Consider the following 576,716-nt stretch of genomic DNA (forward strand, 5'->3'; position numbering starts at 1 on the left):
CTTGCAGGACTTTGGATTTTTACAGAAGGACAAGAGTTGAAGAAGGAAGACATCTGAAGGAAGAAACCATTTTTTTCAATTGTTTGTATAAAAATGTTTTCCAAAAAATTCAAATCGTCATTAATTTTAAAAAAACGCAAAACATGGCAAGTAACATAGAGTAGGTATCAGTCGGCTTAGAAACGTAGTATGTGTGCAAAATTGTCTACTTAGTCTGAAGCCACAATCAATGAAAACTGTTGAATCTGTCCCAATAGTCTCTCAGACATTTCTTTTGTTCTTTTAAAAATTCTTGGGTTCAGCCTACCAGTCAATGATTCTGTAATTCTCATTTCTTAGAAACTTTGCTCCTTCTTCTAAATTTCCAAGAAATTATTAAAGTTTGGGTGAGACCTTCCGATTGATTTGTTGAAGGAGTTGTGCCATCCCTCTATGGCATTATTGGTCTTTGCTCCACCCTCTAAGCAGGTTGTGTAAGAGTTCCATCATTTGACAGGAAACCACAGGTTCCTCCTGCAACCCGCCCTGCTTAGATGGCCAATCCAAGTGTCTTCGAAGTAAGTTAGTAGGGAGCCCAATTTTTCTTCATTTGTAGTATAATAATCAGATTCAGTAATTCATGTGTAGTATTCATCTACACAGTCAGGTGAGACAAAGCAAAAAGCAGTTAGTTTTTTAAATTCAAATTAGAGTTTACTGTCTGATATGTAATCCTCAACTAAGGATGTTTTTTGAATTTTCAGCCAATATGTCTGTGAAAAGTGAAAAAACCTTCCTTGAATTTGGGTTTCCAGATAGGTTTTTGTAATGGTGTTAATCATTGATAATTCTAAGTCAATTATCACTTTTCTAGGACTTTTGTTTTGTGTTTTAGATTTTAGAACTGTTAATAATTCAGTGTATGTTGAGGATTGCTTATCAGGGAGTAAACTGTACACTAAGGGAACTACAGTATAGTTAATGTAGGCATGTATAGTGTATATTTGAGTGAATGGATGGGTGTGGATTTAAACGTCCCATTCATCATCCAAATATCACTACTCTCCAATTTTAAAAGGTTACGGGGTGTGCTAAAAATTAGTATTTTTTTTAGGGTTTTTGTCATCATGCAATAAAAAGCTTTCATTAGTGACAGTTGATTCTGGAAGAATGTTAATATCTGAGTATGTTTAGGGTTTTACATGTTGTGGGTTACTTGCTTGTTTTTTTCGTTGTATTATTCATCCTAAATTAGGGATTGTACGCATAGAACTTCGTACATGCATAGGAATGTGTTGTGACACCTCCCTCAAAAATGCGCCACAGGGTTCATTAGAGGTGGGTGCCAGCTCTTTCATTTGATTGATATTTTCTGTTACCTCAATCTCCATTGCAGAGGCAGAGTGGTTATGCTCTGTGGTTCTTTCAGCAGTGTCCCCCAGTGTAACAGCTCTGCCTGTGCAATGGGATGGGTAATATTGCACACACCTCCAATGACTCCTGGGCTCAGTTAGTCTCTCCTTACAATAAAGGTAGCCAGTGTGTTTAAGGAGTCTATGCCCTCTTGCTGATTTCACATACATGGCTTCTCTTCTTGATGCAAATTTTTCAAATTGTAAAATAGAGGGGAGAAAAAAGTATCTTTGAGTTTTATTATTGAATAGCAGCATTTATCCTGTTAAGAAAATATGGTTAGTTTAGTAAGGTTGTTAATGTTTATTTATGAATAACAGTTTTACAATGTTATGCTGTTAATAAGAGAATGTTTGCAACCAGAAAAGAATTATGGTTATATGAACTTTGGATGAGAGTGACTTTTGAATAGAATATGTTGTTTTGTGCTTTTCCTTTTGCCAGGAGTTAAAATTTAATTATCCTTTTCTGTTGATTCCTGGAAAAAGATAAATCGGTTTTGGGATTTGCTTGAGGTTGTATGCCTCATCTTTCTAAGGATTCTTTGTTCCCTAATTCTTCCTTTTGCTTTTTGTGTCTCTTCTAGTGGTATTTGCTGATTTAGTTTTGTCTCTCCTGAATGTTTTAAAGGTTGATGTTTACTTGAATTTCTGGTTTCTGTTAAAAAATATTTTTAGTTATTTTTTCTTTGCCATAATATTTTTTTGATCTGACTTACCTGTTACACGGCCTTCTGATTGATGAACTGGTATTGGAATTGTTCTTTGATTTTTTAGTAGATGGGTTTGTATTTTTGGGAATTAAGAAGGCAAGAAGCAACATGTACAGTTAACTTGGTAATATTTGTAAATTTGCTGCCTGCCACTGACCAGCACCATCCCTGAGGCATGCTCACTCTTGTGTTTGAATAGTAATTTTGCCGATCACCACTGACCAGCACTTTCCCTGAGGCGAACAGTTGTTGGAGTTAGAATAGTATTTTCGCCCACCACCACTCACCAGCAGTTTCCCTGAGGCTAACACCTTTTGGAGTTAGAATAGTATTTTTGTCCCCCACCACTGATTAGCATTTTCCCTGCGGCAAACCTTTTGGAGTCAGAATAGTATTTTTGCTCCCCATCACCGACCAGCACTTTCCCTGAGGCCATTTTTCTTTTGGAGTTAGAATAGTATTTTTGGCCCCCACAACTGACCAGCACTTTTCCTGAGGCAAACACTTGTCGGAGTTAGAATAGTATTTCTGGCCCCCACCACTGACCAGCACTTTCCCTGAGGCAAACACATTTTTGAGTTAGAATAGTGTTTTTGCCCACCGCCACTGACCAGCACTTTCCCAGCGCCAAACACTTGCTGGAGTTAGCAGCAGTTTCCCTGAGGCAAACACCTTTTGGAGTTAGAATATTATTTTTGTCCCCCATCACTGACTAGCATTTTTCCTGAGGTAAACACCTTTTGGAGTCAGAATAGTATTTTTGCTCCCCATCACTGACCAGCACTTTCCCTGAGGCAATTTTTCTTTTGATGTTAGAATAGTATTTTTGCCCCACACCACTGGCCAACACTTATCCTGAGGCAAACACTTGTTGGAATTAGAATAGTACTTCCCCCCACCTCTGACCACCACTTTCCCTGTGGCAAACACCTGTTGGAGTAGAATAGTAATTGTGCCCACTCCACTGTCCAGTACTTCCTCTGATGCACTCACCTGTTGGAGTTAGAATAGTATTTTTGACCCCACCACTGACCAGCACTTTCCCTGAGGAAAACACTTGTTGGAGTTAGAATAGTATTTTTTGTTCCCACCACTGACCAGCACTTTCCCTGATGGCAAACACATTTTGAGTTAGAATAGTATTTTTGCCCACCACCACTGACCAGCACTTTCCCAGAGGCAAACACCTTTTGGAGTCAGAATAGTATTTTTGCTCCCCATCACTGACAAGCACTTTCCCTGTGGCAAACACCTTTTGGTGTTAGAATAGCATTTTTGCACCCCATTACTGACAAGCACTTTCCATGAGGCAAACACCTTTTGGAGTCAGAATAGTATTTTTGCTCCCCATCACTGACAAGCACTTTCCCTGAGGCAATTTTTCTTTTGGAGTTAGAATAGTATTTTTGCCCCATACCACTGGCCAACACTTATCCTGAGACAAACACTTGTTGGAATTAGAATAGTACTTTCCCCCCCCACCTCTCACCACCACTTTCCCTGTGGCAAATACCTGTTGGAGTTAGAATAGTAATTGTGCCCACTCCACTGTCCAGTACTTCCTCTGATGCACTCACCTGTTGCAGTTAGAATAGTATTTTTGACCCCCACCACTGACCAGCACTTTTCCTGAGGCAAACACTTGTTGAAGTTAGAATAGTATTTTTGTCCACCACCACTGACCAGCACTTTCCCAGAGGCAAACACCGGTAGGAGTTAGAATAGTATTTTTGTCCAACCACCACTGACCAGCACTTTTCCTGAGGCAAACACTTTTTGGAGTTAGAATAGTAATTTTGCCCCAGATCATTTTTAAAACCTTTATGCTAAAAATTAATTTTGCATTGTATTAATTTCAATTTTAGTACACTTACATTTGATTTCCTAATTGATGTCTTTATGGAAATAAATTTGGATATCTTTTGGTCGAAATTCTGTTGGAAGGGTAAAAAAAATATTAGTGTCAGTTTTGGAGTTTAAATGTAAACTTATCTGTAATTTTAATAACACTTACTTCAAAACGTGAAAAATTATTTTCGGACTGTGGCTCGTTTCACATTCTATAAATAAATTAAAAATACTTTCATTTTAAGTGTAACATTTATTTTGATGCATTAAGAAGATTTTTGCTTAATCCGTACACTTACTTTGGTCAATAGATGACAGTGTTTGAATTGGTTTATGTCACCTCTCTCCTCGAGCTGCAGCTGCGTGTGGTCACCATGGAAGTCAGTGTACCACTGAGAACAAAATTGTGGGCGGCTGTATTTATACTTATGTTTTAGAAACATTTTTTGCACGCAATGTAGAGGCTGACAGAATGGATCATTTTAATGTATTGTGTGAATGTTTTTTTAATATGTTCCGTTTTAGAACGGTAGCCATTTTGAACAGATGGTGGTTCGGCTGGTGTGATGGAAACAGTGGAAGGACACTTGTTTTGTTTGCTTCTTGGAATCGTACTAAGAGGTTGATTTTGCCATTGACGCTATTATTTGTTTGGTCAAAATGTCTTGTGTGTATACATTAATGGCAGGTATGTTTTTTGTGTGGTTTGTTATAATTAATTAAATAGAAAATATTGCACAGGTAGTACAATTAATACTGGAGTATTAAAATTAATATCCGCATTTCTTTGCCAAAACGAAAAAATATACATTCATTCTGGAGTATTTATATGAATACTCGAGTATTAAAATGAATACTAGCGTGTTCATAAACTCCCCCACCCTTACTGCAGCTTTCGATACCGTGTCCCACAACAACCTACTGCGAATCCTCCATGAAAAATCGCATCCTTTCTGAAAAACAGAACCCAAAACATTCAAATGGGCCCTCGCTCCTCTAAATCAAACATGGAGTCCCACAGGGAGCCTCGCTAAGCACTACTGTCTTTAACACGTATGTTTAATCCTTAGCAGCAGTCAGTAAGAAATGGGGCTTCGACACCTGCTCATATGGTGATGACACGCAATTATTGATCCCTCTTGACGATAAGCGTGCTGACACTGACATCAAGAGCAATCTAATCAATTGTCTCACCGAAATTGCAACTTGGATGACAGATCACTGCCTAAAGCTAAATGCTGGAAAATCTGAGATTCTGCTCTTCGGGGTTGCACACTCAATCTGGGACAACAGCTGGTGGCCCCAAGCGCTGGGGGTAAACTCAAGCAAAAAATTTGGGTATCCTATTCGACAATGCCCTATCCATGCAGGACCAAGTGCGAACATTATGTGGAAAACGTTTCGCCACACTAAAACTATTCCGAAGACTTTTCCCTTGGATCCCACTGAACTGTTGAAAGACGGTCCCCCAGGCACTTTTTCTGAGTAGATTGGACTATGGGAATGCACTTTATGTGGGCATGCCCAAGTACCTCTTTTCTTGTCTGCAGGTAGTCCAGAACGCAGCTGCTAGACTGATCTGCAACAAGAGCAGATACAGCTCAGTATCTAACAGCATGAAGGAACTACACTGGTTGCCAGTGCGCCAAAGAGCCAAATTCAAGCTCCTCTGTCATGCTCACAGAACTCTGCAGAGGAAAGGCCCACACATTTTGCAAGAGAAAATTACATTCCACGTCCCGCCACGTAACCTGAGATCATGCCATCAGGCCCTGGCAAGGGTTAAACGCACCTCTAGAGTTAAGATGGGAGTCCACTCCTTCTCTAAACTGTCTGCTGTGCAGTGGAATGACCTCCCACTTGTCCTACGATTGACAGATGAATATCTGCCTTTTAGAAAGAAGCTAAATACCTTCCGGTTTCCTAGGTACTAAGTGGATTACCCATCACTCAAGAATATTCCACGTGCAACCAACCTTTCCTATGCCGCACTGTATGTTCTCCTAGCACCGTGATGTCCTTCAGGATGAATGTCGCGCTTTATAAATACAAATACAAAATACACCCAAAACCCCTATTTCCCTTGCATCCCGTCCCAGTGGATAGGTCACAAAAATTAATGGGATGCGTTGTAAAAGTATGCGTTGTCAATACATGCGTTGAAAATGTGATTTATTGGGCACTCTATTATTATGCGTTGTAATGACTTTCATTGTAAAAACATGCGTTGTAATGGTTTTCACGTTGTAAAAATGTTGTTTTAAATGCGTTATAATTGTATGTGTTGTAACGTCATATATTCCCCCAATAGCAGCTGTACCATTTTTGTACATTTTTTGCCATATCCATGTCAAAAGGCCAATATGTTTTCAATGTTAATCTCCTTTTCCTTTCAGCATATTAATGTGATTAAAGCTTCCAATTTGTTTAGTTGGTACTTGAACAGCAATGAATATTAGATGTAAAATGGGGGTTCAAATACTTTGGTCTAAGCTTGCAATTCACAATAGCTACACACACGATCGCCTTTAAGGTATAATGCTCTGATATTACACAGGACATAAAATAGGAAAAATTGTATTTGTCTTTCAGAGCTGATATGGTGGTCAAGCCTAACTCGAGGTGGATCATGTGATGAGGAGCAGACTGAGGCAGACATTGTCATTTGCATTCCTGTTTAATTGTTAAAGTTCTAAATTCTTAAGCTGTCCAGAGAACACTACTGTCCCACTTCCACTTTAGCTCTTAATACATCTGGAGCTTCAGCAGTCTCTCTATGCCCATAGTTAGTCATAGGACAAAGTAAATTCTACACCCACGACCAATGACAGTGCCGTAATAGCTTCAAGGTGGACCTGCTGGTTCAAGTAGGTGTGTAGCTAGAGAGCCATGTGTCCAATAATTATATTGGTAATCCTCCTCTAATAATTAGTTTGGGCCTTGGCAAAAACCATGATTTTAATTTGAGACAGATTTAGAGGCTGATTACGAGTTTGCCTGCCATCATAGCGGTGTTTGAGACCGCCCACCAGACATGCGGCGGTCCCACCACTGCGATTAGGATGCGCCCACCATAGTGGCAGACGCATCCAGGGCTTTTAACATTGCCGGCGTTGCTGCTGGCTGCAGCACCGTACGCAATGTTAAAAGTGCTTGCACTGCATTTCCCTGCACTATGTGGCAGGCACCACGCGGTCCCATAGGGGTTCATCATTGATTGCGCCACCCTAGCCCTGAAACGGAATTTTTTTGAGTTCGAGGGTACCCTGTATTTACAAACGGGCGGAACTTCTATGGGTAGTACCTTCGCCCCGAGTGTGGCAGGACTCTATGTCTATGACTTTGAGAAGAAATTCATCCTGACCACATCCAACCCCTTCTCTAGTAACATAACACTATGGCGCAGGTACATTGATGATGTACTCCTAATATGGAATGGACCTCAGAATGTTCTAAATGAATTTTTCTTATGGATAAATACATGTGATAACCATCTTAGATTTACTCACTGCAGTGACACCCAGTCCTTAGTCTTTCTGGACGTTGTGATCACCATAGAGAACGGGGCCCTTGAAACACGCACACACTACAAACCGACTGCGAAAAACAATCTACTTAGGTTTGATAGCTTCCATCCCAGGCCCCTCAGGGAAAACCTCCCCTTCGGACAATATCTCAGAATTAGGAGAAATTGTAGCAAGAGCTCTGACTTCCGTTCCCAAGCTAATGACCTGTCACTCATATTGTTAGACAGAGGATATCCCGAAAAGATATTAGCAACTTGCAAAAAACGGGCTGCCAATCAGAACCGTGAGGCACTGTTGGAACCCAATCTGAAACAAGTGACGGACACGCCTCTTACGTGCGTCACCACATACAGTACTATCTCTAACCAGGTCACAAGGACAATTAACAAACACTGGAACATCTTGAATACAGGCAATCTAAAATGGGATAAACCCTTGTTCTCTTTTAAGAGAGCAAGGAGTATTAGGGATGCATTGGTACACACCAGACCAAAACAACCAGAAATACCAACAAGATGTACTGTCCTTAATTCATGGGGACTACCTAACATTACAGGTCACTTTCCATGCAGTGACTGCAGCGTGTGCCACCTCACCACAGCCACGAAAACACTATCCCTAGAACCTGGCAGAGAATGGTCACAAAGAAAACACACAAACTGTAATACCACCAATGCAGTATATTTAATTACCTGCCCGTGTAAACTTCGTTACATAGGGATGAACACAGGGAAAGTGAAGCAGAGAATCTGTGAGCACAGGAGCACTATTAGATGCAAAAAACAAACTACACGTCTAACAGAACACTTTCTTCAACACCATCATACACCTAACGACATGCGTTGGACGATAATTGAAACTGTGACTGGTACCAACACACAGAAATATCTGTATGAGAATGAACAACGCTGGATACACAGATTGTCCACCCACAAACATGGTATGAACGATTGCATACCCTGGAACTCTGTGCAGAACAAGTAACCTCAATGTGCCATGTAATTTTAGTTGAACTACTGTTTTCGTTTTTGGAGCATTCCTCCTACGTGTGGAATGTCCTATTCCATGTAAAAAAAAAAATATTTTTTAACAATCACTCTTGACTCCTTTTTATCGTCTCACCTTTGACTAGCCATTCACCGGTAAAACCGACCTGTCCCTTTAAGAATTGTCTCCTCACTCCAGGCTACGCCCACTAGTCATGTGACGTTTATCCAGGAAGTGAGGAGTATTTAGTTGAAGCTTTGCAGCCCACTCAGTAACATCCGGGCACCTGGGGGAAGTACCGCAGGTTTGTGGCAGGTAGTCGGTGAGCTGAGGTAAGATTGTGGAGGGAAGAGCTGGTGGCCATACACACGTGAGGCACTTAGAGTTGAGTGTTCTGACCAGTGCCACCCGTGTTTTGTGTTTTTTGTCCAACAGTAACGCAGCACCGTCTGCCTCCCTTATGAGCCCATGATACGATTCGATTAAGAATCGCGAGTGAGTTTTGAGTCTTTTCCTCATTTTCACCGTGTTCTGTTTTTAAATAATTTCCTTAGCGCACGCATGTCACAAATATAGTCGTTTTCACTTGCGTCTGGCCGCTCTGTAGAATTACACATCAAGTATGCTCACCATTGCTGTGTAGCCGTAAGACACCCACGACTTCCACAACGATTTAGTGGGTTGATGCTAATTTCGCATAATATGGAACGGATGTTCGGTTCCAATAATCACTGGCAATTACCGGGGCGTATAACTCAGAATGTGGTGATTATATGCGCAAAAATGAGAGTTCACACGGAAATGGGCACTGTTCACTCTAATTTTAAATAGATTATTTTCTGACGGCCCAGTACTGTATGTTCTTTTTTCAGTTTCATCTGTACGCAGAGGACTCCCTGAACCCTTTTACCACCTCCGCAAGTATATGTAGGTGGCACACAGACGCTCCAGGGTTGAATGCACCTTAGTGTGTGTAGACCGCCCGGTGTGTCAATAGGCCCTGACGAAAACCTGTGACTACACTCAAAGGTTGAAACATGTAGACCATCAATATTTGGATAATACTTTAGGTCAAATCAAACCTACATTAGTATTACACCTCACCACTTTTTTAATTGTGATCCTGCTGCTCCATATTAAATTCATTAGGGAGTACAGTAGGATTACTTTTAACTTTATTTCACTCACTCACACACGTCACTTACACGTACTGACATAATAACAAACCTGCTCCGCTGCAATCAGGCGTTGAAGCACACCCGGGTGGTATTCGGCTGCCCGGGTGGACCCCGATGATGAAGCACGTCACCAACTAGGTTGGTGAGTGAGGGGTTTCATAAAAAAGAAATTATTTCTCTTTTTACTTCTCTGTGAACTCTCTAACAGATAGAAGGTTTTTACCTTCTCTCATTTAAGGATACCCCCTTCTTTGTTTATTGTGTATACCTTAGGGGACTGGGAGTACCCCTTACAACTTAGTTGTGAAATCCCTTTCTCTCTCTTTTGTTATATTGTATTCAGGCACCACGAGGTGCCTGCCACTTGGTGCATAGAAATGCAGGGGGGTACCATGGGTACTCCCCCAGTGAACCCCCGACTCCCACACAAAGCGGGCCCGCAATGGGCCCCCGAATCCAGACTCCGCCTGTGGGATGACCGCCGCAAAAAGACAGGCGGAAAGGGATTTCGTAAGGCACCACCGCAATGCTGCCCTGTGTCCTGGTTCCGCAAGGCGGGCGGAAAAGGACCTCCTTGCAGAACCGTGGCGGACCGACTTTCCGTTCGCCATAGACACATTGAGATTCCCACCGCCATCCTAATTCGGCAGTGGGAATTTTCTGTGTGATGGCGGAAGGACGGCCACCGCAGGCCCAGCGGTGGCAGTCCTTCCGCCATCCTAATGACCCCCTTAGTGATAAAACACGGAAGCAATGATCTTCTTATAATTTATTAAGTAATTTCTAATTCTCCAAGGGCCTGACTACCTTTAGTAATGGATCTTCTGCATATGTGACATCATTTAATTAGGCAGGCCAACCTTATATGAAACGCTATCTATCCCTGTCAGAAAAGATGGGAGCTCCACTAAGCGGACAGAAAAAAATACATCACTCCTTTAAATCATTCACAGTATACATTTCTGTCCAAATGACTAGACTTGGTAGTAGATTTTACCTTAACCCAAGTAAAGTAATAAATGTAAATATACTAGTGAATGATTGACTGTGGTATGACTCATAGCCGCACTTGATTCACACAATCAAACCTGGCACTAAAACAAGCAAACAGCCTCTTCTCTGTATTGTTTACCTCTTTAGAGGCCGTTCCTACAGGTGTAATAATTTTCTATATTTTCTCAGCCAGCATCATACTCACAGGCGGCAAGGTCCACCCCATCTTTGTATTCTCTGTGATGCAAATTCTTTTCGTTGTACATAAACTTATATAGACATGACTTCTTCATACAAGCATAGTGTGTGTAGTATTGGAATTCAAAGGATACTACAGCCTGGGGTGACTTTAATGGAACTTGCTCCCAGAGCTAGCCCAACCCTGTTAGACTTACGTATAAACACTAGACAGTCACATGTTTAAAACTCTTTAAACCATGCGTCTATGAATACAGGGGTCGATTAGGATGGCGGTCGGAAAAGCATTCCGACCGCCGTGGTAGCGGGAATTAACCGTCCGCATGTACCGCGGCAAAACCGGTGGTCAGATTAGGATGCACTGCCAGAAAAATCTGACTGCGGTGGACGGATTCCACGAAACTCCTTCGGGAACGTCCGTAAAAGATGAAACTCCATCCGCCGTGGTTGGATTTGCTGCGGAAAGACCAAAAACCGCTGTGCCACCAGCGGAATGACCGCAAGTGAAATTACGATACGATGGCGGTGCCAGCGGAGCGATCAGTTGTTTCCGACCGCCGCGATCGCAACAAATAATGTATGGGAGAGCCGGCGGAAGGACTATTGCATTCCGACCGCCGCGGTTGCGCGGAAAGAGTAATGGCGGTTGAAAGCAACCACACAACAAGGCTACCAAGTGTGGCTGAATATCTGGCTCAGCCTCAAAAAACATCTAACACACCCCAATGACACATCCCATTGGCAAGTAAAAAATACAAATTCCAGGTCAACCCAGACAACACACCTGACATGAATACTCCATTTTGACCCACCCACATAGCTGAGTATAAAACCAGCCCCTTTCCTGCCCAGAATCCTTTGCACAACTCTAGAACTGAAGGGCCCAACCCCACAGCACAAAGGAGAGGCAAAACCACACACACCACACACATCACCACCACACCACCACCTTCACACCTGCACTTTTCACCCATTTGCACATCACACACCATGTCATAGAAGAAGATGCCCAAATTCACTGACAATGAGTTGTCAGTGATGGTACATGAGATAATCAGAGTAGAGCAAAAACCAAAGGAAATGATGGACGGAGTATTGAACATTGCAAGCACTCACCCCCAGTCAACTGATCTGGGTTTAATCCATCACCATTCTTTAGCCCACTCTGCCACCCCAGTTCAGACATGGCCATATGCAAATCAGTCTGACCCTGTGCCTCATGGGAACAGTCCAGCCCGAACTGCCAAGCCATGTCTTCCCTGGACCGGAAACAAGCTTCCTAGGACCGGTTTCTGGCATTTCAGCCGTCTTCAGCCAGGCTTGCTTGAATCCAGTGGCAAAGTGAGCAAGGGACTCACGTCTGAGCATACCCTGCCAACTTATGGCGAACAAAGCAAAAACCAAAGGAAATGATGGACGGAGTATTGAACATTGCAAGCACTCACCCCCAGTCAACTGATCTGGGTTTAATCCATCACCATTCTTTAGCCCACTCTGCCACCCCAGTTCAGACATGGCCATATGCAAATCAGTCTGACCCTGTGCCTCATGGGAACAGTCCAGCCCGAACTGCCAAGCCATGTCTTCCCTGGACCGGAAACAAGCTTCCTAGGACCGGTTTCTGGCATTTCAGCCGTCTTCAGCCAGGCTTGCTTGAATCCAGTGGCAAAGTGAGCAAGGGACTCACGTCTGAGCATACCCTGCCAACTTATGGCGAACAAAGCAAAAACCAAAGGAAATGATGGACGGAGTATTGAACATTGCAAGCACTCACCCCCAGTCAACTGATCTGGGTTTAATCCATCACCATTCTTTAGCCCACTCTGCCACCCCAGTTCAGACATGGCCATATGCAAATCAGTCTGACCCTGTGCCTCATGGGAACAGTCCAGCCCGAACTGCCAAGCCATGTCTTCCCTGGACCGGAAACAAGCTTCCTAGGACCGGTTTCTGGCATTTCAGCCGTCTTCAGCCAGGCTTGCTTGAATCCAGTGGCAAAGTGAGCAAGGGACTCACGTCTGAGCATACCCTGCCAACTTATGGCGAACAAAGCAAAAACCAAAGGAAATGATGGACGGAGTATTGAACATTGCAAGCACTCACCCCCAGTCAACTGATCTGGGTTTAATCCATCACCATTCTTTAGCCCACTCTGCCACCCCAGTTCAGACATGGCCATATGCAAATCAGTCTGACCGTGTGCCTCATGGGAACAGTCCAGCCCGAACTGCCAAGCCATGTCTTCCCTGGACCGGAAACAAGCTTCCTAGGACCGGTTTCTGGCATTTCAGCCGTCTTCAGCCAGGCTTGCTTGAATCCAGTGGCAAAGTGAGCAAGGGACTCACGTCTGAGCATACCCTGCCAACTTATGGCGAACAAAGCAAAAACCAAAGGAAATGATGGACGGAGTATTGAACATTGCAAGCACTCACCCCCAGTCAACTGATCTGGGTTTAATCCATCACCATTCTTTAGCCCACTCTGCCACCCCAGTTCAGACATGGCCATATGCAAATCAGTCTGACCCTGTGCCTCATGGGAACAGTCCAGCCCGAACTGCCAAGCCATGTCTTCCCTGGACCGGAAACAAGCTTCCTAGGACCGGTTTCTGGCATTTCAGCCGTCTTCAGCCAGGCTTGCTTGAATCCAGTGGCAAAGTGAGCAAGGGACTCACGTCTGAGCATACCCTGCCAACTTATGGCGAACAAAGCAAAAACCAAAGGAAATGATGGACGGAGTATTGAACATTGCAAGCACTCACCCCCAGTCAACTGATCTGGGTTGAATCCATCACCATTCTTTAGCCCACTCTGCCACCCCAGTTCAGACATGGCCATATGCAAATCAGTCTGACCCTGTGCCTCATGGGAACAGTCCAGCCCGAACTGCCAAGCCATGTCTTCCCTGGACCGGAAACAAGCTTCCTAGGACCGGTTTCTGGCATTTCAGCCGTCTTCAGCCAGGCTTGCTTGAATCCAGTGGCAAAGTGAGCAAGGGACTCACGTCTGAGCATACCCTGCCAACTTATGGCGAACAAAGCAAAAACCAAAGGAAATGATGGACGGAGTATTGAACATTGCAAGCACTCACCCCCAGTCAACTGATCTGGGTTTAATCCATCACCATTCTTTAGCCCACTCTGCCACCCCAGTTCAGACATGGCCATATGCAAATCAGTCTGACCCTGTGCCTCATGGGAACAGTCCAGCCCGAACTGCCAAGCCATGTCTTCCCTGGACCGGAAACAAGCTTCCTAGGACCGGTTTCTGGCATTTCAGCCGTCTTCAGCCAGGCTTGCTTGAATCCAGTGGCAAAGTGAGCAAGGGACTCACGTCTGAGCATACCCTGCCAACTTATGGCGAACAAAGCAAAAACCAAAGGAAATGATGGACGGAGTATTGAACATTGCAAGCACTCACCCCCAGTCAACTGATCTGGGTTTAATCCATCACCATTCTTTAGCCCACTCTGCCACCCCAGTTCAGACATGGCCATATGCAAATCATTCTGACCCTGTGCCTCATGGGAACAGTCCAGCCCGAACTGCCAAGCCATGTCTTCCCTGGACCGGAAACAAGCTTCCTAGGACCGGTTTCTGGCATTTCAGCCGTCTTCAGCCAGGCTTGCTTGAATCCAGTGGCAAAGTGAGCAAGGGACTCACGTCTGAGCATACCCTGCCAACTTATGGCGAACAAAGCAAAAACCAAAGGAAATGATGGACGGAGTATTGAACATTGCATGACTATGGCCATGTCTGAACTGGGGTGGCAGAGTGGGCTAAAGAACAGTGATGGATTAAACCCAGATCAGTTGACTGGGGGTGAGTGCTTGCAATGTTCAACACTCCGTCCATCATTTCCTTTGGTTTTTGCTTTGTTCGCCATAAGTTGGCAGGGTATGCTCAGACGTGAGTCCCTTGCTCACTTTGCCACTGGATTCAAGCAAGCCTGGCTGAAGACGGCTGAAATGCCAGAAACCGGTCCCAGGAAGCTTGTTTCCGGTCCAGGGAAGACATGGCTTGGCAGTTCGGGCTGGACTGTTCCCATGAGGCACAGGGTTAGACTGATTTGCATATGGCCATGTCTGAACTGGGGTGGCAGAGTGGGCTAAAGAACAGTGATGGATTAAACCCAGATCAGTTGACTGGGGGTGAGTGCTTGCAATGTTCAACACTCCGTCCATCATTTCCTTTGGTTTTTGCTTTGTTCGCCATAAGTTGGCAGGGTATGCTCAGACGTGAGTCCCTTGCTCACTTTGCCACTGGATTCAAGCAAGCCTGGCTGAAGACGGCTGAAATGCCAGAAACCGGTCCCAGGAAGCTTGTTTCCGGTCCAGGGAAGACATGGCTTGGCAGTTCGGGCTGGACTGTTCCCATGAGGCACAGGGTTAGACTGATTTGCATATGGCCATGTCTGAACTGGGGTGGCAGAGTGGGCTAAAGAACAGTGATGGATTAAACCCAGATCAGTTGACTGGGGGTGAGTGCTTGCAATGTTCAACACTCCGTCCATCATTTCCTTTGGTTTTTGCTTTGTTCGCCATAAGTTGGCAGGGTATGCTCAGACGTGAGTCCCTTGCTCACTTTGCCACTGGATTCAAGCAAGCCTGGCTGAAGACGGCTGAAATGCCAGAAACCGGTCCCAGGAAGCTTGTTTCCGGTCCAGGGAAGACATGGCTTGGCAGTTCGGGCTGGACTGTTCCCATGAGGCACAGGGTTAGACTGATTTGCATATGGCCATGTCTGAACTGGGGTGGCAGAGTGGGCTAAAGAACAGTGATGGATTAAACCCAGATCAGTTGACTGGGGGTGAGTGCTTGCAATGTTCAACACTCCGTCCATCATTTCCTTTGGTTTTTGCTTTGTTCGCCATAAGTTGGCAGGGTATGCTCAGACGTGAGTCCCTTGCTCACTTTGCCACTGGATTCAAGCAAGCCTGGCTGAAGACGGCTGAAATGCCAGAAACCGGTCCCAGGAAGCTTGTTTCCGGTCCAGGGAAGACATGGCTTGGCAGTTCGGGCTGGACTGTTCCCATGAGGCACAGGGTTAGACTGATTTGCATATGGCCATGTCTGAACTGGGGTGGCAGAGTGGGCTAAAGAACAGTGATGGATTAAACCCAGATCAGTTGACTGGGGGTGAGTGCTTGCAATGTTCAACACTCCGTCCATCATTTCCTTTGGTTTTTGCTTTGTTCGCCATAAGTTGGCAGGGTATGCTCAGACGTGAGTCCCTTGCTCACTTTGCCACTGGATTCAAGCAAGCCTGGCTGAAGACGGCTGAAATGCCAGAAACCGGTCCCAGGAAGCTTGTTTCCGGTCCAGGGAAGACATGGCTTGGCAGTTCGGGCTGGACTGTTCCCATGAGGCACAGGGTTAGACTGATTTGCATATGGCCATGTCTGAACTGGGGTGGCAGAGTGGGCTAAAGAACAGTGATGGATTAAACCCAGATCAGTTGACTGGGGGTGAGTGCTTGCAATGTTCAACACTCCGTCCATCATTTCCTTTGGTTTTTGCTTTGTTCGCCATAAGTTGGCAGGGTATGCTCAGACGTGAGTCCCTTGCTCACTTTGCCACTGGATTCAAGCAAGCCTGGCTGAAGACGGCTGAAATGCCAGAAACCGGTCCCAGGAAGCTTGTTTCCGGTCCAGGGAAGACATGGCTTGGCAGTTCGGGCTGGACTGTTCCCATGAGGCACAGGGTTAGACTGATTTGCATATGGCCATGTCTGAACTGGGGTGGCAGAGTGGGCTAAAGAACAGTGATGGATTAAACCCAGATCAGTTGACTGGGGGTGAGTGCTTGCAATGTTCAACACTCCGTCCATCATTTCCTTTGGTTTTTGCTTTGTTCGCCATAAGTTGGCAGGGTATGCTCAGACGTGAGTCCCTTGCTCACTTTGCCACTGGATTCAAGCAAGCCTGGCTGAAGACGGCTGAAATGCCAGAAACCGGTCCCAGGAAGCTTGTTTCCGGTCCAGGGAAGACATGGCTTGGCAGTTCGGGCTGGACTGTTCCCATGAGGCACAGGGTTAGACTGATTTGCATATGGCCATGTCTGAACTGGGGTGGCAGAGTGGGCTAAAGAACAGTGATGGATTAAACCCAGATCAGTTGACTGGGGGTGAGTGCTTGCAATGTTCAACACTCCGTCCATCATTTCCTTTGGTTTTTGCTTTGTTCGCCATAAGTTGGCAGGGTATGCTCAGACGTGAGTCCCTTGCTCACTTTGCCACTGGATTCAAGCAAGCCTGGCTGAAGACGGCTGAAATGCCAGAAACCGGTCCCAGGAAGCTTGTTTCCGGTCCAGGGAAGACATGGCTTGGCAGTTCGGGCTGGACTGTTTCCCATGAGGCACAGGGTTAGACTGATTTGCATATGGCCATGTCTGAACTGGGGTGGCAGAGTGGGCTAAAGAACAGTGATGGATTAAACCCAGATCAGTTGACTGGGGGTGAGTGCTTGCAATGTTCAACACTCCGTCCATCATTTCCTTTGGTTTTTGCTTTGTTCGCCATAAGTTGGCAGGGTATGCTCAGACGTGAGTCCCTTGCTCACTTTGCCACTGGATTCAAGCAAGCCTGGCTGAAGACGGCTGAAATGCCAGAAACCGGTCCCAGGAAGCTTGTTTCCGGTCCAGGGAAGACATGGCTTGGCAGTTCGGGCTGGACTGTTCCCATGAGGCACAGGGTTAGACTGATTTGCATATGGCCATGTCTGAACTGGGGTGGCAGAGTGGGCTAAAGAACAGTGATGGATTAAACCCAGATCAGTTGACTGGGGGTGAGTGCTTGCAATGTTCAACACTCCGTCCATCATTTCCTTTGGTTTTTGCTTTGTTCGCCATAAGTTGGCAGGGTATGCTCAGACGTGAGTCCCTTGCTCACTTTGCCACTGGATTCAAGCAAGCCTGGCTGAAGACGGCTGAAATGCCAGAAACCGGTCCCAGGAAGCTTGTTTCCGGTCCAGGGAAGACATGGCTTGGCAGTTCGGGCTGGACTGTTCCCATGAGGCACAGGGTTAGACTGATTTGCATATGGCCATGTCTGAACTGGGGTGGCAGAGTGGGCTAAAGAACAGTGATGGATTAAACCCAGATCAGTTGACTGGGGGTGAGTGCTTGCAATGTTCAACACTCCGTCCATCATTTCCTTTGGTTTTTGCTTTGTTCGCCATAAGTTGGCAGGGTATGCTCAGACGTGAGTCCCTTGCTCACTTTGCCACTGGATTCAAGCAAGCCTGGCTGAAGACGGCTGAAATGCCAGAAACCGGTCCCAGGAAGCTTGTTTCCGGTCCAGGGAAGACATGGCTTGGCAGTTCGGGCTGGACTGTTCCCATGAGGCACAGGGTTAGACTGATTTGCATATGGCCATGTCTGAACTGGGGTGGCAGAGTGGGCTAAAGAACAGTGATGGATTAAACCCAGATCAGTTGACTGGGGGTGAGTGCTTGCAATGTTCAACACTCCGTCCATCATTTCCTTTGGTTTTTGCTTTGTTCGCCATAAGTTGGCAGGGTATGCTCAGACGTGAGTCCCTTGCTCACTTTGCCACTGGATTCAAGCAAGCCTGGCTGAAGACGGCTGAAATGCCAGAAACCGGTCCCAGGAAGCTTGTTTCCGGTCCAGGGAAGACATGGCTTGGCAGTTCGGGCTGGACTGTTCCCATGAGGCACAGGGTTAGACTGATTTGCATATGGCCATGTCTGAACTGGGGTGGCAGAGTGGGCTAAAGAACAGTGATGGATTAAACCCAGATCAGTTGACTGGGGGTGAGTGCTTGCAATGTTCAACACTCCGTCCATCATTTCCTTTGGTTTTTGCTTTATAATCAGAGTAGAACCACATTTGTTTGGAAGCATGGTCCAACAGACACCTGTAGCCACAAAAAATCAAATGTGGGCAAGGATAGTCAACAAAGTCAATGCAGTAGGGACCACCCCACGCACCCTGAAGGACATCAGGAGGAGGTGGCATGACCTCAAGACCAGAGTGAAAGAGCGAGCCAACAAGAACCATGAGCTAGCTCATAGGACTGGCGGTGGCCCCCCCATTCCTCCACTAACATTCACCGAATGGGAGGAGACGGTGCTTGCCACACTGCATCCAGAGAGTCTCACAGGAATCGAGGGGGGAGTGGAGGCTGGTAAGTACCAACAAATGTCTTCCATTACACTGCTATGTACTGTCTTGCACAACTAGAAAGCTACATTACCTAAACCCAAATGCACTTACGTACAATACACTCTTCCCAACACATGTCTCAAAGATCTAACATTTCCATCCTCTGAATCACCTCAAAGGTAGCTAGCAATATTTCCATGCGGGCATGTGTACAGGCAGCCAGCACTACAACTCCCACCAGGCCCCCTTGTCCCACAGCTGAGCAGGATGGAACACTCCCCCCACCCAGAACCATGTGGCACCCATTTCATTGCACTCATCAAACTTACAGGTAGGTAGCCATCTTAGTAGGGAGGGGTGTTTGTGTACAGGAAGCCATCACAACAACTCCCACCAGGTCCCCTTGTCCCACAGCTAAGCAGGATGGAGCACTCTCCCCACCCATAACCATGTGGCAGCCATTTCATTGCTCACCTTCACCTAACAGGTAGGTAGCCATCTTAACACAGAGGGGGGTTTGTGGGTGGGAAGCCATCACCACAACTCCCCCATGCCCCACAGCTGAGCAGGATGGAGCGCCCCCCACCCACAACCATGTGACAGCCATTTCATTGCACTCATCAAACATACAGGTAGGTAGCCATCTTAACAGGGAGGGGTGTTTGTGTGCAGGAAGCCATCACTCCAACTCCCACCAGGCACCCTTGTCCCACAGCTGAGCAGGATAGAGCACTCCCCCACCCACAACCATGTGGCAGACATTGTATTGCACTCATAAAACTTACAGGGAGGTAGCCATCTTAACAGGGAGGGGTGTTTGTGTGCAGGAAGCCATCACTTCAACTCCCACCAGGTCCCCTTGTCCCACAGATAGGTAGCCATCTTAACAGGGAGGGGTGTTTGTGTGCAGGACGCCATCACTACAACTCCCACCATGCCCCCATGTCCCACAGCTGAGCAGGATGGAGCACTCCCCCCACCCACGACCATGTGGCAGCCATTTAAGTGCACTCATCAAACTTACAGGTAGGTAGCCATCTTAACAGGGAGGGGTGTTTGTGGGTGGGAAGCCATCACTACAACTCCTACCATGCCCTATTGTCCCACACCTGAGCAGGATGGAGCACTCCCCCACCCACAACCATGTGGCAGCCATTTCATTGCTCATCTTCACCTAACAGGTAGGTAGCCATCTTGAGGGGTGTTTGTGTATGGGAAGCCATCACTACAACTCCCACCAGGTCCCCTTGTCCCACAGCTGAGCAGGATGCAGCACTCCCCCCCATCCACAACCATGTGGCAGCCATTTCATTGCTCACCTTCACCTAATAGATAGGTAGCCATCTTAACATGGAGGGGTGTTTGTGAGTTGGAAGCCATCACTACAACACCCACCAGGCCCCCTTGTCCCACAGCAGAGCAGGATGGAGCACTCACCCCACCCTCAACCATGTGGCAACCATTTCATTGCACTCATCAAACTAACAGGTAGGTAGCCATCTTAACAGGGAGGGGTGTTTGTGTGCAGGAAGCCATCACTACAACTCCCACCAGGCCCCCTTGTCCCACAGCTGATCAGGATGGAGTACTTCCCCCACCCACAACCATGTGGCAGCCATTTCATTGCTCACCTTCACCTAACAGGTAGGTAGCCATCTTAACAGGGAGGAGTGTTTGTGGGTGGGAAGCCATCACTACAACTCCCACCAGGCCCCGTTGTCCCACAGCTAAGCAGGATGGAGCACTACCCCCACCCACAACCATGTGGCAACCATTTCTCTCCACTGTGTCACCAAACAGGTAGGTAGTCAGTGCATGCACCCTGCCATCCTTCTCAAAATGCATGCAGCCATATGACCACACCAGCACTCACATGTTAGCCAACTTGGCATAGATCCAAAAGCCACATCCAGTGTGCAGACAGCTAAGCGCACATAACTGTCACAGAAATTAAACTTTGACTCACCAAGTCACATGTGAAAGTAATTCATGGCACAATCATGCACAGCACAGATTGCAATCTGTAAGTGCCATGGTATCAGAGCATGAAAGCCCATATGACACAAAACATGCCTGGTCAATCTGACAAACAAAGTAAAGTACATGATATGAAAAAGGTATGTATAACATTACAATGGCTATTTCTTGCTTAGATGAAAATGGTTCCATGAAGAGCAAACAAAAAAGTCGCATTACATAAAGTTGATGTGCTGCAAGTTGTTAGGTGATGACATGTCCTTGTAATCACACAATCTGTACGTGGCACATGGTTTCCATTTACATGTCACACCATGGACAAGTAATGTATGTACCTCAACATCATGTCATGATGCTCAGTATCTTGCAGCCATACCAAGTGATTGCAATGTAAAGTGTTTGGTGTGTCAAATGTAAATTCCAAAAGTCTAACACCAAGCTTGTGGAGTGCACTTCAATGACCATGCAACCTCTGTTCAACAGGAGATCCACAAGCAACTGCAGCAGAAAACACCACCAACCTGCAGAGCCTGTCCAAACCCCCTCCCCCCCCCACCCCCGCCCCCCCCGGAACGTGAACTCTCGGATGCAGACTCTCTACATTTCTCAGATGAGGAGCAACAACCTGGCCCATCCGGACTGCCAGGGCGCACCACGTCTCAGGCCCTTATTGCCCCCACCACCACCACCACAGCAACAACAACAGCGCTGACCCCTGCTACAACAACCTGTGCGGCCTCCAACACCACCATCACCACTGCTGCCTGCAACAGTCTCCCTACCTCAGTGGTTACCAATACCACAACACAATCAGAGGATGCCATGGAGAGTGTGCGGGTGCGTTGAGTGCCAATGCCTCATGTCCGTGTCAGCAGGTTAGGTGGGAGGGCAACTGGGGGACAAATATAGGAGGACACTGAGCCCTAAGCCCTGGCCACCATCGCAAGAGTCATTAAGGCACATGAACAGAACCAGGGACAGATGGGCCAGGTTGTGGAAGAAGTGCGTGAGCTCCACCTGCTGTTGAGGTCCATGGACACGTATGGGACAACTTGTGGACCTCATGGGCCAGCTTGTGGGTGTTCTGAGGGACAGACATGTGGCCCAAATGACAGCTCAGCCGCCCTCCAGTGGCCCACCTGCTGATACTCCACCACCTCAGCTGAGGCCACAGAGAGGGGTGAGCTGCAACAAAATGACTCATCAGACACCACTGAGGCTGCAGCAGAGGCCCCCCTGTCAAATGCACGAGGGGCCATCCGAGAAACACCAGGGGAGAATCACGTGGCAGTGCACCATCCAAACGCAAGTCGCTGGGCCAGCCATGATGGCACCTGTGTTCCCATTGACTTTGTTAACTATCCTTACCCACATTGCCATGTTGATGGCAGGAGTCTGTTGGACTGTGTGACTACATCAATGTGGTGACTACTCTATTTGTCTCATTTACCATCACTGACAGCTCATAAATTCATTTTGCACAATTTTGTAAATAATCACTTCTCTGTCACAAATACTTATTGTAAATAAACAGTTTTTACACACCTATGTCTTTGTGTGAGCTACATGTTTATCACAGTATGTACATTGTCAACTCAGATTCCAATGTACCACAAGCTCTGATTGTGATGAGGCATTGAGAGGGTGAAGGAACCTAAAAAGACACAAGAGAATGACATTTACTTGTCAGGTGATGCCATTACAGCTAAAACAAACCACTAGTCATCAACGTACAAAAACCAGTACATATAACAATGAGGAACAACATCAACATAGACATGAGGGGCCCGATTTACAGAACTAACTTAAGACAAAATCCTAAACTTACTACCATTTTGGTATTCACAGAATGCACTTACTGCTTTTGGTATTCACAGAATGCACTTACTGCTTTTGGTATTCACAGAATGCACTTACTACTTTTGGTATTCACAGAATGGATTTACGACTACTAACTTTACGTCCGCACTCGGGCCGGAAATTCCAGCCCGGAGGCGGAGCTTCCGGCCCGGAGGCGGACCGGCCTGGACGGAATCCCCACCTCCGGCCTGGAAGCCCCGCCTCTGTGTTGGTAGCTCTGCCTCCAGGCCTGAAGCCCCGCCTCCGGGCCAGAAGCTTCGCCTCCGGGCCGGAATTTCCGGCCCGAGTGCGGACGTAAAGTTAGTAGTCGTAAATCCATTCTGTGAATACCAAAAGTAGTAAGTGAATTCTGTGAATACCAAAAGTAGTAAGTGCATTCTGTGAATACCAAAAGTAGTAAGTTTAGGATTTTGTCTTAAGTTAATTCTGTGAATCGGGCCCGAGGTACCTGGAGAAAAATATACTGTGCCACACACATCAGACATTAGTACAGAGCTAACAACAGCCAGCGGTCAAAAAGATCATCTATGCCTTGCCACCAGTGGCAGCTCCTTCATAGGGGCGTTTGGGTGTCGCCCCCCTGCTTTCTCACAGTGCGAGAAGGCAGAAACATAAAATGGTAAAAACTACCATTTTATGTTTCTGCTTCTCACACTGCGAGAAAGCAGAAGTGCCTGGTTGGGGACGGAAGGGTTGGCGGTCGTGCTCGAGGGCAGGGGGGAGTGGTTTACCCACTGTTGTGGGTACTGACTGTTTGGTCGGCCCCTGGAGCCGACCAAATAGCCAGTACCCACAACACTGGGTAAGCACTCCCCCCCTGCCCTCCAGCGCGACTGCCCACTCTCCCTTGTTCTCTATGCGGGAGAAAATGGCGCGGCTGGGGCACTCTCCCCTGCGCCTCAGCAGCGTCGTGATTGGCGGAGGCAGAGGGAGGGAGGCTTCCTTTCCTGATGACGAGGTCACGAGGAGAGCTGCAGGAATTGGCGTAGGATGGTGGGAGTCGGACCCAGACCCATCCATAAGCTGAGTAAGTACCTTTTTATTTGATAATTTTATTTAATTAAACCCCTCCCGCTTCCCACCATTCCCCCGCGACAACCCTATCCCCCCCCACCCGCCCGTAATTCTGGCCGTGACTGGGTGTGCGCAGTCTATTTGCAATTCGCATATGTATCGTAGAATGCATGTTATAGAATACATATCACGTGGAGGACGTTTGTAACTTTTTTGTTTTCATATTCAAATACTTGTATGTGTTTTTGTATGAGAGGGATTGGATGTGTGAAATCGTGAAAGAATGTTCCTACATGTTCTCTCACCCTACGTCAATACTTTTGAATATTCACATAGTAATGTTGAAAAGGACCATAAAAACAGCATTTTCGGTACCTTGTTTGGAAAGAGGTCAGACAAGGTCGCTGTGAAGGTGCCGAGTAGCTGAGAAGGGGGTGGGAGTAGATTTGGTGCAAGGGGAAGCAGCACACCAAAAGAAAGGCAAACATTTGAATTGTGCTTGTCTCTACAAGAGTCTGACGGGCTTCTCTTGCAGAAACTCTTCCCTGGTACGAGATAAAACACATAGCAGAATATTCTTAGGACAGTGATTACTTTCAAAGGAAGGGACACATACATTGGTTCTGCAAAAAGATGTTCTTACAAGACGTATGTCATCTATATTGTATGGGCGGGAAAGAAGCAGCCATTCCTTCCACACACAAGGGATCATGCGGGCATCCTGAAAGCAAAACATGCTTGTTTAAGTGGAATAACACGATGTGCATGTAGCTGGAATGAAAGATGTGCACTTTTTTAACAAAGAATGTCACTTTAAAATTGCCCATAATACCTGCTCATTACGTAAGAAGCTACCTATTTCATTATCATATGAAATCTCTTTATTGATGTGATATCATAACTACTCTTTCACAATTGCTTTATCAATTTCTTGCTTTCTCAAATTTACTTGGAATGCACCATTTGCCCACTCTTTTATTTAAAAAAAAAAAACTCTTATGGTGGTCGGGGGTGCTTGCTACGCTTGCTCGCCACCGGGCAACCATACAGAGGTTTTACGCCGCACTACTTTCAAGTGTCACCAGCCGCCACTGCTTGCCACTACCATCAAAGACAATAGACAATGTCACTGTTGTACAATGTCACTTGCACTCAAGGGAAGTAGTTGTCGATGAGCTGTTGGCGGAGGTCAACACCTTCCTCTTCTCCACTATCGTAGTCACTGGGCATGTGTGGGGATTGCAGGGGGGGGGCATCTGCTGCTCATCATCGTCCAGGAGCAGTGGATCTCTTTGCAAAAGGCCAGGTTGTGGATCATGCAGCATGCAATTATGATCTGACACACCTTTTGGGGAGAGTAGAGTAGTGCACCTCCGCTCTTGTCCAGACACTGGAATCTAGACTTCAGAAGCCCAAAAGTACGCTCCACCACACGACGTGCCCTCCCATGTGCATCATTGTAGCGGACTTCACCCGGGTCCTTGGATTCCTTAGTGGACTCAGCAACCAAGGCCAGTTGAGATACGCAGAGTCACCTAGGTGTGAGATACAGAGAGCAATTTACTAATATAAAAAGTAGCTGAGAACAGCATGTCACACATACAGTACACTACTTGACTCTGCGTACTCACCAACAAGCAACGCGCGCTCCGGATGCAGATTCGCCATCAATCGTGAGATGATGCTGTTACGCAGTATGTAGGAGTCATGTGCAGAACCGGGGAATTTGGCACAGACATGGGAGATAATCATATCCGCTTGGCATACCACTTGCACATTAATGGAATGGAAATGTTTCCTGTTCCGGTAGATGTGCTCACGTGCCTGTGGTGGAACTAGGCCAACATGTGTGCAGTCAATGGCGCCAACAACATTAGGTATGTGTCCAAGATCATACAAATCACCCTTCACACCTGCCAATTCATGTCTCCTTGGGAAGTGGATGTAGCGGTCCTTGTATGTCATCATTGCGGACAGGACATCACGTAGCACCATGCTAAACATAGCTTGAGACATCCCACCGGCGATGGCTACCCTGTACTGAAACGAACCAGTTGCAAAAAAATGCAGGGATGCTATCACCTTAACTGTTGGCATCAAAGCGGTCGGATAGGTTCTGTGAGGCCTCAGATGGGGCTCCAACTGACCACATAGGTCTTGAAGGGTAAGGCGATCCAGACGGAATTTTCTTATGATGTCCTTATGCTCCATGTTTGCCAGCACTGGGAATGGATTATACACATTTGGTCGTCTCCTACATAATATGAAAGGGGACACATGTCAATTTAATTCCCCTATGAGATGTGTCAAACATCTTACATCTTGATTGACGCAGCGCCAACAATTACTGTACCGTAATAACAGCTTAATGCACTAGTCACATTCAGAGACACCTTGATCTCATGTAGTCGTACATATGGTCAGTATGTACATACTGACTACCTCCAAAACAGAATCTGACTATGTGAATGGTAAATGGTACACTCCTACATCTTGTGTCCCCAGCCCTGGGAGTAGTTGATACAGCACATGTTGGAAACAGCAACACTGCTGACTTCTACGTAGCTGCTGTACCTGCCACACCTTCTTGCTTAAGTTGCACAGAGCACAACGTTTCTTCACAGTGAGCACAGTGTGTGTAAGCTGATCAACTATCAAAATCAATACAGCAATGTGCACAGTGAAATAGGCACATTATGTGGTCTGTCCGGGCATTGGCCACAATAGAAAGATGCAAGATTGCGGTAGCGACCGCTCGGCCCCCGCAGTGTGACACCGCCAATGCCAATGCAATTGCAGCCAATGGGAACTGCAATCGCGGGAGTGAAATACAATTTTGAAACCCGCTGTAGGCGTGCTCCGCCACCGCGGGCCCGGGCTTTGGCCACAATTGAAAGACGCAGGATTGCGGTAGTGACCGCCTGGTCCCGGGCGGTGTGACACTGCCAATGCCAATGCAGCCAATGGGAACCGCGATCGTGGTAGTGAAATACAATTTTGAAACCCGTGGTAGGCGTGCTCCGCTTCCGCGGTCCCGGTTATTGGATACAATTGAAAAATGCTAACCAGGCAGACGAATTGCAGCAGCTGAGGGACACTGAAACAACCCCAGGGGCCTATAAATCTCTGTGAGAGAGCCACACATTTCACTTGCATTCAGACACTGCTGTCTGCCATTCTTTACCACCAAATGCTGTTGTTTCTGTATTCTGTACCCAGTGGCGGCGAGAACTAAGAACATTAGGGCCCGTCCCTTCACGACAGAGGAGCTGGATGTCCTGGTGGACGAGGTCCTTGCACAGTATGGGAGGCTGTATGGTGCGCCAGATGTACTGGTAAGTGTTTCAAAGTAAAAGTTGAAGAGTGCTCAGAATGCTCACATGATGTTGCTCAGCAGTAGTATGTGCCTGTGAGTTCAAGTCAACGTACATGCATCCATATTTTTCCTATAGCATGTTCCATACATGGCCTATTAAGAATTGCATTTGAGTATGTGGGGAGGATGGCAACATGGACACTTCTACAGCCCTTCTTCATCAAAAATAAACAAACGTTGGTCTGAGACTGGGTAATGTAAATGTGTGAAACACTGCCTAGCATGCTGACTTCATGTCAATGGGGTGTGTAGCCTTATTTCCACAGACCCATGACTGCATTGAAGGATGGGAGTGACATGTAGTGTTTTAGCAGCCATACAGTTACACTCCTGGTTTGAGACAGTCGAAGTCTGAACAAACATTGCCTGTGCTATGTGATTTCATAGTCCATTAAGTTTTTACATGCTCATTTGTGACATTACAAATGTATTTTGTCCAGAAGGTTCTGTGTGTACAGTTTTCAAATTGCCCCTATGTTGATGTGTGCATTATGCACAATAGTACAATGCCAGAGTGTAACACTCATGGTGGTAATTCACCTATGACACATCAGATAAATGTAATTTGGAGATGTCATCCTTCTATTGATTTCATTATGTGTTCAGTCTCGCATGTGTACGCACTGTTTACCCTCTCATATTGTACATGCATGTGATTTCTCTGATGGCCTATGTTTAACCTCAGTGTGAGTCCCTCTGGCCTGCACAGAAACTCCCCAATGTTACAAGGACCCATCTCTAAATGACTGAGTGAAACATATGTGTTGTCCACCACCCTATTTCTCAATGAGCTATCTTAGGCCTGAGGATTGCACAAGACAGGGCTACACCTTGTGAGAAGAGTGTGAGAACGTAAGATCATGGCCCTAAATGTGACCACCATGACACATGTAGCCATTCACTGGTCAAGGACATTGAGGGGTGTGTAGTGTTGGACACAGTAAGTCTGCCCCGACACATAATTTCCAATGTATTGTATGTCGTGGAAGAGGTGTGGAGCAGCAGCCAGGGTGCCTGACTCTGGACCACGGAGTTCACAGTCCGATCCCTGGCGCCGGCGGCAGGTTAGCCCAGCACCATGTGACTCTGGGCAATAGCTTGCTTAATCTTCCCGATGGCCCCCAGCGCCGGGACACCTCTCCGGAGGTAGCTGTGCGCTTTACAAATGATGGTATTATTATTATTATTATTATTATTATTATGCTCACTCACATACTGCATCACAGATGAGGGTCATTTTCACATTGGTTGATGTGCTGGCACTCTGCATGGGTATGAGATGACCATGCACTGTCCATCATCATAAATGCATACATTTCGATGAGATTATTTGATGCAAGTGTACTATGTGTCATGTTGTATGGCCTCGGCTCAACATTTATGTACTAGTGTGCTATGTATTTTCATGCTCCTGTACTGACACACAGTGGTACATGAAACAGTGTCACTGAAACTTCCTTTTCTTGTCTCCCATGCCTGCAGCTTAAGGTCCACCAGCTTAAGGCGATATGGAGGGCCATTGCACGCAAGGTGCGGGCTCTAGGTGTATCCAACTGACGGCACATCTGACGGCTGAGCAAAAACGTGGCAGAGATGGCGCGGGGGTGCTCCCTGGGACTGGCAGGTTGGCGCGCAGGAGGATTACACCACTAATGTCCCACATCTTGGCAGTGACACAGCCAGAGCTGGATGGATGCTTGAGGGCCCATTAGCAGCAAGTTGGTGGTAAATATTCAGGTAAGTGTGACTTTGGGTGTGAGTGACTGCATGCATCCCAACCGTTAGCCAGTGGGGAGCTATGAGATGTCTCTAGTGTGATGCAATGGCTTTTAAGTGGCCTCAGTGTTGAGTGTAGCTGTTCTGCATTTGTACAAGATGTGGTTTTTCATGTATTTAAAACCATGACCCTTGTCATTGACAAATGAGATGTGGCCTTGTGACATATGCTGCAGTATGAGTGTCATAGACAACACCTGGCAGTGAACAGCAGTGAGCATCATGTTAGTGTGCATTCAGAGATGTGTGCTGAGCACAACAGATAGTTTGTGAAATCTACACAGCTGACACCAATGTACAACTGTAGTTGTGCTTCGAAGCACAAAATGGTGGATATCAGGAGCTTGTAGCCATTGCAAACGGACATTTTGGAGTTTGTATCTGTGATGTTCACTTAAAGAGACTCCATATGTGACACAGAGAACATGTTTTGATGTATAGCTATCTCACCTATAGGCACTTAGGTATGCTTACAGAGAATATTATGTGTGGTTACAGAGAGGCACAGGGCCAGCTATTTTGCTGTGTCAACGCCACATGGAGCATTACTATTAACTATGCATGTTTCCATGCATCTTCTGATGATTGCATAAATGTAGCACATTCTGAATGTTCATGGAGGAGTCCAACATAGGAGTATTGTTAGCATCCGGGTTCTCTGGTTGGCACAGGTAGGTACTTGTGTCAAGCAGGGAACCTTTCCTCTAGTCAGGGTAAGGGGGTACACTTCTAAAATAACCCCTGCTCACCCCCTTGGTAGCTTGGCACGAGCAGACAGGCTTATCTCAGAGGCAGTGTGTAAAGCATTTGTGAACACATACAGTAACCAAATGACAACACTCCAAATGGACACCACACAGGTTTTATATTAAAAAATAAGGATTCTTTATATAGAGTTACCACAAGACCATTAAACGACAAAAATACACAATACTGTTACTTTAGATGGTAGAAGGTTGCTTAGTTCTCTTAAGTTCTTAAATGCGACACTTTAAGTCAATGTACCTTTTAGATGCGACACGCAGGGCAACGAAAGTGTTGCAACGATGTTGATGCGAAGAAGTTTTTGGTGCAAAGAAATAAAGTCGTGAAGATCTTCCAGATGCGTTACGCTTCTCCGATGTGGCGAGTAGACTCGACTCGATGCGTCAGCTGCAGCGGCGTCACCCTTTACGCGATGCAATGACAGCGGCCTTGGCAGCGGCACTCTTCTCCGACGTTTGCGAGACGCTTCCGCTCGATGCGATGTTGCAGCGGCGACACCCCTTGATGCGACGACAGCAGCTCCGACGGCGGCCCACTTCTCCGTGGATACGAGGCGCATTTCTTGATGCGGTGCAATGCGACAGCTACGATGGCTGCGATGGCGACACGCTTCTTCTTCGATGCGAGACTCTTCTCTTAATGCGGTGCGATGCGTCAGTTACGATGGCTGCGATTGCAACACGCTTCTTCGGCGTTGCGAGACACTTCCTGGATGAAGCGAGATGCTTCCGCTCGATGCGATGCTGCAGCGGCGACACACTTTACGAGATGCGACGACAACAGCTCCGACGGCGGCACGCTTCTCCTCCTTGAGTCGTGCTTCCAGCTCCTTGCGATACGCAGTCCCTCAGAAGGCCCAACAACAGCAGCAGACACTTCCAAAGAATTCTGGGGAGCTGAAGGGTGAAGTCTGTTGTTCCTGAGACTTCAGCAGGAGGCAAGCTCTATTCCAAGCCCTTGGAGATCTTTTTAAGCACAAGGTGAAATAAAGTCTTTTGTAGTCTTTCTCCTCTCCTTCAGCAGCAAGGCAACCACTGCAGGCCAATTCCCCTGGTCAGGGACAGTACTCCTCCTTACAGCTTTCCCAATTCCTTCTCCTCAGGCAGAGGTTCTTCTTGTCAAGCAGGATCTAATTTCTTGGGAGCAGGGTCCCAATACTTATACCCCTAATTCCTTTGTTCCTCTGGGGTAGAGGGGCCTTTGCCCAGTCCAAACCAGTTCCTGAGCACTTTGTTGACATGTCTCTGACTTTCTATTCAGGGTGCAGAGCAGAGACATCAGCCGCTCCACAGGAGGTGGAGCCAGCATTATGGTGGCAGAGCACAGCCCTATTCAGAGTCCAGGTGCACTCCTCCCACCCATCTGGATGTCAATCTCTCTATTCACCACCAGGCTACCTAGCCCTGCCCCTCTGGAATTCCCCAGCACTGTCACTCACAGAAACCAGACAGGCAGATACACATCATAGCAGAGGCGGGCTGAAATGGTTAGACAAGCAAATACCAACTTTCTAAAAGTGGTATTTGCAAACACAGAATATTAAAATAAACTTTACTAAAAGATGTATTGTATTGTTCAGGCATACTAAACTCGAATTTCTACCATGTTCCCTGGGTCTGATAGGATCATAGAATGTAACAATTCTAACAGCCCATTCTGGCCTATGGAGAACAGGTAGCCTTACAATAGTGAAAAACGAAAATGGCTGTTATTCACTATTAGGACATGCCACACACATCAGGGCTTGTCCTACCTTATGCTTACAATGCACCCTGCCCTTAGGCCTACCATAGGTGTGACTAATATGAAGTTAAGGGAAGGTTTAGGGACTGGTAAGTGGGTGCACTTGCCCAGTCAGCATGACAGTACCAGACTGCACGCAGGTTCTGCAATGGCAGACCTTAGACACATTTTACTAGGCCGCTTCTGTGGGTGGCACAACCAGTGCTGCAAGCCCACCAGCAGCATTTGTATTTACAAGCCCTGGGGACTCCTGGTGCACTTTACTGGGGTCTGACAGTAAACCAAATAAGCCAATCATGGAATCCAACCAACATATACATTTTAAATAGGGAGCACTTGCACTGTGGCACTGGTTGGCAGAGGCACAGTGCTCTGAGCAGCTAACACCAGCAAAACACATGAGGCATAGCGACAAAAAAGTGGAAGGGAGACTCACGCCAAGGTGCCAGGTCTAACAAGTGTCCCCTCCAGCTGAAATGTGGGGAGAACAACCCTACCCCAGGGAGTTTCTCATCACTAAGGCAGAAAAATCTGGACAGACCGTCAGCATTGGCGTGATCTATACCAGGGCGATGTTCCACCATGAAATCCATACCCTGTAGGGAAATGGACCACCTCAACAGCTTTGGATTCTCACCCCTCATATGCATCAACCATCTGAGGGGCCTGTGGTCTGTCTGAACCCGGAAGTGAGACCCAAACAGGTAGGGTCTTAGCTTCTTCAGTGCCCAGACCACAGCAAATGCCTCACGCTCAATAGCATTCCATCTCTGTTCCCGTGGAAGTAACCTCCTGCTAAGGAAGGCTACAGGTTGATCTAGGCCCTCCTCATTAATCTGTGAAAGAACAGCCCCACACCATGCTCTGAAGCGTCTGTCTGAACGATAAACTCTTTGGAGAAGTTGGAAGCCAAGAGCACGGGCGCCGTGCACATAGCAGCTTTCAGGGCCTCAAAAGCTTTCTGACAGGTGTCAGTCCAAATCACTTTCCTGGGCTGCTTCCTAGAAGTCAGCGCTGTCAAGGGGGCAAAAATGTTGCCGTACCCCTTGACAAACCTCCTGTAGTACCCGGTGAGACCTAGGAAGGCTCTCACCTCTGTCTGGGTTTTGGGCGACTCCCAATTCTGGATGGTTTCTATCTTGGGTTGAAGGGGCGCCACCTGGCCGCTCCCAACCTGGTACCCCAAGTACACCACGGAACCGTGCCCGATCTGGCACTTACTCGCCTTGATCGTGAGTCCTGCCCTCCGCAGCGCCATCAACACTTCCCAGAGGTGACGCAGGTGTTCTTCCCAAGTGGAGCTGAACACTGCGATGTCATCCAGGTAGGCAGCACTGAACGAATCCAGTCCAGCCAACACCTGGTTGACCAACCTCTGGAAGGTGGCAGGGGCATTCTTCATCCCAAAGGGCATAACCCGGAACTGGTAGTGCCCATCTGGGGTGGAAAATGCTGACCTCTCTTTGGCCCCATCGGTCAAGGCGATCTGCCAGTACCCAGACGTTAAATCAAACGTGCTGAGGTAGTTGGCAGCCCCTAGCCGATCTATGAGCTCATCAGCTCTGGGAATGGGGTGTGCGTCAGTCCTGGTGACTGAATTGAGTCCTCTGTAGTCCACACAGAATCGGAGTTCGGGTGTGGCTCCCGGCGCTGCAGCCTTTGGGACCAAGACCACTGGGCTGGCCCAAGGACTGCTGGAGGACTCAATTACCCCAAGTGCAAACATCTTGGAGACCTCCTCCTTGATGCATGCCCTCACCCTGTCAGTCACCCTGTAGGCCCTGTGCCTCACAGGTGTACTATCCCCAGTGTCCACATCATGGACGCACCAATCAGTGACACCGGGAACCAGGGAAAACAGATCAGAAAATTGTCCCAGCAGCTGGCGACAATCATTCTGTTGCTCAGGGGTCAGGGCGGAAGAGAGGATGACACCATCCACTGACCCATCTTGCTCCTGGGCTGACAGGTGGTCAGGAAGAGGCTCGGTCTCCACTTCCATCCCAGCATCTGTTGCCAAGAGCATACCCACTTGGGACCTCTCCAAGTGGGGCTTGAGGCGGTTGACATGAAGGACCCTTAAGGGGTTCCTTGGAGACCGCAAGTCCACCAAATAGGTAACTGGACTCTTGCGCTCCACAACCTCAAAGGGACTGGTCCACTTATCCTGGAGCGCACAAGGCTCCACGGAGGCCAAGACCCACACCTTTTGTCCAGGGTGAAGCTCTACCAGAGTGGCATTCTGGTCGTACCACCGCTTCATCTCCTCCTGGCTGGCTTCCAGATTTGCCTCAGCAAGTTGTCTGAATTGCCTAGTCTAATTCCTGAAGGCCAGCATGTAGCTATATACATTCTGGGGAGCTTTCCTGGGAGATTGCTCCCAGCCTTCCTTGACCAGACTTAGAGGTCCTCTCACTGGGTGGCCATACAGGAGCTCAAAGGGGCTGAACCCTAGAGACTTCTGTGGCACCTCACGGTACGCAAAGAGAAGGCATGCAAGAGGACGTCCCACTTATGCCTCATGGGTTCTTCCAGACCCATTATCATGCCCTTTAGGGTACGGTTGAATCTCTCAACCAACCTGTTTCCTTGGGGGTGGTAAGGTGTGGTGAACTTGTAGGTTACACCACACTCTTGCCAAAGGGATTTCATATATTTAGATATGAAATTGGTACCCCGGTCAGACACCACCTCTAGAGGGAATCTCTCTCTGGAGAAAATTCCGATCAGTGCACGTCCCACCACGGGGGCCGTCACTGTCCTCAGAGGGATGGCTTCCGGGTACCGGGTGGCATGGTCCACCGGGACCAGGATAAACCTGTTGCCCATGGTTGTCCTGGGGTCCAGTGTCCCCACAATGTCAATCCCCACTCGCTGGAATGGGGTACCGACCACAGGGAATGGCTGGAGAGGAGCCTTCTGCTTCCTCCCACTCTTCACTTGCCTGGCAAGTCTGACAGGTCCTGCAGTGAGTGTCTGAACTCCTGCGCATTTGGGGCCAATAAAAGTGGGTGACAAGCCTTTCAAAGGTCTTGTCCTGCCCCAAATGTCCTGCCAATGGCACATCGTGAGCCAGCCCCAGTAGGAAGGCTCTGAAGTCCTGGGGTACCACCAGCGCACGGGCTGACCCAGGATCAGCAACCTTAGGCTCTGTATATAGAAGGTCGTTCTCCCAGTAAATGAAATGTGACCCAGACTGATCACCTGCGGCCTGGTCTGCAGCCTGCTGCCGCATACCCACGAGAGAAGGGCATTCTTTCTGTGCCTTACAAAAGTCCTCCCTGGAGGGGCCTCCTTCCTGCTGCCAATGGGTCAGCTCAGGCAGGTCCCCCAGTTCAGCTATCTGTTCCCCGGTAGGCTCCAGGACATCCCCCTCAAGGTCTGCTTCCTCCTGGGCCGTGGGAACTTCAGGGGCCGGTTTCCCGCGCCCCCTGCCTATTCTCTCTAAGGCCGGACCCTGGGCCTCCCTCTCAGGCACCAGGACCTCTTGAGCACCTCTACTTGCAGCCATGGACCGTGTGGTGACACACGCCCAATCCGGCATACCCAACATCTCCAGGTGAGCACTCCGCTCCACCTTAGCCCAAGGTGAGCTCTCCAAGTCGTTCCCTAACAGATAGTCTACAGGCATGGCGGGCCTCACAGCTACCTGAAGAGTACCAGAGACCCCCCCCCACTCAAAGTGAACCTGAGCCACCTTACAGTGACTCTCTGTGTTGTCAGCGGCAACAACTGGATAGAATGCTCCTGGGACCACCTGCTCTTGAGACACCAGGTGACACTTGACAGCTGTCACACTGGCTCCTGTATCTCTGAGAGCTTCCACCCTACGGCCATTAATGGTCACCCACTGCCTGTATTTCTTAGTGTTATCAGGCAGCTGGGTTTGGGGGACCATCTCACAGTCTCCTAATGAGACAAGGGACATCTCTGCGGGACCCCATCTCCTCCCCCAAGGCTACACTAGCCATCTGCCGGGGCGGAGCACCAGTGGGTGCTGGTTTACCATACAAAGGACACTTTAAATCAGAGGCAAAATGCCCCATGTTACCACACTTGTAACATTTGAGGGGCCCCTTCTGAACAGGGGGACCTGTCGGGGCCCCGGTCGGTTTCTGGGGTGGGGGAGGCTGAGAACCTTTCCCTTGGTTCCCTTGGGGATTACTTTGGGGCCTTCTTGGGAACTCCCTCTGTTTACCCTTGTCCCCCCCACTCTTCTGCTGGGGACCCTGCCCACCTTTAGCGGAGTCTCCCACTGGACCCTTGTGGACCCTGGTACTGACCCAGCGGTCCGCCTCCTCAGCAAGCTTTCTAGGGTTAGTCAGCCTACTATCAATCAGGTGCTGGCGTAGCTCAGGAAAACAATTACTGGACAAGTGCTCCCATGCCACTAAATCAAGAAGCCCTTGGAAATCATCAACCTTGCTACCCTTCACCCAACCATCCAGTGCTCTGCAAAAAAAAGATACATACTCAACATACGTACTGTTTGGAATCTTTGTGCAACCCCTGAACCTTTGCCTATACAACTCAGGGGTCAACCCATACCTAGCCATCAAAGCTGCCTTCATATGGGGATAAGAATTATAATCATCTGAAGGCAAGTCTAGCAGTGTGTCCCGCCCCTCACTAAGGAACCGTCCCCACAACCCTGCTCCCCAATCCTTCTCAGGGACCGGTGGGAAGACATGGCTACCTCATAGGCTTTGAACCACTGCCCTATGTCATCATTTAAAAAAAAATATTTTACTACATCTTTTGATATGTACACCCTTGATTCTACCTGCACTGACGGTGTGCTGCCACCAGAGGGAGTGGACTCTAAACTCTTGGCCTTTAGATCCAATTCCCTCAAAGCCATATCATGCTCCATTTGGATTTTTTTCTCTTCCAGAGCGAGCTTTTTGCTTTCCAGCTCCAGTTGCCCATTTAATTTGAGCTTTGACATTTCCATTTTGTGCATCCTACCCTCTCTTCTATCTGCCAACTCCTCTGGAGATAGACTTTTAACAGAAACACTGCTACCGGCAGGGGAAGGGGTTCTCCTTCCTCTTGGACCCACTGGCCCTTCCAGCTGCTCCTCTGCATTATCATCATCAGTGGCATTCCTTGCTTCTACCCAGGCCCTCAGTGCCTTGTAGAACTCTGGCTTATTTTTGAATCCAGTGGTGCAAACATTGAATTTCCTGCAGAAGAACTTTAGCTGTGATACTTTGTAGCTTTCCAGTTTCTCTTCTTCCCATTCCCATTCATTATCAACAGAGACTATGGATGCTGCTTTCTCCACCATGGTTAAGCTTGGCAGTACTCAAGAAAATAGACAGTCCCAAAAAGAAATCTACCAACAAGTATTGGTTGCGTTAAGGTCTGCACTCACTAAGTAGTGTTCACCAATCACTGTACATGAGTCACAAATGCAAGTCCAGAATCCCCACCGCTGACCACCAATGTTAGCATCCGGGTTCTCTGGTTGGCACAGGTGGGTACTTGTGTCAAGCAGGGAACCTTTCCTCTAGTCAGGGTAAGGGGGTACACTCCTAAAATAACCCCTGCTCACCCCCTTGGTAGCTTGGCACGAGCAGACAGGCTTATCTCAGAGGCAGTGTGTAAAGCATTTGTGAACACATACAGTAACCAAGTGACAACACTACAAATGGACACCACAAAGGTTTTATATTAAAAAATAAGGATTCTTTATATAGAGTTACCACAAAACCATTAAACGACAAAAATACACAATACTGTTAATTTAGATGGTAGAAGGTTGCTTAGTTCTCTTAAGTTCTTAAATGCGACACTTTAAGTCAATGTACCTTTTAGATGCGACACGCAGGGCAACGAAAGTGTTGCAACGATGTTGATGCGATGAAGTTTTTGGTGCAAAGAAATAAAGACGTGAAGATCTTCCAGGTGCGTTACGCTTCTCCGATGTTGCAAGAAGACTCGACTCGATGCGTCAGCTGCAGCGGCGTCACCCTTTTCGCGATGCAACGACAGCGGCCTTGGCAGCGGCACTCTTCTCCGATGTTTGCGAGACGCTTCCGCTCGATGCGATGTTGCAGCGGCGACACCCCTTTACACGATGCGACGACAGCAGCTCCGATGGCGGTACGCTTCTCCGTGGATGGGAGGCGCTTTTCTTGATGCGGTGCAATGCGACAGCAATCATGGCTGCGATGGCGACATGCTTCTTCTTCGATGCGAGACTCTTCTCTTGATGCGGTGCGATGCGTCAGCTGCGATGGCGACACACTTCTTCGGCGTTGCGAGACACTTCCTGGATGATGCGAGACGCTTACGCTCGATGCGATGCTGCAGCAGCGACACACTTTACGATATGCTACGACAACAGCTCCGACTGCGGCACGCTTCTCCTCCTTGAGTCGCGCTTCCAGCTCCTTGCGATGCGCAGTCCCTCAGAAGGCCCAACAACAGCAGCAGGCACTTCCAAAGAACTCTGGGGAGCTGGGGGTGAAGTCTGTTGTTCCTGAGACTTCAGCAGGAGGCAAGCTCTATTCCAAGCCCTCGGAGATCTTTTTAAGCACAAGTTGAAATAAAGTCTTTTGTAGTCTTTCTCCTTTCCTTCAGCAGCAAGGCAACCACTTCAGGCCAATCCCCCTGGTCAGGGACAGTACTCCTCCTTACAGCTTTCCCAGTTCCTTCTCCTCAGGCAGAGGTTCTTCTTGTCAAGCAGGATCTAATTTCTTGGGAACAGGGTCCCAATACTTATACCCCTAATTCCTTTGTTCCTCTGGGGTAGAGGGGCCTTTGCCCAGTCCAAACCAGTTCCTAAGCACTTTGTTGACATGTCTCTGACTTTCTATTCAGGGTGCAGGGCAGAGACATCAGCCGCTCCACAGGAGGTGGAGCCAGCATTGTGGTGGCAGAGCACAGCCCTAGTCCAGGTGCACTCGTCCCACCCATCTGGATGTCAATCTCTCTATTCACCACCAGGCTACCTAGCCCTGCCCCTCTGGAATTCCCCAGCCCTGTCACTCACAGAAACCAGACAGGCAGATACACATCATAGCAGAGGCGGGCTGAAATGGTTAGGCAAGCAAATACCAACTTTCTAAAAGTGGTATTTGCAAACACAGAATATTAAAATAAACTTTACTAAAAGATGTATTTTATTATTCTGAGTTCAGGCATACTAAACTCAAATTTCTACCATGTTCCCTGGGTCTGTTAGGATCATAGAATGTAACAATTCTAACAGCCCATTCTGGCCTATGGAGAACAGGTAGCCTTACAATAGTGAAAAACGAAAATGGCTGTAATTCACTATTAGGACATGCCACACACATCAGGGCTTGTCCTACCTTATGCTTACAATGCACCCTGCCCCTAGGCCTACCATAGGGGTGACTAATATGAAGTTAAGGGAAGGTTTAGGGACTGGCAAGTGGGTGCACTTGCCCAGTCAGCATGACAGTACCAGACTGCACGCAGGTTCTGCAATGGCAGACCTTAGACACATTTTACTAGGCCGCTTCTGTGGGTGGCACAACCAGTGCTGCAAGCCCACCAGCAGCATTTGTATTTACATGCCCTGGGCACTCCTGGTGCACTTTACTGGGGTCTGACAGTAAACCAAATAAGCCAATCATGGAATCCAACCAACATATACATTTTAAATAGGGAGCACTTGCACTGTGGCACTGGTTGGCAGAGGCACAGTGCTCTGAGCAGCTAACACCAGCAAAACACATGATGCACAGCGACAAAGAAGTGGAAAGGAGACTCACGCCAAGGTGCCAGGTCTAACACGTATCATTTTAAAGTTTTGCGCTTTGCTTGCATAGGATGTTTGTGAGTATGGCACTATGCTGAACCTATGTCTCTGTCTCTTGCAGCATCTACAGAGGGCAGGGAAGGACGGGGGACAGACACTAGTGGGGGAAGCTTCTGGTACAACTGCTACACATGAGTTCACTAATACTGAGGTGACCTGTGCCTCAGAAGGGGACAGGAGTGCCCTGGATGATTCACGCCCTGAAACACCAACCTCCACGTCTTCAGACTCCAGCAGTGACTCCTCATTCTGACGTGGGTGGGCTACACCGAACTGTCCAGTCTTTGTCCTCCATAGTGACGGCAGCCATTCAGAAGTCACAGGCTCCCAGTCCAGCTCCTGTCCCTTCTGCAACCACCCTGCCAGTGGCAGCACCTGACGAGAGTGCCCAGACACCAGAGCCCTCAGGCACCAAGTACACCACACGCAGCACACAACAGCAGCACTCGAAGCGTGCCAGACCACAGACACCATTACCACAACACAAAACGGGCACACATGAGCATAAAACCAAAAGCCCATCACGTGGCATCAGGCCAAGAAGCAGGCATCAACATCACATTCATCAAAATCACCACCATCCAAGGGCGCTACCATCCCCACACCTGCTCCCAAAGACCCACAGACTCTTGCCCTGTCTGCTGTGAACCTGGTGCCTGCAACGACTAAGCCCAAACCCATTTCAAAGGCAGATTCACACACAGCGTCAACTCCCACCCACACTCCTGTGAAGCAGGGACAAGAGAGCAAAGTGGGGGTTTACCTCAACAACAGGTGAGGCAGAGGAAGAGGCAAGGCCACCCTAAGTGTGACACCTGGTCCAGCAAATCCCTACGGCGAGAGCCACCTGCACCTGATACACCTTTGGTGGAAAGTGAGGCTGTTGTACCCACCTCACTTCCCACTCCGGCCAATACACTTGTTGGCTATCAAATCTCCAAACAGTTGAGACCCAGCCCTCAACATTCACCCTCAACCACTGTGTCTCCACCTCCCCGTGCCACCACTCCACCCGGTCCAACCAGCCCTCGGACTCCCACAGCCATGGATGCCTCTACCTCAGCCGGTTCTCTCTCTCGGAGGTCCAGTCCTCCAACTGGCCCCGGCAATCAGCCCCCTCCTAGTTCAACTTAAAGCTAAATATTTAAGCCAATTCCTCCTCCCCACACCATTTCTCCAACAGCGGTGCCTGGACTGCCCACGTGTAACCCCTGAGTTGTGGTGATTCCCATGACTGGACGGTGTTACCCATTGGATGTGCAAGTTCTCATGCACACATGCACGGACTAGACATATGGACTGTCCAATGGCCTTGCTGTTTGTTACTTTTGATGCCCATTTCCTGTGCAGTTTCTCATGCACACATGTGCGGACTAGAAATATGGACTGGCCAATGGCCTTGCTGTTAGTTACTTTTAATGCCTATCTAGATATTATGTAATAAAGGCTGTTACTCATGTTGTGTGCTTTGTTGCTGCCCTTGCTAAATTAAAAGTTGTATGTATGGGTATAGGTTCATGTGGCACATGCTCTGTATGCCACTTTTACATTGGCAATTACTTGATTTACTTTTTCAGAGGTTGCCAGAGGTGACAGGCCCTTTTGTTCTTCTTGACTCTGAGGCTTGAGGGTGCAATGATGGTTGTTTGTGATGATTTACTCTTATCCTAATCATTCTATGGTCAGATTTGGTCAGGTTTTCTAAATTGTACACATGTCATGTTAGGATGCAATACCACAGCAGAGGTGAATTCTATCCACAGGATAACTTGCGGGGTGGCCAGGGTCCGTCATATCTGTGGGATCTTTCTTGATGTGTGAACAGTGTTGTTGATTTATAGTCATCTTGGTTAGGCCTGTCTTCATAGTCACATGGGTCATTTTAATGTGTGCACTTGAGTGGTCATACAGTGTGATTGGCCTGTCATTCTCAGTAGTGTTGAGGTGTATGTGCCCCTGCACATGCCAACTACACACATGTATGATCCAGGTAATGAGTGCCCGTTTGTTTACATTGTCAGAAGTGTGCTTCAAATTGTGGGCATATAGAGGAGTTGTAGGTTGAGCACTGTGCAGTGTGTCGGTGTGTTCTTGCACTCCAGGGGGACAACTACTTGTTGTAGCTGTCATTTTTGAGCATGCAAAGTGTGCCACTGCAAAGTCTGTGTTGTATTTTGTTGATCAGCCATAGGTCTTGTTGAAGTTTGTGCTCACTGTGCTGACCTGCTCAGCTACACTGACATTATTTGTAATTTTTCTCATGCATTGCTGTCACTTGACACATTTTTGGGACAAGTATAGTAAGTGGTATGAAGAGTCATACCATCCCTTATAGGTGCTTCGGATGCCTACACATTGTGAGTTACTCCTCTATGTGTTTTTGCACTGTACACTCCTTACCTGTCCAATACTGATGTACACACCCCTTGTCTCATGTCTTCCACCCCATGCCTTGCCAGTGTGTGACCCTACCCACCACTTCAAAGTGTGACACTATACTGTGGCGGGATGATCTGTGTACAGGACTAATGTGCCACTCAGGACAGTTCCACAATTAGTTATGTGTTATTTTCTTCTAGTTGGTTGCAGTCATGGTTGCTCATGTGCAGAGCATATGTTTGAGCAGCACAGTCCTCTAGTCATGTTGTTTGCATCTGGGTTTTCCTGTGTTGTGTAGCTGTGGGTGATGGCTACGATGTATGTCTGTTTGCTGAGGTACTGCTACCCTTCCTGAGTGTGATGGGATCTGTGTGATGTGATGATTTGTGGTGTGGGAGTTCATGGTGGAGCACTCAGATATGTGTGCTACTGGTTTGGTTGGTGTTCACACACTGCTTACTGTGCATGCAGTGAGGTCAGTGTATGTTGCTCTGTACTTCCCTGGTGTTCATCCCCCTAATGTCTAGCTGAGTTGACAATGTGATGAATGTTTTTTGCATATGTTGTGTTTTTGTTGTTGATGGATGTAGTGTTTGGACTGTGTTGGCTCTTTCCACTGACAGGTGCATGTGTGTGTGTGATGTTCTATTTGCATGACATTGTGTAAGAGTAGTTTGTGCATTGTATTACATTCAGAGGTGTGTTGAATGTGTAATGTGCATTTCTTGTGTGAATGTCACATACATGCAGCAATGTGCAGTCTTGTTAATGAGCTTGTTTTGAGTGCACAATAGTGCTATGTCCTCCTATATTTGACCTGTCACTTGTCAGGATTGTGCATGTGCATGCTTGTGGTACACATTGACACCATGCTCACTTGATAACTGGTGTGGTGTGTATGTCTGTGTTGACTGATGTGTCTCATTGATCACAGTTAGTGTTCATGATTGGCATTTGGTAATGCAATTTGGAATTGGGTTGGGGTATGGTGTCTGTGCATTTGTCCAGAGTGAAAATGTTGTGTATTCCTGTTCTGTCTAGGGTCACATTGCCTAGCCACTGTTTGCCTGCACATGGCTGAGCTTGCTGGACTGTTTTGGATGTTGTGTGTGAGATTTGTGTTTGGCTATTAGTTTTTGATCAGCATTGGTTCAGACATCCCTCAGTGGGAGTCTGACATTTGTAGATACACACCAAGGTGTGTGATTGGTTGTCAGGAAACTCACAGGACCTTATTTGCACCTTTATGTGTGTTTCTCACAGGTGTTGAGTAGTGCATGTGAGAGATGGGTAGATGAGGGGTATGTGTGGAGGTCCTACTTGGATTTGACAGTCAGGGAGTGTGACAATGAGCCATATGTGTTGTCCTGGTGACATACACATGTCAAGGTAGTTGACACAGATGTGGGGCTGGTCACTGTATGGGTTCTGACACTTCCCATCATTCATGTGCCTACGCATAGCTTGCATTGCTGTATCCCAGAGATATTGCACAGATATCACTTTGGTTTAATTTCAATCACTGTGCCACCCATGTCTGATTTGAAGGCCTGAGGGTAGTGTGATATGTTCCTCCTCTTGCATGTCATGTACAAATTCTATGTGGCTTGCTCCATGGTTTTCCAGCACTGTGCACTCCACTTTGGGCTAGTCCATTTCTTGCCATACATTGCTGCTGACCTAGGTATGTGTATGTGGCAGTGTCAGTGTGGGATCTGTCCGAGGGACTTGACATGCAGTGTGAGCAGTTCAGTGGTTGTTAACATGCAGAGTGAATCTTCATTTCTTAATTTACTCAGTTTGATTCACATGAGTGGAAGGCAGGTGTGAGGTGGATGGGTTGTCTAGCCCCTGACCTTCTGTGCAGGGTGTTCATCTTCACCCCCACCTTCCCAGTCAATCTACCTTGCCCTTTGATGCATGAGGTGCGAGGTCGAGCCACACCTGGCTGCTAAATAGTGCATTGAGAGGGGATGGGCAGAAGAGGGGCACACAGCATGTGCAGAAATGGATGTGGGAAGCGTGCTGTGGGCTGTGGCCAACTGTTGCGGCCCACCATGTGGGTAGGGTGAAGGTGGAGCACTGGGAAGCTGCCCAGACTGCCCATGTCTGGCGCCGGCCCTGCCTACTACATTGTGCGCTGGTTTTCCCGCATCTTCACCTCTGCAGTGACTGGGACATTGCAGTGATTTCGCTGTTGATGGGTGACCCCGATGCAGAGGTGTGGATTGCTAGCAAGCAGGACATGTGTGAGTACACTGGGGGGATATGTTCCTGTCTCCACCAGAGTGTCTGATGTGGAAAGGAAACGTATTTCAGCACAGGAGGTGTGTGTTGTGGTTGTATGCGGAGATGTGTTGTTTACGTACCTGCGGTGTTGACCGCGGCGACGTCTTATATGCTGGAAGTGGATCAGGTACAGCAGCGGAAGCGCTTGAAGAGCTGGATCCATAGCGGTCAGAAACGCGTGGAGGTGCCCAGGATTCGAGTTTCGATCTCCGCAGTAGTGCCTTCGCCGTCTCCGAATGGCTGGTTTCTCCGCTGCGTTGTGATGGGCTGTTTGAGGCATCGTGATTTGCCCGGCGGTCGTAAAGTCATTCTGCACGGCGGTCTTTCTCTATTGGCTCCCTCCGCCACCATTGCGGAAGGAAATTTCTGGTGGATCCCGAAACTCTGCAGCGGACGGGAAATAGGCTAGCTTGCCCATTGTAATATGGGGGACGAGAGGACCGCAGCTGGAGTGCGGAAAAGGACGTTTTCCACCATTGCTAGCACTGCAGATGTGCTTACACCCGCCATCGTAATCGGCCCCACAGTGAGGTTGTTGTTTCAAAGGGGGGCTGGCACTGTTCAAGCAATCCCTGTCACGGTGAATCAGAAAAAGTCACAAAATTAACCTGTGCTTAACCCTTCAGTAGCTTGGCACAAAAGCAGGCAGGCTTAGCTTAGAGGCAATGTGTAAAGTATTTATGCAGCAGACAAACAGTTATAAAGCGAAAACACAACAGAAGAAAAATTCCATACCAATTTAGAAATTTGAGTAACTTTATATAAAGTATTTGACACCAAAATGACAAAAATCTAATTAGCAAAACCGGAGTTATGAATTTTTAAAAGTTTTAAGTAAAATCTAGCACCTACAAGATTAAAGCGCCAAACACAGACATCTGGTCCCGCAAGACTTGGATAAAGTTGAAAATTATGGCCGATTGCAATGGAACACTGGTCGGATGCAAAGAGTGGATTGAGCCAGGTCAGAGCTTACCTTTGGACTTTGCAGAAATGTAGTCAAAAATGTTCTGAGAAGGTAAATTTAGCTTGGCAAGGCTACAGTAGGTGTCCTAGGAAGGAGCATTGTCGTCGGAGAGCAGCTGGACAAAGTTGCGGTGAAGATTTCTATGTTCAGACGTAGTCACTTTTTGGGAAATAGAAAAGTTCCAGCAGGACAAGGCAGAAAGCTGTAGCTGATGAGAGTTCCATTAGGCCGCACACACCTTTGACGAAAAACCGCTAACCAGGATTTGCCGGCTGCAGAGAAGAGCATAGCGGGAGCTGCCGAAAAGCTAGACTGACCGGTGATGCCCCTTGGGCGGATAGACAAGCAGGTTGGTCCCAGTCTTCTCTCAGTTCTCATTGCAGGTTTTAGCCAAAAAGTTTCTAAATCCCAAGTTTTTAATTTTGGCTATCTAGGCACCTTTAGCACCACCACCAAGGGTCCAGGACTGGAGGAGCACCTCTTGGGGTTTAGGACTCAGTCAAGCTGGGTCCAGGTGCAGGTTCAAGATGGATGGGGACTTTTCTGTACTTGAGGCTCTGAACAGGAGGCCAGCAAACTGGCCCTTAAAGACACTTTGGTAGTCCAGGGGAAAGGTGATGAAACAGGGCTCAGGAAGTAGGACAGGCCTCTTAGGGTTCAAGGCAAGCTACAGGCAGCAAAGCAGTCCTTCCGGGTGGAGCAAAGCAGTCTTGTGGAGTACACAGCAGCAGGCAGTCCTCTGAGAATTCTTCGCAGGTCCAGAAAGTGAAATGAAGCGTGGGTCTGAGGGTTCCCTTTTTATATATGATGTCTTCTTTGAAGTAGGAGACGTTTCTAGAGAATTGCCCTTGAAGTGATAAAGGTTTCCTGACTGCCGTGCCATGGTTCCAAACTGGATGCATGAACAATGCAGAGGTGACAAGTCCTTTTTGTGAAGTCAGAGCTTAGCCTATTCAGTTGCAAGTAGGGCTGTGACCAGCTCCGCCCTCCCAATCTTGCCTGTTGATGGCTCATCCAGGTGCATCCCTTCTCTCTAATGTGTGGCTGTATGGGAGAAATAAACATAGTCCAACTGCCAACTATACCCAGTCAGGTGACCAGGGAGAGGCTGCAGGCATCAAATAGTTTAGGGAAGAAAAATGCACTATTTTTAAAGATGGCATTTTCTAATTGTAACTTAAAATCGTACGCTACCATTAAAGAGGATTTTTAATTACAATTTCTCATCAGGAGCGCTCGTGTTTTTACTTGCTACAGTGCCATTGCAAACAGGGTAACAAATTTTTTTTATCTCATGACATTTGCAGAGCATGTAAAGATTGAGATCTAATGTCAGACACTGTTTTCATAGTCACCTGTTCTGTGCCCCAACCCCCTCCCTCATTGCTGCTTGCCCCCTCCATCAAATCATTGCTCACCGCAGTGCCACTGCTGAGAATGCTTGCCTGGATCACCCTGACCCTGGGGGAAGCTCTCCTGCCATGCACTATACTAATTCACAGTAAGTAAAACACCCCTCTCATGATTCTCCAGGTAACTAACCCTTTGATCTTTGCACTCGCGCTATGATGTCAACAGAGTGTAATAAGAGTACAGCCGATAAAGCATGTTGATCCAGCATTGTAGTCCGCATCTCATTCAACTTGCTTTTTGTCTGCGGCATTTAACACAACTAAATAAAAAAAGTGTATTATGTGTAAATTGAATCAACCATGCCTCCTCCAGCTTACTACGCTCTATGTACTTGATGATGTCCCTTGTCCCAGCATCATGAGCTATGTAGATCTGGGTCTGCCAACAACACCCAGGGATACGTTGTTTTAGATTCTCGAGTGACTGCTATCAAACACACCAAGTCCTCCACTCCCTGGTTATATGCGGAGCACGTGCTCACTTTCCATTGTATAACTTGCAGCGCTTGTGCAAGATACAAATGTAACAATTTATCAGGTTAACACCATCCATTGCATTATCTGCTTGAAGACGAACTAAGGACCGCCACCGCCAGCCATGCGGTGGCGGTCCTTCCGCCATCGGACGGCGATTCCCCCCCCCCACATTAGGATGGCAGGGGGATCCAGACTGCGACCATGGCGGACGGAAAGACCGTCTGCCACGGAACCGCCACAGGCAATCGGACCGATTGCCTAGCGGAGCGGTCTGCATGCATAAAATGGTGGCAGTGCCTAGCAGGCACCGTCCACCATATTATGATGCAGGCTGTGAGCCAGCCTTGCCATGATGGGGACACCGTCATGAACAGGCTGGTGGAGATCCTGTTCGGGGCCTGTTGCAGGCCCCCAACATGCATTTTCAACATTGCAGCGGGTGCTGCTGTTAGCAGCACCCGCTGCAATGTTAAGAATGCACCATGGCGGTCGCATCCTAATGTGGCGTACGGATCCGCCGCATGTATTGCGGACGGTCCCGGTCACCACCATGATGGTGGACTGACTCCAGTCCGTCCGCCATCGTAATTGGCCCCTAAATATATAATACCAAGAGCTTTCCAACTACATTTTTATCATTGATCATATCCTATTACAACACCATTCATTATTATTCAGTTTTGACTTTCACCTCTCTGTTTCATAGCGAATTGGCATTTATGGGTTGCCTCTTTATTGTGTCTCATTTAGTGTCCTCGGTTATGGTCATTTCACAGTTTTAGCACTGTCATTTACTTACAGGGAAAATCTCAAACAAATGTAAATATTTGAAACCATCATTGATAAATGACAGCTTTAAAATTGTGAATCACCATTACATGTTTTAGTGTTTAAAAGGGGTTAAATCATTAGATGTGTATCTTCATGGCAAAATTCTATTAACGTTCTTTTAACCTGTCTAAATGTTATAAGAAACATTTTAAGGTTCGGTGGGCCCCACGCACAGATGGTGGCCAAGTATTTACAGCAAGGGCAGGGCTTATAGGCATACACTGATGTGTCACCAGTGGAGTGCAAGCAGTATTGTATTGGCATTTATATGCGCTTTCATACCTCTTCTAAGCACATACGCGCTTTCGGAATCGATGAGTAAATAGCTACTATGTCATGCATGATTGGAAGAATGTTGGGTGAGATGTGGCTTATAAGTGGCAACGTTTGGGAGTATGTCTTTTGGATGAGTGCGCCGTTCATGTTGCCACAGGCATGTCGCAGCACTTTATTGCATGACGTGAGGCTCAAAAGAGTATGGGAGATGGAGGCGCTGTATAAACAGACTATTAATTATTTTCAGTTGAGGCCCTTTAAAATGTTTTTTAGGGAACAGCCAGAACTTTATTTTCTTTTTTAAATTCTAGGTGAGTGCTTATTATCTATTTTTCCATAGGTTGATCTAGAGCTTCCAATTCTGTGTAGTAGGCCTGGAGGTTTAGTGTGACACACAACACCACACAATTCAACACCACACAATTCACTGCCACACAATTCCACACAGCCAAACATAATTACACTCCACATAATACCACTCAACGTAACAAGCAACATGATTCAATCCCACATATTTACACTCTATTCAATACCACATAAATAAACCCAACATAAAACCGCTCTATACCACATAGCAACAATCCACATAAATACACTCCACACCATGCCACATAATTCCATTAGGCATAATTTCACTTAGCGCCACACAGTTCCTTGACACACAATTCAACTCTAAACATTTCCATTCCACACTACATAATTTGACACCAAACCACATAATTCAACTCAACAACACAATTACACAACACACCACATACATCCAATCAAAACCGCATAATTCCACATCATGCCACAAAATTCAACAGCACGCCACATAATTAAACTCCACTGCATACGACTCCACAACACAAATACAATTTCACATAATTACACTACATGACACACAATCCCACTCCACATAATTCCAGTATACTAACTACCACATAATTGCTATCCACATAATTCCACTGCACACCATTGATAAGGCATGGCGTTGTAATAGGATAACCTATCTGTATGAACCTAGCTACTAGATCTGCCACGGAGGCACTAAGGATTCTCCAGACATCCACTAACGACCCAATAGTTATTGCTATGGCGAAATTTTTTTAATGGGCTTGGCTTATCCGTTCCAAAAAAATAAGAGAAACCCAAGTCTAGTTATAACTACTTTTACGTAAAGTTATTTTAGCATGGCCCTGTTAATGAACTTACAATGGTGTTGAATTATCTTGGCTCACACATTTTATCGATGTAGCTCTATGTTTTTATTGCTGTTTCTGTACTTTCAAGCCTTTTTATATGATACAAAGTTTAGAACTAATTAATGTTTTTAGCGATATTTCTTATGATCGCTATTTATGTTCTTATTTTAAGCATTTTTGACCTAATACTGTTTGTGCTGTCTTTTATGATTATTTTAATCGACATAAAGACTTGATGATGATGATGGTAATAGGATATGATCAATTATAAAAATGTAGTTGGAAAGGTCTTGGTATTACAAAGTTAGATCGTCTTCAAGCAGATAATGCATTGGATGGTGTTAACCTGATAATTCCACTACACAAATCCACTCCACACCACACAATTCCACAACTAACAATTCCAACCCAACCCAAATAATTCCACTCCACACCACATACATCCACTCAACTCCATAACACATAGGTAAAATACATTGTCATTTACAACACCAATAGCTCTAACTCTCGCAAAAGCAAGACCTATTGGCTTTGCCAATGCGTGTTATACACTTGCGCGGCTTTATGATTTTTGTAGATAGCAATATTAAATGACCGACTGATGGCCTACCCTCATTCTGACAGGTGGCTGACTTGTTTACCATTGTCCAGATATTGACAGGGTGAGAGCCTGTATGTAACTGTGCACTGTTCACAAAGTGTCTAATCTGACACTATACAATTTTTGAAATTATAATGGGCTTTAATTTTCAACAAAGAAACAAGACATTATCTGGAACTTTCCACATTATTTGGGTGTGAAACAGCAAGTAAAGATATTGCGGTTTGTACCAAAAACAAATTCATGTCATGTATTCATGAAGAACAAAGTTTCATACAAGAATCATGTGTAACATTAATTCAATTACATGTTACGAACATCTACTAATGCGACAAAATTACATCACAACAGAAATTGAAATGCCCAATGCATTTCGGAACCAGCCGGTTCCTTCGTCAGGGGCCAATCTGAAAAATAAAAAATAAACCATTTTGCTTGTGAGTACAGTATGCTTAGGGCTCAATCTCTAGAGATCTGATGGTGAACAAACGTGTCTCAAAGAGTTACCTGTTCGTGTGTGCAATTTTATATACTCTGAAAGAGATAAAGATGTGACCATGTCAGCACCAACTAGGGCTATGGGGTATACGTGAGTGATGGCAGTAGATAACTGCCAAATTCACGCTTACCTGTTTTTAAGGAACCTCGTGATTCTGAAAATGTAAAAAAAGGGACTATGTAGGGTAAGTGAAGCTAACAAAACCAGAGATGAAATAAGTATACACAAGTATATTATTTCTCGAGGAGATAGAAATCTTACCTCTGACGAGATACTTTTAGAAGCTGTGTGGAGAGTAAATAAAAAATATCAACAAGCGTGCCGTGTAGAATAGATGAAGCTAATGGGAGTTGCGATTTGTGCAGTATACGCAACTATCGAACGTTTCCAAAAGGTAAAGGTCTTACCTCTAGAGAGATGTTTAAGAAGCTGGAGAGAAAGTAAAGAAAGCAAGGTTTTAAAAAACAACGCGTGACCGGAGTTTAACGAATACATCGGCCACCGAAAATGCTAGTGACGGAAACCTTACCTGAAGGGTAGCTCGGGGAAAGAGTAACCGACGATTCTCCTCAAAAGATAGGCGGGTGAAAAAAGTCAAGTCGAGGATGCTATTTCAAGGTAGAGACCAGAACACAAACCGGAAATGCTCGACATAGACAGCGGACTATTGGGAGCAGATGCAACCAGCTTGGTGTTTCAAAATAGACGGACGCACGGAAGCGCCATCTTGGAACGGAGTCAATTGACTTCCAGAAGAATGTGAAAATACACCAAGGTCATTGAATACTATCGTTAGAGAAATGGAAATTTAAAGAGTGGAGAAGCAGTATTCGGAAAGAAAAGTATTAATCGTTTGCGACAGTAAACACGCAGTCGGGGAAGCAAGCAGAAAGTCTCAGGAGCTGAGATTCCTGCCTGGAATATGTAAACAAATTACACAATTTCGGCTCAGAGAGAGAAACTACAGTATACGAAGAACCTGGAATTCAGCCTCTTTTGTTGGGAATAAGCCTCATGTTAGACGAGAGGAACATATGGGGAGTGTAGGTGCAAAGCGGAAACATGTGTGGGGATCAGAACATAAGGATAGATTGGTCACCGAGGGAAACGAAGGGGTGACCTGTGACTTGAAAATAGAGTGTTGGTAGGTAATATGTATGTATCATTGTATTGGTGCTCTAGTTATGCTGAAGTGCTTGTCACTTGCCTGAGATATGTAAAGCCACCTAGGGCTTATCGGTCTGGTCAGTCAGCTCGTGATTAAATGAAACATGACATGTGTAACCTGTCATTAAGACCAGTCGGTGCCATGGTGTCCAAAAGTTTGATCCAAAAGATCTCCCTTTGTAGGAGTCTAAGGTGGGTATTGACTCCTTGTTGTTGCTCCACATGTTCGATTATTTGGAACCTAAGTTGTGATATTGAATGGCATGCTTCGTGCCAGTGGGTCGCCAGAGGTGAATTTTTGCTCTGAGTTCTGATGCGACTTTTGTGTTCTGTAAGTCGTGTTTTCATTTTCCGTTCGGTTTTGCCAATATACAGTTTGCCACACGGGCATTTAATCCCGTAGATTACATTTGTGGTGTTGCAATCACTGGTGTGTCTGAGCAGAACATCCTTGCCCGTGGTGGGGTGTTTTAGGATATTTCCTGGGATGATGTTGTTACAATGCGAACAGTTTTGGCATTTCATAGTTCCTTTTTTAATGTTGATGATGTGGGGTTTCTTCGTGGAGGATAGTAGTTCTCGAAGATTTTGACTCCTGGTGTAGGCATGCAGAGGCAATTCCCGGAAGATGTTATTGAAATCGGTTTTGTTGGATAATAGTTCCCAGCGTTTGTTAATGATTCTTTTGATTGCAGTGGAACTGGTCGAGTATTTAGATAAGAACACTATGTTTGATTTGTTTGTTTTCCTGACAGATGTGAGTAATTCTCCACGTGATTTTGCCATCGCTCTTTGTGCACATGAGTCAATAATTGTGAGAGGGTACCCCCGTTCCTGATATTTTTCTTTGTATTCACTAATTTTAGCTGTGCTATCAGATGTGTCTGAGCAGATACGTTTGATCCGAATGAACTGGGAGTAAGGTAGATTGTTGATGAGGTTGTTGGGGTGGAAGCTGGAAAATTGTAGCGCATTATTGCGATCTGTGGGTTTAGTATAGACTGTAGTGGTCAGTCCATGTCCATCTGAATTTTTGTTGATGGTGACGTCAAGATATTGGATGGTCTGTGTGTCAATTTTGTGAGTGAATTGAATCCTGGGGTTATGGGAATTTAGAGTGGTTATCATTTGTTCGAGGAGTTGCTGTGAGTTAGTCCAAACCAAGAAGATGTCATCGATGTATCGACAGTATGTGTAGATGTTTGACCACCACTGGGGAATGTCCATGATATATTCCTGTTCGAACATCGCCATGAAGATGTTAGCGTACGATGGGGCCCCCGGAAAACCCATAGAGGTTCCCGAGAGTTGAGCGTAGAATCTTTCATTCCATTTGAAGTAGCTGTGATGAAGGCAAAAATGTAGTAGCTGTAAAATGAAAACTTTTTCTGTGTCAATGTCTTCGCGTTGGAGAAGGGCCCATTCAACTGCCTCCATGCCTGTGGAGTGAGGAATAGAAGTGTAGAGAGCCACCACATCGATGGTGCACAATAGCCAGGTTGATTGGATGTTGGGTTGAATCAGCTCAAGTTTTTTGAGGAAATCTGTGGTATCCTTGGTGTATGACCACCAGTTCTGCACAAACTTCTGCAAGTAATGATCCAGATATTTGCCTACGGTGTCAAAAATTGACCCGCATCCTGAGACAATGGGTCTGAAGGGTGGTTGCTGTAGATTTTTATGTATTTTAGGTAACATGTAGAGATGGGGTCTGCGCGGATCTGGTGTGGTGAGGAACTGTCTGGTCTGTTCATCGATCCACCCTAAATCATATGCTTTTTTCAGGATATCGTGTAAAATGGTGTCAAGTTGTGATGTTGGATCGGTTTGTAATGGTAGATAGATAGATTGATCATTCACGTGATTATTGACTTGTTGTTGGTAAAACTCTGTGTCCATTATGACAATTGCTCCTCCCTTGTCAGCGGGTTGGATGGTGATGTCTGGATTATTTGCAAGGGTTCTCAGAGTAATTCTTTCTTTATTCGTCAGGTTCTGGTGTGTGTTCGAACGAAGAGTCAAATTTTGTATGTCCTTTTTGACCATGATCTCAAATGTGTCCAACATCTTATGGGACACTGGAGCTTGGAAAGTACTACGAGGCTTAAATTTCGTCAGTTTGCCGGTTTCTGGAATTGCATCTGTGGTCACAACGTTAGAAAAATAGTGACGTAAGCGTAATGTCCGCATAAACTTATACAGTGCGACATCAATTTCCAATTGGTTAGCATGACTGGTTGGAACAAAAGACAAGCCTCTGTTCAAAACTGCTTTTTGGTGGGGTGTGATGTTAACTGATGAAATGTTTATAATCAGGGAATGTTCTTCCCGCTGCGTAGCGATTTTCCTGCCCTTTCCTCGCCTGGTCTTGCTGTTGCACTTTGTGTCTCTATTTGTGAGGCTGGTGGTATTCCTTGGTCCGGGGCCTGAGACAAAAAAGACACCGAGCTTGTCTTATCGGCATGTTCAGTAGAATCCTTAGTTGGAGTTTGTAGGTTAGAGGACGAGGTTCCAGGCTGCACTGGTATTCTGGATGTTGAGATATCCTTGTCTGAAACCAAACTTTCTTCCGATGAATGCGTGTTTGGTTTACGAGGTTCAAATCTTTTGCGTGCATATATTTCGGCCCAGGTATAAACCTCGTTTAACTTGTAGTCGATAGTGTCTCTTTTGTACTTCCTTAGTTTCCCCTCTTGTAATTCTCTACTGTATTTGTCTAGTTTAATGTTCAAGCCCTCTAAATTGATTCTCCAAGTGTCATGTTCTAACCTAGTCTGAAGTTCCTCTTTCAGTGTGTTAATTTCTTGTTCGAGATCCTTGATGGTTTTGGAAAGCTCCTCGATAATAAGAAGAATCAGATCAAGAGAACATTTGTTGAGAATTGAAAACCATTTGTTCATGAAGGTGGGGTTAAGGTGGAAACGAAATAGCATGGGTCTTATTGAAAGTCGTAGTCCTCTGGGGATCCGTTTGGCTTTGTGATACTGTACTAATGTGGAAGCATGAAGTTGTTGGTTGAGTTGACGTCTGGTTAGATATTCTAGTTGCTTAAGTTGTTGCGAGATCGAGCCACTGTGTGTGTCCATATTTTTTACTTCCTGAATTAAAGAATACATTTCAGATGCTTGATCTGTGGTGTAAACCAAAGTAGTTGCTCTGTTGTCTGTTATGTTCGTTATGGATTCGAACGACATTTTTAGTTTGGGTGGGTGCTACTCCTTGGTGGACAAAAAAACTGGTGAAGCAGCGGTTATATAGGGAGAGCACTCCAATAATAAACCACTTTTGTCAATAGTTCTGCATTTAGTAAGAAACAACGGTGCTACAGTTATGTGGGAGTTTGTCCTCTCCTACTGTGCTAAAGACCAGATATTGACAGGGTGAGAGCCTGTATGTAACTGTGCACTGTTCACAAAGTGTCTAATCTGACACTATACAATTTTTGAAATTATAATGTGCTTTAATTTTCAACAAAGAAACAAGACATTATCTGGAACTTTCCACATTATTTGGGTGTGAAACAGCAAGTAAAGATATTGCGGTTTGTACCAAAAACAAATTCATGTCATGTATTCATGAAGAACAAAGTTTCATATAAGAATCATGTGTAACATTAATTCAATTACATGTTACGAACATCTACTAATGCGACAAAATTACATCACAACAGAAATTTAAATGCCCAATGCATTTCGGAACCAGCCGGTTCCTTCGTCAGGGGCCAATCTGAAAAATAAAAAATAAACCATTTTGCTTGTGAGTACAGTATGCTTAGGGCTCAATCTCTAGAGATCTGATGGTGAACAAACGTGTCTCAAAGAGTTACCTGTTTGTGTGTGCAATTTTATATACTCTGAAAGAGATAAAGATGTGACCATGTCAGCACCAACTAGGGCTATGGGGTATACGTGAGTGATGGCAGTAGATAACTGCCAAATTCACGCTTACCTGTTTTTAAGGAACCTCGTGATTCTGAAAATGTAAAAAAAGGGACTATGTAGGGTAAGTGAAGCTAACAAAACCAGAGATGAAATAAGTATACACAAGTATATTATTTCTCGAGGAGATAGAAATCTTACCTCTGACGAGATACTTTTAGAAGCTGTGTGGAGAGTAAATAAAAAATATCAACAAGCGTGCCGTGTAGAATAGATGAAGCTAATGGGAGTTGCGATTTGTGCAGTATACGCAACTATCGAACGTTTCCAAAAGGTAAAGGTCTTACCTCTAGAGAGATGTTTAAGAAGCTGGGGAGAAAGTAAAGAAAGCAAGGTTTTAAAAAACAACGCGTGACCGGAGTTTAACGAATACATCGGCCACCGAAAATGCTAGTGACGGAAACCTTACCTGAAGGGTAGCTCGGGGAAAGAGTAACCGACGATTCTCCTCAAAAGATAGGCGGGTGAAAAAAGTCAAGTCGAGGATGCTATTTCAAGGTAGAGACCGGAACACAAACCGGAAATGCTCGACATAGACAGCGGACTATTGGGAGCAGATGCAACCAGCTTGGTGTTTCAAAATAGAGCAACTACTTTGGTTTACACCACAGATCAAGCATCTGAAATTTATTCTTTAATTCAGGAAGTAAAAAATATGGACACACACAGTGGCTCGATCTCGCAACAACTTAAGCAACTAGAATATCTAACCAGACGTCAACTCAACCAACAACTTCATGCTTCCACATTAGTACAGTATCACAAAGCCAAACGGATCCCCAGAGGACTACGACTTTCAATAAGACCCATGCTATTTCGTTTCCACCTTAACCCCACCTTCATGAACAATGGTTTTCAATTCTCAACAAATGTTCTCTTGATCTGATTCTTCTTATTATCGAGGAGCTTTCCAAAACCATCAAGGATCTCGAACAAGAAATTAACACACTGAAAGAGGAACTTCAGACTAGGTTAGAACATGACACTTGGAGAATCAATTTAGAGGGCTTGAACATTAAACTAGACAAATACAGTAGAGAATTACAAGAGGGGAAACTAAGGAAGTACAAAAGAGACACTATCGACTACAAGTTAAACGAGGTTTATACCTGGGCCGAAATATATGCACGCAAAAGATTTGAACCTCGTAAAAAAAACACGCATTCATCGGAAGAAAGTTTGGTTTCAGACAAGGATATCTCAACATCCAGAATACCAGTGCAGCCTGGAACCTCGTCCTCTAACCTACAAACTCCAACTAAGGATTCTACTGAAGATGCCGATAAGACAAGCTCGGTGTCTTTTTTGTCTCAGGCCCCGGACCAAGGAATACCACCAGCCTCACAAATAGAGACACAAAGTGCAACAGCAAGACCAGGCGAGGAAAGGGCAGGAAAATCGCTACGCAGCGGGAAGAACATTCCCTGATTATAAACATTTCATCAGTTAACATCACACCCCACCAAAAAGCAGTTTTGAACAGAGGCTTGTCTTTTGTACCAACCAGTCATGCTAACCAATTGGAAATTGATGTCGCACTGTATAAGTTTATGCGGACATTACGCTTACGTCACTATTTTTCTAACGTTGTGACCACAGATGCAATTCCAGAAACCGGCAAACTGACGAAATTTAAGCCTCGTAGTACTTTCCAAGCTCCAGTGTCCCATAAGATGTTGGACACATTTGAGATCATGGTCAAAAAGGACATACAAAATTTGACTCTTCGTTCGAACACACACCAGAACCTGACGAATAAAGAAAGAATTACTCTGAGAACCCTTGCAAATAATCCAGACATCACCATCCAACCCGCTGACAAGAGAGGAGCAATTGTCATAATGGACACAGAGTTTTACCAACAACAAGTCAATAATCACGTGAATGATCAATCTATCTATCTACCATTACAAACCGATCCAACATCACAACTTGACACCATTTTACACGATATCCTGAAAAAAGCATATGATTTAGGGTGGATCGATGAACAGACCAGACAGTTCCTCACCACACCAGATCCGCGCAGACCCCATCTCTACATGTTACCTAAAATACATAAAAATCTACAGCAACCACCCTTCAGACCCATTGTCTCAGGATGCGGGTCAATTTTTGACACCGTAGGCAAATATCTGGATCATTACTTGCAGAAGTTTGTGCAGAACTGGTGGTCATACACCAAGGATACCACAGATTTCCTCAAAAAACTTGAGCTGATTCAACCCAACATCCAATCAACCTGGCTATTGTGCACCATCGATGTGGTGGCTCTCTACACTTCTATTCCTCACTCCACAGGCATGGAGGCAGTTGAATGGGCCCTTCTCCAACGCGAAGACATTGACACAGAAAAAGTTTTCATTTTACAGCTACTACATTTTTGCCTTCATCACAGCTACTTCAAATGGAATGAAAGATTCTACGCTCAACTCTCGGGAACCTCTATGGGTTTTCCGGGGGCCCCATCGTACGCTAACATCTTCATGGCGATGTTCGAACAGGAATATATCATGGACATTCCCCAGTGGTGGTCAAACATCTACACATACTGTCGATACATCGATGACATCTTCTTGGTTTGGACTAACTCACAGCAACTCCTCGAACAAATGATAACCACTCTAAATTCCCATAACCCCAGGATTCAATTCACTCACAAAATTGACACACAGACCATCCAATATCTTGACGTCACCATCAACAAAAATTCAGATGGACATGGACTGACCACTACAGTCTATACTAAACCCACAGATCGCAATAATGCGCTACAATTTTCCAGCTTCCACCCCAACAACCTCATCAACAATCTACCTTACTCCCAGGTCATTCGGATCAAACGTATCTGCTCAGACACATCTGATAGCACAGCTAAAATTAGTGAATACAAAGAAAAATATCAGGAACGGGGGTACCCTCTCACAATTATTGACTCATGTGCACAAAGAGCGATGGCAAAATCACGTGGAGAATTACTCACATCTGTCAGGAAAACAAACAAATCAAACATAGTGTTCTTATCTAAATACTCGACCAGTTCCACTGCAATCAAAAGAATCATTAACAAACGCTGGGAACTATTATCCAACGAAACCGATTTCAATAACATCTTCCGGGAATTGCCTCTGCATGCCTACACCAGGAGTCAAAATCTTCGAGAACTACTATCCTCCACGAAGAAACCCCACATCATCAACATTAAAAAAGGAACTATGAAATGCCAAAACTGTTCGCATTGTAACAACATCATCCCAGGAAATATCCTAAAACACCCCACCACGGGCAAGGATGTTCTGCTCAGACACACCAGTGATTGCAACACCACAAATGTAATCTACGGGATTAAATGCCCGTGTGGCAAACTGTATATTGGCAAAACCGAACGGAAAATGAAAACACGACTTACAGAACACAAAAGTCGCATCAGAACTCAGAGCAAAAATTCACCTCTGGCGACCCACTGGCACGAAGCATGCCATTCAATATCACAACTTAGGTTCCAAACAATCGAACATGTGGAGCAACAACAAGGAGTCAATACCCACCTTAGACTCCTACAAAGGGAGATCTTTTGGATCAAACTTTTGGACACCATGGCACCGACTGGTCTTAATAACAGGTTAGACATGTCATGTTTCATTTAATCACGAGCTGACTGACCAGACCGATAAGCCCTAGGTGGCTTTACATATCTCAGGCAAGTGACAAGCACTTCAGCATAACTAGAGCACCAATACAATGATACATACATATTACCTACCAACACTCTATTTTCAAGTCACAGGTCACCCCTTCGTTTCCCTCGGTGACCAATCTATCCTTATGTTCTGATCCCCACACATGTTTCCGCTTTGCACCTACACTCCCCATATGTTCCTCTCGTCTAACATGAGGCTTATTCCCAACAAAAGAGGCTGAATTCCAGGTTCTTCGTATACTGTAGTTTCTCTCTCTGAGCCGAAATTGTGTAATTTGTTTACATATTCCAGGCAGGAATCTCAGCTCCTGAGACTTTCTGCTTGCTTCCCCGACTGCGTGTTTACTGTCGCAAACGATTAATACTTTTCTTTCCGAATACTGCTTCTCCACTCTTTAAATTTCCATTTCTCTAACGATAGTATTCAATGACCTTGGTGTATTTTCACATTCTTCTGGAAGTCAATTGACTCCGTTCCAAGATGGCGCTTCCGTGCGTCCGTCTATTTTGAAACACCAAGCTGGTTGCATCTGCTTCCAATAGTCCGCTGTCTATGTCGAGCATTTCCGGTTTGTGTTCCGGTCTCTACCTTGAAATAGCATCCTCGACTTGACTTTTTTCACCCGCCTATCTTTTGAGGAGAATCGTCGGTTACTCTTTCCCCGAGCTACCCTTCAGGTAAGGTTTCCGTCACTAGCATTTTCGGTGGCCGATGTATTCGTTAAACTCCGGTCACGCGTTGTTTTTTAAAACCTTGCTTTCTTTACTTTCTCCCCAGCTTCTTAAACATCTCTCTAGAGGTAAGACCTTTACCTTTTGGAAACGTTCGATAGTTGCGTATACTGCACAAATCGCAACTCCCATTAGCTTCATCTATTCTACACGGCACGCTTGTTGATATTTTTTATTTACTCTCCACACAGCTTCTAAAAGTATCTCGTCAGAGGTAAGATTTCTATCTCCTCGAGAAATAATATACTTGTGTATACTTATTTCATCTCTGGTTTTGTTAGCTTCACTTACCCTACATAGTCCCTTTTTTTACATTTTCAGAATCACGAGGTTCCTTAAAAACAGGTAAGCGTGAATTTGGCAGTTATCTACTGCCATCACTCACGTATACCCCATAGCCCTAGTTGGTGCTGACATGGTCACATCTTTATCTCTTTCAGAGTATATAAAATTGCACACACGAACAGGTAACTCTTTGAGACACGTTTGTTCACCATCAGATCTCTAGAGATTGAGCCCTAAGCATACTGTACTCACAAGCAAAATGGTTTATTTTTTATTTTTCAGATTGGCCCCTGACGAAGGAACCGGCTGGTTCCGAAATGCATTGGGCATTTAAATTTCTGTTGTGATGTAATTTTGTCGCATTAGTAGATGTTCGTAACATGTAATTGAATTAATGTTACACATGATTCTTGTATGAAACTTTGTTCTTCATGAATACATGACATGAATTTGTTTTTGGTACAAACCGCAATATCTTTGCTTGCTGTTTCACACCCAAATAATGTGGAAAGTTCCAGATAATGTCTTGTTTCTTTGTTGAAAATTAAAGCACATTATAATTTCAAAAATTGTATAGTGTCAGATTAGACACTTTGTGAACAGTGCACAGTTACATACAGGCTCTCACCCTGTCAATATCTGGTCTTTAGCACAGTAGGAGAGGACAAACTCCCACATAACTGTAGCACCGTTGTTTCTTACTAAATGCAGAACTATTGACAAAAGTGGTTTATTATTGGAGTGCTCTCCCTATATAACCGCTGCTTCCCTTGTTTACCATTGTACCATCATCAATCTCTGGGCACTCCTACAACAAGCCTTCGGGAGCATTAATTTAGCTGTACAATTAAATAAATAACTAAAAGCCTCTTTAGCTATCATTGATATTTAACAATGAATGTTTCAGGATAACAAAGTAAAACAACTGGAGGGCTCTTGCCACTATGAATAATCACAAAGCCCGATTGCATTAAGACCTTGGGTTTTTGCCAATGAAGAGCACATAGTTTTGTAACAAGACCTTTCAATATCATGAAGATAGGGAGGTAGCTCCACTGACTTGCCCACCACTATTCTTAAAACTTTGGCATGACTCCTGCCTCAAGGATAGATTAAGGCAGTGCTGGGTTTAATTTCTGCTTTCTCATACATGTTTTCAACTAATTAGGAACCTGCATAAAAGGTTAGTGCAGAACCGCTTGTCGCTGTCACAGTAGCCGCTGCTTGGTGAGGAACCAGCACTAGTGCCTTCACGCTAATTTAACTACATCACAGATAAATCCTGAGACGAGTACTTCCATTGTTAATTCATTTATAGAGCCACGTACAAAACCTATAATGACAGGCCAGAAAATTATATGCCTGAGAGCTCTGGATGTTTTTTTAAAGATGTCAATTAATTTAGCTGAATGATTATTTTTCTTTTCCCCTTGTGCCATAATTCCAAAATAGAGTATATCGCGAGCTCCACTAAGTAGGTGCTGATTAGGCACAGACTGGAGAACTTTCTAATTATGCATAGTTTTTTTCTTCCTTCCTTATGTCTGGACATCAATCTGATCTGATTTCCAGAAATACAGGTCTCTGCAGAATGGCACTCAAGTATCTACAAAGATGCTATTGTCACATTTATTTACTTTTAGGTGGAAACTCATCCCTAATATTGTTAGCTGACTTCCTACATTGCCTTGAAGGCCTTTTCTATGGGACCATATGACTAACTCTTAAGAGGAGTTTGGTTCTGGTCTCTTTATGGGGTGAGCCACCCATTTTTGGTAGACGTTTCATGTGATCATACTTTTCACAATGATCGTGGGTCTTCGCGAAATATAGATTTGAGATATCACCGGCCTCAGCAGAAGTTAAGGAATTCAAATAGATGTTTTTATACTGCTGAGGATTTTAATCTGTTTTATTGAAACTAGTGACTCCAACATACCATAACACGTGTTTTGAACTCATACCAGGACATCATCATAGATGACAATGATGACAGGACCCCAAGTGCAGAGAGGAGCATGAAAACTCCAATCCCTCCTCCTCAAGTGCTTCACCAATGTCAGTAACGTTCACAGATAACTCAGTATTTCCAGCTAAGTAACTCCATCATTTTGCATGCATACTGCAGTCTTAAGCAGATGCAATAATGAAGATCTTTCCTTTCTTGGTGTGAGAGATTCAATAAAAGAAATTGATAGCACAACAAACAGAGCTGTAACCACATCTGGATGCATGATGCTTACGTCAGATAGGGATCCATCGTTGGTCAAGCTCAGTGCCGAGATACCTGTTTCTGAGGAACTTTAAAGTGTTTTTCAACTAAAGTTTTAAGATTATGGGAGCGGTGTTAGAGTTTTAGACATATTTACATTTTGCTCTGTTTGGGACAAAGAGTGAGGCATGGAGGGGTATGCAATTTCAATCAACTCTCTTTTCCCCCGTTTCAACTGCAGAGAATGTATGTTAGCAAAAAGATTAGATATGTAAACTACCAGTTTAAAAGAGGTCAGACACAGCCTCTCTGAGGATGATTTCTGCCTCTGGTAATGCTCTTAATTAAACGCAAGTGCTGATAAGAGAAACTGTAGGCGATTTTTAGGTCTCGCCTTGGCAGTGCATGCTCTGCATGCACTGTCTCAGCGAGACCTAAAGTAATCTCTATGTTAGGGTAAACTTGATGTAATCTGTCTTTCCGCTTGCTATTGGCTTAGTTGTGGTTGTGTTGTTGTTATCTCTCTTTCTGTTGGCTGTTGGTCATTTGCTAACTTCCTTGTAGTCCCGATACAGCGGCGCCTAACTACAGTGTTAGTTCGCTCTGCTTGCACTTCTTTTAATTGAAGTGCAGTGTGCCATCTGTTTTTCAGCTGTAGCCTGGTAACTGAAGACTTTCACTTTCGTGTATACTGGTTTAATTTGACCGTTTTACAGCCCTCCTTTGTCGAACTGTTTTGCTTGAGAAAGTCCTTCGAGATTAGGAGTTTCTGTCACAGGCCAGTGCCCCGAGCTCTCAGTTATCTGACGCATCTGCTGTTCCTCTGGCTGCGCACAGCGCACATCACAGCAAAGTCAACAGAAACGGAATGGTTTTTGCTCCTGTATGTATTTTGCATGTAGAATGGCTACAAAGACAACATGTGCCTGAAGTGAACACACTCACCCATGCTCTTGTCCCAACAAAGCTCCCATACTTCTCTTCGAGGAGAAATAAACTACCAGGCCCACGGGACCGCCACGTGACATTAAAGAGCTACACTTGGCAGAACATGAAATTAATATTTTTATAAAACACAACTAACGCGCATTAACTGCTCTGTCTTATTGCAGAGACGAGACCGGCACCAAACTAATGACACCTTCAAGACGGCTGCTTCTAGAGATGTCAGTAGATTAGACAAACTAATGGGAACAATATTTCCTGATTATCACGCAGAACAGTTTCATCTGAGAACAACCGATTGCTTCACTGTGGCCACATGGCCACTTGTCAGGACATATGCCATGGTCTCCGGACGTGCGCAGGCTGGTTGTTGTGATGGCTATACTCAGCCATTAACTTTTTATAGGTGCTCGCGCTGAAGACTTTCAAATGGGAAACAAAGGGCTGTGCTCATCTGTTCCAGGGGCGTGTTTTAATGGCAATTCGTCAGTTCCGAGTAGGGCTTGCAGGGGGAGGGGAAGGGGCGCAAGTGTTTGTTTCCTGTCAGACTTTGTTAGCTGAGTGCTAGTTAAATTATACAGAGTGCCAGGTTAACAACAGTGGCGTGCGCACTTTCAGGAACAGCAGGGAGAGCTTGAGCGATTTCATAATCTACATTATTTCTCCACTAAGCAGGCATGCACCTAACCTTTCAATCCTTGGGAGTGCATGTATTTACAGGCTGTCAACCTTATTTGTAAGATCATGCGTGCTTCTTCTCCAGGCAGCCCTGTTCTTCTACAGCCCTATTCAGTTGCATGTACGTCCATTCCGTTTTAAACCACCAACGTTTTAAGGCACCTGGGGAGCTTGCCCCTCATTGCTGTCATGCTTTACTTTCTGTTGCTCAACTGGCCAAACTCTTATTTTTTCAATTGTATACACTTTTCGTAAGCAGCCGGGCATGCTGCGCTGCTTATGAACAAGTTACAATATTAAAAAAATAGGGGCAGATTTATGTTGCACTTGCGCCACTTTTGCGCCGCCGTTGCGTCACTTTTGTGACGCAGCAGCGGCGCAAATCCTGCGCCATGGTGCGGGGTATTTACAACGTGACGCATCTGGGAGATGCGTCACGTTGTAAAGCCCTGCGCCACATGTAGGCGTTCCAGGGCAGGTGGGGGCGTTCCTGCGCAGGAACGCCTCCTAAAAGTGGCTGAGTGAAATCTACAAGATTTCACTCAGTCACTTTTAGGCCCATGCTGCGTCAAAACCCTGCGCCTGCTTGAAGCAGGCGTAAGGATTGACGCAGCATTGTACAGATAGGGCCCCCCAGAACATTGCTGGAGCTGCGTCGCGCTTGCGACGCAACTCCAGCAATGCGCCACTTTTACGGCACAGATGCGTCACGCATCTGTGCCGTTTTTGTCCCATGGTGCGCCGCATTGTAATGCGGCGCATCCATGGTGGCGCAGCTGTGGCGCATAATAATTGGCGCATCCCTGCTGATATGCAGGGATGCGCCAGTTAACATAAATCTGCCTCATAGTGTTTGGCGAGCTGCGCCTCTTTTCTCTGGGAAGGCTCACCAAACTCTATTTTTTCAATATTACGGGGCATATTTACAAGCTCTGTGTGCCACTTTTGCGTCACTTTTCCCATGTTAAAAGTGACGCAAAAGTGGTGCAAGGGGCTTGTAAATCTGCCCCTATGTTTTTTCGGTGCTGGGGCTGCTCTCTGGCCAGCTATCAATGTGGTGGGGGAGGGGCAGTGTGAGTTTAATATTACCACCTGGCTTGGTTCCCTGGTCTGTGTTGCAGTCTGCAACGGCTGCGGGCACGCTCCGTTTGTCTTCGGTAAAAGTTCTCCGGGACATTCACCGTCGTTGCGTCCAAGAGGGCACTGCTCATCCTTGCCAGGGGGGAAGTAGGGGATCTCATGCATGCGCTGTGAACATTAGTTTAACACAAAAAAACAAATGACGCTTGACAACTTAAACATCGTAAAAAGCCTCCAGTGCTCTCCTCCGCAGCAGATATTTATCTTCCCTCAAGGAGCACCGGATAACTGTACTGGGAGTCTCTCCATTTGACCAGAGCTAGTTGTTGTTGGTTTACTTTGCAACTTCTGTTGGCTGTTGTGGCTGCATGATGTAGTGCTGTGTTTACTCACTCGTGCCTCTGCTGTGTGCGGTTCACACAGCTCATGAACTCTGTATATTTATTTTGGTTGGTCAAAAAAGGAAGTAGAACGCTTAAAGCAAAGAATTACTGCTCCACTCACATTGCACCTGCCTCATTATAAGGATACAAACGATAGTACGATCTTTTACACATGTACATGCCATTCTCCACTGCCTTAAGGAAGAATTGCGTATTTCAAATAGGAATCGTGAATGTTATATATTTAAACCATACATTTCTTAACAAAAACACTTTTCAGACTTCTGTACTGAAAGATGGGAACTGTGTCTCCCGATTTGTTCTGTAAATAAACAGAGAGAGAACCAGTTGAATGACGAGGTTAGCTTCGCCAAGCTCAATGGTTGATTAATACTGCAGTACAAGAAGTCACTGATGACATATTCATGCTGCTGTCTTTATCTTTACAAACACTGTTAAAGTGTTGAGCTGACTCGAGATTCATCTGACTCGCAAAAAATGTTTGTGCTAAGAGCTCAATTCTTTCATGATTTACGCTACATTGCAAGTGGTCAAGTAAACAGCTTTTTACTTATTCATAGTGGTTCAAATTTAAAGGGAGTATTGTGGAAATCGCAAACAAAAGTGTGGGCGCAGGAATAAAGAGAGCCACACATTTTAAGGGATAACACAATGCATGTTTATAGGTGCAAATCCGTTTGCATTCACGGAAGTGCAGGTAATTAAGTGGCCAGCTTGAAAAGCAAGCATTTGCAATGCAGTAGGCCTTGCATTACTGAAAGTTTGAGCTATTGGCGTTGCAAATAATAATGCAACACCAATAGCTCAAACTTTCAGCAATGCGAGACCTATTGCATTGCAAATGCTTGTTTTCTTAATTTCTCTTCAAGCCTTGGCTCCCACTCTCCTTACTGGAGTTGCAAAGTTCTGAAAATGCTGCGGAATAAAAAGTATGGGATGGGCAACAACCCTCTCTGCAGAAGAGAACAGCACTGTGGCGTCACGCCCATCGTGGGTGGGCTGGCACATAAATAGGAGGCTGTACACCGGTGATAGGAGGAGCAGGGTCGTCTCAACAACATTATAGGCCCCGGGGCAAAGCACTGCATTGGGCCCTGCCTACACAACCACTCACAGGAATAAAAATGTTTAATGGAAAATTAGTGTTAAATTCTGATCTGCCTGGGGGCCCCCTGGCAACTGACCAGAGTGTCCATGCGTTAAGACAGCACTGAGGAGAAGCCGTGGTCAGGGTCAACCGTGCACAGACAGACTCCACCATTTCTATTTAAAAATCCCCTAAAGCCACGCCCCAGCGCGTCATGGGACACTTCCAGGTACGGATATTTTTCTGAACGTGGGGACCAAGGAGAAGTGCAGATTTGTCTGTATTTAAATCTTCACTCAATGTTTAACCGTACATAAATCCATGATGGGAGGGGAAGGGGGGTTCTCTGGGGCAGAGTCACTATATGTTTTTAAACACTCGGCGCCTTTATCTGTGGGAAATAAATTATTGCAGGTAATTCATGCCAACGGCTGCGCCGCCTTTATCCCAAAGGACATTATTGCATCCTTGATCCCCGGCTGCTGTCCCGCTGAGGGCTGTAAACCGTTTTGGTTTTTAATTGCACGTTGCTGATATGGGAAATTAATAACTCGGGACGTGTTTGTTTAATACCAGTATCTCTTGTCGTGAAGGGTCTTCCTTAGAGGACGGTTTTCTGATAAGGGCATTAAACTTTATTTTCTTAACATTTAATTTGCTGCTAATGTGCCTCAGAGTCAGATCGCAGGGCGCGTCATGGGGCATGCCGCTGATGTGCCTCAGAGTCAGATCATAGGGCGCAACGGTGAACACCCATTCTGCACGCGTCTCCTGTACATCTGAGGGGACTAGAGCCCAAGCGCCCTCTTTACCACACGCTGTCCCTGTGTAAGGGAGCGCTGCACACCTCTCGGTGCTGCACCCCCTCTGTGGTGATGAGACAGCACGCACCCCACTCTCAGGTACTATACCACCTCCGTGGTCCGAAGAGAGCGCCGCGGGAGATCGGAAGACCCCCGCAGTCGTTATCTGCCGTCACATCCGATGCTCCCAGTACCTCCAGGCCGCCAGCCTCCCGCGAGATCGGCGTTTCCCATTTAAAATAATTAATAAAAGAGCCAAGAGACGGGGCCCCGCGCCTTCTTTCAAGGCTGTCTGATCGCTCCTAGGATTAATTAATTATTAGTGCAGATTCCGCGGCAGGCCAAGCCGTCTGTTTACAGAGCGAGCCTAAAAAAATACTAACCAGTGAAAAGGGAGAGCAGAACCATTTGTAGCGGCTAAAGATATCTCTGTCACCTTGGGGCAAAATTGGACGGGAGGCGGGGAGGAGGGTGGAGGGGTATGTTTGGGGGGAGTTAGGGAGGCGGTCACGCTTGGGAGCTGGCAGCTTAGTGGTAACGTTAATATAAATGCCCCAGGCAGGACCATCTAAGAATGTGTAACAAGACTGGGTGAAGTGTTCTGGCGGCGTATGAAAGGCGGAGCCGCGAGTCTTGAGATTATAAGGGGAGAGCAGACAGCTTCAGTGGCCAGACAGATGGACCTAGGAACGATGGGGAGTGTTGACGACATCCTGTCGTTTCAGTGCAGCTTATATGCAGAGGCGCAGGGTACCCTTCAGAGAGATATGTGAACATTTCAGCATCGGTGCAGGAGCCAAGGAATCTGTGGAAGAAGCGCAGAACATCTGTTATTTCTGAGTTGAATGCCAAAATACTTTTAAAACAATTCCTTGGACTGATCTTCCTGTATTTATGATAAGGCCGCAGGAATTATACGGCAGGGGAGGACAAAATTATTTGGCAGTGTTTGCTAAATTATGCTTAAAAAAACCTCTACTATTCACTCTCTTCTACTCACTCTCTAGTACTCACTACTACTCTCTTCTACTCTCTACTCACTCTCTACTACTCTCTACTACTCACTCTCTACTACTCTCTACTACTCACTCTCTACTACTCACTCTCTACTAGTCACTCTCTACTACTCACTCTCTACTACTCACTACTACTCTCTTCTATTCTCTGCTCACTCTCTACTACTCACTCTCTACTACTCACTTTCTACTACTTTCTACTACTCACTCTCTACTACTCACTTTCTACTACTCTCTACTACTCACTCTCTACTATTCACTCTCTACTACTCACTATTACTCTCTTCTACTCTCTACTCACACTGTACTACTCTCTACTACTCACTTTCTACTACTCACTCTCTACTACTCGCTTTCTATTACTCTCTACTACTCTTTCTCTACTATTCACTCTCTACTACTCACTCTACTACTCACTTCTACTCTCTTCTACTCTCTACTCACTCTGTACTACTCTCTACTACTCACTCTCTACTACTCACTCTACTACTCACTCTCTACTACTCTCTACTACTCACTCTCTACTACTCTCTCCAACTCTCCTACTCTCTACTACTCTCTCTACTACTCTCTACTCTGTACTACTCACTCTCTACTACTCTCTACTACTCTCTACTACTCTCTACTACTTACTCTCTACTACTCTATACTGCACTCTACTACTCTCTACTACTCACTCTCTACTACTCACTCCCTACTCTCTACTCTCTACACCTCTCTCTCTACCTCTCTCGCTGCCTCTCTCTACCGCTCTACCTCTACCCCTCTACCTCTGTACCTCTACACCGCTCTACCCGCACACATATGCACATATGTATATATGTGTATATATATGCATATATATATATATACATACATACATATATACATCTGCATATCTATATAAATACAAATATAAATGCATGCATACATATACATATATGCATATATATGCATGTTATATATATGAAAGTTTGAAAAACATTAATAAAACCAAAGCTAAAAAGCCACCTAATTACAAACAGAATTGCTTTAACTTTTACAAAGCCGAGACCTGTTGCATTTTTAATGCTTGTTCAATATTGTCTTGATGTTCAACGCCAATCCTGATTCCTTTATTGAGTGGCCTTGTCTTTCCACCTCTCCGTTGGCTTGATTCAAACAAGGGGTGATAGTCAGGTGAGTAATGTTCGGGGGCTTCAGGTACTCTTTGAATTCATTGAAAAGCTGGGCCATTATCGGTTTTGAGTGTTCTTGGCAGTCCAAACAGTGTGAATTTCTGGTCCAACTTGTTTCAGGTTTGCACAAAGTTGGTGGCTGTGAATTTTAAATATGCGTCGGATGTCGCTAACATGTAATGTCCATCCAGGAGGGAGTCGAAGTCTACTCTAATGTTTTGCTTTTTGTTATAACAGGAGATGGTCTGTCAGGAAAGTTGTAGGCTTGGCACCATTGGCTCATAGGTATGAGCAGCTCTAGACTCTCACCATGACTGTAAACCACACGTTGCTTCTGAACTGGGCTTTCGTTTTATTCAGACTTTGATTCCTCCTTTGTGCAAGCTGTAGTGTCTATTGTCGGAGGAACCACAGGATGACTATTCTGTGCCCACAAAGAAGGACACCTTCATCTGTGACCATTAGTTTGTCCATGGCTCACTAGAGAGTGGTGAGTTTAATGTTGCTGAAGTAATCACAGTTGCTCACCTCTAGTAAGAAGTCCTTCTATTTGTTGGAACTGGTTGCTGCGCAGGGTCATTGGAGACAGTATCTGCTTTGTTGCCTTTCCAATTTCAGCAAGTCCCACCGATCAAGGACCATTCACCGAGGTGACCATGCACTCATCAGCTCCCACATCGCTGTCCTGCTTCTTGCCCTCTGCTCTTCTAGGCTGGCAGGACAGATAGTCTGCTTGGTTTGTGCATCCAGGTTTGTACCCTAGTGCCACCTGGTATTTTTCAAGCTGCAACACCCATTTTTCTATTCTTGGTGGGTAGTGCGAATGAATAGGGGGATCAGGGGCTTGTGTTCATTTGTGACTTTGTAGGTGTGTCCATACAGTTTAAGATAAAAAATGGGCCCACCCTAATTGATAGGCAGGACTTTATTTTAATGTGAGCACATGACTGACAAATGTGATGAGCCTCCACCCATCGGGGTCCATGCATTGCTATGGAACCGCCCCTAACCCAACATGACTGGCATCGACAACGATCTTTGGTAGGGTGGAAGTAGGCCATGGTGGCATCTTTCAAGAGTACTGTTTTGATGCTGTGAATGGTGTTTTTTCTCTGCAGTAACCCCATGTGACCTACTAGCGCGCCACAAAGATACACACACACTCAGTATCAGTGGTGCGGGCAAAAGCAGCACCCGGCTATCGGTGCGTATACTGTGAACGAGAAGAGCACCCCCTGGAAGAATGCCCTGCGCAAGGGCAAACTTGCTGCAAATGAGGAAGCCTCAAACACTTTGACACTGCATGCAGGGGAGGTGTCAGGACCAGCAGACCGGGCTCAACAGCGATCCTTAAACGAAATAGAGCAAGACCAGAATCTAAGATGGCCGCTGCAGTTGGAACGCGTGAGCAGCAGGTTAGCGCTCTAGCGTTCCATAGTACTCAGTAGGATCCAGGTGTCAGCCCGGTGGAGAGGCGCACTTCACCGGAGTCGTGAGGAGAGAAAGTCACCTGTTATGTGCCGCGCGTTTGTGAGGAGAGAAATTCGTCAAGTAGTAGAAACGTCGAGTTCCAGGTTCCAGAAAATTAAGTAAGACTGTTCCGTTGCTCTGCACGGAATATTTTTGAAGAGTTATTTCCTCAAAAGAACTTGTGAGAGAAGGGAAGGCTAACGCATGCAGTCCTCCCCTTCCCTTGAATCGTTGTTCAGGGCAGCAATACATAACGACCAACAAGAGCGAAATATGAAGAGGAGAATGTCCAGCGACCATAATTATTTATAGCGTCACAGGAGAAATTCCAGTTGTCTCTGTCAGAGAAAAGAGCCCGGTTCCTGCATTACAGCGGAGAGTTCATAAATAGTACAGACAACTTACCTCAGAGTAGAGTGTCAGTAGGACAGTGCGCAGACTATTTAGTCCTTGTGAGGAGAGCATTCCTGAGTGTAGCTGGTTAGGGGTACACCATTGAATCTCCTATTTTAAGGAAGGACTGAGCAACTACTAAGCAGACATAAGGAACAAAAAAGCAAAGATAGTAGTTCTCAGGAAGTTAAGGAAGAAATACTCACCAATCCAGAATCCAGTTGAGGCACCTTCAGTGGTATCTTGGGTAAGAGAACCTATAGGAGGGAAAAGAAATAAGAAATAATAAGATGAGTAGAGAGAGAGTAAGACAACTCTAAAAGAAAGGATTTTTGTCATTACAGTAACTTCACACCAAGACAACACCACCCCCCCCCCCCACACCACAGAAGAGGAGCATCGATTACTTCTTTTACAGTATACACACTACTGTCACCGCAGTGGAAGATAGAAAGAGCGACAACACTCAAGAAAGAAAAAGACGTAGTGACTGTCTCTTCTCTGTCCCATTCCCCTTCCCCCCCCCCCCCCCCGGGTTTCTTGGGCCAACTCGTATCTAAAGGCGTGTGGTCCGGGGAGCTGGGAAGGGGCATTGGGAACAGCGACGTTCTGCTCCCGAGCGATTCAGAAGATCACCGGCCTTGACAGAGTGAAGTGCCCACGTGTTTGTTCGCTCTTGAGCAGAATGGCTGAAGGATTGGATTTGAAGAAATTAGGAGAAGTTTTAGAAGGGATCCAAAGAGAACTAATTTCCGTTAGAGAGGAGAATAGGGAACAGAGAAAGGAAACCACCGACTTAAACTTAAAAATGGGTAGCTTAGTCTCTGATTCAAGTTTTAGGTATCCCGTTAATCCAGAAGGAACTTCCAGTGAATCTTCAGTCACTCAGCCTAAAATAACGACACAAGTAATTCATTCCTTGTCACCTGTAATTCCTGTGGCGCCCCCAGAACGTTTTAGTGGTGATCCACAAAAGGCACAGGTGTTTTTGACCCAATGCACACTACATTTTATGTGTCGTCCGGCTTTATTCCCTGATGCGCAGTCTAGAGTGGCATTCATATTGTCGTACTTAAGTGGAGATGCGGCGTCGTGGTCAATGCCTCTGGTCACCAGTAACGCTCAATTATTATATGATTTGGATGAATTCAAGAAGGAATTCCTTCGCATCTTCGACAGAAGAAGAGTCTCCCAGGCCACAGACAATGAATTACTGGAAATAAAACAGGGGAGCAGAGATTTAGTAGCTTATTTGGCTTAGTTCAATAAGTTAGTGGTAGAAACCGAATGGCCAGAGAACAAAAGAGCCGCTGTGTTTTATCGAGGCTTAAAGGATGAGTTGAAGGATGCATTAGCACAAGTACCCAATCGACCCACGGAAATATCAGCACTAATCGATCTAGTCTTGGTGATAGACTTCCGTCAAGGGGAGAGAAGAGGAGAAAGGAAGCGAGATTATCGTCCAAGCGTGGCTCGGTTTGATCGGGTGAGAACTGAGGATAGCAAGGAAGGCGACCTTGCCCGTGGGGGTGAACCCATGCAGATTGGGATGGTTCGAGGCCCGCTTTCCAAAGAGGAGAAAGATAAAAGGAGGTTGAACAAGCAATGCCTATATTGTGGAGGATCTGGGCATTTTGTTCGGGATTGTCAGAAGAAGCCCAAGCAGAAGCCGTCGGGAAACGCCTTGCACCACCAGTAAGTGGAGTTGGACTGGTGGTTGCAGATGTAGAAACAGCTCCAGATGCTCATACCCTGGCGAATACCTTGCAGTCGGCGGCTCCGCATTTGACCTTAATGATGACATTGCGTTACAGAGAACAAACACTAAGGCGAGTCACAGTAATGTTAGATTCGGGAGCAACAGGCAATTTCTGTGATCTAAAATTCGCAGAAAAAATTGGGTTAAAGGCAATCAAGAAGGAAAGAAGTGAGGCAGTTCGAGCAGTAGACGGAACAAATCTTTCATCTGGGCCCATTGTGAGTCATACCGAAATAGTGGAGTTGGAATCCGAAGAAGGTCATCGAGAAGATCTCCAATTCAATTTGATTGATGCTCCACAGTTCCAATTAATTTAGGGGTTGCCATGGCTCACCGAACATAACCCTACAATAGATTGGGGAGCCCGTACCGTGACCTTGAACTCAGATTATTGTAAGGAACACTGTTATTTAGAAGGTCACAGAAGCCAAGAAAAGACTCAGGCCCTTCTTTTAAGCGAAGGAGGATCCACGATCTGTATAATCAGTACCATTGAACTACCTGAAGAATACGCAGAGTATTTAGATGTTTTTAGTGAAGTAGAAGCGGAAAGGCTTCCTCCGCATCGAGATTTTGATTGCAAAATAGAATTGGAACCGGGATCCAATCTCCCATGTAGTAGAATCTATGCTCTGACAGAGAGGGAGGATGAGCATCTGAAGGAGTATCTGCACAAATATCTGGAGAACGGGTTTATAAGACCGTCACAGTCCCCCGTCTCCTCGCCACTTTTTTTTATTCCAAAAAAGAGTGGGGAATTAAGAACCTGCATTGACTATAGGGCAATAAATAGAATAACCGTTAAGAATCGGTATCCTTTGCCTTTGATCTCTCTATTATTGGACCAGGTGAAGGAAGCCAAAATCTATACCAAACTGGATTTGAGAGGGGCCTACCATCTGGTCCGAATTCGGGAAGGAGATGAGTGGAAGACGGCATTTAGGACAAAACATGGCCTTTTTGAATATCAAGTGATGCCGTATGGCCTATGTAATGCCCCAGCAGCCTTCCAGCACTTCATCAATGATGTCTTGAAGGAGTTTATTGATCGGAATGCTTTGGTGTATATGGACGACATACTAATTTACTCGAACAATGTGGAAGAACATGAAGAGCATGTCAAGAAGGTGTTGCAGAAATTGCGAGAGCACAGTCTTTACGTCAAGTTGGAAAAGTGTGCCTTTAGTGTAACATCCGTGGAATTCTTGGGTTTTGTGCTCGCTCCCAGTGGTGTGACAATGGACGAAAGCAAAATCAAGGCAGTTCTGGAGTGGGAATCTCCGAAGTCCGTGAAGGAAATCCAAAGCTTCATCGGATTTGCTAATTTTTATAGGAGGTTTATTCAAAATTTCTCGCAGAAACTAATTCCAATGACAAGGCTACTAAGGAAAGGCGTCAAATTTGAGTGGACAGAGGAAGCAGAAGAGTCGTTTAAGCAGTTAAAAAGGGATTTTACTTCCGCCCCAATCCTATTGCATCCAGATCCATCTGAGCCGTTTTTTGTAGAAACGGATGCCTCCAATTGGGCCTTAGGAGGAGTGCTATCGCAAAGACACAAGACAACTGGACAACTGCACCTGGTGGCCTATCGCTCTAGGAAGTTGACTGCACCGGAAGTTAACTATACCATCACAGAGAAAGAGCTGTTAGCAATTTAGGACGCCTTCAAGGACTGGAGACACTATCTAATGGGGGCCAGACATGTGGTAACAGTTTACACAGATCATCGAAATTTGAAATTCCTGAAGTCTGCAAGAACTTTGACACCGAGACAGTTAAGATGGTCATTATATTTTGCGGACTATGACTTCATAATTACTTACCGTCCTGGTGCACAAAATGGTAAGGCTGATGCCTTATCTAGGAGAGGGACAGAAGGAGTTATGGAGGAGGTTAAGATTCAGACTATCATCCCTTCGGAAAAGGTAATTGGAGCAGTTTTGCGAGAATCGCAGGAAAAGAAGAAGCAGTTCTCTATGTCTGAAGTAGAATTGGAAGAATGGGTGAAAGAAGACTCTGGACGAGAAATTCGGGAAGGTTTACCATATCATCATGGAGTCCTTTATTTGCCGACAACAGAAATGCAGCAAAAGGCCTTGAAAGAAAGTCACGATGATCTTTTGGCAGGCCATAAGGGAATAACAAAGACCGAAGATCTTGTGAGGCGACGTTTTTGGTGGCCCAGTTTGGCAAAGGATGTGTGACAATATGTAGCCACTTGTGACATTTGTGCTAGGGGAAAGCCAGAAAGACAAGCCCCGCAGGGGCTACTACAGCCTTTGCCTACGCCACCACATCCATGGCACACTATAACCTTAGACTTAATAGTAGATTTACCATCCAGCAAGGGTTATGATACAATTTTGGTGTGTGTAGATGCATTTACTAAAATGGCGCATTTTGTACCTTTGAAAGGAGTTCCCACAGCAGCAATCTTGGCGCATGCCTTTAGTCAACACATAGTTCGAGCCCATGGAGTACCCAAGGTTTTGATATCAGACAGGGGGTCCCAATTCTTATCCCATTTTTGGAAGGCTTTCACTAAGAAACTAGGTATTGACTCCAGGTACACGACTAGTTATCACCCAGAGACAGATGGCCAAACTGAGCGCACAAATCAAGAGTTAGAGCAGTACTTAAGACTATGCTTATTAGAACAGGAAGGAGATTGGCCGGATTATCTGTGGGCAGCAGAATTTGCCCACAATAATGCAAAAAACATGTCCACAGGTTTTTCCCCTTTTTATTTAAACACAGGAAGACATCCTCATCAATCTGTAGATTTTCAAGAGGTAGATGTTCCAGCAGTGACTAATTTAGTTGATCACATGACAAGAGTGCACTCAATAGCCACAGATAATTTAACCAAGGCAAAGGCAACTTACAAGTTTTATTCAGATAAAAAAAGAAGGAAGGAACCAGACTTACTAGTTGGAGATAAGGTGTGGTTAAACACAAAGAACCTTAGACTTAAGGGAGTTAGAAAGTTTCAACCAAGATTTGTAGGGCCATATGAGATTGAGAAAAAACTAAGTGCCGTAAATTATCAGTTGAAGTTGCCCAAGGGATTGCGGGTGCATCCGGTCTTTCATGTCTCCCTATTGAAAAAGGTGTCAAGAGAACTACGAGTAAAAATACCCCCAAAACCTATCCAAACTGAATTAGGGGAAGAATTTGAGGTACAGCGAGTCTTAGACTCAAAGATACAAAATGGACAGATGTACTATTTGTTGGATTGGAAAGGTTATGGGCCCGAAGAAAGAGCTTGGGAAGTCTCTTCAAACATTCATGCTCCTAGATTAATTAGGGAATTTCACAAGAGATTTCCTAATAAGCCCAGAGCGGGAGGACGTTCTTTGAGAGGGGGTACTGTCAGGACCAGCAGACCGGGCTCAACAGCGATCCTTAAACGAAATAGAGCAAGACCAGAATCTAAGATGGCCGCTGCAGTTGGAACGCGTGAGCAGCAGGTTAGCGCTCTAGCGTTCCATAGTACTCAGTAGGATCCAGGTGTCAGCCCGGTGGAGAGGCGCACTTCACCGGAGTCGTGAGGAGAGAAAGTCACCTGTTATGTGCCGCGCGTTTGTGAGGAGAGAAATTCGTCAAGTAGTAGAAACGTCGAGTTCCAGGTTCCAGAAAATTCAGTAAGACTGTTCCGTTGCTCTGCACGGAATATTTTTGAAGAGTTATTTCCTCAAAAGAACTTGTGAGAGAAGGGAAGGCTAACGCATGCAGTCCTCCCCTTCCCTTGAATCGTTGTTCAGGGCAGCAATACATAACGACCAACAAGAGCGAAATATGAAGAGGAGAATGTCCAGCGACCATAATTATTTATAGCGTCACAGGAGAAATTCCAGTTGTCTCTGTCAGAGAAAAGAGCCCGGTTCCTGCATTACAGCGGAGAGTTCATAAATAGTACAGACAACTTACCTCAGAGTAGAGTGTCAGTAGGACAGTGCGCAGAATATTTAGTCCTTGTGAGGAGAGCATTCCTGAGTGTAGCTGGTTAGGGGTACACCATTGAATCTCCTATTTTAAGGAAGGACTGAGCAACTACTAAGCAGACATAAGGAACAAAAAAGCAAAGATAGTAGTTCTCAGGAAGTTAAGGAAGAAGTACTCACCAATCCAGAATCTAGTTGAGGCACCTTCAGTGGTATCTTGGGTAAGAGAACCTATAGGAGGGAAAAGAAATAAGAAATAATAAGATGAGTAGAGAGAGAGTAAGACAACTCTAAAAGAAAGGATTTTTGTCATTACAGTAACTTCACACCAAGACAACACCACCCCCCCCCCCACACCACAGAAGAGGAGCATCGGTCACTAAAGACAGGGTGGGTATTAGAGAGGAAAGGTCACTCAGAGCATAAATAGAGTAGAGTGTAAGAGTAGGGTATTTACTAATGTGATCACTTCTTTACTTCTTTTACAGTATACACACTACTGTCACCGCAGTGGAAGATAGAAAGAGCAACAACACTCAAGAAAGAAAAAGACGTAGTGACTGTCTCTTCTCTGTCCCATTCCCCTTCCCCCCCCCCGGGTTTCTTGGGCCAACTCGTATCTAAAGGCGTGTGGTCCGGGGAGCTGGGAAGGGGCGTTGGGAACAGCGACGTTCTGCTCCCGAGCGATTCAGAAGATCACCAGCCTTGACAGGAGGCCCAGAAACATAGGCGCCCGTTTATTTATAGCCTCTGGCCACACCTGGCCAAAGGGTGTTACAGTGTTTGTAGACCCTTCCGGGTCAGCTTGCAACTCCACTCTCATGGCATTAGGGTCATTACATCCCTTCCCATCTTAGTATTGAACTGTCTCAACAAAAACAACAAATAAAGTCTTTCAGTCTCTGACTGGGCAGTGGTTTCGGCCTCAGGTTGTAGCATTGGTAATTGGACCGACAGCCTGCACTCTGGGTGTTTGGGTCTGGGCAGGAGTTGACATTCGACTCTTTGCTCCCTGCAGGTAGGACTGCTTGAGGGCTTGGAGGACTGGCCACGTTTGACCATGCAGGGCTGGGCTGGGAATTTCAGTTGACCCAGTTGGTTCCTGTTTTGATGTTTTCCAGATCGGCGCTTCCTTGATTTAGGTGTTCTATTCTCTGGAATCATGACATATTCCTGGTGACCACTTCGTCCCCACGCCTGGCAATAATGGCTGTTCCATTTACTCGCACTACCGTCCAGGTCCCTGGTTCATAGGTTGTCTTAAACTTCCCTCCTTCCCAACGGTAACGATCCAGCACCAGGTTTTCTGGGTCGAGGAGCCGAGGCTTGGCTCTTCGTCTCTTGATTGCCAGCTCGTTGGTTTGGACTCGTCTGTCTTGGGCGTAGGCTGGTTCATAAGGCGTCGGAGTCCAGCAGTCAGATACGGGGATGGTGTCTCATCTGTGCCCTGCGAGCATTAAGGACCATGGGGGTCTTTGTGTCGTGTAGTGTAGGGTGCTGCGGTATTATCGTAGGAAACAGTGTGCGCCATTGGCTTGCAGCCATTGAGGGGGAATGTGGCGGTGTTGTATGCCGAGTGATGGGAGCAAGTCTCTGAGTTCTCCTCCTTGGAATGGTGGACTGTTGTCTGTCTTTAGTTCCTGGGGTAGTCCAAACAAAGCAAACATTTTCTCCAAGACTGCTGCGACATGGGCATATGCCATGGAATTCACTACTTCCACCATTGGATATTTAGAATAAGAGTCAACCAGTAATGCTGTCACTCTTCCATCGGGGAAGCACCCAAAGTTGAGGCTGAGTTGGGACCAGGGAGCTGAGGAAGGTTCCTCAGTGATGATCGGCATTGGTGTTTCCTGGCTGCTGGTGATCTGGCAGGGGTGGATGTTTCATACTAGGTCTTCAACAGTGGCTGCTAATCCTGGAAACCAAATCTTCTTCCTCATGCGCGACTTCATTCGGACAGTCCCTTGGTTGCCCCCATTTGCAAGGGTTGTCACTCTCTCCTGGAGGCTCTCAGCAATCACAATTTGAGATCCTCTTAACACTAAACCTTCTGCCGTCTTGCTCAGATCGTCCCGCACTCTCCACAGCTTCCCAAGGCGTTCTCTGTCTGGACCGCACCAGTTGTTGGCATCGCGTAAGATGTTTTCCCACGACCCTCCAAGTAGGGATCCATGACATTTGCTAGGACTGGGTCATTCTTGGTTGCTGGACTGATCTCCTCAATGGTGAGGGCACGGGTACATGATCCTTGTGTCACCATGTCTACATATTCTTCTGCCCTTTCATCATTGTCAGCGTTGCTTTCTTCAAGATTTGGCGGGTGCCGGGAGAGGGAATCCGCAGCATTCTTCACCCCTGGACAATACACTAGATCCATTTGGTTGTGTTGCAACTGTATCGCCCATCATTCAATTCGTGGTGGAGGGTGTGGGGCTATGCCCCCTGGACAGTGGGACAAGCGGTTGGTGATGGGTGACCACTCGAAATGGGTGTCCGCTGATGTAAAGATGGAAGTGACTGCACGCCCACTTGATTGCTAGCGCTTCCCTCTCGATTTGAGAGTACTGTGCTTCCGTGGGTGTGAGGGCCTTGCACGCAAAGGTGAGGGGCACCCATTTGCCTGGCTCCACCTCTTGCATAATCACTGCTCCTAAGCCTACTGGACTGAAATCCAAGAATAACTCTGTGTTCCGTGTTGCATTGAAGTAAGCCATTGTATTCTTACTGAGCAATGCTTCCTTGATGCTCCTGAATGCATCTTCTTCCTCACGCTCCCACTTCCATGAGGCATCTTTTTTGGTCAAAGCCAGGAGGGGTTCTGCTATTGTGGCAAAGTTGGGGATGAATCGCCCGCAATACATGGCCATCCCCGGAAAGCTAAGCACTTCGGACACGGTTGTTGGAGCTTGCACTTGTTGTATTGCATAGGATTTCCGTGGATCCACTTGTACCTCCTCCTGGTTAAAGACATAACCAAAGAATTAAATGGAGTTTTAAAAAAAGGATCATTTGTCCTGGTGAAGTGTCACATCCTGATCTGTCTGCTGTTGCAAAGCTGCTGTAGGATGTCTGTGGTGCTCCTCGATGGATGAGGAGTTAATTAGGATGTCATCACTGACATTCAGCACATCTTGTAGGCCAGAAAGAGTCTCTCAGACTGCGTCTTGAAAGATTTCGGTGGCAGATGAGATGCAGAAATTGAGCAGCGTAGCCCGATGTGTGTCGAGAAAGTTGTTATGTACCATCTCTCCTCCGCTAGCCTTAGCTGCTAGTATCCCGCATTAAGGTCTAGCTTGGAGAACCATCAGGAGCCATTCAGCTATAATATCGTCCATCGTGAGCGTTATATGCCTCTCCCTTTTGATCGCCTGGTTGGGCAGGTGCATGTCTATGCAAACCGTATTTTGTCTGGTTGTTTGGGTTTCTCTGCGATCACCATGGGCGAGACCCATGGTGTTGGGCTGGTGACCTTTTCAATTACCCCTTATTGTTCCAGGTGGAGTAGCTCTTGTTCCACGAGGGGTCGAAGGTAAAATGGTATGCATATGTGACGGGGGCTCTCTTCATGCACCCTAGCACAGTGAAAAGATGTGGGAACAGTTCAAATATCTGCTCCATTTGGAGGGTCTTGACAGCCCAGGCGAAGTTGACCAGGCCGAGGTCTTCTGCGGTGTGGCTCCCTACGAGGATGTTGCCTTCTCTATCCACTGCATGAAATGTGGTTGTGATTCCTTGGTCCTCTGCCTTCACCTTCACAGTCATCTTTCCTTTAAGAGGTAGCAGTCTTTGGCTTCCATAGGTGAAGATTTTGATATTTGTCGGGGCTAGCTGAGGGCGCGGGTGCAGTTGCTTGTATTGTTGGCCTCCCATAACGTTGATGGACGCGCCTTTGTCGATCAAGGCTGTGACGCGGGATCCTGCTATTTCTATTACTCTTGAGTGCCTCCTGTGCTTCTGGTCGGTGGCAAATGATATAAGGCAACACTCTTCCTCATCTTCGGTGGAAAATCTTCAAGGCTGTACTGCTGCCGCTGTGATCCTTTGCTTGTCTTCTGGATCTCATCGTCCTCTAGGGAGAGTTGCCTTACGGACATGGAAGGCGGCCTCCATCCGCGGGTGCCTCTGTTTCTGGGCCTCCTCTGCACATAGTGGCAAAGTGATTGCGGTTCCTTCATTTGGAGCAAGTTCACCTTTGCGTAGGACATTCTTCCAGGGGGCACTCTTCACGTCCACAGTATCTGCACCGATAGCAGGTGTTGCTTTCTCCGGTTGCTTCCCTCTGCCTCCTCTTCCTTGTGTCCGGATTGCGTCTGCTCGCTCCACTTTCACTATGGTGGGCCTCACTGGTTGCTGAGTGATCGTGATATCCATCTCTGTTGTTCTGACGTCCGACAAGTCGTGCCATGGCGAGGATGTCTTCTAGCGGGATTCCTGGTTGGAGGAGGATGAGGCTCCTGAGGGTTTTGCTTCTGGATCCTTGTATTACTTGTGCTCTCACCTCTTTAGCTTGGTCGTCTGCTGTGCACGTGCTGGCTAATTCTCTGAGGCGTGAGTGGAATGCGTCCATGGACTCCCCTTCTCTCTGGCCGGCCTGGCGAAGCTTGAACAATTCATAGTCTGGATTGAGTTGGGGTTCAAAGTGTGCGTCCAGAGCTATGACCGCTGCATCACAGATCTAGGTTGAATCCATCATCAAAATTTAGCTCCGTTTGTCACCCGAGTTCAGTCCCAGCCATATGCAAATCAGTCTTGACCCTGTCCCCCTGGGAACAATCCAGGCTGAACTGTCAAGCCAGGTCTTCCCTGGACTGGAAACAAGCATCCTGGGACCGGTTTCGGGGTAACACCCCTCATCAACTAGGCTAGATTGAATCCAGTAGCAAAGTGAGCAAGGGACCCACGTCTGGGCATACCATGCCAACTGAGGGCGAACAAAGCAAACACAAGGAGATTATGGATGGAGCGCTGAAACTTTTCAGACACTCATCCCCAATCATAGATCTGGGTTGAATCCATCATCGTCCTTTAGCTCACTTTGCCACCCCAGTTCAGACCCAGCCATATGCAAATCAATATTGACACTGCCCCTCATGGGACTTGTCCAGCCCGAACTGCAAGTCAGGTCTTCCCTGGACCGGAAACAAGCATCCTGCGACCGGTTTCTGGGTAACACCCGTCATCAGCCAAGCTAGCTTGAATCCAGTGACAAAGTAAGTAAGGGACCTACGTCTGGGCATACCCTACCAACTTAGGGCGAACAAGGCAAACACAAGGACAGGATAGATTGATGGAGCACTGAAACTTTTCAGACACTCACCCCCCAGTCACAGATCTGGGTTGAATCCTTCATTGTTCTTTAGCTCACTTTGCCACCCCAGTTGAGACCCAACCATATGCAAATCATTCTTGACCCTGCCAAGCCAGGTCTTCCCTGGACTGGATACAAGCATCCTGGGACTAGTTTCAGGGTAACACGCCACATCAGCCAGGATAGCTTGAATCCAGTGGCAAACTGAGCAAGGGACCCACTTCTGGGCATAACCATGGATATTAAAAAACTTTAGCAACTGTAACAGCGAAAATGTTGTCTATTTACTTATGTGCCCCTGCAATTTGATGTATGTGGGCGTGACAACAAAGAAGATCAAGGTCCGCATCAACAAACACAGAAGCACCATCAGATGCAAAAAAACTAACACAAAGTTAACAAGGCACTACTTGGAACACAACCACAAAGATACAGATCTAAAATGGATAGTGCTTGAGATCATTAAAAAAACAGGAAACAGGCCCAGATATCCAGAGGTTCCTCCACACTGGAGAGCAACGATGGGTATACCGCCTAGGCACATGGGAAAGAGGACTGAATGACAAGATACCATGGCTCCAGATTGGGTATTAATACAACTTTCCAGTGGGGAATAATGTTACTGTAAATTTAGGCGTACAGACAATATTTCACTGGTCTGCGCCCTATGGGGGCACTGTTCTACCCACAACCCCCCTTGCCTGTTGCCTACTCCCCCCCATGTCCATGATTGTAAATAGAAAAACTGTAAAAAAACTAGAAGTTTACAAACACTTTTTATAATTGTGCTCTGCTACTCTTGTATTATACTTGATTCAACCATATTTTTCATACTGGAATGTAAAGTTTTATTGAGCTAATTTGAAACATCGTTACGTCACAAAAATACGATGTTTTAGTAACACACTCCAGAGTCAGTACACAACTGACTTGCATCATACAAAATTGTGAATCTTTCCTTCTGGCTCTATCAATCAGAACCTAAAATGCGATGCCTCTGCACCCGCGCGCATCCTTAATTTTCATTTTATACGGAAGCGCCTGAGGGTCCTTACCATAGATCCTCTATCTGGGCCATTTTGGGAGTAAGTCCTTATACACCTTTGATCATTTATCATTCCAAAAAACCACACACACAGTCATAAATGGGAGGGAGTACACGTGGGTTAAAAGAAAGGGGTGGGGCCCGCACATGTAAACACAAGCAGGACAGCTCCACACTGTACGCCGACGCACCGCCCAGGCAGGGCCAGGCGGTGTCCCGCATGACACCTGGAAACCACAGCTGTCTTAACCACAAATGTGAGCCCTTTATTTAACAGCATTACCCCGGGTAATCACAGGTATTCAGCCTAAACACAGGTCCTTCCGTTCTTTGAATCGGCTGACGCGGGGGTCAGGTGCGCTGCCAGTAATATAAAGGGGCACTCTCCTGACACCGGAAGCCTTTGTAATTACGAGCACATGTGAAGTGTATTCCACGAATGTTACTAATTAAGGGCACTTATCATTTCGCTGTTCATTTGATTCCATGGAGGAAGAGCAGACATGTCTAGGATCACGTCGAGAGACGCACCTTGATATAGTAAGCGAGGGAATGGTAGTATGAATGTGTATATGAATGAATGAATGAAATTGTATTTGTATAGCGCGTAGCGCTTGTGGACACGGAGAGCGCAAAAAGAAGGAGTATCACTGAAATGCTGATAGAAAAAGGTGGGTCTTGAGGTGTTTACGGAAGAGTGAGATGTTGGGTTCACTACGGAGCGTGAGTGGGAGGGTGTTCCAGAGGTTGGAGGCATTCAGAGTGAAGGAGCGTCCGCCCCACCTAGCTCTTTGGACTTTCGGAGGCGTGGCAAGGAAAGTGGCACTGGAACAAAGCGTCCTGGTAGGTTGATAGGGCACAACCAAGGATTGAATAATATGGGAGCCGTATTTCCAGATGGCTTTGTGCGCTAAGCACATGGCTTTGAACTGGATCCTGGCACGGATGGGCAGCCAGTGTAGGTTTATTAAGGCAGGCTTAGCTGACTGTCTTCGGGGAATCTGTGCCAGGTAACGCGCAGCGCAGTTTTGGATCACCTGCAGCCTATTTAAGGTGGACTGAGGAGCGCCCAGGTAAAGTGCATTCCCGTAATCCAAACGGGACAGAATCAAGGCTTGGACCATGATTCTCCTGGCTTGGAAAGGGAGTAGGGGGAGGATTTTCCTGAACATTCGTAACAGTCCAAAACATGTGGCCGAAAGCTTCATGGTCTGATGATTAAAACAGAGGGAGCTGTCAAGCCATATGCCGAGACTTTTAATTTGTTGCTTAGGAGTGGGCATAGGTCCAAGACAGGGTGGCCAGACGAAAGAAGAGGAGGGCGAGGGGGTCTTTCCTAGGAACATAAGTTCGGACTTTTCCCCATTTAATTTGAGGTGAGAGTGGCGCATCCATTGGGCGACTGCCTCTAGGCAGAGGCCTAGGACGTCAGATGAACCCTCAGGGTGGTTAAGTGCCACCACCAGTTGGGTGTCGTCTGCGTAGGTGATTATTTTGATGCCGAAGGGAAGCACTATCTCGGCTAGTGGGGCCATGTAAGAATTAAAAAGGGTGGGGCTCCATGAGGATCCCTGCGGGACCCCGCGGTTAAGAGGCCACTGCTTGGACATGGATGTCCCCTCAAATACTTGGTAGAAGCGGTCCTTTAGAAAGGACTGAATCCAAGTGAATGCCATCTTTCCTATCCCCATGTTAGTCAGCTGTTCGAGTAGGATGTTATGGTTGACAGTGTCGAAGGCGGCACTGAGGTCAAGTAGAATAATAGCTGCTGAGCCGCCCTGATCTAGAAGTCTTCTGGCTTCTTCCGAAACAGCAAGCAGGGCCATCTCGGTGCCTAACTGGGGACGGAAACCTGTTTGGGAGGCGTGGAGTAAATTATTGGCTTCAAAGTAATTGACTAGAGTAGAATTGATATGACGTTCAATCAATTTGCTCAGCCATGGGAGGAGAGAGATGGGGCGATAGTTTGCCAGGTTAGAACGGTCCAGATTAGGTATTTTTAAAAGAGCTCTGACCTGGGCGCATTTCCAGGCCTGGGGAACTCTACCAGAAGTAATGGAGGAGTTGAGTATGTCAATGATAACTGGGCCTACCGTGTGCTGGACCAGGGAAAGGTGTTGAGGAGGGGCAGGGTCAGTAGGAGAGCCAGACGTAACCCTAGTAAGGAGAATATCCAGATCTTTTTCGTCTAGCAGGGGGAATTCTTCTAAAGAATTCGTCATTCTGGTTCTGGAACTAGAGTCGGAGGGATCAGGCACATAAGGAGAAAAAGACTGACATATTAGTTGAATTTTCTGATGGAAGTATTCGGCTAGCTTGTTACAGTGATGAGAGGCGTCCTCCATTTTGGGAGGTTCCTGGGGAAGGGCAGAAAGGGATTTGGCTATTCTAAATATTTCTTTAGGGGCAGAAGCGGCGGCATTGATCTTGTCCTCGTAAAAGTGTATTTGAGTTGATTTAATCTCAGCTTTGTAGGACCTTAAAGCTTCTTTATATTCAGATTTCCTACATTCCTCGTAGTTTAGTCTCCATCTTCTTTCTAGTTGTCTGCAGGATTGTTTGATTTTCCTTAGGCTAGGAGTGTACCACGGGGCCGATTTCTCCCTAAATTTCTTGTGGGCCGGTGCCTTAGGCAGGAGCGAGTCCAGCGAGTTACGGATCCATGCATTGAAGTTGTTATTTGCCAAATCAGGGTTAGGGTAATGGGAGGGTCTGTTGATGGCCAGAGTAGTGGACCAAGTGCTGGCAGAGAGCTTCGCCCATTTTCTCTCCAGGGTGATTGTAGACTGCTGAACGGGGTTTGGGGACGTAGCCTCCCAGGTCATGGGAACTAAAAAGTGATCAGTCCAAGGGAGTGGGATAGGTGCGGCCACTGATAGTTTCTGTGCATTACTGAAAACGGGATCGAGGAGGTGGCCTTTGTCGTGGGTGGGAGAAAAACTCTTTTGAATAATTTGAAGGGCAGAAAGGCAAGTAGATAGCTCCATAGCGGAAAGATTAGAGGGGTCATCTAAGTGGATGTTGAGGTCACCGAGCAACGTGAAATTTGCGAGATTTACAGCTCGTTCGGCCACAAATGAAGGAAGGGACTTAAGGAATTGGCCTATGGGTCCGGGAGGTCGATATATCAAAAGACCAGAGAAGGTACAAGTTGGTGAGATTTCCAGAGCGAACTGCATACTTTCGCAGTCGGGGGGCCCTCTGAAGATGAACGGCGGCTGATATACATTTTATGTATTAAGGCTAATCCTCCGCCTCTGGAGGTCTTACGGTCAGCTCTATGTATAAGATAACCGGGGGGTAGGGTCTGGACAATATCTGGCTCAGAGCTGTTGTGTAGCCAGGTTGCCGTTAAGAATAGAACGTCAGGCTGACGATCTTCTAGTAGAAGGTGGAGTTCTGTAGAATGTCTGGGGATGGAGCGACAGTTCAGCAGGAGCAGCTTTAGAGGTGGGGCGGGTGTGTGGGGGTCCTTGAAGCTGGGTAGCAGTGTGAAGTGGCAGGAAGGGCAATCAGAGGACTCTTTAATAGGATTTATGGAGTGTGCGCAATTCGCAGGGATGGAGCCCCTTAGGGTTTTAAGAAAGTGGGTGCTATAGCGGATAAGGGTACGAAAACCGCCAGGGGTTATGGCCCCAGGTCCCGGCCGGTCGCGGACGGGCGCAGACGGGCTTGCCTTTTGTGCGCCCGCTGCGTGCGTCCGCTGCGTGATTGGAAGTGCATCTGTTTAAGTAGAGAATCAGCGTGAGAACTAGAGCGCTGACTGGCTGACCCGGAAATGACCTGTCCAGGAGGAGCCCTCCGCTCAACTGCACTTGCCGAGTCGGACCGGGGCTTAAGGAGCACTCCAGGGAAGCAGCAGGTAAAATGTGCAAATAAGCAGAACAATTTTGAGAATAGCAGCGAGATGGGTGCAGCGATAGAATAAGATAAAAGCAGCACAAATTGTTTTGATTTTTAAAACGATAAAAGTTGTGAGCAGTTAATCACCAGCTAGCGGCATTACCTCTTCAATTCAGGCTCTGCGCGCGTCCACTGCGCGATTGGAAGTGCATCTGTTTAAGTAGAGAGTCAGCGTGAGAACTAGAGCGCTGACTGGCTGACCCTGAAATGACCTGCCCAGGAGGTGACTCCGACCAGCCCTCCGCTCAACGGCACTTGCCGAGTCGGACCGGGGCTTAAGGAGCACTCCAGGGAAGCAGCAGGTAAAATGTGCAAATAAGCAGAACAATTTTAAGAATAGCAGCGAGATGGGTGCAGCGATAGAATAAGATAAAAGCAGCACAAATTGTTTTGATTTTGAAAACGATAAAAGTTGTGAGCAGTTAATCAGGAGCTAGAGGCATTACCTCTTCAATTCAGGCTCTGCGCGCGTCCGCTGCGTGATTGGAAGTGCATCTGTTTGCTAGCTTTATATGCGAGCTAGATTTTCGCTTCCATTAGCAAGAAAAGGTTATCGGATAGAGGGGGACTTGCTTTGTGCTTCTATCCCTTCTCCAGAGTTTGACTACAGAGGTCTCTCCTCCACTCTCCTCCCATGGGGAGTGTTTGAAGCCACCATAGGGTAAGATTTTGAGTTGATCTCACATTGGTTTTAATGAGATTATGTGTATTCACAGTTGTAGTGACACGTGTTACACACAAATAGCCACTATGTATTAGCTTGTGCATGTGGGGCAATTACTTGCCTACGATCGAATATGTTGATGGCAATTTCTTCTCTTTTTCTCCACTTCTGTTTACAGGTTTATTGAAAATCTTCTTTGGTAGAGTGTGATACAGGACTTTTTATGAAAAAAGCAGAACAAAGAACCCTTGAGCAGAGCCTGGATTCCCATCAATTCTTTTTGTGATCAGTATTATCATCTGGTCATCCACCCAATAGAAGAATATGCCTCTTGATCATAGAGACTATCTTCTTGGGGAAAAACTCTCTCGCTCAGGTGAACAGGTGGAGCCAGACCCAAAGACAAAGAAAAACATTTGTTTCTATAATCAGTGATCACGAAGAACTTGTGCAGTGCAAAAAATATAGTGGGTGCAATCTTAAAAAAGAGTTGTTTGGAGAAAATTAATTTTTTTTATTTCAAACAATCCCCTCACACTCTTATTAAAAACAGTGCAAATAGCAGTGTTAGCAAATAACTGCTAGCTAAAGGTCGACATGTTTCAGCCATACGGGTACAGTAAGACCATAGCATGTGCTGGAAATTTGCATTACCTGAGGTACAGTGGGGTGCAGTGCAAATCTGCTGTGGTAAAGTAGCGATTGAGTTGTTTGGGGGTCAGGAATGCACGGTGGAGGATATAGAACTGAATATTTTTTAATCTGGCATTTCTCGAGACTATGTGGGTAAATGCCAGGGCCAGGGTCCATTCCGTATCATTTAGCATCCTCAATTGATCTTCTTCCTATGGAAATGCTGATGTGTCTGTGGAGTGCCCTATAGAGCCATGTAATCAAGTGACCACCCTCTCCTGTGGTAAGGAGTGCCTGCAGTGCAACATGTGTAGGGGTTTCTCATCTCTAGTCAGCCACAGTGTATGACAAGTGTTATGAAGTTGTCAGCTGGTGAGGAACTGCCCAGCTGGAACATTAAAGCCTGCCTTGAGCTGCACAAATGAAATAAGTTGGCCATCTGAAAATAGGCCATTAGTTGTGGTCAGGGGGCAATCCTGCCAGCTAGGCACAGCTGAAGCGGTATATGTGCCAGGGTACAGTGGGAGGCCGTGTAGTGGGGACCCTCGGGCATATGCAAAGACATGTTGTGTTAGGATGCGTGCTCTGGACAAGCATTTGTAGGCTTTCTGTAATTGCAGCAAGTGCTGGGGGCAGCCGGATGGTGCCCGTTGGAGTAAGAAAAGTCTAACAGAAGGGGAGGTGAGCACGTTTTAATTTTCTCTTTTGTAAAGCATCCAGTTTTCCTTTAAGGAAAACGGGCTGCTTTACGCATAAAAAAAGATTGCTTTATTAACAAGCATTTGCAATGCAATAGGTCTCGCATTTACGAGAGTTTGAGCTATTGGCATTGTAAATGACAATGCCTTTTATTTACGTGTAGTTTTTAAAACAGATAAATAAAAGGCTTTGTCATTTACAATGCAAACAGCTCCAACTCTCTCAAATGTGAGGCCTATTGCATTTCAAATGTATTTGGCACCTGTGCTATAAAAATAAACAAAAAGGGTTAGGAGACCGTGCTGGTCACAGTATAATTTACATTGTTGTCATTGTATTCCACCACTTCCACTAAGACACAGTTCCATGCATTTGCCACTTTTTCTCTGAAAACATAACTTCTACTATAACCCTATAGTCTCTGGCCTCTAGGTCTAATTGGATTCCCAGAGTAGATTTAAAAAAATAAAATACAGGTGAGTAACTGATCCTTTCACCATCATTGTACAAGGCCCTTCCCGCTCAGTTGCGCAAATGCACTGTCATGTGAAGATGGGGCAGACACAGCTGTATGGAAATTGCCACAGAAGATGTACGTTGTAGATGACCTGGTAAACCATACTTTTCGAGATCTTGAAATGTGTTTAAATGTCTATAAAAACGCATCCACTTCGCCTTGCTGGCATAGACAACAAACATTGTATTTGTTTTTTGTGGACAGTTTGCGCCAAAATGCCCCTAAAAAACACTGCCCTGTCACACTTCACAGACAGGCGCACATCTGATGAAGGGGCATGCCCAATGGCGCTAATGTAGCCTATCACAAAAACTTCACCACTGTAAAATCAAACACAACCAAACACTGGATTGTGAATACAAGACAACCCCCTCAACCGCACCCATCTGACAGACCAAGGCCATTGTTGTGCACGCCTTAGGCTATGGTGGTCCAGCTCTGGGCAGTGGGGCATCACATGAGCAGACAGTGGTATGCGCTCGCTCTGTATGCATTCCATAACCTATTTATACTCCAAGTACAGCATTATATATTTGCACACACAACAAAAGTATATGCACATTATCTATCTACAAACGCGCTCACACACAACGCAATTATCCACAATATTGTACATGCCTGCAACAGAACTGCGGTCATAAAATCACCACTTAATTAATTCCAATCTATAGAATGCACTTGCAAAGAAATAAGGCAGCCCAGGCGCTCTCTCCCTGTGCCATAGCAACGCCTACAACAAAGCGGCGGGTGTGCAACTCACCTTGCAGCTGCTTGAAGCGCCCCTCGAGCTGTTTGTAGTTGTAGGGTACCTGGGCAGTGTACGCTGGGGACATGGGCCCCGGAATGCTGGACGCCCGCTGTAATTCCATTTAGGAGAGATGTCGCGAAGGTGGCATGCACAAACACAAGCTGCTCACGGCGTGTGCGGCCACCGGCTTCCTTGGCCCTTCCCCGGGGAGACTCTTCAGCCTTCTGCAAACACAGCTCGCGGTTCAAAATGTGACACGGGGAGGCAAGCTTTGTGCAAATCAATCAGGGCTGCAGCAGCATGCTCTTCACAGTCCGGGCTGGGGGAGGGGTGCAGCAATATAAAAATAAATAAATAATATGTACATATATGTATATTTAAGAAAAAGCTGCTAGAGGTGTGCCTGCCTTGCAATCGTGCTCTCTCCTCAGAGCTCCCCGCGCGCACACCTCCCCAGCCCTTCCTGCCAGGGTGTAATTCAATCAGCAGCCACTCACTGTGTATTTAGTGCTTATGTCACTCGATTAGCATAAGGCATTGTAGAGGAAACCCAGAACGTACCAAGTTGAAGTACAAGCAGGGGCTGAGAGGTGGCAAAAAGAAACAGGAATCCAAGTCAGACGGCTGCAGGCATATATTTCACGAGGTCGGTCTCTCACAAAGTACTGTGATGAGGAAGTACTGCACGCTTACAGAGCCCTTACACGCACCAGTGTGCACACTGTAAAATAGTACGCCCCTGGACAAAAGTGGTGGAATTACAACCTTTTGTTAAGAGCCTCATGTAACGGGAAAGTCTCAGATTACCGTCAAAGGAGAACGAGAACGCGTTTGCTTCATTACAGATGGGGCTGGAAGCGAGCAGACTTCAATGACGTATTTGCTTGGCTTCTGCCAAAAGGTTTCTTGTCTTTATGAGGCCATGTGTTTGGCCCCATAAAGATAAGAAACCATTTGCGACCAACGCAAAGCAAGCAAGTCCGTAAAAATGGGACGGCTCGAAAAGCCAAGCAAATACGTCACCGACACCTCTTTTCCAATGGCTGGCCACCGTTTAGCATAAACGGTGACGCCAGCCAATGGAAAAGAGGGACAGGGCTTAATGCTCCTTACAGAAAATACCTGTTAACACTAAATCTCGCCAGCGAGACTGCGCTTGCGTGAAGCTACGCCAGGCGAGACCTAAAAAGCAATCACGGACATGGTGGCCTGCTGACCCAAGCAGGTCACCATCCCCGTGATTTTTACGATTCCTAGGGGGTCGCAAATTGCGACATACCTCATTAATATTCATGAGGTAGGTCATTTGCGATCCCCTAGGAATCGCAGAAAGTGTTAAACACACTTTCATTCATTCCATTTTGCGATGTTCTAATTGCGAATTGCAAGAATTCGCAATTATGAAATTGCAAAATGGATTGTTGATGCATTTGGCCCTTAGCTTCAAATGACGGGCGCCTAGTCTGCCCTCTCTAATAGGCAATTGTAATTTCTTCAAGGCTATTCAGTGGTGGCTAGTGCCCCGTATAAATTTGATGCGTTAAGTGTCGAGTTCGCAAAAGAAACTGCAGGGGGTATCACTGGGAGGTTAGCACAATAATATAGAAGCAGTGGTAGGATTACCATCTTCGACGGTGCGATCTTCCCAGTAGTTGCCAGTGGGAGTTTTCTCCAGAAGGATATCAGGGATTCTAATGATGCAAGCATAGGACGCAGATTACCACTAAACAGATTAGATGGGGTACGGTATAGGTGAATTTCCAGGTATCGAACTGCCAAGTTATGCCAAGTGAAGGGAGCTCCACCCAATGTGATGTCTCGCGTTGTCAGGTCATCATGAAGGGAGATGCCCCAGTGTATACCATCCTTGCGGAGTCGAATGGACAGGGGTTCCATGGCCATCGCAAGGATGAGGGGTGAGAGAAGACACCCCTACCAAGTGCTGCTTTCGACCAAGAAAGTTTTAGAGGATGTATCAACCCACCCGTACACGAGAAAGGGGATTTGTGTATAGAAGTCGAGTGTAGGCTAGAAGGCTGTTGCTGATGCCCATCCGCTCACGGACCTGAAAAAGATAGCTACAGTACAGGGAGTAAAACACCTTCTCTAGGTCCAGGACCAGGCACACCGTGAACGTGAACCACCCCTGGACCTCAACCTGAATCAAGAACAGGCGCCGAAGGTTATGTGAAGTGCTGTGCCCGGGAACAAACTTATTTTGGTCCAGATGAAAAAGCTCTGGAAAAATGTGGGTATATCGGGCAGATAAAATCGCACCCGGGTTTTTATAGTCTTCCCGTAGTATAGCTCTCGGGCGATAATAGGTGTCGTTAGTGGGATCTTGGTCTGGTTTGGGGATAGAAACTAATTAAGATTCCAGAAAAGAGGACAGCAATTTGCCCGGCTGGAGGGCCTCGCTGTATGCCTCTGCCAGGTCAGGTGCCATACTGTAAGCGTACACGTTATTGTATTCAAGAAAGAGGCCATCAAGGCCTTGGGTCTTGTTTCTGGCTAGGTTCTGGATCGCTTCATTCTTAGCTTTGAAAGCCTTCAGTTCCAGCTAAGTTGCTGTCAATTCACGATCGAGATCTCACTGATTGTCCACTAGGTCAGAGATTTGTGCCTCGGCTTGAGTTGGTGTAGAATAGTGTTGGTCCTCACATTCTTGGAATCTATCCAGGTGGACAGTCCATTTTGTCATTAATTGAACTTAAGCTTCCTTTAAGTTCTTTAAACATCGCCGCTACATTAAGATCCACTGGGTCATGTGAGTCCACAGCTAATTGTTCACCTTTAAAAATGGGCTGGTGCTTGTCAAAATGTAATTTGACTTGGCGTTGGTTGGTTTTATCTATGTCAAAGAGTACTTTAGAGGTGCAGTGGTTGGGAAACAGTAAATGATTGGTGGTGCTGGAGACCAGGAGCATTGCTCTGTTTATTTCTGAAAAGCCCTATCATCTCAAACCACCCAGCAGAGCTATTGATCCACACAGGGCAGCATGGCCAGAGTCTCAGCCTCACTGAGTATTGTTTGGGCAGGTACCAGCTTGAGTGAAGTTCACCATCTAGCCGGCACAGGCCACTAACATAGTTGTCAACATTTGAAAAAGAAATCCTGGGATACTTTGCAGCACAGGGCTGCTGCAGATAGAAAGTTCTTGTTTGCGTACCTGTGTGTAATAAAGAGGAACAATTTCTACAACAATATTACCCAGACAGTCTATAACTTGCCTGGACTCTCCCTGCAAAAACTGGACAGTTGGCAACTATGCACTAGCAAGACAGCAATAGGTAAGGAGGGAATGGCTCAGCATGTAAAGAGGGGCAACACTGAGGATAGTGCCTGAAATATAAATGCGGGAGTTCGAGCCTCAAGCCTAATCACAGGGGAGCAGATGCAGTGTTGTGCTGGCCTCGAGCAGCTCTGCCACCCATCTGCAGATGAGAAAGGTAGTCCTCGGTGCGATCTGTCCCCCACTAAAGCTGCTGAGGTGCTGCTCTGTGGTTTGCTGAATCCCTTGGGGGGGGGGGTTCAGCGGGCCGGCCGCTCAGCAGTGGAGAATAGTCTCCTCTGCAGGCTCCGGCCGGCAAATGAGTGTGACTGCCATTTCAGAAATCTCAGAGGCTGCAGAGGTGCAGGGGGCCATCAATGATGACGCAGAAGGAGTCAGCTTATGCCAATCTTCCAGCCTTCTCCCCCTCAGGCACAGTAGAGCAGCAGGGACTCCCAAGTGGACAATAGGCCGGACATGCAACAGCAGTGACAGGCCTTGACAAGCCCCAACTGCCGTACGTGCTCTACTCTACGCCAGCGGGGGAACATGCAGCAATTGTCTCGGGTCGCTAGACAGTCCCCAAGGGTGGTTGTGCATAGGAAGGTGCCACCTCTCCCCATGCTCGGTGGTTCCAGTTGAAAGTACAGGCCCAGAGACCTGTCGGTGAACTGTAAAGGCAGGTGGGAGTGCCACAGGCACTCTCAATGGCAAAAGAGACCAATGAGCCCTCACAGGGGGACCAGTCTTGAGCAGAAGGGCACAAGCAATGTGAGGGCTCACCCGTCAGTGGGCCCAGTCACCAAGTCGGCAGCTGGCACACATTCACCAAATCTGTATCAATCCTTCACCCCACAATGGCGCTGCTAGCTCCAAGCTGCCACACTCCAATGTAGTCAACTGATCAACGTGGCATGGTTGGCAGCATATATTGGTGTAGGTGTGGTAACTTTATTCAGGGTCACTGGAGCTATTGCTACAGCCAGCCATCTACATTGCCAGCTCTCATGCGCCCCCCATGACACATATCTTTGCGTGGAAGGATTGTGGAGTGCTCCTTGTTATGATGGAGTTGTAAGTTTAATTTTTGGCAGCTCTAACTTTTGATTACATGAAATTCACAGCTATTTATCCTGGTGAAGTAATTTCTACTATATGCTGTGCATGGGCTAGCGATTGGAAGGCAAAAGGTCTCAATAAATCTGCTGTTCAGCCGCATCCGCTGCAGGTAAGAGAGGTGGGCCGGCTGGGGGGATTTCAAGAGACGACCACAGGGGAAAATTAAATTAATAATTAATTTTCCCTCATGGTCGTCTCTCGAAATCCCCCCCAGTCGGCCCCACCGCTCTTACTTGCAGCGGCTGTGGCTGCTGCTGTTATTCATCTTTCTTTTCTTGGATGTACTCACTTTGTGTCAGGCCTTGACCGGCTGTGCGCCTACCTCAGGTGTAGCAAAGAACTGTCAGCTGAACTGCATCTCCCAGAAGGCCGTCCTTCTGGGAGGGAACATTCACCATTAAAACCACGTCCAACGCATGGAGCGTTGTACGTGATTCTCGTTGTTTCAGGAAGTACCGGGTGCCAGGTGGCCGCTCTGCACTCACTGGTAACAGTTCGTCTCGTCGTTGCCGAAGGATGTGGCGCACTCTGTCCGAGGCACTGAATATCCCCCTCTCAGTTGTGCTCCGCTCAGCCGAGCGCGGACGTCCAGATTTTCGTTTCCCCACCCGCGGCTGCGGCGGGAGAGGCCTCCACTTGAACTTATCTACCGTGGGTTTACTGGCTCCTTAAGTAAACCGCGGAGATCCTACCGGCTGTTGTTTTTTTTTCTTTGCTTTGTGAGAAGAGAGGAGGATCTATATGGAAGGTGCGGTACCTTGGGCCTAGAAATCTTATTGAGGTACCGCTTTTCTTTTTTCTTTGACTGTGTGGGAACCTATTTCACGTGACATTGGAGTTGATCATTCTGAGTACTTTGGAAACTGCATTAAGTCCTAAAAGAGAGAGGGAATCTTGGATTTTGCAGATCTATTGCAGTATGACCGTTTCTCTCACAACGTGACATTTTGCTTACCTGTTTTCTGGATTTGTTCTTTATTCTTCTTCTTGCTTTAAGGGAGTATGAAAAAGGGTGTGTATGAGTATTAGATCCTTCTGTTTAAACTAAATGGAAAAGGTTGTCAGACTGTTAATTGGGCTGTGTTTGGTTTCTAGGTGTTTGACTTTCCTGAAGTGAGAGAGGTATCTTACTGGGCAGAGAGGTTTCATTGCAGCCAGGGAAGATCTTTGACAGGTATTGGAGATGCACTAGCGAGAATTTATGAGTGTAGTTAGATTTATATATTCTACTAATCATGTTTATTTTGTTACAGATCTTCCTTTTCCCACGCTGCTCCTACTCTATCCCTATCCCTTGCTTGATCGCCTCAATACTCTTGGTTTATTTCAGTCAGAGTTGGGGATGTCAGGAGGTGGACCCCTTTGAGCATCGCCCAGATCCTGAGGAGTTCTTGTGGTCGCAACACTTTGGTTCTCTGCTGGATGATATTCTAAAGAAGTAATTTAGAAACAGAAAACGTGCCTTTCCTCTATTTTCAGCAATGGGTCCCGTCTGACTCTTCCAAATCCTTCTTCAAATCCAAGGCATACTTCTGCTGCTTACAACACTCTACCCATGCTCAGTCAAGAGGTAGGGCCATTTGCTTTAGAAGCAAGAATTTGTGATCTTCTAATGAGACTTTATGGTATTTTTTCTAAACCTCAGCATTTTCCAGTTATTATTAATTGATTTAGACTTCTACTGAGGTCAACAAATAGAATACCAAAAGAAATACATTGCTTCTGTGGTAGGCAAAGGCTTCAATTTTTTATGGACAGTTGGAAAATAGTTATTTTTATGCCTGGGCTTTGGAGGTTGTTTAAAATGAGTTCAATTTAGAAGGGTGCACCTTGCCTCCAGATTCCAGTCCTTTGATCATCCCATCCCAAATCTTAACAAAAGAACAAGGGCCTTTAATCAGGAATCAATCTCTCTTGGACAAAGGGATCATTGTTCTGATACCCTCCTACGATCAGGCCAAGCTGATTTATTCCTATATCTTTCTAGTTCCAAAAGTGTCTGGGGGTTTCCATCTTGTCATCAGCCTGAAGTGAGTTAACTTGTTTGTGAGAACTGCTGGAGCGGGAAGCAGTTTAAATAAACTCGGTTTACCATCACATGGGCAGAAACCCCCTGGTGAGCCTTTTAGGTCTGATGGACCATTGATGTTGTGTTAGAGAAGATCAGGAGCAAATCATCACATAAATTATAATTACAGGACCAATTCGCAAAGGTAAACTTAGACATGAAGTCCGAGTTCACACCTAAAGTCTAATTTTAGACATGAAATCTAGCTTTAGACCTAAAGTCTAAGATTAGACGTGAAGCCTAAGTTTAGACCTAAATTCTAACTTTAGACCTGAAGTCTAAGTTTAAACCTGAAGTCTAAACTTAGACTTCAGGTCTAGAGTTAGACTAACTTACACTTTAGATCTTAATTTAGACTTCAGGTCTAAAGTTAAACTTTAGGACAAAACTTAGACTCAGCTTTAAGTTTACCTTTGTGAATCGGGCCCCCAATCTCTATACCAAGTTCAGTCAATAATGAGAATTTGGGTATATGTTTCAAGGGTTTTATTAATTGTTATATCTTTTTTTAGTAAATCATCTTTATTCAAAGTGATAAGTTTTATTGAGTTTCAGTAAATCATTCATGAACAGATATCGATAATAATAATTGGTTAATTAATAATTAATAATAAATGTATTAAGCATGTTCCATAAAGGATAGAACCCCTATCTTAAGAATCGGGAAATAGGTGTCAGTTAGAACCTATGAAGGGTTCAAGTTCGATAGAGTTTGAGATCAAGCATAAACCTCACAAATGTATTAAAAAATCTATAATAAATCAAAGCAGGACGTCCTGTGAAGAGAGGTTCAAGAAACTCAGTAGAGTCTCAGAGCAACGGAGAATAAGTCAGGGTCAGTGGAGTCTGGATAAGTCATGAAGATGAACAGTATCTGGGTGTGAAGATGGCAAAGGAAATGGCGTAATGGCATTGAACTACTCTACAAACGCACACTATTATAAACAGTTAAAGGATGTTGCAGTTTATGTTGAATCGTCTCCTCCTTTTGTCCAATCAGCTTTTGGTGCTCACCTGGGAACAGGATTACTCCTCTTCTTCTCGCAATAGGGAATGAAGCACTCTGCAATGTTGGGGTGGTGGGTAGTTGGGGTTCCGCCTGGCTGGGGAGCAGGGAGGGGGGTGGTGAGGGGGATTTGTTCTTTTTGTTGGTTTTTGTTCATGAATGTTTCTTTCGCTATATACACACGAGTGCAAACACAACAGGTAGAGTTAGTCACACGACCGGTACCCCACACGTTTACTAACCCACTATCAAGAAACGCCAACACAATTCTTTAGACTATGCCATCTGGGACCACAAGCTCACAATTAGATCACGCACGTGCGCAGGTCATGCCATTGACCATAATATCCTGGAATGTGAATGGGCTCGCGAATAAGATAAAACGGGGTCTAGTGTTGCAATATCTCAGGAGGCGCGGCCCGTCAGTCTGCCTTTTACAAGAAACCCACCTGGTGGGCACTGCTGTTAAAGCACTGTATAGATGGGAGTTTAAGATTGTGACTCACTCGGAGTTTACGTCTGGATCTTGAGGAGTCAGGATTCTGATCAGAAAGTGTACATACCGCCGGCACTTCACACACTTGCTTTCCCAGCCCTGGGCAAATTTCTGTTAGACCTGCCCCCCAGAGAACTTGTAATAGGGGGAGATTTTAACGCCACAATGGATGATGTAACGGACAGACGCCCATCAAGGGGGACGGTAGCATGCACATCGATCCTACGAGACTTCACCGAGGCGATGGAATTGGTGGATGTCTGGCGCATGCGACACCCAACAGACCATCGGTATACGTACCACTTAGGCGCACATAATAGTCTCTCACGGATAGATCTATTCCTCACAACACCGACAGGCCTGGGCGCTATACGAGACATCACACACCTCCCTAGGGGAATCTCGGATCACTCCCCTATACTGCTATTGTACACACCACACCTCACGGGATGGAGACGTATTTTCCCCATTCACCCCGGGTACCTCAAGGTGCCAATCATACGTAAGGGTATACATAGGACCACGAACCAATACTTTCAGGAGAATGAATATTCAGTGGCCTCCCCAGTCACACTCTGGGAGGCGTACAAAACGGTCATATGCGGCCAGGCCATCTCTGCAGTCACGGCCCACAAACATGACATGACTCAGCAGGTATTGACATCAGAACAGGCGATGGATCTTGCGGAGGGCGCCCACACTGCAGATCCCAACGAGGACTCTGCCCACACCCTTAGTCTCGCTAAGCAAGCCTACAGGGATCATGTATGGGAGGAAGCTAAGGTACGTATCACGAAGACGCAGCACAAGATATATGAAGTGGGGGACAAGGCTGGGAAATTGCTAGCGTGGTTAGAAAAAAAAGAAAGGGCCAGCCGGTGGGTTGCACAACTCCAATTAGATAGTGGGGAAACAATAACAGACCCTGATGACATCGTTAAGGCGTTTGTATGCCACTATGAAGCCGTATACACTCCTGTGGCCACTACAACGGTAGAGGAAAACTTAGATTTTCTAAGCGACATACTTCTCCCTAAACTTACACCACAGGATGTACAATTACTAGAGGCGGACCTCACAAGAGAAGAAATCACGGCTGCTATTAGGGGACTGCAATCGGGAAAAGCACTGGGGCCCAATTGCGTCCCAGTGGAGATGTTTAAAAGGGAGGCGGACACTCTGGTACCACACCTGCTACGAATGTACGAGGCCAGCCTAGTGGCGGGCTCTCTCCCCCGTGATCAAAGGGTAGCGCACTTATTACAATTCTTAAGCCTGGTAAACCCCCCCAGGAGTGCAACTCCTATCGACCAATTTCACTCTTTAACGCGGAGGAGAAAATACTGGCTAAGGCATTAGCAACTAGGCTGCAGCCCCACCTCGCGACACTCATACACCCAGACCAATCTGGTTTTATGCCTGGCAGAAACACGGCGATGAACCTCAGACGATTACACGGGTTTTGGCTAGGGGTCCATATACCCAAGAGGAAGCAGTTATACTCTCCCTAGATGCCAGTATGGCCTTTGACCGGGTTGAGTGGCCCCTCCTGTTTGTGGTGTTGCGACACTTGGGCTTTGGACCCAAATGTTGTGCCTGGATACAGCTGCTCTACGCACAGCCAGGTGACGGTCAATGGGCGCCTGTCAGAGGACTTTCCGTTGGGGCGGGGAACCAGACAGGGCTGTCCCCTCTCCCCGCTTCTGTTCGCCCAGGCATTGGAGCCGCTAGCAGCGTGGATAAGGTGAGACCCAGTGATTCAGGGACTGAGGTGGGCAGAGGGATGGGAGGACCGTATCTCCCTTTACGCTGACGACATTTTATTATACCTGACACATCCCAGACGGTCCATTAATTGTTTACTCGACATTTGCGCGTTCTATGGAGGGGTCTCCGGCTACACCATCAACTGGGCCAAATCTATGTTGTATACACTTCAGGGCCTACCCCGGGGAGCGGAGATACAGATAACACAGACCGGTTTCAAATATCTGGGTATAAATATCATGCCCCACCACGAACAATTCATGGAACGTAATCTGCTCCCACCGCTGCGGAGGCTGAAGAATGATGTTAAAAACTGGCAATCATTCCCATTGACATTACTGGGGAGAGCGGCATTGTTCAAGATGATTGCCCTCCCTAGGTTCCTATATGTATTACAAAATACCCCCACACCGATTCCTGACTCATATTTTAAAGGCATCGAGGCAGAGGTGGGCCATCTCCTATGGGAGGGAAAACCTCATCGAATAGCTTTGAGTAAACTAACTCGCAGTTGGTACGACGGCGGCATCGCCCTGCCCAACATACAGTTATATTACTGGGCATCCCAGCTTATAGTGATCAATAAGTGGCTGCACGCCCCACAGGATGAACCAGCTCTGCGCCTGGACAGGCTCATGTTAGGTGTGAATGGTCCCCTAGATGCACTGTACGATAAGCACAAGAAAAACACGCTAGTTGGACCCACGGCCCACACTGTGCAAATCTGGTACACAGCGCAGCGAGCACTTAAATGGGAGGGGGTAAGAACTCAGCATACACCACTGTGGGACTCCCCAAGACTCGGCAAATTGCGCACGTGCAAGGGTTTCACAGGGTGGGTTCTCATAGGCATTTCCAAAGTTGGCGACTTATGGAAAAAAGGTACGGTGGTTTCCTTTGCACAGCTACAAGAAATGTATCAGATGGCGGGAAAGGAACAGTATCGCTACACTCAAATAAGACATGCCCTTACAAAGAACATATCCCCTGGAGCAGATCTGCCTGAGTCCTCCCCGCTTGAGGACCGTCTACTCACAGACGCGCTATCCAAAAAGGCAATCTCTCTCACTTATCGAAAGCTGATAAATAATCAGAAAGATCCCACACAGACATTAAAAGAGAGATGGCGGGCAGAGGTGGGGGAATTGGACGAACAGGAGTGGCAGGAGGCACTGGCGTCCCCACGGGAGGTGGCAACCCCTTCCAGGTTAAAACTCGTGCAACTCAAAGTATTGCACAGAACTTACTATACGCGATCGGTACTGCATAAAATAGGGAGGGCTGACACGCCACTTTGCTTGAGGGGTTGCGGGCTTGTTGGGTCCATCCATCACACAATATGGGACTGCCCTCACATCACACACTACTGGAGAGCTGTTATGACGACGATCATCCAGGTATGTGGGTTCGAGGTCCCTCTCGAGCCCCGAATGTGCTTACTTAATGTGTGGGAACCCACTGATCTAAACCATGCGGCGCAGAGCTGGGTCACACTCCGCGTCACCCTAGCTAAAAGGAACATTGCAAGACACTGGGGTGCCCGAATTGCACCGACCCATCAGCAGTGGTGTTGAGATCTAGACAGCACCATGGTGGCAGAAAAGGCAGTCTTTATTAACAGGGGATGCCCCCGAAAATGGGCACGGTGTGGGAGAAATGGAACAACTTTCGGGGAAACATATGTACCCCCCCTCCCGACGACTCAGATTCTGGCATGAATGACTGATTCTCAAAATATGGATATGCTATGAGAAAATATCAAATGTGGCTCAAAGAAACTTGGTAATTATGTGGCAATGGGGGGGGCGCACCTGTATCTACATGTCCTTTACTATGTACAAACTTATTGTGTGTTGCAGCATATGGGTTACTAACTGTATACGGTCATGTCCATGAACTGCTTTACTCGATGTGTATTGAATTGTCAATAAAATGTTTTAAAAAAATAAAAAAAAACTTGTTACTTTGAAATGGCAACTTAGATTCTCGAGAAACATTTACTCAGAGACTTCTTTTCTCACATGTCTATATGTCTAACCTCCTGAAATATCAACTCGTACATTTTGATAACAATGATCTATGTAAAGCTGGACCATCCAATGAAAGAAAACAATTCTGCACATCAGCCTTTGGGAAATAAAACAGTATTGTAAAAAAGGTCACATTCAGTTTAAATGCTTCATTTTATATTAGATTTGATTCATTATTTTACTAAATGGCAATTCCTAATCAAATACTCACCAGTCTTCTTTGTGTAAGTAGAAACATTTAGCAAAGTTACGTAAAAATATTTGTGTTACTTTTTATTTAAAGAAACAAAAATGTGATCATTCAAAGGTGAAGAATTAAACATTTTATGTGTAATTCAGCAGAACTAGTCAAACTACTTTCAGACAAAAAACAACTTTAGCCGTTTGAATATTTGGTGCATTTTCTACAATTTAAAGCATTTTAGTTTCAATAAAGCTGGCACATTAATTCTGAACATTTATTTAAGCAATGTTATTTTGCATTTTATTTAAAAACACATCTCCAAATCCCCTCTCTGATGGTTATCTTAACCATTGCAGTTTCACCTATTAATCTTTTAGAGCACACTCTCATCTCCAGTTGAGTCTCTTCTTTTTCTTTTAAGCTTTCATATTGTTTTAATTTTCTGTATTCTTCATAAATGTGATCATTTAATGCTATTTCTCTCTCTATTCATTTTCTCATTTCTCTGTACTTCCTTTTGATAATGCAGTATTTAAATATTTTGAATAAAGCAAACAAAGTCAAGAAGTGAAGGCCTACCATTAATATTGGCATTAGAAAAAAGGCTATAGAATTCCTCCTCCAGCAGTTGCAAACCAATTGTCAATAGTTGTATACCCCATTCCAACATTTTTTTAAATCCCTGGTATCTCTAAAGGTTCTAATTCAGGTTTTAAATAAGAAATGTTGTTTACAAAGACTGGCAATTTCTTACTTTTGTCTAGAATACTGAACTTTCCGTTTTTTGCAGATGCTGCCTTTTTCTATGAGCAAAATGTCTACTACTAAGAGATTTTTCTAAACCATTGATCTAATAGCTATTAATTCTGTGTTGCCACCAATAAAGCTCCAGAAGTACTGATTCCCAGTTTGTCCACAACTGTTGAAAGCTTTCTAATCTTTCATCATTTATTATGACTCCAATTGGTGGTATGATGGCACCAAAAATGTCTCCCAATACTTGTGTTCCATCTTCTGCACTATGTTTGTGTCTCTGTGACAGTGTCATTGTTTTTTTTAAAGATTCTTTTTATTGCAGTGTATTTGAACAACAGAATAACAGAATACAAGTGAACGCATTCTTACATTTAAGAGGTTTCGGTAATGCATGAATAATCCACAAAGAGAGGCAACAGATTCACTCCCCCCTCACCCTCTCACAGCCCTCTATATTCCTGCCAGTTCCCCAAGATCTTTTCCCATTTCTTTGAGCATCCTCTGCTCAAATAAATTGTACACTCTGCTTGTCTAGATCGTTTTCCCAGTATACCACTTTAGGCAAGGTTGGGACCCCCCAGTAACGTGAAATGATCCGTTTTGCCACTACTGCAGCCAGAGCCAGCCTGAGCTTTGTATGTTTAGGCCAAGCCTCATCTCCCGGGATCAACAGCAGGAGCCACTTTGGGTCTATTGGGACCTCCACCCCTGCAACCTCCGCCATAATTCTCCCTTCTGCCTTTCAGTAGTCTTGTATTGCCAGGTATTCCCACAACAGGTGATAATAGGTTCCCTCCTGCCCACACCCTCGATGACACAGTGCATTACCCAGATGACTAATTGATGTAATAATGTTCGGGGGTAACATATTTGGTGAAATATTTTTAGTTGAATTAGACTAAATCGGGACCGTATCACTACTTCTCTGGGGCACTGCTTAGCGTCTATCCACTCATCGTCTTCGATGTGGCCTACATCATTTTCCTACGCTGCTCACAGGGGACCCTGGGGATCTAGGGCATTGTTTACTAATTTCCTGTATATTAGCAATATTGCCTTTTCCTCAACGGGTTCCATTAATAACCGATCTTCCAGGGGAGATGTCTCTGCCAGTTCCTCCCCCTCCCGGATATAGTTAAGTAATGCATGCCCTAACTGCATATATCTCAGCCACTCACCTTTTCCCATCTCGTATTCCCTTTGCAGGCTGTCAAACGTCACATATGCCTACCCTCTCAAGACATCACCTAGGGACTCCAATCCAATAAGCTCCCATTTACTAGTGCTACGCAACCCACTCACTTTGAGTTTATCACTGTCCCAGAGCAGGATCATCGCCGTTATCTTATCCTCCCAGCCCAGGTATTCTGTGGCCACTCTCCATGCTCCTATCACGGATTTTGTATGTATTGGAAGGCCTTTCTCTGCTTTCCTGTTGTGTAGCAGCGGTAGGTGGCCTCTGGCTCACATGACAGCTCTGTCAACTCTGTGTGCTAGCTCCCCTCGGTCTCTGACACCCAACCATTCATGGTAACTAGTTGGGAGGCCCAGTAATACAATTTGGCATTGGGTATCTCCAGTCCCCTATCGTATACCCCTCTCTGCAATTTACACAGGGCAATACGCGGCGCACCTCTCCCCAAATCAAAGTTCGCAATTCGGCCTCTAATTTATGGAAGAAAGGTGGTGGGACCTGATAAGGTGGGTTCTGCAAGACATATATTATGAGGGGCAGTGTCATCATCTTGAACAGGGTATTGCGGCCCATCAAGGTGAGTGGGAGTGTCCCCAACGCTGGGCACCACTTACAATTTCTCTAGTTGCAACACCAAATTCCGTTCAAGGAACTCTTTTATTTATTTATTTATTTTTTTTTTTTTTTTTTTTTTGAAACCGTTTATTACAGGACTCAAAAAAATTGTACAAGTATGGGCCTACAACCTTCCGGCCGGCCGCTAGCAATATAAGGAGCATACGGTATACATTTGTAAAACACATGGTGCCGCTGCCGAGCTTTTACAGGAGATAACATCGTTGCGTGTCACATTATGCAGACCCCATCATACGGTTCCATTTTAAATTTAAAGCACAGCAAACACAAACAAACCCACAAGGCAATCCTCAATCGAAATAGCAACACGTGCTCCCCTAGAGGGGAAATCTAGCCATCTATAGGAGTCTCAAGAAGGGGGGGAGAGATCAGAACTAGGATTGGGGACACCCGATGCCCAGGTACCGGGGGGATGAGTTGGCTAAGGGGACGGGGCCGGCGATGGATCAGGCAGTAGGGGTGGAGCACAGATTCCCCCGCGGTAGGCGTTCCAGGGGCCCCACACTTTCACCCATGTCGCAGGCTTACCTCTCGCCACATACACCACCTTTTCCCGAAACATGCACCAGTCCATATGCTCCTTCCAGGCCGAGACTGTCGGGGTGCTCTGGGATCCCCACAGCTGGGCAATATCACGCTTGGCAACCATATATCCCAGAGTCACCCACCACGTCTGCGGCACCGAGTAGTCGGTAGGCTCCCACACATTCAACAGGCATCTCCTCGCTTCGGGCAACAGCGCCACATGCGTGACCACTCGCAGCACCTCATGCACACCTCGCCAGAATCCCTCCACCTGCGGGCACTCCCAAAGGATATGCAAAAAGGTCCCCAGCGCACCACACCCACGCTTACACAAACCGTCCTCAGCATAGCCCATACGCAGGAGCTTTGGCCCCGTCATATAGACCCTGTGGAGTATCTTGAGCTGGACGAAACGAAGGCGAGCCGGTATGGCCACCTCTTTCGGGGAGGCCACCGCGGAGATCCAGTCCTCGTCGTCCAGCTCCAGCCCATCGGCTACCCAAGCCTCACGAAGGGCAGTCAGCAAGTCTGAGCGATCGTTGATTAGTTTTTTATAGATCAGTGATATCGTGCTGTCAGGGACGTGTCCGTCCAGCACTCTATCCTCCAGGGGGGAGCACTCCGGGATGGAGGCGACGTCCGGAAAGACGGAGCCCAGCGCATGCCGGACCTGCAAGTACCGAAAGTACTCGCTGCCCTGCAACTGAAATTCCGTCTGCAGCATCTCGAACGTTTTAAATCCTCCCCTCGTCCAGAGATCCCCCACTCTGCTGATGCCTATTAAATCCCATTTCTCAAAGCCCTTTGAGGTCCACAAGGAGCCCAACCGCTCAGATGCGTATAGTGGTGACGCCCGGGTCAAACGGTCCTTCCACCCCATTGCAGCATTAGCCGTGTGCCACACTTGCACCATGACACGCGTGGGGCCCGTCAGGCGAGCGTCGGGCGCGCTAGAGTAGAGCGCTCGATTATAGTCACCACCTGGAAGTAGCATCCTATCCATTTCAAACGCAGGGTTTAAGGCTGGCCCATATAGGCCCTGATTAATTGCGGCTAGCTGGGAGGCCCAATAATACCGTTTAATATCCGGGAGGGCAATCCCCCCATCATACCAGGGGAGCGTCAGCTTAGCCAGGGCAATACGTGGCCTCCCGTCCCAGAACAGGCGGCGCTGCAAACTCTCCACTTCTCGGAAGTAGCGCGCCGGGACAAGGTCCATCGTGTTCTGTAACGCGTATAGGAAACGCGGCAACGACATCATTTTAAACAATGCCGCCCGGCCGAGCGGCGAGAGCGGCAAACGCCGCCAGCGCGCGACATCCTCTTTCAGACGCTGGAGGGGGGGAAGCAAGTTCCGATCATACCGAGCCTCCGGGTCCAGAGTAATGAAGACACCCAGGTACCTAAATCCCTGCGGGGCGACCTGGATCGGACAGCCCCGCGGGAGGATAGGAGCCTCCCCAGAGAGAACGTACACACACGATTTAGCCCAGTTGATGACCAGACCGGAGTTACGACCGAATGAATGCAGAACATCAACTAGTACTATGAGTGATTTACGTGGGGAAGCTAGGTACAAGAGGATGTCATCAGCGTATAAGGATACACGGTCCTCATACTCGGGGGTCCAGCGGAGACCACGGATGGAAGGCTCCCACCGCAGCCACTCCGCCAGGGGCTCCAAGGCAAGTGCAAAAAGGAGCGGCGATAAGGGGCAGCCCTGTCGAGTGCCTCGGCCCAGCTCAAACGGAGCCGATACTCTTCCGTTCACCACCACCTGCGCCAATGGGCCCGAATACAGCAATTTGACCCAACTGATGAACCCTGGGCCAAATCCAAACTTCGCAAGCATCGCCCAGATATATGGCCATTCAAGCGTGTCAAACGCCATGGTGGCGTCTAAGGATGCCAAAATGGCCGGCTCCCGTATAAACGGGGCACGTGCGAGCACACCGTGCAAACGCCGCAGATTAAGGGCCGTGTTGCGATGAGGAATAAAGCCAGACTGGTCCTGATGAACCAAATCGCCCACCACGCCGACCAGCCGATTGGCCAGTACCTTAGCGAGAATCTTGGGCTCCGCATTCAGCAGCGAGATGGGCCGATAGGATGTAACCCGGTTCCGAGGTCTCCCCTCCTTGTGGATGACCACGATTGTAGCCAGACGCTGGTCCGGCGGGAGGGAGCCCACCGAGTGTGCCGCCAGGAACATAGCCCGGAGGTGGGGTGCCAGCGTATCCGGTCGTAACTTGTACAACTCGATAGGGAGACCATTCGGACCCATGGCCTTGCCGGAAGCGACCGAGCGTATGGCGAGGGCGATCTCGTCGGAGGTGGGAGCGGCGTCCAACGACACCCTGTCCTCCCCAGAAAGGGAGGGCAGCGCGATATCACTGAGCAGGGCGAGGGAATCCTCTTCCGAGCAGGAAGACACCGGGGAATACACCCCATGGAAATAATCCGCAAAGCAGGAGACAATTTCTTCTGGTTCGGTCACGCACACACCATCCGTTTTCTCAATCTGCGGGACCACACGATTCGCTCTCTCTTTTTTGTCCAACCACGCTATAAGCTTACCAGCCTTATCACCCACATCATACAAACGCCCCTGTTGCTCTCTACTGAGGCCCCTGGCCGCCTCCGTGACGAGGGCCTTTAGGCCGCCTGCTTGAGTTGGAGGACATGTAATGCAGCATCCGTCACCCCACCTTCTAGATTCCCCTCCAACTCGGCTATTTCAGCCTCCATCCGGGTCACCTCCTCCCGCTCGCGCCTCCGGGCATGGGAAATGAGGGATAGGGCCTCTCCTCGGAGTACTGTCTTGAAGGCCTCCCATAGCGGTATGGCCGAAGGCACAGACCCCACATTTTCATCAAAATATCGCTGAAGGGATTTAATCAATGCAGCGCGAATGGAGGGGTCGCGCAGGTACCAAGGATTGATTGGGACCACCCTACCCTCACCCCTCGGAAAGACATCAAAGTGCAGTAGGAGCGGGGAGTGGTCCGAAATACCCCGTGGCAAATGGCGTACCTCTCCCACCCTCCCAACATAGGCCGCCGGGACAAGGACATAGTCTAGTTGTGAGAGACTACCATGGGCTCCCGAGTGGAAAGTATACTGTAACTGCGCGGGGTGTTTTAAACGCCAGCAGTCCACTAATCCAAATGTATCTAAGAGGCCGGGGAGCCACGCCTGTGCCCGGGGGAGGTCCCTAGGGGGGTGACGATCCAAAGATCCAGATACCACCGCATTGAAATCCCCCCCACAACCAAAAGCCCCCCCGGAAGGCCAAGGAGAAGGCGCCCAAGGTCCGCAAAGGTGGTCGACTGCAGCCCCGGCGGGATGTATATTGACACAAAGACAACCACTTTGCCCTCCAGTCTTCCCACCAAGACCGTATAGCGTCCCCTATCATCATGGAGCACCTCATCAATCTCCAACGGGAGCGAGTTCTTCACCATGATGCCCACACCCCGTGAGCCGGACGTAAAGCCCGAGTGAGCCACTAGGCGATATCCACGCCGATTCATGGCGCAGAAGGAGTTACCAATGAGGTGTGTCTCCTGCAGAAAGACTACATCAGGCGAGATTCGCTTCAAAAATTGCAGGACCACACCCCGTTTGATCCTGTCCCCCAGTCCATTCACATTCCAGGATAACAAAGTTAGTTCCCTACCCCCCATCATATACAAGAGCCATCATTCGTACCCCGGAGAGCACTTTAAAACCAACACAATAATACGTTTGCCTTGTGGTAAGAACGAACAACACCCCATCCCAACCCACCCACCCCAACAGAACTCCCCCCTCCCTGCACCCCTGCATGAGCCCAAACAGCCCCCCCAACGTGCAGTGTGCCTGTCGCCCCATATATAGTTAGACTAACTAAGCCCCCTAGAGGAGGAGGGAGAACCCCCAAGAGACCCAACACAACCTCCATAGGAGGGGAACTTACAAAAAACTGACGCAGAATTGAAAGTGGCATCATTTTCGTCCAGAGTGAGGCCCATTATGAGACCCTCAGTCCTGATCCAGCGTGCCGTCACCCCCCGCCGACCCCCCCCCCCCCCCCCCGCCCCCCCGATCACGATCTCCGGGCAGAGTATCCAGCCAGTCCCCGGCCGCCTCGGGACGATCAAAGAAATGCGTGCGACCATCCACCTCCACACGCAACTTGGCCGGGAAAAGCATGGCATACTTGAGGTTTAGGTCCCGAAGACGGCGTTTGACACCTAGGAAGCTCAGTCTCTGCTTCTGGACCGCTGGAGTGAAATCAGGATAGAAATTAACCTCCATATTGTCTAGCTTGACCGGTCCATGCAGTCTTGAGGTTTGCAGGATAGCGTCTCTATCCCGAAAATTGAAAATCCGGGCGATGAGAGGTCTCGGAGGGGCTCCGACATTAGGCCGACCCCCGGGAACCCTGTGAGCCCTCTCCACAGCGAAGAACTTGCTCAGCCCCCGTGGCTGGAGATGGGTAGCAATCAGGTCCTCCACAAAAAGATCCACCGCCGCCTCCTCGCGTCCCTCGGGCACCCCGATAATGCGGATGTTGTTCCTCCGTGCCCGACTCTCGGAGTCCTCCAGGCGCCGATCCATTAGCGCCGTCGCCCGACTAAGCCGGCGCACCTCCGTTTGCAAGGCCGCCACATCTGTCGTTAGGCCCGATGCGGTGTGGGCCAAAGAATCTACTCGGTCATTGGTTTTGGAAAGATCGGCCCTCACCAGGCCAACATCCACAAGGACCGAGTCAATCTTCTGCGCCAGTGTATCAAATCTGCGGGCAGGTCATTAGAGATTGAGCAGAGATTGCACTGTAGTTATCAACTAGAAGCCTCTGGCATTGTTGAACAGCTCAATGAAACCATAAAGTCTTGATTATAAATAATTTATGCTACCATATCGATGAAACGGCCTGATGCTTTGCCTTTGGTGTTGATTAGTCATCGAAGTTTCCCTGATAGAAAGACTGGTTTATCGCCTCACTAGATCTTGATGGGGCATGTGATGAGACTGCCTGCTGTACCTGCAAAAGCACTTGTGAGCATCAAAGATGACATGATACTAGATTACTGAAAAGTGTTGGCTGATGTGGTGTGTTCTGTTTTTCACCAGCTTCAAGCTGCTACACCAGATTCGCAACAACTACAGTGCCATGACCTCAGTCCTGGTGACTGGGTAGTGATCAAAATGTGTGTTCGAAAGACTTGTCTGAAACCAAGATGGAAAGGCCCTTTCCAGGTGATTTTAATCACAAACACTTCTGTTATGCCTGCTGGAGTACCAATCTAGGTGCATGCTTCGCACACTAAAGAGTAAGGAATCCATGCGAGGAAACAGTTTTCTTTGACCCTGAAATGCATCCCCACAAGCTGAACAACTGCAAGGAGCAGTGTCACAAGGACCACAATAACAAGAAGGGGAAAGGGGTGAAGTGCTGCAGAATGTCACACCAATCCAAGTTCCTTTCACAAAGTGGCATTGAAGTCTCTAACACCGAAGAAGAAGAACTCAAACCTTTACTTACAAAACCAGTTGAAACAGCACCAGAACGAACAGAGGATACCAGTGAAGAAACGAGCAGTGAAACAAGAAGAGTCACCCGCAATGCTAAATGGGCACACAAATATGGACAAAGGAGATTGAGAATAAGTATGTCAATTGATCGAATACCACTTACTATCACCAAAGAGAGAGAGTTAAGTGGTGTAAGGGACATAGGGGACGATCAACAGAGACTGAGGAGATCGAAAAGAGCGAATGTGCTATGTCAAAGGTGTTCTGCAACAGAATGGACTTTCTACGTAAACCATGTGCTGAATGGGTCAGTGGACGAATTGATTGGTTTGAAATCTGATCTGTTTAAACCCCCATGACGTCATTTTAAAACAAAAGTTGGATAAAGCTGTTCGAAAAGATTTCTGAAAAGAAACAAAAGTTTGAAAAACATGTGAGAGACCATATAGAAAGTGCAAAAGACTGTAATGAAATATTATTTTTTTGCTTTAAGAAGATTCACCTTTGCCCAAGGCTGCTGTAGAAGAATAGTTATAACATTTAGGAAGAATACGAAGTAGGGTTAAGGCTGACTATACGAAGATTTCTGAAAAACATAGAGACTGTGTAAAAAGAGACTGCTTAAAAAATATTAACTGTTAAATGAAAAACAAGAAAACTGTTGAGGAAAAACTGAACTTCTGACTTATTGCTGTATATTATTGCTTAAATGATCTGATTACAGACAAAAGTGCTGTGTTAGAAATAGATACAAGATCATTTGGGGTATTACATCTGTTGTAGTAGCGATTATTATACTGTTAGTAGGATTTTATTTCACACCCGATAAAGGAATTGGGCCTACACATGCAACTATGATATTTACACACACAACAGATGAGGAGTAATTGGAAGCATCATTTGCAAATTACAAGAGAGAGGATTATTCATCTAAAGTATATTCTAGATTAGTTCAAGAATACACACAGGCTATGGACGTAAAATATTGTCATGATTGCGCCCACTTACATTCATCAGCTTCAGAAGAGGTGACTTATCCCCACATACCTTTAGCGTATGTAATCACATGTAGTATATTGCTTCCATTAGTATATAAGAGAGAACACTTTGAATATTTTTATCCAAATTTGGATTTAGTTCTTTCTAGAGAACCGTTACAGCAAAGCATGAATTTACACCCGCAGGGAAAGGAAATGGACACCGCTTAGTATTATTTTAGACCCTCCATGCCTATGGATAGTGTTATGGCTTAATAAAACAGTTTAACCTGCTTAATGAGACCTTTAGAGAAAGTATTCATTATGACACTCTAAGGAAGAAGTACTAACATTTACACAGTAGGATAAGAGAGGAAGATGTTTTGAAAAATGTTTGGAAGAAAGAAGATGAGTTGAAAAAAGAAAATGGTTTACCCCAAATTTAAATTAGACAGAAGACAAAAAGGAAAAATATGTATATACAAAAGAAGAACACAAAGTAGAATTAGTATTTGTGAACACACATTTGAGATTATCAGAGGTACATGGAAAATTTTACAAGGAGAAGAAACAGCCACTCTAGGAGTTTATTTTGTTTGTGGACAAGACGCTTACTTCCAGCTAGCTACTGATTGGGAGGGTATTTCTGATTTAGCTCTGCTAGTTCCTAAAATGTATCATGTATAGAGGATAGATAGTTTAACAATGACACCGTCACTCGGAGTTTTGAATAAATTGGGGGAAATCCCTTTTGTTTCCACTGGTAGGCCACCCCCCCCCCCCCCCCCTCTATGACATCTAGACAATCATATTCAATGTCATCATCATTAACACCTTCAATTATGGGCAATAGGTTAGCCAAATTGAAAATGTGACGTCTAAAACCACATTGTCTGTTGCCAAAATCAATTTCTCATACTTAGTGAGCCTACTTGTTAGAAATTGGGTTTCTGGTTCTCAGAGGTATGCACCCTGTCCAAGCAGGAACCACAATCCTATTCAGTTTAAGTCAGATACACAACCTAAATGAATCTGTGCTCACCCTCTGGTAGCTTGACATACAGTGGTCAGGCTTAACTTAAGAGGCAATGTGTAAAGTATTTGTGCAACACTTCAAACAGTAACACTGTGAAAACACCACAAAAAGACTCCACACCAGTTTAAAACAATAGATTATTATTTTATAAATAAAACCAGTTCAAATCGACAAAAATCCAATGAGTTAAAGTCGAAATACAACTTTTATTAGAATAAATATATTAATAGCGCTTAGAAGCAATAAGCGTCTCCTGGGAGTTATCTGGTTGTGCTGGACCGGGGGGAAAGTCAAGAGTTTAGGCCAACCTCGATGGAGCATTGTAGTGTGGCTGAATGAAGAATCAGAAGCGAAAGAGTAGTTTTCCAAATAATGTGCAGACGTTTATTGTCATATACAGGACACACGACTGGCTAGGACAGGAGCTAGGCGCAAGAAGTGCCTTGGAAGCTCCACATTCCAGAACCCCAATCATGACGTGGAAATAATGAAATACAAAGAATTCCTTTTCTATTGAGAACACAACTTACCCAATACATTACTTATATACCACACATCCCCCTTTATATACAATAAAGAAGAAGACATTTTTAGAGTATTTCAATACATTTCAATACAGTGTGAAAAATCTCTAATTTAATTATAGACTTACATAATGAAGTAATCTCTTAAGCAGACTGGAGCAGTTCTAATTCCACTACTGCTCCTGTATGTCTCATCTCCCTCCCCTCTTGAAGCATTGACACTCTCTGACAGCAGACTAGAACTGGAAGGGACAGGTACACAATCACCATGACCTGACATCTCAGTGTGTCTCGGTACAAAATCTATATTGGTGGGAATAGAATGTGTCAAATCACCCACATCATACCAATCGTCGTTGGCAGACCTACATTCGTTTTCCCATGTACTATTGCTCCCCTTTTCACAAATTATGTCTGCTTGTTCTTCTGTGAGTTTCACAAGAGCATTTATATTCCACCATCCTCTGTCTTGCAGTAGGACAGCCATACGAGATACTTTTAAAACTTTGATAGGAGAAGAAAATGTAGATTGTCCCTTGGCAATTTTAATAGGTTTTTTAACCCAATTTCCAGGGGCTAACTCTTTTTCTTTCACATGCATAGGTTTGTCATAATCACGCTTGTAAATCTCCTGTTTATTTCTGACCATATCTCTTACTTTACTTAAATCAACAAAAGATTGTGTAACTCTATCCAGTAACCAAGCTGGACTCAACTTGGAAATGGGTTTCCTACCCCAAAGAAGAATGTAAGGTGAAACAACAGTGGTGCTGTGAGAAGCGGTATTATAATTCCAGACCTTTTGGTATAAGAAACCAGCAACATCTAAACCATTAGCCACAGCAGTTTGTATACCCTCTTTCAGCATGTGATTGTCAGGCTCCTCCGTTCCGAATCCTCTGGACTGTGTTGATGCTCTAAAGGGGCCCACCTCTGGACAACCCCAAGTCTGGCATATAACAAAACACAGACTTTTGGGGTAATCGAGCGGGGGAAGGAAAGGGTAGGGACTGCGGGTAGGGAGATCTGCGAAAGATACAATAATACTAGATAAGCACCACGTCTAACAGGATAGAGCTTTCATAGCAGTAAACGATGATAAACACCATGCACATATATCTCCCACACCCATCTGAAAAGCAAAGAAGACGTAGCCTAAATACAGCAGAGAGCAGAGGGCGATGGCAGGATCACCTCATGATACTAGTGTTTTAAAGATAAAAAAGAAAACACACATTGATACTAACTCAGGGAATACAATGTACTAGGAAAGGCTTGATTCTGGTTCCCCCCGTGTTACACCTACCTAACTCGTATCTGAAGTGATGCTAGTATGCGTAGCCCAATTGGCAACACGCCCTCTCCGGGAGCTCTCTCTAGGGTGACCAGATTCTCAAAACAAAAAACGTGGACAGGTCATAGACATAGAAGTAGGACTACGATTTGCAGTAACCACCGACATAAAAGTAGGACTATTTGACAGCTGTGATAAACATAGAAAAAGGACTACGACAGCTCCCTCCAAGACCGAGATGAAGCATTACAGATGACAAATCAGAGGTCTTTTATCGGCAGTAAGCATTAATTCCATTTAAACCGACTTTGCCTCAACATTTGCTTTAGTCCAAGTTTGTTTTCTTATTAGATAAGTATATATATTGGGATTGTTAACTGAACAATAAAGAAAATTGCACAAATCGAAGAGGAGTTTGTGCTCTTGTTTTTGCCACGAGGAAGTGAACGAGTGCATCGCTAGCGAGTTTGATAGATATATATATACACACATATACACACACATTCTGTCATCGTCAAAATCAGATACTGCTGTTTGTAGAATACTCCTTCCCATAAAGCACTCCCCCTACGTTCAGCGCAGTTGATTGAAATATAAATAATGTTTGCTTTATTTACGTGGAAACATTTACGCACATTAGCATAGTAAATAGTTTAGAACATATAAGACAGGGCTGGCTTTAGTGCTGGTGGCGCCCTGTGCGACAATGTTTGTTGGCGCCCCCCCCAATGACCACCTCCACCACGGATTCTCTCACTAGCACCCTTTAACAGTGACCAAGTCACCATAACCACACTCTATCAGATGCATTATATATAGCGCCACTCATACCAGTGTAGGGTGTCCAAGCACTTTGCATCACACACACATTACACAGAGACAATTAATCATACGTGTGTAAATCAGTGTATAGGAAATGTTACATAAGCCAAAGGACTGAAAGTGTAGGAGTCACATGTCATCCATACTGGTAGGCAGTATAGTTTAAGAGTGCTTGGTGTGGAGAAGCACAAACGCAGAGTCGAAAAAGAAACAGCATAGTTGGGAGTTTTCTTTAATATTAAGAATCGATTTCTAGCCAGATTAACCCTTTTTGAAACATTAATCAATGTTCTAATAATGTATACTTTGCAGTGTGTATGCAGTTCTAGGATGAAAGTTAATAGCTCACTATTCTATATTAGGACTTTAAGTTCTAAATTGCAAGTAGCAAAAAAATTTCTCTTTTGAAAGCAGTAACCCTGCTGATCTGTTTACATCATACGCACTCTGTAATCTACTTGGTACACGTTCTTTGCAGCAGGCATATTAACCCTCTGCACTAACTTCAGCCAAGTCAAAACCTCAACTATACAAAATGCTGATCTCTCTCCAGGAAGATAATTAATCACACTTGACATTTATGTGAGGCCTGGGGGAAAGAAACGCTACACGGCGCCCCCAGGAAGCCAGCACTGGTGCGGATAAAACTCTCAGGGTTAAAATACACGTTGCGGGCTTGCAGGCTGGGAGGGCAAGGATTCCTGGATGATGCAGCTCTGATGCAAGGGAGTGTCCCGACGGTGCTGGTAGGGCTGGGGAGGCGTCACGAAGCTGCTGCTGGATTCTGCTGTAGTTTGAGACTGTCCGACCCTCGCTCGCTTTAAGGCAGAGCAGGGTCACGGTGGATTGCTGCAGGCTGTAAAATCAGGGTCATGCCGGTCACAGGTGGTTCTAACCAGCTGCATGATGACGTAGGTGGCGCTGTGTAGACAAAGAGAAGGGAAATCCCGAGAGAACATGTCTCTCTTCAAAGGATTTCCCTTCCTGCTACAGTGCTCACCTCAGTGACGTCACCAAGCTGTGCAAACAGAGCATGCGCGCAACCGGAACAGTAAAAAACCGGGACATTTCTTTGTTCAACCCGGACACTGTTCTAAAACGGGGACATTTGACTCCATTGGAGTACAGTGTCGGGACACGGGGACATTTCACGAAAAACGGGGACCGTCCGGGCAAAACCGGGACGTCTGGTCACCCTAGCTCTCTCCTATATGTAACGATAAGAAGAAACAGAATAATCTTTGAAGGTTTTCTTCAGGACTTTGGAACAATAAGCGTCTTGCCCTAGCCTGAGCCTGTCTGTGTACTGATGAGAGTTTGTTATAAATTCACAATGTCTCCAGCATGCTAAGTATTTACAATCCTCTGAATATCACCACTGTGCTCAATATTTCCTTAGCCAGTGGTCTTGAAATATCCCAATTCCGCTGCACGCAGAAGGAACACAAGAAGAGCCCAATGATACCTTACAGTCGAAATACTCTCCCCACATGAGACCAGGGAATCCACGTCTCTCCAACAGGGGGAGTCAGGGGGTAAGGGGGTGGGTTTCAACCACTGTTCCCAATAAGGTGCGCGCCGGCGCTCACGCGCACCTCTAATACCTGTAGCGCGCAGTGCTGTGTGTGGAGCGCGCAGACACACAGCACATCCAGCGAGAGCATTCGCGCCGCTCCTTTTAACAAGCGAGCGGCGCGAAAAACGGGTATTAACTGGCAGAGGGAGAGGCAGGAAAGTCTTGGGCACCTTCTTTTATATGTAGAGCCCGGCTGCGGTGCCTACTGTGTGCTTTTGTTAAGTATTCATGTTAATTGCAGGGCCATCAGGAGCTGCGATTAACATGAATACTTTAACAAAAGCACACAATAAGCCCACAGCCGTGCTTATGTAACAAAAGAAATTCAGCAAGTTTACAAACACGGCGTCTAAAGTTCACGCCGTTTATGTAGACTTGCTGAATTTCTTTTCTAAGCAGAGCTGGGCTTTGGGGTGATTGTCTGACTTTGTTAAAGTTTTCAGGTTAATTGCAGCTCCAGACGGACGATGTGATTAACCTGAAATCTTTAACAAAGTCCCACAATCACCCCTCAGCTTTGCTCTATTAAGAAAAGAAATGCATCAACTCTACAAACACGGTGTGTAAAACACACGTCGTGTTTGAAGACTTGCTGAATTTCGCTTCACTGGAGCCTTTGAGGTGCACTGATAGTTACAAAGCTGCGCTGCTGAATGCTTTTAAAAAAACATATTTTTGTCTTTATAAATGCTAGTGGCGGGCATATAAATACCTGCAGGGCGCCCTGAAGCAGCAGGAGAGCACTTTAAAGCTTTCCCTGCAGCCCGAGTCCAGTCTACATGTCCCTCTGCCCACCCTCAGAGAACAAGGAGGTGAAATGAGGCTGTTTCATGCTCTGGTCAGATTCTTTATGTACCGCCTCCCGGACGCTTTCTTCTGGGAGGGTAGGGTGTTTAAGGTCCAAGTTTGGGACAATACAGCGGAGCCTTACAAGCTACATGTAAATGAGTTTCCACATTCTCGTGTGTGTCACAATAAAGTGAGGAAGGAGTTTTCTGAGTTTCTAATTTAACGAGGCTGAGCACAGCTGTTGTGTGTGCTGCTCGGGCATCCAGGTAACTCCATGTTGCTGATTACTCTCTCCCGCAGCTGGTGCTTCTAGTGATGGTGACGGAGTGCATTTTAGACGACTGAAAATACATGTCCAGAATCTTAGTCTTTGAAAGGTCATCAACCGTTCAGGGGCATTCAGAGAGTGCACAATTGTACTTATCTCATTATAAAAAAAGACTGCACATACTACGTAAGGTTAGTGAGCCAGAAAGCAAGGGTTCCCAGAAGTCGTCCCAATTACAGACCCTTACACAAGCCTTGTCCCTGAGGACTCACACTCACCTCCAGATAGCTTCAGAGAGCCACCCTGTAAACCAGAAGCGTATGCCAGACGAGCCAGCCCTGTGTGCCCTCTCGTAGTTCACTCTAGACAAGAGACATTGTCATATGCTGGGGCCTTTCAGATGAGTCACCGTCAGATCAAATAGTCCATATAAAAAGCAAACTCACCACAGTGCGTTCCGCCAGGCGGCTGCAGAGTCCCCACCCTCTTACAACCTTCTCGGGCAAGTCTAAAATGGAGATTAGGAGCTAAAGATAGACAGAAACTGTATTCCTCCTTTGCAAATCAAAATAATTCAAATAATAATAACTTTATGCAGTAACTTGAATGAATGAACGGATTAGTGATTGTGCAAGTAAACAGTGAGTGAGTGAAAGAAAGAGAAATAGAATGAATGAATGAGTAAATGGGCAAGTGAATTTATGGGTCTTTGAATGAACATGTGACTGTCCAAGCAAGTAGGAGAACGAACAAGTGAGTATATAAGTGAAACAGTGGGTGAGTGGAGTGAATGTCCAAGTTATTGAACAAGTGAGTGAGCAGTTTAATGTGGGAATGAGTATGTATGTGAATTAATCAGTAAGTGTTTGGATGGCAAGTGTACGAATTAGTGAATGAATAAGCAAGTGAAAAATCAGTGAAAGAGTGAGCAGCAAGTAACTGAGTGAGAAAGCAAACGAAAGAGTGTGCAAGTCAGTAACTGACTGAATGATATAAGCAAGTGATTGAGGTGAGTGAAGAAGTGTGCAAAGGATAAGTGACTAAGTACATCATAGTGACTTAGTGAGTGTGAGTTTACAAGTCAGTGAATGAGTAAGTGAGTGAGTGAACCATGAAGTGACTGAAAGAACAATTGACGACCAAGAGTTTGAAGCTTCTCTTGAATTTAGACAGAAAAAATAAGCGTGACAGTGAGCAAGCTAAGTGAGTTAGTGCAGAGGTTTTTGAGTGATTAATACAATCAGTGAGTGAAACTAAAGCATTCTGCTGATGGGAGCCTAAGCGGTGTAACACAGTCCCTTAGCCACACTGCCTTTACCTCTCCCCTAACACAAAATCTGGCTCAGCATATTTTTCGTAGAAGAATAACAAATATTTGTCTAGAAACACTATCCCTTTACTCATTATTTGACACCATGCGTGGGATTGGGAACTTTTGGTTAATACATTCTGCAGCAAATTCAGCAGCCACTCCAAAAAAGAAATACAAAAACATGGCATACTAAAACATAATTCAATAAAAGGGGTGTAGAGAATTCATGGAGCTCCCCAAAATGTGGGGAAAATTATGCAAAGCTAATGCTTATTTATGCAAATGCAATCCGGTAGTTCTTTAGAGAACTATAATTTTGTTCGTTCCTCATTTTATTGCAGGATACATGATGGTTGCCTTGTAGGAAAGCTTATTCTCAATACATTTGGCCTGACTTAATTACAGTGTCAAGCCAATGACAAAAGCTATACACATGATTGGTTCACTGGGAAGGTATTTCTGATGCAATAGTTTGGATCTGTCTCATATTAAAAGTTCCGACAAAAACAGTAGACCTGATTTATTCACTATGAAACCTCTGTTAAAGCCAATAGGAATTTATAGATGGATCCCTACTGGACCTTCTTAAAGCCGACAGATGTATTCGGTTACATGGAATCTCACAGATTACAGTTTTTAGGCAAGGAGTTTGGTGTTGAATACTCCCTTCAACAAACCTTAGGGGTTTAAAATCCGCACTGTAATAATTCTTGCTAGAATCTCCATGGAAGGCCTGACAGGTTTATTTGTATACGAGGATCTTGTAAAAAAAAAAATCCTTAAGAAAAACATACATATGTATATATATATACATCCATATAGATACAGAGAGAGGCTTATAGTCAGCCATTTTTTGCCACTGGTCTATATGGGTGTCATTTACACTTTCCTTCCGTCATTGTCATCATAGAGCATAGGGAAATCGGTCCTTCCACTTCAGTTCTTGGTTCTCTTACCATGAGAGTGACATTTGTCTGATCACATGTGCACATCCATCTGAAAATGAGTGCCCTCAGTGTCCAAGCTAGTAGGCCAGTCTTTTAGTTTTCCCTTTTCTGCTTACAAGTGCTTTTATTTACTTTTTATTTTCATTAACCCCTTCAGTGCCACGCCCTTTCCCCCTCCTGTGCCGGGCGTTGCACTAGTGGGTGGGGTTCATGACGAGATAGTCTCGTCATGGGCACAGTGCAACCGTGCTCCATGACGAGACTATCTCGTCATGGGCACTGAAGAGGTTAAGCGCCAAAGATGGAGCTTATTGACTACTTGCTTGACGCTTACTTCATGTGCAGTGCACTGCAACCTGCCCAACTGTTGCCTCTAAACTAGCTGACCACCATGCATTGATATTATCCACACTGCATCATTGTTTTACCATTGCAAGATGTTCTACAGAATTCTAACGTGGCAGTCAGCTGGAACTATACACAATGTACAATACCACTGCAAGATGTCCACCACTATTTACAATACCATTGCAAGATGTCCATCTGCTGCTTTGTTTAATTTTGTTATTGCAAGCATACGTCTGCCATTTTTAGCCAATAACACGTTTTGTACTTTTATCTTGTATATGTGGCAGAATCTGTGTATGTGTTGTATTGTGGTTTTGTAAGTGGGTGAATTCAAGAATGAATAAGTGATTAATGGATGCACAAGTACAAGGATGAGTGACCGAGTGCATGTATGATGACCAATCAGCTTCTAAGGAGTAACTTTAATGCTTGTTTTCAACAGTTAAGGGGTAGTTGGTCGATTTGTCTAGTTGCACATCTCATCACGCAGTTGTGCACTCTAACAAGAAAAGTGTGCACACAAACATTCTATTGCCGCACACGAGGAAGAATAATTAGAGGGAACATTGGTTTCAACCCATTGTTATTTGGCTTTGTGAGAAAACAAAGAGGCTCCTCTGCAAGAGACCGTGTGAACGAGTCTCGGCCAACAGAGGAGCACGGTGGAGAAACAGCGCTGCTAGCCAAATACCTGCGCCTTTCTCTGGGAGTGCGGAGAACAATAATTGTGCTTAAGCAGTCTTACCGCACCAAAATGATGATGTCCGTAGGAGAAGTCTGATATGGCATCCAAAGAATTATTATCGGCGGTGAAGGTTTCCTTCTGCCACTTCGTAATCCTGTAGTTGACGTCGTGTCAGCGTCACGCAAGGCACGACTCGCGATGCCTGCCGGGATTCGTAGTTCCAGCGGGGTGCGTCCCGCTGTCAGCCATACACACAACGGGGCAGTCAGTGTACAACCGGCAGCGGGATTATGACAGCAATTTGCTCGCTCAACGAGTTCCGAACCTGTAGTTATAGGTGATTTGCCTGTCTCTTCTATCAATAATGACCCAAGGCTACGTGACTTATTTAAGAAATATGAGAATGTGTTTAGTGATGATGTAGGATTTGTAAAAGAGTTTGAATACACCATTAAGCTCAGGAGCAATGATTGTCCTGTTGTTCAAAAGGGGAGACCAGTACCTCTCTCAGTTAGAGAAGATTTAAAGAAGTTATTAGATCAGATGTGTTCTCAAGGCATAATCAGTCCAGTTTAATCTTCTGAGTGGGTTTAGGCTGCTGTTGTCGATTGCTAATCCATTGTGCTTTGCACGCATGGGTTTGTATCCCATCCTCATCACCAACATATGTAGTATGGCTGAATGAAGAATGAGAAGCGAAAGAGTAGTTTTCCAAATAATGTGCAGAAGTTTATTGTCAGATACAGGACCCACGACTGGCTAGGACAGGAGCTAGGCAAGAAGTGCCTTAGAAGCTCCACATTGCAGAACACTAATCATGATGTGGAAATAATGACATACAAAGAATTCCTTTTCTGTTGAGAACACAACTTACCCAATACATTACTGACATACCACAAGCATGGGCCAGATACAGGAGCCATGCAAGACCTGCTGAACAAAGCACCTTGATCCTGGTCTCAATAGCTAGATTCAGGGTGCAGCCAAGCGAAGCAATTGTGTCGATCCTGCAGACGAGGTGATTGTCATTTTCCTCGATGCAACAATGGCGATGCACCGGTTCCGAAGATGAAGTGCTGAAGCCAACTTGTGTTGGTTCTGAAGCCGATGTGCCAGGTTTCTCCATGCAGTCGAGGGGATGTATCAATTGTCTCTTACAGCAGTGCCAGCGATACGGCGTTCCAATGCATCGGTTCTGGAGATGATGCGCTGGTTCCAAATGTGATGCACCGGTTCTGTTCCCACAACAACCGCGATGCATTGATTCTGCTACCCATAGCAGAGGATGCATCAGTTCAATTGGAGCAAGCATTTGTATTAAGTTACCACTCACCTAAAAACCAGGTTGTTCCCTTGGGGAGATACGATACTGAATCTCCACACCAACAAGACCCTGCTTTCGCAAAAGTGATTAAAACACTCTGTGCCAAGGGAGAATCCCAGGGAAAAGGGGAATGGGACAAAATAAAAAAGAGAAAAGACACTGCGACCTCTGGTTCGTAGTACTTCTGGCGCACTGACAAGCTTCTACCTTCAGACTAGTTTTGACACTATTTCGTGGCACTGTGCTTTTGTCTTTAAACAATACACAAGATATAGGTCTTAAATACTGGATTCAGTTTACTCATATATCAACTTGTGAATAATATCAAGATACGTTCAATGCCTTCTATTATTTATACCTCTCTAATAAAGATTGCAACTCTTATAAACCATTGCTGTTCATCCAATCATTCGTGAAGACATTCTTTGGTATTGTTTCTTGATTACACCTTATGCTAGGAAATAAAAACAAAGCATGTAAACCTTTACACAAGCTTGATTCTTGACATAACTGTCTCTCCTAATAGTCCAAAGAGTAAATGTCAATAACTTACTTTTTATAACCAAGTTCTTATTCAAATAAGTCTCCTGCTTTAAAATGCAAAAGAAACAACAATCGTCGTATTCCAATAAGTCTGAACCTAATTCTTGATTGTCCTGGAATAAAATGTTCTCCGATTGCAGTTTGCGAGTACAAGTATACATAAAGGGTACCTGTTAAATCTTGTGACCGAATTCGCAAGACGCAAACACGGGGAAATACCTTGTTCTGAACTTTGTCCTCTTTCTTTTGTTTTTCTTATTGATTAACTGCTGAGGGAATCCGGAAGCGATGCTGGACTCCGGAAGGTTACCATGGCAACCGGAGCCGAAGAGTGGATGATGCACAGGAAGTCCGGACGGAGAAGATGAGCCCAGGAACCAGAGCTGGATCAACGCGCTGGAATGCAGGTAAGCGGGAGAAATAACGAGGCCAAGCGTTTCTGCTAGAGAGATGTTCCTTTTTATAGCTCTGGGACGGGTGGGGTTTACACATGCAGGGTGTATGACTCATCATCAACTGGCCGAGTGCTGCACATGGAAAACGGGTGTGGCAGCACATGTAGAGAAAACCTGAAGGTAGTCATTCTTACAAATAATTATTTGACACATGTTACTCATGCAGGGTGTATGACTCATCATCAACTGGCAGAGTGCTACACATGGCAAGTGGGTGTGGCAGCACACATGAAGAAATCTTAATCATGCTTACAAATAATTCTTTAACACGTGAACAATTTGTTTTACTATAAACGGGACTTTAGTTATGCTTACAATTCGTTTCCAATACACCAATATTATTTAAACACATAAAATAAAATAAAACAAACAAAACAACATGTCCACTTTCTAATGTTTTGCACAACTTCAAGGCATATGTGTCTGACCGTAACCTCAACTCAAAGGTCTTGCTTCCTGTCGTTCTGTGGTTCCTGAATTGGTTAAGCTTTGTGCGTAATTCCTAACACAGGAATAGGAGGTGAGACTTTGATATCCCTGAATCTCAAAACAGGAGGCAAACCAGCATTCCTTTGGAGATCACTGTGGGTTCAAGCAACTGTCCAGTTCACCAGTTGTGTCTTTGAAGTGGGGGTGACTTCAAAGAAGGGTCTTTGACGTGCACAGAGGTCCTTTCTTGCTAGCCCTAGCTCCAGACTCACTACAGGGGGGTACGCAGCCCTTTGCATGGAGACACGACACTGCCTATTCAAGTGTAAGTGTAAGCTCCTCTGCCACATCCTGCCCAGGATGAGTCATCAGGATGCAGATGGGCGCTCTGACACACCTAACCTTCCTTTGTGTGTGGGTGTCTAAAGGGAGTACACAAAGTCAAGCTGTCACCTCCCCCAGACGTGTATTGGAGACAGGCTGCAGGTACACACAGTTTTAAGAGCAGAGAAATGCCAACGTTCTAAAAGTGACATGTTTAATATAGTAATGTTAAATCCTACTTTCCCAGTAAAGAGGATTTATCATTACCATTCCAATGGTATAAAACAACTCATTCTCAATCAGGAATTACAGCTTAAAGGGGTCATAAGGAATTCCTAATGTGAACCTAAGCGAGTAGCAGGCCTCACAGTAGTGAGAAATGAATTTAGGTGTTTTCACTACCAGGAAATGAAAAAATTAAAAGTACATGTCAAACCTTTTACTTACAAAGCACCCTGCCCTGGGGACTAGTAGCATTTAATTTGCAGGCTCTGGGCACAGGTAGTGCACTCTACAAGGGGCTTACAGATAAATTAAATATCCCAGTTGTGGATAGACCAATGTTACCATATTTAAGGTCGAAGCACATTCACTTTAGCACTGGTCAGCAGTGGTAAAGTGTGCAGTCCTAAGGCTAACAACAAAATCAGCAAATAGAAGGTTAGCAGGCAAAAGGTTTGGGGAGACCACCCTAAGGCTGATAGGTCTAACACACACCACCATTGCATCTCTTCCTAGAAATATGTGTCCATGGAAATGTTATGTCATGGGAGACTGCCGGGCAATACGAGTCTTCCATCTGCTGACATTCAAATGTAATTTGCATTTTTCTCACAGGCAATACGGGTCTTCCATCTGCTGACATCCAAATGCCATTTGCATTTTTCTCACAACCTGCTGTGATCCAACTCTGCTGTTCTGATTCTGAAACATTTTCCTGTAATCTTTTGAGCTCTTCCAATGTGTTTGCTATTGACAACAACATTGAAAAGACAGTGTCCTCCTCAGATTAATTTGTGTGAGCCCCAATAAATGCGCAGGCCACAAGTGCACAATACCGTGCTACTTCATCAGCATATCTGTTTCCGACTGCAATGTAACCATTGCCACTTCGGTGAGCTGCACATTTAACCACAGCAACCTCTGTTGGCAACTGAAGTGCCTTGGGCAAATTTCGTACATGTTTGCCATTTCTCATGGGGATCCAGATGAGGTCATAAAACCTCTTTGTGACCATAACTGTCCAAAATCATGGAAAACACCAAAGCCATACTGACTATCTGTAAATATAGTCACTCTCAACTGGCCTATCAAACTGCAAGTGCTGGGAAGGTCAATCAATTCTGCAACTTGTGCTAAAGTAATACTTCGAAGCCATGAAGCTTCTACTACATCTTCAATTGGACAGACAGCATAAGCTGCTCTGAGGGACCCTTTGTTGTTTCTCAGAAAGGAGCCATCGACAAAAACAACATAATAAGGCTCTATCAAGGGGTTCATCTTTAGTGTCTGGCCTTGGCTTGGTGCATACGTCTGTGACATCTAGACAATCATGTTCAATTTCATCATCATTAACACCTTCAGTTATGGGCAATAGGTTAGACGAATTCAAAATTTGCCATCTATTTAAAACCACATTGTCCACTGCCAAATCTATTGCTCATACTTGGTGAACCTACCATTTGTCATATACTTGTTTTTTTGTCCTGGTGAGTAATATTTCTACAGAGTGAGGGTCCAGTACATTTAAAGGATTCCCCATCACTATCTTGTCACTCCTCTCCATACTGACATTGACAACTATGACTGCCTAAAGGCAGCCGGGCAGCCCTGCAGCTACAGGGTCAAGAGTAGTCAAAAAATAAGCCACAGGTCTTCTTGAATTTCCATGCATCTGAGTAAGCATTGAGAGAGTGCAGCCCTCAAAACAATGTAAACATCTCACTGTAATCAAGCATTCCTAGTGCTGGGCACGACAGAGAATTTCTCTCAGCTCTAGGAAAGCTTTCAAGCACTCGTTGTCCATGGAACTGGATCAGGCACATCTTTGTGTGTCAGACTCAGGAAAAGCTTAGCAACTAGGGAAAAGTTCAGTATCCAATGTCTACAATAGTTAAACATTCACAAAAACATTCTGACTTCGTTCTGTGTTCGAGGCGGATTCATCTAAAGAATCCCCTCCACTCTCTCGGATGACACCTTTCTCACTCCTTTCTCAATGATATGTCCCAAGTACTGGACTTATTTTTGATAGTATTGTAATGTCGGTTGGAAAGCATTCTGACTGACTTCTTGTTGGAATCGGTTCTGACCGACTCAGGTTCAGCGAGTCCGACCGACTGATTACGATGTTTCTGAACACTGTTCAGTCAGACTCCCATTGACTTCAATGGGAGCCTGTGTTCCGACCGACAACACAGGCTCCCATTGAAAAAAGGGTGGTTCCAGAAAACCTTGCACCCTGTCGCAGGCACTCCATGATTGTAAATAGGGGTCCCATGGGTACCCCCCAGTGGCCCCTACCGGAGGCCTCTGAGTGAAGAAGGGGGCATACTATGGGCCCCCAAAGTCAGTTTCCAACAGCCATTTCATGTCGGACAGACTGATTCGGAAAGACTTCGACCAACTCGGAGTCTCCGAATGCCGGTCGGAACTAGTCGGAAAGACCCAACAGTTGACTTCTATTGTAAATGGTCGGTCGGAAATGTTTTCGAGTCGGTCGGAAACATGGGTTCCGACACGGTTAGGAAAATTCGAATGCCGTTCGGAGCCTTTCCATCCGACATCATAATGAGGCCCTTTGTGTCCATTCTCAGCCAAGTGATTCAATAAGGCAATTGTATCCTTTCTGCAAGTGTCTTTGATGCCACCAGTATGTCATCAATGTACAGCACGAGAAATTAGTTGCAAGGCATCTGCAGAGATTCAAGATTCTTTTTCAGGATTTGATTAAAAAAGGACGGACTCTCTGTGTACCCTTGTGGGACTCGACATCATGCCAAAACCCTCTGTGGAAACATTCACTGCTGCCATTGTTCTACAGGTTCACCCACCTGGACCGGTTGGTTTTCAATATGCGCCTTTCTCTTTTTTCCCACCTTACTATTCCATTCTCTTTCTTCCCGTTGTCCTCAGGCCTCCATTTTTGCTCCCCCAAATGACGTCACAAATACCATGTGCGCCATCAGCTGCTGTTTCTAAGCTCCAAGCACCCACACACGGGTCATGCTTATATTTAGGTCCACAGTTAAGGTTCATTAATTAATAATGTTTTGTTTCCATTTGTCTAGAGACTACCCACATATGGGGCATACTGATCTTTCTGCTGATTATTAATGATTTTTATCCTAATAATAAGTTTAGTTTAATTTGGTTGAGAGACCCAACGAATTCGGGTTTGACCCATGACTGTTTGCTTTGCGTTCATTTTTCGTGATACTTGAAGTCTCCATCATCCTGCCCAGTCACAATTTTGGAGGTCACTTAACACCATCACACAATGCACAACGTATGATGTCACTTGTTGTCCCGCAAAATCACTCTAAGACACCAAGTCACCGTTATAATTTTTGTCACACTATTGCACTTAGGGTTTCCACGTTATATTGGTGTGTCTGATACACTCACAGTGGATTTCTAGGTCGTGTCTGAGATTAGAACTACTTTGTCACCAGTGTAGTCTCTCACCCAATGTCTTGTATCCTCTCCAGCCCTGAAGAGTAACGGGATACTTCCAGCATGTGACAAAACACGTGTCGGCTGGCCGTGTCTTTGTTTGTGGCATCATTAAATAACTTTCTAAATCATTCAACTGGTGTCGACCGCTGAATCGCCAGTACAAGACATTTCTACCAAAAATAATTTTGTTATCCTCTTTACGTGTGCCGGGGACTTTTTCACATAGTAATACAGTGATAACACCACAAATGGACACCACACCGGTTTAGAAAAATAAAGTATCTTTATCTAAACTCAACAAGACCAAAACTACAAAAATCCAACATATATGTAATAAGAATATGACTTTAAAAAGGTTTCAAGCAACTGAGTCCATAGAAAACTATGGATGCTTGATTTCTTACAAAGTACCTGTAGATGGGTCAAAATTCACAAGGCCAAACAGCCGCAGAGATGGGAAGTGTCAAGAAACAAAGAGGTGCGACCATGGGGAGGCAATGCGACAATTCTGCTGCACTCAGGAGAATTGATGTATTGTGTCTTTGTTCTCTTGGGGGAAGGGTTTCTGAGCCCAGTCCAAACCAGTTCTGTCCTCACTGGTTCACTGTGACCACAGGGAGTGGAGACAGCATTGTGCAAGGGAGACAGGCCGTATTTAGGTGCAAGGAAATCTCCCTCCACTACTCTAAATTCAGCCAAGGTCTATTTAGCTCAGCTCTGAGTCATCCAGGAAGTGCCAGGCAGACCTCAAACCCACCCCCCCACATCCCCTAGTGGCTGTCGACAGTGAATGCATATGCCCAGCTCCTGTCACTCCAAAACCAGACAGTCAATACACAAACAGGCAGAGGCACACAGAATGGTTAAACAAGAAAATGCCTACTTTCTAACAGTGGCATTTTTAAACACACAATTTAAAAACCATCTTTACTAAAATATCTGTTAATAAATTCTGATTTCAGAGATCCTAAACTTTATTTCTCTATTTTGTCATAATGGGAAGTTATACTTTTAAGATGTTACAAACTATTTCCCATTCTATCCTATGGGGCAAGAAAGCCTTTCAATAGTGAAAAACGAAATTGGAAGTATTTCACTATCAGAATATGTCACACACACCAGTACATGTCCTACCATTCACATACACTGCACCCTGCCATGGAGAGGGTACCTTGGGCCTACCATATGTGTGGAAAACGTGTAATATTTATTTGGCATAAGCAACAGCCATTTTGGCTGAGGTGTCCATTTTGTTTCCTTCGTAATTCTCCCATCCTCTGCTGCTCGTCTTTTTTTCCTGCCTGTGCTATCTATTTTAGTTGACTTCCTGACTCAGCTAAAAGCAATGTATGTGCTGAGAGTTTGTAGCTGCTAGTACACCTGTTAAATGTCAATCATTTGCTACTGCCATAACCACTCCTGCTCTCCCTTCCCACTTTGCTGACCATGTAGTTTTCATCTGCCCTTGTTTGCTGATAACTATTTATAAAACTGTTCTTTCCATTTCTGTTCACATGCTTACACTGCGCAAAACCTGTATTTAAAGGGCACTAGTTTGTGAAGACAGTGTACTACCTCAGGCTGCACTTGAGAGTGCTGTATGGACATAGTCCCACTCATGAGTGATTAATAAACATGTTATTTATTCCCAACTCCAGTGCTGATCTCTTCTTTGTTGGTTTTTGAACCCATGGATAAAAGGGTTACCCTGCACCAGTGTGCCCCTAAAAAGGTATATTTCCACAGTTGGCGCCCATCGTTGAACCCCATTGGAGACGCGGCCGTCCGAAAGGAGTGGTCTTGACAGAGGATTGGAATTTCACTGAGGAAGCGCACTGCACGAGGAGACCTTTGTCTTTCCAGGCCGACGTGATTTTTCCGGTTTTCCCTGATTCGACCCTCCAGGTGGTGCCAGCCTCAACTGGGGTTTTCTTTGGCGCACTTTTGGAGAGACCATTAGGTCAACCAGGGATCAGCAGGTGGGAGTTGGAGACTTCTGTCTGGTAAGGTCGCTAAAGCGACACTCTTGATTTGTTAAGCCTGGGCTTTTTGTTTGAATTTGTGATTCACTTTTTGCAAAAATAGAAGGCAGGTAATGTGGAGATTTTTCTCCTTTTTAAATATTTTGAAGTAGTAATATTTTACATACATTTTTGAAGCATACCTGTTCTCAGCACACTCCGTAGGTGGTGGTGTTGCTCTGGTGGTACCAAACAAGGTTTAGAATAAAGTCAGCCGGCTCCCCCAGAGGGGATACCTAATAAAGACATATATATCAAATATGGTATGCCTTCCATAATATACAGTACACTGTGGAACAAATACACAAAGAAAGATTCTGATCTACAATGGCCTGTGAATGGGTCCGGTTGGTTTTCAATATGCGCCTTTCTCTTTTTTCCCACCTCACAATTCCATGCTCTTTCTTCCCGTTGTCCTCAGGCCTCCATTTTTGCTCCCCCACATGACGTCACAAATACCATGTGCGCCATCAGCTGCTGTTTCTAAGCTCCAAGCACCCACACACGGGTCATGCTTATATTTAGGTCCACAGTTAAGGTTCATTAAATAATAATGTTTTGTTTCCATTTGTCTAGAGACTACCCACATATGGGGCATACTGATCTTTCTGCTGATTATTAATGATTTTTATCCTAATAATAAGTTTAGTTTAATTTGGTTGAGAGACCCAACGAATTCGGGTTTGACCCATGACTGCTTGCTTTGCGTTCATTTTTCGTGATACTTGAGGTCTCCTTTTTAAATATTTTGAAGTAGTAATATTTTACTTACATGTTTGAAGCATACCTGTTCTCAGCACACTCCGTAGGTGGTGTTGTTGCTCTGGTGGTACCAAACAAAGTTTAGAATAAAGTCAGCCGGCTCCCCCAGAGGGGATACCTAATAAAGACATATATATCAAATATGGTATGCCTTCTATAATATACAGTACACTGTGGAACAAATACACAAAGAAAGATTCTGATCTACAATGGCCTGTGAATTGGTAATTTGATTTTAAAAAGTTTCAATATGTAGAGCAGTGTTTAATTGAAGGAAAAAGTAGACAGGATATGTTTGATTGTGTGTGTATGTGGGAGAAAGAAGTACAAAATAGAGTGAAGAGAGCAGAAGCTATAGCAGAAAAAGAACAACGAAAAATGATATATCAAAAAGCGCTAGAGTTAAAAAAATTTAAAAAAAGATGGTAAAAAATAGAAAAAGAAGATAGGGAACATTGATTAGAGGTAAATGGCCAGTTCCCTATTAGGCGCCATATTTATCCCATACTTAATAAACCTCAGGATGACTGCATCCTATTAGAACGCACCCCACCCCGTATAAGTTTCCCACTCCAAGTGCCCCTGTTGAGGTTTCTGACGACGAGCATTTGTCTTCAGACAACAATGAACAAGATAAACAAGATGGGCGACAGACTCGCTCTACTTGGACTAGAGCAGAAAAAGATTAATTAAAAAGCCGCTGCAAGGGAGGAGGGTCGACGGCCTCACGCGGCATCGCTCATTGTAACTATGGTTCAACAGTGGAACAGTGCAGAGCAATTTTATTTTGTAGTAAAATCCGTTTGGGAGGTAATATTTGATTATAGACAAATTTCTCAGGAATTAGAGCCCAAGGGATTTTTTATATACTGGGTTTATACTCCTTGGAGTAGAGCTGATGTGATGGCTCTTAAAGCTGCTTTGCCCGAACCCCGGAAAAATCCTGCCTCCGTCTATGAGGAGGTGGAAGGAGCCATTAGCTCCTGCACTATGACCTTGCCAGATATTGATATGTTCTTTGGGCTTAATTTGCCCCCTGATATGTGGAGAACAATACGTAAAATAGATGACAATGTAGCTTATGGTGATACCTGGGAACATTTAGAACAAATAGATGCAGAAAGGGAGCCTGCGCAGAAACCTCAGAAGGAGATATTAGATCTTCCTAAAGCTATTGTGGCTAAGTTAAAAACGTTCATTCCCCCTAAGAAAATAGATTGGACTACGTTAGTGTCCTGTAAACAGAAAAATTATGAGTTAGTTTCTGACTTCTTTTCGAGGTTTGAGGAAACATTCCATGATTTTAGTGGTCAGTCACTGGCCGATGATACGGGTAGGCATTTGTTTGTTCATAAATTTGTCGCTAATATGTTACCAGAAATATCTAGTCGCTTAAAGGTCAGCGAGAGTTCTTGGACCACGTCTTCCCCAGTTTCCCTTCTGACTATGGCCCAATATTATGAGCGGCAGAAACAGGAAGCAAAAGGCAGGGAGGATAAGAAGGTTAAAGAATTAAAGACAAAAGTTATGTTGGCTCAAGTATATGGTCCACCATTTAGGGGAGGTGGAAGAGGCGGACGCGCAATGTATACACCTGGAGCACCCCCTCTCCCTCGAGCAAATTTGTCCCCTGATCAGTGTGCTTATTGTAAACAGACTGGGCATTGTCGTTCTGAGTGCCCTCTTTTGCGAGGTCAGCAGTATCAGCGGGGAAGTGGCAGTATGAGAGGATGCCCAGGGAATTCAGGAAACATGGGAGGTATGGGAGCTCGTCCCAGGTGTGAGGCAGTTGAACAAGGATCAAATTACTCTAACACTTTTGATAGATGGAATCAATATCAAATGTCTGATTATTCTGATGAGGTCCTTGCAGATTTTGATTACGCATAGGGATGCCTAGGACGGGGTAAGGAACCGGTTGAGGTGCCAGTAGATCAAATGGGTCCTCATATGGACGCAAATGTCTTGGGATCTACTGATCGGTTTCTGGTTGATACAGGGGCTACTCGTAGTGCTCTGTCTAAAAAACTGGTTCCTAGGGCTCCCCTGACTGGCACAATGATAACATCGAAAGGATTCGATGGGACACCTACACCTAGCCCACTTTCACAGTCACTTCTGACTTGACAAATTCACTGCAGCATGTCCATTTTTTGTTTTCCCCTTACACGCTGGACAACATTGTGGGTATTGATTTGCTTAAATATTTTCGTGCCACAATACGTTGTTTTCCGGAAGGTGTGTGTGGTATTTTAACTAACAATTATCCAATGGTTCAGTGATCCTGTCTTATCAATGAGGATGCCGCTCTGGCATCCTTACCTAGTGTGAAGAAGGAACACTGTCATTGTTACTATTTCTTGCCTCCCATCATCACAAAGTCTCTAGAAAGAAATTACAATTTTGTAGACAGCAGGTTACCTATTTAGGTCACCTCCTGTCTAAGGGGGAACATGCACTCACACCAAACTGCATTCAGACCATTCTAGACACTCCTGTACCCCGCACTCAGAAGGATGTTCGTGCACTGATTGGCCTCACCTTTTTTTTTTAGGCAGTTTTTCACACATTATTAAACCTTTGTTGGCACTTTTTGACTAGAGAAACTCCGATGCCTTCGCATGGACCCTGGAATGTCAGAATGCCTTCTATCAGTCATGCCAAGCTCTTTGTTCTGCACCAGTATTAGGAACTCCAGACTACACCCACTAACAAGAGTATGTGAGCTTAGTACAGACTTACTTGTCAATATCTTTACCGACAGCCACTACGCATTCAGGGTGGCACATAATTTTGGTCACTTGTGGAAAGAAAGGGGTTTCCTCACCTCACATGGGACACAGATAGTGCATGGAGAATTAGTGCATAATCTTCTTATTGCCCTAACCTATCCTAAGAAAGTAGCAATTGTTAAATGTAGTGCACACAAGAAAGTGACTGATAAAATAGGAGCAGGTAAATGCATTTGTGGATCACACAGCCCGTGAGACCATAATGCAGCAAAGTACCACCTCCTTGTATGTGGTGAAGTCACAAGCTGAACGTTGGCATGATGCCAGGCAGGAAGTGCTGGACATGCAACAATCTGCTTCTGCTGATGAACTAGATCAATGGTCTAAGGAGGGTACACTGGATGAAGCGGGTTGTTGGAGGAATAAAGATATGACCAAATGGAAGTTGCCCACAGTCTACTTATATCCCTTGATTCACATGGCACATGGGCCGGCACATGTTGATGCATCCTCAATAGCAAAACAACTTATGCAAGTTTGGGATCATCCTGATATTGCCGGCACTGCTAAAAAGATAGTCCAGTCTTGTCTGGTCTGTCTCCAGTATAATCCTGGAAAGTGAACGCAAACTCCAACAGGAGGGTTTGCGGCACCAACTGCACCTTTTGAGGAGCTGCAAATGGACAACGGACCTCATTCCATTGGGCAAGTTGTAGAATATGTCATGAAAGGGTTGGGCATTAAGCTGCTTTTCACCCACAATCAGCAGGCCTGGTGGAGCATTACAACTCCACCCTGAAATTGACATTGGCTAAAATACAGGCTTCCACGTCTTTGAAATGGCCTGATGCACTGTCCCAAGCTCTGCTTTCCATCAGATCGATATCACATACACGGTCTGGCCTTGCACCGCATGAAATAGTCTCTGGGAGGCCCATGAATATTTGAGGGGGGTCCCTAAGCCTCACCCTATACATGATGTACCCTATGTGTTGATGAGTGACTATTTGTCCCAGTTAACTAACAGCTTGTCTTCTATTTATCAGTAGGTACGGGAAGTTCTTCCAGACAGGTCGCAGGGTGATGGCCACGATCTGCAGCCTGGCGATTCCATGCTGCATGCCCTCGTGAGCCCAACTGTGTTGACAGATCACCGCGACATCCTGGCCATCGAGAAAGGACAAGCTGTGTCAACTGAAAAACCTGAGGAAGTCTTCCCGGACCACACGATCCCTGGTATATCTAGATATCTGCTTCGATCCAGGAAGAAAGACATTTCATCGCAGAAAGAAACTGTTTGAGCCACTTTCCTGGGTGGTTAAAGACAGACTACAAAGAGGGGGTAGCCTATTAGTGACTACTCGTCTCAACATTAGTGAAGAAACCAACGCCTGCCCAGGACCTTAGGGCATCATCTATTTTGTTGTTTGTCGATGAATATGAGCTCACCTAAGAAGAAGGAGATCGCTGCGACATTGTGCAATGGCTGTACAATCTGAATCCTTGTTCTAACTTTGACTGCTGCCATCATCGCTACTGTAATGTGGGTAGTGGAGGAAGTAATGCCTGGACCCTCCTTACCTAACATTACTGTTACATCACTTGCTGCAAAAGAGCACCATCATTTTGATTTGCCGCAACATGAACAAGAATACCGGCAAAATCTGAGAAACAGTTCATTTCTTCAAATGTGGCATCAGACACACCAGCTCAGTAATGCTACTAACTGTTGGGTTTGTGGCAAGATTCCTCCTCATCAGAACATAAAAGGAATCCTGTTGTCACCGCTGCCATTCTCTCACAATGGCTCATGCCCAGCTTAGTTCAAACTTCTACATGTCTCTAATGAACAAAGTCTGTTACCCCAACGAAGATGGGGATCCAGAAGCAAAAGGGACTGCTTTGGAAATGGAAGAATATAGTAACAGAAGTGCAGCAACAAACTATGTGTAGAGGGAGGAGCCTAGCACGCAACCAAGATGGCCGCGTAGGCTTGTGGCTCCCGAGGGCCTCCGCAACCTCCCACGTCTATCCTGTCATAATCCTGGTTTTCTCGATGGGCTTCTGTTTATGATCTTGCACTAAGGTGCCACTCGTTTTTTAAATCGAAATTGGACTCCGGGAACCGGTTTTGTGGCGATCTGAAGTTTGCGGCCTTCTTCGGCCTTGGTCCCGAACTCGAGTTGGTGAAGTGTCCGGGTGCGAAGTGAACAACAGCGGCATGCCAGGTTGGGCCAGCCCCGGACCCCGTGCTTTCACTTTCGGTTTCGTGTTGATCTGCGGAAACTGACGTCGGGACATTGGGTGAGCAGCGCCGAGGACGGAGTGCATAGCCTGATTCTTGAACTGTAAACGGGCCTATTTCAGTTGGTGGCCCTGGTCTCCTGGCCTTCCTCCGGGTGCTGGAGGGTGCTGACCTTGGTGGTCGCCGACGATGACGACTAGAGTGGACGGCGATAAGCTGAAACCCAAGTCTACCCGGAGGGGAGCCTATTCCCAGGCCAACAATATGGACCGCTATGCGCAGCCAAAGGGATCCCCTAGTGGATCACGTAAATCGCCTGAGCCGCCCAAGGAGGCCTCGGGCGCCTCATCCGAATTGACTCTGCTGGATGTCATGGGGGCCATTGAGGAGATGAAGGCGACTGTGAACCAGCAATTTGATACCTTGGCTAATAAATTGGACTCGGTGTTGATTGATGTCACTTTGGTCAGAGCAGACCTGTCCAAAACTAATGACCGGGTCGACTCATTGACTCAAGCGGCGTCGAGCCTAACGGTAGATGTGGCCGCTTTGCAGACGACGGTGCGGAGGTTGCAGCTCACCAGTGACCTGACTGATCGTCGCCTTGAGGACACCGAAAGCAGGGCCAGGCGGAATAACGTCCGTATTATCGGGGTGCCCGAACGATCGGAGGAGTCTGCTGTGGATCTTTTTGTGGAGGATCTAGTGGTGACTCATCTAGCACCCAAAGGGCTGAGCAAGTTCTTCGCCGTGGAACGGGCCCACAGGATTCCAGGGGGTGCACCGAAGGTGGGTGCCCCCCCGCGGCCTATCATTGACCGACTTTTTAATTTTCGGAATAGAGACGCTATCCTTCAGGCATCGAGGGTGACTGGGCCAGTAAAATTTGAGAATTCTAATGTTAGCTTTTACCCAGACTTCACGCAAGCGGTTCAAAAGCAACGGATGGGATTCTCGGCCATCAAACAGCGCTTGAGAGACATGGAGTTGAAGTATGCGATGCTATTCCCGGCTAAGCTGCGGGTCGAGTTAGATGGTCGCTCACACTTCTTCGACCGGCCGGAGGCGGTGGGAGAGTGGCTGGACGCCCTACCCAGGAGTCGAGGTCGGGAAGGTCGGATGGCGGAGAGCGGAGAGGGTTTGACGGCGTAGGAATGGAACTGTGATCCTGTCGATGGACTGGACTGGTAACGTTTTGCACCGGTGGCTGCACTGGACTCCAGTTTGTAACTCTTTGCCCCGTGGTATTTGGAGGTTGCGGGGGGCTAGCTGGGGCCCTTTCCTCCTTCAGGGGTTTTTTTCTTTTCCCCCTTTTTTTGTCCTTTCTGTAGTGAGTTTCATATTGGGGCGACAGGCACACTGCATGTTGGGGGGGCTGTTCGGGCTCACGCAGGGGTGCAGGGTGGGGGGAGTTCTATTGGGGTTGATGGGGTGGGGTTGGGGTTTGTTTGTTTGTTTCACAAGGCGGGGTAATGTTTTTTGTTGTGCTATTATGATTGTGCTCTCCGGGAGGGGGATAGTTTGTGCTGGGAGGGATGGGGGGTAAGGGGTTGAGACTTCTTTCATGGAATGTGAACGGACTGGGGGACAGGATAAAGCGGGGGGTAGTCCTGCAGTTCTTGAAACGTATTTCGCCTGACATCGTGTTTCTGCAGGAAACACACCTCATAGGGAACTCTTTCCATGCCATGAACAGACGTGGGTATCGCCTTCTGGCCCATTCTGGTTTCACCTCTGGCTCGAGGGGAGTGGGCATTTTAGTCAGGACCTCTCTCCCGTTGGTGGTGGATGAGGTGCTCCATGACGACAGAGGGCGGTACACTGCGCTGGTGGGGAGGTGGGAGGGTAAGCTGATTTCGCTGGTCACGGTTTACGTGCCGCCGGGCCTGCAGACGGCCACCTTTGCTGATTTGGGGCGCCTGCTACTTGGGCTTCCGGGGGGGGGTTTTGGTCTTGGGGGGGGATTTTAACGCGGTGGTTTCCGGAGTTGAGGATCGACACCCCCCTAGGGACCTCCCTCGGGCCCAGACCTGGCTGGGGGGCTTTCTGGATACCCTGGGACTGATAGACTGCTGGCGGTTGAAACACCCTGGACAGGCGCAATATACCTTCCACTCTGGGGCCCACGGTAGTCTTTCGAGGCTTGACTATATGCTAGTGCCTGCGGCCCAAGCTGGGATGATCGGGGAAGTGCGACACTTGGCACGCGGTATATCTGATCACTCCCCTCTTTTGCTACACCTAGATATCGCCTTGGGGGCGGAGGGGAGGGTGGTGCCGATCAACCCCTGGTACCTACGAAACCCCACGATCCGTGCAGACCTGGTTAAGTCCCTGGAACACTATTTTAATGACAACGTGGGGTCGGTGTCTTCCGCCATCTCCCTTTGGGAGGCCTTTAAGACGGTGCTCCGGGGCCAGGCTCTGTCTCTCATTTCCCATACCAAAAAATGCGCGGCGCAGGAGGTTGTTCGGCTAGAAAATGAGATCACCGAGTTGGAGATTGATTTGGAGCAAGGTGTTACGGATGACAGACTGCATGTGTTGGCGCTTAAACAGGCCGACTACAAGGCGCTGGTTACCGAATCTGCTAGGAGTATGAGCAGGGAGCAACAGGGGCGTTTGTACGATATGGGTGATAAGGCCGGGAAGTTGATTGCCTGGTTGGATAAGAGGGAGAGAGCGAGTCGAGTGGTGCCGGATGTTGAGAGGGTGGATGGTGTGCGGGTGACGGACCCCGGTGATATTGTTGATTGCTTTGCGGAGTATTTTCACGGGGTTTACTCTCCGGTCTCAGAGCGATCAGAGGAAGACTCTCGACTACTGCTTCGAGATATTGCTCTGCCATCTCTATCTGATGAGGATAAATTATTGATGGATGCGGCCCCGTCGCCGGATGAGATTGCTTTGGCCATTCGCTCTATTGCCTCTGGTAAGGCCATGGGTCCTAATGGCCTTCCCATCGAATTATATAAGTTGCGCCCAGATAAGATTGCGCCGTATCTCCGGGACATGTTCCTTGAGGCTCTGGCGGCGGGTTCCCTCCCCCCTGACCAACGTCTTGCTACTATTGTTGTTATCCATAAGGAAGGGAAGCCGCGGGATCGGTGTACTTCTTACAGGCCTATCTCTTTGTTAAACGCGGAGCCCAAAATCCTTGCCAAGGTACTGGCCAATCGCCTGATCCGGGTTGTGGATTCATCAAGATCAATCCGGTTTTATACCCCATCGCAATACCGCTTTGAACCTGCGGCGACTGCATGGCGTCCTCGCTAGAGCGCCATTCATCCGTGAGCCGGCCATTTTGGCGTCCCTTGACGCTACCATGGCGTTTGACACCTTGGAATGGCCGTATATTTGGGCAGCATTGGCGAAGTTTGGGTTTGGCCCGGGGTTTATCGGTTGGGTGAAATTGCTTTATGATAACCCACTGGCACAGGTGGTGGTCAACGGACGGGTGTCGGCTCCCTTTGTTTTGGGTAGGGGCACCCGACAGGGATGTCCGCTGTCGCCTCTTCTCTTTGCGCTTTGTTTGGAGCCCCTTGCGGAGTGGCTGCGGTGGCACCCCTCGATGCGTGGCCTTCGATGGACGCCGGAATACGAGGATCGTGTCTCCCTATATGCGGACGATATCCTCTTGTATCTTGCATATCCGCGCAAATCGCTTATTGTATTGGTGGATGTGTTGAGCTCCTTTGGTCGCAACTCCGGATTGTTCATTAACTGGGCTAAGTCTTGTGTGTACGTTCTCTCCGGGGAGGCCCCCCCCCCTTCCGCGGGGGTGCCCTATCCAGGTTGCGCAGTCGGGGTTCACGTATCTGGGAATCTTTATAACCCTGGACCCGGTGGCCCGGTATGAACGGAATCTTCTCCCCCCCCTTCAGCGCCTCAGGGCGGATGTGGCGGGTTGGCGGCGGCTGACGCTCTCGCCGCTCGGCCGGGCGGCGTTGTTCAAAATGATGTTGCTGCCGCGCTTTTTGTACGCCCTGCAGAACACTATGGACGTAGTGCCGGCCCGCTATTTTCGGGAGGTGGAGTGTCTTCAGCGTCGATTGTTCTGGGATGGGCAGCCGCGGATTGCTCTCGCTAAACTAACCCTACCGTGGTATGATGGGGGGGTCGCTCTCCCTGACATTAAACGATATTATTGGGCCTCCCAGTTGGCTGCTATCAATCACGGGATGTATGGGCCTGCTTTGAACCCGGCTTTTGAGATGGACAAATTGTTATTGCCAAGCGGGGATTATAATCGAGCACTATACTCGGGGTCCCTTGATGCGCGGTGGACTGGCCCGACGCGGGTCGCGGTGCAGGTGTGGCATGCAGCAAATGCGGCGATGGGGTGGAGGGATCGCTTGACTCGGGCAACGCCATTGTACGCTTCCCAGCGTTTGGGTTATCTGTGTACTACGAAAGGCTTTGAGAAATGGGATATGATTGGTATCAGCAAGGTAGGGGATCTCTGGACGAAAGGGAAATTTAAGACGTTCGACATGCTGAAAACTGAATATCAGCTGAACGATAGGGAATACTTTTGGTATGCTCAGGTTCACCATGCCTTGTGTTCCGTGTTCCCGGACGTGGCGGCTATTCCAGAGTATTCCCCGTTGGAAGACAGAGTATTGGACGGCTATGTGCCGGATAGCACCATTTCGCTGATTTATAAGAAGCTTATCAATGATCGAATGGGTTTGCTGACCTCATTGCGAGAGACATGGACTGCCGACGGCTTGGAACTTGACGATGAGGATTGGGTGTCAGCGGTGGCCTCCCCGAAAGAGGTGGCTATCCCGGCCCGTTTGCGTTTCGTCCAGCTTAAGATACTTCACAGAGTGTACGTCACGGGGCCTGGTTTGATGCGTATGGGGTACTCGGTGGATGGTCTGTGTAAGCGAGGCTGTGGACTACTGGGGACTTTCCTCCATATCCTGTGGGAATGTCCGGAAGTGACTCGGTTTTGGTGTAGAGTGCATGCGGTATTAGAAGAAGTCACGCATGTTGCCTTGTTGCCGGAGGGACGGAGATGTTTGCTGAATGTCTGGGAGCCGACTGATTACAATGTGATGCAGACGCAGTGGGTGACTCTGGGCTATATGGTAGCAAAGCGGGACATTGCACAACTGTGGGGCTCCCAGAGGCCACCAACGGTCTCAGCGTGGAAGGAACACATGGACTGGTGTATGTTCAGAGAGAAAACGGTGTATGTGGCGAGAGGCAAGCCTGGGAAGTGGATTAAGGTGTGGGGTCCCTGGAACTCCTATTGTGGAGGTATTTGCGCCCCGCCCCAGACGCGTGAGATGGATGCTGCTCTGTCTCCCTAGCCCGCGCATTCCTATATGCTCCTGCGACATGCGACTTTGGTTTCTTCTGCCTGCTCCCCCCCCCCTCTGTCTCCTTGGGTTTGTTTACTCCTTCGATGCGGGGAGCACATGTTTTTGCCATTAACCCCCTCTGCCTTGTGTGTGTGATGTTTCTTGTTTTTTCAAAATATGAAACCTTTCTTTGCTTATTTATGGACTACGGCTGCGGCCGGCGGAGTTGGTTAGCACCCCAGTAGCTCTTTTGTTGCTTCATCGATGTGAATGTAAAGCTGTGCCTAGGTTTACACTGTGCGTTAGCGGCCGGCCTGTTGGTTGTAGGCCCATATTTGTATGTCTCTGCAACTATAATAAAGGTTTTCCACAAAAAAAACCAAAAAAACTAAAAAAACAAAAAAAAACTATGTGTATTCAAATTCTAGGTTGGCTAAAGGAAATGGACCCCTTGGTATCTCTGTTGCTATGACCACTGGCCCCCTTTGTGTACAAAGTACAGGCGATGTGCCAGTGAGCCACAGTAACTGTACTACAGTGTTGCAGATGTCTATGAGAGGCCGAAGCAACTTCCTTGCATCATGTCACACTTCTTTTGTTTGTGGAACTAAGGAATACTACTTCCTACATCCAGGATGGTCTGATACCTGTTATATAGCATTCCTTCTACCACCTGTGTTTTTGGCTCCCCCAACCTACCATCAAGATTTGCAATTGTTCGATCACCATGCTGGTAGTAGGGGAAAATGTCTCTGTAGTCGACCAGACAGAGACCATATGGGAGCCCTATAGACTGGGGCATGCTGTATCATCCAGCTGTTGTGTCTTCACACCGAACAGCTTACCTTCTGTATATGCGGTCATCTCCAAACTACACAAAATAGCTACTGAGATATATCAGGATTCAGGAACATGGACTTGGGCTGGATGGTTCTGGAGCTTATTTTCTGTATGGGGATTGCCAATATTGTCGACCTTGTTCATATTTATAGCCATTCTCTTCTCTTGTTGTTTATATATCCAATGCGGGCCAATGCTTTGTTCCCTCTGTATTTTCACTTGTACTACTTGTCTACCATCTAAAACAAATGTCCAAAAATTAAATGCCCGTTTAGCAGTAGATCAAGAAGTCAGCAACATGATGCTAATTGATATGTATAACATTTATCGTACCCCTTTTAGAGCAAAAGAAAAATGTCTTAGCTTATGCCAAAAGGGCCGTCTGTGGAAAACGTGTAATATTTATTTGGCATAAGCAACAGCCATTTTAGATGAGGTGTCCATTTTGTTTCCTTCGTAATTCTCCCGTCCTCTGCTGCTCGTCTTTTTTCCTGCCTGTGCTATCTATTTTAGTTGACTTCCTGACTCAGCTAAAATTAATGTATGTGCTGAGAGTTTGTAGCTGCCAGTAAACCTGTTAAATGTCAATAATGTGCTACTGCCATTAGCACTCCTGCTCTCCCTCCCACTTTGCTGACCATGTAGATTTCATCTGCCCTTGTTTGCTGATAACTATTTATAAAACAATTATTTTCATTTCTGTTCACGTGCTTACACTGCACAAAACCTGTATTTAAAGGGCACTGGCTTGTGAAGCCAGTGTACTACCTCAGGCAGCACTTGAGAGTGCTGTGTGGACATAGTTCCACTCATGAGCGATTAAAAAACTTGTTATTTATTCCCAACTCCAGTGCTGATCTCTACTTTGTTGGTTTTTGAACCCATGGACAAAAGGGTGACCCTGTACCAGTGTACCCCTAAAAAGGTATATTTCCACAATAGGGGTGCCTTACATGTAAGAAAAGGGAAGGTTAGGCAGGTCTGGGATACTTTTTCAGGGCTACTCATGTGGGTGGCACAATCAGTGCTGTAGGCCCACTAGTAGCATTTGATTTACAGGCCCTGGCACACTCAGTGCACTTTACTAGCGACTTACCGGTAAATCACATGGAAACACCAATCCAAAAACACCATTTACAAGGAGAGCATATGCACTTTAGCACTGAATAGCAGTGGTAAAGTGCCCAGAGTCAGAAGCAAAATGTTTGGGGATAACCCTGCAAAAAGGGCCAAGTCCAACAGTGGCCATTTACGTTTCCTTCTACAAATGGTCCACTTGCTAACAGATCCCAACAAAATAATATTAGGATGATAGGGGTGCCTGTATCTGCCACTGACATCAACATCGAACGTTTTGTGGAGGACATTCTAGACAACCTATTTGGTTCTCCAACATCTATATTTATTGCTCCTCTTCTCAGAGAGTAAACCTGCCTCCTGCTACCAAATTTTGCTGGAGCAGGAATCAGTTAAAATAAACTTGGTTTACCATCATACGGGCTGACACCCAGTTATCGACTCAAGGTATGATAGACCTTTGCCGTTATGTTACAAAAGATCAGGAGCAAATCATCACATAAATTAAAATCACAATCGCTATTCTAATTTCAGTCAATAATGAGAATTTGGGTGTAAGTTTCAAAGGTTTCATTAATTGTTAAATCATTTTAGTAAATCATCTTTATTCAAACTCATACGTTTTTATTTAGTTTCAATAACTCAATCATGAACAGAAATCGATAATACAAATTGGTTAATTAGTCATTCATAATAAATGCATTAAGTGTGCTCCATAAAGGAAAGATTCCTTTTCTTAAGAATATGGCGAACAGGTATCAGTTAGAAACCATAAATGGGTCAAGTTTGAGAGAGTGAGAGATCAAGCATAATGCTCACAAATCAATTCAAAAATCAATAAACGATCCGAGCAGAATTTCCAATTAAGAGATCGTCAAGAAACTCAGTAGAGTCTTAGAGCAACGGAGAATAAGGCAAGGTAAATGGGTTCTGGGTAAGTCATAAAGGCAAATGGTATCTGCGTCTGAAGAGGGCAATGGAAAATGGCAAAATGGGGTTAAACATCTCTAGGAACACACACTATTATAAACAGTTGAAAACAATGTTGCAGTTAATGTTGCATCTCTTCCTTCTCTCGTCCAATCAGCTTTCGGTGCTCTCCTGGGAACAGGATCACTCCTCTTCTTCTCAAACTAATACAATAGTCCACAAACAGAAACGTTAAACTTGTTAATTTTAAATTACTTGGATTCTTGCAAAACATTTTCTCATGTGAGACTTCTTTTCTCACGTCTATCTACATGTCTTACCTTCTAAAATATCATCTTATACATTTTGCTAACAATGATCTATGTAAAGCTGAGGGTAAAAGAACAATGGATGGACAGAATTCTGAGCAATGTCAAACATTCACCCCAGTACAGAGATCTGGGCCTAAATCCATTGTTGTTTAGCTTCTCATGCCATTCGAGTATAAACCCAGCCATATGCAAATCAGTCTTGACCCTGCAGCCCATGGGAACTGTCCAGCCCAACCTGCCAGGCCAGGTCCTCCCTGGACTGGAAACAAGCATCCTAGAACCGGTTTCGGGAGATCACCCCTCATCAGCCAGGCTAGCTTGACTACAGTGGCTTGGGGAGCACGGGACCCCCGTCTGGGCATAACCATCCCACTCGGGGTGACACAAGTAATGATAAAATGCTGAACAATGTCAAATATTCACCCTAGTACAGAGATCTGGGCCTTAATCCATCCTTGGTTTGCTCCCCATGCCATTCCAGTTTAACCCCGCCAGACGCAAATCAGTCTTGACCCTGCTCCCAGTGGGAACAGTCATAGTGAGCAAAGGAACGATGGATTAAATCCGGATCTCTTGACTGGGGTGAGTGGTTGAAATGTTTTCCAGACCATGCTTGCTGAATTTGTTCCTGCACTTTATGTCCCTGAGGGCTTTCTTGTCGATTTCTGCTCAGAGCTGGACGTGAATCTATTGGAGAACTTACTTCTCTTTCCTGTTTTCTGCTCGTCTTTCAGGCCTCCACGATCTTTGCTGTTCTGCTGTCTGGATTACTGTGAGGAAGAGTGTCAGTTGGATCATGGGCTGAGCAGCAGGAAGGCTGCTCCTGGTGGGGCTGATTACAAGTGTACTACTGAACTTACTAGAAGACCATCTTCACTGCTAAGAACAATAAATCTATTCATCTATAACATGGGTACTCACAAACTTTCTCTCGGGGGCCAAATTTACAGTGTGGTTTCTGGCTGAGGGCCGCACCGGTGGGGGCGGGGCCAGTGGGGGAGGGGGCGGGACTAGAGCAAAAAAAAACTATGACCATGAGGTTGAACACAGGCCACTGCAGCGGACGCCTTCATCCACTGAGCCACCAGACCCGGTATGCACACATATCTATCTATCTATCTATCTATCTATCTATCTATCTATCTATCTATCTATCTATCTATCTATCTATCTATCTATCTATCTATCTATCTATCTATCTATCTATCTATCTATCTATCTATCTATCTATCTATCTCTCACTCTGTCTCCCTCCCTCTCTATCTATCTATCTATCTGTCTCTCACTCTGTCTCCCTCCCTCCCTCCTCCCTCCGTCTCCCTCCCTCTCCCTCCCTCCGTCTCCCTCCCTCTCCCTCCCTCCGTCTCCCCCCTCTCCCTCCCTCCGTCTCCCTCGCTCTCCCTCCCTCCCTCCCCCTCCCTCTGTCTCCCTCGCTCTCCCTCCCTCCCTCCCCCTCCCTCTGTCTCCCTACCTCTGTCTCCCTCCCTCCCCCTCCCTCTGTCTCCCTCTCTCTCTCCCTGTCTTCCCCCCTCTCCCTGTCTTCCTCCTCTCCCTGTCTTCCTCCTCTCCATGTCTTCCTCCTCTCCCTGTCTTCCTCCTCTCCATGTCTTCCTCCTCTCCCTGTCTTCCTCCTCTCCCTCTCTCTCCCTCCCTCTGTCGCACTCTGTCTTCCTCCCGCTGTCACCTCACCCGCTGCTCTCACTCCCTGCTGCCCTCCATCACCTCACCCTGCTGTCCTCTGTCACCTCACCCCGCGCTGAGACGGCTTCCAGGGAACGCACACGGCCGCCGCACCCAAGTACTTCACAGGTCTTTTAAAGACCATTCACTTGTTAATGAGACTTTGTTGTATTTCCTCTCTTCTTCGCGCCCCTGCATCTCCACTCAATCAGAGGGGAGATGCAGGGGCGCTAAGAAGAGGTGAAATACAACAAAGCCTCATTAACAAGTAAATGGCCTTTAAAAGAATCGCCCGGCCTCACAGCTCCGCGCTGCTGTAACCGGCGGTGTTCGCTGACAAGCACAGGGCACAGGCACTGTCTGCAAGGTCCGCGGGCCGCCAAGGAAGGCTTGCCGGGCCGCTGACGGCCCGCGGGCCGTACTATGAGTACCCGTGATCTATAACTTAACCTCGACTACTGAAACAACTCCTTACATCATAACATAAACTGGCGATGAGTTGGTTAATCTTCTTCAGGAACTACGCGTGAGGATCTACTTTAAGCTTCTACTAAAGACATTTTCTTCTTAAGATACTATTTTTAAGAGCCTATTCAAGAATTTTACGCCCTGCTGCCCCAACAGTGTCCTGCTTCATAGGACCGCCCATAGACAGGGCATATTTTTCTGCTTAACAATCGATTTAAATCTGGATAATGATGGCTCAAATGATGAAAAGGGGAGAGGGCACTCCCATTCTTTTGCGGTAAGACAAATGTAGCATTTTCGGAGTCTCAAGTTACTAATGTGTCATTTTCTCTCTATATGCGGCATTTTATTCAAGTTGCTCACCGCACACTCTCACCGTTATCATCGTGCGCCATTCGAATGGTCCACGAGGAGTTCATACTTGCTCTGCGTGCACTCGTTTACTGCTAATAGACGCTTTTCAACTCTGACGTGCCTAGAGCCATCCGGCGTGCGTCGTCTCTGCATGCCGCCATTTTGATTTGGAGTGATCCGTCCAGCATCCATCTAGATTCTTCTCTGCAATCTTTTTCTCGCAAGTTGGTGTGGCATGACGTTCGTGGATCCAGATTCATAAGTGTGTTGAGGGGATACTTTTAAAAGCATCTTATTCGTCCTGCTGCCGCCTGAACTCAGATACGCTATGGAGTCTACATTGCTGCATTTCTCTTTCATCATTATAATTTGTTTACTCCAGTATATTTGCTTCGGGATTGAAGTAACGGAATTTTTTCATTATTCTTTTGGTTCCCCTCTAGCAACGTCTCGATAACTTTTGATTCCAGCATGTCTTTTTGTATATTATTTTCTTCACTCTAGGTCACTTCACTATTCTGAGATGTCATCGTCCAAGCGTTACCTTACATTTTGTGGTCAGTCAAGGCTTTGCCATCGTTTTGACTTTGAGTTATTCTGCTTTTCATTGTACCTGTATATTTATGTTTAGTACTGCCATGATATTCATGACATCACATATGATTTTTTGATTCGATTTTTGCTGTTTTATTTTTAATGATGTTTGTTATTGCTATATTGTCAATACATGCAATTGTGCTGTGTACATGTGAATCCTTTCTTACATGCACATCTTCAAATGTTTTCTTTCCTGCCTGTACCGTGGATGTGCAACATTCACTTCTTTATCGGCCTATGAATTCTACTGTGTTTTTAACTACATTATTAAACTACCTAATATAGTGTATTTTTCACTTGTGCGCAGGTTATTGTGCTCTTGCATTCTTAATTTTGTTTGAGGTGTTACTAGACTAGAAGGGTACAGTCTACCTGCCTCTTACTTTCCTGTTTTTAGGTCTCGCCTACGCAGTGCGCATGCGCTGCGTAGGAGACCTTTAGTAATCGTTTCAGTTTTGACCCCAAAAACGTGCACGCGTTCCATTGCTTTCACTGGCAACGCGTGCACGTGTGGCGATTCCCTTGCGGGAGCGAGCTTTGAAACCATCTGTTAGTAATTAACAGATGGCTCCTTCTCGCTCCCGTAAGGGAAACAGGCGCAGGCCCCCTCCTCTCTCCCCTCCCCCAGCTGCCTCCTCCTCTTTTTTGCCGAGGCGCACGCACTTGTTTTGGGACTGCCTGAGCCTAATTGAAATCCCACCGACTCCGTCAGAAGCCCGGCGGTGGACCTAGCCGACATGAAGACACTCTCAGCCTGCAATGTTTGTCACTTCACTGTGGAAAGACACGTCGGCAGTTAGTGAGGTGAGTGAATCACGGCCAGCGGCAGGTGGAAAGCGAAAAGATTAGCGCTTAGCCGCGGGATCCATTGGTTATTCAGCTTTGGAAGTGATCTGCTGTAGCCGAAATTGGCTCCAGAAGGAAACCGACTGCCCCAACCATTGTACTATAAGTTACCATTCTAACGCAAAGGTAGCCCTGTGCCATTATTGTCCGGGGCCTAATGCTGTTGAAGACAGATGGTGCTTGAGAGGCTGCTGCGGAAGTCCCTAGAAACCTCACAATGGGGAATTCTACTACTAATGTAGGAGTTGGCATGAAGGGATCCTGGCGAGACATATAAGACGCTTTGGGGTGTGCGTTCGGAGACGTTACTGCGATTAAAGAATCAGCAAAAGCCGACACGGTTCCAATGTCTTTGTAAGTCCATTTCCAACTGCCCCGCCTAGAATCCTAGAATACATTCCAGATCTACTGTACCTCACATCCTAGCACTGTATTTATAGTAACAAATATGCACACGCACTCGCATGCACGTTTATTGATACGCTATCTTACACCGACAAGACGAGATTGTTATAAAACATCACTCCTGACCAGAGCCCAAGTTCTATCACAGAGGGATTAAGGTAGTAATTAAATGATTTGTCTCGATTGACGATTTAAAGGGTTTTCTTTGAAACCCCCCCAGACCCCTACCATTCACCAGTGCACCTTGACAAAGAGGTGTTATTTGCGAACATTAGCTCCCTACTCATCCTTTAAATACTGTAGTTTAGAATCTTTTGCTGTTAAAATGATGCCTTCCGCATCAGTCCTGTGCTGTTTTTATGTATTTAGTGAGTGAAAAGAGTGATTCATTACCTTTGCCGTAATTGGTGGCGCTTATGTCAGTGACAATTTCTGCTCACTTTCTTTTAGTTCATTGTTCCTGTACTCCAATGGTAAGATTTGTGCCTTAAATTACTCAAACTAGGATAATCTCTTAATTCTTGTATTCTTGCATCATAAGAGTAATTCGTTTTTTGGTCGGGGAGGGGAAGTCTTGATTGGTAGAATGGGATTACAATATGCCTGATTTGGTGGCGGGGAAAGCAGAGGAATTTCTCCTGCAAACATTTTGTGTTTCTTTACCTGAGACGCAAGAGTGAGTGCCTTTTCTTATAATTGTTCATGCTTGTTAGGACAGTGCAGATGATCATTAGTTGAAACTTCATTATGTGTTTAACTTTGTTGTTTGGCTTAAAAAACGTAGGTGTATCTGAACAATGTAGTAACGTTTGTTGGGTGTTTTAAAAAATGTTCTGGAAAGTTCCCTGTATAAGTGCCTGTGGTGTTGCCGATATAATAGACTATGTATAGCACCTTAAAACTAAATGAGAGTGAGGTGGTTAATAAGAAGCGCTATTCTGTAACCAAAGGTAATCATTTTGTCAACCCTACAAGGATGAAAAGTCAAAGCAGCGCGTCAAGGTTTGGACCATATGTAAAAAGAATCTGTTCTTTTTGCAAAAACAAACTGCAATTGCTTGCTTTATCATCAACTTCCCCACCTGCTTTAGGTTATGCCGTAGGCTCAATTTATTTTCAAGTAATCTTACAGTAGCTGTTTGAGATCTGACACCTTTTCTTTCAGCAGTTTATTCAAACAAACCTACTTGTGGGACACCAAGGGCCAGATGTATGACCCTTACGTTTTACGACTCGCAAATTGCGTCACTTTGCGACTCGCAAAATGCAATGCACAACAGTGTCACAGACACTGTTAGAGATTCCCAATGGGGTCGCAAATTGCTTGCCTCATCAATATGTGTCCCCAATGGGTATGGCTAGCACTCTCAGGGATGGTGGCATGCTGGCGTCAGCAGACCACCATGTCTGGGACTGCTTTTTCAATAAAGCAAGTTTTTTTTTAAATGCAGACCGTTTCCCTAAAGGAAAACGAGCTGCATTTAAAAGAGAAAAATGAAACTTTTCAGTTTCATTTTTTAAGGGCAGGCATTGGTCCCTAGGACCACTGCCTGCTCTTAAAAATATTCTTGCACCTATTCACAAAGGGAAAGGGGTCCCCTGGGGACCCCTTCCCATTTCCGAGTGGCTTACCACCCTTTTGAAAAGGGTGGTAAACTGCGAGTTTTTTGCATCCGCAAATGCGGTCGCAAAAGAATCATACATTGGTGTGAGACTCGCTATTAGGAAGGGACGCCCTTGGTACGCCTCTTCCTAATAGCGAGTCGCAAACCATATTTTGCGAGTCGCTAATAGGTTAGTGACTGGCAAAATATGGTTTGTACATGGGGCTGACCTATTTTGCGGTCGCAAACGGGCCGAATTCCCGTTTGAGACCGCAAAAACCGGTCATACATCTGCCCCCACATCTTTTGTCTTTCTGTGTACAGTTTATAAATCTGATGATTTTGTTTTTAAATAATTATAGTTGTTTCAATCCAATATTTCACAGTTCACTGCGATTGAACATCACCCCTTCCTCACTTCCACTGCTGGAACTGTTGAAAAATAGGCCCTTGTGTGCATAAAATCTAGCACAGAGGTTCACTGAACAAAAGGAGCTAGGAAACAGTTTGCCAGTATCAGTGCAAGGTACTGCAGTCTGCCACAGCAAACATGTGTCTAACTAGAGGGATCTATAGTAACTGCATAAAGGCCCTGCAGCCTGCATTGGGAATGTGTTGATAGTAGCTTTTCATGGACATGTGAATGTGGTCTTTAACCCCTTGGCTGCTAAGCCTTTTTAGGTCGAGCCTAGTGCAGCGCGCATGCGCTGCTCTATGGGAGGCTTCTTGTGAGCACTCCAAAACATTCTGTGTGGGTCTAGCAACTCCCACACATTTGATTGGCCTCTGCGTGTGGCTTTCAATAATGAAAGCACGCAAATGGCCAAAGGTGGGCGCATGTCCCACCTCTTTGTTTACTGGTCACTCCCACAGTGTTTTGCTTGCGGAAGCGAGCAGCGGCGCACTCGCGGTCTTATTGTCTTTTTTCCGCGTGAGGAGGGGCGCGCAGGGCAGCAGATGCATTCCTGTGCCTGCCACCACCACTCCTCTTGAGCTGCTTGTTAAATGTTCCTTTCTGCTGCAAGCAGTTAAGAGCGTGGTACAGAAATATATAGCTATATGCGCGCCGTGCCAGCCGCCTCCCCAGACGCACTGAGCCCACTGCGAGCTCGAGGACTTTCGGGAGATTTTCTTTTTAAATGTGTCTGATTTTTTCTGTAGATTTTGTAGTGCGTATCCCTCTGGGAGGGGCGCAGGAGACGCACAAAGGAGGTAAGAGTTTGTGGTGAGGTGGAGCATGTGGGGATTGCAATATATCCGACTTGGGGTGGTGGGCAGATGGTAAGTCGCTTTGAAGTTTAGTTTAGTGGCAGAATCTAGTGCTGTCCCGCGTCAGACGAACAGGTCTTCCAGTCCGATTTATTTTTCTTTGCTCTGTAGTATTAGTAATTGTTGCCTTTTCTTTGTCAACCCGTATGCAAGATTAACAGTAACTAGCCACAAAGAAACCTAAAGTTCCGAGCCTGATATTTACTAGACAGCAGTGGAAGATGGAGGTTGCGTGCTTTGAAGATTTATATAGTGCCCACACGGGCCTGACAGCTCTGTAGACTAATACAGCTTCTGCAAGACCCGTGTCTGATCACATGGTTACATTTTCTAAACCATCGCGCAGAGTTGGTTAAATCCCTTACGCGATATTTTGACGATAATGTGGGGTCTGTGTCATCGGCGGTCTCTCTGTGGGAGGCGTTCAAGACGGTACTCCGGGAGGAGGCCCTGTCCCTTATTTCCCATTCCCCGGAAGCGCGAGCGGGAGGAGGTGACCCGTGTGGAAACCGAGATAACCGAGTTGGAGGGTGATCTAGAATGGGGGGTGACGGATGACAAGTTACATGTTCTCCGACTCAAGCAGGCGGCCTATAAGGCCCTCGTCACGGAGGCGGCCAGGGGCCTCAGTAGAGAGCAACAGGGGAGACTGTATGACGTGGGTGACAAGGCTGGGAAATTGATTGCGTGGCTGGATAAAAACGAGAGAGCGAGTCGAGTTGTCCCGTCGATTGAGAAACTGGATGGTGTGTGTGTCACTGAACCGGGAGAAATTGTTGATTGCTTCGCTGAATATTTCCGTGGGGTGTATTCCCCGGTGTCCTCCCGCTCGGAAGAGGATTCCCATGCCCTGCTCAGGGATATCGCGCTGCCTTCACTTTCGGAGGAGGACAGAGTGTCGTTGGACGCCGCCCCAACATCTGAGGAAATTGCCCTCGCCATACGTTCGGTCGCTTCCGGCAAGGCCATGGGTCCTAATGGTCTTCCTATCGAATTGTACAAGCTGCGACCGGATACGCTGGCGCCGCATCTCCGTGCTATGTTCCTCGCGGCCCGTTCGGCGGGTTCCCTCCCGATAGATCAGCGTCTGGCTACTATCGTGGTTATTCACAAGGAGGGGAGGCCGCGGGACCGGGTCACGTCCTACAGGCCCATTTCGCTGCTGAATGCGGAACCCAAAATTCTCGCCAAGGTGTTGGCCAATCGGCTGGTTGGCGTGGTGTGCGATCTGATTCACCAGGATCAGTCCGGTTTTATCCCTCATCGCAACACTGCGCTCAACCTGCGGCGCTTGCATGGGGTGCTCGCGCGTGTCCCGTTCATACGGGAGCCGGCCATTTTGGCGTCCCTGGACGCCACTATGGCGTTTGACACACTTGAGTGGCCATATATTTGGGCGACGCTGGCGAAGTTTGGGTTTGGCCCGGGATTCATCGGTTGGGTGAAATTTTTGTATTCCGGACCGCTGGCGCAGGTGGCTGTAAACGGTAGAGTGTCGGCTCCGTTTGAGCTGGGCAGGGGCACGAGGCAGGTCTGCCCGTTATCGCCGCTCCTCTTCGCGCTTGCCTTGGAGCCCTTGGCGGAGTGGCTGCGGTGGCACCCTTCTATCCGTGGTCTCCGATGGACCCCCGAGTATGAGGACCGCGTATCTCTTTACGCTGATGATATTCTTTTGTACCTGGCTTCCCCGCGTAAATCGCTGATAGTGCTGGTTGATGTATTGCACTCATTTGGCCTCAACTCCGGCCTAGTCATCAATTGGGCTAAATCTTGTGTGTATGTCCTCTCTGGGGAGGCTCCTATCCTTCCGCGGGGTTGTCCTATCCAGATTGCCCCGCGGGGATTTAGGTACCTGGGTATCTTCATAACCCTGGACGCGGAGGCCCGGTATAAACAGAACTTGCTTCCCCCCCTCCAGCGCCTGAAGGATGATGTCGTGCGTTGGAGGCGCTTGCCGCTCTCGCCGCTCGGCCGGGCGGCATTGTTTAAGATGATGTCGCTGCCACGTTTCCTGTACGCCTTACAGAACACAATGGACGTTGTCCCGGCGCGCTACTTTCGTGAGGTGGAGAGTTTGCAGCGCCGCCTGTTCTGGGAGGGTAGACCACGTATCGCCCTGGCGAAGCTGACGCTCCCGTGGTACGACGGGGGGGTTGCCCTCCCAGACATCAAGCGATATTACTGGGCCTCCCAGCTGGCTGCGATAAATCACGGCCTTTACGGGCCCGCTCTAAACCCGGCCTTTGAGATGGATAAAATGTTACTGCCGGTCGGTGACTATAATCGGGCGCTTTATTCTAGCTCGCTCGACGCACGTCTGACGGGCCCCACGCGGGTCATGGTGTGAGTGTGGCACGCGGCTAACTTGGCGATGGGGTGGAAGGATCGTTTGACCCGGGCGACGCCACTATACGCATCTGAGCGGCTGGGCTCCCTGTGGACCTCGAAGGGCTTTGAGAAGTGGGACATGATAGGCATCAGCAGGGTGGGTGATCTCTGGACGAGGGGGGGATTCAAAACGTTCGATGTGCTGCAGACGGAATTCCAGTTGCAGGACAGGGAGTACTTTCGATATATGCAGATCCGTCATGCGTTGTGCTCCGTATTCCCGGACGTTGCCTCCATCCCGGAGTACTCCCCCCTGGAGGATAGAGTGCTAGATGGGCATGTACCGGACGCCACGATTTCATTAATTTACAAAAAACTCATCAATGATCGCTCGGGACTGCTGACTGGCCTTCGTGAGGCGTGGGGGGCTGACGGATTGGAGCTGGATGACGAGGACTGGGTGTCTGCGGTGGCCTCCCCGAAAGAGGTGGCCATACCGGCTCGCCTTCGCTTCGTCCAGCTCAAGATACTTCATAGGGTCTATGTTACGGGGCCGAGTCTGATGCGTATGGGCTATGCTGTGGACGGGTTGTGTAAGCGTGGGTGTGGTTCTCTGGGGACCTTTCTCCATATATTGTGGGAATGCCCAGAGGTGGCGCGATTCTGGCGTGGTATGCACGAGGTCTTGCAGGCAGTTACGCATGTGCCGCTGCTGCCCGAGGCGAGGAGATGTCTCCTGAATGTGTGGGAGCCAACCGATTACTCAGTGCCGCAGACGTGGTGGGTGACTCTGGGATATATGGTGGCTAAGCGTGATATTGCGCAATTGTGGGGTTCCCAGAGGTCACCGACTGTTTCGGCGTGGAAGGACAACATGGATTGGTGTATGTTTCGGGAAAAGGTGGTGTATGTTGCGAGAGGTAAGCCTGGGAAATGGGTGAAAGTGTGGGGCCCCTGGAACGCCTACCGTGGGGGAATCTGTACCCCGCCGCTGATGCCTGATCCGTCACCGGCCCCGTCTCCTTAGCCTGCTTGTCTTCCTGGTTCGGGGCATTGAGTTCACTTTGTCTCCGTCCCGACCTATCCCCCCCCCCTTGATATTCCTGTGGATCGGTAGGGTCCCCCCCAGGGGAGCACATGCTATTGTTTCTGATTGTGGGTTGCCTTGTGGACTTGTTTCTTCGTTATTTATATAAAAATGAAACCGTTGTGTGGGGTCCGGATGGTGTGGCTGCCACCGCTTCTTTCAACTCCTGTGATCACTCTTCTGCCGCAGCGTGTGTTCTACTGTTTGTATTATGTGCTCTTTCTGTCTGCTAGCGGCCGGCCTGAAGGTTGTAGGCCCATCTTTGTATATCTTTTGGATTCTGTAATAAACGGTTTCAAAAAAAAAAAAAAAAAAAAAAAAAAAATTCTAAACCATGTGGGTCCACGCTGCCACTTATCCTTCGATGGTCGACAAAGTGCCTTTCAGTTGGGTAATAAGCTTCTTTTGTTTTGTTTAGTACTAAACCAGCAAAAGTGCCATATGCAGAAGAAACACAATGTATCCAGTTGTGTGCTTTCATTTGAAACATCTCTGCATTCTGGGACTTGTAGTCAATACTTCAATTGAGCCAACTGGACACATAATCTTGTCTTTCTCGCGGTCTTCTTGTTATAGGCAGAGGATATCTTATGTGTGGAGTTCAACAGAAGTGGAAATACAAAAGGGTGACGTTTCCACTGAGGCATTCAGTTGTAGACAGACATTAGCACTGAATCGGATGTCAGTGAGGGGCACTTGTTACACGGAAAAGCATGTGGCTGACAGAAGTGTTCTCGCTTCACTTTGCTGCGTTCTTGCAATGTTCTGTAAGTGACCATGTTTGTGTTTTGTATTTTTGCAAACACAATGCTTCACTTGCAGTCCTAGGTGATGTACAGATTGTTTGAGATTTGCTTCACATTCATGTGGCATCTCTTTTTGAAATGTTTGTCATAGGCTTGTTTTTATCCTTGCTTCATGTATAGCTGACAGGTTTAATGCTGAAAAGGCATTGTTCTTGTTTTACTTTGACAAGCAACTGGGGCTAAATTGCTGAGTAGTTTTTTTAATCTCCTGTCTGTTCAGCAGAGGACTGATGTATTATGACCAGTTGACTATTTGGATGTGTTTCTCAAACCATAAAATGACGCTCTTAGCCTTTACACCCTTGGCAGAGAGACTGTATATTGAAGTCTTAGCCGCCAAAAATGTATTTTGCAGGACTATGCATTAAATGTGCTTATAGGATGAGTATGATCTATGTTTATTGGCCGACTGGAAAAAACGTGTCAACTTTCCCTCTACAATTTCTTGCTAAACGTGCTGCAAAGTATCGGCTAACTCCTTTAAAGCATACCAGTTTTGAGATGGTAGATGACCACTGTTGAGAGTAGTGTTTTGTTTGCCTCATTTATTAACAGTTGTTTGAGTGCTTGGCTACTAACCACTGAAGTTTGCACCAGTAATTAGGCATTCTGTAGTTTATTGCTGTTTTTTTTTAGTTCACCTATTTAAGCCAGAGACCGGGTGACCAATTTTGCAGTACTATTTCTGTAGCCTAACACCAACCAATTCTAAATTCATTTATCCTGTGTATGCTTTTCTCAAGTAAGGCAGAAATTGTTCTTCTGGTTGACACCTTCAGGGGGTGTAGTTTAGGTAGATACTTTAGTGGGGTAGTTCTCCCTCTCATCTTTCTTCTGATTGACACCTTTAAGGGGTGTAGTTCACGTTGATATTTCAGTGGGGTAGTTCTCCCTTTCTTTTTTCTTCTGGTTGACACCTTTAGGTGGTGTAGTTCACGTTTATACTTTAGTGGGGTAGTTCTCCCATTCTTTATTTACTTCTTGCTTATTCACCTAACTTTTCACTAGATTCCCTCCTCTAGGGATGATGTGTTGGGTGTAGTCACCCGTTGCTTGTTTCCTGGTTGGGTGTAAGCAACCCGTTGCTTGTTTTCTGGTTTAGTTGTTTTCTGCACATGTGAGAGTTGGGGAGTTCTGTGTGTATTTTGTTATGGGAGGGCCTGGCTTGTTTCAGGTTATGTCTCCTTCTCGGTGTCCTCGTTTGTTCTTAGGTTGTGTCTTTTCTTCTTTTCTGTGTTCCGTGTTTCTCTCACCTTCTATGCCAGTCTGGCCAGCTGGTGTGGTTGTGGTGGTAAATTGGGGCATCTTGCTTTTGGGTTGTATACGTGTAGAGGACTTATACGTATTTTTATATGTTTCTCTCCTTATTTTATGTCGTTTATGGACTGCATCTTTCTGCTTGTATTTTCTTGCTTTCTTTTTTTCCGCAAAGAAGGGAGATGTGTATCACATCTGGTATTAGTATGCGATATTTCCATTTTTGTGTTGTTACTTATTAAATGCATCTTTTATATATATTATTTCCTCCTTGCATGTTTCAGCATGATTATGCATTGTCACCATTGAAGTGCTTCATGTTTTCTTATGAAATGCTGTATACAATATGCATTTGCAATATTTTCTCATGCAAGTTTCTTCTGTATAACCCAGATGTTTCTACTTATATTCTCAATTGTTTTTCCTATGTATTTCTTCTGCCTTGCATATTCCAATATGTTTGGGCAGAGTTTATATAGCGCGAACTTGACCCGTATCCAATCAGGTATCAGAGCGCTTTACATAGCACCAGTTACGTTACATAAGGACACACATTCATTTTTCTTTTTTTTGTTAGGCACGGGGAGATTAAGTGATTTGCCCAGAATCAGAGGATGTTCAGCGTCATTACCGGGACTCAAACCCAGTTCCCCAGGTCCGAGGTCGAGCGCCCTAGCCATTAGGCCAACACCTCTCCCCGTTTATGCATGGTCACTATTCTAGTTCTTTGCGTTTCTTATGTAATGCTGTTTACAATTTGCATTTGCTATATTTTCTCTTGCATGTTTTTTTTGTATAGTTGCGATTTTTCTACTTATGTTTGCTATTGTTTTTGTGTATTCAGTAAAGGGGGAAGGTATGTTATATCTAGGTTTTCATACTATGCATCTTCACCGTTTCTCTGCCTCTGCTGCTCAGCCAGTGTGAATGTGTTGGGTAGAATGATGGTGTGGATGGTGATGTAATTGAATGTGTGGATTGCTGTGAGGAAGAGTGTCAGTTGGATCATGGGCTGAGCAGCAGGAAGGCTGCTCCTGGTGGGGCTGATTACAAGTGTACTACTGAACTTACTAGAAGACCATCTTCACTTTAAAGTACAATACATCGTTTCATCTATAACCTAACCTCGACTACTGGAACTCCTCCTTACATCATAACAATATGTTACAAATGAACACATACAATTTGGTGTACAGTCGTACTTAGTATCACGTCCAGGCATTTGTAGAGTTAAAACAACAGCAGATGGGCGATGTTTTTGACTCGGAAAGGTGGCAAATCTAGTAGTAAGTCAATTGGAAACACGGAATCCGAAACGTTTACCAATGCAGACGAAGTGCACGTGGGCCGGAAACAGAATAAATCACTAAATACGTTCTTATTAACAACAAGCTGTTTTCTTTATTCCTGCGTATTGCGATACCTTTTTCAGAGCTAGCGGGCGCTGTAATACAAACAGGCAGCATTGTGCAAACAGCTCTCCTATCTGCGCCCTGTACCTTTAATTACAACCATTATGCGTCGGGCTGAATGGCGTTGCCATAGTGACTGCAAACAGCCAGGCCTCCCACTTCCGGGCCTGCTTAGAGCTCATGCTCTCCTGTGCCTGTTTCACAATAAATGGCAGCAGGGTGAGGCTACCCCCGGGAACATCAGCTTTTTTTTGCCTCAAAAAATGGAGTTTGTTCGTGAAGAAACAGATTAAGATGAGAATGGAAGGCAAGATCGACCCTGCAACAAAAGGAACGTATTTCTTTCTATTGCGGCGGAAATCATCCCACGTTGACGTTTGGTATGTGCTTTGGTGTTGTTATAGTGTTAACAAAGGGATTAAAAGTTAACGAGGAGGGGGTCACTCATTTCTAGTTCCGTGGTGTTATTTAGATTTTGGGCGTTGTAGTTGGGCTTGATTAGACCACCGCACGACCCTCACATGCTAACGCTCTCGCTTTAGGTTGGAGACTTTCGATTTTTAAGATGTTATATTAGCTTTTTCCCGCTTTTATTTTCCTTCCATACCAAGGCAAGTAAATGTTGAAACCAAATTGACATATCAGCTAACGCTCTCAACTTAGGCTGGAAACACAATTAATTTTTTTAAGCTGGAAATGATGCAGTTGTAGATCTCTCGCCCTTAGAAATTCCTGCGATCCACGGTAATTAAATGAGGTAATCAAATGTCCTTAAATGCCATTATTTTTTGTCACCGGAGAAAGTCAGCCCCCCAAGTTTCATATTTTAAATCTGTTTTTTCCCCAAACGCTGTCATGCATTAATTCTCCAGATATTTTATTTGCAAATCTCCCTTTAAGATGTTCCCAAATGTTGACATGTACGATTATGATGCAATTTATACTAAAGGACCATAAAGTACTAAAACCTGATCAGAAGGGGTTAAATACTTGTGTTGATAAGAAGTCTGACGAAGTACCTGAAGCCATTTTAAAATTGGGCAGCTTTACATTTGGTAGCAGTGGTTAAACTTACCGCACATCCAAAGACAAATGTATGGGTAGTAGAACCGTACAGAAAGTTGACTTGTTTACATAATTCATATGATCTTGGATGCTACATAGATCGCACTATTGCTACCAACTAAGTGCATACAGAGTACATTAAAAAAACACACTCAGCCAAATGTATAGAAGATCCGGAGCACACCTCGAATTAGAGTACATAAGTAAGAAATCAGAAATAGAAAATCGTTAATTTTTTTTTTTAATATATATATATATATATATATATATATATATATATATATATATTCATATTCATAGAAGGGTTTGCCTTTTGTGGGATGCACTCGAGATGGATGGATATAGCACAAAGGAGATGTGGCCCCCAACCTCCAGACAGTTCTTGCGACGCGTTTCGGGCCTTGCGCCCTTCTTCTCTGGCAACTGTCACACAACAAACAAGCGCCACTGCCAGGTGATTCCTTTAAATAATTTATATATATATATATATATATATATATACACCAAGATGCCCAAAGCATTTGAAAGCGCACTCGACTTTCAGAGGAAACCAAAGGTTTGTTTTCAAGAAAGAGCGAGCATCAGCATTCAAATAATGTCTTTTTCCTTCCGACGCGTTTCGAGGCCATTGCTTTTTAGTCATGGATGATTAGCATGTTTCTCAGCAGATGACTCAGATCGCTGCGCTTGTCACGTGTCTCATTTAAAATCCCAAGTGGGTTTTGCAAAGTGCGTAAATGGATCAGTTGCATGCTAGGACTTGTAGTCCACAATCAGTCTCTAATTATTTTTAACCACAGTGGGCTCCGCTTTGAAGATGCTGTATTTAATCTTGTATTTCCCACAGTGGGGCTTGAAGCTGAAGCCCGTTTGTATTATTCGCCTCCGAAGTGCTGTAATGTGAGTCAAGGCACAGTTCCGACTCCCAGCCTCTGAATGGTAAAGAGATGGTGCAGCTCTCGACGGCAGGGCTGTCGTATTTTGAAACCAAGATGCCCTTGGATATGATGGATATTTAAATGAGACACGTGACAAGCGCAACGATCGGAGTCATCTGCTGAGAAACATGCTAATCATCCATGACTAAGAGGCAATGGCCTCGAAACGCGTCGGAAGGAAAAAGACATTATTTGAATGCTGATGCTCGCTCTTTCTTGAAAATAAACCTTTGGTTTCCTCTGAAAGTCTAGTGTGCTCTCAAATGCTTTGGGCATCTTGGTTTCAAAATACGAATACGGCAGCCCTGTCGTCGAGAGCTGCACCATCTCTTTACCATTGAGAGGCTGGGAGTCGGAACTGCGCCTTGACTCACATTACAGCACTTCGGAGGTGAATAATACAAACGGGCTTCAGCTTCAAGCCCCACTGTGGGAAATACAAGATTAAATACAGCATCTTCAAAGCGGAGCCCACTGTGGTTAAAAATAATTAGAGACTCTGATTGTGGACTACAAGTCCTAGCATGCAACTGATCCATTTACGCACTTTGCAAAGCCCACTCGGGATATTTAAATGAGACACGTGACAAGCGCAACGATCGGAGTCCTCTGCTGAGAAACATGCTAATCATCCATGACTAAGAGGCAATGGCCTCGAAACGCGTCGGAAGAAAAAAAAGACATTATTTGAATGCTGATGCTCGCTCTTTCTTGAAAATAATCCTTTGGTTTCCTCTGAAAGTCGAGTGCGCTCTCAAATGCTTTGGGCATCTTGGTTTCAATATATATATATATATATATATATATATAACCACAGTTTGCCCACAAACGGAGTTGCACTCAAAAGCAGGCGAATCCCATCACGCGGATTTTCACGAAGGATTCTTTATTCCAGCAACTGGTTACATCACCAAATATTTCATTTTGCGCCCTACGCGTTTCAAAGCTTCAGTGCTCCTTGTTCACGGGCTGGATTGCAATGGGCAGGTGCAGGCAATCACGAGTCACAAATGTGGTATTTATCCTCCTCTGATGGACCTCAACGCCTTCTGGGACTTGTAGTTGCTGTATATATATAGTGCTCTAAATGGACAAAAATAAGTGCAGGTACTCATCAAAAGAAGGGATAGACTTGCGTGGAGCTTGGGGCGGGCATAAGGGCGGTGCTAAAGGCGGAACAAGGGGTGGGGCTACATTTTTGACCTAAGGTTTTTATGCAAGAAATCTGCATGCATTGTTAGAATATAGGATGTATCTATCCATTAGCTTTTTACACTAATAACCATTTATATAGCACTTACTAATAAGTGTTTATTACTACCCAAAGTAACCCTTTTTTAGCAACCTTAACAAATGAAAAGATTGAGGAAAAAACGGTGCGCACACGGTGAAAAACTTGAAAAAAAAAAAATTAATAAATACATAACTTAGCATTTAAAAAAACGTACAAATTCACTCAAAAACCATAGGTTTCACACATGTTATAGTTAGCTGGACATTTCACTCGTAAAAAACCAATGAAATTCCCCCGTTATAGTTAGTTCAGATGACTATAACTCGCGCGACCGCCACTCTATCACAAGGATGATGTCATCAGTGATGTCATGAGTGATGCCACTGACCATGTCATGAGTGATGTAATATGTGACGTCATGAGCAGTGGATTGCGGGCGTGCGAGTTATAGTTATCTGAACTAACTATAACGGGGGAATTTCATTGGTTTTTTACGAGTGAAATGTCCAGCTAACTATAACATGGGTGAAACCTATGGTTTTTTAAGTGAATAGATATATACACCTTGTTGTTTAATGCAGGTCCTTGCTGCAGGGGCATAGTTCACTAAGATATATGCCAAGAATGTTAACTTGTGACCTACAGGGATGACAAGGATCTATGCAACAAAAACAGTATCCAACTGAGCTATATACATAAAAAAAATCTCTGAAATACATGTTGCATGCTTTGCTTTCCAGCAGGCACAATGACCCTCTATGCAATTTTATGGTGAGTTGAACCTTAAATTAGAATCTTTCTAGCAAGCGCATTAACCACCAGAGTTATCCACTTTATTGCTACTTATGGTGCCCCAATCTTACTTAAGAGAAAGGCACTGGCTTCCTATTTCATACGATTAGTAAATGCTTAGCTGCAGAAAAGCTAGCAATTCATCAGACACTTTTCATTCTCGGCACTAGTGGGTGTTTCTGTGTAAATGAAAACCAGAGTTGCTTTCCAAGGGACATACTTTGTGTAACTTCAGTAAGCAGCATATTCTCTCTCTCGCTGCCACTGGATAAGAAATGTTAACATAGAAACACTGGTGAAGTTGCTGCTGGTGGCTCTACCTTTCAACATTCCATTTTATGTAATTATTAATGAGTGGTGGACAGAATAAACAGGTTGAACATGTGATTTTAGATGAATAAAGGTATCTAACTGGGTTCTCGGAATACACTGTGTAATTAAAATATACACCCATATATGTAACACAGCACATATGTTGAAAAAAACGTCTCTGTTGGATAATCTGAATTGCTTTAAAATCTTTTGTTGACATTACTTTGCTGTATTTATTGCAATCCCACTTAAATAATAACATATTATATGCCTCATATACTTAATATAGTAAATGTCAAATGTATGCTTGCATTTTTAACTGTAGATGCAATAAATCTTTTTAAAAAGCAAGACATTCACATCACGTTACATATGGCAAGAGGGTCTGTCTGAATCGAAATATAGCTACTGACGTGAAGTCCCAGTCAGGAGATGAGACTTATTACAAATAAAATATGTTTCCTCTGCTTGTACTCAAATAACTTCTACCAATGACCAGCTGGGGGTGCAAAATAGATGAAGCGTTTCAGTTTTCCTGCTTTTGCTGTCTGACCACAGTGTGCAATAAATTGCAACCATGAGTGTGAGTTACATGCACTTACCTAGTCGTGCATTACATATATTGGCTTTTGCTTAAAATACAGCCGTATACTTCCTTGTGACATGTAGGCCAAGATGGTTTAGCGGTGGCTGCAAACATGTCTGTTCAAAGAGCATATCACATTTTTCTCAGTGATCAGTGAGTTTGCTACCAAGATACCATTATATTTACACATGCAAATAGGCAATTTAGTTGTGAAACGATGGTTAGAGATTGTGAAAGTAAGCACAACTATTTGTTCTGTCCAGGCATATTGAAAATACCCACCACAGGCAACAGTAACTGGAAAAAATGCTTGTATGTGTTTTGACGATGCACAATATCAATTATTTGACTTTTACATAGTTCTCAACATCTTGTTTTGTGATAGATGTACTGACAAATTTGTGTAAAAACGTCTAATAGCAGCAGTTTACAAATAGCGCTTCCTGCTACAGAAGCGTCATTGTAGCACTGTGTTACCCTGAGCAATGCCTCACACACTCGCCCATGAGGTTTTATAGCCTCCTGTCTGCACCCGCTGTGGAAGAACAAAGGATAAACTAACCTCTCTGCAGCAACACCTCTGCTCTGATGGCTTCCAGAGCAGCACATGCAGATCACTGTGTAATGGTGATAAGAGCAGCTGTTCTCTTGTACGAGCACAGCCCAGGCTTCCACTGTGATTAAGAGTGGATGGTGCTGCCGAGGTACGAGGTGATTGAAGACCGGAGCGCCACCTGCATCAACGCCAGGCCCTCGTGAGTACCTGTACTCTCCTTATTCAAGGAAAAGTGTTCCTGAACTCGATGCGAGAAAATGAAAAAGTGCCGGTACTCCGTACCGGTGAGTATCGGCCCATTTAAAACACTGTATATTGGTTGATGAGCAAGCCTGCTGTGCAGGCGAAACGCGTCCGACAACAGCCATCAAATTATTTTGGTGGTTCAAGACAAGGTGTCGTCATCCTTGGGTTTACGAGGTCGAGTGGCAATTTGATCTAGACCGTGCTTGGGTGGTTCAGCACGACGACACGCCCTCTGGTTTGGAGCAGCAGCGGGTCTTACACAAGCAGTGAATGCGGAGATATATATAAGATCGTGTACATCATATATGCCAGTATTTCAGAACAGGAAAATGAGAGATAGTAAAAAAATAAATCGGAGAAATGTATTTTCCCCATTTACTTCTGTTGAGGCAGAGGCAGTTTTAGGCTGGAGACAGCTAAAATAAAGCCATTTTTGGCATACGAATTTGTGAGTCTCCCGCCTGAATTAGGTTTGTTGCCATGTATGGTACATAGGCAGGATAAGTTCCTGAATGCAAATAAAAAGAATACAAACAGAGCCAGCCATAGAAAACTTTAATGAAGAACAGTTGAAAACTCTTTGTTAAGCTGATCAGATGCAGTAATATTCATAGGTGTGTGTATATAAGAAATGTTGTTGTTAGTTGACTGGGGTGTGAGCCCTAGTCAAGCAGGAACCACAATCCTTGTCAGAGTATTGCACAAACAAACCCCAAATAAACCAGTGCTCAACCCCCTGGTAGCTTGGCACAGAGCAGTCGGGCATAACTTGGAGGCAATGTGTAAAGTATTTGTGCAACACTTCAGATAGTGAAAACATGACAAAGAAAATCCCACTCCATGTTAGAAACATAGAGTTTAATTTAATTAATAAAACAAGACCAAAATGACACCAATCCAATTAGAACCAGCGATATTGAAGTTAAAAGTTTTTTGGTTGGGCCAGACCAGGACAAAGTCACAAGTTCAGGCCGACCACGATGGACTGCGGGCCAGCTACAGGGACCCAGTTAGGCTCACTGAACAAAGTACTTTCAATCCTGGTATGCAGAGCGTTGTGTGGATCAGCGTCAAAGATGCGTTGCGCAGCTGAATCAGATCTGAGATGCGGCAAGGCTGCGATGCGAGGACCTTCGTTGCCGAGGATCCTGTTGACAGGGCTTGCGATGCTAAGGCCAACGTAGGGGATGAGGCATGTAGTTGGGCGCTCAGTTCTGAAGAGTCGCGATGTGGAGTCCAGCATCGTTGTCGAGGTTGCCGTCGACAAGGGATGCAAGTACCTGCGCCGAGGATGTGTTGTGCAATGGCAGTTCCGAAGGCGTTGCGGCGGTGATACGGGTCTTTGCGACTGGTGCAATCCACGCAGCAGTTGAAATGTGTCGGTTCTGCTCGGGGTTGTGCAGCGCAGAAGATGCATCAGTTTCTCAGGATCCACCAACACTGGCAAAGCACTGTAAGCCCACTTCCAGGGACCAGTTGGCAGGGTAAACTTACAGATTGCAGAGTCCAGGTGCAAGGTTGTTGAGAGCCTGTTATCTCCCTGAGGCTTCAGATCAGGAAGCCAGACAACTAGCCCTTAGAGTCACTCAGGGTTCTGGATTTAAGGGATGCAGGTCCAGTTCTCACCCATGCAAAAGGGCAGTATGCATCATGTCGATACAGCAAAGCAGGAGTCCAGCAGAGTGGATTCCTTCAGCAGCACAGCAGTCCTTCTTCCTGGTCCGGAAGTGTACTGAAGAGTTGATGTCTGAAGTTCAGTATTTAGACCCAGTTGTGTAGGAGAAGCTTCTAGAGGTTTCCCCTTTGGAGTCCCCAGGCATCCTGCCTTCCCTGTCTACAGAATAACTACAGGGGGTATGCAGCCCTTTGTGTGGAGGCAGGATACAGCCTATTCAGGTGTAAGTGGGGCTGGGCCCAGTCCTCCATCTCCTCCTGCCACTGATGGCCTATGCAGGCACACCTAAGCTCCCTATTGTGTATGGCTGTCTAGGAGGAATACACAAAGCTCACCTGTTGGCTACATGGAGTCATGTAACCAGAGTCCGACTACAGGCATTAATGGCTAAGGCAAGAAAATGCCAACTTTCTAAAAGTGGCATATTCAGAATTGCAATAAAAAAGTCGACTTTACCATTAGTTAGGATTTTAAACTGTGATTCAAGAGAAACCAAACATGAAATGGTGTCCCTTCCCATGTGGAAATTACACTTATAGAATGTAATAAGGCAACTCCAGTGTTTTTCCTATCGGATAGATAGGCCTTGCAGTAGTGAAAAACGAATTTCAGAGTTTTTCACTACCTGGACAGATAAAACTTAAAGTGTCCTACTTTTTAAATACATTGCACCCTGCCCTCTGGGCTGTCCGGGGCCTACCCTAAGGGTGTCTTATATGTATTAAAAAGGAAGGTTTGGAACTGGCAAAAGGTTTACTTTCCTAGGTCAAAATGGCCAAACGTCTCTTCTGATATGTTTTCTGTGAATCAAGGACCAAGCGCAGATTGATTAAAGTTATTCAGTCCCCATCCGCTGCTCCCGACATGATTCAGGTAGTATTTCTTACCCCTCCCACTCTCCCTGCTTGCTGCTCCCTCCATAGTACTTTCTTTTGCATGTTTGATTAGGCACTCTGTAGAGAGTGCAGTGCGTTTTATAACTTTCACCCTTGTGTTCTTTTCTGTGAAACACACCCTCCACCGGTGCCCCCTCTCCCAGTGGTGGCTGGTGACATTTGAAACTGGTGGGGCATAAAAGTTGGGGATGAATTTTACTTAGAGAGCAAGTGCGGCCGACATAGGAGGTGTTCAGCCCATGCATCATTCACCCAATCATCCCCCATTAATTCCTCCATGTTTGTCATCCACTGTGTTTATCTGTTCATCCATCCATCTGTTCTTCTAGAGATTCTCCCATTCACTTACCCATCCATATATCCATTCACTAGAAAATCTTCCACGCATTTGTCCATCATTTGGAGCATTCATCCATTCATTCCTGTATACATTCACTCTTCCTTCCGGACACACTCTCCTGTAACTCTTCTGCCCACTCATCCATCTATGTATCCTTTCACCATTGGCGAATCACCAGAGCATCCAGCCATCTTCAGACAATCTCCAATCTGGGGGTGGGCGGAATTTGCGAAATTGACTTTCGCAAATTATCGCGAAATTGCGCAAAATCTCCGAGAGCACGCGGAACTTTTGCGAAGATGCAGAGATTGCTTTTCCCGCCCGTTCGCGATTGTGTTTTTGCGTGCTCGCGGGGAAATATATCTCCAACTTGACCATGCGGTTGCTAATGGACGCGGCCATCTTGCTCGCGATGCTTATTTCTTGTTCCGGGTCGAATGACGTGTTCACGATCGCAAACTCTCGCAGGATAGCGCGACCGGCTAACAACAATCCAACATCTCGTGGTGCACGCAAACGGATAGGAAAACTCGTCGGCGAACGCAGGGACCCGGTAAGTCACGATCCCGCACACGAGAACTCATTTGTAAAGCGCAAACAAGAAAAATTCTTCCATTTCGCTGCAGATTGCGAAAGTTTTGACATTTTCGCGCTCTCCACGGAACGGAAAATGTCAAAATATCGCAAATTCCGCGAGCTGAACGAAATTTACCGCCCAGGCCTACTCCAATCCATCCATCTCAATGAAAGTATATTTGGTTGTCTGTATTTGAACCACGTTCTCAATTAGCCTGTTTGCCAGACAAGCGGAATCCCAATATTGTATCAGGTCACAACACTATACAGATATGGTGAGATTTTAGCATTATGAAACCCTTCGTGGGCCGATGGAGACTGAATATGTCCGGGTAAAGATGATAAACAATGATTGAGAGTTCACATGTGCACTTATTTATGAAACTGTGAGGGCACAATACCTTCTACCCAGACTGTTTGCGCTGTAGGTACAGCATATATATGCAGTGGGATTGTGGAAAGCCAGTCAGAGCAGCCAGGGCGGACGGGGCATAGAGAGTGAGAGAAGAAAAGCAAGGGATTAGGAAAGAGAGCGGAGTAAAGAGAGGGAGGAAGGGGGAGGTGAACTGACTGAATGAGGGATAGAGAATACAGTCTAGGCGAGCAGGACTAAAAGGGAGAGAGGCCCGGGAAAGAGGCAAATGAGAACAGGGCAAGCGACCACTGAAATGGGAACGAGTGTGACCAAGGAGATGAGTGGGAGCATGAGAGAAGAGAGTTGAGAGGAAGGGGAGCGAAAGTGGGCAGAACTGGTCACACCAGAAGCAACACTTCTGAACATAGACACAGGACAGCCTCTTGAAGACTGCTTCCACCCTGACCGGTACTGATATGAAGGCTTCCTGGGGCAAGAGGAGTGTAGAGGAGGAGAGGAGTTGTGTGAGAGAGAGAAGGGAGCGGGAGAGAGGGAGCGCCATAACAGAGTAAGAGAATGCAGAAAAGAAAAGCCAGATAACCCTCTGTGATCTCTTCCGAGACGGATCATGTTGTAAAGCCTGTGCAGGATCATCACACAAATTGTTCGGTGCAGAACGTGCACATAAAGTCGCACACTAACGCAGTGGAGCCTGGCGACATTTTAAAGTGGCGGTGGAGCAGAAGCAACCATCAAGAACCGCGTTGAGCGAGAGAAGTCGTTTTCTCCAACTCTTTCCAGGAGTATTGTGCTCTATTTAAATTTGGAAAAATAAAGAGCAAATCCAAACATAATCTAGCAAACATCGAAGCACTGACTGAATGCACTGATCGGCACATGGCAGCTGAGGCTACCGTAGCTCACCTAGGTCAGTGCATTCCATTGCCTCTTCATGCTGTGCTGCCTTTGCTTTAAAAGAGTGGGATGTTGTGAGACGTCCTCGCTCTGCCTGTAGCAGTTTTGTGCAAAAACCATCCTGCCTCCAAACAGTTCTTCTTCACGCTGTACTTTCACCTTCATACCCCCACACAGTGTCGTCCGTCGTTCTGCAGGGAGCCAAAGAGCGTACTGCCAGACAGTGAAAAACCTATGACCAATCACTGTAGCATCAAAATAAAGAAGCAGAGTGATTGGCAATGCTCTTTAATTATCCTGCCCCTGCACTTCCTCATGTGCCAACCCCCAGATCCAATCCCGTAAACACTCTCATACTGTTTGCAGTACACCGCATGACCGCAGCACCAGGATTGGAGCGAAAAGGTGAATCAAACGTTCCATGGGAGACAGGGAGGCTGTGACTGTGTTCCCCTGGCTCCCTAATACATTGTGAGTTCGGGAGGCTTCAAGTGCGCATGCCAGGTTGGACAGAACAAGACACCCGTCCAAACTGACATTCGTACTACACTTGCTAAGGACAAAGTAGTCTATTGCTCCTAGTGCCCTGCCAATAAACAGGATTGGCCACACCCTTTAACCCTTTCGCTGCAGCGGGAATTCCGCCGCAGCGCTGGGTGGGTGCGGGGGGGGCAGCGCGGTGGCGCTGTGCTCATGACGGAGCCACTCCGTCATGAGCCACGGTTGAGCTGTGCTCATGACGGAGCGGTTCCGTCATGACTCCGCCCAGTTGCGTTGTCCCCCCGCACAGGCGGGGAAACAGCGCCGCGTGGGCGGAGCGGCCGCCAACGGTCGTGGCATGACGGAACCGCTCCGTCATGAGCACACGGCAACCGTGGCTCATGACGGAGCGGTTCCGTCATGAGCGGGGAAGGGGTTAAGCCACCTGTCCTGCAGAGCCAGTGTCTCTTTAATGGATTGGGGTGTTGACCCCCTTCCTCTGAGTTACCACATCATATTAAACTTGGCCACTGCGCTCACAGCACGCTCTCCGTTGTGCTTTTGTATGTCCATGGGCTTCAGTGCCACTGCTGCTGTCTTCCATGTTGCGCTCTCACCTGTGTGCTTCTGAGCTCCCCTGTAAATCATATTTTCTTTTCTTCAAGTCATCACATGTAACAGCATGAACTTAAAACTCTGTATACCTGTCTATCAAATTGCGTGCATACTTAGCTCTCCACTGTAGGCGCCGCGACCTTCGTTCCTGGGTAATTTGTTTTAAGTTACATTAGCTTGATTCCGTACCTTGAAGGCCATCTCCAGAAAAAGGAGGCAGTAAACTGTATTTGCAGTATTTTACAGTCTGAAAGGCACTGTGCAAAAGTAAATTCTCTAAGACAGACGTCCGACCATTCTGTATTGTAAATGAGTATATTTAAAAGATTCTATTCAAGGCACAATCTTATTTGCTTTCTTCATCTCACGGGAATTGTAGCAGCTCAGACTTCCCAATTCAGCCTCAGTCACAAAACTATTTCAAAGCATCTTGAATAAGGGTGGGCGGCAAACTCCACTCCGCAGGCGGAGTTCCTGGAGTTTTGCAACTCCACTTAGAAATGCAAAGTTCGGCAAAAAAACTTTGCGTACCTCCGGCGGATCGGAGTTTACCCACGCGCCTGCGCTCACCACTTATAATAAGGGTTTAGTAGGAAAAACACTAGCAAAACATGCACACGGTGCTTGCAAAGAGTGCTTGCAAAGAGCAGCAACGAGGCAGCCTGTTTGTTTCTTGAAGAAAATAGGTCATTTATTGGACAACTAGCAAACCTAAACAGATCTGTTTCTCATAAACACATCTACTCCATGGCTACACTGCCAAACGTGCTGACTGCCATACAACTATTCCCTTCATAAAAATCTCAAGCAACATCAATACTCCAATCTCTGGTCTGCGCGAACACCCACGGTCATCTTGAAAAGCATATTCCAGAGGATCCACTGGACAAGCGCATACCAATGTCAATTAAGTTCTATAAAAACACTTTGAAATTTGAGAACCATCGCACCTTACAGCAGACTGCATACCTTCTCTCTGCAATTCTGTCTCCATTATACCACCACTTTAAGTCAAGCATTTGAGGGTAAGCAGAGCAAGGGTCGCGGGTTCCAAATGTTTTCTACGGCTATAGTGGACCCCCTCCCCAGACGAGAGCCATCCAACACGCACATTGTGTCAATATGAGTCATCATGACTCTGGAGGAGTGCGTCGCTTCCTGTTGCTGACTGCAGCGCTGCTGAGAGAGACTCCGATCAGAGCGAAGGCTGCAGAGGAAGAGTACGAGGCCGAGCGGAAGCTGGAGGAGGGCAGCTCCGGCTGGCGGTGGCTGCAGTGCACACCGTCCCATTGGTAAGTGTGACCTTACTCTGCCTGCTCGTGGAACTCCGCGTAGCACGGCGGAGTTGTTGGGTCATTTACGGAGTTTTGAGGAGCACGACTCCGTGGACTCCGCCCAGCAGTCATCTACTTCCTCCAGGGCTGGACGTTGTGAACGCACAGCGCCGAAAGGCGTGCCTTGCATTACTGCTGCTTTTTGTTCTTTAAAGCCTCAATTCTGCTCTCGGTTCTGAAAGCCGGTCCTCGCCAGATGACTACTCAACACAGGCCATTTTACTTGAGCCCAAAAGTTAGCAGCAGTCTTCTCAGTATGCAGGCTTTCTGCCTTTCACATAGGTTTTGTATACAGTAAATGTTAAGTTGTTTATTATAACTTCTTCATGAACACGTTTAGTTTTTATTTTTATTTTTTTTTTTATTTTTTTTATAAAACCTTTATTTCTTCTAAAATCTGGACACAGCTATTCAGCCGACAACCCGGAGGTTCGGCAGCTTCGGTAGGAGAGGACAAAGAAGCGTCCACAGTGCATTGAAGGAGCAGTGAAAAGGTTCCATTTTTAAATAATTACAAACACACAACAAACCCCAGCAAGGCAACAACACTGAATACCCACGGTGTTAGCCCCTCAGGGGGGGGCCGGACCCCAATCGTCTAACAGTTACAGTACTGTGAAAAGAGGAAAACGGGGGGGAAAGCAGAGGCCCAAGAAGTCAATTAACCATCACATCTGCATACTAAGCTGGAACGAAGATCAAGAAGAAAGCTGTTCCTCGGGGGGATCCAGATCAGGGGCAAGACATATTCCCCCCCCCTGTATTGATTCCACCGCCCCCAGATGGCATGCCACTTCCGAGGGCGGCCTCTAGCGCAATAGACTGTCTTCTCCCTGAGCATACTCCAGTCCATATTTTCTTTCCACGCGGTTAACGTGGGGGGCCCCGCGGAACCCCACAAGCGCGCGATGTCCCTCTTAGCAACCATGTTACCCAGAGTCACCCACTGGGTCTGCGCCTCATCATGATCAGTGGGCCCCCAGACATTCAGGAGACAACACCGCGCTTCCGGCTGCATAGCAATGCCCGTCACCTCCCCCATCACCGCATGAACTCGCCTCCAAAATTCCGTGATGACACCACATTCCCAAATGATATGGAGGAAAGTACCCACCATACCACATCCCCTCCTGCATAGGCCTTCCTCAGAGAATCCCATATGAACCAGTCGCGGCCCCGTCACATACACTCGATGCAATATCTTGAGCTGCACCAGCCTCAGACGCGACGGGATCGCAACCTCCTTAGGAGAGGAAACACCAGACTGCCAGTCCTCATCATCCAACTCGAGTCCGTCCCTGGTCCACTGGTCCCGCAGCCCCAGAAGCATATCAGCCCGAACATTTATCAGTTTCTTGTAGATGAGCGAGATCGTGCTCTCTGGCATATGGCCATCAAGGATCCGGTCCTCCAGAGGAGAGGACTCAGGCACCCTCTCACCCTCCACAAGGACTGACCGCAGGGCATGACGCACCTGAGCATATCGGAAAAACTCGGATGCCCCCAACTCGTACTCCTTCTGCAACTCTTCAAAGGACTTCACCTTCCCCTTAATCAGCACATCTCCAACCCTGGAGATGCCGATCAAGTCCCATTTATCAAACCCTTTCGTATGCCAAAGCCTACCCAACCTTTCAGATTCAAACAACGGGGTAGCTAGGGTGAGCCTATCCTTCCAGCCCAGAGAGTCAGTCGCCATCTTCCATACACGCACCGCCACCCCAGTGGGCCCCGAGAGGGACGAGTCGAGGGACCGCGAATACAATGCCCTAAGATAGTTCCCACCGCGCAGCAACCATCTGTCCATGGCATAACCAGGGCTGAGAGCCGGGCCATAAAGACCATGGTTAATCGCGGACAACTGGGTGGCCCAGTAATAGCGTCGGATGTCTGGAAGAGCGATACCCCCGTCATACCATGGAAGCGTCAATTTAGCAATCGCTATCCGCGGCCGCCCATCCCACAACAACGTTCGTTGGAGGCTTTCGACCTCCCGAAAGTACTTGGCCGGCACCCAATCCAGAGTATACTGCAATGCGTAGAGGAACCGAGGAAGGGACATCATTTTGAACAAGGCAGCGCGCCCGACGAGGGAGAGCGGCAACCTCCGCCAGCCCTCAACATCCCGCCGCAGGCGCGCCAGGGGGGGGAGCAGGTTTCTCTCATACCGCAAAGCGGGGTCCATGGAGATAAAGATCCCCAGATACATGAAGCCCTGCTGAGCAATCTGGATCGAACAAGTTCGCGGGACCGGTGGAACCTCACCACTCAGGACGTATAAATACGATTTACTCCAGTTGATGACGAGACCCGAGTTCCTACCGAAAGATGTAAGAACGTCACAAACCACTATGAATGAATTCTTGGGCGAGGCAAGATACAACAGGATGTCGTCAGCATATAGCGAAATGCGGTCCTCGTGTTCGGGCGACCAGCGAAGGCCACGTATGTCCGGGTGCCAGCGTATCCACGCCGCCAGCGGTTCAAGGGCAAGGGCGAACAGCAGAGGCGACAGGGGGCAGCCCTGCCGAGTCCCCCTCCCAAGCCGGAACGGAGTCGATGCCCGGCCATTTACCACCACACTCGCAAGGGGTCCCTCATACAGCAACCTCACCCAACTCACAAAACCAGGGCCAAAGCCGAACTTGGCTAGCACAGCCCACAAATACGCCCATTCCACCGTATCAAAGGCCATCGTGGCATCAAGAGACTCCACAATAGCCGGTTCTCACAGTGTGCCAGCCCTGGCGATCACACCATGAAGGCGCCGAAGGTTTAACGCGGTGTTGCGATGCGGAATAAAACCGGATTGATCCGGGTGAATCAAGTCTCCAAGTACCCTGACCAATCGGCCCGCCAGGATTTTAGCCAGAATCTTCGGCTCGGCGTTGAGGAGTGAGATGGGCCTATATGAGGCACACTTATCTCGGGGTTTACCATCTTTGTGTATCACAACAATTGTCGCCAGCCTCTGGTCCAACGGGAGGGTCCCACTCCCCCGCGCCTCCACGAACATGGCGTGCAGGTGAGGGGCTACCCCATCCGGGAACAGCTTATACAGGTCAATCGGCAAGCCATTCGGGCCCGAGGCCTTGCCCGGGTTCAGCGCGCGAATAGCTCCCGCCACCTCATCGACCGTTATGTCTCCATCAAGATCATCTCTATCTACATCAGAGAGACAGGGCAGAGCGATATCCCTCAAGAGGTCACGCGAGTCCTCGGGCGGCCTATCCGACACTGAGGCATAAACCTTACTGAAATAGTCCGAGAAAGACTGTACAATCCCCTCAGGTTCCACAATCACCTCTCCCCCCTCTCCCGTCAACTCCGGCACTACTCTATTAACCCTTTCTTTTTTATCCAGCCAAGCTAGGAGCTTCCCGGCCTTGTCACCAACATCATACAGGCGGCCCTGCTGTTCCCTACTGAGGGTCTTAGCGGCATTTGTCACAAGGTCCTTATACTCAGCTTGCTTCAAGCTCAGCTCATGCAGTGAGGCCGCTGTTACCTCCTCCTCTAACGCTCCCTCCAAAGCCCCGATCTCCTCCTCCACTTGCATAACCTCGCCATCTCTCCGCCGCTTGGCCGCCACTACAAGTGAGAGGGCCTCCCCTCGCAGCACGGTCTTAAATGCTTCCCACAACGACACAGCCGAGTCCACGGACCCCTGATTGTCCTTGAAGAAATTATCCACTGTCTTCACCAGTGCGCTGCGCATCTTGGAATCTCGAAAGTACCAGGGGTTAATAGGAGCCACCCTTCCCCCTCCCTCGCGGCTTATATCCAGCCTGACCCACACTGGCGAATGGTCCGATATGCCACGCGCCATGTGCCTGACCTCAGACACCAGTGGGGCGTGCGCAGCCAAAGTGAGCAGATAGTCAATCCTAGAGAGGCTACCATGCGCCCCGGAGTGGAAGGTGTATTGACGCTGTGTGGGGTGCCGGAGCCTCCAGCAATCTATCAGGCCGAGTGTGTCTAGTAAGTCTGGGAGCCACTTCTGAGCCCCCCCAGTGTCTCTGGGCGGGTACCTATCCAGCAGCCCAGAGCCGACAGCATTGAAATCCCCCCCCACCACTAGCATACCTCCCGGGAGATCCAGCAAGGCCCTACCCAGATCTGTAAACGTGGAGGCCTGCAGGGCTGGAGGGACATAAACCGAAACCAAAACCAAAGTTCTACCTTCCCACCTCCCCGCCACCGCCACAAACCTCCCCCTATCGTCAACAATTGTGGAGTCCACCTCAAATGGTAGCGAGGCCCTGACTAGGATGCCCACACCCCTGGACCCGGAGGAAAATCCCGAATGAGCTATGAATTTATAACCCTTCCTATTAGGAGCATAACACGTATTACCTATAAGGTGTGTCTCCTGCAGTAGGGCAACATCTGGCATTGACCGTTTCAAGTGTTGCAAAACTATCCCGCGCTTAATGCGATCTCCCAAACCATTAACATTCCAGCTAATAACACTTAAACCTCTACCCCCCATCCCCAAACACAAAGAGGCCCACCCCCCACCCGAAGAGCCACCATGGAACAATCCCGAGAATGATCATTACGCCTTGCAGAAACAAACCCCCCAACAACAAACCCAAAATCCCAACCATCCCCCCCCACCCTGCACCCCTGCTGCAGCTTACAAAGCCCCCCCAACTTGCAGTGTGCCTGTCGCCCTACCAAACCCAAATCTACAAAAAGTACCCTAAGGGAGGAAAGAGCTCCCCTCGTCCTCCCGCAACCCTCCGCATTTACTGCACTCTATTCAAGTCATTAGATAAAGTCAAATCGAGTCAGACCAGCTCTGAAAACATCACCCTTGCCCATCCCGGCCACTGTCCCCATCCGCGGCAGTGTCCTCTCCCGTCCGTCGTCGGGGCAAAGCGTCCAGCCATTCATCGGCCATGGCGGGAGACTCAAAAAAGAATGTCCGGTCTTCGTACACCACACGTAATCTGGCAGGGAAGAGCATGGCATACTTCAGATCCCTCTCCCGAAGGCGCCTCTTCACCCCCAGAAAGCCCTGTCTCTGCCTCTGCACCTGCTGGGTGAAATCAGGATAGAAATTCACCGACGCGTTCTGGAAGGGGACCGGGCCCGTTACCCTCGATGCTTGCAGGATAGCGTCCCGATCTCGAAAATGAAAGAGCCGGGCGACGATCGACCTCGGCGGGGCTCCCACCCTGGGCTTCCCACCCGGCACTCTGTGGGCCCTTTCAACCGCGAAGAACTTCCCAAGACCCTTAGGCTGCAGATGGTTAAGCACCAAGTCCTCCACGAGCAGGTCAACCGAAGCCTCATCCGAGGACTCCGGGACCCCGATAACGCGCACGTTGTTGCGCCTGGCCCGGCTCTCAAAGTCCTCCAGCCGACGGGCGGCGAGATCACTCTCGGTCCTCAGCTTACGAACCTCGGTCTGCAATTCCGAAACCTCATCGGCGAGGCCCGTGGTCTTGAGGTCCAGGGTTTTAACCCGTTCGTTGGTTTTGCCCAAATCTGCGCGGATCAGGTTAACGTCCACCAAGATGGTATCCACTTTATGCGCCAGGGCATCAAATTGTCTCCCAATCGAGGTCTGCATCCCCTCGAGCGCCCCCATGACATCCTGCAGCGAAAGCTCCGGGGCCAAGGGCGAGACCTCCTTCTGGGTATCCGGCGACTGGCTCGACCCACTCGGTGACCCCTTCTGCAGAGCATAGCGGTCCATATTATTAGCTTGAGAATAGGCTCCCCGCCTGGTAGACTTAGGCTTCAGCCGATCCACCTCTGCTTTGCCCGACATGGTTGGCACCAAGCAGTTCGGTTCCGATAAGACGGCCCTCTCTCAGCAAGAGGAATCAGGAGTGATCAGGTCTGCAGTGGGCCGCCAGAGTAGCATGTAGAGCGTCCAAAGGAAAATAAAGCCACCAAGGGCTCTCCAGGGGCAGGGCAGACAAAGGGAGAGAAAGTGAAAGTGAAAGGACGGGGACCTCCATCCGACAGTTCACACCTCGCCTGGCCGCTGTTGTTCAACTAGAGGTCGGGCATACTTCCAACTCCAGCCCCTGGCATCCCTCGGAGATAGGCCGCAATCTTCCGCCATGCATAACTCCGGTTCCCGGTGGGCGATCCAACCTCTGGTAGCATCAATCGCCTCCCTGACAAGTCATCTACACGATGCCATGCATGCAGACAGGATTAGAGACAGGATAGTCGACGGAGGGCGCGAGGGTCTCGGGAGCTCAAAGCTCACGCGGCCATCTTGGTAAAGCGCTAGGCTCCTCTCCCTATTTTTAATTTTTATAATTGCTCCCAAATGTATATGGAAACTGAGGAACAGTAAAAAAACAGCTCAGGATCACACAAGGCTGTGGTGTGGAGGCATCTGGTTTACAGCTAGAAGTCTTGGAAGGAGAGTCACCAGTTTAACCACAGAGACCCATCTGGTAAAGCATTCGCCACTACATGAATTCCTCCTATGGATTAAGTGCAATTATAACTAAGACTTTTGAGCATAACGGACAATCACACTTAAATTGATTACAAACTGTAATACAAAAAACATTGTTTATCTGTTACTATGCCCATGCAGATAAGGCTATGTCGGTGAGACATCTAGAACATTAGCTACACGATTGACAGAATATCGCTCTGCGATACGGACAAAAAAGATGGCTGCCCCGCTAGTGAAACATTATGTAGACGTAGGACACAGCCATGAAGATATTAACACCCTTATGCATCAAGCCAAAATCCAGTCGGTAAAATACCGATTCGGTAATAGCTCCCGGTATTGTGTGAAAAATACCCAATCCCAATGCATCAACCCAAAACCCGAGCAAATAACGAATCGCTAAATAAATAACCTCGAACATACCGAATCGCTAATACCCAAAATGCTAATTTACCGAATCGCTAAATACCGAATTCGCAATTACCGAAATCACTATTAGCTCCCGGAAATTGCCAATAGCAAATAACGAATCGCACCCCAATGCAACAAAACTCGCTAATAACGAAAATCCCAAAAATCGCTATTTTGCCAGAGCTAAATAAGGGGAATCAAAACCTGGAGGTAAAGTCACAAAAAAAAAAAAACAAAAAAAAAAAAAATCTTCCTACATGTGCAAATGATTGAGGCAATCACTAAACCCTTAAATGTGGCCCAGGAGACCCTGTTGGCTCCCACAAAATGGCTGCCCTCTACGTGCTTGCAAGGAGGATGCGGATCAATGCAGCAGGACAGCGCAGGAGAAGGGTCCAGGAGCGAGTGTTCAGACTGCGCATAACCCTGCTCGGCCAGAATGAGGACGAGGTGTACCAGAAGTATCGCCTCAATCGCGCTATGATCATGCGCCTGATTGCAGACCTGGAACCATTACTGCAGCACCAGACACACAGGACAAATGCTATCCCTGCGCACGTTCAGGTCCTATGCAGCCTGCACCTACTGGCCTCAGGGAGTTTCCAGGGGGTAATTGCGGTTGCCGGAGGTGTGTCGCAAAGCGCACTGTCACGCTTCTTCAAAAAATTCCTAGATGCCATGCTGACAATGCTCCACACACACATCAGCTTCCCCACAACCCCACAGCAGTTGGACCGCACCAAACAGGCATTCTACCAGGTGGCACCATTTCCACATGTGATTGGATGCATCGACTGCACGCATATCCCCATATGTCCTCCGTCAGCAAATGAGTACCTTTTGAGGAACCGCAAGTCATACCACTCGATCAACGTGCAGGTTGTGTGCGATGCCAACATCATCATAACGGACCTAGTGGCACAATTCCCAGGGAGCACACACGACTCATACATCTTCCGCAACAGTGGAATGCACAGGCGACTACTCAATGGAGAATTTGGAGAGGGACTCCTGTTAGGTACGTAGAACTACGCTTCCCCACACCAACACCACACATGTATGTACATCACCAATGCTAAGTCTATGCTTCTATCTTCTAGGTGACAGTGCTTACGCCCTGCGGGAATACATACTCACCCCATACCTAAATCCAGCAACCCCGCAGGAACATCGCTACAACGCTGCACACATCAGCACGAGGTATGTGATAGAGCGGACTTTTGGGATTCTCAAGAGCCGCTTCCGTATCCTCCACAAGACTGGCGGCGCCATGCTATACCAACCAGACACATGCTGTCGAATAATTGCTGTATGTGCAATGCTGCACAACATTGCCACCAGAAGGGGGATACCCATGGAGGTGGACAGGGATGACGACCCCCAGGCTGACCAACCACCCGCCCAACGACGACCGGCACACATCCCAAACACAGCAGAGGGCCATAGGAGGCGGACAGACATAATGCAAAATCATTTTTGACCCTGGGTAAAATGAGACATTACAAGTTGGTGTTGGGTGCAACTGTTTAATGCACAGTAGCACTGAGGATTGTGCAACAGAACTAGCATTGTGAATCATGCTCCGATTGCATACATGTAAATAAAAGGTTCCTTAAAGTCAGGCCTGTGCAAACACAATAATTGGATGGCCATGGTTGCTCCACCATGGACCTGCAGCATGTCCAAATTTCTAGTGGCGCTTGCCACGTACACCAAGCCTCCGCTCAGGTGCATCCAAAGCCTCACCACGGCCTGTCCCCGTGGAGGCACGCGAACTTCGGCGCCTGGTGCTGGCCTCTGCCAGTGACACGCTGCTGACACTGGAGGCAGCCTCACTGGTGTCATCCCCTCCCAATGCTGCAGCACTGCATGTGCTGCTCTGAAGTTGTTCCACAGCAGTGGTGATGTGTCCCAGTGACTTGGCCACATCACCGCAGAAGTGCCCAAGGTCCACCTGCAGGGAGACTGTGCGGCGTGCCAACACAGCGGTGCAGTTGCTGTGCCGTTGTATGGCCTTGGTAGCGGCGGCAGAACGCAACATTAGCTGCCGGTTACTCCTCCTCTGGGACTCATGGCCCTCCCTGATGGCACGGGTGAGCTCACGTACCTCCTCCCTGAGCTGAGCATTGCCATCAGCAACCGCAGTGGTCTGGTCCCTGACCGCCGTGCCCATGTCCCTGACCGCGGAGCCCATGTCGGTGACTGCTGCAGTCATGGCGCGCATCTCCCTCGCTAGGCGCACGATATTGCAGCTGATGCTAGCCACATGTCTTCCCTGCAGGTTCTGTGTACGCAGCATCCTCTCCTCGATTGCAGAGGTTGTTGGGACATCCTGGTCTGCTGAGGAGACGGAACTGCGACGGGCCCTGTGACGCCGTGCGTGTCTTGAGCCTCCAGGTGGTGCAGCAGGTGGTGTGGATGTGCGCTGCGTGGGTGCCAATTGCGGGGGGGGGGGGGGGGGTTGCCATCTCCTGCAAGGGCGCAACTTGGTGCCTGTGCCTCTGCGGTATTGTGGCTGTACTAGCTGCAGGCTGTCTTGCTGGTGCCGTTGCTTGTGGCGCAGGTGCTGGTGCCTTGGCTTGTGGCGCAGGTGCTGGTGCCTTGGCTTGTGGCACTGGTGCTGGTGCCGTTGATTGTGGCGCTGGTGGAGGTGGTGCTGGTGGGGTGGCAGGTGTTGGCGGTGCGTGCGCATCCTGCGCAGTCTCCTGGTCTGACTCCACGGGTGTCTCAGAAATGATCAGCTGGTCGCTGTCGTCAGAGTCCCCAGGTGATGCATCTGTGTGTGAAACAGTGCATGATTAGTGGGATGATTACACCTACATAGTGTTGTACCCATTAATGTCCCTCTGTGGTCCAACAAATGAACAGTCTACAGCCATGTACAAAATATGTGGTGTGTGCTCAGAGGATTTACGCCTGTACCTGCACTCTGGGCTGACTAGACTACAACTCCCAAGATGCAGTAGTGTCATGTGTGGAGCTGTCTGTGCCAGAGCTGCAGACACAGTGAGATTGGGCTGGGGGCATGGGTATGGATTTACGCTATGCTGGGTGTGGCACAGGCATGCATCTTACCTTGGGCACTTGTGGCTGCGCCGGACGTGTCCATCTGGATCACCCCCACGACGGCTTCCCGCTCTATCGTCCCTTCCACAAGGTCCTCCAGGGCTGTGTTGGATGGTGCAGTGGTTGTTCCGCCTCCAGTCCTTCTTGCCTCCCGGAGCCTCTCAGCAATCCTCTCTTTTGCGCGCTTCCGCAGGTCATACCACCGTTTTTTAAGGTCGTCGATGCTGCGGCTAGTGACGCCAACCGCATTGACCCTCTCACGGATGCGCTGCCAGATGCGCCGCTTCTCGGTCTCAGGCACCTTGAGGGACAGCTTGCCAAAGAGGCGGTCGTGTTTGCTGGACACTCCCTCGATGAGGTACTCCAGCTCCCTGTCCGAAAACTTCTTCTTGCGCTTGCGTGCAGATTCTGCGCTGGATGGCACTTCCTGCGACATGATGGATGTGTGATGTGAATGGCAGAATCTGTGTGGCCTCACTCTGCACAGCCTGTCCTTCTTTCCAGCTCCTGTCTGCTCCTCTGTCGAGGCTATGTGGGTGGGGCAGCAGTATTTCCTGGTTGGTGATGTCATCAGCCTGTTCCCGGAGCGACGCGGCAATTTGCGATTTCGCTATTACCGATTCGGTAATAGCTAATTCGGTATTACCGAACTCGCTATTAGCCAAATCGGTATTACCGAACTCGCTATTTGCTAGTGAGGCCGTTTGCCTGCCCCGCTATTAATGAATCGGTAAATTTAGCGATTTTTAAGGAATCGCTAAATTTCACCGAATCTGTTGATGCATGCCAATTACCGATTCCTTAATGGCGATTCCTTATTTTTCGCTATTAAGGAATCGGTATTAGTTTGGTTGATGCATATGCCCCAAAGTGGCTAGTCCTGGAAAAAATAAACATTAAAGAGGGGACTGATATTGACACTAAAAAGTAGAGAAGTATTTTGGATATTCATTTTGGTTACAGTCAAGTATGGCCTAAAGCAGGAAATTCCGTGGGAACAGGCTATACAGTACAATGCCGGTTAAGCCTGATAGACTATCTATAGCGTCTGTTCTCCACACTCTTTATCCATTCTGCACATTTTAATTTACTGCACCTAGTTCTCATTTTTCATTTTTCCCAGCATCATGTATGTGTAGGGGCTTTGTTAGCCATCACCTTACACTGTTCCCCATTGCTTATATCCCCGTTTGCTATAGGGTCCTTTCCCTAGCGTCATGCATGTGTAGGTTATGTACCTGCTCGTGGCCTCCTTAGCCATCGCCTTATACTGTTCCCCATTGTTTAGATCATTGTTCGCCACAGGGTTCCTTCGCACAAAATAATGTAGCCATCTCTCATCATGTGTGCCACACTGTAACAAACTATGTCTGTATCACTATTCTCCGCTGCTTGACGGTTGTAACATTATTTCATTACAGCTTCGTTCGCATGTATACTGCCCCCTGTAGAGTGTCACACATTCCTTAATATAATACAAATTAGATAATTTTCATCGTCTCTAAGATGGTACATAAATCAGATCACTGTGCCAAGTTTAGTATCGTTATTCGCATACATGTCTTTAACATCGCCTCAATAAAGTTATGTTGAGGGACCTTGGCGATTGACCAGATTAACCACATGGCTTATTGGCTGAAAGTCAAAACTAGACTATTAGCTCCCGCCCGGCTTAGTTTCCAGGCAGACTCACTGAGAGAAGGAACCCCATATGCGGAGGCTCTGGAACAGCCGAAATGTAAGTACGTGCTGAAGCTGTACTTTAGTTTAAATCATGCTTGTGTACTCTTCGCAAACATATTCACGCTCTGTGGCGCTATAAAGCACTAAATATCTTTCAAAGTGTTTCTATTTTGCACCTACCACGCTTTCAATTTCATTGCCCACATATTCCCGCCTGTAGATACCATAAGCGTTACAACAAACAAATGATGGACGGAATGCTGACAATGCAGACATTCTCCCCCAGTCAAGAGATCTGGGTTAAATCCATCGTTCTTTTGCCCACTACACCACCCCAGTTTAGACATGGCCATATGCAAATCAGTCTTGACCCTGTGCCTCATGGGAACAGTCCAGCCCGAACTGCCAAGCCATGTCTTCCCTGGACCGGAATCAAGCATCCTAGGACCGGTTTCTGGCTATCAGCCGTCATCAGCCAGGATAGCTTGACTCCAGTGGCGTAGTGAGCACGGGTCCCACGTCTGGGAATACCCATCCCACTTAGGGCGAAAAGCGTTACAACAAACAAATGATGGACGGAATGCTGACAATGCAGACATTCTCCCCCAGTCAAGAGATCTGGGTTAAATCCATCGTTCTTTTGCCCAACGCTTTTCGCCCTAAGTGGGATGGGTATTCCCAGACGTGGGACCCGTGCTCACTACGCCACTGGAGTCAAGCTATCCTGGCTGATGACGGCTGATAGCCAGAAACCGGTCCTAGGATGCTTGATTCCGGTCCAGGGAAGACATGGCTTGGCAGTTCGGGCTGGACTGTTCCCATGAGGCACAGGGTCAAGACTGATTTGCATATGGCCATGTCTAAACTGGGGTGGTGTAGTGGGCAAAAGAACGATGGATTTAACCCAGATCTCTTGACTGGGGGAGAATGTCTGCATTGTCAGCATTCCGTCCATCATTTGTTTGTTGTAACGCTGTAGATACCATAAGGCACGAATTACCTTTAAACTTGCTCACACTATATTTACGCATCGCGCGCCCGCATATCCTTACGTAAAGCTCTATATGGCATCATCTAGCTCTAAATTCAATTCATACTCTCTTGTTACCCTAATGGCGTGGCATTTGAGGGCCTGATGCTATTTTTCATCACAAAAGCTGTGATTCTTATTTCATGTTAGAATAAACGTATGTTTCATTTATAGCTATCTATCTTCCATTGTGTCTCCTCTGTTCACATTACAGTAATCCTGGTCTCTGTCAACAAGGATCACATCCAGGCCCTTATAATCGCATTATATCTAAGTAAGTGCCGTGTCTCGTCTGACAATTTTTATACCCAGTATTAACAAACCTTAGGTTACCAACCTTTAGTAGCATTCATTCGCTACTATGTGCTGTTAATATAGTACCTAATCTATTCCTCAAGTTTTAACTAATCATCATATATCTTTGCGATTCTATTTTTCAGCATTGGAAATAAAGACGTGATATCTAAGTTATTACACTATGAACATCACCACTTTAGCTTGACTTTATCTGCGACGACGATAGCTAACCCCATTGCCAGATCTGGCACACAGGTACATATGAAAATAGCCTATCGGATCTCTAAGTATCGCCATATACATTTAAATAGATCTGCTTATTTATACAAGAGTTTCTTCCTTTTTTAGCAATACTTTGGACTCACCAGAGGACGCACTTAAATGACAAATCGACAGTGTATTTCTGCGTCTCATCTTAATTTAAGCCTTTGGCAATCGAGGTAAACATCAGCTAGATATCTAGAACTCTTGTTCTCTCTACAATGTAAGGACAATTAAGCACTATCTTCATGTGTCTTCCTTTTTTATTTTTTCATGTCTAGATTATATATCAAGTACCGTATTACTTCTATTGACCGTCAAACAGGACTGGTTTCTACATAATCACCATTAGTAGGTAAAACCCCAGACTGAGCATTTTTATCACTAAAAGCTGAGCATGTGATTACGTCACGAATAGGGGGTCCCCATTTTATGTATATACTAAAATTCCTCTTTCTTATTATTCACACTGGGTTCTTCTTCATCACAAACTCTGTCACAAATTACGTCTATAAATCCAATTTCATACTACAAACCTTGCTATACACTGCTGAAATAATCATTCCGTGTCATCTTCTTGCTCCGCTTTGTCACTTTCCTATATTATTCAATGCAAATGTCTCTTATTGTAATTTATTGTTAATTGAATTCTCAGAAAGGACCTCCCATATTGATAAGGAAACAACTTTCATTCACAGATTCATCAATTGTTCCTACTGTGGCCCTCTTCCTGACGAAGGCACCCTTGTTGTGCCGAAACACGCGTAGAACACCACCAGTCACTTGATTTTGTGCCACTTAGTTTTCAATCGAATCTTCTTTTTATACATTGTGTCAATGCATTATTGTTGTGTAAAAGGTCATCTCTCCAATAATGTTTTTAATCTGTATTTGGTGTACATGGGAGTGTGATTGAAGGACATGAAAGTTAATGTATGCATATCACAGGTTATTCAATTGTTAAGAATCCAATAAATGCTATTTTTGTATTTTTGCTAAATAGTTTGTAGCCTTGGTTCTTTCTGATTTTTATTGCTCATTCATCAGCACTAACTATCATTATTTGAACGGTTGCCTAAATCTGTACATTGATTGTTTTTCTCTACTTTAAGGAACTTTATCTTCATTGTAGAGGGCCTCTTCTTTTGTGCTCAAAGCAATCGCCCCCTCCATTATCTCGTTCACTTTTTGCTGATCTGATCTCTCTCTTCGCTAATTTAAAAGTGACATCTTACAGTTGCAGTAAATGTACATTGACCCTTTGAATTTTTACAATCCGTGAGTAAAGCTTGCTGATGCCTTTCAGTAAACTGTAAATACATAAAATAAAATATGTTTTTCAGGTGCTAGATAACACTGCAGGAAGAAAAAGATACCAGAGCCCAACTGCAGCACCCAGGGGTCAAACACCACCTTTCTATGCTTACTAATGGTAGCAACATCTACATCTATCCGTGCAAACTGCTCAATACCACTACACACCACACAATGCAACTCTACTCCACCATACAGAATGTCACTCCACGCTACACAATGTCACTCCATGCCACACAATCCCACACTACTGCACTGCACGCCAACAAAGGCAATAGATCTCACATAGGTGGGACCTATTGGCTTTCCCAAAGCTTGTTTATTTTGTATTGATTTATCTTCCACAATGTCTAGCCTATATTATCAGTTTTATTTCAGTCTGAGTCATCTATTCTCTCTAGTCTTCATTTCATCACAACTGTCCATTATGGTGCCTAAAATCTATACATCACCGTCTGCTCTTAGCATATCTACCTAGTCATTCATACTCATAAGCGGTGTTCGAAGAAGACAAACACACAAACCAGACTGGTCCTCTTGATGATGACCACGAGGATGGAGATTACTAGACGTTTTGTGCTAATTAACTGTTAGTTAAGAATATGGATGTCGTTTTCATGGGTAAAATATGAATACAAAATTACTTTATCAGTATAGTAGAAGTGCAGCAGAAACAAAGAAGGGTATCTGAAAAATTATAAACACCACACAAAGCCTGTGCCCCCAAACACAGCTGTTTGCAGAGAGCGTACTTCTGACTAACATGGTAACGAGTGCAGCTACATCTTAAATGTAGTCTTTTTTCAGGTGGCAGAATGTAAAAAAACAACTTTAATTTTCAATATATAGTCGACGTGCTTGAGGGAGATAATTATTGGTTTCTAGTGAACTGGATAAGATCTTTATGCTGGGCTATTGGAAAGAACCTAGGAGAGAGCCAGCACTGGGACTGAAGTGATACCCTGTCTGCCTCTTTAGTGAAAACCGCAAGAATCACGGATTGTCTTTAATAAGCCCAAACACCTAGTAACACCAGCCGCCCCTAATGCATGGTTGTACCATACCACAACATGTAGCCTTTTAGTTACAGTAACCTCACATCTCAAGCTTTGCTGTACTTTGTGTGTAAACCAATATCATTTGTGGCTAGATGTTTTTAAGAGAGTATAAAGGGTTGAAGAGAGATTGATAGAAACAACACACCTTTTAAACAAGACCCAACTCCCAAATCAAATTTATTTATTATGTTTTGGCTCTCAAAGAGGGCCACATAAACATGTACAGACAAAACAACACAGTCATCACAAGTACAAGAATTATAAAAACATAGTATTCGAACCGTAATAGGTACACTGCAAGCCATCAGTCCCACAAGGCCGGGCCGGCACAATCTTCCAGAGAATTTAATAAATAGCTAAAAATCCTTTAAAAAAGTTAAAAACATAAGCACAGAACATTTCATTTGGTGGGCAATAAAGTGCATGAAGAAAATCTTGTAAAGTGACAATGCTGAGGCGAAGACAAATTACTTTAAGCCATCGCTTGCGCAAGCTACGTAACATAGGACAAATCAAAAGTACATGCATACAGTCCTGATTATTTAATTTACATAGATTGCACAACGGTGAAGTGCCATGCCATTTAGACAGCAACACGTTAAGAGGGATTAAGTCATAACGTAATAGAAACCAAAACCTACGTATCCCATGTGGCAGGTTCCACAGGGCATACGGTTGGGGCTGTTTCAACCTATAGGAGGAGATCAGCAGCTCCACATTCCTTTTATCTCCAACTGTTTCTTTGTCGGATAGAAAACAATACTCCCACGAAGCCTCCCTGAGAACCTGCTTTAACTGCGTGGGAGAATAGGAGAAAAGAGCGCTTTCATCCAGTCTAAGGATTTTCACAGCCCTTCTAAAATTATTAACAAGTTTAGAGAACTCCTTAAAATTGCCCAAAAGTTCATTTTTGAGTAAAACTCGCAGGGTTCCTTCTCTCGCTCTGGCTAAGCTGGCTACCCACCTTATTAAGGCACACAGCCCCTGAACCCAGGCACTCCTGAGTCCAAAATCCAGCCTGCAAGCAGCCAGTGGACAGGCATTGTTAAGATTCGAGAGGGATCTTAGGAGTTTTCCCTCAGTCTTGTGGCAAAAGTCCCAATATTTTATCTCAATTATTTCTATACCATACAAGATGGTTGCGGGGATTTTAGCTCTAAATACTTCTAGAAGGCTAGAAAAATGTCTTTTCCCCGTTGCCAGGTATAGGGACTTTAACCCATTGCCTTGGGCAAGAGCTTTGCGGGAGCAATGCTCTATATGAGAATTCTCGCTCATATTGACCGAGAATATTTTCCCTAAAAAGGTATAACAAGTTACGACCTCCAATCTAAGCCCTCCGATAGCCCAACCAAAATTTGTCGAGCGGCATTTCTTCCTACCAGCGATACACATCACTTTACTTTTATTAATATTGATCTTCATATGATGCTCCCCAGCAAAGTCCTGAAGAGCCTGAAGTCGATTAGCCAGACCCATGGGAGTTAAGTCAAGCAATAACACATCATCGGCATACATCAGACAGGCTATTGGCACCCCTCCTATCAACGGTGCGATCCCCTCACTATGGGACACAGCTGCAGGGAGGTCAGTTGTGTATAGGGAAAACAACAGGGGCGCCAATAAGCAGCCCTGTTTAAGGCCATTCTGAGATGGTATTTTGGCCGACAGCCCCCTTTCGCCCCCCATTAAGACCCTGCACCAGGTCTCAGTGTGCAGAGCCCGCACCAATTCCAGCAGGGGAGTAGGGACACCCATCCTCGCCAATTTTCTCCACAGCGTTCCCCGATCTACTTTATCGAATGCTGTGGAGAAATCAATGAAGGCGGCGTATACAACACCCCCTCTCACCTGGACATATTTATCAGTAATAACCTGAAGGGCAGTCAGGTTGTCCAGAGTGCCATGTTCCCTTCGGAAGCCAGTCTGTTCCAACGGCAAGATGTTGCGCTCCTCGACCCAATCAGAAAGAGATCTCAGGAGGCATTTCGCAAAGACCTTTCCGATGGAGTCGAGGAGCGCAATCATGCGATAGTTACTGGGACTGTCCCTTGTTCCCTTTTTGAAGATAGGGACCAGAATGCTTCCTCTCCACGATGCAGGGACACGTTTAGAAAGATGGCATGCCCTAAACAGGGGGTACAAGATTTTACTCCAGGTTGAAGGGTCTTGTTTTAGGACCGTCATCGGAAGCTCATCCGGTCCCATAGCCCCAGAGGATCGCATATTTTTTATAGCCAACTCGATTTCCTTCTCAGAGGGAAAGAAGACCGAGTCATCAGGGGCAGCGTACATGAAGTTATCCACACCTGTGGTCCCATTCCCTGCATATAATTCTCGGATATGAGAGGACCATAGATCTTCCGGTATAGCTATGGGAGTAGGGGAGTGGCGAGTAACACATCCTTTCCCGATTATTGCCCAAAAATCTTTAATGTTGCCATAAGCAGCAGATTCCCTTAATTTAATCCATACTTCATCCTCCCTGTCCCTTTTAATTTTTAGCTTAAGTCTGCTTCTCTTTCTTCTTAACCTAGCGATATCTTTCCCACGTTCCAGTACCCTTTCGACATACTGTGCACGGATTAGTTTGTTTAATTCCCTATTCAGATTACGGAGAGTTAGAGAAACTACCTCTCCTTTTTTCCTAGGGGGGACAGTTTTTTTAGCATTCAATAAAATCTTTATCATGAATTCCTCAAAACAAACTATTTCATTTCCGTTCCACTCTTCTATTTCCCTAAGGGTATCGGTCAGTAGCTCCTGCACCCCATTAATGGCAGCGTTATTCCAGAAGCATCTTCCAGATGTCGAGTGGAAGGTAGCCTCCCTGCCATTTAGCGACCAGGAGGCCGTATTCATAGAATTTAACGAAATTGATAGTGACAATATACTGTGGTCTGCTCTTAGCATATCTACCTAGTCATTCATACTCATAAGCGGTGTTCGAAGAAGACAAACACACAAACCAGACTGGTCCTCTTGATGATGACCACGAGGATGGAGATTACTAGACGTTTTGTGCTAATTAACTGTTAGTTAAGAATATGGATGTCGTTTTCATGGGTAAAATATGAATACAAAATTACTTTATCAGTATAGTAGAAGTGCAGCAGAAACAAAGAAGGGTATCTGAAAAATTATAAACACCACACAAAGCCTGTGCCCCCAAACACAGCTGTTTGCAGAGAGCGTACTTCTGACTAACATGGTAACGAGTGCAGCTACATCTTAAATGTAGTCTTTTTTCAGGTGGCAGAATGTAAAAAAACAACTTTAATTTTCAATATATAGTCGACGTGCTTGAGGGAGATAATTATTGGTTTCTAGTGAACTGGATAAGATCTTTATGCTGGGCTATTGGAAAGAACCTAGGAGAGAGCCAGCACTGGGACTGAAGTGATACCCTGTCTGCCTCTTTAGTGAAAACCGCAAGAATCACGGATTGTCTTTAATAAGCCCAAACACCTAGTAACACCAGCCGCCCCTAATGCATGGTTGTACCATACCACAACATGTAGCCTTTTAGTTACAGTAACCTCACATCTCAAGCTTTGCTGTACTTTGTGTGTAAACCAATATCATTTGTGGCTAGATGTTTTTAAGAGAGTATAAAGGGTTGAAGAGAGATTGATAGAAACAACACACCTTTTAAACAAGACCCAACTCCCACTTGAATAGGGTCACTGAGCTGCAACGTGTTTAGAATATTTACAACAGGCTGTGTATTATAATATAAACCTAATGGTGGAGAGATCAGTGTAGTTAACTGTGCAAGAACTGATAGACTTGGGGCCAGATGTACATAGACTTTGTTTGCGATTTCCTAATAGCAAATTTTTACGATTCGCTTTCAGGAAATTGCAAACGGCTATGTACAACAGAGTGTTTTACTCTGTTTGCGATTCCCAGTGGGTCGCAATTGACCTGTCTTATTAATATTCTTGAGGTAGGTCGGAGTTTGCAACCCATTGCGAATCGCTAAAAACACAGGGATGTTGGCCTGCTCAGGACAGCAGAACATCATATCTGTGTTTGCCTTTAAATAAAGCAACGTTTTTTGTTCTTGAAATACAGCTGTTTTTCCTTCAAGGAAAACAGGAGGCGCCTTAAAAAATTTAATATTTATTTTCATTTTTTAGGAGTAGGCAGTGGTCCGTTCCTGCTCCTTAAAAATAAAAGGCCAAACAAAAACGTTTTCACAAACATTCCCAACGTGGACGGGGTCCCTTGTGGACCCTTCCCGTTTGCAAACAGTTTACCACCTACTTGAAGTAGGCGGTATAATGCAAATGTTTTATGACTGGTTTTCGGTGGCAAAATATTCACACATACCACTGCAAGTCGCTATTAAGAAGGGTCACCCTTAAGGCGCCCCTTCGTAATACCAAATCTCTAACCCATTTTGCGATTCGGTAATAGGGTACAGAATCGCAAAATAGGGTTTGGTACATAGAATTTGAAGAAAATGTGTGTTTTTAGCCTATGTTGATGATTTCAATTGATTCTGGGTAAGAAAACTTTGAGGGATCCACGCAAGACACCCTGGAGTCCTCCTGGTGTCTAGTTTATGAAAATATCTGGCATTGGTATATTTTCCCTAGAAACAATGTAAATGGTAGAGATACAGAAAAGCCAGCTATCACTGACCGCCATTTTTTACTCCAGTACAGACACATAGTGGTTGGATTTGGCATGAGATTGAGTAAAAAGGTCCAAATGTAATTTTATTAACAAAAGATTTCACAAAAATTAAAACTTAGAAATCCAGTTAATAAGATAATTATAATATTTCAATACTGAACTAGTGACTCGCAGATCATGAGCTGTAAAGTCACGACAATGCACCAACCGCTTTAAAGGCCATTCACACACCTTTCATGCGTCACGCACACAAAACTATTCTCACTGCCAGCCCCTGGCTCAGCACTTTGCAACACTCGCTTCAACAGACCGAGCCATTCAAGGGCCTATCACTTTCATACGTCCACAGGACTGACACAACAATCACATTGCATCGATGCTGGCTGAGTGTGTGGACTGGCGTTTGGCTGCCTGTGTGTGTGTGACCAGCAGAAAGTCACTACACACACACAATGCAAGCCAAATGCCAGTTCAGTTCACACGCACTGCTCTCCAGACATCAGCCACACACACTGCCAGCCAGATGCCAATTCAGACGTGTGTGTGTGTGTGTGTGTGTGTGTACGTGTGTGTACGTACGTGTACACACACCCATACTTGCAGCAGCTAAACACCAGTCCACATGCTGAAGCTCCACACCACTTTCATTTCTAAAACACTCCCATAATGAACAGATTAAACACACTCAAAGCACAGAGAGGAGAAAACATCCAACTAAAAAAGAGCAAATTATTTTCTAATAGAAAGAACCAAGCTATTGGTACACTATGAAATACCAACTATGACTGCATACACAACAGGTGTAAATAAGCACATCGTTCTACTTCCAACCAGTTATTGAAATGGGGAAAAAAAACAATACATACCAGTCAGTTCACTTTTACTCTCATGGCTGCTCCCAATATTTGAGCTGTGTATGGTACAATTTAAATGATGTGGGCACACATAGGCCGGGATTAGAAGCCACTCTGGGCAGTGCATATGATCCTCTTTCATACTTATTTTCGGACACAGACTCTTTAATCTCCAACAATAGGAACACTTGCCTACTCAGTTACAATAATGCTGTCTATTACAAACTGCTGAAACTGTTCAAAAGTCATCTTGGAGTCTGGAGAACGATTCTTGAAAACAACGTAAGCTTTGAAGGATGCTAAATGAATTAGTCTACTTCTTGTACCACATATACGACTTTCGAGCAGCATTGTAAGGCTTCAGCCTTTGATCTACTCTATCTACACCACTCATGTGCTTGTTGTATTCTAGAATGCATACTGGTATGCTCACTTCTGCAACCCGACCCCAAACAGTCTCAGGCGCTTTACTTTCATCAGGATAAGTTGTCAGCATGTGGACATCTCTTCTGTGTGAACATTTCACAGCAAAAATTAATTACTACACAAAGCACAGCTCTGTTCCCTTTCAAGTGTTTTACACACAGCTCTTTAGGGTAACCTTTACGGTTAGAGACGATTGTGCCAAATGACACAGTGCACACTCTGAACAAGTCTGTAAATAATTACACACCTGCAAAGAAATTGTCCACGTATAAATAGTGAACTTTGTGTAAAAGATCACATGCAATTTTCTCACTGACTCCAAGTGGAAGGACAGCCAGCGGGGTCAATTGAAGAATCCCAACAAGTGTACACCTTGAAATATGCATATCCAATGGCACTTTCACAAAGCATATATAGTTTAATACCATAACGCGCTGTTTGGCTGGGAATGTATTGTTTGAAAACCAAACGCCCCTTAAACAAGACCAGAGACTTGTCCACAGATGTATCTTTCCCTGGAACATACATTTCTGAGAAATGATTTATGAAATGGTCAAGGACAGGCCAAATCCTGAAGAGCCGGTCGGAATCCGGGTCATCACGTGGCAATGCTGTAGCATTTTTCCACAAAATGTAGCATCCACTGCAGAAGCAAATACTGATCTCGAATAGTAGGTGCTGGCACTATAGCAGTTGCCATCGAGGGACTAGTAGACACATGTAAAGACAGGGATGGCTTCCTTATCAATCCCAATAGGAAAGTTAAACCCCAGAACTTGCTAATCTCATGGAGATTTGTGGGAGTCCACCGGGTAGCTCTGGAGTGGTTCATAAGTGTGGCACTTGTCACTCAAAAAACTGTTCTGCATACAAATTAGTCTGCTCAACAATATCATCCTAACACACATCATCAATAAACAGTTTGAAGCAACTGATAGGTAGAAAGTTCTATGGATTGACTCTACACCCTGAAACACCACTAAAGGTAGGCAAATCAGGCTGCACCATATTAGGGGAAACCCAGGGTTCAGCATTCTCAGTGTAATGCCTTCCAGCCCCTGGTGGCAGTCCAGCTTGCTCGTGCTGCACAACCAGCATATCATCATCCTCCTCTAAAAGAGGCACTTCCATCAGTACTGATAGTGGATTAATCATCAGATGATTCCTCCTGAACAGAAAATTAACTACCAGATTCTTAAACTTGGTCCTCTGTCTCAGATGCAGAGTCAGTCTCAGAACCATGTTCAGAAGCAGATTACAGCCTACATACAACCTGCTGGACGATCAGCTTGCAGGCAGCCATAATGCTTATTTATAAAACTAACACAACCAACAAGACAACACTGTATCAAACTCCAACTCAGCTGTGTCAAACAGTAAATATAATTATGACACAATTATCTGGAAAATAACTCGCTGCAATCCACACAATGAACTTGATACTCTTAAAATATACCTCTAACTTGCCACAGACAGCTAGACTGAGGATCAACTGCACCTCCTCTGCATGGCCACAGCACTCGCCAACAATGTCCCACTAGAAAGGAAAAAATAAAATACACACGACAAAACAACATGGATCTTTCACAAATCCAATCGTGAATTTGAAGAAATAAATAAACCATACGCTAAAAATGCTACAGGTATTACAACTGTTTAAGAAAAATAAAATTCACACATGGTAATGATACTTATTTGAAGTAATTATTACAAAAACGTTCCTTACCAAATGCATGCAACCACTAAATCTGCACCTCTATTAGTGCGTGCCCAAACCGCAAGCAGGAGTCGCCAACAAGGAAATCGAAAGTTGCACTGCAATAAAGGAAAAATAAAACATTAAGATCACAGATTCAAATGATGACAAGAATAAAACAGTTAGCATTATAAAACACTATGAAGTCTGCCCCTGGGGGCAGGTCGGCATCACAAACTTCTGATCTACCCCCAAAGGGCGCCACAAAGTAAAGGCAAGAACTTGACACCCCAGAGGGGAGTGACCCTTACAGAGCCAAACTACAGTTCACACACACGACTGTCCAATTGCCAGCCACCCACATCTCCAGTCAGAAACAAATCCACCCGCACGACCAGCAATATCCCCAGTTCAAACACACCATCAGCCAAACGCCAGCCTCAGGACATGCGTGGACAATACTGGGAAGCAACCCTTGGACAAAAGGCTGCTGCCCAGCATACATATACAATAAAATCCCTGGTGGCTAGTGGTTTTCTGCCACCCTTGGGGGTAGATCGGCATAGAAAATGGCCGATCTGCTCCCAGAAGAGTGGAAAGCTGTCAAACAATGCTTCTAAAAATTGGTGAGTGACCCTTGCCCCAGGGCCACTCCCCAGCATGCATATACAATGAAATCCTTGGTGTCTAGTGGTTTTTCACACCCCCTGGGGGCTGATTTAGCCTAAAAAATTATTTGCCCCCAAAAGAGGCAGGAAACAGCCAAAACCTGTGGTAATAAATTTGGGGAATGACCCTTGCCCAAGGGGGTGGGATGGTGTGTGTGTTTGTCTATCTGTCACCAAAAAAGGTTATACTCCACACTCCAGGACTTAATTACACAGCAGTGTTTATTTAGTTGCCATCTATTGCCACACACCATCACCAACGCATTTAGACTACGAAGTCTTGTTTGCGGTTAAGTGAGTCCCTCTTTTGTTTCTCTATTTATACTGAATTCCCACTTAGCCCACTATGAAGCATTGTGGGATATCTAGTTTAAGAGCTTACATACAGTGATATATTAAAAAACAAATTATACAATTGTTAATACTTCTCTTTCTTGTTTAACGCACATAACTGGTGTGTATTATTTTTATGAACCCAATCATGGATGTCAGTTTCGGAGGTGGGATGTATACTTGACCAGTTCTAATTGTTGTTTTGCTTTCTCTTATTTGACTAGGTATTAGCAATGACTTCCCCTCTTCCTCTGTCAGGCTGCCAGGTAGTTTGTGTGTGTGTGTGTACACACCCTTGTGTGTATATATATACACACACACACACAACTTTTTGGTGAAACAATGCTGATTTGGTGACTGTGATATATATATATATATATATATATATATATATATATATTGGAAATTTTCATCGAGATTAGTCTAACGACGACAAAGTTATAGGATATATATATAATCTACTGGCGGTCGCCAGTAGATAGTTATAGTTAGGACCGAGTTCCCATAGGAAATCTGCAAATTCTATTTTGAATAACTTTGGCGCCGGTTGACTTATCTTCGTGAAATTTCCAAAACTAATGGGGCGCTCCGCTAAGCTCCTACCCTGAAAGTCTCGGGGTGATTCGTCAAGCGGGGGCTGAGAAAAAGGGGGGGTCCCAAAATGCGTTTTCCCCATGCATTTTCCCATAGGACCTTTAGTCGAAGGTACAGTCCGAACGGCTGAACAGAATTACTTGAAATTTGGCAAAGAGGTAGTCCTCAGGTCAGGCATGTGCCTTTTGCATATATGGTGTCAATCTGTTCAGTAGTTCCTGAGAAAATCAAAAGTAAAATCACATATATATCTGGGCGGAGCCTAACCACACATCTCCTCGTGAGATCTGATTGGCTGTCAGCACTTCATCCAAGAAGTGTTGGCAGCCATCTTGGGACCAATATACATGATAGCACCTCATTAAAAAGCATTGCAGTTAATAGAAGGTTTTAAGACTTTAGTCACATTATAAATCATTTGTTGATGGTACCATACTCATTTTAGGACTTGTGGTGTGTTTTAAGGTGATTTTACCATGTGAAAAAGCCTTCTGCTGTGATATCATGAATCATGTTTGAGAGAAAACTATTTTCTCATGCTTTTCCCACAGAGGTTTGGAAGGTGATCTATAAGCTAAACTGAGAGCATATTTTCTGTAAATTCACATTAGCTTTCTCAGTCATGTGAGAATGAAGTCTGACATTCTCAGTAAAACATGTACATCCAACAAGGGCAGAGACTGTCAGTTGATTCCTTTGTGTTCTACTGCAGCTTCCCAGAGTGATCTAAAGAACAACTAGAGCGCTAACAGTCCTACTTATGACAAACGTATGGCACACCTTAAGCCATCTTGGTTGGAATAAAGTGGTAACTCTTAATACATTTAATTTAAAAAGGAATAAAATGAGGGGGTTCATTTTGCCATAGAAAGTATGATTAGTGCTGCAGAAAGAAAAATGAGGGCACATTTTGAGTGACTTCTCAAATCCTCTTCTATTTCATTAAAAGATTCTGACATGCAGACTGAAAAATGCACTTTCAATACCAGCAGCAGACTTCCCTGGCGAGCAGTAGCTTTACTACAGTGATCTAATAAGCAACTAGAGTGCTAACATTCTGAATTTATGGCAAATGTGTGACACGTCTGAATGCCTTCTTGATGGAATCAAAGTAAAAAACTGAAAGTATTTCCTACTGAGAAGACTGTAGTAAATGAGGAAATTAGGAACCTTCATAACAAATAAGTCTCCCAAAATGGCCACCAGAGACAAAAGAGCCCAAATGTAGCCCAAATATCACCCAGATGTAGCCCAAGTATAGCCCAATGACATAATGTCCCAGAGTGTTCTAACGAACAACTAGAGCGCTAACAGTCTTACTTATGACAAAAGTATGGCACACCTAAAGCCATCTTGATTGGAATAAAGTGGTAACACTTAAAACATTTAATTTACAAAGGAACAAAATGAGGGGGTTCATTTTGCCATAAAAACTATGATTAGTTCTGCAGAAAGAAAAATGAGGGCACATTTTGACTTCTCAAATCCTCTTCTATTGCATAAACAAATTCTGACATGCAGACTGAAACATGCACTTTGAATACCAGCAGCAGACTTCCCTGGTGAGCAGTAGTTTTACTACAGTGATCTAATGAGCAACTAGAGTGCTAACATTCAGATTTTATGGCAAATGTGTGACACATCTGAATGTCTTCTTGATGGAATCAAAATAAAAAACTGAAAGTATTCCCACCGAGGAGACTGCAGTAAATGAGGAAATTAGGAAACTTCATAACAAATAAGTCTCCCAAGATGGCCACCAGAGACAAAAGAGCCCAAATGTAGCCCAAATATCACCCAGATGTAGCCCACAATTAGCCCAATGACAGAAGTGTGCAAAACACTTATTTTTCGTGTATTTGCAGTTTTATATAGTGCAGACTTGTCAGGTATTGGAGTGCTTTACATGAGCATTGGTTACATCACACAGGATCAAATTCATTTTGGTTGTACACATGGGGAGATTAAGTGATTTGACCAGAATCACAGAATGTTGAGCTGAAGCAGAAACTCCAACCTGGTTCCCCAGTTGCAAAGTCTGCAGCTCTGGAAGTAACACCACATCCTCTCCCCTAGGTGCAACCTTTAATCAAGTGGTCAACTGGATAAAAAAACATAAAGATTACAAATAATTTAAAAGTTCTTTGTCTCTATTTGAAAACTCAGAAAATGTATCCTCATTTTAGTTTTTTAGAGCACTAACCATAATTTTGATGCAAATAAGACCCTCTCCTATATGTAATTTCTAAAGGAAATACTCTAGGTATTACAGTTTTGATCACATCAAGATGACGTCAGGCATTCCACACTTTTGTAATAAATATAGAATGTTAGCAATCTAGTTGTTCATTGGGATACTGTTGAGAGGCAGAGGCCAGGGGCACGGACTCTGAAAATTGAAGGCAGGTAGGAGAGTGCAGAGGCAACAATTTGACCACACTGGGCAGGCAGGAAGGGCAATGGCAGCACAACAGACTATGGAGGGCAGTGGAAAGGGGGGCAGGGGCAACACACCAACAATACAGGACTGGCAAGAGAGTCTGTGGCAATATAATAGACCATTGTGGGCAGAAGGAAGAGGCAGTGGTAGTACAACCATATATGCCAACAGACCCGTTTCAGCCAGGAAACGTCCAATGTTTTTAAGCTCAAATGGGCTTTATTTGATCTGTCTCCTGTCTACAATCTCCTCTTTTTCAATGTAACTCAAAGGGGAAAATCAATAGCACCGTTTTTTTCAAAATCTCCCTCTTACCATGTTCAAAATGTTCGCAAGTATGGTACATTGGATCACGGTAGGCAGGAGGAATTGGGGTAGGGACATGGACTCGGATAACAGAGGACAGGAGGGACATGGAGAGGTGCATCAAACTGACCCTACAGGGCAGGCATCAGGGTTTGCAGCAGCACAATACACCACACAGCGCATGCGGGACGGGAGTGCAGCACAACAATCCATAGAAAGCAATAGGGAGGGGACAGGACCATGCACATGGACAACAGAGAACAGAGGGGAAAGAGGCAATGGTAGCTAGCTGACCATAATGGACAGACAGGAGAGAAAGCTGCAGCATAATAGACCATAAAGGGAAGGAGGGACGGATCAGGGGCATTACAATGGAACAGACAAGCCAGGAGGGAGGGAATAGGGGTCTGCACATGGAAACAGAGGGCTGGGGGCAAGGGGGCAGGGCAGGAGCAGCAAGATGACCATGGAGGTCAGGCAGGATGGGCACTAGAAACAAGACACACCATGGAGAGCAACAATGAGACTATCATGGCATACACACAGACCATGGAGGGAAGGTGGGAGGGGGTCAGGGGCAGCTAGCTGACCACACAGGGAAGGTGGGAGGGGCCATGGCAGCACAGAAGACCATGCATGGCAAGCTGGAGGGTTAGTGGCAGCACAATGGCTATGATGGGCAAGAAGGAGGGTGCAGGGGCATGCACAAAGGACCATGGAGGATAGAAGGGAGGGTCAGGACCTGGGCACAGACAAGAGAGTTCAGGGGAAGGGGCCTCACAACAGACCGCGCGGGGCAGGCAGAGGAGGAGCAGTTGCAACACAACAGACCAGGGAGGGCAGAAGGGTGTGGCAGTAAAATGGACCATGGAGGACAGGATGAAGGGGACAGGGGCATGGCATGTGGACAGGCAGGGTGGAGGTGCAGGGACAGGTTACAGTCATCTGACCATGCTAGGCAGGTGGGAGGGGAGTGGCAGCTCAACAGAACACTCAGAGTAGATAGGAGTGGCAGGTCCATGGAACATGGTGGGCAAAAAGGATGGAGCAGGGGGAAGGAGAATAGGGGCAGCAAGCTAAGCACAGAGGCTAAGCAGGAGGTCAATGATGGGCCATATAATTGGGCAATGGAGGGCAGGAGGAGTGGACTGGTACATCATGCTAAATGGAGGGCAGTGGCAGCCCATCAGACCATGCATGGCAGAAGGGAGGAGGCTAGTCCATGGATTCAGACAACAGAGGATAGAGAGGAGGTGGATGGGGCAGCAAGCTAACTGTTCAGAGAAGGTGGGTATTAGGAACTTTATTGTTTTTAAAATGTGTGTCTGTGCGAACTACTTAAAATATGAACAAGTATGCAGCATAATCTCACTTTCATTCAGGAAGAAGAGGCCGTTTGTGACTGTGACTCCGGGCTCACTTGGCAGAAACACCCCCTGACCCTCCACCCCCCATCGCAAAATGTAATGCCCGTGAAAAGGGTAGGTGGACGCAGTGTTATATAGAACATAGCCCTGAGAGCACGATTGAAAATGAAAACTAGATATAGTATATGGTATAAACTATGCACCAAAAAGTGTGATATAAGATGAACCGGGGCGTGAAATATAATATGCAATACATTGTGACTCTAAAGTGAGGTTCGTCTCCTTTCCAGAGAGTAAAATAAAAAGTATTACACATCCGGCGGTGGATGTGTGTTTTATTAACCGTGAGGGGGGTTTCTTGCATAGTTTGGTCGAATTTTTGTCGAATCCCCTTTGAATGGCTTGGTGTGCGTGTATATGAAATGTGCCCGTCAATAGCTACCCATGTTTGTATAAATAAACGACAAGGGTGTCTACTTGGAGAGTACCCACCGGTGGGGGCGCCGGGATTAGGCACGGTAGGGCGTCAGACACGTCAGAGCTTCACTAGCAGTGTAAATACATTCCATGTGGATTCATTCTATGCATAGTCGCCTTTTAATGAATATCACGCAAATCGTCATGGTGATAGGTACATACGGTTTGTCCAGCATGTCCTAGGTGTTTCTATAAATATATATATTTTTTTTAAATAATAAAAAACAAAGGCCGGCCCCGGGGGATGGTGTCCCCGGGGCCATAAGTGGCCTGAGGAGGGGGGCAACGCAGCCCCCTCCTAAAGATTTTTTTTTTTAAAAAGGCCATGACCCGGGGGTTGGGGTCCCCGGTGCCGATTAAGGCCTTGGGAGGGCCAAATTTGTTTTTTTCAACAAAAAAAAATTAGGGTGCAGTGCAGGCCCTGGGGGATGGGGTCCCCAGGGCCAGTAAATTAGAAAAAGAAGGGGGGCCACACAGCCCTCCGTCTTAAAAAAATAAAATAAATAAAAGACCGGCGTCGTGCCGGAGGCCACGCCCCCTCCTTGCAGCACTCTGCAAACGTGCCCCCTGGCCAGTTGTAAGTTGGGTAATTAATTCCTCTTCAATACTGAGGGTCCCTGAGGGCCAACTAGCCCAACAGGTATCTCCAGTATGCGCCAGGGAGCTGCGTTGCAGACAGGTGTTCTGAGGCCACGCCCCTTTTTACACCTTTATGCAACGCAGCTCTGTGGCGCTTACTGGAGGTACCTAGTGGGCTAGTTTGACCCTAGGGACCCTTAGGATTCAAGGGGACTTAATCTCTCAACTCAGAACGGCCAAAGGGCGCGTTTATACAGTGTCAGTGTTGAAGTGAGGGGACGGGGCCTGAGGTGACATGGGCAAACACGCCCTGTGGCGCGTTTTAAGTTGGGGAAATAATTCCCTTTCAATCCTGAGGGACCCTGGGGGCTAACTAGCCCACCAGGTGCTTCCAGTAAGCGCCACTGCTCTGCGTTGCAGAGAGGTGGTGCAGTCCGTGCCCCTTTTTACACCTCTCTGCAATGGCGCTTACTGGACGTACCTAATGGGCTATTTTGCCCCTAGGGATCCTCAGGATTCAAGGGGACTTAATCTCCCAACTTAAAAAAAGGGCCACAGGGCGTGTTTACACAGTGGGGAAGGGAGGGGACGGGGCCTGAGGTGACGTGTGCAAACACGCCCTATGGCGCGTTTTAAGTTGGGGAAATAATTCCCCTTCAATCCTGAGGGCCCCTGGGGGCTAACTAGCCCACCAGGTGCTTCCAGTAAGCGCCCCTGAGCTGCGTTGCAGAAAGGTGGTCCAGGCCGTGCCACTTTTTACACCTCTCTGCAATGCAGCTCTGTGGCGCTTACTGGAGGTATCTAGTGGGCTAGTTGGACCCTAGGGACCCTCAGGATTTAAGGGGACTTAATCTCCGAACGTAAAACGGCCACAGGGCGTGTTTACACAGTGGGGAAGTGAGGGGACGGGGCCTCAGGTGACGTGTGCAAACACGCCCTGAGGTAGTTTTAATACCCTGCCCTATTATACACTAGGGGCTTACAGAGGAGGTCATGCTGATCACAGGGGAACCCCAACGCATAGTGTTCCCTAGTGTATGTAGGTGTTTTCACTGTATTCTGAGTGTCTTTTAACATAGCACTGGCTCTAGGACTGGTTAGTCAGACTCAGTTACCACCAGTATCTATCTGAAAAAGTTGAGGGTACAGGATGATTTTGCAACAAGGCTTCTTTCTGCTCTTCTGTTTGTTCTTTCTGCACGTTATCCTTCTTCCTGCACTTTTCTTCGTCTTTGAGGACTTCTGTTGCTTTTTTCTGCATTTCTTTTTTTCTTTCTGTGCGTTTTTTCTTCTTTCATCACATGTCCTATATCTGTAGGCATAGTTAGAAATTAGCATTTAAAAAACCTTTGAAATTCACTGAAAAAACTATAGGTTTCAGGCACGTTATAGTTGGGAATTAGCATTTAAAAAACCTTAGAAATTCACTGAAAAAACCACAGGTTTCAGGGGCGTTATAGTTAGCTGGACTTTTCACTCGTACAAAACTATTGAAATTCCCCCGTTATAGTTAGTTCAGCTAACTATAACTCGCGCGCCCGCAATGCACTGCTGATGACGTCACATATTACATCACTCATGACATGGTCAGTGACATCACTCATGACATCACTGATGACATCATCCTTGTGATAGTGGCAGACCTCCTCTCACCCTAATATAACCTTTGATACACACATTCAAAAATAGAAACTAAAATTTTCAAAACAATGGACATACCAATATCAGTTACAACAACCTATTCAGTAAATCTAAGATCCACATACACATCCACTCATTCACCAACAGTCCTATACAGTCACTCATACATGTACTCACTCATCATATGTACTCATACACCTATACATCCTGTTACACAACGCCACTCATCCATAGAGTTACTCACACACATAGTAACTCATGCTAATAAAGAATCAAACATCCATTTACTTGCATATACAGTTATACACCCACCGCCACACTTACTTCTACAGAAACTTACACATACTTAGTCTTTTAAACAATCACTTATAGAAACACATACTTATTCATACAGGAACTCTGTCAATCTCTCACTCTCACATATACTCACTTATATACACCAATAGTCACATATACTAGTTTAAAACATATGTAGTTACTCTTAAAGACACTATTGAGACAGACATTCACTCACTAACACACCCATGTACACACTCATCCACCCATACAGTCCTGCACACATGCTGTCTTCAACACATACAAATAGTGAGTCACTCATTCATGCACCTATGCACTACGTAATACCCCCCACCGAACCACACAGACACACAGACACTCATACTGATATTCAAAAAAACAACTAATAACCTGTATAGACACTCATGTAGCTACTCACCAACCCATGCAGCCACTTATACACAAAGTGAGAGACTGATACAGATATTTACACATTTAAACATTACTCACTAAGCCATATATTCACTAAGATACACTTAATCAGTCAGTTATACAATCAATTGTTCAAAAACAAATCATCCATTTAGACACTTATATACCCATTTATTCTTCCATCGACCTTGAGATATACATATATAAAACATATGTAATTTTCAGAAAAACACACATTTACTGGATGATGTCATCAGTGATGTCGTTTGAGATGTCATGAGTGATGTCATGAGTGATGTCACTGACCATGTCATGAGTGATGTAATATGTGAAGTCATCAGCAGTGCATTGCGGGCGCACGAGTTATAGTTAGCTGAACTAACTATAACGGGGGAATTTCAATGGTTTTGTACGAGTGAAAAGTCCAGCTAACTATAACGCCCCTGAGACCTGTGGTTTTTTCTGTGGTTTTTTCAGTGAATATATATATATATATATATATATATATATATATATATATATATATATATATATTCCTTTCAAGAATGTCCATGCAAGTAGAGGCGCACTCCTCCAGTCGGGGTAAAACAGGTAGGCGGGCAGATGGAAGAAGGTCAGAGCTGTAAACCTGTCTTCCAAGAAATAAAGGTTGTTTTACCCCGACTGGAGGAGTGCGCCTCTACTTGCATGGACATTCTTGAAAGGAATATATATATATATATATATATATATATATATATATACACACACACACCGGTAAGTAGTTATAGTTAAGATCGTGTTTCCATAGGAAAAGCATTTTTGACTTGGCTATAACTTTGTCGTCGTTTGACTAATCTTCATGAAAAGTTCCAAAAAAGTGTCAAAGTAGGTTCTGTGTATCATGGAAAGTTTGCTGGTGATCCGTGCAGAGGGGACTGAGAAATTGGGGCGCTAAATAAGGGTGCCTTTATAATGTTCATTCCCATAGGAGCCTTCAGCCACACCTACAGCCTGAACCGATTAAGGAACTTACACCAAATTTGTTAGGGAGGTAGATGTTGGTTCAAGGAAGTGCCTTTTGCTTATTTGGTGTGAATCTGTTTAGTAGTAGTTGAGACATTTAAGTTGAAAATTATAGTGAGATCTCTGATTCTGAAGCCTTCGCGAAAAAAGACTAGCTTGTGCAGGTAAATGCACTGCTCTCAGTGGCTGCCATCACTTCAACCAGGAAGTGTTGGCAGCCATCATGGGACTCTGCCCCCTTTCTTGTGGGAACTCGGTGAAGCAGAGTAGGAATACCCTCACCCCCAAACCATGGTCTCTGGGTCCCCTGGGTGGACCAGGTCCCGAGGGCATATAATAGATATAGGAGGGGGGCACATGGGCCTCCCTCCTAGGGCTATTTAAAGCCCGGGGACCGCAATCTCCCCAGGGCCCTGTTGTATACAAATACGGGGGTCAGCTCAGACAGGGGAGCTTTGGCCTCACAACGTAGCCCCAGTGACCGCTACCTCCCAGAGGCACAAATACAGTAATGAAGGGGTCTGTTGTGGGGTCCCGGGGACCACCACCTCCCCGGAGCGCACTTAACAAAGGAGGGGCGCCCTTCATAGCTCTGGCACTGCCACCCCCCAGGGGCTGGTTCCAGCAATGTCCTGGGGTGCCGACCCCCGGGACATTGCAGTTTGCTATGGCTTTGCTGTAGTGAAGGCCATAGCAACACTCAGTTTTTATATTTAGGGTAAACTGTTTGTAGTTCAAAAGGTTTTATATTTTATGTAAATTTAATGAACAAGCATTGGCAAAGCCGATAGGTGACACCTACTCTAAATCTATTGACTTTGTCCGTTTTTTTTTTCTAGCCATGTTGTGCAGCAGCATGGCTGCCTTGCAGCATGGTTGAAAGTAAAAAAGAAAAAAAAGTGCTATGACGTGGCCAGCGTTGAAAGTGTAATAGCCCTTTTTTTAACATTCACTTTCAACCATGCTGCACAGTGGCCGCGCTGTTCTACAGCCTGCCTAAAAAATCACTGACAAAACCAATAGATCGCTGATAAGCAAGACCTTTTGGCTTTGCCAGTTTTTTTTCTATTACAGGTATATCGGTGTTGTTTTCAACATGCTGTAAATAGTGTTGCAGGGATTCTGCACATATACAGAACTATGTGCAGGAAACCAGGACCTCGGTGTACAGTGGTGTACCAACAACCCACCTTAGTATCCGACTAGCTATAGTGTCTCATTCGTTCTCCGTAATACAGCGAAGCTACCAATGATTAGACATCCTAGAACATGTAACTCGGACTCTCTCAGTAATCGCGGGAGCAAGAACACTCTTTCGCCAACTCACTCATACTTGTCCACAACGTGGGTAATCAGAGACACAGTATAGTTTAAAATGTTTATTTTAACTAAAGTGCTCTATAATACAGTACACGAGCCAATACTAGCCGCAAAATGCATAAACTCAATATAGTGAGCATTGGTACAATTCCATAAAATATGAACGAGGAGATCATTGTATAAAGCTAGTGGAAAAAAGACCTAATGAGCCTTGCCACCCTCCCCGTGCTAGGAACTAGTTTATAATAATTATAGAAGACCTCTGGGCTTTGTCAGGGGGACCCCATACCTCCAGGTTTAGATGTAAAAGCTTTACATCTCCGGACAAGCACCGCTCGTCTTCTCTAAAATGTTTTCTTCGAGTGTCTTAACATGCCTACAATGCAATATTAAAAGCACCGGATTTTCAGTAGTGCACCTGTGGCAGTATTATGTCTAACATGCATGGGACTGACCAACAGCAGATTAACGAAGCTCGTTGTTTTTTTACCTTGAGCACGCTGTGCAGACAGAGCCTCCTAGTACAGCAAGAGAAGTGAAAGGTGTAGACGGTTCTCATGTGAGTGAGCACAGGCAGAGGAGTCATGCAAAACAAATGCGTGTAGAAACGTGTGCAAAAGCGGCAACATGGCAGCCAAGCTTGTACTAACTTATGCTAACTTAGCAATGTACGCAGTGAATCCATAACCTCACTACAATAGCAGAGGCTATTAAGGGTGAAAGACTGAACTGTCCTTCCCAAAATTCAAATGTACTACCCGCAGATCACATTAAATGTATGTAGTGAGTGCTTAACACTCCATAAAAAGTTTGCTGGTTAGCTCTAACCGAATGACACTCACTTCAGCAGCATTGGAAAAAACTAAAGGATCACGTTTGCCTCTTTAAATTCCTTGTGAAACCTCGGTATTTGTAGCATGGCCTGAGCCCCTTGGGCTATCTCGCTAACATGTTTGTTTCCACACTCGAATATCAGACAGTTTCCACTAACATGAAATTATGTGGCATGGCTGTTGGCTGATGTTAGTTCAAACTTCAGCCACGTGTCGCAACCTAGTTCACAAACCACACAAGTCAAGAAAAATGTGGTGTGTGCAGTACCGGCGCTTCTACGCCAGTTGCCAGTAAAAAAGGGATGCACTGAAATTATATTAAAAACTGTTTCAGACAAATGTTTATCATTGGACATAAAGACCCAAGGTCACCAGTTATTCATTAATGTGTTGCACTATCTCAAGACGCATATTTTCTTATAACTCAGAACTTATACATCTGTGAGGATCGTTCGCAAAATAGATGTACAAGACAAACTGATTTTTTTACCTTGTGTAGCAAACACAGGCCGATAGCATTAAGAGGGAAGAGTAGAGCTTGTTTACTCTGGGAAATGGGCAGCTGCAGGGATCTTCATCCCGGGACTCCCAGCCAATAGCATCTGACCTCGCAGTCTTAAAAAAACAGCAAACCAGGCTCACCGACGTGTGACAAGCAGTCCAGAGAGCAGCTTATGTTGTTAGCCTGAAGAAGCGAACAATCAGTGGGGTTCGAACAGAACTTGACTCTGTGTCCTGTTTTACGCTTAGTAAATTCATTATGAAAAGAAATGCTCAGAAACCCATTTCTCATATGCTTTTCAATACCAACATTTATTCCCGGTTGGGTGACCCAAAGTTTGCATTAACATGAAGTAAAACACTGGGAGGTGAAACTGCGCCATATCATACAATGCAGCGAAGTGGGGAAGCCGAAATTAAAAACAAATCCTAGGTCTCTAGCGTCTATAGCTTAATCAAGTCTACCTGATATTTCAATCTAAATGAATACAAAAAGCATTTAACAAAAAAAAGGAGAAACTCAGAGAATAGTAAAACATATTTTGTTCAGAAAGCGCGTTTGATGCAAATTCCCGAAGCTTTTTTACATTTAAGTTTATTAACATTACGGAAATCCTAAATGAACCCCCTTCGGGTTAACGCGTGTGGATCAACAAGAAGACCACACAGGAAGAAAAGCCGACATTCCAAAAACACGGGCAGAAACAAAAGAAAAAATGGTGCGCTTGAACAAACCTACATGTACAAAAGGGCAAGACTACAAGTAATAGGGCCATGCTCCATGGGAGGGATTGAGACACAAAAAGAAGGGACATATAATGAACATTGACCACAGAGAAGCAAGACTTTGCGAAGCACATGCAAAGCAACAAATAAAAAGTAATGGGCAAGCTGTAAGCCCACAGAGTAGCTACAACATGTCTCGAAGAGACAGCACATGCTTTGCCTAGGCGAGGCCTTAAAAGTTGGTAGTTCTTTTGAAAACTGCACTTTACATGTATAGCATGTGCTCCTAGAAACAGGTAACTTTTACATCCTGGCAACATTTTCCAAACTCTATATTAACTCTCTAATTTGCATGAATGATAGTCAACTTTTGCACTCTTTCTATACACTTTCCAGCGATATTACCTTTGAAGAGGGTTGGGTATGTGAGGCTATGTTGGATAGGGGCAGGTTGTCTGTCATTCTTTCTAAAGTTCCTTAATGTAACTACTGATCCTAGTGTGATGTGCAAATGCTCATGCGGTTCTCAGGTTCAACTTACAGTGGAAATAATTAATGTATCTATGATAGCTTATATTTCCATAATTCGCTTTTTATAGTTCACTTGTGGTAGCAGGAATTGCTGGCATTCTTTCAGACTGTGGAATGTGTACCTATTCCACCTCAACTCAGTTGCTTTAGTAGCCAAGGGGTTGGGAAATGGAAGAGAAATGTGAGGTAAAGTCAGCCACTATGGTCTGATTAGCTTGCCTAGGCCTGGATTCTGTATGACTGGATATGTGGGGCAAGGCAACATAATGCAGAGAAATGGGAGGTGAAGTCAGCCACTATGGTCTTATTGGCTGGCCTTAGGCCTGGATTCTGATTGACTAGATATGTGAGGTGGAGCAACATTATGCAGATGAGTGGGAAGGAATAAACTTTACAAGGGGGAAATCAAAGGCTGAAAACTTGCTGTCTGGCCATGGGATGGGTATCTATCCTGCCAAAGGTGTGGGGGATCACAATGCATTGTAAATGGGAAAATCAGACCCTGAATGCACATCTACTAGTCCTGAGGACGTAGCTAACCAGTTGTCATGAAACATGTTTGGTGCGAGACACAGTAACTAAGCCATGAAAGAAAGATTTCAGCTCAGAGTTTGGCCTGCCCTCTGTATATGTGTGTCCTGCTATGGTTGTAGAACAGGATTGGGGTGATTACTACTTCTTGAGTAGAGGAAATCAGCCACTGAAGCCTAACTGGCTGGTCAACACGTGCTGTCCAGAACTTGGGAACCGGGAGGAATGGATGAGTGGTGTATGGTGACTCAATCAAACATTTGTATAGCGCACTACTAACCCTGATGGAACTAGGTAGGATTTGAAGGGCAGAGGAACAGGCCTGGAGGTGAATTAGGGGTCGCAACTGAGACCTCCTACGCCCCCTGTTGTGACCCCTGCATTTTTGCTTGCAACCCCTAGCTCTTTGTCAGTACGGAGCAGTTATGTGTTTACCACAGAGGAAAACAAATAATACATTCTGTTTATGTTGGGACATATTTCCTTACAGTTGTTGGGACATATTTTCTTAGTTTGTACAACTGCAGGCCTGTGTCATTGATTCACAGCGCCAGTGAGGTCACAGCATAAAACTGCGCATGTGCGGTAGGTCCACGTAGGGCAGGAGCCTTTTCAGCTCGTGCTGTGCGCAGTCACTGCGTTGAAGGGAGTGCGTGCGTGCGGGGCTCACTGAGGCGGCGACCTTGTCCTTAACTAGACAACTTGCCGCAAAAGCAATGTAACATCGAGCACGCACAGTGGCATGGTGGCGTATATCAGTGGCTTTGCAGTGTCTCTTCATCCAGCCCCAGAGGTCCGCACAGAGGTATATTCTATGGCTGGGCCTGCAACTGGTACAGTGAAGGCTGCGTAGCAGGTGGTTTATTAGCTTAACCCCTTCGATGCTCATGACGGAACGGTTCCGTCATGAGCATCGGTTGGGCTGTGCTCATGACGGAACCGTTCCGTCATGAGGACAGCCCCCGGGGGAAGCGCTGGCGCTCCCCCCCTTGTCCCTCGATCTTGGCCCCCTTTACGGGGGTGGCAGCGGAAGAGCTTCCGCTGCCACCCCCGACCCCCCCCGAGCCCCCCCACGCTTTCTGATGACGTCAGCGCGCACAGCGCGCGCCGGCGTCATCAGGAAGCGTTGGACGCGCTGGAATCCATTTCTTCCAGCGCGTCCGAGGGGAGCAGAGGTAGGTGTTTGGCGTCTGGTGGGGGCCGCGGCGGTGAAATCTCTAGTATTGAGGCATCGGGGGAGAGGAAAGAGTATTTCCTCTCCCCCGATCTCTCAATACAGGGCATTCCTGCTCCACGATCGCGCACAGCGTCGCGATCGTGGAGTAGGGATGCCCCACTAGACACCAGGGATTTTGTATTTGGAGTTTGGGAAGCGACCCCTTAGGCAAGGGTCGCTTCCTTGGGGACGAAAATTTTGCAAAGTCTTTTCTGCCCCCCCTGGGGGCAGATCGGCCCGCTTTCTGCGCGTTTCTGCCCCCGGGGGGGGCAGAAAAGCCCACTAGTCACCAGGGATGCTGTTCCTACTATGTAGGAAGCGACCCCTTGGGCAAGGGTCGCTTCCTTGGGGGCAAATTTTGTTGAAGTCTTTTCTGCCCCCCCTGGGGGCAGATCGGTCCGCTTTCTGCGCGTTTCTGCCCCCGGGGGGGGCAGAAAAGCCCACTAGACACCAGGGATATTGGTTATGCTATGTAGGAAGCGACCCCTTAGGCAAGGGTCGCTTCCTTTGGGGGCCAAATAATTTGAAGACTTTTCTGCCCCCCCTGGGGGCAGATCGGTCTTCTTTCTGCCCGTTTCTCCCCCTAGGGGGGGCAGAAAAGCCCACTAGACACCAGGGATGTCTATTTCGTTATGTAGGAAGCGACCCCTTGGGCAAGGGTCGCTTCCTAGGGTGGTAAAGTGATTAGGAGACTTTTCTGCCCCCCCTGGGGGCAGATCGGTCGTCTTTCTGCCCGTTTCTGCCCCCAGGGGGGGCAGAAAAGCCCACTAGACACCAGGGATGTCTTTTTCTTTATGTAGGAAGCGACCCCTTGGGCAAGGGTCGCTTCCTTTGCGGCCTAATTTTTTAGAATACTTTTCTGCCCCCCCCTGGGGGCAGATTGGTCGTCTTTCTGTCCGTTTCTGCTCTTTGGGGGGGGGGCAGAAAAGCCCACTAGACACCAGGGATATAAATATTATTGTAGGAAGCGACCCCTTGGGCAAGGGTCGCTTCCTTGGGCCCCTAAATGTTTTGAAGACTTTTCTGCCCCCTCTGTGGGCAGATCGGTTTTATTTTTTTGCCGTTTCTGCTCCCATTGGAGGCAGAAAAGCCCACTAGACACCAGGGAATTAGTTCAATTAGAAATAGAAGTGACCCCTCGCTTCCAGGGTGCAATTTGTTATATGTATTTGGGTCACCTGCCCCGGGACTGAATAGCCTTTTTTTTCCTGCTGTTTTCTGCCTGACCTGGCACACAAACCGATTGACCATTTGGGTAGTGACATGGCATGTTATAATGTTTATTGTTATATGTTTTGTGATTTCCAATTGTAATGTTTTTTTTGTTTACTTTTTTGTTCTAGGTGAAGGCTTTTCTTCTGTTCACGGTGACATTTTGGTTCTGGTGGTTTTGCTGTTTGTGTAGTTTGGTAAGAGACTGTTTTTTTGTACAATGCAAATGTGTTTGATTTCTCTGCCTGTTTTTTTTTGCAAATGGTGTAATAATAGCAGTATGTTTGGTTTTTGAGTTTCAAAAACTTTTTGCATTGGTGCATGATGTGTATTTTGTTGTCTTGTGAGTAATTTGTTTTTTTTTCTTCTTTCTAGTTTGATATCGTTGGTCTTTGCTGTGTCACTGCAGAGTTTGTTTCTGGTGAGTGTAGCTGTCTCTTTTGATTTTGGATTGTATAGTTTTTGAGTACATTGATCTTATTGATATAAGGTACACATTTCTTTACTTACTTGGTTTGCACATTGTTGGTTGTTGTTGACTTGTTTGTGCAGTCTTCCATCTTAGTAGGTATAATGGCTAGCCGCAGGATGACTGCTCAGCAGGTTGTTGGTTTGCTGTTTGAGTCTTCCTCTGATATTGGGTCAGAGACTGACTCTGCTTCTGAGGGAGAGGGGGCAGGGGACGATTCTGGCAGTGAGTTTTCTCTCCGTATGGGGTCATCGGATGATGAAGATACTCTTAGCGCGGATGAAGTGCCTGTGTTAGAGGAGGAGACTGATGTGCCGATAGTGCGGCAAGAGGCATCTGGGCTGCAGCCTGCGCCTGCAAGGCTTCCCGTTGGTGTAGTGCGGCAAGAGACATCTGGGCTGCAGGCTGGGACTGCAAGGCTTCCCGTTGGTGTAGTGCGGCAAGAGGCATCTGGGCTGCAGGCTGGGGCTGCAAGCCTTTCCGTTGGTGTAGTGCGGCAAGAGACATCTGGGCTGCAGGCTGGGGCTGCAAGTCTTCCCGTTGAAAGTGATGACCTCTGGGTTGCCCCTGGCATGGTGCAGCCGGAATTTCCTGAGTTTACTGGTGTTCCAGGGTCTAGAGTGAATACCGAGAACTTTTTGCCTGTAAATTTTTTTCAGTTGTTTATGGACGATGTGTTTTTGGCAGAGATTGTTGAGCAGACTAATTTGTATGCCGAACAGTTTTTGAGGGACAACAGTGCCAGTCTTAAGCCACACTCTAGAGCTACCCGGTGGACTCCCACAAATGTTGAAGAGATGAAGAAGTTCTTGGGTTTAACTTTTTTGATGGGCTTGCTAAGGAAGCCATCATTGGCTTCATATTGGTCTAGCAGTCCCTTGATGGCAACGTCTATTTTTCCGGCAGTCATGAGTCGTGACAGGTATTTGCTTCTGCTTCGGATGATGCACTTTGTAGATAATGGTTTAGCGTTGCCACGAGATCACCCTGATTGTGACCGTCTTTTTAAGATTAGGCCTGTCCTTGATCACTTTGTTGATCGATTTTCTGAGATTTATGCCCCTGGTAGAGAAATTGCAGTGGATGAGTCTTTGGTGTTGTTCAAGGGCCGCTTGGTTTTTAGGCAATACATTCCTAGTAAGAGGGCACGCTATGGAATAAAGCTGTATATGCTGTGTGACAGTAGGACTGGATATGTCTCTAATTTCAGGGTGTACACCGGTAAGGAATCTAGGTTTAACCTCCCTGGTTGTCCGTCCACTTTTGGAGTGACTGAGAAAATTGTTTGGGAACTTGGAAGAGGATTTTTTAACAAAGGCCACCATTTATATGTAGATAACTTCTACACTGGTGTACGGTTGTTCAGGGAATTGGCCAAAGTGGACACTTTTGCTTGTGGCACAGTCCGCTGTAACCGTAAAGGTTTTCCGAAAGAACTTGTTTGTCAAAAGCTTGTGCGGGGACAGTGCAGTGCGTTGCGTTGCCAGGAGCTTCTTGCTGTGAAGTTTACAGACAGGAGAGATGTCTACATGCTGACTTCCATCCATGATGAAAGCACTGCACCTGTGACTGTTTGGGGTCAGGTCGCTGAAGCGCGCAAACCTGTATGTGTTTTAGACTATAATAGGTACATGGGTGGTGTTGACAGAGTAGATCAGAGGTTGGAACCTTACACTGCTCTTCGTAAGGCTTACATTTGGTACAAGAAGTTGGCTATCCATCTTTTCCACTTGGCAATGTTTAATGCTTTTGTTGTGTTCCAGGATTCTTGCCCTGAGTCAACGATGACTTTTGTTAAGTTTCAGGAGTCTGTAATAGGCAGCCTTGTTGTAGTGGAACAGGCAAGTGTTCCTAGAGTTGGACTGGTGGAGGATGTTGCTAGATTGAAAGAACGCCACTTTCCAGATCACATTCCTCCCACACCCGCAAAAGATTTTCCCAGTAGGAGATGTAGAGTCTGTTGGCGAAGAGGTACGCGGAAGGAGTGTCGTATGTACTGCCCCGATTGTCCCTCTCATCCTGCACTGTGTCTCTCTGCTTGTTTTAGAGTGTACCACACGCGAAAAATTTTTTGGGAGGATTCTTGAGTGGTAAAGTGAACTGGCTGGTCTGTATTCTTTGGATAATTTGATTCTGTTTCAATGTTGGTGTTAGTGCAATGTATTTAGTTGCTGATTTTCTGTTAGAAGATTTTTATCTATTTGCAATTTGTTTGTGTTTTTATTTTTTTCTAAAAAAATCCAAAATGTGATGGCGGTGTGTGTAGGCTTGCGCTTGGCTGTTGGTGTGTGTGGACTGGCACTTGGTTGGTGGTGTGCGTGGAATGGTGCTTGGCTGACGGTGTGCGTGGACTGGCGGTGTGCATGGACTGGCGGTGTGCGTGGACTGGTGCGTGGCTGGTGGTGTGCGTGGAATGGTGCTTGGCTGGCGGTGTGCGTGGAATGGTGCTTGGCTGGTGGTGTGCGTGGAATGGTGCTTGGCTGGCGCTGTGCGTGGACTGGTTCTTGGCTGGCAGTGTGTGTGGACTGGTGGTGTGTGCGGACTGGTGTTTGGCTGGTGGTGTCCGTGGACTGGAGCTTGGCTGGTGGTGTCCGTGGACTGGAGCTTGTCTGGTGGTGTGTGTGGACTGGAGCTTGGCTGGCGGTGTGTGTGGAATGGTGCTTGTCTGGTGGTGTCCGTGGACTGGAGCTTGGCTGGCGGTGTAGGTGGATTGGCGATTGGCTGCCGGTGTGCCTGGACTGGCGATTGGATGGTGGTGTGCCTGGACTGGCGCTTGGCTAGCGGTGTGCGTGGACTGGCGTTTGGCTAGCGGTGTGTGTCGACCGGTGCTTGGCTGGCTGTGTGTGAGTAGTGACTTTCTGCTGGTCACTACACACACTGCTAGCTGAGTGCCACTCCACGCAATCCTTCTGCCTGTGTAGTTGCTGTGTCTGGATTGTGGGCGTGTGAAAGTGATGGGCCCTTGAATGGCGCTGTGTGCCGGTGTGAGTTTTGTTATGTGATGGGCCCGCGGCTGGCGGTGTGAATGGTTTTGTATGTCTCACACGTATGAAAGGTGTATGAATGGCCTGTAAAGAGGTTGGTGCCTTGTCGTGGCTTTACAGCTCACGAGCTGTGAGTCAATGGTTCAGTTTCTTGCCCTTTCAATTATTACCAGTGCATTTCATTTTTTGTGAAATCACTTGGTAATACAATTTTATCTACTGAACCATCACTCACCCTCGTGCCAAATCCAACCAGTATGTGCGTGTGCTTGCGGGTTAGATGACTGTGCAGTAATATTTGTTTTTTTGAAGCAGGGTGTACCTTGTCCCTTTTTGGTGATTTTTGTACTGTGTTGCTTTTGTACCTGGTGGTGCGAATGGTCTTGTTTGTATCACGTATGAAAGGTGTGTGAATGGCCTGTAAAGCGGTTGGTGCCTTGACGTGGCTTTACAGCTCACGAGCTGCAAGTCATTGGTTTGGTTTTTTGTGAATTTAATTATTGACAGTGCATTTCATATTTGTGAAATCTCTTGTTAATAAAATTTAATACACTGAACCATGACTTGCCCTCGTGCCAAATCCAACCAGTATGTGTGTGTGTTTGAGGAATAGATGGTTGTGCAGGAATCTTTTTTTTTTGTTTCTCTGCCAAGGTACACTTTCCATGTAAGAATAACCCACCAACTGTAGATATTGTCGAAAACCTTTGGGAGTTCATGGTGATGTCTCTCTAGTGATTTGAAAAATATTTTTTATCCCCATTGTCCTGTAAACCTCAAATTGTCTGCCACATTTTCTTTGCAGTATTATTCCTAAATTCTCACGCTGTAGTAACAATAGGTAATCTGGTTATGCAAGGGGGGTTACTTTTGTTTTTTGCCCAGGGCTCGGCGGCCATCTAGGGAAACCTACCAAACCCAGGCATTTTTGAAAACTAGACACCCGGCGGCTTCCAGGGAGGTATGGCTTGCGTGGATCCCCCAACGTTTCCTTACCCAGAATCCCCTGCAAACCTCAATTTTTGCCCAAAAAATCACTTTTTTCACACATTTTGGGGTGGGAAAGTAGTGGCATCACCGGGCTCACACAAATTTACCACCACCCAGCGTTCCCCCAGGTCTCCCGGTAAAAATGGTGCCTCACTTGTGTGGGAGGCCCAAGTACCCGCGGCAGGCAAGGGCCCCAAAGGTAGTGAGGCCACCTCAAGATGGCCTATCGCCAAACCACCTGGTTTTGCAAGGGGGGTCACTTTGGTTTTTGGCCCGGTGCGCGGCGGCCATCTAGGGAAACCTACCAAACCCAGGCATTTTTGAAAACTAGACACCCGGCGGCTTCCAGGGAGGTATGGCTTGCGTGGATCCCCCAACGTTTCCTTACCCAGAATCCCCTGCAAACCTCAATTTTTGCTCAAAAAATCACTTTTTTCACACATTTTGGGGTGGGAAAGTAGTGGCATCACCGGGCTCACACAAATTTACCACCACCCAGCGTTCCCCCAGGTCTCCCGGTAAAAATGGTGCCTCACTTGTGTGGGAGGCCCAAGTACCCGCGGCAGGCAAGGGCCCCAAACGTAGTGAGGCCACCTCAAGATGGCCTATCGCCAAACCACCTGGTTTTGCAAGGGGGGTCACTTTGGTTTTTGGCCCGGTGCGCGGCGGCCATCTAGGGAAACCTACCAAACCCAGGCATTTTTGAAAACTAGACACCCGGCGGCTTCCAGGGAGGTATGGCTTGCGTGGATCCCCCAACGTTTCCTTACCCAGAATCCCCTGCAAACCTCAATTTTTGCTCAAAAAATCACTTTTTTCACACATTTTGGGGTGGGAAAGTAGTGGCATCACCGGGCTCACACAAATTTACCACCACCCAGCGTTCCCCCAGGTCTCCCGGTAAAAATGGTGCCTCACTTGTGTGGGAGGCCCAAGTACCCGCGGCAGGCAAGGGCCCCAAACGTAGTGAGGCGACCTCAAGATGGCCTATCGCCAAACCACCTGGTTTTGCAAGGGGGGTCACTGTGGTTTTTGGCCCGGTGCGCGGCGGCCATCTAGGGAAACCTACCAAACCCAGGCATTTTTGAAAACTAGACACCCGGCGGCTTCCAGGGAGGTATGGCTTGCGTGGATCCCCCAACGTTTCCTTACCCAGAATCCCCTGCAAACCTCAATTTTTGCTCAAAAAATCACTTTTTTCACACATTTTGGGGTGGGAAAGTAGTGGCATCACCGGGCTCACACAAATTTACCACCACCCAGCGTTCCCCCAGGTCTCCCAGTAAAAATGGTGCCTCACTTGTGTGGGAGGCCCAAGTACCCGCGGCAGGCAAGGGCCCCAAAGGTAGTGAGGCCACCTCAAGATGGCCTATCGCCAAACCACCTGGTTTTGCAAGGGGGGTCACTTTGGTTTTTGGCCCGGTGCGCGGCGGCCATCTAGGGAAACCTACCAAACCCAGGCATTTTTGAAAACTAGACACCCGGCGGCTTCCAGGGAGGTATGGCTTGCGTGGATCCCCCAACGTTTCCTTACCCAGAATCCCCTGCAAACCTCAATTTTTGCTCAAAAAATCACTTTTTTCACACATTTTGGGGTGGGAAAGTAGTGGCATCACCGGGCTCACACAAATTTACCACCACCCAGCGTTCCCCCAGGTCTCCCAGTAAAAATGGTGCCTCACTTGTGTGGGAGGCCCAAGTACCCGCGGCAGGCAAGGGCCCCAAACGTAGTGAGGCGACCTCAAGATGGCCTATCGCCAAACCACCTGGTTTTGCAAGGGGGGTCACTTTGGTTTTTGGCCCGGTGCGCGGCGGCCATCTAGGGAAACCTACCAAACCCAGGCATTTTTGAAAACTAGACACCCGGCGGCTTCCAGGGAGGTATGGCTTGCGTGGATCCCCCAACGTTTCCTTACCCAGAATCCCCTGCAAACCTCAATTTTTGCTCAAAAAATCACTTTTTTCACACATTTTGGGGTGGGAAAGTAGTGGCATCACCGGGCTCACACAAATTTACCACCACCCAGCGTTCCCCCAGGTCTCCCGGTAAAAATGGTGCCTCACTTGTGTGGGAGGCCCAAGTACCCGCGGCAGGCAAGGGCCCCAAAGGTAGTGAGGCCACCTCAAGATGGCCTATCGCCAAACCACCTGGTTTTGCAAGGGGGGTCACTTTGGTTTTTGGCCCGGAGCGCGGCGGCCATCTAGGGAAACCTACCAAACCCAGGCATTTTTGAAAACTAGACACCCGGCGGCTTCCAGGGAGGTATGGCTTGCGTGGATCCCCCAACGTTTCCTTACCCAGAATCCCCTGCAAACCTCAATTTTTGCTCAAAAAATCACTTTTTTCACACATTTTGGGGTGGGAAAGTAGTGGCATCACCGGGCTCACACAAATTTACCACCACCCAGCGTTCCCCCAGGTCTCCCAGTAAAAATGGTGCCTCACTTGTGTGGGAGGCCCAAGTACCCGCGGCAGGCAAGGGCCCCAAAGGTAGTGAGGCCACCTCAAGATGGCCTATCGCCAAACCACCTGGTTTTGCAAGGGGGGTCACTTTGGTTTTTGGCCCGGTGCGCGGCGGCCATCTAGGGAAACCTACCAAACCCAGGCATTTTTGAAAACTAGACACCCGGCGGCTTCCAGGGAGGTATGGCTTGCGTGGATCCCCCAACGTTTCCTTACCCAGAATCCCCTGCAAACCTCAATTTTTGCTCAAAAAATCACTTTTTTCACACATTTTGGGATGGGAAAGTAGTGGCATCACCGGGCTCACACAAATTGACCACCACCCAGCGTTCCCCCAGGTCTCCCGGTAAAAATGGTGCCTCACTTGTGTGGGAGGCCCAAGTACCCGCGGCAGGCAAGGGCCCCAAACGTAGTGAGGCAACATCAACATTGCCTATCCCAAAGGTCGCCTCACTACGTTTGTTGTCCTGGCCTGCCGCGGGTACTTGGGCCTCCCACACAAGTGAGGCACCATTTTTACCGGGAGACCTGGGGGAACGCTGGGTGGTGGTAAATTTGTGTGAGCCCGGTGATGCCACTACTTTCCCACCCCAAAATGTGTGAAAAAAGTGATTTTTTGAGCAAAAATTGAGGTTTGCAGGGGATTCTGGGTAAGGAAACGTTGGGGGATCCACGCAAGCCATACCTCCCTGGAAGCCGCCGGGTGTCTAGTTTTCAAAAATGCCTGGGTTTGGTAGGTTTCCCTAGATGGCCGCCGCGCACCGGGCCAAAAACCAAAGTGACCCCCCTTGCAAAACCAGGTGGTTTGGCGATAGGCCATCTTGAGGTGGCCTCACTACGTTTGGGGCCCTTGCCTGCCGCGGGTACTTGGGCCTCCCACACAAGTGAGGCACCATTTTTACCGGGAGACCTGGGGGAACGCTGGGTGGTGGTAAATTTGTGTGAGCCCGGTGATGCCACTACTTTCCCACCCCAAAATGTGTGAAAAAAGTGATTTTTTGAGCAAAAATTGAGGTTTGCAGGGGATTCTGGGTAAGGAAACGTTGGGGGATCCACGCAAGCCATACCTCCCTGGAAGCCGCCGGGTGTCTAGTTTTCAAAAATGCCTGGGTTTGGTAGGTTTCCCTAGATGGCCGCCGCGCACCGGGCCAAAAACCAAAGTGACCCCCCTTGCAAAACCAGGTGGTTTGGCGATAGGCCATCTTGAGGTGGCCTCACTACGTTTGGGGCCCTTGCCTGCCGCGGGTACTTGGGCCTCCCACACAAGTGAGGCACCATTTTTACCGGGAGACCTGGGGGAACGCTGGGTGGTGGTAAATTTGTGTGAGCCCGGTGATGCCACTACTTTCCCACCCCAAAATGTGTGAAAAAAGTGATTTTTTGAGCAAAAATTGAGGTTTGCAGGGGATTCTGGGTAAGGAAACGTTGGGGGATCCACGCAAGCCATACCTCCCTGGAAGCCGCCGGGTGTCTAGTTTTCAAAAATGCCTGGGTTTGGTAGGTTTCCCTAGATGGCCGCCGCGCACCGGGCCAAAAACCAAAGTGACCCCCCTTGCAAAACCAGGTGGTTTGGCGATAGGCCATCTTGAGGTGGCCTCACTACCTTTGGGGCCCTTGCCTGCCGCGGGTACTTGGGCCTCCCACACAAGTGAGGCACCATTTTTACCGGGAGACCTGGGGGAACGCTGGGTGGTGGTAAATTTGTGTGAGCCCGGTGATGCCACTACTTTCCCACCCCAAAATGTGTGAAAAAAGTGATTTTTTGAGCAAAAATTGAGGTTTGCAGGGGATTCTGGGTAAGGAAACGTTGGGGGATCCACGCAAGCCATACCTCCCTGGAAGCCGCCGGGTGTCTAGTTTTCAAAAATGCCTGGGTTTGGTAGGTTTCCCTAGATGGCCGCCGCGCACCGGGCCAAAAACCAAAGTGACCCCCCTTGCAAAACCAGGTGGTTTGGCGATAGGCCATCTTGAGGTCGCCTCACTACGTTTGGGGCCCTTGCCTGCCGCGGGTACTTGGGCCTCCCACACAAGTGAGGCACCATTTTTACCGGGAGACCTGGGGGAACGCTGGGTGGTGGTAAATTTGTGTGAGCCCGGTGATGCCACTACTTTCCCACCCCAAAATGTGTGAAAAAAGTGATTTTTTGAGCAAAAATTGAGGTTTGCAGGGGATTCTGGGTAAGGAAACGTTGGGGGATCCACGCAAGCCATACCTCCCTGGAAGCCGCCGGGTGTCTAGTTTTCAAAAATGCCTGGGTTTGGTAGGTTTCCCTAGATGGCCGCCGCGCACCGGGCCAAAAACCAAAGTGACCCCCCTTGCAAAACCAGGTGGTTTGGCGATAGGCCATCTTGAGGTGGCCTCACTACCTTTGGGGCCCTTGCCTGCCGCGGGTACTTGGGCCTCCCACACAAGTGAGGCACCATTTTTACCGGGAGACCTGGGGGAACGCTGGGTGGTGGTAAATTTGTGTGAGCCCGGTGATGCCACTACTTTCCCACCCCAAAATGTGTGAAAAAAGTGATTTTTTGAGCAAAAATTGAGGTTTGCAGGGGATTCTGGGTAAGGAAACGTTGGGGGATCCACGCAAGCCATACCTCCCTGGAAGCCGCCGGGTGTCTAGTTTTCAAAAATGCCTGGGTTTGGTAGGTTTCCCTAGATGGCCGCCGCGCACCGGGCCAAAAACCAAAGTGACCCCCCTTGCAAAACCAGGTGGTTTGGCGATAGGCCATCTTGAGGTCGCCTCACTACGTTTGGGGCCCTTGCCTGCCGCGGGTACTTGGGCCTCCCACACAAGTGAGGCACCATTTTTACCGGGAGACCTGGGGGAACGCTGGGTGGTGGTAAATTTGTGTGAGCCCGGTGATGCCACTACTTTCCCACCCCAAAATGTGTGAAAAAAGTGATTTTTTGAGCAAAAATTGAGGTTTGCAGGGGATTCTGGGTAAGGAAACGTTGGGGGATCCACGCAAGCCATACCTCCCTGGAAGCCGCCGGGTGTCTAGTTTTCAAAAATGCCTGGGTTTGGTAGGTTTCCCTAGATGGCCGCCGCGCACCGGGCCAAAAACCAAAGTGACCCCCCTTGCAAAACCAGGTGGTTTGGCGATAGGCCATCTTGAGGTGGCCTCACTACCTTTGGGGCCCTTGCCTGCCGCGGGTACTTGGGCCTCCCACACAAGTGAGGCACCATTTTTACCGGGAGACCTGGGGGAACGCTGGGTGGTGGTAAATTTGCAGGGGATTCTGGGTAAGGAAACGTTGGGGGATCCACGCAAGCCATACCTCCCTGGAAGCCGCCGGGTGTCTAGTTTTCAAAAATGCCTGGGTTTGGTAGGTTTCCCTAGATGGCCGCCGCGCACCGGGCCAAAAACCAAAGTGACCCCCCTTGCAAAACCAGGTGGTTTGGCGATAGGCCATCTTGAGGTCGCCTCACTACGTTTGGGGCCCTTGCCTGCCGCGGGTACTTGGGCCTCCCACACAAGTGAGGCACCATTTTTACCGGGAGACCTGGGGGAACGCTGGGTGGTGGTAAATTTGTGTGAGCCCGGTGATGCCACTACTTTCCCACCCCAAAATGTGTGAAAAAAGTGATTTTTTGAGCAAAAATTGAGGTTTGCAGGGGATTCTGGGTAAGGAAACGTTGGGGGATCCACGCAAGCCATACCTCCCTGGAAACCGCCGGGTGTCTAGTTTTCAGAAATGTATAGGTTTGGTAGGTTTCCCTAGGTGCCGGCAGGGCTAGGGTACAAAATCTACAGCTAGTCACTTTGCCAAAAAAAGGGTCATTTTTCACTCCAAAACCACGTTGCGTTTTGCGCCGTTTCCTGTCGCGGGCACTAGGCCGACCCGCACAAGTGAGGTACCATTTTTCTCGTAGGACTTTGGGGAAGGCGGGGTGGGTGGAAATTTGTGGATCCACGCAGATTCCAGAACTTTCCATCACAGAAATGTGGGGAAAATGTGTTTTTGTTGTCAATTTTTTACGTTTGCAAGGGATTCTGGGTAACAGACCATGGTGGGAGGCAGTCAAGTCACCCCATCCTGGATTCCCCTGGGTGTCTAGTTTTCAGAAATGTATAGGTTTGCTAGGTTTCCCTAGGTGCCGGCAGGGCTAGGGTACAAAATCTACAGCTAGTCACTTTGCCAAAAAAAGGGTCATTTTTCACTCCAAAACCACGTTGCGTTTTGCGCCGTTTCCTGTCGCGGGCACTAGGCCGACCCGCACAAGTGAGGTACCATTTTTCTCGTAGGACTTTGGGGAACGCGGGGTGGGTGGAAATTTGTGGATCCACGCAGATTCCAGAACTTTCCATCACAGAAATGTGGGGAAAATGTGTTTTTTTTGTCAATTTTTTACGTTTGCAAGGGATTCTGGGTAACAGACCATGGTGGGAGGCAGTCAAGTCACCCCATCCTGGATTCCCCTGGGTGTCTAGTTTTCAGAAATGTATAGGTTTGCTAGGTTTCCCTAGGTGCCGGCAGGGCTAGGGTACAAAATCTACAGCTAGTCACTTTGCCAAAAAAAGGGTCATTTTTCACTCCAAAACCACGTTGCGTTTTGCGCCGTTTCCTGTCGCGGGCACTAGGCCGACCCGCACAAGTGAGGTACCATTTTTCTCGTAGGACTTTGGGGAACGCGGGGTGGGTGGAAATTTGTGGATCCACGCAGATTCCAGAACTTTCCATCACAGAAATGTGGGGAAAATGTGTTTTTTTTGTCAATTTTTTACGTTTGCAAGGGATTCTGGGTAACAGACCATGGTGGGAGGCAGTCAAGTCACCCCATCCTGGATTCCCCTGGGTGTCTAGTTTTCAGAAATGTATAGGTTTGCTAGGTTTCCCTAGGTGCCGGCAGGGCTAGGGTACAAAATCTACAGCTAGTCACTTTGCCAAAAAAAGGGTCATTTTTCACTCCAAAACCACGTTGCGTTTTGCGCCGTTTCCTGTCGCGGGCACTAGGCCGACCCGCACAAGTGAGGTACCATTTTTCTCGTAGGACTTTGGGGAACGCGGGGTGGGTGGAAATTTGTGGATCCACGCAGATTCCAGAACTTTCCATCACAGAAATGTGGGGAAAATGTGTTTTTTTTGTCAATTTTTTACGTTTGCAAGGGATTCTGGGTAACAGACCATGGTGGGAGGCAGTCAAGTCACCCCATCCTGGATTCCCCTGGGTGTCTAGTTTTCAGAAATGTATAGGTTTGCTAGGTTTCCCTAGGTGCCGGCAGGGCTAGGGTACAAAATCTACAGCTAGTCACTTTGCCAAAAAAAGGGTCATTTTTCACTCCAAAACCATGTTGCGTTTTGCGCCGTTTCCTGTCGCGGGCACTAGGCCGACCCGCACAAGTGAGGTACCATTTTTCTCGTAGGACTTTGGGGAACGCGGGGTGGGTGGAAATTTGTGGATCCACGCAGATTCCAGAACTTTCCATCACAGAAATGTGGGGAAAATGTGTTTTTTTTGTCAATTTTTTACGTTTGCAAGGGATTCTGGGTAACAGACCATGGTGGGAGGCAGTCAAGTCACCCCATCCTGGATTCCCCTGGGTGTCTAGTTTTCAGAAATGTATAGGTTTGCTAGGTTTCCCTAGGTGCCGGCAGGGCTAGGGTACAAAATCTACAGCTAGTCACTTTGCCAAAAAAAGGGTCATTTTTCACTCCAAAACCACGTTGCGTTTTGCGCCGTTTCCTGTCGCGGGCACTAGGCCGACCCGCACAAGTGAGGTACCATTTTTCTCGTAGGACTTTGGGGAACGCGGGGTGGGTGGAAATTTGTGGATCCACGCAGATTCCAGAACTTTCCATCACAGAAATGTGGGGAAAATGTGTTTTTTTTGTCAATTTTTTACGTTTGCAAGGGATTCTGGGTAACAGACCATGGTGGGAGGCAGTCAAGTCACCCCATCCTGGATTCCCCTGGGTGTCTAGTTTTCAGAAATGTATAGGTTTGCTAGGTTTCCCTAGGTGCCGGCAGGGCTAGGGTACAAAATCTACAGCTAGTCACTTTGCCAAAAAAAGGGTCATTTTTCACTCCAAAACCACGTTGCGTTTTGCGCCGTTTCCTGTCGCGGGCACTAGGCCGACCCGCACAAGTGAGGTACCATTTTTCTCGTAGGACTTTGGGGAAGGCGGGGTGGGTGGAAATTTGTGGATCCACGCAGATTCCAGAACTTTCCATCACAGAAATGTGGGGAAAATGTGTTTTTTTTGTCAATTTTTTACGTTTGCAAGGGATTCTGGGTAACAGACCATGGTGGGAGGCAGTCAAGTCACCCCATCCTGGATTCCCCTGGGTGTCTAGTTTTCAGAAATGTATAGGTTTGCTAGGTTTCCCTAGGTGCCGGCAGGGCTAGGGTACAAAATCTACAGCTAGTCACTTTGCCAAAAAAAGGGTCATTTTTCACTCCAAAAACAACGTTGCGTTTTGCGCCTTTTCCTGTCGCGGGCACTAGGCCGACCCGCACAAGTGAGGTACCATTTTTCTCGTAGGACTTTGGGGAACGCGGGGTGGGTGGAAATTTGTGGATCCACGCAGATTCCAGAACTTTCCATCACAGAAATGTGGGGAAAATGTGTTTTTTTTGTCAATTTTTTACGTTTGCAAGGGATTCTGGGTAACAGACCATGGTGGGAGGCAGTCAAGTCACCCCATCCTGGATTCCCCTGGGTGTCTAGTTTTCAGAAATGTATAGGTTTGCTAGGTTTCCCTAGGTGCCGGCAGGGCTAGGGTACAAAATCTACAGCTAGTCACTTTGCCAAAAAAAGGGTCATTTTTCACTCCAAAACCACGTTGCGTTTTGCGCCGTTTCCTGTCGCGGGCACTAGGCCGACCCGCACAAGTGAGGTACCATTTTTCTCGTAGGACTTTGGGGAACGCGGGGTGGGTGGAAATTTGTGGATCCACGCAGATTCCAGAACTTTGCATCACAGAAATGTGGGGAAAATGTGGTTTTTTTTTCAATTTTTTACGTTTGCAAGGGATTCTGGGTAACAGACCATGGTGGGAGGCAGTCAAGTCACCCCATCCTGGATTCCCCTGGGTGTCTAGTTTTCAGAAATGTATAGGTTTGCTAGGTTTCCCTAGGTGCCGGCAGGGCTAGGGTACAAAATCTACAGCTAGTCACTTTGCCAAAAAAAGGGTCATTTTTCACTCCAAAACCACATTGCGTTTTGCGCCGTTTCCTGTCGCGGGCACTAGGCCGACCCGCACAAGTGAGGTACCATTTTTCTTGTAGGACTTTGGGGAACGCGGGGTGGGTGGAAATTTGTGGATCCACGCAGATTCCAGAACTTTGCATCACAGAAATGTGGGGAAAATGTGGTTTTTTTTTCAATTTTTTACGTTTGCAAGGGATTCTGGGTAACAGACCATGGTGGGAGGCAGTCAAGTCACCCCATCCTGGATTCCCCTGGGTGTCTAGTTTTCAAAAATGTATAGGTTTGCTAGGTTTCTCTAGGTGCCGGCAGGGCTAGGGTTCAAAAACTACAGCTAGACTCTTTGCAAAAAAAGTGTAAATTTTCAGTGTGAAAATGTGGTGTGTTCACCTTAGGTTTTGAGCCACTTCCTGTCGTGGGCACTATGCCTACCCACACAAGTGAGGTACCATTTTTCTCGGGAGACTTAGGGTAGTTCAAATTTGTAAAGCTACTGTTATTACCTGTTGATTTTTGATGCATTTCTCCCTTCCAAATGAAAGACATTGTGTAAAAAAAAAGTCATTTTGAAAAATGACCAATAATTGTCATGCAAATATGAGTATTCCCAATTTCGAAAATGTGCAAATATGCACTGTTTCTGAACTCTGTAATTTGTTCCCATTTCAGAAATACATAGGTGACTTTCATACCGATTTTTCCAAGTATACATTTTCCCACAATAATTGCTATATACCCGGACCAAAAAAAAAAAACATTACAAAATGCTGCTCATTTTTCTACTCTGGGTTCGTTGGGCTCTTGATGAACCTACAAGTCCTATATGTCCACACAACCAGGAAGGTCTACCGGATGTAACGGTACATTGCTTTCAAAGAGATGTCATAATTCGAAGAAGTTACAGGTAAAAACGTTGACTCAAGAGGCTGCTTTTTTCAACAAATTTTTAATTTCTCCTATATTTGCCTGTAAATTTCTATAAAGAAACCTTGATGGATCTACGCAAATGACCCCTTGCTGAATTCAGAATTTTGTCTACTTTTCAAAAATGTATAGCTTTCCAGGATCCATTATTGTTTTGTTACCCTTTTCTACCGTTAACTGGAAGGAGGTTGAAAGCACAAAAAATAGCAAAAATAGGGTATGTCCCAGAAAAATGCCAAAACTGTGTAAAAAATGTTGGTTTTCTAACAAAAGTCTGTCATTCCCTAAAAGCTGGAGAAATTGTGATTTCAGCCCCACAAACCCTTTTTTGATACCATTTGCAGAGAAAAACCCAGAAGCTTTCATTTGCAGCCCGTTTTTCACATTTTTCACAAAAAAAAAAAAAAATTGCTGTATTTTGACTAATTTCTGTGACCCCTCTAGGAGAATCCACAAACCCTGGGTACCTTTAGAATCCCCAAGATGTTGGAAGAAAAGGACGCAAATTTGGCGTGGATACCTAATGTGGTCAAAAAGTTACAGGGGCCTAAGCGCGCACTACCTCAAATAGCCCAAAAAGGGCTTAGCACAGGAGGGGAAAAGGCCTAGCAGCGAAGGGGTTAAGGCATGCTTCGCATTGTAGAATTTTTTTTCTTGAAGAATAATGGCTGTTTTACAGCAGAAGAACGGTTTTTATTCTCAGTCCAAACTGTTTTCGTTCTCCGAGCAGTTAAAGCAAAGCACTGCTTCTGTGTGTACTTCGGAAAGTGAAACTGTTTGCCTTCCTTTTCTATCCTAATGAAAGGCTAGTTTCCAATTTCCATTCTCTGTAAGACATACGTAAAGGATGCAACATGTTACTTCCGTACCTATGATGACATAAAACAACCTCAGTTTGTTAAAGAACATAAAGGTTGAAATTTTTGATTTAGCAGTTTAAATGAGCTATGTAATCATAATTTAGTACATTTGACTTTGGTTGACCAGCTAAATCGGGCAGGAACAGTGACTGGCACTCAGGGGCGTGGCAACCACTGGTGCAGCAGGTGCAGTGGCATCCGGACCAAGAGCCTTGAGGGCCACACTGAAACCTGATGATTGCTGTGTTTTACTACCCCAACAGCAGTCAAAAGGGCCATTTCCATGCTTGCACTAGAGCCTGGGCCGGTGGGACCACACAGGGCGCAGACTTCATGTGGGGGCATCCTGTTTGCAAACCTATTATGATTTTGATAGCACCTGCTACTACGTTCCTGGCCTCCAACAATGTTCAGGCAACAATAAATATGTCAAGATAACTCTAGTGATTAATGTTCTTCCTAGCGAGAGATCGGAGGTTTGTCTAGTGGAAGTTTTGACTCGTGGTAAGGTAGCGAGAGGGTTAATATTCCTGCTGCAAATAACTTACCATGCAGAACACAAAGTGCATATAATGTAAATAGGTCAGTGAGTTACTGCTTTTGCCTGAGAGCACCTTTTGTTACTTGCAGTTTATACGTTAAAATCCTAACACAGAACAGTGAGCTATTAACTGTCATCAAAGAGCTGCATTCAAACTGCAAGGTACAGATTAGAGCATTATGATTTTTTCCCCAGTCCTTAATTATCCTTATGTTGAAAAAAGGGTTCATTTGGATATAAATCAAACTTACCTTGCCGCGACCTTGCCGCCACCGCCAGGAGTCACGAGGAGTTGCGCGGAGCATTGTCCAGCACGCCAGCGCCAGCGCCAGAGGCGGGTACACTCGTCCGCGTCGCCGCCCCGGGACTCGAACTCCCGGCTGTCCCAGCGGCGGCGCGTAGAGCTGACGCAGCGTAAGCGCCAGGAGGCGTCCATAAACATCCCTGAAGCCGGCGGACCGGGGGGGAGCAGCCAAACTTACCTTGCCGCCACTGCCAGGAGTCACGAGGAGTTGCGCGGAGCATTGTCCAGCACGCCAGCGCCAGAGGCGGGTACACTCGTCCGCGTCGCCGCCCCGGGACTCGGAACTCCCGGCTGTCCCAGCGGCGGCGCGTAGAGCTGACGCAGCGTAAGCGCCAGGAGGCGTCCATAAACATCCCTGAAGCCCGCTTCGCGGGACGCGCCGGGAGAAGCCCGGGACAAGGGCGGGACCGTCTGTGGCCGGGCCGGGCCACCTCACTAACACCAACCTTGCATTGTAAGTACTTATAGTATACTGTCTATTATTTAGCATCTGGTACAAATGGCTGGGAGAAGGCCCGCAAAAGCCACACCTGTTGGGATGGTTGCAGGGACACTGGATCAATTTATATCGAGGGCATCCTCTGTCTTGGAGCATGAAATTGAAATAACACAACGTCGTTTGTCCCAAGACCCGGTTTTCTTAAGAAGATCTTCTTTGGGCCCTGCTGCTCATGCACGTTCACCTGCACCAACACAACCACATTTAGCAAGCGTGGACCCATTACTAAACTCTCTCAATACCGGGCTCAGAACTGATGCTCAAGTTGAAGCCCCTCTGCAACTACATTGTGGTCAGTCCACTAGCCTAACTACGGCCTCAATTGAACAGAGTTTAAATAATGACAAGGAGTTAAGACCAAAGGAAGGTGCTATTCCTAAGAAGAGGAAGGCTGATCCCTCGTCACGTGGTAACAAATTGAAACAAGCTAAATTGACTTCTAAATTGCCACCCCGGACTGCGGAACGTTTGGAGTCTTGCTCCCCTGAGACCCCTATAGACAGTCCTGTTGAGAATGGTAGACTCTCCGCAAATTTATGCTCCCTTGATCTAGATCTATTAGTGGGAAAACTGAGTCTGGTATTATCCTCCCTCATTCAGCCAGTGGAGGTCAAGCTGCAACTTTTAGATGCTAGACTTGGGAAAATGGAGGCCTGTATTGTGGAAAATTTGGGCCTCAGGAAAGATTTTCTTGCCATTCAATCCCAAGTCAATGCTCTAGTTCCACCAACTAATGCCTCTCTCCCACATTATATACCTACACCCACTAATGCAAAGGTTCAACCACCCACGATTAACACTCATGGACTGATTTTGGGCTCCTTTACTAGCGACCCTATTAAGAGCCCTAATCCTGTGGATAAGGTACATCCTTCCCACCCTTTATTATCGGTACCTTCTGCACACCCTGTCATTCCAAGGAAGGAGTACGTTGCAGGCACTACCAACCCTCAAGCCTTACCATGCATCAATCTACCGCCGGAGTGCGTCACATACACTGTTATTCTAACGGAGGTTCCAGAGTTGCCGAGTAATAAAACAGAATCATATGAGGAACTCAGGAATAAGACTATGCATTGGTTGAACACCCATAGACCCCTGCCTAGAACTATTTTTAGTAAAATTCTATTTGTTAGATGAGTGAGGTGGGTGGGTTCTAGATCAAAAAATGTGGGAGGGGATTGTGTGATTGTTAACTTTCAGGATTTTAGGGCAGTTGATCATATATGTAGCTTCCCTCAGTCAAGTTATAATACTACGATTAAACCATGGAGGTTAGACTATTTTTATCCCACAGCATATGCTCATCCCCCTTCCGATTACGGGAGGTCTGGTTTGAGCTCTCAGCAAGAGAATTCCTGGCACCTTGTATCCAGAAGTAGGGGTGGACAACCAAGGGGGGAACTGCTGGAAGTCCCGTTACGCAATCGATATAGTCTCCTAGACCAAGTAGATTGACTTCCTGTTTCAGCCAACAGATTCCCGCCCTACCAAACTGATGATCACAATAAGGTCGAAGCCCTGATGACCACAGGGAACAAGCATCTGCAGGCGGCAGAAGCCGATATTAAACTTGCATTACCTATAGAGGTTGGGCTAAAGGCCAAAGAGAATCCCCTCCCATTAGATGGGGAGTTAGGGGTTGACTTACCCACCCCTACGATTATTATCAGTACATTGGTGTCACAAACTCAGTCTGCTAGCGAACATGCAGACTTTTACTCACTTGGTCTCGGGACTCACGGCTCGGCCGACTCCCGTTGTGAGGGTAGCCTGGCTGCCGAGCTGTTAAAACCAAATGGGTCCCTAAAAATTTTATCCTGGAATATAGCGGGCCTTTTATCTAATTTAGACATCCCGGATTGGTGTTCTTTTGTGGACTCCCATGGGATCTGCTTATTTCAGGAAATATGGGCTACAGGTCCCACCCATAGAGTTGGGTATGTAACCTTTGCAGAACCTGCAGTACAAGGCACACGAGGCAGACCGTCGGGGGGGCTGTGTATCTGGATAGGCACCCATCTTGGATTTACGCTAAAAAGATTAGAGACCAATAGCCCTGATCTTACGTGCCTCCTGATGTCACACAAAAGTTTACCCAAGCTGGCCTTGATTAATGTCTACTCACGGCCAGTCAAACCCGGTGGAACTTCTCATACCCTGGACAGGCTATCTGATTTACTGCACACATTAGGGGGTAAGGTAGTGCTTCTGATTGGAGGTGACTTTAATTGTCACTTTGAACCTTTAGAGGGGGTCCCCCCAATCACCAAGACTGAAGACGAAATATGGTCAGTTCCCCCCCCCAATTGCCTACCCAGTAAAAAACTGGTCAGCATTGGTTCTCCAACTGACCTCTCTTATCCTTACATTCTCCCTTAGAGCCTGTAATGGTCGCTTTAAGAGTGACACCCCTGCACTTTATACTTAAAATGGCATGGGGCACTCATCAATTATAGATTATTTCTTGGTGAGCCTGACATCCTGGTAAAATTTTTTAGATTTTACCGTATGTCGGCGCGCTGAAAGTGACCATAATCCTCTGTCAATCGAGATGGATTTCAAACTAACTGGTGGGGATATTGTTATAAACAATTCCCCTAGTAGTGATTTAAGATTAGAGCAAGGTGGGAGAAGAGTTCGATGGGAAGCCGCGAAATCTTCTATTGAAATAATGTCTAATCTATATAGAAATGTAATCCCCCTTCTCGAAAAGGCAAATTTTGCCTCTAGTGACCCATCTCATATCGACATGACTGTAATCACTGATATTCATAGTGAGATGGTCACCCTTTTAAAGGATACCTTCTATAAAGCAGGCCCCATTAAAAATAAACCATGCTCTGGAGATAACCCATGGTTCAATGGAGGATGTAGGGATGCAAAATCTGCACTTCTATTGGCTATTAGCCATGGAAACAGACAGTGCATTGTTCAGGCTAGACATGCATATAAGAAAATGTTAAAGAATGCGAAATCTGAATGGGAGGCTGACCGTTGGGCTGCCATCTCATTTGCCCTTGCGGCAAAGGATTCGCGGTCCTTTTGGAACCTTGTCCATACTGGGAATACAGTAGGAAGATCTGCAATTATTCCTAATATATCCGAGGAAGCTTGGTCCACTTATTTTAAAGATCTTTATTCTCTTTCTCCTTCTTGCATTAGTGAAGCCCCTCAGAGCCTTTTGGCCCCGAACCCTATATGCCCGGCACACCTATACACTTTGGAGGAAGTAAAGTCGGCAATTCTCAGGATTCAGCCCAATAAAGCTCCGGGTCTTGATCGCATCCCGGGCGATCTATTCAGAGAAGAACTAATAGTTTGGGCCCCCTATCTTTTGGTCTTATTCAATGCGATATTGCAGGGGTTATCTTTGCCTAATACTTGGCTTGGGGCGGAGATTATCCCAATACATAAGAAGGGCTCCCCGCTCCAACCTTCAAATTACAGGCCGATTAGCCTTATTGATGTTACACAAAAAATTTATGCCAGGGTACTGTTACAACGTTTGGAGACCTGGTCTACTGATAATAATATCTTGACTCCGCTTCAGGCGGGTTTCAGGGCGAAAACCTCAACTATCGACCAATTATTCAGGTTACAAGTGATTTATTGGAAGCATGTGACCTTGGAAGGGGGTAGTCTTTATCTTATATTTGTCGATTTAAAATCAGCTTTCGACATGGTGGATAGAGAACAACTATGGTCCATTTTATCAACAATGGGGGTTCCATCCTACCTATGCCACCAGCTTAAAATTTTACACACTGGCACTTTCGCTAGAGTACGCTTCGGTAAACAAGGCCAGCTAACAGGAGCCTTCCCGATTGAGAAAGGTGTTAGGCAGGGCTGCGTCCTTGCACCAACCCTATTTTCTCTCTTTCTCAACGGGCTTATCGAAGATCTCTTAGCTAAAAACGATATAGACTCCCCCAAATTGGGCGCCCGAAGATTTCCCGCATTAATGTTTGCGGATGACACGCTTCTGCTTTCAAAATCACCAATGGGGTTGCAGCGCGTGTTAGACCAATTCTCCAACTTTTGCTCTAAAAGAAACCTGGTGGTTAACATAAATAAGACCAAGTATATGGTTTTCAATGCAAAGACAGTTAATTGCCCCCATCCAATGATGGATGGCAAACCCCTTGAAAGGGTTTCAACCTTTGAATACCTGGTTCTGACCTTGAATGACAAAATGGGTTGGGGTCTTCAAGTGGCTAAGGCTAACTTAAGATTAACTCAAGCAGCAGGGGGTATCCTGAAAGTTCAGAAGAGCTGTTCTCTTAAACTTATTAGTCCCCCACTTGAAATTTTTAAAGTGCAAGCTAGGGCTTCATCGCTCTATGGGGCAGAACTTTGGGGTCATACATCAGTAAGTAACTTATCCATAACTGAAAATAATTTTATAAGACAACTATTGGATCTTCCAAAAAGCACTCCTTTAATCCCGCTAAGACTTGACTTAAATGTCTGTCCAATTGTTGACGCTATCACTATTCGACCGTTACTCTATTGGAAGCGTCTTTGGAGCACTCCTGAGCTGGTGACCTATAAGGAGGAGCTCAAAGTTGTCATGGCTCTAACTGGTTCTGGTGGGATTCCTTGGCTAGCATTCGTCAAACATTCACTTGCATTGACTGGTCTTGAGGAACTCTGGTTCACCCCTGAAGTTTCCTGCCCAGTGATTTCTAAGAAAGCAGTGGCGAGTGCTGTCAAGCAAATGAATTTAAGGAATCTCTTTCGCTTAGTAAAATCCTCAAGCTTAACAGATGCTTTTTTGGATGTAAAGTCCGTTTATAGCTTTGAGCCTGCGATTGATTTAATCCAACCAACACTAGCAAAAAAAGCTTTATTTACAGTTCAGATATGGCACTTTGCCCCTTTTTAATTTTTCTGATAGGTGGAAGGGGGGACTAGTACGCCCCTGTCCAGGTTGCCTCATTGAGGATGAAACCCCGGTTCATGTTATCCTATTCTGTCCCGCTTACGCTTATATTAGGAAGATATGGATAATTCAGCTGTGCAAGAACCTGGGGACAAATCACTATTTGGCTTTTTTTAGGATACTAAAAACAGATACTGACCCACTGATTGTCTGTGCAGTAACTAAATTTCTACATTCAATGTGGATTGCACGAAGGAACTTGATCAATAATGCTGTTTTGACCTAAGATTAAGCAAGATGAATTCTGAGAGACCATAATATTTTAACTTTTATGAATATCATTGTTATGTCAATTTTAAATTTCGGACTTATTTAAATTTTTAAAGGAACAAATGTCTAACAACCATGCAATTATCAGAGGTTATATGTATGAAATGGATTGTTTGTTTTGTTAACTCTGTATTTTTATGTGCTTTTATGGTAAATTCAACCGAAATAAAGCTTAAATGAATGAATGAATGAATAAATCAATTCTAATTATTAAAGAGAACCCCAATCATGGTGTTACATTTTAAGTTCTGAGTTAGTGCTTCTCAACCAAGCACTATTTGACTATACTGACTACTATTAAACTATACTGACTACTATTAAACTATTCCTACTACTATTAAACTATACTGACTGGCTCCTACACCTTGTAGTCCTCTGTTTTATGTAATATTAACCGTACACTGATTAACACATACATGATTCATTGTCTGTGGCCCCGATTACGGCTTTTGGTGCAGTGTAAGCGGGCAGTACACCACCGATATGCCCCTGCTGCGTCAAAGCCGTGGTTGGGCCAACCGCCAGATTAGGAGTTTCCTCCTGTCTGGCAGGCTGGGTTTTGACGTTCCCATGGCGGTGCCTCTGAAAATAGGCACCGCAATGGGAACATCAAAAACAGTTCCTACGTGGCATGGACTTTACAGTCCATGGGGTGCAGGAACTGGTGAGAATGCATACAGGGGGGCATACGTTGTACCCCCCCTGTGTGCATCCACATGGTGTAAGGCACCAGGGGGCCATGTAGGTCCCCTTTTGTTTCCTCTCCGCCATGGTTTTCATGTCGGTGGAACCGCCATGAAAACCATGGCAGAGAGGAAACTCATGATATGCTTGGTGGGACTGCGGCGGTTCCGTCAAGCATATTGCGGCCTCAGGACTGCTGCGCCAGCGCCAGGGAATGGCAGGTTCCCTGGCGGCAGTCCCATGGCAGTCTGACCGCCAAAGTCCTAATAGAGCGGTCAGCCTGCCAGTATGGCGGTGGCTGGACCTCCACACTACCACAAGTCTGGTGGTCCTCGCACTGCCAGGCTCATAATTAGGCCCTGTGTAGTCTGTGTGATGTAAAGTCCTCTGACAACCGACCCTGGTATGAGTGCCGCTATAAAATTAATTAAATGCATCTGAGAGAGCGTGGTTATGGAGACTTGAGAGGCACTGTTAAAGGGTGGTATTGATTGAATCCATGGAGGAGGTTTTCGTTGGGGGGCACCAACAAACATTGTCAGACTTGGCGCCATCAGCACTAAAGCTGGCCTTGCCCATGGCATCTTTGCTGCAATACCTGATGGCACCATGGCACACTGCGCTTTGAATGGACTGCACGGTCTGCTGTGATACAACTATCATCAAATCTGGTTTTTTTTGTTTTGTTTTAAAAAGACTGCTACCTCATATTCATGATACCCCCATAGTTATCAGGCAGTTATGCAGGTCATCTCAAGATTCAGAGGGTTTCAGATCGCTTTAATTTTCGAGACTCCTTTCCATAATTTGAAGCTGAAGTGAAGGTGTGTGCTGAATGAAAATGATTGCCTTTTAAATTCATAATTAATTTTTCCAAAAATGAGTGACGTGCAATTTGTTTTAATGAAAGCCTTTACAGAATGCATGGCTGCCCCAGGTTTTCATTTAGCTTGTGTGTATGACATTTTAATTGTTTTTATTGTACTTCTGTGTGCCGTTCTGTGTCCTGTGCAACGTCGTAGCTTCCATTGGTGCAGCAGCTGTAGTAGCACCAGGGCCCAGATGCGTGAGGGACCCACCAAACCCTGAATAATGTTGTAGGTTATCATTCAAATAGCAGCCAGGGGGCCCATTTCCTTCTTTAGGGCTCATGACACACTGGCTACGCTACTGGTTTTGTGACACTTCGTGTGAATCAGTTTCAGCAGTTAAACAAAGAAGTGAAACTCGTATATAGGGAAAAATATCAAAAAGTATCCCCTTTTTAGAATCCATTGAGAAATGTCCAGCTGCCTCACCCCTCACGTGCTTATGGAAGTCTACAAACCTACTTCTCCTTTCTTACATAGATCTTACTGGAAATAACTTTGACATTTTAATATTAAACAGGTATTTCCAACAAGACTCTGATGCTACTTTTCTCATACGAAGGACACCCACATATACCTTTATTTACATTAGTTTGCTACATTTTGGTGGCATGCATTTTTAAAGAATGTTATATATGTTAACAAGGCAACAGCACACTGTATGTCTTTCAGGTACCAGCTTGGAATTGATCCCCTGCGTCATATATTTATACACTCTTAATCACCTTTGTTGTGTATATCACTGTGGGAGGGCGGGTCGGATAATCAGACGAGGAGGCTGTATATAGTGAGATGCTCTGCGAGTTTTATTAGGAATGACAGGTATTGGGCCACTCGAGGGTTGTATAGGTGTCTCAACAGTCCCCTGTGGTTCTTCTGCCGTTACTGGTCCTTCGACTGATGGTTCTCCGCCTCTTCCGACCGCTCCTAGTTCTTTGGGGGATTCTTCCTCTCCTAGTTGTACATCCGGACCCACATTCGTCCCAGGGAGGCTCATAGGAGAGAGGAAAAGACGGGCTGTCAGTAACTTATACTGGATGTGCCAAGGGTGTAAACCATCACCGCAACACCACGTGTGAATTGTGCTTTCCTCTTTTCTTAGGAGGGTGTTTTACAAGTGAACTCGGTCGAGAACGGTGAAGAGGTTTTTAAGGGGGGGGGGGGAGTGCTAGGAATAAGGTTTAGATCAGGAGTGTCTATTGCACGTTAAGAAAGGGGCCTCGTAATCTCTTCTTTGACAGTGTATACGCCCCCTAGGCAACCCAAAACGACAAACATAAAAGGGGGGAGGGGTTTTCAGGTGAGTGCAGACCCAGGGGTGACTAATCATCACTATCGACAAACCAAGGTTACGGAGGCAAATGCGGACTTTACTGTAAACAGTTCTCCCTATCGTTAGCCAATCCCTCCCCTCTTGTACCCGGTCCCAATCTCCACCCGCTCCTCTTTTGCCCTCGCTCAGGGTTACTCACAGGCTCCGCCGCAACTCTCCTTGAGTTGCGGCCGCTCTCCAGCCTCCTCCTGTGGGGACCACCACTCCTCGCACCACGTCTCGTCGTCTTCGGTATATCCGTCGTCTTCGGTCTTTCTCCCGACTCGATCTCTGTCCTCACGTCCTTCTTCTCCGTTGCTTCCGCCTTTCGCTTCTCCTAGTCCTTCGACCGCTTCCTCCCCGATCCTGTGTCCATCGTCTCTTTTCACTGCCTGGTCCGCAGTGCTTCCGGGGTTAGCCCCTCCTCCTACCACGCTCTCCACGTCGCTGACTCGTCCCTGTGAAGGGGAAGGACAAGGGGGGGCGGTTATCTTTTCCGTCATCTGTTTGACGGACCTGTGACGTCGGGTGTCGACTCTCCGGGCTCCCCGAGACCTGGGGATACGGGGGTCCCCAGAAGGTAAGTGACGGGGGGAACCTGCTCCCTTCTCACATCCCCTTTCCCTTGCTGTCCTTCCCGTAGGGGTTTGTGTTTGAGGAAATCGAGAAAGAAAGTCTACGTTTGCTTGTTCACTTCCTTTCCGATGTTTGGTATGAAAGCGATAAGGTTGGATGGATAAAAACCACCGTAGCACTCTATCGTTGTTCCCCTTGTTCCGCGCCAACCATTCTAACGGCGCATGATCGGTATACAGGGTGAAGTCCCTTCCTTCCAAATAATACTTCAGGGCGTCGATGGCCCATTTGATGGCCAGGGCTTCCTTTTCGATGACTGCATAGTTCTGTTCCCTGGGGAACAATTTTCTACTGATATACAGTATGGGTTTCTCCTCCCCTTGTTGGGTTACTTGAGACAGGACAGCCCCCAGCCCTTGATCGGAGGCGTCAGTTTGGAGTATAAACGGCAAGCTATAATCAGGGCTAGCCAATACAGCGTCTGAGGTTAGGGCGGTTTTCAGGGTGTGAAATGCTTGAACTACTGTGGGGCTGGGATTCCTTAGCATGACTTCTGTTTTTACTGATTTATGTAATAGATCTGTCAGGGGGGCAACTATCTGGGAGAACCGGGGTATGAATCTCCTATAATACCCCAGGAGCCCCAGGAAGGCCCGGAGTTCTTTTGCGGTACGTGGGAAGGGAATTTGTGTAATAGCCGCTAGTTTATTGTCTTGTGGCCGTATAACTCCTTCTCCTAACAGATACCCCAGGTATCTTACGGTTTGGGCTGCTAGATGGCTTTTGGCCGGGTTGATTTTGAGACCCTGACTGCCCAAGGCCTGAATTACCTCATAGAGATGAGTCAAATGTTGTTCCCAGGTTTCACTGTAGATGACAATGTCATCAATGTATGCCCCGGCGTACCTTTCATGTGGTTGTAGTATACGGTTCATAGCCCTCTGAAAGGTGGCCGGAGCCCCGTGTAACCCGAAAGGGAGTACTACAAATTGGAACAACCCATCGGGAGTGGAAAAGGCTGTCTTTTCTCGGTCTTGGGGTCGAAGGGGTATTTGCCAGTACCCCTTACACAGATCCAGGGTACTGATGTATTTAGCCTTCCCGATCCGCTCTATCATCTCATCTACTCGGGGCAAGGGGGTAGGTGTCAAACTCCGAGATTTTATTGACCTCCCTGAAATCAATACAAAAGCGTACCGAACCGTCTGGTTTCGGTACTAGTACTATTGGCGAGTTCCATTCACTGGTGGAAGGTTCTATAATACCCATCTGTAACATCTGCTGAACCTCCTCGCGTATGGTATTCCTACGGGCCTCCGGTATCCGATACGGACGAAGGCGTACCGTTTTCCCTGCCTGTGTTTTTATCGAGTGTTCCACCAAAGTGGTTCGTCCAGGGGTTAAGGAGAAGATGGGCTGGAGGGGCAAGAGAGAGTTTACTAAATCCGATCGTAAGTCGGAGGGTAACTCCGCATCAATGCATTGGACATATAAAGGAAGATCCTTCACAATCCCTACTAAAGAGGGAAGAGGCCCTTCCCATCGTTTCAAAAGGTTCACATGATACACCTAGGTGGTTCCGCGTTTCTTATCCAATTCGATCTTGTATGTAACGGGAGTCACTCTCTCTAACACTATATAGGGACCCTGCCATTGTCCTAATAATTTGTGGTCAGAGGAGGCCAACATGAGCAGAACGGCATCTCCCACAGCAAAGGTTCTACTCTTCGCCTTTTTATCATACTGTACTTTTTGGGCTTCCTGTGCTTTTTCCATATTGTTTCTTACTATCGTTCTTATTTGTCCCAGATGGGTCCGAAGTTGGGCTACGTATTCTACTAGCGGTTTAGAGTGGTCGGGTTCTGCCTCCCAGGCCTCCCGCATCATGTCCATTAAGGACCTGGGTTGGTGACCATACAGGAGCTCAAATGGGGAGTAACCCGTGCTTTTCTGGGTTTTGCAGCGGATCGCATATAGGGCTAAGGGTAACATATTGTGAGAAGTTGGCCTGGTATATGATGCTCACTAGTTAAAGTGATCACCTTGTACCATGCCAAGCAACCCTTATGGTGTGGTTGTAAGTCAACCTTTTCGGACTAGCTGCCCTAGTGGTAGCGTAGGCTAAGCAGTCTTTGAGGCTAAACTCGTGAAGCGTGTTAAGCAAGCTGTTTTACCAATAGTAACCCCCTTTTATACCAATGAAAGGACACCACACAGATATATATTCAAAATATATATGTATTTATTTATCAAAGTAACCCCTAGTCTCTTTATGAGCACAGGAGCACAAATCGTCAAACAAGATTATCACAGAATACACAGAAGTTGCACGTTATATGGATAGGCCCTGGTGGCCACTCAAACCATATACTAAAATAGTGGTATAAGTACCACGAACAGAAAAGGGAAAAGGCCTAGGGCCTCTAGAATCGCTGGGCCTACAAGGAGCTAACGTCAGTTAGTGACCAGGAGGTCCACGGGTGGCGTGTGCAGAGCAAATAGTCACACGCGTGCTCCCATAGGTTTCAATGGGTGCGTAAAAAGTACAAAGTTACTGCAAAAGGAATCTTCCGGATGACCTAGGAACTTAAGATTTGGAACACAGGCACTAGAGATGTAATACTACACTTGGGCACAGGAGTGCCAGCTTTACCTCACCCACAGGAAGCGGGTGCATAGGCCTCGAAGTGCGTCGGGTTTCTTCTATCTGTTCCGTGGGGCCTGTAGACAAAAGTGCTGCAGGCGGTCGGTCGGGAAGAGATGCAGTGGATCCAAGAGTGGATCGGAGATGTTGAAGACCTGTAAGCAGAGGGGACAGTGTTCACAGTCACTAGCCAGTGACCAGCGTGGCACCAGGTGGGTACCAGGCGATGTCGGGTGCAAACAGGAAGGCAGATGTAGCTTGACTCTGCAGCCACGTGGTCCCTGAAGGTCGACGACGTCCAGGAGTCGAGTCACGAGCTGTCCCACGCAGGCTCTCGCTGTCGGCGGTGTCGGCGACTTGATTGAAGCAAACAAGCCTTGGCAAAAGCAATTGTTGTAGGCAAGGAGTTTAAGCTGATGGTTCTGACCAGCAAGGTCAGAGGAACTGCTCCTTTGGAGGGGAGCAAGGGCCAGTCTGGAGCAACCAGACCAGCGGTGTTTGTTGTAGATTTCGTCGCCAAGATGGCCACTAGCCAGCGGGCCAGCAACCGGTTAGGCGCGTCGAGTGGCAAAATGCAGAAGGGCCCCACGCAGATCGTGGAGATGCTGGAGGGCTCACCTTTGGTGCAGATGCTGCTCGAGGGTTGGGCTTCTCAGGACCCAAAGCACAACTTGGAGGGAGCCTCGGTGGTTGCACTGGTCAGCTTGTCGTAGTCGTTTCAAGATGGCTGGCTCCACGTGTCTCGGTGCCTCCACGGGTCTCCTCTTTGCAGGGACTGTGGATCGGGCGGTGAGAGGTCTGGAGGTCCAGGTCTTGTCAGTCTCTGGGCTCGGGCTCCGGCGGGAGGCGGCGGCAAAGCAGACGTTGATTCGCTGGATGGTGCTTGCGTTAGCAAGGTGGTCACTCCCTGACCACAGGGGAGATTGGCTTCAGTCCTCTGTGCAGCAGAGCGTCGAAGTTCCCGTCTTCTTCTTAGTTTTAAGTTGATTCCAGGATGTCTGAAGTCTTAGGACACAGCTCCTACCTTTATTCGGATTCTAGGGGCCGGACTACCTGCTAGGTCCCTCCCTATGGGTGGGACCAGGAAGGGGGGTGGTTACACCCCCAATCCTTTGTCCAGCTCGCCCCAGGCCCGGGACTGGTGTGCCCCAGGACCGGTTTGAACTGGCATATGCACCGAGGCTCCTTGTGAGCCACAGGCATGTCTGGTTTCTTTCAAGCCCTACCTGACCAATACACAAAATCCTGTCTGGGGTGGTGCACGCACCTCCCCTGGCAGGAAACCCTTTGTCCACACCTCCCAAGCTGGAAGGACTCCCAGCAGCAGGAGGGCAGACTTGTGTCTGTGGTGGCAGCATCCATTTTGTGGAGCTGAGGCTATGTCTGATTTTACCCGGGTTTCAGGTACTGTACATGTCGTGTCCCTCTAGAAGGGTGGAATGCTAACCCCGTCGCCAGAATTGGCGAGGGGTTAGTATTCCAATTCGTATGACACCTTACTCGACATGTTTTGATAAAGCCAAACCAAAGATAGCATTTAACCGCGAGGTTCATAATGCACTTAAGAGTATATGGTATGACGATATCTGGAAACAGTAGAAGGAAGTTGTTCCGACCACTGCAGACAGGCTCAGCTCATGCCAGAGCACCATCTCACATGGAACCACGCACTCTGCCTTCAGGATTGTTAAGGCCTGCCATAGGAGTGACTTATAGGTTACCAGGTGTCCCATTTAAGGTTAGGTATAGGTATACTACACCTAAGTAAGAGGTGATTACACCAACTTACCCCAGCTGAGTGATCAGCCAGTTGTGTCAAATTGTTAGGCCAAGCCTGGGGTGGCATAATACATGCTTCAGCCCTTGGCAGGCCTTGGGTACACCAATGCCCTGGGTACCTAGTGTACACTGGTACAGGGGCTGACAGGGTGATCCACTTCCAATTGGTTATGCACCTAGGGTGCATAGTTTTAATTTAGTAGAGAGAACAGCAGGCTGGGGGTCCGATTGGCAGGCCCACAGCCTCAATATGTCAAAAACCAGTGAAGCAAAAAGCAAAAATTTGGGGTGACCATAGGATAGCAGACCCTACTCTCCTACACAACCCCCCCCCAAACGCTGGGACATTAAACTAGCCTTGACCAGTCTCGTCTTCATGTCCTAAGTGGAAGTACCTGGAGAGACCATCTGCATTCCCATGGTCAGTACCTGGCCGGTGCTCCACTGTAAAGTCCATCCCCTGTAGGGAAATGGACCACCTAAGCAGTTTGGGGTTTTCACCCTTCATCTGATTTAGCCACAAGAGGGGCTTATGGTCGGTCTGAATCTTGAAGTGAGTGCCAAACAAGTATGGCCTCAGCTTCTTCAGGGCCCACACCACAGCAAAGGCCTCCCTCTCAATAGCTGACCAATTCTTCTCTCTGGGGGTCAACCTTCTGCTAATAAAAGCAATGGGTTGGTCTTGACCATCTACATTAAGTTGTGACAGCACAGCTCCCACACCCAACTCAGAAGCATCTGTTTGGACAATAAACTTTTTGGAGTAGTCAGGACTTTTCAGGATAGGTGCAGAGCACATGGCCTTCTTCAGGTCATCAAATGCCTTTTGACAGCTTACTGTCCACTGAACCTTTTTGGGCATCTTCTTGGATGTCAGATCATTAAGAGGAGTCACAATGGACCCATAGTTCTTAACAAACTTCCTGTAGTACCCAGTCAAGCCCAAGAAAGCTCGAACTTGAGTCTGGGTGGTTGGAGGGGACCAGTCCTTGATGGATTGTATCTTACTCTCCAGTGGTTGAACTTGGCCTCCACCTACAAGGTGGCCCAAATATACAACCTTACTCTGCCCTATCTGGCACTTAGTAGCCTTGATAGTGAGGCCTGCCCTCTGCAGGGCCTCAAGAGCCTTCTTCAGGTGGATCAGGTGATCCTCCCAGGTGGAGCTAAAGACAGCAATGTCATCAAGATATGCTGCACAAAAGTCATCCAACCCAGTAAGGACTTGGTTCACCAGCCTTTGGAAGGTGGCAGGTGCATTCTTCAGACCAAAGGGCATCACCACAAACTGATAATGCCCACCTGGGGTTGAGAATGCTGTTTTGGCCTTAGACTCCTCAGCTAATCTGATTTGCCAATAGCCAGCTGTTAAGTCAAATGTGCTCAAAAACTTTGCAGAAGCTAGTTTGTCTATGAGCTCATCTGCCCTTGGAATAGGGTGTGCATCTGTCCTGGTGACAGCATTGAGTCCTCTGTAATCCACACAGAACCTCATCTCTCTCTTGCCATCTTTGGTGTGAGGTTTGGGGACCAGAACCACTGGGCTAGCCCAGGGGCTCTCTGAGGGTTCAATGACACCTAATTCCAGCATTTTATGTACCTCAGCCTTTATACAGTCCCTGACGTGGTCAGGTTGTCTGTAAAGTTTGTTCTTTACAGGCAGACTGTCACCAGTGTCCACAACATGGGTACACCAGTCAGTTTGACTAGGTATCAAGGAAAACATATGTGAAAATGATTGTAGAACCTGTCTACATTCAGTCTGCTGATGGGCAGTGAGGTTGCCTCCAAGGGTCACTCCTTCAACTGAGCCATCTTCAGGGTTCTGAGACAACAGGTCTGGGAGAGGGTCACTCTCTTCCTCCTGCCCCTCATCTGTAGCCATGAGCAAGCCCATGTCTGCCCTGTCAACATATGCTTTAAGCCTGTTAACATGGAGTACCCTGTGGGGACTCCTGGGAGTTCCTAGGTCGACCAAGTAGGTGACCTCTCCCTTCTTTTCCAGGATTGTATGGGGTCCAGACCATTTGTCTTGGAGTGCTGCTGGGGCCACTGGCTCCAACACCCATACCTTCTGTCCTGGCTGAAACTCAACCAAGACAGCCTTTTGGTCATGCCAAGCTTTCTGTAAGGCCTGGCTTGCCTCAAGGTTTTTGGATGCCTTCTCCATATACTCAGCCATCCTGGAGCGGAGACCAAGTACATAGTCCACTATGTCTAGCTTAGGCTTTTTGAGAGGTAACTCCCAGCCTTCCTTCACCAAACACAGTGGGCCTCTCACAGGGTGCCCAAACAACAATTCAAAGGGGCTGTAGCCAACTCCTTTTTGTGGGACCTCTCTGTAAGCAAACAGAAGGCAGGGTAGAAGGATGTCCCATCTTCGCCTGAGCTTTTCAGGTAATCCTTTGATCATACCCTTTAGGGTCTTGTTGAATCTCTCAACAAGCCCATTGCATTGTGGGTGATAAGGGGTGGTGAACTTGTAGTTGACACCACATTCCTTCCACATAGCTGTTAAGTATCCTGACATAAAGTTGGTACCTCTGTCAGATACTACCTCCTTAGGAAACCCCACTCTGGAGAATACTCCCAGCAGGGCCCTGGCCACAACAGGAGCTGTAGTGGTCCTAAGGGGAATTGCCTCTGGGTACCTGGTGGCATGATCCACTACCACCAGTATAAATCTGTGCCCAGATGCAGTGGGAGGATCCATGGGACCCACTATGTCTATTCCCACTCTTTCAAAGGGGACCCCCACCACAGGTAGTGGTATTAGGGGGGCCTTTGTTGTGCCACCTGATTTGCCACTGGCTTGGCAGGTAACACAGGAGCGACAAAACTCCTTTGTATCTTCATTCATGTGAGGCCAGTGAAAGTGAGGGACAAGTCTGTCCCAGGTCTTATTCTGGCCTAGGTGTCCTGCTAAAGGAATGTCATGGGCCAAGGTAAGAAGGAAGCCCCTAAATTGCAGAGGTATGACCAACCTCCTGGTAGCACCAGGCTTGGGGTCTCTAGCCTCTGAATAAAGGAGCCCTTCATCCCAATACACTTTATGGGTACCTTGAGCATTCCCAGCAGCCTCAGCAGCAGCCAGCTGTCTGAGGGGTTCAAGAGAGGGACAGGATAACTGAGCCTGCCTCAAGTCAGCCCTTGAAGGTCCCCCTGTCCCCAGAAACTCAACCTGGTCAGGTTCAAGCTCTTCAGGGACAGTTCCTTCAGGGTCCTCTAGATCAGCTTCCTGGGAAGGCTGATCATCACTCTGAGGCAGGGGGGAAGGCACAGCCTTGACCCTCCTGTTCTTCTTCTTGGTAGGTGCTTGGTCCATTGTTCCAGGATCCAAGACCTGAGGTTCAGTGAGGCACTTTTTGGCCTGTGACCTGGTCACAGCAAGGACATGTGATGATATACCTAACATCTCTGCATGAGTCCTGTACTCCACTTCTGACCATAGAGAACTCTCTAGGTCATTGCCCAACAAACATTCTACTGGGAGGTCTGCACTAACCACAACCCTTTTGAGGCCAGTTACCCCTCCCCATGAGAAGTTAACAACTGCCACACTGTGTGAAGTAGTGGCATTGCTGGCATTGGTCACCAGGTAGTTCTCACCTGGTATGTACTGTCCAGGGTCCACAAAGCCTGATGTCACCATAGTGACACTGGCACATGTGTCCCTGTAGGCTTGAGCCACTTTGTCATTAATTAAAGGAGTCTGTCTGTACTTGCCCAGGTTACTGGGGCTCACAGTCAGGGACAAATCAATGTCCCCATCACAGATCAAGACTGCCTGTGTCAGGGTTCTGTCTAAGTCAGAATCTCCTTCAGTTCCCATAGTGATTCCCACTACACCCTTTGTCTGGGGACCAACACTGCTAACAGTAGTACTGGGAGCAGGTGCCTTAGGGGCAACAGTGTTGGGGGCTCCACCCTTTTTGCAATCACTAGTCCAGTGAGTTGTATTTTTACAATGATTGCACCAGGGTTTCTTTTGACCTTCTTTCTTCTTTTTGGACTGTTGTTGGGACCCACCCTCCTTAGCAGTAGTTTGGGGCCCTGTTGAAGACTTCTGGTCTTTAGATTTCTGATCTCCACCCTTTTGGTCTGTTTTCTTCTGATCACCCCCTTGGCCCTGGTTCTGGTTCTTTTGCTTAACCCTGGTTCTGACCCATTTGTCTGCCTTCTTTCCCAATTCTTGGGGAGAGGTCAGATCAGAGTCAACCAAGTGTTGATGCAGTTGCTGGTTTTGACAGTTATTTAAAATCTGTTCTCTCATCATCAAATTATACAATCCTGTAAAATCAGATACCTTACTTCCCAGCAACCAACCCTCCAAAGCCTTAGTGGCACATTCAATGTATTCAGACCAGTCCTGAGTCTGTGTCTTTTGGGTGTCTCTGAACATTAACCTGTACTGCTCAGTGGTTAAGCCTAACCCATCAACTAGAACACTCTTCAGGACTCTGTAGTTTCTGACATCCTCTTCTCTAACAGTGAGGAGTCTGTCTCTGCCTCTTCCCTCAAAGGAGAGCCAGAGGATTGCTGCCCACTGGTCTTCAGGAACCTGTTGTACTTTGCAGGCTCTCTCAAGAGCAGTTATCCACTTGTGGATGTCATCCCCACTTTTGTAGGGGGGCACAACCTTAGACAGGTTTCTATTGTCGAAAACCCTATCTTTGTCCTTAGGGACAATGCTGCCACCAGTGGGTATAGACCCACTCTCTTTATGCTGTCTAGCCTTGCTAAGTTTCTCTTCCATCAGGGCTACTTCTAGCTCCTGCTTCCTGATCCTCAGCTGAGCCTCTTGCATCTTGGCCTCATGTTCCCTCCTCTGAGGGGTGGTCATCCTTCTCCTGGAGTGACCTTGAGAGCCTCTAGAGCCATGGGAAGCATTGGAGTCACCTGAGCGATTCCTTTGCCTTCCCAGCCCTGTGTTAAGTCCACTGGGGAGATCCAGTGGGTTGAACCCACTGTCAGTCCCCAATAGCCTTGGTTTAGCTGGGCCAAGTATAACACTTGGCACTGGGCTAGTTCTCCCTTCATCCTCACTACTGTCAGTATCCTTTTCACTCTCCTCCTCTGTGGTAGGCATCCCATCTAAGGGGTGACTATTGGGAAGGGGTACTTCAGTGGCATCTTCAGAAGGGGGGCCTCCTGTTCCTGACCCTAAGGGGGCTAACTGGGAAGCTTTCTTGAGTGCTCTCTGATTCTCATCATTCTGTAAGAGCTCTCTGAGCTCAGCAGAGTTTGGGTTCTTGGGCTGTTTAAGGCCTCTAAGAGTTGCCAAATGCCTGAGCTCATTCTGATTAAGGGTAGCAAAGCTGGTTGGTGCCCTCTGGGGGTCACTCTCGACAGAGATGGGTACAGTGGACCCCTCTGCCCCGGCCATTGCTCTTAAGTGTGGGTGGATGTGTTGCAATCTACCTACACTTGGGTTTACCTACTAAACCTATCTAGTAGTTGTAGTCAGGGTGTGCTACTCCCTTTGCTCTACAACAACTAAGTTCAGTAGAACTTAAGTATATCTAATCTTGTTTTATATGTACCTACAGGTACCTATGTGATCTTTCAATTGGTAACCAAGAGATTACACTGGTAAAACACAGCAAGCTCAAATCCAACCGCTGCTCACCAATGTGAGAAGTTGGCCTGGTATATGATGCTCACTAGTTAAAGTGATCACCTTGTACCATGCCAAGCAACCCTTATGGTGTGGTTGTAAGTCAACCTTTTCGGACTAGCTGCCCTAGTGGTAGCGTAGGCTAAGCAGTCTTTGAGGCTAAACTCGTGAAGCGTGTTAAGCAAGCTGTTTTACCAATAGTAACCCCCTTTTATACCAATGAAAGGACACCACACAGATATATATTCAAAATATATATGTATTTATTTATCAAAGTAACCCCTAGTCTCTTTATGAGCACAGGAGCACAAATCGTCAAACAAGATTATCACAGAATACACAGAAGTTGCACGTTATATGGATAGGCCCTGGTGGCCACTCAAACCATATACTAAAATAGTGGTATAAGTACCACGAACAGAAAAGGGAAAAGGCCTAGGGCCTCTAGAATCGCTGGGCCTACAAGGAGCTAACGTCAGTTAGTGACCAGGAGGTCCACGGGTGGCGTGTGCAGAGCAAATAGTCACACGCGTGCTCCCATAGGTTTCAATGGGTGCGTAAAAAGTACAAAGTTACTGCAAAAGGAATCTTCCGGATGACCTAGGAACTTAAGATTTGGAACACAGGCACTAGAGATGTAATACTACACTTGGGCACAGGAGTGCCAGCTTTACCTCACCCACAGGAAGCGGGTGCATAGGCCTCGAAGTGCGTCGGGTTTCTTCTATCTGTTCCGTGGGGCCTGTAGACAAAAGTGCTGCAGGCGGTCGGTCGGGAAGAGATGCAGTGGATCCAAGAGTGGATCGGAGATGTTGAAGACCTGTAAGCAGAGGGGACAGTGTTCACAGTCACTAGCCAGTGACCAGCGTGGCACCAGGTGGGTACCAGGCGATGTCGGGTGCAAACAGGAAGGCAGATGTAGCTTGACTCTGCAGCCACGTGGTCCCTGAAGGTCGACGACGTCCAGGAGTCGAGTCACGAGCTGTCCCACGCAGGCTCTCGCTGTCGGCGGTGTCGGCGACTTGATTGAAGCAAACAAGCCTTGGCAAAAGCAATTGTTGTAGGCAAGGAGTTTAAGCTGATGGTTCTGACCAGCAAGGTCAGAGGAACTGCTCCTTTGGAGGGGAGCAAGGGCCAGTCTGGAGCAACCAGACCAGCGGTGTTTGTTGTAGATTTCGTCGCCAAGATGGCCACTAGCCAGCGGGCCAGCAACCGGTTAGGCGCGTCGAGTGGCAAAATGCAGAAGGGCCCCACGCAGATCGTGGAGATGCTGGAGGGCTCACCTTTGGTGCAGATGCTGCTCGAGGGTTGGGCTTCTCAGGACCCAAAGCACAACTTGGAGGGAGCCTCGGTGGTTGCACTGGTCAGCTTGTCGTAGTCGTTTCAAGATGGCTGGCTCCACGTGTCTCGGTGCCTCCACGGGTCTCCTCTTTGCAGGGACTGTGGATCGGGCGGTGAGAGGTCTGGAGGTCCAGGTCTTGTCAGTCTCTGGGCTCGGGCTCCGGCGGGAGGCGGCGGCAAAGCAGACGTTGATTCGCTGGATGGTGCTTGCGTTAGCAAGGTGGTCACTCCCTGACCACAGGGGAGATTGGCTTCAGTCCTCTGTGCAGCAGAGCGTCGAAGTTCCCGTCTTCTTCTTAGTTTTAAGTTGATTCCAGGATGTCTGAAGTCTTAGGACACAGCTCCTACCTTTATTCGGATTCTAGGGGCCGGACTACCTGCTAGGTCCCTCCCTATGGGTGGGACCAGGAAGGGGGGTGGTTACACCCCCAATCCTTTGTCCAGCTCGCCCCAGGCCCGGGACTGGTGTGCCCCAGGACCGGTTTGAACTGGCATATGCACCGAGGCTCCTTGTGAGCCACAGGCATGTCTGGTTTCTTTCAAGCCCTACCTGACCAATACACAAAATCCTGTCTGGGGTGGTGCACGCACCTCCCCTGGCAGGAAACCCTTTGTCCACACCTCCCAAGCTGGAAGGACTCCCAGCAGCAGGAGGGCAGACTTGTGTCTGTGGTGGCAGCATCCATTTTGTGGAGCTGAGGCTATGTCTGATTTTACCCGGGTTTCAGGTACTGTACATGTCGTGTCCCTCTAGAAGGGTGGAATGCTAACCCCGTCGCCAGAATTGGCGAGGGGTTAGTATTCCAATTCGTATGACACCTTACTCGACATGTTTTGATAAAGCCAAACCAAAGATAGCATTTAACCGCGAGGTTCATAATGCACTTAAGAGTATATGGTATGACGATATCTGGAAACAGTAGAAGGAAGTTGTTCCGACCACTGCAGACAGGCTCAGCTCATGCCAGAGCACCATCTCACATGGAACCACGCACTCTGCCTTCAGGATTGTTAAGGCCTGCCATAGGAGTGACTTATAGGTTACCAGGTGTCCCATTTAAGGTTAGGTATAGGTATACTACACCTAAGTAAGAGGTGATTACACCAACTTACCCCAGCTGAGTGATCAGCCAGTTGTGTCAAATTGTTAGGCCAAGCCTGGGGTGGCATAATACATGCTTCAGCCCTTGGCAGGCCTTGGGTACACCAATGCCCTGGGTACCTAGTGTACACTGGTACAGGGGCTGACAGGGTGATCCACTTCCAATTGGTTATGCACCTAGGGTGCATAGTTTTAATTTAGTAGAGAGAACAGCAGGCTGGGGGTCCGATTGGCAGGCCCACAGCCTCAATATGTCAAAAACCAGTGAAGCAAAAAGCAAAAATTTGGGGTGACCATAGGATAGCAGACCCTACTCTCCTACACATATCCTCCCATTTCCTTGTTTCTAGTTCCAAGAGTTTTTTTAGGGTGATCTTGAGGGTGGCGTTGTATCGCTCCACCAGACCGTCGGTCTGTGGGTGATACGCTGCTGTTCTTATTTGCTTTATCCCCAATTGGGCACATACTTGTTTCATTAATTTGGACACAAACGGTGTTCCCTGGTCAGTTAATATTTCCTTCGGGAACCCAACCCTAGAAAATATAGCGATCATCGCTTTGGCGATACTAGTGGCATCGGGATGTTTTAAGGCAACGGCTTCCGGGAACCTGGTCGCATAATCCACCAGTACTAGCACATAGCGACACCCACTCCGGGAAGGAAGTAAGGGTCCTATGATATCCATTCCAATTCTACAAAATGGCTCATCGATTATTGGGAGAGGTTGTAATGGGGCTTTTGGGGGTCTATACCTACTGTTTTTTTGGCATATAGGACACTCACGACAATAGGTTTCTACATGTTTATATATGCCCGGCCAATAAAACTGTTCTAAGATTAATTGCTCGGTTTTCTTATCTCCAAAATGTCCTCCCAGTAAATGACTATGGGCTAAGTAGAGCACTTTGTCCCTAAACGGGGTGGGAACTAACAACTGGGGATTGGCTGTGGCTTTGGCCTGTCTATACAACAGACCGTTCTTGATGAAGAATTGAGGTCCTACATGAAGGGGGTCTACCTGGTCCTTGGCTTGGTTCCATGCTTCTTGTAGTACAGGGTCCTCTCTCTGGGCAGCTCGAAAGTCTCGGTTGGTTTCCCAGGGACCCTCTTCCGTCCTTACGGGAAAAACGGACGCTGGGTGACCCTTTTCTTTCCTTCTTTGATTCTTGGTTTTTCTGCTCTTGGAGGGTGGCCATTCGTGATTCTCGTCCTGAGAGAAGGGAGCTATCTTCCACCAATCCTTCTCTTCAGGAACGGCTTTCGTGAGTAGCTCGGGTAGGTATTTATAGTCGCTCCCTAGTATAATTGGTTCCGGGAGACGGGGAATCAGACCCACTTTGAGATCTGAGCCGGAATCTGAGGCATGTTGTATGTGAACATGAGTGGTGGGGTACGATTTAGTGTCTCCGTGTACGCACTGGATGTGCACTGTGCCATCTGGATCCCCACACGCTGGACCTAGATCCTGGGGTCGTACGACACTCTGTCGGCAGCCTGTATCGGCCAATGCGGTCAGGGGTTGTCCATTTACGTAGACCCCGCAGTGGTATGGTGGGGTTTGTCAGGTCGAGGTGTGACAACTGAAATTCCGTGCTACTCCGATCTCCATGGGTTCTTCCTTTTGGGGACAAAACCGTGCTATGTGTCCTAGCCCTCCACAGTTAAAACATTGGGGCCCAGGGTGGGGAGGTCTGAACACCGGTGGACCCTGAGGTCTGAAGGGAGGAGGTCCTGGGATGATAATAGCAGGGTCGGGTTTTCGACTTAACGTAGGACGAGAGGGTCGAGGGGTCCCACTTATTCCTGTTCTCCAAGGATGCTCTTCTCGTCCCTTCTGTGCTTCTTGGGCTTGGTTATAGGCACTAGCGATCTCTACCGCTGTTTCCAGGGTCAGGTGAGCGTGCTGTCTCACCCATTTCTGTATGGGAGGATGAAGGGAGGATAAATATTGTTCCAAATAGACTTTGGCCATAATATCCTCCTTGGTGGCTGTGGCAGGTTTTAGCCACCGGTCGGCCATGTCTTTTACTCTAAAGTATAGGGCTCGGGGTGTTTCTTGGGGCCCTTCTTTGATCTGTCTAAGTCTCAATCGGTAGGTGTCGTCATTGACGCCTAGTCGTTCCATGATACAATGTTTGATATCCTGGTATGGAGTCAGTCCCGTGATGTTCGCTGCTTGGTATGAGGCTTGTAGTTCTCCCGAGAGTAAGGGTCCTAGGTTTTGTCCCCATTTATCAGCTGGCCATGCGGCGGCTAATGCCATGCGCTCAAAGTTATTGAAAAAGAACTCCGGATCCTCACCACTGACGTATTTTTGTAGGATGACGGAGGGTAAAGTACTGGGGCCTCTTTGTTGTCCCAGGGCATCTGCTATTTTCCCCATGGTCGTATCATGAGTCTGTCCTTGATTGGTGATGACTTGTTGTAGTTTCCCACGGTCTTCTTCCACCACCGTGAGAAATCTCTCCATCGCCTTTCCTAGGCTCTCCTGATTTTCTGCCATTTTGGTCAATACGGCCTCCATGTCTCCTCGGAATCCCACTTCTGACACCACTTGTGGGAGGGCGGGTCGGATAATCAGACGAGGAGGCTGTATATAGTGAGATGCTCTGCGAGTTTTATTAGAAATGACAGGTATTGGGCCACTCGAGGGTTGTATAGGTGTCTCAACAGTCCCCTGTGGTTCTTCTGCCGTTACTGGTCCTTCGACTGATGGTTCTCCGCCTCTTCCGACCGCTCCTAGTTCTTTGGGGGATTCTTCCTCTCCTAGTTGTACATCCGGACCCACATTCGTCCCAGGGAGGCTCATAGGAGAGAGGAAAAGACGGGCTGTCAGTAACTTATACTGGATGTGCCAAGGGTGTAAACCATCACCGCAACACCACGTGTGAATTGTGCTTTCCTCTTTTCTTAGGAGGGTGTTTTACAAGTGAACTCGGTCGAGAACGGTGAAGAGGTTTTTAAGGGGGGGGGGGAGTGCTAGGAATAAGGTTTAGATCAGGAGTGTCTATTGCACGTTAAGAAAGGGGACTCGTACTCTCTTCTTTGACAGTGTATACGCCCCCTAGGCAACCCAAAACGACAAACATAAAAGGGGGGAGGGGTTTTCAGGTGAGTGCAGACCTAGGGGTGACTAATCATCACTATCGACAAACCAAGGTTACGGAGGCAAATGCGGACTTTACTGTAAACAGTTCTCCCTATCGTTAGCCAATCCCTCCCCTCTTGTACCCGGTCCCAATCTCCACCCGCTCCTCTTTTGCCCTCGCTCAGGGTTACTCACAGGCTCCGCCGCAACTCTCCTTGAGTTGCGGCCGCTCTCCAGCCTCCTCCTGTGGGGACCACCACTCCTCGCACCACGTCTCGTCGTCTTCGGTATATCCGTCGTCTTCGGTCTTTCTCCCGACTCGATCTCTGTCCTCACGTCCTTCTTCTCCGTTGCTTCCGCCTTTCGCTTCTCCTAGTCCTTCGACCGCTTCCTCCCCGATCCTGTGTCCATCGTCTCTTTTCACTGCCTGGTCCGCAGTGCTTCCGGGGTTAGCCCCTCCTCCTACCACGCTCTCCACGTCGCTGACTCGTCCCTGTGAAGGGGAAGGACAAGGGGGGGCGGTTATCTTTTCCGTCATCTGTTCGACGGACCTGTGACGTCGGGTGTCGACTCTCCGGGCTCCCCGAGACCTGGGGATACGGGGGTCCCCGGAAGGTAAGTGACGGGGGGAACCTGCTCCCTTCTCACAATCACTCAGTTGCTAGCCAGCCAGCTATGGTCACGTGACAGAAATGACAAATAGGAAATACACGCACATATAAATACTGTGCTGTAAATTATCACTTCAGTTTGGGTGATAAACCCTAAGCCCAGCCCGCAGCTACACGTCTCCCACTGCAGGCTTATTTACAATTTTCTTTTAAGTATGATGGTGCAGTTCGATAATTTTACCTATGTCAGGACTTCAGGTCTCAGCACGCATGATATGTATGCATGTTTGAATGGGAGCAAACTGCCTCAAACAAGTCAGTGAGAGTACTAAGATATTGAGATCAGGAAGTGCATGCTGCAGAGAGGTGATGGTGGAGAAGGGGGGACCTATGTTAGATCCCCAACTGTGCCATAAAGAAAAGTACTACACAACCGTTTTTCAGGCTCTGGTAGAGATATCTTGTGTGATTGGGGTAGACTCATCCAAGCAGGTGAAAGACACAGTCCCATGTGCTCACTGGCGAACGAAGGGTGCACATTGACTTCTGCTCTTTAGCAGTCTGACATGGTGCTTGTTTGTGTATTGAAGCTTGTGTCGTTCTTAAATGTTGCCATGAATATCCCTCTTGTTACCCTATCTTTTTCTAAGATTGATATTTGGCAGCAGTCTGTCACTCCAAGGTGACTGTGATAAGGTAGCCCAAAGCAGACATAATTTGGATATTTCTTGTCACATTGGATATTATGACCTTTTCTGGGCAGAGGCAGTCATTATACATGCATGGTATTCTTTGGTGACTGGATGTATACCAATAACTACAAGTAATGAGTGCAACTGTGTAATGTGATCTACCATTTCTCTGGTCTCTCACAATGATAACAGATGTTACTTATGAATACTCAGTTTCATCTTGCAGTAGCTTCCTTTAATCAGGATATTCCAATTGAGGATTTTCATGATTATATAGAGGTGCGCACGTCTGAGATGGCTAGAAATAGCTTCAATATGTACTTTGCCTCTTTACATAATGTTCTGTTGTATATAACACTTATACACTGCTAGGCAACTCCTTTGCAGCTGAGGTATCATTTGTAGTTTTTGTTCTCATCTCAGTGGTTCTGATGTCATCAACCTTGGAAGGATGTGAGTCAGAGGGGAGTCACTGGAATTCAAACCTGTGACTGCAGGTGGAACACAGATTTCTGTTTCAGCCTCCTAAACTTGATGGGCTATCTTGTCAACAATGGATGGATTTTAGTCCATCAATCCCCATCTTATCCATTTTGTAATGCAGACTGTGCCCCAAAACTGTGTGGTGGCCCAGAAAATCCTTTCTATGATGACACCTGCATATAAACAACCAGTGTCCTACTCTCCCCTAAAATCCTGGGTTCCATGCCTTCCAATTCCTGATGTTCACTCCCACTGATTTATATATTCACCCATAGGTAGTATACCTGTGGTAATGTAAGCTCCATTTGTATCTTTTCTATGGCAAAAATGTGAACTTAGAAAACATAAAACTCAAAAAAGGAAAGGGAAGACAAATGCTGTCCCTCTCAATTCGCTGATTAAGGGCATTATTTTCAGGTTAATGTGATTATTTTCAGGTTAATTAATTCAAATTGACTTCAGTAATACTTAAATCATATTTTTTTAATATAATGTTTTAGCTGCCTTTCCGTTCTTATGTTACTGACCGACTGCACATTCTACAAACCAAATCAAAAGAGATACTGTTTTCATAAAAACATGCTTGTGGTGCATGACAATAAGACTTGGTTACTTTTCGCAGCAAGATGGCAACCGTGTAGCACACCCCGTGAATCGCTCCATCCCAGCTCTAGTAGGCTTTCTGTGAAGATCCCGGAGGAAAGGAAGTAGGGAGAAACTGACAATTCTGTGGCATGTGGAGGTATTCCTGCTGGAGAACGCAAGTACCACAGTGAGCATTACGGCAACGCACTCAGGGAACGGAGGTTCAGATCCTGGTTGCATTGTCGTTACCGCCAGGGCTGTATGTAGGGCGGCTGGAGCCCTCGGCGGCACTCTGAGATGACTTTTCCTAGAGGCAAACATGCCTCCAAAAGGAACGAAACCTGCTTGGGATCGTACGAAGCGGTACAAAAGGGGGTGGTGATGGACGGAGCATCAGAACCAATCAAACACTCACACCCAGTCAACAGATCTGGGTTTGATCCATCACCGTTCTTTAGCCCACTCTGCCACCCCAGTTCAGACATGGCCATATGCAAATCAGTCTGACCCTGTGCCTCATGGGAACAGTGCAGCCCGAACTGCCAAGCCATGCCTTCCCTGGACCGGAAACAAGCTTCCTAGGACCGGTTTCTGGCATTTCAGCCGTCTTCAGCCAGGCTTGCTTGAATCCAGTGGCAAAGTGAGCAAGGGACTCACGTCTGAGCATACCCTGCCAACTTATGGCGAACAAAGCGGTACAAAAGGGGGTGGTGATGGACGGAGCATCAGAACCAATCAAACACTCACACCCAGTCAACAGATCTGGGTTTGATCCATCACCGTTCTTTAGCCCACTCTGCCACCCCAGTTCAGACATGGCCATATGCAAATCAGTCTGACCCTGTGCCTCATGGGAACAGTGCAGCCCGAACTGCCAAGCCATGCCTTCCCTGGACCGGAAACAAGCTTCCTAGGACCGGTTTCTGGCATTGGGATCGTACGAAGGCTGCTCCGCACTCTCTCAACGCACAGATGGACAAGCTCACCCAAAGAAAGCTTGTGGAGCGAGGCAACCAGTGGGCAGCTTGCATAAAGACCTGGAAGCACAGGGACAAGCTGTTGTACTGAAAAACGTAATCAACCGGGGTGATTCTCGGTGAGAGCAGCCAACCTCAAATTGCTGGCTCTCACCTAATTACCGCAGTGAGTGAGTCAATCTCTAGGCGTACTACGACTATGAAGGTGCTCCCAGGACTACAAGGGTGGCCTCATTAGATGTCCCACTTTTATTACACCTCCCTGACAGTGCAGAGTTTACTGTGAGATCCACCAGAAGGTCGTAGACACGTTCCTGGAAATTGAGACCACGGATGCTATGCTGATCAGTGTAGGGCATATGGTGGTGGGGGGAAATGCATTGGTGGGGTTCAACCCTGGAAGATGCAGTTGCGTTGGTAGAGGGTCATTCATCCGCACCCTCAGTTCATAAACTGGCTGAGACTCAAAAAATGGCGTAACTTTAATGCCCCCAGGTGCCCTAGTTTACCTTCCCCCTGGTCAAGATAGTTGGGGTGTATGCCCGCCAAGAGCAATCGCAGGAAGTTCAGAGGTTGTGGCAGGTTCTCCGGATCACGTGGATACATTCTGTTCACTCACTGAGGAATCCGAATCCTCTAACCCGATGATTTTGAGCTAATCTGAAGCTAACTCACACTCTTGGGCCTCAGGGGGCAGCTCAAGTAGTGCACCGGATGAGATTTTTGGGACAGTAAGACGGGTGAAGCCACATAAGGGTGGAGTTGCACTGGAATCTGACTCTCACATTGCCCGAACCTTGAAACGGGACTACTCGCAACCCAGCAAGTCTACCCTGATGAGTACAAGGGGCAGAGTATGTCTCAGGGACAGGTGCGTCCGGTCTCGGTAGTCGGATCAGAAAAAATAGAGGAACCTTCACTAGGACTCATCTATAACTCCATTAGGCAACTCCAAAAGAAACTCAGTGATAGCCGTTGGGCCCAACTCGCTACTAAAAAGCTACGAGGGACAATCAGGAAGGTCAACAAAACTTGTTCGGAAATCTGGGATTGGATTGCCTCAATGGAGGAGTGCGCAGCGGAAATCGAAATGTGAGTCAGTGTTTTGAAAAGTCAGAATGAAGCCCAGAATCGTAGTTGATTGAGGTAATGTGGAAGATGGAAGACATTGAAAACAGGCAGCGTAGAAACTATTTGAGATTTTAGGCGGTAGCAGAAGGTGTGGAATGTAGTCATATCTTTGATTTCATGCGAACCTCCTCAATGGGCATTTCCCTGACCTCACAACCTGGAACTGGACTCTGAGGTCCAACGGGTACATCGCTTCCCACTGCTGCTCAAAGAAGACCAGGCAGACATACCCAGAGCTATATAGGTGTACTTTGGTAATTACTTACTCCGGCAAGCAATTTTTGAAAAGGCTCGACCAGATGCCAAGCGGAGCCATGATGGTCACACATGTTTTGTACAGCTCGATTTTTGTCATGCCATGGTGGAGCAGAGGTGGCAATTGAGACAACTTATCAAGCTATTTCAGGATGTTGAGGGTGACGTTTTTTTGATGAACCCTGCCTGATTAAATGTTGATATCCGGGGAAAGAGCCAGACATTCACCTCTTAGATAAAAGCTAAGGAGTATATGAACACACTTTCTACAGGGACATTTACCAGGACATAAGGGTTGTGAAACCACGCTCTCTATGTAACAGGAAGGGTTTTCAGTGCTACATTTATTCATTCTGGTTTAATTTTCCTTCTTAGTGGTAACATTGAAATATCTCCCTGCCCCTCCTCCCTCCCCCCCCCCCCCCCCTCTACCGATTAGGCTGTTCTCATGATTTGAGGGGGAGGGTGCTGGGAGTGATATCTAGAACCATCGCTCAAGTCTTGAGTGACCTGACTGCTTCAAGATGGTGGGTGAGGGGTGGATGGGTGTGCTGTGTGTTTTGGGCGGGATGATGGGAGTGCTCTGGGATGTACTTGTTGGGGGATCAGGTTCAACACAAGAAGAGAATCATGGATAATGATCATTGCCACACTCATCCTTGGTAATGCACACATATGTGGAAAGCAAGGAGCAGTAGTTGCCGTGTTATCTTTTTGAGATTATTTCATGAGTAATATTTGCATTGCTACTCTGAATATCTGTGGTCAGAATGATAACCTGAAGAGAGGTAGAGGGTTGCTTTAGACCTGCAGATATTGCAGGCTGATATACTATGTCTCCAAGAAACGCGTATCGAGGGGAAAAGGAAACACATGCTTGACTCTTTTGGTTTTCAGGTGATTGGGTGCATGACCCAAGGGACGAGAACCCGGGTGGGGGGGCGGAGATGGCTATTATTGCGTGCAGGAACATTTGTCGTTTTAAACGGTCCAGGGCAGACACCTTAGGCAGATGGGGATTACCGAGTGTCCTTATCCTAGTGGGGTAGTCCCCTTATGTTCAGTATATGGCTTGATCACCGATGATCCTGCAGTCTTTAATTGGCTGAGCAATGAACTACACTCTGGACTACCCCGATTCTCATATGCAGTGATTTTAATATAAGTTTAATGGGTGGGTCACTGGGTCTAAATCTTATTCCGATAGGAAGTCCAAAGTATTTAGATCCCTGTGTTTTCTGGGGAGGGATCACGGGTTAGTGTATGCCTGGAGTAAGATGAACAGTACAGACCCAGGGTCCACTTCTCTGCGCCACACAGGACACATGCTCACCTGGTTTACTTTTTTTCATTTCCCATGGTCTTCTCCAAGGTGGTAAAATTGAAAGATTTCCTCGTCTTGGGTCCAATCACAATCCATTGGTCTTGGAGATTCTATTTATGTGATTTGCTCAGATTACGCTCAACTGGACTTTTTAGCTAGCACTCCTCTTTGACAAAGACTATATCGGGAACTTAAGCAATTGGATTCCTGCATTTATGGCAGATAATAAATAGAGGGAGCGCCACCGTTGGGGTAGTGTGGAATGCCTCAAGGTGGGTGTACTTTGGGAGACACTCTGATTCATCTTCAGTTGACAAAAAAAAAAGAAAAATAACTACTGGAACTTTATGGTGTGTTGATTGAAGATGAATCAAGATTAATACTAGCTACATCCGAAGGGGTGAACATCGAAGGAGCACAACATAAAATAGTCCTTGCTTAATATGCAATCATTGATATTTACACCAAAAAGACAGTTATGAGTATAGTGAACAGGTGGGCCAATTATTCACTATCCGCACTAGACAGAAAGTGATACAAGGGAAGTTAACAGAACTTAAGGAACCCAAAGGTAGCTTAGTTACTGGCACTGAGAGTATTCGGACGGTTTTCCAAAGGTATTATCAGAGACTTTATAGCGAGCAAAGTGACTCAGGAAATGGGGATATATTATAGTATTTAGAGTCAATTTCAAGTACGAAATGTAATGAAGAACATCGAGAATTCCTAAATATCTCCTCTTGTGGGAAGAAATCCAGGCTGTCACTCATCAGACGTATATCAATGTAATCAACAGGCTTAATCCAATGTAATCCTTTTTTTAGTGTTTATTACTCTTCTTTCTTCAAAAGCTTCTTCCATATTTACACCCAGACACCGCTATTCCAATGTTCAAATAAATATAAAATGCCAATTCAAGCCTCTTTTTACAGCTTGTTTAAATTCACAATTCATCAAATAATGATAATGTTATAAACCCAATGCATTTCTTTGATAGGTCCTTCTTCGGGGGTAACTAATATATCAAAAAAGGCACATCAGTACCAGAAGATAACCTGTGTTTACGTTAATGAGCAATTAAGCCCTAAGGTAAACTATTACCATGTGCCTAATGTGCAGTCCCAAACTGCATCATCAAACTCTCCTGGAATCAACAGGTGCAACAAATACCCTTTTAACGTAAATTGCAATTGGTACAAGGAACATAATCCGTACAAACGTGGAAAGATCGAAATTAACATAATACGTGAACCACCCTTACGAGTGACATAGAAGAAAAAACTAACATCATGCTACCCGTTAATGATGAAATTCCTAATTATACTGAAATTACACACAAGTGTGTATTGGCTATGAGGTTGAACCGCATAATGGGTAAAGTTGTCTCCCCCAGGCAACATGGTTTCATATCTGAGAGGGGGAACCATGGATCACATTTACCATGTTATTACTCTCTTTGATGCCTCTGCTGGGGACCCTATGACTTTAATATTATTAGATGCATAAAAAGTGTTCAATAGTGTCTCCTGGAGGTATTTATGGGTAACTATGAGCTAGCTTGGCATAGGGCCCTGCTGCATTGATGCAGTAAGAGCATTATATAGAAGCTACACTGCAAGGATTTTATTGATGAGGGGCCAATCTGGACAAATTCAGATTCATAGAGTAACCAGGCAAGGGTGCCCCTACTCCCAGCTGCTCTTTGCTCTATATATTTAACTTCTAATCCGAAAGCTTCATAATAAACCCATTATATTATCTATGCAATATCCTGGTTAGGATACAAAAATTCTAGCCTATGCTGACTATGTCACTGTTGTCACGTCTAACCTGGGGATAGCGCAAAAAGAGATTGAAAGGGAAGCTGGTCTCTGGCAAGGCATTGAGATATTCTTTAAATCAGGATAAAACCCAAGTGGTCATCAACACGAATGTTCATTTTAATGATAATTGTGTGGTTGAGAGTCTTATATTTGGCTGTCAGCATACCAGCAGAGGTAGATCTCATTGTCGGAAATAACCTAGCCTAGTTATCGGTAAGGCAAAAAAGGGTCTGGCAAGGATGGACAATTGCATCGGTCTCTCAAAGTCAGCAGTAATGTCATTAAAATGATTTCCTTGCTCAAGGTGTTATGGGTTTTTTCGGGCCATCCCACTCGAGTTCGGGAATTATTGCTTTAAAATAATTGATAATATGGTGACTAGATTTATTTGGGCATATGCTATAACCACACGGGCTCTCAAAAGTTATGATACTTCCTAGAGAGAGATCGGGCCAGGCAGTCCCGAGTTCCAAACTGTTCCATTGGGCGGTGGCTCTTCAAAATATGGCTACTGGGCGGAGAATGGAGTCCATCTAGAAACTGGAGAAACCTCTTCTGTGTTTGATCTGTTACTGGGAGAAGATGCCAGGGGGTATCTCCCTCGTTTAGTAGAGACCAGTTACTATAAAAAGATTAGCTTTAAGACTCTCCAGGGAGCTTACAACATATGGACCACACTCTGAATGAAACTGGGCTTAGGGAGGTTTAAATATTACATCCCCCAGTAAAAAAATCCCTCTCTCCCTGACAGCTTTAGGGATTCCTATATCCTCCATTGGAAGGGTTGTGGACCTAAGAGATGTGGGGATTTTTACTCTAGCATGGGAATAATTTCCTTTGAGGAATTCAGGGCAACCTTTAAGATAAACCGAAAGGAATTCTTTAAATATTTGCAAATCCGAGATTTCCTAGTTAGGAAAGGTGAAGGCCCTTGTGGTTTTACTCCTATGCGATTGGTTGATATACTAGCGGGGGGGTGGGGGGGGGGGGGGGTGGAACACTGCACAATTGGCTGAAAATTTGGCTTATTAAACTCCCTCTTGCAAAATGATCTAGGTAAGCAGTCTGTGAAATGGCAGGAGAAACGTGGTTCTCCACATCTTGTATTATTCAAATCTCTCGAACTAACTTAATCTGGTCTACTTTCAGCTAATTTACAGGCACAACATTCCAAAACTGTTTTTGACATATACTGTACTCCTGGGAAAATTGCTAAGTTTGGGGGGTGGGTGGTTACCAGTTGCCCTCGCTGTACATTTTTAGGGCAGATCTAATGCATGTTTGATAGTTATCCCACATTAGATCTACTTAGGAATGAGATCACACAGTTCTTTGACACAAGACTCAAAATGAACATCTCCTTAACCCCTCCAATTTATATTATTGAGAGTAGATAACGATTTGGTCCCCTGGCCCTCTCAATTATTTATGTTTGTGGCTATTGCCGTATATCGGCTGTGCATTGCATTCCCCTGGCTCAATCGGATTCCACCTTCTTTCCACCAATGGTTAGCTCGCTTACTGGCACTTTATAATATAGCGATGTCTTTGTATTCACGGCAAGGCACGAAGGCCAGAAAGAAGGGGAAACGGATATAGGCACCTCCTGGAGGAATGGATAACTTCCCAGCAGGACATGAAGGACCGTACGGGAATTAAACATAAGGCAGCCCCTAAATGACTAAAGAACGAGCATGGGTCACTTTACGATGTTAGATGTAGTCTTATACCTGAGGATTGTTGCTATTTACAAAAATGTATTTCATTCTTTTTAATAAATTTAAAAGTATACATGGTCACAATAGGTGTACTAGAGGAGCAGCGCAAACCTCAACATAACCATAACTGATAAGTAGAACTTGTTCTTTACCTATTTATAGCTGTTTTGTATATGGTCACGTCCCAACTGTGGGATTAGGAATATAATGCTCTTGCACAGTTTAGGATTCGATGGTTAGGATCTGCATATGTCTAATTGGTTGAAGTACAGGTTTAAATCACAGTATGCTGCAGGCTATTATCGAATTGTTTGATGTCGTATCATATTGCTCTTTGTACTGATCTTCTGATATCTTGTTTTCTCTAATGAATTTGAAACGGTATAGTTTTTATCTAGCATGTCCGTGGCTACCTCCTTTTGTGTTTGTGTATATGAAAAATGCAATACAGAATTTATTTCAAAAAAAGGATTTTTTACTTGATTGTACATGTATGATGATGCTATTTTGTTCTACCTGAACATTAGAAATTATCTTCTTGTCTTTCAGTCTTGTCTTCCATTCCCTCTTGTGGCCACACTAACCTAGCCAATAGGCTAATGCACATGGACATCAATTGGGGTATTCAAAGGTCGCAACTTACTACTTTCCCATATTTCTTATCTCTTTAAAAATCTTGTCTTTTAATATTTTCTGTTGCCCTTAGTTTGAGCCGCTGTACAGTTTTAATCCTTGCATCAAAGGCTGCATTAATTCATTTAAAGTGTCCTGTGGTATTTTAAGGAATAACTACATGAGAGAAAGCGCCATCTGTGCACTCCAGTCCCACTCAGTGAGCAGTATTACACACGATCTTGATCCTAGCTAGAAGTTGAGGCCTACTTAATGACTAGGAAATGCTCAATTTGCAAATGAAATTACAGAAACACTATATTCTCCTGTCAAGGTGAGCTAAAAATGGTGCACCTGAATGGAGTAACACTATCTGCCCATGACTGTTGTTTAGAAATATACAGGCCACTCTAGGTGACCCCTGCCAGTTTGCTTGAGACTCCTTGCTCCCATTCATTAATATTTGTCAGGCCAAGCATGACACTGGTTCAGATTAGAATTGCATTGGCTTTAAAATAGTTAAGATGGCTTTAAATGGTTGTGGTGGGCGGGCTGCCCTATCAAGTACACTTACATCTGGATTGGCAACAAGACATAACAGCTTCAAAATATCAGGTTCTGCTTCAATGCACCTGGATACCTTCAACTGAGGAGGCAACGCATGAGAAACAGGTCTTTATTTAGGCAGGCCAGGCTCACCAAGGTTTTATGGCTTACCCTTAGTGATGTGCTGCAGAGACAGCACTTTTATATCCTTCTACCATCACCCTTATTAAAAATTGGAACTAGGCTAATTTATCATGCTTGGAGGTAGAAATAATAAGCATACAAAACAGTGATGGATGGAATGCTTGAATTCATCTTAGCCACTGGTAATGACTCGGGCCGCATCCCAATCCATCGTTATTTTGCACACCATGCCACCTCAGTTTGGATCCAGCTACCACTCATGGATGCATGGCCAGGTGTACACCCCCTCAAAAGATAAAATAATGACTCACTCTGTCATGTTTTAACAGACTGTGTTCAGCTGATGAATGATGAAACATTGAATCAGGAGAGGTCTCACTTAGGACACCACAATTAGTATACGAAACATTGAACAATTAATCTGAGCCCTAAGTGGGACGGGTATGCCTAGACGTGGGTTCTGTGCGCACTGTGTCGCTGGAACCAAGCTATACCCGGCTGATGAGCCTATAACTAGGGCGAAACAGGTCCTAAGTTGCTTGCGTTCCAGTTCAGGGAGGACCGTTTTTGGCAGTTCCAGCTGGATTGTTCCCATTGGAGCAGGGTCAAGACTGATCTGCATATAGTTGGGTCCAAACTGAGGTGGCTTGGGTTGCAAAATAACAATGGATTGGGATGCTGCCCAGTGTTTACAGTGTATGCCTGAAAAGTGAACAATAGCCCTGCATTAAATATTATATAGCTTGTGGGACTGCATTTGGGCTGTTCCAGTACTGGTGACCCTGTGAATGGGATTGTATTACTTTTGGGTCAGCCCAGTAGTAGAATTTCAGTCTCTGGACAGTCCCCCTTCAGGACCCTAGCAGACTGGTGGCAGAGCCAGCAGTGAAGTTGAGAGCACTTCCTTTCCCACAGCCTCTGTGACCCGCCCATAGAGGGGCACTGATTTATTTTTTAAGCCTCAAAAACGTAGGGCAAAGTTTATAAGCAGAAGGGTATTCATGCATCCTTTTGAGGCTACTTTGCGCTCTGGCCAATTGTTCGCCTTCCACCCCCCCCCCCTCCCCCCCCCCCCCCCCCCCACCTCCCACGGAAGAGTTTTAGCATACGTCATATATGAGCATCTCCATTCTTCTTTTTGACCTCCTACTGGGTATGGATATTGAAATTATATTGGTTATGGGGTTGATTGCAGAAGAAACCATAAGATTTCTGTTCACACAAAGTGGAAGTGGGTGAGCTTTTATACAGCATTTGTTATGCCGCCTTGGGTCACTGTAACATAATTCAAAGGAGCTAATGGAAAAACAACTCGATGCATACCTTCAGAATCCTAGTCTACACCACCATGCTTTTTGAATTTTGGTGAATTATTATTCCTTTAGCTAGTGGACTAAATTCATTACTTGATAAATGATCATCCAATGTTCAGGTATATTAACAAGATCAGCATGGTGTATTGCTAATCCTCCACTTAGGTTGTAAAGTTGGGCTACATTTGGTTTAATTCAATCCGTGTTACCACAGCTACACTACACTGCAGTACGCTTTATTCTGTTTAGAAAAAATATGCTCTAACCAGTGCATTTAGGAGTTAGTTTGTATGTTTTTATTACAATTATTTTTATCTTTTATGTTAGAATTGCCTTTGTTTAGATTATCTTGTTGTCGCTGGATGTTGGCTTACACCAGCATCATTCAGTAAAATGGCTAGTAGGGCCTGAATCCAACGTCCTCTATTGTGTGTTACTATTGTCTATCAGTTAACTGCATTAATAGTGCCTATCATCCCACTGTGATCTGTGAACTTGGTCAGCATGGGAGGGATTCTAGTGACCAGCGGCCTTCCCAGACAACATAGCAACCATAGTAAGACAAAGTTGAGAGACGAGCAAACTCAATTGGAGTGTAATGGTCCTTCCACTACTTCCCGGATGATGTGAGTGCTCCTAACATCTGTGGGAGTGATGGTCAAGGAGGCTAGCGTTGGATCCCATGGCACTCTCAGGGTGCAGAGCGGAGCTGTGAAGCAATTCTCCCATAACACCCATATACATTTTTTTTGTCTGGATATAAAAAGAATATGTGCAATATATTGTACATATGCATCATGAACTTATTGTTGATATCCCTGAATTATGTCAATATCACTTACCACATATATTGAATTTTATTTTTATGCATTTCAGGTTATCAAACTTACAGCCCTGAAGTGGCTCAGGCTCACTGACTAATCATCTCTCTGGAAAGGTAATTTCTTTATGATGTGATTTCAGGGGTAAAAAAAAGCAATGAGAGAACATTAAAACATTAGCTGAATTCTTCAGGGGTGCCAATAAATTGTTCTCATTGGGCAAAACATGCTCAAACGTTGAGCGCAAGCAAAGATTAAGTTTGTGCAAAGCTTATACTTTCTGTCATAAAAGTTATCGAAATTATGTTTATGGTGCAACCTCCTACCTTCACAACAATATTGTTGCTAAACAGTTTGTAACGTGAGTGGGGTCCTAACGCTATCATGGATGATTATTGATTTAAATAAACGCCTACCAGCTCTTTCATAGACTATTCTGAATCACTTGAGGTTTTACTCACAGTCCTATCATACACAAGTCAGACAGAAGCAGGATTAACATATCCTTACCTGCATTGATTATCATTTACACATTCAGATTTTGTGCAAACTAACCTCCAGCCTTAAGCAATGTTTTTAAGAAAGAAAGTCTTGATGTCCTGTCTCATGAGCATCTCTGATATCATATTACACTTATTTCGTATAAAACATTATCTCAATGTATATTTCCCACCATATTTTTCCCTTAGAGTTCAGAAGTTATTGCTACTTGATTTATTTCTCTTGATGGTTTTGAAATTGCTTCATATGCAGAAAGTGCTTTAGCGCCATTAATGTTACATACCTTCACTCACATTGATTTACCTGGACATAATGTTTTAGGAAATGGAACTATAAGCATGCTGGACAGTTAGTTTAGCAGTTGCTTTTTGTCTGGTATGATGTAGTCCAGCTTTAAAATAAAAAGAAAACTGAATAAACTTACAAAGCAGATACCTAGAGGAGAAAATATTACTCTTTAAGTACACACAAAAAGGGTCCGGGTCGGGAATAAAATGGCCCCAGGAAATTTCTTTCAAACCAGGTCCAGATGACAAATTATGAGTAAGCTTGACAAGCGAACCCATGTTTTTGTAAGGTTTTCCCCTGATAGTGCAGAGTAAACATTGACCATGTAGTGGCTTTTATGGCACCTGTTCTCCAACATATTGACTGAAAAGACACAGAATTCGCATGCTTATGGCAAGGCTCAATAATTAAATATTCCAATACTTTGTCCAACAGATTAACCAGGAGAAACAGAAAATCCGCTATGTGCTTAAGAAGAAATAATGTGCCAGATGCAAAATATTAGATGCGCGTCATCTTTGCCACAGTGAACACAGTACTATTTTGGGAGGCCCACTCATTATTCTGAGTGTGTCTCTCAGAATAAATGCAGATACAAAACCTTCTGCCAGCAGACTTCGGCTGCAGCAGATACCAGCGAGTTGCCAAGCTGAGGTGGCTGTCCACCCATGACTTGCCCAAGTGCTAGGTGATTGGCAAGCTGCTTTAAAGATAGACAGATCCTGCATATTCTTTTCCTTCCACATTCCTCCTATCTTTCTACAGCAGGGAGGTAGAGTAGCCCTTCCACTCTGGCCTTTTGCTACACCTCTGGCTGCCTTTGGCTGATCACATTCAATTGCATCTATATAGCGCTTACTATTATAAGGGTATGTGGCACATGCTTGGTGGTATTAATGGATGAGCTAGAGGAGGTCAGATATTGTTAGATTGTAGGGGTATAACTTTCAGAAGGGGAGGTTGTGATCTTGTAAACGAGTTGTTGGCAGTGTTCAAAACTACAATAATGGTCAAGTCAAGCATACTTATGAAAAAGTAAGTTGAGCACAGAGAGAGGCATGCAAATGGTGGAAGGGAAGCAGAGGGCAATCCTGTATTTTCTTTTCCTTCCACACTCATCCTATCTTTTTTTCAGCAGAGAGGTAGAGCTATTTTGAAGAAAAAAAGTCACAGCAACAGTTAAACCTTTTGAGTAAATGTCTGTCTTTCATGCCAGATTTTGGGAATGCAAAGGATTTCTTTTGTGATGGCATGCAATTTGAAGATGCAAGACTGTAGGAAAAAACATTATGTGCGTGTGAACATAGTACTATTGTAGGTATTTTTGATATGCACTAGAATCGGGCAAACAGTCTGCTGCTACTAAGCTGCTGGTAGATCACCGCTCCAGCCAGGTCAGCTACTTAGTTCAAGGGTTGAAAGCAATGGCTGATTGCATATGTAGTGACATATTGAGCGCTTTCGGCTGCGCTCAAAGGGAGCAGTAAACATAGAATCATAACGGCATAAGAAAATACATGGGTAATGAATACAGAGATTGAAAATGCTGGAACAGTTGACTTCTGATGTTCATCATCAAGTTTGGCTTATAGTATTAATTACAAAAGCAAAGTGGGAGCCATTGCATGTGTCTGGATTGGGATGGTAATAGATGGAGGGCAAAGTTGGCTTCTCCAGACAGTGGAAGTGTATTGCCTGCACTTGTGGCTGGAGGGTAGAGATCCAAACAAAGAGGAGTGGCAGATGGTGACTGGGCTCCCTTTAGAAATCTAATGAAGGCTTTGATAACAAGGGGCTTCTGATAAGACTTCCTGAAGCACCGCCCTTTGGTGAATGGAATGGCTGAGGGGTGGAGCTGTAGATTATCTTGTGCAAAGTGAAGGTACCCTGTAGGGGTGGTCCAGCCTTTCCTCGTTATCACACTTTCAGTGCTGAACCTTCTCATCTCTTTATGCCTCTGGTGTGGGCTCCAGACCGGAGACTAACCTGCTATGAGGGCATCACCACACAAAAGCTGTGTCTATGAAGCAGCCTGGAAAAGCATTTGAAAGGAGAACCACCCCAAGCCCATTCTGATTCAAGAGACAGTGATTGTAAAACTGATCTGAGCCTGTAGTCCTGTGTTCTAACACAGTACATGCACAGAAAAACTGCATGAATCTTCTGTCTATTCATTTAAACAGTCACCGTATAAACGTATTACCCAGTAGCCATATACGCTATAAAAGTAAACAGAACAAAAAGAATCAACCTAAACGTGTGCAGCCATAAAGTGCGCAGCCCCCACAAAATCTCCTTGCATACTGCTGTCTACATTACAAAGACTTAACTGCAGATATTATGTAGCGGATGCCAATGATCCAAAAGCCTGCTTTATGGGAGCCACGTCCGCATCACACATTCCCTGCTCTAATTAGCAAAACAATTGGTGACAAGTCTCCAAAAATCAGAAACATTGTTGTTCCACAGCAATCTAGTGGCGCTGCAGAATGGATGGTGGGTTTCAAGACGGGTTGCGGAACCTACCCAGAGTCACGATATAGCCCAAGCAGAGCAGCAAGGAGCCTCAATGCAAGCATGGACAGATGGCCAGTTGCCCTCTACTTACATGGTAAAATGCATAAATAAATGGCATCTGGGGGGGAAGAGAAACACACACACACCACCCTTTGATGTCAATGCACCTGCTGCATTGAACATAGGCTAGCTTCTGAGTCCAAGAAGAATCATCTGCCATATGTGAACCTGAGGCAAACTTGCAATTCCATGCTGTCCTTTATTAGCAAACTGCAGTCAATGCTGCAAGTGCCCTTTCTTATAAAAAAAAATACACATACGCTCAGATATGCACTGGTATTCCCCAACATGCTTGCACACACAAAACATTTACCTGCCAAACAAATGTTTAGACATTTTACTTACCTTCTGATGGTTTGCTGCATGGGTTCCCTTTGCCCCAGCTCCATGAGACTGGCCCAGTCCTGACCCAAGGGCTCTGTTGCTGTATAACTTGGCCACCAACCGCGTCCTCTATTGCGGCGGCCATTCCTGAGGGATATAAAATCATGAGAGGAAGGACCCCCCCCCCAAATGGGAAAGGAGGCGGTGTGGCCATTATCGTTAAAGAAGAATTGGACTGTGTCCCTCTCTCGCTAGAGCCGATAGAGGGAGATGAATATTTAAGTTTCCGCTGTTTCTTATCCCCCCAGAAATGCCTACCAGGGATATTAATGTATAGACCCCCTAGCACCCTCTGTAATTTCCTGCCTTCATTGAACGAAGTCATCACTCCCCTTGCGATTAAATATGATCAGTTCCTCCTTTTGGGTGATTTAAATTTACACATGGATAAACACACTGATCCTAATACTATCTGCCTGTCTGAAATCACGGCGGCGTGCAATCTGACACTGTCCATCTCTGCTCCCACCCACAATTTTGGACATACTCTTGATCAGATATTCTGTAGCACAGAATTAAAAACTGACCTCCGGTCCCCATCATTTGGTCCGACCATTTTCTCATCAACTTTAAGATACCTAACCCACACTCTGGTTTCCCACTCAGGCCTATTAGGACTGAACACAAATATAGATCTTTTCATAAAATATCTCTGCCTTTATTGAGTGAGGTTTTGAAACTATCAGCTCCTATACTGGTCGGTGATCTTGAATGTGATATCACCGCCCTAGAATGCTGGCTTAATTCCAACCTGGAAAACGCCGCTCCCCTGTCCTCAAGGACCTCTAGGAGAACCCACCTGTCCGCTTCATGGTTTAATAAACCTCCAAGTGCAATTAAAAAGACTTGTAGTGTGGAAATATGGATTTTTCTGATCAGTTATGTCCCCTATCTTGGACCCCAACGGTTTCATGTATGAATCACAAGTACATGTATGTTCCCTCCAGTTCCAGTTATGAAGACGCAAACACATGTGCGTCCACCGTCAACATGTCCTCTTTCAGATCCGCCATGAATAGGCCGGATATTCCATTCCTAAGTATGAAAGGCCACCGGCTTTATATGGTTCACTCATGCCATTTTACAGTCCAGGCAAGTAGGCCCTGATTCTGTCATCAAGCTTTTCTTGCTTTCTGCCTCTGAAGCTCCAGTCTGAGCCTGCATCTGTGACCATGAACTTTGTCTCATTCCCTGCGCGGCTCACGAAGCCTGACATCAGCCTGTTGCCTGCCAAGAAACTGTATTTCACCTTCGAAATTATCTGCTCCGCTCCCTGCCCAATGCATTCCTGTCTAGTAGTTTCAGTAAACATTCTTCCAGCTACCAAGCAAAGGCCCGGTTTCTCTGTCTTTATGCAAGTAATTCATAGCCCTGTTACTATGGAAGATTCCTGCCCTCGCATCTAGTGTAGACACTTAGACGCTTGTACACGCACTAACAGTCAGTATAGTCAGTATAGAATAAGATTCTACTCTAAGAGACCTCTCTTCTGGATAACATAGTTCTTTAAACATAGGATGTTAGATATGATTTGGGATTAGGTTGACTTGACCCTCCAGACTTCTGTCGCCACATGTAGAGCTAAATGTCAAGTCCCCTTCACCCCCTAGTCGCACGTCAATCATACGTCATGCTGCTGCGCGCGCATCTCTGCCAAATATTTCTGCTGACATTGCGAAATTATTTCATAGGTCCACCCATATGTGACATCACAACCAATGACGTTTCCTTGTTACTCCCACTTACGCCTCCTTCAGCTACGCATGTGAAATGTTATCTTTGCTATCAATTGTTACGCCTCTTGCATTTGCTTCACTGTAATGCCTATTGTATAAAAGTGATTAATTATCAATAATGTATGTACTTCACTTCCTGAACCTTCGTGGTGATGGAACTTGGAGCAACCGATTCGAATCGTCCATTGGAATAAAGCCCATTCCGAATCTCTAATACCACGGATTCTGCCTCTTATTTACTGAGCTATTTTTATTATGTTTCTGTATCAAATTAAGTCCCGGTAATTAAATTATTTACCACATGAATGGCGCCCGAATAGGGACACTTTCTCATCTCACGCGCCGGCGGTGCGTTGCAGGCCCGGTCTCCTGCCACAGCTGGACGGACAACAACGCGTACCAGCAGGATTTCCTGTATCTCCCTCCGGTTAAGCGGGGGCGACTGAGGCTGCGATCAACACCCAGACGAGGCGGTGAGAAGTGCGAAGTATCCCGACCAGAGCCTAGCTGAGAGAGCAAGATCCGAGGTATACAGAGGCCCACCAGGTTTCCGAAGCTCAGAAGTGTCCGAAGTTGTCGAGTCGAGTCCAGTCCGGTCCAGTTCAGTTCAGTTCTGTTCCGAGGCCTTCCGTTCCGAGCTACCCGGTGAGTACCATTACTGGGGAGGCGTTCTGGCGTGCACATAAGTTGTGCCGGTCCAGACGGGTTTGGGTACACAAATCCGGTCTGCACTGTTTTAGCAGTGTATCTGTACTGTTTAGCAGTATATCTAGTATATCAAGTATATAAATTCAGAATAATTCAGTTAATGCCGAGTATTATGTTTAGTGATTAAGTTTCCTTAGATCGTTATCATCATTGTTTGCTCATTTAAATGTTAAATGTTAAATGTGTTAATACGTTCTGCATATTGTGGTATGAATGACTGTTCATTATCGTGTTTATTGTATTAAATTTGTTCAAGATCAAGTATCAGACCAGTTCTCAAAATGCCGCTCTTTTCGAAATTAAGATAGATCACAACTAGAAAAGGGGTACTCGAAGAAGCTGTTCCTATTCCTCCTAGGGACACTCCAGGGTACTTCATGTATCATAAACATGGCCTAGACGCCATATTATTTCTTGATCTATGGGTAGACTACACTAAGGAATTACCAGAAAGTCAGAGGTGGCCCGCAGCTGGGACCTGGGATGCAGAGTGCATCGTGAAAGTAGAGGAAGAATTATGGAAAAAGAAAGCTAGACAATCACAGAAAGACGCCATTGAATTATGGCGTAAAGAATCGTATAGACGTACAGAAAAAGCACGTAGACAGGAAGAGAAGAGTAAAGAGAATTCAAATGAAGTCCGAGAAAATCTATTAATTGAAGAAGTTACACGAGTGAAATCAGAACAAGTAGACAGACAAAGAAATGCCCTTATGAAGGGTATGTATCCCCTTCTGGCCGAGGGATTACCTAAGGCTACTCCGGGGATACCAAAAGACTTGCCACCCCCATTGTTTCCAATAAAAGTACATCCTAAAGAGCATCCTAGAACCGCAGAAGATGTTTTTCTTTCCTCATATTTAGATGACGCAGCTCCCGAGTATGCTAACCCCGCCCCACATAGACCGTCGGCCGGGGAGGTTCAACGTCAAGATCCTGTATCTGTATCTCTACAGCACCAAATCCTGACACAAGTTCCGGCAAGCACATCTGTTTCCACATCTGTTCCTACAGCTACTTCTATAGCTGTGCCCACACCTATAGTTGCTGTATCGCGTTCAACGAATCCTTTCACGCCCGATACCCCAGACGGGGCTACGGGAGGTGCTACCAATATTTTTTCTACGCCACCCAGAATAAATAAACTTACTTTTCAAGAGTCAGCACATCCACGTACCCCCAAACTCATAAATGCCCGCACGCTTAAGGAACTTCTTGTAGATTGTAGATATGACCCTGTGCCCGGCAAAGAGGACGAAATGATCATGGCATCATTGCGTATCAGACGAGCCACGGTGTATTTAGGGAAGTTACCAGGAATGACTATGCATCTAGATAATATATATCATTTTGTCCAAACAGGGCGAGATTCTGAATGTATTAACAGAGCTATGGAATACCAGAAAGTGGAAATACAGGGGGAACTGTTACGTTTCCTCATAAATTGTGTGATCAGAAATCAAGACCGACCGGGGGTAGACCCGGAAGCAATGCAAATTCTTACCAGATGGAGCCAGAATATATCAGAAGGGAGACATGATAAGCAAAACTGTATAATAGCCATGTGCCGAAAGATCCGTAAAGAAATAGAACGCCTACACGAAGAGAGATTAGCGGTAGACCAGTTCGAACAAAGCGAGGAGGAAGGATCAGGACTGCCCACAGGACAGTCAGACACCATAGCCTATGTAGGTAGAGGAAGATCTTGTAATAGTACTAGATGTTTTACTGACCCGATACGTCCGATATGTCCAGATAATAACAGGAATTTCCAAACACCTATAATAAATATAAAGTCCCCCGAGCATTCGTTCCAAGCCGCTGACAAATTACTGCGAGAACGAAGGGGTTATCATTTTCTCGATTCTATGGATGAACAAGAATTAGCCAGGTCAGCCGTTCATTGGATTGACAGTCCCGGAAAGTATGATGATGATACAGTAGCACACACATTTTTGAATCTCACCCCAGATGAACAGCGTTTAGCTGGGATTTATATGATTCAACAACTTCTTATACTATATAAAAGCCAACATTCAGATCCTGGTCCCTTACCTGATATATTGACTGAATTACTCACGAATAGATGGAGAGGTTCAGGTACTAAGCTAATTAAAGAAATACTAGAATCAAGAAAGCAGTACATTCTTTTTGTATGTCCAGAACATGTCTCACTGCCCATCAAGGAAAGACCGATGTATTACATGGACAGACAGAATCCCTTACGAGAAGTACACCCAATAAAGGGCGAGGACAATCAGTTTAAACGTGTATATGTATATACGCCCATATCGAAAATAGAATTGTTAGAAATGAAGAAAGTGGTACCCAGTCATGACAAAGACCCAGCGGGTTTCCACCGAGAAATTAAAGACATGTTACTCATGGGAGAGTACACCTATCCCGACATTATGACAATATTAAAGGTATTAATGCCTGCTGGCATTTATGAAAAACTCAAGGAAAAAGAGTGGGAGGTGGGAGACCAAAAGATAGACTGGACAGCATTAGAAAATAAAGAAAAGGCCCGAGGTCCAGGTTCGGGGCTTGGGGACAAAACTAAAGCACTACCAGGTCTACTAGTACAGGTACTGCCACGTTTATTAACTACGAAAAAGGAAGACTGGGGTGCAATTTCAGCTTGTAAACAAAAGCAAGATGAAGACACTAGTGATTTCTATGCACGATTTGAAAAATGTTTTGGTATAAATAGTGGCATAAAAGCAAGTAGCGAATCATACCCACATCTGTTTGTGACAAAATTAGTTGAAAATTCCTTGCCCCAAGTGAAGAATAGAGTATTAAAATTCGAGAGTACCTGGCAAGGTAACACCCCATCACAAATGTTACAAATGTTACAGTATCATCACAATAGAATTAGAGAGGAACAAGATCATGAACAAAGACGCATGAAAGACACGAAAATGAAAATGCTAGTCTCCCAGACAGTTCCAGCTGAAGGACATAAAAAGGGTACGACACATTCCGGTGATTCAGCAGGACCTGTAAAAGGGACATGCAACTACTGTAAACAACCAGGTCATTATATACACGATTGTCCAGTCCTGAAGCGTAATATCGCCACAGGTATTACAAAAGAAAGACCACGGCCACTTAGACAGGATCAGAATGAACAAGGAGCCCCGCAGCATGCACAGTCCATGCCAGCTCCACAACAGTCTATACAGTTTGTGCCAGCTGCACCAGCGCTGCCTGTTGCTGCCACACAAACCACGACACGACAGCTGTACCAGACCGCACAGTATGACTATCCTGATTATCAACGATATGCATGAAACAGCCTAGAGAGGGAAGTTGACTTACCCCTTATCGAGGTCCCTGTAGACCAAGAAGGACCTTATGTACATAGTGAATTATTAGACCAAGATAGAAAATTTTTACTCGATACAGGGGCAAGTCGAACAACCATAAAACGTAGTGAAGTTCCAGGGGCACCCCTCTCAGGCTCACAGAATATTTCCCTTGGTTTTTCAGGAAAACCTATTGTTAATGAAGTATCACAGCCTCTTCCACTTACGATAGGACCCTTGACCAGAACTACAGATTTATTGCTTACTAAATCATGTCCAGAAAACTTGTTAGGTATAAAAACACTGAAAGCTCTAGGAGCTATAATATGTTGTTCTCCGGAAGGAGTAAGATTGTTTTTACGTGATTTCAAAGGTCACTATGTGTCTCGAGACATGGATCCCCGACTGCAGACTTTACCTACACATCTATGGGCACAAGGCCCTACTGATGTTGGTTGCATGAATATTACACCATATCGAGTTACACTAAAGGCAGGAGTGGTACTACCACGAATGCGACAATACAAGTTACCACCAGATGCTGTAGTGGCTTTACTACAAATCATTGACGAGCTCATTGCCCAAGGAGTGGTTGTAGAAACAGACTCCAATGTATGTAACTCACCGATAATTCCGATTCTTAAACGAACAGATCCGAAGACCCCGCCAGTATATCGATTGGTTATTGATCTGCGCGAATTGAACAAATGCATTGTGCCACAATTCCCTGTGGTCCCAGATATCTCGTCATTACTGACAGCTATTGATTCTGAAGCAACATTCTTTACTGTAATTGATCTCAAGAATGCCTTTTTCAGCGTCCCTATAGATCCGGAAAGCCAATACTTGTTCGGATTTAGTTTAAATGGACGTAGCTTTAAATTCTCACGCGCACCTCAAGGATTTACAGAAAGCCCCAGCATCTATAGCCAAGCACTGAAACGAGAACTCGACAGTATCCACATGCCAGAAAACACTGCCCTGCTTCAATATGTCGATGATCTGCTGATCACCGCTAGAAGCGAACCTGAATGTGAGAAAGCATCACTGACAGTTTTACAATTTCTAGCCGAAAAGGGGCACAAGGTGTCCCCTTCTAAGCTGCAATTCTGTATCCAGCGAGTTGTTTATCTTGGACACTCGCTGTCCAAGGAGGGAAGGCAGCTTACACCCGACCGCATTCAGTTAATAGCTAACATGCCAATACCCAAGACACAAAAGGAGGTGCGGGCTTTTATAGGCCTCACTTCATATTGTAGGCAGTGGATCCCTCAGTATGCATTTCTAGCAAAACTACTCATTCAGTTGACAACACAGGAGGTAGCCACATCGACTGTTCTCCCTTGGACTCAGGAACATACACACGCTTTTGAAAGTTTAAAGAAAGCTTTATGTCAAGCACCTGTTTCAGCAACACCATGTTACAATAAACAGTTTACACTCTTTGTTACAGAACGCGAAGGTACTGCCTTGTCAGTACTCACACAGGAACAGGCAGGATCCCACAAACCATGTGCTTATTTTTCTAGTACATTAGATCCCGTAGCTCAGGCTTTGCCTGCATGCCTAAAATCGGTGGCAGCAACAGCTTTAGCAATAAGACAAAGCGATGCCATAGTGTTAGGACATCCATTGACAGTTCAAGTACCACATGCAGTAGAGGTTCTTTTGAATCGAACGCAAACACAACATTTAACTATAGCGCGACTTACAGGGTATGAATTAACATTGTTCCAACCACATATAGAAATCAGACGTTGTAACACATTGAATCCTGCCACACTTTTACCCGTAATTGGAACAGACCCACTAGCGCATGACTGTATTGACGTTATTACAATCACGACGAAACCCAGACAAGACTTGACAGATGTCCCATTGTCAGACCCAGACCTAACGTTGTATGTAGATGGTTCATGTATGAGAACAAGTACAGGAGAGTTAGTGGCCGCTTACGCAGTCACAACAGACACTGAAGTCATCGAAACAAATTGCATAAATACCTTGTCAGCTCAAGCCGCAGAGCTCGTCGCTCTAACACAAGCCTGTATTCAAGCCACAAATAAGAAAGTCAACATATACACTGATTCACGTTATGCATTCGGAGTTGTACATGACTTCGGCGTGCTGTGGCGAGAGAGAGGTTATTTAACGTCTCACGGTGCCCACATTCAGCACGGACCCCTCATTCATGCCTTATTAGATGCAATACATCTACCCACTGCAATATCAATTATGAAATGTAAAGCTCATACGAAAGTTACTGATATCATTTCTCAAGGCAATGATCTAGCTGACAGAACAGCTAAACAGACTGCTCAAACTCAAACATCCGACATGACAAAGACAATAGTCCCGACGCCAACACATTGTATGACGATTAAAGATCCCGCTCTTGATGTAATTGACATACAGACGCATGCTACACCAGACGAAATAAAGAAATGGACTGAATTAGGAGGGATTCAAACGGACCAAGGATGGATGACGAAGGAAAAATCTGTGTGGTTCCTTCCTGATTCAATGGTCCAAGTTATTATTAACACTATACATAGTCCAGCGCATCTAGGAGAAAAAGCTATGCTAGACAGCATCCAACACATTTGGTTCAATAAACATTTACGAGCAGCAGCCAAGCAAAAAGTTCGTACCTGTATGATCTGTTGTCAGTTCAACCCAGGAAAAAGCGTTCCCGTAGAACAGGGTGGATTTCAGTCTCCTGATCACCCTTTTGAAGTGCTCCAGATGGATTATATCCAGATGGAACGATGTCGAGGATTCAAATATGTTCTCGTAGTTGTCTGTGCTCTTTCCCGTTGGACAGAGGCATACCCGGTTTCAGATTACACTGCCCCGACTACTGCCAAACAGTTAGTTCGAGAATTCTTCCCACGATACGGTTTACCACGTGCTGTCTACTCAGATAACGGCCAGCCGTTCTCATCCGAACTAATGAAACACGTTTCACTTTTGTTAGGCTATCAGTGGAAATTCCACTGTGTCCGACACCCCGAGGCAGCAGGTCTCGTAGAAAGACATAATCAGATTCTGAAAATCAGATTGTCCAAGATATGCAGAGAGAAGGGTGTCGACTGGGTAGTAGCCTTACCAGTTGCACTCTTTTACATGAGAATGGTAGCACACTCTCGAACAGGGCTATCCCCGTATGAGGTGATCTTTGGCAGACCACCAAATATGTGGGGGACGCCTATACCACGTAAAATAACTGATATTGACTGTAATATGCTGACAGATTACCTGGCTTCCTTGATGTCTGCACTACAATCTTGTCGTTCACAGGTAGCTGCAGCCTTTCCTGACAACACTGAGGTGAAACCCCATGACGTAATTCCAGGGGATCTCGTTTTAGTGAGGAACTTTGATCGAAAGACTCAGCTGGATCCTAGGTGGAAGTCGCCGCAATTGGTCCTGCTCACCACAAGGACAGCCGTGAAGATCGAGGGCAGAAAAGGCTGGATACATTCAAGTCATATCAAGAAATTTCATGGACTACCATCGGACGTAAACACCACACCTCGTGTGTCTTCACCCATTGACTGAAAAATTCCTTTTGTTGAAACCAGTAGTCACGAACAATATAAACTAAAACTCAGATCTAACCGGTCGGGAAATTTGATTGTTTAAGTCCTCTCCAAGGTGAAGCGGTTGAATTCGTCTCTGACATGTATCCCTTAGATCTGAATAGAGAAAACACCCGAAAAATGTTGAAACGACATGCATACTGTAAATCACTGCGTAGTCATTGCACAGTGACGTTATTAATTTTGTTTTTCCTAAGTCTTTTAATAATTACTGCAAGTATATTGTTGCACATATATTATCCTATTTCTAGACATGTTTATAATGTTACTGCTGAACATTCTTTTAGTGAATTACCTCCGCATGAGTTGTCTTATAGATTTGCGCTGCGCAATAATACGTTTATTAGTATGTTACATCATTCCCATCAGGTTAGCAATGCTACAAATTGTTGGATATGTGGCCGACTCCCTCCCTATCAGAATTATAAAGGAATTCTACCTCTCTTTCCATACCCGTTCACACACAACGGCTCCTGTGGAGCATGGTTTAGTTTCATTAATTCCCTAGATTCAAATTCTGCAGTTTATCAAGACAACTGGGTATGGGGAAATTTAAACTTAGTTTTACTTAAAGTCTGTTACCCTAACAAGGAGGGACTTCCCAAGAGAACAGGAACTGATCTAGAAAATGAAGTATATGGATTAGGTAATTTTACGCTTAATCTTATGATCCTAAATGTCGAATCCGAAGCTACTCCAATTTTGCCCGCCATGTCAGTATTTCCAGTAAAAGGTGAATTATGTGTAAGAAAGAATGGTTCCATACATATGGGCCATAGTAAATGCACCACTGTAATAGAATTCAGTGATCTAGGCAAGTCGACATTTAGAGCTTCCCGCCATTCCTATTTTATATGTGGTCAGACGGCATATGTACGTTTGCCTCTAGATTGGGATGGTACCTGCTACATCGGATTTCTTTTGCCACCTGTTTTCCTAGCTCCTCCCGATTATCACAGAAATACTCATTTAGTACACAATAGAGAAAGGAGAGATCTCCCAATTGTCGATTACACTGAAACAGCATGGGAAAAATACACAGATTTCAATAAAGGTCTCTTTCCCTATATAGGTACCGTTACTAATAGTAAGCTGATACGTAGATTAACTAGAACCCTTGAAGCAGTAGTGAACGAAACTATTTCCGCCTTAGGCAATTTAACAGAAGAACAGTCTGCTATGCGGATTGTTGTGCTTCAAAATCGTCTTGTCCTTGACGTCATCCTGGCCGATAGGGGCGGAGCTTGTAGGGTCATCGGATCAAGTTGTTGCATTTTCATACCAGAAAATTCGCCATCTGTATATAAAGCCATAACTCGCCTTCATAAGATTGTAAGCCAGATACACCAGAATCCAGGCACCTGGACTTGGTCCGGATGGTTTTGGAGTGTATTATCTACCTTTGGATGGAAGGTCCTATCCTTCCTAGGTATTGGCTTTCTCATACTATTCAGTTGCTGCTTATGCCTACAATGTGGACCAGCGATTTGTGGTCTGTGTGCCACATCGTGTGTCCCATCACCAAGATTTCATTCGTCCCAGAAGAAAAAAGAAGAACAAATGATGCTATATGAACAGATCAATGGATTGATGAAGATTGATATCTCTTGACGGGCAAGTAGGGGACAAGGAGGGAATGTGGAAATATGGATTTTTCTGATCAGTTATGTCCCCTATCTTGGACCCCAACGGTTTCATGTATGAATCACAAGTACATGTATGTTCCCTCCAGTTCCAGTTATGAAGACGCAAACACATGTGCGTCCACCGTCAACATGTCCTCTTTCAGATCCGCCATGAATAGGCCGGATATTCCATTCCTAAGTATGAAAGGCCACCGGCTTTATATGGTTCACTCATGCCATTTTACAGTCCAGGCAAGTAGGCCCTGATTCTGTCATCAAGCTTTTCTTGCTTTCTGCCTCTGAAGCTCCAGTCTGAGCCTGCATCTGTGACCATGAACTTTGTCTCATTCCCTGCGCGGCTCACGAAGCCTGACATCAGCCTGTTGCCTGCCAAGAAACTGTATTTCACCTTCGAAATTATCTGCTCCGCTCCCTGCCCAATGCATTCCTGTCTAGTAGTTTCAGTAAACATTCTTCCAGCTACCAAGCAAAGGCCCGGTTTCTCTGTCTTTATGCAAGTAATTCATAGCCCTGTTACTATGGAAGATTCCTGCCCTCGCATCTAGTGTAGACACTTAGACGCTTGTACACGCACTAACAGTCAGTATAGTCAGTATAGAATAAGATTCTACTCTAAGAGACCTCTCTTCTGGATAACATAGTTCTTTAAACATAGGATGTTAGATATGATTTGGGATTAGGTTGACTTGACCCTCCAGACTTCTGTCGCCACATGTAGAGCTAAATGTCAAGTCCCCTTCACCCCCTAGTCGCACGTCAATCATACGTCATGCTGCTGCGCGCGCATCTCTGCCAAATATTTCTGCTGACATTGCGAAATTATTTCATAGGTCCACCCATATGTGACATCACAACCAATGACGTTTCCTTGTTACTCCCACTTACGCCTCCTTCAGCTACGCATGTGAAATGTTATCTTTGCTATCAATTGTTACGCCTCTTGCATTTGCTTCACTGTAATGCCTATTGTATAAAAGTGATTAATTATCAATAATGTATGTACTTCACTTCCTGAACCTTCGTGGTGATGGAACTTGGAGCAACCGATTCGAATCGTCCATTGGAATAAAGCCCATTCCGAATCTCTAATACCACGGATTCTGCCTCTTATTTACTGAGCTATTTTTATTATGTTTCTGTATCAAATTAAGTCCCGGTAATTACATTATTTACCACAGTAGGGTTCTGGAAAGAAAATGGCACAAATATTACCTATTGGATGATAGGAAAATCTATGAGTGTCCAAAAATCCCATTACCTTCTGGTAAAAGAAGCTAAAATGAACTATTTACAGGCAAAGATTGATACGGCACAAAATAAAGGGAAAGTAATCTTTAATATAGTGAAATCCTTCTCTTCCCCTGGGGCAACAAAGAAAGAATCCTCGCACTCAGCCGAATCGACTCGGCAGGTTGCTCTGTCCCTTCACAATAAGATCACCTTAATTCAACAATCCTTTGTGGAAATTACGGAAGAGAGAGATCAATCCCTGTCACATAGGGCCGATTTTTTTACCGACTCCTACGTTAGTAGAGTTTCCTAAAATACTATTAGCCGATTCGCTCCACTATCTTAAAGGTCTTCGGTCCGGCTCTCCAAGTAATGCCTGCCCGGTTAATCTACTTGCCTCCCATGGCCCTACGATCAATGTCACAGTTAATATGGTATAGAATTCTTCTCTTTCTGCTGGTAAAGTGCCACTTAGCTGGAAACCGGCCACAATCCTTCCACTTAAAAAAAAAACTTTGGCCGACCATAATGATCCAGCCAACTATAGGCCGATATTTCTCCTTCCGACTCTTTCAAAAGTTCTGGAAAAACATGTTAATAAAGTTATTTCAAATCATGCAGAGAGCCACAATCTGTTGCACTCTTCTAAGTCTGGCTTTAGGGCCAACTTTAGCACTGAGACTGCCCTATTGGAAGCAACTGAGTATATTAGAGGAATACTAGATGAGGGTGGAAGGGCTGTCCTGATATTGCTCGATCTGTCGGCAGCATTTGATCCTGTCCTGCACAAGAGACTCATTGACAGATTGAGGAATCTGGGAATCAGCGGGACAGTATTGACCTGGCTGGACTCTGTCCTGCAGGAAAGAGCTAAGGAGGTATGGCTTCCCCCTTTTTCAGCCCCTATGCTTGGCATAGGGGTTGGAGTTTCTCAGGGCTCCATTCTTAGCCCTACTCTTTTTAATCTGTACTTTTCCCCTCTGGCATACATAGCAGAGACAAACGGTGCAAAGATCATATCCTACGCGGATGACGCGCAACCGAATTTCACCTGCGAAAAGGGAGCAGATTTCGACTGTGTTATTATCAGAGCCTGTCTCTCTAAGGTTTTTCAGTGGCTTAAGGTGAATCGGCTCAAATGCAACTCTGATAAATCCGAAATTGTCTTCTTTGGCCAACCTGCTGTCAGTAACTGGAACACTCGGTGGCCTGAATAATATTTGCCACCGCACACCGAGCAGTCAGCTGTAAGAAACGTCAGGTTTTTGCTGGATAATGCTTTGTCCATGAAGTCTCAGGTCCAAGCCTTGATTGCCACCTGCTTCGGTATCCTGCGTATGTTGAAAAAATGTCTTCCTCATTTGACAATCGGGTCTAGGAAAATAGTGGTCCAGGCCTTGGTGACATCAAGACTGGACTACGCAAATGTCTTGTATCTGGACCTTTCCTTTTTCCCTTGTACAGCGCCTACAAGTAGTACAAAATGCCGTAGCCAGGGCGATCCTCCAACCTAAACCTAGGTCTTCAATGCCCCCCCCTCCTTGAATCACTTCATTGGCTGAGACTGAAGGAGAGGATCAAATTCAAAGCTTATTGTCTTTTTAAGGCTTTCCAATGGAAAGGATCCGGCTAGCTTCGAAGACGAGTCAATCGCTACATCCCGGCTCAATCTTTAAGATCATCCTCCTCCTCCGACCATGCTTGTTCTCCTAAAGTACGCCTGGACCGGATGGGTGGCAGATCTTTTGGATTCTTGGGGGCCCAAGCTTAGAACAGGCTCCCAGTCACCTTATGTTCCGTTTCAGTTATCTCAGTATTTAAGAAAGATCTGAAAACGTGGCTTCTCAAAACTTAGCAGCATACCATAGTTCCCCTAACCGCTTCTGTCAGCTGTCAGCGCTGGGACACTCTTTCGAGTAGCCGTTTGCGCTATAACAAATGCGTTTTCATCCATTAATTTTCTCACCCTATCTTTTATGGAGTATTGCGGACCCTCTACCGGTTAATCCCCATCTCAATATGATGATTACCTTTACTGTGTACTTCTTGTATCAATTTCACTATGGTATATGCCCCCTCCCCCCCAACCATTCCTCCAGCTCCAGTCTCATTATACCAGGCCTCTCATTATCCCTCCTCTGTCTGTTATGCAGCACACTTTAGGTGTTTTGGGAAGTAGTCTGTTCTTTCTCCTCAGGCTCTCTGACTTCTTGATACAGTAAGTAGATTTGACAGGAAAGGTATGCTTTTTATGTAGATGGTGTTTTTATGCGATGCAGAAGATTTTAAATATGACCCTTGCTTTCAGAGGTAAACAATGCAAGTCTCACAAGATCAATAACATATGGCCACACTTTATCTTTGCTGTAAGGAGTCTTGTTGAAGATCACTTTCAGAGGGGCAATGGTTGACTCTTGGATACTGGCCAGAATGATGTTGCCATGGTTCAGTCCAGAGACTCTGGGGGTGTGGGCTACTGTTTTTATTATGTTTCCATGCATCATTGGTCGACCCCTTCACCACATGTGCTCTAGGTAGATGTGCCCTTTAATGAGAGAGCTCCCATACCAGTACAAGGACGTAATTTAAGTATCCATGCTCCTGGAGGTTGGACGGCTATATGCCTGCTAGTTTTCTCTTGTGCAGGCAGATGTTCGCTTTACTTTTCTGGTTATTTGATACAATTTCCCCTATTAGTAACACTGCCCTCCTGTGGTGGATGGTTTACTGATCACAAATTATGCCCATCTGTGACAGTCTTCTTTAGCCATTCCCAAAAAGTGTTGGGGAACCGTTTGGGTCACGACTGCCTATGATTTCCAGTCAAATATTTGGAACTGCTTAGTATAGCTTCCTGATGTAAGAACTGTGGGGTGACGTGTTAGTGCTCTGATTACTTACGGCAACTCTTCATTACACTGAGCTCTACTCATCCTTGTTTCGATCTCCTGTTCCCTCCCTTCATCATCTTGAGCAGTCTGGCTTTAACGGCTGAGGTACTCCGTGGGTTTTGCAAACAGGCCTTCTGAGTAGGGGTCCGCTTTTTACATCCTCATGACAAATGTTTTCCTGATATGACTCTTTCTCATAATGTAAGGTTTGTTACAAAAAGTAAGACACTGTGTTGTAAACATCATCGGTAAGTAGTTGCAGCACTCTTAATGTGTAGACTTCATTGTTCTCTGCACAAATACATTGTCAAGAAAGAAGAGCAGAAAAACTGATTCGATAGAAAGTCATGTTGGTGAGGTATTCGGCTGCAATCTCAGAAGCATAATTTGAGCCCGACGCCACATTTGCTAATCGAAGTAACCAGTACACTTTTTCAGATAGTTGTGTATTTGGCCTATATGTAATAGGAGATTATAGTGCACCAAAATGAGGCTTGTGTCTTAGGCTTTTGGAATAGATCTGGGTGTTTGGCACATTTGTTCAAGAAAGGAAACCGTTAATATGGAAAAGACCGGCTAATAATTCACCAGATATGAACTTCCAATCGTAATAATTTCTCTTCATTTAATTAAACTAACATCTTCTTTCAATGTATTTTTCCCTCTGCCAATGGGGTAAGCATGTTCCATCGTGCCTGCGAATGAAAGTAAACATATGTTGCCCTATCAGAGAAACGTTTAAGCAATTTGTCGCACAGCATTTGTTCTTTAGGAAAAGGGTACCATGCCCAGAGATTCCAGCGGTCGTGTAGGGAGAAGCTATTGAAAGAAATAGGTATTGGACTATACATTTACTTGTGTGGCAACTGCAGAAAGAAAAGCATTTTCAAATACAATGGAATCGTATGATGTTAGGATGCTGTGCGTTAGCTGCACTCCTGACCTCCCTACAAACATATCACATTTGAAGCATTTTCCCTGTACACATTGGGCTTCAAATGCTTGTTCGCACAGAGGGAAACATTTCTGTTGATTATATGGGAAAGGCCAACAGAAAACAAAGGAGGATTGTATTTTGCAGCCTCAAAAAATGGTTGTTCCACACATAAGGCTACTAAAACCATGGCTAATTAGGAAGCCTTGCCTGTCGCCCTCCATAGTCTCAGACCTTCCAGAATTCACCCTGCTGGCAGAGATGAGTGAAATGAGGGCTATACTGGTTTCAAAGGTGGGCACTATTGAAATTAAACAGAACTTACTGCAAAAACACTTGGAAACTGTGACATACGAGTTCACATTAGTTGAGAGCATGGTGAGCACTGCGTGATGTCTTCTGAATTGCATACAAATGACTTAGACCTAAAGCCAAACCTAGTGACAATCCTAGCCTTGTATCGCAAGGACCTTAAACTACAAGGATAGAAACTCCACATTATGTGCTGCAGAAAAGCTGGTGAGTTGTTATATGGAAATCAGAGTGAGGGTGTAGCCCAATTTTACTATTGTTGTACAACGAGCATGTACACATTTTAGTAGGGGTTTGTTCCATAGTGAAGCAGTAAAAGTCAGAAACATCACATATGCCAAGATGCCCCCTCCCAAATTTAAGATTATAGTTCAGGATAAGGCTCATTTCTTTACAGATGCCAAGCACAAGTTTTGTGGGGAAACTGCAATTAATGTACTCTGCCCCCCTTTTTTTAAATTTGTGATAATACTGTACAAAGAATAATTGACTGCCACTATCCTGGTTTGATGAGCAACTAGCTGATCTCAGCAAATTGGAGCAGCACCAATGTGAACTCCTGTTGGCTCGCCAAGTACTTTCTTGTACCTGCCGGCCGCTGTAATGGCTTGGGGTTCTTCCTTATTTTTTTCATCAGGTTTGATGACGTGAAAGTGCTCTGGCCCCTCACCATCACCAGAGAGTTCCACTGTAGGGCAGATTGAACAAGATCGCAACAGCAGTTTCCCCTGTGTGGACTTTATCCCCACCTGTTTACGTTGTTTCACTTGGACCGAGTGGAGCTCCAGCGGCTCATGAGGGAGAAGGTATGTTCGTCCCTGCGGGAGATACTGCACTGGTATAGGCGGGGCCCTACGCCAAATGGAACTAGTGACTACCTGTATGTCTTGCATAGAGCTACTGCTCTCCAACAGATGAACTGGCTTCCTTCGGATCTGCTGGCACAGATGGTGGGCCATCACTAGACTCTAGGCTTTTGGCATAACTGAACAGTAAGGGATCTGCCTGAATTGAACTCCATGGACATTGTCTGCTCATTCACATAGTCATTGGGTGCTTTACTCCTCCTATGCTGTGCTTCCTGGCTCTTAGTAACAAAGGGGGATATCGTTGTGTTTAGATTAGTGCAACTTGGCTCTCTTGTTGATAATGTGTGCCGATGTTGATTCCTGGTATTTCACCTCCCTGCTGTATAGACTTGGGAGATGGGAAGCAGGTCCCAATCCTCTTAAAACCCTTATTTAGCCTTATGCCCGGGTTATTGTAGCTGTTCAGCCTACCATTTGGGTGTCTCCCCTTGCCCTTTTTGATTGAAGTTATAGTTGGTTGCAAGTAATTTACGTTCATATCTTGGCACTTTGATATCATGATTGTCAACAGCATGCTAGGAACTACCACTATTACGCTAGGGCCAGGAGTACATTAGTATAAGCAACACCATGCATATGTGTCCACAGTATGTCATGAATTACCAACACAATGAAGGGACCAGCAATATTTTAGGTGGAAGTTTCATGGATGGCCAAACTATGTAAATAATTAGCACCACTGTGTAATGGATGCCTGCAATATGGCAAATATTACCAACATGGTCCCAGAATTATGCCTGGAAAATCTGCTCTTTTCTGTTTTTTTTAATGACGGATGCGTGTCCACTCCTAATTTCCAAGGATGAAAAATTAGATGGGTGCAGGAAAAAGTCTGCCGTACATGTGGTTCTCCCTGGTTGCTGGCCAGAGAGAACTACATAACATGCACGAAACAACAAAAATCTGTCTGTTTCGCTGGTTCACCTGCAGATCCAATCCATACATTTGTATACACCAATGTTGTGCCACACGTGCTTAAAACAAATTGGTTGATTTTGCCTATTTCGCAGTTCAGCAAAACTATCATTGTGCTATGGATTCCCAAAGTATGCTAGGAATTACAACTATTGTGCCAGGGAGTAAATTTTACCAGGGTTGGGCATATCTGTGCACTGGCTCCCCAAAGTATGCTAAGAATGATCACCACACCATACTGCCTTTACCATCATTGTTGCAGAGATAGACACCGCCATACTCTGGGTTCCCAAAATGTGTCAGTTATTACCATCATTATACCAGGACCATCAATTTCCCCAATGTGGTTAACATTCCGTAGATGCCTACAGCTTGCCAATAAATTCCACGATTATGTGAGGTACAGTATCTGGATAATAGGTTGTCACCCCATGGATACCCAAAATGTGCCAAACATATTTCCATTTTGTGAAGACCATCATTTTACTAGGGCTTCTGGTTAGTGGGCATCATTCAATGGGGGCAGTAAGTTGCTGAGAATTACCACCATTTTACCAAAGATGGGCAATAAGCATAATCGTATGCATGGAAATTGGCAGGAATTATCACAATTATGCTAAAGCCAGCATTTCACCAAGGTGGGCAGGTGAACACCGTGCACTTTCACACTGCCTAATTTTGTAAAAACTTTCATTACAATACCAGGGAAATATAAATGAAAGAAATGTGGCTGGTCTGAGCTGCTGCTTCTCTTCTCACGCTCCCGGCTGTTTCTCCAGGTAAGCGCTCCTGGGGGAAGGGGGCTGATCTGGCCGGGGGACAAGAGGGAGCGTCTGGAGGAGAAGTGGGGTATGGAGAAAGCAAGAGTGACTAGGGGAAGGAAAGGAAGGGAGCAAATGGAGTACTTGGGGAAAGGCCCCAGTCAAGCCGATGTATCTGGGTGGAAGGGCCAAATGGGAAACTAAGGTGACCTGGTTTCAGGGGAGGGAGCAAGCTGGAGACACTTGTGTGACAGAGGCTGTCAAGTAGAACTGGGGGAACTTGAGGAGGGTTCATCAGATGGTCATGGTAATTTGTGGGGAGAGGACTATCCTTCTCTCCAGTGGCAGATGCACTGGCAGAGTTTCTCTCTTTCGCAAAGGAATAACGTTTGTAATCCAGGTGGAATATGTCAGTTGGTGGCTACTGTATCATATGCACTGGCACTTATCTTTCTGTGACTTATGGTTCCTGTTGGAAATCTACCCCGCTCCCACACCGGTAAGGGTTGGGGGTAACGGAGTATATTCCGGGACATACACAGTGTGGTAGCTTGGCTCGAGTGGTCAGGAATCAGGCACCGTGCTAAGCATACGACATACCCATACAATAACCATGCGTGCATCCGTTCCAAAAACGACTCTACACCGTAAAAATTATGAAAAATATCTTGCTTTATCTTCTTTTTCTCTTAGTTGCTGATTAGATAAATAATACACAATCACAATATACAAAGCTTTTTAAATAGTGCAGGTCAAATAAATACTGTCTTAATGATTCAATAAATAGGGGTGATCATAAATATGGAAGGCATAAATATAAGTGCAAAACATACAGGCAATTAAATATTCTGAGGCAATAAATACTGTAAACCAATAAATATGGTGCATCAATAAATACTGTGGACCAATAAATACAGTGAAGCAATAAATAGGTTAAATACAATAAATACAGTGCCTCCAATAAATAATTAAAAGCTGACAGTGACACTCATAGAATCAGATCACATTTGAGATTACTATGGGCTAATTTGGCCCAGGCACAGCTTGTGGGGATGTGGAAGGCTTGAGGGTGTCTACTCCCTGGCTTGGACAAGGCCGAGGCCTAAGCTGAGGTAGATCAAGGGGGGAATACCAGAGACCTGGCTCTCTCACTCTACACAACCCCTCTAAATTAGTCTCAGCTCTCCCCTGGCACAGTCCAGCTGGTTCCAGCACCTCTCTAACCCCTAGAGTAGTCTCTTAGGATTCCACAGGGCCTTTGGCGCCCTCTATTCCACTTACTGCCCTTTTTCTGAAGTTCCGACGCCGCTGGAGTCGTGTCGACGCCGTGAGGCGGATCCGGTTCGATGTCGGCGGCCTCGGCACAATGTCAGTTCCTGACGACGCCGGTAGGCGGCTCCGGTTCGATGTCGGCGGTCTCGGCTCGATCTCGACCTCCGATTCGATGGCGTCGGGCAGTCTTGACTCGATGTCGACTTCGGGCGGCTCCGGTCCGATGGCGACCTCAGCTTCGATGACGTCGGCCGGCCTTGGCTCGATGTCGACTTCCGGCGACTCCGGAGTGCGATCCTCACTCCCGACCTCCGGTGCTCCTCTCCTCAGGTTTCCGGCGACTCCGGAGTGCGACCTCCATTCCCGACCTCCGGCACGATTCTCTCAGGTTCCGGCGACTCCGGAGTGCGATCTCCACTCCCGACCTCCGGTACACTTCACCTCGGTCTCCGGCGACTCCGGAGGGCGGACTTCACTCCCCCGTCGACACCGCTCACTCGACCTTGGTTAACTTCCTCCTCGACCTCTGGTACACCTCACGTCCTCCGTCGGCGCCCTCTCACGATCTCTGGCGGCTCTGGGCACGACGTCTGCTTTTCCAGTCAGCGCCGCTTCTCCACCTCAGGCTCCAGGTCTCCAGGCTACTCGACGTCCGGCTCCAGGGAAACCAGTATCCAGGTCAGGATCTTGCTTTCTTGACTTCTAAGGCCTGTTCCTGCTGTCCAGGTCCTTAAGATGGTTTTTCTCACTTCTTCCCACACAGGGCTCCAGGCTGGGCTCAGTCAGTAGGGACTAGTATCAAGGGTGGGTTTATGGACCCCACTCCAGGCACAAGTTTCCACCCCTGCTGCCTCACTCCTTCAGGTTTCTGCTGCTCACTCTTCACCAGTCAGGTGCCAACTGCCAGCTCCAACTGCCAACTCTCTGTCTTAGCTTCCCAACATTCTAAACCGCCTCCAACGGTCACAGGGTTCTGGAATGTTCTGGAAGGTGCTGGTAGGTTCCAGTGGATGCTGGTGATGTCACAGGTGGCCACCATTTTGTGCTCCAGGCCCTCAGACAGAAGTTTCAGGGGTAGATAAAATGGCTCCCTGAATCTGCAGCAACACGAAAAAGTCTGGTGGTTCCCAAAAAGGAAAAATTCAAACAGGGTTTGAGGCAAAAGTGGGACAAAATAAATAATGATGAGGAGGGACCACCCAAAGGGCTGACAGGTCTAACAGTTCCCCCTTTCTCATTCATGAGATTTGCAGAAGAGCTCCTCTTTTCCCAATTATGATACTCTATTGGTACTGATAGAACACCACCTTGTGGTGAGTTTTCCAATGTAGAATTAGTTACTAAATAAGAATAGAGTGGCGTTTCACAGACACTTTTCTTCCATGTGATCCATTGTCAGTTGTGTGCAATGAGCAAAACAAGGTGAGCGGAGCGAATGGTGAGTGAGAGTAATTTAATTTAGCATGTTGTATGGAATGCCGAGATTTCCTCAGCCAATCCAAATATTACGGTGCCGGCGCTAATTATACTTGTTTATCTGCATTCTAGGTTCAGTAAGAGCAGGGGCGTAGCTTAGTCATTGTGAATCTGAAAGAAACACGTTAGTGAGATTCCTCACCTTAGAATATCCCCAGGCGTCAGGCTGGATCCGGAAAGATTTTTGTAGCAATACCCCTTGCGCGTCGCTAGGCGTCGTCTGCGGCTCCGCGTCCGTCGTTGGCATTGTGCACCGGAATGACGTCGTCGGAGTACTTAGACGTCGCCCTCGCGCGCTGACAACAGTTCTTCTTGTTTTCCAGCGCCAGACAGCGCCGATCCGGGAAGAGCTTACCCCTTAGTCACTTTTTGACTAAACTTTTTTGACTCTTTTTGGTCTTCTGTCGACTCGACTCTGGTGCCGGTAGGATGCCTGGGTTTAAAGCCTGTGACTCCTGTCATCGACTGATGTCGGTGACGGACCACCATCGCCGGTGCCTTTACTGCCTGGGGGCCGACCACGAAGCGGAGTCGTGCCTCGATTGTCAGGCCTTGACTTCGAAAGCTAGGCGGGAGCGGTCCCGTAAGCTTCTCGAGCTTCGGCACTCGGCTCCGCGCCGTTCACGGTCCCGGTCCAGGAGGAGGTCCAAGGACCGGTCGCGGAGCTGCAGCCACCATCATCGCTCGTCAGGCTCGAAGTCTTCGGGTAAGTCGAAGCGATCAAAGAAGCCCAAGAGGCGACACCGCTCTTCGGACTCCCCTCGCCGGTTGCGCGACTCGGCCGAGGGTCAGGGTTGTCCCACCCCCGCGGCTCCGTCGGAGCCGCAGGAGCCACGTCCGTCTCCGCACCTGACGCCGATGGATGAGCATTTCATCTACCGCCCCGCTCCGATCATTCCTCCTGTTTATCAGGAATTGGATGACTGGGGTGACTGGGAGGGGTCTGAGGACCCTATGCTTGTAAATAAAGGGACCCCCTCACGATTAATTAAGGTCTAGGAGCTTGAGGGGAAAGTAAACAGTAATATACAAAAAACTCCTCTATGACCTATATTGCTTTTATTCAAAATTTGATTAATACATGGGCTGATCAACAATTATAAGCCTAAATGCTACACATGTTAAATCATATTCACAAAGACTTTTTGTTTTTTTAATAAAAATATATTCTTTTTATTCATTTCACAATGTCATTTTTGTAGTACATCAATCTTCATTATTTTCTAACATGTGAATAATCATGTTCTATTCAAATAAACATAAACAACAATTTTTTGGAAATTGTGCAAAATCTGTAAGACCTCAGACAACCTACTCAGCAATTGACCAATCAATGTTCAAAACCACACTCATAACTCAAATACACTCTCATTCATACTATACACGTATACTTTGTTGGTATAGGGAGTATCAGAATGACAAGACATCTCCAGTAATAGGTATGGATGGAAATAACCTAGATAGGTCAGGGCGCACGTGGTCTACGCGCGTTTCGGTGGGATTACAGGAAGGAAACCACCTTCATCAGGACCTCGCCCAACTAAGGTACAGTGTCGTTGGATTTATACCGAGTAGGGAGACTGTTAGAGAACAGGTAGAAATTTCATTCTTCAGATTTCTACTGGAGCAATAGGGCACGTGGCTTCTATTGTGATCGAGGCAAACGCAAATTCTGATAGGTACGCTAGACTAGATTACACTAATCTGACGCGGTGTCAAGAAGAGAGACGACAATATACTGTACATCATGGCATTTACATGTCGGCTGAGTCCTAGGATGTGACGACCGGAAAAACTGTTCCTAATACAGATTTTGAGGGGTGTGCAGCAATAGCTGATATTTCTTGGAAGTGCGTAGGAAAAAACCTCCCTTTTCCTCGGTCGATTCTTCTGTTGTGGATCAGCAACCGTCTCGTCAGGGTCAACAACGTCTCTCGCCGCGTCTCGTACCACCGAAACGCGCGTAGACCACGTGCGCCCTGACCTATCTAGGTTATTTCCATCCATACCTATTACTGGAGAGGTCTTGTCATTCTGATACTCCCTATACCAACAAAGTATAAGTGTATAGTATGAATGAGAGTGTATTTGAGTTATGAGTGTGGTTTTGAACATTGATTGGTCAATTGCTGAGTAGGTTGTCTGAGGTCTTACAGATTTTGCACAATTTCCAAAAAATTGTTGTTTATGTTTATTTGAATAGAACATGATTATTCACATGTTAGAAAATAATGAAGATTGATGTACTACAAAAATGACATTGTGAAATGAATAAAAAGAATATATTTTTATAAAAAAAACAAAAAGTCTTTGTGAATATGATTCAACATGTGTAGCATTTAGGCTTATAATTGTTGATCAGCCCATGTATTAATCACATTTTGAATAAAAGGAATATAGGTCATAGAGGAGTTTTTTGTATATTACTGTCTGAGGACCCTATGGCCAGACAGGCCCAACTTTCACAGGACTGGGCAGACGAACTGGGGTAGGCCAGTGGTCTGGACACCTCCCCGGACGCTGGTTTCATCTCTCCTCCGACTGTGGCCTCGGAGGAAGGTGCAGCTTTCTCAGTGGTGCTGCGCAAGGCAGCCGAAGCCCTTGGGCTTGAGTTGCCTGCTGTGGCCGTGAGGACTAACATCCTCACAGAGGTGCTTCAACCGTCAGCAAGCTCCACAGAGCCTCTGCTGCAGTTCAATGAGGCCCTCATAGACGTTCTGCAGGGCACTTGGTCCAAGCCCTCCACAGTTCCTCCTGTGGATCAGAACGTGGCCCGGCGCCACCGCCCTGCTCCGGGCGACCGCAGTTTCCTGTCCCAACACCCCACCCCCGAGAGTCTGGTTATCCAGGCCTCAACTTCCCAATCCTCCTTCCCGTCCGCTCCTCCGGATCGGGAATCCAAGAGGTTGGAGCAGTTCGGAAAGAAGCTGTTCTCTTCCCTGAGTTTGGGCCTGCGGTCTTTGAACACCGCTTGCCTCTTGGACCATTTCTCCCACTCTGTGGGATGTGGTGGAGAACGTGCTGCCCCTGTGCCCGGAGGAGGCCCGGACACGACTCACCCAGGCGCTTGCTGACGGGCGAGATGCAGCACGACATGCCATACGTTGTGGACTAGACACCACGGACTCGCTGGGTAGGGCGATTTCCACCACAGTGGCGCTTAGGCGCCACGCCTGGCTGCGGTCCACGTCTTTCTCGGGGGATGTCCAGAGTATATGCCCTTTGATGGCACTCGCCTTTTGGTGAGAAGGCGGATAGTGCGCTGGCTCGTTTCAAGGACTCCCGGGCTACGGCCAAGTCCTTGGGTCTCTTGGCCCGCGGCTCAAACTTCCGCCTTTCGTCCCTTTTGTGGCCAAGGAAGGGGCGCCTCCTCACGTCTGCCTAGCCACCGGCCGCAGAACCAACCTGCACGCGGACGTGGATTCCGCCGAGGGGGTACTGGAGGACAACGTGCCGGTCAGTCCACATCCACCTCGGCAGCATCCGCCTCAAAGCCCTCCTAGTCCGAGCTTTCAGGCCCATTCCACGCCAGTGGGCGGCAGAGTTCGCCATCACCTGCTCCACTGGCGATCCATCACATCGGACAGGTGGGTGTTGCAAATCGTCCGAAGGGGCTACTCCCTCCCCTACGAGACTACCCCTCCAGCCATGCCACTGCAGTGCCACCGTATGTCGGGGGATCACTTGAATCTTCTGCGGGAGGAAGTTACGGCCCTCTTGACCAAGTATCTTGGACCTCAGGAGCGTCAACGCCTTCCTCCGGAAGGAACGGTTCAAGGTGCTCACTTTAGCTCAGGTTCTGGCTGCCCTCGACCCTGGAGACTGGATGGTGGCGTTGGACTTGCAGGACGCCTATTTTCACATCCCCGTCCTGCCGGCCCACCGGAGTTACCTGCGGTTCACGGTGGGTCAGGAGCACTTTCAGTTCACCGTGCTCCCCTTCTGCCTCACCAGTGCCCCTCGGGTGTTCACGAAAGTGATGGCGGTGGTCGCAGCTCACCTGCGCAGATCAGGGGTTCCAGTCTTCCCCTATCTCGACGACTGGCTGTTGAAGGCAGGCTCGCCCCAGCAAGTCGTCTCCTACCTCCAGACTACGGCCGACCTCCTGCATTCGCTGGGGTTCTCCATCAATGTGCCGAAGTCGCCACTGAGTCCCTGCCAGAAGCTCCTCTTTATCGGAGCGGTTCTAGATTCGGCGCAGTTCCGGGCCTATCCTCCGGAACAGCGGGACAGGGATATTCAGGCTCTGATTCCCATCTTTCGGCCTCTATCCTGGGTTTCGGTCAGGTTGGTGCTGCGGCTTCTGGGGCTGATGGCCTCCTGCATCCTGTTGGTGCATTACGCCAGGTGGCGAATGCGGGCTCTGCAGTGGGACCTGAAGTTTCAGTGGGCCCAGCATCGAGGCAACCTGTCCGACCGGAGGGCACTGCGAAACAGTTGCAGTGGTGGCTCACGGACAGCGATTGGGTCAGCGGAAGATGCCTCTCCCTAGCCCAACCGGAGCACGTAGTAGTGACGGATGCGTCCCTCCTGGGATGGGGGGCCATATGGGAGAGGCGGAGATCAGAGGCCTCTGATCTCCGGCGGAGTCTCAACTCCATATCAACTTTTTGGAGCTGAGAGCGATCCGGCTTGCACTGAAAGCCTTCCTTCCCTCTGTCCGGGGAAGTGTCGTGCAGGTGTTCACGGACAACACCACCGCCATGTGGTATTGCAACAAACAGGGCGGGGTGGGGTCGTGGACCCTTTGTCAGGAGGCTCTGCGCCTCTGGACATGGCTGGAACACCAGGGCATCATCCTGGTGGTTCAACATCTGGCGGGCTCTCTGAACGCCAGAGCAGACGAACTCAGCCGCCGGTGCATGATGGATCACGAATGGCGTCTGAACTCGGACGTGGCGCAAGGTCTCTTTCTGCAGTGGGGAGAGCCTTGGTTAGATCTATTCGCCACCGAAGAGAACGCGCAATGTCAGCAGTTCTGTGCGTTGGAATTTCCAAGGCGGCACTCGCTCGGAGACGCTTTTCGTCGCGAGTGGAGTTGCGGTCTGTTGTACGCCTATACCGCTTCTGCCCAGAGTGCTGAAGAAGATCAGGCGCGACCGGCCCCAAGTCATCTTAGTGGCTCCGGATTGGGCACGAAGGTACTGGTATCCCGAGCTACTCAGTATGTCAATCGATCCTCCGGTACGACTGCCTCTTCAGGAGGACCTTCTGTCGCAGCAGCAGGGGACGGTCCTCCACCCGAACCTGTCCAGTCTCCACCTCCATGCGTGGAGATTGAGCGGCGACAGTTGATGCCATTTGACTTGCCTCCTGAAGTCTGTGACGTCATTCTGGCAGCCAGGCGTCCCTCCACAAAATCGGTATACGCCTGCAGGTGGAACAAATTTGTGGCATGGTGCACAGCAAAGGCTGTGGATCCCCTTTCCGCCCCTCTTTCTGAGGTTCTACTCTTTCTTCTTTCTTTGGCCCAGCAGGGCTCTGCTCTGGACACCTTGAAAGGTTATCTTTCTGCAATCTCTGCTTTCTTACGGCTTCCTGATCAGCCTTCTCTTTTCAAATCCCCTGTTGTTTCGCGTTTTCTTAAAGGCATTACTCACATGTTCCCTCCTGTCCCCTTCGTAATGCCTCAGTGGGATTTGAATCTTGTCTTAACCTTTCTGATGTGTGCTCCCTTTGAGCCTCTTCACAATTGTCCCCTTCGTCTTCTGACTCTTAAGACTGCTTTCCTGGTAGCTATCACCTCCGCTAGACGGGTGAGTGAGCTCCAGCCTTTGTCATCTAAGCCTCCTTTTCTTTCTGTTCATCCGGACAAGGTTGTCCTCTGGACTCGCCCTTCCTTTCTCCCTAGAGTGGTGACCCCCTTTCACATCGGGCAATCTGTCACATTGCCCACCTTCTTTCCGCCTCAGCATCCTTCGAAAGAGGAAGAGAGGCTCCACCGTCTGGACCCCAAACGTGCGCTGTCCTTTTATTTGGACCGCACTAAACAGTTCCGGGTGGACGACCAACTTTTTGTTGGATACTAAGAAGGGGAGGGCTGTACACAAGCGGACCATCTCACGGTGGGTCGTATTGTGTATAAAGAGTTGTTACTCCTTTGCGAAAAAGGACCCTCCTGTTGGGCTGAGAGCCCATTCCACCCGGGCCACAGCGGCGACTACTGTCCTGGGATGGGGAGTTCCCTTGCAGGACATCTGTCAGGCTGCGACGTGGGCCTCACTGCACACATTTGCCAAGCACTATTGCCTGGACAGCCAAGTCCGGAGAGATGGCTTCTTTGGCTGTTCTGTTCTCCAGGACTTTCTGGTGTGATCTTGGTTCGCAGACCCACCACCGGGGTTGGTATTGCTGGGGTATCTATTCTAAGGTGAGGAATCTAACTAACGTGTTTCTTTCAGATGAACAAGTTACTTACCTTCGGTAACGATGTATCTGTAAGAAAACATTAGTTAGTTAGATTCCTCACCGACCCACCCATCCTCCCCGTTCTGCGAACCGACATCTAGGGTTAAGGCCATCCTGTTCAGGGCCCTAGACTTTTTGGCACCCGTGTCGGTCTCTTGCATGGCTCTGCGTTCCTGGCGCAGAAAGCTATGTACAAGAACTGACGTCAGCGCGCGAGGGTGGCGTTTAAGTACTCCGACGTCATTCCAGCGCACAACGGCAACGACGGACGCGGAGCCGCAGACGACGCCTAGCGACGCGCAAGGGGTATTGCTACAAAAATCTTTCCGGATCCAGCCTGACGCCTGGGGATATTCTAAGGTGAGGAATCTAACTAACTAATGTTTCTTACAGATACATCGTTACTGAAGGTAAGTAACTTGTTCTTCGGGGGCGTCCATCACATATTTCCACCTAAACAAGCAATGGGCCACCGGGTGAATTTGTGAGTTGACCAAGGTTCGGTTTGGATTGTTCTCATTAGGAGCAGGGTTAGTACAGATTTGCATAAGGGTGGGCTTCATGGGCTTATTTAGAGATTGGTGGCAGGTCCGCTGTTGCAACGGTGACAAAGTAGCCTGTCCGCCAAACTCAAGGTCTGCTCGTCCAATTTTGAGTCGGTGGATCACAGGTTTTACTCTGACTGAGTGAAATTTACCGTCGGTGTAAAACTTCCTTTGATGGCCCAACGGAGTAGGTGCCATCTAAAGTAACATTTGACCGTCCGCCCTGTTTAGAGTGGATGGTCAGGTGGCTTTTTATTTTAACTGACCGTCACCACCAAACAGTAAAAAAAGAAAATTGACTCCCACTCCATTTTTTTCTTTTTCTTTCAAAAACAAACTCCAGCTTTTGGAGTTTATTTTTGAGAAATAAAAAATCTTGGCTAGGTTTTGACTTCCAGCCATCATACTTGATGGTGCTGTCAGTTACACTTTTCCTACACTGACAGGAACCGCCAGGATGGCGGTTCCTGCCAATATATAGAAATATCCACTGGGCTGGCAGGCATCTATAAATGTGACTGGCAGAGTAAAGGCAGTAAAGTCCTTAGTCACCCTGTCTGCCTTTACTCTGTCTGCTAAATCCTAAATCAAGCCTTTTGTCTAGAGTGGCACAGTAGTTGAAAAACAATGGTTTGGACTGCTACCCCAAGGGATTGCCAGTGGGTAAGATTGTTTGCAAGCATTTGTCCCTTCACTGTTTGGGTGTGTGATGGCCAGTACTATGCCTGAAAACCTGAAACTGGTGTAGCTTTCCAAGCCCACTACTGCCAATGTTTATGGATTCTAAAAAGTAGTAAATTTGCATCCATTCACGGAATACTTCTAACGGTGCAGGTATGCTACTTTTTTTGGTAAACCGGTCAATAAGAAGCAGATTTACAAAGAACTAGCACAAAGAAGCACATCAAGCACAGTCAATGCATTGTATTGCACCACCTGAAGAAGGAGAACTCTGCCATCTCTTCAAAGAAATGCACAGTTCTGCTCTTTCAATGGGTTGGCCGCTTAGAGCTGCTATGTGCCAACAAAGTCACCCTTCTGCGATGGGGCAAGGATGTCTGCATTATGGTCAGGATAGTCTTGTGCAGGAAACTATCCTTGGAGGCTTTTCATCTTTGTATGTGTGCTGCAAAATGCAGCATGCATGCAAAAAGGAACAAGAAAGGGAACTAAAGGTATTTCTGCTCATTATGCCAGCCTCGGGCAGGTACACCATTTAGGTGTAAACCCATGTCTCAGTGTAAATGTGTTTGCATCAAAATCCATGGGTGAATGCATGGGAATGCCTTTGCACCACCTATTAACCTCTTCAGCGCTGCGCGGATTCCCGCGCAGTGCTGAAAGATCTGAGCGCGGGCGGGGCCATGACGGAACGGTTCCGTCATAAGCACAGCCCAACCGGCGTGCATGACGGAACCGTTCCGTCATCAGCATCGAAGAGGTTAAATGCATACCTTACTGAAAGTAACTCCAGACTGTGTAGTGCGTTGCGTTGCATTACTTTTTCTTACAAAGCTACGCAAATCAACAATCAAAATGGTGATGCGACCCCAACACACAATCTTTCTAAATTTGGCTCTATGTAAGGATTTTGCGTCGGGCAACCACGACAGAAAATCTTTGTAAATTTGGACCTAAATATATTTAAGTTCCTGGTTCAAAAAATTTACAAATTAAAACATTTTGGTGAAAACAGGATAACGAGAAAAAACAATAGACATAGTAGACCTGACTCGGGGCCCCAGAACCAACAAACAACCTAAGAATACATTTCTTTGGGGCGTGCCACACCTAAACATTTTTTATTTATTTATTTTTTTAATATAATATTTCCTAGTGTTAGGCTTTGCGGGGTCACTCAAGAGACTGGACAGCATAGAGGTGATGCTTAAGGTTTTTTTTATTAAAGAACCAACGGTCCAACTGCAGGGGAAGAGAGTAGTCTCTCCTATGTAATAGCGTCTTCGTCAGGGGATTCTTTGCTTCTCCTCCTTGGCGCTCGGCTCCTTCTCCTCCTTCCTGTTTTCCTCCTGGTCTCGGCACATAGAAGGGAAAGGAACCAATTTTAGGGCAGAGCACTTTCTATGAATGTAAAGGGATGGGGGGTGAGGGAAACGCACCCGATAGTGTGAGGGGCGGGGAAGATCCTGACACCAGGAAACAAAGACAGTCTATCCGGGGTATGGGAGTTGAACAGCACGTTTGTTAGCCTAACCCACCCCGAAATTCTGCCTTGCCGGTGGATCCCCGTATGCCCACCCTGCTTCTAAACTCGTGGAGTCGAGTACGCACCTGTTGTAGCCACGACCCTCCGGGGCCGTGGCGGGGCGCAGCGTCCTCCTCTCTGTCTTTAGGAATCCCGAACTCCTGGGCAACAGCTTTGCTTCTGTTTTTGTTCGCTCCGGACGCTCCGACTTCCTGCTTCCGGTCGATGACGACTTGCTGTCCGGCGCCTTCCGTTTTTATTAGCCAAGGATCGTCATTAGTGCTTCCCCTTCCTCTTTATCGGTGTTAAAGAGCCAGTCCGCGGACGGGAGGTGCCGCGCCTGATACGCTTGCCTCGTATGAACGTCTGGGGGCTGAGAAAGTAAGAGAGCCGGATTGCGGGGGTGAGTCATGTTTATCAACGGGGATGGAGGGCGATGAACTCTGACACCTAGCAATTCGTTTTATAACCTTGTGGCAAAGAGCTCTGCCTGAAGGGAAAAAGCCTTTACAACGAAGGTTGAACAATGAGAAGCCTTTACAACGAAGGCAAAACGTCTTTACCACGATTGTTTTTTTACAAAATTTGTTTTACGAGCGAGCCTTTACCACAAATGGCTCCACAACAAATTTTGTTGTAAATGCATTAAAGGCAAAGGCATAGTCATAGTATAAAAAAAGACATTTAAATGTACGTTTTAAAGCTAAGTATTATGCTTATTTTATATATGCACACGCCTATTTTTAAGGGTTTAGGGTGAGTATGGGTTTTTGGGTGGCAAGTGTATTTTTAGGGTTTAGTGTGGGTGGCAAGGGTATTTTTAAAGTTTTGGGTGGTTGTGGGTTTCTGGGATTGGAAGGGTATTTTTAGGGTTTAGGGGGGGTGAGTTTTTGAGTGACAGGGGTAATTTTAGGGTTGGTATGGGTGGCAAGGGTATTTTGTAAGTTTTGGGTGGGAATAGGTTTTTGAGTGGCAACGGTAATTTTAGGATTTAGGGTGGGTATGGGTTTTTGGGATTGCAAGGGTATCTTTAGGGTTTAGGTTGGGTATGGAATTTTGGGTGGCAAGAGTATTTTTAGGGTTTAGGGAGAGTATGGGTTTTTGGGATTGCAAGGGTATTTTTAGGGTTTAGAATGGGTGTGGGGTTTTGAGTGACAAGGGTAATAAGATTTATGGTGGGTATGGGTTTTTGCGCGGCAAGGGTAATTTTAGGGTTTAAGGTGGGTATGGGTTTTTGGGTGGCAAGGGTAATTTTAGGGTATAGGGTGGTTGTGCGTTTTTGGGTGGCATGGGTAATTTTAGGGTTTTGGATAAGTATGGGTTTTTGGGTGGCAATGGGCTTTTGAGTGGCAAGGGTAATTTTAGGGTGGGTTTGGGTTTTTGAATGGCAAGTGTATTTTTAGGGTTAGTTTGGGTATGGGTTTTTGGGTGGCAAGGGTAATTTTAGGGTATAGGGTGGTTGTGGGTTTTTGGGTGGCATGGGTAATTTTAGGGTATAGGGTGGTTGTGGGTTTTTGGGTGGCATGGGTAATTTTAGGATTTAGGGTGGGTATGAGGTTTTGGGATTGCAAGAGTATTTTTAGGGTTTAGGGTAGGTATGGGTTTTTCGGTGGAAAGAGAATTTTTAGGGTTTAGGGTGGGTTTGGATTTTTGGGTGGAAAGATCATGTTTAGGGTGGGTATGGGTTTTTGGGTGGCAAGTGTATTTTCAGGGTTAAGGGTGGGCCTTGAGGAAGTGCTCCGCACGAAACGCGTCGGGCAGGGGCAGGACTTGATTTAAGGCGAAGTTCTTTTCAACTGCCTGTGATGCAATTCTCCATTAAAGTAGTTGGCAACAGCAACCTACCTGTGTGGGCTCCTCACTGCAGGCAACTCTGTTTGTTTGACATATATATATATATATATATATATATATATATATATATATATATATATATATATATATATATATATATAGTGGTTAAGGAGTCGTTGTTTAGACTGTAGTTGTTCAAGTGGTAGTTGTTCCATTATACAACCCTGCCTGGAAGTTGCTCGCCAGTAGAAGTCTGAAACTGTATGTGTGTTGGTAGCAAATTTTTTAATAAACAATAACTGCATGTGTATATATGAAGCTTCCTCGTTATAAATTAGAAATCAAAACACAAAGCTTTGCCTATGATCTGTCCGGTGTGAAATTCAATAGACATTCTTTATTGATACACAGATTTCCCTTTCATAGAAGCACGACATGTTAGTGTAAATAACTTTCTATCGAGACTGGAAAAAACATAAAACAATCAAGGTACATATCAGGTTGTGCAGTAAAAGAAATTCAGCTGTGCGCCCAGAATACCAGATCCAAGAAGGCATATGTGCCAGCGAGGCCCATATTCCTGAGGACACACCAGGTAGGGATAAGCCTTGGCGATAGACATGGGGATGGTCTCTGAAACAGAAAAACAGCATGGCTTGGTCAAAGTTTTATTTAAATGACACCATGTCTGGCAGCACAAAAGGAGGGGGGGGCAATTAATCATCCCCAGAGTTATATTTAGATAGCGCAGACTCGAAACAAAGGTATTGGAGCACTTTGCATGAGCACAAGTTACATTAAACAAGGACACATTCTTTTATTTTTTGGCACCAATCCCAGAAATACAGGATGTTTATTGAGCCGACGCCGTGACTCAAACCTGGTTCCCCGGTTTCAATTTGGCATCTCTGGCCCAAACGCCACATCCTCTCCTCTTGCTCGGGTTCTCTCCTTTTCTTTAGACAATATTCAGCGGATTCAAATCAATTATACATTTATTGCATCTCCATTCAATTTCTGAATATTTTACATCTGAAGAACCTACCAACGAATGCAGCCTTTTTTCAGACCTTAACCGACATGTTTTTTGTTTTGAACTGAAAGTGCCCCTTCCAATCTACAACCACATGCCCAAAAGTAAGTTGGGGCCGCAGCGGTCCCCCATCACCACTTCGCCACTCAAGGTCCTCCAACCCACTGTTGCTCAAAACGAAGTGGGACCTGCAATGGGGCCCCAATAATCCCTTCACACCCACCCACGGCACAAGTGCCCCGTCCTCACCACCATCCAAAACACTGTACTCCATCCTGCCAGCCTATACCCAAAATAGTTGTGCCCCTCCTGCAGAATGTGATGATGTACTCCGGTGTCTCCCAGATTGCACAGATATTGGTCATGGGCTCAGTAGGGGCCCCCTGAAGAGTCGCCCCCTTCCCCCCATGCTGCCAGGGGCCTGCTCGGGAAAGTATAATGATTTTCTAGGGCGTTTAACTATTTCTTATTCTAAGCCTTTGCACGCATTTTGCAAGACATGTAATGTGATGGCTTAGATGGTGGAAAAAACAGAACTATAAGAAATGTAGAGTGTTAGTTGACATGTGTAAGTACGCACCTTGTGTAATAATCACAATTCTTGTCAAGGTGAACCACTCAAGTAACTAACTAAACCAGAGTTTAACCCATTGGTAGCTATGGCACAGAGCAGACAGGTTTAACTTGGAGGCAATGTGTAACTGATTGACTCTTAAATGCCCCTAAATTTCTGTTATTATGCCACTAAGTGCACGTTTTTGTGCCGCTAAATTTGATAATCTATGCATCGATATCCTGGATGTTCTGAATAAAGAAAAACAGAAAAGGTGGAATGAAGGAGGACGACAAAGATGTAAAAATGGTGAAAAGGAATGGAAGCAATAATGAAAAAGAACTTGAAAGAGTGAGGTAAAGAGGCAGGGAGTGTCTGGTAGTAGATTGAAGAAGCGTGATATGGAATCGAGACACGTCTGCCTTAGTATTCAGCACACCCGCATTCGATCGTTTGGGCTGCGGGATTGAGAGCAAAGCTCTTGGCCCGGCACTTATGCATTTAACAAATTAGGCACTGTCCACTATGCTGTTGAGCATTAACCGTTTTAATTGCCCTTCCACCTCATGTTGTTTTTTCCTGTGCTTTGGCAAATCTTAACGCCCCATATTTCGGCTCTGAGAAGTGGGAAATGAGGCCTAATTATCATCCTGCCGGTCACTTATTTTCATTTTGGCTTTTTTTTAAATTATTATTATTGTTTTGCTTCTCCCTTGCTTTCTCTACATTATTATTTGGTTGTTTTGTGAACAGTTTGGCTGATAAAAAGCCATACGAAGTTAAAAGAGAAAAAATCCCCACTGCCTTCGTCCTTCGAGTATGGTGTGGTTATGGCAAACGTTAAAGTAAACTAAGGGATTTTATACAAACATGTCTATTTTCATTTTTGCTGTTACAAGCCGTGTGATCCATGATGCCGTGCCATTCAAAGTTATTCTACTGAGTGAAGTTAGTTTCGACCCAGCTTTGTAAATAATATTTTTGTAATCCTGGCTCCTTCATATTTCCATCTAGCAGATATTCTACGTTTGTTGAGAGAGAAAAACTAATTTTATCAGCTCAAAATGGGGAAGGACCACTAATTGCCTCCAAATGGGATCTATAAATGCCTTGTACCAACAGGGCTTCACAGTTTGTTTTTCCCCCTCTGCTTAGACCCGTGAGCCACTTTAAGCCTACTAAATTTCCACTTAAACAGGAAAAATTGCAAGTGTGTTCACCTACTTGTTTTTCTCTCTGTTACGCTTTATTTTATATAATTTAGCTCTTTAAAGAAAGATTCTGGTCTGCTTTAAGGGCTACTTAAGTTCTCTCTGGGTTGCTCACAAAATAGGATTTAAATTAAAACAGTGGCGTAACAAAAGCCCCTGCGGGGCGATGGGCCCAAGCTCCAGGGGGCCTCCCTTAAGCAAATGTAATAGGTGTTGTGCCGGGGAGAGGGGCCCCCCTCCATGCAATTTGCAGCCCCTCCCCCTCAAGTTTCGTTACGCCACTGATTTAAAAGGTAATTGATAATTAATTCTTCAGACATATCCAGTACCAGAAGAAAACACCAGTCTGCTTTGTCACTGACAAAGTGAGACTCTGTACAGGATGCGGTATAAAAGCTATCACAGTAAAGCTTCAGAGACACACGTTTGTCACCTTCTCAAAATTCTCATTCTGCCTTCTTAATTTCAGTTGTGGATCACTAGCCTAATGTGCCTAGTGTACTCGCTTTTAGGGGATTACATGGAAGTATTTTAGATAAACCATAAGAGACCTTTAAGCTCTTCATCCTACTTGACTGACTTCCAGCACTGAAGATTGCCTTTGGCAATTCTAGAAATCAGTATCTAGGGCTTGTAGCTGAGATTCTGTAGAATATATATTATAGCAGTGCTCCGTGTGTCAATGAGACAAAGTCTCAAAAGTTCTTACATATGACTATCTTGTCGACTATTGTCTAGAGCAGGGTATAGAGATGAGGATTGAGAAGTAACTTGTTTGTTACCTTGGTGTCTTAAAGACATACTCAACTTTGAAAAGCACAAAAGTTGTCTTCTATTCACAAAGCAGGATATGCTGTCACTAAGGATACTCATGTTGAACACAGGTGAATAAGATGATCTATGTAGACTAGTAGCTGCACAGGGATTTTTCCTTGAAAGCTTCTCATCAAAAGCAAATGATACAAAACTTGTACCATAGATTTGCTGCAAAACCAAATTCAGCAAATTGACCTACAGAAATACCAGAGGACCAGAAATAAGAAGTCCCGCTTTGATAATGCAGAATTGGCATACAATATGCTAAGGGAGATGGGAGAGCAGTGATAATAGTTTCTGCTCACTGGCTAAGCACAGAGCATTGCTTGCTCCATGAAAAGTACTGACGGAGAATGTGCAGTTTCTTGAAACTCTATATTCCATCATTGCATAGTTTTTCCTTACTGAAGGTATGAGATGATATACCTCAAACTATAAAAAAGGAAATCTGAGAAATTGAGATAGGAACTTAGTTTGTGTTTGGTACATATAAAAATGGAACACTGCAAAACCAAATCGCGGTCTTCCACAGTTGTGAGTAATGAAAGGTCATCGATTCAGACATGATTACCTTCTGTCATATTGTGATAGAGGCTAAGATAATTCCATCCAATAACTATGTTGAGCTTTTTTATTTTTTGGACAGTTGTGGAGAGTAGAAATCCGCATCTCTGGAGTGGGAGGAACCGTTTTCACTATATTATTCTAGAATCTAATCATTTTCCTCTTGGTGGTGGGGCCTTTTTATTTTACTCTTTAAAAGTAACAAGCATGTGGCACCTATCTCTTGTAACATCTCTGGCTTGCAGATGTCTCTCAAGCCTTCAAAAAAGATTAGTTTGTTTTCTTACAAGTTTGAACTCAAGCTGCATCCAGAACATAGGTTGTTAAATCGAGCTGGTGGGTGCTATTCTTCATCACAAATTTCGTCTTCATCTTTATCCAGTTCCTCTGCGCTTCCTGAATCCATAGATGGCTTGGAAGTTGATCTAAGTTAATTATTAGGAGATTGTATTAAATCTATTGACCAAGAACCATTCAACATAGGAGTTATTAAAAGAAAGCTTCAGGCTATGGCTGATTTATTTACTGCTTGAAACCCTGATGTAGTTGATATGTTTATAGGTTTCTTTTAACCTTGATTGCTAATGATACAGATGACCACTTCTGGGAGAAAGTTGAGACACCTTCAGCCTTATAGCATGTTTTTAAGTAGTATACACGTCTTTCAGCATGTTTGTACCACATCGACAGTGACATAATCTAGCTGTAAATATCCTATACTCTTCAAGGATTGTGTTCCTTCCACCATGAAGGCCTACACAGTAACTTCAGCCTCTTTGTATTTGCATTGAGTTGATTTTAAAAATGCGTGTTCCAGATCTTCAAATGATGAAAGTTTATAGACCTGTCAAAAAAACACCTGCAATATTTTAATCTTTGTAAAATGGAGTCCAGTATCTCTGGGTTTTAGTAAAAGGTAATTGTTAATTTTCTGCTGGCTGCAAAATCCTAGTAACATTCAAGCTATTCAGTGGCAATAGCTCAGTTTTTGCCTCTGTTGTGAATCTGCACCAAGAGTCCGTTTTCCTCTGAGCTATCCCTGCACAGGCTTTTAATATGAACTCCGGGAGAACTACTAATTCTAGGTTGGATGCCTGATGTGGCTAGACTCCTCCACATCCTATTTACTCCAATCATTGCCTTGTCTTACAATGTTTCCTCATCTATTCCTAAATTCTGAAAATTGAAAGGAGACCATGACGCAAGAGGAAGAAACAATTACTTGTTGCATAGGTTCTTTTGATCTCTATACTCCTTGAGATTGCCAACCCTCTTCCGCAATCTCTTATCCAAAGTGCATCCAATCCAGAGATGAACTGCTTGAATTTTTATTGGGGACCATTTGGGCATCCTCCAGCTACTTTGTTCCTTTTGAGCTGATAAAACAGAATTCCAGTCGTCTTCTTGGCAATCAAGGATTCCTTGCTGGTTGGTAATCGGAAAGAGTCTATAGATCACGAAAACCTATGTTACAAATGTGTAACTTCCTTTTCTTTAAATTGCAGGTATTAGGATAAATTAACTATGATGGCCAAGGAAGAACATTGGGTTGAGAGACTTTTGTCCCCGCATGTCACTATTCAGGAGTTTTCATCTCATCCCCACCAGTTCGGATCGTTCTTATGTGAAAATAAATCCAAGAAAAAAGCTAAGCGAGTTGGAGAAATCTACAACATTTCAAAGTTTAAAGATGAACAAAAGCTGAACTTCTCTCAAAACGTTGCAAAGCAGGTTGGAGGAGAGCATGAACGAAAATGTTCTGTAAAAGTTCCAGTCTGCATAAAACTATCAAAGGGAGGTGGGGACACAGTTGCCTGCTTTGGAGAGGCATACCTCCTGAGCGGAATAGACGAAAATACCAATCTCTTTATCTCAAAACCGAAGGAAAAAGAATGTTTGCCACGAGAAATGCATAAACACTGTGACGAAGAATCGGATAAGATGCAGCTGTTCATACTGAAGAGCGAGATGTCAGAACTGAAAGCTAAACTACAACAGAGAGAATTAGACTTTGAAAATGTACAAAGAGAACTGTTGGAATCTAAGAAGAAGGCCAGATGCTATGCCTTCTATATCGAACAGAGTGCGAAAAAAGATGCAACTATTCAGGCTTTACAGGAAGAACTGCATGAAAAATCAAAAACTGTTAACAAGTTAAACAAGGATGTGTATATGGAGAAAAAAGCAAGTGCAAACTTGCGGCTACAGAACAAACATTTACAACAGCAATTAAGTGAGTTGAAACAGCAAAATGAACTTAGAGGTTTGACGTTCAAAGAAACAGTGAAAATGCAGTACAATTCACAGTTAAATAAATTGACCAAGAAAGTAGAAGCTGTTAAAGATGCAGTGCACGCGGACTATAACGTTCCAAATCACAGTGCCTATGACATATACAGAAATTCTTTGTCCTAAGCATCACTCCCGGAGGTACCTGGCAGTTTTTAAGGAAATTGGCAATGAGAAGGAGAAAAAAAGTTTCAGTTTGCGCTCTACCCGATATCATGTAATGTGTCGTTACAAATAAATATCTGTTTTCAAACTCACAGATTTCTATGATGCCATTGAACATACACCGCAAACGTGTCTTAAGTTTCATAAATGTAACCAATAGCTTCTCATTTTATCTTTTCAAGTTGAGTGGTAAAGCTGGTATCATGTGATTCACTCATAGAAAATCCCTTACACTTAGAATATTCTAATAAATCAGGAAGATAACTTCAATAACTACCTCCCGACCTACAAGTGTTTGGTCAATAACTTTCCAAAATGGCCCTCCCAATACTTTTTTGTTGGCACTGTACCAGCAGCTAGATGATTTAATGTGGAGGACTGAGATTCAAAATGCCAAATTCCAAAGGCTGAACAATATTTGAGAGTAGCTATGAGGATGAGACCTATCGGTCCATAAGAATGCTAGACAGTTGAATGGCGACAAACTGTGTTGCTAAGCAGCCCCCCAAATTAGTAGGTTTTTCTTTTTTCAGATAATCAACTAATTTAAAAAATATTTTTTGAGGAGCAAATGATCCTCCACCTATCTAGAACTCTCCTGCTTCTTCCGCCTCTGTAGCCTAAATTTTTGGCCTAACATGTTCACTGTTCCACTGCAAGAACTCATACAATTGAATCAGATGAATGGCTTCTTGACTCTCCTGTCCTTACACCAGTTGCACTTGTCTGCAGCATTCTGCCTGATCAGAGATGAGCTGACTAAAATATTTGTGCAAATGTGTGATTACATTGGAGTGGCTGCAGTTCTGATAATAAAAGTACTTGGGCTACTGATGCAACACCAAGTATAATTTCAGCAGAACGTTGTTCAATTTCCAACTTGAAATGTGGTCCAGCTTGTTAAATCATTACAGTAAAATGTTTAACATGCATACTAGAAAATTTGTAATACTGTATTGTACTTCACATCCTGAAAACTATACCCTCAAGATCCTTTGGAAGACTATGCCATTACCCAAGTTTTTCATGCTACACTACCACAGTTCTTTGTGTATTTGTCTTGTATGTTCAATGAAGAAGGGCAGCTAGAACATGCTACTTGTTGTTCACTGGTTACAGTCATTTTGAGTAGCTTTCAAGAAGTGCAGGCGATGAAGTAGCAGTTGTTGCTGGAGAGCATGGCAGTGGCTGAATACAGAACTTGACTTTTATGCCAGTCGAAGGCAGTTGCTCACCAATCTGATATACATGCAGAGTTAGCCACCCTTGCATGCTGCCCACAAGGTGCTATCTTCTTATTCCTTCTGTCACAGCATAAAGTTGAGATACAATCTCTAGGTATGTCCCAACACGAGGTCCATGTACTGGTTCTGGGGTTATTATAGTCTGACACACTGAGGTGCCTTCTGAAAACCAAGTTATCGAGGCACTTGGTGGGAGTCTAACAGAAATACTGTGGTGTGCAGTAAAACCCAGAAACAACACTGAAGGGCACTAGAGGAACATTACAGAAATGCTGAGGGGCATTTCTGCACTTAAGAAGCCTGTGAGAGCCAGCAATAGATATAGAGGGTCACTTATTGATCTTGTCACAGCCTGGCACTCTAGTACTGAGATTACTGAATACATGAAATTGTGGTTCATATATAGGGCTCTGTTAGAAATTGAATTTTTGGTGGGCTAGGGCATGTGCCAAAGCCAGACAGAAACCACCACTCTAGTCAGGATAAGGGAGTTACAGTCCTAAAATAACCCCTGCTCACCCCCTTCGTACCTTGGCACGAGCAGTCAGGCTTATCTTAGAGGCAGTGTGTATAGCATTTGCACATAACCAACAGTAATACAGTGTGAGCACTACAAAAGGACACCACACCAGTTTTGAAAAATATCCAATATTTTTATATACTTGAGATGACCAAAAACGATAAAAATCCACAATACAGTACTTAAAAATCTTCGGTTATCAAAATATACTTGAAAACAGTTCCTTGATGTCGATAGCTCCGTCCGGGGCTATCAAGGCATCGTGAGCAAATAAATCCATACCGTTCTGGCTGACCGCGGTGTCGTGGGCCAGCTACAGTGTCAGAAAGACCTGCAAACAGTACCTTTTAGAAATGCAGGGCATCGGCGACCTCTCGTGGAACTTCCGAAAGCACGGCGTCCGCAGGCGTCTGTTCCGGAGGTCTGTGCAGGAGTCGTCGGGGCCCTCTAAGTCACACATGTTGCAGATCGATCTCCTGTCTGTTGGAGTCCTTACAGGCCCTGGTAAAGTCAGTGCACTTTACTAGGGACTAACAAGTAAATCAGATATCCAATCATGGAAACACCAATCCATAATTCAATTTACCACAAGAGCACTTGCACTTTACAACTGATCAGCAGTGAGAAAAGTGCACAGAGACACTACACCAGCAAAATCAGTGTCAAAACCAGGAGGTCAGCAAGCAGAAACTCAGGGGAAACACAACAAAAGATGCCAAGCCTAAGAGGCTCTAATAGGCACTGCCACCAAGCACATAACTGGGCAAAACTAATAAGTCTTGAACAAAAAATTATTTACAACCTGACTATTTAGCACAGCTTGCATACAAATCTCTCCATACCCAATTCCACCCCATAGGAGAGGAATTGTGTCTTATTCTGTGGTGTGTTCTTAGCAATTTATGTATGTGTTTAGCAGGTAGGTGTTCTTCAATGTTTAGTTTTAACTTAATGTTAATAATTAAATTTTCCAACACATTAGTTAACCATATAAATTCACTGACTTCACAAATTCCCTATCAAGGTTGGTCATACAATTAAACGCAACACCATTAACACGTTGACATTGGTAAGTTAGCGTGGTGAGTAAGGTGCTTGTTGCCAAGCTCTACATGCAAAGGATCTCAGCACTCACACTGGGCACACCTAGTTAGCATTTCATCTTTCCAATGTCAATACAATGAGGAAAGTTGTGTGATATTAACTCGCAAGGTGAGATAATACATTTCTCATTTTAAAAACTTAAGAAAGATGTACCTTGGACTAAATGACCGTGATTAGCAAACTAAAATGAAAAGCATTGGCAAACCCAGTAGATGCCACCTTTTATAATTCTAGTGCCAAGCTAGCTAAATTTAAAGAAATAAATTTCAAATACTGGAGGAAAAGCAAACGCATTTTTCAGGTATCTCAAAACTGAACATGAAATTCAATATTTGCAATGTTTATAACGTGGCTCGTTCATTTTTAAATACCTTTTATGCAAGAACCTCTTAACAGAATTAAAAAAAGGTTTTGTGAGTGATCCAGCTTAAAAGTAGCAGAGAGCTAATTACAAGTACTTCTGAAACAGAACAACCGATGCAGTGTTTAAACCCATAACAGAATATAAAGATAATAAAGGCTTGCCAAGGTCTAATTTCCTTTCCACACAATTCGACAAATGCTCCGGCCATCTGATGTTCTGCACCAGCCTAAGGAGCAGATTTACAGCAGCCAATTCTTTGTGTGCCAAGGCCTGGACTTTCAAGTACCATGTGAAATACAGGAGAGAAAACAAAACCAACCTAAAGAAATGTGCTCTTTAGTCAAACCGTGGCAAAAATGTATCTGTAGCTGTGCTTTAACAGACGAGCTGTGGCGTTAGGGGTGTCAGGGGCGGAAACAGCATATGGGGGAGAACAAGACAACACAAGTACTGCTGAAAGAAAAAGAAAGAATGTTCCCTGATTTGAGCTGTTGAAGCACACGTCATCCAAAATTGTAATTGCATTTATATAGCGCTTACTACCCCTGATGAGGGGTCGAAGTGCTTTTCAGCAGGTAGCACGCTATTTCGGAACCCAAATACAATTGGTGGGGAATTAGTATAGGAAAATATGAAATTAATTTGAGCAGTGGACATGTGAGTCTGCTAGTTAGATTGAAAGGGATAGAAGAGGGAGGGGTCTATAAAGTGTAATTCGGAGATCATAGGAGTAGGCTGAGGTTTGGGATGAGTAAAGAGGAGGTGGCTGGAGGGGAAAAGAGTTAGATAGAAGGATTTAGAAAGGCTTGTTTGTGAAGTCAAGTATCAAAAGAATGCAGAAGAAGCTACGCTTGGGAGGGACAAACACAGGAGAGGAGAACATTTTAGAATAGCAATGCAAGCAGGACTGACAAGAAAGCCAACCAATGATAAGCAATGAGCTTACCCAAGACACACAGTAAGTATTGACATCGTATACTATAGGTCTTATATTACAGGCAGCTAAAAACAGACTGTATGCATGACCTAAAAAAACTAAGATATGTGACACCATTCATGCATCTGAGAACAATTCCACACACGGGATCAACAGTTATGTGACCTGCATTCAAGATCCCAGCCACAGCTCTTAAGACACTGAAATTAGATTGCTTCTGCTCTGCAGCATTATTCTGTCTCCTTCAATAGAGGCACAAGTACCAACCGAGATAGTGTGTTGAAGACTACAGTTTTCGTTATTGTTGTCATATCTATGTGTGATGGCATGTATGTGCTGATGTCGCCCAATAATACATGAGGCAGGGAGAAGGAATCTTATCAGATGTTGAACACTTACTCAAATTCAAAACTGGATTTCAGTAGATTTCTTGTGCCAGGTTCATCATACGTTCTAAACCCTTGTAATGCCTCCTTTCCCAATACAGTTATTATGTAAGTGAATAGTACAGAAGGAATGTGGATAAAATACCTGGAACCATTCTGGCTGCATCTCTGTCCATGGAGAAACAGGTGGTTTTATACATTTGGTGTGCCCTGAGAGGTGTGTAACGTCTGTTCTTTTTGAGTGAGCATGATGTTTGAAGTAGTGCAAAAGATATGCACATTGCTATACTAGTGTAATGCACTGTAACAAGTAACCAACACATCTTTTAAGTAAACCTGCATGCTACAACATGCTTGATCATTCAGATAGAGGCTATGTATTAAAGAAGGATACACGTTACTAATTTAAAGTTTTAACTGATGTTTTAGGCTACTAATTACTACATTACGGATACAATTATAAATAATGGAAGACAAATGCCTTAGAGGATTTTTTGGGCTTAGGATCATAAAAGAGCTCGTAAGGCTGTGAAAAAAAAAGTTTTTACAGCGTTTCAGATGCTCATCCTGGGTGCTGGTGCAAGGGATTGCATTTGGTTTTAATTTATGTCTACCGCTTTAACACAATCTACCTCTTCCCCCTCGGGGAGCAGGGTAAAGGTATCTATTCGGGATGGGCCTAAATAATAATATTTAAAAAAAGATCTTGGATCATAGAGTTGTCTTTGAGGAGTAAAGTATGGGCCATTCTGAGACTTAGATAATCTAATTCAAACACACAACTCCAGACGAATAGCAGCAGGCAACGAATTCTTGCTATTCATGCCAGAACCAAGAAGGTCCCTCCTGCAGATCTCTTGCTGTCAGTAATTAGCAGCCTTCTATCTCAGATGTTTAGAGTCGTTTGCTGGGCATTGTAGTCTGTGGCACATACTTTTTGGTTGAAATTAATAAATGTCTTTTTGTACTAGACACAAGCTCTTAAACCTTATTCTTTCCTGAATATGAAACCAGTGCAGAAATGCCAAGTGGGGTCTTACATGGTGTTAGCAGCCATTGTTTAACAGGTTCCTTACCTCATTCTACATTAGCTTAAGACAGCCTATAATGCTTCAATTACAAGGTGTCCGAATGTATTTCAGGCCACACAATAGCCCTGCGAGTAAAGTTTCTTGCTGGTATCCCACGCAAAAATTCAGCTATCACAAGTATTTGTCTCTGGAATGGGGAACATGTCGCTCCAGATCCACAAGTAGTATCTACATTCTGTAAGCTGGTGACAAATAGAAGCAAGAGGGTGGGTGCAGGGTGGCAGTGGGGTAGCTAGGGGGGTGTTGGGCCAGAGCAGAGGCCGTGGGCTGGCAAGTGGAGTGTTCCCTACACCTCTCATGCTATTGAAGAGGACTCGGTCCAAGTTGCACTGGCAATCCTAGCCTTGTGATCTTAGAGCCTAGTTTTTCTGGTCACTAATATTGTTTTTGGTGTTCCCATCCCTGGAAAATCCAGATGCAAGAACATCAGGGTGGTTTTGATTGGGAGGAGTGGTTTCTCACCCAAGGTTCTATTCTGCCCAGTTTATAATAGGGGCCTAAGTGTTGTACGGAGGATCTGGTGCAGTAATCCTGCATAAGTGAAATAAATATTAATATTTATTTATTTATGGCCTGGTTTTGCGTGAACCAGACCCCAATGGATATCATAGCACATTTCATAGGGCAACGTCATGAGAAATGAACAGCTCTGTAACATTACAACTATACATAGTCTGTAAAAACATGCGTGAGCAATCCCCGAGTGGTAACAGGAGTGCTTTACACAGGTAATCGTCCATAGAAACATGCATAATCCTGCGTGTTTAGAGGGAACAGTGCGTGTACAACATATACATTCATATGAAGTTATTCAATTAGGATGTGACATAGAGGGTGAAAGACTAGACTTCTAGGTGGAGGGGAGTTAGCATAAGTCCATGATTAGTCTACCATAACCATGATTTTCGAGGCAAGTGTTGCCGCATGAGAAGAAATATAAGTTTTCTTTTAAAGGAGAGATGTGAGAGGTTTGTCCTGATGGAAGGTGGACATTCCAAATGTTGGGAGACTTTTTGAAGCTCTGGGTTTTAAGCCTTGGGCAGTTATAACTATTTATTAGTGATGTAGTTTGGTGCACAATCGTGGAAATAATTGTGGATGATGCAGACCAGTTTGAAAGTGCAGCTTTCTTCAGTTGGAAGTCCGCTTAGAGAGGAGATGGTTGATGTGGTCATGTCATCTTGTATGTGAGGCCAGGTTTGCAGTGGAGTTGAGGGCTGCTGTCATCGGGGCACACTGGATCTTTGGAATGCTTTTAAGAAGTGAGTTGCCATAGTCTGGTTTCAAGAGGACCAATTGGACTACTATTTTGAAGTCATCAGCTGGAATTAGTGGTTTGATGACTGGAAAAGCTTGATTCGAAACTGTGCACCCTTTGCAGTGGTGATGATGTGGACGTTTGAATTGAGGGTGTTGTCGAAAGTGCGGTCCAGGAATTTTGATTCGTCCACAAGCTGCAGGTTAGAGCCAAGTAACTTTGAGGTGGTTAGCAGGGCCTTTGCTGGTGTGATGGGGAGAGAATGTTGAAGGAGTTGAGTTTGAGGTAGTGTAGAGACATCCACCCTTGAGATCCAAGACTCTTCTAGAAAGGTTAGTTAAGTCTCCCTGGCTACCGTCCCACGCATCCGTAGAACCACAGCCGGAGGCAGATCCTTCTCCCACCGCGCCGCCAAGACCTGGAGCACCCTCCCCCTCATCCTACGACAAACCAAAGACATTCTAACCTTCAGGAGACAACTCAAGACCTGGTTGTTCGACCAGTAGCAACAGCACCCCCCTCTCCCCACCCTCAGTGCCTTGAAACCCTTGCGGGTGTGTAGTGCATTTTACAAATTATTTGATTGATTGATTGAAGTCTTCTGGAGGGAATACATTTTTGTATAGCTGAGTGTTGTCGGGATAGAGATGAAAAAAGATCTTGAGTTTTCAAGGAGGGTGCACAGGGGCTCAGCGTAGAGAGTGAATAATGTGAGAGAGAGGATTGAGGTTTGGGGTACTCCTTGGCATAGAAGCGTGGAGATCAAATGAGAGTTGGCAAGCTTGACCTGTTGAGAGTTGAAAAGATAGGATTTGAACCAGTTCAGTATAGTGCCTTTGAGACCCAAGCTATCTTCTAGGAGATGAGTGTCTGACTGTATTGAACACTGATAGGTCTTGGAGAATGAGGAGACAGAAGTGCCACTTTCCATTATGCGGAGGGTGTCCTCATTGATTTTTAGCATCAGGGTTTTGGTGCAGCTGCTGGGCTAAAGCCAGATTAGTGGTCATCAAAGAGGTTGTTTTTCTTTGTGTGGTAGCTGAACTGTTGAGCTGTGCAGCTTTCCATGAATTTGGCCAGTATAGGAAGGTTAAGATAGAGTGGAAGTTGTCATGCTTGGAGTGATCCGCATCGGCTTTCATTGGCAAGGGAGTAACCTGGTCTGCTTTTAGGCAACCTGGAACTGTGCCTTGGGTTAAGGCTGAGTTGTGTGTGTGTGTGTGTAAATATATATATATATATATATTAGGGGATGAGGGATGGAGCAAGAAAAGATTTAAGAGTTTTGGATGGTATAAGGTCTGCGAAGTGAGAGGAGGGCTTCAGTGCTGGGATGGTGTTTTCTAGTGTGGATTAGGTTATCAGTGCAAAGCATGACCTTTCTGCTGAAGCTATACATGGTAGTTTGTCTAGTGGTAGGATATGGGTGGGTTTTGAGATGGATTTCTCAATTTTATTAACCGAGAAGTCTGAGAGGTTTTTGCAGGCCTTTGTTGGTAGGGAAGTTGTCTGGGGTTGAAAAGCTTCTTTGTTTTGTTTTTTTGCTAACCTTATTTCTCTTCTAAAGAATTCCGCCTTTGCTTCGAAGATATGTAGTTTCTATTCTTTACTCTGATGCCAGAGGGTTCAAAGGATGTCTTTGTGAGCTGTTGTCTCCATTCACGTTCAATGGTTCTAAGGGTCTTCCATTCCTCTAATAAATGTTTGGAGAACAGTTGCTTTGAGGAGTGTTGTGGGGCTCTTTGAGCTTTATAGGAGCAAGATCATTGTATTCTGTCAGAATGGAGGTGAAGTTCTCTAGTAGTCCTGTTGTGTCATTGGACGTTTGAGGGATGAAGTTTAACTGTAATTTTGGAGCTTAGAAGTTGCTGTTCCACACTTTTTTTTGGGGGGGGGGGGGGGTTGACCGCTTGAGTAGGTTTTAGTTCAGTGGAAGGAGAAAGATACAAGAAAGTGGTCTGACCAGTCCACAGATATAGAAGGTCAATCAATGAGGTCACTATTGGTGACAATGAAGTTGAGGATAGAGCCTTTGTTGTGAGTGGGGGAGAGACAGAATTGTTTGAGATTATTGTTTAAGGATATAGTTAGTTTGGACATTGCTGAATCGGAAAGGTCTCTCCAGCGTAAGTTGTAGTTACCGAGAAAAATGTGGTTAGAGTTGTTCATCAGTCTTTCAGCAATAAACTCCATCAAATATTTGACAGAGATAGTTGCTCCCCAGGGCAGGTGGGGAAGGGTTTATATGGAAGAATGTGGGTTTATTATGTTGTGTCTTCACCTCAACAGAGAGACGATTGTATCTCAGTGCTTTGGTTGATTGTAAGATTTTCCTTTGTAAGGAAGTACTGCGGATAAGGTAACTCTTGTTTCCCTTTTCAGTCTTGGCAGATGATTGCGAATCCTTTGGGGACCCGGAGGTCAAGTTAGTGCTTGGAGGAGTCGGATAGCCATGTTTCAGTGAGGAATAGAAGGTTGAAGTTATGTGAGAGGTTCAAGTCGGAGATTTATTGGCTGGTGATCTGCAGTTGTGGAGCATGCATTTGTAGTTGTATGGAATGAACTTACTTAGTGGCGAGAAGCTGGTGGGGACTTGTACGAGATTTAGAGGGTTGATTTAAGTGTTTATAGGTCGAGTATGTTGGAGGCTATTCATATTGTTGGCAGGAATGGTGTGAGGGGGTACTGGAAAATACTGAGGGAGGTGGGGTAGCAGTTGATATCGGAAGCAGAAGAGGGAGCGGGCAAGGGAAGGATGGTCCTCTCATCTGGGCTAGAGGAGTGGGACCTAAGCTGGGTAGAGAATGGGACGGATTCCCTAACAGTTGTGTTGGGAGAAAGGGCATCAGTGTTTGAACAGCTGAGGAGGAGTTTTCTTGGGATCTTATATAAGAGTAGAGAGGGTTAGGAGAGGTGCGGTGGAAGCAGTGGGTGCGCTCTAGGAACTTCAAGGTCCTGAACAGGAGGAGATTTGAGGAAGAAAGGAATGTAATCTCCGAGAGTAGAGTCCTATCTATTTAGTAGGGCATAGTGGTCTGTGGTAGGGGATGGTGTGAGGTTGGCCTGGGTAGTAGTGGTGTCTGGTTTGAGACTGATTTGGATTAAGAGAAGGGTCTGGGAGCAAAGGGGTGATATGAGGAGGATCTAATGCAGAAGGGAGTGTCAGTATACACTCTAAACATGATTGGCTTGTGGGGTAAATGAAAAGAACTTAAGCAGACATCGAAGAATTGAGAGTTTTTAAAGGTAAGACCCGAAGATAGCCTTGATCTGGAGTTCCACTTATAGCTTAGAATCAAACTTCACTCTCAGATTTTAATACTTACCATCCAGTCTGGAGAGTGGTCGTGATCACAAGGCTAGAAGTAAATGGACCATAAGTAGCAGCGTGAAATACAAGAAAACTCTTAGTATTGCTGCCATTGACCTTAAATCTAATAATGTGCATTGAGGAGTCCTTTATGATCAGACAAAACACAGAATTATTAACTATTGAAACCATATAGTCCATCAATGTGGAGGAGGATATGGGTATTTTGGCATGCATATAAAATGAAGGTATGAAGGATTTGAACAATACAGCCAAAGAGGTGAACGGAATGCAAAATTGTTTCCAGTTTGAACACAATGTTGAAAATGCATTATATTCATTAAGGAACAGAAAATTATGAGGTCATTTCATCTTTTCTGCATCACCCATATTTAAACCTAGGTGTTTATTTCAGAAATGTTTTCATATTCCATCGAGATATTACCCCATTCATTCATGAATGAGTGTTACGTTTTCCCTTGTATCCCAGTGTAACATGCTCTGGAGGGAAATACACCATTTATGATGCAGAATACTTGGGAAGAGGGATCAGGTCCAGGGAGCTTCTTTTCTTTCCTTCAAACTCCTGCACCAAATTAGCCTTCCGCACTATTCCTCTAAAGCCGGAGAATTTGTGGTAGATAATGTTTATAGACTGAGCAGGGGTACCAGTGATGAATCTCCATTTTGCCAATGACAGCTTTTGAATGGACGTAGCTCTTAGTCGTATAGAAGCTAATAATAGTCCGTCTCATTATGAGATTCGAAATGCTAAATTAATGTGTATTTTGCCACTGGCACCTCGAGGGTAGGTATCCAGCTTATTTTTGATCAAAGTAGTTCTCCAGATAAGCCAAGAACATGTGCCACATCTTCAGTCAAATGACTGGTCTAGGGCTTCAATACAAATTCCTTTGTTTCTCAATATTTCAGAATCCTCAATGAAATCTAGATAGGATTTGTGGTGCATCCATAATCTGATAACAGTATCCAAATACACAGCAAAGCTACAGTTGTTCTTGCAGCATGACCTGTGAGGATCAACAGAAAACACAGAATGAAGTTGACTTCCCTGATCATGCTGCTTCATTCTCTGTTCCACTTTGGCTGGAGCAGTACAGCTGTAGCTTTATGAAAGGGGCATCAGATCTCCATCTTGAGGAGAATCCTTTGTAGTTGGTGTACAATATGACAGAATGAAAATATTGAACATGTCCTAGTTTTTATAGCGATGAGAACCTACCATTAGTTCATCCTTGGCAAGGAATCTGCCTTTTATTTTATTCCCTATTTTGACTACATTGAAGAGTAATGGGATCAACATAAGTGTAGCTCTACATGAAGCACACAAATTCCTGCAGTATTCCTAGCTGACCTAGGATCCTTCCAAACTCTCCTTTTTTATTTGGAGTGGAGAATAGTATGGAGTAAAAATACACAAATCAGTCGCTTCATATACAAGTAATTCATAATAGTAGTAAGGAGATATTGCAAAGACGAGCAATATAATTTTATAATATATCGGCATATTATGCTACCTACCTTCAAAAATAGATGCACAGAGATTGAAAATCAAAATTACGAATACACATCTTTCATTTGAATAAAAGACTCACAACTTCAATTAATTCGATTCTTGCCATCTATACCTTTAGCATGTTGAGTAGCTGCCTCAAGTTCATATATTCTGTACAACTCTTTCCACCATTTATCAATACTAGGTGCATTAGAATTAATCCAATCTTGGGAGATAGCTACTTTTCTGTGACTATAGTGACGAATACACATTTTACATATTTACATGGAAATGTTAGATCAATGCCAAACGCAATACTCTGAGAAGCCAAAATGAGGTTCTGCTATACCAATCCAGAAATAGTCTCTGTAGCTCCAGTCCAAAACTCCCTTAGGTGGGTACGTTCATCAAATATGTTAGTCGTCCTTTTCCAGTTGATCACAGCATGGGCATTTAGAATCTGCCTGACACCTCCACATATGTAGTTTACTTGGTGTATAATATAACCTAGTTATTACCTCAAACTGTTGTGGTCGAAAATGGGAACTCTGAATGTTCTGTTACCTATATCAATTGCCACCAATGTACATTTTGTATTTATACTAATGCAAAGTTTTTGTGGACCATTTGGTGTACGGCATTTGCAACCCGTCGTCTTTAAAGTTTATAAAAATGCTATAAAATTCACAAAAGTGTACTTCTTTTGGGGGCTAACCAAATAACTCTTATTTTAGTTTTATCAATCAGTAAAGTTAATATATGTTTAAAGAAGAAATCTCTGATTTGCAAATATTTAAAGCGGTATTATTCTGCCTCTATATAATTCTAAAATAGAACCAAATACCCCATCAGTATATACTTGTCCAACAGTTATCAGTCCTTTTTGTGCCCTTTTTTTTTTCTTTTTTTTTTTTTTTACAATAACCTCTTGAAAAATACCAAGGAAAGATGCCTCCCGCTCTGCCCCCCACAATATTGCAAGTATTTCTCATTGTGATATTAGAACATTGGAATGTTGGAAGCTCCATTGAAAACAATGGAGTAGCTCCGGGCTTTTAATGGCTGGTAGAAACCCGGAACTCCAACATTCCAAGTGTTTCTTTGTTCACAGCTGTGCCTGTGAACAAAGCCTTCAGGGAGCCTGAGGGTATTTCAGTCCCCTCGCGCTCCCTGAAGCCTTTGTTTAATTTGTTAGAACATTCTGCCCTCTATTGTCAGAATGTTCTAATAGCCTTATAGCCCTTCTTAGCAGGGCTATACAAGCTATTAAAGTCCCGCTGCCTTGTTAGAGTCCCTCGCCTTCGGCTCGGGCTATATTAAACAATTTGCTGCTTTTTTGTCACACATAGTGAATGGCTTTAATGACCTGAAATTGAAGCTTCAATAACTTGGGTCAAAATATTTCAAAAATGTAATCTTGAAACTTGTGCCAAAGCAACGTTGCATCACTATTGAATAGAGGTCATTCAATGTTGTAACTCTATAATAAAATGTAAAATTATGGAGTCCTAGTTGTCCCTTTTTTATTATTTTATTAGGTAGTTTAAAAAAACACAGAGCATGTCTAGCTTTTTAAATGCCCAAACAAAACTTTAAATTATGGAGTCCTGTCTCTGAAAGAAAGTATCAGGTATAGCCAATGAAGTAGGTCGAAATCGATATACCAATTTGGAGAGAATATCAATTTTGCTAATGTTGCATCGACCAAACATAGTTAATTCAGGTCTATTCCCATTGTGAAGCTGCGCGATGCACCTCTTGCTTCAGCTGAAATTTTTTGCAATATCACTGCTTAGCTTAATACCAAGATACATACCCAGTTCTACGACACATGATTCTGTGTTTTGTTGCCTATTATTCATCAAAACTTGTGTTTTTGTTAGATTCAATTTATAGACAGAAACTGCCCCGAATAGACCTACTTCTTTCTCCGTCTCCAACATAGCCTGTGCTGTATTGGAAGAATAAACTGAAATGTCTTCTGCATACGTGGAGATCTTCGTACATACACTGTGTATCCTGACTAGTAAGATGTTAAGATTAGTGACCAAGATGCAAAGGTATGGTTCGAAATATAAGGTATATAAAATGGGTGATATCAGGCAGCCTTGATGTGTGCCTCAAGAGAATCGACTCTTATCTGATACCATTTCCATAAGCAATGAGAAACTGGTATAGTATCAAACCCCGCTGTATATATTTTAATCCAACCTCATTTTATATAGAACACCCCACAAAAACTGCCAGTGAACATGCCAAAAGGCCCTTTCTCCTGTGTCCTGCAGGATCATTCTGGCCTGACATGATAGGAGACTGTGCAGTGCCAAACATCACAATGGCATTGTTAATCTACATTGTGGTATCCCATCCAGTTATAAAACTGTGTTTGTTAACTGCTAATTGATTTGTTCTTTAAAACAGATTTTAGCATCTGTTTTAATGAGCGAAATTGGTCGATGTGAGCCACCCACTTCCATTCTCATTTATCTGTGTTCTAGAAAAGCTGCAATATGTATTGAATTCCATCGTGATGGAGTCTTGGATCATCTATCCATCTTCAAGTGTCTTCACAGGGGCTAGCAGCTGACAAAAGGTTTTATAAAACTCAGCTGGAATAGTGTCATCTCCAGTGACTTTGCAACCCGTTAAGTGGTGTGTGTCGCATCTATAACTTCTTGCAGTGTGATCTCAGTTTCAAGCATATTTATATCAGTCGTTGTCAACCTGCAGAAATTTCCTTTTTCCAATGTATTCATTAATGGCACTCCGGTTAGGATGAATACTATTAATATTTTCAATATCCAAATAAATTCAATTTCTGATAATAAATCTGAAATTGCCGAACAGTATTTTCTGAGTCATAACAGTTTGTCCAGCTTCATCGAGGATACGGGCTGTACTTGTGTAATTTCTGCGCTTTTCAAGAAGGCGATCAATAGACTCCATATTCTATCTCATGCACTTGGTGATTAAAATATGGCACTGCCACTTGTTCCCTGGCCTATCTACCAATTTGAAGTTAACCTATAATCATTTACCTGTGTATATGTGTTGTATTGCCCAGTGAGCTGATAACTGCATCTACAGATTGGATTTCAAGTGTACACAATTTAAGTACATTTTCGTAAACAGCTTATTTCCTAGCCTCAATGCTGGTGCTAGCCTACGCAATAGGGATGCCTCAAATAGGAGTATGAATTGTCTCACACTAAGAAAAGGAAATAAAGAGTGTTGGTCTTGCACATATTAACATATATGCGCTGTTGCTGCAGTGTTTAGGATGCGGGAGGGAGTCTATAGAGTTTAGGGATAGCAAAGTGATCAGCACGATCTGCCAACATCCGCCTGCTGCCGCCAACCTACAGCAACTGGGGCACCTTCAGCATTTCCTCCCACTTTTAGTGTTCAACTCAAAATAATTTAGAGTACTTTTTTAGGTCTCACCTAGCGACGCAGCGCATGCGCTGCTCGCCTTGGCGAGACCTATTGTCGTCGGTTTTGCTAGTGAAGGGGGACAGAAGATGTGCACGGCCGGACAGGCGTGCACGCACACGCCCGGACAGACGATGTGCACGCTTTCACTTTCCTCATTCAATGCCTCTCGCACGCGTTCACATCTCCTGTCCCTCCCTGTCTACTGCTCGCTGTGCCTGCGCGGACAGGAGCTGTGCACACGGAGACAGCTTGTATTTCTAGTGTTTTTTAACTGTGCGTCATGTCCAAGTGCAGCCTGGGAACGGTATACGCAATTTCTGCCACCAGGAACAAACAAACTCGAGTACAGAACTCTCCTTGAGTACAGAACAAGATAAAAAGATTAAAGCTCCAGCACCCAAATATATTGCGGCTTTTCAATGGAAGCTTATTTAGTTACGAGGAAGGTTGTTTCTTAATGCTAATATGCTAATAACATTGCTTGGTGTCCTGCAGAGATCGTTCCTTCCTGATGTGCGTGACATCAGTAAGACCACCCAGACAGATTCCCGCCGGGCAATTCCTTTTCTTTACATCTTATTTATTTTTTAAGAACATGCAAGTGACGTCATTCTGCTCTTTCACAAGTAACACATCTACACACAAAGTTCCTTTTAGTGCTAGGGATTACAATGGCAATGGTAAATAGTGATTTGGAGACCAAAAAATCTTTGTTTCTTCATAGTTTTTTTTCACATGGGTCAGGGATGAGCACCTTCACGAGCACCAATTTAGAAAAAAACATGGGAAACGAGCATTAGCAAAGCAAACGTTGGATGTCAATGCAGACCTATAAGCTTTGAAAATGCTTGTTTTTCTCTGTTGGCTCAGCTTAAATTGGCAGTATTTGCAAGGTTCAGCCCTGTGAGTACATACTGTATTTGCTGTTCTTTTCCGCTGTGATTGCATTAGTATTCATAATATCCAGAGTCTGAGAACGGTGCACACAGTGCACTTGGTGGAGTGTCAGACCGAGAACTTTGCTCTTTAATAATGCAAGACACCTTAAGATCGTTGCTATAAAAAAATAGGTTCCAGTCGGAGTACCGCTTCTCATAATACACTGGCTCACGCGGAACTCTTTATAACACCCATTCCGGCTCGGAGCTCTGTTCATGACAAAACCCAGACTCGCTCCTGTTAATAAGCAGGCCCAAATGGAGCACGGCTCCTGATAACATCCATATATTAATCTTTCTACAATAATACCCGGGCATAACAAGCTCTGCTAATGATGACACCCATATATTCATATCTCTTTATAATGCTCACAGTCTCTCAACAATCACTCTCAATAATACCCAAACGTCAAAGAGCTCTGCCGGGGATGACACCCAGATTCTTAAACATACCCAGGTGTATTCAAAGCTCTGCTCTTGATGAGTCGGACTCATTCTGATCTCTGCTCTTAATACTGGTTTGGGCCTCCAATAAACCTATGTTTGGTAATAACCAGACTCGTCAAGTACAAATGCAATAGGTCTCACATTTGTAAGAGATTTAGCTATTGGGATTGAAAACAACAATGCCTTTTATTTATGTGTTTTGAAAACCTGCAAGTGGTGTGTAAATACGCACTTTGTACTTAAAGTCCTTGCTTGCGAGAAGCAAGCCTTGCTTCTTATAAGCAACGACTATCAGCACAAAGTGCATGTTTACGCACCGCTTGCAGGTCTTCAAAACCGATAAATAAAAGGCATTGTCATTTACAATGCCGATAGCTCAAACTCTCGCAAATGCTAGACCTATTGCCTTGCAAATGCTTGTTGTCTACTTGTAGTGAATTTTGCATTCAATTTTACAAAATGGTGGTTGTTAAATTCAAACTAGATGTCCGTATTCACACTTAAGTTGTAATCGATACAAAGTCAAAGCAGTGTCTTTTACCATTGCATCCATGTTTATCTTAGCACAGAAGGATTTTCTTGTGGATGTTTTTGCCACGGTAAGTCACGACTCTGGGATGTCATAGTTTTGAATGTTAAGGACAAAAGTGGTACAATTTTTGTATTTTAACCTGCGATTCCTTTCCAGAAAGTTGCTTTCCCCTTCATTTATTTATTTTACTATACTGTCACTAGCTAAATGTGCAAAGTCCCTAAAGACACACCAAATATCGTTTCATAAGAGAGCAAAGAAAATTCTCATACATGCTTTCCCACTTTTCAGGATAGCAATGTTAACCCAGGAACACTGGGTATTTAAAGTAATGTTCGAAATATTAGTACAGAAACTGAATAGACTACTATAACATAAGCTGGTGTCAATAGACTCTTAGCCAGGGCTTTAAGTGGGATGAAAATTGGGGGATCTCTAAAAGGGGCGTGACTTATGTAATTATTGGGATGGATTAAATATATGAACTTAATTCATGCCATTCCCATTGTGCCCCACCCGACCGGTATTTGCTTTCTCTAAGCTCCCTGATTGCTTCCAGATATTTAACACAACAGCTGACAAACACCTAAAACTAGCCAAGACTATTGGCTTTGTTAATGGGGGTTAGCTGTTTGAGATAAACGAGTAACAACAATGACTTTGTTGTATTTCAAATTTTGAAAATGTTTAAATTCCGATATTGCGACGCTGTGAGTACATTACTAGGGTCTGTGGAAAGGGTAGTGGTCTTCAGAGTGCCTCAACCACTCCTATTATGTTCACTCTGTCTTAGGAATGTACGCCCTTGTTCTTTCCACATCTACTCCATCTGCATATCTTACACCTCATCTCTTTTCTCTTCAGCACCCTCTTGTCATTTTCCCCTGATTGCACATTCTACCACCTCTTTCACTTCACTACCCTCAAACACAAAAAGCATGCATTTACCTATAAACACTGCATTTTCTTTTACTTTGGTCTTGTCAATATTTTCACAACTGTGTATGTCCTTCACACACATTTGCACAGAATCAGAATTTGAACTGGAATACCGGACTATTGTTTTATATGTTTTAAAAGAAAGAGACAATTAGTTATAGATTCCTTACCTTAGAATTACCCCCAGGCGTCAGACTGGATCTGGAGAAATTTTTCTCTAGCAGTACACCTGACCGTCAGTAGGTGGTGTCGGTCGACTCTGCGTCTGTCGTCGTGATCGCCGGGAAGACGCTGCGGTGTCTATTTAGACGACGCCACTGCGCGCTTACGTCAGTTCTTTCTTTTTCCGCGCCAGCCTTGCGCAGATCCGGAGAGAGCGTGTCCCTTAGTCATTTTTGACTAAACTTTTTTCGACTTTTGTCAACTTCTTTTTGAGTCTTCCAACTCCTAGTGCATGAGGGCTGTCACATCGACTGACTGGTTTCAAACTGTGCGAGGCCTGCACCCACCTGATGTTGCTTATGGACCCTCACCTCGTGTGCCTCTGGTACTTGAAGCGCGACCACGACCCGAAGTCGTGCTCCGACTGCCGGGCCATGACCCCAAAATCTTTGCGGGAGCGGTCCTGAAAGCTACTGGAGGCCCTGCATTCGGCTCCGCGTCGTTCGAGGTCCCGGTCAAGGGTAAGGTCACAGAGCCACCATCACCACTCTTCAAAGTCTTCGAAATCTTCGGGTAGTCGTTGCACAAGAAGAAGCAGCGTTGCTCTTGGCCTTCTCCCCGTCCCTCAGCCGACGTGACACAGGACCCGGAGCGACGTCGCTCTCCAGCTCCGTCTTCGGAGCCAGCTCCTGGGACGGCTCTGCACTACCCTCCATTTCCAGGTGCCATAGAGTCCCCTGCCCAGCTTCGAGCTTTTTACGAAGCTCTTCACTGCATCTTTGGACAACCCGACTCCGCCGGCGTGACTTCGGGCCCCACAGACTTGTTTGAGGGCCATGGGGCTTCAAGACCGGTGGCTTTGGCCCCGGTGCTGGAGGACCCCCTAGGATCCAGGCCTGGATCCGGATCGACACCTGTCGACCTCACTGTACCTTCCCCGGCGCTGATCCTGACGACAACGCCCCTGGCACCGGTCGTGCTCCTGACCAGCGCCGACCCCAGCCTCACCCCGGACTTGGACCCATTGCCGGACCGACATCAACCGATATCGGAACAGGCTTCAGGTCACTTTTGTGCCCTTGTTCATTCCTGGCATTCCCTACAGGCCTGGTTGGCAGCCAGGGGAGGGTGAATAGGACTGGGAGGGCTCTGTACACCCTTCAGCTGACCAGCTTGAGGGGCTGGACTGGCAAGAGGAACTTGGTGATGCCAGTGGTCTGGATACCTCCCCGGACCTTGGCATGCTTTCTCCCCCTACTGTGGCTACGGAAGAGGAAGCGTCTTATGCAGTGGTGTTGCGTAGGGCAGTCGAGGCCTTGGGCCTGGAGCTTACTACGATGGCAGTCGGGACAAACCTCCTGACAAAGGTACTTCAACCTGCAGCAGCTTCTTTCGAACCCCTGCTGCCTTTCAATGAAACCCTCACGGTCATCTTTCTTGGCACTTGGTCCAAGCCTAGCACTGTGGACCCTGTGGACAGAATGATTGCCCGACACCACCAACCGGCCCCAGGGGACCTTCTTTTCCTCTCCCAACATCCAACCCCTGAGAGCTTGGTGGTCCAAGCCTCGTCCTCTAAGGGCGCCTTCCCTACTGCTCCCCCAGATAGGGAATCCAAGAAGCTGTACCATCTTGGGAAGAAGATGTTTTCTTCCGCCAGCTTAGCACTGCGGTCAGTGAATTCCGCATGCCTCTTGGGCCATTATTCCCTTACGGTGTGGGATACGGTGGCACAGGTGCTGCCCCAGTGTCTGGAGGAGGCATGAATCATTCTCTCTGGCTCAGTGGCTGAGGGTAGAGATGCAGCAAAATTCACGATCGTTGTGGACTGGATACCGCTGACTCACTGGGCAGAACGGTTTCCACGTCAGTAGCCCTGAGGCGCCACGTCTGATTTTTCTGGGGATGTCCAATCCACACTGCTGGACATTCCCTTTGTGTCACCTTTTTAAGTCTCGCCTGACCCAGCGCTTGCGCTGGTCTGGCCAGACTTTAAGTGAGGGCTTCAAAAAATGCTACCGCAGGCTACAGCTTGCAGTGCATGTGCGCGGGCGCGCGCTTGAGCAGAGGCGCCATATGGCATTCCTCATGCTCATTAAGCGCATCGCTCGTCATGCGCTTGATCGCGATCACTTTCACAGCCGCGCGACGTCCGCGCGCGCACTACTCCTTTTTTCTGAAGGTTCATAGGGTCATGATAGTACCTCTGACTATCTTTGCATGGGCAACGATGGACCAATATTACAGGAACAGGGAAAGTGACATCACACTCTTTTTAACCCACTGATGACATCACGTAATTCACCTCTTGACTGACTGATGCACACCTGTCCTAAGTAGCTTCCTGCTTGTTTTTTAGGCTTGTAGGCACATCCAATGTGGCGGTGCCCCGCTGGGTTGTTCATTAAGTTCACAGTGTGCCGCCTGCTTTTCGCTTGCAGGCTGTGTGCCGCATCAACAGCCTGCAGTTATTTTACACAAATACTGTGGGGAAATATCTGCAAATGCATTGTCGTTCTATTAAACGCCGAGGATCTCGAGGTGTCAGCAGCCTGCACGGTAAGAAAACAGATCAGTGTTCATTTGGGATCAAACACTGTATGTTTTTTTGCTACGTTGTTTTAGACTTTTATTGGAACTTTCCTAACCTGAACTATTTAAAAGAATTGTGTCACGCCATAAATACATAATTTATTAAATAGTATTCCAAAAACCAATGGGGATTCAGTTTTCATGAACAATTTATGACATATTTATGACGTTAATAGTCTTGGCAGACCCCCCACCCCCCTTCCTCCCCAAAGTCTGACATACTGCAGCCATATTTGTACAGATGGGACGCAATCTACGGAAATAAATCACCAAGAGATGGGCAAGGCTGCTCCCTGCTTGAAATTCCAGTTGAGCAGTAACAAATGGTTTACGAAGACCCAGCAGCTGGCATATGCAGTTGCTCTTGGAGCATATCTGTGGTGTTGGTTTCATTTTGTTTTGATATTTACTAAAAATAATGTATTAAATAGAATTTCTGTGGTTTTTTTCCCTCTCGACATATATAGCTCAGTGCCACCAGGGTTACTAATACTCCTCATCCGTACTTGTGGTTTTAGGTAAAGTAATTCCATGTGCAGTGTTGTGACAGCATCAGACGTCCTACGGTGGTAGCTTGAAGTGCTTGTTGATGCTTCTGCCCAAAGGTGACTTTGAACTCACCCGGCCTGCACATTAACGACTTACAACCTACAAGGTGTGTAGCGCTATCAGCCCATCACCTTGAATATTACAGATAGGTACCCATGGATTGCACGTTTCATTTGCAGAAAACTAAAGTTCCCTGCCATTCATAATGTAAAGGGAGCCTAGGGTAGAACAGTTTGTCGCTGCCCCCCTTCCCTGAATGTCCTACTGCCTGTGTATCCTACACGGCCGAGCCAAGGTTGATGTCTTTTGTTAAAGCCGAACCAGAGCAGTGATATATGAGCTTCCTTCAAACCTGAACACAGTTCACAGTATTTCATGGTAACAATGTGTTCGTTCAGACCAAAACACAACACACCCTAAACCAAACACATCAGCTCAAAGGTGGGCTGGGTTGGTGGTGGAACTGCAGACAAAAATGAAAGGCGGGGAGACCATGTGTTATGCCGATGTGTTACACCAAGGCGAGAGCTTTGAGACTAAAAACAGAAGTTTTACATTGACACCCAGTGGAGTCTGCCATCCTGGACACCGAGTGACAAATGATCCCTCTGGAAAAAACACAACTGATCAGATCCTTTTCCATCCTACTATACCCTCCTCGTGCACAGCCACTCTTTAATAGTCACAGTCTAAAAAGTTGGCTGAGTTCTTGCCACCTTCATACCACCATCCTTGTAATACCACATTTTAGAAATTACTTGTTAACTCCACTTTCTACCTCCTGCATCCAGATCTTGCAAAATAAATTGCATGCCATTCTGATACATGCACTAACTTTGCCCATGCCCAAACCCAACCCATTAAAAAAAAACATGCGTCCACATATAGTTCTTCCATCTCTTCTCGGCACATTTGCCTCTTAAATAAATAAAAGCTCCTAGCCGTTTCTGTCCATCTCTTTTTTTTTTTACACACCCTCTAACACTGCTAGCATGTCTTTGGATCTCCCTCACCTCTCCCAAAATTGCTCACACCTAAAGGAACAGCAAGCATTGGCATAGCCAATAGGTCTCGCTTTTGGGACCTTATAAGTATTTAGTTATGCGGCATAATATCCTTGGTGCAACAACATAAACCGTTGCATAGCTAAACACTTATAAGGTCCCAAAGGTGAGACCTATTGGCTATGCCAATGCTTGTTGGTGATGAGGCCGACTCGGCGCTCAAGCGCTTTAAGGATTCTAGAGCTACGGCCCGATCCTTGGGCCTTGCAGCTACCTCTCGCACCACGCAGTCTGCCTTTCGGCCTTTCGCCTTTCACCCTTTCCGTGTCCCCATCTAGCCACCGGTTCATGCAAGCTGTCCAGCCTGTGCGTGGCCGCAACGTGGGACCCATCAACACTGGTCTGGGGGGCAGCCGGCGGGCCAGTCCACCCATACCCCCTCTGCAGCAGTCTCCAAGCCCTCCTAGTTTACCTTTCAGGGTCACCAGAGGCCAGTGGGTGGCAGGATTCACCATCACCTCCCCCACTGGCAAAGCATCACGTCAGACAGGTGGGTTTTGCAGATAGTCCAAAGGGGCTACTCCCCTTCGAGACTACCCCTCCTTCCATGCCACCACCCATCCATCGCATGTTGGAGGATCTCTTGGCCCTTCCCTGCCAGGAAGTTGCAGCTCTCTTGGCCAAGGAAGCTATAGAACGGGATCCTGTGCCAGAAGTAGGTTGTGGTTGCTACTCCCACTACTTTCGGTACCCAAGAAGGACAAAGGCCTGTGTCCTATCTTAGACCTCTGGGCCCTCAACCGCTTCCTCCGGAAGGAGAAGTTCAAGATGCTCACCTTGGCTCAGGTCTTGTCTGCCCTCGACCCAGGAGACTGGGTGGTAGCATTGGATTTGCAGGACGCATATTTCCATATCCCTGTCCTGCCAGCCCACAGGCGTTATCTACGGTTCACGGTAGGCCACAATCTTTTTCAGTTCACCGTGCTCACCTTTGGCCTTACCAACGCCCCTCGAGTGTTCACGAAAGTGATGGCAGTGGTCGCAGCTCATCTGCGCCAATTAGGGGATCCAGTCTCCCCCTGTCTTGACGACTGGCTGTTAAAAGTGGGCTCGCCCCAGCCTGTCGTCTCCCACCTCCAGACCACGGCAGACCTCCTGCATTCGCTGGGGTTCACTATCCATGTGCCAAAGTCACACCTGACTCTCTCTGTGACGTTCCATTTCATCGAAGCGGTTCTGGATACGGCACAGTTTCAGGCTCATCCTCCCAAACAGCATGTCCGAGATATTTGGGCGATGATACTGATGTTTCAGCCTGAGGCTGCTGGGCCTCATGGCCTCCTGCATCCTGCTGGTGGGTCATGCCAGGTGGCATATGCGGCCTCTGCAGTGGAACCTGAAGTTCCAGTGGGAATTTCTCTGACTACGTCCAGATCTTGAACGGCACTGCACACCAATTGCAGTGGTGGTTGACGAACCAAAAGTGGGGCCAGGGCCAGATCCCTCTCCCTTCCTCAACCAGAGCTGACAGTGGTGACCGATGCGTCACTTCATAGATGGGGCGGCCATCTGGGAGAGGCAGAGATCAGAGGACTCTGGTCTCCAGCGGAATACAGACTCCACATTAACCTTATGGAGCTTCGGGCGATTCGTCTGGCAGTGAAAAAATTCCTTCCCTCTATCAAAGGAAGAGTAGTGCAGGTGTTCAGACAGAACCACCGCAATGTAGGACTGCAACAAACAGGGCGGGTGAGACCCTATGTCAAGAGGCTCTTCTCCTTTGAACATGGCTGGAACATCCTGGCATGTCCCTAGTGGTTCAACACCTGGCAGGTTCTCTGAACGCCAGGGCGGACGAGCTCAGCTGTTGGTGCATGATGGAACACGAATGGCGTCTTCACTTGGATATGGTGCAAGGTCTCTTTCAGCAGCGATGAGAGCCTTGGTTAGATCTGTTCACCACCGAAGAGAATGTGCAATGTCAGCAGTTCTGTGCGTTGGAATTTCCAAGGCGGCACTCGCTTGGCGACGCTTTTCGTCGTGAGTGGAACTGCAGCCTCCTGTACTCCTTTCCGCTGATTTCTCTTGGGACTGATTACGGGCACCGCTTTCACTGTTACTCTTCCGTTTCACCAGGAAGGTGCAGGGACGGGTTCACGTTCTAGATGCAGTTACAGTGGGGAGATAAAAGCACGGCCTCTAAGCGTCCACGCAGCGGACGTGCGCAGCGGGCCGCACAGCGGGTGTGCTAATGGCGCTCAAAGGCAAGCCCGTCTGCGCCCGGCCTGTGCCCAGTGCCAGGGATGCTGCCGGGTTTAGCACCCAATCTGTTGTGGGGATCACCTATACCAGTCACCAACTATTTGACCTGAATAAAATCGGTAGTTGCTGCCAGAAGGCCAGCTCTAGGTTCTATCTATCTATGGCACCTTTTCAATGTCCTGAGTATAGTTTTGATATTTGCCCGTCCACACCTCAATTGACCTCAGCGGATCGTATTAATACTCAAGCCGAGCTGGGAGGGGCAAGAGCTGTATTAGGCACTTTAATAAATGCACGCTCCCTCTATAAACATGCTACAGAGTTTGTGCTGTTTGTAGAGGCACATGGTGTAGGCTTAGCCTTTATTACGGAAACCTGAGGGGAAGCTTCCTCAGACCCTGTTTTAGCTATGGCAGTCCCTGTTTGGTTCACCATGTTTAGACAAGACAGGGTGGGGGCTAGCTGTCATATATAGAAACATATGGAAAGGGACCTTCAACGTCCAAAATAGTAGACCCACATTGGAATCCTTGATAATTAATATTCTAATTAACAACCATTATTCTTTTAAGGGCATTTTACTCTATCGGCCCCCTGGTGCCCGGCCTGAGATTGTGAACACCATTGGTAACTCCTTGGATATTATATCTCAGTCTTCTGACTTTAAGTTTTTGGGCAATTTTAATCTTCATCTTGAAGATCCCTCAGACAGAGATGCTGTTCGTTTTCTTGACATTACGAACAGTTTAGGCCTCACTCAGCAGGTAATGGGTAGCACTCACTCAGGAGGACATCTGTTGGATGGACTGTTCACAAATAAGTCCTTGCATTGTCATCCTTCGCTCCCGCTTGTATGGTCAGATCATAAAGCATTAATGTTCTCACTCCTCATTCAAAACCCTCAGTTAGGGATTCGGAAACACAAACAGCTGAAAAGGGTTCGACCCTGGAACAGGCTTGTTATTGAGGATCTTAACAGCTCCCTGTCCCAGAACTCCCTGGTTTTCTTAAGAGTACCCGTGTGAGGCTGCTGCCACTTTTGAGGTCTGACTAAGGAGCTCTATAGACCAGGTGCTTCTGGTCAAATCCTCAATTTGCCACATATCAAGGAACTCTGAACCATGGTTTTCAGAGCAACTTAGACTGGAAAGACAAAAGTGTCGCCGATTGGAAAGGAGGTGAAGACTTTTCAATGATACTAACAAGTTGGTCTATAAACAAACCTTTCTTGATTATAAAAAATTAGTACATAAGGAGAAAGCTTCTAATTTTACCACAGCCATAATAACCGCTAAAAACTAATTGAAGGAACTCTTTTCCACGGTGAAAAAGCTAGCCAAATGCCCCGAGGTGACCGTCTTACCATTAAACCAAACATTCTGTAACTCCCTGGCCACGTTCTTTCAAGACAAAGTGAAAGCGGTCTATAGCGGGTTCTTACAGAGTGCTTCCCCTGGGATGTCGCTATCTTTAGGGACTTCTGGTGCTGTCAGGGTGGAAATGGAAGTCTCTCAGTTATCCGCCGATAGTAGTGACATCACATGAACCTGTTTCCTTTCCTTTACTAACAACGGAGGAGGTCATTAATCTCTTGATGTCCACCAAATCCGGGCCCCCCCTAGATCACTGTCCACCCAAAATCTTTTATCTCCTGCCAGAGGTTTTTGCCTCACATTTGTCTCCTATCTTCAATCAAATGTTTCTCTCTGGGATTTTTCCGGCTAACTGGAAATTGGCATCCGTTCTCCCCCTTTTAAAGAAAGCCAATGGAGCGGACCCTAATAATTATCGACCAATTTCCAGACTCCCTTTGCCCGCAAAGATGGTGGAGAAAGCCATGAATACTGTTATTTCGGATTATATGGAAAAGCATGCCTGTCTAGACACTTGCCGGTTTGCTTTTAGAAAGCAACACAGTACTGAACTGGCATCGATTTCAGCTTCTGAAATGATCAGGCAGACCGTTGATGCAGGACGCAGTGCAGCACTTGTGCTGCTCGACCTCTCTGCAGCATTTGATACGGTTAATCACCAGAAACTATTGCAAGTCCTGGAGGGGATTGGTATTCAAGGAAAAGCGCTTGCTCTACTAAAATCATTCTTGTCAGGTCTGGAACAGTTTGTGGCTCTTGCTGAGCACTGAATTTCACACTGCCATGTGGAGTACCACAGGGCTCGTCATTGAGCCCCACCCTTTTTAATATCCATGTTGCCCCACTGGCAAGGCTAATTAAATCCTTGGGTTTCTCTGCTATTTTGTATGCAGATGATACCCAGATTGTGGTTTCAGTGACAGGCTCTCCAGACGAAACAGTGGTACAGTTGCACAGCTGTCTTCGCCAGGTGGGGGACTGGATGTCCGCTAATTGTCTGAAGCTGAATGGTAGTAAGACTGAAGTCTTACTTTTCGGCAACCATACTAACTTCTGGGCCCCCACTCTATGGCCCTCGGAGTTTGGTCCGCTTCCCAATCCAAAAAACAAGGTAAAAAATGTGGGTGTTAAGTTTAACTCTATGCTCTCCTTTGAAGGCCATGTTAATCAGATCACTTCCGTCTCCTTCTATACTTTGAAAATATTAAGAAGGATTCTTCCATTCATTCCAGTTGACTTGAGGAAATTAGTGGTTTCGGCGCTTGCCTCAATAAGTTGCGGATAGTGCAAAATGCTGCAGCGCATCTATTGTTGAATATCCCAAAACATAAATCGGCCTCTATGGCGCTCAAAAAGCTTCACTGGTTGCCAGTGAAAAGGCGGATAGAGTTTAAGGCTCTCTGCATAGCATTCAAAGCCAGTCACGATACTGGCCAGCATTTAAAAAAAAAAAAGAATTTGCAGCCTTATGCTCCTGCCTGCCAGCTCTGCTCGGCACGCTCTCACAACTTTGTAGTTCCCAGGTTTAAAACGTACGCCTGGGGGAAAGGAGCTTTCTGGTCAGTGCGACCAGACTTTGGAACACACTTCCGGTGCGGCTTAAGGAAGAAACTCACTTGTTGCCATTTAGGAAGGCATTAAAAATTTGGCTTTTTAATCTTTGATGCTGTCTCTACTGGTCTTGTCTGTTTTGTGCTGAGCTAGCGCCATGATACCTTTGGGTGAATATTTTGCTCTCTATAAGTCTCCTTTTCATTTCATTACCACTGAAGAAGATCAAGCGTGACCCGGCCCAAGTCATTCTTGTGGCTCTGGACTGGGCACGAAGAGTCTGGTACCCCGAGCTCTTGAGCATGACCATCGATCCTCGGATCAGACTGTCATCTTCTGTTGCAGCAGCAGGGTAGGGTCCTCCACCTGAACCTGTCCAGCCTCCACCTCCTTGCGTGGAGATTGAGCAGCGGCATTTGACCGATTTTGACCTTCCACCCGAAGTCTGTAATGTCATCTTGGCAGCCAGGCATCCCTCCACTAAGATGGTATACTTTATTTTTTTTATTTTGGGGAGTTTTATATAGCGTGAACTAGACCCGATAAAATCGGGTATCGGAGCGCTATACATAGCACCAGTTTCGTTGCACAAGGACACATTCATTTTTCTTAGGCACAGGAAGATTAAGTAAATTGCCCACAATCACAGGATGTTGAGCGTCGTAGCCAAGACTCGAACCTGGTTCCCCAGCTTCGACGTCGACCGCTCTAGCTGTAAAGCTACATCCTCTCCTGTAGATGGAACACGTTTCTGGCATGGTGCACAGCAAAGGCTGTGGAATCCCCTTTCTGCTCCTCTTTCTGGGGTTTTCTTGTTCATCCTTTCTTTAGCCCAGCAGCGCTCTGCCTTGGGCACGCTTAAAGGCCACCTCTTGACCATAGCTGCCTTTCTTCACCTTCTTGACCAGCCTTCTCTTTTCAAGTCCCCGATTGTAAATAGATTTCTAAAGGGCATCACTTATCTTTTTCCTCCTTCTCCTTTTGTAATGCCCCAATGGGACTTGAATCTTGTCCTCACTTACCTTATGTGTGCTCCCTTTGAGCCACTACATACATGTCCTCTTCGACTCCTTACTTTGATGACTGCCTTCCTGCTCGCCATCACCTCGACTCGCAGGGTGAGTGAACTTCAGGCTCTATCCTCAAAGCCTCCTTTCCTTGCAGTTCATCCGGACAAAGTGGTCCTTCACACTAGACCCTCTTTTCTACCCAAAGTGGTTACCTCTTTCCACATAGGTCAGAACATCACTTTGCCCACCTTCTTCCCGCCCGCACCCTTCCAAAGAGGAGGAGAGACTCCACCGTCTGAACCCAAAACGTGCACTGTCCTTTTACCTTGACCACAATAAAAATATTCCGGGTGGACAATCAACTATTCATTGGTTATGTGGGTGCCAAGAAAGGTCGGGCTGTACAAACGTACAATCGCTAGATGGGTTGTCGTATGCATTAAAATTTGCTACTCCTTAGCGAAAAAGTTACCTCTAGTGGAACTGCGCGCCCATGTTACCAGGGCAACTGCAGCCACTACTGCTTTGGGACGTGGAATCCCACTCATTGACATCTGCAAGGCAGCCACTTGGGCATCTTTGCACACGTTCACCAAACATTATTGCTTGGATAGCGAAGTCCGGAGAGATGGCTATTTTGGCCGTTCTGTTCTCCAGTACTTTCTGGTGTGAACTTGGTTAGCAGACCCACCTCCGGGGTTGGCATTGCTGGGGTATCTATTCTAAGGTAAGGAATCTATAACTAATTGTCTCTTTCAGATGAACAAGTTACTTACCTTCGGTAACCATATATCTATAAGAGACCTATATTAGTTATAGATTCCTTACCGCCCCACCCATCCTCCCCGTTCTGTGAATTGATTTCTAGTGTAAGAGACTCCCTTTCAGGGCACTAGTTATGTGCACCAGTGGTCAGTGTCTTGCATGGCTCTGCGCTTCTGTTGTGGAAAGTAGTGTCAGAACTGACGTCCGCGCGCAGGGGCGGCTTCTAAATAGACACCGCACCATCATCCCCGCAATCACAACGACGACGACGGACGAGGAGTTGACTGACGCCACCTACCAACACGCAGAAGTACTGCTAGAGAATCCGTAACCAGTCTGACTCCTGAGGGTCATTCTAAGGTAAGGAATCTATAACTATTATATGTCTCTTACAAATATATCATTACCGAAGGTAAGTAACTTGCTCGCTCTGCAGCGAGGCCCAGTATTGAATAACCATGTATTCTGAATACATTTTAACCCATTGACAGGCACGATGAGAAACTCTCACTGCCTTCAGACTCTACTCCAGAGCTCTCAATCATTGGCCCTTTATATTCTCATTGAGGCAGCTCAGTTGAAAGTATGTGCTATACAAGAGCAATATGCTGCACACACAAAACGCAACACAACATCTTGGAAATACCTAACACTTTTGGGTAATGCAACTTTAAATGCAACATGAAACATAAACCGGAATTAATTCCCTGACATGGATTACCTTAACGCTTTTTACATTCATTGTTCAGATATCGATCAGTGTTTTTGCTAGTAAAGATAAGGACATAAACATAGGGCCTGATATGGACCCGTTTCAGGGTCTGTTTTTAGGGCTCGCGCCCTGCGTTGCATAGCGCAGCAGTGCTCGCGCAGGTGAGAGTCCTTTTGTCAGGGGTTCTGAAATGGACCCTGGAATTGTACACGCTTGTGCGTGTGTTTTTACTTTTGTGGCCTGCTATTGGCCTTTGCCTGCGTGTTCATTTTTTAAATAGCACACAATAAGCCAAAGGCGGGTGCACTGCTCTGCCCATAGCCTATTGGTGTCTATTACGCGAATTCGTGCCATATGGTTTCAATTATCGTGCCCAGACACAGGCATGATAATTGAAACCATATGGTGCGCGCACCACTCGCGGCTTTGTTTTCAAAAGCAATCGCTTTCAGTTTCGTGATCACTTTTTTTTCATATACTGTTTGATGTGAGTGATTCCATATTGGCAGCTTTAGAAAATGGAATCAATCATACGATTTCAAAATGTATAGCGTGTAAAGACAATTGTGGCATCGAGAGTTGCTGTCAGGTCTGCTTTTGGGGGAGGGCCTGGGGAAGATGGGGGTGCTGTTTTTGTGCCTGCCAAGCCAGGATTATGGGTTATTAGCGGCAGGTGTTGACAGCCCTTTAATTGCTATAGACAGCTCAGCTTGATGTCTTTTGTGTAACACATGTGTCGCAGATCACAAGAGTGAGCAACTGAGCCAGGCACCGATAAGAGACTGCGCGCTCCAAAGGACGTGTCCAAACTATGCACAGTAGGATATTTTTTAAGGATACCTCTATAAACCGGCAGCAGATGTCTTTCATTAGTCTGTCCAAACCTGCCATTGTGTGCCATCAATGCTGCGGCAGTCCTGGAGAAATGTGTCATGTGAGTGCTTTTGTGTGTGCGTCTGTGCATGCATGAGGGGGTGTGTGCAGACGCACGTGTGTGTGCGCCTGTGCGTGTATGAAAGACTGTTCACATTTGTGTGTGCTTGTGCATGTCTCTGCGTGTGATGGTGTGTGCATGTACTTGGGTGTTTTTGTACTAGAGCATGTGATTCTATGTGTGCTTGTGTTTGTGCGCACAGATGTTTCTGTTAGTGTGCTTATGTCTGCGTGTGATGGTGTGTGCAAGTACTTGAGTGTTTTTGTACTAGAGCATGGGACTGTATGTGTGCATGTGCGTGTGGCTGTTTCTGTATACGTGCTTGTGTGCGTGCTTCTGTTCGCGTATGAGAGTGTGTGCGCACATTTGTGTGAGCTTGTGCATGTGATTGGGTACATACATTCAGCTTGAGCTCTGCTTCAGTCAAAAGATTTTCATTCCTTTTGACTCCAAACACCTTTTGGCTCCAGTTGTTAAGACTTCTGCACTTCATTGAAAGAAACTCGAACCTTCAGGGTCTGCTTCCAGTTCCAAGAGTCCACCCCCTGCTCCTGGGAAGTCTTTGATGAAGAGTACAGAGCCTTGACACCAGTAGGCCTTCAGCAGTTGCCTCACTTTCTTCAGAGTCGAAGTCATCTTTAAAAGTCATCTCCAAGTATGTTAAAAAAATAAATAAAAGACGTGGATGCCGACCTTTGAGACCAGTGAGCCCCCCAGGTGCCAGAGAGCTCCCCAAGGAAAAAGCAGAGAAAGATCTTTTTATTCCCCACTACAGAGAAGATCCTTGCACACCCACCCTTTCAGGAGGGAAGACCTATACATCAGCCACAGAAACAGATTAACTTTCAAGAAGCAGATATCAGAGGAATTCCAGTTCTGCCCAGTGCCTAAGAGCAGGCACAAGGCTGTTTGTCCTCCACCACAGTTCCCTACATTCATTCCCAGCCTCTGTCCCGGCCACACACACAACCAGGACCTCCCCATACCTCGGGAGCCAGTCGACTCCTCTCAGACTGTCTCTGATCAGGGGAGTACCTATGAGAAACAAGAACCAGATCTAGAAGTCCAGCCACCAGGGAACAGAGCGAACCCTAGGAAGATTACCACCTCGATCCACAAGATGACTCATTTTTAGAGCTTTACCCTTCAAACCCTCCCTGCTGAATGACCCCACGTCATACCATGTGTTCATCCAACGAGCTGCAGTACATTGTAAAGTCAATCTGCATGTTTTAGAAGAAGAGTAGGATTTTTGTGGTGGAAACATTCCAAGGCTGGAAGGTGTGTCAAGTATCTACCAGTGCCTAAGAGCATGGTGAAAGGCAGCATGGAGGACTTTAAAAATCTCGTAAAGGCACAAGTGTGTGTGTGTGTGTCTGTCTGTCTGTCCCCGGTTGTGCACATGGCCAGGGATCAGGGGCCCAAGCACAATAAAGACAAGCATTTGCAATGCAATAGGTCTCGCAGTTACACGAGTTTAAGCTATTGGTATTGTAAATGACAATGCCTTTTATTGATGTTTTTAAAACGAAAACAAAAATAAAAGGCATTGTTATTTGCAATGTCAATAGCTCAAACTCCTGTAAATGCGAGACCTATTGCATTGCAAATGCTTGTTAATTACTACAGTGTCTAAGACCTGGAGCCCAGCCCACATTAAGCCCTGCTCTTAGCAGTAAATATATCCCTACACACAATGAAACCAAGTACATTAGTTAGTATAAAAAAAAAATCCTTTTCCGCAGTCCCATTTGCCAAAATATGCACCTGTCATGAGGTATTCATGATACTACTAGCAATCGTCTGCAAGCCCCATTCCTGAGATCAGTCAACTCTCCCTTATCCTTCTTAATTTCCAAGAGCCAGTCCTCGCTAGTAGAGGGCACATCAGCCATTTGCAATTATGATATCCAAATCTGCCCATTTGAGAAGGGCAATTGTCCAGTGATTGGGGGTTAAGCTAGATTGTACCACTATACATGAAGCAGCATCAACTCCAGGCTGCTAGCACTGCATTTAAAGCGTTTGAAAGGGAGAAAATCTGATAAACAGTTGCATGTGGGCCAAGGCAATGTATATAGCCTAGAAGCTGAAGGACTCGGTGGTGGACAAGCTTACTGTACTTGGTTTTGAGGGACCTGCAATGCAATGGCTTGTCTTTGTTTCGCTGGTCTTCTGATGATCCTTTTTAGCAGACATTTTCAACAAAGGGATGAACGACCATTCTAAAAAAAATAAGAGAGCTCCCTCACTTTCCTGTCATTGCAACATAACATGTACCTGTATGTTCACACATATGGGCATGGCTGTTGTTAGCATTCATAGTTGTATACAGGACCACGCTCCTTATTACAATAATGATGCTGTGTTTTTGTATACCCTATTTAATCTGCAGTGAAAATGTTCTACAGAATTCCTTTTCGGTGTGTACATTTTAATCCAAATTATGAACTGTGTATTTTCGCTGTTAAAGTACCCACTGTAGCAAAATGGTTAAAGCTTTTGCAGAGATAAAGATGGTGTGATGTGGGACACTTGGACTATATATTCCGAAATGGAAGCTGCATCAAAGGAGGGAAGGAATTTTCATAACATCGGTCATACTAGGCCCACGTATCTGCTCCTGGAGTTCGCATGTGCCTGTCCACAGATAAATGTTGTGTCTGTGTCTATGCAGAAAGGTACTAGAGCGCAATGGGGGTGCTAGCCCCAGCAGAGAGAAGAAATACAGCATTGAGTGTACCCAATCTTACATTGAATAAAATGTTTTGCTATTGCTGCTAGGAAATGAGTGTGAAAAAGACACTATTGGGATTCAGTTATCACTTCGGTGGTTGCAACAGTAACTCCTCGTTTGCCGTCTTCAAGACTAAAGTAGTCCCTCTTTATTCTTATGAGGCTACAGCTTGGGGCTAATATTGGCGTAAGCCTTGAAGTAAACCAAGAAGGTACGAATTTGAGTTCAGTCCCTTCGATTGGTGAAATATTTATCACAAACAATCTTATAGTCAAGATTTTGGGACAATGTAAAATAGTTTGTACGCTGATGTAGGTCTTGTTTTTGACAAGATCAAATGTGCTCATAACTGGTCTCTGCATCTCATCTAATTTCTTTGTCTGTTTTTTAACCCTATGTTATTTGTATCTGGGCAAACGTTTTAAAATAAGAATTTGTACTCTTAATAGAGATCAGATCAAATGAAGTATGACGAACTGTCTTTCCTGGACTGGGAGCCACTGGAGATTATGGAGGTGTGGAGAGATGTGGTTCTTTCGCAGGATGTTTGAAATGAGTCTGACGGCGATGTTCTGGGTGGTTTGGAGTCGGTGTAGGACATGGACTGGGATTCCCATTTTGAGCACGTTTTTGTAATAAGTCTACTTGTGATAAGAGCTTGGGTGACCTTTCGTCTGGTATTCAGTGGGATCTACTTGAACATCTTGAGAAGCATTCACAGGATGTGGAAGCATGATGAGGAGACTGCGTTAATCTGTCTGCTCCTGAGGTTATTGGTATGGTCAACAGGGATAGGTGGGGGTCATGTTCTAAGGGCCAATAATAGACATCCCAAGGGGAGTTGTTGCAGAAGATTTTGTCTGTTTTGAGCTGGAGACAGTTGTTCTTCATCGAAGCAGCAACATTGCTCATGCAGATAGCAAAGTTTGCTTGGAAGGTGCTGGTTGAGTCGATAAGGGAGATAATGATCTGTGTGTCATCTCCATAGGATTCTGTGCTGATGCAGTGCTCCCTGATGAGGTCTGCGAGGGGTGTCATGTAGGTATTGAAGAGTGTTGGGCTGAGCGACGATCCTTGAGTGACCCTGCTGATGAGTTTTTTGGGTTCTGAAGTGTAAGGGGAAGTCTAAGAAGTTGAGTTCTGTCCATGAGGAAGTAGGATATCCACTTGAAGGCCAGTCCACAGATACCAAAGTGCTGAAGCTTTCTGATGAGTGACTTGTGGGAGACCGTATCTAAATCTATGAAGCAGTCAAGGATGCTTCTGATATCATCGGTTGCTGCAATGAGTGCTGTCTCAATGCTGTGGTTGGTGTGAAAGCCTGATTGAGAGCTGTCTGAGTTGATGATGTTCTGGGTGGTCTGCGAGTTTGGTATTGATGGCTTTCTCCATGACTTTACCTTGAAAAGGCAGGAGCAAGATGGATCTGTAGCTGCTTAGGGTGCTGCAATCCGCTGTTGGTTTCTTCAGTAGGGAGTTGCATTCTGCATTTGATGGCTTTCCTCTGCTGCTGTGCACTATCCGTCTCTTAAATTATACAAACATATTGGGATATTCTCCAGTATTGGATCTTTCATAGATTCACATGCTTGAATCATCCTCGTCATCGAGGTGGGAGACCCATAGTACATTCTAAAGCAGATGGCTTTAGAATGTATAGATGGAATAATATAGATGGCTTACAACAGAAAAACAAAATTGACTTTTATAGCTTATTTCTATCATTTAAGAAAAAGAACCAAACTCCAGCTAATCAGGGAATAGCACCCTTAGAACTCTCCCAACAGAGGCATCTTCCCTCAGAACTTCTACCACACGCTGTGTGACAGGGAGTCTCCCTGAGTTCTGATCAGTTTTCTTCAGCTTAAATCAGATGAGGTATTTCCAAACTACTATCTTCTGCGTCAGGATGTCGGACCATTTCAAGAAAGGACTCTTTAGACCTTGTGGGACCTGCGGAAAGAAAAGGCTGCATTAAGAAGATCCCCATAAGTAATGTATATATTGCCTTCATCCTACCCACAAGGTAAAAATCTGCTAATTTTGTAGAACTTTTTCCTCAAAAACTCTCCAGGATAGAGAGCGGAGGATTTTATTGTGGCTTCAGAAACTAAAGACAAAAACGGCTGTTGTTTTTGAGGAAGAAAATAGTGCGGATTCTTTCATATGAGAAGCATAAGAAAAGAGAAAGGGCACACGGGTCACCAGAGGGACATAAGAAATCCCTAAAAAGACACATCACAGGTCTTTAAAAGGCTCTCACGTAGAGAAAGGCGGGAAACTGCTTCCTCCGAGGCAAAATCCGAACCCTCTTCTCAATCCACGGCTTTTACTTTGAAGCCCAGAAGATCCTCCTCAGATCCAGTCTTAGTCAAGTATAAACTGACTGTGAAAACTGCATCGATGAGGGTAACGCCACCAAAATCATCATCATCATTGACGATGAAAGCCAATATGTCGATGACAACCACGTCAACTTCTGCCCCGTCAACGACTACCACCGCGTCAACGGCTACCATCCCGTCAACGACGAGATCCATGTCGACGACCACAACCTCGTCGTCGAAGGAGCCAACACCATGCCACCACCGTCGACCATGACGCCATTGGCGAAGACCTCATCGACGATGCTTCCAGGAGAGAAGATTTCTTAGTCGTCGATGACGAAAAATAAGCCTCCAGTGCTTGTTCTGTTACTGGATTTGACCTCTTCGATACTACCACAGACGAGACACCAACCTGCTCAAAATGATCTGCACCCAGAACATATCTCCCCTAGTAAAGTGTCTCTCTTACCACCAAGCCACTTGTTGGACTTAGCAGAGTCTGGTGACAACGATGATAGCCCTTTTGGAGGGTCCCATAGCCCCATCAGGGCTCCATGTTAAGTATCAGGAGGACAACAACGTCAATATGTGGCTCAGTTCTATCATTTTGCTTCACCTCTTCCATCTGAGAGCATGGTCAAGGTCCCTATAGCATTGGTGCAAGACCTACAGGGCATGTTGAAAGACTACTACAAAGGTTTCCCTACCCCTGCAGGGACAACTTCATCACCTATGTGTCCACCACCTCCAGTACCTAGATCACCAGATTGACCCCCAAAGTCAAACATTGTCATTCCTCCTAGAAATGATCCATCATCTTCAGATAATGATACAGAGGAGGGTGAAATTGAGGACACCCGGTCAGTAGCAAACGAATGGAACGACTATCTCATCCCCACGCATTCTCTGGTGCCTCAACAAATAGATTCTCCACCAGATTATATTGGTGGTTTTCATACACTAATGGAAAGAGCAGCTAAAGGGTTTTCAGCTCCCAATGACAGTGAAGCAATCCGATTGCTTGCTGTATGATTTTAAGGAATAGTCAATGAAAGCAATTTCTATAGTGAATTACATTTGAGAGGAGAGGATTATAATAATGAAAACTCCTGCCACAGTGACAGCGGTTCTTCTGAGAATAGACAAAAAGTTTAAGGCCCCTGAGGACTCTCCAGCATGTCTGGTAGGACATCCAAAACCAGACTCCGTTATTACACAAGCTGCCCAGTGTCTAGCGAAGAACCCTTCCATGCCAATCTCAACACCACCTGACAAGGAAGACCGACGCCTTGATAGTATAGGAAAAAAGTTCTCCTCCATCTCATGCACAACCGTACATGCTGTGAACTCTATGGCTATTCTGGCCAGACATAACCTCCAGATGTGTTCAGACATTGCCACATATCTGGATTTTCTACCAGAAGACATAAAAGGTGGCGGCAAAAAAGATTCTGCTAGAGGTAGAAAGATCTACGTCAAATTCTAGATTGTGGAATGGACATAGCTTCCCTAGGTCTCCAGCAGCTTGAAGGGTCAGTGGTCCTTAGATGCCAAGGTTCGCTAAAGGCGACAAAATTGCGTCCTGAATTCCAAACCAAAAATACTCGATATGCCATATGAAAGTGACACCTTGTTTGGCAAGCACATCAATGCCTTACAGACAATAAAGATGGACACTGCAAGATCCTTGGGTACCATACAGTTCCGAAAAACACCTTTCAGAGACACCAGCGGAAGAGGTACATATTCCTACTGTGGAGGATATCAACGATTCCAGCCGTACCAACCCTATCAGCAGTCTTTTCGGCCTGCTTTCCTACAACATCGGCCAAACTGTGCACCTCCAGCAGCCACCTATTCCAAACCACATCCACGGAGAATACAAACAATACCAGGAAGAGACACTGGCAGGAAACAGTGACAACATCCTAGTGCCGGTAACATATCCTTCAACACTCTATTCTGTCAGAGCATGAATTTCCCAATATTACCATCAATGGCAAAAGATTACAACAGACAAATGGGTCCTGGATCTTATTACATATGGCCATACCCTGGAGTTCATGCAAATTCCACCTACCACTCCACCAAAACAAGCGCCTACTCCAAACCTCTAACTCAGGAAAGAGGCTCTAGTGAGGCTAAACAAGGATGCCGTAGAGAAGGTCCCACATTCTCAGACAGGAATGGGATTCCATTCTTGCTTTTTCCTGGTCAAGAAGAAATCGAAAGAATGGCGTCCCGTTCTGTATCTCAGAAAGCTCAACAAGTACCTGAAAGAGAAATCCTTTCGGATGGTCGCTCTCCAAGAGATCCTGCAGCTCCTCAGTCACTAGATTTTTTTTTTTTTTTTTTTAATTTCAAAGACCTTTATTACAACAGTACACAGTATTACAGCTCAACTTCTACAACCTCACGGGCCGGCTTCCACTCGCATATATACACAGCCAACAGGCCGACAACCCGGAGGTCCGGCGGCAAAGTTCTGCGACCCATCCTGCATAACATCCCTGCTTGATACACTTCGCTCCGAGGTCCATGAAATTATTTAAGTGTCCCTTTGTAACTCCCACCCTGTAGAACATCAGTGAAAGGGAACCTGGGGTAAGGGCGTCGAGAATCCCAATCCGAAACATAAAGTCGTGCTTGCCTTAGTCCTGCTGGGCATACATCTGCAGTCACTCCCGGTACCGGCCATGAATCCGGATAAGCTCCTCACTCTTGAATAACCCCCGACACTTACTTCTAGAGAATAAGCAGCAATAAGGGCCTACACACCATGGAGACAGTCAACAATAACTGCAACGTATAATACTCCTCCCAGCATTGTGGGTTATCTGCGATAGCAATTAATAAGATGTTCATACTATGTCCTCAGCCCCCCGCATCTCCCGTGTCAAACTCCGTGCCGTGCAAACAGCCCACCCTCCACCCTCTCATCCTCAGCGTCCCCAAATCCATAGTGCCGCCTGCAGATAAAAGAGCTCAACATCGTACCACATTCCCCACCAACCTGTCTCAGCAATACAGTAAATCCTTAAGAAGCCGCGTCTAAATTCCCGGTATATCTGCCGGAGCTGTGACCGCTGCCTTTTGGTGTACATCACCAACTACAGTGGCATTAGCTGCCAAGTACTCTCTGAGCGGATCCCATATGTCCCTGGCCCTACTGTTCAGTGGTTGTGTATCGGCGTAGATCATGTTCTGGTCTTGACAATATAGTAAATCATCTATCCACTCTTTAAATTTCGGAACTCGGCCTCTCCCCCACCTACATGCAACCCTTCGTTTAGCTAGCAAAAGAGCAATACCTCCAAATTTCCGATGCGTCTTGGGTATCTGCATAGTATATCCCAGCAGCATCATGAGCGGGTCATACTCAATCGTTTCGCCCAACATAGCGGTCAATGCTGTGTGCACCTGTGTCCAATAATCGGACACCCTCGGACACGTCCAAGCCAAATGTAAAAAACCGGCCCCCTCCGAGTGGCAACGCTCACATCTATCGTTGTCCGACAGCCGGAACCTCAGCTTTCTTACGGGTGTGCAATACACTCTCTGCAAAAATGTATAATGAATAATCCGCAGTCTGCAGCTGGCCGATATCTGCGACGTGAGCTCACAGCAATACGCCCATTGCGCCTCCGTAATATCTCTGCCTATATCAACACACTACTGCCTGAGCGCTCTACATTCTACACTCCCACTGTGCTTTCGGATACTACGGTATAGGTGGGAAACTAAATACCTGCCATCCCCAGAAGTCAGTAGAACCTGCAGAGGCAGCACTGTTTCAGGTTCCTCCGGAAACTGCCGTATGATAGCCCTTAATCCCTGCCGCAGCCGGATATAGTAAAAAATGTCTAACGGTGTAGGCCGATACCCCTGAAACAATTGTTCTTTCGTTTTGAACTGACCATTCAAAAATAGATCGCCCCAGGAACGGATGTGCAGCTTAGCACACATCCCCTGAAACCCCCCTTCCTGCAACAAGGATAAACCCGGATGGTAAACTAACGGCAATTTCTGAGCATACAAAATCGGAAGGGCAACCCTGCGTAGGATACTCTGCCACGCGTCTATCGTGCACGTCACCGTGGTAGCCGGCGTCTCAATCACACCCATTGGACCATGAATTATGCCCCTCAATGGCAAAGGTCGAACTATCCAATCCTCCACAGCCAGCTGCGGCATGAACGGCGTAGGCGAAAACCAATGGTATGCGAAATGGGCTTGAGCACTCATGTAATAGGCCAAAAAATCGGGGACATCAAATCCCCCGTCAGAGTATGGCTGGGTAATAATCGACCACGCCAATCTAGGTTGCTTACCAGCCCAGAACAATCGTAACAGTTCAGAACGTAGCGTTCGAAAGAAAAACGCACCCGGGTAGTACGGGATATTCTGGAACAAGTACAAAAATCGCGGTAAAACCACCATTTTAATTAGCGAAGCTCTTCCATCCATGGTAAAAGGTAAAGAAATCCACCGCGTCACATCGTCTGCTAGTTTAGTGACGGCAGTACCGTAATTCAATCGTAGCGTCTCTTCCCTCAGCTTCGAGACCTGTATCCCTAAATACCGAAGGTCCGAGTCACACCATTCAAGCGGACAGTCCAATGAAAATCGGGCCACCGCAGGAGTCGGGGGAAAAAACTGTGACTTCTTCCAATTTATCTGATTACCAGACAATCTACCAAACACCAAAAATTCTCTGAGCAGCGGGTTGAGGTTAGTTTGCGGATCCACAACATACAGCGTTAAGTCATCCGCATAGAGGGACATATCTATCTGTCGTTGGAAACACTTAAAAGCACTTTGCTTGTGTAATTGCCGTATTCGACATGCCAAAGGTTCAATCGCTATCGCGAACAATAATGGGGACAATGGGCACCCCTGTCTGGTACCTCTGGTTAATTAAATCGGAGCCGACAGCTCCCCATTAATTAGCACTCTCGCCATCGGGTCAGTGTACAGCAACTTTATCCATGCCACGAATATTTTTGGAAACCCCATCCTATACAAAATAGCAAACCGGTAGTTCCACTCAACAGAATCGAATGCTTTGGTAGCATCAAGAAATATCAATCAATCACGGCATTTGTAAAGCGCGCTACTCACCCGGGAGGGTCTCAAGGCGCTGAGGGAGAGGGGTGTGTTACTGCTCGAACAGCCAGGTCTTGAGCTGCTTCCTGAAGGTGAGATGGTCTTGGGCTTGCCGAAGGTGGGTGGGGAGGGAGTTCCAAGTCTTGGCTGCCAGGTAGGAGAAGGATCTTCCTCCAGCGGTGGCTCTGCGGATGCGTGGTACGGTGGCGAGGGCGTGGCTGGTTGATCATAGCTGGCGGGTGGGTGTGTAGAAGATCATGCGGTCGTTGAGGTACTTGGGGCCCCAGTCGTGGAGAGCCTTGTGTGCGTGGGTGAGGAGTCTGAATGTGATTCTCTTGCTGACGGGGAGCCAGCGCAGGTCTCTCAGGTGTCCGGTGATGTGGCTTTGTCGGGGGATGTCCAGGATGAGTCGTGCGGAGGCGTTCTGGATGCGTTGGAGTCTTTTTTGAAGTTTGGCTGTGGTTCCGGTGTAGAGGTTGTTTCCGTAGTCCAGTCGGCTGGTGACGAGAGCCTGGGTCACGGTCTTCCTGGTTTCTGTGGGGATCCTTCTGAAGATCTTGCGGAGCATGCGCAGGGTGTTGAAGCATGATGAGGAAACGGCGTTGACTTGTCTGGTCATCGAGAGGGAGGAGTCCAGGATGAAACCCAGGTTGCGTGCGTGGTCCGTTGGCTTGGGAGCGGTGCCCAGGGCATGGGGCCACCAGGAGTCGTCCCAGGCGGAGGATGATGATCCCAGGATGAGGACTTCCGTCTTGTCTGAGTTCAGTTTCAGGCGGCTGCTCTTCATCCAGTCGGCGACGTCTTTCATCCCTTCGTATAGGCTGGCTCTGGCGGTGGCGGGTTCGTTGGAGAGGGAGAGGATCAGTTGGGTGTCGTCGGCATAGGAGATGATGTTAAGGTTGTGTTGGCGTGCGATGGCTGCGAGGGGGCTCATGTAGACGTTGAAGAGGATTGGGCTGAGTGAGGATCCCTGTGGTACGCCGCAGATGACTTCGGTGGCCTCGGATCTGAACGGGGGGAGGCGGACTCTCTGGGTTCTTCCGGCGAGGAACGAGATGATCCACTCCAGTGCTTTCTCTTGGATTCCGATGTTGCTGCGGCGCTGCACTAGGGTGCGGTACTAGACAGTGTCAAACGCCGCAGAGAGGTCCAGGAGGATGAGGGCCGCTGTTTCCCCGTTGTCAATCAGGGCTCTGATGTCGTCGGTGGCTGCGATCAGGGCTGTCTCGGTGCTGTGGTTGGCCTGAAACCCGGACTGCGAGGGGTCGAGGGAACCATTTGTCTCGAGGAAGGTGGCAAGCTGTCTGTTGACGGTCTTTGGCAGGAAAAGGAAGGAGCGAGATGGGGCGGTAGTTCTTGAGGTCGGTGGGGTCCGCCGTTGGTTTCTCCAGGAGGGCGGTAAGCTCGGCGTGCTTCCAGCTCTCCGGGAAGGTGGCGGTGTGGAAGGAGGTGTTGATGATGTCCCGGAGATGGGGTGCGATGATGGCGTCTGCTTTGTTGAAGACGTGGTGTGGGCAGGGGTCGGTTGGTGATCCGGAGTGGATGGAGTTCATCGTGCGGGTGGTGTCTACTGTGCTGACCGGGGTCCAGTTGCAGAGGGTGGCGGTGGCGGGCGTTGGTTCGGTGGTAGGGTGCGTGGTCTGTGCGTCGAAGCTGTTGTGTATGTCGGCGATCTTGCGGTGGAAGAACGAGGCGAGTGAGTTGCAGAGGTCTTGCGAGGGAGTGATGTCGTTGTTTCCTGCGCTGGGGTTGGAGAACTCTTTGACGATGCTGAAGAGTTCCTTGCTGTCGTGGGCGTTGTTGTCGAGTCGTTCTTTGAGTGCCGTCTTCTTGGTGGCGCGGATCAGCTGATGGTGTTTGCGGGTGGCGCGCTTGAGGGTGGTCCTGTGGTCTGGTTGAGCCGCCAGGCTTTCTCGAGGGTGCGGCAGTTCTTCTTGGAGTTCTTGAGTTCGTCGGTGAACCAGGGGGTTTTCTTGCTGCCGGGTTTGCTGGGAGGGTTCTTTAGTGGTGCGAGGTCATCGGCGCAGGCGGTCAGCCACTTGGTGAGGTTGCTGGCTGCTTCGTTGGGGTCCGTGGTGCTGGTGGGAGTGTTCTGGCTGAGGGAGGCGGTGAGCTGCTCGGCGGTGATCTTGCTCCAGCTGGGAACCTGTTGCGGGTGGTGATGGGTCGTAGTTCTTCTGAAGCTGAAGTGGACGCAGCTGTGGTCGGTCCAGTGGAGTCCGGTGGAGTGGCTGAAGGAGATGTGCTTGCTGGATGAGAAGACGGGGTCAAGCGTGTGGCTGGCGTAGTGGGTGGGGGTGTTCACCAATTGCTTGAGTCCGAGGTTGGCGAGGTTGTCCAGCAGGGCGGTGGTGTTGCTGTCGTTGTTGTTCTCCAGGTGGAAGTTGAGGTCCCCTAGGAGGATGTAGTCGATGGAGGGAAGGGCGTGCGGGCGGATGAAGTCTGCGATGTCTTCGCTGAATTGTGTGCGTGGTCCCGGGGGTCTGTAGATGAGGGTGCCTCGGAGAGTGGTCTTGGGGTCGGTGTGTATCTGGAAGTGGAGGTGCTCGGCGGCGGTGAAGGTTTCGTCGGAGTTGGTCGAGATGCGGATGGTGTTCTTGTGAACGATGGCGATGCCTCCTCCCGTCTGGTTGACGCGGTCCCTCCGGGTGATCTTGTATCCGTCCGGGATGGCTATGGCGATGTCGGGTGCTGAGGAGGCGTTCATCCAGGTTTCGGTGAGGAAGGCGACGTCTGGTGCTGTCGCGTCGAGCAGGTTCCAGAGTTCCACGGCGTGTCTGTGGACGGAGCGGGTGTTGAGCAGGATGCACTTGAGGTGGTTGTTGCTGGTGTCTGGTTTGGCGGGGGCGGTGCAGGTCCGGAGGCAGGTGAATCGGCAGGCTTGGCAGGTGAAGGGTCTGTGGGTGCGTTTCGGGGTGGCTAAGTAGCAGGCGGGGTTCCCGCCGGCGTTGAGTGCGTTGAGGGTGGTGGGGTCGTAAATCCTTCGTGTGGGCTGGCGTTCGCGGGAGCCAGGGGTCCTGGCGCTGGGCGCGGTCAAGGCGCAGACGGGCTTGCCTTTGGCGTGCCTTCGGCGCACAATCGGCGCGCCCGCTGCGCGCGTCCGCTGCGCGGTCGCTCCGGGGGCGTCATAAGAGGGGAGGGGACGAGGAGGGGTCAGCTGGGAGGCGGGAGGGAAGAAACCAATGGGTGTGGGGGGGCGAGCCGCACGGGAGGCAGCAGCGGGAAAACTGGGCTGAGGAGCCCGGCGGGTGAAGCAACTCACACGGGGGTACAAAATAGAGAATGGGGCAGGCAGGCACACGGGCACTCAGGCAGGGGTACAGAAAAAGAGAATGGGGCGGGCAGGCAGGCACACAGGGGCACTCAGTTCAGGCGCAGGCAGTCCAGGCGGCGCTCGAACAGGGTAGGAGAGCGCCAATCTGGAGGGGGGAGCAGGAGGCAGAAGACTGGCAGGCGGAGCAGCAGCGGTGGGGAAGTGACCTACCAGAGGGGTAGGGTCACTGTCTCTGCCGCGCTGCGGACACCTTAAAGAGGGGAGGGGGGGAGGAGGGGTCAGCTGGGAGGCGGGGGGAAAGAAACCAATGGGAGTGGGGGGGCGGGGCCGCACGGGGGCGGAGCAGTAGCGGTGGGTAAGTGACCTACCCGAGCTACAGGTAGTTCCGGCGCCACTGTGTGAAGCAGAGAGAACAGAGTTCACAAATTACTGCCCGTAGATCTCCCAGGGATAAACCCAGCCTGATCCGGAAGGGCTATCCTAGTCATTAGCAAAGAGAGCCTAGTGGCAAGCACTTTCGCCAATATTTTAGCATCACAATTTATCAAAGAGAGAGGCCTATACGCATCGCAGTCAGCAGGGTCTTTACCTGGCTTTAGCAACGATGTAATCACCACCTCCCTCATTGAACCTGGCAATATTCCCACCTCCAGAGACTCCTCGTAGACCTCCTTGAGCACCGGGGCCATTATATCAATGTAACATTTATAGAATTCCGCCGGCAGCCCATCGGAGCCCGTCGCTTTACCATTATTAAGAGACAGAATAGCCTCTCGTATTTCATCAAGTTCGAACGGGGCGCCAAGGAACTGCCTATGGTCGTCACTCAACCAGCATAAAGCCACATCACCCAGGAAATCACCCAATATGACCTCCCCAGCGGACTGCGCAGCATATAACTCCTCATAATGTGCAGGAAATAGGCCTAAGATACCCTTCGTATCCTGAAGCACGACACCTGTCGGCATACGTACCTCCAATACGTGTGTATTGCTACGCGGATGTCGAGCAATCTCCGCTAGAATTCGACCCGGTCTCTCCCCCTCGCAATATCTCCGAGCCTGCCAATGCTTACCTCTGAATCTGGCCTCTCTATCTGCTTCCTTTTCATATTGCGTGAGTCGTTCTCTAAATTCCTTATGAATGGGGCCCAGCGGCTCACGGGTCATCCTAAATTCCAGTTCCTTAAGTTCCGTCTCTAGTTTCGTAAGTGCACCTCGTATGTCTCTCAGGACCCCAAAGCTCTTCGACATGTAGTATCCTCGGACCGTCACCTTAAAAGCCTCCCAGTTTTTTTTCCACACTATCTACCGATCCCTTGTTGCGAGGGAAAAACTCTGCAATCTCCTCTCCCAACTCTGTTTTAAACAGTGGATCCAAAAAAGCTGTGGGTTGCATACGCCACATTGGTGCAGACCTGCCACATCCCGGAACTGCCACCTGAACCGGACAATGATCAGAGTAGGACCTCGGCAAATGCGTAACTCTACCTAAATCAGCCACCAACCCGCGAGACAAAAAACAATAATCAAGTCTGGCCCATGTGTTAGCGTATGCAGTAAAGTGTGTTCCCTCACGCAGCCCAGCATGCACGAACCTCCAACTATCTATCAGTCCCCCCTTCCTCCAGTATACCCACTAGAGCATCCCTTGCACATTTGTGGTATGTAGGGCTGCCATCAGACCTGTCTAACCCTGGGACCATCGCAACATTAAAATCTCCTCCCCAGATAATATGCATTGATCCTGTGCTCAGTATATTTCCCCACAACTGTATGATAAAAACGGGTGAATCTACGTTAGGACCATAACAGTTTACAATTGTGACTGTGTCAGTGCCAAGCCTACCCCACAACAAGCAAAATCTACCCTCTGCATCCGTATGCTCACCCAGTCGCACAAACGGCACCGTTTTCTTAATTAAAATCGCCGTTCCCCTGGCATACCCGGAATACGAAGAGAAACTACGCACCGCCGCCCATTTGCTAGCCAAGGTATAAGAAGCACGGGGGCTAAGATGTGTTTCCTGCAATAAAGCGACTTGAACCTGATGCTGCTCTAAATAGGCCACTACCCTCCTGCACTTCCTTGCATCATTTAAGCCTCGCACATTCCAAGATAAAACTGTGAGTTTCGCAATCCTTGCAATATCAGCCATCATGCATCCACGTCACATAATCCGAATAGCCACATGTCATAGAGGACTGTCCCCCATCCCATGACCTGTATGCATCCCAAGAGTGATAACATCAACCATAGCATTAGATTTTCATGTCCCAGCAAAACAGCGTCACAAACTACTTCTCCCAGCACCCATCTCTGTAGGCAAAAACCCCCACATTTGTCACGATTCACCCTCCCCAGTACTTGAACTCCAAACAGCTGAACCCAAATCGAGCCCTATAGACCCTCCCCGCTCCCACTGAAGCAAACCCCAACCTGCCAGTCTTGTCCCCTCCCGTCCCTCCCACAATTGCCCCAAAAACCAGGGCGAAGAACTCCCCACACAACAAATTTCCTCTAGGGTATTTCCCTTCGGGGATCATATCTAGGTGGCACCACTAATTCCCCTCATTATCACCAAACTCACAATGTGACTCGGAGTCTGGCCAGATGAACCAGAGGGGTGTCCGGCATTATAACCATAGGCAACCGTGGTACCTCAACAGCATACAGTGCTATCAGCTGGCAATAAAGAATGAACAACCCACAGTACAATCAGAGACTCAAAGAAGCCCCCCCCCCGCCTCCCTGCTATTCACAACAATTTAAGGATCGATCTGAATGCTGAGTCCAGTAGAATGTTTTCCTCAGCCGAGATCCTCATGCACATCTCTCGTGCCCCATGCTCATATAATCCATAGATACAGTATGCGATGAAGGCGTACCCACTCATTGTTCACCATCCGCCATCTCCTCCTGCACTGGTTCCGACTCTTCCTCCTCTCCATCAGCAGGTCGGTACGCACTCTTGTAATGTTTTAGAAAATCCTCCACTTGCTGAGGATTCGTGAAAAACTTCTGTCTCCCCTGATACGTGATTCTCAACCGAACTGGGTAGAGCAACGCATAATCCATTTGCAGGTTGCGCAGTTTAGCCTTTACAGCCAGAAATTTCCTACGTTCCTCTTGGACCATCGGAGTGAAGTCAGGGTACAAAGTAAAGGAATTTCCCTCATATGATAGTGAACGCGTGCCGCGCGCCGCCCGCAAAGCCGCATCCCGGTCCCGATAGTTCATCAGCCGGGCAATAATCGGTCTAGGGGCCATACCCGGTTTCGGCCTGGGGCCCAGGGCCCGATGCGCCCTTTCAACTATAAATTGAGGAGAAAACACTTCAGAGCCAATCGCCGATAAGAACATCTTCTCTACGTACTCCTCCATTTTGGCCACATTGGTCGTCTCCGGAATACCCACTATGCGGACATTATTACGTCGACTTCTCGCCTCCAAATCCTCATTCTTAGCCGCAATAACACGCAGTAGGTTGTCCATCCTGGATAGCTGCGAGGTGTGGTGGGTCAGCGTGTCTTCCGAGTCCGATATCCGCTGTTCCGCTCCTTTCAGACGTTCCTCGTGCACATCCAGTTTATGCACCACTGCATCCATGCGCGATGACATCCTGTCGACTTTGTCCGCAATTGTCGCAAACCCTTGGCGCATCTTGCGCAAAACTTCCTGTAAGCTAGTCGCCGCGTCTGTTGAATCCCCCGTCGCTCCACTTGGCCCAGCCGGGCAGTGAGGAACCTCTCCTGGTCTAGCCGTCTTCTTGTTCGAGTCAAACGTGAGCTTGGGCTGTCTCGTGTCCGTCCATCCGTCCCATCCTGGCCGGTAACCCGCACAATATTTCGCTCCTTGAGGATGAGCCCACCTCAGGGCCCCAGCTCGCCGGCCCGATATGTTACAAGCAGGAGGATTTAACAGGGGAGGGCGGGGACACTCCAACAACCAAATACGGAAGGCCGGCAGTACGGTCCCCAATCTCAGGTCGCAGTCCGTCAGGCCAAACTATGTTTCCTTTCACAGCATGATCAGCAGCCTCGACCCAGCAGAAAGGGCACTTGTCCAACGCAATCAGTGGGCCCGAGGGGATGTATCCACCTCCTGATCCAAACTGGCGCCGACCCGTTCACGCAGCCTCTCAGCCCTGCCAGCCGAGTCCAGCCGGCCAATGCAAGTGGTGAACAGCGATGGATCCCCGTTCGGTTCTCACAGCACCTCAGGCGTTGCTAAAGAGTCCCATCACACATGTCTGCTCCGCAGCAGTATTCCCGTCTGACTTTTCCGGAGGCCGAGTCCACGTGCACCTTCACCGACAGTCCCGCACACAACCCCCGCGTTTCCGAGGGCACCAGCACTGGTCCCGACAACCTCTCCAAAGGGAGTACAGTGATCCAGAGTCACTCCGCGGCTGAAGCCCACTATCACCGGCTCCACACCACCAGCACACCGGCGCTGCTCCTGCGCACAGTTCCTCCGCAGCTCTCACCACTGCATCTCTCCCTCTCAGGGGACCACCGCAACGCACAAGCGCCCCTGGCAAGGGAGGGGGGAAATCGCAGCTTCACTGCTCCAATCCGTTCGGCCGGGATTATGCTCTCCAGCGTGGGTGCGCCTCCATCAGTGAAAAAGTCGGGGCCCCGCAAGAGCCCCCAGGCAGCCTCTACACTCTCCAAAGCAGTCCACTGCGCAAAGATCACAGCCAGCACTCCATAACGGGGGGGGGGGGGAGCCTCACCCTCTACACTCTCCAAAGCAGTCCACTGCGCAACGATCACAGCCAGCACTCCATAACGGGGGGGGGGGGGGGGGGAGCCTCACCACCACCACTCTGAATAATGCTCCTCCCAGCGCTCCAAAGCTCCGAACCTCCAACCGGCGGGGCACCTCTGGACGCAGCTCTCCCCCTCCCGCGATCCGGAGGCCCACAGCCCTGATTTCCGCCGCGGCCTCGCTTAGGTGCAATAGCCGATCTCAACGCCTCGCGTCCTCCAGCACACCAGTCCGTCGAATCTGCCGGAGCTCCTCGTTTCCGAAGCAGCTCACCTCTGCCCCTCAAACTTGGCCAGCCGATGTCGGGACCCAACGTGAGTCCACCAGTGCAGTTACAGCACCATGAGTTGCCATATAAGGATGATTAGCCGGATAATTGTCGCCGGACTGCGGGAGCCCTACACGAGGGCTGCCATTCGCTAGTGCGCCACCTAGCGTCCCCCCTCAGTCACTAGATTTCATGGCGGCTAGCCTGGATTTGCAAAATGATTATTTCCATATACCTATCCATCCCAAGCATCGCAAACTTCTCAGATTCACGGTAGCCAGCACTCCCTACCCTTTGGTCTAAGGTCGGCCCCTTGTTAAGTCACAAAATGTCTCTCCCCAGTGGCAGCCCATTTGTGGCAGAAAGGCCTTCAGGTACTTCCGTAACTCGATGACTGGCTCATAAAATCTCCATCTGCCCAACAAGCATTGAAGGCTACAACAACGTGTCTATGGATGTTTCACTCCTTGCGACTCACAGTAAATTACTAAAAGTCTCTCCTCTTTCCCTCAACAAGGATATATTTCCTAGGAGCAACTCTAAATACATTACAGGACAAAGTATTTTTCTCCACAGAAAGGCAAACAAAGCTCATGACACTGGCTCAGATTCTTTAAAAAGAAAGTCAGTTCCTGTTCGAATTCTCAAATTTCTTTTCAGCATGATGTCATTGGCCAGTCTCTTAGTACCTTTCTGTTCATCTAAGAATGAGATATTTCCAGGAAAAACTGGACAAGAAATGGGTTCAAACGGAAGGCTCATTCGACAATGTCATTCAAATCACACCGGCTATAAAAAAAGGCGCTTCCTTGGTGGAACAACTTCAACAATTTCTCTTCAGGCCTAACGTTCCTATCTCCAGTTCACAACAGACGCGTCTTTAGAGGGCGGGGTGGTCACCTGCATGATTTCCAAATAAGTGGAAAATGGAATCTCTCGCAGTCCAAGATGCACTTAAACTCCATGAAACTCAAGGCAATTTCTCTTGCCCTTCAAGTCTTCCTGCTGAGGATTCAATGATCATCAGTGTTGATACGAACAAAGAACACTACTTGCAGAGCACACGGCTACTCGGAGGAGTGTCCCGGCGCTATCGGGTTGTCTGCACACCAAGACTGGACGGAATACTCAATTTGCTAAATAACCAGGTTTTTAGTTTCTTCCTGAAGATTGAGAGTTCCGAGGTAGCCCAAAGGGCCAGCGGAAGTTGGTTCCAGGCTTTAGCACCAAGATACGAGAACGATCTTCCACCAATTCTGACCCGGTGGATTTTCGGCATAGTGGCTAAGTGACCAGAGGATGCCCGTAATGGAGCATAGATAGACAGCCTCCTCCTACATTACCAGTGCACTTTTCCATGCTGAGCTTTATGCACCAAGATCCTTGAATTGGATCCTCTTTTTCACAGGTAGCCAATGAAAAGAGTCTAGTTGTGGGGAAAGATGGGTTCTAGGGGCGAGATTGAGAATTAGTCTGGCAGACGCATTTTGAACCACTAGCAATCAGCTCTAGAAGTATTCCAGGAGGCCCAAATATACGACATTTCCATAATCGAGTCTGGAAGTGATTAGGGCCTGGACCACTGTTTTCCTGGTGTCAATTGAGAGAAGTGGTAGAAATGTTTTCAGGGTACGCAGCAGACCAAAACAGATGCCCACCAAAGCCTGAATTTGTGATTCCATGGACGGTGCATTATCAATCTTGATTCCCAGATTTTTTTACCGAGCTCTGGAGAGTGGCCGGGTTGGAGGGGTAGGGCAATCATCCTGGGCCACCACGAACTCCTGACTTCAGAAGGTGAAGTACCAAAGAAGACAATCTCCAATTTGTCGTGGTTACATTTGGATTGGTTTATGGCCAGCCAATTGAACATGTTCGAGAGGATTGTTTTGATGCTTTCACCTTCAAAATCTGCTACTTTCTTGCAAGTGAAGAGAAGCTGGGTATCATCCACATACAATATCACTTTGGCTCCACATGCTTTGGCCAGATCTGCAAGAGGAGTCAGATAAACATTGAATAGCGTGGAGCTCAGTGCTGAGCGTTTTGGATGCCCACCTTCGGGTTCTGTATAGGGGATACAAAAGGGGGAATCCCAATCTCTTGGCTTCTATTGTCCAGGAAGGAAGTCAGCCACTTAAGGGCCAAGCTCCCAATTCTGATATTCAGTAGCCTATCCAGCAGTCTGTCGTGAGGGACGGTATCGAAAGCCCCCGAGATATCTAACATAAGCAAGGTGGCCTTGCCCCCACAATCCAACTGATCTTTGATGTAATCCATTACCTCGAGCAAGGCTGTTTCTGTGCTGGAGCTTGCTCTAAAACCCGATTGACTGGGGTGCAGCAGGTTGTTACTTACAAGGTAACCTGAGATAAGTGAATTGACATGTTTTTCCAGCACTTTTGAAAAAGCAGGGAGCAGAGAGATCGGTCTGTAGTTGGTCAGAACTTTGTGTAGGCCTACGTTTTCTTAAGTAGAAGAAGGATTTGGGCATTTTTCATATAGGAGGCATTATTCTAGATGCTAGAGATGCATTTAAAACTTTATTGGCCACTGGATTAATAGTCTGAGCCACCTTGACCAGAAGCCTGGCCGGGCAAGGATCGGCAGAGGAGCCCGACTTCAGACGTCTAATGGCAGATGGGGACTCCTCCATAGACATAGAAGGTAGGTGATGGAGTGAAGGAGCTTCACCATGAGGAACCCACGGGGACAGGGAGGGGGCAACGTAATGACAGCCTGGGATACATTTGACAGGGTGGTTTGAATGGTGGCTATTTTTGCATAACTTTTGCATTACTGCAACAAACAAGGAGATGCAAGATCTCAGATCCTGTCTCTGGAGGCGCAGGAAATATGGAGATGGGCATTAACAAACCAAGTATCCTTAAGAGCTGAACATCTGCTGGGGGTGAGCAACAGTTTAGCAATCACTTTAAGCAGAACAAATCAGAGCTGTCATGAATGGGAGCTAAATCTCTTCATTCTAAACACAATCTTCCAACAATGGAGCAAGCCAAACCTGGATCTCTTTGCTTCTCAAGAGAACCAGAAATGCCAGTTTTATGCAAGCTGGGACCCTCAAACAGGTTTGTGGGGTAATGTGTTTTTGATCAGATTGTCAGGGATTTATGCATACGCTTTTCCCCTAATTTCCAGGCTTCTCAGGAAAATAAAAAGGGAACCATGCCGGTTAATACTTATTTCTCCAAGGTGGCCCAGACAGCACTGGTTCACAGAGTTTCTGATGTGGTCTGTGGTCGAACATACTAATCATGCAGTTTCTTAAAGGTTTATTCAGAGTTTTCCCTCCAAAAAACACACCTCCACCAACTTGCCAACTACACACAGTATTGTCACTACTGATGATGAGCTCTTTCCAACCGATTCACAGGGCGGAACTCAAATTTCTAACTTGGAAGATTGATTTGTTTTTAGCTCTGACTTTCACAAGGAGAATACACGAGCTTTCACAATAAAGGAACCTTTCTTACAATTCAAAAATAATACTGTGATTCTCCGAACTAACCCCAAGTTCATACCTAAAGTTCCAACAGATTTCCATCTCAACTAACCTGTTGTGCTCAAGACTTTCTTTCCAGATCCACACACATCTTCTAAATGAACATTGCATAGCCTTGAAGTAAAAAGGTGTTTGAAGTTCTATCTGCATCGTTTAAAGCATCTACGTACTACAGATCAAATATTCGTGGCATATGGAAACCATACCAAGGGAGGTAATGTTTCTAAGGCTACCATAGCAAGATGATTTCAGCAGCCATTCAATTCTGTCATTCTAAGACCGGTCGGATTTTTAGAGGAAAGGCCAAGGCACACTCGACCAGGGCAGTCTCTACAACTGCGGCTCTGTTTGCTGGCCTATCTGCCGTGCTGCAACATGGAAAACTTGGCCTACGTTCATCCAACGCTATTGTCTGGATTCAGCGCAGTGATTCAGCTGTGGCGAAAGTGGTGTTTCGCCATCTTTTCCAATAAGGTGAGGCTTCTATCATAAAATGTGTATATTTGTACCCACCCCATCCACGATTGGGTTACATAACATGATTTTACAATATATGGTATTCGACTACTATCTATACTGATTCAGGCATGTGAATCTATGAAAGATCAAATGCAGGAGAACATTTTCTTTGTACCTGCCTGTAAATCTAGTCCTCCAGTATTGGTATCTTTCATAGATTCAAATGCGACCCACCCTCCTCCCCTTGGAGTCTGTCCTTCTCTGCAAGTGGTGACTACTCCCACTAGTGCTAGAAAATCTGAAAGAAGATGCCTTGGCTGGAAGTGTTCTAAGGGCACTATCGCCTGATTGGTTGGAGTTTGGTCCTTTTTCTTAAATGATGTAAATAAGCTACAAAAGTCAATGTCTTTTTACTGTTGTAAACTAGCTATACTATTTCTACTGCTTTAGAATGTTCTGTGGGACTCCCAACTTGACAGAGATAATTCCAGCAAGTGAATCTATGAAAGATACCCAAACTGCCAAACGAGAGTTACAGGTAAGTAACAAGTTTTATTTCAGCCTCATTTCTTCTTTCTGACTGCAGCTGTCGTCTAGTCACCGTTTTCTAGGCATATTCTCCTTCCAGTATTTGTCATTGCCCTCCTAGAATGTCAATAAGGAATTCTAAAAATGTTGTTGGATAAGGCCTATCAAATCTTTTTTGTTTTTTAGGACCCAGATATTCCCCCACACAACAGAATTTATGAGCTTTAGCTTGGAATTCCTTCTCTTCTAAGGCAAATATTTTCCCCTCGAAATCGAATACTGTGCTTTGTCTCGGGTATCTGCTTCTTCATTAACCCACCCTGTTTTGTGTTCTGGGCTCCAATTGTAGTGGTGCTTATAGTGCACAACATTCTCTTCTCGAATTGAGGATTAATTTCAGTTTCTTTATCCTTATTAGGCCTGGGAACAGACCTATCACTTGCAATTGATATAGAGCTTTGGGTCTGCCCCTTACACCTGTAGTCTTTTTTCCACACGCCTCTCTCAACGAGTTTGCCTATCACTTCGCCATGCAAGTGAAGTTGGATGGAAGAGCTTTCCCACTGGTGAATAAGAGTATTTCCCTCATCCTAAATGGCCACTGCATCCTTCGTGATGATGTGATGCAGTGGAATGCAATCCTTTCTGCAGCTTCAGTCTGCTGTCTCAGACCACCTCCTTACCAACTCCCTCCCATCCCACCATAGTCAACCTGATTCCCTCCTCCTGCTGAACCCCACAGCCTCATCCACTTTACTGCTCCCTCTTTCACACCTCCCTCATCTTTCTCCTCTCATGCACACCACCACTATGACCACTGGTAAATGGGGGCCAGGTGCTGGTCAGCACTATGGCTTCAGTGGCAGTAGGAAGAGCAGGACTGGCCACAAGTGGCTCCGCCCTCCTGCGGCAATCTAAATCGTGCCTCCCCTGGTGGGAAACTCCTCCCTCTCCAGCAGAGACCATCTGTTTACCTTCCTGTTCGTGGGGGACCTGGCCTGAAAGTTTGGGATGGAGTGGAATGTAGCCCCAACCTTTGCTTGTGGCTGAGAGTTTAGTAAACGTTTCACTCACCATATTTGCTTGTTTGTCATCTGCAGTGTTCGCAGCGGTAGACAGTCCCGCGTTTGTCCCAGGCTAATGCTCAAGGTATCAAGAAGATTGTTAAATCACTCCCAGAGGTTATGAGTCGGGATTTTCATATGTAAGCGGCATATAAGTCTTGTCCCTTTGTTTTAATGTTCCTGAAATATTTCCTGCTCCATTAAAATACATTTTTAAAATTGTTGTGGGGACAGATTTATTAGGTACATGGGTCTGTATTTTCTTGTAACATTTGTACGTTTTGTCCTTAAAGGGAAACTCCTCTGTGATTTATTTGGCTCACAGTATAAGGTCATAACATAATTATGAAAGAGAAGTTGGTATGTTTATGGGATACAGAGGTCTCGGGAGCAAGTAGTTTGGGAAAATGCAAATTAATCTTACATTCTGAGTGAAGCCTAAACAGGCTTTCCAGTGGATTCTAGCTGATTGCCTGTCTCCCTTTGTGTCTCAGGGTTTTCACTTGTAGTTCATAAAAAAGTAGTTTTTTTTAGCAAGGTGTGAGCACCATACCCTCACTGCCTGTGACGCCCAGGACAGACCAATAGCCAACCACAAGATGGTGTTTAGTCCCATTTTCCAGATAGGTTTGAAACTAGGGGTGGTACAACCTGCCAGTTAATAATAGAGACTTCACCTCTCTTTTAGATTGTGGCAGTTTATAATGTGTAGTGTTTGTAGACTCGTCTCTGTCTCACTAGCTGGATGGAACACTGTTGCAGACCCTTCTTTTAAAAAAAACTAAAAGAAATAGACACTCCAACTGACAGCCAATAGATACCGCAAACATTCAGACAGGCGCTGAATGTTTGCGATGACTGTGCATTTAAATCTGTCCCTTGTCGTTTATCTACATTATTCATTTTCTTCAATTGCAACAGCCCTTGTTATGTTTGTATCTGGATGCTTAAAAGTTTAGAATTTTTTTGGGTGCCATGAAAAAGCAGCTTCCATTTCTTTTTAACACTTTTGCTTTGCACCTTCTGGTAAGTAATAGTACATACATGATGTATTTTTAAGCAAATAAGAAGAGGGTGAAGGCTATAGTACCGCACCTGACAAATGAATAGTGTCGTTAGCGTATAGTTCTATAGTGCAACGAACCGAGGAACACTTCCCTCTGAGCTCCTCAAACAGGAACAAGTCCTATCATAAACATAAATGCAACAGGGTTCAGCACTATTTAGAAAAAGTCCGTTGTATTGAAAGGAATGTCCAAGACGTAGATATGATTTTCAAAGGAAATTCTTTTCTTTATTTGATACTTTCACAGGCATAGAATATCACAGCCTTGATAGCACGAGAAAGCCATAGCCGACGCGTTTCGTCTCCTATAAGGAGACTTCTTCAGGGCTATTGAAAAAAACATACAGAATATAATTTAATTCCCAAAACACCAACATGTATATGTAAATACAAAGACAAAACATTTTACAAACATAAGTTTGACAGAAAATATTGCCGAATATACAGCATGTATAATAATAAATCGTCAATGATAAATTCACACTAGAAGAAGAAGGGCCTATATAACAAAAGAATATAATCACTGTTATATGTAGTTTGAGTGCCTATCACTCTACATTTTCATTACCATGTATATGTTGAATGCAACATTCAAGAGAGCACATAATATAGACATAGCATCTCATTGATAATTCATGTTGTGTCATTAAACATAAAAGATCCCAAAGCCAATGTCAGTTATACAAATGTAATGTTGACCACATAAATCATGATCCGAAAAATATTGAAAAATAACAAGGAAAGAGAGCAACCTAAAGACCAACATATTATAATGTATATTTCAGACAATACAGCACCTTCAAATTGTTGCCTGATTGATTGCTAATACATTTATACACTCTACTAGATTAAAACATTATTACTAGTCCCTGAGTTCATTGTCAAGAACCATATTGCTCATATAATTCACAGATATTTTCAGTGTCATAAACACAAAACATCAATGAAAAATTATTTATTAGTAACTTCTTGCTTCTGAAGCAAACAGGATGCGCAAGAACTTAGTTCATCATAGATGCATCTCAATAACTTAAGTATGCGTTAAAAAGGAACATTGTTGGCCATATAAAACTTACCAAAGAAAAAGTCGAAATGACCTATTTCATAGAGTTTCCTCAGTCAACGAACAAAGCATTTGTCTAGGTGAGGGCATACGAGAAACAAGGTGGGGGTGGCGCTGCCGGACTTTAATCTATATTTTAAAGCCTCCCAGCTAAGCATCATGGCAGAAATGGTCCAAGAGAGAATCAGATAAGCATTGGTTGCATATCAACAGAGCGATAGTGGGGAGAACAATCTGGGATGTGGTATGGAATCCTAAGAGAGACAGACCACCGAACGCTTGCATTAGCACACTCAAATTATGGGATGAGGTATCCAGAGGGCTCGATTGGACTACACTCACTTCATCATACTCTCCGATCAACATTAATCCGGACTTCAAACCCGGTGATTCGCGAAGGTCCGTTCAATACCTGGAGGGATCGAGGGTGCCTGATGTTCTCAGACTTATTTTACAACTATGATATTCTCACATTTGACAGCTGCCAAAGGGATTTTCATGTCCCGCCTAGCGAACATTTCCGCTACCTTCAACTTAAACATTGAGCACTACAGCCACAGTTTAGAGAGGCAGCAACACGAGAAAGGACTCCAATAGAAAAATTTGTGCAGCGGGTGGGTTCGATGAGGGGAGTGATCTCCTTTTTATACAGCCTACTTCTCTCCACTTCACACGCACCAAGACCCCAATATATGAACACATGGGACCAGTTGGCTGGAAGGGACATCTCAGGAAAAGAATGGAAGCATTTATGGTGGGATATAGTTAAAGACAATCACTCCCTAGATCTGAGGGAAGCACATTATAGGATTCTCTTTGATTGGTACCTGCACCCGGCCAAACTCAAAAAGATTTTCCCAGGGACATCAGATCTGTGCTGGAGGGGATGTGGTTTTCTGGTGGACTTTCGTCATATTTAGTGGGATTGTCCTATGATTAGAACATTCTGGGAGGAAATACTAGCTCACATGAAGGACATCCTTGGATATCCTTTTTCAATTTCCATGGAGGAGCCCTGCTTGGGAATAAGAGACCCAGAGCTGGACCATCAAACAAAAGCTGATCGGGCCATAATTTGGGCATGTTTAGGGGCCGCCAAAATAGCAATTGCAGTGTCATGGAAAAAAAACGGAGGCACCGGTGCTTTCTCAATGGCACTCACGCTTCTGGAGAATATTGACCATGGCAAGGATGGCTGATATTTTTAGAGATGAATATACATTTTTTAAATATAAATGGGGTCCTCTTGTCCCTTATCCTACAAGTGGCCTTCCCTTAGCGGTATGCCGACCCTCGTTGCGCGATATGCATCTATTTCAGTTCTATGTGGGGGGCTCTTGGCCTCTCTGAATGGCTGACCCGACATCTGAAGTTCGCAGAGCGATAACAGACGTATGTATTGGACTCAGAGACCAGAGTACAAACCATCTATCGTCCAACTCCCGTGTTATTTTGTTATTGGGGGATGGGAGTGGGGGTGGTGGGAGGGAGGAGGGCATAAAGTTCTAAGACTCATTATATCTAAAGTATAAGAATACCTGGGTAAGTTGAGCACTAACAGTAGATAACGATCTCGATCCCCTCAAATGAGGAAACTATACCCCTGATAGCATGCTTAACAGCCTTGGGGAATGTTGCTTTGTTTTCATATCTGTGATGTACAGCCACCCTGTGTATTGTTTCTATGTCCAATAAAAAGAATGTTAATAAAAAGATGGTAAACCTTCGCCAGTCACCACCAGGAAAGTGGAAATGCAAACAAAGGTTTAAAGACTGTTATTTGCACTTTAGTTCTTATCATTACCGCAAAACTCTGTGGGTAATACTATGCATTGGCATTACTGTCACCGCTGGTCTTTACCCTTGTTTTTACCACTGCAACCTAAGTGAGCTCTTCAAAGCACTAGGACAGTGTAGTGCACAAAGACATGGCAGATGTATTTATTTATTTTAGGAGTTTTATATAGCACTAACTGGACCCGAGGGTATCAGAGCGCTTCACATCAAGTAAATTATGTGCAAATAGGCAGTACAGAGTATAGTAAAACATGGGGATCGAACCGGGTATCGAACGAACTAAGGCGCAGTCGAGCAGAGGGGCATGGAGGGTGCAGGTCAAACAAGACGAGCCTCTGACGAGTTTCTTTGTTCACACACGATGAGTGTCCAAAAAGTTTTCCCGAACCAAGTCAGTGTCACCGGTCATACAATTCAAGTTAGATAGAGTGCCGGCTAGGGTGCATCCTTGGCTCCTATCGGTTCACTCAAGAACGGTCGAGGAAGAGGACTTTGAGCAGATTTTGGAATTTTGGAAATGAGGGGATCGTTCTGATGTGGGGGGATGGAGTTCCAGATTTTGGGGGCATTTCCAGCAAACTATTTTGGCGCGTTTTTTTGCTTGCGAGTTTTCAGCGGAATGAGTAGCAGAGTGTTGGAGCTCTGACGAGTTTCTTTGTTCACACACGATGAGTGTCCAAAAAGTTTTCCCGAACCAAGTCAGTGTCACCGGTCATACAATTCAAGTTAGATAGAGTGCCGGCTAGGGTGCATCCTTGGCTCCTATCGGTTCGCTCAAGAACGGTCGAGGAAGAGGACTTTGAGCAGATTTTGGAATTTTGGAAATGAGGGGATCGTTCTGATGTGGGGGGATGGAGTTCCAGATTTTGGGGGCATTTCCAGCAAACTATTTTGGCGCGTTTTTTTGCTTGCGAGTTTTCAGCGGAATGAGTAGCAGAGTGTTGGAGCTCCTGAGGTTTCTGGACTGGCCTGCCCTTTTGAGTTTGGCAGCCAGATATTCCGGTTTGCCTGTGTGCAGGGCTTTGTGGGTGAGGCAGGCTGTTCTGAAGCTGGCTCGCAACTCAGTTGGGAGCCATTTGAGTTCTCTGAGTGCTAGGGAAATGTGTCAATTCTGGAGAGCGCCAGTGCTTGGGTGGCTTGTTGAAGGTCCTTGGGCGGGATGAAGTGTTTTTTTTTTTTGTACAGTAATTTCAAATTGAGGAAGGCACTTTTAGCGGATCTTGTAATATGTTTTTTCATGTCCAGTATCGGGTCTAGGGTTATGCCTAGAGATTTTACCGAATCCGCCAGGATGAGGTTTCCATTGAGGGCATCAATAGCTTTGAGACATTCTGCAATTTGTGCTTGAGAGCCAGTATTGTACCGCTCTGAGCGTGGCGTTGAGTCTCTGGATGTCGTCAATGGAGGTGGTTTCCAGATATAGTTGTGGGTCATCCGCATATAGGTGGAAAGGGATGTTGGATTTCCTGAGTAGAGTGGTAAGGGGTTCAATGTAAATGTTTAAAAGCTGAGGGGAGAGCACTGATCCTTGTGGAACACCCTTGTTGATGGGGTGGAGGTCAGACTCGAAGTTTTTTAATTTTTATTCTATGTGAGCGGTTGTGGAGAAAGGAAGAGAACCAGTGGAGGACCGTCTCTTCAAGACCAGCCCTGTATTGTAGAACCTTGATGAGCAGTTTGTGATCGACTGTATCGAATGCAGGTCTAGGAGGATGAGAAGGCAGCATTGGTCCGAGTCAAGTGACTTGTGTAGATCGTCTGACATTGAGGATTGCGGTTTCAGAAAACTAATGTTGTCCAAGTGTTGGGTCAGCTGAGGAAGTACACATCTTTCCAGAATTTTGGACAGAAGAAGTAAGTTCCATACAGGTCTAAAGTTATTCAGATCCTTAGTGTCTAGAGCTGGCTTTTTCAGCAGTGGAGTGACTTGACCAACTTTGAGGCAGTCTGGAACGACTCCTGAGCTCAGTGAGCTGTTGATGATCTTGCACCATAGCGGGGCTAGAACGAGCTTCAGGTCCTTGGTCAATTGAGGGCGTAGCTGATCCAGGGCGTGGGATGAGGGTTTAGCGTTGGAGATTAGTTTGACTATCTCTGCTTCCTGAATGGGGATGAAGGAAGACCAGTGTTTTGGGGGTTCAAGGAAGCGCAATCGTTTGGTTCAGACGCCTGGATCTCGGCGGAGGGGATGGGATTTGAGCCAAGTGAGAGATCGGTCTTGGCGATTTTGTCGTCGAAAAAGATGGCGAAGTTTTCACAGCGTTCATTGGATGGATGCCTGAGTTGAGGATGTCACTGGGTTAGAGGTTTGATTCCTGATGATATTGAAGAGCTCTTTGGGTCGTTTTTTTGTGTTGTCTTGTGCAGAGCAGAAGAAAGATGTCTTTTTGTTCTTAATGTGCTTTTTGTAATTCCTGCGGGCTGCTTGGAGTTGATCGCAATAGAGGGTGGTGGGATTGTTCCTCCACATTCTTTCTGAGTCTCTTAGATGTCTTCTTTCTTCATTGATGTCAGTGGTGAACCATGATCTGGATGGAATGTTCCTGGATTTTTTTAGTTTCAGAGGTGCAAGGCTGTCTAGGGTGAGCGTCATATTAGAGTTGTAAAGAGAGGTGAGTTCGCTAGTTGAGAGGTGATCAGTGATGTTGGGGAGGAGCGAGCGTATTCTTTCTTCTAGAACAGCTCGAGGGATTTGAGCTGTGTTGCTAACCCATTTAGGGGGGTCCTGCTTGGGGTGTTGAGTTAGGACCGCTTGGTTGATGCAGAAAAGGATGATGTGATGGTCGGACCAGTCTACGGGAAGGATGTGGTCGATGGTGATTGCATTGCTTTCGGCAATAATTGCGTCACGGGTTGCTCCTCTGTGGTGTGTTTCTTCTGAGCAGTGTTGGGTCAGATTGTTTTCTAGTAGGAGGTTGTTTAGGGATTGAATTAGCGGGTTTTTTGTATCATTCCATCTTAGATTGAGGTAGCCTAGAATTATATTGTTTGAGTTACCGAGTGCGCAATGGGCAATCAAGTCAGAAAGGTGTTCCCCGAATTCGGAGGAGTTGCCTGGGGGGTGGTAAAGGAGATGGCAAATTGATGGCCTGTTATCGCATGTCTTGATATTGACTGAGAGACATTCAAAGGAGCTATACCGGCAGGATGTAATTTCCGTGATGGAGATGATATTCTTGTGAATGATTGCAATGCCCCTTCCCCTTTGCTCTTGTCGGTCATTGTTGATCATTGTGAATCCAGGAGGCACCAGCATGTCCATGTTGGGGTAACAGAGATTGTTGAGCCAGGTCTCCGTGATGAATCCGATGTCTATATCATGGGAGAGGATGGCTTCTGCTAGTTCAGTTGCATGTATAGAGGTCGATCTGCAGTTTAGGAGCATGCAGTTAACGGGGGACCCTTCTTTGCTCAGATTCTTAGTAGAAGGGGATCTAGGAAGAGAAGTTAGGTGAGCTGGGGGTCTAGGGTCTCTCGGTGGAAGGTGTTCTCTACCGATGTAATCAAACTGCTGCTCCAGGTAACTTTCTGGCCTATTTTGATCGTGTGGTGAATAGACAGGAAGGTGTTGATCCTTGTCTTAAAAGAGAAAAATCTAATTCTCCAATGAAATCGCCAGAGATGCCAAACTGCCTTGTTCTCAGTTAGCCAGATTAGAACCTTGATTTCAGGTGTAGGAGGAATTTTTCTTCTTACAAATGTTTCTGATGAGTATAATACCTGGAAAAGAGAATGTAAGGGGGTCTTTGAAAACCGAATCGAAAAGCATTAAATCATGCTCTCCTTTTACAGCCACATGGAGGGGTTTTGCTATACTAACCTGCAAGTCTCGCAAAATCATGTTTAATATTTTCCCACTTAGATGGATTTCTATCCTCTATACACTTGTTAGGTCTCACGCCTAGCGTTGCACTGCGCAGCAGTGCTCGCACTGCGAGAGTCCGTTTGTCCGGGGTTCAGAAATGGACCCTGGAATCGTACACGCTTGTGCGTGTGTTTTTTGTTTTGTCTTCTATTATTGGGCTTTTAGTGGCTGTATTTTTTAGACAGAGCACGCAATAGGCCAAAGGCGGGCGCATCGCTCTGCCCACGGCCTATTGGTGTCTGTTACGCGCACTAAAGCCTCTCTGGTTTCAATTATGGTGCCCAGACACAGGCTCGATAATTGAAAGCATATGGCTGTCTGTGGCGCACGCGTGCTCCATTGGCGGCTGTCTCTGCTTCCAAAAGCGCTTGCTTTCGGTTTCGCGATTGCTTTACTTGTGGCTTTGCTTTCAGTTTTGCGATCACTTTACTTGTGGCTTTGCTGCTGCAATACAGTTTGTTGCTTAATTGGGAGGAATGGTTGCCTAATCTTTACTTCGTTACAAGGTAAAATAAATGAAGGCGGTTACAAGGTAAAAAAAATGAAAAATGCGCTGCAAATATTTACGCGGTTACAAGGTAAACAATGCGTGCCTAATAATTGCACTATACTTCTCTTTTTCTAATGTCGCGTCAGGCTTACTGAAATAATTGACTGTATCTACTTAGCTACAAAACAAGGACTCGTTGGGGCTAAGTCCTACTTTCTGACTGGACTGAAAACGTGTGATTTTAGATAGAGTGCTTTCTCTTTCCGTTACCCGATTCCCTTAATCTAAAATGGCGCTTGCTTACAAATAGAGTTATAGACATATAGACAGAAATACACAGAGCTAGACCTAGGTACAGGAAAACAGACGTACACACACATAGAAAAGGAGATTAACAAGCAAAGAGATATAAAGAAACAGAGGCACATACACAAAGCTAGAAACTGAGACAGATAGACAAAGAGGAACAGAGGCAGAGATAAAGACAGAAACTTATAAACACTAAAAGGCACATATAGAGTTTGATACATACACACAAATACAGTGTACACATAGGTAGACACATCTGGCGGAGCATGACGGGCACAGAGGAGCATATACAAAGACAGAGACACACAGATAGACTGAGAGAGAGATAGAAACTCACAAACTAAGAGAAAGATTAATACACTATGAGAGAAGAAACAGACAGTAAAACAAATACATCTTGTGGCTTTGCTTTCAGTTTGCGATCACTTTACTTGTGGCTTTGCGGCTGCAATACAGTTTGTTGCTTAATTGGGAGGAATGCGTGGCTAATCTTTACGCGGTTACAAGGTAAAATAGCGGTTACAATGCAAATCAAATGAAAATGCGCGGCAAATATTTACGCGGTTACAACGTAAAATAAATGAAGGCGGTTACAAGGTAAAAAAAATGAAAATGCGCAGCAAATATTTACGCGGTTACAAGGTAAACAATGCGTGCCTACTAATTGCACTATACTTCTCTTTTTCTAATGTCGCGTCAGGCTTACTGAAGTAATTGACTGTATCTGCTTAGCTACAAAACAAGGACTCGTTGGGGCTAAGTCATACTTTCTGGCTGGACTGACAACGTGTGATTTTGGATAGAGTTCTTTCTCTTTCCGTTACCCGATTCCCTTAAGTTGTGTGGTTGTGTGTGTGTGTGGTTGTGGTTGTGTGTGTGGTTGTGTTTGTGGTTGTGTGTTGTGGTTGTGTGTGTGTGTGTGTGTGTGGTTGTGTGTATGGTTGTGGGTGTGTGTGGTTGAGTGTGTGTGTGGTTGTGGCTGTGTGTGTGGTTGTGGCTGTGTGTGTGGTTGTGGTTGTGTGTGTGGTTGTGGTGGTTATGTGTGTGTGGTTGTGTGTGTTGTGTTTGTGTGTGTGTGTGGTTGTGTGTGTTTGTGTGGTTGGGTGTGGTTGTGTGATTACACATCACATAATTACACTGTATTCAATACAACATAAATACACTCCACATACCACTCAGTACTACATAATTGCACGTCACATAATTACTCTCTACTTAATGCAAGATAAATACACTCCACACAATACCACTCTGTGCCACATAATAACACAACACATAATTACACCACTGTACTCAATGCAACATAAATACACACCTTTCACTCAAGTTTGTGCTATATAAAAAAAAACAATTGCAATGCAATAGGTCTCACATTACTGAATCGTTGAGCTGCTATTGGTGTTGCATTATTATTAGCAATGCCAACAGCTCAAACTTTAATAATACGAGACCTATTGCATTGAAAATGCTTGTTTTTAAAGCTTGGTTTTAATAACGAAGCTGAGTATCTCCGGAGAACTAATAAAATGAACCAATTACCAAAATAAACTACAATGAAGCTAGATAATATGAGATCTCGTAGATTGTGCGTCCCATAGAATATGGACTTTCCAGTGGAGGAAGAAATACTTTTTTAAAGATGGACAGGGCAAATGCATCCAACTGGAGAAATGAACCGGGTTTCATTGGAGACAAGTTCTATGTAAACTCACACAGCAATGCTACAACAAGTTTTATTGACCACCCAACAGTGCACAGTAGGTCCTTTATTTAGGACAAAATTGGTAGGCAGGAGATTTTATTGCACTTTAGGAGTTCGCTTACATGTCATGGAAACTTCAAAGTTGATAACTTCAGGTGGAAGGTATTACTTCGAGGGACCTGTCCTTTATCAAATTATTTTTCCATACGATTTCCTTCTGCTTTAAGCTTTACTTCCTTGATCAGTCTTGAATCCGATTTCAGACCAGATTTGCAGTTGTTATTCCACGGTCACTAATATAATGGAACATTCTCATTCTTTTCAAGCCCTCCCCTTTATGACCCCACTCTGACACTTATGACCCACTTTGGAATGCATTGCTTTTTACCACCCATCCATGCTGTCACCCATGCAACTGTTCATCCATGCACAGAGTCACTCGCCCAATAATTAATTCATCCAGAAATGCAGTGTCACTAATGCATCCGTTTATTCATCCATGCACGCAGGCATTCGTCAGTTCATGTATGCACTCACCCCATTCATCAGCTTATCTATCTACACAACCACACACACAAAATTGTCTACTGATGAAAAAGCTGTTTCATTTATTAAAAGTCAGACCTATTGGCTTTGCCAATGTCCCTTTAAGAAACTTTTAAAATCCATTTCCATAGACATTAGTGACCAGAGATCTGAAAGCTAGCGGGCCTGGCACAGATGGGTGCTTCGTGCAGCAGGGCCATCTGTATACTATACCCAGTATTTCAAATGTGAGTTTTGGAAAGGGCATTATCAACTCGTTCAAGAATATTGCAGCTTTATGTCGGGGTGAAGATGTTCCAGTTGTAAATTATCTACTTAAGTGGCATGAATGCAGTAAGGGTAATTCTGGCCCGTTAAACAATTTTCGTTTACCACTTTATGAAGTATCTTTCATCATTCTGACCTCCCTCTTCATACAGAAATTAAATAAATATTAGGTTATGTTATTTATTATTTTGTTATGTATGTCTCTTACTGAGAGCCATTACAACAGGGGCTGAATTACAGAAAGTAATCCAGGCCGCAACGGATCTGTGTGCCCCTGGGGCACTTTGGTATTACAAAAGGGGCCGTAGATGCTTGTGCGTGCCCTCATTTACATAGGCAAAAAGAAAAAATAATTGACGGAATGTTAAACAGCGTCAAACATTCACACCCAGTACAGAGATCTGAGCCTAAGTCCATTGTTTTTCTTTTTGCTCACCATGCCCGTTTGTACCCAGCCATATGCTAATCAGTCTTGACGATGCACCCCATGGGAACAATCCAGCCTGAACTACCAGGCCAAGTCCTCCCAGGACCGGAAACAAGCATCCTGGGACCAGCTTCGGGGTGTCACCCCTCAGTAGCCCGGGTAGCTTGACTCTAGTGGCATGGAGAGCACCCCCCCAGTACAGAGATCAGGGCCTAAATCCATAGTTTTTCTGCTCGCCATGCCATTTTGGACCCAGCTATATGCAAATCAGTCTTGACCCTGCTCCCCATGGGAACAGTCTATTCCGAGCTGCATTCAGTTCAGCATTTCGCCCATCATGTGTTTGCACAGCACTCATTTGCATAGGGGAGTGGCCTGCAGGCGGGTACAGTCACTTTCCTCAACTTCCTGCACGAGGATCTCTAATCCACTTAAAAATGGAGGTGGGTTGCCTCCTGTACTGTAAAACAGATAGCAGTTTTTTAACAGCTGCTCCATATTTTGCTTGAATGTGCTGCCCCCAGAGCAGCGAAAGTACGTAGCTGCCATGAGGACAGGGCATTCCTCACAATAGGGCACATTTTACCTGTTTGCACCTGGCGCACCCGTTTAAAGGTGCACCGTGGCGCAAACAGGCAGAATGCGCCCTTTTAGTAATAACGGCCAAGATTCTAATTTTGATGGATACATCTACCTGTGGATTCCTCACCTTTCGAATTACCCCTGCGCCAGCATTCCACAGAAACTTTTTCTTGGCTCTCCCACATCGACGAGGACGTCACAATGGCATGGCTCCGCTTGCGACTCATCGGAGCCATAAGAAGACCTCTACGGCCTGCTGACGTCATTTCCCTTTTTTCCGTGCCATCGAAGCGTAACGGTTTTCTGAGACTCTCCAATTGGTTTCGTTAGTACTTTGTTTCTTCTTCTCTCCTGGAGTAGCAGTGCGATGGCTACTTTGAAGACGTCTGGATTTAAGCCTTGTTGGGAGTGTGGGTAACATATGTACATCAGAGATCCCCACGATGATTGACTCTGGTGTCTCTCGTCGGACCACGATGTCGGAGGCTGTTCCAGTTGTCGGAATATGAATCCGAAGGCACTGCAGGAGTCTGAAGATAAGCTCTTCATGGCAAAAGCGAGAAAGGAGAAGAGGGGTCGTAAGAGGTCAAAATCGAAGTCTTCGTCCTCGCATACTTCAAAGTCGAAGAAACACAAGAAGAAGAGAAGGCATGGTTCTCGACATCAATCATCGAAGGGTAGGGCTTCGAGGTCGCCTTCTCCGGCTCCGTGTCGTTATTCTAAGGATGTTGTCTCGCCGTCTCCTTCTCCTCAAACGACTCCTGTTCGCTCTCCGACACCAAGGGGTTCTCCGGCGCCCAGTGTTTCTCCGGTGCCAAGGAATTCTCCGGAGCCCAGAGAGTCTTTTCTCCTGTTCCTGTGACCTTGCCTGTTCCTGATCCGGCGTCCTCAACACCGGAGCCTCCGCCTTCAACTCTGCCTCGAGGGGATTCAGACTCTGCTTCTTATCCACCCTTTCCTGGGCCTGGGTCGGATCCGTTGCATTTTCTTAATTCGATGTACAGCATGTTTGCCAGGGCAGCCTACCCTACCACTGCGCCGTCTGGCCCCATGGCTCTGCATGCCTTTAATTTGGGCATCCCTCAGCATTATGCCCAGGCACCCTTCGTGCCCTTTATGCCGACGGCACCGTCCTGGCAGTTTCCGGCTCAGAGGTTTTCGACACGGATTTCACAGTCTCCAGCGCCATCTGGTGGCCCTTCATCCTCTCGACTTCGAGCACTGCCATTACCCACTTTGGAGGGTCCTCCTTCGACGTCGGTGCCGGTGTCTCCGGCGCCGCTGATGCCGATTCCGAAGATTCGGTCAAGGAGGGAAGTCCAAAGACTGCTGGAGAAAGACGAATACCAGCAGGATGAGGCAGAAGAAGGGGAGATCCAGGACTCCATGGTTTAGACACCTTCACCGAGTGGGAGCTTCTGTGTTTGAGCCTCTTTTGCCTTTTAATGAGGCTTTGACAGAGCCGATTCTGGAGGTGGAAGCCCTTATCTGCTCTTGTTGCTTCAAGGACTGTGGCAAGGAGTTACAGGCCTGCTCCTAATGATTGGGCCTTTCAAACTGCCCATCCTGCGCCAAAACATTTGGTGGTGCAGGCTTCTTGTTCTAAACAGTCGGCTGGGTTGTTCCCTACAACTCCGGGGGACAGAGACTCTAAGAAATTGGAGAAATCTGCCGAGAATGTTTTCTCTTCTTCAAAGTATGGCATTAAAGTCCACTAATGCCACATGCTTGTTGGGGAGTTATATCCATGCCTTAATGGACTCGGCCAAGCAGTTGGCTCAAAAGTTGCCAGACAATGATCATGGCTCCTTTTTGGAGGTTTTGACGGATACGCAGGCTGCGGCCCGTCTGGTTATTCAGTCTGGTCTGGATACTGCTGATTCGTTGGCCAGGGTGATGGGTTCCTCTGTTGCTACCAGGAGGCATGCCTGGCTCAGGTCTTCGGGGTTCTCTCCAGATGTTCAGGCTATTCTTCTTGATCTACCGTTGGATGAATCCAGACTTTTTAGTGAAAAGGTGGATTCTGCACTGCAAAGGTTCAAAGACAGTAGAGCTACTGCAAAGTCCTTGGGTCTGCAGTCCCAAACTAGGGGCTATGGTTATAGGAGGTACCGTGGTTTTGGTAAGACAACTTTCTTTTGGGGCCACCAGCAGCCTCAGCAACAGCAGAAGCAGCAGCAGCAGAACCCTCTGTACAAGTCATACAGAGGAACTCCTTCCTCCCCTGCCAGCAGCCTCAGCAATGGCAGCAGCAGAACCCTCTGTACAAGTCATACAGAGGATCTCCTTCCTCCCCTGCCCCCACCGCTGGTGCCACGAGAAAGCATCTCTAGATCCCACATCTTGGAGCATGTTGGTCCTGTAGGGGATTGAGTGTCCCATTTTCTACAAAATTGAAAATCTATCCCTTCAGATCTTTGGGTTTTAAATCTTGTGAAAAATGGGTACGCCCTACCCTTCAGAGAGTTTCTACTTCCTTACCCTCCTTCTCCAGGGCTGGTGTTTGGAGGACCATTTGCTGCTTCTGCAGAAGGAGGTTCTTGCTTTAATTCAAAAAGGTGCAATAGAGGTGGTTCCGGAGCAGGAAAGGGGTCAGGGATGCTACTCACGGTATTTCCTGATTCCCAAGAAGGACGGCAGGTTAAGACCGATCCTAGACCTCAGGGTCTTGAATTTTTACCTCAAGCAGGCGAAATTCAAGATGTTGAACCTAGCTCAGGTTCTTCTGGCGCTGCAGCAGGAAGACTGAATGGTGTTGATCGACGTACAGGATGTATATTTCCACATTCCCATCCTGATGTTGCATCGGAAGTATCTCCGTTTCTTGTAGGGTCACAGCACTACCAGTTTGCGGTCCTCCCGTTCAGTCTTACTTCCGCACCTCGGGTCTTCACGAAGGTGATTGCGGTGGTGGCGCTCATCTCAGAAAGTTGGGGATTCCTGTTTTCCCTTATCTGTAGGACTGGCTGCTCAAAGCAAAGTCTCCAGACATGGTGCTTCATCATCTGCAGGTTACAGCAACGCTGTTGTTCGACTTGGGCGCCTCGATAAATGTGCCCAAATCTCACCTGGTGCCCTCACAGCGCAACCTGTTCATAGGGGCAGTACTGGATACAACAGAAAGTTGTATCACCAGTTTAGGGTGGGTTCTCTTCCTATCAAAGTGTATACCAAAAGATGGCACCCCCCTATGGCTGATAAATGTCCTTTTTGTCCAGCCGAGACTGAGTCACTAGCTCACATTTTCTTTATATGCCCTGCCTATAGGTCACCCAGGCTCAAATGGCTGAAACCCGTTTGCATGAATATGGGCATTAGAGTAGCTTTGGAGGCTCTCAGGATTTTGAAAACTAACACTGATGACCCTATTGTCATAGCAGTGGTCACATTTGTGAGCTGGTTGTGGGTTATTCATGCAAGAAAGTTGAGGGCTTGTTAACACAACCTCTCCCGCAACACATAGTCTCTGTCCCATCTGTAGTAACTACTTTATCAAATTGTCACAGTCGACAGTAATCCATATGTATTATGTCCAAATTTGTTCACTGTCTTTTATGCCGGTTGTAAAAAAAAATCTGTAATTTTAGCCATTTATATGACGTACAATCTGCTTCTACAGTTAATCTGAGTTAACATTACACTGTATATAACTTTTTATTTTTTTTCCTTTTAGGTCATTTTAACGGTTTTACTGTTTTTGTATACAGCGGTCATTGTGGTACTGTGCTAGGCTATATGTTTTATCGAAGTACGTTGTCTTTTATGATTCTTTGTTAATCGAAATAAAAACATAAAGAAACTGAAACTGGATACAACTGTGTGTCGAGCTTTCCCGCCTCCGCAGAGGATTCTCCACGTTCAGGAGATGATTCCGTTTCAGTTGGAATGAGGTTTTCTGCTCCTTTACGAGTTTCCTCCCATACCCTTGATACCTCGGCCTCTGAGGAAGATTCGCCAAGAACGGGTCCAAGTTATTTTGATCGCCCCAGATTGGACAAGAAAAGTGTGCTACAAAGACCTTCTTCACCTCTCATCGCACCCGCCACTCCGTATCCCTCTCAGGGCAGATCTCCGTTCGCAGTCACAGGGGCAGGTTCTACACCCCCACCTGCATAGCCTGCACCTTAATGCCTGGATATTGAACGGGGCAATCTGAGTTCTTTCTCTCTCCTATCGGATGTGGTTGATGTTATTTTATCATCCAGCAGACACTCCACCAAATCTATTTATTGCTCTAGGTGGTCCAAGTTTGTGAAATGGTGTGTAGAGAAGTTTATTGATCCTTTGAAGGCCCATTTATCTGATGTGCTTTGTTTCTCTCTTTCTTCGGCACAGCAGGGTTTTGCTGTGGCTACGGTAAAGGGTTATTTGTTAGCCTTGTCGGCTTTTCTTTGTTTGCTGGACCAGCCATCCTTATTTAAGTCCCCCATTGTTATGAGGTTCATTAAGGGCCTCACCAATAGGTTTCCTCCCACTAACTTCCTTCAATATGCCTCAGTGGGTTGAATCTAGTACTTACTTTCCTGCTGGATTCTCCTTTTGAGCCTCTTCATAATTGCCCGTTGAGGCTTCTTTCTTTAAAGAGACGATCTTTCTGATCGCTATTACCTCAGCCAGGAGGGTAAGTGAGCTGCAGGCTCTTAGTTCTAAACCTCAATTTTTAAACATTCATGCAGAAAAGATGGTTCTCAGGACCAGGGCTGCTTTCCTGCCTAAGGTGGTCACTCCTTTCCATCTAGGGCAGGCTATTACCCTGCCTACCTTCTATCCTTTCCCTCACCCTTCCACGGAGGAGGAGAGACTTCACCGCCTGGACCCTAAGAGGGCGGTCAGTTTCTACCTGGACAGAACCAGGGACTTAAGACTAGGCAACCAGCTCTTTGTTGGGAAGATGAGGGGCAAAGCCGTCCACAAGAGAACACTATCCAGGTGGATCATCAAGAGTTGCTACGCCCTAGCCAAGAAGGAGCCTCCTGAAGGTATCTGAGCTCATTCTACTAGAGCGAAGTCCTCTACATCTGCTTTGGCTAGAGGTGTTCCTGTAGTGAACATTTGTAAGGCTGCAACATAGGCCTCCCTCCACACCTTCGCGAAGCATTACTGTTTGTATTCTGAAGTGAGGAGGGATGGCCATTTTGCACATTCCGTGCTGCAGGACTTTTTGGTATGAATTGGTGGACACCCTCCTCCGGGAGTAGGACTGCTGTGGGATTCAATTCAAAAGGTGAAGAATCCACAAGCAGATGTATCCATCAGAAGAGCAAGTTACTTACCTTTGGTAATGCTTTTTCTGGTGGATACAGTATCTGCCTGTGGATTCCTCACTGTCCCACTCACCTCCCTGTTGTCCACCTTCGTTTAACGAAAACGGTTTTTATTATTATTTGACCTGGTTGTTTTCCTATGTCCATGCTGTTTGTTGTTAGGGAATGCTTTATCTCTTTAGCTTTTCCTCTTTTGCTGTATACTGTGATATGATGTGTACTGCGTATGCCTCAGTTATGTTGTCGGTCCACCCATTCGCCTCAAAGGCACGGAAAAAATAGGTGTAACTGACGTCAGCACGCCAACGAGTTCTTTTTCTGGCTCATACGTTATACGGAGTCTCGAGCGGAGCCGTGCCATTATGAAGTCCTCGTCGACGTGGGAGAGCTAAGAAAAAGTTTCTGTGGAATGCTATTGCAGGGGTAATTCAGAAGGTGAGGAATCCAAAAGGTGAGGAATCCACAGGCAGATACTGTATCCACCAGAAAAAGCGTTACCGAAGGTTAAGAAACATGTTTATCTGGTTATTTACAGATATGCTATCACATTAAGGGTTCTATGTAAGAACATAGACAACTAGAACGAATCTCTAGTTGTCTATTTGATCTCACTCAAAACCCCTCTGTGAAAAATATCCCCGTTAATCACTGTTACTGATTTATAATTCTGTATATAATGCATGGGAGCTTGCAGGCCCTGTATAAAGTTCCCTATTACAATTGAGTTCTGACACTTCTAGACTCTTGTAAAAACAAAATATTGTAGTTTTTCACCTGTAATAAGTTATTACAGTAATGTTGTGATGTCATCAGTGCTTAATTTGAGCCGGTGAGGGGATTCAGCTCTTATTTTTTGGGGACCCGTACTTAATTTTTTGGGTCAGACATTAGCCAAGAGCAAGAATGGGAACACCGCGCAAACGGGAATGACAGAGGAAGAGAAAAATGGAAAAATCGTCACAAAGAGAGAAAGCAGGAACCTGCAAGAGTGAGCTGAAGGGGCAGGGAGTGTTTGTTAGTGAATTAAAGAGGCCTAAGATGGATTTAGGACATTGCAGCCTTGGAATTCCATGCGTGCACATTTAATTGCACCAGCCGCATGTTTCAGAACAGAGGTTTGGGCACGGGCACTCTCTCATTTACAAACTAAGCAGTGGACGTCCGTGGCAGCTGGTAATTTTGCCAGGGAGCAGGCGGGGAGGGGCCACACATTCACCTCTATCACACCCATTCATTCACACATGCATTCATTCACATACGCACACATCCATTTACAACACTAACAAATACACATGCATTCATACATGCACCAAACAAAAACAAAAAAAACACAATTACCTCCACAGCAGCTGTCTGACAGGGAAGCCTCGGAGGTCCAAGGAGGGTTGGGACTCCTGCCTTGACTGATCTAAGGCAGCAGTCCCAATCTTGTCACAGAGTAGGATGGGGCCAGTGAGACTGCTGACCCCACCCCACTCTGTGATGGGGTGTCACTGATTGGCACTTGGCCCAGGGCACTTCAGGGCTTAAAACTGAAGCACCCAGGTCCGAGGCAATCAGTGACGCTCCCCTTCATCACGATGGGGAGGGTCTCAAGGCAATTTTGCCAAGCTGAGGTCAGGCCCACAGGGCTGTGAAATCCTCCGCCTGGAAAAGTTCTGCTTAGGCAGCCAGGAGCCTGTGCATTTAGCCAGTCGCTGCCAGGAACAAATTACTTACTGCTTTTTGTTTGTTTAACTTCACACAACAGATTTTACTTTTATTCTTAATATCTGCAGCCATACTATCACGTTTAGGCGAAAGAACAAGACACTGTGGATTGAAATAATTTGTGGTAAGGATAATGGTGTGATTATGTATTCTATGGAATATCATGCTGCACGTTAAAAGGATACTGCAAAACACCTGGGAGTTCCATGACCCCTTGAAAGGAAATCTGATGTCGGCCATTTTCATGGATATGACCATGGAACTCCTCAGTGACTTGGAATGTATCAAAGCCTTGATGCTCCTAATTGCTTTAGAAATAGCTGAAACCTAGCCCAATAGCATCACCATAGGAAAGTGTGGTATGATATGCCCCACAGTCTTTAATAGTATGATTAAGGTTCTTATTTAGAGTTTGGTGGATGGAAAACTCTGTCAAAAACATAGCGTTATCCCGTCTGCAACATTAGAAGTGCATTATATTCTACGGCACTTGGCATATGGTAGACGGAATATGAACCATGTTTGTGACAAAGTATCCCACCCACCAAACTGTAAATAAGGCCAGAAGACTTTCCGCCCTGTAAACCTGTATTAAAGGACAGAGCTATGCTAAGTGAAAGATGTTAGGGTGTTGACTCATACACCTATGACAAGTGTAACTTAATATCATATCACTTATATTAAGGGAAGTCGATATCTAGTACAGGTGATGTGCAGCTATAAAGTGCAGCTTATGTGCCTGTGATACAGATGATAGAGATAAATACGCTTTGGCACAGCAATACAATCGATCGCCAATAGAGAGCGCTTCCCCAATATCTGTGCCTAACTGTCTCCTTGTGTATGATCTTTAGGCCTTTGTCATGTGCAGAGATTGAAGGCACAACTCCTGACCTCTCCAGCAAGTGTAGGTTTTAAAGGGGCATGTTGTTGGGGTTCAACAGAGAAATGCAGGTATAATGTTTGCCTAGTAACTCATAACCTAAAATACATGAATAAGTCAAGGGGTCTAGTAGTTCTCTCCTAGACTTGTCTGGTTCTATTGACTTCTTTATTTCTATACAGTAGCCCTAAATGTGTAAATACTTACCTGATCAAAGAGTCCGCCGCAGCCTATTTTTAGCTGTGAGCAGAAGTAACAGGTAGTTGAGGAAAAGGAATTTGGTAAAGCAGTTGAAGTCGTGCTGTTTTCCCCATCTCATACTATGCTTTATTAGCAGCTACCATGTCAATGAGCATGTGGGAAATGCAAATACTGGAAGCCAATGTCTTAGGAGCATGCCCGTCTCCTCCAAATCCTTTTCCGTTACAAGATGCAGCAAATGAGGTAAAGGGTGAAACCAATAAACTGCAAAGCATGCCTGAACTGCAGTGAAGTACATCTCCAGGTCTGGAACTGAGAAGCACCCTTGGCAGAAAGCAGTGTCAAAATATTCTACGGCAGCTAGGTTGCTCTCCTGGGCCAGAGCATTACAATGGCAAATAAGAGGGGGACAGAAGGCACCTTGAAGACTGCAAATCCTAGAGGGTCGGGAAAGGTAACCATCGATCCTGACCCTGGCAGCAAGATCAGCATACTGCAAATGTATAATCCTGAGAAGATATCTGACCCTTTAAAGCACAGCTGTAAAAAAAGAATCCGTGGCTTTCTAGGCTTCGATAAACCCAGAGATTGCCTCTAAGTGCATATGTAGTTGATGCTGCAACTCAAATAGAGTGCGCAAATTTGGCATCAGTGCTCTGCAAGGGATGAATCTGTCTTGATCAGCCAACACAAGTCCTTTCACAAGGGGAGGGTATGTCTGTTGGTCACTACCCAGGCCAGAATCTTACTATCTATGTCAATAATTGACAGAGGTTGGTGAGATTGAGTTATAGTTACCGAGGTTTGTGACGGCCATGATAATCTCCTCTCTGGTAGTAGGGGAAAGGAATCCCTCTTCTATAAACTGCTTGTAGATGTAGGTATGTCTTTATATGCCTTAGAATTCCTTTGGACCGCAAGACTATCAATGGCCTGCTTGATTTAATCTAACTGCAGAGCTTTTTCTAGTAGCTACCTCTGCATTCCTCCAGTCGTGCCAGTGTTATGTCGTCTAAATGTCATGCTATATTTGAGGTATTGTGGATGGCTTAATGTATCTAGTTGTTCATAATACCCATTGAAGACGTTCACTATAATTTCACTATCATCACCTAATTTCATAAATTATCTTTTATAGCTGTATCTATATTTACTGGTTAAGCTCTGCCACAGTTTTGCCTGGATGCACCCTTCCACTATACCATCTAGATTTCACTTGCTTTCCCAGAAATACCACCTTTCTGCCCTTAATGCTTCAAAATATTAGAGATGCAAAATTGAACTCCCCCAGCACGTTTCCATAGCCTGTCTGCCCAACTGGTAACTGAAAGACCGGATAACATGAGTCGTCTGTTTTGAGATGCATACTAATTGCTTCTAACATGAACCTCAAACTCAGTGGAGTAAAACGAGCTGGCACTGTCGCTCCATTGAATAGGAGTCGGGCAGGAATGCTGAATTAAACTAGCAAAGTTGGGAGGAGAATGGGACTACAACAAGTATGTGCTCTGCGCCATTGGTGGCATTAATTGCTAGACAATGGTAGCATTGTGTTGGTGAGGCAGGACTCTCCTTCTTCACCCACCCAATCTCTATTCTGCTCAGGTTGGGGCATTCCTTGCGGTGTCCTCCATGTACTCACCCCTAGAAGCCAGCTCCAGTGTGCACCTACCATTCTTTGGCACTGAGGGGGAAAGTAGAGGAAACTTTCTTGAGAGTGACCAATGGATGGTTTGCATCAAAGCTCCCTCACGTCATTTGTCCAAGCCTGAGAAAGTGCCGGAAAAGTAGAACACATGAGGAAAATCTTGAATTCCAGGGGAGGGTCCTTGAACCCCCAAACTGGGACATTCCGTTTCCTTGTCCCATATAACTTTAACAGATTTTCATTGTAATCCTCAGCCAATTTTGAACTTTTATGCATAGGCCTCATCTCATCCTTCCACTCCTAGACTTTTCTCTTTTCACCTTGGCTGTTCTGTTATTTCCATTATGATTAGTAAAGGTTTTACACACCATTTCCTGCCCCTTGCTCCAGCAGTGATGCTTCAATATGTGTGTTCAGCATCATTGTCTCCCCTTTTGGAGTATTATCTTTCTTATTCCAGTGAAAGCAGAGTTAAGTTTCTCTCGCTAAAGGCCCTCCTACGCTTGAACAAACAAGCAACTCTAGGTAGACAAAGATATCTACTGACTATCAATCTTAGTTTTTAAAATCTGAATCGTAGAATCTCAACTGCTGGAGAAGATCTGCTCAGTTCTGCTCACACTCATAGCTTTATTTTATAGCTCACACTGCTCTACTAAGTAGTTATGCACTGCATGAATATAATATAAAAATCGAGAATTGATTACTCAATAGAATCCTTGAGTTTATTTCAGAGGGTATGCTCTTATCAGATTACACATGCATATGGTAGTGACCATGGTCAACAAATAATGGAGGTAAATCTCCAGTGTGGTAGACATCAGAAATGAAAAAGCCTTCCTTGTGTGAGTAAGAGACTGTCTTGGTCGGAAGACTCAAAAAATTCAGTTATAAAGACAGCATTAAAACTGGTCAGACAATGCTTTACCAGTCATACGCTTACTGTAATTCGAAAATGGGCACTTTTGACAAAGGAATTAATGGCTACCTACACAGCAAAAAATTATAATACGAGCAACTTGACATGAAAGAAAATGTAAACTCTAAAGTAAAGTTATCCCTAAAAAGGCAAATTCTGAAACAATCTCGTAATAGAATACTGAAACAAATGAATTAAAATGCCCGCTTATCTAGCTCTATATTCCAAACTAATAAATATAAACAAAGTATTGATAAAGTTAATTTGGCATGAAAATCAACTATAAAATTCATTCGGACATGTGCTGGATCATTATGTATTAAGATGCAAACTTGTGGTAAACAGTAGTTCTATTGTGCAAACAGGCTATAAATGTGCATCAGTAATTTCCATTGTAAACAAAATAACTTCATTATTTACATTTCTTATTGTTACCCTAGCAGCATAGATACTAAATTCCACAAGAAGCCGTACCGTTTAAATAAGCAGAAAAAATGCATTCAAGATTTCTCTTGAAGCCATGGGATTTGATTATGATACTTCTTGAACAGTAGATACCAAACATTTTTCGGCAGCAACTAAAAACTTTATCAATTGTCATAGCAGCGGAATCGACTCGCCAGATGAACAAAGAATAAAGGCCTGGCGAACCAATCTGACCGCAATCTTCAAAAATAGTTTTTTTTTAAATATGCGCCGTATTTTAAGTAATTGGGGACACACGCACAGTATATGAAATAAAGATAGTCCAACGTTTGGGCAGAATATCTCTCAAAACTTTTTAACAAAGCCATACAATCATCAATTCTGCCAGAGTCGTGGAAAGGCTCTATAATATCACCTATTTATAAAAGCGGGGATTGTCTTCAACCTAGTAACTATCGTCTCAGTACCTTACAAGATAAAGATGTAAACGTTTTGCTGGACCACTCTTGACAGAACTAACGGAATGGGCAACCACAAACCATAAAATCCCGCCATACCAATCCGGTTTTATGAACGGGCTGGGAACAATGACAAATATTGTAGTTCTTTCTATTTTAATTGATTAATATAAAATAATGAATCGGCCACTATATCTATGCTTTGTGGATCGTAAATCCGTTTTCGATTATGTGCATCGGCAGACTCTTTGGAGGAAGCAGGACAAACTGGGAATACCAACTCCCCTCCTAAAAGCGATTCAATCGCTGTATACTCCCACTTGGATTAGAGTCCGAATAGGTGATGGTTCAACCCTTTCGAGGGAAATCCCTACATCTCAGGGGTTAAAACAAGGATGTGTTCTCGCACCATATCTGTTTAACTTGTTTTTAGCAAATTTAACATACTGCTTGGATAAAGAAAATGTTCATCTTCCCAAACTAGCGGGGCAAAATATATCAAATTTGTTATAAGCCGATGATGTTATACTATTAAGTCAAACTAGGATAGGATTACAATGACTTATAAACGCAGTTGCAAACTATTCACTGGAAAATGGTATGTAAATAAATGAGGCCAAGACTAAGGTAATGAAAGTAAACAACAGGAAACAGAAAATTTATAAATATAAATGGTATTTGAAAAGCAGCAACTGGAGCAAATAAAGATATATAAATACTTGGGTGTGCTCTTTGATGAAAACTGCACTTTTCAGCAGCAAAAGAAGGATATCGAGAGGAGAGGTAACACCTTAATCATGGCATTTCGAACATTGCAAAAGTCCTTGAGTTGATCAAGTTACCTTCATCTTCTAAAGGTAATAAATGCAAAACTACTGCCAACTATTACAAATGGTAATGGAGCATTGTGTGGTAGGGACTCTGCAGCTTTAAATAATGCAATTTCAAAAACATTTAACCTCCTTTTTCGCCTGCCAAGTAATGTATCGGCAGTAAATCAGGTTACAATTTGGGATATCTAACCAGCTTATTGCAAGAAAGGATCAGTATATAAAAGTGTGGAAGAGAATAAAATCAAACAGATCAAACCCAATGTGTCAATGGCTTTTGCAAGAATTACAAGCAAATCCTAAATTACAGTATTGGAAATATTTACAACCGGCTTTAATTGAGTATTCAGCACATGAAATTTGAGACATGAACATAAGGCCAGAGTCCTTTAGCCCCTTCGCTGCTAGGCCTTACCCCATCCCTGTGCTAAGCTTTTTTTGGGCTATTTGGGCTAGTTTGCGCTTAGGCCCCTGTAACGTTTTGTCCACATAAGGTATCCATGCCAAATGTGCGTCCTTTTCTTCCAACATCATGGGGTTTCTAAAGGTACCCAGGGTTTGTGGATTCCCCTGGAGGGGATCCAGAAGTTAGCCAGAGTACAGCTAAATTTTGTTTTGTTTTTTAGAAAAATGGGAAAAAAAGTGCTGCATATAAAAGCATCTGTTTTTTCCCCTGCAAATGGTATCAACAGAGGGTTTGTGGGGATGAAATCACAATTTTCCCGGCTTTCGGGGACTGACTGACTTTCAACAGAAAACCAACATTTTTTACACAGGTGTGGCATTTTACTGGAACATAGCCTATTTTTGCTATTTTTTGTGCTTTCAACCTTTTTCCAATTAATGGTAGAAATGGGTATGAAAGCAATAATGGATCCTGGACATCTATACATTTTGGAAAAGTAGACAAAATTCTGCATTCAGCAAGGGGTCATTTGTGTAGATCCTTCAAGGTTTCTTTATAGAAACTAACAGTTGAATATAGTCAGTCAGTCAGAAAAACTTTATTTCGTCTATCAGCCATAAAAGTTCATAAACACACAAAAAACATAAAACTTATACAATAAATACAAAGGAACTAGTACATAATTGAAAATGTATGTTTAAGATTGCTAAGTTGACGCTTCCGTGGTACGACGGGGGTATTGCGCTTCCGGACATTCGACGCTATTATTGGGCCACCCAGTTGAGCGCGATTAATCATGGTTTCTATGGTCCGGCTCTAAGCCCCGGCTATGCCATGGACCGATGGTTGCTGCGCGGCGGTAATTATCATAGAGTGTTGTACTCTCGGGCGCTGGATTCGTCCCTCACGGGGCCCACTGGGGTGGCGGTGCGCGTGTGGAGGTTGGCGACTGACTCGTTGGGCTGGAAGGATAGGCTCGCCCTAGCTACCCCGTTGTTTGAATCTGAAAAATTGGGGAGGCTCTGGCATACGAAAGGTTTTGATAAATGGGACTTGATTGGAATCTCCAGGGTTGGAGATTTGCTGATTAAGGGGAGGGTGAAGTCCTTTGAAGAGCTGCAGCAGGAGTATGAGTTGGGGAAATCCGAGTTCTTCCGCTATGTTCAAGTGCGTCATGCCCTGCGATCAGTTCTCGTAGACGGCGAGAAGGTGCCTGAGTCCTCTCCATTGGAGGATCGGATCCTCGACGGCCATATGCCAGAGAGTACGATTTCTCTCATATATAAGAAATTGATAAATGTTCGGGCGGACCTGCTGTTGGGGCTGAGGGACCAGTGGACTAGGGACGGACTCAAACTGGATGACGAGGATTGGCAGTCTGCGGTCTCCTCTCCTAAGGAGGTCGCGATCCCATCACGTCTGAGGCTGGTGCAGCTCAAAATACTCCACAGAACCTATGTTACGGGACCAAGGCTGGTTCATATGGGATTTTCTGAGGAGGGTTTATGTAGGAGGGGCTGCGGTATGGTGGGTACCTTTATGCATATCGTTTGGGAATGTGGCATTATCATGGAATTCTGGAGGAGAGTCCATACGGTGATGGGGGAGGTGACGGGCATTGTTATGCAGCCGGAGGCGCGGTGCTGTCTCCTGAATGTTTGGGGGCCTACCGATCACGATGAGGCACAGACCCAGTGGGTGACCCTGGGTAATATGGTGGCTAAGCGAGACATCGCGCGCCTGTGGGGCTCTGCGGGTCCCCCCACATTGACTGCGTGGAAAGAAAACATGGACTGGAGTATGCTAAGGGAAAAGACAGTATATTGTGCTAGAGGGCGCCCCCGGAAGTGGCACGCCATTTGGGGGAGGTGGAACCAGTATAGGGGGGGCATATGTCTTGCCCCTGATTTGGATCCACCCGATGAACAGCTCTCTCCTTAACATTCTTTCCAGCTTTTGTATATGTATCTGATTGTTAGTTGACTTTTTGGGCCTCTGCTTTTCCCCCTTTTTCCTCTTAACACAGTGTTGTGACTGTTAGACGAGGGGGGTCTGCTCTCCCCTGAGGGGCAATCACCAGTGGTATTCAGTGTCCTTCGCCTTGCTGGGGTTTTGTGTGAGTTTGTGTTTATTTAAAATAGAACCTTTTCTGCTTCTCCTCTATGCACTGTGGACGTTTCTTTGTTCCGCTTTCTCAAAGCTGCCGAACCTCCGGGATGTCGGCTGAATAGCTGTGTCCATGTTTTCAAAGAATAAAGGTTTTCCAAAAAAAAAAAAAGAAAATGTATGTTTAAAAACATACAAACATGGTTTAAAAAGGCACTAAGTTTAGGATGGATAGTATCACAAGGTTTACCTTAATATAATAGTAAACGTCTCCTGGTTAACCACATTGAAAATAGGAATTTAGCAATCACCGTGACAAATAGGGGAGAAGAGTCATACTTCAGTAGCCTGAACAAATCTCTATAGTTCCTAACCCCCATGTTTTTTGCCAACTGGATAATCCATTTTCGACGGGGGATTTTGTAGGCTGCACAGAAGAATATAACATGAACCTCTGATTCTTCTTGATCACCACACCCAGGGCAGGTTTGGCTACTAGAACCAGCCCACTTATTCGTTCTTGCAAATAGCGGGAGGGAGCCATGCCTGAATTGTATATATAATTTCTTGGCAATGACCGGGTGGATCAGATCTAATGCAGGCTCGAAGCTATAGCCATTTTTAACTTCGAGGAATACCGAGGTCAAGTTGGGACTATGCACTGATCTGAAAATCTGGATCCGATTATGATCCTCCAAGGTTTTTGCCAGAGATTTTTTGGAGGATAAGGGGCATGACTCCTCGGGTGTGAGCCAAAGGTCTTCTCTCCCTATTGCCCTCAGAGATTTTTTTACAAATGCTAACCAGGGAATGGAGCCTGATTTTGGAGTAATCAAGATAGATCTCAGTTCCTCCCGAAATACAGCAAGTTCGGGAGTGCTCCATAGTCGGCGCCAATACATAACTGGTCTTGAAGCGACCATATCAGCAATGGATTGTATACCCAAGTCCATCCTAAGCGGCTGCATAGGAGTGCTCATAGGGAGTGCAAGTAATTGTCTAAAAAAAAGGTTTTCTGACTTGGTTAAAATATCGACTTTATTGTGGCCCCATAGTTCCGCACCATAGGCCACCATCCCCCTTGCTTGGGCTTTGTATACCTCTACCAGGGGGCTAATCAACTTTAATGGGCTATTTTTGTACATCTTTATAATTCCCCCAGTTATCTGTGCAAATTTAAGGTTTACCTTTGAAATCTGGGGGCCCCAGTTCATTTTATTATTATTAAGAGTCAAGCCCAAGTAGTCAAAGATGTCCACCCGTTCTAAATGCAGGCCGGCTAGTTTTGGTGTAGGGCGGTTTGTGATGTCTGCATGGAGGACCATATATTTGGTCTTACTCACATTGATGACTAAGTTCCTTTTCCTGCAGAATGAAGCAAATCCGTCCAGGACTCTTTCCATCCCCATGGGCGTCCTGGACAGGAGCAGGGTGTCATCTGCAAACATTAGTGCAGGTATTTTCCTGCCCGCCAACCTAGGTGCATCTATATCTTTTATGGTCAGTATATCCTCAACCAACCCATTTAAAAAGAGAGAAAAGAGGGTGGGGGCTAGTACACAGCCCTGCCTCACTCCCTTCTCTACTCCAAATGGGTGCGTAAGTTCACCATTTAGTCCGAACCTTACTCTAGCAAAAGTATCTTTGTGTAATCGCTCCAGTAGGTCGCAAAGATAAAGGGGAGCGCCCATCCCCTTTAGCAGCTCCCACAGCTGGCGACGATCCACCATGTCGAAGGCAGACTTTAAATCCACAAACGTGAGATAAAGGTTGCCCCCTTCTAAAATAATAGATTTCCAGTGGATCATCTGTAGCCTAAAGAGTTGGTCCACAGTTGACATTTTGGCTCTAAAGCCGACCTGAAAAGGGGTTAAGATGTTGGAATCGTCCATCCATGTCTGCAATCTTGCTAGGAGGACACGCGCAAAGATCTTTTGGGCGACATCAATTAAGCTAATCGGCCTATAATTTGCCGGATCTAGGGGGGAACCCTTTTTATGAATTGGTATGATCTCGGCACCAGCCCAAGTAGAAGGTAGCGGCATTCCAGCTAAAATTGCGTTAAAAAGGCCGTATAGATAAGGAACCCAGATGTCTGGCTCACTCTTATAAAGGTCACCAGGGATCCTATCTAGGCCTGGTGCTTTATTTGGAAGGACTTTGCTAAGAGCCACTTTGACTTCATTGAGAGTGCACTTTTGAGGCATTCCCTGGGTATGAGATATAAAAACATTGGGGAGAGGGGGAGTATGGTTTGCTATAAGTGGCTTGAAGGCGTATAGGTCTTCAAAATAGCCACGCCAGATTTGTTCCCCAATGTTGGGTTGGAGTGCTTGTTGGGAGCATGACGATCCGGTCTTAACCAGATTCCAAAACGACCTTGAATCCCTGTTCCTCAGTGCAATGGAGATCTCACCCCACCTATTTGTTTCCCAGTCTTTTTTCGCTTCTTTGGTGATTTTCCTGTAATGAGCCCTCGCTTCCTTAATTAGTGTGTTGTTGGCATTCTTAAGATTTGTCAATAACAGAGACTTGGCTTCCCTACAGGATTTGTTATACCAGGTGTTGTTCCCCCTCGCGGGAGCCTTGCTTCTCCTATTTTTCTGACAAAAGTGGGACTCTAGAATACGACAGAGTTCTGTGTGGGTTGCTCTTATCATATCCAGATCTGAGTGACCCTCTATCGAGTTGGGTCCACTCAAAGTCTTCTCAAGGAGGGGATAGATCTCAGTATACATAGCACTAAGGTCCCTTTGAGATTGAGCGATCTTCTCCCATCTGACTCTACGAGCACCACTGGCTTTAACCATGGGGGCTAAGGTGGAGAGATCATTAACAGGGTGGGGGCAAATAATAAAACCTTCCAAAATTGCTACAGTGGGATTGTGGTCACTTTCACATCGTTTCTTAACTTGGAAGTCCAGAATCCTAGGCCACAGTCCCATACTGAGCATTATATAGTCAATGATGGAAGATTGGCCATTTCTTTCAAAGGTGGGGTTGCCTGGGTTATCTGCGGGAAACCAACCATTGCATGCCCTTAGCGAGAAAGTCAATGTTATTGAAGTAAGTTGAAGGACCAAGGGTGTCCAGGCCTTCGTGGGGTAGGTATTGGACAGGGGGATGTCCCACACTTGGTCCTCTTCCTGGGAAACTGGGCAGATTAAAACATTCAGGGGTTCATAATGACAGTTAAAATCACCACCAATTATAATATGATTGGTGTTGGTGAATGAAGTCAAAAGTGTCTCAAGGTTAGTGAGTGTACAAGACACTTGGCCATAATTCACTGGGCGGGAGTAGATGTTAATCAGGCTTAGATCCTGATTACCCCGGAAAGACATGACTAGACACATGATATCGGGTGAATCAGTGATGATTTTCCTGATTGCACATCCCAAATGTGTTGGCACCCAGATAGTCAGCCCACCCGATGGCCTCCCCCTTTTGGACCTCACTGCAGCTTCCCAGTAAGTGGCATACCCTATACGATGGTGGGGCTTCAATGCCCAGGTTTCCTGGAAAAGGCAAAGATCATGTTTATCAATAAATTCCCCCCAATCAGGGGAATCTAGCAAGCGGGATAATCCCGCCACATTCCATGATAGAATTTTCAGCCCCTCAACCTGATTAATAGGGTGGTTAACGAGGTCAGTCCGGTGGGGAATAGAAATATTTCTCCAAGGGGATACCTGGGTTAGCCCTAGTATGATCAGAAAGCCCTAGTTCATTAGGAAGCCCTATGGAAGTCAGGTTGGTGTGAGTGATAGCAGGGTGGAGCACGCTTGGCTTTGGAAGAGATGGCTCCACTATGTTCAGCTTTATTTGGTGATTTGTCCCTTTTGTACAGCTTTCATCCGGGTTAGTGATCGGGGTCAATACAAGACAGCTTCCATAACCCCCTTCAATGCTCAAGGCAGTCTCGACTTCCCGGGCTTTTTGACATTCATGTTTGAGGGAAGCATGAGAATGAAAAAGAGCGACCCCGTTCACCCTAGTGTTCATCAACGTTTGCATTGGGGCAATAGGCCCGGAATCTGAGTCGGGGATGAGTCAATCGACTGAGTCCAACAGGCTAAACCTGTTATGGCAAGGTATGTTAAAATATGAGGCATGTCGATCTGCCTCTGGAATTCCACTATAGCCATAACCCAACCCCACTCTTTCCCCATGTAAGTTTGCTGTGACCCTCCTATGATTGAGTACTCCCAGTGGATAAAAGTGTGATAAAAAAGAAGTTTGAATACCATCAACCAATTTGGGCCAACCCCCCTCCCCCACGTATTTTACCACCCTTTTGTCTCTAAAGTTTACTAGAATACAGTCTCCCCTTCTAGATTTCTCGCCCCGGCCTACCCAAGATATTCTACGTACCATCATAATTTCCCCATTTAAATTAGGTGGCAGAGGTCTATGTTCATTCAGCCAATGGATTACCTTGTGCTTCAAGGACAGGTATGGTTCGGGTTTGTGTGGAGGGAGTTCAGGAACGCCTGTAAGAACCACAACGTATGGACTGCAATCTGGGGGGAGGTCTATTCTTTGTGAATTCCCAGAGTTAAGAGAGGTATTTGGGGCAGGATTTACAGGGGGAGAGAGTATAAGCTGGTGAGTGGGGCAGGCCAAACGGCCGATGTCACTTGTGGCTTCAACCTGTTGTGAGAGAAGGGGAAGAACAGACCTACCATCGTTGATAGGGGGAATATCCCTTTCAATTGGGGGTGGGTTGCGATTAAGAGAATAATTAACACCCTGCTCACTTGATCTAGTGTTAAGTGAGGTGGGTGGTTGATGACAAGGTGCCTTTTTGACTGAATCAGCAATCGCCTCCAGGTTGGGCTGGATAGTATCAGTTATCAATGCAATTTTGCCTTCTAGGATGGTTAAACGCTTGGTTAGTGGGGACAGGCTCCTATCAATTAAAGATGCCATTTTAAGCCAAAAAGCATCCTGGGTCAAGCCCCACAAGTCTTCCTTGCCGGTGGTTATAGTGATAGGGGTCGCTACGGGGTCCCGGGTTGGAGTTCTAGGTGGATCGATTTCCTTCAAAGAAAGGTTAAGATCTAAATTAGGGTCTACCATGCTTTTTAGTTTTTTCCTGTTAGGGCATCTCATAGAGACCCCTTCGCGTTTCTTCCCTTTCGTAGCAGGTGGCTTTACCCCTAAACATTGACTTCTCACACTCCGGTCCGACATGGACCTTGTTGTGGCACAATTAAAGATAGAAACAGAGGGAGGAGGTTCGGTCGATAGTAAGTTAACCTCTGCAGATCTTATAGCGGAACCACTGGGTATATTACAGCCAACAGAGGGGGCTGACTCTAATAATGATGCCTCGTCTAGTGAAACATCAAGACGCACGGGCACTGATTTATCAGGGGAGGGGGCGGACATTATGCCCCCCAGTGAGGAACGTTTCCCTAAAAGGGGGTCCAGGAATAACCTGCGTTCAGTAGCAGCGATTTCATAGGCCAGGACATTACTTGCACGGGTAATAAAGTTGTCCAGGGTCCCTGCCACAGAACATCCCTTGGGGGCCAGCCTCAATAGTCCAGTGGCCATGGTGTTTTTATCTCGGTGAATACTGACCAGTGGACGTGCCCAACCCAACCTCGTACAGTCTCGAACGGCCTCAAACGGCCCGCTCTTTGCCCGGTCTTCGCCCCGAGCTTCGTCCTGCACGCGTCCCGCTCACGCGAGAACAGGTGTCGGTTAAATAGGCAGGGGGAGGAGTCGGGAAGAGGAGCCAGGTGCGGGAGATGAGTGGACAACAAAGCACCTTGGTCCTCGCAGTCCCGTGCGCGAGGAAATGTACAACAAAATCCCTGTGTCTTTAAAGATGAAGTTCGTCCCCAGGCGGCGGTCACATCTGCAATGAAAGCACAGCCGGTGAGTACAGCAAAGTCCAAAGCCTACGAGCGGCTCCCGCGAAGCGGGGGCCGCGAGGCGTAAAGTACTTGGCGGGGGAGGAGCCAGGAAGAGGAGCCAGGTGCGGGAGATGAGTGGACAACAAAGCACCTTGGTCCTCGCAGTCCCGTGCGCGAGGAAATGTACAACAAAATCCCCGTGTCTTTAAAGATGAAGTTCGTCCCCAGGCGGCGGTCACATCTGCAATGAAAGCACAGCCGGTGAGTACAGCAAAGTCCAAAGCCTACGAGCGGCACCCTCGAAGCGGGGGCCGCGAGGCGTAAAGTACTTGGCGGGGGAGGAGCCAGGAAGAGGAGCCAGGTGCGGGAGATGAGTGGACAACAAAGCACCCTGGTTCTCGCAGTCCCGTGCGCGAGGAAATGTACAACAAAATCCCTGTGTCTTTAAAGATGAAGTTCGTCCCCAGGCGGCGGTCACATCTGCAATGAAAGCACAGCCGGTGAGTACAGCAAAGTCCAAAGCCTACGAGCGGCTCCCGCGAAGCGGGGGCCGCGAGGCGTAAAGTACTTGGCGGGGGAGGAGCCAGGAAGAGGAGCCAGGTGCGGGAGATGAGTGGACAACAAAGCACCCTGGTCCTCGCAGTCCTGTGCGCGAGGAAATGTACAACAAAATCCCCGTGTCTTTAAAGATGAAGTTCGTCCCCAGGCGGCGGTCACATCTGCAATGAAAGCACAGCCGGTGAGTACAGCAAAGTCCAAAGCCTACGAGCGGCTCCCGCGAAGCGGGGGCCGCGAGGCGTAAAGTACTTGGCGGGGGAGGAGCCAGGAAGAGGAGCCAGGTGCGGGAGATGAGTGGACAACAAAGCACCCTGGTCCTCGCAGTCCCGTGCGCGAGGAAATGTACAACAAAATCCCCGTGTCTTTAAAGATGAAGTTCGTCCCCAGGCGGCGGTCACATCTGCAATGAAAGCACAGCCGGTGAGTACAGCAAAGTCCAAAGCCTACGAGCGGCTCCCGCGAAGCGGGGGCCGCGAGGCGTAAAGTACTTGGCGGGGGAGGAGCCAGGAAGAGGAGCCAGGTGCGGGAGATGAGTGGACAACAAAGCACCCTGGTCCTCGCAGTCCCGTGCGCGAGGAAATGTACAACAAAATCCCTGTGTCTTTAAAGATGAAGTTCGTCCCCAGGCGGCGGTCACATCTGCAATGAAAGCACAGCCGGTGAGTACAGCAAAGTCCAAAGCCTACGAGCGGCTCCCGCGAAGCGGGGGCCGCGAGGCGTAAAGTACTTGGCGGGGGAGGAGCCAGGAAGAGGAGCCAGGTGCGGGAGATGAGTGGACAACAAAGCACCCTGGTCCTCGCAGTCCCGTGCGCGAGGAAATGTACAACAAAATCCCCGTGTCTTTAAAGATGAAGTTCGTCCCCAGGCGGCGGTCACATCTGCAATGAAAGCACAGCCGGTGAGTATAGCAAAGTCCAAAGCCTACGAGCGGCTCCCGCGAAGCGGGGGCCGCGGGGCGTAAAGTACTTGGCGGGGGAGGAGCCGGGAAGAGGAGCCAGGTGCGGGAGATGAGTGGACAACAAAGCACCCTGGTCCTCGCAGTCCCGTGCGCGAGGAAATGTACAACAAAATCCCCGTGTCTTTAAAGATGAAGTTCGTCCCCAGGCGGCGGTCACATCAAACAAAATTCAGATGTGTCCATTGCATTTACTTCCTACACAAAACCCTTGTTCAGAGGCAAGCTAAAAGCTGATTTTAGGAAGTAAGATTTTGGTTGATGGAACTGCAGCAAAGCAACACCGCTTGCAGATTCCCCATTTCGACATTCCCATTACACGAACGCAGAAAAAAGGATAGCGCTTGAATATAGGAAACATTGAAAATGATTTGAAAAAAAACAGCCATTTGTGCCAACATTTTCACCTGTAACTTACTCTAATTATGACAGATGTTTGAAAGCAGTATACCGTTACATCCGCTGGACCTTTCTGGTTGTGGGGATGTATAGGACCTGTAGGTTCTCCAAGAACCAGATGAACCCTGAGCAGCATCTTGCAATGGTTTTTTTTATTATGTACCGGGTATATAGCAATTAATTTGGGAAAATATATATAGTGAAAAATCGGGATGAAAGACACCTATGTATTTCGGAAATTGGGGCACAATATTGAGTTTAGAAACAGTAGCTATTTGCACATTTCCAAAATTGTGAGTACCCATACTAGCATGAGAATTATAGGACATTTTTCAAAGTGACTTCTTTTTTGCACATTGTCTTTCATTTGGAAGGCAGAAATGCATCGAAAGTCAATAGGTAATAACAGTTGCTCTACAACCCTGTGTTACCCTAAGTCTCCCGATAAAAATGGTACCTCACTTGTGTGGGTAGGCCTAGTACCCCCGACAGGAAATGGCTCAAAACGCAACGTGGACACACTTCATTTTTACAGTGAAAACAGACAGGTTTTTTTGCAAGTGCCTAACTGTAGATTTTGAACCCTAGCTCTGCCGGCAGCTATGGAAACCTAGCAAACCTATACATTTTTGGAAACTAGACACCCAGGGGAATCCAGGATTGGGGTGACTTTTCTGGCTCTCAACAGGTTCTGTTAGCCACAGTGGCGGCTGGTGAGTTTTGAAAGTGGGAGGGCGTGAAAGTTGGGGGATGAGCGTGTTATATCGCGGGTGTGAATCCATGCATGTGCTGAGGTTGAAAGGGTGCAGCAAAAAACTGTGTCTTCTTAATCATGGAGGGGAATAAAGTCTAGGTGTTGTATTAAACACAAGTGATAACCATATATTGCATTTCGATCACCAAAACCCTTTTATTTTCAGCATTCTAAGGATCACACATCAAAAAAGGGATTGGCCTTCGGTATGCTTCGGGCAGTGACGTACTGTATGTAACGGGCACATTTTCATAATTGGACACTTAACTACCGGGAAGAGCAGAGAGTAACTGTTTGGAGTGATGGGGGGGGGGGCGGATAAAGGAGGCGCTGTGCTTGGATAAATGACCCTAACAACAGACTCACAGCCACGAAGGCTAGGTGTGGTCGACAACAAAGCTATCAGCTTTGAATAAAGATCATATGAAGAATAATTTCTCGACAGTTTCAATTTGGCAACCATTTCACCCATGAGTAACTTTCAAACAAACAATTAAAATAAAACATTAAACTTACCTGAGTGAGTGCGGGGGTACCGCACCGCACCGCCTCCGCTCCAGGCCGGTCACTGGTGAGTCCTCGTGTTCGTGCTGCAGGAAGCAGGCAGATTCCTGCTTCCCTGTCCTACGCAACGCACTACACACACCAATCAACAATCTGGTAGGCGCAGCAGGCGAGCGCCCTAGCCGAGACATCTTGTCTGGGTAGAGAACAAGGGAGAATGGGCGGTCCCGCTCGAGGGCAGGGGGGGGGAGTGGCTTACCCACTGTTGTGGGTACTGACTGTTTGGTCGGCTCCAGGACGGACCAGACAGTCAGTACCCACAACAGTGGGCAAGCCACTCCCCCACCCCCCTGCCCTCGAGCAGGACCGCCCACCCTCCCGCCCCCAACCAAGCACAGAGGCACTTCTGCTTTCTCGCAATGCGAGAAGGCAGAAACATAAATGGTCGTTTTTACCATTTATGTTTCTGCCTTCTCGCACCGCGAGAAAGCAATGGGGCAACGCCCCAACGGGGGAGCCGCCACTGGTTAGCCAGAATCCCCGGGGGGAATTGAGAGGGGAACTGCCCCGATATGCCCCCAAGGGGCGCAGAAAGACTGTGGCTATTAGCTTGGGGTGGGTGCATTAGTATGCCCGTTCTGGGCAGCCCCCACCCAAGTGCAAAAAAACTACAATATTCACTTAAACTGACATGGGGTTGCAATGTTATTCTGCGTTTGACCACCTATTGCCCTGTTCATTTGGACGCTCTTCTTGGTAATCCATTTCCCTTTCAGACATTTTTTATACTTTTGATAAAAAGAACAGACGTTATTCATTGGCTTTACTACAATGCTTTACCCTGAAGAAGTCCACTGTTTATTGGACGAAATGCGTAGGCTGGCCTTATCAGCATTTTATTAGAAGTATCAATAAAAGAAGAAAATAATGGAATTCATGAAAATCCGTTGTGACTAATTCTCTACATTTTTTTGATTATCTTGAACTTTTTTGTATGTGGTGCACCTCTGGCTATAATGTCTGTACATATTTAAAACTGGAAATCATATTGAATGGCGAAAGGGATTATGTTGTACGTAAACACTAACGATAAACAGAAAGATACTCCAACTCCAAGAGCAGCAAAGACTGTGATACACCTTGAATGGTTCGTGAGATTTTTGCTGTTAGACTTTTATGGTATGTTCTAATCAATGAATACATTTGCTGCTGTCTTTGCAAGGTGCTGAAGAGCTGTGTTACTAATTGGCCTATACGATTAAACTGCCTAATTTTACACACTGCTTTTCCCTTTGGTTTATATATGAGAGGCCTTCCTTTCAAATCGGCAACACTGTCACGTGATCAAATGCCATGTATGGGAGATATGAAGTAAAATGCCTGACATCCCACCTCAGAGGTTCTCGTCTTATAATCAGTATGCACTAGTAAAAATGACAAAGTTTCAACTGCTTCATAAATGCTGAAATGCTTTGTTAAAGAGGGCATGGAAGGCAAATTCGGCACAACCATGTTACTAGCAGTTTCTTTTGTCTGGAGTAGTTCAGTACCCAATTGTTGCGGTTGGCATGAAATGTGTATTGACTTGAGGGTATACTAGAACGCAGGAATACCTTTCCCATCTGTACATTTTAAAGTTTCATTATGCAGGTTCTTCTCAGTGTCATGCTTAGAAATGTCATTGTATAATTGTAGCCACAGGTCTAATGTGTTCTGTAAGTAACATTTTTTTTTCATCTACAGGGCACCAAGATCACACATGAAAGATGGCCAGAGAAGAACATTGGGTAGAGAGACTGTTTTCCCCGCAGTTTACTGTAGAGGACTTTTTAGAGCCACCTGGTGAAGATACCATGACCTTTCAGAAACGATCTAAAGAAAGAGCAAAGAAAGTAGAGCGAATTTACAATTTGGCAACAAAAAAGATTCAAGAAGAAGAAAAGCGAAAAAGAAAGGAGTATATTTCCAAAATGATTGTTCACGAGTGTGAACCAAAATTACATGAAAAAGACCCAGACAGCAAAAATATAAATACAGTATCTAAAAGCACCTCGCTCTATTCAGGGGATTCTAATTTTGGTAGCGGCACAGAGGATTATGATGATATATGTATCTGGAAATCAAACGATTTGGCCACTCTTCGGCAAGAAATGAGAAAGAAGCACTACGAATCAAAAACTCAAAACATTCAGCTAGTCAACCTGAATTCAGAAATAGCCGTATTGAAAAATAAACTTAAAAAGACAGAGGAAGCCTACGAAAATCTACAACGAGCGATTGCTCTGTCGAAACGTAAATCACAGTGCTATGCCCTCCATGTACAGCAATTGGAAAAGGATAATTTAAAAAAAGAACTTGAACTTCAAGCTGTAAAGGAAGAACTGAGAGAAAAATCTAAAAGTGTTAGTAATTTAAGTAGGGACCTTCATAAGGCAAAAATTGAGATTCAGAGCTTGGTTCTACAAAATAAAGATCTCCAAAAACAAAGTATTCAGTTAAAACAGCAACACGAGATTCAAAATGTGGCATTCATAGAAAAAGAGAAACTGCAGTACAGTTTGCATTTAAGAAAATTACACCAGGAAATGCAAACCATCAGGGAGGAAATGAATAGAGAGAAACTGCTGCATGCTCGAAATCTTAGTGCATTAGAAATACTGAGAAAACATTTTTCATCACTCCCTACTTCTAAACCACCTGATACTTTTAAAGTACATTTTTTGCAAGAGTAAAATGAAGCAAAATACTTATTTTTCTGTATATAGTTAACATTGCCTATGTAATAAACAAACTTATTGAAAACATGATGTAAATATACTTGTCAGAACCGCTTTCAGAGGACCACAGAGCAAGCAGCGCCGTGCCTCCTGGGCCCAACCATGGGGTTGAGGAATTTCTATGAATCCTAACTAACTGGGCCAAGTACTCCTAATGTATTTGAGTCTCCGTGGTAGACGTGGATGAGCAGTCCAAGGTTCCCTCGGGGGTGGGAGGTGGATACAGATTTTTGGACAACGGCTCACAACTCGGATCATGCAGCAACAATAAATCAATACCCAGCCAAATACTCACTTTTATAAAAGATTTTTTTTCTTTAACTATACTCAATCAAAGGAAGAATAGGATATTCATAATCAAAAACACGTTTCCCCTTGAGGTCCGAGCTCTAGTATATAAAAGGCAGTTCCGTACCCCGTTCTCTTTCCTTGCAGTGCAATTGGGGTTATTTCTCTCTTCACTGATGGCCATATCCAGGGAATGCTCAGCTAGCTGTTCATTTCTCAAGAGTCCACTCTGACTCTTTAAAGTCAAGCCAAAAGTGTCTGAGCAGCACAGTGCTTCTAGCAGAGAGTCCACGTGTAGGCCCAAAACAAGACTTAACCACTCCGGCAGGAGTGAAGTGTGGGGATTGTTGGAGTGCACCCCGTCCACAGGAAGTCATAGCAGTGCCACTCCTGATCAGGTGAGTCGGCTGCACGTGGATTCAGCAGCTGCACTTTCCATCACGGTTGTGCTTCGGCAGTTTTCCTGCACTCTTTGGAGTACATTTCCAAGTTCCTGAAAGGGGTTAGTTGATTGCGGTGTTCCTGTCCTTGATCCCAAGCTAAGTTGGTGATGTTCCCATGGTCCTCACTCATTCTACGGGTCGGGTCAATGACAGTCCTCATTTGCTCCCTGTGACCTTGCCGTTTACTATTGCTCACAATTGACGGGCTCCTACCCAATCAACACAGTAAGAGTACTCCTGGCAGCCCCTATGGGGTTCCTGCACAGCTGCCACGCAAGGCTTTGACCCTTAACGCACAGAAATCTTTACCATAGTAGCTCCTCCTGTTGCGCAATCTTTGGCCCTTGCCCTCAACTATCTTCACAGTAGCCTATCCTCTGGCATATGGGGGTCGCCGATTCTGTTCTGCAGACAGTTAATAACCCGATCAGTGCAGCACCTGTTTTCTCAGACCTTGAACCAGGAGTCCACTTGACAGGGTTCCCCACTGGACCTTGCTCCCTCCAACGCTCTCCTCTGCTCTTCCTCATAGGGCACACTGGTCTTGGCAAACAGTCAGTCAGAGTATGCTTTATTCGAATTTCATTCATAAAAGCAGAATACAATTACAGTGTTCAATTACATACAATAGATTAAAAATAAGATTAAATTTCACTCAAGGGATCGATACAAAACATACGTTGGCAAATTTCTGACTTAATAATAATGACCCTAGATAAAAACATTCTGTTATATTAACAATGGATGTTGTTTGTGTACTTCAACAAATTTCTGACTTAATAAAAAACCCTAGGTAAAACATTCTGTTCTATTAACAATAGCTGTTGTTTGATTAAAAGCAAAAAAAAGAAAAGTAGGAATAAGTTTAAAAACAAAGTACAGGGAATAAAAATGCAGAAAAATAGCATGGGAGAGAATTGTCAAAGCACTAGCAGTCTCTCCCTAATCAAGAGAATAGTCAAACGACTAGCAGTCTCTGTCTAATCGACCAAGCCCATCCTAAATATTTTGCAGTGGCTACAGAAATCCAAGTCGATGTACTGGTACATATGATGCGCAAAGCTACAGTACTACTAGTTGTTCCTAGATTTTTGCACATCGGAGCTAGCCAATTACGCCTTGGTACCGCATAGAGTTTGCAAGCAAATAAAAAATGTCCGAGAGTTTCTTTGTTAGTGCCACAAACAGGACAGCCATCACAGGATCCCACTTCCCACTTGGATGTCAAAGATTTGAGGGGGAGTGCACCTGCTCTCAGCTGAAAAAGGAGCTTCCTGTCTCTGGGCCTTGTTATAAAATCCCAGTATGGTTCTAAACAGGGATACATCTTGACCTCTAGGAACTCTCCGGTCATGGTGCCAGCACTGGAGCTGCTCCAATGCCGGCGGGCGACCCTCTCCCAATAAATGATCTTTAAAGTAACTTTAGATGGAAAAGTAGAGCTCACCGGATCATCCCAGAGTGAGCTCAAACCGAGCTCAGACAGGGACATCCTAAGCGATTTTAACCATCCAATTTTGTGATGAACATCGGTTCTTATAATGTCTAAAAACCCTTCAGCATAGTGAGAGAGCGTAGGAGTTGTCCATAGCCTGCGCCAATACAAAATCGGACGAAGTTGAGCCAAATCTAGGATGGCTCTTCTGCCCAAATCGTATTTAAGGGGCAACAATGGGGTGCTTTTAGGGACGCCTGTTATGGCCCTGAGAAATTTGTTCTCTGAGGATTGAAGACCAGCCATCTTCTCATATCCCCACAGCTCGGCGCCATAAAGTGCAGATCCTAGAGCTTTTGCTTCGTAGACCTGTAAAACTGGTTTTACAGGTTTAGTCAAGGAATTTCTATACTCTGTACAAATAGCACCAGCCAGTTGCCTGTGTTTAATTGTAGCGATATCGATATGATATATGCATGCCCAAATAAGTCAAGGTATTCACTACCTCTAGCGGTCGATCATTTAAAATGATTTTTGATTTAAAGCTGCGATGGGGGTTAAAAATCATAAGCTTTGTTTTGGCAGTGTTTACCTCTAGGCCATACTCGCCACAAAATTTGTCAAAGATAGACAAAGCACACTGCAATCCACTTGGAGTTTTAGATAGGATGAGCGTGTCATCAGCAAACCTTAAAATGGGGATTTTAATCCCAGCTAAAAAGGGAGCATCCACTTGTGCAGAAGTCATGCGTGTAACAACATCATTAATGTATAGTGTAAAAAGGACTGGAGCCATCGAACAACCCTGCCGGACTCCCCTCTCAACAGGGAAGTCCGAGGTTACTGAACCTAATCCCCCCCACTGGATTCTGGCATAATTGGATTCGTGAAGCCTCATTATCATGGATAATAAATCACTAGGAAGACCCTGTTTCTGGAGGACCGACCATAGCTTGGATCGGGGAACAAGGTCAAAGGCTGCCCGCAGATAGACAAAGGCCGCATACAAGCTTCCTTTACCTAGCACCACCGTCCTCCATTGTAGCAAGGTAAAACGAAAAACCTGGTCCACCGTACTTGTAGATCGTCGAAAGCCAGCTTGGAATGTCGAGAGGGCATCGGTCTCTTCCGCCCAATCCAGGAGCCTATTGACGATCACACGTCCCACGACCTTTTGGATGGTATCTATGAGGCTTATTGGCCTATAATTACTCGCCAGGGATCGATCACCCTTCTTAAACACAGGGATGATTACTGCACCCTGCCAGGATTTTGGAACTGCTGCACCCAGAGCAATAGCATTAATGAGATGATGGATATACTGACACCAACGCTCTTTGTCGTTTACAAATAAATCAGCTGGCACTCCATCAAGACCGGGGGCACGTCCACAAGCAACAGTGTTAAGGGCCGTCATAATTTCACCAAGACCAAAGAGGTTTACTTTTGGGAGATCTACTCTGATTTCCTCGGCCAGGTTAGCATTATTTGGTGCAGCATACTGATTTTTAATTTTTTTTATCCATTCTGCTTCTGGAACGTTGTTATGAGGGGACTCGGGGGAGCCTGATTTACCCCATCTAACAATGTGTCAGAATAACCGGGAATCCCTTCTATCACTAGCTGCCTTTAGCTCGGTCCAATGATGTTCGTCCCAAGCTTTTTTAGCCTTAAATATACTATTTTTATAATTCTTTCTGGCAACTTGGATTAATGCTGTTTGCCCCCCCTTAATAGCTTTACCAAGAGCAAGTCGTGTTTCTCTACACTCTTCATTATACCACTTAGCAGGCTTTGGGGCTCTGTCACCTTTATTTTTCACAGGTTTAAGGAAATATTCCTTGATTGTACAAAAAAGGGAATTATGTATTCCTTCTACCTTGTCAGAGCCAGTGCTAAGTGTTTTACAGTGCTCTATGGCTGATATTGCTGTGTCGACATTGCTATTGATGTTAGCAATAGCCTGATGGTTATTTGCTACCTTTTCCCATCTTAATCTCCGCATATCATTGGTGGGAACAATCCGGGGAGGGGCGGACTCAGAAGAATCCGTGGGAGAGTTGATATGAGACCACCATTTGTGAGTTAAGCACAAGGGGTTGTGATCACTCTCGATCCTCCCTACAACCTTCATATCACATAGCAAAGGCCATCATTTTAGACAACATAACACATAATCAATTCTACTGTTATATCGGCCATTGTCAAATGTGCTTGTCCCCTTCCTGTCTCCACTAGTCCTACCGTTTAGGGCTCTTAATCCCTTTTCATAGCACAACGGGAGGGAGCTCTAGTTTAGGAACACCCCATTGTCGATCCTCCTCATCACCAAATAAATCATCATCACTTGTCAGGGGTTCAAATGTTCTATTAAAATCACCCGCAATGACAATATTGTTATTCGTGGATTGTATATCGAGAAGACTGACCAAGGCTTCTAAAACCTCAGACCTCCCTCCCCTCTTACTCCGGACGTAAACATTGTAGATATCCAAAGTTCCCAATTTATCTAAATCCAATCTGATTAGTTGAATATCCTGATTTTTAGTGTCAACAACCTTAATGGCCAACTTTAGAGATTGGCGAACCCATATTATTAGGCCCCCCAAGGGTCTACCCCTAGGTCCTTTTAACGCAGGGACAAAATAATTCAAATATCCCTGCGCAAAACAGGGTTCACATGACCAAGTCTCCTGGAATATGCATAGATCATATTTGTTAACAAAACACATCCACTCCACAGATTCCAGTTTGGAAGTCAACCCTGCGATGTTCCATGAGAATAAATTCCCCGTTAATTCCTGAATGCTAGCCAGGTCGTTAGCAGATGTTAGAGGATCAGGGGCAATAAGTTGATTGGGACAATGCTCTGCGCCTACTACCAGTGGTACATTCCTTGGCTCATTAGAAAGGTCTTGGCAAACAGACAGGTGCTGGGGCTCCAGGGCAGGTGGTCTTGGTTTTCCTAGGTGATGTCCCCTCACACAACAGGGATACTAGCAGGCCCAGTCCAGGTCACAGGCAGAAGTCTTGCAAAGCTTCTCTTACTCACATAGCTTGTTAGCTGCTTGGCAGATTACAATTGTTGGTGTCTCAGACTCACCTTATAGTCCATAAATCCAGCACACAGTCACCACTCCTGCCCTGCAGAACACTTCATATCCAACCAATAAGCACTCAGCAGTGGAACTTTAAAAAGTGAGTTAGCCTGTAGGCCTGAAAGGTTAAGAAGGACCTGTTCACTCCTACAGATCACTACATGGTATGCTAATACCACAGCCCTCTTGCTGCTTAACAGTACAGACAGTAGCCTTCCTCCACAGATTAGGGTAGCACTTTGAGTGCTTCTCCCTGTGCAACAAGAACGCAATCTGTGAGGCCTGTGTCATGGCGCACATGCATGATTCATGTTTGTCTTTGACAGCTGAAATCAGCATTAGGGACCCCGACTACAGCACTCGGGCAGGGGTACATGTCCACTACTATGAAGAGGACCTTTCCATCCCAACAATACTAATGCTAGTAAACCCTACATTAAACTAAAAGTAATTTGATAATTAGCCTCTTGGCAGCATCATATGCTGCATTTTTTTTAAATCAGATTAAAAAAAACAGTTTTTGGGTCATCACTTTACATCTATGCACACATAAGCACCTATTTATCTAGTTCATGAACTGATGGGTATGGTTCTAATGAGTACACTCTTTGAGTTACTTGGTTTTGACCATACCCAATTAGTTCCCAATTACTATGTACCCAAGCACCTTTTGTACTTTAAAAATTATTTTATTCTACAGCTGGATAAGTAGGACTGCTTCTAATCGTACTGAAGAACCTACTGTTGATAGCTTGGTTTTGAGTAGTGAGTACAATCCTTCTTTTTTCTGCTTACCCTTTTTTCCCCACCCATTAACAAAATGATGCTGGCTAATTGAGAGCTTTCTGTCCACTCAGATTATTTATTTTTTAAATTAGGCACCATAAAAAAGTGTTATTATTTGGAAGAAACGTGTTGTCATATCTATTAGGGACCCGTTGTAATAAAGCAAATCTTTTGAAGACGTTTGAATATATCCTTGTTCAGCAGTTCAGTGCAAATGTAAAACCCTCTTGGATGAAGAATGGTGCACATTGTACAACAGTACACAGTATTATTAATGTCATAGTCCAGGATAAACGAAGGTCCCTGGAATTATGATACAATCTCCAAATTATAATTTTGGTAAGAGGTGTTGGAGATAACTACCTATATGCCCAGTTGTGTGAGTTTTTGGGGTGGGAGGGGGCTACATACTGCTGCCTTTCTCTAGGTATATGGCCAATAATGCATCATATTTTGTGCCGGGGAGCAACTAGACCCAAGTTTTTTGGGGGGGCTGGAAGGATGGGCTAACACTCCCAGCAATGGGACAGAACAAGCATTTCCAGAGTGGGATTGGATCTATTCTCATAGCCAATATAAGAAAGAGAGGTGACAAACATTGCAATTAAAACATATTGGACAAACTTGGTATTATAATGAACATGTTTTTGTAGATTTGACACTGTTTCTAGGCTACTCAATGGGATTTTTTTAAAAGCAGATTGAGTGCGTTGACAACTAAAAAAACGGCTTCTACAGATTTTAGTCCAAAGCACCTAAGACACGTTTTTGCCAAGTTATTTCAAGACAACATCCTTTTTGGCAATTAACTGATCCCTTCTTTGGCAGGACAATTTGCGTGTGAAATATTTGTCATTGCAAGTCCAGAAAAATGCTCCTGTTCCATTACATGACTGAAGGTACAAATTAGTTTACCCAATTGTGAAAGTCCATGCTGCTTTTGTGCCACAGTCATACCAGAATCCGTTTTGGTAATGTAAGAGAATGTTATGTTCTTCGATGAATGTAGCTATTTGTTTTGACACTGATATTTCAATCTTTTTATCTAGAAATAGTTGATTATTGGCCAGAAGTTAGAAAGAGCCCTTGTTTTGAGGAAATATGAATTTTGTGATCAGTTATGTCCCCTACCGTAGACCCCAACGGCTCCATGTGCATGCTATAAGTACATGTATGTTCCCTCCAGTTCCAATTTTGAAGACGCAAATATATGTGCGTCCACCGTCAACATGTCCTCTTTCAGATCCGCCATGAATGGGTCAGATATTCCATTCCTAAGTATGAAAGGCCACCGACTTTATGTGGTTCACTTTCCACATTTTACAGATTCAGGCGAGTAGGCCCTGAATTCTGTCATCAAGCCTTTTCCTGCCTTCTGCTTCTGAAAGCTCCAGTCTGAGCCCGCATCTGTATCCATGAACTTTGTCCTACTCCCTGCGCGGCTAACGGTGCCTGATCCAGCATATTGCCTGCCAAAAACTGTATTTCACCTTCAAGATTATCTACTCCGCTCCTCATCCGATGCATTCCTGTCTAGTAGTTTAGGTAAACATTCCTCCAGCTACCGTGCAAAGGGCCAGGCCTCGCTGTCCTCATGCAAGTAATTCATAGCCCCCGTTACCATGGAATATTCCTACCCCCTCGCATCTCATGTAGACATTTAGACGCTTGTACACGCACTAACAGTCAGTATAGAATAGATTCTATCCTAGAGACCTTCCCTTTTGGATAACACAGTTCTTCAAACATAGGATATTAGATATGATTTGGGATTAGGTTGACATAACCCCCAGACTTCTGTCTCCACATGTAGAGCTAAATGTCAAGTCCCCTTCACCCTCTAGTTGCACGTCAATCACACGTCATGCGGCTGCGCGCGCATCTCTGCCAAGTATTTTTGCTGACATTGCGAAATTCTTTCATGGAACCACCCATTGTGACATCATACCTAATGACGTTCTTTAGTTACGCCTAGTTACACCCATTTTAGTTATGCATGTATGCCTTTATCTCTGTTTTCAACTGTTACGCCTCCTGCATCTGTTTCACTGTAATGTATTTTCTATAAAACTGCCTATCTGTCAATAATATATGTTCTTTCCTTCCTGAACTTTCGTGGTGATGGAATAGAAGACCCATAATTCGAATTATATTCCTTTGTATAGGAATAAAGCCCGTTCCAAACCTCTAATACCACGGATTCTGCCTCTTATTTTATTGAGCTATTCTTATTTAGTTTTCCGCATCAAATTAAGTCCCGGTAATTAAATTATTTACCACATATATGGCGCCCGAACAGGGACACTTTCTCATCTCACGCGCCGGAGGTGCGTTGCAGGCCCGGTCTCCTGTCACAGCTGGACGGACAACAACGCGTACCCACAGGATTTCCTGTATCTCCCTCCTGCCGAGCGGGGGTAACTGAGGCTGCGATCAACACCCAGACGAGGCGGTGAGAAGTGCGAAGTATCCCGACCAGAGCCTAGCTGAGAGAGCAAGATCCGAGGTATACAGAGGCCCACCAGGTTCCGAAGTTCCGAAGTTTCGAGTCCAGTCCAGTCTGGTCCAAGTCCAGTTCAGTTCAGTTCCGAGGCCTTCCGTTCCGAGCTACCCGGTGAGTACCATTGCCGGGGAGGCGTTCTGACGTGCACATAGGTTGTGCCGGTCAAGACGGGTTTGGGTACACAAATCCGGTCTGCACTGTTTCAGCAGTGTATCTGTACTGTTTAGCAGTATATCTAGTATGTCTAGTATATAATTCAGAATTACCTAGTTAGTGCCGAGTATTATGCTTAGTGACTAGATCCCTAAATGGCCATCATTGTTGTTCATTAAATGTTAAATGTTAAATGTTTTAAATACGTTCTGCAGATTGTGGTGTGAATGACTGTTCATTATTGTGTTTTGTTGTATTAAACGTGTTCAAAATTAGGTATCAGATCAGTTCTCAATATGCCGCTCTTTTCGAAATTAAGACAGATCAACACTAGAAAAGGGGTACTCGAAGAAGCTGTTCCCATTCCTCCTAGGGACACTCCAGGGTACTTCATGTATCATAAACATGGCCTAGACGCCATATTATTTCTTGATTTATGGGTAGACTACACCAAGGAATTGCCAGAAAGTCAGAGGTGGCCCGCAACTGGGACCTGGGATGCAGATTGCATTATGAAAGTGGAGGAAGAATTATGGAAAAAGAAAGCTAGACAATCACAGAAAGATGCCATTGAATTATGGCGTAAAGAATCGTATAGACGTACAGAAAAAGCACGCAGACAGGAAGAGAAGAGTAAGGAGAATTCAAATAAAGTCCGAGAAAATCTATTAATTGAAGAAGGTACCCGAGCAAAAGCAGAACAAGTAGACAGACAAAGAAATGCCCTTATGAATGGTATGTATCCTCTTCTGGCCGAAGGGTTACCTAAGGCTACTCTGGAGATACCAAAAGATTTGCCACCTCCGTTGTTTCCGATAAAAGCACATCCCAAAGGGCATCCCAGAACCGCAGAAGATGTTTTCCTTTCCTCTTATTTAGACGACGCAGCTCCCGAGTATGCTAATACTGCACCACATAGACCGCCTGCCGAGGGGGTTCAACGCCAAGACCCTCCGTCTGTACCTCCGCAACAACAAACTCCGACACAAGTTCCGGCAAGCACATCTGTTTCTACAGCTGTACCCACACCTATGGTTGCTATATCACGTTCAACGAATCCTTTCACACCCAGCACCCCAGGCGGTGCTACAGGAGGTACAACAAACATTTTTTCCACGCCACCCAGAGTAAATAAACTTTCCTTTCAAGAATTAGCTCACCAACGTACGCCCAAACTAGTAACTCCCGACACGCTTAAGGAACTTCTAGTAGATTGTAGATATGACCCTGTGCCCGGCAAAAAGGATGAAATGCTGCTGGCCTCATTACGTATCCGACGAGCTGCAATATATTTAGGGAGGCTACCAGGAATGAGTACACATTTGGAAAATATATATCATTTTGTCCAGTCAGGGCGAGATTCTGAAAGTATTAATAGAGCCATGGAGTACCAGAAAGTACCAGAAAGTGGAGATACAGGGAGAACTGTTACGTTTCCTCATAAATTGTGTGGTCAGAAATCAAGACCGACCAGGGGTAAATCCGGAAGAAATGCAAAATTCTTACCACATGGAGTCGGAATATATCAGAAGGGAGACATGATAAACGATTAAGTATAATAGCTATGTGCCGAAAAATCCGCAAAGAAGTAGAAGGAATACACGAAGAAAGATTAGCAGTAGACCAGCCTGAACAAACCGAAGAGGAGGAAGAATTAGAACTGCCCACAGGACAGTTAGAAACCATGGCCTATGTAGGTAGAGGAAGATCTTGCAATAATACTAGATGCTTTACTGATCCGATACGTCCGATACGTCCAGATAATAACAGAAATTTCCAAACCCCTATAATAAACATAAGGTCCCCCGAACATTCGTTCCAAGCCGCTGACAAATTACTCCGAGAACGAAGGGGTTATCATATACTCGATTCTATGGACGAACAAGAATTAGCCAGGTCTGCCGTTCACTGGGTTGACAGTCCCGGAAAATATAGTGATGATACACTAGCACACACGTTTTTGAACCTCACCCCAGATGAACAGCGTTTAGCTGGTATCTACATGATTCAACAACTCCTTATATTATATAAAAGCCAACACTCCGATCCTGGTCCCTTACCTGATATATTGACTGAATTACTCACGAGTAAATGGAGAGGTTCAGGTACTGAGTTAATTAGAGAAATACTAGAATCCAGAAAGCAGTACATTCTTTTCGTATGTCCCGAACATGTCTCACTGCCCATCAAGGAAAGAACGACGTATTACATGGATAGACAGAATCCCTTACGCGAAGTCCACCCGATAAAAGGTGATGACAATCAGTTTAAACGTGTGTTTGTATACACACCCATATCTAAAATGGAACTATTAGAAATGAAGAAAGTGGTACCCAGTCATGACAAAGACCCAGCGGGTTTCCACCGTGAAATTAAAGACATGTTGCTCATGGGAGAGTATACCTATATTATGAAAATATTAAAGGTATTAATGCCTGCGGGCATTTATGAAAAACTCAAAGAAAAGGATTGGGAGGTGGGAGACCAAAAGATAGATTGGACAGCATTAGAAAACGAAGAAACAGCTCGAGGTCCAGGTTTAGGGCTTGGGGATAAGACCAAAATACTACCAGGTTTACTAGTACAGGTACTGCCACGTTTATTAACTACGAAAAAGGAAGACTGGGGTGCAATCTCAGCCTGTAAACAAAAGCAAGATGAAGACACTAGTGACTTTTATGCCCGATTCGAAAAATGTTTTGGTATAAATAGTGGAATAAAAGCAAGTAGCGAATCTTATCCACATCTGTTTGTGACAAAATTAGTTGAAAATGCTCTGCCCCAAGTTAAGAATAGAGTATTGAAATTCGAGAGTACCTGGCAAGGTAACACTCCGTCACAAATGTTACAAATGCTACAGTACCATCACAATAGAATTAGAGAGGAACAAGAACATGAACAAAGACGCATGAAAGACACGAAAATGAAAATGCTAGTTTCCCAGACAGTTCCAGCTGACGGTCATAAAAAGGGTATGACACAGTCCAGTGTTTCAGCAGGTTCTGTAAAAGGGACATGCAACTACTGTAAACAGCCAGGTCATTATGTACACGATTGTCCAGTTTTAAAACATAATATCGCCATAGGTAATACAAAAGAAAGACCATGGCCACTTAGACAGGATCAGAACCAACAAGGAGCCCCGCAGCATGCACAGGCCATGCCAGCTCCGCAACAGTCTATGCCAGCTCCACCACCGCAGCCAATTGCTGCCACTTCAACAACGACACGACAGATGTACCAGACTGCACAGTATGACTATCCTGATTATCAACGATACTCATGAAACAGCCTAGAGAGGGGAGTTGGCTTACCCCTTATCGAGGTCCCTGTAGATCAAGAAGGACCTTATGTACACAGTGAACTATTAGGCCAGGATAGAAAATTTTTACTTGATACAGGGGCAAGCCGAACAACCATAAAACGTAGTGAAGTTCCAGGGGCACCCCTCTCAGGCTCACAGAATATTTCCCTTGGTTTTTCAGGAAAACCTATCATTAACGAGGTGTCACAGCCTCTTCCACTTACGATTGGTCCCTTGACACGAACTACAGATTTATTGCTTACTAAATCATGTCCAGAAAACTTGTTAGGTATAAAAACATTGAAAGCTCTAGGAGCTATAATATGTTGTTCTCCGGAAGGAGTAAGATTGTTTTTACGTGATTTCAAAGGGCACTATGTGTCCCGAGACATGGATCACCGACTGCAGACTTTACCCACACATTTATGGGCGCAAGGCCCTACAGATGTTGGTTGCATGAACATTACACCATATCGAGTCACACTAAAGACAGGAGTGGTACTACCACGTATGCGACAATACAAGTTACCACCAGATGCTGTATTGGCTTTACTGCAAATCATTGACGAGCTTATTACCCAGGGAGTGGTTGTGGAAACCGACTCCAATGTATGTAATTCCCCGATAATTCCGATTCTTAAACGAACTGATCCAAAAGCCCCGCCAGTATATCGATTGGTTATTGATCTGCGAGAATTAAATAAATGTATTGTACCACAATACCCCGTAGTTCCAGACATTTCTTCATTACTGACAGCCATTGATTCCGAAGCAACATTCTTTACTGTAATTGATCTCAAGAATGCCTTTTTCAGCGTCCCAATAGATCCGGAAAGCCAATACTTGTTCGGATTTAGTTTAAATGGACGAAGCTTTAAATTCACACGCGCACCTCAAGGATTCACAGAAAGCCCCAGCATCTATAGCCAAGCACTGAAAAGAGAACTTGACAGTATCCACATGCCAGTCAACACTGCCCTGCTTCAATATGTCGATGATCTGCTGATCACCGCTAGAAGCGAACCTGAATGTGAAAAAGCCTCACTGACGGTTTTACAATTTTTGGCCGAAAAGGGGCACAAGGTGTCCCCTTCTAAGCTGCAATTCTGTGTCCAGCGAGTTGTTTACTTAGGGCACTCGCTGTCCAAGGAGGGAAGGCAGCTTACACCCGACCGCATACAGTTAATTGATAACATGTCAGTACCCAAGACACAAAAGGAGGTGCGGGCTTTTATAGGCCTCACTTCATACTGTAGGCAGTGGATCCCTCAATATGCATTTCTAGCAAAACCACTCATTCAGTTGACAACACAGGAGGCAGCCACATCGACTGTTCTCCCTTGGACTCAAGAACATACACACGCCTTTGATAGTTTAAAGAAAGCTTTATGTCAAGCACCTGTCCTAGCAACACCATGTTACAGTAAACCGTTTACACTCTTTGTTACAGAACGCGAAGGTACTGCCTTGTCAGTACTCACACAGGAACAAGCAGGAGCACACAAACCATGTGCTTATTTTTCTAGTACATTAGATCCCGTAGCTCAGGCTCTGCCTGCGTGCCTGAAATCAGTGGCAGCGACAGCTTTAGCAATCCGACAAAGCGATGCCATAGTATTAGGACACCAACTGACAGTACAAGTACCACACGCAGTAGAGGTTCTCTTGAACCGCACACAGACACAACACTTGACTATAGCGAGACTCACCGGTTACGAATTAACATTGTTCCAGCCACACATAGAAATCAGACGTTGTAGTACATTGAATCCTGCCACACTGTTGCCAGTAAACGGAACAGACCCACTAGCACATGATTGTATTGAAGTTATTACTATCACGACGAAACCCAGACAAGACTTGACAGACGTCCCATTGTCAGATCCAGACCTGACGTTGTATGTAGATGGTTCATGTATGAGAACAAGTACAGGAGAGCTAGTGGCCGCGTATGCAGTCACAACAGACACTGAAATTATTGAAACAAATTGTATCGATACCTTGTCAGCTCAAGCAGCAGAGCTCATCGCTCTGACACAAGCCTGTATTCAAGCCACAAATAAGAAAGTCAACATATACACTGATTCACGTTATGCATTCGGAGTCGTCCATGACTTCGGCGTACTGTGGCGAGAGAGAGGTTATTTAACTTCTCACGGTGCCCACATTCAGCACGGACCCCTCATTCATGCCTTATTAGATGCAATACATCTACCCACTGCAATATCGATTATGAAATGTAAAGCTCATACGAAAGTTACTGATATCATTTCCCAAGGCAATGACCTAGCTGACAAAACAGCTAAACAGACTGCTCAGAATAAAACTCACACATCTGACATGACAAAGACAATAGTTCTGACACCAACACATTGCATGACGATTAAGGATCCCGCTCTTGACGTAATTGACATACAGACACATGCTACACCAGATGAAATAAAGAAATGGACTGAATTAGGAGGGATCCAAACAGATCAGGGATGGATGACGAAGGAAAAATCTATATGGTTTCTTCCCGACTCTATGGTCCAAGTTATCATTAATACAATACATAGTCCAGCACACCTAGGAGAAAAGGCTATGCTAGACAGCATTCAACACATTTGGTTCAACAAACATTTACGAGCCGCAGCTAAACAAAAAGTTCGTACCTGTATGATCTGTTGTCAGTTTAACCCAGGTAAAAGCATTCCCGTAGAGCAGGGTGGATTTCAGCCTCCTGATCATGCTTTTGAAGCCCTCCAGATGGATTATATCCAGATGGAACGATGTCGAGGATTCAAATATGTTCTTGTAGTTGTTTGTGCTCTTTCCCGTTGGACAGAAGCCTACCCGGTTTCAGATTACACTGCCCCGACTACTGCCAAACAGTTGGTTCGAGAATTCTTCCCACGGTACGGTTTACCACGTGTTATCTACTCAGATAACGGCCAGCCGTTCTCATCCGAACTAATGAAACACGTTTCACTTTTGTTAGGTTATCAATGGAGATTTCATTGTGTCCGACATCCCGAGGCAGCAGGTCTCGTGGAACGACATAATCAAACTCTGAAAATAAGATTGTCCAAAATATGTAGGGAGAAAGGTGTCGATTTGGTAGTAGCCTTACCAGTTGCACTCTTTTACATGAGAATGGTAGCACATTCTCGAACAGGGCTATCCCCGTATGAGGTGATCTTCGGTAGACCACCAAATATGTGGGGGACGCCTATACCTCGTAAAATCACTGACGTTGACTGTAATATGCTGACAGATTACCTGGCTTCCTTGATGTCTGCACTACAATCTTGTCGTTCACAGGTAGCTGCAGCCTTTCCCGACAACACCGAGGTGAAACCCCATGACGTAGTTCCCGGGGACTTGGTGTTAGTGCGGAATTTTGACCGGAAGACTCAGCTGGATCCTAGGTGGAAATCGCCTCAACTTGTACTGCTCACCACGAGGACAGCCGTGAAGATCGAAGGTCGCAAAGGTTGGATACACTCGAGTCATATCAAGAAATTTTATGGACTACCATCCGATATAGAGACTAAACCCTGTATTGCCTCAAAGACGGACTCAAAGCTCCCTTTGGTGGAGCAATCGAACTCAGAACTATACAGACTAAAATTAAGGTCCAGTCAGTCAGACAATTTGATTGTTTAAGTCCTCTCCAAGGTGAATCGGTTGAATTTGTCTCTGACATGTATCCTCTGGACCGGAATAGAGAAAGAAATAATCAAATGCAGTTAAAAAAACATGCGTACTGTAAATCGCTGCGTAGCCATTGCACAGTGACGTTATTAATTTTGTTTTTCTTATGTCTTTTAATAATAGCTGCAAGTATATTGTTGCACATATATTATCCTATTTCTAAACATGTTTACAATGTTACTGCTGAACATTCTTTTAGTGAATTACCCCCGCATGAGTTGTCCTATAGATTCGCGCTGCGCAACAACACTTTTATTAGTATGTTACATCATTCCCATCAGACTAGCAATGCTACAAATTGTTGGATATGTGGCCGACTCCCTCCCTATCAGAACTATAAGGGAGTTTTGCCCCTCTTTCCCTATCCGTTCACACACAATGGCTCCTGTGGAGCATGGTTTAGTTTAATTAATTCCTTAGATTCAAACTCAGTAGTTTATCAAGACAACTGGGTATGGGGAAACCTGAACTTAGTTTTGCTCAAAGTCTGCTACCCTAACAAGGAGGGACTTCCCAAAAGAACAGGAACTGATCTAGAAAATGAAGTATATGGATTAGGTAATTTTACACTTAACCTCATGATCCTGAACGTTGAATCTGAAGCTACACCAATATTGTCCGCCATGTCCGTATTCCCAGTTAAAGGGGAACTATGTATAAGAAAGAATGGCTCCATACACATGGGCCATAGTAAATGCACCACTGTGATAAAATTCAGTGATCAAGGCAAGTCTACATTTAGAGCTTCTCGTCATTCCTACTTTATATGTGGCCAGACCGCATATATACGCCTACCTCCAGATTGGGATGGTACCTGTTACATAGCATTCCTTCTACCACCTGTTTTCCTAGCTCCTCCTGATTATCATAGAAATACTCATTTAGTACACAATAGACGGCAGAGAGATCTCCCAATCGTCGATTACACTGAAACAGCATGGGAGAAATACACAGATTTCAATAAAGGTTTCTTTCCCTATATAGGTACAGTCACTAATAGTAAGTTGATACGTAGATTAACCAGAACCCTTGAAGCAGTAGTGAACGAAACTATTTCCGCCTTAGGCAATTTAACAGAAGAGCAGTCTGCTATGCGGATTGTTGTGCTTCAGAATCGTCTTGTCCTTGACGTCATCCTGGCCGATAGGGGCGGAGCTTGTAGGGTCATCGGATCAAGTTGTTGCATTTTCATACCAGAAAATTCGCCGTCAGTATATAAAGCCATAACTCGCCTTCATAAGATTGTAAGCCAGATACACCAGAATCCAGGCACCTGGACTTGGTCCGGTTGGTTCTGGGGCGTATTGTCAGCCTGGGGATGGAGGGTCCTATCCTTCCTAGGTATTGGCTTTCTCATACTATTCAGTTGCTGCTTATGTCTACAATGTGGGCCAGCGATTTGTGGTCTATGTGCCACCTCGTGTATCCCACATCCAAGTTTTCGTACAAGATCCCGGAAGAAGAAAGAAGAACAAATGATGTTATATGAACAGATCGATGGATTGATGAAGATTGATATCTCCTAAGGGCAAGTAGGGGACAAGGAGGGAATGTGGAAATATGGATTTTTATGGTCGGTTATGTCCCCTATCTTGGACCCCAACGGTTTCATGTATAAGTCACAAGTACATGTATGTTCCCTCCAGTTCCAGTCATGAAGACGCAAACACATGTGCGTCCACCGTCAACATGTCCTCTTTCAGATCCGCCATGAATGGGCTGGATATTCTATTCCTAAGTATGAAAGGCCACCGGCTTTATATGATTCACTTCCTACATTTCTACAGATTCAGGCGAGTAGGCCCGAATTCTGCCACCAAGCCTTTTCTGCCTTCTGCCTCTGAAAGCTCCAGTCTGAGCCTGCATCTGTGACCATGAACTTTGTCTTACTCCCTGCGCGGCTAACGGTGCCTGACTCGGCCTGTTTGCCTGCCAAAAACTGTATTTCACCTTCAAGATTATCTGCTCTGCTTCGCTCCTCATCCGATGCATTCCTTTCTAGCAGTTTAGGTAAACATTTCTCCAGCTACCGTGCAAAGGGCCAGGCCTCGCTGCCCTCATGCAAGTAATTCATAGCCCCGTTACCATGGAATATTCCTACCCCCTCGCATCCAGTGTAGACACTTAGACGCTTGTACACGCACTAACAGTCAGTATAGTCAGTATAGAATAAGATTCTATCCTCAGAGACCTCTCTTTCTGGATAACACAGTTCTTTAAACATAGGATATTAGATATGATTTGGGATTAGGTTGACATAACCCCAGACTTTTGTCTCCACATGTAGAGCTAAATGTCAAGTTCCATTCTCCCCCTAGTTGCACGTCAACTCACACGTCATGCTGCTGCGCGCGCATCTCTGCCAAGTATTTTTGCTGACATTGCGAAATTCTTTCATGGAACCACCCATTGTGACATCATACCTAATGACGTTCTTTAGTTACGCCTAGTTACACCCATTTTAGTTATGCATGTATGCCTTTATCTCTGTTTTCAACTGTTACGCCTCCTGCATCTGTTTCACTGTAATGTATTTTCTATAAAACTGCCTATCTGTCAATAATATATGTTCTTTCCTTCCTGAACTTTCGTGGTGATGGAATAGAAGACCCATAATTCGAATTATATTCCTTTGTATAGGAATAAAGCCCGTTCCAAACCTCTAATACCACGGATTCTGCCTCTTATTTTATTGAGCTATTCTTATTTAGTTTTCCGCATCAAATTAAGTCCCGGTAATTAAATTATTTACCACAGTGTTCAACACCAAGAGCACCCGTCTGTATCCCCGCAACTACAAACTCCTACACAAGTTCCCACAGGTCCGTCCGTTTCTACAGTTTTTCCCGCATCCACAATTTCTATCCTACGCCCAACAAATCCTTTCGTGCCTAGCACCTCAGATGGTGCTACAGGAGGTACGACAGACATGTTTGCCACCCCGCCGCGAAATAAACAGACCCTTAGAGATTTAGCACTCCAACGTACACCCCAATTAGCGACATCCGACATGTTTAAAGAACAGCTTGTGGATTGTAGATACGACCCGGTACCAGGTAGACAGGACAAATTGCTCATATCATCACTACGTATAAGACGAGCTACATTATATTTAATGACGATACCAGGAATGGTTGAACACCTAGACGAAATATATCGCTTTGTCCAAACAGGGCGAGGTCCAGAAAGTATTAACGAAGCTATGGAATACCAGAAAGTGGATGTCCAAAGACAACTACTACGTTTTTTTATAAATTGTGTAATTAGGAATCAAGACAGGCCCGGGGCAGATCACGATACCATGCAAAGACTTGTCAAATGGGGTCAGAACATATCAGAAGAGAAACATGATAGGCGTGTATAATCGCCATGTGTCGGAAGATCCGCAAGGAAGTAGAACGAATACATAAAGAAAGACGAGAAACAGACAGAGTAGAATCAGAAGAAGAGGAGGAGCAAGAATCAGAACAAGTAGAAACGATAGCTTATGTAGGTAGAGGAAGACCCCATAATAATAATAGAGGTTTTAATGATCAGATACGTCCAATACGTCCAGAATATAATAGGCATTTTCCAAATCCTATGTTAATTACAAGATCCCCTGAACACCTATTCCAAACCGTTGATAAATTACTCCGAGATCGAAGGGGGTACCATATGCTCGATTCCATGGACGAACAAGAATTAGCCAGGTCAGCAGTACAATGGGCTGACAGTCCCAGCGACTACAATGATGATGTACTAGCACACACGTTTCTGAATCTTGACCCATACGAACAGCGTTTAGCTAGTATATACATGATTCAACACCTCCTTATATTATATAAAAGCCAACACTCCGATCCAGGACCCTTACCTGACATATTGACAGAACTACTCACGAATATATGGAGAGGGTCAGGTACTGATTTGATTAAAGAGATTCTAGAATCCCGAAATCAATATTTAAATTTCGTATGCCCAGAACACGTTCCAGTTCCCATCATGGGAAGAAAAATGTATCACATAGATAGACAGAACCCGTTACGCGAAGTACACCCAATCAGAGGTGACGGTAATAACTTTACACGCGTGTTTGTGTACACGCCTATAACTAAACTGGAATTATTAGAAATGAAGAAAGTAGTACCCAGCCATGACAAGGACCCAGCAGGTTTCCACCGTGAAATAAAAGACATGTTACTCATGGGAGAGTATACCTACCCCGACATTATGAAAATATTAAAAGTCCTATTGCCCGCCGGTGTTTATGAGAAACTTAAAGAAAAGGAATGGGAGGTGGGAGACCAAAAGATAGATTGGACAGCATTAGAAAACGAAGAAAGGGCCCGAGCTGCAGGAGCAGGACTTGGGGAAAAGACTACAGCACTAGCAGGGCTACTAGTACAGGTACTGCCACGTTTATTAACTACGAAAAAGGAAGACTGGGGTGCAATATCAGCCTGTAAACAAAAGCCAGATGAAGACACTAGTGATTTCTATTCCCGATTTGAAAAATGTTTTGGTATTAATAGTGGTATAAAAGCCAGTAGTGAGTCATATCCACATCTGTTTGTGACAAAATTAGTTGAAAATTCTCTGCTACAAGTCAAGAATAGAGTATTGAAATTCGAAAGTACCTGGCAAGGTAATACCCCATCACAGATGTTACAGATGTTACAATATCACCACAATAGAATTAGAGAAGAACAAGAACACGAACAAAGACGTATGAAAGATACAAAAATGAAAATGCTTGTTGCTCAATCAATTCCAGCTAATGGTCACCAAAAGGGTGATTCCGCAGGTCCTACGAAAGGGACATGCAACTATTGTAAACAACTAGGTCATTATATACACGATTGTCCAGTCCTGAAACATAATATTGCTACAGGTAGAACCCAGGAGAGACCACGTCCACCTAGACAGGATCAGAATCAACAACAAATCCCTCAGCACGCACAATCTAGGCTAGCTCCGCAACAACTAGCTCCGCAACAGGGAGCTCCACAACAGACCGTAGCACCACCACAAGCGCAGCCTATTGCTGCAACACAAGCAACAACACAACAGATGTATCAGTATGCACAAGCAGATTATCCCGATTATCAACGATATACATGAAATAGCCTAGAGAGGGAAGTTGGCTTACCCCTTATTGAGGTTCCTGTAGACCAGGAGGGACCTTATGTACATAGTGAACTATTAGGGGAAGACAGAAAGTTTTTACTTGATACAGGGGCAAGCAGAACAACTATAAGACGCAGTGAAGTTCCAGGGGCACCCCTCTCAGGCTCACAGAATATTTCCCTTGGATTCTCAGGAAAACCCATAATTAATGACGTAACACAACCTCTTCCACTTACGATTGGTCCATTGACACGTACTACAGATTTATTGCTCACTAAATCATGTCCAGAAAACTTGTTAGGTATAAAAACATTGAAAGCTCTAGGAGCTATAATATGTTGTTCTCCGGAAGGAGTACGACTATTTCTACGTGACTTCAAAGGTCACTACGTGTCCAGAGACATGGATCACCGACTGCAGAAATTACCTACACATTTATGGGCACAAGGCCCCACTGATGTTGGTTGCATGAATATTACACCATATCGAGTTACACTAAAAACAGGAGTAGTACTACCACGAATGCGACAATACAAGTTACCACCAGATGCTGTTGTGGCTTTGCTGCAAATCGTTGACGAGCTCATTGCACAAGGAGTGGTTGTCGAAACCGACTCCAATGTATGCAATTCCCCGATAATTCCGATTCTTAAAAGAACGGATCCAAAAGCACCACCAGTATATCGATTAGTTATTGATCTGCGCGAATTAAATAAATGTATTGTACCACAATACCCTGTGGTCCCAGATATCTCTTCATTACTAACAGCTATTGATTCGGAAGCAATGTTCTTCACTGTAATTGATCTCAAGAATGCTTTTTTTAGCGTCCCAATAGATCCGGAAAGTCAATATCTGTTCGGATTCAGTTTAAATGGACGAAGTTTTAAATTCACACGCGCACCTCAAGGATTTACAGAAAGCCCCAGCATCTATAGCCAAGCACTGAAACGAGAACTTGACAGTATACATATGCCAGTTAACACTGCCTTGCTTCAATATGTCGATGATCTGCTGATCACCGCCCGAAGCGAACCTGAATGTGAAACAGCGTCATTGACGGTTTTAAAATTTCTGGCTGACAAGGGGCACAAGGTGTCCCCTTCTAAGCTGCAATTCTGTGTCCAGCGAGTTGTTTACCTTGGGCACTCGCTGTCCAAGGAGGGAAGGCAGCTTACGCCCGACTGCATCCAGTTAATTGCTAACATGTCAGCACCCAAGACACAAAAGGAGGTGCGGGCTTTTATAGGCCTCACTTCATACTGTAGGCAGTGGATCCCTCAATATGCATTTCTAGCAAAACCACTCATCCAGTTGACAACACAGGAGGTAGCCACATCGACTGTCCTCCCTTGGACTCAAGAACATACACACGCCTTTGAAAGCTTAAAGAAAGCTTTATGCCAAGCACCTGTCTTAGCAACACCATGTTACAGTAAACAGTTTACACTCTTTGTTACAGAACGCGAAGGTACTGCCTTGTCAGTACTCACTCAGGAACAAGCAGGATCACACAAACCATGTGCTTATTTCTCTAGTACATTAGATCCAGTAGCTCAGGCTCTTCCTGCGTGCCTGAAATCGGTGGCAGCAACAGCTTTAGCAATCAGACAAAGCGATGCCATAGTGTTAGGACACCAATTGACAGTACAAGTACCACACGCAGTAGAGGTTCTTTTGAACCGCACACAAACACAACACTTGACTATAGCGAGACTTACCGGTTACGAATTGACATTGTTTCAGCCACACATAGAAATCAGACGTTGTAATACGTTAAATCCTGCCACACTGTTACCAGTGGGCGGAACAGATCCATTGGCACATGATTGTGTCGAAGTCATTACTATCACGACGAAACCCAGACAAGACTTGACAGATATCCCTTTGACGGATCCAGACTTAACATTGTATGTAGATGGGTCATGTATGAGAACAAGTACAGGAGAGTTAGTGGCCGCTTACGCAGTCACAACAGACACTGAAGTCATTGAAACAAATTGTATTAACACTTTGTCAGCTCAAGCAGCAGAGCTCATCGCTCTGACACAAGCCTGAATTCAAGCCAAAAATAAGAAAGTCAACATATACACAGATTCACGTTATGCATTCGGAGTCGTTCATGACTTCGGCGTACTGTGACGAGAGAGAGGTTATTTAACTTCTCACGGTGCCCACATCCAACACGGACCCCTCATTCAAACCCTATTGGACGCGATTCATCTACCCACTGCAATATCGATTATGAAATGCAAAGCCCATACAAAAGTTACCGATATCATTTCTCAGGGAAATGACCTAGCTGACAGAACAGCTAAACAGACTGCTCAGAATCAGACTCTCACAACTGACATGACAAAGACAATAGTTCCGACACTAACACATTGCATGACAGTTAAGGATCCCGCCCTTGATGTAATTGACATACAGACACATGCTACACCAGAAGAAATAAAGAAATGGACTGAATTAGGAGGGATCCAAACGGATCAAGGATGGATGACGAAGGAAAAATCTATATGGTTTCTTCCCGACTCCATGGTTCAAGTCATCGTTAACACAATACATAGTCCAGCGCACCTAGGAGAAAAAGCTATGCTAGACAGCATTCAACACATTTGGTTCAACAAACACTTGCGAGCAGCCGCTAAACAAAAAGTTCGTACCTGTATGATATGTTGCCAGTTCAATCCAGGTAAAAGCATCCCCGTAGAGCAGGGTGGATTTCAACCTCCCGATCATGCTTTTGAAGTCCTCCAGATGGATTATATCCAGATGGAACGATGTCGAGGATTCAAATATGTTCTCGTAGTTGTCTGTGCTCTTTCCCGTTGGACGGAAGCCTACCCGGTTTCAGATTACACTGCCCCGACTACTGCCAAACAGTTAGTTCGAGAATTCTTCCCACGGTACGGTTTACCACGTGTTGTCTACTCAGATAACGGCCAGCCGTTCTCATCCGAACTAATGAAACACGTTTCCCTTTTGTTAGGCTACCAATGGAAATTTCACTGTGTCCGACATCCCGAGGCAGCAGGTCTCGTGGAACGTCATAATCAAACTCTGAAAATTAGATTGTCCAAAATATGTAGGGAAAAAGGTGTCGATTGGATAGTAGCCTTACCAGTTGCGCTCTTTTACATGAGAATGGTAGCACATTCTCGAACTGGGCTATCCCCGTACGAGGTGATCTTCGGTAGACCACCAAATATGTGGGGGACGCCTATACCTCGCAAAATCACTGATGTTGACTGTAATATGCTGACAGATTACCTGGCTTCCTTGATGTCTGCACTACAATCTTGTCGTTCACAGGTAGCCGCAGCTTTTCCCGATAATACTGAGGGGAAGCCCCATGACGTGGTTCCTGGTGACCTGGTTTTGGTCAGGAATTTCGACCGGAAGACCCAACTGGAGCCTAGGTGGAAGTCGCCTAAGTTGGTTCTACGCACTACAAGGACAGCCGTAAAGATCGAGGGACGCAAAGGGTGGTTGCATTCGAGTCACATCAAGAAATTTTATGGACTACCATCCAGTGTGAATACTCAACCTTGTATTCCCTCACAGACAGACTCAAAGCTCCCCTTGGTTGAGCATTCAAAACCAGAACTTTACAAACTAAAATTGAGGTCTAGTAAGTCAGACAATTTGATTGTTTAAGTCCTCTCCAAGGTGAATCGGTTGAATTTGTCTCTGACATGTATCCTCTAGACCGGAATAGAGAAAGAAATCAACAGATGCAGCTGAAAAAGCATGCGTATTGTAAATCACTTCGTAGTCATTGCACAGTAACATTATTAATTTTGTTTTTCCTAAGTCTTCTGATCATTATTTTCAGCGTACTATTGCATATGTATTACCCTATTCTTAAGCGTGCTTGCAATGTAACTGCAGAACATTCTTTTAGCGAATTACCTCCGCATGAGTTGTCCTATAGATTTGCGCTGCGCAACAACACATTCATTAGTATGTTACATCATTCCCATCAGACCAGCAATGCCACAAATTGTTGGATATGTGGCCGACTCCCTCCCTATCAGAACTACAAGGGAGTTTTGCCCCTCTTTCCATATCCATTCACACATAATGGCTCCTGTGGAGCATGGTTTAGTTTGATTAATTCCCTAGATTCAAATTCCGCAGTTTATCAAGACAACTGGGTATGGGGAAACCTGAACCTAGTTTTGCTTAAAGTCTGCTACCCTAACAAGGAGGGACTCCCCAAAAGAACAGGAACTGATCTAGAAAATGAAGTATATGGATTAGGTAATTTTACACTTAACCTCATGATCCTGAACGTTGAATCTGAAGCTACCCCAATCTTGCCCGCCATGTCAGTATTCCCAGCAAAAGGGGAATTATGTGTAAGAAAGAATGGTTCCATACACATGGGCCATAGTAAATGCACCACTGTAATAAAATTCAGTGATCAAGGCAAGTCTACATTTAGAGCTTCCCATCATTCCTACTTCATATGTGGCCAGACCGCATATATATGTCTACCTTTAGATTGGGATGGTACCTGTTACATAGCATTCCTTCTGCCACCTGTTTTCCTAGCTCCTCCTGATTATCATAGAAATACTCATTTAGTACACAATAGACAACAGAGAGATCTCCCAATTGTCGATTATACTGAAACAGCATGGGAAAAATACACAGATTTCAATAAAGGGTTCTTTCCCTATATAGGTACAGTCACTAATAGTAAGCTGATACGTAGATTAACTAGAACCCTTGAAGCAGTAGTGAACGAGACTATTTCCGCCTTAGGCAATTTAACAGAAGAGCAGTCTGCTATGCGGATTGTTGTGCTTCAAAATCGTCTTGTCCTTGACGTCATCCTGGCCGATAGGGGCGGAGCTTGTAGGGTCATCGGATCAAGTTGCTGCATTTTCATACCAGAAAATTCGCCGTCAGTATATAAAGCCATAACCCGCCTTCATAAGATTATAAGCCAGATACACCAGAGTCCAGGCACCTGGACTTGGTCCGGTTGGTTCTGGGGCGTGTTGTCAGCCTGGGGATGGAGAATCCTATCCTTCCTAGGTATTGGCTTTCTCATACTATTCAGTTGCTGCTTATGTCTACAATGTGGGCCAGCGATTTGTGGTCTGTGTGCCACATCGTGTATCCCACATCCAAGTTTTCGTTCAAGATCCCGGAAGAAGAAAGAAGAACAAATGATGCTATATGAACAGATCGATGGATTGATGAAGATCGATATCTCCTGAGGGTCCGTAGGGGACAAGGAGGGAATGAGGAAATATGAATTTTGTGATCAGTTATGTCCCCTACCGTAGACCCCAACGGCTCCATGTGCATGCTATAAGTACATGTATGTTCCCTCCAGTTCCAGTTTTGAAGACGCAAATATATGTGCGTCCACCGTCAACATGTCCTCTTTCAGATCCGCCATGAATGGGTCAGATATTCCATTCCTAAGTATGAAAGGCCACCGACTTTATGTGGTTCACTTTCCACATTTTACAGATTCAGGCGAGTAGGCCCTGAATTCTGTCATCAAGCCTTTTCCTGCCTTCTGCTTCTGAAAGCTCCAGTCTGAGCCCGCATCTGTATCCATGAACTTTGTCCTACTCCCTGCGCGGCTAACGGTGCCTGATCCAGCATATTGCCTGCCAAAAACTGTATTTCACCTTCAAGATTATCTACTCCGCTCCTCATCCGATGCATTCCTGTCTAGTAGTTTAGGTAAACATTCCTCCAGCTACCGTGCAAAGGGCCAGGCCTCGCTGTCCTCATGCAAGTAATTCATAGCCCCCGTTACCATGGAATATTCCTACCCCCTCGCATCTCATGTAGACATTTAGACGCTTGTACACGCACTAACAGTCAGTATAGAATAGATTCTATCCTAGAGACCTTCCCTTTTGGATAACACAGTTCTTCAAACATAGGATATTAGATATGATTTGGGATTAGGTTGACATAACCCCCAGACTTCTGTCTCCACATGTAGAGCTAAATGTCAAGTCCCCTTCACCCTCTAGTTGCACGTCAATCACACGTCATGCGGCTGCGCGCGCATCTCTGCCAAATATTTCTGCTGACATTGCAGGATTCTTTTATGGATCCACCCACTTGTGACATCATGTATAATGACGTTTATTAAATTACGCCCATATGACCGCCTCTATTAGTTACGTATGCACCTTTTATCTGTACTATCAGCTGTTACGCCTCTTGCATCTGTTTCACTGTAATGCATTTTCTATAAAACTGCTTATCTGTCAATAATGTATGCCCTTCCTTCCTGAACTTTCGTGGTGATGGAATAGAAAGCCTACAATTCGAATTGTATTCCTTTGTATAGGAATAAAGCCTTTTAAAACCTCTAATACCACGGATTCTGCCTCTTATATTTACTGAGTTATTCTTAATAGACTTTACCGCATAAAAAATAGTACCGGTAATGAAATATTTACCACAGTTTGAAGCCCTCTTTGTTTTAGGAAGTTCTTTTGAAACTTTAACCAAAGAGTTGATACCTCTGCTGGATTAGATGCAGCAGTATTAATGAGGGTATTCCTGCATATATGAGCAGGACGTGTATGCAGGTGATCGTGCTGGCCCACAAGCTTATGCAGCCTTGATGAAGTCCTGTGTGTTCACAAGGCTAAAGGGGAGTAACTTGTTGTTTTCAATATGTGTTTCTAGTAAACTGCACAGCACTTCTAGAATTGTGAATGAGCAATATAGAGGGAAACGGGGGTCTAAAATCATTTGCAGGGTTAGAAGTAATCCAGGTGTACCGGCACATAGAAAGGGCCTTTGAGGACTTTCACTGTGCTGCCAAGGCATCAGGATGTCCTAAGGTACTCCCACTTCAGGTCCTATGGTTAGAGGACCCTTTTCATATGAACTCATCTAGCCCGTCTGCTGTTGTGCTCTTGAGGACCATAATACGCTCTCCCTGTTCAGATCTCATGTGGCATGTTTAGTCGCTTGAGTACGGTCTGCTCTTCAGCCGTAGGTCATCTCTCCACGACATAGGACAAGTTCCTCTGAGGTAAGGCAGGCATTGGGTATCTTGACTCTAGTCTGCTTTCCCTGCTACCTAGTTCTGTGTTCTTCAGAAGAAAAGAAATGATACATCTATGCTGCTCACCATATAAAGGCTTAGCAGTGGCCATTCTTGTAGGTGTGCGCTGTATAGACATTCACAATTATTGGACAGAATGTATATTGAGTCTAATGATTATATATTAATGATTAGATTGAGACACAAATATACATCAGTTTAGTATCCATGCAATGACACATTTATGTACGGAGTGAACAAACCATAAGAAAGTCCATATTAGTTTAGGAAGAATATAATGTTGCATCAGTACGCTCTGTACTAGAAAGGATACATATTCCGATAGGACAACTGTGCACTGTCCAGCTCCATGTAGTCACTGTCACTCACTTACTAAGATTTCAAGGGGAGTCAAAGGCACAATGGGTGAAATGGGAACTGTGAAAGATTATTGGCATGAAAGGAAAGAAATTAAAACAATATGATTTTGAATAAAACTGAGAGGGTTACAAAACCACTGCACTGCTTCTTGATAATGAGTTATCTCATGGCAACCTGTGATGTAAATACACGTGGTAATCTGAAAAAGTTAAGATACTTGTATAGCACTGTGATGTGCTTTATTTAAAGCACCATAGTTAATGGATGTGTTTCAGGATTTCAGAGATTCATAGATTTACTTTTCGGAACCGTCTTGTGACCTTATGTGCTCTAACAAAAAAAGAATTTTAAGAAGCATGCCTGAGATGGGGGCTTTGTCTCCGCCCACATATTGGTCACTTTGAGTACAGTATTTGATTGGGCAGAAGGTGTATGCTGCCATTGAGAAACCGTGATTGTCATACTCCTGTTGGCTCCTGAAGTGAGTTTGGTCTCCTAAAAAACGTAAATGTGTGGCAGTTGACAATGGGAGAACTCCTCTACCACGCTGTGGTTTTGGCTAATAACATTGCTAAAGCGGCGTCATGACATGCTCACTGTGTGCATTAACTAGAGCCTGGAACATGTTTTTATTGATAGGCTAATCCTATTGGCAAATAGTCCTTCTTAATAAGGATGTTCCCTTTTTCAAAAGGGCCTGGCAACCACCATAATGCTACAAAAGCATCTGCATATTTTTTTCTTCACACATTTACGTTTGTGCCATGTAGAATAAGCAGTTTATTCTGCCCTTCCATCCTAGCACTACGACAGACACGCAAGTTGCTGCATCCTCAACAGACTCATGTGGATCCTTCTTTGTGCACAAACCCAATGTCTCAGTCCGCTCTCCCCAACTGCAGCCGCCCACACATGGTCAGCTCCCTCAGTCATGGGAGCCAGATTCACTAAGTACTTTGGATAGCCAGGACCACATTGCCCAATTTTGACTATAAATCGGGAAGAAATACAAGTAGGGGAAGAGAACGACAAGCTTAGCTACTTTTGAGATGTAAGTAAATATATCCATTTTACGATTAGACAATGCCGGTATTTCATTGCCAAATCTCTGCTGCTGTCCTTTCGGAAGATACAGTGCACTCCATGCTCTTAAACTGCACCCTGGCACTTCTACTCACTAGTGTTGGCTAAAGATCTTTGTCAATGGTTGGGGGTGGGTGGGTAATACTTCCAATGAATTCCAGCAAACAGAACGAGTACAGAGGTTCCTTGTTGGTGGTTTTGGGGGAAGTAGACTTCTCCCAAGAGAATAAAAACAAATGTGGGGTCAAATTTGCTAAAACACCATAGATCCTGAAAGGGCATTCATTAAATATTCCAGTACTTTTAAAATGCGTGGGTGAAGCCTGGCCTTTCCTAGGAGTAGATCCCATTTCTTCAACTGTCCTAAGTCCGAAATTACTTCCACAATGCCACGGTCTGCATTTTTTCATAAGTGGGCCCCTTATGCCAAGGTTTTCATACAAAATGCTAGTGCCAGAATTTTGCCATGGATACTCCACTCAATACTCAGTTCCTCGAGGTCCTTGAATGAGGGAGCAGTAGGTGTATCGGCGGGTGCAGCACTTTGACAAAAGTGTGACAATAAGTGCGCGCCCCCCTCCTGGCTCTATGATGCGAGGCTAACTTCGGCTCCATCTACATGTGTTCTTCAGAAATCCTGAAGATATTGGTAAAACCGTGAGTTTTTTGTGTTTTTTGTTACTACCGACGGTTGGGTGCGCCTTAGCGTGTGCACACCACCGGGATAGTGAGGTCCTGATGAATGCCTGGTGAACATACTACATAGGCAGAAACATGTTGACCGTTATTATTTGATTTGCACTTTAAGGGATAACTGACCAGATCTGGTAATAGTTATTTACGCCCCCTTTTTTAACGAATGCCGGATTTACCGTAATAAATGGTTTTGGGTTTAAAATCCATGCATTTTTTAATCACTAAATTTTTTGCACTCACCAATCCTTTTTGCACTCCTACATTACATTCAATCACCAGCTCCGCTGTAAACAGGCGTTGTAGCACACCAGGGAGGTACTCGACCTCCCTGGTGGGAGCCCAATGATGAAGCATGTCACCAACTAGGTTGGTGAGTGAGGGCTCTTTTAACAAATGTGATTGATTTTGCGCTGGCTTCACTCCCTTTTAATGTTTGTCCATACTCTTTTGTTGTTTACTAGTATTACTTTAGGGGGATTAAGAGTGTGTTTTACCCTCTCTCTCTTGTTGTTGTACTCTACTTCACTCAATAGTCATGGGAACCAACAAAAATTACCTCTGTAATACAAGGGTCATAATTTTGCCATTGGAACACCCCCATACAACTAGTACACTCTTATGACCAGAATTACCTCAAATGTCAGATCCATAATTTTACTATGGATGCACCCCATATGCTAAGAATTATCTACAGCCTTCATTCTGCTTTGGGTAACACCGCATTTGTATGCCATTACTGCCATCATCCATAAGGCAAGAATAATCGCCAGTATGCCAGACCAGCAGCACACTTGCGAGACCAACACTCACACACAAACATGCATTCATACAGACATTCTTTCACAGACACTCATTTGTTCACACACTCCGTTTCACACACTAATTCCCATTATATCTCTTGCAGTCTTTCGGACATTTTTACTCTGTCTTACTCACACTCACTTTGCCGCTCACACTCCAATTACTCAAATCTGCTTGTATTGCATTGGAAAGGCTTGCACTGTTGCTCTCCCTCCTATACCTGTCTTGCTTTTTAGTGAAGCTTAGTAAAACGTTTATTCCTTACACTAATCTGAAATCATAATATATGGCATTGTCCATGCTTGTTACAAATATGATTTTTTTATTAATTATTTATTTATTTGAAAAGTTTTACATAGAGCTGGCTAGACCCGGAGGTATCAGAGTGCTTTACATGAGGATCAGCGAGTTACAGGTTACATCAATTAAATCAAAGAATCACAGAGGGAGGGGGAGGGAAGGAAACACAACGTGGAAAAGAGGAAAACCGTGTCAGATGACTGGCTGGGTAGGTGACGGCCGAGGTAGTGAAACCAAGGATATAGCTGCATATGACAGCTCCATCGGCCAAGGTTGCTCGTGCACCGAGGTAAATACAAACAGTTTTGGTATCCGCCCAGAGTTACAGGTTACATAGTTACATCAATTTAATCAAAGAATCACGGGGGAGGGAAGGAAACACCAAGGGTAAACGAGGAAAACAATGTCAGATGACTGGCTGGGTAGGTGGCGGCCGAGGGGGTGAAACCAGGGCCAGACTCGTCTATAGCTGCATATGACAGCTCCACCGGGCATCGGCCAAGGTTGCTCGTGCACCGAGGTAAGTACAAACAGTTTTGGCATCCGCCCAGGGGGCATCGTCAAAGGTCCATCGACAGTTCCATCAAAGTTCCACCGGGCATGGGCCATGTTGATCTGGCTCCATGGTGTGTACAATGTTCAAGGTTTCAGTCTGGGGGTATCGTCTTAGATCAAGTGGCAGCACCCATCCTGGAGTTACTGGGAAGCTAAGACTTACTGTAGGGTTGATATGCACTCAATAGCAATGCTTCCAGGGGACAAGCCAGGACAGCCATCCTAAGGTCAGGCATACAGACTGTGTAGGCCTGGGGTTGTAGGGCACTCTGCTGTTGCCCCAAGCAATTCTCTCGCTGTGAGGGAGGCTGTCATAGGACTAAGTGTAGAAAACAGTGCCATTGCTAGTCTTTTGCACTGTGGAGACCCTGAAGTGAGCAACGGGGATATGGGATGAACGTGATCTGATCAGTAACGAAGGGGTTCTGAGGAACAGTTCATTGCTTAATTTTTCTATTCTTGCTTGCCTTTTCAACAGTGAGTACTGTTTTCAAAGTGATGGGAGCCAGAGTTTGTTTGATGTCGGATTAACAGATGAAATTACAAAGGATGACACTCACAATTGTCAGACCAGCCGTTTAGAAAAATGCCCAATGTATTAGTTTCTTCGAAGCAGGGTTGACAATTAGTATTGCACTATGCAGCTCCCACGTAGTCTACCATTTTGGAAGACGTGAGCCGCTGTTAGTTTTTGTAGAGTTGCCCTAAGCTTAAAGATTTTTATTTATTTTGAAGAGTTTCTATTTGTTTTGTTTAAAAGAAGACAATGGTGATTGCAGAAAAATTAACTGAGCCACAGAGTTGCAGTCCTCTTTACTCCTGCCGCTCTAAGCAGTTTTCCCTCTGAGATCGGCTCCAGGCTGTCTCTTTTAACAATGGACTTCGCTGTGTCCTCCTACTCTGTCAGGGGCCAGTCAATCTAAAATGTTCTCCCAATATGGCCGCCGTTCTAGGTGTTCGCTACAGCCCAGCCTTCATGTGTGTGCAGCGGGGGCCCGTGGGGGAGCTTGATTTAGCCTCACAGAATTTGGCTAAGGCTGCTTACTTAGAAATCTCCGGCCGCCATTTTAAGGTGAGGCAGGCCGTGTAGCTGCTTCCCGAAGAGTCTCTATTGGGCGCGGGCGGGGGCTTCTGCTGGTCTCCTGGGATAAGTTTGCTGATGGCTGCTGTCGCTGCGCCCCTGCCTCTGTAACTCTCGTGGGTGTTGTTTCACATTTAGGCTACGCCGGCCGCCATTTTGGGATCAGGCAGGTCACGTGTCAGTGTCCCGGTGAGTCTTTGCTTAGCGCGGGTGGGGGGCACTTCACCGTTCCCTCCCGGTGCAGGGCCGGCCCTATGATGTGAATGAAAAAGTGCACATCCTTTAAATACCTGTAAAGGGTTTATATTTGGTTTTATGTGTGAATCTAGCAGCAACACTATTATCTAATCCACTTAAAAAAATGAATATCACAGTATGGTCTTATGAAATGCTTGACTCCTTTGGCAAACATGTGTTTTTTTATCCAGTAACACTTTGCATATTGGGATTGTCAGACCTAACTTACAACGTGAAAAAAGAGGAACTAGTGGGCCTGTGTGCGTGCAGGGTGAGCAGCGAAAGAGAAAAATGAGCTGCAGGAGTGACTGGTGAATGCTTGGTGAGAGAAGTTAGTGCAAGGTGGGTGGTGTGTCCCAGTGAGTTCCGGCAGACTATTGTTCTTGTGTTCAAGCAGGGTCAGCTTCGTGATTGATGGGTGAACAGACTGCCTGTGTAAGTGCAAGATGAGCAGTGTGTCTGTGTGAGTGCAGGGTGAGATGTCTGAGTGCCTACATCAGTACAGAGTGAGTGATGTACTCATTTGAGTTTGGGTGCGGATGAAAGTGCAGAGTGTAAAAAATGATTGTATGGTGAGTTATGGGCTTGTTTAAGGTTGAGTACAGGTTAAGTGGTGAGAATGAGAGATGAGTGGAGTTTCATGTGAGTGCAGGGTGAGTGGTGTGCTCGTGTGAGTGCAGGGTAATAGAAGGGTGAACGGCGTGAGTGCAGGGTGTGCGGTGTAAGTACAGTGGGATCGCAATGATTGCTTGGTGAGCGGTGATAGTGACATATGAGTGGAGTGTCATGTTTGTGCAGGGTGAACGGTGTGCTTGTGTGTTTGCAGGCTAAAAGAGAACTGGCAGCTTGAAGAAGTACCAACCTAGTTTCCCTAAGGCTCCAGGAATTCTCCTTTTAGTAGGATAAAGGAACTTTTTGGATCAAGGTTTTTGCACCCTTTAAGATCCAATATGGGATTGTTGACTGATCTGCACTCAGCCATTGGTTTGGATATTTTGCATGAGTTCCAACTGTAATTGAGCAAGCACATTTTGCCACAGTGATGAAAAGGCATCTGAGATGTTAAAATAAAACGCAACATGTTGGAAAGCCTATAGTCCAACTAATGTTTAATGCAAAATAATATGCAGTACTGCCAAAGATAACTGCCATTTCAACTGACCAGGGCTCTTGTTTGAAAAAGGTCAGTTGGAGCCAAAAGCTAAAAACATAAAACACAAAACAGGTGTACACAAGTTTTCTCTTAATACAGGTCCATGAAGAATAATCACGTGACAAACTTGTCGCTGTCAGAAAAAGCTTACCTAATATGCTAGTGGCTGTGTTAGAAACTTATGGGTGGCGTTTTCTCTTCGTGCCATCAGTACAGTGTCATCTGCGCATAATAATATTGGCACCTGCTTCTCGGTTAGAGTGGGGATATCTATGGGTTCTTCCATCAAATAATCAGCTACATCAATTAAAACAACAAGCATTTGCAATGCAATAGGTCTCGCATTTGCGAGAGTTTAAGCTATAGGCATTGTAAATTACAATGCCTTTTATTTATATGTGTTGATAATTAATACATAAATAAAAGGCACTATGATGTACAATGCCAATAGCTCAAACTCTTGTAAATGCGAGACCTATTCAAAGAAGCAGCCGCCATTTTCCTGGGCTGCTTATAAAGTGAAAGCATGCATGGCGCACTGAATGTTGCAGGGAAGCAGGTCGTGCCTTCAGTAGGAGAAACTATTTAAAGAAAATAGTGCTTACAGACTAAAAAAGACTCACCGTGTTACAACAGAAGTAAAAGGGTCAGTCTTCATGGGAGGTTATAAATGAAGACAAGTAGGTACTAAGGAGGGACTAACAAGCCTATTAACGAATCAGAAGGCAGCATTTACGAAGGACAATGAGTTGCAATATGCTTTTTGTTGTGGTGTGTTATGGTTGTGTTGTATTGTTTTGGTTGTGTTGGAAGTATGTGTGGGTAGTTCCTTTGCAGACTTCAACAAATACTGTGTGCTACCTCTATGACCAAAAACGGCACATTCCATTAAAGGTTCAGTGGAAATCACAACAACTGCCAAAGATGGGAGCATAGCGGTATGGTGGCTCTACCACTTTATGTAATACCAAACCAGTCTAGTAACAGACCATACTTAAAGTATACCTTTTCTCATGCTTGCTTGTGTGAACAACTCTGCGTGGACACAGAGCCCAGGTCTTTGTCCCCTGGTGGTCTGAAGGCTGATGGGTTCATGCTCAATCTTGTCGACTTCTGTGTTGCCTTGGAAATGGAGTGTAACATCCGGTCCACAACCTTGCCTTTAAAGGTCAATGTATATAAAAAACAAGACGCTGTAAATTTCCGCAGTAGAAACCATTTGAAACTGGTCAGTATGACAGTTTGGCAACGGTACGAGGCACACCTCCAAGGGGCCTTTCTCTGACCCAAATAAAGGCTGAGTAGGCCTTCTCGCCTCAAAGTGACAAATTTATGTTGCCACACTCGCTGGCAGCCGTACTGAAATAGCATTCATATATCGCTTAAAAGACCCTCGAAGCGTTATAAGCCTTATGGCTTTGTGCGTGCAAGTTTGCCAGTGAGCACACCAAAATAAATTTTGCAGTACAGCACTGAGCCTTCATGTAGCAAAGCTTTTCCCATCATTGACATTGAATGGAAAAACCTTTGATACACCAGGCCCGAAATCCGTATTGTGTCGCGTGACGCTTCCGTTGCACCCTGCTCTAACCTGCTGTAACATTGTACCTGGATTAGAGCCCCGGCCATCGATATGTGGGAATATTCATAGCTAAACGTGGCTGTCATTTACTCTCCCGTTGACGTACAGAGCTCGTTAACGCACTGTGGCGTCTTTTGGGGACTGTTAACAAATAATTGTTATTACCACAACGCAGTAGTACTCATGTTATCAACCGAATAAGGATGAAAGGCATAGTGGGCCAGCAAAGATTGAACCTGTGAGCTTGGGGCCAAAAAGATCCCAAGAGTGGATTGATTAATCCACAGAGCGACCAAAACCAGCACCAAAAAATCCGCCCTTGCACAATGTAATGTATGAGAATCTAGCATATCCAACTTTAAGAGTCCAAATAGTCCAAGAAAATGCTAAAAGCTACAATTGAAATAACAGTAAAGAAATGAGACAAGTTGCAGAATCACACTACGTACTAATAAAAGAGACCTACTGAGATGCCAAGACCCGCATGAAAAAAAGATGTGACCCAAAATAGACCATTAGCTGATAATCAAGATGGGGAAATCCTTCTGGTTAGAAGAGTGAACTGGTTAGGAATCAGACCCAAAAACATTGAAGGCAATTGTATTATTGCTAACTTTAGGGATAGGGGGGTGGTTGAGCATATCCTCAGACAGGGGCCACTTGGGAGGGTGAGTGGCATAAGGCCTCTGTCACTCAGCTATTTCTATCTTAGGCAGCAGGAAACCAATGAGGGACAGTTTAACACATGGAGAAGCTGGGAGGGATTAAACTCGATCTCAAATAGGGCCCCAAACTGCACACGAGGAATGGCAGGGAGATGGGAAGGAGGACACCCATGCTGGGTAAATAGGTTTAGCCCATTAAGGTCTCTAGAGGAGACTGATTGACTAATCGCCCCATATACCCCGGTAAAGCAGGCCGACATGGAACACAAGAATCTTGATTTGGACGTATTGACTGGGGGAACACCACCCACATATTCTTTGGTCAAAGAGGATAGACAGTCTATATTAGGGGTTGGAAGGTGCAGGACCCTAATAAAGACCACGGAACCCTCTAACCCCATCGCTAAGGGACGCTCGCAGGTACCCCTAGGGACAGGAGCTATAGCCCCAGATCCAACACAGCAGGGCAGGGATCTACAGAGGCCACTTCCTAGGAATCAAGAGGGGTTGGTTAACATCTCAAGGCATGGCCGGGACAGGGACTGAAAACACTGCGAAAGAGGGACTGAGAATTATTTCTTGGAACATAGCAGGTCTTGCAGGTAAATTTGATAACGTGGATTGGCGGCAATATATGGCCCACTTCCACATAATTTGCCTGCAAGAAACCTGGGTAACGGACAACACCCACTTTCACATGGCTGGATATAAATGCTTTTTTATCCCAGCACAAAAAACCACCTCAGGCAGAGCCAAGGGAGGATTGTCCATGTATGTAGACTTAAAAATACAAGGTAAATGGGCCAGTGTGGACTGGTTCGCATGGAACATCCAGGCCCTGAAGTTTAGGAACAAAGGGTTTAGGCTTGTGTTGTTTAACGTGTATAACAGTGGTCTTCCAGGAAATGACACCCCCATTCTGAGGGAACTTGATTCCAGATTGAGCCAAGAACTTGTGCCTGTTAACGGTGCCCCGACCCCATTGACACTAGTATTGGGTGATTTGAACTGCCACTTATGCCCCCTGTTGTTTCCGATTAATGTGAACTGGTCACAATGCCCAGTGGAAAAAGGTCCCCATTTTAGCGACTCATTGAGCGGTATAGAACTGGGAAAGCTCCTTCAATCTTATGATCTGGAACACACGGTGGATATGATCCCACTGGGATCAGATGGCACACCCCCCCCCACTTTTAAAGGGAGAGGGTGCTCCTCCTACATAGATTATATTTTTGTTTCTAGATGTTTAAAGAACCGGATCATTGATGTAGGAATTGAGTGGAGCCCCTTCAGTGACCACAATCCCTTGGTCATGGAGTTTTTGTACCTGGCGAAACAAAAGAACAGCCCAGCTGGGGGCATCTCTGAAAGAGTGACGGACCAAGGTAGAAGACTTAGGTGGGCAAAATTAGATGGGGAAAGATTTTACCGGTCCTTTATGGGAAAAGGTAAACCACTCATTGATGAGTGTTTAGATCTCTCTGTTGCAGGGGCTCGTTTAATAAATGCATTTGGCCAAATAATTTGCCTGGTGGAAGGGCTATTGTGGACCAAGGCCCCAAAGAAAACCAACTCTAATTCTCCGAGCTGGTTTGACGGGGACTGCACACGAGCCTTGAGGGAGTTAAAAAAAGCCCTTAGCAGTAAACCTAGGGACTCAATAAAAGTCAACATGTGCAGATTAAAATATAGGAAGGAGCAAAAAAGAAGGAAAGCAGCACTGCAGGGTGAAGGGTGGGCGGCCTTGAGGGAGGCCTCCGAAAAAAGGGATATCACAGAATTTTGGAGACTAATAAACACCCCTTGTTTTCAAGATATAAACGCCCCTGTGGTTGCTACAAATATCCTTCCGGAACAATGGACAGCCCACTTTGAGGGCCTGTATAACCATGGGGAGGAAGATAGGACAGAGGAGATGCGGGTGGTTACGCAGGGACAGGCACTGGAGTTTTCCCTAGAAGAAATTGTCTTGGGTATTGAGGGACTCACTAAAAATAAAGCCCCAGGCCCGGATGGGACCCCTCCGGACCTGTTTCTGAGTAATGTGGAGTTATGGGCCCCCATTTTAACCAGAGTAATAAATGCAGCCATTATGGTTGGTCTGCCCCAGTCCTGGTCGTTGGCTATTATAGTTCCTATTTTTAAAAAGGGCAACAGAGATAACCCCCAATGTTATCGCCCAATCTCTCTGATAGACGTCACAGCTAAAATCCTAGGAAGAGTAATCCTGAATCGACTGACCGTATGGGCCGAGGATAATAATATCATCTCGGACGTTCAATACGGTTTTCGGACCGGCAGGTCTACCAGTGACCAATGCTTGAACCTCTACATGCTGGTTGCAAAGTATATTAAAACCAGCAATGAAGCCATTTACCTGGGGTTCATGGATTTGGCCGCTGCATTCGACCATGTTAATAGGAACAAGCTTTGGGCGATGATGAATCACCTGGGAATTGACCCAGGTATAATCTGTACTCTGAGGGAATTGCATAGAGAGACCTCTGCTAGAGTATGCTACAATATGGAAGGGGGGTTGACTGACTCTTTTAGATGTACTAGCGGTGTGAGGCAGGGTTGCATATTAGCCCCTTTTTTATTTACGTTATACATTAACAATTTAGAACAGTCCCTGACCAACTTAAAAACAGATTGTCCAAGGGTGGGGACATGTAATATCCCAGTGCTGCTGTACGCAGACGATGCAGTTCTCTTGGCGCGGACCCCCAAAAGCTTGCAGATTCTAATTGATGGGTTTGTCAAATTCATGGACGCGCTAGACCTGTCTGTCAATTTAAAAAAATCTTATGTAATGACAGCAGGTCACAAACCACGGACTAGCTTCTCATATAGAATTGGAAATCACACACTAGAAAGGGTGCAATCTTTCTCGTACCTAGGTGTGCTCTTTGATGAGTCACTGAAATTTGCCCCTCTGGTACAGGAAAGGTGTGGCAAATTGGTGGCATCAACTGGGGCTATAGCAGGTTACGGGAGGAGAGTTGGCCGTTGGTGTCCGGAACAAACAATGAACCTTTATGGTTCAATGTGTTGTTCCACAACCATGTACGGTGCAGAAGTGTGGGGTTTTATGAATCTTGATTCACTGCAATGGGAGGAAAATAAACTTTTTCGTTCAATACTGAAAGTTCCTAACTGCACACCAGCTGTCATAGCTCACAGAGAATTAGGAAGACCCTACCTAGAGGACTTGATTAAATTTAGACCAATTCTGGCCTGGCTCAAAATTTGGACAAACCCGGAAGCCGCGCTGAGTAGGCAGATCCTAAAAGACTGCCTTGGCAGAGACAAAAGCCTGAACATCCCATGGCTTAACTATGTCAAAACTAGCTTGGAAAACATGGGTTGCAAGGAGTTTTACTCAAACCCTTCAGTGATCATCTCACAGGATAAGCTTTACCTCAAGAGAATTTTCCTGGACCTTAGATCATCTGTTAGAACCACACTGGAAGGGGTTAAACCATCAGTGAGTGCTCACAGCAAGCTTGAAACCACTGAGGGGAAGGAACCGTATCTTTGTGTTTTGTATAATGCTCAAGAAAGGTTTTTAATGTCACGTTTTAGGCTCAATTTTTTATCACACTTGCTAGCCGACCCAACTGGTTTTAGTCATTCAATTGAGCAGAAGGGTGCCTGCGGCTGCGACAATAGGTCTCCGCAGGACACCCTTCATTTTGTACTCTTATGTCCTCTATACGCAATACCAAGATGAAGATTTTTAAAGGAAATTTTAAAAAAGGCCAGGTTTACTCGAGCCAAAGAGGCACTGACTTTTCTACAAAGGGCTAGTGACCCGCTAACACTGTGTTCTGTTATAAGTTTTTTGAAATTTGCACTAAGAGGTCAGTACCATTCGTGAATCCTGCAGGTTCCCCTACTCGTTATCCTGATCATGCCACCAAGGTGGATTCACTGTAAATAATGAATTATTTTATGTATAGAGATTCAGTCAATGTTCTTGTACAATGATTTAGTACTATTTTAACTGTATATATGTATACTCTTTTATGATGGTTTTTAACCACCGAATAAAGAATTATTGATTGATTGATTGATTGAAATAACAGTAAAGAAATGAGACAAGTTGCAGAATCACACTACGTACTAATAAAAGAGATCTACTGAGATGCCAAGACCCGCATGATAAAAAGATGTGATCACAAGGGGTACCTTGGCACCACAGACAACGGGAGGGAGGGTGGGGCGTGGGGGGGAGAAGGCACGAACAACGGGAGGGAGGGTGGGCGGGGGGGAAGACAGGGACAACGGCATTGAGAAGGCACAGACAACGGGACGGGGAGAAGGCACGGACAACAGGCAGTGAGCAGTGAAAGAGAAGAATGAGCTGCACGAGTGATTGGTGAACGCTTGGTGAGAGGAGTTAGTGCACGGTGGGTGGTGTGTCCCAGTGAGTTCCGATAGATTATTGTGCTTGTGTGCAAGCAGGGTCAGCTGCATGATTGATGAGTGAACAGAGTGCCTGTGCAAGTGCAAGACGAGCAGTGTTTCTGTGTGAGTGCAGGGTGAGATGTCTGAGTTCCTACATGAGTGCAGAGTGAGTGATGTACTCATTTGAGTTTGGGTGCGGATGAAAGTGCAGAGTGTGAAAAATGAATGTATGGTGAGTTATAGGCTGGTTTAAGATTGAGTGCAGGTTAAGTTGTAAGAATGAGAGATGAGTGGAGTTTCATGTGAATGCAGGGTGAGTGGTGTGCTCGTGTGAGAGCAGGGTAATAGAAGGGTGAACGGCGTGAGTGCAGGGTGAGCGGTGTAAGTACAGTGGGATCGCAATGATTGCATGGTGAGCGGTGATAGTGATATATTCCTGGAGTGTCATGTTTGTGCAGGGTGAATGGTGTGCTCGTGTGTGTGCAGGCTAAAAGAGAAGTGGCAGCTTGAAGAAGTACCAACCTAGTTTCCCTGAGGTTTCCAGGAATTCTCCTTTTAGTAGGATAAAGGAACTTTTTGGTTCAGGGTTTTTGCACCCTTTAAGATCCAATATGGCATTGTTGACTGATCTGCACTCAGCCATTGGTTTGTATATTTTTCAGAGACAAACTTATCAGAACCATGAGTTCCAACTGTAATTGAGCAAGCACATTTTGCCACAGTGATGAAAAGGCATCTGAGACGTTAAAATAAAACGAAACATGTTAGAAAGCCTATAGTCCAAATAATGTTTAATGTCAGTTGGAGCCAAAAGCTAAAAACATAAAACACAAAACAGGTGTACACAAGTTTTCTCTTAATACAGGTCCATGAAGAATAATCACGTGATAAACTTGTCGCTGTCGGAAAAAGCTTACCTAATGTGCTAGTGGCTGTGTTAGGGTCACAAGGGGTACCTTGGCACCACAGACAACGGGAGGGAGGGTGGGGCGTGGGGGGGAGAAGGCACGAACAACGGGAGGGATGGGGGGCGGGGGGGAAGACAGGGACAACGGCATTGAGAAGGCACAGACAACGGGACGGGGAGAAGGCACGGACAACAGGAGAGCGGGCGAGTGGGGAAGGCATGGACAACAGGAGGGAGAGCATGGGGGAAGAAGGCACAACAAAGAAGACAGCAAAAAATGTCATGCCTGCAGTAGCAGAAACTCATTAAATTAATCAATCAATCAGGGGTTTATATAGCGCGCTACTCACCCGTTAGGGTTTCAAGGCACTGTAGGTGGGTGGGGGGAGCAGCTCCAAATCATTCGAAGAGCCAGGTCTTGAGGTCCTTCCTGAACGTGTGCAGGGTCGGGGAGCATCTGATGTTAACCGGTAGCTCGTTCCAGGTTCTGGCTGCAATGTGGGAAAAAGCTCTCCCGCCGGTTCTGTTCCTGCAGATGAAAATAGTGCTCACAGTTTAAATAACACGTACGGTGTAACAACTGAAGTAAAGGGGCCAATCACCATGGGAGGTGACAAAAGAAGAGGAGGCGGGACTAAGGAGGGACTAGAATCAGAAGCCAGCATTTAGGGCAGACAATGACACAAGCCAATCGCAAATATGGGCGGAGAGTGGGCGGGGCTTCTATTTACTACTCCTCTACAATAAGTCTCACAGAGCAGCGCAGCTCGACCTTAAAAGGCTAACTAGCAAGGGAGCCAGCACACACCCTTTTTGACCGGGAAGAGTACATTGCACTCGCCACCTGGACTATACCATACTTTTTTTAATTTGTTACTACTGGGTAAGGCCTGTATGGCCGTTACTAACTGGGGGTCAACTCCCAGGTCTACCAAAGATCTCCACAGCTTCTCACTGATGACTAATTCAAAAGGTGCTTTCAGGTCCACAAATATTAAATACAGCAATGACTTCCTCACCACCGTTAACTTGTAGGAGATCATATATAACTGGAGAGTCTGGTCAATGGTCCCGATGCCAGGCCTAAGTCCAGCTTGCACTTCTGTGTCAAAATGTTGTAAGCATCAACCCACCCATAGGGGCAGTTAAGCAGAACTTTCCCAAGAATTTTCCCTGCGCTATCCAAGAGTGAGATCAGACGGTAATTGGATGGACTAGATCGATCACCTTTCTTGTGGATTGGCACAGTACTAGCTGAACGCCATGAGGGGGTACAGCATTAACATCAAGCGCCAAATTAAACACTCTAGTAAGAATGCTGGCCCACAGATGCGGCTCTTCCTGATATATGTCAATAGGTACCATATCAGGGCCTGGGGCTTTATCTTTCTTCGCGTCAGTTAAGGCTCTCACCACATCTGGTACTAAAATATCAATTAAGCAGCGCCCAGGGCAGATGTTCTCTCGGGCTGATAGGGAGACTGTGGGGTTAGCACTGTATAAGTTACTGAAGTGGGTAATCCAGACAGATGGCCCAACATGAGTTTCTATAAGTGTTCACTGGCCCCTTCTCCACCCGTGATACTCAGACTGTTTTGGAGTTCTTTTCCTGTGCAGCCTCCTTTAGTCCCTCCCAAAGAGTCAATTGGAGCAGCATTTTTATTGGTTCTCAGAAGGCGTTTGAATTCACCCCTACACTCACTAAATTACAATTCCCTTTGTGGACTATAATGGTGTTGTGCTAGTGCAGTTGAAACAACTTTGTTCCTTCTAAGACATTCCTCACATTACCAGAGAACCCAAGCGCTCCTTTTCCTACCATCCAACAAGGTGGCTGCGGGACCAATGGGCCTAGATGACAAGGCCTTCAGCTCCTTTGCAATACCATTGTAGGCTGCTAGCATTACACCTTTGTCATCGTAAGGGGAGTTCAAAATTGCAGACCCATACTTGATCCGTATACTCTAGCAATGGAAGTTCTTGTGAATATTTCTCCCTGCTCCACCTTATCCTCTTTCTACAATTGGATGTGACAATAACATGCCTGTAACTCCTCTCCACTGAGCTATTTACATCTACTCCTTGCCTCAGGCATGATTCCAAGTAGAGTTCCACAGGATCATTTTCTCTCTCCTGACAACAGTCTCATCACGCACACATTCCCTGTTCTCTATATTAATTAGGATACAGTCGATTATTGATGAACATCTCCCATTATTAAAAGTTGCCCTAGCAGTGCTATATGAGGGGGTATGTCAATTGATAAAGCACAGAAGGTAAGTTATAGAAGCACAGAGAATGCACTTCCCTTCTTAGTGGATTTTAAATTGCTCATAGCTGACCCAGGAATACATAAACTACCATCTTCTAATAAGACTTTATCGTTGATGATAGCATCTGATGGTTGTGTGTTAAAATCTGCACAAATCAGTTACATATACTTTGCCCCTTTGTCCTCCCATGTTAACCTAATAATAATAATATTAATAATTTTATTGCATGATTAATTAAAATCTTACAATTAGAAAAATCTTCAATACACACCCATTAAAACATTTCAATACATCTAAAATCCATAGTAACCTTAACCAGTCAATTTCCACAGCTCATACTATTATATACATTAATTTAGTGAATCACTTTTACAAGACAACAAAGCTACTCTTAAAGTAGAAATGATTAGAAGTTATGAATTCATTACTTATGTGTAAATTCACATGTGCAATACAGAGTTCATCCCTAGCTTTCAAAAACTTCCAAATTTACTATGCTCAAATCACTGGCGTCCTGTTTCTTTTTTGCAAGTATCAGAAATTTGGTAAAATTAGCGTTCATTTTTATGTCCATTGTTTTAAAACAAACTACCACGGCTTGTCTACATGTTCGTACACCTCTATCAATAAAACAATTCTTCAAATATCTCATTCTTTCAGCCTTCATTGATGCACATATGCAAACCAAATGAATAATAGTTTCTTCCCACTGATTGCATAATCTGCAGGGAATCGGCATAGTTGGGCGCAGCCAAGGCATTGCATGCATTAGTCCTGGCAGTTTGCCAAATCTTGCTTTCATAAATATATTTTTGCTTTGTACTGTCCAAGGTTTTTCTAGATATGGTTGAACTTTAAGAATCGTGTATTCATTCACTATCATCCAGACATTTGTTCGCTTAATAAACAATTCTTTGTCTTTCAGAAGGGATAGATGTTTTGTTGATTTATTAATTATTTTCTTAAAAGATTGTGGTGTTAGCGACATTTCCCAGATCTTGTGTATTGACATTTCTTTCAAATCCATGTAAAGATATTTTAAAAAATCAGAAGTCTGATTCCGTTGCAACTCTTGCCAAAGAAGACAGCACATTGGATTATAAATATTGGTTTTAATTTGTTTCCATACCTTTACATATTGACCCATCCTTGCAATTTGCTGGTTGCAAAAGCCAAATTCCAGCAGAAAGTCGAAACAAATATTTGAAAGTTTTTGCTATAGCGTTATTCAATATTATAGAATCTGTACCGCAAATAACTTCACTTTAATAGGTAAGGCTAGGGAGCAGTTTTGCTTTATTACCTTTAGTAGTGGCAGATAGGTTGGTCCTCCAAGAGAGCTATGTAGTGAACGAAAGGCCCCTCGTAAACTGTTACTTCTTTTTTTCATCTCTGTTTCATGTTGTGAAAAAGAGACATTCTCGTCAAACAGTATACCAAGGTATTTATAGCATTTCAATTTTTCTAACTGCCGCTTTTGAAGATACCATTTATATGTACTCTGGGTCAATACCCTATTGTTGACTTCCATTACTTTAGTTTTTGTTTCATTTATTACCATCTTATTCTTAATTTAGTACATAGATATTTTGTTTATAAGTTGCTGCAGCCCTATCTTTGTCTGATTAAGCAAAACAACATAGTCGGCATATAATACATTTGAAATTTGTTTATCTGCCAGTTTCGGTGGGTTGGCCAACTCGCTGTCCAACTCTTCCATAAGGTCGGATAAAAATGAATTAAATACGGTGTTAAAACACAACCTTGCTTTAAACCTTGGGATGTATTAATTCTTCCAGAAAGCCGTGAGCCATTACCTAGTCGAACCCTAGTCCATGTCTCGGAATATAATAATTGGATTGCTTTTAAAAGACCAGGACTAATACCGTAGTTATCCAATTTCCTCCATAAAATGTTCCTATCCACACAGTCAAAAGCTGATTTAAAATCCACGAAACATAGATATAGTGGTTGTTTTTTCACTTTACATTTTTCTATTAATATTCTCAGTATTTAAATATTAGTTACTGCCCTTTGTTCTTGTATAAAACCCGATTGGTTCAGCGGGATTAAGTGCTTATCTGTTGCCCACTCTGTTAATTCTTTGAGGAGATTTGATGCTAAGAGCTTAGCTTCAATGTCATGCAGCATAATTAATCTGTAGTTAGCTGGTTGGGACCACTCCCTGCTTTTATAGATGGGTGAAATTATTGAACCCTTCCAGGACTCAGGGATGGTCAATGTTTGCAAATCTTGATTGAATACTGGAGTTAGGTAACTGGACCAAATTAACGCATTCTCCTTATAGAAGACAACTGGAATCCCGTTTAGGCCAGGGGCACCATTAGATCTCTGTTTCTTAATGAGTTTACATACTTGAGTTTCTGTTATAAATATGTCAGTATTCTTGTTGTCCGCTGCACTACTTATATTGTCAGTGACGGGTTTCATATCCATGCCTGGGTTGTAATTCAAATGTGATTATAAAAACTTAACCCATTCTAATTCCGTTACTGTAGAAGAAGTAGTTGTCCTGCTAGATCTACTCATATTGTTGACTAGTGCCCAGAATTCTCTTGCATTATTCTTTTTACTGGTATAAAAAGCTTCTGCCCAGAGCGCTTGTTTTGCTTGCATTTTGTCATTCCAGGTCAGTTTCCTTGCATCTGCATTTATCTTCTTTCGTTTTTCTCCGTAGATTTGATTACCTGGGGGCTTCTTTACCAATCTTAGGATTCTATTATGCTCTTTTCTTTAATAGATGACATTCAGAAGATAATTTAACCAGTGCCAGTGACTTTCTTTTCTGATGCCCTATATTTCCATCTTTTTGAATCTAACCTGAGATTAGTTTTTTTGTAAAGAGGGACTATTTTTCAATAGCATTAGAGAAGTCTCCTTTAAAGTAAGTCTGTGCCCTAGCTATGATTGATTCTTTAGAAGTTTCTGACTAGTAAAGTTTCTTATAGTTTACCATGTTATATCTCCCGGAAGTGTTGTATATTTTTCATGCCTTATACCATTTAGGTTTAACTCTATTATTTGTTGATTATGATCACTCCCATTTACTTCTCCAATCTGATAAGACGAAATGTTTTGAAATAAGTCCAACAATGCTATGGTATAGTCTATTCGAGACTTATTACCCAAGGCTTGATAAGTCCAGGCAGGTGGCGAATCTTGCTGAAATCGCCCATTTTGCACCCTTAGACCTATAGATTCTAAGTCTTTTAAAAAATTCTTACCAATTTTCCCTTTCTTTCCTCCCATAATATCCAAAGTAAGTGGGTGGCTGGAGATCGACCATAAATAGTTCTGTTATTGTACTTCGGCGTCTAACGTAATACCACAACATAACCATGTTAAAGTCACCCGTGAGGATGACCTCAGGTTGGGTTCCTTTTCCAATTGCTGCAATATTATAGTTGTCAAGCTGTTAACCATTGCTCTTCGTGAACCGGTGTCAGGGTGAATATATACGTTAATTAATAAGAGGGATTTAATTACCTTTTTTTCTTTGTAACATATTTTGACAATCAGACAGTCCCTGATACTTTGAGCCTCCATCTCGCTCTCCATTTTTAGTTCTGTTGAAATAAAAGTAGCCAAACCCCCACAAAATCTGCCATATTTACTTGTTTTTGTGGCTGACGAATAGTAGCCCTTATAACCTTCTAGTCTATAGGGAATAATTGCCCAGGTCTCTTGTAGGCAGATAATTAGAAAATGGTCCGACATTGAAAATAGTTGCTCGTTTTGTATCTTTGATTGCAGCCATTTATATTCCAGGAGCATATTCTAATTCTACCAATTGGGCTTTATGTCGCACTTGTAGGACCATCTATTAGGATTCATCAATCCTCTTTTACATTATGTAGTGCTGCAGTTAACCAGCCAAACTTTAACACCTCTGTTGGTTCACTTTTGTTCTTAACTAGGGATCACAGGGCTTGCCCATTTGTCATACCTATCGGATTTTTTATATTGAGTATATCAGATTATTTTCTGATCCCTTCCGCCGTTTAATTTGTATTTTTGGTGAAATAAATGGGCTTGGGTATGAGGGTTGGAGTAGCCTTGTTACTTTTATTCCCCAGTCCAGAAAAAGATCGTGTTCTTGTAAAATAAGGCCGGCTGAGGTGGATGTAGTCCAGGATACCAGTGTTGATTCTTGATTGCTGTTATCACTTGCTAAGAATTCAATTGATTCCTATATCAGTACTTCTGATTCTTTCTAGCAAAGGTATTGCTTTGCACAATTTTAAGATGTTTCCACGATTCAAGATATCATTGTTACCCCTGGATTTATATTCTGGCTTAAAAATTACTTGTGTTCCTCCCTCTTCTTGACCTTGGTTTTTTATCTTGGTTTGTTGCAGGGGATTAGAGCTTTTCAATAGCTCATGCTCTTGTGGCTCGCCAATGTGTTTACATAACTCCTGAGACCATATTAGGTGTTTAAGTATTGCTTCTCATGAGTTAGGCCATACGACGTATTATGATTTTCTCTTCCCTCAATTTCCTGATCTTGTGTTGTCTTACTTTCCTTCAGGTTTTTGGGCGATCCTATACTATCGTGAGCCACTCTAAAACTCACTCTTTTTGATCTTTTCTTTTCTGACTGAAATAATTTAATTTTCACATTCTCATTAGTTTTCTTGGCACCTGCTTTACCTATTTGCTGTTTTTTTTCTCTTCTGCCTGTTTTGTGTAATCTATTGACTCTTCAATGGTTTTGTTTTTTACATCTGCACGTACTTCTGGCAATTTTTTATTGAACAAAGGATAGAATGGTTTTGCTGAAAATATTTCTTCATCATCTTGTTTCTAAATTGCGTTTGTTACTTGTTCTAATTTATTTCCAATATCTACTTCCGGGATATTTACTTTCTTGTTACTTATGAAACTTTGTTTCTTGCTTTCCGTTGTTTTTTCCTCTGTCTTTTTGATAAGTGGAATTCTGGTGATACTTCTGTCGGTATTATTTGAGAAGAGAGTGGAATTTCCTCTGCTTGATCTTTCATCTTTTTTTCTACTGGTTCTTTCCTACTTTCCTTGTTTAAAATATTATTATTACTTGTCGTCGTTTCTTCAGATATACAATCGTTTTGACTGGCTTTGTTTCCAGGGTTGAATACATTTCTTCTCTGATCATCAATTATTGTATTTAATACATCAGGAATTGTGGACAGTTTGTTAATCAGTGGGGCACAATTGCAATCTGTATAAGAAGATATTGGTTGTGCTTGTGACCTTATTACCAGATTGTTTAATGTAGCTATCTTCTGATCAATTCCAGCTACTGAGGATGCCATGGCGCTCACAAGATCTATTTGCACCTCCATTTTATCTGACTGATATGTTAGAGCTTCTAGTATTAGTTGGGAGGTTCTAAAGAATATGCTCCAAATTGACGCCGAGTCCCAGTTTTCCAAGACTTGCACTCCCAGGCTTTGGCCATTTATAGAAGTGTGTTCTTTGTTAACTTCACATACAGGGCTTTGCTGTTCTTGCACCTTATTTCCTAGGCCAGTAAATTGTAGCCTGGTGTTCCGTTCATCCTTTTGATAGGGTGTATTCCAACGCTGCAAGTTTTCTGATTTCATGATATAGTCATCCATATTGTCTCGAGAACCCTTATTTTGCTTAGGGTTCTCCTGATCCAACTTTTGGTCAGTATTCTTTGGAGTCAGGTTTATATCAGTTTGCTGGAAATTGGGTAAGGTTATAATATTTCTTGAAGTTATAGTCCGATCGACCCCTTTTTAAAAAAAATGTATTGCAGGGGTTGGGTTTTTGAACTAGACTCATTGGATCCCCTACTCCGTTGACTTTTTTTACATTTACTTGCACTTCAATTGGTATTGGCACCCCCGTTACTAGTAGTTGTAAAGTATCTCCCGTCAAAAGCCCACGCAATTAGGGACCTCTTGTTGCAAATGTGAAGTTAGGAGAATGGTTAACATCTCTAAGTCAGTTATTTGACCCCATTGGTTGCCTGGTTCCTCAGTTGATCTTGATGTTAGCTCCATTTCGTATTGTTCGGGCTCCCTTACCAGTGCTTAATTTGTAAAATATTGAGTGCAGGTGCTCAAATATTTTTAGGAGGCCACACCCACGACACCGGCTCCACCCACTTCCTCCACTGGCTCCACCCACTTCCTCTATTAGCTCCACCCATATACTCAACTGGCACTGCTGAAAGCCAGATGTAAATACCCAATCTGAATTTCAGCAAGTAAGGCTTTCATAGGAGGTTGAGGGAGGATGAGGTGAGTTAGTGAGAAGTGCATTCAGTGGTTCTAATCTGAGATAGTTTGTACTGGAGGAAAATAGAATCACATGCCACTGGCAGTGAGACCAGCCAGAGACATGTAGTGGGGTGTGTAAGAGTATGGAGAGAACTGTGTGAAGGGGATAGTTTCTGAGCGAGAGTATTTTTGTTTTCTTTCTATGCAGTTTTATATAGCAGGACGTCAACCCGAAGGTACTGGAGAGTTATACAGGAGTACCACCAGTTACATTAGACAAGGCAGGCTAAGCTTCAGAAAGTAGTGCAATCACTATCTCAAAGAGATGAGTGCAACCCATGTGAGGGAATGCAAGTGGAGTTTGCAAATGCCTGGATGGAGGTCTCAAGTACCAGAAGACTAGTACAGGTGGCAAGGGTTCATTTAGTGGATCACGGGCAGACGCAATATGGTGGCTGAAGTGAAGCAGCAGGACAGTAGCAAGTAGTGGGTGTTCTACAGTACCTATCCCAAAGGACTGTAAGAGAGCCAGTGTTGAAAAGGAGATGCCTTTTTACGTTTTTAGGTCAGGATTACAAGCTATCCTGTATCCCCATTTGAATGGTCTATCTCTTTGTTTTACAGAATATCAGCACTTCATGTGGGTCTTCGTTGAGTGGCTGCTCAATAAACGCTATGGTTCCCCATGGGTTTGCATCTCAATTTAAGATCATTCTAGCTGTGGCTTTCAGAAGGTGCCTTTCAGTTTATCGTTTGTCCTATATGACTTGCAAGGTCCAGACTGTCAGAGTTAGCTGAATGAAGTCAAGTGGGGTATTGCGCTCAGCTTTGCGGGCAGCATGCAATCTGTAATTACAAGGAGGTCCAGCTTTTACGCTGGTGGCGCCGGGTATGACAGTCTTTCTTGGCTCCCCCTACAACTCCTTCTCCATGAACTCCTTCATTACCACTCTCCAACAGTGCTCCTCATCTCTCCATAACCTCTCTCTGACATGCATTCCATTTTTTATAGTGCTACTCATAGTTCACTCACACTCAGTTCTGTGATCTACATAGGACACGCTCTTTGCAGCAAGCGCATAAATCATCCACGCTGCTTTATGATGAGCAAAAACTGCCACTTAATAAAATTCCAATCTCTCACTAGTAGAAACATTATTTAAATTGAAATTTTTATTGCTGCCTGAAACTGCTGGACGAAAAAGGAAGTTTGTGAGTTTTCAAAACAAAAAAGTTATTTTTGGTGTGGGGGGGTGGATTTCAACTCAGGTACACCACTGACCCCCAGGGGCTGAGGAGGGGGCAAATGCCACCGCCCCTCAGCGTGGAAAGTCTGCATCTTCCACTTGATATATCTTGGTGTGTTCATAAATAACAGGGACAGCTCCAGGGACCGTACATTGAAATCAAGGGCCTATCTAGCGCCTAAATCCCTTTAAAAGTGCACACCAGGGCCTAGATGTTATGGTTTGGGCTGGTCACGGTGTGTCATGAGCGGGAAAACTCTCAGCAATATTTAACACTAGTCGGGCAGCAGTTCTGGGAATCAAATGGAGGCTTGTTTGAGAAGAGGTGCGCAAGGTTTGAGCGACCCTTGAAACTACTGCTATCAGTGTATTGTGTATATATTATTTTTGTATTTGTTATTATATGCTGACAGCTGTAGATGACCGTGACGCCCCATCTAAATAACTAAATAAATGAGGCATAAAAATATGCCTTTTCACGTCTCCTGGATGAGTTGAAGGCCTTGTTTTTTGGGGCTAGGCAATGATGAGAACAGCCTCAGTCTTGTACCTGGAATCGTGCAAGCTTCCTGCAAAGAAGCCAGCCTACGCTCAGACCCATCTTCCAAGCAACCACTGACGTAGCCCAGAAATAGCCGAGCTACGTGGGCTAGTGCATTCACTGAAGCAATGTTTGTGAAAATGGAAGGTCCAGGACTTGAATCTTGTCTTTTGGTCTCCCTGGTTCGAAGAGTGATTTTGAGTTCAGAAATAAATAAATATCTCATCAGTGGCAGGTATTGTTAGTAAATGCAGAGGACAAAATCTGCCTTAAAGATAAAAACATTGCGAGCAGATTGGTCATGTACAAATTATTGGGCTAATTTACATTAACACAAATTAAATCTACTTTCATGGGTTTACACCTTCGATTCGATTATTTATTTGAATTCTCAAATAGTTCCAGGAGTATTTCGGGAAGGCTGCGATAGTACTCTTATACAGAAGTGCACAACTGGTGTTTATTCACATATGAATTAATGCTTAGCAAACGTGTATTTAAACCTACACACTTTCTTCCATAGACAAAATATTTTTCCTCTGCAGACACACTTCCTGTAACGCCCACCGATCATAGGAACAAAATGGATGCCTAGTGACTTCTGCCCTTGCCTGGAGTCAATCTATGAACAGATTCAGGTTAGGAATGGGCTTGCAGACGATTCTCAACATCCACAAACTCACTTTTTACATTTTGCACACTCCCCAACTCTGGGGCAGATGAACTCCCTTGAAACAATGTAAAGCTATATGTGAGTAAATCAATTTCCAAATATAAGTTAATGTTTTGTAGTTTGCTAGCAACTCGTGCTATTTGCATACCATTCTGATTTCCAGTGGCTTAGATAAGTCAAAAGCATTACTTACTGCACCACCATAACTAATCTGAGGCCTGCTTCTGCAATGCTTGAGTCATGAGTCTGAAACGCTGCGCCTGCTATCTTTTTCTTTGAAATCAATGGCTAGCCCCTGCGCAGTATGCTAGGGCGAAGGGGCGGACAAAAAGAGGGGACACTAATCTCTGCATTGGTCCCACTCGGGCCAATGAGAGATGAGCTTCCTTCTATGACTGATGGATGTGTCACCTGCTACGGCGAGGGCAGGGAGCCAGCCTAGCCAGTTTCTGGCACCGTATGTGTGCCAGTTACTTATGATAAGGCTGGCAGCAGCGGTGTGGTGGCAAATTTAAACAGGTTTACGAACACACAGGAGTTGGACGACCAATACCAGCCCAATCAATCAGTGACCCACCAGTGGTGATATTTCCCACACATTTGAGAAAAAATATCTGTTTCCTTAGCTTACCTGTGTGCACACTGTGCTTGGCAATGGGGTAGGTATGCCTCTTTGTGCAATGAGAGGGCTGGTGTTGTCATATGGCACCATTTCATTTTTGAAAAATAGGTGGGTGCACGTACTGGCTACACCAAGTTTGTTTGGTGTACTGCAATGGCTTCCAACTGCTCCTGGGTGGGGGAGTGCTCCATCCTGCTCAGGTGTGGGACAGAGGGGATCTTGGGAGTAGTGGTGCAGGCCCCCCAGACACCCTCCCAGGGAAGATGGTCACCTACCTGTAAGTTTGATGAGGGTGATGTAATGGCTTCTAACTGCTTCTGGGTGGGGGAGTGCTTCATCCTGCGCAGGTGTGGGACAGGGGGATGTTGAGAGTAGTAGTGCAGGCCTACCAGACACAAACACCCTCACTGTGAAGATGGCTACCCACCTGTAAGTTTGATGAGGGTGATGCAATGGCTTCCAACTGCTTCTGGGTGGGGGAGTGCTCCATCCTTCTCATGTGTGGGACAGAGGGGATGTTGGATGTAGTGGTGCAGGCCCCCCACCCCCAGACACCCTCTCAGGAAAGATGGCTACCTACCTGTGAGTTTGATAAGGGTGGTGCAATGGCTGACACATGCTTCTGGGTGGGGTTGGGGGAGGGATCCATCTTGCTAGGCTGTGGGACAGGGGGCATGGTGGGAGTAGTGGTACAGACACCCTCCCAGGGAAGATGGCACCTACCTGTGAGTTTGATGTGGGTTGTGAATGGCTGACACATGCTTCTGGGTGTGGTGGTGGGAGGGATCCATCTTGCTAGGCTGTGGGCCGGGGGCATGGTGGGAGTAGTGGTACAGGCCCCCCACCCCAGACACCCTCCCAGGGAAGATGGCTACCTACCTGTGAGTTTGATATGGGTTGTGTAATGGCTGACACATGCTTCTGGGTGGAACAGGGGGCATGGTGGGAGTAGTGGTGCAGGCCCCCCTCCCCCAGACACCCTCCCAGGGAAGATGGCTACCTACCTGTGAGTTTGATGTGGGTGATGTAATGGCTTCCAACTGCTTCTGGGTGGGGGAGTGCTCCATCCTTCTCATGTATGGGACAGAGGGGATGTTGGATGTAGTGGTGCAGGCCCCCCGCCCCCAGACACCCTCTCAGGGAAGATGGCTACCTACCTGTGAGTTTGATGAGGGTGGTGCAATGGCTGACACATGATTATGGGTGGGGTTGGGGGAGGGATCCATCTTGCTAGGCTGTGGGACAGAGGGCATGGTGGGAGTAGTGGTGCAGACACCCTCCCAGGGAAGATGGCTACCTACCTGTGAGTTTGATGTGGGTTGTGTAATGGCTGACACATGCTTCTGGGTGGGGTGGTGGGAGGGATCCATCTTGCTAGGCTGTGGGAAAGGGGGCATGGTAGGAGTAGTGGTACAGGCCCCCCACCCCAGACACCCTCCCAGGGAAGATGGCTACCTACCTGTGAGTTTGATGTGGGTTGTGTAATGGCTGACCCATACTTCTGGGTGGAACAGGGGGCATGGTGGGAGTAGTGGTGCAGGCCCCCCTCCCCCAGACACCCTCCCAGGGAAGATGGCTACCTACCTGTGAGTTTGATGTGGGTTGTGTAATGGCTGACACATGCTTCTGGGTGGAACAGGGGGCATGGTGGGAGTAGTGGTGCAGGCCCTCCTCCCCCAGACACCCTCCCAGGGAAGATGGCTACCTACCTGTGAGTTTGATGAGGGTGATGCAATGGCTTCCAACTGCTTCTGGGTGGGGGAGTGCTCCATCCTTCTCATGTATGGGATAGAGGGGATGTTGGATGTAGTGGTGCAGGCCCCCCGCCCCCAGACACCCTCTCAGGGAAGATGGCTACCTACCTGTGAGTTTGATGAGGGTGGTGCAATGGCTGACACATGATTATGGGTGGGGTTGGGGGAGGGATCCATCTTGCTAGGCTGTGGGACAGAGGGCATGGTGGGAGTAGTGGTGCAGACACCCTCCCAGGGAAGATGGCTACCTACCTGTGAGTTTGATGTGGGTTGTGTAATGGCTGACACATGCTTCTGGGTGGGGTGGTGGGAGGGATCCATCTTGCTAGGCTGTGGGAAAGGGGGCATGGTAGGAGTAGTGGTACAGGCCCCCCACCCCAGACACCCTCCCAGGGAAGATGGCTACCTACCTGTGAGTTTGATGTGGGTTGTGTAATGGCTGACCCATGCTTCTGGGTGGAACAGGGGGCATGGTGGGAGTAGTGGTGCAGGCCCCCCTCCCCCAGACACCCTCCCAGGGAAGATGGCTACCTACCTGTGAGTTTGATGAGGGTGATGCAATGGCTTCCAACTGCTTCTGGGTGGGGGAGTGCTCCATCCTTCTCATGTATGGGACAGAGGGGATGTTGGATGTAGTGGTGCAGGCCCCCCGCCCCCAGACACCCTCTCAGGGAAGATGGCTACCTACCTGTGAGTTTGATGAGGGTGGTGCAATGGCTGACACATGATTATGGGTGGGGTTGGGGGAGGGATCCATCTTGCTAGGCTGTGGGACAGAGGGCATGGTGGGAGTAGTGGTGCAGACACCCTCCCAGGGAAGATGGCTACCTACCTGTGAGTTTGATGTGGGTTGTGTAATGGCTGACACATGCTTCTGGGTGGGGTGGTGGGAGGGATCCATCTTGCTAGGCTGTGGGAAAGGGGGCATGGTAGGAGTAGTGGTACAGGCCCCCCACCCAAGACACCCTCCCAGGGAAGATGGCTACCTACCTGTGAGTTTGATGTGGGTTGTGTAATGGCTGACCCATGCTTCTGGGTGGAACAGGGGGCATGGTGGGAGTAGTGGTGCAGGCCCCCCTCCCCCAGACACCCTCCCAGGGAAGATGGCTACCTACCTGTGAGTTTGATGTGGGTTGTGTAATGGCTGACACATGCTTCTGGGTGGAACAGGGGGCATGGTGGGAGTAGTGGTGCAGGACCCCTCCCCCAGACACCCTCCCAGGGAAGATGGCTACCTACCTGTGAGTTTGATGAGGGTGATGCAATGGCTTCCAACTGCTTCTGGGTGGGGGAGTGCTCCATCCTTCTCATGTATGGGACAGAGGGGATGTTGGATGTAGTGGTGCAGGCCCCCCGCCCCCAGACACCCTCTCAGGGAAGATGGCTACCTACCTGTGAGTTTGATGAGGGTGGTGCAATGGCTGACACATGCTTCTGGGTGGGGTGGTGGGAGGGATCCATCTTGCTAGGCTGTGGGAAAGGGGGCATGGTAGGAGTAGTGGTGCAGGCCCCCCGCCCCCAGACACCCTCTCAGGGAAGATGGCTACCTACCTTTGAGTTTGATGAGGATGGTGCAATGGCTGACACATGATTATGGGTGGGGTTGGGGGAGGGATCCATCTTGCTAGGCTGTGGGACAGAGGGCATGGTGGGAGTAGTGGTGCAGACACCCTCCCAGGGAAGATGGCTACCTACCTGTGAGTTTGATGTGGGTTGTGTAATGGCTGACACATGCTTCTGGGTGGGGTGGTGGGAGGGATCCATCTTGCTAGGCTGTGGGAAAGGGGGCATGGTAGGAGTAGTGGTACAGGCCCCCCACCCCAGACACCCTCCCAGGGAAGATGGCTACCTACCTGTGAGTTTGATGTGGGTTGTGTAATGGGTGACCCATGCTTCTGGGTGGAACAGGGGGCATGGTGGGAGTAGTGGTGCAGGCCCCCCTCCCCCAGACACCCTCCCAGGGAAGATGGCTACCTACCTGTGAGTTTGATGTGGGTTGTGTAATGGCTGACACATGCTTCTGGGTGGAGTGGGGGGGATCCATCTTGGTAGGCTGTGGGACAGGGGGCATGGTGGGAGTAGTGGTGAAGGCCCCAGACACCCTCCCAGGGAAGATGGCTACCTACCTGTGAGTTTGATGTGGGTTGTGTAATGGCTGACACATGCTTCTGGGGGAGGGGTCCATCTTGCTGATGCTGACTGACAGGGGGCTGGTGGGAGTTGTAGTGCTGTCTGCCTGTACACATGCCCCCATGGTTATGTTGGTAGCTACGTTTGGAGTGGATGGGAGTGGGTGAATGTTGGATCTGTGAGCCATGTTTTTGTGAGCGTGTGGTGCAGATGGATGGTATGTGTCCTAGGTGGTGTAGCTTTGTAGTTGTGCAAGCAAGTACATAGCAGAGTGGCGGTAGTCATTTGTTTGTACTTACCAGCCTCCACTCCCCAGCTACTCCTGTGAGACTCTCTGGATGCAGTATGGCAAGCACCTTCTCCTCCCATTGTGGAGAGGTGTGGCTCACTGGTTAGAGGCGGCAGATCCGCAAGCAGAGAATCGGCCAGGGACCAGGGTTCAATTCCCGACGCGGCAGGGTCGTGGACCAGGGTCAAAACGGACTCGATAATTCTCGCCTCGGTACCTACTCTAACCAGGAACACACTCGGCAACTCTGGGCATTAGCTTGCCTCATCTCCACAACGGCCCCCCACATTCGCCGGGGATGCCTGGTTTCACCTTGGAGATACCCAGGAGGGACCATCTCACAGGGATAGCCAGGACGGGTTCCCCAGCGGTCTACAGCGCCACGACGCCTCAGGGCAGCAGTGCGCTTTACAAGACACATACATACATTTACATTTACATTGTGTGAATGGTTTTGGTGGAATGGGAGGGCCACCGCCAGTCCTCTGAGCCAGCTCACGGTTCTTGCTCCTCCTCTCATTGACCACCCTCTTCAGATCATGCCACCGCTTCATGGTCTCCTTTTTTGATCTTGGGGTGGTCCCTACTGCATTGACCCTTTGGACTATCCTTGCCCACATTTGTGTCCTTGTGGCTAATGGTGTCTGTTGGACCAGGGTACCAAAAAGCTGTGGTTCCACTCTGACTATCTCATCTACCATGACCTTCAACTCACTCTCAGTGAATTTGGGCATTTTCTGTGTGGCCATGGTGTTTGGTGTGCAAAGTGGTTGTGGGTTCAGGAGTGTGAGTGGTGGTTGTGGTTGTGCTGCGTATGGTGTGTGTTGTGTAGGGGGGTTAGTTGTGCTGGTGTGGAGGTGGTGCTGTGTGTGGTGTGGCTAGTGATGTGTCCTTTGCCTCTCCTGTGATCTGGGGTATGTGTCCCTTCTTTCCTGGAGTATTGCAAGGGATTGTGGTCAGGGAAGGGGCTGGTTTTATACTCAGCTATGTGGGTGTGTCCAATTGGGGTGTTGCTAACAGGTGTGTTGTCCTGGGATTTGTATTTTTCGTTTTGCCATGTGGTTATGTCATTGGGGTGTGTTTTGTGTATTTGGTGCACTTTTTGGCCTACTTGTGGGGTTTTGGCTTCGTCCGCCATATTTTTTGCGGATCGTCCGCCGCGGTGGCTGTGCTTCAGCTCTTCCGCTGGCTCCTCCATTCATCCCATTACGTACGTACCACGGGACCGTTGGGGTTATCATAATTTCCGGTGCGGTGTCTCTGCTATACGTGCGGCGGGTTGGTGTTTTTCTGCCGCGATTCCGACTACCGCGGATGGATTTTGGCCATCTCCGCCCTCTACGGTGTTTTTTCTTGGCCTTGTTCCGCCACGGTCAGATATTTTTGGTGGTTGATCCTAATTTGGCTGCCAGTTTTCCCACGGTGCCGGCGGGCGGTTGTTTTCCGCTTCCATGGCAGTCGGGGTGCTTTTCCGCCTGCCATCCTAATGGACCTCTTAGTTTTATCACCCTTCACTGCATACTTGAGAAATAGATTCCTTCTGTTAATAACTTGGATTGAAGAGATGTTGTTGTGCAGACCTTAATCCATTTTCAATCATCTGTGGATCTGATTTGAGGTACTCGGAGGCCACCTCAAGTCTTTTACAGCACTTTGCCAAAAACAAAATAAAAACACCATTATTCTGATGCAAATCTCATGAGACAGGCAGGCGAGGAGCATTTTGTGGTTGCTGGTGTCACAATGTGTCCATGAGGTCTAATAAAATCACGGTAACTATCCCGTGGTCCCATGTATTAAGTAGTTCTTCTCTGATATTTTACTGTGCTAACCATATGCCCCTCAGGGGTCTCAAACCCGATTAAAATGTACTGAAATGCTATACTCGCATTCAGGATGGCAGATGTTTCGCCCACCGGCCAGTGAGGGGAAATGAAAGAGGTCGCATGTAAAATGCTCCTGTGTCCACTCCCGCTTTCTGGGTAGCCTGGGTTGGTGTCCATGTCTTAGGTGTGGAAGTCTCTCACACATAGGAGGCATACCGGAGAAGCCACAGTTGGTGCTCTCCCAAGTGTCCCCCTTAGCTAGCCACAGTCTTGAAGGAGGAGACAGATGACTGTAATATTGCTAACTGCAGCATGATCCATGCAGTGCTGTCGCCCAGTGCCAGGTAGCCGTAGACCATACTCTCTTCCGCTTCTGCTACTTACCAACCATTTTCTGAGGGCCACTGAATGCTGAATATGCAGCCCATCCCTAAGATTTGATACAAGACTTAAGAGCTGGGGTGGTCCAAAGTCACTTTGCTTACTCCATCTATGCCCTGCAGCTTGAACAATATTTTCTGATGATCAAATAATTCCAAGACTATGCCATCCAGTCTTGCGACCAAGGCTGTTTCGTTGGGTCCGCCAACCCAAACTGCATCTTCTAGCTGCTATTTTTCAAGGGCCATCATGTAGAGACAACAATAACTTCTTCTACTCTTTCCCGTGTCAAACAAACATCACCTGGTTCATGTGCAGTCAGGGCAAATACATTTTTCACAAAAGGACACCGGGTATGAAGGCTGCTCTCAGTCTTAATCCCCACCACTCTGACTTGTATGATTTTAAATTTACTTAATTGAGAGAGGATTCCTGGTCGAATTCTACAAGATCTGCAAGGAAGAATGCATGGCCTGTGCATCCACCCAAGGGCTCTGCCCATGATTTCTATATTCTAAAATGAAAGCTGCCAACCAGAGTAACCAATGCAGGAGATAGACAGAAAGCGCTTGCAGGATTGCAGGACTGCAGACCTCTCAACCTTTGACATATGTTATGTGTGCTGTCAGATTTACCAGGGGTAGGGTTTCTACTTTAGCTGTAAGCAAAATCTGAGTTTTTTTCCTTCTAATAAGATTTAATCAGCTTAACAGTTTCCAAAATACAACAAGCCTTCATCAGGACCCTAAAAACAGAATACCCCCTTCATCTCTCATCCATTTTCCCCAACAAGTTGACAATACAGCATTAAAAATGTATTTCCGCTGATCGTAAGCTCACCCCACTTGTGGTTGTCTTGTAGAACAGCATCCTTTCTTGGGGGTCCTGGGTCTCAAAAAGTCTCAAGGAGCTCAGGTATCTTGGACATCCCATGGTCATGGTTTGAGTAGACTTAAAATCTTCTAGAGGCTGCCAAGTCTTTTCTTATTTATGGGTCATATGATGTACGTCCCATGTTAATTTTTCCTTGGCCAACAAGGACCCTAGCTACTTGCCTCGTCATGAACTGGAAGGAGTGTGGTTGATTTTAATCACTGTGCGATAGTTTGTTTTGCTGCCAGTATCATGTTGGTAGCTATTCTCCAATCTGTATTAGTAAGCATTTTGTACTTCATGGGTCTTAAATGCAGTAAGGTTCAGATCACAGTGTGTATCCCAGTACCCCTTTGAGGTGGCTCAGTACTTCTTTTTAAAACATTTACAACAATGAGCAGGACCACCATATATTCATATCATCCCCCTCAAGGCCACATCCTCTAAAGCACAGGCCATATGTATGTGGGTACATCCCTTTTAGTCTCATGGGTGGTATGTGCGGATCATTGACAGAATATCGACAACCATAATATCGTCTGGACAAAATATTGTTGTCATAATATCGACTACAGTAATATCGACTACCAATACCTATTTAAATAAGCACAAAAATATTGAATACACAATATCGTCTATTCCAAATATCGCACACCACAATATCAAACTATCAAATATCGTGAGATTAAATATCGATTATTTTTAAAACACATACAAAATAACTAAAATATCGAATACTAAAATATAGACATCAATATTATCGTTTGTTTTAAAATATCGACTATTCAAAAACAGGTAAATAAAATATATCTTTACCACCTAAATTTAGGTTTACATTATAAAACAACACTAAACACTTAAATAACACAAAACGATCATTTGCAACCACATCAACATATAAAACTTAAACATTTTTGTAAAATAACACTAAATAAACAATCTGTAACACATTTGAAAAAGAAAAACGGTAAAATAATCACTTTCTACTAACAAGTTCTTAATTAGCGTTTGCCATATAAGGAAACAAACTGCTAAACCAATAAAAACAATTAACTTGAACGAATGAAATGCTCACATTTTAAAATACACCAATGACATAAAGCAAGCAATTGAATAACCACTATATAGCATGTAAATGTTTGCATTTCTTTTACACTTCTAACCTACAATAAAGAAGAATGGGAAACTCTGCCTGACTGTTTCCTGGAAGAAAATTTTCATTACTGAAGAAATCTTTGGAACTACACTAAGGGGCTGATTCCGATTCCGGCCGCAAAACGAACCGACCGACATGGACCTGGACCGAATACCGACCGACACGGACCAGCGCCGTACGACCCGTGCAGTACGATGCAACGCGTGTGAATTACAACCGACACATACGGAATACAAGCCGTACGACCGAGCCGTAGGGAAAATAGTGATCCGGCCGGAAAACCGACGCGATTTTCACCGACTGACACCAACCCGGAATGAACCCGATCGACCCGTGCCCGCGATGTACGATTAGCGCAGTACGATGCAATGCGTGTAAAACCAGACCGACTCGCACGGAGACCAAGCCGCACGACCGACACGCACAGACAACCCGGCACACAAGCAATAGAGACCGCCGCGTACCAAACACAGAAGACAGGCAGCGTGAACGAGGCGGAGAAGCCCGCACGAGACAACAGCAGCGTCCGTTTACGTCACATGAACGTCTCCTTCATGCCTACAAAACACAAAGGAAAAAAGACAAAAAAAGGACCAAACAAGCAATGACAAAGCCAATAAATACCACAAAAAAAAAATGGGACAAAGACACAGCCACAACTCCAACTATATAAAGGACTACAATCACTACCATCATCCCTTGCAAACAGGAGACACAGCCAGCAGCAAACACCAGTACACAGCAATCACAGACACACTCACAACTCCCCCATCACACAACTAACACACCATCAGCACCTCATACAAAAGCACACACACATACACACAGAAAAACCAACACCAACCCACCATCACTTGCACCCTCACATACACATCACTCACCACCACCACCCATCACCATGCCTCCAAAGAAGAATCCAAAGTTCACAGATAGTGAGTTAGAAGTGCTGGTAGACGAGATCATCAGAGTAGAGCCACATTTGTTTGGTACATTGGTTCAAAGGACCACCATCTCACAGAAAACCAAGATGTGGGCGAGGATTGTGGACAAGGTGAACGCACAAGCACCAGCAAGACGCACAAAGTACAACAACCAGAACAGGTGGTATGACGTGCGCATGAGGGTCAAGAAACTGATCAAAAAAGATCACGCCCTGAGTCAGTGCACCGGCGTTGGCCCTCCTGCCAAACCAGTCTACTTCAGGACCTGGGAGAAGGTGCGGGACATCGTACCACCAGAGAGCGTCCATGGCCTAACACACATCCCAGAGCCTGGTGAGTACACAAACAACATACTCAAGATTGTGTGGCAAGGGGACAGTGAAACCATGCACCCCAAGCAAAGCTACACTAACCAATAGATAATCAGCCCAAGATGTGTATGCCAGTCAGACACACACAATACCTGACATCTCATAGTGACTGGGGACTGTGTCGTGACATGCACCAACCTACAAATAAATAGAGCATGCCAGTGGCACTAAGCCAAATATACCCTGCCAGACAGTTTGCCACCACAAACACACCACCTCACAGTGCAGCTGACTGTCAGGAAGGAATAGTGGGGATGCAGGTGAAGTGAGTGTAGCCAAAAGCATGATGGGGCCTGTAGTCACTGCTAGGGCTTGTGTGCAAATCAGAAGCAGGACACCACTGATTGACATCCTGAGAGACAACTTGCACACCCTACAATGGAAGCACGTTTCATGATGGTAAGGAGGACTGACAGCCCTGACCATACTACTCAGCATGGGGAGACACCTCCCCAACACAAACTCCACACAACTCACCGGGTACAATGCATTGACACACACCTCATTGAAATATCAGCAAAAGATACCCCGTATTGGGTGCTGCTGTGTGAAGCACAGGGACTCACTTGGGACTTGTAGTCAAACAAACACCAGGATTTCACAGTCAGCCATCTTGCCATTGCTGTCACACCCCCTCACAGGGAAGCAGAGTCAAGAGGGAGGAAGCATGGGCATGCTGGGAAGGGGGGGTGTAGCCGCGAGTATGATGGGACTCGCAGTCACAGACAACCTACACCGACCCACATGGCCCAGCAAGACCAAACTGAACCATACTCGCCTCACAGGGATTGGGAAGGGACTGACAAGATGTCTGACACTGGGCTCTGTCGTGGGGAGCACAAGGCCATGCTGGGAAATGGCCAACATCATACATCAGGACTACACAGTCATCCATCTTGCCATTACTGTCACACCCCCTCACAGGGAAGCAGAGTCAAGAGGGAGGAAGCATGGGCATGCTGGGAAGGGGGGTGTAGCCAGAGTATGATGGGAGTTGCAGGCACAGACAACCTACACCCACCCACATGGCCCAGCAAGATCAAACTGAACCATACTCGCCTCACAGGGAGTGGGAAGGGACTGCCAAGATGTCTGACACTGGGCTCTGTTGTGGGGAGCACAAGGCCATGCTTGGAAATGGCCAACAACAATATCAAACTCTGTCTGTGACAAGCTGGGAAAAAGCGGTGTACAGGCAGGCATCTGTTTGAAAAGTAGAAAATGTCATGTTTGTGAACCAACGATGCATGTAGAAACATAAATGACGAGGATACCCAGTCCCAGACTCTGGTGGACACTGAGCTCTCTGGTCTGACTCTCTCACTGTCCTCTTCGGATGACGACGACCAACCTGGCCCCTCCGGTGTGAGCCATCATGCAGCACCAGCAGCATCAACATCTGCCCCCCCTGTACCCACTCCTCAAGCATCTGGACACCGACAGGGCACCCCCGCCAACATGGACAGACCAAGGACAATCAACACCCACAGAACAGGGACACAGGAACCCCCGGAAGCTACAGCCAACACCACCAGCAACACCACCCAAGGGGTCCCAGTGTCACCTGTGCGTACCGCCGCTGGTCCTGCCCATGTGGAGAGGGGTGCTGGGAGGGTTGGGAGGCACAGGGCACGCCTTGCAGAGGGGTTTGGACTGCATGATGACCCCCAACTGGCACGCATCTTAGATGCGTACCAGGATAGCACTGGAGGATTTGGCCAGGCAGTGGGGTTCCTCAAGGACATGCAACACGAGAAGGTCGCCCACCATGCCCGCATAGAGGCCAAGTGGGATGACATCACTGCAGTGCATCGGGACATACTACAATGCCTCTGCCAGATCAACACCAACCTGTCCACACCCCCCTGTGTGCCCACACCATCTGTCACAACACCATCTGCCAGCGCCACAGGGAGGGAGAAGAACTCTGGCGGAGAGTCCCCTGCACCGCAGAGGCCTGCACATGAGGATCCCCCCCCCCCCCTGGAAGAAGAGGGGTCATCCGAAGAAGGACATGTGAGAGGCAGATGTCCCAGCACATCCCCCAGGGCCTCCAAACCTGTTCTGGACAATGTTCTTTGTGCGCAACCCGTTCACCTTGTCCAATCGCACTCAACTTGCCCACATGACATGGAGGGTTCATGTTGGGCCAATGTATCAGATGACTGTGGACTTTACTCTGGACATTTCATCTACCAGCACTTCCAACTCCAATGTGAACTTTGGATTCCCAAACCACTGTACAGCACCCACCATCCTGTGCACTTCCCTCACACATGTTTGTAAATAAACTCACCAGTACACCATACTTGCCTCTGTTGTGATTCAAAATTGTCATGTTCAGGGAGATGTCGATCTGCTACACAACACAGTGCATGCCAAATACTGCAACAATGTGACCAACGTAAGGTGAGTCATGGGGATGTGACACATGTGAGGGACACACACCACTATGGCAACATAAAACATACTCACCATGACCATGTTACTCATCACACACAATGATGTTGACCTGAAACACATTGGCATGCACAGACACAACACCAAGCCCAGTCAGTGGTAACAAGTCCACAGGTGAGGTAAACTGATGTCACTCAGATGTGGGAAGACAGACAACGCACATAACAAAGCGTAGCACAGGTTCATTACACATCAGCAACACGTTTATTCCACACTAGTTGCACGGTAATTCTACATAACAGTGGACACACGCTCACAATGTGTTGGAGAATGGAAGTCCAGGGATGTGTGGTACATCAGTTGATGGGAATTGTCAACTTCCACACTGGTGTTGGCTTCTGGGTGTTGGGGGTCAGTTTTGACCACACAACAGGCAAAGGACCCTGGGAATGACAGACAAGATACAGTCAAAAGCACAGAAGAACAGGAGAGAAATGCAATACACGTGCACAAAACATGTTGCAAAACACCTACACAAACACTAGTTAGCAGTACTACCTTATTGTGGAGTACACACCACCTGAATGGACACATCACAGCACGCATCCAGTCAAGTGGCACACAGACACACTCAGACAGCAACAGAGCTGGCTCAACACATTCCAGGCTACCTCCATACATTCACATAACAACCCTGGAAACTCACATTCAGGTGAAGAAGTTGTTGATGAGCTGGGAGCAGACGTCACCATCATCTTCATCATCACTGGCATCTTGGCACAGGCCGGGATCCTCCACAGGTGTCGGAAGTTGGTCGTCGTCATCATCATCCTGGATGAGAGGCACCACCTTCCGCACTGCCATGTTGTGTAGCATGCAGCAGACAAGGATTATTTTGCACACCTTTGCAGGCTCATATGGGAGGGCACCTCCGGTCTTGTCCAGGCAGCGAAAGCGGCTTTTCAGGAGGCCGAATGTCCGATCAATCACCCTCCTGCTCTGACCATGTGCCTCATTGTAGGACAGCTCGGCTGGTGTCACAGGGTTCCTGAGGGGTGTCAGCAACCACGGCATGTTGGGGTATCCGGAGTCACCTACACACACAAAAATGAACAAGTAGCTGAGTTTTGTAGGAGTGCGGAATACAACAGTGACAAACACACACAATGAGAAACAGACAGTACACACCGACAAGCTAGGCACGCTGAGCTGGCATCTGTGACATCAGCGTTGCAAGTCGACTACCCCTCATAATGTAGGCATCGTGCGCCGAATCAGGGAACCATGCACACACATGTGTGATCGACATGTCTGCAAGACATACCACCAGAGCATTGATCGAATGGTAGTGCTTCCTGTTCCGGTATGCCTGCTCATGTGCCTGTGGTGGTATCAGGGCAACATGTGTCCCATCAATAGATCCGATGACGTTCGGCATCCTCCCCAGTGTATAAAAGGCATCCTATATTTCAGGGAGTTCATCTGGGCTTGGGAACTTGATATACAGGTCGAGGAATTGCAAAATACCCTCCAAGACATCGCGTAGCACCCGACTAAACATTGTTTGCGACATACCACCAGCAGTAGCCACAGTGTACCGGTAGCAAAGAAGTGCAGGGCTGCCATCACCTTCACCTCTGGGGTCAGTGGTGTAGGGTGTGTCCGGCCAGCTAGCAGATGTGGCGCCAACTGCTCCGCTAACTCCTCAATCAGTGGCCTGGTGAAGCGGTACCATCTGATGCAGTCGCGTTCCTGCATGGTTGCAAGGTCTGGGAACGGACGATGGACAGCTGGTGCCCTGCAGTACAGAGATGCACAAAGGAAGATTGTCAGTACATCCACCCATGTGGCCATGACCACGCTCACTATCCCATGCTAGTTCATGACATTACACAATGTACTGAGGTGTGTGCTGTTGGGCATGGACACATATTTCACCTATAAGACCACCGCCTCACATCTCAATTCCACATGTCCACATGAGTCCCATGTAGTGCAATGGCCAATCATCTGGCTGTGGCACCCAACCTATGTGCTGCTGCAACGTTAAAAAAACACACCCCAGTGACTATTGAGGCCTCATGTCTCCCAGGCATCACAGATCTTTGCCAAGCAGAAACCCAGGCTCCCTGTATTGCCACATCAACACAGCAATGGACATGGCGTAGCACGTACACACCACAAGGCAAGCGTAAGTCCCACAGGTAGTGGCCACTGTTGTTCCTGCCGGCCCTACATGTACGGCTCTTAGACACACACCCCATTAAGATTGATGCGAGGAGCCTAGCGCTTGACCAAGATGGCCGCGTGAGCTTTGAGCTCCCGGGACCCACGCGCCCTCCGTCGATTATCCTGTCTTAAATCCTGTTTTATATGCACGGCATCTTGCAGATGACTCATTGCTGAGGCGATTGATGCTGCCCGGGCTCGGATCGCCCACCGGGAACCGGAGTTGTGCACGGCGGAAGATTGAGGCCTATCTCCGAGGGATGCCAGGGGCTGGCGTTGGCAGGATGCCCGGCCTCTAATTGAACAACAGCGGCCTGGCGAGGTGTGAACGCCGGAGAACGCCGTACTTTCACTTTCACTTTCTCGCCCTTTGTTTGCCTCGGCCAGGGAGTGTCTTCAGATGCTTTATTATCCTCTGGACGCCTTGCGCCCTACTCTGCCTGGTTATTGCAGATCTGGTTTCTCCTGTTCCCTCTGACTGAGAGAGGGTCGTCTCCTTGCACCGGGTTGCTCGGTGCCAGATATGTCGGGTAAAGCAGAGGTGGATAGGCTGTAACCCAAGGCTACCAGGCGGGGAGCCTATACCCAATCCAATAATATGGATCGCTATGCCCAGCAGAAGGGATCGCCTGGTGGATCGGGCCAGTCGCTGGACGTACAGAAGGCTGCCTCATCCCCGACCTCGGAGCTCTCGTTGCAGGATGTCATGGGTGCGCTCGAGGGGATGCAGGCCTCGATTGGGAGACAGTTTGATGCCCTGGCGCATAAAGTGGATACTATCTTGGTAGATGTCAACCTGATCCGCGCGGATTTGGGCAAAACTAATGAGCGGGTTAAATCCCTTGATCTCAAGACCACAGGCCTCGCTGATGATGTCTCGGAACTTCAGACCGAAGTTCGTAAGCTGCGGGCTGAGAACGACCTCTCCGCCCGCCGGCTGGAGGACTTTGAGGGCCGGGCCAGGCGCAACAACGTGCGCATTACTGGGGTCCCGGAATCCTCGGACGAGATCTCCGCAGATCTGCTCGTGGAGGACTTGGTGCTTAACCATCTGAAGCCTAAGGGCCTTGGAAAAATTTTTGCAGTCGAGCGGGCTCACAGAGTTCCTGGCGGGAGGCCCAGAGCGGGAGCCCCTCCGAGACCGATTGTCGCCCGGCTCTTTCACTTCCGAGATCGGGACGCTATCCTGCAAGCATCGCGGGTGACGGCCCGGTCCCTTATCAGAACGCATCAGTGAGTTTCTATCCGGACTTCACCCAGCTGGTGCAAAAGCAAAGGCAGAGTTTCCTGGGGGTGAAGAGACGTCTTCGGGAGCGGGACCTGAAGTATGCTATGCTTTTCCCTGCCAGATTATGTGTGATTGTATGAGGACCGGACTTTCTTCTTTGAGTCGCCTGCTATGGCCGGAGACTGGTTGGACGCTTTGCCCCGACGACGGACTGGCGGGGATGCTGCCACAGACATGGAGGGTGACCGGGATGGGCAGGGTTGATGCCTTTGGGGCCAGTCTGACTTGCTTTGGTTCCGGACAATGACTTGAGCTGATTGCAGTAATACGGAGGGTTGCGGGAGGAAGATGGGAGCTCTTTCCTCCCTCAGGGTACTTTTTGTAGTTTTGCGTTATGGTAGGGCGACAGGCACACTGCAAGTTGGGGGGGCTTTGTAAGCTGCAGCAGGGGTGCAGGGTGGGGGGTGGAGTTGGGATTTTGGGGTAGTTGTTGGGGGGTTTGTTTTTGCAAGGCGTAGTAATGTTTGTCAGTGTTGTTTACTGGTGGCACTTCGGGTGTGGGGAGGGCCTCTTTGTGTGTGGGGATGGGGGGTAGGGGCTTCAATATTATTAGCTGGAATGTTAATGGCTTGGGAGATCGTATTAAGCGGGGGATAGTCTTGCAGTTCTTGAAACGGTCTTTGCCGGATGTGGCCCTACTGCAGGAGACACACCTTATAGGTAATACTTGCCATGCTCTTAATAGAAAAGGTTACAAATTCATCGCTCACTCGGGATTCTCCTCAGGCTCCAGGGGTGTGGGTATCCTAGTTAGAGCTTCACTACCTTTCGAGGTGGACTCCACCATTGTTGATGATAGGGGGAGGTTTGTGGCGGTGGCGGGGAGGTGGGAGGGAAGAACGTTGGTGTTGGTTTCGGTTTATGTCCCTCCTGCCCTGCAGGCCTCCACGTTTGCAGATCTGGGCAGGGCCTTGTTGGACCTCCCGGAGGGTATGCTAGTGGTGGGGGGAGACTTTAATGCTGTCGGCTCTGGGTTGCTGGATAGGTACCCGCCCAGGGACACCGGGGGGGCTCAGAAGTGGCTTCCAGACTTTATAGATACATTCGGTTTGGTAGACTGCTGGAGGCTCCGGCACCCCACACAGAGCCAATATACCTTCCACTCCGGTGGGCATGGTAGTCTCTCCCGGATTGATTATCTGCTCACTCTGGCTGCGCACGCCTCATTGGTATCTGAGGCTAGGCATATGGCGCGGGGCATATCTGATCATTCGCCAGTGTGGGTCCGGCTGGATGTCGGCCACGAGGGAGGGGGCAGGGTTGCTCCTATTAACCCCTGGTACTTCCGCGATCCCAAGATGCGTAGTGCGCTGCTGAAGACAGTTGATCACTATTTTAAGGACAATCAGGGTTCCGTTGACTCGGCTGTGTCGTTGTGGGAAGCATTTAAGACCGTGTTGAGGGGGGAGGCCCTCTCCTTGGTAGTGGCCGCCAAGCGACGGAGAGATGGCGAGGTTATGCAGGTTGAGGATGAGATCGCGGCTTTAGAGGTGGCCCTGGAGGGGGAGGTTACAGCGGCCTCACTGCATGATCTGAGCTTGAAGCAAGCGGAATATAGGGACCTGGTGACGAATGCCGCCAAGACCCTCGGTAGGGAACAGCAGGGTCGCTTGTACGATGTTGGCGATAAGGCCGGGAAACTCCTAGAGCTAGCTGGACAAAAAAGAACGTGTTAATAGAGTAGTGCCGGAGCTGACGAGAGAGGGGGGAGAGGTGGTTGTTGATCCCGAGGGTATTGTACAGTGTTTTTCGGATTATTTCCGTATGGTTTACACTTCGGTTTCGGATAGGCCAACTGAGGATTCGCGTGACCTCCTGCGTGACGTCGCTCTGCCCTGCCTTTCTGACGTAGATAGAGATGACCTCGATGGAGATATAACGGTTGATGAGGTGGCGGGTGCTATCCGCGCGCTGCACTCGGGCAAGGCCTCAGGCCCAATTGGTTTGCCGATTGACTTGTATAAGCTGTTTCCGGATAGGGTCGCTCCTCATCTGCGCGCCATGTTTGTGGAGGCGCGGGGGAGTGGGTCCCTTCCGTTGGACCAGCGACTGGCGACGATTGTTGTGATCCATAAGGATGGTAAACCCCGGGATAAGTGTGCCTCCTATCGGCCGATATCACTCCTTAATGCTGAGCCGAAAATTCTGGCTAAAATCCTTGCGGGCCGCTTGGTCAGGGTACTTGGAGACCTGATCCATCCGGATCAATCGGGTTTTATTCCACACCGTAACACTGCGTTAAACCTTAGGCGACTTCATGGAGTAATTGCCAGGGCGAGCACGCTGCGTGAACCAGCTATTGTGGCGTCTCTTGATGCCACGATGGCGTTTGATATGGTGGAATGGGCATACCTGTGGGTGGTGCTTGCCAAGTTCGGCTTTGGCCCTGGTTTTGTGAGCTGGGTGAGGTTGCTTTATGAGGGTCCTCTTGCGAGTGTTGTGGTAAATGGGCGAGCGTCGACTCCGTTCCAGCTTGGGAGGGGCACCCAGCAGGGTTGCCCCCTGTCGCCTTTGTTGTTCGCCCTTGCCCTCGAGCCGCTGGCGGCGTGGATACGCTGGCACCCGGATATACGTGGACTTAGATGGTCGCCTGATCACGAGGACCGTATTTCGCTCTATGCCGATGACATCCTGTTATATCTCGCCTCGCCCAAGAACTCGCTTATAGTGGTTTGTGACATTCTGATATCTTTTGGTAAGAACTCTGGTCTCGTCATCAATTGGAGTAAATCATATTTGTATGTTCCGAGCGGCGACGTCCCACCTGTCCCGCGAACTTGTTCGATTCAGATCGCCCAGCAGGGCTTCGTGTACCTGGGGATTTTTATCTCCACTGACTCCACTTTGCGGTATGAGAGGAACCTGCTCCCTCCCCTGGCGCGTTTGCGGCGGGATGTTGCGGCCTGGCGGAGGATGCCGGTCTCCCTCCTCGGACGCGCCGCTTTGTTCAAAATGATGTCTCTTCCTCGGTTCCTCTACGCCTTGCAGAATACTCTTGACTGGGTACCGGCCAGTTACTTTCGGGAGGTTGAGAGCCTCCAACGATCGTTGTTGTGGGATGGGCGGCCGCGCATTGCGATTGCTAAGTTGACGCTTCCGTGGTACGACGGGGGTATCGCGCTTCCGGACATTCGACGCTATTACTGGGCCACCCAGTTGAGCGCGATTAATCATGGTTTCTATGGTCCGGCTCTAAGCCCCGGCTACGCCATGGACCGATGGTTGTTGCGCGGCGGTAATTATCACCGAGCGTTGTACTCGAGATCGCTGGACTCGTCCCTCACAGGGCCCACGGGGGTGGCGGTGCAGGTGTGGAAGTTGGCGACTGACTCGCTGGGCTGGAAGGATAGGTTCACCCTTGCTACCCCGTTGTTTGAGTCTGACAAACTAGGGAAGCTTTGGCATACCAAAGGTTTTGAGAAATGGGACTTGATCGGTATCTCCAGGGTTGGAGATTTGCTGATCAAGGGGAGGGTGAAGTCCTTTGAAGAGCTGCAGAAGGAGTATGAGTTGGGGAAATCTGAGTTTTTCCGCTATGTTCAGGTGCGTCATGCCCTGCGGTCAGTTCTCGTAGAAGGTGAGAAGGTGCCTGAATCCTTTCCATTGGAGGACCGGATCCTCGATGGCCATATGCCGGAGAGTACGATCTCTCTTATCTATAAGAAATTTATTAATGTTCGGGCTGACCTGCTATTGGGGCTGCGGGATCAATGGATTAGGGACGGACTTGAGCTGGATGACGAGGACTGGCAGTCTGCGGTTTCCTCTCCTAAGGAGGTTGCGATCCCGTCGCGTCTGCGGCTGGTGCAGCTCAAAATACTCCACAGAGTCTATGTTACGGGGCCAAGGTTGGTTCATATGGGATTTTCTGAGGAGGGCTTATGTAGGAGGGGCTGTGGTATGGTGGGTACCTTCCTGCATATCATTTGGGAATGTGGCGTCATCATGGAATTCTGGAGGAGAGTCCATGCGGTAATGGGGGAGGTGACGGGCATTGTTATGCAGCCGGAGGCGCGGTGTTGTCTCCTGAACGTTTGGGGGCCTGCTGATCACAATGAGGCACAGACCCAGTGGGTGACTCTGGGTAACATGGTGGCTAAGCGAGACATCGCGCGCCTGTGGGGCTCCGCGGGACCCCCCACATTGGCTGCGTGGAAGGAAAACATGGACTGGAATATGTTCAGGGAAAAGACGGTATATTGCGCTAGAGGGCGCCCTCGGAAGTGGCATGCCATTTGGGGGCGGTGGAACCAATATAGGGGGGGCATATGCCTTGCCCCTGATCTGGATCCCCCCGAGGAGCAGCTCTCTCCTTAGCATTCTTTCCAGCTCTGTACATATGTTTTGATTGTTAATTGACTTCTTGGGCCTCTGCTTTTCCCCCCTTTTTCCTCTTATCACAGCGCTGTTACTGATAGACGAAGGGGGTCCGGTCTCCCCTGAGGGGCAATCACCAGGTGTATTCAGTGTACTTCGCCTTGCTTGGGTTTGGTTTGTGTTTGTGTTTATTTAAAATAGAACCTTTTTGTTTCTCCTTTTTATGTACTATGGATGCTTCTTTGTATTGCTCTCTTGAAGCTGCCGTACCTCCGGGATGTCGGCTGAATAGCTGTGTCCTTATTTTTTGATGAATAAAGGTTTTTAAAAAAAAATAAAATAAAAAGATTTATGCATATACCACATGGATGTGGAGACTGTCACCCATTGGTAACGTGTGATCAGACACATCTGAGACACAACATGCACACAGACTGTGGGTGCACATCAGTATTGTGGCTACAGGTCTCACTGTGACGTACATGCCATCACCCCCAGGACTCAGGGTGTATGTGACATGTCCTAAACATATCCAACCTGACACAGTGGCCTTGACTCATGCCCATTACTGTACAATTGCACAACTCAGTGGAAATGTGCACAACACACAAAGGATTCTGCCCCCGTGTACACGTGCACAGCCTGGGAGTGGCTACACAAAGTGCCAGCCCAAAAAACTGCTGTGGCCCCCCCAAACACCCAGGGAATGCAGCCTTACATGCCATGGGACACTGTGTGGCCAATGCTATAGTGTATGTATGGAGAACAAGGGAACCCCTCACAAGTGTGACCTGGGGTAGAAGATAGTTCACAAGGACAATGGTCTGGTGAGGTCAGAGATCCTCATGTAGCGGAGCTACAATTAATGATTTGGAAAAACAATTCAATGGTATTTCTGATACGTAGAACTCAATTTAAGAACATATGCAGGGACACAAGAGAGTAGAGGAAGGCATCACATTTTATTCAACATCATAAAATGGAGTCGCTTCCATTCCTACCATTTTCTCATTTTGCGACAGTGTATTTTGTATATACAGTGCTCACACATACAAAAGTGAGAGTGCGTGAAGTGAAGTGCTTTGTGACAATAAAAACATTTCATCGCATTGACAAGCAGATCAAAAGAACCCAATTGGTTTGAGCAATTTAAAGGGAACTCTGAAATTGGGGTCGACGGCGTTTCGATCTTAGTGAGTCAAGATCATCATCAGGACGAGGTAAGTGCGAGCACGTATAATCTAATTGGGGGAGAAAAGGTTAATTACTGAAGTGTCCTAAATATGCATTAATAAGCACCAAGGAGGTGCACGTTAATAATAGCGCAGCGAAGGCGTGTATGGAGGAGGCAACATCAAGGCAGTAATTGTGATGTTGAGTTAAAACAAGTGAATGAATGTAATTATGTACAAGGAGGTGGTGGTGCCGTCTTAATTAAGGCATGAAGTGTCCCAAAAAAAGCGTGAGAGCGCCGCTGGTAGAAGGGATGCAAGAGAATTACTGGGGGCGCTGGAGGAGGGAAAACTGAGTAAAAAGCGCGACAGTGGGGTGAAAACCCTTGGTTAGGAATCACTGAATGCAGGGAACTTGATCGGGTGTCCAGAGGAAGACACGTGATGTGCATGATTTTTGGAGACTCACGAAGAAGAATGAACTTACTACGTGGAGCCGTAGCGATAGAATCCAAGACCTGCACAGGTGGTCGATGAGTCCAAGATTCAGGGGAACGTCCGTGTTAGTCAGGGCACGAAGGGGAGGAGAATTCCAAGGCGCTAGAAGCGGGAGCAGGAAGGGCGGAAGAGAATTAGGAGAGTTGGGGCGGGAAGCGCGCATAACCCAGGTGACCGCATGAGTGGAGGGACTTACTTGTATGTACGGGAGTGAAAAACGGAATAAAGCCGTTGGCAGTCCGTGTTCTTCGGCATAAATTATGACCCAAGGCGTATCATTAACCCGGGAATTTCTGCAAATAAAACCGGGAATGATGTAGTTAAGGTAAAAAGGGGGGGGGGGGGGGGGGGTTGGCGGGGCGGCTAAATGGCAGAGTGAAGGGGCAGACTTACTTAGTAAGAAGAATGAATCACTTCACGAGCACGCTGGCAGCAGTCCGGAGCGTTCTGTGTGTGTGTTCGTCAATGGCAGATAAGAACAGTTTGCGGAGGGAGCGCATGCGTGAGGAAGCGCGTGTGTGGACCGAGAGAGGTCATTATGCTCAGGCGGGGTATTAGGGCAGCCATGTTGGGTGAGGGATGGTACACGCAAGTGTGCCTATGGAAGGGCTATACTCCTGCATTCAGGGGTAAGGATTAATGCAATTATGGAACAGTATGAATAGGAATTATTTACACAATCAATACTGCAATGTGTGTTAGTTGTTGAAGCATATTACATACAGGAAGAATTGTACAGTTTCATCATTGATAGAGAAGGAACTATATTGCGATGCGAGTGAAACCAGAGACACCTAGAGTAAGGAAGCTTACAGTATCATGTTCCACTCGTCAATTGTATTGAGACCATGTTCGATTGAGCGACAGTTGAACATCCATTTGCATTCCAGTCTATTTAAAGTGAGAGTCTGGTCACCACCTCTGCTGTTAGGGTGGAGCATGTCAATCACTAGCAATTCAAGATCATTTTCAGTGTGTCCTTTTTCAATGTAGTGGTTCACCAGAGGGGCTGTTGTAACCCGGCAGCGTATTCGGCTCCTGTGTTGTCCGATCCTGGCTTTGATTTTTTGCGTTGTCTGGCCGATATACTTCAGATTACAAGGACATTGAATACAGTAAATTACATTTGTTGAATTACAATTAGAGAAGAAATTAAGGTCATGCATACTGGTAGCATACGGGAATACTTTGGTGTTAGTTGTGAAAGGGCATGCAGCACAGTTACCACATTTGAAGTGACCTACAACTGGAGGTAATCCAAAAAGTGAGTGGATTCCATTGTTTTTGAGTTTGGGTTTCTGTGCCCTAACTAGATGATCCTTGATATTGCGGGCCCTCCTGAAGGAAAAAAGCGGGGCTTCCTTAGTGATGTTGATGGATGTGAGGAGTGGCCAGTGTTTCTTAACTACTTTGGTAATGCTGTTCGTAGCCGGGCAGAAGGTAGTCACACAGGTGATGCGAGATAAGGTTTTCTTAGGTTTGGGTTCCAGGAGTATCTCCCTGTGAGAGTACCACGCTCTCTTCATGGATCTTTTGACAAGGCGTCTCGGGTATCCTCTGTAGAGTAATTTTTCATATAGGATATTAGCCTCTTTGAAGTAGTCATCTTTAAGTTTACAATTCCTTCTGATTCGAAGGAATTGTCCAAAGGGTAGTCCATCCCTGAGTGCTCTGGGATGTGCACTCTTGTAATGCAAAAGAGTGTTGCGCTCGGTGGGTTTCCTATATAGAGTGGTGTATAGGGTACCTTCAGAATGAATGACAGTAACATCTAGATAGTTTATAGAGTGTTTGCTGGAGTCATGTGTGAACTTAAGATCCGGTTGACAGTTGTTAAGCCAAAAACAAAATTCATCAAGTTCTAATTTAGAGCCATGCCAAATCATAAAAACATCGTCTATGTAGCGATGCCAGTTTTTAATTTTATTGCGATGTGGGTTGGATTCATTGAGGATGAATGTTTTCTCTATTTCATCAACATACAGGATGGCAAAATTAGGGGCAAAAATTGCGCCCATAGATGTACCTTTCTTTTGTCTATAGTATTTCTCATTGAATAGGAAATAGTTTTTAGATAGAGCTATTTCAAGGAGGGAAATGATAAATTCGGTTGGTACCTTGTGTGGGCGAGGTCTGCTGTTTAGGTGTTTTTCAATGACGTCTTTGCCTTTGTCTTGTGGAATGTTAGTGTAGAGTGACTCAATGTCTAGAGTGACCAGATGCTCACATGAAGGGTCAAAAGTCTCCTTTTCAACTATGTTGATAAAGTGTGTGTTGTCTTTGACATATGCAACTGTACTCGTGACTAGGTCTTGAATAAAGAAATTGACATATTTGCCTAGGGGTTCCAAAATTGAGTCACAGCCGGAGAGGATTGGTCTCCCTGGAGGGTTGTTAGGGTCTTTATGTACCTTTGGCAGTGTGTAAAGGACTGGGGTTCTAGGGTTTTTGTTGTTTAGAAAAAGGAACTCATTATGGCTGATGTAGCCCGCGTCTTCTGCAGCCTTTGTAGTTGTAAGTATTAAAGATTTTATGTCATTGAGGGGGTTGTGATTGAGTGGTTCATAGTGACTGGTGTTGTTAAGTTGTCGCATAATCTCTTTGTCATAGTTGGACTTGTCTTGTATCACAATCCCACCACCTTTATCACACGGTTTGATAATGATGTCTTCTGCGTTTTTTAGAAGGAGAAGACTTTTCCTTTCTTCCATGCTGATGTTATATGGGACGAATTTTGGCTGGTTTCTTAGTTTTTCCAAGTCCTTCAGGACGAGGTGTTCGAATGATAGTACTTCCGGTGGTAAAGCTCCCGTAGGTGGATTGAAGGTCGATTTAGGTCGTAGGCCCGTGGTGTCCCAGTTAGGGGAGGTGTCTCTGTCAAGGAAAAAGGCCTGAAGTCTAATTTTCCTAAAGAATTGGAAAATTTCGGTCTGTATCTTAAACCAGTCAGTTTTTTCAGTGAGCACATAGGATAGTCCCTTACTCAGAAGGGAGATTTCAGTGGTCGCTAATTGATGGCTGGAGAGGTTAAAGATGGGAATTTCCTCATTGGGTTGTACATTAGGGATATTTTCAATGAAGGGCTCAGTTAGTACTGGTAACCCCATTGGTAAAATTTCCGTCGTGTCTGACGTTCCCCTGGTTGGAAATTGTACCTCTGTTTGTTCCTCCCTCTCTCCGGTTGGAAGTGTTGGCCTCTCCCTAAAAAATTCGGAGTGTTGGGGGCTGAACTAGGTCCTGCACTTTGGTCAGATGAATCAGAGTCTGCAGAAGAATCAGAGAAAGTGACTGGTTGTTTATTTTTAAACCTGCCCCAAGTGCCCGCTTGTTGTCTCTGTGGAAACTGGGGCTGGGTGAAGTAGTCCTCCCTAAGGTATGGGTAAGTTTTTTCTTTGCTATAGTTTTTAATGTCTTTTGTTACCTTGGTTGCTTTCTTGTGGTGCTCAAATTTGTGGAAATCAGAGATAGTTTTCTCTATCTTTTCAAGAATTGACTTAGCGTCTGCTAGGCTTTCTAGTTCCAAAATGGCTTTCTCAAGTAGTAGTATCTCTTCAAGTTCTTTCTTACTCTGTTCGAGCGCGGTGTCTATACCAAGGACCATCCAGTGGCGTGAACATGTTGTCCCTATGTGCGCAAAGCCATTTTTGAATTTGGGGTCCTGTAGGAAAATGGCTGGGGTGTTGCGCACCTGTAGCCCTAGAGGGATAATATCTGCTTTCAGATACTCTGTGAGCATGCGTGCATGTAGTTCTGTTCTGATATGTTTTTTCTTAAGGTTCTCTAGTCTTGTTATTTTATCTGTAGCAGCATCAGTTGGTGCAGTTGGGGCTGCTGCTGTAGTTTGGAAGAGGGAGGGGCCACTAATAATCCTCGCTATGTAGTCCTCTGTATAAGTAGGGGCTAATGGATTGGACATTATATAATCAAAAAAAGAGAAAAACAATCGATGAGTAAAACCACACGGGTGGTAAGAAAACCCTTGCAGTATAGCCACTGCTCATAGGATATGTATGGAGAACAAGGGAACCCCTCACAAGTGTGACCTGGGGTAGAAGATAGTTCACAAGGACAATGGTCTGGTGAGGTCAGAGATCCTCATGTAGCGGAGCTACAATTAATGATTTGGAAAAACAATTCAATGGTATTTCTGATACGTAGAACTCAATTTAAGAACATATGCAGGGACACAAGAGAGTAGAGGAAGGCATCACATTTTATTCAACATCATAAAATGGAGTCGCTTCCATTCCTACCATTTTCTCATTTTGCGACAGTGTATTTTGTATATACAGTGCTCACACATACAAAAGTGAGAGTGCGTGAAGTGAAGTGCTTTGTGACAATAAAAACATTTCATCGCATTGACAAGCAGATCAAAAGAACCCAATTGGTTTGAGCAATTTAAAGGGAACTCTGAAATTGGGGTCGACGGCGTTTCGATCTTAGTGAGTCAAGATCATCATCAGGACGAGGTAAGTGCGAGCACGTATAATCTAATTGGGGGAGAAAAGGTTAATTACTGAAGTGTCCTAAATATGCATTAATAAGCACCAAGGAGGTGCACGTTAATAATAGCGCAGCGAAGGCGTGTATGGAGGAGGCAACATCAAGGCAGTAATTGTGATATTGAGTTAAAACAAGTGAATGAATGTAATTATGTACAAGGAGGTGGTGGTGCCGTCTTAATTAAGGCATGAAGTGTCCCAAAAAAAGCGTGAGAGCGCCGCTGGTAGAAGGGATGCAAGAGAATTACTGGGGGCGCTGGAGGAGGGAAAACTGAGTAAAAAGCGCGACAGTGGGGTGAAAACCCTTGGTTAGGAATCACTGAATGCAGGGAACTTGATCGGGTGTCCAGAGGAAGACACGTGATGTGCATGATTTTTGGAGACTCACGAAGAAGAATGAACTTACTACGTGGAGCCGTAGCGATAGAATCCAAGACCTGCACAGGTGGTCGATGAGTCCAAGATTCAGGGGAACGTCCGTGTTAGTCAGGGCACGAAGGGGAGGAGAATTCCAAGGCGCTAGAAGCGGGAGCAGGAAGGGCGGAAGAGAATTAGGAGAGTTGGGGCGGGAAGCGCGCATAACCCAGGTGACCGCATGAGTGGAGGGACTTACTTGTATGTACGGGAGTGAAAAACGGAATAAAGCCGTTGGCAGTCCGTGTTCTTCGGCATAAATTATGACCCAAGGCGTATCATTAACCCGGGAATTTCTGCAAATAAAACCGGGAATGATGTAGTTAAGGTAAAAAGGGGGGGGGGGGGGGGGGGTTGGCGGGGCGGCTAAATGGCAGAGTGAAGGGGCAGACTTACTTAGTAAGAAGAATGAATCACTTCACGAGCACGCTGGCAGCAGTCCGGAGCGTTCTGTGTGTGTGTTCGTCAATGGCAGATAAGAACAGTTTGCGGAGGGAGCGCATGCGTGAGGAAGCGCGTGTGTGGACCGAGAGAGGTCATTATGCTCAGGCGGGGTATTAGGGCAGCCATGTTGGGTGAGGGATGGTACACGCAAGTGTGCCTATGGAAGGGCTATACTCCTGCATTCAGGGGTAAGGATTAATGCAATTATGGAACAGTATGAATAGGAATTATTTACACAATCAATACTGCAATGTGTGTTAGTTGTTGAAGCATATTACATACAGGAAGAATTGTACAGTTTCATCATTGATAGAGAAGGAACTATATTGCGATGCGAGTGAAACCAGAGACACCTAGAGTAAGGAAGCTTACAGTATCATGTTCCACTCGTCAATTGTATTGAGACCATGTTCGATTGAGCGACAGTTGAACATCCATTTGCATTCCAGTCTATTTAAAGTGAGAGTCTGGTCACCACCTCTGCTGTTAGGGTGGAGCATGTCAATCACTAGCAATTCAAGATCATTTTCAGTGTGTCCTTTTTCAATGTAGTGGTTCACCAGAGGGGCTGTTGTAACCCGGCAGCGTATTCGGCTCCTGTGTTGTCCGATCCTGGCTTTGATTTTTTGCGTTGTCTGGCCGATATACTTCAGATTACAAGGACATTGAATACAGTAAATTACATTTGTTGAATTACAATTAGAGAAGAAATTAAGGTCATGCATACTGGTAGCATACGGGAATACTTTGGTGTTAGTTGTGAAAGGGCATGCAGCACAGTTACCACATTTGAAGTGACCTACAACTGGAGGTAATCCAAAAAGTGAGTGGATTCCATTGTTTTTGAGTTTGGGTTTCTGTGCCCTAACTAGATGATCCTTGATATTGCGGGCCCTCCTGAAGGAAAAAAGCGGGGCTTCCTTAGTGATGTTGATGGATGTGAGGAGTGGCCAGTGTTTCTTAACTACTTTGGTAATGCTGTTCGTAGCCGGGCAGAAGGTAGTCACACAGGTGATGCGAGATAAGGTTTTCTTAGGTTTGGGTTCCAGGAGTATCTCCCTGTGAGAGTACCACGCTCTCTTCATGGATCTTTTGACAAGGCGTCTCGGGTATCCTCTGTAGAGTAATTTTTCATATAGGATATTAGCCTCTTTGAAGTAGTCATCTTTAAGTTTACAATTCCTTCTGATTCGAAGGAATTGTCCAAAGGGTAGTCCATCCCTGAGTGCTCTGGGATGTGCACTCTTGTAATGCAAAAGAGTGTTGCGCTCGGTGGGTTTCCTATATAGAGTGGTGTATAGGGTACCTTCAGAATGAATGACAGTAACATCTAGATAGTTTATAGAGTGTTTGCTGGAGTCATGTGTGAACTTAAGATCCGGTTGACAGTTGTTAAGCCAAAAACAAAATTCATCAAGTTCTAATTTAGAGCCATGCCAAATCATAAAAACATCGTCTATGTAGCGATGCCAGTTTTTAATTTTATTGCGATGTGGGTTGGATTCATTGAGGATGAATGTTTTCTCTATTTCATCAACATACAGGATGGCAAAATTAGGGGCAAAAATTGCGCCCATAGATGTACCTTTCTTTTGTCTATAGTATTTCTCATTGAATAGGAAATAGTTTTTAGATAGAGCTATTTCAAGGAGGGAAATGATAAATTCGGTTGGTACCTTGTGTGGGCGAGGTCTGCTGTTTAGGTGTTTTTCAATGACGTCTTTGCCTTTGTCTTGTGGAATGTTAGTGTAGAGTGACTCAATGTCTAGAGTGACCAGATGCTCACATGAAGGGTCAAAAGTCTCCTTTTCAACTATGTTGATAAAGTGTGTGTTGTCTTTGACATATGCAACTGTACTCGTGACTAGGTCTTGAATAAAGAAATTGACATATTTGCCTAGGGGTTCCAAAATTGAGTCACAGCCGGAGAGGATTGGTCTCCCTGGAGGGTTGTTAGGGTCTTTATGTACCTTTGGCAGTGTGTAAAGGACTGGGGTTCTAGGGTTTTTGTTGTTTAGAAAAAGGAACTCATTATGGCTGATGTAGCCCGCGTCTTCTGCAGCCTTTGTAGTTGTAAGTATTAAAGATTTTATGTCATTGAGGGGGTTGTGATTGAGTGGTTCATAGTGACTGGTGTTGTTAAGTTGTCGCATAATCTCTTTGTCATAGTTGGACTTGTCTTGTATCACAATCCCACCACCTTTATCACACGGTTTGATAATGATGTCTTCTGCGTTTTTTAGAAGGAGAAGACTTTTCCTTTCTTCCATGCTGATGTTATATGGGACGAATTTTGGCTGGTTTCTTAGTTTTTCCAAGTCCTTCAGGACGAGGTGTTCGAATGATAGTACTTCCGGTGGTAAAGCTCCCGTAGGTGGATTGAAGGTCGATTTAGGTCGTAGGCCCGTGGTGTCCCAGTTAGGGGAGGTGTCTCTGTCAAGGAAAAAGGCCTGAAGTCTAATTTTCCTAAAGAATTGGAAAATTTCGGTCTGTATCTTAAACCAGTCAGTTTTTTCAGTGAGCACATAGGATAGTCCCTTACTCAGAAGGGAGATTTCAGTGGTCGCTAATTGATGGCTGGAGAGGTTAAAGATGGGAATTTCCTCATTGGGTTGTACATTAGGGATATTTTCAATGAAGGGCTCAGTTAGTACTGGTAACCCCATTGGTAAAATTTCCGTCGTGTCTGACGTTCCCCTGGTTGGAAATTGTACCTCTGTTTGTTCCTCCCTCTCTCCGGTTGGAAGTGTTGGCCTCTCCCTAAAAAATTCGGAGTGTTGGGGGCTGAACTAGGTCCTGCACTTTGGTCAGATGAATCAGAGTCTGCAGAAGAATCAGAGAAAGTGACTGGTTGTTTATTTTTAAACCTGCCCCAAGTGCCCGCTTGTTGTCTCTGTGGAAACTGGGGCTGGGTGAAGTAGTCCTCCCTAAGGTATGGGTAAGTTTTTTCTTTGCTATAGTTTTTAATGTCTTTTGTTACCTTGGTTGCTTTCTTGTGGTGCTCAAATTTGTGGAAATCAGAGATAGTTTTCTCTATCTTTTCAAGAATTGACTTAGCGTCTGCTAGGCTTTCTAGTTCCAAAATGGCTTTCTCAAGTAGTAGTATCTCTTCAAGTTCTTTCTTACTCTGTTCGAGCGCGGTGTCTATACCAAGGACCATCCAGTGGCGTGAACATGTTGTCCCTATGTGCGCAAAGCCATTTTTGAATTTGGGGTCCTGTAGGAAAATGGCTGGGGTGTTGCGCACCTGTAGCCCTAGAGGGATAATATCTGCTTTCAGATACTCTGTGAGCATGCGTGCATGTAGTTCTGTTCTGATATGTTTTTTCTTAAGGTTCTCTAGTCTTGTTATTTTATCTGTAGCAGCATCAGTTGGTGCAGTTGGGGCTGCTGCTGTAGTTTGGAAGAGGGAGGGGCCACTAATAATCCTCGCTATGTAGTCCTCTGTATAAGTAGGGGCTAATGGATTGGACATTATATAATCAAAAAAAGAGAAAAACAATCGATGAGTAAAACCACACGGGTGGTAAGAAAACCCTTGCAGTATAGCCACTGCTCATAGGATATGTATGGAGAACAAGGGAACCCCTCACAAGTGTGACCTGGGGTAGAAGATAGTTCACAAGGACAATGGTCTGGTGAGGTCAGAGATCCTCATGTAGCGGAGCTACAATTAATGATTTGGAAAAACAATTCAATGGTATTTCTGATACGTAGAACTCAATTTAAGAACATATGCAGGGACACAAGAGAGTAGAGGAAGGCATCACATTTTATTCAACATCATAAAATGGAGTCGCTTCCATTCCTACCATTTTCTCATTTTGCGACAGTGTATTTTGTATATACAGTGCTCACACATACAAAAGTGAGAGTGCGTGAAGTGAAGTGCTTTGTGACAATAAAAACATTTCATCGCATTGACAAGCAGATCAAAAGAACCCAATTGGTTTGAGCAATTTAAAGGGAACTCTGAAATTGGGGTCGACGGCGTTTCGATCTTAGTGAGTCAAGATCATCATCAGGACGAGGTAAGTGCGAGCACGTATAATCTAATTGGGGGAGAAAAGGTTAATTACTGAAGTGTCCTAAATATGCATTAATAAGCACCAAGGAGGTGCACGTTAATAATAGCGCAGCGAAGGTGTGTATGGAGGAGGCAACATCAAGGCAGTAATTGTGATGTTGAGTTAAAACAAGTGAATGAATGTAATTATGTACAAGGAGGTGGTGATGCCGTCTTAATTAAGGCATGAAGTGTCCCAAAAAAAGCGTGAGAGCGCCGCTGGTAGAAGGGATGCAAGAGAATTACTGGGGGCGCTGGAGGAGGGAAAACTGAGTAAAAAGCGCGACAGTGGGGTGAAAACCCTTGGTTAGGAATCACTGAATGCAGGGAACTTGATCGGGTGTCCAGAGGAAGACACGTGATGTGCATGATTTTTGGAGACTCACGAAGAAGAATGAACTTACTACGTGGAGCAGTAGCGATAGAATCCAAGACCTGCACAGGTGGTCGATGAGTCCAAGATTCAGGGGAACGTCCGTGTTAGTCAGGGCACGAAGGGGAGGAGAATTCCAAGGCGCTAGAAGCGGGAGCAGGAAGGGCGGAAGAGAATTAGGAGAGTTGGGGCGGGAAGCGCGAATAACCCAGGTGACCGCATGAGTGGAGGGACTTACTTGTATGTACGGGAGTGAAAAACGGAATAAAGCCGTTGGCAGTCCGTGTTCTTCGGCATAAATTATGACCCAAGGCGTATCATTAACCCGGGAATTTCTGCAAATAAAACCGGGAATGATGTAGTTAAGGTAAAAAGAGGGGGGGGGGTTGGCGGGGCGGCTAAATGGCAGCGTGAAGGGGCAGACTTACTTAGTAAGAAGAATGAATCACTTCACGAGCACGCTGGCAGCAGTCCGGAGCGTTCTGTGTGTGTGTTCGTCAATGGCAGATAAGAACAGTTTGCGGAGGGAGCGCATGCGTGAGGAAGCGCGTGTGTGGACCGAGAGAGGTCATTATGCTCAGGCGGGGTATTAGGGCAGCCATGTTGGGTGAGGGATGGTACACGCATAAATGTTTTTATTGTCACAAAGCACTTCACTTCACGCACTCTCAGTTTTGTATGTGTGAGCACTGTATATACAAAATACACTGTCGCAAAATGAGAAAATGGTAGGAATGGAAGCGACTCCATTTTATGATGTTGAATAAAATGTGATGGCTTCCTCTACTCTCTTGTGTCCCTGCATATGTTCTTAAATTGAGTTCTACGTATCAGAAATACCATTGAATTGTTTTTCCAAATCATTAATTGTAGCTCCGCTACATGAGGATCTCTGACCTCACCAGACCATTGTCCTTGTGAACTATCTTCTACCCCAGGTCACACTTGTGAGGGGTTCCCTTGTTCTCCATACATATCCTATGAGCAGTGGCTACACTGCAAGGGTTTTCTTACCACCCGTGTGGTTTTACTCATCGATTGTTTTTCTCTTTTTTTGATTATATAATGTCCAATCCATTAGCCCCTACTTATACAGAGGACTACATAGCGAGGATTATTAGTGGCCCCTCCCTCTTCCAAACTACAGCAGCAGCCCCAACTGCACCAACTGATGCTGCTACAGATAAAATAACAAGACTAGAGAACCTTAAGAAAAAACATATCAGAACAGAACTACATGCACGCATGCTCACAGAGTATCTGAAAGCAGATATTATCCCTCTAGGGCTACAGGTGCGCAACACCCCAGCCATTTTCCTACAGGACCCCAAATTCAAAAATGGCTTTGCGCACATAGGGACACCATGTTCACGCCACTGGATGGTCCTTGGTATAGACACCGCGCTCGAACAGAGTAAGAAAGAACTTGAAGAGATACTACTACTTGAGAAAGCCATTTTGGAACTAGAAAGCCTAGCAGACGCTAAGTCAATTCTTGAAAAGATAGAGAAAACTATCTCTGATTTCCACAAATTTGAGCACCACAAGAAAGCAACCAAGGTAACAAAAGACATTAAAAACTATAGCAAAGAAAAAACTTACCCATACCTTAGGGAGGACTACTTCACCCAGCCCCAGTTTCCACAGAGACAACAAGCGGGCACTTGGGGCAGGTTTAAAAATAAACAACCAGTCACTTTCTCTGATTCTTCTGCAGACTCTGATTCATCTGACCAAAGTGCAGGACCTAGTTCAGCCCCCAACACTCCGAATTTTTTAGGGAGAGGCCAACACTTCCAACCGGAGAGAGGGAGGAACAAACAGAGGTACAATTTCCAACCAGGGGAACGTCAGACACGACGGAAATTTTACCAATGGGGTTACCAGTACTAACTGAGCCCTTCATTGAAAATATCCCTAATGTACAACCCAATGAGGAAATTCCCATCTTTAACTTCTCCAGCCATCAATTAGCGACCACTGAAATCTCCCTTCTGAGTAAGGGACTATCCTATGTGCTCACTGAAAAAACTGACTGGTTTAAGATACAGACCGAAATTTTCCAATTCTTTAGGAAAATTAGACTTCAGGCCTTTTTCCTTGACAGAGACACCTCCCCTAACTGGGACACCACGGGCCTACGACCTAAATCGACCTTCAATCCACCTACGGGAGCTTTACCACCGGAAGTACTATCATTCGAACACCTCGTCCTGAAGGACTTGGAAAAACTAAGAAACCAGCCAAAATTCGTCCCATATAACATCAGCATGGAAGAAAGGAAAAGTCTTCTCCTTCTAAAAAACGCAGAAGACATCATTATCAAACCGTGTGATAAAGGTGGTGGGATTGTGATACAAGACAAGTCCAACTATGACAAAGAGATTATGCGACAACTTAACAACACCAGTCACTATGAACCACTCAATCACAACCCCCTCAATGACATAAAATCTTTAATACTTACAACTACAAAGGCTGCAGAAGACGCGGGCTACATCAGCCATAATGAGTTCCTTTTTCTAAACAACAAAAACCCTAGAACCCCAGTCCTTTACACACTGCCAAAGGTACATAAAGACCCTAACAACCCTCCAGGGAGACCAATCCTCTCCGGCTGTGACTCAATTTTGGAACCCCTAGGCAAATATGTCAATTTCTTTATTCAAGACCTAGTCACGAGTACAGTTGCATATGTCAAAGACACCACACACTTTATCAACATAGTTGAAAAGGAGACTTTTGACCCTTCATGTGAGCATCTGGTCACTCTAGACATTGAGTCACTCTACACTAACATTCCACAAGACAAAGGCAAAGACGTCATTGAAAAACACCTAAACAGCAGACCTCGCCCACACAAGGTACCAACCGAATTTATCATTTCCCTCCTTGAAATAGCTCTATCTAAAAACTATTTCCTATTCAATGAGAAATACTATAGACAAAAGAAAGGTACATCTATGGGCGCTATTTTTGCCCCTAATTTTGCCATCCTGTATGTTGATGAAATAGAGAAAACATTCATCCTCAATGAATCCAACCCACATCGCAATAAAATTAAAAACTGGCATCGCTACATAGACAATGTTTTTATGATTTGGCATGGCTCTAAATTAGAACTTGATGAATTTTGTTTTTGGCTTAACAACTGTCAACCGGATCTTAAGTTCACACATGACTCCAGCAAACACTCTATAAACTATCTAGATGTTACTGTCATTCATTCTGAAGGTACCCTATACACCACTCTATATAGGAAACCCACCGAGCGCAACACTCTTTTGCATTACAAGAGTGCACATCCCAGGGCACTCAGGGATGGACTACCCTTTGGACAATTCCTTCGAATCAGAAGGAATTGTAAACTTAAAGATGACTACTTCAAAGAGGCTAATATCCTATATGAAAAATTACTCTACAGAGGATACCCGAGACGCCTTGTCAAAAGATCCATGAAGAGAGCGTGGTACTCTCACAGGGAGATACTCCTGGAACCCAAACCTAAGAAAACCTTATCTCGCATCACCTGTGTGACTACCTTCTGCCCGGCTACGAACAGCATTACCAAAGTAGTTAAGAAACACTGGCCACTCCTCACATCCATCAACATCACTAAGGAAGCCCCGCTTTTTTCCTTCAGGAGGGCCCGCAATATCAAGGATCATCTAGTTAGGGCACAGAAACCCAAACTCAAAAACAATGGAATCCACTCACTTTTTGGATTACCTCCAGTTGTAGGTCACTTCAAATGTGGTAACTGTGCTGCATGCCCTTTCACAACTAACACCAAAGTATTCCCGTATGCTACCAGTATGCATGACCTTAATTTCTTCTCTAATTGTAATTCAACAAATGTAATTTACTGTATTCAATGTCCTTGTAATCTGAAGTATATCGGCCAGACAACGCAAAAAATCAAAGCCAGGATCGGACAACACAGGAGCCGAATACGCTGCCGGGTTACAACAGCCCCTCTGGTGAACCACTACATTGAAAAAGGACACACTGAAAATGATCTTGAGTGGCTAGTGATTGACATGCTCCACCCTAACAGCAGAGGTGGTGACCAGACTCTCACTTTAAATAGACTGGAATGCAAATGGATGTTCAACTGTCGCTCAATCGAACATGGTCTCAATACAATTGACGAGTGGAACATGATACTGTAAGCTTCCTTACTCTAGGTGTCTCTGGTTTCACTCGCATCGCAATATAGTTCCTTCTCTATCAATGATGAAACTGTACAATTCTTCCTGTATGTAATATGCTTCAACAACTAACACACATTGCAGTATTGATTGTGTAAATAATTCCTATTCATACTGTTCCATAATTGCATTAATCCTTACCCCTGAATGCAGGAGTATAGCCCTTCCATAGGCACACTTGCGTGTACCATCCCTCACCCAACATGGCTGCCCTAATACCCCGCCTGAGCATAATGACCTCTCTCGGTCCACACACGCGCTTCCTCACGCATGCGCTCCCTCCGCAAACTGTTCTTATCTGCCATTGACGAACACACACACAGAACGCTCCGGACTGCTGGACTGCTGCCAGCGTGCTCGTGAAGTGATTCATTCTTCTGAGGAAATATGAATTTTTATGATCAATTGTGTCCCCTATCTTAGACCCCAACGGCTCCATGTACGTGCTACAAGTACATGTATGTTCCCTCCACTTCCAGCTATGAAGACGTAAATACATTTGCGTCCAACGTTAACATGTCCTCTTTCAGATCCACCATGAATGGGTCGAATATTCCGTTCCTAAGTATGCCTTGCCACCGTCTTTATATGGTGCACCTTTCACGTTTTTCAGCTATGGCGAGTTAGGCCCTGAATTCTGCCATCGAGCCTTTTCCTGCCTTCTGCCTCTGAATGCTCCAGCCTGGACCTGCATCTGTATCCATGACCTTTGTCTTACTCCCTGCGCGGCTAACGGTGCCTGGCTCGGCCTGTTGCCTGCCAAGACTGTATTTTGCCTTCAAGTTATCTGCTCCGCTCCTCGAAAAATACATTCCTGTCTAGTAGTTTAGGTAAACACCCTTCCAGCTGCAGAGCAAAGGGCCCGGCCTCACTGTCTCCGTGCAAGTAATTCATAGCTCCTGTTACCATGGTAGGCCCATGCCCCCTCGCATCTCATGTAGACATGTAGACGCTTATACACGCACTAGCAGTCAGTATAGAATAGCCTCTGCCCGAGAGACCTTTCCTTCCAGATAATACAGTTCCTTAAACACAAGATATTAGATACGATTTGGGATTAGGTTGTTCTGACATCCCAGACTTCTGTCTCCTTATGTAGGGCTAAATGTCAAGTCCCCTTCACCCTCCAGTTACACGTCAATCACACGTCATGCTGCTGTGCGCACATCTCTGCCATGTATTTCTGCTGACATTGCAGGATTCTCTTATGGATCCACCCACCTGTGACATCCTCATAATGACGTTTCTAGTACACGCCCTTATGCACGCCTATTTTAACGCCTTTTTCATTACGTATGTGTATTCTTATCTCTCCTCTCAACTGTTACGCCTTCTGCATCTGCCTTTACTGTAATGCATTGACTATATATATGATAACCTGTCAATAAAGTATGCTCGATCCCTTCCCGAACCTTCGTGGTGACGGAATCCGATTGCCTGGTTCGAACCAATTCCTTTTTAAGGAATAAACCCCTTTTTAAAACCTCAAATATCACGGATTCTGCCTCTTATTTATTCTGAGTTATCCTTATTGAACTTTACCGCATAAATTAAGTACAGGTAATTTAAATTTACCACATAATTGGCGCCCGAACAGGGACTCCTCCCCCACCCCACGCGCCGGAGGTGCGTTGCAGACCCGGTCCCCTGCCACAGCCAGACGGACAACTACGCGTACCCGCAGGATTTCCTGTACCTCCCTCAGGCCAACGGAGGTGACTGAGGCTGAGATCAACACCCAGACGAGGCGGTGAGGAGTGCGGAGGATCCCGACCAGAGCCTAGCTGAGAGAGCAAGATCTGAGGTATACAGAGGCCCACCAGGTTCCGAAGTTCCGAAGTACCTACGTCACGAGTCGAGTCGAGTCCAGTCCGGTCCAGTCCAGTCCAGAGTTTCCGAGGCCTTCCGTTCCGTGCTTCCCGGTGAGTACCGTTGCTGGGGACGCATCTAGACGTGCGCATTAATTTGTGCCGGTCAAGACGGGTTTGGGTACACAGACCCGGTCTGCACTGTTCTAGCGGTGTATCTGTACTGTTTAGCAGTACATCCAGTATTATGCAGTTAGCTAGTTTTATTCTAATTATCGTTGTTCGTTTTAAAATGTTTTAATATGTTTTAAATGTCGTGGTATGAGTGATTGTTCGATCTTCATTACTGTGTTTATTGTATTAATTGTGTTCAAGTCCGAGTAAGAATCAAGTAGCAAGGTTTAAGATGCCGTTATTCTCAAAATTAAGACAGATAAAAACTAGAAAAGGGATACTCGAGGAAGCTGTTCCCATTCCACCTAGGGACACTCCAGGGTACTTTATGTACCATAAACATGGCCTAGATGCCGTATTATATCTCGATTTGTGGGTGGACTACACCAAGGATTTAGCAGAGAATCAGAGATGGCCCGCTGCTGGGACATGGGATGAAGATTGCATCATGAGAGTAGAAGAAGCATTATGGAAAAAGAAAGCCAGACAGTCACAGAAAGATGCCATTGAATTATGGCGTAAAGAATCGCATAGACGCACAGAGAAAGCGCTCAGAAAAGAAGAGAAAAGTAGGGAGGATTCAGACAAAGCCCGAGAAAACGTATTAGTTGAGGAAGGTATCCAAGTAAAAGCAGAACAAATAGACAGACAACGAAACACTCTTATGAATGGTATGTATCCTCTTCTGGCCGAGGGTTTACCTAAGGCCACCCTGGAAGTACCAAAAGATTTGCCACCTCCATTGTTTCCGACTAAATTGCACCACAAGACCGCAAAGGACATTTTCCTTTCTTCCTATTTAGACGATGCAGCCCCCGAATATGTTAATGTTCCGCCGCCGCGCACACCACCTGCTAACGGCGCTCGACCCCGAGATAATCTGCCCCCACCTCTGCAACAACATACTCCTCTTCCCGTTACAAACCTTCCGCCTGTTCCTCCACTCCTTCCTGCACCTATTCTCCCTACCTTACACCCAACAAATCCTTTTGGACCTGGCACCTCAGGAGGTGCGACAGGAGGTTTTCATACGCCACCACCAACACATCGATTGACTTATAGGGATTTAGCACACCAACGTACACCTCAAACAGCGAATTACGACATACTTAAAGAGCCTCTTACAGACTGTAGATATGATCCAGTACCCGGTAAAGACGACAGAATGATGCTATCATCAGTACGTCCACGACGAGTTGCGAACTATTTAATGATACTACCAGGAATGATTGATCATCTAGACAAAATATATCACTTTGTCCAAACAGGGCAAGGTCCTGAAAGTATTGGCGAGGCCATGACATACCAGAAAGTGGACACGCAAAAACTGTTGTTACGCTTCTTCATAAACTGCTTGATAAGAAACAGAGATAGGCCTGGTGTAGACCCGGAAGAAATGAAAGCACTTAACAAATGGGGTCAGAATATAGCAGACGGAAAACATGATAAACAGAATAGTATAGAAAATATGTACCGAAGGATCCGAAAAACAGTAGAACAAATACATGAAAGAGAACAGCCTGAAAGAGAAATAGATGCAGATAAGACTGAATCCTCGGAGGAGGAGGAACAACCAGAAACGACAACAGGACAATTACAATTACCAGCTAGAGAAATGATAGCTTATGTAGGTAAGGGAAGATCTTTTAATAATTCAATGCGTCCGATACGTCCAGAAAGTAAGAGAATTTTTCAAGCAGCCATGTCAAATCCAAAGACCCCTGAACACTTATTTCAGGCTACTGATAAAATACTTCAAGAACGAATGGGGTACCATGTACTCGATTCTATGGATGAACAAGAATTAGCCAGGTCAGCAGTACAATGGGCTGACAGTTCTGATAAATATAGTGATGACGCGCTAGCACACACGTTTTTGAATCTTTCACCAGACGAACAGCGTTTAGCTGGTATGTACATGATACAACACCTCCTTATATTGTATAAAGGCCAACACTCCGATCCTGGTCCCCTACCTGATATACTGATAGAACTACTCATGAAGAAATGGAGAGGTCTAGGTACCGATCTAATTAAAGTAATTCTAGAACATCGGCACAGATACAGTGCCTTCCTGTGTCCACAGCTTGATCCAGCTCCCTCCATGGAAAGAAAAATGTATTACATAGACAGACAGAATCCCTTACGCGAAGTGCACCCAGTTAAGAATGATGATAATACTTTTAGACGCGTGTTTGTGTACACGCCCATAACTAAAATAGAACTATTGGAAATGAAAAAATTAGTGCCCAGCCATGACAAAGATCCAGCAGGTTTTCACCGTGAAATAAAAGACATGTTACTCATGGGTGATTATACCTATCCTGACATTATGAAAATATTAAAAGTATTATTGCCTGCCGGTATTTACGAGAAACTCAAAGAAAAAGAATGGGAGGTGGGAGAGCAAAAGATTGATTGGGCTGCATTAGAAAACGAAGAAAATACCCGAACTCCAGGCCTAGGGCTTGGGGACAAAACTAAAGCGTTACCAGGATTGTTAGTACAAGTATTGCCACGTTTATTAACTACGAAAAAGGAAGACTGGGGTGCAATCTCAGCCTGCAAACAGAAACCCGATGAAGACACTAGTGATTTTTATTCCCGATTTGAAAAATGTTTTGGTATTAATAGCGGCCTGAAAGCAAGTAGCGATTCATATCCACATCTTTTTGTAACAAAATTAGTCGAGAATTCCCTGCCCCAGGTTAAGAACAGAGTATTGAAAGTCGAGAGCACTTGGCAAGCTAATACCCCGTCACAAATGTTACAAATGTTACAGTACCACCAGAATAGAATTAGAGAAGAACAAGAACACGAACAAAGACGTATGAAAGACACGAAAATGAAAATGCTCGTTGCTCAGTCAGTTCCAGCTGACGGTCATAAAAAGGGTGCGACACAGTCCAGTAATTCAGCGGCTCCTGTTAAAGGGACATGCAACTATTGTAAACAGCCAGGTCATTATATAAACGATTGTGCAGTTCTGAAACACAATATCTCTACGGGTAAAACCAAGGAGAGACCGCGTCCACCTAGACAGGACCAGATCCAACCACAAGTACCTCAGAATGTACAGCCTATGCAAGCTTCACAACAGACCGTAGCAGTACCGCAGCCACAGCCTATTGCCACAACACAAAACACGACACAACAGATGTACCAGTATGCACAAAATGACTATCCCATTATCAGCGATACACATGAAACAGCCTAGAGAGGGAGGTTGGCTTGCCTCTTATTGAGGTTCCTGTAGATCAAGAGGGTCCTTATGTACATAGTCAGGTATTAGGGAAAGACAGAAAGTTTTTAATTGATACAGGGGCAAGCAGAACAACTATAAGTCATGACGAGGTTCCAGGGGCACCCCTCTCAGGCTCACAGAATGTTTCCCTTGGATTTTCAGGAAAGCCTATTGTTAACGAAGTATCGCAACCTCTTCCTCTTGCAGTTGGTCCATTGACACGGACTACAGATTTATTGCTTACAAAATCATGCCCAGAAAACTTGTTAGGTATAAAGACACTGAAAGCTCTAGGAGCTGTAATATGTTGTTCCCCGGAAGGGGTACGACTATTTTTGCGTGACTTTAAAGGTCACTACGTATTGAGAGACATGGATCGCCGGTTACAGAATGTCCCTGCACATTTATGGGCACAAGGCCCCACTGATGTAGGTTGTATGCACATTACACCATATCGAGTCACACTCAAAGCAGGAGTGGTATTACCACGAATTCGACAATACAAGTTACCTCCAGATGCTGTAGTGGCTTTGCTGCAAATCATTGACGAGCTCATTGCACAAGGAGTGGTTGTGGAAACCGACTCCAATGTATGTAATTCTCCTATCATTCCAATTCTTAAACGTACTGATCCAAATGCACCCCCAGTTTATCGATTAATTATTGATCTGCGCGAATTGAATAAATGCATTGTACCACAGTATCCCGTGGTTCCAGATATCTCTTCATTATTGACAGCTATTGATTCAGAAGCAACGTTCTTTACTGTAATTGACCTCAAGAACGCCTTCTTTAGCGTCCCAATCGATCCGGAAAGCCAATATTTGTTCGGATTCTGTTTAAATGGACGAAGCTTCAAATTTGCACGCGCACCTCAAGGATTCACAGAAAGCCCCAGCATCTATAGCCAAGCACTGAAAAGACAACTTGACAGTATCCACATGCCTGTTAACACTGCCCTGCTTCAGTATGTCGATGATCTGCTGATCACCGCCCGAAGCGAGCCCGAATGTGAAAAAGCATCACTGACGGTTTTACATTTTCTGGCCGACAAGGGGCACAAGGTGTCCCCTTCGAAGCTGCAATTCTGTGTTCAGCAAGTTGTGTACCTTGGGCACTTGCTGTCCAAAGGGGGGAGACAGCTCACACCTGACCGCATCCAGTTAATTATAAACATGTCACCACCCAAGACACAAAAGGAGGTGCGGGCCTTCATAGGCCTCACTTCGTACTGTAGACAATGGATTCCCCAATATGCATTTCTAGTAAAGCCACTCATTCAGTTGACAACCCAGGAGGCAGCGACATCGACTGTCCTCCCTTGGACTCAGGAACATACACAAGCTTTTGAAGACTTAAAGAAAGCCTTATGTCAAGCACCTGTTTTAGCGACACCATGTTACAGTAAGCCTTTTACACTTTTGGTCACAGAACGCGAAGGTACTGCCTTGTCAGTACTCACTCAGGAACAAGCAGGTTCACACAAACCGTGTGCTTACTTTTCTAGCACATTAGATCCAGTAGCCCAGGCTCTGCCTACGTGCTTGAAATCAGTCGCAGCGACAGCTTTAGCGATCAGACAAAGCGATTCTATAGTATTAGGACATCAATTGACAGTGCAAGTTCCACATTCCGTGGAAGTTCTTTTAAACCGAACACAGACCCAGCACTTGACTATAGCACGACTGACAGGTTATGAATTGACATTGTTTCAGCCACACATAGAAATCAGACGCTGTAGTACATTAAATCCTGCCACACTTTTGCCATTAAGTGGAACAGACCCATTGGCACATGATTGTATTGAAGTCATTACTATTACGACGAAACCCAGACAAGACTTGACAGACATTCCATTACCAGATCCAGACCTGACACTTTATGTGGATGGTTCATGCATGAGAACAAGTACAGGAGAGTTAGTGGCCGCTTACGCAGTCACGACAGACACCGAAGTTATTGAAACGTATTGTATTGACACCTTGTCAGCTCAAGCAGCAGAGCTCATCGCTCTGACACAAGCCTGTATTCAAGCCAAAAATAAGAGAGTTAACATATACACAGATTCACGTTATGCATTCGGAGTTGTACACGACTTCGGAGTCCTCTGGCGAGAGAGAGGTTATTTAACTTCTCATGGTGCCAACATTCAACACGGTCCCCTCATTCAAGCTCTGTTAGATGCAAAACATCTGCCTACTGCGATATCTATCATGAAGTGCAAGGCCCATACAAAAGTCACCAATATCATTTCCCAGGGTAACGACCTGGCAGACCGAACAGCTAAGCAAACAGCGCAGAATCGGACTCATGCAACTGACTTGACAAAGACAATAGTTCCGACATCGACACACTGCATGACAGTTAGGGATCCCGCCCTTGATGTAATTGACATACAGACACATGCTACACCAGAGGAAATCAAGAAATGGACTGAACTAGGAGGGATCCAAACAGATCAGGGATGGATGACGAAGGGAAAATCTACATGGTTTCTCCCCGACTCCATGGTTCAAGTTATCATTAACACAATACATAGTCCAGCGCATTTAGGAGAGAAAGCTATGCTAGACAGTATTCAAAACATTTGGTTCAATAAACACTTACGAGCAGCAGCCAAACAGAAAGTGCGTACTTGCATGATTTGTTGTCAGTTCAACCCAGGTAAAAGCATTTCTGTAGAGCAAGGTGGATTTCAACCTCCCGATCACCCTTTTGAAGTCCTCCAGATGGATTATATCCAGATGGAACGTTGTCGAGGATTCAAATATGTCCTCGTAGTTGTATGCGCACTTTCCCGATGGACAGAAGCATATCCAGTCCCAGATTACACTGCTCCGACCACTGCCAAGCAGCTGGTTCGTGAATTCTTCCCACGGTATGGTTTGCCCCGTATCGTGTACTCAGATAACGGTCAGCCGTTCTCATCCGAGCTAGTGAAACACATTACACTCCTGTTAGGCTATCAGTGGAAATTCCACTGTGTCCGGCATCCCGAGGCAGCAGGTCTCGTGGAGCGTCATAATCAGACTCTGAAAATTCGACTTTCTAAAATCTGCAGAGAGAAAGGCGTCGACTGGATAGTAGCTTTACCAGTTGCGCTCTTTTACATGAGAATGATAGCACATTCTCTAACAGGGCTATCCCCGTATGAGGTGGTCTTCGGTAGGCCACCAAATATGTGGGGGACGCCTATACCTCGTAAAATCACTGATGTTGATTGTAATATGCTGACAGATTACCTTGCTTCCTTGATGTCTGCACTACAATCTTGCCGTTCACAGGTAGCTGCAGCCTTTCCCGACAACACCGAGGTGAAGCCCCATGAAGTGGTTCCCGGCGATTATGTGTTTATAAGAAATTTCGACAGGAGGAGCCCGCTGGAGCCTCGCTGGCAAACGCCGAAATTAGTACTTCTGACCACGAGGACAGCAGTGAAGATTGAGGGTCGCAAGGGTTGGCTGCACTCAAGCCATATCAAGAAATTTCACGGACTGCCTTCTGATTTGAACTCTCAGCCCTGCCCTCCTCCACAGACTGACTCAAAACTCCCCCTGGTCGAGAAAACTGCTTCCCAGGAATATAAACTGAAACTAAGGTCTAGCAAGTCAGACAGTTTAATTGTTTAAGTCCTCTCCTAGGTGAATCGGTTAAATTAGTTTCTGACATGTATCCCCTAGACCGAAATAGAGAGAGAGATAGACAGAAACAGCTCAAGAAACGTGCATATTGTAAATCACTTCGTAGTCACTGTATAGTGACATTATTGATTATGTTTTTTCTAAATCTTCTGATTATTGCTGCAAGTATACTGTTGCACATATACTACCCTATTTTCAAGCGTGCACACTCCGCTTTTAATGTTACTGCCGAACATTCTTTTAGCAAATTACCTCCGCATGAGTTGCCCTACAGACTTGCGCTGCGCAACAACACATTCATTAGTATGTTACATCACTCCCATCAGACCAACAACGCTACAAATTGTTGGATATGTGGCCGACTCCCTCCCTACCAGAAATACAAGGGAGTTCTGCCCCTCTTTCCGTATCCGTTCACACACAATGGTTCCTGTGGTGCATGGTTTAGTTTGATTAATTCTTTGGATTCAAATACCGTAGTTTACCAGGGCAACTGGGTATGGGGAAACCTGAACTCAGTTCTGCTTAAAGCCTGCTACCCTAACAAAGAGGGACTTCCCAAAAGGACAGGAACTGATCTAGAAAATGAAGTATATGGATTAGGTAACTTTACACTTAACCTCATGATTCTGAATGTTGAATCCGAAGCTGCACCAGTCTTGCCTGCTATGTCAGTATTACCAGTCAAAGGTGAATTATGTGCAAGAAAGAATGGTTCAGTACACCTGGGTCATAGTAAATGTACTACTGTGATCGAATTCAGTGATCAAGGCAAGTCTACATTTAGAGCTTCCCGTCATTCCTACTTCATTTGTGGTCATACCGCATATATACGTTTACCTCTAGATTGGGATGGTACCTGTTACATCGCATTCCTTCTGCCACCTGTTTTCCTAGCCCCTCCTGATTATCATAGAAATACCCATCTAGTACACAATAGACCCCAGAGAGATCTCCCGATTGTCGACTACACTGAAATGGCATGGGAGCAATACACAGACTTCAATAAAGGTCTCTTTCCCTACATAGGTGTTGTCTCTAATAGTAAACTGATACGCAAATTAACCAGAACCCTTGAAGCAGTAGGGAATGAAACTACTTCTGCCCTAGGCAAGTTAACGGAGGAGCAGTCTGCGATGCGGATTGTTGTTCTCCAAAATCGTCTTGTCCTTGACGTCATCCTGGCCGATAGGGGCGGAGCCTGTAGAGTCATCGGATCGAGCTGCTGTGTTTTCATTCCAGAAAACGCGCCATCAGTATATAAAGCCATAACTCGTCTTCATAAGATTGCAAGTCAGATACACCAGAATCCAGGCACCTGGACTTGGTCCGGTTGGTTCTGGAGTGTGTTGTCAGCCTGGGGATGGAAGGTCCTATCCTTCCTAGGTATTGCCCTTCTCATAGTATTCAGTTGCTGCCTGTGTCTACAATGTGGGCCAGCGATTTGTGGCCTGTGTGCCACATCATGTATTCCACATTCAAGTTCTCATTCAAAATCCCGTAAGAAGAAAGAAGAGCAAATGATGTTACGTGAACAGATTGATAGATTCATGAGGATCGATATATCATGAAGGGTCCGTAGGGGACAAGGAGGGAATGAGGAAATATGAATTTTTATGATCAATTGTGTCCCCTATCTTAGACCCCAACGGCTCCATGTACGTGCTACAAGTACATGTATGTTCCCTCCACTTCCAGCTATGAAGACGTAAATACATTTGCGTCCAACGTTAACATGTCCTCTTTCAGATCCACCATGAATGGGTCGAATATTCCGTTCCTAAGTATGCCTTGCCACCGTCTTTATATGGTGCACCTTTCACGTTTTTCAGCTATGGCGAGTTAGGCCCTGAATTCTGCCATCGAGCCTTTTCCTGCCTTCTGCCTCTGAATGCTCCAGCCTGGACCTGCATCTGTATCCATGACCTTTGTCTTACTCCCTGCGCGGCTAACGGTGCCTGGCTCGGCCTGTTGCCTGCCAAGACTGTATTTTGCCTTCAAGTTATCTGCTCCGCTCCTCGAAAAATACATTCCTGTCTAGTAGTTTAGGTAAACACCCTTCCAGCTGCAGAGCAAAGGGCCCGGCCTCACTGTCTCCGTGCAAGTAATTCATAGCTCCTGTTACCATGGTAGGCCCATGCCCCCTCGCATCTCATGTAGACATGTAGACGCTTATACACGCACTAGCAGTCAGTATAGAATAGCCTCTGCCCGAGAGACCTTTCCTTCCAGATAATACAGTTCCTTAAACACAAGATATTAGATACGATTTGGGATTAGGTTGTTCTGACATCCCAGACTTCTGTCTCCTTATGTAGGGCTAAATGTCAAGTCCCCTTCACCCTCCAGTTACACGTCAATCACACGTCATGCTGCTGTGCGCGCATCTCTGCCATGTATTTCTGCTGACATTGCAGGATTCTCTTATGGATCCACCCACCTGTGACATCCTCATAATGACGTTTCTAGTACACGCCCTTATGCACGCCTATTTTAACGTCTTTTTCATTACGTATGTGTATTCTTATCTCTCCTCTCAACTTTTACGCCTTCTGCATCTGCCTTTACTGTAATGCATTGACTATATATATGATAACCTGTCAATAAAGTATGCTCGATCCCTTCCCGAACCTTCGTGGTGACGGAATCCGATTGCCTGGTTCGAACCAATTCCTTTTTAAGGAATAAACCCCTTTTTAAAACCTCAAATATCAAGGATTCTGCCTCTTATTTATTCTGAGTTATCCTTATTGAACTTTACCGCATAAATTAAGTACAGGTAATTTAAATTTCACGCTGCCATTTAGCCGCCCCGCCAACCCCCCCCCCCTTATTACCTTAACTACATCATTCCCGGTTTTATTTGCAGAAATTCCCGGGTTAATGATACGCCTTGGGTCATAATTTATGCCGAAGAACACGGACTGCCAACGGCTTTATTCCGTTTTTCACTCCCGTACATACAAGTAAGTCCCTCCACTCATGCGGTCACCTGGGTTATGCGCGCTTCCCGCCCCAACTCTCCTAATTCTCTTCCGCCCTTCCTGCTCCCGCTTCTAGCGCCTTGGAATTCTCCTCCCCTTCGTGCCCTGACTAACACGGACGTTCCCCTGAATCTTGGACTCATCGACCACCTGTGCAGGTCTTGGATTCTATCGCTACGGCTCCACGTAGTAAGTTCATTCTTCTTCGTGAGTCTCCAAAAATCATGCACATCACGTGTCTTCCTCTGGACACCCGATCAAGTTCCCTGCATTCAGTGATTTCTAACCAAGGGTTTTCACCCCACTGTCGCGCTTTTTACTCAGTTTTCCCTCCTCCAGCGCCCCCAGTAATTCTCTTGCATCCCTTCTACCAGCGGCGCTCTCACGCTTTTTTTGGGACACTTCATGCCTTAATTAAGACGGCACCACCACCTCCTTGTACATAATTACATTCATTCACTTGTTTTAACTCAACATCACAATTACTGCCTTGATGTTGCCTCCTCCATACACGCCTTCGCTGCGCTATTATTAACGTGCACCTCCTTGGTGCTTATTAATGCATATTTAGGACACTTCAGTAATTAACCTTTTCTCCCCCAATTAGATTATACGTGCTCGCACTTACCTCGTCCTGATGATGATCTTGACTCACTAAGATCGAAACGCCGTCGACCCCAATTTCAGAGTTCCCTTTAAATTGCTCAAACCAATTGGGTTCTTTTGATCTGCTTGTCAATGCGATGAAATGTTTTTATTGTCACAAAGCACTTCACTTCACGCACTCTCACTTTTGTATGTGTGAGCACTGTATATACAAAATACACTGTCGCAAAATGAGAAAATGGTAGGAATGGAAGCGACTCCATTTTATGATGTTGAATAAAATGTGATGCCTTCCTCTACTCTCTTGTGTCCCTGCATATGTTCTTAAATTGAGTTCTACGTATCAGAAATACCATTGAATTGTTTTTCCAAATCATTAATTGTAGCTCCGCTACATGAGGATCTCTGACCTCACCAGACCATTGTCCTTGTGAACCAATGCTATAGTGTGGCAGGTGTGCGCAGGTGTCCTTGGCCAGTATATGTGTGTTGCATCCGTATAATAGTCCCACTAATGAGGTCCGACGCGGGTGACAATGCGTACGCATTGCAAGGGTCATGTCCGAGCCGTGCGTACGCTTTGTCATTGAATGCAAAGAGGACCGACGCGGGTGACAATGTGTACGCATTGCACGGGTCATGTCCAAGCCGTGCGTACGCTTTGTCATTGAATGCAATGAGGTCCGACGCGGGTGACACTGCGTACGCAATGCACGGGTCATGTCTGAGCCGTGCGTACTCTTTGTCATTGAATGCAATGAGGTCCGACGTGGGTGACTATCATGCATACGCGTCGGACGGGCATGGTCCGAGACAGGCGTATAAAGCGATACCAAAGGGGATGATGGACGGAGCACTTGAGCTAATCAAAAACTCACCCCCAGTCAACTGATCTGGATTTAATCCATCATCATTCTTTAGCTCACTCCACCACCCCAGTTCAGACATGGCCATATGCAAATCAGTCTGACCCTGTGCCTCATGGGAACAGTCCAGCCCAAACTGCCAAGCCATGTCTTCCCTGGACCGGAAACAAGCATCCTGGGACCGGTTTCGGGTTCATAACCCTCGTCAGCCAGGCTATCTTGATTCCAGTGGCAAAGTGAGCAAGGGACCCACGTCTGGGCATACCCTGCCAACTTAGGGCGAACAAAGCGATACCAAAGGGGATGATGGACGGAGCACTTGAGCTAATCAAACACTCACCCCCAGTCAAATGATCTGGGTTTAATCCACCATCATTCTTTAGCTTACTCCACCACCCCAGTTCAGACATGGCCATATGCAAATCAGTCTGACCCTGTGCCTTGGCCATTGAATCGTATGGAGACGGGTGCATGTGTACATTCAAAATACGCGTTGTACAGTCAGTTGAACGAGCCGTGCGCACCCATTGGCTCTGGACTGTCATGGAGACGGATGAGTATTCAAAAGCTGTACGAGTTGTGCACTGGAAATTCAGTTGGATGCCTACAACAATGTTGTAATTTCAAGTGTTCCATGAAGGTGAAGATTTGAACGATGCGGAACAGAAGGCGTGTACGAGTCGTACTTTTAAATGGATTGGCCAGATTCATAGAATGCAACCGTGTTGGACCTTTCACTTGGGACACATGGCACAGAGTCTGCCTCTGCAGCACAGATATAAGGCTGGCTAGCCCCCAGAGAGCTCACTTGCCTGCACTACATGCTACTGGACCACATCCCTGCTACCACTGCTGCTGTCTATGCATCCTCTGGCTCCTGCTATGGCACGTACTCTGGAGAGGGCCCCAGCCTTCATTGAGGAGGGGAACCAGGCCCTGCTGGACGGGCTCCTTCCAGAGTACAGAAATCTCTATGGGAAACCAGGGGAGCAGGTGAGTGTGCAGTCCACTGCCTTCCTAATTATGCATGTTGTCTGACTAGCAGTACTAGCAGTGTGTACACCAGTGGCAAGCAGTCTCAATGACTGCGTTCATCCCCCAAAGTGTGTAGGTACATGCAATGAATAGTTTTCCTGCTGCTAAAGTGCATTATTGCAAGCTCAAACTATCCAGGCATTGTTAACATGTCAGACATGCATGTGCTTTTGCAATCCCCATGGTTGCACTACCTGTGTAATTTATTTCCCTTTGTGATGCTGACATGTCTATCCAAATGTGTGCTGCAGCAATCTGGGGCATGTGTGTTAATGTACTTTTCACTTTGTCCTCCTCACAGGTTGATGCCCACCAGAAGCAGGAGATCTGCCTGACCATCGCCCGGGCTGTTCGTTCTGTGGGGGTCTACAAGCGCCGGATCCGCAACTGCCAGAAGAGGTGGCAGGACCTTCGGGCTGGACCCGGAGGATAGCTAGAATCCAGCTGAAGCTGTCACCTCCACGCAGGAGGGGTGGACACCGGACCCTGACTCCCCACATGCTCCGGATCCTGGCGGTGGTCTTCCCAGACCTGGCTAGGCAGCTGAAGGCCAGACAGCAGCAGGAAGGGGGTGAGTCCATGTTTGATCTGTGTACTATGTCTGACATGCAAATAGCAGCCTTTTGTCCTGCTCACACTTCCACGTTACGTAGTTCTTGTAGTCCCAAACTCAGGTCCCTCATTTGTGTGATGCACCCTCCTCATCTGTTCCACAGGTGTTGCCCCTCCAATCTGTTGCTTGTGTCACTAGGGCACTGTGTCCCTGCAGTCAGCTATGCTTCAGGTACCGGTCAGCATCAGTTCCCGTGAATCTGTTGTGTGTTTCATGGGTGGGTCAATTGTTTACACAATGCCTGAGATCTGACATGTGATCTGTGTGTGCCCTTGAGATGTGTACCAATTGCTGGTCTGACTCGCAACATGTGGCTGGGGTATTCCAAACAAGCCCATGCAGCAGGGGACTCTAATTTAGGGGCCTCAGGAGTATGTATAGCAAGTATGTCTCACTTGCTTAGCCACCTGACTACTGTCCAGGGCCAAACACTGTTCCACTTAGTCCTGGCCAGTCATGCCCCCTCAAGGGCATTTACAAACACTCTTGAATCCCACTCCTGTGTATGAAATTGCGGGTTGTGCTCAGTGACATGTGCCCTCAGGTGTCTGCCTCTGTGTCATCAGGGTGTGGCTTGTTGCTACATACAACTGGGGTGTCCATGATTCAGAGGGTCAGCATGACATCTGCGATGTGACTGTAAGAGACAAGACCTGTGTGACATATAGGTGTCTGACAGCGCACAATGGTGTATGCAACTGTGTCCTTCATGCAGCTGGGTTACATGCATGGCAGACTGTGATGTGTAAATGTACAGGGATTTGTGTTTGCTGACACTCATATGTCTGATTTGCATGATGTGGGGTATTCTGGGTCCTGGATATGTTGTTTGCATGGGATGGGCAAGTGCGCCGGTCATCTGCTGAGTTTGCTTTACCCCAGAGCTAGGATTGTGAGTCAGTGCATATTGTTGTCTGGATGCCCTGCCCCTGTGACAGGAGTGTTGACTGATTTTTAGGGCATACCAGTGCCATGGCATTTAACTTGCTATGAGTGAGCCTGCATTGTGTTCAAGTGTGCACCATGCACCACATTGTGGCATTGACCATCAGGACAGGAGTACATCATAGTGTGTGTTGCTGGCATGCATCACAAGCATGTGGAATGAGTCTCTGCCCATCCCTTCACCCGGACACCTGTACTGAGTCAGTAGCAAGAGATGTGCTGTGTGTATAGTGACATACTCCTACATGTTAACTTGCATGTACAACTGATGTGTGGGTGGTGCGTGTTGGCACATTGGGGTGTGAGCATCCAACATGCAACGGACATGTGTGTGAAAGTCAAGGAGGGATATGTGTGCCATGGTTGATGTTGAGAATGACAATTGTCTTATCCTAAACAGTGTTGACACTTTGAGCTTTGTTCAGCTGATGATGCCAGGGCTTGCCCTGTGATGTGATGTACTCACTGTGATGTGTGCAGTCGGTGCAGGTGAGTGATGTAGTTCTGTTACTTCCTATTCCTATCCAGATACATCCACGGCCACAGGAGGGGACAGCTCCACGGACCAGGAGGAGCCACAGAGTCTTACAGGGACAGAAGGAGAGGAGTCGGGTGTACCCAGTGGCACGGAGGGCGAGTTGAGCCACACAGAGAAGTCGTCAGCACCATCCCCCAGCTGAGGGCCACAGCAGCTCTGAGGATGACTCCTTTGTGGAGGCGGGTGTCAGCAGCCACCAAACCCCAGCTAGTGAGGCTGTCCCTGCCCCCGCTGCCGCCGCCACCAGCACCACCACCACCCCCTCCCATCGGCTCCCATCCCAGAGGTTCCTGTGGGCTCCCGTGTTCGTGAGCATGTCTCCTTCGTGCCAGGCACCGCACCCCCTGCCCCTGCGTCCCCTGCTGCCCTGAGTGAGGAGTCTGTGGACTTACTTCGACAGATCCATGTAGGGCAGACGTCGATGCTGAAGGTCCTCCATGCACACACAGGTCTGTTGACACAACTGGTGTCATTCATGGAGGGCATTTCCTCTGGCATGTCTGCCCTACAGAGGACCAATCAGTCCGTGGCCTCCTCCCTCTCGGCAGCAGTGTCCCTCCTCCAACAGTCCCGCACCCTTCCTACCCCTGCACCACCCATGATTCCTAGCACCCTACCTGTCCCAAGCACAGAAACCCCAAAACCAAGGTCTAGACGTGCACACAAGCAAGCCCAGGGGACTGACTCCACACTCACAGGGGCTGGGTTGCTGACACACACACAGTCATGCACAACCACTCCACAGTCCTCCGAGACCTCTCTCTCCCAGCCCCCTTCCCTTGCCTTACAGATACACCCTCCCCAAAATGCTAAGGCCATCCCCCCCTAGAACTTTCTCCTCCACACCTGGTCAGACAGTTGGTGCCACTGATGTGGGGACCGTGTCCCACCCCCTGCCCTGCCAACCTCACCTGTCCCCCATTCCGCTCCCATGGATGTAGACACTGCTTTGGAATCCACGACCACCCCGTCTGACTTGGGCACTGCATTGGTGAGCCAATCCACTCCATCTGACCTGCCCACTGGAGTTGTGCTGGCACCCACCCCATCTGACTTGTGCCCCACAGTTGTTTACAGCACCCACCACTTCAGTCAGCTCCACTGCAGTTGCAAGTGTCTCGCCTGCATCCACCACCTCTTCACTGCCTCCTTCTGCTGCACCCTGATCCTGTCCCTGCGGTGCCTGGCCTGCCCCCATGTATGTCCCTCCGAGGGGATGACCCCGGTCCTTAGCAGTGCAGGCAAGCAAGGTGTGACAGTTGTCACTCTAGTTCACTCCTTGGCATTTGGACATGGACTGGCCATTGGCCTTTTGTTTGCACAGACGTTTAGATTTTCATATACTGAATGTGTCACTCTAGTTCACTCCTTGGCAATTGGACATGGACTGGCCATTGGCCTTTTGTTAGAACAGACGTTTCACTTTTAATATGCTGAATAAAGCTTTTTTCTTTATCCCTGTGAACTTGATTTAGCTGTACATTATGTTGATGTTGTTTTACATGCCCTTGCACCTGTAATGCTTGGTTTATAATGTTGAATTCTGATGTGTTGATGTGAGGTACTCCCTGTGGTCCATGAGATATGTATCCTATTCTGGTGGGTATCCATGTCATCCTTTGCAGCTACCTGGGTGTGTCATGATCAACTATTTGTGTACATCTCTCTGTGAGCATTTCATTTGCATGGTCACATCTGTGGCTTGCACCCCTGCACAAATGATGTGCTTCCCATTGTCCAATGAGTCACTTCCACATACTTTGTGCTCATCAACACTGGACCTACAGGTGTGGGCATCATTGCAATAGGAGCAACTGGGGCCTCTGTGCAACTTGCTAGACATATGTTTTGGGTATGTGCAGATGACTTAGGGGACACTCCCGTCCCCAGGCTGTTGTGACCAGAGCCTTCATTGTGTGGTAACTGATGGCTGACTGACCAAGTGTTCTGCAGACATGAGTGGGACTTGCGGTGAATATGTTTGGCACAGCTGGGCTTCCACAGGAGTTGTGTCCCCTCAAGTAAGTGTCTTGTCCAGTGACATGGCCTGGGCCCATGGTGTGTGTTGTATGAGCATGTGTGTGTGTCCACAACCCTGTTCATACACAGACAGTGTTCCCTTGATATGTTCCTGTTGTTGATGCTTGCTGAGTGGTACTGGGTTCATCCCACTACTTTTCCAATGGGCTACCAGACGTGTGGGTGCACGACACACTACTGTTAATTGGTGTATCATCATTGGGATTTGTCAGTTCTGAGTGGTGATGATGTTGTCAGACACAGATGGGGCACAGTCAGGGTACCTCAAGGCACTTGTTTATTCGCAATATCATGTAGTTGTCCCTAGGTGGTAGTTTTCAGTGATTGAGACATTTGTATGTGTGTGTGACTGCTCCCACTTGTCAGGTTCACGGCTGTGATGCTGGCAGGTGTCAGCATGTGTGCCTTGTGTTTCTCCTTGGCATCTGCATTGTCCTAGGACTGTGGCAGGGATTCTGAAGGTTACATGAGCTCTGAGGTCATGGCCATGTCCCGCATACTGTGCAAGTCGATGTAAAGACTTGCGTTGTAATGTCCTGCGTTGTCAATGCACTCGCGTTGTAACAGTTTCGTTGTAATGGTAGTGCGTTGTAAACGTTGCGTTGTAAAGGTTGTTCCCCTACGCTGTATGCATTGTCAGCCCCCATGTGTGGTGCTTGTCTGCAGATGGCCGAGAGTGTGTTATGTTTTCACAGCACTGTTAGCCTCACCACATCTCTGTGTGTATGGGACGCAGCCACTAGTTTGCCCCAGAAGTGTTTGATGTGTTGGGAGCAGGGATCATACATACTGGTTGTTATTTGCAGCTTTGACCATGATGACACTTACCTTTTGGTCACTTTGATGAGGGGGGTTTGGTCCCCATCACCACAATGCTCCACATCTGCTGCATTTTGTGAGCTCCCACTTAACTTCTGTTCTACACAGTGAGGGGGTGTTCTTTTTACATTGCCACAGTGCTATGGTGATGCCTGCCTTGTGTATGTCACACTCATGAGTTGGTCACATGTGCTGTTACTTACATTGTATGCTCGTAGCCATAATCACTGTTGTGGGCATTTGTCACAGACTACACACTGTTGTCCTGATGTTATGGGGGATGTATTTTGCGGACATACCTGATGTTGTAGTATGCTGGATGTGTTGCGCATCACCCATCCTATGGCTGGGGGTGGCAGGGGTGATGGGCAACATCAACCCTATGGCTGGGGGTGGCAGGGGTGATGGGCAACATCAGCCCTATGGCTGGGGGTGGCAGGAGTGATGGGCAACAGGTCCCCTGTGAGTGGGAGTGGCAGGGGTGATGGGCAACATAAGCCCTATGGCTGGGGGTGGCAGGGGCAATGGGCAACATAAGCCCTATGGCTGGGGGTAGCAGGGGTGATGGGCAACAGGTCCCCCGTGAGTGGGGGTGGCAGGGGTGATGGGCAACAGGTCCCCTATGAGTGGGGGTGGCAGGGGTGATGGGCAACGTGAGCCCTATGGCTGGGGGTGGCAGGGGTGATGGGCAACATAAGCCCTATGGCTGGGGGTGTCAGGGGTGATGGGCAACAGGTCCCCTGTGAGTGGGGGTGGCAGGGGTGATGGGCAACATGAGCCCTATGGCTGGGGGTGGCAGGGGTGATGGGCAACAGGACCCCTGTGAGTGGGGGTGGCAGGGGTGATGGGCAATATCAGCCCTATGGCTGGGGGTGGCAGGGGTGATGGGCAACAGGTCCCCTGTGAGTGGGGGTGGCAGGGGTGATGGGCAACATAAGCCCTATGGCTGGGGGTGGCAGGGGTGATGGGCAACATCAGCCCTATGGCTGGGGGTGGCAGCGGTGATGGGCAACAGGTCCCCTGTGAGTGGGGGTGGCAGGGGTGATGGGCAACAGGTCCCCTGTGAGTGGGGGTGGTAGGGGTGATAGGCAACAGGTCCCCTGTGAGTGGGGGTGGCAGGGGTGATGGGCAACAGGTCCCCTGTGAGTGGGGGTGGCAGGGGTAATGGGCAACATCAGCCCTATGGCTGGGGGTGGCAGGGGTGATGGGCAACAGGTTCCCTGTGAGTGGGAGTGGCAGGGGCGATGGGCATCGGGTCCCCTGTGAGTGGGGGTGGCAGTAGTGATGGGCAACAGATCCACTATGAGTGGGGGTGTTTGTGGTGCTGGCCATGCAACCCCTATGGTGGGCTGTTGTTAGTGGCCTGGATGTGGATCCCCTGTGTGTGTGTTGCAGTTTGCGGGTACGTGTCGTTTGTTTGTGTTGTAGGTGTCTGACTTACCGCCTGCGCCGTCGGTGTCGGTCCCTGATCCGGTCATAGATGTAGAGTACTGGTATGACCTGCGCGATGGGATTCATGATATGTACGTGTCGTACACGCTGCTTGTTGCTCTGTCTCGTACCCGCTGCAAGCTGGTCCGTCTCGTAGCCGTGTATTGAGTTGTGGCGCAAATCGTAGCTGATATGCTTGTTTTCCGGATGCTGTGACGTCCCGTGCGTGACGACCCGTCCGGCGCGTAGCATCGTACTTGTCATGCCGGAAACTGCTATGGATACTGCTTCCGGGCGACTCGATTCATCTTTAGGAGTTACGGCTCGGACGGAAAATGGGGCTTGATTCACAGCCTACGTGTCTGTCGTGTTTTTGGCAGTTATGCGCATCGTACTTCCTCCACAGGACAGACCGGTTCCGGGTACGTGTCGGTCGCACGGTAAGGCTACGGACAGCTGTCCAACCGGCCATCGGAATCGGCCCCTAAGTAGGTAAAACTGCATTTAAAATATAACAATACAAATAGACTTCAACCTAAATTATTTATTACACATAATTTACTAACCTTTCATTGCTTACATTTATATCTCCTCTACAGATATCTTCTAAAGCAAGAAAAATATTTTCAACATCCTCACCAATAAAAACAAAATCAATGTAAGTATATTATATTTTTTTCCTCTCCACCTAAAAATCTTTTTGAAACGTAATTCACTAATGTAATTTCATTTGTTATCTATCTCCTCTACAGATAACTGCAAAAACATCCAAAATGATTTTCTAAGCACTCACCAATTATATAGGATCAAAACGTGAGTATATAATATTCATTTATTAAATACCCTAACATACCCACCTGTTAGAAATGGGATTTCTGGTTGGCTAGGGCTTGCGCCAAAGCCAGGCAGAAACCACCACTCTAGTCAGGGCTGGGGAGTTACATGCCAAAGATAACCCCTGCTCACCCCCTTGGTAGCTTGGCACGAGCAGTCAGGCTTATCCCGGAGGCAATGTGTAAAGCGTTTGCGCGCGCACCCAGCAACAACACCCTAGGCCCACCACAAAAGAAACTCCACACAAGGTTATATATAAAAATAGCCTTTGTATTATACCAAAACATATTAGATAATATTCACACAATTTACACTGTGCCAACTGGCACTGGGCAGAATTTTACAAGGGACTATTTACACGGGACAGGGCCACATGGACCACTGTCAGAATCAGCACAAATCACCAATCGTACATGTAGAACATATACTAACTGTAGCACAAATTATCACTGTAGAGCACAACCAGTAACTACTGGTGCAATAATGACCTCAGCGTCATCACACTAGCATCAGGTATAAAACCTATCCTGCATCCATCACAGGGGCATAAACACATTATGCAATTTCTCGCAAGTCTAACGCATTAGACCTTACCTCCTAAGTATAACTACTCTAGGGGCGTACATCGCACAGCAAAAGTACAATCTCCCTAACATCACCCTAAACAGGTAAAACAACCTCCTAGGCAGAAATGACCACATTTAGAGGTATAAAACACAGGGTGCGCAAAACATGCTATACACAGTACATTTCCTAGCACCCAATCACATTAGCATGAATCACAACAACACCTCAATCACATTAGGGTTCAGGTCGCACCAGAACCTAAACATAGCAGCTGCCCACTACTTGCTGGGCAGCTGGGGACAAGAACAGGGCCTAAACGCTGCAGCTGGCACTAAGTGCTGCACAGCTGGGAAGGCAAATAGTAGGCATGGGCTCTCAATAGCCCCTGGAACAATATCCAAGACGTTGGAGCCACCTGGGCTCTAAAACGACATGTCCCCCAGTACTGTGGAGTGCACTGGCGCTCTTCGAATGGAAGGTGCCCCCCATACTGTGGAGCGCACTGGCGCTGTGAACCTCGGTGTTCATGGCGGAGCAAACACGGGCCCCTCTGGCCCTTTGAAACAATTATGGCCACGGTGGAGCAGGCTGGCTCCTAAAACAACTCATGTCCAACAAAAGGGAACTGGCACCCACGTTGGAGCACACTGGCTCACGTTGGAGCGGCCCGCTGCAGGACGGGGCCGCTCAGAGACTGTGCCAAGGCACGGGGCCAACAACACAGAGCCCCCACTTACCGGGCTCGCTGGGGCTCCTCACCAAGACTCCGGCCTTCTTCTCACCCGGTCCCGCTACCTGGGGACCGGGTCTTATCTCCGGCTGGCGCAGGGAATCCGCAGGGCTCTCTCCTCACTAGGAGAGCCCCGCACACCGGCAACCGGGTTTCACAGGGAAGAGCCCGTGAGGCTCTGCATAGCTTCTCCCGGGCAGGGGAAAGCGGAAATGGAGCCCGCGAGGCTCCAGCTCACGTCGCCGGCCCCGCCCACAACCAGGCGGAGGGCCGGACTTCTGTTTCCGGTGCTCCTCGGCTCCCGGGCCGTAGCGGTGAAATGCGGGGTGGGCACCCGCATTGGGAACAAAAGCACTCGGCACACCACAGCGGGGTGGGCACCCGCGAAACAGCGAAAAAGTGCGGGGTGGCCACCCGCAACCCGAAACAGCGAGGAGGTGGGGTGGGCACCCGCGAGGGCTCACATAAGCGGGGTGGCCTTCCGCAAGGCCGTCACGTGAACCGAAGACGCAGGGTGGGCACCTGCGCACCTAAGCAACAAAATAAGCGGGGTGGGCTCCCGCAAGGCCTGCATCGCGGGGGGAATCCCTACGTTGGGGATTCCCTCTTTCGCAGCACTGCCAAGGCCCACAGGTTCCTCCTTCTTGGGGGAAAAGATAGCGCTTCCCAGGCGCTAGGTCAACAGAAAGCCCTGGAGAAAAGAAATGAAGCACCAAGCTCCCAGCAAAGGAAAAGGTCCAGGAAGTCCATCTGGCATCCAGGGGCTGGGCAGGGCCCAGGGAGGCAAGCCTTCCCCTGGGCCCCAGCAGCAGCACGCCCCTGGTTGTTTCAAGTTAAGCACAAGAACATTTTCATGGGGTCACAGCTCCTCTTTTATACAGAGAATCCTTTGTCTCCAAAGGTGCAGGGGAGGGGCGAACCAGATGCAACTGGTTCCTGAGCACTTTGTTTTGCTCAGCCCCTCCCCCTATTCACGGGACAGGCCAGGGTCATCAGTCGCACCACAGGGGGCAGAGCCAGCATTGTGTGGGGAAAGCCCAGCCCTATTCAGCTCCCAGGTGTACTCCTCCCACCCATCTGGCTGCTGATCTCCCCATTCACCACTGGGTGACTCCTCCTGACTCTGGGGATTCCCTAGCCCGTCACATGACCTCAGCCAGCCAATCGCCAGACAAGGCACTCATCTCACACTGCACACAGAAATGCCCACTTCTAGAAGTGGCACTTCCACACTAGGTACATTGACGCCGCACACATCATCGCGCAGCATTTCATCACACGAGTCCGCACATACCAAACTCGGCCCTGCACTCCCCACGCATCAGGAACTAACACGGTCACTCAGATCCCCATGCATTCCTATGGGAGGGCAGGTCAGTCTCACTCAATGTAACCCAGAGCGCACGCACTTTACACTGGGACACAGTGTTAAAGCGCCTAGAGGCCTAAATCCACTAATACACCATGAGGGAAAAGGCTAGGATAAATGCAAAAAGTTCTAGGGGTGAACTTGCCAGAAGGGCCAAGTCCAACACCACCCAAATATCCATTTTCCCCTAAAATAACTATCAACTACAAACCATGTAAGCAAATTATTTAAAAAAAATCTCTTACCAACAGAAAAAACATCAAGAAAATAGAAAGCAAAGCTTCAAATCATTTCCTGGACTTTTGTTAGTTACATCAAACTAAACCCTGTAAGTATATTCACTGAAATGTATGTTTAATAAAAATGTATCATTTATTATATTAAGTAAATTTTATTTTAATTTCCCCTCGCATAAAACAGAACAACATAACTGAAGGCGCAGAATTTGTAATGTCGCAAAAAAATAAAATGTTATATGGGTTATGTCTATACACAGGAGAAAGGGTAGCTGTGCGCCATATAAGTTAAATAAATACATAAATAAATATAAATAAACAAAGTGGTCTAAAAGTGTTTTGGAAATGTAGCAAATATTACTCTAACAAATGCTATGGAAGAGCTATTACCAAATAAACTACTGTTCTTTCTGTAAAAGAGCATAATCACCCCCCAAATATAACAGAAATTGAGGTTAGGGATGCTCTTGAAAGTATTAAGGAAGCAAACCCTAGTACAGATAAACCCACCACACAAATACTCAAAGAGCAATTATTAAAGGTACTTCAACATGCATCAGGCCATTTACCCTCCATAGATTCTTTAAAAAGAACTATTGCCAGACAGAAAAATGCAACTACAAGTAGCATACCTGCCCCTAAAACGTTTGAAGAAGTCGTTATTCCCCCTGAATTAAGCATTACTCACACTAAAGAACCATTTATTTTTTTTGATAACAAATGCCCTGAGAAAACAATAATTATGTTTGCTACTGTAAACAATTTAGTTAAATTACAGCAATGCGACGCATGGCTGATGGATGGAACTTTCAAAGTCTGTCCAAAACCATTTTACCAGCTGTACACAGTGCATGGATTATATCAAAATTAAAACATTCCATTCATCTATGCCCTATTACCAAATAAGCACCAAACTACCTACATAGATCTACTCACTAAAATAAAACAAGAAAGCATTAATTATTTTCCACAAAAAATAATTATTGATTTCGAAATAGCCATGATAAATGCTATACTGAAAAATTACATACACACAGCTATCCAGGGTTGCTATTATCATTTTAACCAGAGTCTATGGAGACATCTGCAAAAATCAACCCTAAGGGGCCCATTAGGATGTAGGGCGAATCACCACCACCCGCATGGCGGTTGCGATCCGCCCTACATCCTTCCCCGACCGCCACCCATTTCCCCGGGGGGCCGCGGCGGACGGGAATATCTTCCGCCGATTTTCTGCCCGGTCGACGAGTCGACTGGGCAGAAAAGGGTTTAATATGGTGGCGGTGTCTACTAGACACCGCCATCCATATCAGGATGCAGGCGGGGGGCAGCCTTTCCGTGGCTGCGTCGTCGCGACAGAAAGGCATGCAGACTTTGAAGTTGGGGTCCTGTTGCAGGCCCCCAGGATGTTGGGGTTGTGGGGGGTTCACATGGGGGGCACCTATGGTACCCGCCTGCATGTGCATGTACAACATGGCAGGTACTGCGCTGTGCCTGCCACGTTGTGCATGCACATGCTCAACATGCATTTCTGACATTGCGGAGGGTGCTGCTGAAAGCCCCGCCTGCCGTAATGTCAGGGATGCGCCCGCCAGTATGGCGGGGCATCCTAATGCCCAATGCGGGACTGCCGCATGCATAGCAGACGGTCCCATTTCTCGTGCCTATGGCGGACGGACAAAGTCCGCTCGCTATACTAATGAGCCCCTAAGTGTATAATATGCTACAGACAGTACTTTCGCCTACCAAATTAAAAAGCTAGTAGCACTAGCATATGTACCTGTAACTGATGTAGCAGAGCACTACAGTATCCTAATAGAGAGCCCCTATTACAAAAGGAACGAAGACAAATTAAGCCCGCTCCTAGATTACTTTGAGGACACCTGGGAGGGAAGACTGCATAGATCAGGGCATAGAATACAACCTAAGTTCCACATTCCTTGGTGGAATGTGTACCTGGGTACCTTAAACAAAGAAGCAAAAACAAATAATAGTGTTGAAGGATGGCATAATGTCTTCCAAGCAACAACAGGCAGAGGGACACCTACCCTACACAAACTACTCCAATCTATACAAAAAGAACAAAGCTATCAGGAATTACGAATGGAACAATCTGTAAGTCAAATACGGCCAAAATTAACTAAGCAAACTAAAAAAATGTTTGAACTGCTACAACATCAGGTTACCCTATACCCATCAACACGAGGCCTAGAGTACCTATCCCTAATTGCTAAAAGCATATTATAAATTACATTTTGACAACAATTAGAAATATTTTCGCTCACAAAACAAATACTTTAAACACATATATTAATATTATATTTTGTTCAATAATATTAAATTGTCACATATATATTTTTTTAATAATAAAAATATATATTCACAATTACAGTTTATTTATCAAAATATACTATATATCACAATTAATTTAAACAACATTTACCACCCAGATTAATAGCAAAAAAGGTACTTACAGTTTATGTCGCTGAAGACGATGTATTCCAACTGGTAATAATCCTTCAATGTGTCTGTTAATCCATGTTAATGTCCAAAATTGCCCAAAATAAAATGCAAAAATCCAACAGGTCCATGATAAATCCAAGTAGTAGAATCCATAAAAAACCCGAAAAATATATAAAAATAGCTCCAGGAAATCCAGAAAAATAAAAGAAAGTGTGAAACAATATTAGTTGAACCAACTAATACGCACTGCTTTTTTTTTTTAAAACACTTCTTTCTCTCCAACACAACGTCGATAATAATTAACCTGCAAAAAATGTAGAAAGCATACCCACCCACACAAATACACCCAAATACATTAATTAAATTAAATAACAATATTTTATAATAACAAAACAACACATATTTAGACCTATTATAATCTGGCAACACTAGGCCTCAAACACTAACTCACGACATCTCACTAAAATATAGCGAACACCTACAATACACCAAAAACGCAACGACCTAAAAGTAAATACACTATCTAGATCCTAACTACACTTAAACAAAAGTAATAAGTTAGTTAAATTAAATAAAATTCCCCTTACCTTGCTCGACGTGACACAGCTCCCAACCGTGAGATTCTCTGGTCCTGAATGACCCAAAATAACATTACACGGTTACAAAATAGTCCCTGTGAATGAAAAATGGCTGCTTAAATAAGGTAAAAGAAATAAATTATGTTAAAAACAATACAGTATTTTTTAAACATTACAAATCTTTTTTTAATAATGTACCAATATTGTATGTATATTTAAAAATTACTTTTTATTTTTTCTACTTTGTAAAGTTATAATAATAATTAATATACAATATTTATTTATTACTATTATAATTATATATGTATTTTTATTATTTACGATTATCAAAAATACATACTAATTATGTACAAATGTTAAATGAAAACTTACCTGTTTAAAAAAAAGAATTATACAATGCAACAATCTAATAATTATTATTATTGTTTTATATGTTAATAATATTAATTTAAATTATTATTACAGGTAATAAAATTATTATTTTCTCAAAATGTTAAAGTATGTTCACTACATCATTATAATGTTACAATATTAAATAATTAATAAATATAGAATCCTATATGTTATGCAAAAATTGTCAAAAAATGTTTATATTAATTGTATAAATATATTCTGTTACAAAAACTGTTCTAAAATTATCAAAAAATATGTTTTTTTTCTCAAAATATAAATAACTGCATTATAAAATTTGAAAATGTTATAAAATGTTCTTTTCCTAAAAATATTCCGTTAACTAATAATTGTATGCAAAATAATTTATGTTCCTTAAATAAAAATATACATATTATCTGTGTTTTTGCTAATGTCTATTCCATGCTCTAAATAAAAAAAAATGTTTTTATCTTTCTATCTACTTATCCAAAAATAAAGCTTGTTTGACAATTAAAAATGTCTAATTATTTTTATATATATGTATTATTACTTAATGTTTTACTTAAATGTAATATTTTGATCTATGTACTATTTTTAATTAATATAAATGAGCAAACAAATGTTTTAATTATTAAACTGTAAAATATAGATTAATTCACATTACCACTGCACATAATAAAAATCTCTTTTATTTGCAGACATATAAAAACACACAGCGGTCGATTCTGATCTCGGCCGCAAAACTTACTATCCGACATGGACCCGCCAATATTTCCGACCGAACCATACCCACGCCTTCCGCATAGCTGAGTACGATGCGATGCCTGAATTATCCGAAGGATTGGTCCGGAAATATAATCCTATGGACTATTCAGCAGGCAAGGAGCCTGACCGGATAGACTCTGACGAGCAAGATAAGCCATAGCCAAGCGTCAACCCTACACAACCAAAACGTACGCAAGCGATGCCACATAGCCAAGCATAAACACGAAACGCCAGAGTCGGACTCGAACGATGCCACATACCCAAGCATAAACATAGGCAAGCATCAACACGAGCCCACCGACTCGGACGCAACCGCGCCACACACCCAAGCACAAACATAGGCAAGCATCAACACGAGCCCACCAACTCGGACGCGACCACGCCACATACCCAAGCACAAACATAGACAAGCATCAACACGAGCCCACCGACTCGGACACGACCGCGCCACATACCCAAGCACAAACATAGGCAAGCATCAACACGAGCCCACCGACTCGGACGCGACCGCGCCACATACCCAAGCACAAACATAGGCAAGCATCAACACGAGCCCACCGACTCGGACACGACCGCGCCACATACCCAAGCACAAACATAGGCAAGCATTAACACGAGCCCACCGACTCGGACGCGACCGCGCCACATACCCAAGCACAAACATAGGCAAGTATCAACACGAGCCCACCGACTCGGATGCGACCGACGCCACATAACCTACCATGAAATGAACCCAGTGGTCCAAAACAAATTACACAAGAACAAGCATCATCTGCTGACAAAACAACTTACATATCTTATAATAAAAATCATTGAAACAGAAAAAGGATTACACCAAAATGCATTGTCATCACAATCAAATAATACATTTACATTTTAAGTCACACCCACAAATCTCCCTATATAAAGCAAGCAGAAAATGTCTTACAGCATTTTCTAATCCAACACACATGCAAGCAGACCACACCACTAAACAGACAACTCATCAACATACTACAAACACACATAACTCATCCACCACAAAATCTACACACAACTAGCACCACTGAAACACACACCTACTGTCAAGATCGAGCCTCGCGGGGTCCGGAAGAGTTGAGCAATGGTCCACCTCCTGATATCACCAACACCCCAGAAATACCCGAGGGCACAGGGTGTTCGAGGGATCAGGCGAGGGAAGGGAATAAGGGAGGAGCAGCAAGGGATTTGTAAGGATCTGAAACGACAAAGACACAGCATAAACAAGGAACCTTACTCATGGACCACCCTCATTAAGTCTCACTAAGGGAAAGCGTACCTGTACTGAAGGATGGGAATTCCTCGAGTACCTCAAAGCCTTGTGTACTTCTGGTTCACCATCTAAAATACATAACTCAATTAAATACTGGTTACACCAAGCACTCCAGAAAACCGCCATTCATCTCCTGCGACATCCATACATACCCCCAATATCATGAGTCTCAACGGCCGTAAAGAACAAGCCAGGAATCAGCACATGTGTCCTTCTCCTAACTCCAAGTGCAAATCATAAACCAAAGCCAAAAGAACTCCACACAGAGTCATGAGTAAGCGCTGTTGTAGATGCGGTTGTAAATCACCTCCTCCCTAAAACATTCAAAGAGTCTCGTATTCCCAACAAAAAATAATGAAAGAACTTTTCCAAGTGTCATGTGAGCCCAGGCGTGGTTAGCAATCACCACAGTTCCCGGACTACAACGAGTGTTGGGGCCACCAGACACGGTACAGCGGGTAGGACTCCCACCACATTCCGCGATGAGCCCCTGGACCTCTTCAGCTCGTTCCGCCACGAGCAGTGTTCAAGATTGGCCCCTCCCCAGCTCCGGAAACGGCAAGGCGCAGCTCCAACAATTACGCCGCTGCCCTCCGCTCTAAGAGCCCAGGTTTAAAACCTCACAGTATCCTCTTCCTGCCTACAGACGGTGCAGTCCAGCGTCGGTGAGCCGCTCTCTCCCAGCAGCAAGTATCTGGACCACAAACGAAGCAACGGCTTCCTGGAAAGACGGGAACTCCTCACACCCAGCCGGGCGAGAATCGCTGCTACGGAAATCAAAATTACGCACGCCGACGCCCACGCGTCGGCGTCTGAAGTACTTCCTTCGCCCATAGACTTCTGGGTATTGTAGTGCGGGCTACGTAGGCGCCGCTACGCTACAATCCTGACAGTATGTCCCCCCCCCCTAGCGCCTCCTAGGGCCAGGCTTCGAGGGGTGTCTTTGATGGAAAGCTCGAACAGCTGCAGGTGCATGGATGTTGTGCTCTGGTTCCCAGGAGTCATCTTCCGCAGTATACCCCTTCCAGGAGACCAAATACCAGAGAGCTCCTCTCCTCCATTTTGAGTCCCTGATGCTCTTTACCTCGTATTCCAGAGTTCCGTCTCTCCATACTGGGGGAGGCGCGCGACTTCGCGCCGCGAGGGCTGGTTTCAAAAGACTGCAATGAAACACCGGATGTATCCGGAGAGAGCTCGGCAACTTCAGTTTGTATGCCACTGGATTAATCTGCTTTACCACAGCATAGGGACCTATGTACCGGGGTGAAACACACTTCGTAACTTGAATCGAATGTTCTTGGTGGATAGCCACACCCTGTCACCCACTCGATATGTAGGTCCGTCCATTCTATGCCGGTCTTCCCACTTCTTGTACGTTTGTTTGGCCTTTCGTAGATGAATCTGCACCTTCTTGTGCACACCTTGTAGCAACCTGACGTGTTCTAGAACTGCGGGGTGCGAAGCAACTTCCTTTGGTATGCTCACTGGCAGGATGCGGGCATCATAGCCGTAATTTGCCCTAAATGGAGAAACTCCTATGGAGCTATGCCAGGCGTTGTTATACGCTACTTCCGCCATCCATAACAGGGATACTCATGAGTCCTGAGCTTCCTAAGCATAGCATCGGAGGTACTTTTTCAGGGATTGGTTCAGTCTTTCGGTTTGGCCATCCGTTTGGGGATGGAAGCTGGTAGACAGTGAGGACTCGATGTGCAAAGCTTGACACCAGGTTTTCCAGAATCTTGCTACAAACTGGGGTCCTCTGTCGGATATGATGACTTCTGGAACTCCATGTAAACGGATGACGTTACTTAACAGCAACTGAGCTGTTTGTCCTGCAGTAGGGAGATTCGAGCAAGGGACGAAGTGCCCCATTTTCGTTAGGCTGTCCACCACCACCATGATTGCGGAGTACCCGTTTTCCCGCGGGAGCCCTGTGATGAAATCCAGGCTGATGCTTTCCCAGGGTGTGGTGTGGGCATGGGTATGAGTTTTCCTTTTGCTCGTGACGTGACGTGTTTGGCTCTGGCGCAGTCTTCACACTTGAGCACTCATAACCTGACGTCAGCAGACAGAGTACTCCACCAGAAATGCCGTCTTATCAGACGAGTAGTCTTAAGGATTCCGGGATGGCCCGCCAGAGGAGACACATGACACCAGGTGAACGCCTTTCTCTGTAAGACTTTGGTAGGCAGGTAGAGTTTGCAGTTAACAAACGGTAGTCCTTGCTGCACGAATCTTCTGTCTTCAAGCTTAGCCCAAGCATCCCATGCACCTCCCGTTTTAGCTTGCCGTACTTGTTCCAGAAAGTCTTCCGCTTTGATGGCGCATACCACCTTAGATGGTTCGATTATAGCTCCCATGGCCTGCTGTTTGTCAACCTCCCCTCTTGCTTCCAACCGGGACAAGGAGTCGGCCTTGCGATTGTCGGCCCCTGGGTGGAAGGTGATGACGAAGTTATATTCGGCAAAGAAGAGCATCCATCTCATTTGGCGTTGAGATAGGTGCCTAGCTGTCTTCATGTACTGAAGGTTCCTATGGTCAGAATAGACCGTGACCGGATAGCTCGCCCCCCATAGATAGTGTCTCCATTCCTGAAATGCCTTTTTAATCGCCAGGAGTTCTTTCTCCGCCACCGTGTAGTTTTTCTCGGCTGGAGACAACTTGTTGGACAAATAGGCGACCGGATGGAACTGGCCCGTGGATGAATCCCTCTGTGATAGAATGGCCCCAATAGCTTCATCCGAGGCATCTGCTTCCACAACAAACGGTTGTTCTGTCTTAGGATCAGCGAGTACGAGAGCAGTGGTGAACGCCCTCTTTAAGTACAAAAAGGCATTATCGGCCTCCCTCGACCAATCGAAGGTTGCCCCTTTTCTGAGCAGCCTGGACAGGAGAACCGCAACTTGCGAAAAGTGAAGGATAAACCTGCGATAGTAATTCGCAAAGCCTAAGAAGCACTGAACCTCCCTCACATTCTTTGGGACCGGCCAGTCCTGTACTGACTTTACCTTTCTGTCAGACATCTGTAACCCCGCGGGACTCAGCATCACTCCCAGAAACTCAAACTCTCTCACCCGAAACTCGCACTTACTCAGTTTACAAAACAGGTGGTGCTCACGTAGCCTTTGTAACACGTTAGATACATGTGTTTTGTGAGAGGTAGTGGTATTGGAATAAATCAAAATATCGTCTATGTAGACGACCACATATATGTCAACAAAGTCCTTCAAAACGTCGTTCAGGAAATACTGAAATGCCGCCGGGGCGTTACACAGCCCAAACGGCATCACAGTATATTCATATAACCCGTAACGAGTCTTGAAGGCAGTTTTCCACTCATCTCCTGATCGAACTCGCACCAAGTGGTACGCTCCTCTGAGGTCAAACCTGGTGTATATGTGGGCGTCTCTTACTTGGTCAAGCAACACGGATATAAGGGGTAGAGGGTATCTATTTCTCACCGTGTTTTTGTTCAAATGCGATAGTCCACACAGGCCCTCAAATCCCCGTTAGCTTTTGATATAAAGAATAGGGGAGAGGCTGCCGGGGATCTGGATGGACGGATAAACCCTATTTCCAGGTAGTGATCCAGATAGGCCCTTAAGTGCGCTGTTTCTGAAACGGACAAAGCATAGACTCTGCAGGCCGGAATAGTGGCCCCCTCCACCAAGTCTATGCGACAATCATATTCCCTGTGAGGGGGCAACTGTTCGGCCATAACCTCACTGAACACATCCTCGTACTCCTGGTATTCTAGCGGTAGTTCCACCACCTTTTCTGCTGCCGTTGCCACTACAAATGGACCCGCCAGAGCCGCCACCTGAGAGGGCTCGTCCTGGTCCAAATGCTCTCACATTCCCCTGAAGGGAGTTCTATCGTCTTGGTTCTCCAGTCAATGATAGGGTTATGGTGACTCAGCCAAGGCATTCCCAAAATGACTTCATATTGGGGAGCCTCTATGATGTTTAGCCGCAGCTCCTCCACATGCCTGCCTTGGTTCACCGTCACGGACAAGCCTAATGTCTCTGTCTGTTCTGTGATGAGCCCTGACTTTAGGGGTTTACCGTCTACTGCTACGACTTCTTCAGGGGTCTCCCTCCTCACTCGCTTTAAAGCTAGACGCGTCACTAACCCACTGTCTATAAAATTCCCTGTGGCTCCGGAGTCAAGCATTGCCCGCACCGGGTGAACGAGACGGTTGCATTCCAGGCTCATAGGGAGCACTATATGCGACTCCGTGTCACGTGTCTCCGTAGTGGCCAGGGAGGATATTTTCCACCCCATCTCTGTCTCTACTACCTTTCCACCTTCCCCAACCGGGCTCGTCAGGGAAACTGCCACTAGCTTGTTCTTCCCCCAATTACTGGAGGTCTTTGGTTTAGCGGGGCATTCTCGGACGTAATGGCCCTTCTTCCCGCAATACATACATAGACCTTGGGTTCTACGGGTTTCCCTCTCTTCTCTCGTTAAAGGCGCTCTCAACGCCCCGATTTCCATGGGTTCTACTCCCGTCTCAGGAGTTCCCCCTTTCCGGGGTGTTTTCTCCCACCGGACTGAGCTTCCCCCTCTTCTCTTCTCTCCCCCTCTCTCTGACATTCGGCCGTCCAGTTGTAGAGTAAGGTTAATCATGTCGGTACACGTAGTGGGTTGAGGGTCTATCTGGGCTACTACGTCCTTCAATTCCTCCCTCAGTCCCTGATAGTATAAGGACATTCTGTTTTTCTTCAGGCCAGGCTGTTTCGGCCACCAACCTGTTGAAAGTCGTCAGATAGGTTACCAAGTCCGCTTTGCCCTGCTTTAACTCCAACAATTCCTTGTCGGCGCTAAACGTCGTGGCCCTGCGATCGAACACCCTCTCAAATTCGGCCCTAAAAGCCGGCCAGTCCGATAATACTGCATCATTGTTCCGTACTAGAGGAACTGCCCAATTAGCTGCGTCCCCCACTAAATACGAAATCGCAAATGCCACTCTAGAATGATGATTGGGGAAAGAAGCGGGTTTGCACGAGAAATACAACATGATTTGCGTCAGAAACACCTGCACTTTCAAGGGGTCCCCGGCATATCTTTCTGGGCTCGCCAGTGGAATAGGCGGGGGCACCGTAACCTAGATTTGAGAGGCCGTCGGAGCAACGTCAAAGGGGTTTCGGGACATTCTTTCTACTTTGTCTCTCAGAGCCGCGGTTTCTGCCTTAGAGGCTGCCATTTCCTGTTGAACTGCCACCAAGGCTTGTAGGACATCGTCCATGGAGGCCATGACTCAAAGCAACCGGAGCGGGCGAGGCACTACTTCGTGGGTGCGTAATTATGTCAAGATCGAGCCTCGCGGGGTCCGGAAGCGTTGAGCAATGGTCCACCTCCTGATATCACCAACACCCCAGAAATACCCGAGGGCACAGGGTGTTCGAGGGATCAGGCGAGGGAAGGGAATAAGGGAGGAGCAGCAAGGGATTTGTAAGGATCTGAAACGACAAAGACACAGCATAAACAAGGAACCTTACTCATGGACCACCCTCATTAAGTCTCACTAAGGGAAAGCGTACCTGTACTGAAGGATGGGAATTCCTCGAGTACCTCAAAGCCTTGTGTACTTCTGGTTCACCATCTAAAATACATAACTCAATTAAATACTGGTTACACCAAGCACTCCAGAAAACCGCCATTCATCTCCTGCGACATCCATACATACCCCCAATATCATGAGTCTCAACGGCCGTAAAGAACAAGCCAGGAATCAGCACATGTGTCCTTCTCCTAACTCCAAGTGCAAATCATAAACCAAAGCCAAAAGAACTCCACACAGAGTCATGAGTAAGCGCTGTTGTAGATGCGGTTGTAAATCACCTCCTCCCTAAAACATTCAAAGAGTCTCGTATTCCCAACAAAAAATAATGAAAGAACTTTTCCAAGTGTCATGTGAGCCCAGGCGTGGTTAGCAATCACCACAGTTCCCGGACTACAACGAGTGTTGGGGCCACCAGACACGGTACAGCGGGTAGGACTCCCACCACATTCCGCGATGAGCCCCTGGACCTCTTCAGCTCGTTCCGTCACGAGCAGTGTTCAAGATTGGCCCCTCCCCAGCTCCGGAAACGGCAAGGCGCAGCTCCAACAATTACGCCGCTGCCCTCCGCTCTAAGAGCCCAGGTTTAAAACCTCACAGTATCCTCTTCCTGCCTACAGACGGTGCAGTCCAGCGTCGGTGAGCCGCTCTCTCCCAGCAGCAAGTATCTGGACCACAAACGAAGCAACGGCTTCCTGGAAAGACGGGAACTCCTCACACCCAGCCGGGCGAGAATCGCTGCTACGGAAATCAAAATTACGCACGCCGACGCCCACGCGTCGGCGTCTGAAGTACTTCCTTCGCCCATAGACTTCTGGGTATTGTAGTGCGGGCTACGTAGGCGCCGCTACGCTACAATCCTGACAGTATGTCCCCCCCCCCTAGCGCCTCCTAGGGCCAGGCTTCGAGGGGTGTCTTTGATGGAAAGCTCGAACAGCTGCAGGTGCATGGATGTTGTGCTCTGGTTCCCAGGAGTCATCTTCCGCAGTATACCCCTTCCAGGAGACCAAATACCAGAGAGCTCCTCTCCTCCATTTTGAGTCCCTGATGCTCTTTACCTCGTATTCCAGAGTTCCGTCTCTCCATACTGGGGGAGGCGCGCGACTTCGCGCCACGAGGGCTGGTTTCAAAAGACTGCAATGAAACACCGGATGTATCCGGAGAGAGCTCGGCAACTTCAGTTTGTATGCCACTGGATTAATCTGCTTTACCACAGCATAGGGACCTATGTACCGGGGTGAAACACACTTCGTAACTTGAATCGAATGTTCTTGGTGGATAGCCACACCCTGTCACCCACTCGATATGTAGGTCCGTCCATTCTATGCCGGTCTTCCCACTTCTTGTACGTTTGTTTGGCCTTTCGTAGATGAATCTGCACCTTCTTGTGCACACCTTGTAGCAACCTGACGTGTTCTAGAACTGCGGGGTGCGAAGCAACTTCCTTTGGTATGCTCACTGGCAGGATGCGGGCATCATAGCCGTAATTTGCCCTAAATGGAGAAACTCCTATGGAGCTATGCCAGGCGTTGTTATACGCTACTTCCGCCATCCATAACAGGGATACTCATGAGTCCTGAGCTTCCTAAGCATAGCATCGGAGGTACTTTTTCAGGGATTGGTTCAGTCTTTCGGTTTGGCCATCCGTTTGGGGATGGAAGCTGGTAGACAGTGAGGACTCGATGTGCAAAGCTTGACACCAGGTTTTCCAGAATCTTGCTACAAACTGGGGTCCTCTGTCGGATATGATGACTTCTGGAACTCCATGTAAACGGATGACGTTACTTAACAGCAACTGAGCTGTTTGTCCTGCAGTAGGGAGATTCGAGCAAGGGACGAAGTGCCCCATTTTCGTTAGGCTGTCCACCACCACCATGATTGCGGAGTACCCGTTTTCCCGCGGGAGCCCTGTGATGAAATCCAGGCTGATGCTTTCCCAGGGTCTTTGTGGTGTGGGCATGGGTATGAGTTTTCCTTTTGCTCGTGACGTGACGTGTTTGGCTCTGGCGCAGTCTTCACACTTGAGCACTCATAACCTGACGTCAGCAGACAGAGTACTCCACCAGAAATGCCGTCTTATCAGACGAGTAGTCTTAAGGATTCCGGGATGGCCCGCCAGAGGAGACACATGACACCAGGTGAACGCCTTTCTCTGTAAGACTTTGGTAGGCAGGTAGAGTTTGCAGTTAACAAACGGTAGTCCTTGCTGCACGAATCTTCTGTCTTCAAGCTTAGCCCAAGCATCCCATGCACCTCCCGTTTTAGCTTGCCGTACTTGTTCCAGAAAGTCTTCCGCTTTGATGGCGCATACCACCTTAGATGGTTCGATTATAGCTCCCATGGCCTGCTGTTTGTCAACCTCCCCTCTTGCTTCCAACCGGGACAAGGAGTCGGCCTTGCGATTGTCGGCCCCTGGGTGGAAGGTGATGACGAAGTTATATTCGGCAAAGAAGAGCATCCATCTCATTTGGCGTTGAGATAGGTGCCTAGCTGTCTTCATGTACTGAAGGTTCCTATGGTCAGAATAGACCGTGACCGGATAGCTCGCCCCCCATAGATAGTGTCTCCATTCCTGAAATGCCTTTTTAATCGCCAGGAGTTCTTTCTCCGCCACCGTGTAGTTTTTCTCGGCTGGAGACAACTTGTTGGACAAATAGGCGACCGGATGGAACTGGCCCGTGGATGAATCCCTCTGTGATAGAATGGCCCCAATAGCTTCATCCGAGGCATCTGCTTCCACAACAAACGGTTGTTCTGTCTTAGGATGAGCGAGTACGGGAGCAGTGGTGAACGCCCTCTTTAAGTACAAAAAGGCATTATCGGCCTCCCTCGACCAATCGAAGGTTGCCCCTTTTCTGAGCAGCCTGGACAGGAGAACCGCAACTTGCGAAAAGTGAAGGATAAACCTGCGATAGTAATTCGCAAAGCCTAAGAAGCACTGAACCTCCCTCACATTCTTTGGGACCGGCCAGTCCTGTACTGACTTTACCTTTCTGTCAGACATCTGTAACCCCGCGGGACTCAGCATCACTCCCAGAAACTCAAACTCTCTCACCCGAAACTCGCACTTACTCAGTTTACAAAACAGGTGGTGCTCACGTAGCCTTTGTAACACGTTAGATACATGTGTTTTGTGAGAGGTAGTGGTATTGGAATAAATCAAAATATCGTCTATGTAGACGACCACATATATGTCAACAAAGTCCTTCAAAACGTCGTTCAGGAAATACTGAAATGCCGCCGGGGCGTTACACAGCCCAAACGGCATCACAGTATATTCATATAACCCGTAACGAGTCTTGAAGGCAGTTTTCCACTCATCTCCTGATCGAACTCGCACCAAGTGGTACGCTCCTCTGAGGTCAAACCTGGTGTATATGTGGGCGTCTCTTACTTGGTCAAGCAACACGGATATAAGGGGTAGAGGGTATCTATTTCTCACCGTGTTTTTGTTCAAATGCGATAGTCCACACAGGCCCTCAAATCCCCGTTAGCTTTTGATATAAAGAATAGGGGAGAGGCTGCCGGGGATCTGGATGGACGGATAAACCCTATTTCCAGGTAGTGATCCAGATAGGCCCTTAAGTGCGCTGTTTCTGAAACGGACAAAGCATAGACTCTGCAGGCCGGAATAGTGGCCCCCTCCACCAAGTCTATGCGACAATCATATTCCCTGTGAGGGGGCAACTGTTCGGCCATAACCTCACTGAACACATCCTCGTACTCCTGGTATTCTAGCGGTAGTTCCACCACCTTTTCTGCTGCCGTTGCCACTACAAATGGACCCGCCAGAGCCGCCACCTGAGAGGGCTCGTCCTGGTCCAAATGCTCTCACATTCCCCTGAAGGGAGTTCTATCGTCTTGGTTCTCCAGTCAATGATAGGGTTATGGTGACTCAGCCAAGGCATTCCCAAAATGACTTCATATTGGGGAGCCTCTATGATGTTTAGCCGCAGCTCCTCCACATGCCTGCCTTGGTTCACCGTCACGGACAAGCCTAATGTCTCTGTCTGTTCTGTGATGAGCCCTGACTTTAGGGGTTTACCGTCTACTGCTACGACTTCTTCAGGGGTCTCCCTCCTCACTCGCTTTAAAGCTAGACGCGTCACTAACCCACTGTCTATAAAATTCCCTGTGGCTCCGGAGTCAAGCATTGCCCGCACCGGGTGAACGAGACGGTTGCATTCCAGGCTCATAGGGAGCACTATATGCGACTCCGTGTCACGTGTCTCCGTAGTGGCCAGGGAGGATATTTTCCACCCCATCTCTGTCTCTACTACCTTTCCACCTTCCCCAACCGGGCTCGTCAGGGAAACTGCCACTTGCTTGTTCTTCCCCCAATTACTGGAGGTCTTTGGTTTAGCGGGGCATTCTCGGACGTAATGGCCCTTCTTCCCGCAATACATACATAGACCTTGGGTTCTACGGGTTTCCCTCTCTTCTCTCGTTAAAGGCGCTCTCAACGCCCCGATTTCCATGGGTTCTACTCCCGTCTCAGGAGTTCCCCCTTTCCGGGGTGTTTTCTCCCACCGGACTGAGCTTCCCCCTCTTCTCTTCTCTCCCCCTCTCTCTGACATTCGGCCGTCCAGTTGTAGAGTAAGGTTAATCATGTCGGTACACGTAGTGGGTTGAGGGTCTATCTGGGCTACTACGTCCTTCAATTCCTCCCTCAGTCCCTGATAGTATAAGGACATTCTGTTTTTCTTCAGGCCAGGCTGTTTCGGCCACCAACCTGTTGAAAGTTGTCAGATAGGTTACCAAGTCCGCTTTGCCCTGCTTTAACTCCAACAATTCCTTGTCGGCGCTAAACGTCGTGGCCCTGCGATCGAACACCCTCTCAAATTCGGCCCTAAAAGCCGGCCAGTCCGATAATACTGCATCATTGTTCCGTACTAGAGGAACTGCCCAATTAGCTGCGTCCCCCACTAAATACGAAATCGCAAATGCCACTCTAGAATGATGATTGGGGAAAGAAGCGGGTTTGCACGAGAAATACAACATGATTTGCGTCAGAAACACCTGCACTTTCAAGGGGTCCCCGGCATATCTTTCTGGGCTCGCCAGTGGAATAGGCGGGGGCACCGTAACCTAGATTTGAGAGGCCGTCGGAGCAACGTCAAAGGGGTTTCGGGACATTCTTTCTACTTTGTCTCTCAGAGCCGCGGTTTCTGCCTTAGAGGCTGCCATTTCCTGTTGAACTGCCACCAAGGCTTGTAGGACATCGTCCATGGAGGCCATGACTCAAAGCAACCGGAGCGGGCGAGGCACTACTTCGTGGGTGCGTAATTATGTCAAGATCGAGCCTCGCGGGGTCCGGAAGCGTTGAGCAATGGTCCACCTCCTGATATCACCAACACCCCAGAAATACCCGAGGGCACAGGGTGTTCGAGGGATCAGGCGAGGGAAGGGAATAAGGGAGGAGCAGCAAGGGATTTGTAAGGATCTGAAACGACAAAGACACAGCATAAACAAGGAACCTTACTCATGGACCACCCTCATTAAGTCTCACTAAGGGAAAGCGTACCTGTACTGAAGGATGGGAATTCCTCGAGTACCTCAAAGCCTTGTGTACTTCTGGTTCACCATCTAAAATACATAACTCAATTAAATACTGGTTACACCAAGCACTCCAGAAAACCGCCATTCATCTCCTGCGACATCCATACATACCCCCAATATCATGAGTCTCAACGGCCGTAAAGAACAAGCCAGGAATCAGCACATGTGTCCTTCTCCTAACTCCAAGTGCAAATCATAAACCAAAGCCAAAAGAACTCCACACAGAGTCATGAGTAAGCGCTGTTGTAGATGCGGTTGTAAATCACCTCCTCCCTAAAACATTCAAAGAGTCTCGTATTCCCAACAAAAAATAATGAAAGAACTTTTCCAAGTGTCATGTGAGCCCAGGCGTGGTTAGCAATCACCACAGTTCCCGGACTACAACGAGTGTTGGGGCCACCAGACACGGTACAGCGGGTAGGACTCCCACCACATTCCGCGATGAGCCCCTGGACCTCTTCAGCTCGTTCCGTCACGAGCAGTGTTCAAGATTGGCCCCTCCCCAGCTCCGGAAACGGCAAGGCGCAGCTCCAACAATTACGCCGCTGCCCTCCGCTCTAAGAGCCCAGGTTTAAAACCTCACAGTATCCTCTTCCTGCCTACAGACGGTGCAGTCCAGCGTCGGTGAGCCGCTCTCTCCCAGCAGCAAGTATCTGGACCACAAACGAAGCAACGGCTTCCTGGAAAGACGGGAACTCCTCACACCCAGCCGGGCGAGAATCGCTGCTACGGAAATCAAAATTACGCACGCCGACGCCCACGCGTCGGCGTCTGAAGTACTTCCTTCGCCCATAGACTTCTGGGTATTGTAGTGCGGGCTACGTAGGCGCCGCTACGCTACAATCCTGACAGTATGTCCCCCCCCCCTAGCGCCTCCTAGGGCCAGGCTTCGAGGGGTGTCTTTGATGGAAAGCTCGAACAGCTGCAGGTGCATGGATGTTGTGCTCTGGTTCCCAGGAGTCATCTTCCGCAGTATACCCCTTCCAGGAGACCAAATACCAGAGAGCTCCTCTCCTCCATTTTGAGTCCCTGATGCTCTTTACCTCGTATTCCAGAGTTCCGTCTCTCCATACTGGGGGAGGCGCGCGACTTCGCGCCACGAGGGCTGGTTTCAAAAGACTGCAATGAAACACCGGATGTATCCGGAGAGAGCTCGGCAACTTCAGTTTGTATGCCACTGGATTAATCTGCTTTACCACAGCATAGGGACCTATGTACCGGGGTGAAACACACTTCGTAACTTGAATCGAATGTTCTTGGTGGATAGCCACACCCTGTCACCCACTCGATATGTAGGTCCGTCCATTCTATGCCGGTCTTCCCACTTCTTGTACGTTTGTTTGGCCTTTCGTAGATGAATCTGCACCTTCTTGTGCACACCTTGTAGCAACCTGACGTGTTCTAGAACTGCGGGGTGCGAAGCAACTTCCTTTGGTATGCTCACTGGCAGGATGCGGGCATCATAGCCGTAATTTGCCCTAAATGGAGAAACTCCTATGGAGCTATGCCAGGCGTTGTTATACGCTACTTCCGCCATCCATAACAGGGATACTCATGAGTCCTGAGCTTCCTAAGCATAGCATCGGAGGTACTTTTTCAGGGATTGGTTCAGTCTTTCGGTTTGGCCATCCGTTTGGGGATGGAAGCTGGTAGACAGTGAGGACTCGATGTGCAAAGCTTGACACCAGGTTTTCCAGAATCTTGCTACAAACTGGGGTCCTCTGTCGGATATGATGACTTCTGGAACTCCATGTAAACGGATGACGTTACTTAACAGCAACTGAGCTGTTTGTCCTGCAGTAGGGAGATTCGAGCAAGGGACGAAGTGCCCCATTTTCGTTAGGCTGTCCACCACCACCATGATTGCGGAGTACCCGTTTTCCCGCGGGAGCCCTATGATGAAATCCAGGCTGATGCTTTCCCAGGGTCTTTGTGGTGTGGGCATGGGTATGAGTTTTCCTTTTGCTCGTGACGTGACGTGTTTGGCTCTGGCGCAGTCTTCACACTTGAGCACTCATAACCTGACGTCAGCAGACAGAGTACTCCACCAGAAATGCCGTCTTATCAGACGAGTAGTCTTAAGGATTCCGGGATGGCCCGCCAGAGGAGACACATGACACCAGGTGAACGCCTTTCTCTGTAAGACTTTGGTAGGCAGGTAGAGTTTGCAGTTAACAAACGGTAGTCCTTGCTGCACGAATCTTCTGTCTTCAAGCTTAGCCCAAGCATCCCATGCACCTCCCGTTTTAGCTTGCCGTACTTGTTCCAGAAAGTCTTCCGCTTTGATGGCGCATACCACCTTAGATGGTTCGATTATAGCTCCCATGGCCTGCTGTTTGTCAACCTCCCCTCTTGCTTCCAACCGGGACAAGGAGTCGGCCTTGCGATTGTCGGCCCCTGGGTGGAAGGTGATGACGAAGTTATATTCGGCAAAGAAGAGCATCCATCTCATTTGGCGTTGAGATAGGTGCCTAGCTGTCTTCATGTACTGAAGGTTCCTATGGTCAGAATAGACCGTGACCGGATAGCTCGCCCCCCATAGATAGTGTCTCCATTCCTGAAATGCCTTTTTAATCGCCAGGAGTTCTTTCTCTGCCACCGTGTAGTTTTTCTCGGCTGGAGACAACTTGTTGGACAAATAGGCGACCGGATGGAACTGGCCCGTGGATGAATCCCTCTGTGATAGAATGGCCCCAATAGCTTCATCCGAGGCATCTGCTTCCACAACAAACGGTTGTTCTGTCTTAGGATGAGCGAGTACGGGAGCAGTGGAGAACGCCCTCTTTAAGTACAAAAAGGCATTATCGGCCTCCCTCGACCAATCGAAGGTTGCCCCTTTTCTGAGCAGCCTGGACAGGAGAACCGCAACTTGCGAAAAGTGAAGGATAAACCTGCGATAGTAATTCGCAAAGCCTAAGAAGCACTGAACCTCCCTCACATTCTTTGGGACCGGCCAGTCCTGTACTGACTTTACCTTTCTGTCAGACATCTGTAACCCCGCGGGACTCAGCATCACTCCCAGAAACTCAAACTCTCTCACCCGAAACTCGCACTTACTCAGTTTACAAAACAGGTGGTGCTCACGTAGCCTTTGTAACACGTTAGATACATGTGTTTTGTGAGAGGTAGTGGTATTGGAATAAATCAAAATATCGTCTATGTAGACGACCACATATATGTCAACAAAGTCCTTCAAAACGTCGTTCAGGAAATACTGAAATGCCGCCTGGGCGTTACACAGCCCAAACGGCATCACAGTATATTCATATAACCCGTAACGAGTCTTGAAGGCAGTTTTCCACTCATCTCCTGATCGAACTCGCACCAAGTGGTACGCTCCTCTGAGGTCAAACCTGGTGTATATGTGGGCGTCTCTTACTTGGTCAAGCAACACGGATATAAGGGGTAGAGGGTATCTATTTCTCACCGTGTTTTTGTTCAACATGCGATAGTCCACACAGGCCCTCAAATCCCCGTTAGCTTTTGATATAAAGAATAGGGGAGAGGCTGCCGGGGATCTGGATGGACGGATAAACCCTATTTCCAGGTAGTGATCCAGATAGGCCCTTAAGTGCGCTGTTTCTGAAACGGACAAAGCATAGACTCTGCAGGCCGGAATAGTGGCCCCCTCCACCAAGTCTATGCGACAATCATATTCCCTGTGAGGGAGCAACTGTTCGGCCATAACCTCACTGAACACATCCTCGTACTCCTGGTATTCTAGCGGTACTTCCACCACCTTTTCTGCTGCCGTTGCCACTACAAATGGACCCGCCAGAGCCGCCACCTGAGAGGGCTCGTCCTGGTCCAAATGCTTCTCACATTCCCCTGAAGGGAGTTCTATCGTCTTGGTTCTCCAGTCAATGATAGGTTTATGGTGACTCAGCCAAGGCATTCCCAAAATGACTTCATATTGGGGAGCCTCTATGATGTTTAGCCGCAGCTCCTCCACATGCCTGCCTTGGTTCACCGTCACGGACAAGCCTAATGTCTCTGTCTGTTCTGTGATGAGCCCTGACTTTAGGGGTTTACCGTCTACTGCTACGACTTCTTCAGGGGTCTCCCTCCTCACTCGCTTTAAAGCTAGACGCGTCACTAACCCACTGTCTATAAAATTCCCTGTGGCTCCGGAGTCAAGCATTGCCCGCACCGGGTGAACGAGACGGTTGCATTCCAGGCTCATAGGGAGCACTATATGCGACTCCGTGTCACGTGTCTCCGTAGTGGCCAGGGAGGATATTTTCCACCCCATCTCTGTCTCTACTACCTTTCCACCTTCCCCAACCGGGCTCGTCAGGGAAACTGCCACTTGCTTGTTCTTCCCCCAATTACTGGAGGTCTTTGGTTTAGCGGGGCATTCTCGGACGTAATGGCCCTTCTTCCCGCAATACATACATAGACCTTGGGTTCTACGGGTTTCCCTCTCTTCTCTCGTTAAAGGCGCTCTCAACGCCCCGATTTCCATGGGTTCTACTCCCGTCTCAGGAGTTCCCCCTTTCCGGGGTGTTTTCTCCCACCGGACTGAGCTTCCCCCTCTTCTCTTCTCTCCCCCTCTCTCTGACATTCGGCCGTCCAGTTGTAGAGTAAGGTTAATCATGTCGGTACACGTAGTGGGTTGAGGGTCTATCTGGGCTACTACGTCCTTCAATTCCTCCCTCAGTCCCTGATAGTATAAGGACATTCTGTTTTTCTTAAGGCCAGGCTGTTTCGGCCACCAACCTGTTGAAAGTCGTCAGATAGGTTACCAAGTCCGCTTTGCCCTGCTTTAACTCCAACAATTCCTTGTCGGCGCTAAACGTCGTGGCCCTGCGATCGAACACCCTCTCAAATTCGGCCCTAAAAGCCGGCCAGTCCGATAATACTGCATCATTGTTCCGTACTAGAGGAACTGCCCAATTAGCTGCGTCCCCCACTAAATACGAAATCGCAAATGCCACTCTAGAATGATGATTGGGGAAAGAAGCGGGTTTGCACGAGAAATACAACATGATTTGCGTCAGAAACACCTGCACTTTCAAGGGGTCCCCGGCATATCTTTCTGGGCTCGCCAGTGGAATAGGCGGGGGCACCGTAACCTAGATTTGAGAGGCCGTCGGAGCAACGTCAAAAGGGTTTCGGGACATTCTTTCTACTTTGTCTCTCAGAGCCGCGGTTTCTGCCTTAGAGGCTGCCATTTCCTGTTGAACTGCCACCAAGGCTTGTAGGACATCGTCCATGGAGGCCATGACTCAAAGCAACCGGAGCGGGCGAGGCACTACTTCGTGGGTGCGTAATTATGTCAAGATCGAGCCTCGCGGGGTCCGGAAGCGTTGAGCAATGGTCCACCTCCTGATATCACCAACACCCCAGAAATACCCGAGGGCACAGGGTGTTCGAGGGATCAGGCGAGGGAAGGGAATAAGGGAGGAGCAGCAAGGGATTTGTAAGGATCTGAAACGACAAAGACACAGCATAAACAAGGAACCTTACTCATGGACCACCCTCATTAAGTCTCACTAAGGGAAAGCGTACCTGTACTGAAGGATGGGAATTCCTCGAGTACCTCAAAGCCTTGTGTACTTCTGGTTCACCATCTAAAATACATAACTCAATTAAATACTGGTTACACCAAGCACTCCAGAAAACCGCCATTCATCTCCTGCGACATCCATACATACCCCCAATATCATGAGTCTCAACGGCCGTAAAGAACAAGCCAGGAATCAGCACATGTGTCCTTCTCCTAACTCCAAGTGCAAATCATAAACCAAAGCCAAAAGAACTCCACACAGAGTCATGAGTAAGCGCTGTTGTAGATGCGGTTGTAAATCACCTCCTCCCTAAAACATTCAAAGAGTCTCGTATTCCCAACAAAAAATAATGAAAGAACTTTTCCAAGTGTCATGTGAGCCCAGGCGTGGTTAGCAATCACCACAGTTCCCGGACTACAACGAGTATTGGGGCCACCAGACACGGTACAGCGGGTTGGACTCCCACCACATTCCGCGATGAGCCCCTGGACCTCTTCAGCTCGTTCCGTCACGAGCAGTGTTCAAGATTGGCCCCTCCCCAGCTCCGGAAACGGCAAGGCGCAGCTCCAACAATTACGCCGCTGCCCTCCGCTCTAAGAGCCCAGGTTTAAAACCTCACAGTATCCTCTTCCTACCTACAGACGGTGCAGTCCAGCGTCGGTGAGTCGCTCTCTCCCAGCAGCAAGTATCCGGACCACAAACGAAGCAACGGCTTCCTGGAAAGACGGGAACTCCTCACACCCAGCCGGGCGAGAATCGCTGCTACGGAAATTAAAATTACGCACACCGACGCCCACGCGTCGGCGTCTGAAGTACTTCCTTCGCCCATAGACTTCTGGGTATTGTAGTGCGGGCTACGTAGGCGCCGCTACGCTACAATCCTGACACCTACACACACACACACTCACCCTCAGCTTCACACACACATGCATCACCATCACCACCCATCACCATGCCCCTAAGGAAGAATCCACAGTTCCTAGCTTCTGAGTTGAAAGTGTTGGTCGATGAAATCATCCGAGTTGAGCCACAGTTATTTGGCAGCATGGCCCAACAGACCTCACAGGCCCAGAAAACCAAATTGTGAGACCGTATTGTCAGCAAGGTGAATGCCCATTCACCTACCTTGCGTACAATGGAGGATATCCGTAACCGGTATTATGACGTCCGCAGGAGGGTGAAGAAGCTCATTGCCAGAGAACATGCCCTGAGTAACAAGACTGGCGGTTGACGTCACAAACCGGTGCGTTTCCAAACCTGGGAGGTGAAGGTGCGGGACCTGCTCCCACAGGAGTCCATTACAGGATTAACTGGAATTCCTGAACCTGGTGAGTACATGTACAAGTAGTCTAAAATTTGCTTAAATACACATCTACAGACATCTCAGCAAGATATCTTGGATGTAACTTTGTTACCACTGTCATGTAAGCCTGGAATATGCTGGTCCGTTTGTCAGGGGTGGGAGGAGGAGTGGGAGCAATGACTTCTGCCACCAGCACACATTAGTCACACACACACACACCCAGTCACACCACAAAACACCTGTCACTATGCTGTCCCTGAGAGTGAATGTCAATGCCCTGTAAAGATGGCAACATAGGCACACATGAACTACATTTCCAACCTATACTGCCATCTTGCGGCCTACTCACACGACTACACGCCATACCTCAAATGCAAATGACACACACTGGCAGGTCAAGATCAGTCACATGTGCCCACAATGTGTAGGCCATGAATGCCAGAAATGTGTGTGGTGGACAGGACACACTGAAATCAGCGATCACACCACATAACACAAAACACACACAGATGAACACACATCTGGGACTATTCACGCAGACAGTAGATGTGAGGTGTAATGCTAGACGACTGACACTTAGGTATTTGCCACATGCACAAGCCATACTTCTGTTCAGCATCGTAATTCAACATCAGTCAGCGGTGTCTGCATCCTTGAAAACCAACACCCTCCCTCTCATTTATACTATGACAAGGATGAGTGATCTAGTCTGTTCACAAATGTAAAGTGGCCTAGAAGTCAACACAGCCTAACGCAAGCGCCAAACACACTGCACCTCACAGCCCCGACCATGAAAATGCTAAAGGACATTCCTATATCTCCAATCAGTCCATGTAGACTGTACATGAAGTGATCATGTGCCAAAGTATGTCTCAACAAAATGTACCACAGCAAGATATAACCATGTGTGCAAAATGATGAGAAATAAGTACAGAGACATGTCTCATCACATTGCACATGTTCACAAACAATGCATAAACAACACATGCATTACAATAACCATGTTGTGACACAGCACAATGCTCAACATCACACAAGTTTGCTGTATGCTCTGCGCAGGAGTACAAACTCATACTATTAACATTCACAATACCATTGTCGTCAATATCACGGTATGTGAGATCATCCCACTTTCACATAATACAACAACTCACGTTTGGGAGTCACCTACTACATATCAATGTAATGTCCGTTGTCCCAAGGAATGACATGCAACAATGTATGTGTAAGAAGTAACACCTTGCCACAGCATCTGATGTGACACATGTGATGTCATCAATTGTTCTCCATAACACATACATCTAAGCAAACACTACAAATTCTGGAACATATACAGGCGAGTGACTTTGCATGCAATCTCTGCAATGTAAGATTGACAAAGATTCACCATGCCAAGAACAGATACACAACTCCTGAAGAACATAAGATTTGTCACAGTCAGTTTGTCGTTGTGAAAACACAGATGTGTGCTAAAATAAATCACCTTGCTCATGCACAATGTGACAATTGACTATAAATACTAACAGACAAGGATAACAATACATGCACATTGATGCACAGCGCTGGCCATGCTCAACAAAGCACAGCTCTCAAAAATCACAATGTCCGATTAGCTAATGTCTCAGTATCTGTGAAGCTTGTTGAGTAGAAACAAGAAGTGAACGCAACTTTAGCAACAACATCAACACATTTGTCTGTGTATGACACAAGAACTCCTGAAAATGTAACCTATAATATTGTGTCTCTCTACTACCCACAGGCACTCTGGAACAGAGGGCAGATTCTGGCGAAGAGTCTGAGTTCAGCAGCAGTTCCAGTACAAGCTCGGACACTGAGAGCTCCAGTGGGGATGACTCTCACACCTCCTCTGGTGATGGGGACAAACCTGGCACCTCTGGTGTGGGTCAGCATGCAGCACCAGTACGACCAGCAGCCCCTGCCACCACGCATGCAACCTTAAACAGCCAGACACCCAGGATACCCACTGACACGCCCAGCCAACAAACCACTGGTAGCACACCCAGACAGCCAATTCTGGATGTGGCAGAAGATACCAGTCCTGACAACGATGGAGGACAGGAGCTGCCAGTGCGGGCAACGCCAGGCAATGTCCATGCGGGTAGGGCAAGGAGTGGTGTGAGGGTGCATGGTGGGAGGCCATGTCACACAGCTGGTGTCATAGACAAAGCTGACCCACAGTTACAACGCATTTTCAATGTGTATCGGGAATGCACCAGAGACTTTGACCAGGTTGTGGGGATCCTCAGGGACATGAACCAGCATCAGGCTGCACATTTCGACTGGATGGAGGACCATGTGGACCGTGTGGAGCAACACATGGACCGTGTGGACCAAAACATGGACCGTATGGAGCAACACATGGACCGTGTGGAGCGACACATGGACCGCATGGGAACCAATTGGTCAAAACTTGACGATCTGACTGCGGTGCATAGGGACATACTCACATGCCTACGCCAGTTAACAGCAAACATCACCTCACCTCCCCATGTGCACTCCACACCTGTTGCCTCCACATCGGCAACTGCCACAGGGAGGGATGAGGAGTCTGGCGAGGAGTCCCCTGTACTGCAGCAGCCTGATACTGAGGGTTCCCCCCCCCCCCAAGAAGAGGAGGGGCCGTCCAAGGAAGGATGGCAAGTGAGAGACCTATGGACCTGCCCCCCCAGAACCAATGAAAAGCTCGCGACATCGTCCATTGTGTGCAAATCATTCACTTTGTTGACAGTCCCTGGACTCTCCCACATGGGATGGAGCACTTGATTTGGAAGATTTGCCAAATTCACTGTGGACTTTGCTCGGAAGATATTTCATCGAACAGCACTTCCAAATCCCCTATGAACTGTGGTATTCAAATTAGGGAATGCTATCACCTTTCACTGTAAGATTATATTCACATGCACCTTGATAAAATATTCTTCACACCATCCATGTGTCATCTGTGACTTATACACTGTATCCACTCATGAAATCAAGTTCAGTATCACCTGGCACTGTCTCCCCATGAGGTGCCTGAGGTCTATGGTAGGGAATCCTCTCGTACTTAAGTATGCATGGCAGAATAGGGTGTTGGTGAAGGATGTTTGGCCATTAGCTGCACATCAGAACACGCAATCCAAAACAACAACACCTATAGTGTCACATCAGCTCAACATATCATACAGTAGCTACACAATGATTCTACAAAACACTAGGCAGTCCCAACAACATCTCTGAGTCAAGGTAGAAACACACACATTCAAAGAGCTCATAGAGACCCCTATAGGCTGCATAAGGAGAGGAAGGCACCTAGGAAAATCTTGGTGAACTTCCTCACCTATACGGTAAAGGAGCTAGTACTGAGTAGAGCACTAGCTGATACAACCCTCCAGATAGACTCTATCAGATATTTGATTAGGTCAGATGTAGGAAAAGCCACAGCACAAAGGCAGTGGGAGCTGGGAAACAGAATGCCCGATCTGAGGAGCCTGGGCGCCCAGGTTCAAATGAAATTCCCTGCATTCCTAAAAGTTGTTTGGAAGAACAAGACCCATAACTTTCTATCTCCACATGAAGTTGACTCCTTCATAACTTTAATAAGAGAGAGTCCTTAACAGAATTTTCTAACTGAATTTAGTTGTTTCACTGTATGGGAGGGGACGAGAAAGAAGAAGAGGAGAGAGGAGGAAGAAGGGGAAAAGGGGGAGAAGAAGAAGAGGGAAAATAGTAAAAAAAACAAAAAAAGAAGGGGAAGAAAAGGTGGAGAAAATAAATAAAAAAAATTAAAAAAAAGGGAAGAGGAGGAAAAAAAAAAAAAAAAGATAAGGGTTCACCCGGCTCATATACAGGAGTCTGTTTTTTTTTTTTTTTTTTCTTAGCAACTGACGGGAAGGATCCAGGTCAGATCACGGGAGCCCCCACAGGCGACAAGATCGCCAGAGTAGGTATAGGAGGGGTTCCTCAGGGGGGGTGGGTGGTTTGCTGGGTGGTTGGGGCACAAGGGGTAAAAAAAATTCCCATATACACATCAATAAATACACCGGATATGGAAGGGAGCAGGGCCTGTGGTGGTAGATGGAAAGGTTAATATGAATAACAAAATTAAGTTTGTCAGTTGGAATGTGAATGACCTAAGAGATAAGAGGAAACTTACAAGGGTTAAGGAATATTTATTTAGGACAGGGACTCAGGTTTGTTTATTGGAAGAGACCCACTTAGAGAAAAAAGAGTGTGAGACCGAGCTGGGGAAGGCTAGATGGATACAGGAAGTCCTATGTTCTGACCAGAATGGTAGCACTATAGGGGTAGCAATATTGATTAGAGCTAACGCAGGAATTAAGGTGGTGAAATATGACACTGATCGATCAGGAAGGTGGTTGGTGGCGTCTCTACAATGCCAGAGTATCCCTTTTGTATGTGCTGTATATTACGGCCCCAATCAAGATCTTCCAGGGGCACTCCTGAAGCTTAGAACAATTCTTTTAGATCACACAGGGCCAGTTATCTTAGGGGGTGATTTTAATTTGATTTTAGATGATAAGCTGGATTGAACATCGAGGGTCAAATTTACACCTCCAGTGAAATCCCGGAGAGAGCTTAAAAACTTAGTTAAGGATTATAACCTTATAGATGTCTGGAGAGTTAGAAACAGCACAAGGAGGGATTTTTCTTTTTATAGCCGCAGGCATGGCCACCATTCCAGAATAGATTTTTTCCTTATTGATCAGGTGTTACTTGCGGCAGTTGACACTACCGAATATACCCCTGCCATCTTGTCAGACCACTCGACAGTGGAGTTAATCATTACTTTCAAAGTAAAAGAAATACAAAGGAGATGGACCCTAGATAGATCTATGTTACTAGAGGATGAGACAAAAATGGATCTGATAACTTTGACAGAGGATTTCTTTAACAATAATATAGGCTCAGCCAACCAACAAGTGGTTTGGGAAACATATAAAGCTTTTCTGCGGGGTATGCTGACCTCCATGTCAATTGTTAGGAATAGGAAGAATAAGGAGAAAAAGGAAGAAGAGCTTCATAAAATCAAAGTGAAAGAATTGGAACTCCAAGCAGCCTCTGCCAATCATTCTAGTATAAAACCTCTCCTACAAAAGGAACTAGATGCTTTGCGAGCAGACTATCAAGCAGGTTTGGATAAAGTCCTGAAAGGTAGATGGGACGCCAGCAAACTTCAAAATTTTTCTTATGGGGAGAAATGTGGTCGCCTTCTTGCTTGGAAATCTCGGATGGACAGAAATAGAAATATGATCACAAGTCTCACCCAGGGAAGTTCGGGTATTGTCACAAGTGATGATGAGAAAATTAGGGTTGAGGCTGAATCCTTCTTCAAAACGCTGTACTCTGTTAGAATAAACCAATCTCCCTTGTCATTGGAAAGCTGGTTAAGTAAGATACAGCTCCCATGCTTAGCTGAAGAGAATAATAGTTTCCTTGCGTCGGACATAAAGGAAGGTGAGGTCAGAGCTCAGCTGATGAGAATGGCTAAGGGTAAGGCAGCTGGACCCGACGGCCTCCCAGTAGAAATTTACAGGATAATTATAGATCAAATAGTGCAAGTTCTCACAACCCTGTTTAATAAAATTTTTACGGGCGGCGAGAATGCTCCCGACTCATGGGCAGAGGCTACTGTAACGCTAATCCTGAAACCAAATAAGGACCCATTAAAGATCGAATCTTACAGGCCAGTCTCGCTGTTAAACACAGACTATAAGGTTTTTGCCGGTGTGCTTGCAGCCAGACTGGCCAAAACGGTAAAGACAATTATTCATCAGGACCAAAGGGGTTTCATCCCAGACAGACAACTAAACGAACTGACATTTCAGGTTATCGCAGCAATAGATGTTGCTATCAGCAAGAAGCTCCCTTTGACCCTGGCAGCAGTGGATGCCGCTAAGGCATTTGATCAGGTAGATTGGTTATATCTATGGAGGGTCTTGGAAGCCTTTGGCTTCCCAAATAAGTTTGTAACTGCTATGAGGTCTCTTTACCGCTCCCCACGGGCAAGGATATTAATAAACGGTCTTTTAACCTCCTGGGTACCAATTGCTCGCGGAACTAGGCAGGGCTGTCCGCTGTCGCCTTTATTGTTTGATTTGCATATTGAGCCTTTTGTTTGTTTACTTAGATCTGACCCAGCATTTAAACCCTTTAAGATTTCTGACTTAGAACTAAAATTCGCATTATATGCTGATGACCTTCTTATGTTCACTTCAAACCCAGGGGTCGCCTTGCCCAAATTGATAGCTCTAGCTGACGAATTTGGGGCAGTCTCTGGTTACTCCATTAATAAAGATAAAACCGAAATCATGGAGTGGAACCAAGAGGTTAGTACGGTGGGCACCAAGTCAAAAATGAGATACCTGGGGGTCCTTTTGACCCAAAAAATTGAGGATATCACCAAAATTAATATGGAAAAGGTCTCTAAGGAGGTCTGTGCTTTACTGCAAAGATGGTCATCACTCCCTCTAAACATCTTTGGGAGGGTTAACCTAATAAAAATGATTATCCTTCCTAAACTTACTTTCCTATTTAATTCTATCCCATTATCTTTTAACACTGTATCCATTAAAAAGTTGCAAGGGAAATTGGGTTCCTTTATTTGGAACTCTAAATCGCCATGGGTAGCATGGAAGAAGCTTAGGAGATCTTTAAAGGCAGGTGGTTTGGCCTTTCCTGATCTATTGGTCTACTGCCACGCTTTCCATTTCAAGAACTTTAGACCCTTGGCGGGGGAGATAGCGGCAACATCATTAGGTTTATTATTTCAAGCACTACTACGAGATATACCACAGGGCCAATCGCATTTTCTTTTTAAGTTTGGAGACCCAAAATTTTTCAAAAAAATAAGACTAAAGATCCTGGGGACAGCTATTAGAAACTGGGTCTTTGTGAGGCAGAAGCTCGATATTCCCTATTACTCAGTGCAGGCTCCAATCTGGGATTCCCCAGGAACACCGGCCTGCCTTGACGATTTACTATCTCGTCCTCTTAGGGCCGCTGGGATTGAGCGCTGGGGTGATTTCCAGGTTGGCTCACAGCTTCTCAGTTGGGAGGCAGTATCTGGTCTTACTGGGGGTACTCTTACTAGGTTTAAATATCATCAGTTATCCAGATGGTGGCTATCTAAGCCCTGGAATCTCAATAACCCTAATCCAAAATTTGATTTAATATATAGGAAAAATAAGTGGAAAAAACAAATTTCATACTGGTATACAGCTATGTTAGAAGCTGAGAACATCTGCGAATCAGAGATACAAAAGCTATGGAATAATCTACTAGTATTGGAGAATGTGGATTTGGTGGATATTTGGGTTGACTCATTTACTATCTTGCAGGCTGTGGTAAAACCGGCAACATTAAAGCGGAACCATTTATATACCATGTATAGGGCATATATATCCCCAAAGAAACTTATAAATTCGCCAATCTAGATTATCATTGCCCAAGATGCAGATTCCTGGCCGCAGATGATGTGCATATGTTGGCTGTATGTCCAGAAATAAAAAAATATTGGGATTCGGTACAGGGTTTCTTGGGGGAGGTTCTGCAGACACCAATAGTAATAACAATTAATACTATTCTTTCCGGACTAGGAGTTGCCTACAATATTGAGGATATTAACACAAGGTTCATTTTCTACGTCATACTCCTAGCCAGGCGTGAAATATGCAGAGCCTGGAAAGATCCATTACCTCCATCTTTTTCAAACTGTCTTAAACATGTTATTGTTACCAGTAAGTCAGATATGGCATGTGATCTCACAAGTTTTGATAAAATTTGGAAGCCCTTGGTGGCATGGCAAGATAGGTAATGGTAAAGGTAATTTGGTGTTCCTATGATTTATCTTGGGCCCTGTCGGTTCCTAAATCTCCCCAGTAACGCAGGGAGTCAGTTTTGGCGTGAAAAGGAGTGGATTGGGAAAGCAGTGGCAACTTGAGGGATTAGGCATGGCTCTGTATGAACTTGGTCGCTTAACATCAGGGCCGGATAGGATCGACCTTTTCAAATTGAGTTGCCTAAGCTCCCTTTAAGAATTCCATAATGGTATATGAGGAAACCAAAAAAAAAAAATTAAAAAAAAAAAAAAAAAAGAAACACACACCTTCACGCTCACTCACCCATGCTTGACCGCAAAATCATGCATCAGAGTGTGTGTAAACGCAAACATTGACGTTTCAGAAAGAAGAATCTCTGACTGTTGTCCTACAATGCAGTATACGAGATAGCTACTGCAGCAGAAAACTTGAATCTCAAAAATATGATTTACAAAGAAAACTAGATGGAACCATAGGTGACATGTGTTTACATCCTCAGCATGGAAACATCCACCCTCCCTGTGATGCTGACATACTCATGAAGCCAGTGAAGAACTCTGTGGCAATACGGGTCAACTGCTCACATCAGAAAGTAGGATTACACAGCATATGCATCGCAAAGCACTGGGGCGTAGATATAAATCTTCCATCTGTGTAGATTTTTGCACTGTGCGTCAATGTAATGCTAGGATTGCACTCATGTGTTAAAACGTGCTGCATGTCATGGCTAAACTATCTGTGCTGACTAGATCTTCCATTCCAAGGAGTCTCATTGTAATGACTTGTGGCGCTGCGCTTCTACAGTGCCCAAATGATCTCATGTGGACACAAAGGCATTGTGCACAACAATTAGAGAGAGATTGTCTGCTAAAATGTCACACACAAAGCTATGATGTAAGCTTGTCTCCGGCTCCGGTCACTTCTGAATAATAATGCATAATCCTATGGACCAGCTCACAATTCATCCATCATCTCATGAAGAAACAACACATGACACATACCAGAGATAGACACGCAAGCTCTCCACAACACACATAGCACATGCAATATTGAAAAATTGCACACACACTGATGTATAAATAAACCGCACAAACAAAGAACAATGTATAATGAAATGAACACCATGGCCAGCAAACATGATAGGAACAATAGTAGCATTTGCCAATACAGACAATGCAAATATCAATGTGTGTAACAGGTTTATTACACAGGCAGTAGCTCGACTCAACACAAAAGCTAATTGAGTATAGTCCCAAGTGTCAAAATAGACAAATTGATTGAAAAATATGACAAAGATGAATCGTCGGTCAGAGAGTACTGGTACAAAGTGTGATTCCAACATGGATCAGCATTGTGGTAACACACACAACAGCCAAAGGAGCCTGTGAAGGAGAGACATAGGACAGTCTTAAATACAATGTGCCATGAAGATATATACAATGATTAAATCAGTAGTGTCCATTGTAAATTATGAGCACAAGCTAGGAGTAGTCTCAAAACTGTAGTGGTGAGCATCATAACTACACATACCATGGACTAATAACAATGAGCATCAAGTTAGCATAGCCACACACGGATCACAACTGATTGTCCTACACACACACCACACTTAGGGAAAGCGTCATCAGCCATCTTTGCATACTTACACTCAAGTAAAAAAGTTGTTAATGAGCTGTCTCCTGACATCCACCTCCTTTTCCTCATCCTCACTGGCAACGTGCCCCAGGTCAGGATCCTCCCATGATGGTGGTCGTTGGTCCCTGTCATCCTGGATGATTGGTAGCCTATTCCTCACAGCCTTGTTGTGAAGCATGCAGCACACAATAATTATTTTGCACACCTTCTCAGGGGAATATTGCAGTGCACCTCCAGTACGATCCAGGACGTGGAATCTGGTCTTCAGCAGGCCAAATGTGCGTTCAATCACACGCCTGGTCCGACCATGTGCCATGTTGTAACGGTGATCAGCTGGTGTGACCGGGTTCCGGAGTGGTGTCAGCAACCAGGGCGGTTGGGGTATCCAGAGTCCCCTACATTTAACAAATATAAATGGGCATCAGAGCAAAAACAGGCTACAACATGACATTAAATTAACACAAAACTTCACTGACAACATGACTCACCAACAAGCCAGGCACGCTCATTCCTGAGCTGGGACATCAGCTGGGGGATCCGACTCATCCTCATGATGTAGGCGTCGTGGGCGGATCCTGGAAAACGCGAACATACATGTGAGATGGTTTGGTCCGCCAGACATACCACAAGCACATTTACGGAATGATAGTGCTTACGGTTGCTGTATACCTGATCATGGGGTCGTGGTGCCACCAAACCCACATGTGTACCATCAATCGAACCAGTCACATGTGGCATGTGGCCCAGTGCATAAAACTCCACCTTAATGGCCCGGAACTGTGGTGGCGTGGGAAAATATATGTACTGGTTGAGGTACCTCAACATGGCCTCACACACATCCCGAAGCACTCGACTGAACATTGTCTGGGACATCCCACCAGCATCAGCCACAGTAAACTGGAACGTACCAGTTGCAAAAAAATGCAGTGCCGCCATCACCTTCACCCTGGGGGTCAGGGCAGAGGGATATGTGCGGCCAGGCAGCAAGTGTGGTGTCAACAGGTCTGCCAATTCTACAATCAATGCACTCGTGAAGCGGTACCTCCTCGTGCTCTCACGCTCCACCATGGTAGAAAGATCCGGGAAGAGTCTGTGGACATTTGGTGCCCTGCGGAACACATGAAAAATTATGTACACATATCCCTCCCTATTCAAACATCAACTGTTAACGAATCAACTGATTGCGTTTCACTTACAATGATGACACAGTGAAGTCAGATGTCTGTGGTAGATATAATCCCTGACTTGCAGCAATGTGAGCATGAACAGTTAGACAATTACACCCTGGATTTCATAAACATACTGTGTAGTACTGTGACTACTCACTGTTGTCTGTCACTCTGCATGTGACCTATTGTAACATACACAACACACACAAAACCAAGTCCAAAGCAGATATCTCAAGTACAACTAGCACATGATATCAATGTGCACTGACATGGACAAGGTACTAATGCCTAGCAACAACACAACATACAGACAGCGTGTCAAAATGCACAACACTATCATGGTGTTGACATTTTCCGGATATGATGTATGACCTACATTTCCTATCACAGTGACAGAACATTGATGATGTGTATAACTAATTTATATGACATACAGACATGCTATTCAATTACACATAGGCACTACAGCAACTCACATACCAAATGCAAGATGTGAAAATAGTTCTTTAATGTGACAAGTGTCAGCAGTGAGACCTTGCATCACACAAGTCTCACACACTGTGGACACAGTAAAAATGAGTTTACACTCTGTAGCGTGATCATGATCACTTGATACTGGGAATACGTTATTACTGTGTTAACATAATGATCCTCTGAGACAATGGGCAGCCATAGGACAGTGAATTGGGAAGTGGACACTCACACCCGTCATGTTCCTCACTAGCACTGCTACAGTTGCCTTGTGAGCTTGGGTCACAATGTGAGTGATCTTCTCTGTGTTCTCTGTACCTTATAACATATGCTTTACTCCATCAACACAGGGCATGCTGCATGCCATCATACATACACACATTGTCCGAGTAGATAAGTGTGCATTGCTTCTACGCACGTTCAAAATCATGGCCGAGCCGGATCATGCAGTTCGAGGCGTGTGATTTAGCAAGAGACGCGACTGGCACATCCTGACCAAGCCGGACAGACAGATTGCATCGTGGATGCTATGCAGTTCGAGGTGTGTGATTTTTCAAAAGACGCGACTGACAAATCCCGACCGAGCCGGACAGACAGATTGCATCGTGGATGCTATGCAGTTCGAGGCTTTAGATCTTTCAAAAGACGCGACTGACACATCCCGAACGAGCCGGACATAAAGATTGCCAGTTGGTCGTCATAGTGACAGACGCGCATTTTGCATCGTGCACGATTCACGTAGGGTACAATTCGAATCGGTTTGCACACAAATGTATCAAAATCTAAACTGTCATGATGCAGCGTTTTTTAACGTGGCAGTAGGCGTGTCCGAGGCGTACTATTTCATGGATTGGGCAAATTCATAGAATGCAAACGAGTCGGATCTATCCTTTTGGACGCATGGAACCGGTTCTGCCTCAGCAGCACAGATATAAGGCTGTCTCTTGCCCTGAGTGCTCACTTGCCTGCACTGAATGATCAATAAGGACATCTCTGCTACTACTGCTGCTGTCTCTGTATCCTCTGGCTCCAAAAATGGCACGTACTTTGGAGAGGGCCCCAGCATTCACAGAGGAGGTGAACCAGGCCCTGCTGCACAGCCTCCTACCACAGTACAGCAAGCTGTATGGGAAACCAGGGGAGCAGGTGAGTGTGCAGTCCACAGCCTCTCTCATTGTGCATCTTGTCTGACTACCAGTAATGATATTGTGTAATGCTGGGGCTAGCATGTTCACTCAGTAGATGTCACCCCCAAGACGTGTAGGTACCTGCAGTGAACAGGTACTGTGATGTGATAGTTTTTTTAAAGACGGTCATAATACCCCGGGAAGGTTTCCATTTTGGTGATGCAGGACAAGTGTCTATCCCCATTGTTTCACTACCTCTGTTCATCATATATCCTTGTTTAAATAACATGTTTATCCAACTGTGTGATGCACAAACATGTAGCATATGGGTTCATGGCCCTTTGACTTTGTTATCCTCACAGGTTGATGCCCATCAAAAACAGGAGATATGGCTGACCATTGCCCGGGCGGTTAGATCTGTGGGGGTCCACAGGCGTCGGATCCGCAACTGCTAGAAGAGGTGGCAGGACCTACGTGGCTGGACCATGCACATTGCAAGAGTCCAGCTGAAGCTGTCACCTCCTCGCAGGAGGGGCGGACGCCGGACCCTTACCCCCCACATGCACCAGATTTTGGCAGTGGTCTTCCTTGACCTGGATGGGCAGTTAAAGGCCAGACAGCAGCAAGGAGGGGGTACGTACATGCCTTTTCTGTGAACTGTGGGTAACCTGATCTTTGCTTTGCATCAGCCTGGTTATGCTACCCCAGTCCATGTGTCGGTTTGAACTAGAATCATGTTCATTCATTCATTTATGGGCCTTCCTCATCTGAGACACAGGTGTGTCCCTTTCAGTCAGTCACATGTCTCATTGTTGGTGGGGGTGGCCTGCTGTTGTGCAAGGTTGGTGCTGTTGGTCCGCTTCTGCTACCCTCCGAGTGTATTTGCCTTCATGAATATGTGTATTTAGTGACATGTATCTGCACATGGACAGATCCATGACATGCACTCTGTGTGGCACATGAATACGTGTCCTAGTTGATGCCCTGCCTCGCCATATGTGTCTGGTGTGTTGCACAGACACACATGCAGCAGATGGGACAATGGTGTGGGCACTGAAGTATGCCCATCATTTATGTTACACATGCATGGACACATGCCTAATGTTCAGGCAACTCTCATGTTTCACACGGACTAGGTCAGGAATGCCTACTCTGGACGTGGTGTAGGCTCTGTTATCCCAATCATGTGTGCAAAAATGATTTTGATGTATTGTGCAATGTGCAACAAGGTGTCTGTCTCTGTATCAATGTGGTGTGTCTTAGCTTTTTAGGCAACTGTGCTCTAATATTTAGTGGTGGGCAGCCATCTGACATGTGCCTGGTGGATCTTCACAATGGGGCCAGACTTAGGTGTCTAATCACTTGACTGTGCCTAATGGTGTATCAAAATTTATTGTGCAGGCAGCTATACTACATTGTCATCAGACTGAAATGTGATCATGTTGACAGACTTGTGCTAGCTGACACTGTACTGTGGCCTTTGTATGACATGGGTTCATCAGTAGCATTGAAATGTGGGTGTATTTGGGGCAACATGTGCACTTGACCGTTGCAGGGCATATATTCTCCACAAATTCTTTATTTTAGAAAGGTGCTTACATTTGGTTTTGTGAAGCACTGCCCCAGTGACGGCATACAGCAGGAAAACTTGACCAAGAGTGCACTGTAGCATGTGCTTCCATTTCCAACAGTGTATCCCACAGTGATGTAAGTTGTACTGTATGCACTCAATTGTGGAATTGTCCAGCAATACCTGGGCACATCATGGTGTGTGCTGAAGGAAGCACATCCATATAGTTTAGATTTACTTTGGGCATCCCTTATCCTGACACATGGACAAAGCCATTGGCAGGAGATGGTATATGTGTGTACTGATACATTTCTATCACAGTTCCTGCAATCAAGACAACTGTCTATGTGGTGCATGTGCGCACATATGGGTAGTGTCTGGCTACATGCACCAGACTGTGTTCTCCATGGACATGTGGGATATGAGATCCTTGGTCTACTGGCAGACAGACATGTGTTTCACAGAAAGGTGTCAGCACTTTTGAGAATTTAAAGCAAATGATTCACAGACGTGCGCAGTAATGTCCTGTACTGACTGGGATGTGTGATGTCAAACGTGTGACTGATGTTTAGCCTGTTTACTTGCAGTTACATCTACGGACACTGGAGGGGACAGCTCCATGGACCATGAGGAGCAGCAGAGCCTGACTGGGTCCGCTTCCGAGGATTTTGAGGGACCCAGTGGCACGGAGGGTGAGGGGAGCCACACTGAGGAGACCTTGGCTACGTCCACCTCGGCTGAGGAACACGCCAGCTTCAGTGATGAATCCCTTGTGGATGCGGGTGCCAGCAGACCCACGGCAACATCTGTTAAGCCTTGTCCCAGCACCACCACCATCTCCACCCTCCCATCTGCTCACATCCCAGATGTCCGTGGAGGCTCCCGTGTAAGGGAGCATGTCACCTTCATGCCAGGCACCGCACCCCCTGCCCCCATCTCCACAGCTGCCCTGAGTGTGGAGTCTGTGGACTTACTTTCACAGATCCATGTAGGGCAGACATCAATGCTGAGTGTCCTCCATTCTCACACCAGTCTGTTGACCCAACTGGTGTCCTACATGGAGGGCATCTCAGCCAACATGTCTGCCCTACATCGGACCATTCAGTCCATGGCCTCCACACAGACGGCAGCAGTGTCCCTCCTCCAACAGGGCCTCAACCCTGCTACCTCTGCCACATCCACAGTCCCCACTCCCCTACCTGTCCAACAGACACACACCCACACATGCACGCACCACATCATCCACTAGCAGCACACAGACACGCTAGCCAAAGACAAGATCCCCAAGCACGCACACTCCGGGGACTGATGACACACACACAGGGGATGGGTCACAGACACACATACAGGCATCCACAAGCACTACGCAAACCTCAGATGCCTCTCCCTCCAATGCACCTTCCCTTGCCTCACCTACTACCCCCACTGCCAAGCAGCTCTTCCTATGTGACCTTGATCTCTTCCCCACAGACCCATCAGAACCAATTTACAAGGGGAAGAGGAGGTCAGCACAGACGGAGGGGACTTCCCCTGCTAAGCGCACACCCTCCCCCAGGCGCAAGGACACTGAGTCCACCACCGGCAAGTCTCCCCGGACCAGGAAGGGGAAGACACCAACCAAAGGTCACACTTCCACCTCACACTCTCCAGCCAGCAGCCCCCCAGACACACACACACAGGTCCCACAGCCATTCCCTGCACCCAGTTTACCCACACACCCATACCACATCCCCAGGATACTTAGGCCCTCACCCCCTTCCACGTGCACTTCCACCCCCACCTCACATGCCCAGCTTGTTCCTGCCACTGGTGTGGAGGACGTGTCTCCCCCCCTCTGTCCTGCCCACAGAATCCAAACCCCAGTAAACTCTTCTCGATGTTGGCACTGCAGTAGGAGGTACACACACCCCGTCTGACTTGGGCACTGCAGTTGATAGCCCGTCCACAACATCTGATATGCACACTGCAGTGGTGCAGGAAAACACCACATCTGAGTTGGGCCCAGCAGTGGTGATGGCGCCCACTGTCTCAGACCCCTCCACTGCAGTTGCTGGCATCACTACTGCACCCTCCACAACTCCCATGCCCCATTCTCCTGTCCCCTGATCCTCTCCCTGCAGTGCCTGGCCTGCCACTATGTGTGCCCCTCCAGGGCGTGAGATGTCCCTGGTCCATAGCAGTGCAGGCAATAATTGTGTGACAAGTTGTCACATGTCACCCTGATGGAACATTTTGATGGACTGGACATTGACCATTTTTCTTCGTGGCATGGACACTTATATTTCTCTGAGAGCTGAATAAAACCTATTTTTGTTAATCAGTGTTGTTGCATCTAATGTACATGACGTTGATGATGTAAATAATGAACTTGCTGTTGTGATGGTGTATGTGTTTGTGCATCTGCACCACTGCACTGTAATGTCTTTTCCTTGCTATTGGCAGTATGTATTTTGGAGGTTTTAACCTGTGTCCCTGCGTCTCCTGGCTCATCAGCATGCACATTCATAATTTTTGGTGCCTCCCATTGATGCCATGGTATGGAACTTGGTCACCTAACAGCTACAGCCTCCACAGGATTCCTCAGTATGTGTGTCTGTTGTTGGGGATATGTGTGTATGCATTATGTTGGTCATTTTGCACATTATCAGACTATACACCAGAGTCCTTGTCAGGGATCATGTCCATTGCCTGTCTGCACATGGAAGAGGGTTTTCTTGTGATACACGGCAATATTTGCCTCAACAATGCTATTTTAGTATGTGACACGACAATTACATTGCCTCTGCATTGCTTGTTCAATTTGGACTGGGAATCATGCATGCTGTTTTGGAGCTGCTGCTATTTTCATGTACACATTCAGCTTTTGCTCACTGTGGTGATGGGTGGTTTAGAACCCATTACCACATTGATCAGGAGATGCTGGATTTTTTAACAACACAATCACCTTTTGCTCACTGTGGTGATGGGTGGGTTACAACCCATTACCACAATGATCATTAGATGCAGGGAAATTGAACACTACAATGACCGTTTGGTCACTGTAGTGAGGGGGGGAGTAGACCCCATTACCACAATGGCCATGAAATGCAGGATATTAGTGACACACATAGAAATATGGGGAACACGTATGTTGTGAGTCACATTGTATGATCACTGCCACAATCTGTGTTGTGTGCATTTTTTACAGGCAAACATGCAATGTACGTAAGATGGTAGGGGTGGTGGTTTGCTGGGTCACCCGATGTGTGTGTATCCAGCCACATATGACTGGTGATGGGCATTTAGATGGGCATCCACCCCCCTATGGGGTGGACACTACTGGGAGTGATAGACACCCACCCCCCTATAGGGTGGGCAATAGTGGGAGTGATAGTCATCCACCCCCCTATGGGGTGGATACTACTGTGTGTTATGGGCATCCACCCCCCTATGGAGTGGACACTACTGGGAGTGATAGGCATCCACCCCCCTATGGGGTGGACAATAGTGGGAGTGATAGGCATCCACCCCCCTATGGGGTGGACAATAGTGGGAGTGATAGGCATCCACCCCCCTATGGGGTGGACAATAGTGGGAGATGGGGTGGACACTACTGTGGGTTATGGGCATCCACCCCCGATGGGGTGGACACTACTGGGAATGATAGGCATCCACCCCCTATGGGGTGGACACTACTGTGGGTTATGGGCATCTACCCCCTATGGGGTGGACACTACTGGGAGTGATAGGCACCTACCCCCTATGGGGTGGACACTACTGGGAGTGATAGGCATCCACCCCCCTATGGGGTGGGCAATAGTGGGAGTGATAGGCATCCACCCCCCTATGGGGTGGACACTACTGTGAGTTATGGGCATCTACCCCCCTATGGGGTGGACACTACTGGGAGTGATAGGCACCCACCCCCTATGGGGTGGACATTACTGTGGGTTATGGGCATCCACACCCCCATGGGGTGGACACTACTGGGAGCGATAGGCATCCACCCCCCTATGGGGTGGACAATAGTGGGAGTGATAGGCATCCACCCCCCTATGGGGTGGACACTACTGTGGGTTATGGGCATCCACCCCCCTATAAGGTGGGCAATGGTGGGAGTGATAGGCACCCACCCCCCCATGGGGTGGACACTACTGTGGGTTATGGGCATCCACCCCCCTGTGGGGTGGACAATAGTGGGAGTGATAGGCATCCACCCCTCTATGGTGGTGTTTCCTTTCGTGTACTCGTGACATTATGGTGTGTGGTAGGTGTCTAACTTACCTTCTGCGTCGTGCGCGTCAGTGTCGATGGGCATAGAGTATAGCGAATATATGCGCGATTGGGTACATGGCTGCCCAGTCTCGTCCCTGTGGATTGTGTTCTGGCACGTTTCAGAGCTTTCATGCGCCTCGTCCTGATGCTGTGACGTGCTGGAAGCGGCGCCCTGTACGACGTGTATTGTGTGCGCATCGTACTTGCGTGTCCGAACATTGGTCGGGATGAGCCCCCATACGACTCGATTTCAGTGTTTCCAGAGCCTGTTCGCTACTGACAGAGTGCACGAATCGGAGCGGATGATTCGGTCGGAATTTTGCAGGTTAGACGCATCGTACTTGCTGGTTTGGAGGGGGAAGCTCCGGATACGAGTCGGTCGTCAGGTAAGCCTACGAATAGCATTGGGAAGGCATTTTTAGCGACATCGGAATCGACCCCACAATGTCATATTCCTACAGCAAATTATGTTAAATTAGTAAATACACTGTAAATAACATATATGTAATTTAGAAATCAAAGATCTGTTACAAATAAGTACAGAAAGTTTTTAAACATATATCATTTACTATTCCCACTCCAGTTAAATGATAGTCAGGGATGGTGCTGGACATTAACCATATATAATTTACTATTCCCACTCAACGTAGGATTAAGTCAGGGAAGGTGCTGGACACTAACCATATATAATTTACTATTCCCACTCCAGTTAGGATTAAGTCAGGGAAGGTGCTGGACACTAAACATTTTTAATTTACTATTCCCACTCTAGTTAGGATTAAGTCAGGGAATGTGCTTGACACTAAACACATAATTTTATATTTCCACTCCAGTTAGGGTTAAGTCAGGGACGGTGCTGGACACTAACCATATATTATTTACTATTCCCACTCCAGATAATATTAAGTCAAGGAAGGTGCTGGACACTAACCATATATAATTTACTATTCCCACTCCAGTTAGGATTAAGTCAGGGAAGGTGCTGGACACTAACCATATATGATTTATGTTAGAATTGGGAATCTCTGGTTGGCACAGGTATGCACTTGTGACAAGCAGGGACTCTTACTTCTAAGTCAGGATAAGGGGATCACCCTTTCAAATAACCCCTGCTCACCCTTTAGGAAGTGTAGCGCAAGCAGTCAAGACTTTTCTCAGGGCGTCATAGGTTAAGCATTTTTGAACACATACAGTAATACAATGACACACCACAAATGGACACCAGTCAAGGTTGTATCAAAAATAGGTTTCTTTATCGAAGGCTTAGCACAAGACCAGAATAACGAATAAATATGACCACAGTATTATTTCAAAGTTCAATGTTCTTGTGGAAAGGCTTAAAACACAAAAATAGGCTTCTTTTAGTTAATTACGCTTCGTTCAAGGCTCTGTACGGTTCGTACCTGGATGTGCGACTCGTTGGCATTAAAAACAAGGAAAGTACGAGTCAAACAATCGTTGCGGACTCCGGGGTCCGTAGCGTGCACGCTGCGGTGCGAACAGAACAAAGTACCTTAAGTTCGTGGGGGTCCGCGACGGACAGTGCGGGACAAGTCAATTGGTCCGGGTCGTAGCTCGGCAGCGTATTCAGATGCTGGTCGGGTCGCAGCGTCGGGACGCGGCGTTGGTACGGGACCTTCAGGGATACGTGCGGATGGCCCGGATCGGCTTGCAGAGTCCGTGGCGTTCGGCGTTCGAGCCGTACCTTCGGTGCGGATAGGCGGCGACACTTCTCGGCGAGCCGTACAGCGTACGGGGAGGATCAGTGTGATGCGGCTTCTCGTCTCTCTGAGTACGGCACGGTGCAGTACGTTTTAGCAGTGTACGGACCGTACCTGCGGGACAACGAAGCTTGGGTCCGGCGTACAGGATTAGGCAGCCAGGGTTGTACGTCTCGAATTGGCGGGGAAGGGTAGGTGCGATGCGGCCGGGAGGGATACGGTGCGTACTAGCGCTTTTAAATCAGCGTAGACACACGGTGCCGGGCGGTAAAGACACGGATTCGCGGCGGATGGGGTACAAGTCGTACTGGGGCCAAATTCAGCGGGAAACAAGCAAGAATTGTCCAGGCAACTCAGTTTTGGAAGGCAGATGAGTCCAATGGTCCTGGGACTCAGTTCAGGGGGCCAGCTCTTCTTCCAAGCCCTTGGAGATTTGTTGAAAACAAAGTGCAAAGTCTCTCTTAGTCTTTTCCTCTCCTTTCTCAGCAAGGCACCCACTGCAGGCCAATCCCCCAGGTCAGGGAAAGTTACTCCTCCTTCAGCTTTTTCCAGGTCCTTCTGGTCAGGCAGAGTTTCTTCGTGGTTCAATCAGGATCTGATTTCTTAGGAGCAGGGCTCCTACATTTATACCAAGTTTCTTTTGTCTTTACAGGCCAGGGGGGCCTTTGCATAATCCCAGTCCAGTTCTTTTCAGTGAGGAGCACTTTGTTGTTGGGACTCTGGCTTCTTCTTTCAGCAGGCAGGGCAGAGACATCAGATGCTCCCCAGGGGGTGAAGCCAGCATTGTGGTGGCAGAGCACTGCCCTATTCAGAGTCAAGGTGCACTCCTCCCACCCATCCTGGTGTAATCTCTCTAGTCAACACCTGGCAGCCCCAGCCTGTGTCCTGGAATTTCCCAGCCCTGTCACTCAAGCTACACACAAAGAAGATAGCCCTCCCCTCCAGAGGCAGACTGAAATGGTTAGGTACACAAAAGATTGTCACAGTGGAAACAAATTTAAAGAAGTACAAGAACATACATTTGTTAGTGATTCGAACAAATTTAATGACACCACCTATTTCCTGCATGTATGACCATCATTTAATTGATTATCCAAGTTTTCAGTCAAAAGGAAGATCAGCAATTTAAATCAAGGCCAAAAACATCACAATGTCAACATTTTTAAATATATATAGGTGTAAGGTACGTGATAGGTGCAAGATTTTGGGATTAGTGCAGGGCGTTGTGAGGGAGGGAGGTTGCGAAAATTTAGGAACATCCACAATTTGTTGAAGAGCCTAACCTGCCAATTCAATGGCCACAAAACTTAAATCAGACAACACAAAATAAGACAGCAGTTGTACATTCACTGACAATCTCCTGTGTTGATTGAAGACAGAAGTAAGTCGACGTTTCGACCCCTGTTAGAACCAGCAAATTGGTTTGCTTGGAGTTGGGGTCTTCATCAGGACCAAGGGAAAGGGCTTACACCAGCATCAGCAGCATGCATCAAGCTGGAAAATTGGGAAGGGGCCAATCAGTGCTCCCAAGGTGTAGTATTCCAACTCTCGATAAGTGAGTCAAGGGAAGGCTGAATAAATCAGCACAAGCAAGGATCCATTAGTGTCCAAAGCTCGAGGGCCGCGCCGAGTTACGCGGCCCTCGAGCTTTGGACACTAATGGATCCTTGCTTGTGCTGATTTATTCAGCCTTCCCTTGACTCACTTATCGAGAGTTGGAATACTACACCTTGGGAGCACTGATTGGCCCCTTCCCAATTTTCCAGCTTGATGCATGCTGCTGATGCTGGTGTAAGCCCTTTCCCTTGGTCCTGATGAAGACCCCAACTCCAAGCAAACCAATTTGCTGGTTCTAACAGGGGTCGAAACGTCGACTTACTTCTGTCTTCAATCAACACAGGAGATTGTCAGTGAATGTACAACTGCTGTCTTATTTTGTGTTGTCTGATTTAAGTTTTGTGGCCATTGAATTGGCAGGTTAGGCTCTTCAACAAATTGTGGATGTTCCTAAATTTTCGCAACCTCCCTCCCTCACAACGCCCTGCACTAATCCCAAAATCTTGCACCTATCACGTACCTTACACCTATATATATTTAAAAATGTTGACATTGTGATGTTTTTGGCCTTGATTTAAATTGCTGATCTTCCTTTTGACTGAAAACTTGGATAATCAATTAAATGATGGTCATACATGCAGGAAATAGGTGGTGTCGTTAAATTTGTTCGAATCACTAACAAATGTATGTTCTTGTACTTCTTTAAATTTGTTTCCACTGTGACAATCTTTTGTGTACCTATCTATACCCGAGTCCAGTGGTCTACCGGGTTACCCCATTTATACATAACTGACTGAAATGGTTAGGCACGCAAAGGCTAACTTTCTAAAAGTAGCATTTGCAAACCCAGGATATTAAAATAACATTTGCTAAAAGATGTATTTTATTATTCTGAGTTCAGGCATACTAAACATGAATTTCTACCATGCTTCCTGAGCCTGCTAGGATTATAGAGTGTTATAATCTAGCAGCCCATTCTGGCCTATGGAGAGCAGGTAGCCTTACAATAGTGAAAAACAAATGGCTGTAATTCACTATTAGGACATGCCACACACTTCAGGGCATGTCCTACCTTATCCTTACAATGCACCCTGCCCTAGGGCCTACCATAGGGGTGACTAACATGAAGGTAAGGGAAGGTTTAGGGACTGGCAAGTGGGAACACTTGCCCAGTTGGCATGACAGTACCAGACTGCATGCAGGTTCTGCAGTGGCAGACTTTAGATACATTTTACCAGGCTGCTTCTGTGGGTGGCACAACCAGTGCTGCAAGCCCACTTGCAGCATTTGGATATACAAGCCCTTGGCACCCCTGGTGCACTCTACTAAGGACTGATAGTAAACCAAATAAGCCAAACATGGAAGTCAATTCACATAATACATTTTCCCATAGGGAGCACTTGCCCTGGGGCACTGGATGGCAGTGGCACAGGGCCCTGAGCAGCTAACACCAGCACAAAAATACATTGAGGCACAGACAAAAATGGAAGGGTGACCCACGCCAATGGTGCCAGGTCTAACAATTTACTATTCCCACTCCAGTTAGGATTAAGTCAGGGAAGGTGCTGGACACTAACCATATATAATTTACTATTCCCACTCCAGTTAGGATTAAGTCAGGGAAGGTGCTGGACACTAACCATATATGATTTACTATTACCACTCCAGTTAGGTTAAGTCAGGGAAGGTGCTGGACACTAACAATATATAATTTACTATTCCCACTCCAGTTAGGATTAAGTCAGGGAAGGTGCTGGACACTAAAGGGTCCATTAGGATGTAGGGCGGTGGGACCACCGCGGCGCTGGCGGTGCGGAAAAATACCTTTTTCTGCTCGCCAGCAGCGGACATCACGCCCGCCATATTAGTATGGACAGAGGCCAATTCCTGACCGCCGCGGTGCGACGTGCACTGCCATCAAAGTGAGCCCACCACCGCGGCAGTGGGAGCCAATGGAGACTCACCGCCGTGTGGAATGACATCTCCCCGCTCCACAAATTAGGATGACTCAAGCAAGCAGACGCACCGCAGCGGAGACACCGCCCAACCAGAGACGGCGGAAGCTCGACAGCGGAGCGCGAAACCAGAGTCCCGGTCACGACCACCATGGACCCAGCTCTACACGTCTTTCCGGTGCTGTACCTGCTACATCACCAGGAACTCATGGACCGCCGCGGATGCCGCCGCAGGTACGCAACAACACAACACATAACACACGGCCTGACACAGGGTCCAAATCCACATCAGCAGCGGCAAACAAAAGCAAATACATGCTCACAATGCAAAAGGCAGGGCCAGTGCCAGGCATGGGCAGGGCACAAAGACCACAGGGCCACACCCACTCCCACCACACACTAACACACCCCATAAAGGCACATTCCATGTGCCCCTCCTGTGCACCCCATGCACAACAATAAGCCAGGGCAATACACACCCTGCACCACACAAAAACAATCATGGGGTCACACAATGCAGGAGTGGCTGCACAGGAACACACAACACACAGCACAGTAGCACAGGGCCAAGGAAACACACACAACACCACACTCAGGGAAATATCAATGAGGACAAGCAACAAATGAACACATACAAGGAATTAACATCCAAATGGACACACAGCCTGCACTGTCACACATACATACCACAGACTGACACACACACACACATACACACCCCATATGCCAAGAGCAATGGAACACAACAAATAGGCAAACCAAAGTGGGCTGCAAACAAATGGAAGGCAATGGAGACAAACAACAAGCATGTGTACATCACATCAACACAAGGAACAGAGCACAACACCCTCACACCATCAAAGCACACATGGCTGGCATAGACAGTGAACTCAAACCACAGACAGCACAGTGCAACAACACAGGGAAACAGCAAGGCAAACCACGTATAGGCACAGGGATGAAAGGAAGGCCCTGAAGTCAAACTGGGAACAGCCACACATCCATACAACTACCCCACAGGAGCACACCAGCAGCACTACACACAGGGTCCATCTACACACCTCAGGACTGACTAACACCAGTAGGAATCTACATACATACCCCCCTCACACCAGCAGCACACAACACCAGTGGCAAACACACTGAAAGCTGGCAATACTTGACAGACAATACACACACAAACAACCACACACCCTGGGCTCAGCCACGGACATCACACACACACATACACACAGGGATGCCACCACAAATGTGGAAACAAATACAACAGACAAACACATAGCCCAACAGAAACACACACAGAGCCACAACAACAACAGACATGCCCTGTGCAACTAAACTGGGGAAAGGCAATGGGAGCACAGACACAACAGGAGTGCACAACCTCATCACTCAGGAACAGTGCACAGACAACATACCACAACACACACAAGAAGTGCACCATCACAGAACAACATAGCCACAGCAAACAAACAACAGATGCACAGGCAGAACAATCACATAGCAAACATAGCACAACATCAGGGGATGCACACCAGGCAATCACAAGGCAACATACACACACAGCAATGCATGCACAACAAGCGGCGTGTGCACACCAAACATACCCTACACACACAGACATCAGTGACAGAACAGCAACCCACACAACACCATACAGCATAGCACAAAGACAACAGCACACCCAGGAAGTGAAGCAAAAACACAAACAACACACATACATACAACACAACACCCAATAGATGCAAAAGTCTGGGACACAAAGGTGGAAACAACTTGACCACAGGACTGGGCAGCGCACACAGTTGAACTGCATAGGAGCAACCGTGACTGACAAACAACACCAGAACATCACACATGACCCATTGGGGAAATGCCCTGAGTGACACATTGACCTTGGACAAAGAACTGCACCACAAAGCACAGTGCCACAAATGAAGTAATGGGGAGGCACACACACATACAAACCAAGGGGACAGCTGACACCAAAGTGAAGTGTACTGCATGTGAGTAGGGGAAATGGCAGGAGTGTAACATACACAAAGAGAGGGAGTGCAGACCCAAAATGGGTAGGCAGCTGAAGCACAGATAGGGGATGGAATGACAACACACACAACATGCCACACTGAAGGCAAGAAGGCACCATGTGACAGCAAGGCATGAGAAAACACAACCACAATGGCAGTGTGGAGCAGCAGGTCTGCACAGTCCCCACAAACAGCAACAAGACACATGGATGTGCAACACAACACAACACTGACTTGCCAGTAACATTCTCTGCATACTCACAAGTGACAAAAACAACAAGTAGGAGTCAGACAGAACTGCAAGGACACACCAGCACACTGCACAGTGCACAACATACAACTCACACATGGGCATACAACCACATCCACGGGGATGAACAATCAAAACAACAGGCACACATCTCCCGGGTGACACATGTGTGTAGTTGACATTGCAGGGGCATGCACACATCAACACTCCCCACAAACTCACCCTATTCACACAGCACACTACCTGGCCATCCAAAAGCACAAATGGAAAGTAAGCCATGGGACTAGGATGGCTGGCCATCACAAGATGACCACACACATACACCACTGGGCACACGTAAAGGAAGAACACACATACATGATGACCTTGGACAGCCTGCCTGCAATATTTCCACATTTCTCCATGCCTCTCACTACCGCAGTTGTGTGAATGGGTGTGCTGGTGACACACTGCCGGGGCCGGGCGGTAGCTACCGCGATTTGGGTGCCATACATTGACACGAGGCTCCGCAATTCAGGCGGCGGAGCATGCCAACCGCCATTTCCACATGTCTCCATGCCTCTCACTACCGCACTTGTGTGAATGGGTGTGCTGGTGACACACCGCCGGGGCCAGGCGGTAGCTACCGCGATTTTGGTGCCATACATTGACACAAGGCTCTGCAATTCAGGCGGCGGAGCATGCCAACCGCCATTTCCACATGTCTCCATGCCTCTCACTACCGCACTTGTGTGAATGGGTGTGTGTCACGCCCCGCGGTCCGGCCCCTGGGTGCAGTGTGTATTTAAACGGCGAAGGGCGTGCAGACGCCGCTTCGCGTTCTAGCTCTGAGCCCCAGTTCCGTCTTGATTGTTGTTGCCTGACTTCCGGTTACTCGTACTTCCTGTTTGCCAGCGCGAAGCCGCGGACGAGTCGATCCAGACGCGTCCAGGCTCCGGGATTACTACCGCATTTCCCGCTGGTGAAACGTAGAGGCGCTCCTTCCATCCGAGCTGCCGAACGTGTTGGCGCTCCTTCCATCAGAGCGACCAAGCGTGTTGAGCCTTGCCAAGTAAGGTCTAATTGTTACTTAGCAGTGCGGGGGTCGCCCGTCACTCGTCTCTCCTTACCTCGGAGTTTTGTAGTTGGCTGTCGGTTAGCGATTCCCATAGCCTGCACTGTTCCTGTTCTGATACCCCTCGCCAGAATATACCCCTCTGGCTAGAAGTGTGTTATGTTATATGTAAGCCTGTTACATACTACTCCTGCTTATCAGGCTTGTGTTGTGTCGTGTTTTGTGTCAGCCTGCTACTTCCAGAATCAGGCTTGTATTGTGTTGTGTTTCCGCCTCCTGTTGGAGCGACTCCACATCTTGTACATTAGTTGGAGTCAGACTTGGTGCTCTCACTCCAGTGCTAGCATCAAGAGCCTCCTTGGCGCATCCACTACTTGTCCCTACCCTAAGTTCTCTTAAACCCACATCAGGCATCCTAGGGTGATTATTGCGAGGACCATTGAGCAGTGGATTAGGTTTTCCATCTACCTACATAAGAGTCACGGTACTTGACCTTCCTACACTTTGTATAAGCATATGAGGAATCATACTCTTACATCCTTTATGAAACCTGTCTTTGTTGTTCTCAGCCTGTAAAGTGACTTACACATTGTGAATCTGAGTCCTCCTCTGGGAACCGATCATAAGGGGGTCGTGCAGAGTTATACCTACTTATTCCTGCAGGCCATAATCCAGGAGGCTGGCGATAATCCCGGTAGGTGTGTGGATGGGAATGAAGTGAAGAAAGCTCCAGGGCAGTGCTGTAGTAATATTCATTTACCTACCTTTGTGTTACAGCTGAGGGGCTCGATTATTCCTGTAAAGAACCATCACCTTCCTGTTATCTCGGCTGCCAGAATCATCCTTCAAGACCTGCCTGTGTTCCCCCACCTATCCTTGTTTTGTTTCCCTGTTTTCCCCAGCGGGTCCTTCGTACTCTAGAGTTTGATAGAGTCGGAGGAACGTGGGGGACGACTGTGGACTTTCTCCAACGTTCCGGACGCTCCTGCAGAACATCCGCGATCATTACAGAACGCAAAGCCTTATAGAATATTCTGCCTGAGCGTCATGGAACTAGGTGTGGTCACGCTTGCTGACGTTGCCGGCATGCTTGGCAACTTGCAAGCAGAAACCCAGGCTCTGTCCGCTAGACTAGATAACCTCCAGCGCAGTCAAGGTATGGGGGCCGCGGGAGGGAGAGTAGACGCCACCAACCCTGTGATACAGGTTACCACCCCTACTTCCATCCCTTTAGCTCCACCAGAAAGATTCTCAGGGGATACTTCTCGGTGCGCTGCCTTTCTCAGTCACTGCCAGTTGCATTTCTCATGTAAAGCCACCTGCTTCCCCACTGATCAGGCCCGGGTCGCGTTCATGATTTCCTATCTTAGTGGGGCGGCCGCAGACTGGGCCATACCTTTAGTAGACCGTGATGACCCCTTGTTGTATGATTACCAAGCCTTCAAGAGGGAGTTCCGCAAACTATTTGATAAACACACATATACACACTCCGCAGACTCTGAGTTACTGGCTTTGAAACAGGGTAGTCAAGACCTGGTGTCCTACATCACTACTTTCCAAAGACTGGTGGTGGAGTCCAATTGGCCTGAGGAAAAGCGAGGTACCCTATTTTACAGAGGGCTGCGTGATGATTTAAAGGATGCTCTTTCACAAATAGTGGACCTCCCCACTGCCTGTCCTGAGTTGATAGACCTTGTGGTAAAGATGGAACATCGCATTCAGGAGCGGAAGCAAGAAAAGGGGAAGGGAGAGTCACGATATGTTCCCACCAAGACCAAAGTAGTAGAGGCGGTTAAAGGGCTCGATGAGAGCGAACCTATGCAAATAGGGATAGTGAGAGGGCCGTTAACAGCAGAGGAAAGACAAAGAAGACGAACCAACAGACTTTGTCTCTACTGTGGGAAGGCCGGTCACTTTTTGCGGTCCTGCCCTGTTAAACCAACGTCTACCAAGAGTTCGGGAAACTAGAAAGCCTGGGATGCATGGAGACAGGAATCTTGGGCGAATCTGAATTGACAGTCTCCACCTCCGAACTTGAACCCAGACCTGTTAATCATTTATATGTGTCAGCCTATCTCTCGGTAGCACAGTTAGGGTTACATGTAGCCATTATGATAGATTCTGGGGCCTCGGGTGACTTTATGGATGAAAAATGGGCAAGGGACAATTTAGTCCCCTGCCTCAAGAAAGAGGTGCCCAATATGGTCTTTACGATAGATGGGCGTTCTCTTGTTTCTGGCCCGGTTACCCACAGGACGGTCTGTCTCCACATGCATATAGATCCCGACCATCAGGAAACTCTCGAATTTGACTTGATCCATTCCTCTCACATACCAGTGCTCCTAGGCATCCCCTGGTTGCAGACACATAACCCCATCATTGACTGGCAGTCCGCCACTCTCACGTTTCTGCGAATAGCACTCACTGAGTCTAGGATTGCAGCAGCTCCTGCGCACCCGACCGTAGTGGTAGATGAGACTGAACCCATACCTGAGTTGCCCCTCTGCTACAGTGATTTGAGCACCGTATTTGATGCCAAGGAGGTGGACGTTCTTCCACCGCATAGGGTATATGACTGCCGGATAGATCTGGAGGCAGGAGCCCGTATCCCAAGCAGTAGAGTGTACGCCCTCACTGAGAAAGAAAATGTATATCTCCGAGAATATTTAGATATGATGTTGGAGAAAGGGTTTATCAGGCCTTCCAGATCTCCAGCCTCCTCTTCACTGTTTTTTATTCCTAAGCGTGAGGGGGGTTTTCGGTGTTGCATTGATTATAGGAGATTGAACGAGGTCACTATTAAGAACAGATACCCCTTGCCTCTAATTGCCTCCCTCCTTGACAGTGTACGCAATGCCAAATATTTCACCAAACTGGACTTGCGAGGCGCCTACCATCTAGTGCGTGTCAAGGAGGGAGATGAATGGAAGACTGCCTTCTGTACTAAATACGGATTGTTTGAGTATTTAGTAATGCCCTTTGGGCTTTGTAACGCTCCTGCTGCATTCCAGTTCTTCATAAATGAAGTACTCTGGGATATGCTGGATCGCCATGTCATCGCCTATATAGATGATTTATTGATCTTCTCCGCGTCTATGGACGAACATGTTGTCCACGTCCGACAGGTACTGGAACGGTTGCAGGCAAATGACTTATATTGCAAGCTAGAAAAATGTACCTTCCATACACGTGAAGTGCCTTTTCTGGGTTTTATTGTCTCCCCACAGGGACTTCGCATGGATCCCGTTAAGGTCGAGGCTGTCCTTTCCTGGCCGGCACCGGGTACCGTTAAAGACCTGCAGAAATTCTTGGGTTTCGCCAATTTTTATCGGCGTTTTATTCAAGGGTACTCAGAGTTGGCACATCCTCTTACTACCTTGTTGCGGAAGGGGGTTCCATATGTCTGGTCAGCTGCTGCTGACTCGTCCTTTCGGAGTTTGAAGGAGGCCTTCACGCGCGCTCCAATCTTACGTCATTCGGATCCGGCCTTGCCCTATGTAGTTGAGGTGGACGCTTCCCAAGTGGCAGTGGGAGGGGTCCTGAGTCAAACTGATCCGGAGACGGGGACATGTCATCCCGTAGCCTTTATTTCTCATAAGTTCACTCCTGCAGAATATAACTATGCGGTGGGAGATAAGGAACTCCTGGCAATCAAGAAAGCCTTTGATGAGTGGCGGCAGTACCTATTAGGTGCTCGTTTCCCAGTTGTAGTGTACACGGACCATCGCAACCTCCAATATCTGAAGTCAACCAGAGCCCTGTCCATGAGGCAACTCCGATGGACGCAGTTCTTTTGTGAGTACGACTTCACCATCAGATTCCGCCCTGGGCGGAGCAATGGTAAGGCCGATGCCCTGTCCCGGTTGGGTTTTCAGCTTCCCGACGTGCCCACTGCCGTGCCCCTGGTCATCCCTGAGAGGTGCTTCGTAGGGGGGGTGCTCAAGGAGAATGTCTTTCGGGATAGGCTTCGTGCATGCCAACTCTCTGTGAATATGCGTGATTTTGTGGGGGCTGAGGAATGGGTTCAGACGGATGGTTTTGTGTGTGTCCAGGGAGGGGTGGTGTTGCCCACTTCTGACTTGCAAACTCAGGTATTGGAGTGGTATCACTCACACCCTTTGTCGGGACATCCAGGCATTAAGAAAACTACCAGGGTTATACGAGAGCGTTTTTGGTGGCCCACTATGTTGAGGGACATAGAACAGTATGTGAAGTCATGTCATGTTTGTGCACAGTCCAAGGTTTCTCATCTGCAACCAGTGGGTCTGCTGCTCCCTCTCGCCTCTCCTCCCGGCCCGTGGCACACGGTTTCCCTTGACTTCATCGTGGAACTACCGCTTACCAAAATGCTTAATAACACCTTGCTGGTGGTGGTGGATCATTTCACAAAGACCGCTCATTTTATCCCTTTGACGGGGTTACCCACAGCAGCAGTCTTGGCCTCGGTCTTCTTGCAACATATTGTCCGTCTCCATGGTCTTCCCTCGGTCTTAATTTCTGATAGGGGGGCTCAATTTGTGTCTCGGTTTTGGAGGAATCTCTGTGGGATGTTACAGATCGATGTTAGACTCTCCTCCAGTCATCATCCCCAGTCGGATGGCCAAACAGAGAGGGTCAATCAGTGCTTCGAACAATATGTGAGGATTCAAGCTTTACAATCTGCAGCTGAGTGGGATGAGTGGGTGTGGATGGCAGAAATGTTGTATAACAACAGCCCTCATTCTTCCACCCAACTGACCCCTTTTTTCTGCTCTCAAGGGTTTCATCCCAGGTTCTTACCTCTAGGGATTCCTGTTGACAGCCCGACTCCCGCTGCCACTGACTTGGTACAAAAGTTGCACGACATGCATGAGCAGTCATTGACAGATCTAGAGTTGGCCAAGGTGAGATACAAAGAGGGGGCTGATTTGCACAGGAGGTTGGAACCTATATACGCTCCAGGGGATAAGGTGTGGCTTTCCACGAAACACATTAAACTCAGTGGTCCTCGCAAGTTCAATCCCAAATACATCGGACCCTACAAAGTGGTGAAGCTGGTCAATCCGGTGGCAGTGAAGATAGAACTACCTGCGTCCCTTAAGATCCATCCTGTATTTCACGTGTCATTGCTCAAACCTGTTGAACCTGGTACGCGTGTCCCCAAGAGGCCCGCTCCTCTCTCCGTTCAAGATACTGACGAGTATGAGTTTGAGGAGGTCATTGACTCTCGCTTAGCGGGTAGGACCCTTCAGTATCTGGTGCATTGGAAAGGATACGGGGTGGAGGAACGATCTTGGGTATCAGCTTGTGACGTGCATGCTCCCCGGTTGGTGCGGCTGTTTCACCTTAGGTACCCTCATAAACCCAAACCAGGGGGAGGGCGTTGTGGGGGGAGTGTGCTGTCACGCCCCGCGGTCCGGCCCCTGGGTGCAGTGTGTATTTAAACGGCGAAGGGCGTGCAGACGCCGCTTCGCGTTCTAGCTCTGAGCCCCAGTTCCGTCTTGATTGTTGTTGCCTGACTTCCGGTTACTCGTACTTCCTGTTTGCCAGCGCGAAGCCGTGGACGAGTCGATCCAGACGCGTCCCGGCTCCGGGATTACTACCGCATTTCCCGCTGGTGAAACGTAGAGGCGCTCCTTCCATCCGAGCTGCCGAACGTGTTGGCGCTCCTTCCTTCAGAGCGACCAAGCGTGTTGAGCCTTGCCAAGTAAGGTCTAATTGTTACTTAGCAGTGCGGGGGTCGCCCGTCACTCATCTCTCCTTACCTCGGAGTTTTGTAGTTGGCTGTCGGTTAGCGATTCCCATAGCCTGCACTGTTCCTGTTCTGATACCCCTCGCCAGAATATACCCCTCTGGCTAGAAGTGTGTTATGTTATATGTAAGCCTGTTACATACTACTCCTGCTTATCAGGCTTGTGTTGTGTCGTGTTTTGTGTCAGCCTGCTACTTCCAGAATCAGGCTTGTATTGTGTTGTGTTTCCGCCTCCTGTTGGAGCGACTCCACATCTTGTACATTAGTTGGAGTCAGACTTGGTGCTCTCACTCCAGTGCTAGCATCAAGAGCCTCCTTGGCGCATCCACTACTTGTCCCTACCCTAAGTTCTCTTAAACCCACATCAGGCATCCTAGGGTGATTATTGCGAGGACCATTGAGCAGTGGATTAGGTTTTCCATCTACCTACATAAGAGTCACGGTACTTGACCTTCCTACACTTTGTATAAGCATATGAGGAATCATACTCTTACATCCTTTATGAAACCTGTCTTTGTTGTTCTCAGCCTGTAAAGTGACTTACACATTGTGAATCTGAGTCCTCCTCTGGGAACCGATCATAAGGGGGTCGTGCAGAGTTATACCTACTTATTCCTGCAGGCCATAATCCAGGAGGCTGGCGTTAATCCCGGTAGGTGTGTGGATGGGAATGAAGTGAAGAAAGCTCCAGGGCAGTGCTGTAGTAATATTCATTTACCTACCTTTGTGTTACAGCTGAGGGGCTCGATTATTCCTGTAAAGAACCATCACCTTCCTGTTATCTCGGCTGCCAGAATCATCCTTCAAGACCTGCCTGTGTTCCCCCACCTATCCTTGTTTTGTTTCCCTGTTTTCCCCAGCGGGTCCTTCGTACTCTAGAGTTTGATAGAGTCGGAGGAACGTGGGGGACGACTGTGGACTTTCTCCAACGTTCCGGACGCTCCTGCAGAACATCCGCGATCATTACAGTGTGCTGGTGACACACCGCCGGGGCCAGGCGGTAGCTACCACGATTTGGGTGCCATACAATGGCGATGGCCATCTGTCAAACATCAACAGTGCACAGTGCCAACATGTACAATGGCACATCATTGTGCACACGATGCCAATGCTCAATTTACTCCACTGATGGCTACACATGCCATGGTTGTGTGTATGTTAAATAGATTTGCCTGTACCCACTCACATGTCACTTATGGATTTGATGTTGGTGTAGGCAGGACAGTGTTGTTTTGGACTGTACAATATGTACACATGTCAATGTGTTGAGGTTCAGTGAGAATCACAGCGATGCTCGTCTCAATGAATGATGATCTATTTAGCATTGCCTCTCATGTCTGCTCATGAACACATTCGTCATTCCAGCACCGACTGTGGTCATTGTGTGGTGGTTGTGTGCCAGTTTGTAATGCATTAAGGTGTGACAGGTACAGCAGCTAGGTATGAGACAGTGGTTTAGATTAGTTACACATATGCTGGATGCTATACTCCCAGGCGTGCCCATGGGAACTGTGGCCATAGCCCTATGTGCATTCACATTGACCAAGGTGGTGTTTGAGGTACTTGTCTTGTGTAAGTTGACACGTGTGCCCTTCGTGTAGCTGAAGGTGTCACTATATGCACGCTGGTCTGTTAGTCACTATAGATGTCAGTCATTGTTATCGTTGTGTCATCCAGAACGTGATATGCTGTGCACATCTCATGATGTATTGCATTGACATGTGTCCACTATCATCTCATCACTTGACGGTGCTGGAGGACATGGAGGATGTTGCGATCATACGGAAATGCCGCCTGGACAGAGCCACCCTGAAAACCCTTTGTGATCTGTTGGAGCCCCACCTGCAGCCCCGCAGGACATATCCAACAGCTTTCACCCCTACTAATAAGGTGATGGCAGCCCTGAATTGTTTTTGCCAACTGGATCATTCCAGGAGACTGTGGCCAGCACTGGTGGGATGTCACAACCGATGTTCAGCATGGTGCTGCGTGATGTACTGTCCGCCATGATGCTATACAAGGACAGATACATCTGTTTCCCCAGGGGTGCTGACTTGCCAGCTGTGAAGGGAGACTTCTATCCCCTTGGACACATCCCCAATGTTGTTGGGGCCATTGATTGCACCTATGTCGGTCTTGTGCCACCACAGGCAAGTAAGCACATTTACCGCAATCGCAAGCATTACCACTCCATCAATGTGCAGGTGGTGTGCCTGGCAGATATGACCATCTCGCATGTGTGTGCCAAATTCCCAGGCTCAGCCCATGCCTCCTACATCCTGCGGAACAGCATAGTGCCCCAGCTGATGGCTAATCTTCTTCCAGAGCGTGCATGGATTGTGGGTGAGTATGCCTAGTCGTGTGCTGTGCTGTGTGTGTGACCTGCTGCCCTGAGCCTCAGCGACGTTGCAATGTCTATTTGTGTTTGTCATACCTAGGTAACTATCTATGCATATCCCAACCGTCCCTGGTTGCTGAGCCCACTGCGGAATCCCAGGTCCCCGGCTGAAGTCTGCTACAATGAGGTCCATGGGAGGACACGTCGTGTGGTGAAGCATACTTTTGGTCTGCTCAAGTCACGTTTCCGCTGCCTGGACAAGACCGGAGGTGCACTGGCATACTCACCCCGGAAGGTGTGTCAGATTGTTGTGGCATGCTGCATGCTCCTCAACCTAGCCATTCTCAAGGAGATTCCCCTGCTCCTGGATGATGGTGAGGACCCAAGGCCCCAGCCTGCAAACCAAGCCGTGTCCAGTGATGAGGACAGTGGAGAGGAGGAAGGTGTTGACCTGCGTGAACAGCTCATCACCCGCAGTTCACTTGACGGTGGGTGTCGATGTGCAACATACCCATTGTCTGATGATATTGCTGTTGTTGTGAAGGGGCATGTGAGAATTGTAGCATCAGCCAGTTGTAGACTCAGTGGTGGTTGGAAATGTTTCTGGGACATGTCATTTGGGAACATCAACAGGACGTGTATGTTGACACTTGGTGGCCATTGTGACATGTGCATGTTGGATTATCCTGATGGTATGGGTTGTGTGATGTCTGTGATGCCACACTCATTTCATTAAGCAATATTTGACAGCTCTTTCTTGCTGCAGCACCACAATAAAACAAGGTACAAACAGATATATCATAGGAGTGCACCCCCTACAATATAAAGTCACACCCAGACCAGTGACAGTTGTTCTGTTGTGTTTCCCTAGGTGCCATCGACTTCTCCTTGCCTACATACAGCCCATGCTCCTGGTACATTGTGATCATGTTGAGGACTGTACATCCTGCAATAAAGACGGAGCAGACACGACTACATGTATATGAGGATATTTTATTTACAATGGTGAGATGCGAGGGGGGTGTACATTTCCATTGGGGGTGGGGTGGAGCTGTGAGTTGACAGTTGTGGTAGATGAGATAGTCGAGTAGTCACCACATTGCTGTGGTGACCCAGTCCAACAGACAGATGCCATTCACAAGGCAGTGTGGGGAAGGACAGTCCAAAAAGTCAATGCAGTGGTGAAGAGGGTTGCCATCAGGGCTGGCTCCGTTACTGGCGTCTGGCAGGTGCTTGGCCTCCAGATACTCCCAGGGTCTTCTTAGGACGGCCCCTTCATCGTTTGGCAGGGGTGGCCCTGCTGCAGGGCCAGGGGGTCTGAGGACTCACCCCTCGCTGTGGGCGCAGGGGAGGATGGTGAACTGTCATTGTGCGGCCCACCAGAGGGAGGTGGAGGTGTTGTCTGTGGCGCATGCCTGTCCCTCAGTACCGCCACTTGCTGGCCCAAGAGGTCCACAATTTGTCCCATGCGGGTGTCGATGAACCTCATCAGCAGGATGAGCTCGTGGAACAGTTTGTCCGACCAGCCCGTTCGTCCCTGGGCCTGTTCGTATGCACGCAGGACTCTGGTGATATGTTCCAGGGAGTGGGTCCCAGCCTCCTGGTGTCCCTGGGTGGCCCTGCCCCTCCCACCTGCCCTGCTGCCACGGACCTGTTGCCTCACCACTGTGGGCACCCGCATCCTCTCCCTGCCCTCCTCCATCGGTGGTGTAAGCTGGTCATCTTCTGGGACAGGGAGGGTGTTGCAGGCAGCACTGGTGGTGGTGGCAGTGGCCGCACAGGCCGTGACAGCAGGGGTCTGCTGTGGAGTTGTTGTTGGCGTAGATGTGGTGGGGGGGACGATGGGGTCATGGTACCTGTTGCTCCCTGGCACACCAGATGGGCCGGCCTCTAGCTCATCGTCCATGGAATCCTGGGAGTCAACATCCGAGAGTCCTTGTACCGGGGGTGGAGACTGGCTCTGCAGGTTGCTGGTGTTGTCCTCTGCAGTGAGTTCTTGGTCACCTTTGGGTCAGATGTGAAATGTCATTGCAGTGCACCCGGCAAGCTTTGTGTTAGCTGTGTGTCATTCACTTTTTGTACACTGCACAATTGACATATCATCACATTGTTGACTAAGTGCAGTACTGTGCTTCCTGACATGATGCAGTGGTACAGGCATTAGTTG

General features: G+C 46.2%; 1 protein-coding gene across 10 annotated transcripts; it reads left to right on the top strand.

Annotated features, from left to right (window-relative positions):
• The first annotated feature begins 158,852 nt into the window (after positions 1–158,852).
• Positions 158,853–411,133, top strand: CCDC160 (coiled-coil domain containing 160). Of its 10 annotated transcripts, none has more exons than XR_014962216.1 (6): positions 158,853–159,095; positions 184,468–184,527; positions 184,694–184,805; positions 184,899–184,990; positions 185,093–185,166; positions 185,510–185,778. XR_014962216.1 is itself a non-coding variant. In XM_085607903.1 (6 exons), the coding sequence occupies exon 6, from the start codon at positions 402,002–402,004 to the stop codon at positions 402,965–402,967; it is 966 nt and encodes a 321-aa protein (XP_085464029.1). In that variant the 5' UTR covers positions 158,853–159,095; positions 211,923–211,988; positions 212,167–212,212; positions 263,356–263,437; positions 266,298–266,358; positions 401,979–402,001; the 3' UTR covers positions 402,968–411,133. The 10 variants fall into 10 exon arrangements, 8 of the variants coding, with proteins under 8 accessions (XP_085464029.1, XP_085464032.1, XP_085464027.1 ...); XR_014962217.1 differs by having other exon boundaries at positions 185,093–185,162; XM_085607903.1 differs by lacking the exons at positions 184,468–184,527; positions 184,694–184,805; positions 184,899–184,990; positions 185,093–185,166; positions 185,510–185,778 and adding exons at positions 211,923–211,988; positions 212,167–212,212; positions 263,356–263,437; positions 266,298–266,358; positions 401,979–411,133.
• The last annotated feature ends 165,583 nt before the right edge of the window (positions 411,134–576,716 follow it).

The sequence above is a fragment of the Triturus cristatus genome, chromosome 5_2 (genome assembly GCF_964204655.1).
Source record: "Triturus cristatus chromosome 5_2, aTriCri1.1, whole genome shotgun sequence".
NCBI lineage: Eukaryota > Metazoa > Chordata > Amphibia > Caudata > Salamandridae > Triturus > Triturus cristatus.

Excerpts from the sequence above, each read along its gene's own strand:
- CCDC160 (XM_085607901.1), top strand. The coding sequence starts at position 402,002 with ATGGCCAGAGAAGAACATTGGGTAGAGAGACTGTTTTCCCCGCAGTTT.